This window comes from Vipera ursinii (genome assembly GCF_947247035.1).
Source record: "Vipera ursinii genome assembly, chromosome: 15".
Taxonomy (NCBI): domain Eukaryota; kingdom Metazoa; phylum Chordata; class Lepidosauria; order Squamata; family Viperidae; genus Vipera; species Vipera ursinii.
The window spans coordinates 8,362,463-8,930,292 of NC_139528.1; the positions used below are offsets into that span (position 1 = coordinate 8,362,463).

Consider the following 567,830-nt stretch of genomic DNA (forward strand, 5'->3'; position numbering starts at 1 on the left):
CACCCAAGAGAAAGGATTCCTCCCCACAAGTATTTTGAACCTCCCTCCAAATTTCTAGTAACAGAGTGATTTCTAGTAACAGAGTGAGCGCCTCTTACTCGTCCCAGCTTCTGCCCATCTAGCAGTTCAAAAGCACGTAAAAATGCAAGTAGCAAAATAGGGACCACTCCGGTGGGAAGGTAACAGCGTTCTGTGCGCCTTTGGCGTCTAGTCATGCCGGCCACATGACCACGGAGACGTCCTCGGACAAGCGCTGGCTCTTCGGCTTTGAAGCAGAGATGAGCCCCTGGAGTTGGAAATGACTAGCACGCATGTGCGGGGGAACCTTTACCTTTACCAAATTTCTATTGCCATGAACAGTAAAACACAAGTGTGTTGAGCTCAACCAATGACTTTAAAGAATCCCATAAAGTGCATGTAAATTGTAATACTGCCAAAATTATTTTCCTGAGCAGGAGGCTAAAATATGAGCTTGGGGGCCTTTTGCAGCTCCCCAAACCTCTTGCTCTCCAATTCTTGCAAGGACAGCTCAGGAAACACCCCAGCACAACCCCAGGCACCCTGCAAACACTGATACCAGGGTAGGCAACCTTGGCTCTTTTATGACTCGTGGACTTCAACTCCCAGAATTCCTCAGCCAGCATGGCTCAGCTTGGAAACCTCTCCCTTTCCCCTCAGCATGGCTGGCTCAGGAATTTTGGGAGTTGAAGTCCACAAGTCATAAAAGAGCCAAGGTTGCCTACCCCTGGCCTATACCTTCAGGCTCAGGAAACTACCCCATTTATGATTGTGGCTTACCCCAAAGTGAGAAGAACGTACGAGTGCCCAGAAAGGGGTAGAGGGGAAAAAAAAGAGACTGGTGTTTTGATTCTTAAGAAAAAGATATTTTTGTTACAAGTGCATTTTATTGGGTTTCAAGTCCAAGAAAAGAATACTGCTGCTCACTACTGACAAAGTCCCTGAAAGAGGCTCTCGCAAGGAAGAGGGATGTCTCAGAACATCCCTGTAATACAGAATTTTTAAAGTTAAATTACAGGAAGTCAAATCACGCATTCAGCTAGCACACTATGGACACCTCTATGCTTCTGGTAGACGTTCTGTCAGGACTCTCCCCCCCGTAATTGACTGAGAACATAATTTACTCTGCCCTCCGTAATTTATTAAGTCACCTTCCTGCATGGAAGCAGGCCTGTCATCTGAAAACTTAAATGAAAAATAATTGTTGAGGCTGGAGCTTTAAAGATTGGCTACTTCTGAGTTCCAAATGGTTGCACAGATATAATATTTTTATGAATTTTTTTAACGGATTTGCTTGCCACCTGTCGCGCCTTGCAGGAACTCTACGTTTAGCTATGGGTAGCCCTCGACTTACAGTGATTTGTGTGTCAACCACTCAAAGCACTGAAAAAAGTGTCTTGCGTCGCAGCATCCCCACGGTCGGTCACGTGATCAAATTTTGGGTCCTTGGCACCCGGCACATGTTCACCATGGTTGCCACAACCCAGTGTCATGTGATTGCCATCATGTGACCTTCCAACCAGCAAAGTTAAGGGGGGGGGAGCTGGATTCATTTAATGACCATGTGATTCATTTAACAACTACGGTATAGTGTTTGGCTTAACAGCCATGGGCAAAAAGCGAGTCAGGCACGACTTGCTTAACGCTTGGCTAGCTTAGCAACGATAACTCAGTTCCCAATTGTGGTCGTTGAGGACTAGCTCAATTTTCAATCCTGGCCTCAAACAATACACAGAACCATAATTGCCTGCTGGGTTTTGTACACACATACACACACAAAATTATTAATCAAAGTTAAAACAAAGCAAACAGGATCTTGCAGGTCTGCAGCCCACAAAGAAAAAAATAATTGACTTGGTGGGAGAGACAGAGGAAGTGAAAGGCTGATTCACGCAGAGGGGCAAATGTGTATTCCACACACACACACTGACACGTACACAGTTGCTGATTCTGGACCCGTAAGATGATCCTAGTGCATGGGTGTCAAACTCGCCGCGTCACGTGATGTGTTGCGATGTATCGCAACTCTTTTTTGCATTTCCGGAGCTGGGATGGACGCAGCCTCTGCATGATGCAACCGGCCGGTGGGCCGGCAGTTTGACACCCCTGTCCTGGTGGGATGAAGCTCCAGTTCTCTGGGCTGTTGCTTTCCATTGGAGGGGGGCAGGTGCCAGGTGTGACTCCTTGGCAGACACTCCCCAGATGCCAGCATCAGCACTGCGAGAGAACGAAGCTGGCTAATTTATGACTGCGGAGCTGCACATAGTGTTCATGCCACAGGCGTGGTTCCCACGGTACAAGTAGTAGTAGCCCTGTAGGAAAGAGGAGACAAGCAACTCAAAAGCTCGGAAGGAGAAGTAGCATACAGGTAAGTCCTCGACTTATGGCTGCAGCTGAGCCAACCATCTCATTGCTAAGCAAACCAATTGTCAACTGAGTTTTGTCCCACTTTACAGCCTTTCTTGCCACACCTGTTAAGTGAAGCATTGCAGTTGTTACGTTAAGTGACTTCAATTTCCCCATTGACTTTGCTTGCCTGAAGGTCACAAAAGGGAATCACCTGACCCCGGGACGCTGCGACCGTCATAAATACACACTAGTTGTCAAGCATCTGAATTTTGATCACGTTAACCATGGGGATGCCGCAACAGTCATAAGTGTGAAAAACGGTCATAAATTCCTTTTTCCAGTGCTGTCGTAACTTGGAACAGTCACTAAATGAACTGTCGTAAGTAATAGCCCCATTGGAGGACCCCCTCCTCCCACCCTTCTCCCCACTGACCAGGGCAGGGAAGAGTAGGGGTCCCCAGCCATACCTTTTCTCCCCAGTCTTCACCCCAGCTGTTCTTGATCGCCCAGAAGGGAATTTGGCCACCTGCGGGAAGGAGACAGAACGGTCACAAAATGGCCCCTGCATGCTCCTCGCCTCCAGGGAACGACTCCGAGAAGAAAGCAGAGCAGGCTCTCAGGAAACAGCTGATCACAACTCCCATTATCCCCAGCTGGTCCAAATGGAGTTGTGAGAAGCAAAAATTCCATCCAGAATTCAACGTGTTGGACTAGCCAGGGGTAGGCGACCTTGGCTCTTTTATGACTCACGGACTTCAACTCCCAGAATTCCTGAGCCAGCCTGGCTCAGCTTGGAAATCTCTCCCTTTCCCCTCAGCATGGCTGGCTCAGGAATTCTGGGAGTTGAAGTCCAACAGTCATAAAAGAGCCAAGGTTGCCTATCCCTGGACTAGACAGTGTTTCTTAATCTTGGCAACTTTAAGAGGGGTGGGCTTCAACTCTCAAATTCCCCATGAAGCATGGCTGGCTGGGGAATTCTGGAAGTCCTCCCCTCTTAAAGTTGCCAACGTTGTGAAACACTGAATGAAAGCGATCCTATTCCAAAAGTGAGCCTTGGCTTTTAGTTCTGATGGACGGATTTCCTACGGCGTTTTGCATATAGTTGAAATACGCTCAGAGTCAAAAGTGATCGTGTGAAAGGAATCAGCTTCATGCTCCAAAAATAAATTCACGTTTAAAAAATCAAAATTTTAACCTATTCTGGGCTTCCATCTGTTGGGGGAAGAAGAGGAAGGGCTGTTTTTTGTTTATCCACCCTGAAATGCACTGGAATGAAATGTGTTTGCCTCCTTCGTTCAGGTCTACCAGCTCCAAACCAGCTTGAGCAGCCCTCCGAAGCAGGCTGATGTTCGCTTCCGAAGGGACGGCCCAGTTCTGCCATCCCCGGGAAGAAAGTCAAAAGCACACAGAAGGAGTTAGAAAAAGAGGAGATTCAGAAAGAAAGAAAAACCCAGAATAAAGAACCAGAAATCAAGACACACTCACAGACATCCCGCAAGATTTTCTCAACACAAAACAGCCACTCACGTCTGCCATAGCCCACCAAAAGGACCGCGTGGTCGATCATCCAGGGATTACAGAGCACGAAGAAGGGGTGGGAAACGCCTTTGCGGTAGAACTGGAGGAAGAGAGAAGAAAGCTTAAATGTAATCATGGCAAACAAGACCCCAGAATACAGAGTTGGAAGGGCCCTTGGAGGTCTTCTAGTCTAACCCCCTGCCCAAGCAGGAAACCCTACACCATTTCAGACAAATGGCTGTCTAACCTCTTCTTAAAAACCTCCAGTGATGGAATACCCACAACTTCTGGAGGCAAGCCATTCTAATGATTAATTGTTCTTAGGTAAAGGTAAAGGTTCCCCCGCACATGCGTGCTAGTCGTTTCCAACTCTAGGGGCCAGTGCTCATCTCCGTTTCAAAGCCGAAGAGCCAGCGCTTGTCCGAGGATGTCTCCGTGGTTGTGTGGCCGGCATGACTGGACGCCAAAGGTGCACGGAACGCTGTTACCTTCCCACCGTAGTGGTCCCTATTTTTCTACTTGCATTTTTTTTAACGTCCTTTCGAACTGCTAGGATGGCAGAAGCTGGGACGGGTAACAGGCGCTCACTCTGTACTCGGGATTCGACCCGCCAAACTGCCGACCTTCTGATCGACAAGCTCAGCGTCCTAACCCACTGAGCCACCACATCCCTTTTAACTGTTTAATTGTTCTTACTACCAGGGAATTTCTTAGTTCTAGTTTGCTCCTCTCCTTTCCTTGATTAGTTTCCATCTGTTGCTGCTTCTCCTGCCTTCTGGTGCTTCGGAAAATAGGTTGACACACATGCACACACACACCCCTCTTCTCTGTGGCAACCCCTCAAATACTAGAATACTGCGCTATCATGTCCTTCTTTTCTCTAGATCTACCGTGCCCAGTTCCTGCAGCCATTCTTCGTATGTTTTAGCCTTCCACCCCCTAAGAATCTTAGTTGCTGTTCTCTGCCCTCTTTCCAGAACCTCTACGTCTTTTGTGAGTCTCTCACCTGCATAGCGAAAGCATTCAGAGCAATGGAGATGGGACCGTTCTTGGCCAGCCAAGCCGCGATCTCTGTCCATGGAGAGAGGGGCACAAGTAAGAGACAGGGACACCTGGCCCAAGGAAGGGGGGCTGCCTGAGGTCCCACCCTTTCCCCCCCCAAAAGAAAATTTCTTATTTCAAGTGAAAACTCCTGACAAGTGTGGATATACATGCACTGCGGGAGTTGTTGTTATTATTATTATTATTATTATTATTATTATTATTATTATTATTATTATTATTATTTTATTAAATTTATATGCCGCCCTTCTCCCTAAGGACTCAGGGCGGCTCACAACAATAAAAAATTAAAAAACATAGAATACAAAGATTAAAAAAGAATTAAACAATAAATAAAAAATAAAGGACAATTTAAACCAAATTTAAAAAACCATGGTCAGTCCAGGCCCGCTTGTTGGAACAACCAGGTCTTCAGGTCATGGCGGAAGGACCGAAGGTCAGGGGCCGTCCGCAGCTCCGGGGGCAGTTCATTCCAGAGGGTCGGTGCGCCCACAGAGAAGGCTCTCCCCCTGGGGGTCGCCAGCCGGCATTCCCTGGCCGACGGCACCGTGAGGAGGCCGACTGTGGGAGCGGACCGGGCGATGGGAGGTTGACAATGGCAGCAGGTGGTCTCGCAAGTACCCCGGGCCTAAGCCATGTAGGGCTTTAAAGGTGATTATCAGCACCTTGAATCGCACCCGGAGGGCAACCGGAAGCCAATGCAGCTCGCGCAGGAGTGGTGTAACATGGGAGTATCGAGATACTACATCAGGGGTCTTCAAACATGGCCCTTTTATGACTTGTGGACTTCAACTCCCAGAATTCCTCAGCCAGCATACGCTGCTGAGGAATTCTGGGAGTTGAAGTCCACAAGTCATAAAAGGGCCAAGTTTGAAGACCGCTGTACTAGATCATCACATAAGGTAGTCCTCGAGTTATGACTATAATTGTACATGGAATTACAGTTATAGGTTATCGCGGTCATAGGTTAAGGCAATCCTTTCCTTTCCCTTTCCTTTCATCTTTTGTTCCCATTCCTTTCCCTTTTTTCTTTTCCTCTTACGTTTTCATTCCTCTTTTCCTTCCCTTTCTTTCCTTCCCTTTCCTTCCCTTTCTCTTTTTCCTTTCCTTTCCTTTCCTTGTTTTCCTCTTCCTCCCTCCCTCCCTTTTTCCTTTTGGTTTCTCTTCCGTTTACTTATCCCTTTTACTTCCTCTTTCTTAACCTGTACCGCTTTGCAAGCAACGTCCTCCCTAGTGGCCAGCTGGGCCGAAGTCAAGGAATGCCCACCGCTCTCGTCCCGGGAGACGCCCACGCTGCTGTTGATGTAAACAGCCACTTTCTCCCTGGAGAAGCCGCAGTTCTGTTCAAAACCTTGGTAGCTGTAATCCCTCTCGGTCTCCAGGCCACCTGGAAAAAGGCAAGGCAGAAACCCCGTTCAAGGAAGGTTCCAGAAGGAACTGGGGAAAATCCGAAGGGAAACAGAGACACTCCGGTTGGGAAGATCAAAGGAGACTTTAGAGCCGCATTTAAAGCAGAAGAAAAAAATCCTAGGGTTAGGGTTAGGGTTAGGGTTTTGGGTTAGGGGTTAGGGTTAGGGTTATTGTTAGGAAAACTAAGACTCAATGACCGGAACAATCTCCGGTCTTGGATCCAGCTTCCAAAGGTTGTTGGGCAATTCTTTTTTTTAAAACTCTCGGGAGCAATACACTAGAATACAGGTAGACCTCGGCTTACAACAGTTCATCTGGTGACCGTTCAAAGTTACAACAGCACTGAAAAAAGTGACCATTTTTCACACTTACGACCATTGCAGCAACCCCACAGTCAGGTGATCGGAATTGAGACGCTTGGCAACTGGCATGTACTTATGTCGGTTGCAGTGTCCCAGGGTCACCTGATCCCCTTTCGCCACCTTCTGACCAGCAAAGTCAATGGACGAAGCGGGATTCACCCAGCGACCGCGTGAGTAACTCAATAACTGCAGTGATTCGTTCAACAAATGTGGCAAGAAGGACTGTAAAATGGGGCAAAACTCACTTAACAAATGTCTCACTTAGCAACAGGAATTTGGGGCTCAATTGTGGTCGTACGTTGAGGACTACCTATACTGTAGTCCTGTTGACAAATGAATCAGGCCTTTTTAAAATCTAGTTCAGTTATGATAGGCGGCCCTTGACTTACACTCATTCCTTTAGAGACCATTTGAAGTTACAACGGGGTGACAAAGGTAATTTATGACCAGTCCTCGTGCTTACAACCATCAAAGCATCCCCAGGGTCACGTGATCAAAATTCAGGCACTTGGCAACCCGGCATCTGTTTACGACGGTCGCAGCATCCCAGGGTCACAATGATCACCATTTGTGACCTTCCCAGACAGCTTCTGACAAGCAAATTCAAGGGAGGGGGAGATGGATTTGCTTAATGACCGTGTGATTCACTTAACAACTGCAGTGATTCACTAAACCACCAGGCAGAAAGGTTGTAAAACCAGGCACAACTCAATGCACAACCACCTTAGTTAGCAACAGAAATTCTGGGCCCGACTGTGGTTGCAAAACAAGGACTACCTTTACTCAGCCCCTCTTAACTCTGACTTCCCAGCTTTCAAGAGGGCAGCCCAGGTGGGGCTGCTCCCCACAGGCGCAAAGCAGACTTTTGCTTGAAACGACAACGACACGCAGCAGAAGCTTCGGAAGCCGATGGCCTCAACATCACCCCTCCAGGACTGCTTGCTCAGCAAAACACCACACAAAAGAGCAATTCGCTTCTCCGCGTTTCTCTCTGTACAGAAACTGTTTTTTGTTTAAAAAGTACAATGTTCAGGCTGAAGCAAAAACCAATTAGCCTCTTCCTCCTCCTTCTCCTCCTGTCCTAAAACCTCTCAATAGAATGGAATAGAATAGAATAGAATAGAATAGAATAGAATAGAATAGAATAGAATAGAATAGAATAGAATAGAATAGAATAGAATAGAATAGAATAGAATAGAATAGAATAGAAATACAGAGCAGAATAGAGTAATAATAGAACAGAAATACAGAACAGAATAGAATAGATAATGGAATGAAGAATAGAATAGAATAGAATAGAATAGAATAGAATAGAATAGAATAGAATAGAATAGAATAGGAATAGAATAGAATAGAATAGAATAGGAATAGAATAGAATAGAAATACAGAGCAGAATAGAGTAATAATAGAACAGAAATACAGAATAGAATAGAATAGAATAGAATAGAATAGAATAGAATAGAATAGAATAGAATAGAATAGAATAGAATAGAATAGAATAGAATAGAATAGAATAGAATAGAATAGAATAAGGGAATAGAGTAGAGTAGAGTAGAGTAGAGTAGAGTAGAGTAGAGTAGAGTAGAGTAGAATAGAATAGAATAGAACAGAATAGAATAGATAATGGAATGAAGAACAGAACAGAACAGAACAGAACAGAACAGAATAGAGCTGGAAGGGACCTTGGAGTTCTCCTAGTTCTCCTTTTCTTTAAGCTGCCTCAGGCATTGTCACTTGCCCCAATGTTGCAATCCAAGATTGAAAGGCTCCGGCAATTGCGAAAAGCTTTAGCCTTAAATTAAGCCTGTTTACCCTCCAAGAAAAGCCATAGGCAGACTCAAGATAAGGGGGTAAAACTAATTACATTTGTTTAAAGGGATTAAACCTATGGAAGTCCACACTTTGGACTGATTGCTAACTTAAAATACAGAGTAAAATATTCCAATAACCAAAGCACACAAAGGATCCTCTGAATTACAAAACACTGTAAAAACTGTACAAAAATCCTTATGGTGACCCAATCAAGCTGCCAGCTGATCCAGAAGTAAATAAACCCACCTCCTTTCCGACATGCCGGCTTTTCATTTCATCAGCGCTGACTGCATTCTCCTAGCTGGAGAAAACGAACCAGGGGACCTTTTCTTCCAGCAACAGCTGCTGCTTCTTCTCTGTCCCTGTTTCCTCCCTGCCTGCTGAGCTTCCCTCCTCTTTCCCTGTTGTCTTTTTCCCCCCTTTCCCTGCCCAAACCACCTCCTTTTATAGCCTCTCCTCTCCTTCCCCCTCTTTTTTTTCAGTTCCCCTCCAGTTCCGCGCTGCTTCTGGAAGCGCCAATCCTGCGGCTTCTGCCGAGCCCAGACAGTCCTGCAGCTGCAGCTGCCTCTCCCTCAGGCTTGGGTCGCTTTGGCTCATTCTCCTCCCCTGCTACACTTGGCTAGCAGTCACGTCCCACCTGCCACGTGGCAAAGTACCACAGCTGGTACGCGTACCACCGGTTGAAAAGCCCTCTCCTAGTCCAGCCCCCTGCTCAAGGCAGGAGAACTGATGACGTTACCTAGTTGGGTCATGAAACATCTGCAAGAAAATCACAAAAGCTCAGAGCGCCAAGGATCCCCTATTTCCAGTCCTCCTCCTTCTCCTCCTCCTGCTGTCCTCAAACTCAGCTTGCTTCTAGCGCTATTATCTACTTGGGTCATGAAACATGTGCAAGAAAACCACCAGGCTCAGAGAACACCAAGGGCCCCACAGCCTCCTCCTTCTCCACCGCCTCCTGTCTTAAAAACCCAACTTCCTTCTAGCACTGATGATGTTACCTAGTTGGGTCATGAAACATCTGCAAGAAAACGACAAAGCTCAGAGAGCACCAAGAACCCCACAGTCTTCTCCTCCTCCTCCTCCTCCTGCCAAGGACCCCACAAGCCTTCAAACCCTTCCTCTCTGTAGACCCGGAGAGACTGACGAAGTGCCACCTTCCCCCAAACAGATCCAGCTTCATCTTGCAAGAAATATAGTTTGGCCCCTTGTAGACTTACCCAGCTTCTCAATAGCCTCATAAGCATTAGAAGGCAGGCCACCTCCGCAGGCTTTGTCGATAACATCACAGTCTACCAGCTCTGTAGAGGAAGAAGATAAGATGAAGAACAACTGGATGCTGGAGATAGGTGCAGGCACATGTTTTAAGTTCATGAACTTCCCCTAGGGCAATGTTTTTGAACCTTATGGACCTGAAGATGGGTAGGCTTCAATTCCCAGAATTCTGGGAGTTAGAAGTCCACCCATCTTCAAGCTGTTAAAACTTCAGAAACAATGTCCTGCTGAGAGATCTACATCCAACGTAGGCTTTCCCATAGGCGCTGGATTTAGACCTTGGGGGCTCTAAGCTATTGGGAGCTACAATGGGTATACCTAACCTGTGTTCATAGAGCATATGGCCATAGAACTCCTGAACATGTCAAGAAGGCCACCAAGTTGCATAGCAATCCATAATGGGGTAGGGAGGGGCATTATTTGCCTTAATTTATTTTGTTAATGATTATCAGCAGGGGGGGACGGCCACTGTGATCGAATGGGAAAGGAGTTGGCTTAGGAGCTGAGAGCCCAGCTTTGTGTCAGAGCTCCAGTCGAGAAGGTTCCTGGGGGATTCTGGCCCCATCGGACTCTGTTCAAGGGGGTCTAGTGTGGAAGGAGCTGGGCTCGGACCAGGGAAGTGACTCAAGTTCCAGGCCTCCTTAGATGCAGAAGACATCTGGGTGACCTTGGATGGTCAGACTGTGGGAGAAGCCAAGTGAACCCCAGCTCTTGTTGCACCTGGCTCTGAGACCTTTTCCAGGTCCTCCACACCAGCGCTCCTCCACACTAAGAACAACAGCCACGTTTGTTGGCAGCCACAGCGTACTCTGAAAGTGTTGTTGAGACTTCCCAAAGCCCGTTGATTGACTGCTACTTAGGACATAGAGCTTCCTTCCTCCTGGTTTGGCTGAACATCACCATTTGAGGAGAGAAGCGTCCCCAAAACATGGCATGGGAGTGGACCCATATTTTCCAACAGGGCAAATCCTCCCAGACAAGTTGTGGCCCCAGCCCCTCCGTTACCTTGCTCGGAGAGGGAGACCAAGGTGCCCTTGTGAAGGAACCACTGTCCTTCTATGTTGCCCGTTACAGAGAAGGCCCAGCAGGAGCCACACTCGCCCTGCAGAGAGAAGAAGAGACCACACAAACAGCATCAGAAAAGCTCCATCCAAGCTTTAGGGCAATCTTTCTCAACCTTAGCAACTTTTAAGATGGGTACTCCCAGAATTCCCTAGCCAGCAAAGCTAGGAAAGTTGAAGTCCACCCATTTTGAAGTTGCTAAGGTTCAGAAACACCGTCCTGGGGAGACATCTAGCCTAATTCATGGAGGATCAAGCTGTGCTGGCTAGGGAATTTATTTTTTATTTTATTTATTTTATTTAGATTTATATACCGCCCTTTCCCGAAGGACTCAGGCGGTTTACAGGGCATTTAAAAAACAGTCAATACAAACGTTAAAACAAATTAAAAGAGATTAAATAGAACCCTGAGAAAATTAAAACCCAGTTAAAATTAGAATTAAAAATATTCTCAGCCTGGGCCAGAGAGCTCGAAGAGCCAGGTCTTCAGGTCCCGGCGGAATGAACGGAGGTTGGGGGCAGTCCTAAGCTCCGCAGGCAGCTGGTTCCACAGGGCAGGCGCACCCACTGAGAAGGCCCTACCCCTGGGTGTTACCCGCCGGCAGTCTTTAACCCGCGGCACCCTGAGGAGACCCTCCCTGTGGGACCGCACTGGACGAAGGGAGTTCTGGGAGTTGGTCCACAGGGCTTAAAGTTGCCAAGGTTGGATACCCCTGCCCTAGATTACTTGATACGGCCCTATTGACCAAACAGTCAGGCATCACCACCTAGGCAGAAGGAGCTCAGCCCCACCCAGGGCCCCATCTCAGAATCCATCTGTTTGCCCATGGGACTTAGCCTAAGAAGACCCACCTGGTTTTTGACCTCTGTGACAGCCCCATGGTCCCGCCAGTCCCATTCCTCAGGGAAGGAACCATTCGGGATGGAGGCCACTTTCATTGGCCGGCCTGGTAGTTTCGCCAGCAGCGGATTCAGGTACGTGGAATGGAACTCTTCCTCTGGAAGGAGAGAAGCAGACCAGGAGTGGCCAATCCTGCACCAAACCTCATTCTCCACTTATACAGAAGATAGAATCATAGGGGTGGGAGGGACCTTGGGGGTCTTCTAGTCAACCCCCTGCTTAAGCAGGAGACCCTACACCACCCCCGACAAATGGCTGTTCAGGGTCTTCTTGAAAACCTCCAGTGATGGAACCCCCACAACTCCAGGAAGCAAGCTATTCTTTCCATCCATCCGTCATCCGTCCGTCATCTATCTATGTATCTATCTATCATCTATCTATCTATCTATCTATCTATCTATCTATCTATCTATCTATCTATCTATCTATCATCTTATCTATCATCTATCTTTATCTATCTATCATCTATCTTTATCTATCATCTTATCTATCATCTAACTATGTATCACCTATCCTATCTATCTACCTACCTACCTACCTACCTACCTACCTATCTATCTATCTATCTATCTATCTACCTACCTACCTACCTACCTACCTATCTACCTCATAGAACATAAAACCTTGGTGTCAGGATCCCCACTGTTGGCCTGGCACCTGGCTGGCCTCCTGCCATCAAATAGGAAGGGAGGGGGAAGGCATTTGGGACAATCCACACCTGTGGATTGTATCTAATGGTGGGAAATGGGGGGGGGGAGTGACAACAGAAGAAGACCAGATCACCAAACCAACTTGTACCAAGATCTTCAAGTCCATTTGCCCTGAGAATGGAAGGTTACCAGTTTTGCACCTCAAAACATCTCACCGACATCGCATTGGCTGGCCGGGGGACTTGTCATGGGGGGAGGGGGGGAGTTGGAAAGAAGAGCTTTGTATTTTGCGTGGGAACACCCGATCCTGACTGAATTTGCTGGAACCAGGTTCTGTCAGTAAAAGCTCCTTTGCTTCAACTAAATGGAGTCATGGGCCTTGCTTTCCTGAGAGAGCAAACTGGGGCAGGTCTGACATTATGGCTGGAAGGGGACTCTTCTAGTCCAATCCCTTTTGCTCAAGCAGGAGACCCAATACCACGATGTCAAACTCGTGACATCACGTGACGTCGCGCAGCGTATCGGGACTCTTTTGGCATTGCTGGCAATGGGGTGGGTACGGCTTCCGCGTGACGCATCTGGCCCGCGGGCCGGCAGTTTGACACCCCTGCCCTATACCATTCCGGACAAATGGCTGTCCAATCTCTTTTTAAAAACCTCCAGCTTCTGGAGGGAAGCTGTTCCACCGATTGATTGTTCTCACTGTCAGGAAACTTCTCTAGTGTCATGGTTCCGATAAATGAGGCAGTTCAAACAAAATGCAGGCATTGTTTATCTAAAAAGTCTTAATAATGAAAGGAAACATCGGCACTCATGGAGGGATGCCAGAATCTGAAATCTCCTCCCCCCCAAACCTACCATAACACACACACAATCCCCGCCCTTATCTACACGTCATAAATCACATTATCCAATTAGTTTTACATATGAAGTTTTACTTCCCATTCTGTACATGGACTTTTCTTATCTTCTCAAAACATGTTTGCCCCCAAAGTGAAGCAATTAAAGTAACAGGCTGTCTCTTATATTGTCAGTGCAAAAATATGTCAATGTTTGCAGCTACAACTATTTTTTAACGTTTATTTTATTGAAAGTGTTTTTTTCTAAGACAAAAAAACCCACAAAAGATCCCTCAAACCCAACTGTCTACCAAAAACAAATTAACAAAAACTACAAAAAAATTTAAAAACTGGAAGAACTTAACAACAAGCAATAAGAAGCAAAACAAAAAAGTATCAACCCTTGAGGCAGGCCACCTGCATATTAAATGTTAAAAGTATAGGAAAATTTCCACGTTTTTAAAAACAAAAAGTTGCAAAATTATCACATTTGTGCCAAAGGGAAACATACTGAATCTTTTCTTTCTGATTCATAGAAAACTTTGCCTTTTAAAAAACGGACAGTTCTTCACCTCCCAAATCCCATTTCTATATACCCCACAGGTTTTATATATTTTAGCTTGGGTTTGCACTCAATGTCATGCTCTAGCTAACTCTGGTTTACTGAATAAATCTTGTTCTTATTCTATTTATTTTTAATTTTTAATTTTAATTTATTGCACAGATGACTTTAATTTTAATTTTATCTTAATTTCTGTACTTATTATATGTTATTGTTGTTAGCCGCCCTGAGTCCTTCGGGAGATAGGGCGGGATATAAGTCCCATTAATAAATAAATAATAAATAAATAAATAAGAATAACACAAGTGTCTGAGCCACCTTAATTTGAAATAAATTTTAAAAAAACAAGGCAGGCATTTAAAATCTCTAAGGAGGCCATTCTGGTGGATTTCCACTTTTGCGCTTCTTAATCTCTACTGCACTAAACATTTTCCACAGCAAAAGCTCCACCTTCTGACTGGAAGGGATGTTTGGCCTTACTTTTCAATCGAATCACGATTCCAGGTCACCCTAGGGCCTAGACCGACATTATATTTACTCATCAAATTCAAAGCATGCAGGGAAGACATAACAAGCAGAGTCAGGTTGAAACCGGAAAGTCGTAAGATCGAGTCATGTCATAAAATGGGGCTGCAGAGGTCCAAGGGGGGGGAAAATTATTTATTTATTTATTATTGAGACTTATATGCCGCCCTATCTCCCGAAGGACTCAGGGCGGCTAACAACAATAACATACAATAATACAGAAGTTAAAATAAAAATTAAATTAATGGCCCCTGTAGAATAAATTAAAATTAAAATAAATTAAAAATTAGAGTTAAAAATTAAAAACCCCGAATAAAAGCAAAACGAGTTGCAGAATTACACTGAAAAGAGACCCCAACTTTGGACCGGCTTCTCCGGAGAGAGACATCTCCAAATTGCCAAAACTCAGTCCCTAACCTTGCAGTGAGATGGAAGGCAAATTTAATGAATAAACCAACTAACATTTCTGGAACTGAATCCAGGAAATACTTTTTGATTTCCTGCTCAAGAAGCAAACAACCTGTTAGGCCAGACGTAAGCAGTCCTGGATTTCAGCAGCCCTTAACTGAGCCGGCAGTTTGAGTCATAAGTGTCCATGGTCATTAAGTGATCATCCTATTACTGTGCCTGACTTTATGACCTATTTTCCAGGGGTCATAAAGTGAATGTGGGAGTCATTTAGTGAACGCTATCTTCCCTGTGGGATATTTTATGCCGGAAACCAGAAGTTTCTGATAAAAATATTGTAAAGCACATGACCACCGGACACTGCAAATGGCAGGTCATAAATTGAGGCTCGTAAGTGGTCGTAAGTCAAGGACTACCTGTATCATTTTTTCCCCAGACACAGACTATAGAGGTACATCCATCTGCAGTGAAGGGATTAGTCCAAATACACAAAGCCACAATTAAGCACACCTTCTTGATAACACCATAATTAAACTAACCCCTCTTACTGGTATTATTAGGACAATCATTATTACAGGTAATCCTCAACTTATGACCGCAATTGAGCCCAAAATTTACATTGCTAAGTGAAAAATTTGTTAGATAAGTTTTGTCCCATTATGCGACCTGAACCACTGCAATTGTTAAACTAGTGACACAATTGTTAAGTGAATCTAGTTTCTCCACTGACTTTGATTGTTAAGAAGGTCGCAAAAGGGGGTCACCTGACCCCGGGATACTGCAACCGTCATAAATGTGAGTCAGTTGCTAAGCGTCTGAATTTTGATCACGTGATACCTGGGGACGCTGTGACAGTCATAAGCGTGAAAAACAGTCATAAGCCCCTTTTTTAAACTGCCGTTGTAACTTTGAACAGTTACTAAACAAACTATTGTAAGTCAGGGACTATCTTTGCATGCACACTCAGAGCCTTGAACAGTTACTAAACGAACTATTGTAAGTCAGGGACTATCTTTGCATGCACACTCAGAGCCTTGAACAGTTACTAAACAAACTATTGTAAGTCAGGGACTATCTTTGCATGCACACTCAGAGCCTTGAACAGTTACTAAACAAACTATTGTAAGTCAGGGACTATCTTTGCATGCACACTCAGAGCCTTGAACAGTTACTAAACGAACTATTGTAAGTCAGGGACTATCTTTGCATGCACACTCAGAGCCTTGAACAGTTACTAAACAAACTATTGTAAGTCAGGGACTATCTTTGCATGCACACTCAGAGCCTTGAACAGTTACTAAACGAACTATTGTAAGTCGGGGACTATCTTTGCATGCACACTCAGAGCTTCTGGACCAGACAAAAATTCCTTGTGTGTCTAACCACACTTGGCCAAATAAAGTATTCCATTCTCTTTTGTTCTATTATTTCTATTTCCATTCTATTCGCGCACGTCAACTGCAGCCAGCCCTAAAGTTTTTTTAAAAAATTCTGAATAGAATAGTTAACAGGCCCAAACTATGTTAGGTCCACAATACACCTTTATTGGCTGTTTTGACCGAGAAATGATCACCTGCAGATGGGACGGAGAGTTTTTCACGGGATACAATCCGATCTAGGTGCAAAATGTTCGTCCGCTTTCCAAGGAACCTTTGCAATCCAGAAAAGAACCAAACTTCCCACCTGCCGTACCTGTCAGGTCGCTAAATTTGGTGACTCCGTATTCTGCAGTGCCCTGGTCCAGTTCCTGATAGAGACGGGCCCTCTCCAGGTTCTCAGCAAAAATCTGGAAGCGCCTTTGGGTCTCTGGAAGAAAACAGCCCCCAGTTAGAATTAGGACTAGTCGTCCTGCATTTATGACCAGAACTTTGGTTACTCAGCAAGGCAATTGTCCTGCCAATTTTACCACTAGGTTCTCAATAGAATCACTGCAATTTCTGCTAAATGAATCGCGTGGATGTTAAGTGAAACCAGCTTGCCCTACTGCCCTTGCTTGTTGGAAGTCAGCCAGCAAGCTCACAAATGCTGATCACGTGATGCTTGCAACCCTTGTAAATACATGCTGGTTGACAACCGGCCAAATTTTGATTATTTATTAATTAGCAACGTGCCTTCATTATTTTGACAAATAGCTCAAACCTATCCAACACCCCTCCCTCCTCCTATTTTCCCCACAACAACAACCCTGTGAGGTGGGTTGGGCTGAGAGGGACAAACTAGCACAAGATCACCCAGCTGGCTTTTGTACCTAAGGCGGGACTAGACCTCACCATCTCCTGGTGATTGGCCCAAAGTCACCCAGCCGGCTTTCATGCCTCAGGCAGAACTAGAGCTCACCGTCTCCTAGTGATTGGCTTTCAAGGACTTGAACTCACGGTCCCCTGCTGTCTAGCCTGGTGCCTTAACCACTAGACCAAACTGGCTCTCAGGGATGCCGTGATGGTCATAAGTGGCTGTAAGTTACTTTTTCAGTGCTGTTGTAGCTTCAAACAATCACTAAATGAATATTGGAAATCAAGGACTGCTTGCCCATAGATTAACAGTTATGCAGATGCAGAATAAGCCTAAACTGGATATGGTAGGCTGAAGACCCAACGCAAACTGTTTTCTTAAAAGAAGGCCTGGAATTCTTCCACTGTGAAGCTCATTCCACTTCAAAAACTTTTATCTATCTATCATCTATCTATCTATCTATCTATCTATCTATCTATCTATCTATCTATCTATCTATCTATCTATCTTGTCTGTCTTTATCTTTTTCTTTCTTTCAGTTTATCTTCTATATTCTGTCTCTTTATTTATCTTTCTTTCTATCCTCACTCTTTTTTTCACTTTATCTATCATCTAGCTATATTCTGTCTATCTTTATCTATTTTTCTTTCCTTTCACTTTCTTTATCATCTAGCCATACTCTGTCTGTCTCTCTCTCTCTCATCTGCCTGGTTTTTATGTCGTCCATCTCACTGATGCAGAGATTTGGGGGGTCTTGCAATATGATCGGAGTTCTCTTTTGAAAGCCGTGATCTCTGGGTCATGCCTACAATATCTTCATGAAATTGTGAAATGGGGCCTGCCCCCCACCCCCACCCCAACTGCAAAGGGTAACAGGGTCCCTCTGCAAAATCCCCCTTTCCACAGTCAGTCACCTCTGTCGTCCAGGTAGCTCTTCCTGTAGGTGATCAGAAAGTCCTTGAAGAGGGAGACCAGGTGGGCAGAGACATTCTGTGGAAGGAAGAGACGCTCAGGATGAGCACCAGAGACAGCCAGCACAGCCACCCCCGGCTGGATCACGGGCCTGGCCCCACCCCGGCTGCTATTCCTCCGCAGAACTTTAAGGCAACTGAGGCTCTGAAGATGGAGAGCGAGCAGCCATTTTGGGCCTGGGGCCCAGCCACAGGCTTCCCACCCTGAGTTAAAGGGTGGGGTTGTGATGTCACCGGAGGGCAGGGGACTTTGGGACCCTCAGGAAGGTTCTTGGCAGATGAGCTGGGCGTCTTCCAAGCCCGTTTTGCCCTAAGACCCCTTCCGGTGGGAGAAACTTAGCTGAGCTGGGAAGGAATGGCTGGAGTTGAAAATTTCGAAACCCACCTTGCCCCCAAAGCAGCAAGAATTGCAGCCTTGTCAAGTGCAGGGGGAAAGGGGTTGTAAGGGCCACAAATGGAGTGTGGAGGAACCCTGAGCCATGCCCAGCTTCCTTCCTTAAGACCTCCCCATGGAGGGTCTGCTGTGCCAGATCCCCCAGTCTCCTCTGCAGAAGGAAAAACTCAGCTGTTCTCTAGCACAACACAGCCCATCATTCCCCTCAAGAATCAGTGCACGGTCCCCTCTATCTCTTGGGAGCCAAAGGGAGAAAAGGAGCCGAGCCCAGTCCTCGGAGCAACCTCATCTGACAAGCTCAACTGACGACAGACAGTTCGAAGTTACAACAGAAAAAGTGACCCATTCTCAAAGTTTTTTTTAATCCCATTTATATCCCGCCCTTCTCCGAAGACTCAGGGCGGCTTACAATCTAAAGCACAATGTGCTTAGCAATAGCCTTCATTCTATGTATATGCCTGCTTATTAGGGCTTTCGCCCTCCCCCAAACGGCATTATTACAAAGTCAGCTTAATTACCCCCAACAATCTGGGTCCTCATTTTACCTCCCTCGGAAGGATGGAAGGCTGAGTCAACCTTGAGCCTGGTGGGACTCGAACCTGCACTAATTGCAGGCAGCTGGTGTTACTTAAGGAGGCATTAGCCCACTGCTCCACCAGGTTACCACCTATGTACCACCCCATGTTTTGGGTGCTGGGCAACCAGCTTGCATCTACAAGGGTTGCAGAATCTTGCAGTCATATGATCACAATTTGTGATCTTCCAGCCAATTTGTGATCTTTCCGACCGTGAAAATCAATTGGGGGGGAGGGGGTGGGTGAGTTTGCTTAACCACCCTGCAATTTACTTAATTAATGCATGGTTCAGTTAATGGCCATTTTAACAAATGGTAATAAAATTGGGTCTGGTCTCGTGATGCCTTGCTTAATGATAGGATAGGATAGGATAGGATAGGATAGGATAGGATAGGATAGGATAGGATAGGATAGGATAGGATAGGATAGGATGGAGCAGAATGGAACAGAATACAACAGAATATATGGAATGGAACGGAACGGAACGGAACAGAACAGAACGAGTGGAGAAGAACAGAACAGAATGGAATGGAATGGAGCTGGAAGGGACCTTGGAGGTCTTCTAGTCCAGCCCCCTGCTCAAGCAGGAGATGATGCCATAATGACATCCTGACTGCGGTTGTAAGTCGAGGACCAGCTGTATCCTCCTGGGGAAGAGCATCACCCACCTGGAGAGACTCTTCCTGCCTCAGAGAGGCCTCAGCCAGGTCCACAAAAGGGCTGTTCAGGGGAAACGTCTCCCACGGGCCCAGCGAGGCTGCCTGGATTTCAGTCAACGGCTCTGCCCAAAAGAGGAGGAACGATTAATATTACCACAGCCACAACAGAAAACGTTGGCTACAATTCTCTTTTGCTCCTCGCCGAGTCCTTCTTGGATCAATGTCGGACTTTGCGACCCCACAGCCTTCACAGCCAGGTGTCCAACCTTGACCACTTTTGAGACTGGGGCACTTCGAGTGCTAGAATCTTGTGGACTTCAACTCCCAGAATCCCAGAGGTTCTGCTGGCTGAGGAATTCTGGGAGTTGAAGTCCACAGATCTTAAAGAGTTGCCAAGCTTGGACACCCTGGCTTGAGAGCAGATCCTCTTGACCCCTATTTCTACTGCTGAGTGAGACCGTTGTTAGGTGGATTCTGCCCCATATTACAACCTTTTTCCCACAGTTGTTAAGTGAGTCATTGCAGTTTGTTAGGTTAGAGACACAATGTTTAAGTGAATCTGGCTTCCCCCTTGATTCTGCTTCTCGGTTGGTTGCAAAAGGCGATCACAAGATCCCAGGACACTGTGACCATCGTAAGTACGGACCAGTTGCCGAGCATCTGAATTTTGATCATGTGACCCCGGGGGATGCTGCAACGGTCGTAAGCGTGAAAAATGGCCCTAAGCCATTTTTTTCAGTTGCGTTATAACTTTGAATGGTCACTAAATGAATAGCTGTAAGGCAAGGACTACCTACAGATTGAACCCAACTTACATGAATCCGCCATGCACTAAGCCCAAACTCACCCCCTGTATTGTGGGTTGGTAAAATGTACAAGCCTTCCCAATGCGATGCGCAGCTCAGCCACAAGGGCTTGTTTAGCAAGCCATGGTTTAAAACAACCCAGCTTAACATAGGCACCCAACTTCTCCTTTGCACGGGATTCTCTGAACGCCTTCAGGCAACTTCAGACTTGGCCGTTTCTTTTCCCAGCCCTGATTTGTTAGGCAAAGCAGCCGCTCGGGGATCTGCTGAGACTGGCAACTGCCTACAGGGGCGAAACCCCGAGAACTGACGCCCGGCGGGTGCTGGAGGCAAACTCAGAGATGACTTACCGGTGGGATGACAGTCTTGCTTAAGCAGATTCTTGCTGCTCGCCCAGGGCTGGCTCCAAACCTCGAAGTGGCAGGACTGGGTGGTGAGAACAGCAAGGAGTCAGAAATGTACCAGCAACCATGGGCAGGGCAGAATTGGAAATCAGGTTTACTAGCAGTCCATTATCGGGGTTTATCAACTTCCTCAGAGCCACCCAGAAAAGCGGCTGAGCAGAGGCTTTGTGGGAGCTGTCTCGCCCAGCGTCCTGACTTTCTTGGCACTGGGAAACTGGCAGCTAGGCTGGGAGGAGGAGTCAAGCGAGGCCCTAGCTCAGCATCCTTGAGCAGCATATGCTGGACCTTCTCCAAGATCCACGAGCCTTGTTTCATGGAAGATTATCAAAGAGACAAGCAACCTAGAACTAAGGAGAAATTTCCTGACCGTGAGAACAATTAATCAGTGGAATAGCTTGGCTTCCGGAGTTGTGGCTGCTCCATCACTGGAGGCTTTTAAAGAAGAGACTGAACAGCCATTTGTCTGCAATGGTATAAGGTCTCCTGCCTTGACTAGGGGCTTGGGCTAGATGACCTCCAAGGTCCCTTCCAGCCCTAGGATTCTATGCTGTATAGCTAATGCCCTGTGCATAGAATTATGAAGGTTACAGAATACAGAATAACAGAGTTGGAAGGGATCTTGGAGATCTTCTAGTCCAGCCCACTGCTCAAGCACAAGCAGGAGACCCTACGCCATTTCAGACAATTGGCTGTCCAATCTCTTCCTAAAAACCTCCACTGATGGGAGTGCTCATAACTTCTGGAGGCAGGTTGTTCCACTGGTTAATTGTTCTCATCGTTAGGAAATTCCTCCTTAATCCCAGGTTGCTTTTCTCCTTGATTAGTTTCCATCCGTTGCTTGTTTGGCCTTCTGATGCTTTGGACAATAGGTTGACCCCCTCGTCTCTGGCAGCCCCGGAAGTATCGGAAGATGCTATCCTGTCACCCCAAGACCCCCTGTAAAAGGAATCAGTGGCCGAACCAACTTCTGACCAGCCCAAACCATTTTCAATGGAGCTATGCAAAAACGGAGTGCTTTGAAAATTAGTCAAAACTATTATTTTTGACTGTTGCGTTATTAATGGTAAAAGCAATTATGAAAACTATTATTTACTAAATGTATATGGTGCTCATTGCATTGATAGGTAAAGGTAAAGGTTCCCCCGCACATGCGTGCTAGTCGTTTCCGACTCTAGGGGCCGGTGCTCATCTCCATTTCAAAGCCGAAGAGCCAGCGCTTGTCCAAGGACATCTCCGTGGTCATGTGGCCGGCATGACTAGATGCCAAAGGCGCACGGAACGCTGTGACCTTCCCACCGGAGTGGTCCCTGTTTTTCTACTTGCATTTTTACGTGCTTTCGAACTGCTAGGTTGGCAGAAGCTGGGACGAGTAACAGGCGCTCACTCTGTTACGCGACACTTGGAATTCGACCCGCCAAACTGCCGACCTTCTGATCGACAAGCTCAGCGTCCTAACCCACTGAGGCACCGTGTCCCTATTGCATTGATAAGGTGACATATTTTTTTAATCAAACCCATCCTCTCAATTAAAAGCGAATGCTTTGGGAGGGTCCCAGCTTACCACGTGTTCTGGTTTCCCCAGAGGGAGAGACCCCGAAGGGCTGTCGCAGTCCGCCATCTCACCCCTTCTGCACGGACTCTGGAGCAGGACGACCTCCAAGTAGTGTTTGATTCCGTTCACCACCTGTTCTCAAGAAAAAAGCACCCGGGACTTAAGAAATTAATGAGAAATTCTCTGACAACGAGAGCAATTAATCAATGAAACAGCTTCCTTCCAGAAGTTGTGAGTGCTCCATCGCTGGAGGCTATTAAGAAGAGACTGGACAGCCATTTGTTCAGGACAGAATAAGGTGTCCTGCCTTGGGCAGGGGGTTGGACTAGATGTCCTCCAAGGTCCCTTCCAACTCTGTTACTCTGCATTCATAGAGTTTGTAAGTTGCAACAAGAAAGGATCTCCACTGCTGGAGGTTTTCAAGAAACGACTGGACAACCACTTGCCTGGAATAGTGTAAGCCAAGGGTAGGCAACCTTGGCTCCTTTATGACTCGTGGACTTCAACTCCCAGAATTCCTGAGCCAGCATGGCTCAGCTTGGAAACTTTTCCTTTCCCCTCAGCGTGGCTGGCTCAGGAATTCTGGGAGTTGAAGTCCACGAGTCATAAAAGAGCCGAGGTTGCCTACCCCTGGACTAGACAATAATTCTTGCAACCGTTCTTCATATATTTTAGCTTCCAGTCCCTTAATCATCTTCGTTGCTCTTCTCTGCACTCTTCCTGGGGACTCAACATTCTTCTTATGCAGGGCTTTTTTTCTCATAAAACACTCAGAACTGCATTCCGGCACCTTTTTTTTTTGCAAAAAAAAAACAAGCCAGCTCCTTTATTGGTTTTCCTAAGCCTATTGCAGGGCTAGCAATCTTGGTTCTTTTTTATGACTCGTGGACTTCAACTCCCAGAATTCCTGAGCCAGCCATGCTGAGGGGAAAGGGAGAGGTTTCCAAGCTGAGCCGTGATGGCTGAGGAATTCTGGGAGTTGAAGTCCACGAGTCATGAAGGGGCCATAGTTCCCCCATGCTGGCTGAGGAATTCTGGGAGTTGAACTCCACGAGTCATAAAAGAGCCAAGGTTGCCTATCCCTGGTGTAAGCAGCTTGGACTAGAACAGGGGTTCCCAACCGGCGTTGCCGCACTCCCTGGGGGTGCAAGACGATATTCCAGGGGGTGCAGAAACTTTTCAAAATTATACTGTATTATGCATAATTCGTTGCCGTCATTTTGAACCCTTGTAAGGGGTGCAAGAATACATCAGAAGTGTTCTAGGGTGCGGGGTATAGAAAAGATTGGGTGCCTCTTTGCTAGAAGATCTCCAACTCTGTTATTCTGACAAAGAACCAAAGCTTTGGAAAAAGGAGGCTAAACAGGTTTTGTAAGAATTGAACAGGAGAAGCTGTTCTTGCCCAAGACTGCTTGGCTCCCTCCCCACCCCACCCCCCTTCGCCCCAGGAGATCATCCATCCATCCCGAGATTTACAGCAAGGATCACAGCTCTTGCAAACACCGGCAGAAACTTTAGAGAAGCCAGAGAGAAAACGCTGCAATTTCACTTCCGTAAGATGTCGAAATTCCTGTCCCCAGAAAGGCAGGATTGTGTCTTATGGATCTTTGGGGTCCAGTTATAAGATGCAGTCACTGAGTTCTTTCTTTGCCTGCAAGGCTCTCATGCTAGATGTATAAGGCACCAGGCTAGAAACCAAGAGACTGTGAGTTCTAATCCTGCCTTAGCCGTGAAAGTTAGCTGGGTGACCTTGGGCCAGTCCCTCTGTCTCAGCCCAACAACCTCACAGGGTTGTTGTCATGGCGAAAATAGGAGGAGGAAGGAGTGTCGTATTAGGTATGTTTGCAACCTCGAGCTGCTTTTAAAAATATAACAGGATAACAGAATTGGAAGGGACCTTGGAGGTCTTCTAGTTCAACGCCCTGCTCAGGCAGGGAATATAATAAAGGCGGGCTTTAAATGAAATCAAATAAAGTGAAATCAAACAAAATGAGCTGAAGTAAAATGAACTAAAATAAAATGAATTACAATAAAGTGAACTAAAATGAATTGAAGTAAAATAGCATTACAAGAGCCACGGTGCTTAGCACGGCGGGCAAATTCTGCAGACTGCCAGCATTTTGGCAGTTTGATTTCTCAGCGTCCAAGGTCGGTAAAATGAGGACCCAGATTGTTGGGGGCAACAGGCTGACTCTGCAAACCGCTTAGAGTGGGCTGTAAAGCACTGCGAAGCGGGATGCAAGTCTAAGTGCTATTGCTAAAATGAACTGAAATGACGTAATAAAATAAAAGCAAAGAAAAATAAAACGAAACGCAACGAAGCAAAACAAAATCTCCTGAGTGCTGGATAACCAGCCCTAAAAAAACCAAGAGAAAGAAGGTCAACCAGCTTGTGATTCTCTGGCTGGTGGGTCAGCTAAGAGACGCGTGATGTTTAGTCAGCGATTTAATCCTCTTACATAACACGTCAAAAGCCCACGAAATCCTGACCATCCATCAGGCTCAATTCTGAACCAAATCAACATTAATTGGAGTCAACGGTTCCAGCTTCGTTTCAGGCAATTTGTCGGTGGCAGCCTTGTCCCTCCAATCTCCAGAGAAACAGGGTCACAAGCCTCCTGGTTCCAAGAGGCTGATCCAAGGACGATGGGGATTGGAATCCAACCTTTCTGGAGGCCGGGGGTGTTTGAAGTTATGTGCTACTGCTTCGGCATCCTGTGTTAAGAGACGGCATTTTTTCCCCAGTGCAAAATTCTCCATCCTGCATCCCTAAGGGTGCAAATGATAAGAACCCTAATTCCCCAAGGCCAGGGGCGTCCGCTCTCGGCAACTTTCCCCATCTGGCTGGGGAATTCTGGGAGCTGAAGTCCACGGGTCTTAAAACAGCCCCGATTTAGAATTCGCTTAGCTCTTTTCCGCTTTACAAGAATGGATGGAGCAGCTGCAGAGTAACTTCCCAGGAGATCAAGAATGAGGAGGGGACATCCTTGGTGGGGTGTTGCATTTTTTGGGGGGGGGAGGGGGGGTGTAGGAGAAAATTTACATTCTTCTGCCCGCGCTTTGAATAGACTTCAGCCCAGATAGCGGTCCAGCCCAAGCCTGCATCAGGGACAGGGTCTCCGTGGAACGGAGGGAGAGCGGCCCTTCGGAGGGGCTGGATCACAGCTGCCGCCGGCTCAAGCGCTGGCAGAGCCGCATGGGCAGTGTAGTCCGCAATCCTGGGGGACCCCAGATCGAGGGGTTCGCCTTAGCCTAGTGTAAAGTCGCGGCTGGGAGGCATACACTGCACCTAGTGAGCAGAAAAACCTTCCAAGAAGGGGAACGACCCCCGCACCCCCAGCCCAGCCACTAGTCGCCCCCTCCTCATCCCGCCGAGAAGGCGCCCCCCCCTCTTTCCCCGGCTTGGGCTGCGCGCATCTCCAAGCCGGCGCCCGCCGCGGCGGCTGACCTGCGTCCTGGCCCCGCCCAGCGCCCAGAGTCCGCGGGGATGCCCTTCGGGGAAAGCCTCGGCCAGGGCGAAGCGGGCCGCCTCCCGCACCGAGTCCCCGCGCACGTCCACCGCCACGGCCCAGCCCGGAGCCGACAGCGCGGCGGGCGCCAGCAGCAGCCCCAGCAGCAGCCCCAACAGCTTCGCCGCCGCCGCCGCCGCCGCCGCCATCCTCCCGACGACTGGCCGGCCCGGCGACCGACGGCTGCGGCGCCTCCCCCCTCCCCGGGGGAAAGGGGCGGGGCCTCCTCTGGGCGCCGCCCCCTGCTTTGCTGGGTCAGGGCTCGGCACGCGCCGCGGGCGCCCGCGGGCGCCCCGCTGCAGATCCTCGCCGCCCGTAGCCTGCGCAAGCTGCGGCTTCTCCGCGCTCGAGGGGGGGGGGTCATCTCACCTCATCTCATCGCAACCCCCCCACCAATGAACCTGGTCAGCCGCAACCCTTATTATAGACGGCAGGGGTCTTCAAACTTGGCCCTTTTATGACTTGTGGACTTCAACTCCCAGAATTCCTCAGCCAGCTTTGCTGGCTGAGGAATTCTGGGAGTTGAAGTCCACAAGTCATAAAAGGGCCAAGTTTGAAGACCCCTGATATACGGTCTCCTGGTGGAGCAACCGGGTTGGACTAGATTAGAAGGGGGGGGTCCCCAACTCTGGCAACTTTTAAGACCCGTGGACTTCAGCTCCCAGAATTCCCCAGCTGGCTGAAGTCCAGGGGTCTTACAAGTTGCCAAGGTTGGGGGACCCCTGGATTAGACGACTTCCAAGAGACCCGGAGATCCCGCGTTAACCCCGGTTTGGTTTTCTGCAGCTCCCCGTGTTGCGGAAAAGCGGCTGTTGGGATCCTTTGCACGTGCAGAGGCAGGAGATTCAGGAAGCAGGTTAAGCCTCTTTGCGGTGGAATCTAGTCCGGATTCCAGGAGGAGGCGGCGGGGTGGGGTGGGGTGGGGACTGCATTCCAGAGGAGCCAGAGACCACAGTTGGGAGCAGGGGCGTCCATACTTAAAACACAGAATCAGAGGGCTGGAAGGGGCCTTGGAGGTCTTCTAGCCCAACCCCTGCCCAAACAGGAATCCTTATTCCAGTCTCTTCTTAAAAGCCTCCAGTGAGGGAAGCAGTTCCACTGATCGTTTTCAACTGTCAGGAAATTTCTCTAGGTTGCTTCTTGGTTAGTTTCCATCACTTCTTGACTAGCTTTTTTGGTGCTTTGGGAATTAGTTTGACCCCTCCCCCCATCTTCATAGGAGTTCCTCAAATATTGGAAGATGCTATCGTGTCACCCCTTGGCCCTTCTCTTCATTAAACTAGACCAGGGGTCTTCAAACTTGGCCCTTTTATGACTTGTAGACTTCAACTGCCAGAATTCCTCAGCCAGCGCGCCTGGCTGAGGAATTCTGGGAGTTGAAGTCCACGAGTCATAAAAGGGCCAAGTTTGAAGACTCTTGAACTAGACCTACCCAATTCCCGTAACAGTTGTATGTTTTAGCCTCCAGTCCCCTAATCATCTTTGTTGCTCTTCTCTGCACTCTTTTTTCTAGAGTCTCAACCTTTTGACCAAAAGCGGATGCAATACTCCAAGTGTGGTCTTACCAAGGCCTTCTAAAGCAGTACTAACCCTCCACGTGATCTTGATTCTATCGCTCTATTAATGCAGAGTAGGATTGTTGGCACACATTTAAGTGATTGTCCACTAGGACTCCGAGGTCCTTCCCAGTTACTGGCAAGTTTTACCTAGTCTGTACCTGCACAGTTAGCTTTCCTTGCCTAAGTGCAAGACTTTACTTTTCTCTACATTGTTTTTCATTTTGTTAGATAGGGCGCAGGGTTCAAGCCTGTCAAGATCCCTCTGGATCATGAGCATATCATCGAAGGAGTTGGCAACTCCTGCCAGCTTAATGTCATCTGCAAATTTGATGAGTTCCCTTTCTATTCCATCATCTAAATCATTTATGAAGATACTGAAAAGTATTGGACCCGATACAGCAAGGGTCCCCAACCCCCCCCCCCCCCCGGTCTGTGGACCAGTACCAGGCTGCAGCATGCCAGCATGTGGGCCACACAAAAAAGCTAAGCCCCATCTTTAAAAAACTTCTAGTTTGTAACAGTTTATTACAAGTTTATTAAGGGACGTGGTGGCTCAGTGGGTTAGGACGCTGAGCTTGTCAATCAGAAGGTCGGCAGTTTGGCGGGTCAAATGCCGACTGCCGCGTAGCAGAGTGAGCGCCTGTTACTTGTCCCAGCTTCTGCCCACCTAGCAGTTCGAAAGCACGTAAAAACGCAAGTAGAAAAATAGGGACCACTCCGGTGGGAAGGTAACAGCGTTCCGTGCACCTTTGGCGTCCAGTCATGCCGGCCACATGACCACGGAGACGTCCTCGGACAAGCGCCGGCTCTTTGGCTTTGAAACGGAGACGAGCACCGGCCCCTAGAGTCGGAAACGACTAGCACGCATGTGCGGGGGAAACTTTACCTTTAATAGTTTATGAGATTATAGAATAAAATACAAAAATACAAAAGCAAATAGGACACAGTGGGGAGGAAAGGGGGGGAAGGGAGGGGGGAAGGGAAAAATAACAATTTCCTCTGTTGCAGTAGAAAGAAGCATTAACACTGAACCTCAACTTTTTACTTTTCCATATTATAAACTAGCCATTGCAGAGCTTTTGTCTCTACAACCGGTTTTACTGACTTCCCTTTGGGGAAGCGGAAAAAACAGACGGCAGGAACAATTTAGCTCAAAATTAATTAAGGAAGAAGGGCTTCAACACACACGGCCAGGTCGTGTGAGAAAACAGCACAGCGATGTGACTAAGGTGTGAGGCTACTACAGGGCAATTTAGGTGGGGCTGCGTCTGGAAACTAAATGGGAAAATGCAAGGGATGCTAAATGTCTCTTTCTCCGCCGGGTTCATGTAAGAGGCTTTGACGTGTCAGTGCACAAGATGCAGGCAGTGCACAAAACCACACACTCTCCGGTCTGCAAAACAATGGAACGGAACCGGTCCCTGGTGCCCAAAAGGTTGGGGACCTCTGCAATACAGAACTTTGGGGTACCCCACTGCTTACTTCCCTCTCTATGGACGTAGTTCCGTCCTTGGCAACTTTAACGCTTGTGGACTTCAACTCCCAGAATTCCCCAGCCAGCTAGTATGGGAGTTGAAGTCGACAAGTCTTAAAAGTTGCCAAGGACAGATACATCCATATAGAGGGAAGCAAGCAGTGGGGTACCCCAAAGTGCTGTATCAGGTCCGATACTTTTCAATATCTTCATAAATGACTTATGTCATTTATTGTACGGTGAGATTGAGAGCAACTCCTGAACTTACTTTCAACTCAGTTAGTGATGCGGGAGGGGGAGGCAGACTTGCCACATATCCCCCCACCCGAGATCCACCCCCAACCCACAGCTCTTCTAGTAACCCTCAGGCAGAACCCGCCTTCCGCAATGACTTTCAAGCGCCTCTGAATATTAAACACAGCTGGTTTTTATTGATTTAAAAACGTGGCATTACTTGGGTTCCTGACCTTCAGCCAGGCTGGCATCACGTGACCCAGAGGCCTGAGAAGAGACCAAGAACGTCTCCGCCAATTTTCATAGGACAAATCTCGATTTTGGAAGTTAAACTGAAGTTAAACTGAAGGTCGAGAATTCAGCGTGGGAAGCGTTAAGGAAGGATCCAACAGAGGGCACTACAAAAGGGGGGGAACCGGTCAGGGGACGAGACTGGAACACGGCACCCTTCCGAACATCCTCTTCGGAGGGCAGAAGTTGAGGGACATTAAAAAGGCGCAATCGTTTTTGTCTCGGATTCAGAGGGAAATCCGGAAAGCAGCCCTGTGCAGGCTGCAAAGCCGAGAGGGAGCTTCTGCGGAGGAGGACGGATCAGCCGCCAGCTACCCCCAGAAGCCCTCGGAGCCCCACCCGGCTTCGACCCGCAGCCCTCACAAGAAGGCATCGCACCACTCGCGCAGGCACCCGTAGCAGTCTCTGGATTGTTTGGCGTTGGCTCCGCACGTGTCCTTCAGCCACTCGCGGAAGAGGTCTTCGTCCTTCTTCAGCACTAAGAACTGGCCCAGCACTACGTAGGCCTGGGTTCAAGGGAGGGAAAAGGAAAGAAAGGCAAGGCAGTGAGTAAGAGGGACCGGTGTCACAGCGTAAAAGAAAGCTACGGAGAGTGAGATGGGCAGCAGAGAAACTTAGCAAGTCAATAAATACATTTAGTAAGTAAATAAAGGTTCTGGTACCCCAGAACTGTGAAGCCCAACAGAGCAGCAAAGTTCTCAGCCTTTGACTGTGAGTTATTTTAACAGTTATTTTAACTGTTTTTAATTCCTGTATTGTATTGATGTTTTTAAATACTTTGTAAACCGCCCTGAGTCCTACGGGAAAAGGGCGGTATATAAATTCAATAAACTTAAACTTAACTTAAACTTAAGTTCTAATTCTGCCTAAGGTACGAAAGCCAGCTAGGTGACTTTGGCTCAATCACCAGGAGACGGTGAGTTCTAGTCCTGCCTTAGGCATGAAAGCCGGCTGGGTGACTCTGGGCCAATCACCAGGAGACGGTGAGTTCTAGTCCTGCCTTAGGCATGAAAGCCAACTGGGTGACTTTGAGCCAATCACCAGGAGACGGTGAGTTCTAGTCCTGCCTTAGGCATGAAAGCCGGCTGGGTGACACTGGGCTAATCACCAGGAGACGGTGAGTTCTAGTCCTGCCTTAGGCATGAAAGCCAGCGGGGTGACTCTGGGCCAATCACCAGGAGACGGTGAGTTCTAGTCCTGCCTTAGGCATGAAAGCCGGCTGGGTGACTTTGGGCCAATCACCAGGAGACGGTGAGTTCTAGTCCTGCCTTAGGCATGAAAGCCGGCTGGGTGACTTTGGGCCAATCACCAGGAGACGGTGAGTTCTAGTCCTGCCTTAGGCATGAAAGCCGGCTGGGCCACTTTAGGCCAATCACCAGGAGACGGTGAGTTCTAGTCCTGCCTTAGGCATGAAAGCCAGCGGGGTGACTCTGGGCCAATCACCAGGAGACGGTGAGTTCTAGTCCTGCCTTAGGCATGAAAGCCGGCTGGGTGACTTTGGGCCAATCACCAGGAGACGGTGAGTTCTAGTCCTGCCTTAGGCATGAAAGCCGGCTGGGTGACTTTGGGCCAATCACCAGGAGACGGTGAGTTCTAGTCCTGCCTTAGGCATGAAAGCCGGCTGGGCCACTTTAGGCCAATCACCAGGAGACGGTGAGTTCTAGTCCTGCCTTAGGCACCTTGGCCCCACCCTGCTGCTTTTCCAAAAGGCCCTAAAAACATGGTTCCACCAGTGACCTCCTGGGGACCCCAAATGGAGAGGAGCCAATCAAGTGGCTGATTTGATTGTGTTATCCCTGCCTTGAAGGGTGGCTGAGTTTTTTTAAACAGCTCTTTATTATGCAGAGGACTTTTAAAGGTCGGAAGTCACCCAGAGCCACCTATGTCCGACTATTAGGAATTTATTAAAGAAATTGGCACTGGAAATGGGGCAACTACACGTCTACCCCGTGTGTCCCTTGAGGGTGGGGTGGGGGGGAGCTGCGGGCAGGAAGGGGGGAGCATTGACCAATCCGGGTCTCTTGCTTAGTTCTAGGTCTCTCAGGCTGGCCTCTGGTTGGGGCACAATCAACTCTCAGCGTGGGGCAGACCACAGAGAAGCGAGGCTGCTCCCTCCAAAGTTAGAGGGACGCCACTAAAATTTCTCGAGGGCTCAAAACGATTTATCCAGGAAAAGGAAACAGCGTCAGCCTTTCTCCATCTGCAGAATCCAGGATTGGCTTTCAGAGTTAAGGGGTCGAAGGGTACCTTGTCAAACCCTTTGTCTTCCAGCTTCTTGCCAAGGACATCTCCGATCCCCGCTAAAGTGCCAACCGGCTTCTCGCCCATCGGCTCGGCCACAAAGTTCCGGTGCTTCTGGCTGGTCGTCATGTCGGCTGCTGCCCTGACCTGGCCGGGAAACAAGAGATCAAGTAGCAGTTAGACAAGAAAGGCTCCTGGCGCACATTGAGCCCAGACAGAGAAGAGCAACCAAGATGATCGGGGGACTGGAGACTAAAACATATAAGGAACGGCTGCTGGAATTGGGTATGTGTAGTTTAACGAAGAGAAGGGTGAGGGGTGACATGATAGCAGTCTTCCAATCTCTCAGGGGCTGCCCCAAAGAAGAGGCAGTCAAGCTATTCTCCAAAGCACCTGAAAGCAGGACAAGAAGCAACGGATGGAAACTAACCAAAGAGAGAAGCAACCTAGAACTAAGGAGAAATTTTCTGACAGTGAGGACAATTAACCAGTGGAACAACCTGCCTCCAGAGGTGGTGAATGCTCCAACACTGGAGGTTTTTAAAAAGAGATTGGATAACAATTTGTCCAGGATGGTACAGAGTTTCCTGCTTGAGCAGGGGGCTGGACTAGATGACCTCCAAGGTCCCTTCCAACTACTACTAATTACTACTACTACTACTACTACTACTACAACTACACATTTTACTAGAGCCAAAGTGGTCACAGCAGAAGCAAAGCTCGATCTGAGGTTTTCCTGTGCAAAAGTCACAGCTAACTTTCCCTTTCGCCTGGCTGTCAGTGACAGTCCAATGAGGTTCTCATACATTGTTTGGGTAACAGTCCCTCATTTCGCGGGCTTGCTGATTCCGCATTCCTTCCGCACGACCTCAGGACACGGGTGCTTCTCACGGGACAGCCCAGCTTGGTTTCCATTCCTCCGGTTTCCCTGCCTGCCCCGTTGCTCCATCCGCCCGTTACTCAACTCAGGCGGTCGGTGTGTGAGGCGTAGCTTAGCAGAATGGCAGTCAAGCCATGAACTAAGACAGCATCTGGTGCTGGCTCAGGACTTGTGGGAGTTGAAGTCTACCGGTTGTAAAGGGGTCGTAGCTGCCCACCCCCGATTTAATCCCGATTTTTTGTCTGATCTCAGAAAGGAAACAAAGCTTGACAGGATGCAATTGTGCCATTAGAAAAAGAGGAACAGCTCGGGACAGACAAGGAGAACTTACTTACTTAATTTAAACACATTCTAGTCTCAGATGAACGTCATCCTTGGTGGAGCAGTGGGCTAATGCCTCCTTAAGTAACACCAGTTGCCTGCAATTAGTGCAGGTTCGAGTCCCACCAGGCTCAAGGTTGACTCAGCCTTCCATCCTTCCCAGGTAGGTAAAATGAGGACCCAGATTGTTGGGAGCAATTAAGCTGACTTTGTAATAATGCCGCTGGGGTGTGTGTGAAAGCCCTAATAAGCAGGCATATACATAGAATGAAGGCTACTGCTAAGCTTGTAAGCCGCCCTGAGTCTTAGGAGAAGGGCGGGATATACGGTAAATGGAATTAAAATAAAAAAATAAAAAAAAATCCTGAAGGAGCTAGTAGAGGTGACAGCCAATCTGCCAAGTACAATCTTTGAGAACTCTCAAGAGAACCTGTGAGGGGACTGCAGGAGAGCAAATACAATTATCTCCCATTTTCAAAAGTAGGAAGGAAGAGGACCAGGAAAAGTATGTCAGCTTGAAGTTCAAATCCTTCAGCAGATGATTAAGTGGCATATTGGTGACCCCTGGACAACAAGATCAAGGGCCAGTCTGGGTTTGGCATAAACAAATCAGGCCTGACTAACCAGGTTGCCATATCTATACAGCAGCTAGCTTAATAGATAAAGGGTACACCATGGACATAATATACCCTGACATCAGCAAAGCATCCAGGATACATTCTCATGAACAGAAGATATTCCAAGGGATCATAATTATCTGCACAAGGGAAACGAGTAACAAGTGGAGTCCCGGTTCAGCTCTGTTCTAAGATCTCTGCTGTTCAACTTTACTAAGAATCACCTGACTGAGCGGGCAGAGGGCCTGTTTCAACAGGTAAGAGCCTATCCCGTGTCAGTGGCTAATAGCACTGGCATTCAGGCTGACCTGATTCACCTGACCTAGTTTCTTATTTATATATTTTACTATTAATTTATTTATTAAATTTATTTGCCAACCATCTCATTTCAAAAAGATTCTGGGTGGCTTACAGCATTAAAAACGTTAAAACCCTAAGATAAATATTGCTAACCATTTGTTAAGGAACTTAGGAATGTCTTGACCAGGCTCTACTTACAGAGGTAGTGCTTGACTTACAACAGTTCATTTAGCGACAGTTCGAGGTTGCAACAGCACTGAAAGAAGTAACTTATGACCATTTTTTCACGCTTGCAACTACTGCAGCATCCCCGTGGTCACGTGATCAAAGTTCAGATACTTGGCCACTGGCTCGTATTTACAACCTTTGCTGTGTCCCAGGGTCACATGATCACCTTCTGCGACCTTCTGACAAGCAAAGTCAATGAGGAAGCCAGATTTAGAATAGAATAGAATAGAAGGGACGCGGTGGCTCAGCGGGTTAGCACGCTGAGCTTGTCGATCAGAAGATCGGCAGTTTGGCGGGTCGAATCCCGAGTGCCGCGTAACAGAGTGAGCGCCTGTTACTCGTCCCAGCTTCTGCCAACCTAGCAGTTCGAAAGCACGTAAAAATGCAAGTAGAAAAATAGGGACCACTACAGTGGGAAGGTAACAGCGCTCCGTGCACCTTTGGTGTCTAGTCATGCCGGCCACATGACCACGGAGACGTCCTCGGACAAGCGCTGGCTCTTCGGCTTTGAAACGGAGATGAGCACCGGCCCCTAGAGTCGGAAACGACTAGCATGCATATGCGGGGGAACCTTTACCTTTACCATAGAATAGAATAGAATAGAATAGAATAGAATAGAATAGAATAGAATAGAATAGAATAGAATAGAATAGAATAGAATAGAATAGAATAGAATAGAAATAGAATAGGAATAGGAATAGGAATAGAATAGACTAAGAAAATTAGAATAGAATAGAATAGAATAATAGAATAGAATAGAATAAACTAAGAAAAATAGAATAGAATAGAATAGAATAGAATAGAATAGAATAGAATAGAATTAAGAGAGATTAGAATAGGAATAGGAATAAGAATAGAATAGAATAGAATAGAATAGACTAAGAAAATTAGAATAGAATAGAATAAACTCAGAAAATTAGAATAGAATAGAATAGAATAGAATTGAGAGATTAGAATAGGAATAGGAATAAGAACAGAATAGAATAGACTAAGAAAATTAGAATAGAATAGACTAGACTAGACTAGCAGAGTTGGAAGGGACCTTGTAGGTCATCTAGTCCAGGGCTTTTCAACCAGTGGTATGTGTACCACCAGCGGTACTTTGTCACGTGGCAGGTGGTACGCAACTGCTAGCCAAGTGTAGGGGGGGAGGGGAATGAGGGAGAGGGATTGGTTCCAGCTGATTGGCACTTCCAGAAGCAGCTCGGAGCTGGAGGTGAACTGAAGAAAAAAGGGGAGGGGGAGAGAGGAGAGGCTATAAAAGAACCTGGTTTGGGTGGGGGAAGGGGGAAAAAGACAAGAGGAAAGGTTTAATCCCTTTAAACAAATGTAATTAGTTTTACCCCCTTTAATTGAGTGTCTGTGGCAAGTTTTCTTTGAAGGTAAACTGGCTTAATTTAAAGCTAAAGCTTTTCGGCAGAGCCATCCTGTCTGGGATTTCAACATTGTGACACGTGACACCCCTGAGGCAGCTTAAAGAGGAAAACAAACAACAACAACTGAGTTTGTGTTTCCTTATTTTCTTGCTTTGCACTTGATTACTGTGTATTTAAGGGTACAGGGAAGGGATTGGGTGTGTGTGCATTCTTACTACACTGTGGAAGGAGAGCTAAGAAGGGCCAGCCAACCAGCTAGCTCAGGGGTCCACAGACTTAGCAACTTTAAGACCTGTGGACTTCAACTCCCAGAATTCCTCAACCAGCCATGAGGGCTGAGGAATTCTGGGAGTTGAAGTCCACAAGTCTTAAAAGTGCCAAGTTTCAAGACCCCCTGACCTAGCTGGTAGTGGTGCATATAAATAAACATGGATAAATTCATCATACATTTGTTAGTGCAAAGAGAAAGTGATTCAGCAAAGGAACAGCCACCAAAGAAATTAAAACTGGTACTTTCCCCCCTTTTTTCCTAGTTTGCAAGTTTATGAGATTATAGAATAAAATACAAAAATACAAAAGCAAATAGGACACAGTGGGGAGGAAAGGGGGGGAAGGGAAAAATAACAATCTCCTCTGTTGCAGTGAAAGGAAGCATTAACAGCGAACCTCAACTTTTTACTTTTCCATATTATTATAAACTAGCCATTTCTATAACAACAAATGAATCTAATCAGTAAAACCCAAAATCCGCCCCCTTTTTTTTAGTCATCAAATTTTTGACACCTTGCTAAGCACTGGCGGTGCTCAAATATTGTCATGTCCTAAAAGTGGTGCAATCTGTGAAAAGGTTGAAAAGCCCTTCGGAAGACAAGCTGTTCCACTGGTTGATTGTTCTCAGAAAAATCTCTCCTTATTTCGAGGTTGAATTTCTCCTTGATCAGTTTCCATCCGTTATTCCATGTCTGGCCTTTAGCTGCTTTGGAAAATAGGCTGCCCCCTCCTCTCTGTGGCAGCCCCTCAGATATTGGATCATTGCTGTCGTGTCTCCCCTGGTCCTTCTCTTCACTAGACTGGCCATGCCCAGTTCTTGCAACCATTCTTCGTATGTTTTAGCATCCAGTCCCCTGATCGTCTTTGTTGCTCTTCTCTGCACTTCCCCCCCACTTTTTTATAACGTGGTGACCAAAACTGGGTCCAGTATTCTAGGTGTGGTCTTACTAAGGCTTTATAGAGCGGTGTTAGCACCTCACGTAATAGAATCCCTCTGTTAATGCAACCTAGGATTGCACTGGCTTTTTTGGCTGCCGCCACACACTGTTGGCCCATGTTTAATTGATTGTCCACTAAGACTCCGAGATCCCTCTTATTTACTCATCTACCGTGTTACTAAGTTAACAACTGCAGTGATTCACTTAACAGCTGTGGCAAAAAAGTCATAAAATGGGACAAAACCCACTTAACTGTCTTGCTAAGGAATGGAAATTTTGGGCTCAATTCTGGCCGTAAGTCGAGGACCCCCTATAATGGGAAATACCAAGAGTTTAATGATTATCCTGAGCATAAATCAAATTATTCTCTAACACAGGGCTCTCCAAATTTGGCAGCTTTTGTGGGCTTCACCTTGCTGGCTGAGGAATTCTGGGAACTAAAGTCCACACATCTTAAAGTGGCCAAGTCTGGAGACCCCTGATCCAGTAAGATCCTGCACTCAGCCAGGGGGGTTGCAATACACGATCTCTGACGTGTATTGCAACGTTATGATTTTTGGAAGTTGGAAAAGCAAACTGCTTTCAAACATAAAACACTGGCAGCGACACGGTTACTAATTCCAACCTGTTAATATCAGAAGCTGCGCCGTGTCTCTGTCATCGACTAAGTTTACACAGGCGAGCTTTTGTCTCTACAACCAGTTTTACCGACTTCCCTTTGGAAAAGCGGAAAAAAGAGACGGCAGGAACAATTTAGCTCAAAATTAGTTAAGGAAGAAGAACACACACGGCCAGGTCGTGTGAGAAAACAGCACAGCGATGTGACTAAGGTGTGAGGCTACTACAGGACAATTGAGGTGGGGCTGCGTCTGGAAACTAAATGGAAAAATGCAAGGGATGCTAAATGTCTCTTTCTCCGCCGGGTTCATGTAAGAGGCTTTGAAGTGTCAGTGCACAAGGTGCCAAGAGTTACCTAAAAAAGGCTTCTGTTACTTAGCAGTTAAGTACAGCAGTAAAGTACAACAGGTCATTTAGCGACCGTTCGAAGTTACAACGGCGCTGGAAAAAGGGACGTAACTGTGTTTCACAGATACCTCTGTAGCCACCACACTGTGGTCACATGATCAAAAGTCAGACACTTGGCAACTGACTCGTATTTATGACAGCTGCAGTGTCCTGGGGTCACGTGATCCCCTCTTGTGACCTTCAGACCAGCAAAGTCAGCGGGGAAGCCAAATTTACACAACAGCTGTGCGACTAGCCTAACAATGGCAGGAATTCACTTCAGAACTGTGGCACGAAAATTGTAAAATGGGCAAAATAACTGTCTCACTTACCAACAGAAATTTTGGGCTCAATTGTGGTCATAAGTCGAGGACTTCCTGTAGGTGCAGGACCAGCCATCCTAGGCAGAATCCATCCACTGTGTGCACAGGTAGTCCTCGACACACAATCACAACTGATTCCAAAGTTTCCATTGCTAGCAAGACAGCTGTTAAGTGAGCTTTGCCTCGTTTTATGACCGTTCTTGCTGCAATTGTTAAGTGAATCACTGTAGTTAAAGTTAGTAACTACAGCGGTTGTTAGTGAATTTGAGTTCCTCACTGACTTTGCTTGTCAGAAGGTCGCAAAAAGGGGACCCCACGATCCCAGGACACTGCGACCGTCATAGGTATGAGTCAGCCAAGCGCTTGAATTTTAATCACGCGGCCATGGGGATGCTGCAAGAGAAAAACGGTCACAATTCACATGGGTCTGGCAGTATATGGGTGCTATAAAAATGCATTAAAAATGTTACATGTTTTGTGCCAGCCATGGCAGTTCCCCAAATAGGTCATCAGATGGAGCAAAGAGGCTTCTTTGCTCCCCTGCAGCAGCCCCATTGGCGAGAGAGTTTTATGGCTAGGGAGGGGCCGAGACCCCCCATAAATACCTCTGCCCAGGGGCTGCTTCTTTTGTTCTAGCTCTGCTTCTCTTTCTATCTATTCTCTCGCATGCATTCTCTATCATACAAGCATGGATGCTTCCATGCCATATAGCTCTTTTTATATAACCTGCCGATGAATAAGGCTTCATAATGACATCTATGCATTCTGCCTATTTCGCTTGGAAGCACCTTAACGTTCCATCGATCTCTTGTGAAAGCTGCTTCACAAAAAAAACCCTTTTTCTGAAAATCTGCTCTCCAAACACTTTCATTCACACAGTGCTAATACCGTATCAGAAAGAGAAGCTCTTTGTGTGTGTGTGTGTGTGTGTGTGTGTGAGGGGGGGGCGGGGTTTAAGAGACAATGCAACTAAATAAGGCAATCTTGTGGTCAGGAGAGATAGCAAAGTAACACAACAGCACCATCTGCTGGATTAGGGATGGGTAACTATGGCCCCTTTACAACCTATGGACTTCAACTCCCAGAGTTCCAGAGCCAGCAGGAACTCTGGGAGTTGAAGTCCCCAGGTTGTAAAGGGACCATAGTTGCCCACCTCTGTGTTAGCCAGCGGCTCCCAACCTTTTCTACACCCCGCACTCTTAGAAAGCTTCCGATATATTCTCGCACCCCTTACAAAAGTTCGAAATAAGCGCAACAAATTATGCATATACACTATAATTTTGAAAACCCAAGTTTTTGCACGCCCCGGAACAGTGGTCTTCCAACTTGGCCCTTTGATGACTTGTGGACTTCAAGTCCCAGAATCCCTCAGCCAGGCACGCTGGCTGAGGAATTCTGGAAGTTGAAGTCCACAAGTCATCAAAGGGCCAAGTTGGAAGATCTCTGCTCTGGAATATTGTCCCGCACTCCCACCCCCACCCTGGCCGGGAACCCCTGTGCTAGATAATTAGCTCCTCAAGTGGGATGACCTCGGAATGGTACTCGGCCTTTTTTTTAACACCTGGCCCGCCTCAATGCAGCTGAAGCTAATGTTCTGTACCAGCCTGCTACCGGCCCTGCAGAAAAGGCAACCCCTTTACAAACGGCAAGAGGCTGGAATAAAGCCTGCCAAATTTATTACTACAAAAACAAACAAGACACGAACCAAGATACAGGAGCTTTGAAACACTATCCGAGCGGTTGCTTTCAGCAAACCAGCCCTCCCCACACATTCCCCTTATAAAGAGTTCAGGGCGTGGCTTCTCTCTGCCTCCTTCTGAGAAGCCCCATTGCCTTCATCTGTTTACTCCTACTTGACTGCGTCGGGCGTCCTTGAACAGGGCCAGCTGTGGGTCATCTTCATCCACAGTCAGGCTCACACAGCTGGGTCTCCATGGTTACCAAGTGGGAGGGGCCTGCCTGAGGGCTATCATCAGCAAGATCTTCAACCCCCTCAGCAAGGTCTTCAACACCCCCCTCCTCCTCCTCTGAGTCGTCCGACCCAACTGCCGAACCCACAGGCTGACCCTGAATCACAACAGCTAAGACAGGCTGCCTACAATATGCAAGGATAAACCACAGGTAGTAATAGGAGCGTGGAATTTCTTCCAATCCTTCCCATTTGCCTAAGTCTCCTTCACACCTCTTCCAGCCCAGCATAGTTAAAGTTTAAAGCTCGTGTAAGGAAGCAGCACCTAGCAACTCTTTCAAGTCCAATTACACCTCCCTGCATCCCGTTGTGGATTACTATAAGGCCAGTTCGGCTACTTTCCAAACCTCCTTGGGCGATTTCTGTTTAAAGGGCAACGCACCACTTTAAGGGCAGGAGCGATCAACAGGGTACAGCAGTCCTCAACTTATGATGTGCTTAATGACCGTTACAAACTACAACTGACCCAGAGAAGGGGACCGACAGCCAAGATTCAAAGTTCCAATGGTTGGGAAACCTCCACGGTCACGTGAACTCAGGAACACGGGGGAGCATTTAAGGCGATTTACACTCTTCTGCAGTCACGTGACTGTGCCCTACAACAGCGTTGTCAAAAACTGGCACTTACAGGTAGTCCTTAACTTACAACAGTTCATTTAGTGACTGAAAACGAAGTTACAAAGGCACGGAGAAAAGTGACCTCTGACCATTTTTCACACTTCGAACCGTTGTAGCCTCCCCGCGGTCACGCGATCCAAATTCAGACGTACTGATGAGGACTGTCCTGGAGTCACGTGATCCCCTTTGGTGACCTTCTGACACGGAAAATCAATGGGGAAGCCGGATTGTCAGACCTGCGACCGGCGTCAACTTCCCTCCGCCCAGTGCGCTCCCACAGAGAGGGCCTCCTCAGGGTGCCACCGGTCAAAGAATGCCGACTGGTGGCTCCCAGGGGGAGGGCCTTCTCTGTGGGCGCGCCGAATTTATGAAACCATCTTCCGGTTGAGCTCCGGATGGCGCCCGACCTCCGCTCCTTCTGTTCTGTACCAGCCTGCTACCGGCCCTGCAGAAAAAGCAGGGACAACCCCTTTTGCAAGAAGGCAAGAGGCTGGAATTACGCCTGCCAAATTTATAGCTACAAAAACAAACAAGACACGAACCAAGAAACAGGAGCTTTAAGAAACAGGAACTATCCAAGCGGTTGCCTTCAGCAAACCAGCCCTCCCACGCATTCCCCTTTTATACAGTTCAGGGCATGGCTTCTCTTTGCCTCCTTCCGAGGTGCCCCATTGCCTTCCTCTGTTTACTCCTGATTGACTGCCTCCTGCGTCGGGCGTCCTTGAACAGGGCCAGCTGTGGGTCATCTTCATCCAGGCTGTCAGGCTCACACAGCTGGGTCTGCATCGTGACCAGATGAGAGGGGCCTGGCTGGGGGCTCTCATCAAGCTGTCCAATCCCCTCAGCAAGCTCTTCAACACCCCCCTCCTCCTCCTCTGAGTCGTCCGACCCAACTGCCGAACCCACAGGCTGACCCTGAATCACACCTTCCGGCGCGATCTAAAGACTTACCTCTTCGAACAAGCTGGCCTGGCCTGATGGGATGGGGTTGGGTTTTATTAATGTGTTTTAACTTTTCTTATTGTGTTTTAACTTATTGTAAGAGTTGTGGGCATTCTGTTTAATCTCTTTTAATTTTTGTATTTTGTCTTTTAACATGCATTGCCCTGTTCACCGCCCTGAGTCCTTCAGGAGAAGGGCGGTATACAAATAAAATTAATAAATAAATAATAAATAATAATAATAAATAGGAAAGATCCACAGCTCCATTTATTGAGAAAGGTAGAATTTCATTAGAAGTCAAGGACTATCCTATATATCTAGGATAGTCCTTTAAGATAGTATTAAATCTGGATTACATAGATTTAATAGAAATATAAAAATAAAATAAAATAAAATAAAATGCTGGATGGATAAAAGAATCTGAAGATAAATTTAGTAAAAAAAAATCAAATGGAAAACCAGTAACAGCAGCAGAAATAGTTAAAAGTGCAGTGAAAAGGATTAAAAACGGGATGTCATGGTTCTGTCAACTTTGAAAATGAGCATGGCTGCGGCCATCTTATTCATTTTCAGTTGACACCGGTCATATCTCAGAAATGATCAATTGCATGGCTTTTTGTTCAGATATCTGGCTGGCCTACCTCAAATTAGAGCTTAAACACTTAATGAAGTATTACTTAAAGGAGATATCAACAATTGGTTAATAACTGGCAAAATGTATGTCATTCAAAGAGGACCTACAGAAAGAGACCACCTCAGGAAATTATAGCTCCACTTTCCCCTCCCATGGCTGCCCTCCCCCTTTCCAGCAAGACATTTTGAGAATGGTCCCTTCAAGCCAAGGCTGGTATGCAACTGCCTTCTTCTCCCAGGTGGGTGACCTTGAAGCAAGAGTCTGGGAAGGGGGCTGCGGTGGTGGTACAGCAGTTACTCTCGCTTTCCCCCCAAGCATCTCCCTTCCCCATAGCTCATGGCAGACTGTCACCACATGGTAGAAAAGCACAAGCGAGAGTTGAGGTGGCAGCCGACAGATTCACTTAACAACCAACTGCCGCAGGAAGGTGGTAAACTGGGCAAAATTCACTTAACAGCTGTCTCACTTAGCAACAGAAATTTGGGGCTCAACTGTAGTAGCCACAAGTCGAGGACTAGCACATGCATTTCTGGTTTTTGGCAAAACCGCACCCCTAGCTTCAGATCTGCTTGACAAGCGCTGCAAAACAAGGTCATAAAACCTGATGGATCGCTTGTTGGGACATACGACTGCAATGGGAAGGCTCCATCATGGCCGCAGTACGTTGCAAAACTTTGCTGAGAAGGGCAGAAAACCCAAGCCATGGGACAATCCTTAAGCCAGCCATGGGGCTGGCATGTGAGCCTGAAAAAAGCCCACAGGTCAGAAAGGGGCCATAGTCCGTCCCCCCCGCTATTGTGGCTGAATGCTTTTCTTCCCCAACATAAACACAAATGCTTTTTATTAACGGTAAAAGTGCAGCTTTGGCCTCATGCAGCTGCCTTCAGGGCCAAACCAGTGAACGGGGCTGCAACAAATCAGAACCCGGTTGGATGCAAAGATCTGCCTCTGGCCATCCCTCCTGAGCTGGCTTTGCTTCCTCTTGCTTTTATTCATCTTACAAGTATTTTTTTTTATTTCATTCATTCGTTCGTTTTTATTATTTATTTATTTATTAAAATTTTCTGCCATCTATCTGGCGCACGAGCTGACTCTGGGTGGCTTGCAAATTATGAAACAAGTAAAAAGTAATTAAGACATTAAGGCACTAAAAACTACACAGATTAGACTCCTGTTAAAAGATTTGGAAGGGATCTTGGAGGTCTTCAGCCCCGCCCCCCTTCAAGCAGGAGAACCTATACCAGGGGTAGGCAACCTTGGCTCTTTTAGGACTCGTGGACTTCAACTCCCAGAATTCCTGAGCCAGCCATGCTGAGGGGAAAGGGAGAGTTTCCAAGCTGAGCCGTGATGGCTGAGGAATTCTGGGAGTCCACCAGTCACAAAAGAGCCAAGGTTGCCTACTCCTGGGCTAGTCTAAAGAAAAGAATAGGGGAGACATGATAACAGTCTTCCAGTATTTGAGGGGCTGCCACATAGAAGAGGGGGTCACCTTATTCACCAAAGCACCAGGGGGAAGGACGAGAAACAACGGTTGGAAACTGACCAAAGAAAGAAGCAACCTAGAACTAAGGAGAAACTTCCTGACAGTGAGGACAATCAACCAGTGGAACCACCTGCCTCCAGAAATCGTGGGCGCTCCATCACTGGAGGTTTTTAAGAAGAGGCTAGAAAGTCACTTGTCTTGGGATGGTATAGGTCAGGGGTAGGCAACAAGTCATAAAAGAGCCAAGGTTGCCTACCCCTGAACTAGCCAAACCCAAGTCCCGCAGCCATTCTTCGTATGTTTTAGTCTCCAGGCATTGGGTCATTTTAGTTGCTCTTCTCTGAATTTTTTCCACACCCTCAACATCGTTTTTGTGATATGGTGACCAAAATTAGCTACAATATTCCAAGTGTGATCTTGCTAAGGTTTTATAAAGGGGTACTAATACTTCACGTGATCTTGATTCTATGCCTCTGTTTATACAACCCAGGATTGTATTAGCTTTTTTGACGGCTGCTGCACATGGCTGGCTGATGATCAAGTGATCGTCCACTAGGACTCCCAGGTCCCTCACAGTTACTGTTTTTAAGCCATCCTCGCCCAGTCTGTACTTGTACCTTTGATTTTTCCTGCCTAATTGTAAGACTTTACTTTTTTCCACTTTGGAACTCATTTTGTTAAATAGGGCCCATTGTTCCAGTTTGTCAAGATCTTTTTGGATCCTGAGTTTGTCTTCTGGAGTGTTGGCTACTCCTGCCAGCTTGGTGTCACCTGCAAATTTGATGAGTTCCCCTTCAATTCCCTCGTCTCAGTCATTTATGAAGATATTGAAGAAGTATTAAGCTTATGTCTCCTTTACATGCTCTCTCCCTTCAAGAATAAAGGTGGACATAAGTCACTTCAATGACAACCCCCACAGCGATGCTCAGTTACATAACCTTTGTGGAAAGTCTCCAGAAACTCAAGTTCAAAGGCCGGGGCAGCCTTTGGAGGCAACCAGACGCTTCAAAGGGCCCCAAACGCCGCACCCAGTTCTCTAATGGCTGGAGTGCAGAGCAATGTGGGTCCTGTAATTTTCGGACCTTGCCTCCCAGGGCACCCTCTGGCTCCGTCCTGGTCCCAGCCCCCTCCCTCCTGGGAGGCAGCTTCTCTTGCAAAGATTGCTCCCTTTATCTTTTGGAAAGAGGTTCTACAAACTGGACCACCTGAAATAGCCTACCCAACCTGCAATCACACAAACGCACACACCACACACTGTTTTATAGAGCACAGAAACACATATGTCCACATACACACAATTACCCACATAATTACATATATTATCATTGAGTTGGAAATGACTAGCACGCATGTGCGGGGGAACCTTTACCTTTACCTATTTATTTATTTGAAGGGACGCGGTGGCTCAGTGGGTTAGGACGCTGAGCTTGTCGATCAGAAGGTCGGCAGTTTGGCAGGTCGAATCCCGAGTGCCGCGTAGCAGAGTGAGCGCCTGTTACTCATCCCAGCTTCTGCCAACCTAGCAGTTCGAAAGCACGTAAAAATGCAAGTAGAAAAATAGGGACCACTCCGGTGGGAAGGTAACAGCGTTCCATGCGCCTTTGGCGTCTAGTCATGCCGGCCACATGACCACGGAGACGTCCTCGGACAAGCGCTGGCTCTTTGGCTTGGAAATGGAGATGAGCACCGGTCCCTAGAGTGGGAAACGACTAGCACGCATGTGCAGGGGAACCTTTACCTTTACCTTTTTATTTATTTATTTACACACACACACACACACACACACACACATATACACACACACATGTACACACACATGCATACAGTGATTCACACACATCCACTAATTATACACCCGCATATTATATACGCATACTCAGATATTGTGTATGTATATATACGCACACACACACTAATTATATATTATACATACACATTGTGCCATCCATCTTTTTGTCATCCTCTTGATGTATTCTCATTTTCTCTTTCATTGTTTATTTTATTGTTCTACTGTTTTACTTCTGTTTAGCTTTCACTTTTCACTTGGCCGCCCCGCAGCAAGTTAGGCGGCGAATAAATGTGACAATTAAATAAACATACGCAGGCAAGAGAGATTTGTATCAACGTATATAAAGCTTTAAACATTTAATCTATACACCTACGCACGCCCATATTTTATATGCCTAGACACGTACGTATAAGTCACACACAATTGTACACCATTATTTGAAAGCTCAGTATAAAATTCCCCATGGAAGACCCCAGAAGCCGTCGACGAGATTTCTTCCCCCTCCTCGTTTAGCGACGAGCTCGGCCTCCCGCGCCCTCCCCCCCCTTCCAGGTCGACCTCTGACCCCGCGGAGGCGCCCCCTCCCCCCGCGGCCGCGACAGCCCCGCCGCCCCCTCCGGGCTCTCACCTGCTCGCGCCTCAACCGTCGCTCCCGCGCCGCCGCGAGTCTGCTTCCGGGTCGCGGGGGCGGCGGCTTCAAGGCCCGCTTTGCGCGCGAAGGCAACCGAGGCGAAAGGGCGCTCTGGATTTCCGGCGGCCTCGCCTTCTCTACGGCCCCGGAGGCGTTCTAGGCGTCCGGAGGAGTCTCTATGGCCTTCGGAGCCTGTCCAGTTTCTGCCCCAGGCCTGGTTAGAAAAGGAGAAGGGGGGGTGGGGGCAGAGGGGAGGGGTCGTCTCGATCAGAATGGTTCTAAATGCAAAAGTCTGATTGGAAAGATGGGCGGGCGGTGAAAAATGCTTTGTTTTTTTAAAACGATCTTCCCCATCGGGGCAGCTTTCAGATGGGTGGACTTCAACTCCCAGAATGCCCCCCCATCTTAAAGTGGATGCGGGTGAGACACTGCGGCCTACACCAATCGCGTAGCGAGCAGCGCGCTGCCCCTTTAAGGAGCTGTCACGTGACAGCCTTCTGGCAGAGGCGGCTTCTGCCCTTGCCTGATCACGTGGCCGCAAGGGTACCGCAAGGCGGCCAATCGGAGCGCGGGGATCAGCCAGCCCTCCGCTGCTGCTGGAGCCGCCCGGACGGGGCTGGAGGAGGGGCGGGTGAGTGGCGCCTCTTTCCGGGCCCCCCGACCCAAATTGCTGCCCTTGTGCGGACTTTGCGCCGGGATCGCGTTTCTCCTGGAAGGAGCCCCTCTTGCCTTTGGGGGGGGGAGGGTCTCCCCTCTCCAGCATTCAGTCTTTCTTTTCTTTCTCTCTCTCTCTCTTTCTATCTATCACTTGTTGCTTTGCACGTACACTGGGAGCTTGTCTGTCCAATCACACTTGGCCAGTAAAGAATATTCTGTTCTGTTCTGTTCCGTTCCGTTCCATTCCATTCCATTCCATTCTATTTTCAATTCTATTCTATTCTATTCTATTAATTCCTATTCCTATTCCTATTCCATGTTCTATTCTGTTCTGTTCTGTTCCGTTCCGTTCCATATTTTCTATTCTGTTCTATTCTATTCTATTCTATTCTATTCTATTCTATTCTATTCTATTCTATTCTATTCTATTCTATTCTATTAATTCCTATTCCTATTCCCATTCCATGTTCTATTCTGTTCTGTTCCATTCCGTTCCATATTTTCTATTCTATTCTATTCTATTCTATTCTATTCTATTCTATTCTATTCTATTCTATTCTATTCTATTCTATTCTATTCTATTCTCATTCCATGTTCTATTCTATTCTGTTCTGTTCTGTTCCATATTTTCTATTCTATTCTATTCTGTTCTGTTCTGTTCTGTTCTATTCAAATTTCCATATTCTATTCTATTCTATTCTATTCTATTCTATTCTATTCTATTCTATTCTATTCTATTCTATTCTATTGCTTATTCTATTCTTTCTTTGCTTGCTTGCTTTCTTCCTTTTTTCTTTCTCTCCTTCTCTCTTGTTCTCTCCTTCCTTTTTGTCTCCCCCTCTCTCTGTCTTTGGGGGGAGGGGGCATTTGGGGATCCAGTGGTGAAGGGGGCTTTCCTCTGAAATGTACTGAGATGTGCAGCTGAGAAGTGTCCTCAGATTACATCCGTTCGTTTAGTGACTCTTTGAAGCTACAGTGGCCCTGGAAAAGGTCACTTCCAGCCAATTCTTGTACTTGGGACCATTTCAGCATCCCCACCATCGTGGGATCAAAATTTGGGCCCTTCGTGATTGGCGTGTCTTGACCACAGTCGCAGGGTCTCAGAATCCCTTGCTTGCCATTTGTGACCTTCCCATCCAGCTTCCAAGAGGCAAAGTCAATGAGGGGGGAGGTGAATTTTCTCAATAGCCCCAGTGATTCCCCTTAACAGCCAGGGCAAAAGAAGTCATAAAATCATATGTGACTCATAACGACCGCCTTCCTTAACAATGATCCCAGTTATGATTGTCAGTTGAGGACTGCCTGCATTGCGGTCGGTTGTGGAGTCAGCCAGATGTTCTGACTAGATCTGGCATTTTTATCCATCTGTCAATCCCTTCCCAAGGACTTGGGAAGATAGGCAGATGTTGTGTGGTTGTGTTAAAAGCGTGTTCGTGGGATGGAAGCTTTTCTTTTCAGTCTCTCTGCATCTGTGAGAGGTAAAACACCATTTCTTCCAGTAGTTCTGCAGCTCCTGGCTGCTCAGCCAAGGGCCCTGAGTGCTGTAGCCCATTGGCCAACGGATGTCCGGGAACAGAGTAGCCGAGAATGAGAACTCTGCATCGTCTGCATGGCTTTGCATGAATGTGAGGATTACGTTGTGGCACCCAGCCAATCTTCCCCACAGAGTGATTTTGGGACCTCCTTAAACAGGTTAGAAGGGACCTTGGAGGTCATCTAGTCCAACCCCTTGCTCAAGGAGGAAACCCTGTAACATTTCAGACAAATGGCTGTCCAGTCTCTTCTTAAAAACTTCCAGAGTTGGAGCATTCACAGCTTCTGGAGGCAGGTTGTTCCACTGGTTAATTGTTCTAACTGTCGGGAAGTTTCTCCTTAGTTCTAGGTTGCTTCTCTCCTTGGTTAGTTTCCATCCGTTGCTTCTTGGCCTGCCTTCAGGCGCTTTGGAGAATAGCTTGACTGCCTCTTCTTTGGGGCAGCCCCTGAGATACTGGAAGGCTGCTCTCCTGTCCCCCCTCGCCCTTCTCTTCGCTAAACTAGCCATGCCCAGTTCCTGCAACCATTCTTCATATGTTTTAGCCTCCAGTCCCCTGATCACCCTTGTTGCTCTTTTCTGCACTTTTTCCAATGTCTCAACAATTTTTTTGTAATGTGGTGACCCAAACTGGGCAGGCAGTTATTCCAGGTGTGGCCTTCCCAAGCCATTTTTTAAAAGTGGTTTCCTGCCTTTATTTTGTGTAACAGCTGTGGGGTTCCCCTCCTTCATCCCAGGGCCAACACCATGTCTGAACGGGAAGAACGGCGCTTTGTGGAGATTCCGCGCGAGTCGATCCGGCTGATGGCCGAAAGTGCGGGTGTGGAGCTGACCGATGAGGTGGCTGGTCTGCTGGCTGAAGACGTCTGCTACCGTCTGCGAGAAGCAACCCAGGTGAGGGACGCCGTCTAGGATGGTATTGGTTTGGAAGGGACCTTTGGAGCTGTGCAGGTAGTCCTCGATTTATGGCCGGCTGTTTAATGACCATTTGAAGTTACTATCAAGACTGATTTACCTACATTTTCCCCTCACTCATAGCTTGACCAAAAAAGATGGAAGGGATTGTGGAATGGAATGAAAAGGTGGGAGGGATGGAATCAAGGCGTCTTTGGAATTTTGCAAGGACACCAAGTGTGACTGACTGTTTTCTCATAACAAAATGAGCAGAAGAAATAAGGATGCCAGCATTTGTGCGGGAAATCAGAGCTGGTTTTGCTTCGTCTGTGCCAGTGTAGATTTTCAGTAAAGTATTATACTCTTGGTAAAATCATGTCCCAGGAGTTTTTTTTTCTGGAAATGCCAATTGGACAGTTGACAGTTATAGCAGAACCCCTCCCCCCTCGCAAAGGTGCTTATTGCCCCATTCCAATACCCACCACCTGTTCCCCACCGTCACATGTCTGCATGTCTGTCCTGCATTTACTTTTTGTAGCCTCCTGTGATTTCATTTTACAATGTTTTTGCTGTAAACCAGCAGAGATTATATTTCTTGAGACTTCTCAGGAAACAACAACTGAATGAAAACTGCTGGTGACCTTCTACCATTGCTCCATAGAAGGCATTCTAGCCTACTGCATTTGTGTGTGGTTTGCCAACTGCACAGTGGCAGATAGGAAAGCGCTCCAGAGGATCATTACCCCAAGCATTATTGGCTGTCCTCTCTTCTCCCCACCGCCCCCCGGATATACTGTACAGTTCCCGCTGTCTTAGGAAAGCTCAAAATATTCTTAAAGACTCATCTCATCCTGGAGATTCTTTTTTTGAGCTATTACCATCTGGCAGACAGTACAGGATAATAAAAACAAAGACAAATAGGCGAAAAATAGTTTTTATCCCAGAGCTGTAACCATATTAAATACCACTGTATACTGCAACACTGAAGTGCAATATTAGGGGCAGCACAATGGTGAAGAGAATGTGAAGGGTGTCTGTTTATAATGTATGTTCTTATTTGTGGTTTTGACGTGTGTAGTGTGCACTGTGGGCAGCACTTAATTTTGTTGTGAGTTACACAATGACAAAGATTATTCTACTCTACACTACTTTTTGTTTTATTCCATTTATATCCCGCCCTTCTCCGAAGACTCAGGGCGGCTTACAAGCTTGGCAGTAGCCTTCATTCTATGTATATGCCTGCTTATTAGGGCTTTCACACACACCCCAAGCGGCATTATTACAAAGTCAGCTTAATTGTCCCCAACAATCTGGGTCCTCATTTTACCTACCTCGGAAGGATGGAAGGCTGAGTCAACCTTGAGCCTGGTGGGACTCGAACCTGCACTAACTGCAGGCAGCTGGTGTTACTTAAGGAGGCATTAGCCCACTGCTCCACCACTACGCTACACTACACTACACTATTCATTTAGGGACCATTCAAAGTTACAACAGCATTGAAAAAAGTGACTTATGACCGTTTTTCACACTTACAGCAGTTGCAGTGTCCTCGTGGTCAAATGTTCAAAATTCAGACGCTTGGTAACTGCCTCATATTTATGACACTTGCGGTGATCCCCTTTTGCAGCCTTCTGACAAACTGTCAAGAGGGAAGCCAGATTCACTTAACAACCATGTCGTTAACAACTGCAGCGATTTACTTAACAACTGTGGCAAGAAAGGTCGTAAAATGGGGCAAAAATTTATTTAATCACTGTCTCACTTAGCAATGGAAATTTCGGGCACAATTGTGGTCGTACGTAAAAGGACTACCTGTATTTATATAGCTGTTTATTTCTTGTATTTGTTTGCTGCCTATCTCGCTCCAAGGCCGTCTCCTAAAAGCCAGAAGGGAAGATGGCACACCTCGCGGTGTGTGTGTGTGTGTGTGTGTTTGTGTGTGGTGACTATCGTGGCTTGGAGGATCACTGCCCCCTCCCTTCCGGTGATTGCTTTCTGATTGCTCATCAGCACATCTGGAAGCCAGGAGCTCATGAAGGGGCCACTGCGCAGTGCTTAATCCGAGATTCAGTGGGAGGCTGTGCGCTTACGTCCGACTCCTTTTCCCCCCCTCTTCCTGTAGAACAGTTCCCAGTTCATGAAACACACCAAACGGCGGAAGCTGATGGTGGAAGATTTCAACCGGGCTCTCCGATGGAGCAACGTGGAAGTGAGTTGGGCCCCGGGCTGTGAGTGTTTCCATACAGACTCCAAATTGCATTCTGCCGTACTCTGAGACACAGAGACGGATAGGTCTCAACAGCAGTTCGTTTAGTGACTATTCGAAGTTACAAAGGCAGTGAAAAAAACGGAGCCCTTTTCATGCCACCGTTGCAGCATCCCCCTGGTCACATGATCAAAATCCAGACGCTCGGCAACTGGCTCACATTTCTGACGGTTGCAGTGGTGGGGTTCCAATAATTTAACCGGTTCTCTGCCCTAATGACCGTTTCAAGTATAAAGAAATGATACACCGAAAGGTAGTTTATTGTTTCAGGCATTTAATACTTAAATAAGAACAATAGTGAAAGAGCTACGCAAAACTAGATTATCTTACAAGAAAGAGTGATGAGAAATTACCTCTGAGAAGCACCACCTGGTTTTCGCGTGGGTGACGTGATCGAACCATCGCCGTTTGGTTTCCATCACTCCTCTCGGACTTCTGGGGAAGGGTTTTTTTCCCCACCTGGAAGTTGAACGAAAACCAGATGGGTTCCAGAAAACACACAGATTTATCATAACCGGTTCGCTGAACTCAACAAAAAATTAGGCATGGTTTCTGCCGAACCGGTGCGAACTGGCTGAATCCCACCACTGATCCCCAGGTCAGGTGATTCCCCTCTTGTGACCTCCCGACAAGCAAAGACAATGGGGAAGCCGGATTCACTTACCCACCGTGTCCCTAACTGAACAACTCCAGCGAACAACGAAGAAGGCCATAAAATGTGGCAAAGTTCAGTTTGTCTCGCTTAGCAACAGAAATTTTGGGCTGTAGGTTGAGGCTGCCTGTCTAGGCAGTAAAATCCCACCGATGCCAGGCTAACAAAAGAGTCACCTGGAGCAGGGCCTCCAACTCTGGCCGCTTTATGCCTCGTGGGCTGAGCAATCCTGGGTGTTGAAGTCCACAAGTGGCCAAGGCTGGAGACCCCCCACTTGGAGCAGGGCTGAGTGTGTGTTTGTTGCTGTTGCAGGTGGTGTGTGGCCATGGCTCAGCGGACGCTCTTCCCTTCCGAGTCATTAAGGAAGGAGAGTTTTTCTTCCAGGAAGACCGCGAAGTCAACCTTGTGGAGCTGGCGCTGGCCACCAGCATCCCCAAGGGCTGTGCGGAGACAGCCGTGAGAGGTAGGCCAGGGAGGAGGGGGGCCAGAGGCCACCAGGCCCCTTCCTGACTGGGGAGGTCCCTTCCTGGGGTGGCAGGGCCTTTGTCAATTGTCAGATATCTCATTCATAAAACACTACCTGTATGTTCCAAAATCTTACTTCCCTCACTGGATTCTGCCATTCCCAAGGAGGAGAAGAGAAGATGTTAATTGGCTATCCTCATCCATTTGTTGCAAGGGTGTTTATTTCAGCCTGCCTGGAGGCCATCATTAGACCAGGGGGAAACCTTTGAACTGAGAAGAACTAAGAAAGCGGGGAGGGGGGAGAGATTCTGGTTTGTATCTCCGATTAGCATCTGAAAGGGAGGAAGGGAGTGTCGTAAAGGCATGGAAGATCCCTCTTCCCTTGGAAGGTTTTGACACCTGAACCTTAATTGATCCGGGACTGGCCAAATGGACTGAGGGGAGGGGGTTTCACTCGGGGACACTTTAAAAGTACCAAGTTTAGATTCCAGCTTTCTTTCGTTACTTTGGCGTTTCAAGGTTCGGCAACGGCGGGCCCCGGAACAGAAGGCTAGCCAGGTTTCTCTGGATTGTTGATCAATCCAGAAATCGTCGACTTAACAAGCATTCATTTAGCGACTGTTCAGAGTTACCCTTTAAATTTTCTTTACTACTTTACGAGAAGATAAAATGCGAAGAAAACGAAAATAACGGAAAACTCTTCAGAGTTACAACTGGAAAAGGGGAGGTCCTCACGCTTATCCCCGTCACAGTCTGCCCCCTGGTCAAGTGATCAGCATTTGGGCCCTGGGCAACTGGCATTTTTATGAATTTCCCACCTTCCCAGCCGGTCCCGAATGAGCGAAGTCAGTGGGGGAAGCCGTTAAGAACTGCAGGGATTTGCTTAGCGTGCTGGCTGAGGAATTCTGGGAGTTGAAGTCTGCCAGTCTTAAAGTTGCCAAGGTTGGACACCCCTGCTCTACAGTGAAAAAAAGGGTTTGACGGGCCAGAGGTCCCAATCCCCCGCTGGGCTCTCTTTGAATGCATCTCATCCAAGGATCAGAACTTCCCCACCCCTCCTCCACTCAGACGCTCTGAGGTTTTTCCTAATCTTCCATCGGTTTTTGAGCAGCCTCCGATTCTCTCTTCTCTTCTAGTTCACATCTCTTACCTGGACGGGAAAGGCAACCTCGAGGCTCAAGGCTCAGGTAAGGACTGGTAATGCCGGTTTGGTTGCATTTCTTGGAAGAAGACAGCACAATCCAGGATTGCATATTTATTTTGCAAAGTCTGAGTGCAACCATTGCGATTTGTTTGCTTCGTTCATCTGAGGTCAGCGTATTAGACCGTTTCCCAGCCTAGGCAACTTTTGGATGTGTGGACTTCAACTCCCAGAATTGGGCTCAGTAGGGAATTCTGGGATTTGAAGTCCACCCATCTTAAAGCACGCTGGCTGGGGAATTCTGGGAGTTGAATTCCACCCATCCTAAAGTCGCCTAGGTTGAAAAACTTTGGTGAATTGTGTGACCAGATATATAAAATTGGTGTTAAGAATCCATTTATATTCCATTCCTAAATCCCTATCTGTGCAAACCTAAATCTCACCCCCTTACTGGATTCTGCCATTCCCAAGGAGGGGAAGAGAAGATGTTAATTGGCCATCCCTATCCATTAGACAAGGGACGCGGTGACTCAGGGGGTTAGGAAGCTGAGCTTGTCGATCAGATGGTCGGCAGTTTGGTGGGTCGAATCCCGAGTGCCGCGTAACAGAGTGAGCGCCTGTTACTCGTCCCAGCTTCTGCCAACCTAGCAGTTCGAAAGCACGTAAAAATGCAAGTAGAAAAATAGGTACCACGACGGTGGGAAGGTAACAGCGTTCCGTGCGCCTCTGGCGTCTAGTCATGCCGGCCACATGACCATGGAGACGTCCTCGGACAAGCGCTGGCTTCTTCGGCTTTGAAACGGAGACGAGCACCGGCCCCTAGAGTCGGAAACGACTAGCACGCATGCGTGGGGGAACCTTTACCTTTATCCATTAGACGCAAGGTTGTTTATTCAGCCTGCCTGGGGGCCATGATCAAAGACCAGGGAAAGAACCTTTGAACTGAGAAGAACAAAGAAAGGGGGGTGGGAGAGATTCTGGTTTGTATCTCCGATTGGAATCTGAAGGGGAGGAAACAACGATGTTGTAAATGCATGGAAGTTCTCTTTTCTCACGAAGGGTTTGACACATGAACCTTAACTGATCCGGGACTGACCAAATGGACTGAGGGGAGGGGGTTTTACTCGGGGACACTTTAAAAGTATCCATCTGCGACACAGTTTCCAGATCCTGTCTAGATTATCCACTTTCAACCATGTTTTAGTAAAAGTCCCTGTTGGATAATCTTGTCTCCAAGAGTTCTTCTTTCCTAAGATGTGGATTGGGGTGGGTCCTGACAATTGGCATACAGTATCTCAGGTGTGCGGCGAATGCTTTATTGCACAAGTGGAGAATCTGAGAATATTTCTTAGCAGCTCCTTCTGAGAAGGGATGGGGGATCCTGTGAACTGTAATTCAACTGGTAGAATCTATTGGCTTCCCACCCTATCTTATCACTTCCTTTTTCGGCTTCCAAGACCAACTCTTCATTTCTGTTTCCAGTGCCCAGTGCCGTCTCCGTGCTGACAGATGACCTCTTGAAGTACTACCAGCATGTGACTCGAGCCGTACTGGGCGATGACCCTCAGCTGATGAAGGTGAGTCTGAAGAAAAGGCTCTGCTGATACGAGAGGACAGGATTCGAAGGCAAACAACGGGATTTGCAGACAGAAGAACCCTCAAATTGGTCCCTGTGACTGATCCCAGCTCTTACTGGGCAGCCATTCGGGGGAATCGCCCGTGACATGTTCAGTTCTAGAAGAAATGTTGACCAACGCCAGTGGCATTAGATTAGATTAGATTAGAATAGAAATAGAATAGAATAGAAATTAGAATAAAATAGAAATTAATTAGAATAGAATAGAATAGAATAGAATAGAATAGAATAGAATAGAATAGAATAGAAATTAGAATAGAATAGAATAGAATAGAATAGAATAGAATAGAATAGAATAGAATAGAATAGAATAGTGCTGGAAGGGACCTTGGAGGTCTTCTAGTCCAACCCCCCTGCTCGAGCAGGAGAACGTGTACCATTTCAGACAAGTGACTGTCTGAGTTGAACCCTTCTCTCCCCTTCTTGCCTAGGTTGCTCTCCAGGATTTACAGACCAATTCAAAGATTGCGGCTCTCCTCCCTTACTTTGTCTACATCGTGAGTGGGGTGAGTGGAGAGGGCTTGGAGCAAGCCCTGCGTCATTCATTCATTCATAAATTGCTGTTTCTCCACTCATGAGCTGATGAAGATCATTCACCATTTTAGTTAGCTCCACCTGCGTATTTGGCATTTACAGTGGGACAAAAAAGTATTTCGTCAGCCACCAATTGTGCAAGTTCTCCCACTTAAAAAGATGAGAGGCCTTTCCTGAGGAAAGCCGTTCCTCCGATTACGGTTTCACCCAACACATCTAACCAGAAAGACAAGACAGCCACATGATGGCATCGGAAGCTCACGGGCCTGAAGTGGGGAGCCAGCTCATTGTTTTCAGACTGTTCACACAACCTAATAAGGAAGGACCGCTTCAGGAAGGCTGGGGTCTGCCTTGGCTGAGATGTTTGCTCTCTGGCTTCCTCTGCAGGTCAAGTCGGTGAGCCACGACCTGGAGCAACTCAACCGCCTTCTGCATATGGCCAAGAGCCTCATCCAAAACCCTTACTTGTGCCTGGGGTCTTACGTCAAAAGCCTCATTGCCAGCGTCATGTACTGCGTCCTGGAGCCTTTGGCAGCCTCCATCAACCCCCTGAATGACCACTGGACCCTGCGCGACTACGCAGCCCTCCTCCTCGGCCAGATCTTCCGGTGAAGTCTCCGAAATGACCGGCCTCTCTGGGTCTTGCCTGCCCCTCTCCTATGGAGCAAACAGGAGCTTTGCACCCCAGAGTGGCTTGATTTAGTGATCCCTGCCTCGGAGCCCCAGGCTCGTCATTGGTGGCCCAAGACCGCAGAGGCGGGAGGTGTCAGTAGAATTAAAATCAAAACTGAAAGAGAATCTGGTCAAAGTAACAGGAAATTTCTATAGGAGGAGATTCTCTGTAGCTCAGGGTTGGCCTTGTTTTCATGTAGACGTTTCATTACCCAACTAGGTTATGTCATCAGGGCTGGAAAGGAATAGAGCAGTGATGGCGAACCTTTGAGAGACCGAGTGCCCAAACTGCAACCCAAAACCCACTTATGTATCATCAGGTCCCGGGTGGGTGTGGCCCATTGGGTGGGCGTGGCCCATTGGGTGGGCGTGGCGGTGGTAACGGCAGACTGGGTGGGACTAAAAAGTTCAATCAATTCCAACTTTGCAGGATCTTTTTTTTCCCCCGTGAGAAGTTGAAATTGATTGATTGAACCTTTTTTTTTGGCACACGGCGGCGGAGGCCTAAAGCGAAAAGATTTTATAAAACCCAGCTGAAGGCCTAGGACTGGGGCGACGGTGCGCGTGCCCACAGAGAGGGCTCTGCGTGCCACTTGTGGCACACGTGCCATAGGTTCGCCACCACGGGAACAGGGCTTGCACACAACATACTTTAAATTTCTTTCTACAATATGCCCGCTCTCATTGTCCTCAAGTCCGTTCAGCTCACTGTTATTTGTGGGATCCTTGTTGCTCTCTCCACTTGTTTTTTTCCCCCAGACGTTTCATTACCCAACTAGATAACTTCATCAGTGCTAGAAGGGAGGGGTGTGTGCAAGGGGGGAGGGAGGACGAAGACTACTATGGGGCCCTTGGTGCTCTCTGACCTTGAATGTTTTAATCCAGACATTTTGTAACCCAACAGGGAAATATCAGTGTATGAAATTTTGCAAGCAAATATGAATTTAATTATCCCCCTTTGGGGAGATTTCTTGGGCCAGGCGGAAGCTGTGGGCAACCACTGATTGGTGTAAAGACTAAGGCTACCCTGAGCCATAATTTCCAAAGGTGGCTTTTGATTCAGTATCTCATAACTTAAACGGCCCAAGGAATTCAGCTGAAATATGGTGGGTGTCAACACTGTAAACATTGGATGTTTTTGCCCTGACCATATAAGAGGCAGCCTTTTCCTTTAAACTGTTTTGCTTTGAATCAGTGAAGCTGGGGGGGGGGGGAATGTTAACCCGGTTGTTCTAATTAAGATAAGGGATGGTTCGCTACAGAAAGGAAGTGAAACTTTTCCATGTTAAACTAATTGGAGAATGTGATTTATGATGTGTAATTAAGGGAGGGAATTGTGTATGATACCATGTGTTCAGGGGAGGAGAATTCAGATTCTGGCATCCATCCATGAGTGCCGATGCTTCGTTCTCATTATTATAGACTTTTTAGAATAAACAATGCCGGAATGTTCTTTGATCTGTCTCATTAGACAGATCAAACCATGACATCGGGTTTGCAAATCCACCCAGGGGAGATTTTACCAATTTATAGTTGCTAACTAACAAATATATAGTTACTAACAAATATATAGTTATGGCAATACTAGCACTGATGACGTTATCAAGTTTGGTGATGAAATGTCCAAGCTCAGAGAGCACCAAGGACCTGGGGGATTCTGGGGGTTGAAGTCCACATCTCTTCACGCCACCAAGTCGAGAAACCCCGGTTTCAGGCTGTGCGACAATTCATTGATAGAGAAGTCTCCAGCCATGATTGTTAGTTCAAAAGAGATGACCCTGCTTCAATTTTCTTTCCACTTTCCTTACAGGAGCCACGGGGATCTGGTGAGCAGCTTGTACCATCAGATCCTCCTCACCCTCCAGAAGGTGCTGGCTGACCCCGTCCGCCCCCTCTGCTCACACTACGGGGCCGTGGTGGGGCTGCATGCCTTGGGGTGGGAGGTAAGTTGCAGCTGGCCCCATCGGTGGCTTGGGGGTGCCTCCCCGGCGCGTGCCGATCTCTCACGGCCTCTCCTCCTCAGGCGGTGCAACGGGTCCTCTATCCCCACCTCTCCACCTACTGGTCCAACCTGCAGGTGGTGCTGGACGATTATTCGGTGTCCAACGCTCAGGTCAAGGCTGATGGACACAAGGTCTACGGGGCCATCCTGGTGAGTGTCTGGCACGGTGGCGACATCAGCCGGGGGTGGGGGTGGATTTCTGAGCAGGCAAGAACTGCGATATTTACAGGCAGTCCTTGACTTACACCCGTTCGGTTAGTGACCGTTTGAAGTCCTGATGGGCCTCTCTCTGGCACAGCGGCAACTCCGGCCAGAGGGTTTTCTGAGGGTTAAGCCAACAACTGCAGCTTTCACAGGCCGTCCTCAATTCCCAACATTTGGGACCAGAACGTCCCTTGCTCAGCCATAACAATTATTAAGGGAGTCACCCCTGATTTTACAGCCTTTTTTTTTGCTATGGTCATTAAGTAAGCCTGGCTTCCCTCACTGACTTTGTCAGAAGCCAGCTGGGAAGGTTGTAAATGGCTTCCGTGTGAGGCCAGGACACGCAGCTGTCATAAGGTGGCCGAGGGTCCAGAGTCCGAACACGAGACCCCAGGGATGCTGCAACTGCCATACAGGAAGTCCTCGACTTATCACCACAATTGAGCTCAAAATGTCCGTTGTGGTTTGTGTGCTTGATCCAGGCAAGGGAAGGAAGGATGCATCCGTAAAAGCAATCGGCGGCTACTTTAAATTCTGACCAGCCCGAACCATATTTTTAGCAGAACTGTAAAAAAACTGGCCGTCTTGAGAATCAGTTACTGGAGTTAGATGATTGCATGTACTTCCCAACTTAAACCATTAATTTGGAGACTGTTCAAAGTTACAAGGGCACTGAAAAAAGTGACTTATGGCCGTTGTTCACGCTTACGACCGTTGCAGTATCCCCAGGGTCACGTGGTCAAAATTCAGGCAGTTAGCAACTGGTTCATATTTATGATGGTCGCCGTGTCCTGGGGTCACATGATCCCCTTTTGCAATCTTCTACTAAGCAAAGTCGATGGGGAAATCAGATTCACTTCACCAACTATGCTACTAACTTAAGTAACATTTAACAACTATGTTGTAAAATTGGGCACAACTCACTTAAGAAATGTCTTGCTTAGCAAAAGAAATGTTGGGCTCAACTGTGGTCATAGGACTGCATGTGTTCGTCTAAACCAGGGGTAGGCAACCTCGGCTCTTTTATGACTCGTGGACTTCAACTCCCAGAATTCTTTTTTTTTTTTTAAATTTTTTTTTTATTAAATTTATTATTTAAAAACATTGGACACAGTACCAGCGAGCTGACAAACCTTTTTGTCTACAATGTTTAAATATATATATATATACATGTATATATGTACATCAAAAATACACTTAAATACACTTACCGTAGATTACAAATCGGTGAAATACCACAATATTTAAAACAGTGAGCTAGTCTGTAAAACCTAATAGATGCACTTCACTCAAAAAGGATAATTATGATAGTGTAGTGAATCAAATAAAAGGTGACCTGGAAAGATGGGGAAACCTAAAACTCTCATTATTGGGAAGAATCGCTGTCATTAAGATGAATATTCTGCCTAAAATCCTGTTTCTGTTTCAGAATATCCCAATTCAACTCGACTCTAAATTTTTTCGAAATTTGGATAAATTATCACTAAATTTTATTTGGCAGGGGAAAAAACCAAGAATTAAATTGAAATATTTACAAGACACGAAGGAAAATGGGGGTTTTGGATTGCCAGACTGGGAATTATATTACCACGCCGCGGCCCTGAGCTGGATTAGAGAATGAGTAATCTTGAGAAATAGAAGACTATTAACTTTAGAGGGTCACGATTTGCAATATGGCTGGCATGCTTTCCTATGGACGGAGAAACAAGGTCTTTTCTCGCATTTTCAAAGACACCGGATCAGGCAAGCGCTACTCAATACTTGGAAAAAAATTAGATCTCACAATTACACCAAAATACCGGTCTGGCTATCCACCCTTGAAGCGATAGTTTACCCAAATCTGTTTGATTTGGGTAACATAATCTCATACAAGGATATTCTGAATGAGGAGGGGGAATTGAAACTTAGGAATGAACTAGAATTACAAGGTATAAAACTCGATTGGTGGGCCTACTTACAAATCCAATCGAGATTTAGGAAGGATAAAAATGAATGGGGGATATATACCTCTGAAACAGCATTGGACAAAATATTATTGGGACCGGACTCTAAACAAATAAGGAATTTTTATAAACTCCCAGAATTCTTGAGCCAGCATGACTCAGCTTGGAAACCTCTCCCTTTCCCCTCAGCGTGGCTGGCTCAGGAATTCTGGTAGTTGAAGTCCATGAGTCATAAAAGAGCCGAGGTTGCCTACCCCTGGTCTAAACAGTCCCTCCGGTTCCTCCCTCAGGTGGCCGTCGAGCGACTCCTCAAGATGAAAGCCCAGTCGCTGTCGGTGCCCGTCCAGGCCGAGGGTGCTGGTGCTGAGGGGCGCCCGCGGGACGGGGCGCCTTGGCTCAGTCCCCTCCAGGACCCCCAGGTGGAGTTTGGCTTTGGCATCGCCAGCCACTTGCTGCAGCTGGGCAGCGGGGGCCCCCAGGCCGGGGTGGGCATCCCTGCCAGCCCCCCGGCCATCTCGCTGAACGAGATTTACCAGGAGCTCTACTACTTCTTTGGGGACAGCCTGGCCACCCGCTTTGGCACCGGCTCGGGGCTGTGCCCAGCCGGGCCGATGCTGGCCAGCCCGCCCAAGGCTGCCGACACCAAGAAGGAGCAGCCAGCCTTCAGCACCGGGGAGCCCGTGCGCAAGATGCCCCAGCTGACCGCCAGCGCCACCGTCAGTCCTCGGGAGGAAGAGAGCCCCCGTGCGGACTTTTCGGCCAGCCGGCCGGCCTTGCACCGCTCAGCCAACCTGGCTCGTTCCCGCAGCGCCCTGCGCCAGCAGAGCCATCGGCCTGTCGCCCGGGACGTCTTCCAGAAGTGCCGGTTTTCCCTGCAAGGGGCACCCCACTTCAGCTTTGTGATCGCGGGGCGCCCGGTGGACCGCCGGTGCCAGGGGCGGCTCTTCCAGACCTGTTTCTTGCAGCACCACGGACCCACCCATGTTTCGCGCTACGCCCAGAAGCTGCCCATGATTGGCCGGACCAGCAAGCCAGTCAAAAAGTGGGGTCACTCTGACTATTCCCTCTACTTACCTCTCTGAGCAATGGGTCTTGTCTGAGCGGGAAAATCCAATCATTTGGGACCGCCACATCAGAAACCCCTTCCCCAACTGTCCTGGGGCCACTTCCATCCAGGAGCTGGAGCAAGCCGATCCTTTGGAAGGACCCCCGAGGGACTCCAGCGTGGAAATCTGGGGCTATCCCCTTGGAATAATCAAGCCCCTTTAAAATTTCTTAACGGATTCTAGCTAGCTCTTTCGAATTCCCCAGCGAAGAGCTTTTGTGCCCTTCTCTCAATTTTGTAATAAAATGGGACAGTAAGATTGGCACGCAACCCTCCCCCCCCCCAAACCCCCAACTCTGCTTTGAGCAGAAGCCCAACCTGCAAAAGGGGGAGAGGCAGGATTTTTGTTGGAGTTGTGGGTCACTCTTTGAATTTCTGTGGGGCGGAAAGAGAGAAAGCCGAAGAATTGGCTTTGGATGTTTTTTTTTAAAGGGACAGAAAATATGTGTGTTTTGCTGATTCAAAACAGCACCAGTTTTGCTTTTTCCTTTCTGCTCAGAGATAAAAATAAATTTCCTGAATATTTGGATTTCAGCCCCCAACATTGGAGACTTGAACACTGTCGGAAATAATGAGACTGAAAATTGTGTGTTTGGTGGGGGGAGGAGGCAGGAAGGAGCAGTGCATGAGCCAAGGCCAGTCCTGACCTGTTTGGAAAATACAATAAAAATAAATGGTGGGAATCCTTTGAAAGTGTTTCCTCCTCCAGTTGAAAAACAGAAACTGTTTCTTCAAATGAGCACAGAATATGGTTTTGCAAAGAAAAATAAAAGAAATTGAGCTTCCTGTTTGTGCTAGAAAAAGGCTTGGGGGTGGGGTGGGAGGTGGGTTTCTCCTTTTGCGTCGCTCTTCCCTGTTTGCAGGAGATGCTACTAAAATGGACTGGCCTTGCTGACTGGGAATTTAAGGGACCCAGTTAGAATATATTCCAGACTGCCTGCTAGGCTAAAATACAGTTGGGGCAGCTTGTAGATCTCTCTGTTCTGCAAACATAGTCCTTTTACCCAGCAAAGCTGGGGAATTCTGGGAGTTAAAATCCTCCCAGCTTAAAGTTGCACAGGCATTTGGGTTGGCCAAACCATGAACTGGCCCAGCCAAATGCTGGATTTGATTTTCCTGGTGCGGAGTATCCAATTTATCACACAAGCTGGGAAATTGCAACCTGTGGGGGGGCGGTCCTTGGTGCTTTCTCAGCTTGGTAAGTTTTCTTGCAGATGTTTTCTTGCTGATGAGGTTACCTAGTTGGGTAATGAAACATTTGCAAGCAAATAGCCAAGCTCAGAGGGCACCAAGGACCCCACAGTCCCCCTCCTCCTCCTCTCCTCCACAAACCCCACTCCCTTGTAGCATCCATGATGTTCCCTAGTTACATCATGAAACATCTGCAAGACAACCAGCAAACTCGGAGCACCAAGGACCCTTGAGTTCAACCCGGAGCTACAAATCTTATATAAATTGCAACTTCTTTATTAAACGCAACACCAAGAGATGCGTTCTCTGGATTAAATCACGAATCGGGAGCCCCCAATATTGGCAAAGGTTTTATGCCCGTTTGCAAAGTCACGTTCACTAGCAAGCTGCTCGCAAGGAGCAATAAATAAAATACGCCTCGCAAAGAAGCCCTTCTAAGCTGATGAGATCCTTATTAAAGTATGAGAGCCCCGCGCCCTCCTGGCCCAGACTGACAAGGTTGGCAATTCGGGATGCGCAAGGCTTTCTAGCCAGTTTATCTGCAACTGAACACGGGAGGTCAGCCCCTGGCCTGGTGGGAGATTTGCCATAAGTCGGGAATTTTAGGACAACGGTGGTTCTGTGAGGAATAAAAAGAATTCAACTCCAAGGATGTTGGAAAACAAAACAAGTTTTATTAAAGCTTTTGCAAAAGCGGTGGAACTCTTGTAACGGCAAATCCCAGAGTCCACACCTGAAGCAATTTTTGCATAGGTTTTTATACCCTGTCCCGTACATCACGCCACATCCTTCCAAAGTGAGTCCAGTTGATAGGCCCACCTGGCCACTTGCTTTCCCACCGCCTAGCAACCATTACAATTACCAAACCCTCCAATTATTAGATCAAATGCCCTTTTGCTTCTAATCTTCACTCCCTTTTCTGTAACATCCTGCTAACTTGGGGTATAGCCTTGTCTACAAGGTGAACTGTTACCCAGGCTGGATAATTGCAATTGTAAAAGATTTATGTCTTCCCTTGTTTTTCTATAAGAATGCCTGCTTTGTATCTAGAAGCTATGTGTGTCACAGAGTTCATGCTTTGGTTAAACATGCCTGCACTTTGGTTCTTAATTATACTTTAAAATACTAACTCTAAGCAGTTTTTATAAAGAATAAGCCTTATATAAAATGAATTCATAAGCTGTATGTTATTCTACAATAGTGTGCACTATTCTAAAAGTATCCTTTAAGTCAGTATATATATTTCTCTATTTCTTCATCTTATTATACGTCCTTTCCTAAATGTATCTTAGGTAAGTGCCTCTATATGCCTATTTCTTTAACAGAACTGGAAAATTACATGTACATTTCTCACAGTTTGAAGGGAAAATATCAGAACAGAAGCGAGCAAAACGAAGCTTTTTTGCAACAAAATGGGATTTCTCAGGCTAAAAGCAGCTAGGCCACTCCAAGAGTTGCATGGTCTCACCGGGGTTTCCCACCCACCCACCTCCGCTGGCCCCCTTTGCGTCTCCCCTGCTAACCTCTGCTTTGTTCAAGCAAGGTATTTGCCAAACCCTGGTTTGTTTAAGCAAGGGTCCTTTTTCCAATCCATGGTTTAAGCAGGTTTACCAAACCCTGGATTGTTCAAGCTAGGTAGTTTTGACGCACCCTGGTTTGTTCAAGCAGGGTATTTTGCCAAACCCTGGTTTGTTTAAGCAAGGGTCCTTTTTCCAATCCATGGTTTAAGCAGGTTTGCCAAACCCGGGTTTGTTCAAGCTAGGTAGTTTTGACACACCCTGGTTTGTTCAAGCAAGGTATTTTGCCAAACCCTGGTTTAAGCAAGAGTTTTTTTCCCAATGCATGGTTTAAGCAGGTTAGTTTGCCAAACCCTGGTCTGTTCAAGCTAGGTAGTTTTGACACATCCTGGTTTGTTCAAGCAAGGTATTTTGCCAAACCCTGGTTTAAGCAAGTTTTTTTCCAATCCATGTTTAAGCAGGTTAGTTTGCCAAACCCTGGTCTGTCCAAGCAAGGTAGTTTTGACACAGCCTGGTTTGTCCAAGCCAGGTAGGCGGGGTCCGGCCGGCCGCCTTTGCGCCAGACGAAGCCGGGTCAGCCCCAGCGGCTCCCTCGGACGCCACCTGCTTCGGGCGGGCGGGTGACGCGGGGGCGGGCGGGGCGGCTGGCCCGGGTCCCAGCGCGAAGATGGCGCGCCCGTCCGTCCGGCTGCTGCTGGAGCTGGCGCTGAACGCCGCCGCCCTGCTCGCCGCCCTCGGCTGCGCCGCCGCCCTGGCCCTGGCCCAGGTGAGCCCCGCGGGCGGGCGGGGAGGCGGGGGGGTCCGGCCGGGCCTCAGGCCCGCTCGCTGAGTGACCGTTGGAAGTCCCCAGGGCCCCGCAGGGAAGGCGCGGGCGGCCCTTCCTCGCGCTTACGACCGCGGTCACGTGACGAAGACTCGGGCCCCTGGCGGGACTCTCCCTTTGCGGCGCCCCCCCCCCGTTTCTCCGCCAAGCAAATCGCGAGGGGAGGCCAGATTCGCTTAGCGGCTGTGTCCTCGTTTTTACAACTCGCCGTCAGGCGCTTAGCCAGGGTGGCCAGAAAGGGGGCCAAACGGGGGCAAAACTCGCTGAACGGCCGTCTGGCTCAACCGTGGAAAGTTTGGAGTCCGCTGTGGTCGTAAGCCGAGGACCCTGGAGTTGGGTCACAACAACCGGCGCTGGTGCTCCTGCCTGCTCCTTCCCCCCCTCTTGGCCCCCCAGACCTGGTTCGCCCCTCCCAGCCAGGCGCCCTGGAGGCTGGAGACCCCGAGGGGCTCCTGCTTTTATGACTGGTGGACTTCAACTCCCAGAATTCCTCAGCCAGCCTGACACAGCTTGGAAACCTCTCCCTTTCCCCTCAGCGTGGCTGGCTCAGGAATTCTGGGAGTTGAAGTCCACAAGTCATAAAAGGGCCAGGTTTGAAGACCCCTGGTTTAGAGTATAGGCCAGGGGCAGGCAACCTTGGCTCTTTTATGACTGTGGACTTCAACTCCCAGAATTCTTGAGCCAGCATGGCTCAGCATGGAAACTTCTCCCTTTCCCCTCAGCATGGCTGGCTGAGGAATTCTGGGAGTTGGAGTCCACACTTCATAAAAGAGCCAAGGTTGCCTACCCCTGTGAACCTGGCACAGGGGGAAGACAGGCAGTGGCTCTGGGTTCAAGTGTGAAAATATAGTTGCCTTTTTTAAGGGCCTTCAAGATGGGTGGGGTGGTTCCAAATTCAAGATTTCTTTTGCCTAGACCAGGGGTCTCCAACCTTGGCAACTTTAGGACTTGTGGACTGCAACTCCCAGAATTCCTCAGCCAGCTAAGCTCTGAGACGGGGAGTTCTAGTCCTACTTTAGGCATGAAAGCCGGCTGGGTAACTTTGGGCCAGCTTTCCTCAGCCCACCTCGCAGTGTTGTTGTGATGGGGAAAATAGGAGGAGGAGGAGGAGGAGGAAGGTCTGATGGATATGCTCACTACTTTGAGTGAGTACTAAAAATAATAAAGGCAGGGCAAAAAAATAGGAAAAAGAAAAAATAAATCTATGGAGCAACCACCTTCAGCCAGTCAGCATTGCACCCTTCAGCCTGGCATCGGGGGGGGGGGGTGGATCCCATCCTCCACAGCGACAGGTGCTTAGCAGGGCAGGGCAGGGCCGGTCATCTCACCGTTTTTGGCCAGCAGACCCATCACCCCTCTGCTGCCTCCCCCCCTCCCTCTTTCTCAGGGGGGCTTTGGTGGCCAGTGCATTCTGTACGGGTCAGTGGGCTACAACGGGACGCTGAGCCTCCAGAGTTCCAGCCCTCCCTCGCTCTGCTACTTCATCTCTGCCATCTCTGCGCTGACGGCCATCTTCACCCTGTTCTCCCTGTTCCGCGGCATCTACAGTGTGTGCTATGGCGACGGACACTTGTGAGTGAGGGTCCAGGAGGGGGCGGGCTGGACCGCTGGTGCCCGGTGGGAGCATCCTGGTCCTGACGCGGCTTCTCCTGCTCTCCCGCAGGACCCACCCCTGGATTAAGACCTCCTTGGTGCTCTCAGCCACCGTCCTCTTCTTCCTTCTCGTCTCCGCCTGCGTTCTCCGCGTTGGCATGGATGTCTTCTGTGGCTCCATTCGGAAAGCCAAAGCTGCAGCAAGGCAAGCACCTCGGGCCAAGGAGGGGGCAAAACGAGAAGCAAAGAGGGTCTTTGGCTGCCTTCGCACGGCATGTTAACCTGATCAGGGAACAAACCCTTCTCACACGGGGCTTTCAACTTCAGCAAGCAAATCGTTTGGATTTGCCCCACCTGCTAAACTGCCAAAAAAACTAACTCAGCCTGTTGTGGAAATGATCCTGGTAGGCTTTTAGCTGACCTGGTTACCTGTGTTGTGAGAGTGCAGTGATGACACAGTAATCAAATAGTGCAGTAGTAGCAGTACTAGTAGAAATAGAAGAACAGAGTCGGAAGGGACCTTGGGGGGTCTTCTGGTCCAACCTCCTGCTCAAGCAGGAGATCCTATACCAGTGGTGGCGAACCTATGGCACGCGTGCCAGAGGCGGCACTCAGAGCTCTCTCTGTTGGCACACGCGCCACCGCCACCAGCAGCAGCTCCATCAGGCCACCACCATTGCCCGGAGCAGGAGGCCCGCCCAGCACAAAGGAGGCGAAGCGCCAACTAAGTGGCAAGCTCGAGCAGAGGTAGTAAAGCAGAGGTCACCAACCCTTGTCGATTGATGGACTGGAAGAAAAGGGAGGGGAAAGCATTTTACATGCATGCACAGGGCTGCGAGCACACACATGCTGCAAATGGGGTGGGGTTAGTGCCTGCCTGATACTCACTAGCCCTGCCCCGTTCTTGCATGGTGCAGCATCTTGTATCTGCACCCTGCAGTGCAGCGGCGGCTGTTTTTGCGCTTTGCAGCACGGTGGCCCATTTTTGCGCCTCCGGATTTTGCGTGCCAGAGGCGGCACTCGGAGGCACCTCGCTGCCCCCCATGAGGGCACCACAATGCTGCTGCAGCCCTGGCACTTTGCGATAAATAAGTGGGTTTTGGGTTGCAGTTTGGGCACTAAAAGGTTCGCCGTCGCTGTCCTAGCCATTCCAGACAAATGGCTGTTCAGTCTCTTCTTCAAAACCTCCAGTGTTGGAGCACCCACAATCTCTGGAGAGAAGCGACTTCCACCACCTGTTTCTCCTTAGTTCCAGGTTGCTTCTCTCTTTAATAATCCTCTACCCATTACTTCTGCCCCTGCCCTCAAGTGATTTGGAGAGTAGTAATAGTAGCAGTATTTCAGTAGCTACCTTGAGGGCCGGTTCTTACCTGAACTTTGCAAACCGCTTGTTCCCTTCCCTGCAGCTGCCAAGAGGCACAGCGCAGTTCCTGGGTCTCGCCTTATCAGGCTGGAAACTTCTACAACAACCTCTACGCTGCCCAGGTGAGTGGCTTTCTTAACTGCCCCCCCCTTGGTTCCTCCACGCAGCAGGGCACAAAGGACTCACGGCTTGTTTGTTCTTTTGAAAACTGAAAAGGCTGCCTACTCGCCCAGTAACCCCAGGCAGCTCACAAGAGCAAAGAGAACATAGAACAGATCATACTGTGCCCACCGTGTGCCAGAGCAGCCATGCCCAAGGGGTGGGGAAGGGGCGGGTTTTCACAGCCTCAGAAAGGCTGAAAGGTGGCATCTCCAGGTCACCTGATCAAAATTTGGACGCTTAGCAACTGACAGGTACTTATGACAGGTCGCAGTGACCCAGGCTCATGTGATCTCCTTTTGGGACCTTCTGGCAAGCCAAATCAATGGGGAAGCCATCTTCACTTCCCCACTTAACAGCCGCAGTGATTCACTTAACAACTGTGGCTGGGAAGGTCATAAAATGGGGCAAAACTCACCTAGCAACAGAAATTGCTAGGTGTAAGTTGAGAACTAACTGCTTTTTAAAATTGCTTCGTTTATTTGATATTTTAATGTTTTGTCTCTTTTGCTTTTTAATGTTTGTAAGCTGCCCGGTCCATTTGGCCAGGTGGGCAGCATATAAATCGTCCATCATTCTTTATCCTGAGGCCTCATACAGAAGTTGCTGTCTGAGTAGTACAGGTAGTCCTTGACTTACAACCATTCGTTTACTGACCGTTCCAAGTTACAGCGGCAAGGAAAAGAGTGACCTATGACCATTTTTTCACTCGTTAAGCACCGTTGCGGCAACCCCAGTGGTCACGTGATCAACATTCGGGCGCTTGGGACATCCTATTTATCACCGTCGCACTGTGATCCTCTTTTGCGACTGTGACGAGTAAAGTCAGTGGGGAAGGCAGATTCACTTAACAACCATGTGACTTTAACAACTGCCGTGATTCATTTAACAACTGCAGCAAGAAAGGTGATAAAATGGGGCGAAACTCAACAGTAACAGAAATGTTGGGCTCAATTGTGGTCGTAAGTCAAGGACGACTACCTGTATTGCCTAGCCCAGCGGCTCCCAACCTTTTCTATACCCCCTGCACCCTAGAACTTCCGATATGTTCTCGCACCCCACACAAAAGTTCGAACTAAACGAATTATGCATCTACACTGTAATTTGGAAAAGCCAGGTTTTTGCACCCCCTGGAATATCGTCTCGCATCCCCGGTTGGGGACCCCTGGCCTATTTTATTTTTATTTTTATTTCATTTATATCCCGCCCTTCTCTGAAGACTCAGGGCGGCTTACAAGCTTAGCAGTAGCCTAGCCGATATTCCTGTCTGAAGAGTTTGGATGACCTGACATCCAGGAACTACACCCCCCCAGCTGGAAGCCCACCATCCTCTTAAGAACATCCTTCTCCTTTTAGGAGACTGGATGGAAGTCGTCCAAAATCTAAGACCTGGGATGGAGCGGATCCACCAGGACTCCCTCACCTTCAGTGGCACTAATTGTACTGGAGGCCTTCAGTTGGAGTGGCTTTGCTGCAAGGTCTCTTCCTGTCGTCTTCTTTCTGTTCCCACCAACTCTTTTTTTCCCCCTCTGCCTTTAGGCAACTGCTTGGGTGAACTTCTTGCTCTGGTTCTTGATGTCCTTCCTGCTCTTTGTGGAATGCATCCGCAAAGCCCCCTACCAGCCCGTCCAGGACAACCCCCAGGCTGACATTACGGTGCCCACCCCTGGTCACCAGTCTCCTTGAGGACGAGGGAAGGAGGCACCACGATGGGTCCTCCTGTTCGGACAATCTGCCACCTTCTGTCCAGGTGGCAGAGGGCAGCGCCTCCCTTGTTTTGACAAGAGTCTGGACTGTTGAAAGTCTCTGTTGGGTTTACCCAGAATGACGTCTGGAAAGGTCACAGCTGGAGCACCTCTGGAATTCGCTGTCCTGTAGCTTTCCTCACTCCCATTCACAACCCCGTCACGTTCTCGTGAAGGTCACTCCCGAATAGAGGGTTCCCACAAACAAGTTCACAACACAACGAGGGCTACGTGGGAAGGACAATCTTGCAATTTAAGGTTTTGTAGGTCGAATGAACTGTGATTAGTGTGTTGCAGCAACATGGCCCACTTTATTGGCAAACACACGGCCAACTTGACTTTGTGCCTTGAGACCACTCACACCATCAACTCTGCTTCTTTTGATGTTGTCTACCTCCACACAGGAAGCACCAACATGGTGATGGTGTTGAATTAGGTCAACTAAAATCTCCATTCCCAGCATGCACTAGTGAAATGGAGACGCGCTCTTCCAGCTATGCTACCCCACCAGGACAAATCCCATCATCCTCAGCTTCTGGAGGAATCCTGCGGTCAAACCCTGAAGGAATGGCCCACATTACCTCATTGGGGGAAGGGCGGGGGGGTCAATTGGGAAAAAACTGGCTCTTTTCTCCCATTTTGTCTGGATCTGTAGCTTTTCACACTGAAGCAGACCAATACACTCTTTTCCTTGACTGGTTTCTCTTTATTGAGTCTGAGAACGTAAAAATAAGCAGAATGGGTGTGGGAGGACAGAAAAATGACAAAAGATGGGGGAAGCAGCGGGGTTTGAGGCCCATTCAGCGTACGAAATGAAGACACCCCCAAATTTTCTGTCTCTTCGTAGATCTTCCCCGGGGAGTTTTTTCCAGCCTTAATTAGCCCAGCAGACATTGTTTCTCAATCTTGACAACCTGAAGATGTGTGGACTTCCAACACCCAGAATTCCCAGCCAACCCAAAGCTGGCTAGGGAATTCTGGGCATCGAAGTCCACACATCTTCAAGTTGTCAAGATTGAAAAGCTGCTAAACTGGAAAATGATGGGACAGGCTCCATATTTTGATCTGCCAGAAAATAACGGGTCCCATCTGAAATGCTACAGGAGATGATAGAAAAAGCAAAGACTCGGAGGGGGGTCACTGGACACTGGCCAGGATGGAGACGAGGCTGGGGTGCAAGACCAGGCCACCTCAGCGGAACTGCAGAGGGCTGATCCTCAAGCCGATGACATCTTTGCCGATCTCCGTCACCTGCATCCAAAGGAGGTATAATTAGTGGTCCCCCAATTAAAAAATAATCTCCCTTTATAGGTTTTGCAGCCTCCTTGCCTTCTCTGAACTCTGATGGCACGTAACGCTGGGGGTAGATCTTGTTAGGGTTAGTCTCCCTACAATAGCAACAGCACTTACTTATATCCTGCTTCACTGCTTTCACAGCTAAGCGGTTTACGGGGTCAGCCTCTTGCCCCCGACAATCTGGGTCCTCATTTTAAACAACCTCAGAAGGATGGAAGGCTGAGTCAACCTGAAGTCAGTCAGGATCGAACTGCTGGCAGCAGGCAGAGTCAGCCTGCAATACTGCATTCTAACCACTGCACCACCATGGGAAGGAAGGATAGCAATAGTACTATAATATAATAATATAATATAATGTAATAGTAATATAATACTATATATATATATATATATATATATATATATATATATATATATATATATATATATATATATATATATATATATATATAATGTAATAATATATAATATATATATAATATAATATACAATACAATATAATAGTACTATATAGCAATAGTATATAAGTCTAATATACCACTTCACAGTGGTTTACAGCCCTCTCTTAAGTGGTTCACAGTCAGCCTGTTGCCCCCAACAATCTGGGTCCTCATTTTACCGACCTCGGAAGGACGGAAGGTGGGGGTCAACCTTGAGCTGGTGAGATTTGAACTGCCGGCAGCCGGGAGTCAGCAGAAGTAGCCTGCAGTACTGCATTCTAACCACTCTGCCGCCTCTGCTCATATGGTTGCTATTGATGTAGTTCATTCCCAAGCGAGACTGTGCGTTATTTTTAGCTTGGTGTGATGGAGAACACTGCCAGTTGTGGTTTAACACAAATGTGTCTTTCTGAAGTTAATCTGTGGTTCTAGCCAGATGTGATGGCAAAATGGTTCAACCAAGAACCCCGGGAGGGTGGGGGAGAGACGGGGGAGTGTAGACAGAAGGGCTCACACGAGTGAAAGATTATTATAGGAAGGGAAGCTGGCTTTTTTGGGGGGGGGGGAAAGATCAGATTTTGTCTGCATGTTCAAGTCACGAGAAGAGGTGAGAGAATTTACACAGAGGTCATTTAGACCATCCAGTGGAAGGTGTTACACTACTTTCCCTTGTGGTTTGCAGTATAGGCCACAATGGATGACTTGCATGCAGCTCTTAAGCCAGATGATGCTTTAAGTGCAGTCTCTCAACTTCAAGGCAGGGCTGGCTTTAAGACAGGTAGACTTATAAGGCATGGTGGCTGGGGAATTCTGGGAGTTAGCTTTATTTATTTAAGAAAAATTTATATGGCCGTCCAACCCACTCTTGGTGACTCCGGACAGCTTACAGAGATACATCAATCATGCTGACTGAGGAATTCTGGGAGCTGAAGTTCTTGGATCATAAATGATGCCGGGAGGGGGAATTCTGGGAGTTGAAGTCCACCCGCCCGAAAGTCACCCAGGTTGAGAAGCCCCGCCTTGAGGGGCGTGTCCAGAAAGAAAAGCCTCGACTTACAGTTGTGACCCGGCAGATCTGGCTGCGGAACTCGGGCGAATAGCAGGCCCCGCTGAGCGGGCACTTCTCCACCGGTTTGCCCCGGTAAATGGGCCGGAAGGAGGCAGCACAGATGTCGAACGGGTTGTGCATGTCATAGTTGAGCTGGTGAGTGTCGCTGGGGTTCTTCTCACAGGCCGACAGGATTTTGCGGGTCTGGAAGAGCCGGAACAGCGAGAGGGCAGGAGGTGAAAAGGGGGCCCCCGAAACGGCTGCTCTGCACCCCTTTGCTACCGGCTCCCATTCGCCACCCAATGTGGCTCCCACCAGCACGGCGGTTCTTTCCTTTCCTTCCTTCCTTCCTATTGTCTGTCTATCCATACATCCATCATGTCTATCTATCACGTCTGTCCATCCACCCATCATGTCTATCCATGCCTGTCTATCATCTATTTATCTATCTATCCATCTATCTATATCTGTCTGTTTCTGTCTCTGTCTGTCTGTCTGTCCATCCATCCGTGTCTGTGTCTCTGTGTCTCTCTGTCTCTCTGTCTGTCTGTCTGTCTGTCTATCTATGTCTGTGTCCATCTGTCTATCTATTAATCCATCCATCAGTGTCTGTCTGTCTGTCTGTCTGTCTGTCTGTCTATCTATCTATCTATCTATCTAATCTAATCTATCTCATCCATCCATCCATCCATCCATCCATCCATCCATCCATCCATGTCTCTCTATTTCTGTTTGTTTCTATTTCCTTATATCTCTTTCTGTCTGTTTACTCCTCTGTCTTTCTCAGTCATCTAATTCCTACGGCCGCCTACCTCACAGAAATGTCTAGGAGACTTACAAACCGCCCAATAAAACAACAAGGCCTTTCTTGTCCTCTAAGGCCTTAGTGCACTTTCAGAAAAAGCTGGCTTTGATCCACAAGAAGAACACAGTGGGGAGACTGTGACTCCCTCTTCCCGTTTTAGCTTGGCGATCTCTCCGCTGAATAACAGGATTGTCCGCCGTCACATCAGCGCCACCTCTCCAGGCCTCCCAGAGTCAAAAGAAAAGCCCCCAAGAGACTTCCTGCTTCCTTCTGGAGACCCCCCTCCCCCAGCCAGCCTCTCCTTGATGCCCCCTTCCCATGGGGCGCCCACCTGCTGCGCCACTTCGGGCTTGGGGCCGAGCTCCAAGAGACGGCGGGCGAAGGTGGCGGCCGTCTTGAAGTTCTTGAGTTTGAAGAAGAGGTTGAGTGCCGTTCGCAGGACCAGGATCATGTGGATGGGCTGCAGGCTGGCGTGGGTGAAGTAGGCAGCCATCTGCAGGGAACAGTGTGCATTCAGAAAGGGGGGGTGTTTGCAGGAAAAGGGACGGGGTCTCAGACGCAGAGGCTTCAGGTCACCGCAGGGTCTGCACTTGCATGGTTTTGGCCAGGAAGAAGGGTCCAAGAGTCCCAGAATCCCCAAAGCAGCTGGAGACCCGACCCCTCCCACAGAAGGCAAAGCACGCTGCCGCCATCCCAGACACTCGCCGGGGGTCAATGCAGCACCAGGCTGTCACTTCTTAGCCTGAGTCCCACGTTGGTCCCACCAAGAGCCGACCAACTGTTGGGTACAAAGGATCGGGACCGTCTGTGAGGTTGCGGTTCAAAAGATTTATTGCCTGAGCTTCTACACAAGGATCTGGTCAACTAAGATTCAACGCTCGATGCCAGAGAAGGGTGAACAGACTTAGACCATTTGTGGGAATGCAATGATTCTAGGCTGATGACTCTCTTAACTCCCACTACCAGCTCTGCTTGCTCTTTTTCAAACGTGCTTTTCAACCGTGGAAACTTTTAAGACTTGAGGGTTTTAACGCACAGAATTTCCCAGCCAACTCTGCTGGCTGGGAAATTCTGGGAATTGGAAGTCCACAGTTCCTCAAGTTGCCCAGGCTGGACACCCCTGCCCTACACCAACCTCACAAATGCGCTTCTGTTCCTCCAGAGTGTCCTTGGGCAGCTTCTTCCTCTCCAGCTCCATGGACAGCCCCACAATGTACTCCCGGCAGATGGCGATCAGCTGCTGGGCCTGCAAGGCAAGAGAGCCTCAACCTTGAGTCACAACCAATGAAAATCTGTACGATAGGATGCTTTCTGTCACAAGCCTTGGGGGGAAGGGGGGAAATGAGAAACCAGTAGATGGATGAGCTCTCTGTCTTGGGGAGGGGATGGAATTTCAAGGCCACAAGAAGAAGAAATGGGTGAAGCTGGTCAGAGAGAGCTCCAGCCTGGAATTATGGAGAAATTTCCTGACAATGGGGACAATTATCCAGTGGAATGAGTGGCCTCCAGAAGTTGTGGGTGGTCCATCGCTGGAGGTTTTTAAGAAGAGATTAGACAGCCAGGTGTCCAGAGTGATGTAGGGTCTTCTGCTTGAGCAAGACCTCCAAGGTCCCTTCCAGCCCTAGGATTCTATAACTGTTGCGATCATTTTAATGAATCCAACATTCAAGTTTGTCTCGGTTCACATTTGCTTACTATTCCAGTCATCAACTAGGGTCTCAGCAGGACTACATAGCAGGTATTATAACCTCCGTGTCCAACAGTCTCCGGGGGTGGACTGATCTGATAGGTCCTTCCTTCCTGTGAAGGGATGCGGCCCTGGAGAAGCCAGCAGACCATGACAAGGGGATCAAAGACAGGCCCACCAATTCCAACTACAAAGGCACTGCTCCAACAAGAACACCAAATTGGGGGTGGGACCCCCCTATGCCTACTTAGGTCATGGATGATTTGGGAGAGGACTATGGAGGTCATGGCTTCGTGGAGGTTGTGGCTAAGGGACAAACGTCCATTTTCTCCTGGTTGGCATTGCAACATGCGTTTGTTGACCCTGCTGCTGGGCAACCTTGAAAGACAACTCATCTAAAAGGCTTCCAGGCCGGAGACAATGGGCACCATCTGGCCGGGCCTGGCTTTGCCTCCTTGCTGGAAATCCTTCCCCTTCTCCCATTTTATTGAACAGAATAGAATAACAAGAGTTGGAAGGGACCTTGGAGTCTAATCCACTGCTCAGGCAGGAAACCCTAGACCATTTCAGACAAATGGCCGTCCAGTCTCTTCTTAAAAACTTCCAGTGTTGAAGCACCCATAACTTCTGGAGGCAGGTAGTTCCACTGGTTAATTGTTCTCACTGTCAGGAAATTTCTCCTTAGATCCAGGTTGCTTCTCTCCCTGATTAGTTTCCATCTGTTGCTTCTTGTCCTGCCTTCAGGGTCTTTGGAGAATAGTTTGACCCCCTCTTCTTTCTGGCAGCCCCTCAAATATTGGAACACTGCTATCCTGTCACCCTAGTCCTTCTTTTCATTAAACTAGACATGCCCAATTCCTGCAACTGCTCTTCCTACGTTTTAGCCTCCAGCCTCCTAATCATCTTTGTTGCTTTTCTCTGTATTCTTTCTAGAGTCTCAATATCTATTTTACATCGTGGCAACCAAAACTGGATGCCGTATTCCAAGGGTGGCCCTACCAAGGCAATATAAAATGGTATTAACACTTCACGCGATCTTGATTCTATCCCTCCATTAATGAGCCTAAGACTGCGTTGGCCTTTTGGGCACCTGCAGCGCACAGCTGGCTCACGTTGAAATGTTAACTATGTAGGCATTCCAAGTGGGTGCCCGACTGGCAAAAGGGAACGATACGCACCTCAGCAATCTCCTGCTTGTTGTCCACCACCAGCAGCGGCACGCTGAGCAAGACGGAGCGGAATTTCTCCACCGCCTCCTCAAACTTGCCGGCCGTGGTGAGCTGGTAGCAGAGCTGCAAGCGCTGAATCAGGTCGTTCAGCTTCAGGCCCACAGCCGGGACGGCGTTTTTTACCCCGGCGTCCTTCCTGGAGGGGACATCAGAAAGAGGGAAGGTGAGCGCCGGCCCGGTGCAGAAGCCGGAAGGTGAAAAAAATGGTTGGAACGATCTCAGTCCTGAAATTCTGCCACGAATTTGCTTGTCAGACAGTCGCAGGTGGTGATCACGTGGCCCCAGGGACACTGTGGCCGTCACGGAATATGAGCCTGTGGCCAAGCCTGTGAATTTTGATCACATGGCCACGGTGATGCAGCCGCAGTCATGAGTGTGAAAAAATGGTTACAAGTCACGTTTTTTTAAGTGCTGTTGTAATTTCGAACGGTCACTCAATGAACTGTTTTAAGTCGAGGGCTACCTGGAGAATAAACGAAGCCCAAAGGCCAGCGGGGTCTTCAGTCCAGGACAAGCCCCCCCCTTTCCTTCTGCCCTCCCGATGCGGCTGGCTTGAAGCAAAGACCACCAGTGGCACCCCAGAGCAGGCCAGGAGAACCAGGCGCTTGGCCCACCACCTACCAGTTGCGATGAGGATAGCCATACATGGAAGGCAGGCTGGGCAGAGCCTGGTAGGTCGTTCGGCCTCGGGCGAAGGTCTGCAGGAAGAGCTGCCTGTAGGGCGTGAATGTGACCACTCCCACCTGGTCATGGAGGAGCTGTGGAGAAAACAGGTGGGATGATCACGCTGCAGCTCCGGGCTGCCTTGTTAAGAGTCCTCCCCAGCCTCCAGAGCAGCATTTAAATAAATAAATAAAATAAATAAACCTTTATTGTCAAAGTACAACATGTGTACATTGAGATTAGCTGAGCCTCCCCCCCTGCTCTCTCCCCCCAACACACAGGGACAACAAACCCTCCATCCCACCACACTACGCGAACCAACTACACCACACACCGGCCTCCCAAGTCAATTCTGCATAAGATTATGTCCCATTCAAAAGCCTAACAGCCCACGGATAAAAGCTATTTTTCAGCCTGTTGGTACGGCTGGCTATATTCCTATATCTCCTACCGGATGGTAGGAGAGTAAAGAGATACCGTCCAGGGTGTGAGTCATCCCTGAGAATCTTCCTCACTCTTCCAAGGCAACGAGCCCTGGCGAGGTCATCCAGTGGTGTCAGGGAACAGCCCACAATGTCTTGTGCTGTGCTCACCACCCTCTGTAATACTTTCCCGTCCGCGGCTGTCAGACCAGCACACCAAACCACAATACCATACGAGAGGACGCTCTCTATAGTAGACCGGTAAAAGAGGGTCACTAGCCATTGTTCTATCCTGTTCTTCCACAAGACCCTGAGAAAGTGGAGTCTCTGTTGGGCCTTTCTGGCCACCTGGGTTGTGTTAACTTTCCAGGTCAGATCTTCACAGAAATTTAAAGGAGGAAACTCTCCACACAGTGCTCCCCGATGTAAAGTGGGGCAGGTTCCTCTTTTTTTCTCCGGAAGTCTAACACCATCTCTTTCGTCTTGCCGATGTTTAGGTGTAAGTTGTTGTTACTACACCATATGGATAGTTTTTGTACCTCCGCCCTGTATGCTGTCTCATCCCCACCTGTAATAAGACCCACCACAGTTGTATCATCATTTGTCCAACCTGGCAACTTTCAAGGTGGCTGGACTTCTGTGGGCAGCTACACTGGTTGGGGAATTCTGGGAATTGAAGTCCTCATGTCTTAAGGAGGGTGACTGGTTTTGACAACGATCTAGTTCTTGCCTCGGAGTTTTTTCCAATGAAGACAGCATCCACACCTCACTTACAAACATCAACACGCCACACAAGTCCAGAATGGCCAATTTTCACCCAAAGTGGACAAATACCCTAGGAAACGTACCCTCATGGCCGTCTCAAAAGAGCCAGCCAGGATGTGATCCACGGGCAATTGGGAATTGTTGCACCAGACCTAAAGGAGGCAAAAAGGAGGCTAGAAACACACCATTTTCAGCAAAACAGGCTCTATAGACCAGTCTTAAAAAGGCAGGATTCAGACTGGCAGATTAAGTTAAAACTCAACAGAAGAGAATAGTTGTAGCACAGGATTGAGCTGTGGGATCCTCGGTGCTCTCTGAACTTTTGTGAAATGGAGGCGGTGGTGGAGGAAACTGTGGGTTTCTCAGACATTTCATTACCCAACATCATCAATGATTTTCCTCCCTTCCTCCCTCCCTCCCTTCCCCCATCCCGATGCTCTCTGAGCTTATAGTTGTTTTCTTGCACACATTTCATTACCCAACTAGGTAACATCATCAGTAGTAAAGGTAAAGGTTCCCCCGCACATGCGTGCTAGTCGTTTCCAACTCTAGGGACCAGTGCTCATCTCCGTTTCAAAGCCGAAGAGCCAGCGCTTGTCCGAGGACGTCTCCGTGGTCACGTGGCCGGCATGACTAGACGCCAAAGGCGCACGGAACGCTGTTACCTTCCCACCGTAGTGGTCCCTATTTTTCTACTTGCCTTTTTACGTGCTTTCGAACTGCTAGGTTGGCAGAAGCTGGGACGAGTAACAGGCGCTCACTCTGCTACGCGGCACTCGGGATTCGGCCCGCCAAACGGCCGACCTTCTGATCGACAAGCTCAGCATCCTAACCCACTGAGCCACCGTGTCCCTCATCAGTACTAACCGGTACATAAACAGGGAGAAAACTCCACACTTAGTAGCACCGACGATGTGACTTGGTTGGGTCATGAACCCTCTTCAGGAAAACAACCCAGCTCAGAGAACACTCAGGATCCCACAGTTAAAACTTTGGACTCCTTTGCCTGACTAAAACATTTTGAAGCTCCTAAAGAAGCCAGCCAGTTGCCAAATCCATCTGGAGGAAGATGAGGCTGTTTGAGAAAGACAGGAACCCTTCAAGCCTTGGCCTGAAACGGGATCTTGTCTTGCAGGGACCAATTTTCCCCACTCCGTCTGGGGTTTCTCAGTGGGATCTGTTGTGATTCTAACCCATTTTGGGGGGTGGGTGGGTGGTAGGGGGTCCCTGGATCTGAGCCAAGAGCTTTCCCACCTGTGCTGGGCTGGTGCCTTTGGTGGGGGGCACAAAGAATCCCTCTTCTGCTTCGCCTACGGGACCAGCTGGGACATCCTACAGAGAGGAAAAAAGCCAAAGGTGAAGGTGATGCAGACGGCAAGGTAAAATAAATAAATGCATATATATATTTTTTTGCACTTACGCAAGTCCTCGACTTACAACATTCATTTAGTGACCGTTTGAAGCTACAACGCCACTGGAAAAAAGTGACCTAGAACTGTTTTTCACCCTTAGAACCGTTGCAGCACCCCCGTCGTGACGCAGGTGGTAACTGACTCGCGTTTAGGACGGCTGCGGTGTGCCCGGGGTCACGAGGCCTTGTTACTCACTTAAAGACTGAAGTGAATCATTGAACAGCTGTGACAAGAGGGTCGTAAAATGGGGCAAAGCTCGCTTAATAAACGACTCCCTTAGCAACAGAAATGTTGGGCTCAACTGTGGTCGTAAGTTGAGGACTACCTGCACGGCACTGAAAGAAGTCAGGAATTGCTGGTGCTTTTCTTCCCCTCTCTTCCCCTCCGTTCTCTCAATTTTCTAACTCTTGTTTTGTGTTTTTGCCTTGCAATAACATTGAATAAAACTGGAAAAATAACAAAAAAAAAAAGACGAAGGAAGGAAGGAAGGCAGTGCTAGAATGAGTAATGGATTAGCTTAGATAATAACCTTTATTGTCCTTTTTTCCTGTGGGCACAACGTCCCACGTTAAAAATGAAATTTAGTTGCTTGCTCTCGAGTGTACACATGACATACGTGTGTCTATCACCAACCATGCACACGGAGACACAAACACACACACAATGAAGACGCTTTCATTCAGCTTCCTGCCCTGCCCTGGCTCTTGGGGAAGATGGGAATTGTAGTCCGAACCCTCGAAGAGGAAGGAAGGCTTGAAGAGGCAGGAGGGTTTTTAAGACAATCCACTAAGATCTCTATCTTAGTGATCCAAACGCCACAGTCGTACAAACCAGGTTAATTTACCAGTTCCGGAGGAAGATCCAGGTCTTCCTCAATCTCCCATCCGCCTCCTTCCTCCTGGCCTTTGGCCAAGCCGTCCTCTCCGAAGCCTTCTCCGGCATCGACAAAGCCGTCTGAATGGAAAAAGAAGGGACTTTTTAATTAATTAAGGGCTCCATTTCTGCAGTGAAACAGATTTACGCTAAAGGAGAATTCTCGACCGTTTCTCCTTTGGAAAACACACTTTTAAAAGAACTAGCTCGGCGTTTCTCAAGCTCGGCCACTTTCAGACGGGTGGACTTCTGACTCCCAGAATTCCCCAGCAAGCTCAGACTTCTGGGAGTTGAAGTCCGCCCATCTAAAAGGGGCCGAGCTTGAGAAACGCTGAGCTAGATAGTCAAAAGATTTATTTATTTATTTATTTATTTATTTATTTATTTATTTATTTATTTATTTATTTATTTATTTAATTTTAATCCCATTTATATCCCGCCCTTCTCCGAAGACTCAGGGCGGCTTACAATTTAAGCACAAACCAATGTGCTTAGCAGTAGCCTTCATTCTATGTATATGCCTGCTTATTAGGGCTTTCGCCCCCCCCCCCCCCCGCGGCATTATTACAAAGTCAGCTTAATTGCCCCCAACAATCTGGGTCCTCATTTTACCTACCTGGGAAGGATGGAAGGCTGAGTCAACCTTGAGCCTGGTGGGATGCGAACCTGCACTAATTGCAGGCAGCTGGTGTTACTTAAGGAGGCATTAGCCCAGTTAAGATCCCAGTTAAAAGACAGAGTAATTAACAAACAGCCATTGGCAGAAGAAGTGCACTTTGCACATGTGCAGATGCCCCGGCCATATTTTGGCGCAGTACAGGGCCGGAATTTAGGCTCCCTTCCCCAAGACTTGGACCTCTCCCTCACCTTCGTCCAGCTGCAGCTCTGCGTCTTCTCCCCAGCCTTCCGTGCCAACAGTGTCCATATCAATATCGGCCGCCAAGGCGCCTCCTTTGCCTGCAGAGATGGAGCAGTCAAAAGCCAAACGTGTCCACAGCCCCACCCAGCCCATGAGCTGCCGGTGCCCCGCAAGGACTGGGCGAGGGGGCTGGCCCTCCTGACCTTTGCTGGCGATGGTGCCCTCGAAGAAGCCCTTGGAGACGGTCAGCAGAGGCCAGTTGGTATCCAAGGGCATGATGGGGGCCGGTGGCTGCAGCAAGCGGGCGTTGGGGTCAATCTCTGGAATCTGAAAGGAGGGAGGTGAGAACATTCAGAGCCCCTGGAGGGGATACCCATCTCCAGCAAATAGGTAGTCCCTGACTTACGACTGGTCGCTTAGCGACTGTTTCAAGTTATGACAGAGGCCCCCTCCCAAGGATACAGCTGTCCTCGCCTGCAACTGAGCCCAAAATTTGTTGCAAAGCAAGACCGTAGTTGAGTGAGTTTTGCTCCACTATGTGACCTTCCTTGCTGCAATTTTTAAGTGAATCATTGCAGTTGTTAAGTTAGTAATATGGTTGTTAAGTGAATCTGGCTTTGCTGGCCGGAAGGTTGCAAAAGAGGATCGTGAGAGCCTGCGGATGCTGCGACGGTCGGAAGTGTGAAAAACAGTCGTAAGTCATTTTTTTCCAGAGCTGTTGCAGCTACCGCGTTTCCCCCAAAATAAGTCTTTGCTTTTTCTCGGACAAGCTGACATACATTCTTATTGGGCTGGCTCTCCTGCCCTGCTTTCTGCTGCTTCCTGTGGAGACGCAGCAAAGGCAGGAGCCCTGTCAGCTTCTCGGAGAACAGTGTCAGGCCACTCTCTCTTTTACACACACACACATACACATACACACACACACACACACACACACATACACACACACACACACACAGAGAGAGAGAGAGAGAGAGAGAGAGAGAGAGAGAGAGAGAGAGAGAGAGAGGGAGAGAGAGAAGGGAAGCGCAAGTGCCTCTCTCTGTCTCTGTAAATGGCGGAGGACTGGAAGCTGCAGGAGAAGGCTAAAAAAGCTGCATGCAGCTCCAGAGCCTTCCAGCTTCCCCGACTCTCCGTCCCCCAACTCACCACCTCCTTCTCGGGGTCAAAGGTCTCCTTCAGGTTCTCGGCTTCCTCCTCCAGGCCGTGGGTAGCAGCGGTGAGGTAGGCCAGCGACTCTGCAGGGGAAGCCAGCAAGAAGCGGGAGGCAAAGAATGAGGGAGGACTGTCGGCGGGAGGGGCCCGGGGATAGCTGGGAAGCCCTGGGGCGAGGAGCCCAATCAGGACTGCTGGCTTACTTACTCTGTCCACAGTTCTTCAGGATCCTCACCCTTTCGGCCACATCACCCAGGTAGAGGGCGTTCTGGTAGTGGCCGCTCATGTCCTTCCGGATCTCCGCTGCAAGGGAACACAGATCTCGGGAGTCCTGCCTGCCCCAACCAGAGCCCATTTGGCCCCCTTGAGACAAGGCTGCCTGTTTTCCACTTCCTGCTCTGGTCCATGCCCTCCTTGCCCTCTCCCAGCCTGGGCAAGGTGAGCCAGGCCTCTGTCTTTCAGGAGTGGGCATCCTGATGGTCTGACACACCTCGCAAATAGCCATAGCCCTCTTGGACGTATGTCCTTCTTCATGGCGCTTCACAGCCCTTTCTAAGCGGTTTACAGAGTCAGCCTATTGTCCCCCCCCCCCGCCAAACAATCTGCGTCCTCATGGAAGGCTGAGCCAGCATTGAACCAGTCAGGATCGAACTGCTGGCAGTCGGCAGAATTAGCCTGCAGTACCACATTCTAACCACTGCACCACCAGGGCTCTTAACAAAGGCGGCACAAAATACTGGGAAATTTCTGGATGGCGTGGAATCTCCCAGGTTCTCAGTACAGCCAGCTGGGCGGATAGCATTGCCCGTTACTGCCATACATTATAACGGTATTTCTCAAAGCCACTCAAAGATAGGTGGGCTTCCAACTCCCAGAATTCTCCATTCCCCAAATCTGACGGCCGGGGAATTTTGGGAGTCGGAAGTCCACCCGTCTTCGAGTGGCCAAGGTTGAAAAACATCGCATTATAACCCCCGTGCAACTAAACCCCTCCCCCTTCCAAATATCCAGCCCCTTCCAAATGTCCAGTTGGAAGGGGCGTCGCAAGGCACGGCAGGATTCGCGCTGAAGCTCACCGATCTTCATCATCTTGCGCAGCTTCTCCAGGTTGCCCGTGATCAGGTAGAGGAAGGAGAGCCTGTCGAAGTTCTTGGTGCGCTGGTAGCACATCTCCACGATCTGGTGGTTCCCTTGCAGCAGAGCCACCTCCCCCAGCTTCTCCCAGCAGTTCTTGTCGTCCAGAGCTTTGGCTGCCTCCAGGGCGATCTGAGGGGACACAGAGGACGCCTTGGGCGGGGAAGCAGCGAGCGCTGAGACCCCCCCTCTCCTTGCTAAAGTCATGCCTCCCCCCAGGATTAAAAAAAATGAACTTGGGGTGACATGGGTGCAGTTCAGCTTGCTTCCCCCTTCCCCCTCACAGCCTGGCAATGGGGGGAATGGCTTGGAACATGGGGGGGCCCCCGCAAACGAACGTAAAGGCGGCCGGCTCGGAGCCCGAGACGACGCCAGCCTCCCCGGGCCGTTTGCTGGCAAGGCCCGCCAGACGAAGGGTCCATTTCCCAAATGAAATGAATGCAGCTGATTGGACGGTAAATTAAAAAAAACCAGGGGGAAGGCCAGGGGGAAAGGGAAAGTTAACTATGCTATTTGCGCTTCAAAATATCGAAATTGGTTTCGTTCTGTAACCATGTTGGTTTAATAAATTATACTCTTGGAGGAAAAAAAATGTGCCAGGAGCCTTCTTTCACGGCACAAACCAAGTGGGACAGCCGACATTATCTGAGTGGTGGTAGTGGAGAAGGCAGCGGTTTTAGGACAAGCCAAATCTCCTTTCCTCCCTTTTCCTTTTTTATTCCTCCCTCCCTCCCTCCCTCCCTCCCCTTCCCCTCCCTTCCCCTTCTTTCTTTCTCTTTCTTTCTTTCTGTATGGATAAACAGCTCACATACAAGACTTGTTGATGTTCAACTCAACCATACAATGAGATTAATTACTGGGTGCACAAAATCTACACCTATTCACTGGCTACCAGTTCTTAGCCACATACTTCCCCCGCACTTACGACAAGAAGCTCTCATCCTGCTAAACTCCTCTCTACCCATTCACGCCTACACCTCTGATCTCTTAAGATGTCGATTAAAGTCAAGAAATCCACCACTCCTCACAGCGCTTAAGCTGCTGGCCGAACATCAGAGCACCACACAAAAGTGGATGGAAGCATGGAGTAGCGATACCTCCCAAGATATTTCTGAGCATATTAATCCTAATAGTATACCTCCAGGACACATATGGGTGACTTACAATAGAATTAGAACGACTCACGGGGTGTGTGCTGATTCTCTGTATAAATGGGGAAAGACACCTTCAGCACAATGTGATTGCGGGGATCCCCGACAGACTATCCAACATATAGTGAGGGAATGCACTAATAGAAGATACCCAGGACATTTTAAGGACTTCCTCTGCGTAACAACGGCAGCTACTGACTGGATCTCCAAACTCGACATTAAACTCTGAAATGTTATTTCTGTTTTCCTCTTAGGTTTTATAATTGCTTCTTTTTCAATTGTTTTAACTGTTTTAACTTGTAAATATGAAGTGCTTTTAATATTGTGTGTGATCAGCCATACGCTAAATAAATAAATTTCCTTTCTCTTTCTTTCTCTTTCCTTCTTTTTCTCTTTCCTTCTTTTCTTTTTTTCCCCTCCCTCCCTCCCTCTCCTTCCTTCGTCTGATCCAAAGTCACTCAGCCACCTTTCTTGCCTATGGCAGGACTAGAACTCACAGCCTCCTGCTTTCTAGCCTGGTGGGTTAACCTGGAGACAAACCGGCTCCCCAATACCATAAAAACAGAGATATAAAAAACAATGATAAAAGCAGATTAAAATTAAACCGTTATCATTTGCTTGCACAAGACCCAAAGCGGAACGCTGCCCACCCCAAGGACCTCGATGGAATGGGAGCCCGCTGCCTTTTGGCGGCTGCCAGCCGCTCTCTTCCCGGAAGAGGCCCAGAGGACCAGGGCCCAGAACCCACCTCGATGTTGCCGCATTCCAGGGCCAGGCTGAAGCGCGTCTTCTCGTCCTTCACGAAATGCAGAGCCACTTCGGGGTAGCCCTTCTTCTGCAGGTAGGCGATGATGGACTGGCCCACGAGCTTGGCGTTGCGCACCATATGCAGGACCTCCGGAGTGGGGAAAAAAAGTATATCTAGGTTTAGATTTTCCATTTCGCTCTATATTTCGCCTAATAAACATGGGCATGTCGTGAGAATGGCCGATGGTCGAAAGATTCCGAAAGATCTCCTGTGTGGAGAACTAGTGCAGGAAAAGCGCCCCAGAGGGAGACCAGAGCTGCGATATATAAGGATATCTGCAAGAGGGATCTAGAGGCCTTGGGGATGGACATTAACCTCTGATCACTCAGCCTGGAGGCTAAAGACGCAGCGTGGCCTTCTCCGATTCGAAGACAAACTTGCGCGGCAGGTGGATGCCAAAGAGGCAGTCCCGGAATGAGCAAAATCTGGGGGCTGGACCGGGGACAGATTGTACCTGCCCTCAGTGTGGAAGGGACCGCCACTCTTGCATTGGCCTCTTTAGCCACACCAGACGCTGCTTTAGGACCCCTTTCCAGAGCACGATACCATAGTCCCTTGAGACTGAAGGATGCCAATGAATGAATGAAACTGGGGTCATAGGTGGGTTATCTGAAGATCCATCATCGCTTCAAATGGTTTAATAAAGCAAAAGTCAAAACAGAACTTGTTCTCCCAAATTAGGCAAATTAGATGATTAAAAGAAGTTTGATCAAGAAACCAGGAATGGACCTTTTTTTTGCTGTGTGAAATCAGTTCTAAAATAAATCCCTGGTTTGGCATGTGGTAGAGGAAGTTAAAATCCTTAATTCTAATGATATCATCACTTCCAAAAAGTCACCCTTCAATGCAGCGGTTCTCAACCTGAGCAAGTTTTAAGATGTGTGGACTGCAACACCCAGAATTCCTAGCTGGCTGGGGAATTCTGGGAGTTGGAAGTCCACACATCTTAAACTTGCCCAGGTTGCGAAACACTGCTTTAGCGTATTAAGTTACATTCTTTGTTAGACTTAAGGAGTCTAAGGTGGTTCACTAAAGTTCTTTTTTCTCACAACCGTGTGAGTCACTTTGGGAGCCAAAGAGTCCCATGGAAAGACAACGTGGTGGGAAAGGCAAATTCTACACAACCGTCAATCCTTCCCCAACCCACCTCATCGTACTTCCGGTTGATCAGGGCCAGCTTGAATTTGAACTCCGTGGGGTCGATGGTGAGGACACGAGGCCGGCATTCCCGGTCAAGGCAGTAGACGTTGTTGCCCTTCACGCGGGTCACGTAGATGGGCAAGTCAAGCGTGCGGATGATCCCGTGGTCCCTAGAGGGAGGGAGGGAAGACATAGCTTGATGGGGAGAGAGAGGAAGGAGGGAATCGAGGCACAGTCATAGAATCATAAGGACTTGGAGGTCTTCCTAGTCCAAGCTCCTACCGGAGGCAGATCTTATACCAGCGTGGCCACTTGGAAGGAGCTAAGGTGGAAGACAATGCTTTGGAAGACCTGAGAGGAAGGCAGCCTGGTATGTGTGTCCGTGTGTGTGTGTTTGTGTGTCCGTGTGTGTCTGTGTGTGCACTCTTTGCACAGGGCACCTACCCGGTGGTGACGGCGTATTTGATGTGGTTGCTCGTGGTGTAAATGAAGACACCGCTCTCATCCCAGGCGCCACTCTTGACTCGGATGTTCTCGTGGATGTTGCACAGGGACTCCAGTTTTCGGTTGCAGATCATGATGGCTGGGGGAGGAAAAAACCCCGCCCCGGAGACACAGCTCATTCCCAAGAGCAAATCACCACCTGAAGCCAAGCATCTGACACGCCCAAAGCAACCTTCGCCATCTGTGGCTCTCCAGAGCTTTCGGCCAGCTTGGCTGAGAATTCTGCAGGCTGGACCCTCCGGAGGGGAAGGCAGATCCCCAGCCACTTACAGAGCAGAGAACAAATAGGATCCAACCAAGGTGAGTATGTTTTATTTATTCATCAAAATTATAACCACCCATCTCCCTAGAGCAGGTTTGATCTAGTTATAATACCATGTTTACCTGAAGACCTGGTCTTAGTATTGTTTTTCCCTCCAAAATAGGCACTAGGTCAGTGATGGCGAACCTTTTGGAGACCGAGTGCCCCGACTGCAACTCAAAACCCACTTACGTATTGTTGGGTGCCGGGTGGACATGGCCCGCTGGGTGGGCGTGGCTGCAGTGGTAACGGCAGACTAGGTGGGACTAAAAAGTTCAATCAATCAATTCCAACTTTGCGAGATCTTTTTTTTTCCTGTGAGAAGAAACTGATTGAACCTTTTTTTTTTGCACACGGCGGCCACGTCCTAAGCAAAGAGGTTTTATAAAACCCTAAGGCCTAGGAGTGGAGCGACGGCGCATGTGCCCACAGAGAGGGCTCTGCGTGCCATCTGTGGCACCCGTGCCATAGCTTCGCCACCATGGCACTAGGTCTTATTTTCGGGGGCTGTCTTACCCGCTTACACCTGTCGCACCACTGCCTGAGTTCTGCGGCCGCTCACATCTGCTCACGGCAGGACGATGGCCACATGGCGTCCTGACACGAGCAGTGGCACTGGCGTGACGCACCGCTTGGCCTCTTGTTGTGAGCAGCGGCACTGGAGCCATGCGCCATGTGGCCTCCTGCCGCAAGCAGCTGCCAGCAACCAGAAGAGGTGGGCCGGTGGCCATGCAGGACCCTGCTGGACAGGGCTGGTGTTGGTTTTGGTGCCACCGCAAGGCGAGACAGGTGTCGGGGCGCGTGGGAGGCCTGGTTGTGGGGCCCTGAGGTAAGCGGGTGCAGGGTGCGTGGGGCAGCTCCACCCCCCACCCCTGCCCTAGGTTGATTTTTACATGTGCGCCTCACCCCACCTCATGCAACCAGACAGTGGGTCGGAGTGGGTGGGGTCTTAACTAGGGCTTAATTAGGCAAATATGTAAAAATCAAGCTAGGGCTTATTTTCGGGATACGTCTTATTTTGGGGGGGAACATGGTAGCGTCTTCCAATATTTGAGAGGCTGCCACAGAAAAGAGGCGGACAAGAAACATCGGATGAAAACTGATCAAGGAGAGAAGCAACCTGGAACTAAGGAGGAATTTCCTGGAATTATTACAACTGTCTCCAGAAGTTGTGGCTGCTCCATCATTGGAGGTTTTCCAGAAGAGGCTCGACAGCCATTTGTCAAAAAGGGTCTCCTGCTTGAGTAGGGGGCTGGACCAGAAGACCTCCAAAGTCCCTTCCAACTCTGTGGTTCTACAGGCTGCTGAGAAGCAGACAAAGCCTCCGCTTACCGTGCTTCGCCAGGAGAGCCACATGGGACATGTCTGCTGACCAGATGACATATTTCACCTTGGAGATCTTCACTGAAGCCAGAGTCCTGCAAGGTCAGAAGAGGCTCAATTCAGGTCTCTCTCCATTTTTGCCTTACCAGCAGAGGCAAAGAACATCTCTGTCCTTACTACTCTGAAGGCAATCTTGAGCCTCGAGCAGCTAAATTCTGCTTTTGCTTACAATAAACTTTTTCTGTTACTCTCTCCTGAGTGCTGACAGGGGCCCTGGCCAGGTTTTACACTCAAATGAAAGCTTTGCTGGTATGACAAAAATCACAAAATTGAACGTGTTCTATACCCACTGCAATAGAGGGTCGATGACAATTCGCCGTGGCCAACTCACCACGGCGAACTTGCCGTGGGATGAGAGTTACACTAATATCGAAGAAAGGGTGGAATAGAATCATTAAAGAAAAGGTGCCAAAAGAGGGACAGAATGGAATGTGAATGACAAAAAAATAATAATTTATTTTAAATAATTAAATTGAATTGTTAAGTTGCCCTTGGGCGAGTTGCCCCATTACCTGCAATATATGCTGGTGAAACATGGAAGTGTACAACCCAAGGCGATTAAATAATTAAATGTTTTCCAACAAGGCGGCTTCAGAAGAATCCACTGCGTCTCCTAGCATGAGCCTCCCTCACTAATGGATTACAAAAATCAGATTTGGACCACGTAGTGCAAACTATGAACGGATGTTGAATGTGGCTTGTTGGCTGTTATCTTCACGCAGGCCTAAAGACCGGCATCCAAAAATTGCAGTAGGTCAGGGGTAGGCAACCTTGGCTCTTTTATGACTCGTGGACTTCAACTCCCAGAATTCCTGAGCCAGCATGGGGGAACTATGGCTCCTTCATGACTTGCGGACCTCAACTCCCAGAATTCCTGAGCCAGCATGGGGGAACTATGGCCCCTTCATGACTGGTGGACTTCAATTCCCAGAATTCCTGAGCCGGCATGGCTCAGCTTGGAAACCTCTCCGTTTCCCCTCAGCATGGCTGGCTCAGGAATTCTGGGAGTTGAAGTCCACGAGTCATAAAAGAGCCAAGGTTGCCTACCCGTGGGCTAGGTAAAACCATTCAACACAGCTCGTGGTCTCTTCAAACTTAGGCCAGCCCAGCCCAGCCTGCTCCCGAGGGGAAAGGGAGGGGAAAGGAAGAGGTTTCCAAGCTGAGCCATGCAGGCTCAGGAATTCTGGGAGTCCACGAGTCATAAAAGAGCCAAGGTTGCCTACCCCTGGTCTAGGTTAAGTGAATCACTGGAGTGGTTAAGTTAGTAACCTGGTTGTTAAGTGAATCTGGCTTCTCCACTGACCGTGCTTGTCAAAAAAGGGGATCACGTGACCCTGGTGTCACTGCAACCGTCATAAATACGAGTCGGTTGCCAAGCGTCTAAACTTTGAACACATGACCCTGGGCACGCTGCAAGGCTCCTAAGTGTGAAACAGTGGTCAGAAGTCACTTTTTCCAGTTCTGCTGTAAGTTCGCATGGTCACTAAATGAATTGTTGTGAGCTGAGGACTAACCCCATTGAGAAAATTTGGCAGCAAAGCCTTTGGGCTTTAGGATGGTGCTGTTGATCCACCCCAGTGTTTTCTCAACCGTGGCAACTTTTAAGATAGGTGGACTTCAACTCCCAGAATTCCCCAGCCAGCTCTGCTGGAAAACGAAGCCCACCTATCTTAAAAGTCGCCATGGTTGAGAAAACACTGGGGCTCCCCACCCCCTTTTATATCCACCTCGCTGCCAAAAACAGCTTGACTACCGGGCCGCACGTCCCTTGAAGGCCTCACCGCTTCTGCTGAACGTCGAAGAGGGTGATGGAATCGGCATCCCTCAGCAACAGGTTCCCGGTGCCAGCGTAGAAAATCTCGTCGCAGTTGGGCACTTGGACCTTCTTGGTGATTTCGTTCTTCAGGTTCTTGATGAGGATCTGCCACGGTTGGAGCAGAGGAAGCAGGTGGGGAGGGCTGACACGTGGCAGGGACAGAAAGGCACAAGCGGGACCAAACTCCCTGGCGCACGAGACCCTGGTGTCACGTTTCCGATGTAGGGGCTCTTCAAGTGACTCTGAGGCATCGTTTACCTTAAAAGTCCTTTATTCAGCCTAATACACCAGCAAATGCTTGCTCGAAGCAAGCTGGAATCTGAAATCTCCGCCGCCACCCCCCCTGCACAATATATTAAAACACAATTCTCCGCCTTTCTAATTTTGTCACTAATCATATTCTCCAATTAATTTAAAGAATCAGTTTCCCTTCCGTTAGAACAGGGCTTTTCAACCAGTGGTACGGGGACCACCTGTGGTACATTGGCACCTGGCAGGTGGTACGCAACCATCTTAGAAAAGTGGTAGCGGGGGAGGGGAAGGAGCTGAACCGGTGGCAGCACCGCACAAGCCTGAGCGAGAGACGGCTGGAGCTGCAGGGCTGTCAGGGCTCAGTGGAAGCGCCAGGATCAGCGCCAGGATCCAGCTGGAGCTCGGCGCTGATCCTGGCGCTTCTGAGCCCAGAAGGCAGGTGTCTTGCTCGGCTGTGGCTTGGGGGGGCACTTTTTTCAGTGCCATTGTAACTTTGAACAGTCACTTCCTGTACTTCATCACTTTTTTCCTTTTTGTTTTGGTCATCAAGTTTTTGACCCCTTGCTAGGCGACTGATGGTACTCGGATGTTGCCCTATCCTAAAAGTGGTACGATGGGTGAAAAGGTTGAAAAGCCCTGCTTAGAAAACCCGCCAAGGCCTTATCTTCTTTAGTGAGAGATGGCCTTGAAGGTACAATCCTCCTCCTCCCCCCTCCCAACCTTAAACTCAATCTCTTAAAGCAACACACAAGTTTAACACATGAAATGGCTACTTCTTCCATCTCTTGTCAAGGAAGAACATTCAATGTTAGCAGCGTTGACACCTGGAGCACAAACTCAGCGCAACAAAAGACAACAGCCAGACAGGCAGCCCTCGACTTACAACCACGACCGGGGCCAGTATTTTCCATTGCTAAGAAGCAAGGCGGACGCTACGGGAGTCGTGCCCCATTTTAGGACCTTTCTTGCCACGGGTGTTCGGGGAATCACTGCAGTTGTTAAATTAAGTCACAGGGTCGTTAAGCGAATCTGGCTTCCCCCGTTGACTTTGCTTGCCAGAAGGTCGCAAAAGGGGATCACGCGACCCCGGGAGTCACTCAGCCGTCGTAGGTATGAGTCAGTTGCCGAGTGTCCGAATTTTGATCGTGTGACCCTGGGGATGCTGCAACGGTCACGGGTCTGAAAACTTACTTTTCCGGTGCCGTTGTAACTTTTTTTTTAATTCCATTTATATCCCGCCCTTCTCCGAAGACTCAGGGCGGCTTACAAGCTTAGCAGTAGCCTTCATTCTATGTATATGCCTGCTTATTAGGGCTTTCACACACCCCCAAGCGGCATTATTACAAAGTCAGCTTATTGCCCCCAACAATCTGGGTCCTCATTTTACCTCCCTGGGAAGGATGGAAGGCTGAGTCAACCTTGAGCCTGGTGGGATTCGAACCTGCACTAATTGCAGGCAGCTGGTGTTCCTTAAGGAGGCATTAGCCCACTGCTCCACCAACTGCCCCTAAAGGAACGGCTGTAAATTGAGGAGCACCTGTACTTGGGCCCAAGAGGAAGGCTGCGTTAACACTTGCCAGGCCTTACCGAGTGCATCCGATCCAAGACGGCAAAGCGGTTCCGAGCGACCCACACGGCTGTCAGCCCCGAGGAGCGCTTCCCTTCTGGAGCTGGAAAAGCAAGCCAGGAGCAGGCGGTCACCCCACGTTTGGCCCCGGCTGCCTCCACCCTCCCTCCGCCCTCTTCAGTGGCCGCCACCCCCACCCCCCCACGGCCTCTCGCCCGCTTGGAGTCTTAAAGTGGGGACCACAGGGAGAAGTTCTGAGGAGGAAGCCTGCCTTCCTCTCTCCTTCCTTATTTCCTTTCCCCTTCCTTCCTTCCTTCCTTCCTTCCTTTCCTCCCTTCTTTCCTCTTTATTTCCTTTCCTTCCTTCCTTCCTTCCTCTTTCTTCTTTCCTAGCTTCTCTTCCTTCCTTCCTCGTTACTTTCTCCTTCCTTCCTTTCCCTTTCCTTCCTTATTTTCTTTCTTCCTTCCTTCCTCCCCTCCCTTCTCTTCCTCCCTTCCTCTTTATTTCCTTCCCTTCCTTCCTCCCTTCCTCTTTATTTCCTTCCCTTCCTTCCTCCCTTCCTCTTTATTTCCTTTCTCCTTCCTTCCTTCCTCTTTATTTCCTTTCCCCTTCCTTCCTTCCTCCTTCTTTCCTTCCCCCTTCCTTCTTTCCTTCCTCCTTTCCTTCCCCCTTCCTTCTTCCTCCCACAGTCGCTCTCTTTCTTCCTTTTCTTTTCTATCCCTCCTTTGTTGCTTTTACAAACAATTCAAGGTGACAAACATATCCAGTACTCCCCCTCCTCCTATTTACCCCACCACAGCAACCCTGCGAGGTGGGAGGGGCAACCTGGGCAACTTGAAGACCCCAGAATTCCTTCCCAGAATTCCCCAGCCAGCACGGGAACCCAAAGTGAGCTTCTCTCCATCCTTACAAGCTGCATTTTAGCCGCTGGGGCCTCGCTCCGAAGCACCTTGCAAAATCTGAGCGGGGAGCTGCTCTGTCAGCAAAGCCCCCCCTGAGTGACAGGATCAGCATTTAATTGTGCGCATGCAAAATGGAGGCAGAGGTTCGGGTGCGTCGGCACGTGCAAGTGCTCTCTGCGAAACGAATCAGCTGACCTGCGAGATTTCCACCCTCAGCTGCTCTAAGGAAGCTGGTGACTGCTTTCCCTTAAAAAATCTACTTTTGAAAGGATGCAGCTAATTTCCCTTGAAAAAATCCCTAGAAAGCTACATACAGATGGAGTGTTAACAACTGATTTAATACAGGTAGTCCTCGACTTACAACAGTTCATTTAGTGACTGTTCAAAGTTACAACGGCACAGAAAAATGTGACTTATGACCATTTTTCAATTACGACCTTTGCAGCATCCCCGTGGCCGTATGATCAAAATTCAGATGCTTGGCAATTGCTTCATAGTTATGACGGTCACAGCGTCCCGGGGTCACGTGGTCCCCTTTTGCGACCTTCTGACCAGCAAAATCAATGGGGAAGCCAGATTCACTTAACAACCGGGTTACTAACTTATCAATTGGTGTGATTCACTTAACAAACGAGGCAAGAAAGGTTGTAAAATGGGGCAAAACTCACTTAACAACTGCCTCACTTAACAACAGAAATTTGAGCTCAATTATGGTCGTAAGTTGAGGACTACCTTTATTTATTTATAAACTTCCCTGGTTGAGATTTGGGGTCCTTCAAATTGCTAGAAAGAGACCCAAAGAGCAGGCCTCTTTTCCAAGGGGGAAGGAGCTGGCATCTGCACGGGTTGAATCCGGCCAAACATTCACATCATGCTGTCACAATTGCAGGACAGGGGTGAGGTTCAAAATCACTCTCAAATCCTGTGCCAGAGGGCCCAGTGGCCTGTGAGCAAGGCCAACGTGTAAAAATTAAAAGGTTTTATGGTTTCACATAAAGAAGTGGGGGGGGAAGAGAAGGACTTCGGTAAAATAATAAAATAAAATAAAAATAAAATTAGATTTTATGTGTTCAGAGATATAGATAGATAGATAGATAGATAGATAGATAGATAGATAGATAGATAGATAGATAGATAGATATAGATACATAGATATAAATAGTTATATAGATGATAGAAAGTTATATAGATGGATAGATAGATATAGATGATAGACAGAGATAGAGATAGATAGATAGATAGATGATAGATAGATAGATAGATAGATAGATAGAGATAGATGATAGAGATAGAAGATGAGAAAAGGACTTCAGTAATCAAAATTAATAAAATAAAATAGATGTTGTGCCCTCAGAGAGAGAGAGAGAGAGGGGGGGGGGGTAAGGTGGGACAAGGAGGGGTAAAACAAAATAAAATGAGGTGTTCAGAGAGAGGGGGGTGGGGTTGGGTGGGGAAGGACCTCAGTAAAAGTAAAATAAAATAAAACCTTTGTGCCTTCATGGAGAGATAGGGAGAGAGAGAGAGAGAGAGAGAGAGAGAAAGAAAGAAGATGGGAGAAGGACTTTAGTGCCCCTCCTTACTGGCCAAGGATGGCTGTTGGCATGACTAGATTTTATAAATCTGAGGAAGGGGAGGGGGGGAAGAGCAGCGTTTCCTGCGCTGACGTCAGAGGCAGGGGGGACCCAGGTGGGACGGGAACTCCCTGGTGGAATGGCGTGCTGATCAGGCAGACGCTCCAGCAACTCATTTTGATTTGCAGACCACGCAGGTTTGATCTGGAACCTGCCAATGAAGACTGGGCACTTTTACAGCTGCTTCCAAAGCATCCAGCCCCGCCTGGGAGAGATTTGTGGCCGGGCGAAGAAATACCGTCGAGGGAAGTCGGCCAACCGAACATTTGCCTGCTGGGTGACAAGGCAGGACGGATCGTTGCTAATAACTGATTTATAAAATATATATTTCCCCTCGTAAAAAAACAAAGAGACGGGCATGAATTTTTCACATCCGATGGGCTGCCAATCTCATTTGGGCTCCCCGGGATCTGGGGGGGGGGGGGAAGAAAAGCTTCAGCGGGGGAGGGGGGGAATGAACGGCGTGGCACAGACCAAGCTCACCATCTGGGTTCTGGGAATCGGCATCCTTGGGAATGGTGTAGAGGTCGTAGGTGCTGTTCTCCAGGTTACTTGGCCTCTGCGGAGAGAAAACGTTGTCGGTGAATTCACTTTATTGGGTTGGGACAGGGGTAGGCAACCTTGGCTCTTTTTTGACTCGTGGACTTCAACTCCCAGAATTCCTCAGCCAGCATAGTTAGCTGAGGAATTCTGGGAGTTGAAGTCCACGAGTCAAAAAAGAGCCAAGGTTGCCTACCCCTGGGTTAGGAGTATCTATCTCCGGTGAGGATTTTAAATATTTTTATGCTGTTTCTTTGAAACAAGACGGGCAAGGAAATGAATTTCATAAATGACTAAAATAAGTCAGGGTGACTCTCCATGCAGGTTTCAGAGGAAGAGGGCTGAGTGGAGCAGCGTTCCCAGGGCTGGTTCCCAATCTTGCCTATTTCCGCAATGAATTTATTATCCACGTTTTGCAGGAAAAAAATCCGCTTGGATTTGAGAATGAAAGTCGCATGAGTTTTGAAAACCGGGGGTATTGGGGGGGGGGAAATCTCAAATCTTCAAAAAGCCTTGAGCCCATCCAGTAAATCCAGTATTTCTCAAGCTCAGCAACTTTAAAATGGGCTTTAAAGTCGAGTTGAAATCCACCTCCTTAAAAGTTGCTGAGCTGGAGAAACGCTGCAGAAAATGGGTTAAAAAAACCCCCCTTAACAAGGATTAGTAAGCAAATCCAGGTAGTCCTTGACTTACACCCATTTCTTCAGTGGCCATTCAGTGTTGCATCAACAGTGGAAAAAGTGACTTATGACCCTTTTTCCACACTTAACGACCATTGCAGCATCCCCATCATCACATGATCACAATTTGGACAGTTGGCAACTGGCATGTATTGATGACGGCTTTTCCGGCCTGCTTCGGACAAGCAAAGTCAATGGGGAAGCCAGATTCACTTTTAACAGCCACGTTACTAACAACTGCAGTGGTTCATGTAACTGTAGTAACAACAGTCATAATATGGGGCAAAACCGATTTAACCATCGTCTCGCTTAGCGCCATAAATTTTGGGCTGAATTGTGGTCGTAAGCTGAGGACTACTTGTCCTGCACAAGCGTTCTTCTCTAGGCCGGAGTCCTCTGAATGGGATGGACTACAACTCCCAGGATTCCAGGCCAAGCCTCTGCAAGCGTCAGAGGCAGGTTTGGTCGGGAAGAATGCCGTCGCAGGGCAGAGAAAAATGCAACAACTCGGGGGCTGCTTTTGTGACTGACGAGACGAGGAGGGAAGAGGGACGCAACAGAAGGAACAGGAATCAGACAGGTAGTCCTCGACTTATGATCGGTTGCTTCAAAGTTACGATGGATCCCCAAAACGGGTACTTGGGGCCTGGATTCAAAGTTCAGGTGGCTCCTGCGGTCACGACTGCATGTTGAGCACTCGGCAATTCATCTGCAGCCACTTGCGGCCATTTCTAACCTTTCTGCCGGAAAGTGGATCTTTTCCAGTTTCCGGCAAAAAAAAAAGGTCCTAGTGAACACTTTAGAACTTTGGTGCTTCCTTAATGCAAATAATAATAATAATAATAATAATAATAATAATAATAATAATAATAATAATAATAATAATAATAATAATAATAATAAAACAAATAAATTGAACACAGTGATGTGATGACCCACTTAACGACTGCTGGGCTAAGTTATGGTCCTAAGCCTAGGACAGGGGTAGGCAACCTTGGCTCTTTTGTGACTGGTGGACTTCAACTCCCAGAATTCCTGAGACAGCCACGCTGAGGGGAAAGGGAGAGGTTTCCAAACTGAGCCATGCTGGCTCAGGAATTCTGGGAGTTGAAGTCCATAAGTCATAAAAGAGCCAAGGTTGCCTACCCTAGGCCTAGCACTACCTAGACCGCAAATGCAGAACAAGAGAAGATTAGACTTCCACATTTGGACAGAGATTTTTCCCATCTACCTGCAAGCAGCCACGTCCTCTGCCACCCCTACATGAAGGAAGATGACTTCCACCGTGTGGCTTCTGGCCGAGACAGCTGTGGAAGGCAGCAGGGCCCCCCCCCCACATCTGCTCTGTCCCCCTGCCTTCCCTGACAGACGTCCCCCCCCAATCTAGTCCAGCTGGGCGTCTCCCACCTACCGTGCAAAGGAGCACAGCGTTCTCCGCAGGGTTATAGGACATGTTGAAGACCGGGAACTTGGAGCCGCTGCAGGAGACAGAGAGAGGAGAGGAGAGGAAGGTCAGGAGTGGAGCCGGCTCTGAGTGGCAGCCTGGGCAGCGAGAGAGACAAGTCAGAAGAAGGAGCCAAAGTGCCGAGGAGCCCTAAGGCTCTGCCCCAGCACAGCTCAGCGTGGCGTGGCTGGTGCCCACCAACCGCAATCCTTCAACAATCGGAGGAACTGTAGACTTTCCACGACTAAATTACAACGTCGGACACATTCTGGTGAGAGAGTCCGAAAACCCGGAAGGCCAAACCGCTCGGTCCTGGATGGGTTCCTGCAACATCATCCTGGCCAGCACGTAGATCTGCCTTCGTTGGTGAATGCCTTTCACTTTCCGTTCTTTAACCTGAAAACTATTTTTTCTTTCACAGATGTAATGGATGGCAGGTCAACTGGGTCGCAAACAGATATAGCAGCTTGTAAATTTCAGACCTGCTTCGCAAGGTGGGAAGCTCCTGTGTTGCAATAGATTTTGCCAGTGTTCAAGTAGGGTGGATGATGTGTGTTTTAGTCTTTTGTTCTTTTTAATTCACTTTTTTTTAACGTTCTTGTCTAGTTTTGTTTTGCCTCTGTTAACTTACTTTTTTTTCCTTTGGAGTGTGTAATTTAATTTTCTGAATAAAATAAAAAATGATTAAAAAAAAGAATAGGATTTGGCCCGTCCCACCCAGCCGGCAGAAGGGGACTGCCATGGACCCCGTCGGTGAAGGAATTCCGGCTGATGGCTTTTTTTCTGCCACGCTCCCACTCTCTGGAACATCGTGCCCCCCCCCCCCGAGGTGAGATCTGCCCCCATCCTCTCGGCCTTCCAGAAGGGCCCAAAGATTTGGCTCTGCCAGCTGGCCTGAAGTCACCACGGGGACGGGTCACTCTGGAGGGGATTAATAGCCCAAGACCCCACTCACCCGCTAGGCAGATCCCTCCCTCCCGTCTCATCTGTTGTCAACGTTAACTCAGCGTTGCTGCTAATATTTATGGCTTAAAATGCTCTAATGTTTAAAATGTTTCGTCTTGTTTTTAATTTGTAAGCAGCCTAGAATCGTCTCTAGGCAAGATGGGCAGCATAAAAGTTTAATAGACCAGCAAGTCATAAATCGGCACTCAATGATATACTGGTGATTGTTGGGGACCACCACCCAAACAAAATGCTGAGAAGGGAAGGAGGGTAAAGCTGCCAGGCTGAAAACCCCGGCACTGAAAGAGCGTCTCCTCCTTGGCCAGGGAAGAGAAGGGGGGGGGCACGGAGCCAGACCGGAGCCTCAGCTGGGTTCCCATCTGCCTACTAGAGCCGCTTAAGCATCTGCTCTTCCTCCAGCCTGCCCCCCCCAGCTCCTTTCAGCTCCCGTCCCCTCAGGGTTTCTGCAGCAACGCAGAGATGAAAAGGTTCAGCATATATGTATGTGCGTGTATATACACAGACACACACACACACACACACACATAATAAATTTGGATTGCTGACAAAGAATTAAAGAGAGACTGATATAGCTATTTCATTTTATTTCAATTGTTTATATTATTTATATATTATATTATATTATTTATTTATATTAAATTGTTTATTTAATACAAACAATTGTTGCAGTTGCGACTGCTGCCTGTGGAGGGCCCTAGTTTGGGCTCATACAGGCAAAAGATTTCACCCGTATTTGGGTCGAAGAGGTGCTCAAAACACTCACACACACGTATATAGTCATGTAGTGGCCGTGACTAGGGGGGCTTTTGCCCAGGTTCGCCTGGTGCGCCAGTTGCGGCCCTATCTGGACCAGGATGCCCTGTGCACGGTCACTCATGCGCTCGTGACCTCTTGCCTTGACTACTGTAATGCTCTCTACATGGGGCTTCCCTTGAAGACCACTCGGAGGCTCCAACTGGTACAGAATGCGGCCGCGAGAGTTGTCTTGGGAGTTTCCCGGTACTCCCATGTTACACCTTTGCTCCGCGAGCTGCATTGGTTACCAGTTGTCTTCCGGGTGAGGTTCAAGGTCTTGGTTATGATCTTTAAGTCCCTACATGGCATGGGTCCGGGGTACCTCGGGGACCACCTGCTGCCGGCTTCAACTCCCCTCCGCCCTGTGCGTTCCCACAGAGAGGGCCTCCTCAGGGTGCCTCCGGTCAGGGAATGCCGACTGGCGGCCCCCAGGGGGAGAGCCTTCTCTGTGGGTGCCCCGGCTTTGTGGAACCAACTGCCGGTGGAGCTCCGGACGGCATCGGACCTCCGAACTTTCCGTCGTGGTCTGAAGACCCATTTGTTTGAATTGGCCGGTCTGGCCTGATGGGGGAGCTGGGTTTTAAATTGTCATTTTAGATTGCATTATTGTTTTTTAATTGGGCACTGATTTAATCTTTGTTTTAACTTTTGTATAGTATTGTATTTTTATCTATATGCCCTGTGAACCGCCCTGAGTCCCCAGGGAGAAGGGCGGTATATAAATTAAATAAAACGTAAACGTAAACGTATATATATATATATATATATATATATATATATATATATATATATATATATATATATATATATATATATATATATATGCATGCATGCATCCATGTATGTGTATGTATGTATATACATATATACATACACCTATCTATCTATCTATCTATCTATCTATCTATCTATCTATCTATCATCTCTATATAGAGATAGATATATACGGTATATAGACACACACACACACACACATACATTCACTAAAGAGGGTTTTCTTTCTTTCCCCTAAAGGATGAATTAGAAATTCTGGAATTTTTGCATTTGGGAGGAACAGTGTGGATTCTCCGGATAGCGCCTCACGGATCGTGTGCAGAGGAGGGAGACAAAGAGAGGTTAGGGGTCCGATGCTAAGGTCCTAAGTCACTTTTTCCAGTGCTGCTGAACTGCAACCCTCACCCTAACCCAGTCCTTAAACAAATGGTTGTAAGATGAGTTCACGACCATCACTCAGAGGCCGTTGGAAGTTACGATGGGTCCTCCCAAAAGGAGGACATCAACACCGCACAGCACCGTTGTCTGCGTTTAACTTTTTTTTTCTCTCTCTCTAATCCTTCCTCCTCCTGGAAGAAAATGTCTGAATTCCAGGCTCGCCTCTGTTGTATGGCTATTTTTGTGTGTTCGCCAATCAAAAGTGGAATATAGGTAGTCCTCGACTTACGGTTACAATTGAGCCCAAAAGTTATGTTGCTCAGTTAGACATTTGTTAAATGAGCTTTGCCCCATTTTACGACTTTTCTTGCCACGCTTGTTAAGTGAATCACTGCAGTCGTTAAGTTAGTGACATGGCTGTTAAGTGAATCTGGCTTCCCCCACTGACTTTGCCCGTCAGGTCAAAAAAGGGGATCACGTGACCCCAGGAGGCTGCGACCGTCGTAAATGCGAGTCAGCTGCCAAGCGTCTGAATTCTCATCATGTGACCTTGGGGATGCTACCATGGCTGTGTGAAAAATGGTCACAAGTCACTTTTCCCAGTGTCGTCGTAACTGAAGCAAACTGTTATAAGTCAAGGACTACCTGCACACTATATCCCAGCAGTTTGGAACTCTACTCATCCGCTACTCATTCAAGGCGCAAGGATGGTCCTAGGCAAGTATGAGGAGTGGAAAAGAAAAGGGGGGGGAAGCCCCAGAGAGCCTTGAGGTCAGGGAATCCCCCTCCTCTGTACTAAATGGAAGACCCCCCCCCGATGAAGGAAGGAAAGACCCCCCCCCCACCTCACCTTCTCAACTGCATGACGGCCACATCTTTGGAGCTGTTGAAGTCCAGCTGGCGGAGGAAGCGGTCCTTGACGTAGTAGAGCATGTTGCCGTGCACGGCGTAAGCCGGCCTCTCGCGTTCCAGCTTGAAGACGATCATCCCTCCATCGTGGCCTGGGGAAGAAAGGAGCAGACTTTTCAGAAGGGCAGCTGCACCCAGTTTGGGCAATGAACATCAACTTCATGACCCCCTCCAGGCCTTCCTGTCCTCTACCATCTTCTGGAGTCCATTTAAGCTCACGAAAGTGAGACATCACGTGATCGCAATTTGCAACCTTTTTTTAACACCCCCCCCCCAGTGTCTTCCCTGACTTTGTTCATCTGCTGTCTGGGAAGATGGCAAATGAGGATCGCGTGACCCTGGGACGCTGCAACCACCATAGATGTGAGCTGGTTGCTAGGCACCAAGAACATGGACCTCAGGTCATAAGTGCTGTTGACCCGGAATTAGAGGACAGTATAGGAAGTATCAAGGGACGCGGTGGCTCAGTGGGTTAGGACGCTGAGCTTGTCGATCAAAAGGTCGGCAGTTTGGCGGGTCGAATCCCGAGTGCCACGTAGCAGAGCGAGTGCCTGTTACTCGTCCCAGCTCCTGCCAGCCTAGCAGTTCGAAAGCACGTAAAAATGCAAGTAGAAAAATAGGGACCACAGCGTTCCGTGCGCCTTTGGCGTCTAGTCATGCCGGCCACGTGACCACGGAGACGTCCTCGGACAAGCACTGGCTCTTTGGCTTTGAAACGGAGATGAACAGCGGCCCCTAGAGTTGGAAATGACTAGCACGCATGTGCGGGGGAACCTTTACCTTTACCTTTTATAGGAAGTATCAATTGTGAATGCGCAGATGGCCCTACTGTCTTTGGGCTCTTGCAAAGTCCTGGATGCAGGGTCATGAAAGGCCAGCAAGGAAAATATTCAATGTCCTAACCCAGGGGTAGGCAATCTCAGCTCTTTTATGACGCATGGACTTCAACTCCCAGAATTCCTGAGTTGAAGTTCACAAGTCATAAAAGAGCCAAGGTTGCCTACCCCTAGCCTAACCCTCCCAAGAACATACATACCGTATGTTCTTTAGGGGAACACCCAAAAGGGACCGTGTTTGTTACTTCTGCTCTCTTATCTACAGTATGCCAGACCTACTGGGCAAAATCTTTATCGTATACGTGTCAGCTTTGCTGGATGGCCTGCTTATGGAACCAGAAAGAATAAATACAAGGATTTCTTGTCTTTCACGGCTGCTCTCATTTGGAGGAGCCCATCTTTTTGTTCAGCTGAATAAAAAACGTAAAGCTTGAAGGCAACTTCTGGTTTCCTGTATTTTTTACCAGCAAAACCTCAGAACCTGCGTATCAGTGCAAGGAGCAGCCATTCAGCGCCGTCATAATTTCGATCCCTAAACAAATGCTTGTAAGTTCGGAGACTTCTATAAGGTGGGGATGAGGTGTAGCAAAAAACAACAAGAACAACCCCGGATGACCGTTTCAGGGCCACCCTCCCCTTGAAGAGCTGATTTTTCAGCCCCGGCCGAGGGCCACACGCAGACCCTTTACCTGCCGCGAAGAGGTTGAGGTTCGGGTGGGCTGCCAACACCCAGAAGCGGTCGTGATCCCTGCGGAAGGTCTGAACGCCCGTGCTGGGGATGGAGGGAGGCGGAGAGGGAAGCAGAGAAAAACAAAAACAACCGGCAGTGAATTGCTTGGATTGGAATTTAGGGATGGACGAAAGAGGAAGCAGAGAGTATGGGCTAATAAAAGAAGAAAAAAGTCCACGGACCATACATTAAAATCTCCAGATCCGCGGGGGACTGATTGGATCAGTCTTGCGCTTAATACGTCTATCCCTCTTCACGGTGCTTCACAGCCCTCGCTAAGCGGATCACAGACTCGGCCTTTTGTCCCTAACAGTCTGGGTCCTTGTTTTACCGACCTCGGAAGGATGGAGGCGGAAGTCAACCTTGAGCCGGTGAGAGTCGAACTGCCCAAACGCCGGCAGCCGGGAGTCAGCAGAATTTGCCTGCAGTGCTGCATTCTAACCACTGCACCATCAGGACTCTTAAAAGTGCTGAAAACTTCCTCAAAATTGGCCACTATCCGCTCATCCCAGTCAGCTTTCACGCCTACTGTCTCTCAGCGATTGCCTTTCCCCCGGTTGGCTTTCATGCCCAAGGCAGGACTAGAATTCACAGTCGCCTAGTGATCTGCTGGTGAGTGGCTCAAAGTTACCTAGCCAGCTTTCAGGTCCAAGGCAGGACTAGAATTCACAGTCGCCTAGTGATCTGCTGGTGAGTGGCTCAAAGTTACCCAGCCAGCTTTCAGGTCCAAGGCAGGACTAGAACTCACAGTCGCCTAGTGATCTGCTGGTGAGTGGCTCAAAGTTACCTAGCCAGCTTTCAGGTCCAAGGCAGGACTAGAATTCACAGTCGCCTAGTGATCTGCTGGTGAGTGGCTTCAAGGCACCCAGCCGGCTGTCATGCCAAAAAGAGGAGTGCAACTCACTGTCTTCTGGTGAGTGGCTCAAAGGTACCCAGCCAGCTTTCAGGTCCAAGGCAGGACTAGAACTCATGGTCTCTTAGTTTCTATGCCAGCACCTCCCCCTTCACTACCCATCAGACCGCTACCTACAGCTCTGGCCCAGAGGGCCTTTCCTGCAAAGTCCATCTGTGGATCCGAGTGGCTGAGCGGCTTGGGGTCCCATGGGGCAGGGCTGGGCCCAGATGCAAAGGGCGCTTACCGTTTGGACATGTCCCAGACTCGGATGCTCTTGTCCTCCGAATTGCTGAGGATCAGCTCCTGCCGAGGGTGGAACACGGCACAGGAGACGTTGTTGTAATGGCCGCGGCAGGTGTCCACCTCCCAGGCCTTGGACTCTGAAGGGGAGGGAAAGGCAACGGTCAGTGGGAAAAGGACACCGTGAAAGGAAAAACCAAGAGGGGCCGTGATGCCTGGCGGTTGGGGAGCTGCGTTGAGCAGCACTGGATCATAATCATAATAGTAAAGTTGGAAGGGACCTTGGAGGTCATCTAGTCCAACCCCCCTGCTCAGGCAGGAAACCACCTGCTCTGTGATGTGAACCACCTGCTCTGCCCACGGCTTCTGTGGGACGTCTGGATCCCATAAAAGAGAAGGACGAGTTTTGGGCAGAGTCCCTTTCATTCATGTTTCCAGTACAAGCAGTCCTCAACTTATCACCGTTCGCTTAGTGACCATTCAGTTATAATGGCACTGAGAAAAGTGACTTATGACTGGTCCTCACATGACCGTCGCAGCATCCTCCACAGTCACATGGTCAAACCTGGGGCACTTGGCAACCGGTGTGCATTTCAACCCCGAGACCTCTCGTTTATGGAGTTCCTCAGGGGTCGGTCCTCTCACCTCTCCTATTTAACATCTATATGAAGCCGCTAGGCGAGATCATCCGTGGTTTTGGAGTGGGATATCATCAGTATGCTGATGATACCCAGGTTTTCATCTCGACCCCAAACCACCCCAGTGATGCCCTCGACGTGATGTCCCGTTGCCTGGAAGCGGTCCGGGTCTGGATGGGGAGGAACAGGCTTCAACTCAACCCGGACAAGACTGAATGGCTGTACATACCGGCATCTCAGGAAATTCAGATTATTCCATCTCTTACTATTGGGGGTGAATTACTACCCCCCCCGTAGATAAGGCTCGCAATTTGGGTATCCTCTTAGATTCACAGCTCTCCTTAGAAGATCATATAGGAGCTGTGACTAGAGGGGCCTTCGCCCAGGTTCGTCTGGTGCGCCAGTTGCGACCCTATCTGGACCTGGATGCCTTGCGTACAGTCACACATGCACTTGTGACCTCTCGTCTAGACTACTGCAATGCTCTTTACATGGGCCTGCCGTTGAGGACCACTCAGAAGCTTCAGCTGGTACAGAATGCAGCTGCACGAGTTCTTTTGGGGGTCTCCCGATACTCCCATGAGTACTCCGTGAGCTGCACTGGCTTCCAGTTGCCTTCCGAGTGAAATTCAAGGTGCTAGTGATGACATACAAAGCCCTACATGGCATGGGTCCGGATTACCTACGGGAGCACCTACTGCCGAGTCCTTCGGGAGAAGGGCGGTATATAAAAACAAATAAATAAATAAATAAATAAACTTCCCTCCGTCCTGTGCGCTCCCACAGAGAGGGCCTCCTCAGGGTACCACCGGTCAGAGAATGTCGGCTGGTGACCCCCAGGGGGAGAGCATTCTCGGTGGGCGCACCAATCCTTTGGAACCGCTTAGCGGCTGAACTACGGACGGCCCCCGACCTTCGCTCCTTCCGGCGTGATCTAAAAACTTATCTATTCGAATAAGCCGGCCTGGCCTGATAGGTTTGGGGTTTTAACATTATTTTAACTAACTTACCACATTGGGCACAATCATCTAACTTTAAATCTTGTATCCTGTTTTCTTATTTTTATTGCCCTGTCCTTCGGGAGAAGGGCAGTATATAAATCAAATAAATAAATAAATAAATAAATAAATAAATAAATAAATAAATAAATAAATAAATAAATAAATTTAAAAGGATTGTTGCGTCCTGGGGTTACGCGACGGCCACTGGTGACCTTCCCAGTCAGCTTCCAGCAAACAAAGTCAATGGAGGAAGCCAGATTCGCACAACGACCACATGATTCACTTACCAACTACAGTGATTCGCTTAACAACTGTGCCCCAAAAGGTCGTAAGATGGGGGCATGCCTCAGAACAAATGCCTTTCTTAGCAATGGAAATTTGGGACTCAAGTGTGGTCACAAGTCAAGGACACCCTGTGGCACAATCTGAAGCATCTCATTGGTTCCTATAAGTAGACCTTGACTTATGACAACAGAGACTGAGAAATTCATCAATACGTGGCCATTAAGTGAGGCATCCCATGAGGCATCAATACGTGGCCATTAAGTGAGGCATCCCATCCAATTTTACCACCTGCTTTGGTGCAGTTGAATCACTGTGGCTGAGACATCGTGTGAACGCCACCTGCAACCTTGTCGGAGGCCAGCTGGGAAGTTCCCAAATGGCGAATACATGACCGTGGGAACAACTGTAGTGGTCATAAATGTGAGGACCGGTCTGTAAGTCATTTCTCTCAGTACCACTGTAAATTCGAAGAATCACTAACCAAATGTTCTTAAGTCAAAGGCTACAGGTATAGGTTTTGGGGGAGCAGAAAGCCAATTTTGCAGCATCCCTCAGCCACCAGCCCCAGAGCAGGCTCATTCGGCAGCAGCCGAGCCCTCCTTCTCTGCAAGCCACGGAATGGGACAATTCGCCACGGGACAATTCAAACAATTTAATTATTTAAAATAATTTTAAAAAAACACTTTTAATTTTTGTCATTCACATTTCATTCTGTCCCTCCTTTGGCATCCGTTCTTTAATGATTCTAACCCAGCATTTCTTCGATATTAGTTTAACTCTTGTCCCGCGGCGAGTGGGCCACGGCGACTTGTCCTAGACCCTTGCAAGCCAAGATCCACACAGACCACGGTCAAATGGCCAAATCCACACATTCTCTCGAGACTGAGGCAAGAGCTCAGCTGATTGGCGAAGGGTGGACGTGCCCGTGGAGCTTGACCCTTATGCTCTGTCATTTGCCCCCCCCAAAAAAGGAGTGTCTTACCGTTCATCCGCCAAATCTTGACTTGCCGATCATCGGCCCCCGAGACGATGAGGGGCATGGTGGGGTGGAAAGCCGCCCAGTTTACCCCACGATCGTGTCCCTAAAAAAGAAAGAAAGAAAAAAAAGAAGAACGGCTTCAAAACAAGATCTCACAAGCAATGCTGGAAAGCAAGGTGACTGCATGAGTTGCGCAGTATCCACGCTGGCTGCGGAATTTGGGCAGCTGAAGTCCACAAGGCTGAAAATTGCCAATGTTGGACCCTCCTGGTCTAAGACAGGGCTCTCTAACTCCTGAGCCGTTCAGAACCGGGGCACGGAAGTGGCGGACGAGCACGCACGCACATCCCCACTTGTGCGCAGGCACCAGGTGCGCATGCCTGCCGCTCGCACAAACGGAACTGTGTGTACGCGCACATGCTTGCCCGCCACTCCTGTGCAACCATCCACTCTCCTCCCCCCCACCACTTCATCAACCCCCGGGCCACAAAACTGGAAAGGTTGGGGAACTCTGGTCTAAAAGATTCAGTTTGATCCCCTCTCCACAAAAGGCTCCATGTGCAGGCGTCATCCTACCCAACGGGCCTGATCGGCCTTTAAAGTCCACCTCTAACATCAATCCCTCGAAAAAAGATCTCTGAGGGCCTGGTCAACAATTCCTTTTATTTCCCAATAATTCTAACAGGAAGGAACCCTCCTCCTCCTCCTCCTCCCCCACCCCCGAGTACCTCAAGGACATGTTTCACCACAGCGTCCGTGGTGCCAAAAAGATCCACGCCGGTGATGCCCCGGACCTCGGACTCCACAGCTCCAGGAGATAAATTCTTCTTTCTTAGACCTTCGGGCAGGAGAGGGAATTTGCAGGGCAGAGGAAGTAGAGACCATATTAATAAATAAAGATGAAAAAAGCGAAAGATGGAAGGAAACGCTCCATTTTTTTCCCCTGAGCAGAACAGACAATGGAGGAAAGGGGTCAGAGGCTGCCTAGTGCTAATGAAACCTCTGTCCAAGGAAAAGGGGTTTCCAAACGTACTTGGAATTCACCAAGCAAAGCCACACAACCACCTCTGCAATCAGGAAAGGAAAGCCACCAATTCAGGCTCAAGTGAGGTTTTAATCCCTTGGAGAATGAGGCTGAAAAAAATGAATCAACAGAGCAGCGGATGGGTCTCGGATGCAGGCGCAACGTAGCCTCCGACCACGTTAAGATGTTAGGAGAGACAAGAAGGAAAGAGTTCACTGTGAAGACGACGGCGGGAGAGGCACTTCCAAGAAGCGATCTGCATATCCAAGGGGGATCCAGGATCCGCAGGGAAGCGGAGTCAAAAAAAACCAGAAGCAACCCACAGAGATACCTGCTCCAGGAGAAATCAAGGCACGTAAAGCTGTAGGATCGATCGGAGAGAACTGAGCAACGGATGGAAAATTTCTGAGCTTACTACACAAATCGAGAGGGAACGGAGACACGCACAGAATGAACCAGCTCTGACATGTGGTGGGGATGAACAAGGAGGGAGAGAGGAGAGAGAAAGAGAGAGAAAAGGGCAGATGCAAGGAAGATTGGGGGAAATTAGACAAGACGTAGAGCTGTTAAGGGGAAATGGATGAGTCAGGCTCGCCCGAAGAGTTGGAGGGCGTTAAAAGCAAGGCTAAAATCTCAGGCCACAGCAGAAGGTTACGAGTCCAGAGCGAGAGGGTTGAGCCACACCCACACACCGGACACTTTTGTTATTTGGGGAGTGTTTCCCTAAATTCCGCTGGGGAATCTGAAGCCCACAAGTCTGAAAGTGGCCACGGTTGGACACCTCTGCCCCATAATGCTTAGTTGGCAGGACTTCCCTCTTCCCAGCCTTCGGACTAACAGAAGGACACCAAGCCCAGATTTGTTTTTTTTAGGACAGAAGCTCTTGGTTAAGATTGCAGCTGCAGAGGTCATTTCGTTAGGAAGTAAACCACCCTGCTGTTTTTACAGCTGGAATATCATCCCACGGATCTTCCCGACCAGTTCCGCTCAAGGTTAGGACCAAATTTTATACTAGAGGAACACAGAGAAGGGTTAGAAGAGGTTATTTTCACCAATCCTGTAAAGTCACTGTTAGTTTTACAAGCAAACGGCTTCATCGTTAGGGTGCAATTTTGCATGCAAAATGCAACGGGGATCCCGACCCATATCGGTCAGCTTTGCCCTCTCTCTCAGCAGCAGCAAGAACACCCAACCTTGCCCTACAAGTGAATGGGGGGGGGCTGGATCCTCCGCTGGGCCCTTGCAATGGCCTCACTTATCTCTTTTGTCAAGACAGACGCAAAGTTTGGGAAACCTCGAGAGTTCGGAATGCAGCCCAAAGCCCCATGAATCCAAGAGAAGCTCTTCATTTCGGAATGAAATCAAGTAGTTCTCAACTTGCGACCGTTCAGTGACTAAAGTCATAACAGCACTGAAAATAGTGACTTAGGACCACGTTTCACACTTGCAACTGTTGCAGCATCTCCACGGTCACGTGGTCAGAATTCTCACCCTTGACAACTGCTTCGTTTTATGAGCGTTGCAGTGTCCCGGGGTGGTGTGATCCCCTTTTGTGACCTTCTGTCAAAGCCAACGGGGAGGCCAACTTAACAACCCTGTTTTACTAACTTACAAGTGCAGTAATTCACCTAACAACGGTGGCAAGAAAGTTCGGAAAATTGAGCAAAATTCACCTTAACAACTGTCTCACTTAGCAACAGAAATTTTGGGCTCAATTGTGGTCATAACTCCATGTACCTAAAAGGTGGGTGTCAACCATTTGGAGCCAAGGACCACCCGTGGTTGTCGAATGGCATGTCAGAAAATGAGGCCCGGAGGAAAACATCATTTGAATTAAAAGTTAATGAACCATCCGATCGTTTTTTTAAAAATAACCTTCAGTGTTACAAACTGGCAGTAATTTTACAGGTTCTGATAGGGTTGGGGTGTATTCCCCCCCCCATTCCTGACGCTGACTTAGCCAAAAAAAACAAAACAAAAAAAAACAGGTAGTCATCAACTAACAATTACAATTGGAACTGGAATTTCCATCCTAAGTTGGTGCGGTCGTAAGTCGAGTCATCGCATGAGTTGACCTGATCTTATCACTGTTTTTACTGCTGATGTTAAGCGAGTCACATGGCTGAGAGCCAAAAAGAAGACTTAGCTGAAAAGGGGATGCTTCCAACCTCACCTAGCAAGAATTAAAACTAAAGCAAGTGTCTATACCAGGGGTAGGCAACCTCGGCTCTTTTATGACTCATGGACTTCAACTCCCAGAATTCCTGAGCCAGCATGGCTAAGCATGGAAACCTCTCCCTTTCCCCTCAGCATGGCTGGCTCAGGAATTCTGGGAGTTGAAGTCCACGAGTCATAAAAGAGCCGAGGTTGCCTACCCCTGGTCTATACAGCTGATTTTCACACAAGAGAGTCCTGCTAGAAGAGTTGCCTCCAAGTGCTTTTTCGAAAGACAACTTGTGTTTCTTTCTTGGAAGACGTTTCGCTTCTCACCCAAGAAGCTTCTTCGGTTCAAGGAGCTTCACGACTGCAGCAGCTTCGTGGATGAGAAGGGAAACCTTTTGAGACAACCGTGACCGCCCGTCAGGGGCGTTGGAGGAACCGAGTCGGGTTGTACAGACCATGAAAGCATCAATCCGGCAACTCCAGAAGTGTGAAAACCCTGGGAACATTTCCAGGCCTTTCATACCGTTTCAGGGGCCTTGGGCTCTGCTGAGAGAGGAGGCAAAGCTCACCGCCTGGGTGCTGGCGGAGGAAGCGATGGAGTCATGCCAAGCACAGCCTCCTCAACACCCCCCCTCCCCTTCCCCAACACAGCTGGGTCATCTCTGAATGTGTGCCACAAAACCCCAGCAACCCACTAAGCCAAGAACTGCAGTTGAGAAAGCAGTGGGTGGATCCCTCTCTCTCTCTCTCTCTCTCTCTCTCTCTCTCTCTCTCTCTCTCTCTCTCTCTCACACACACACACACACACACACACACACACACACACACACACACACAGAGACACAAGCTCACCGAGGGCTACAGCTCCTTCCTTCTAAATCAGCATCTCCCAAACTTGCCAATTTCGAATCCCACAATTCTACAGCCCACAGCGTAACCATTGAGAATTATGGGAGTTGAGGTCCGCCCACCAGGAAATTGCCAAGGATGGGAGTTCCCATGCTTCGATGCACTGCGATGCACTGCGCATGGGTGCTCATGTATCCACGGTCCTCTCCAGCAAGCTTATTTCAACTCTTCTCTGAGATCTGCTCCTCTCAACAAGAGCTGGAGCCGTTCTGGGGGCCTCCAGATGCAACAGATTTCCAAGGCGAAAGGGCTGTTGTCTCTGTGTCCCCAAGACTACACCACAATCTAAGGCCGGGGCTGTTGCCGATCAAAGCAATACTGAGGAACAAATTTGGAAGGGACCTTGGAGATTTTCTAGTCTGACCCCCTGCTCAAGCAGGAGACCCCAATGTTGATGATCAAAAGGAGATCAACTTTGGAGATCCAGTGCTGAGGTAGTACCTTCCTTTCTTCTTTGGCACAGGGGCAAAGCTTTTCCACCAGATAAGATCCACCCGTTTTACCTATCATCCGGGGCAGCGCAGTGTATTGTCTGCGCAACCAGCGTTTCTCAAACTTGGTTATTTTTAAGGTGAGGGTATTTCAACTCCCAGAATTCATGCTAGCTGGGGAATGTGGGGAGCTGACATCCACATGTATCAAAATGGCCAAGTTTGAGGAACTCTGGTTTAACCAGAATCTCTTGCAGTCAGAAAGCCCTAATTACAGTTAATACTGAAGAAAACAAAAAACCAGAGATAGTTCTAAAAGGTCTACAATCTTTCTCTCACACTCTGGTATGCCCACCCTCATTTTTTCACCTTATTTTTTTACTCTGAACTCCTATTTCATTCTTCTCTCTCTCTCTCTCTCACACACACACACACCTGCTTTTTTAAATCTGTTTCATCAGGACCTGGAGAGTGCTTGTTCTACAATCCGTGAGAACTGCAAATTTCCTAACCCTGTGGAGACTCACCAACCCCTCCCACAGGGTCAAGGCAGGCAGTTCAGTGAAATTCTTCACCTCTACCTAACTTAGGGGCCCTGCTGTACCCATGCTGCCAATCTCTCCTTCACTCCAGCCGCAGCCTGGTTTCGGCAACCGCAGTCCTAAGCCCGCTGCTGGATGACCCCCTTGACCTGAGCAGCTCACCAGAAATATCCCAAACGCGCACAGTCTGGTCCAAACTGGCAGACACAACCAGGTCCTCGGAAGGATGGAACTGGGCGCACATCACGTAATGGTTATGTCCGGTCAATACACTAGAAAGAAAAGAGGGGAGAGAAAAATGCAGCGATTGGCCTTCTTTGAGAGTCAAGACAAACATCATCGTGAGTACCAACAGGGCAGAGCATCTGTAGCTCAGGACTGAAGTCCGTGTTCTCTGAGCTTGGTTGCGCCCTTGCGGGTGTTTCACTGACAAAAGGAGGAAACGTCACCAAGTTCAGAGAGCAGCGAGGACCTCACATCGTCCCCAGTTCCCTTCAAAGCAGCTGCAGGTCAGAGACTGTAGCACCTGCAAGCTCCGAGCGCTGAAAAGGTGCTTCGGCAAAGCTATAGCGGTAGAGGCAGCCCTCGTGGATCGACGGGTTGCTAAGCAGTCGGTCACAGCTAGGACGGATCTCCCCAGATCCACTTATGACCAGGTGTCAGAATTACAAGGGCTGCATCCCACCCCCTGGACTGTGAGGTGACTGCATTTTGGCAGGTGGGCAACTCGCTCGCCAGCACCCTGAAGTCACAGGAATGCGATTTCTGGCGCTCTCTCTCTCTCTCTCTCTCTCTCTCTCTCTCTCTCTCTCTCTCTCTCTCTCTCTCTCTCTCTCTCTCTCTCCCTCTCTCTTTTTTTTTTTTGCTGATTTCCAATGTTTACTTCAACTTTCCAGAAAAAAGTGCCTATTGAGTAAAATGGATTCATTTAATGACTGCAGTGTTTAATGACTGCTGCAAAAAAAGGTCATAAAATCAGGGGCAATCACCTGGGGACCCGTTTAACAACTGCAATTCTGAGCTCAATTGCAGTCATACCTCAAGGACGACCTACAATACGATTTACTATATTTATAATGGGGGTGTGTGTATCAATCACTCAGCTATGTAATCAAAGCTCTTTTCCCCAAATACTCAACCTGGTACAGGCATCTACCCGCAGAAGTGTTGCTTTTATAGCAAACGTTGAAAAAGCTACAGGGTTGTCCTCGACTTATGACAATTGGGAGCAGAATTTCTATTGCTAATTAAAGCAGTTGCTAAGTCAGTCATGCCAGATTCTACATTTTTTTGTCACCGTTAAGTGAATCGCTGAGGTTAAGTGAATCACACAGCTGTTAAGAAGCCAGCTGGGAAGGTGACAAAAGGTTGATCATCTCTCTCTCTCTCTCTCTCTCACACACACACACATACACACACACACCGCAACAGTCATAAATCCATGCCAATTGCTAAGCAGCTGAATTTTGATCATGTGACCACAGGGGTGCTGCAACACTTGTAAATGTGTGAACCCTGGTCATAATTTTTTTCAGGGTTGTTGTCATTTCAGACAGTTGCTAAACAAATGGTTGTAAGTCGAGGACTCCCTCTACCCACACGCAGAGGCGTAGCCCACCATCTGTGCGAGTGCAAGAGTGCCGTGTGGCCGCACTGTCAGCCTCACCAGCGGCAGCCCTTACACAAGCCTTCCGTTTAGGATCTGTTGTGCAGTGAGCAACAACAGCCAGAGGGGGCACGGCCAACATCTGAAAAACCACGAAACAAAAAAGAAAACCAATTTTTAAGGCTGAAAGGATTGTTGGAGATGAGGGTTACCAAACGCAGGTTCTGGACTGCCAGTTCCACACCCGGATGGTCTGGTCATCCGAGGCACTGAGGATCCAGGGATACTCCTAGGAAGAAAAGAGACGGCGGTTTTCTCTCGGAGGGCGGGCAGGCAGGGCCCTGTGCGGAAGGGAACCCGGCAACGTCTTACGGCTCCTGCAAGCCCAAAGAAACGTTCCAGAGTGTTGCCGGATGCTTAGAGAAGCAGGACTCACGTGGTGGAAGAAGGTGGTGCGGATGTAATCCAGGTGACCCAGCAGGGTGAAGAGACAACGGCGCAGTTTGTAATTCCAGACCTCGAGGAGAAAAGCACAGGCATCAGTCATGCCAATCCTAGATTGCTGGGGTTTTCCCCCCCTCCTTTAATTAATTACAGATCGCACACGATTCAGAATCAGAATGGAGGTCTTCTACTCCAGCCCTCTGCTCAAGCAGGAGACCCTATACCAGTGGTGGCGAACCTATGGCACGCGTGCCAGAGGCGGCACTCAGAGCCCTCTCTGTTGGCACGCGCGCCACCAGCACCAAGTCCATCAGGCCAGGCGGAAGCATTTTACACACCCGCATGCGTGCCCAGGGCCACGAGCACACACGTGCTGCAAATGGGGCAGGGCTAGTGCCTGTGCGATACTCACCAGCCCTGCCCAGTTCTTGCGTGGTGCAACGCCTTGTATCTGCACCCAGTGGCGTGGCAGCGGCCATTTTTACGCCTTGCAGCACGGTGGCCCATTTCTGCGCCCCCGGTTTATGCGTGCCAGAGGCGGCACTCAGAGATGCCTCCTTGCCCCCCCCGCCCCCCAGACAGCACTACAATGCTGATGCGGCCCTGCCACTTTGCGATAAATAAGTGGGTTTGGGGTTGTGGTTTGGGCAAAGGGTCTCTAAAAGGTTCGCCATCACTGCCCTGTACCATTCCAGACAGGTGGTTGTCTGAACCTCCAGTGAGTAAGCACCTGCAGCTTCTGCAGGCAAGCTGTTCGCTGGTTAATGGAGAGAGCCTAACACAGAGCCTCTCGAGAAATTTTCTACCTACATTTCCACCTCACAAGTCTGTCTCAATCCCCGTTCATACAGACCCTCCTCAATTTGAGTCCAACGTCTCTGTGGCTAAGCAAGACAGTGGTTGAGTGAGTTTTGCCACATTTTATGACCTTTCTTGCCACAGTTGTTAAGTGGATCGCTGCAGTTGTGAAATTAGTTTACACAGCTGTTAAGTTTCCTGCCGACTTTGCTGATCAGAAAGTCGTAAAACGGGATCGCGTGACCCTGGGACTGTCATAAACAAGGACCAGTTGACAAACATCTGAATTTTTGATCACTTGACCGGGGGGGGGGGGGATGCTGCAATGATTGTGTAAAAAACGGTCCTAAATCACTTTTTTCAGTGTAAGTTTGAACAGTCGCTAAACGAACCGTTGTTAAGTGAAGGACCACCTGTACTCAAGGAAGAACAGCAGCTGCATGGGTCAATTTAGAGAGGGTCAGTCCAACCACCATCCTGCTTCCCTCCACAGGATTTTAAAGAATTCCCCATCCCCTCATAAACTGTCCCAGCCCAACCACTCCCACCACCTACTATTACCTTGATTTTATAGTCATCCCCTCCAGAGACAAAGAGCGGCTGTTGCTTGTGGAAATCGATCCCTCGGACAGGTCCTGGAAAGCAAATATAAAATACTCAGAGTCACAGAGAAATCGAGAGAGAAGAGGTAAGGCTTTTCACTCATTTTTCAACTGCTTAGCTCAATCCGGCAAGAGCAGTATTTTCCCCCTACTACTTGTGCTTTTCCTTTCTTTTTTTCCTTCTGGCATACTCTTGCTCACTCCTTCACTCTGTTGAATGAAACTCATCTGCTACAGGATCTACTTTGCCTATCTAGTATTTTATTTCTCCAGCTCTGCAGAATCAATCGTGGTGTCAGAATCCATTTATATCACATTCATAAATTTAAGTTTAAAACATTATCCCCCCCTTCCCGGATTCTGCCATCTCCCGAGGAAGGAGGAGCGGATGTGGATTCAGCCTGCCTTAGGTTATTTCAAAGACCAAGGAAACCTTTTGAACTGGGGGAAGAAAGGGGAGGGTTAGGGAAGGAGGCATCTGGCCTGTGTCTCCATTTGAATCTGTAAAGGAAGAAGGCAATAACTGTAAAAGATCCGAAGTTCCCTTTTTCCCACGAAGGGATGACACGAAGTAAATGATGGGGGGCTGACCAAATGGGGTTGAGGGAAGGGGGGTTGAACCGGGAACTCTTTATAAAGTTTCAATCTGTAAAACAATACCAGGTCCTGTCTTGCATTTCCACAACCAAACATGTCCTAGTAAAAATTCCTTTTGGACTAGAACTGACTCCAAGAGTTTTTGTTTTCCTAAGACGTGAATTGGGGTGGGTCCTGACACGTGGGCAGACTTGGTTCCGTCCAATTAGATCCAGCAAGGCAGCCTCTCACGTTTTAGAGGCAAGCGGCTCGGCTTACGTGCACAGTGTAAGCATCACTTACCATCATGTTCATCAAATTTGTCAATGAGGGTGCACATCCGGTAGTCCCAGAGCTGGATCACCCCATTGTGCAAACTCGTAAGGATCCAAGGTCGTTTAGGATGGAAGCTCAGCCCTGAAAACAAAGGTAAAAACTATACGTGTTTCTTGGAAGTCAGCTGCTGTTTTTATTTTCCACAATGCATGCAGAAAACCTTGACCGACAATCGTAATGGAGCCTTCCCACTATCGTTGTAATTTGTGATGGTCATAAAGTGGGTCACCACATGACTGGAATCATTTTATGACCTTGTTTGTAGTGGTTGTATCTAGCTCAGCGACAGCCATGGTTGTTCATAATGGGCCATTTTTGCTGAAAACCGGAAGAAAATGTCGGGTTTGAGCAAAAACATCCTAAAGCACGATTACATGACCCATGAGACCCAGCAAGCAGACATAAATGCAGGCTGGCTACCAAGGGTCCATGTGACTGGGGGGTGGAGAGACCCCTGGACATCAGAATTGGGTCGGAAATATCTTAGGGCGGGGTCTGTTGCTGTTAAGCAACTGGTCATAAACCAAGGAAAATTTACAACTTTCCAGTGGAGAAATCTGATGGGAGCAGAAAAGTGTCTCTTTGAGTAATGTTTTCAGTAACTAGCTGTGCCTTTAATTAAAGTTTCTAGTCCTTTGAAATGACAAACAAAAATGTGAAATTCTGATAAGGACTGGTTCAGACAGGCCAGAGGCAAGATCTATGCACAGCTTTGAACTTTATGTTTTCACCTATATATATCAAGTGATTTTTTTTCCTTTCTAAGGGCCTCTCACCATATATCCACGGAAGACCTCTCCTTTTACTTACGCATAAATAAAGAGATATTTGAGCCTTGGTGGAGCAGTGGGCTAATGCCTCCTTAAGTAACACCAGCTGCCTGCAATTAGTGCAGGTTCGAGTCCCACCAGGCTCAAGGTTGACTCAGCCTTCCATCCTTCCGAGGGAGGTAAAATGAGGACCCAGATTGTTGGGGGCAATTAAGCTGACTTTGTAATAATGCCGCTTGGGGGGTGTATGAAAGCCCTAATAAGCAGGCATATACATAGAATGAAGGCTACTGCTAAGCTTGTAAGCCGCCCTGAGTCTTCGGAGAAGGGCGGGATATAAATGGAATTAAAATAAAATAAAATAAAAATTGATCTAACTTTCCGGCTTGGATGCAAAGGACCACCAGGCTAAGAACCTTGTCGTTGTTTACAATTAACAAACCAATCACTTAGCTCAATTTTTCCCTAGCTTAATACAGTACTGGCATTTTCTATAAACTGTGCCAAGACTCAGATGAGGTTGGATTCCCACAACACAGGTCAGGTGGGTAATAACAGATGACAGTATGGTTTATGAGACCAGCCAATGAGAACTCTTAACTTTCTATTAGAGCTTTCCAAATTCCAACAGCAGTGTCTTTACTCTGCACATGTGCCCAGTGCCCAAAACACATAACTTTACATCTGTTCTGATACCTGTAGAAGCAAGAACTTCTAGAACATAGAATTCTAGAATGCAGAATCATAGGGATGGAAGGGGCTTGTAATCCAGCCTCCTCCTCAAGCAGACCCTCTATCATTTCAGACAAATGGCTGTCCAGTCTCTTCTTAAAAACCTCCAGCAATGGGGCACTCACAATTTCTGGAGGGAAGCCATTTCACCAATTGTTTTCACTGTCAGGAAATTTCTCTTTAATTCTAGGTTGCTTCTCTCTTTGCTAAGAAGCAAAGTCTCTTTGCTTCTTGTCCTGCCTTCGGGTGCTTTGGAGAACAGGTTGGCCCTTGTCTGGGACAGCCCATGAAATATTGGAAGACTGCTATCATGTCGCCCCTAGTCCTTTCTTTTCAGACCCAGTTTCTGCAAATTCTCCATGATATGTTTTAGTTTAACCGTCAGTGTTGCTCTTCTATGCACTTTTCCTAGCGTCTCCACGTCTTTTTTGTATCATTTTATTGTTTTGATGCTTGTAATGGTTTAACGGTTTTATAGTTTTACAATTATGAGCCGATGCAGAAGTGGCTATAGAAATTGGGGGCGGGGGGGTAATCATTTTACTATGCTAGAAATTTATTCAATTTCTATGCACGGAGGCAACATTTTGTCATTGGGAAACCCAGCCAAGAATACTGCCTTCCAACCACCCGGTGAATAAAATCTTTCTATGCGTGAAACTTAGGGGTTTCGAATCTTCTGTAAAATCTGCTTTAGAGGGATGTTGATGTTTTGTTTACTGCTTTGTTGCAGCTAGCCTTCTGGAGCGCTGTGGGGGGGGGGGGGGGAAGGGGAGGATTTCAACCGAATAACCCCGTGTTTCTCAAGCTGGGCCACTTGAAGATGGGTGGACTTCAACTCCCAGAATTCCCCAGCCAGCACATCATGGGTGCCTGGGGAATTCTGGGAGTTGAAGTCCACCCATCTTAAAGCAGGCTGGCTGGGGAATTATATTTAAGCAGGCTGGCTGGGGCATTCTGGAGCTGAAGTCCCTCCTTTTTGAAGCAGGCTGGCTGGGGGATTCTGGGAGTTGTAGTCCTGCCACCTTTCAAGTGGCCCAGCTTGAGAAAGACTGGAATAGCCGAAGACAAAACCAGACCCGCCTCTTCTGCTGCCAATGCACCGGGGCAGGGTTCAACCCCCACCCAGGGGCCCTGACTGGGACCCCCACGGCGGCTTTCCATGCCCCGCCCTCGGCACCGCTGCTCCACTGCGGCGCCCGGCCTACCTTTCACGCGGGCCGATTTGGTCTCGAACTTGGTGAGCATCTCCGCTGCGCCCGTCGCCTCTTCAGCTGCTGCCGCTGCCGCCGCCTCCACGTCACCGCTGCCGGGACGGCGCCCACTCCCGCACTTCCGCTTCCGGCTAGGTACCAGCGATAGGGAAAGAGCGGCGCGGGTCTAGCGCTCCCTATCGGAGGAGGAGGAGGAAGACGCCAAGCCGACGCTCTGCTCACGGCAACCGGAAGCAACCGCCGCCCGGAACCATAGAGAAGGGCCCGCCGTGCTAGAGAGCCCAGCCTGGGCAGGAAGCGGAAGTTGCCGGGAAGATGGCGGCTATTGAAGAAGAGGAGGAAGCGGCCCCTTGCAGCGGCCGGAGGATGAAGGGGAGGGCGGCGGCGGCGGCCTGGCTCCTTCGCGGGATCGTGTTGTGCGCCTTGGCGCCCGGTGAGGCCCTCTCGCGCGGGGAGAGCGGGCTCGGGGCCGTCCGGGCCTGGTGGGGCGGAATGGGGGGCCCGGAGGGCGGGGAGCGTCGGCCTCGTCGCGGCGGAGGGTCGTCCCCGAACAGTTGGCCGCCGGAGGGGCTGGACTCCAGCTCCCATGATGCCCACCTGGCACGGCCTGGGTGTTGAACAAACCACGAGGGTCTTTACAGGGCCCCCTTCTAGGACAGGGGTAGGCAACCTCGGCTCTTTTATGACTCGTGGACTTCAACTCCCAGAATTCCTGAGTCAGCTGACTCAGGAATTCTGGGAGTTGAAGTCCACGAGTCATAAAAGAGCCGAGGTTGCCTAGCCCTATTCTAGGAGGCAAGCTGTGACTTCGGGCCAGTCCTTCCCTCTCCCCGCCTCTCTTTCTCGCCAGCCTACCTCGCAGGGCTGTGGTGGTAAAGGAGGGGAGGAGTATTCGGTATATTTACAACTTGGGTTGCTTATAAAGTAATAGGATGGGACAAGATTCTGATAGCTGGCTGGCTGGCTGTGATAGAAAGAAGATGGATGGATAGATGATAGATACAGACAGACATAGATGATACAGGTAGAAGATAGATGGATAATGGATGATAGATTTCTTAGAGATAAAAAGATGATAGTGATAGCTAGTTACGTAGATAACTAGATTGCTACTTTTGGTAAAGAGATAATAGATGATAAATAGATGATAACTGATATGAGATAAATTGGATAGATAGATAGATAGATAGATAGATAGATAGATAGATAGATAGATAGATAGATAGATAGCAAAGGGTTGGTTGGACCTTTTATCCTAAGCCAAAAATTAGGCCCTCCAAAGGGCTTTGTACAAATATAAGGCACTTCCATCCGGGCTGATGGGATCTGGAGTCTTTACTGATGTTGCGTTTTCAAGCATCTTAATTCATTCTTCAACAAAGTGACTAAACTAATAGGCCAGCGAAATGCTGTGGACGTAGTATACTTAGACTTCAGTAAGGCATTTAATAAAGTAGGCTGCAACCTACTCCTTGGTAAGGTAGAAAAACATCACTACCAGATGGATCTGTAGTTGGCTGGCAAGCCATATTCAACAAGTAGGCCTCAATGGCACTACGTCCACGTGGAGAGAAGTAAGCAGTGGGGTACTACAAGGTTCCGTCTTAGGCCCAGTACTCTTCATCATCTTCATGAATGACTTAGAAGGAGAACTCATGAAATTTGCAGGTGACACCAAACTGACAGGAATAGCCAACACCCCAGAAGACAAACTCAGGATCCAAAAAGATCTTGACAAACTTGAACAATGGGCCCTGTCCAACAAAATGAGTTTCACTGTGGAAAAAAAAGCAAAGTTTTACATTTAGGCAGGAAAACTCAAATCTACAAGTACAGACTGGGCGAGAGCTGGCTTAGAAACAGTAACTGTGAGAGGGACCTTGGAGTCCTAGTGGACGATCACTTCACCATGAGCCAGGAGTGTGCAGCAGCAGCCGAAAAAGCTAATACGATCCTGGGTTGTATAAACACAGGCATAGAATCAAGATCACACCACTTTATAAAACCCTAGTAACATCACACCTGGAATACTGCAGCCAATTATTGGTCACCATATCACAAAAAAGATGTTGAGAGTTTGGAAAAAATTCAGAGAACGACTAAAATGACCCAATGCCTGGAAACTAAAACACAAAGAATGGCTGCAGGACTTCGGTTTGGCTAGTCCACAGGTAGGCAACCTCGGCTCTTTTATGACTCATGGACTTCAACTTCCAGAATTCCTGAGTCAGCTACGCTGACTCAAGAATTCTGGGAGTTGAAGTCCATGAGTCATAAAAGAGCCGAGGTTGCCTACCCCTGGGCTAGTCTAAAGAAAAGAAATAGGGAAGACATGATAATAGCAGTATTCCAGTATTTGAGGGGCTGCCACATAGAAGAGGGGGTCGCTTTATTCACCAAAGCACCAGAGGGCAGGACAAGAAACTGTTTGGAAACTGATCAAAGAGAGAAGCAACCTGGAAGTAAGGAGAAACTTCCTGGCACTGAGGACAATTAACCAGCGGAACTGCTTGCCTCCAGAAATCGTGGGCACTGCATCACTGGAAATTTTAAATAAGAGGCTAGACAGTCACTTGTCTTGAGATGGCGTAGGTTCTCCTGCTTGAGCTGGGGGCTGGACTAGAAGACCTCCAAGGTCCCTTCCAGCTCTATTCTATTCTAAAATTCCTTTTCTCTTAGCAGGATGACAAAGGCAAATTGGCTGAGCACAAATCTATACCTTGGTAACTGACTGAAATTTAGCTTTTCTTTTTTTAGTAAAGAAATAGCTTTAATACTGTAAGTAGACTGTAAATAATGAGGCTTAATACTGTACTTAATACTCTAAGTGGAATGTAAATAATGACAAAAAGGCAGCTGGTGTCAGTTACAACTTGCACAAGTTGAGGTATTTGTGCTGTAATCAGTTGTTTTGATACATGCATTTGGTCATGGAGGGAATTCCAGGGAAGAATTTATCCCCTTTGCTTCAGTTCTAGTTTTATGTCTCCAATCTGGGCAAAATCTCAGAAATCTTTATTGCTCAATTTGTAGAGTTATGACACAAGATTTCAGGTTCTGCTTAATGGTTGATTTAAAGCTGAAGTCTCCCTTATCCAAATGAGTGCAACTAATTATGCTGTTAATATTTTTATTTACATGGCTGTCCTATGATAATATTAGCCCACATCCCCCCCTCCCCCCAGCTAGGAGCTTTCTGTCCACCCTTCTCATTTCTTCAAATGCTATAAGGCAGTGGTGGCAAAGCTATGGCACGTGTGCCAGAGGCGGCACTCAGAGCTCTCTCTGTGGGCACGTGTGCCACCGCCACTGCCTGGAGCAGGAGCCCCGCCCAGCACAGAGGAGGCGAAGAGGCCAACTTGCAAGCTCGAGCAGAGGTGGTAGAGCAGAGGTCACCAACCATTGTCGATTGGCGGACTGGAAGAAAAGGGCGGGGAAGCATTTTACATGCGTGCATGCGCACGCGGGGCCGCAAACACGCACGTGCTGCAAATGGGGCGGGGCCAGTGTCTGCATGATACTAGCACTGCCCTGTTCTTACATGGTGCAGCGCCTCGTATCTGCACCCCGTGGCACAGCGGTGGCCGTTTTTGCGCCTTGCAGCACGATGCCCCGTTTTTGCACCCCCAGTTTTGGCGTGTCAGAGGGAGCACTCAGAGGTGCTTCCCTGCCCCCCCCCCCCCCCGAGGGCACCAGAATGCTGATGCGGCCCCGGCACTTTGTGATAAATAAGTGGGTTTTGGGTTGCGGTTTGGGCACTCGGTCTCTAAAAGGTTCGCCATCCCTGCTATAAGGAATGGAGATGGGCCTAAGGCAGGGGTCTCAAACTGCCGGCCCATGGGCCGGAAGTCGCACCCACCCCATTGCCAGCAATGGCAAAACAGTCCTGATACATTACGCAACGTCACGTGATGACACGGGTTTGACATGCCTGGCCTAAGGCAAGGCATTGGACTTTGTAATCAGCTGCTGTAAATTCTGGCGGTTGAAATCCACCAAGCCTGTATGAACCCTTGGTCAATCTGGTCTGCCTTGCCAGCACCAGAGCAGGATATTCCGGTTTTGTAGTAACTTTTTTTTTCTTCAAAAAAATATCCTATTAACTCCCTCACTTTTTGTGCAGATTTAGGCTGGTGCAACTCTGTGGAGAAGAAAATCTACATCCCACTGAATAAAACAGCCACCTGCGTCCGTCTCCTGAATGCCACTCATCAAATAGGCTGCCAGTGTGAGTGCTCTGTTGAAGGAATATTTCCTTGGGGGGAATGCTGCCAGTCACTCATGTCTGATAGTAAATAGGCCAGGCAGGTGTGGACCACAGGTAGGCTACCTGCAGCTCCCAACCCATTTTGCTGGTCCCCAGAGCTCTCTGCATCGTGCCAACAGAGTTCCAAAGCACAGAGGCAATGTACGACAGCAATGCTTCTATTCTCTCTTTTTATTTTTATGAATCTTGAGACCCCATTCGCCGCTTGTGGTGCCTTCTAATTTCACTACACAAATTGAGCCCAAAGTCTTCGTTGGGTGAATTTTCTCCCACTTAACGTCCTTTCTCGCCACGGTTGTGAAGTGCATCGGTGCAGTTAAGTTAACGATATGGCGGTTAAGTGAATCTGGCTTCCCCCTTGATAAGGTTGCAAAAGGGGATCATGTGATTCTGGGACACTGCAACTGTCATAAATATGAACCAGTTGCCAAGCCTCCAAATTTTGGATCACGTGACCCCGGGGATGCTCCAATGGCCGTAAGTGTGAAAAATGGTCATAAGTCACTTCCCCCCCCCAGTGCTGTTGTAACTTTGATTGGTTGTAAGTCAAGAACCACCTGTAAAATGCTTTATAGTGAAAATTGCCCAGGGGTAAAGAGAGTGTTTTGTGAACATAGGGATGCAAACCCTTCAAGATCCTGTATTGTTTGGGGCTGAGCAAAGCCAGCCTTTGTTTAATAATTCCGGGGCTGATTAGGTTATAGCTGGGGCAGTGCCTCATCAGTAGAAAGGGCGCTACTAACAACTGTGATTCATTTTCTGTATTTTAAAGAATTCATAAAATGAGGGTCTTGACATTTGCAGAGGCAGCTATTTTGTCCTTTGCCCCTTGAGCCTTGGTGGAGCAGTGGGCTAATGCCTCCTTAAGTAACACCAGCTGCCTGCAATTAGTGCAGGTTCGAGTCCCACCAGGCTCAAGGTTGACTCAGCCTTCCATCCTTCCCAGGTAGGTCAAATGAGGACCCAGATTGTTGGGGGCAATAAGCTGACTTTGTAATAATGCCGCTTGGGGTGGGGGGGCGAAAGCCCTAATAATAAGCAGGCATATACATAGAATGAAGGCTACTGCTAAGCACATTGATTTGTGCTTCTTAGATTGTAAGCTGCCCTGAGTCTTCGGAGAAGGGCGGGATATAAATGGGATTTAAAATTAAATTTAAAAAATTAAATGGGGACAATTGGCCAGTTTTGGGGAGAATGCCTTACTTAGCCTCGCAGGGGCCTGAAAAGAGCCCCCCCATCACGGAAGGGCCCTGGAGAGAGGGGAGGGCAGCCGCTGGTTGTGGGTGTGCGATTTCTCCCTCTGACGTCCTCGACCTCTCTCTCCTCACAGCCTCCATGAACGGAGACACCGGAGTCATCCACGTGGCAGAGAAGGAATCTGACCTGAAGTGGGTGCTGTCGGATGGCCCCCACCCGCCTTACATGGTGCTGCTGGATGGGAAGCTTTTCACAGGGTAAGTGGGAATTTGCCTCCTCCTCCCCCCCCCCCCCCCCAGAGAAACATCCCAGGAAGAATTTGACCTCCTTTTTTCTGAATCTGCAGCTTCTGGAGAAAACAGCTCGGAAGAGGCCAAACACCCCCTTTCACTTTAGCATCACAGCCCCAGGAGATACTTGCTAGCTGCAAGGAAAAACATGCCTTCCTCTCTTGGCACCTGCTGCTTTGGTTTAAATCACTTCTGCTTCTGTTTTTCTACTTTTCCAAGCAGAAGCAAGCCAGGATCGCACGCGATATGGGAACTAGAGCTCTCTTGGTTTCTTAGCTGGGCTCTGCCACACCTTGGGGTGAATACAAGCCACGAATCTGTGCTTGGTTGAATTCAGCTGCTGCCCTTTTGGGATGCAGCATAACAGATACAGCTAGTCCTTGCTTTATGTCCACCTTTGGGACCAGAATTTCCACAGCTAAGCAAGGCAGTTAAGTGAGACCTGTCTAATTTTACCACCTTTTTTTTGGCCGCTGTTGTTAAGCAAATCCCTGCGGTTGTTAAGGAAATCACAAGGTCATTAAGCAGATCCATTTCCCCCCCCCCTGACTTTGCTTGTTGGAAGCTGGCTGGGAAGGTGGCAAGTGGCCATCGCATGACCCTCCCCCCCCTTCCCGGATGCTGCAAGTGTCTTGAATACATGCCGGTTGCCAAGCAGCCAAATTTTGATCATGTGACCGTGGGGGTGCTATGAGGGGTCGTAAGTGTGAGAACTGGTTATTCAGGTGGTCCTTGACTTACAACCGCAATTGAGTCCAAAATTTCTGTTGTCCTGTTTTACAACTCTTCTTGCCACCGTTGTTAAGTGAATCAGTGCAGTTGTTAAGTTAGTACCATGGCTGTTAAGTGAATCGGACTTCTCCGTTGACTTTGCTGGTCAGAAGGTTGCAAAAAGGGATCGCGTGACCCCCCTGGACACGGCAAACCGTCATAAATCTGAGTCAGTTGCTATGCATTCTCAGTTTTGATCACGCGACCACGGAGATGCTGCAAGTCCGTAAGTCTGACAAATGGTCAGAAGTCGCTTTTTTTTCAGTGCTTCTGTAACTTAGAACTCTCGCTCAGCAAACTGTTGTAAGTCGAGGACTGCCCGTAGGCACCATTCCTCTCTTTCCAGTCACTTGAAAATGCTTCTGGGCAAACGGCAAGAACGGAACGACACTCGGAAACCTGTGATCTGTTCCGTGTCTGTGGGAAACAAGACCGCGTTGCTGTATTTCATCCCCTTGGTGCTCTCGTAGCCGATAAATAACACCCTGCCTGCGGTTACATTTTCCCCCGTGTGGTTCTTTTAACAGGCAGGTGATGGAGAAGCTGAAGGGCAGCGCTCGGATTGCAGGCGTGGCCGTGGCCATCTCCAAGGCCAGCCCAACAGAAGGTTTTTCTCCTGGTCTTCAGTGTCCCAATGATGGTTACGGTGAGGATGAAGCAAGCCTGGCCTCTTTAGAGGTTTCCAACTCATCTCTTCAATCCTTCTCTGGGTGGCCTCCGTGCTGGCTGATTTCTGATCCAACTCAACAAGAGCAGATCATTTCGGGTCCCTTAAGACAGAATCATTTTCTTTAAGTGGACTTCAACTCCCAGAATTCCCCAGCCAGCAGAGCTGGCTGGGGAATTCTGGGAAATGAAGTCCACAGATCTTAAAATTGCCACGGTTGGATACCCCTGAAGCAGAGAAAAGCACGTGTCCAATTTTGTTTCTGTCTGGAGGAAACTGCTTCTGGACTTTTGCTCCAGACAGGGGAAAAAACATTAATTTTGTTTTTAGGTTTTGCTGTCCATTTGTTGCTATAGGAAGGGCTGGTGGCTGTTAAGCTGATGCAGTAAAAAGTGGCTGTAATTCTACTCTGTCCTTCATTGCGCTGAAAAAAGATTGGAAGTCGACGCTGTATTACCCATCATTTTTCCTTCCTGTCTCCTTTTTTTCCCCCCACCACTTTCCTGCTATTTTCATTTGTGTTATGTATTCTTAAGTTGAAAAAGAGAGAGCGGTCACTCTCTTCATCATCATCATCCTCATCTGGCAGAGATTTGGGCTGAAAAAATCTGTCACTGCTAAGAGGAACCTTTATTTTTTCTTTCTTTTTTTTTTTTGGCAGCTCTAACTTTTTATTAATCAAAGATAGCAGTAACAAAAGAGTTTGGGGCATTTCCTTTACATCTGAGCTCTTGGCCCACTTCGAAGCCCGCACTTGTTAAAGGAACTTTAAAGACAAAAGCAGAACCTTTGCGGAATAACAAACAGTTGCAAGGAAAGATGGGGGGAAACCCCAGAGCCCCCCCCCACACACACAGAAAAATGGGCTTCGGTTACTTGCCGCCTCATCCTGCTGAGGTTTCCCAGATCCATAACTTGTCTTTTTTAAAAAGGGGAGTGGGGGGACACGGTTCCTCTCCTCGTGTAATCCGAAAGGCTGTCGGTGTCCCGGGAGCTGAGTGTACCGTGGAGATTTAAGATCCCGGGAGATGCTTCTAGATGTGGGGGGGAGCCTCGTGTGCGGAAAGTCAGGCAGCTGGAAGTGTGATCCTGGAAAGGAGACAGATAACAACAAGCCGACGGTTGTTTTTCCTCTGCTGTGAAAGGGCCCCAGGATACGGTCACAATCGCTGCCATTGTTTAAGGCACATGATGTTGGTCTCGCAAGTAGGAATAAAGTCACGCTGATTCGGAGGAATGTAAGGGCACCGCTGGAAAGTATTCCAGCTGTGGAACTCATAGGCTGGTTTGCAGTATTTCCTCCCTCTCCTTTCCTTCCTTCTCTCTTCTTTTCTTTTCTCCTTCCTTCTCTCCCTGCCTTCTGCCTTTTCCTTGTCTCTTTCCCCTTCCTTCCTCCCTCCCTCCCTCCCTTCCTTCCTTCCTCCCTCCCTCCCTCCTTCCTTCCTTCCTTCCTTCCTTCCTTCCTTCCTTCCTTCCTTTGTTTATATGGCTGTCCATCGCACAATCAAGGGACTGGGCAGTGTACAACAGTCAAAAACAATATATACACGTTAATGTTATTAATATTTTAACGTACAAGACACAAAACCAAAGCTGCAGAAAACGGGCAGAGCAGGGGTTTACCATTCCTGTGCAGCAGACTCAAGGCACATAACCCTGGCCTGGCTTTGTTCGGGGTTCTGCTGCCTTCCACGCAATCCCCGGAGTTGTGTGTGCCACCAGCATCTTTCTTTCAACGACCTCCTCTCCTTTGATTCCTGCAGAAACGTTTTTCTGCCCCTTTTCCAGTTTTCCCCACTCCCTTTTCACTCCTCTTTCTGCTCACTCCCATTTGTCTCCACGGCCCCTGGACTTTAATTCGTTTTCCTGGCCCTCCCCACGACTTGATTTAATTTCTGAGTCAAATGCGGAGAAGCAACCTTCGTAGCTCAGAGCCAGGCCACGATTCCCACGTCTGGGAGCACGCGTGACTCTTTGTCCCGAAAGCTGTTCCGGGCGACTGGGGTTCGCGGATTCCTCAACCGCCTCTTCCTCTCCTTCCTTCAGGTGTCTACAACAGCAGCTACGGCCCAGAGTTCGCCCACTGCAGCGTGACCAAGTGGAATTACCTGGGGAACAGCCTCGCCTACCTGGACTTCGGCTTCCCCATCTTCCTCCTTCAAGACGAAGAGGAAACCGAGGTTATCAAGAAGGTGCTGTATGGTGTGGGAACTCTGCCGCACTTCCCTCTAGCAGGATGGACGAGAGAATATTTTAAAGCACGGCATGAAATATCAACGTTAGTACGGCAGTTCCTTTACTGGCCGATGTTCCAGTGGCCCTGAAAAAAAGTGACTTAGGGCCACTTTACACCCTTACGACCGTTGCAGCATCCCCTCGGTCACCTGATCAAAATTCAGAAGCCTGGCCACTGACTCATATTTACTTATTTTATTTTTATTTTTATTCCATTTATATCTCCGAAGACTCAGGGCGGCTTACAAGCTTAGCAGTAGCCTTCATTCTATGTATATGCCTGCTTATTAGGGCTTTCACACACACCCCAAGCGGCATTATTACAAAGTCAGCTTATTGCCCCCAACAATCTGGGTCCTCATTTTACGACGGTCGCAGTGTCTCGGGGGTCACATGATCCCCTTTCGCAACCTTCCAGCCAGCAAAATCGATGGGAGGGGGGAGCCGGATTCACTTAACATCCGGGTCACTAATTTAAGAACTGCAGTGAGTCACTTAACGGCTGTGGCAAGAAAGGTCATGCAGCGGGACAGAATTCACTTAATTGTCTCGTTTGGCAACAGAAATTTCAGGCTTGGCTGTGGTCGTAAGTCGAGGACTACCTGTACTAACTTTGATATTTGATGGCCTCAAAGCAGACAGACCTGCTGCCTCTTTCTAAAAATCCCGACTTCTCCCTGCTTGGTTCCCAGTGCTACCGGGACTACAACACCCCCCAGGAGGGCTCTGGGCCGGAATACCCGCTCTGCGCCATGCAGCTGTCCTCCCACATGCACGCCGTCACCAGCACCGTCACCTGCATGCGCCGCAGCATCATCCAGAGCACCTTCAGCCTCAACCCAGGTGAGCCCGGGTGTCAGAACCCGCTCCAGTCCACATCTTAAGAAAGACAGACTCTTGGAGACGAGACTATCCAAGCAGGAACTTTTACTAAGACACAGATGATAGAGCCGTGGTGGAGAACCTGTGGCACAGGTGGCACGCAGAGCCCTCTGTGGGCACACGCGCCGTCGCCCCAGTCCTAGGCCTTCAGCTGGGTTTTATAAAACCTTTTCGCTTTAGGCCTCCACCACCGTGTGCAAAAAAAAAAAAAAGAAAAAAGGTTCAATCAATCAGTTTCAACTTCTCGCGGGGGGAAAAAAGTTCTCACAAAGTTGGAATTGATTGATTGAACTTTTTAGTCCCACCCAGTCTGCCTTTACCACCGCAGCCACGCCCACCCAACGGGCCACGCCCACCCAACGGGCCACGCCCACCCGGCACCCGACAATACGTAAGCGGGTTTTGGGTTGCAGTTTGGGCACTCGGTCTCTAAAAGGTTCGCCATCACTGGTAGAGGGTATAATAGACAGGATCTGAGAAATCCCTTCCCAGATCGATATTTTTACAGTGTCCCCGAGCCAAACCCCACCCCTCAGTCCATTCGGTCAGTTCCGGATCAGCCGAGCTTCAAGTGGCAAAGCCCCTCGTGGGAAAGGGAGAACCATCAGTTCCTCTGTAGCAGAATCGATCCCTCCCCTTCGCATTCCATCCGGAGACACAAACCAGAATTCCCCCACCCACTTTCTTAGCTGCCCGTAAGATCAGAGAGAGAAAATGCCTCTCCTCGATCTTATTGTGATGGGCAACAGGCAGGCTAGATAAACAAAAAGTTGCATCTAAAGAGAGGAAATGGAGGCAATAAACCCCCATGTTTATTCCCTCTACTCGGGAATGGCAGAATCCAAGGCGGGGAGGGGTGAGATTTGGCTTTGCACAGAAAGAGAGTTAGAAATGAAATATAAATGGATTCTGACACCGGGAGGGTGGAGGGGGGGGCAGTCCGGCTGGACTTGGCTGGGCCAGGCCTCAAACCCAAGGCGAGGATGCCCAGTCTGCCTCGCACCGAGGGCTGCCCACACATGCCAAGGACGGGCTCCATGAAGTGGAGAGGCTCAGGCAGAAATGGGCTTTAGCGTCGTCTGATAATCAGTCTGGGATTACACGATTGTGACCCGTAGTTTTAGTAAGGTCTCTCTCCTGTTATATTAAATTGTAATTCCAGGCAAGAGTTGGGGGTGGGGGGGGACTCTGGAAGTCGAAGCAAAGATTCGGGACTTTCCTGAGTCAAGCCATTCTTTCTTAGAAGACCCCCCCCCCCATTCTCAGGCAGGGTGGGGGGCAATGACACACTGCCTTGCCTGTTGCACAGGGGCCCTTCGCTTGCAGTTGATCACTTAGCAACTCTTCAAGGTTCCTGAAGTTCAAAGTTGTTGGGTTGTTCAGAGGTTGTGTGTGCTCCATGACTGGAGGCTTTTAAGAAGACACCGGGCAGCCATTTGTCTGGAATGGCCTAGGCCGCAGTGATGGCGAACCTTTTAGAGACCAAGTGCCCAAACTGCAATCCAAACCCCACTTATGTATCGTTGGGTGCTGGGTGGGCGTGGCCCATTGGGTGGGTGTGGCCCATTGGGTGGGCGTGGCCCATTGGGTGGGCGTGGCCCATTGGGTGGGCGTGGCCATGGTGGTAACGGCAGACTGGGTGAGACTAAAAAGTTCAATCAGTCAATTCCAACTTTGCGAGGACATCTTTTTCCTGCGAGAAGTTGAAATTGATTGATTGAACCTTTTTTCTTTTTTTGCACTCAGCGGAGGCCTAAAGCAAAAAGGTTTTATAAAACCCAGCTGAAGAACTGGGGTGACGGCACATGTGCCCACAGAGAGGGCTCTGCGTGCCACCTGTGGCACTCATGCCATAGGTTCGCCACCACGGGCATAGGTTTTCCTGCTTGAGCAGGGGGTTGGACTAGAAGACCTCCAAGGTCCCTTCCAACATTTTGTTCTTCTTTCTGTTCTGTTCTGTTGCGGCTTCCAACAAGCAAACTCAACGGGGGAGGCCGAGTTTTACGTAATCACCGCATGATTCACTTCAAACCAGGCACGACTCGCCTAATGACTGCATCATTTAGTGACAGAAGTTCCAGTCTCAATTGTGGCTGCAGGTCAAGGACCCCTTGTGCCACCTTTGCCACGGTTTTGGGTTCTTTGGAACAAGCTGGATCTGGCTGGTTTCAGCACTTGCGGATCGCCATTCTGCTTGGCGCACTGGACGGTTGGCAAAAACCTGGCTGAAGAGTTGAAGCAGAGACCCACAAGTCCTGGATGGCTGCTGCTGCTGTGTGGGGCAGGGGTGGGTGGGTGGGTGGCACTTCCCGGGGTCACGAAATGGGCCCTGGGGTCACGGGTCGCTGCTTCTCTCCTTTCAGAGGTGGTCTGCGATCCTCTCGCCGATTATAACGTCTGGAGCACGGTGCGGCCGCTCAATGATTCGGAGAAGCTAGATCCTAAAAGTGTCGTCATCGCTTCCTCTCGAGTAGGTGGGGCTGGGGGAATTCAGTTTAAATTTTGTTCTTTTTACTTATTATTTATATCCCACCCTTTTGTGTGTGTGTGTGTGTGTGTAAACGATTCAGAGAGGGACGCAGTGGCTCAGCGGGTTAAGACGCTGAGCTTGTCGATCAGAAGGTCGGCAGTTTGGCGGGTCGAATCCCGAGTGTTGTGTAACCGAGTGAGCGCCCGTTACTCGTCCCAGCTTCTGCCAACCTAGCAGTTCGAAAGCATGTAAAAAATGCAAGTAGAAAAATAGGAACCGCTACGGTGGGAACAGCGTTCCGTGCGCCTTTGGCCTCTAGTCATGCCGGCCACATGAGCACGGAGACGTCCTCGGACAAGCGCTGGCTCTTCGGCTTTGAAATGGAGATGAGCACCAGGCCCTAGAGTCGGAAACGACTAGCACGCGTGTGCGGGGGAACCTTTGCCTTTTATAAACAATTCAAGGCAGCGAACACATCTCCTATTCCTTCCTTCCTTCAATTTTCCCTGCAACAACAACCCTCTGAGGTGGGCTGGGCTGAGAGCTGGTTGGCCTGCCTTCTGACAGAATTTGGGGATTCTTATGTGAAAGGGTTGTGTTTCTTCATTTTTCTTTTCTTTTTTTTTAATATAACTTGGAAGATTATTTTATTTCACTTGGAACTGCTTTGAGTGTCCAATTCCAAAAAGGAGGTTGCAAACAGGGCATCCATTTAAAATACTTGAAATACTTTTCAGCAGCCTGGGCACCTTCCAGACGAGTGGACTTTAAACCCCCCCCCCCCAAATCTTCAGCCACCATTATTTAGGAAATCTGGAAATGGGAGTTGCAGTTCCTCAAGGATATTGAGCAAGGCTGGCCTAAAATTATAAATTATGTAAATTATAAACGTAATACGGGTAGTCCTCAACTTACAGTTCAGTGACCTTTCAAAGTTACAGCGGCACTGGAAAAAGTGACTCCTGACTCACTTTCACACTTAAACTGTTGCAGCATCCTCACGGTCACGTGATCATAATTCGGACACTTGGCAACAGGCTCATATTTCTGATGGTTGCCGAGTCCTGAAGTCACGTGATCCCCTTTTGCCGCCACCTGTCAAGCAGAGTCAACGGGGGACCCAAATCCACTTAACAGCCGGGTTGCTATCTTAACTGCGGCGATCCACTTTAACAACCCGGGCAAGAAGAATTGTAAAAAAGGGGCAAAGCTTACTTAACAAATATCTCACTTAACCACAGAAGTTTTAGGTTCAGTTGTGGTCATAAGTTGAGGACGACCCAATATGGATTTGGAGGGATGTCTTAAGTTGACAAAGCAAGCAAAGAAATAACAGAATAACCGAGTTGGAAGGAGCCTCGGAGGTCATCTAGTCCCCCCCCCCCTTGCTCAAGCAGGAGACCCTATACCAGGAATGTCAAACTGCCGGCCCGCAGGCCAGATGCATCATAGCAAAACCGCGCCCAGCCCATTGCCAGCAATGGCAAAAACCCCGCGACACATCAGGGGACGTTGCAAGTTTGACACCCCTGCCCTATACCGTTCCAGACAAATGGCTGTCCAGGCTCTTTTTAAAAATCTCCAGGGATGGAGCACCTGCAACTTTTGTAGGCAACTCCCGTTCCACCGATTAATTGTTCTCACTGCTGGGAAATCCCTCCTTAGTTCTGGGTTGCTTCTCCCCTTGATTAGTTTCCATCCGTTGCTTCTTGTCTTTGCCTTCAGGCGTTGTGGAGAATAGATGGACCTCTTCTTCTCTGTGTCAGCCCTGCCTCTATTCTGAAATGCTATCACCGTGGTGGCGAACCTATGCCATGAGTGCCACAGACGGCACGCAGAGGTCTCTCTGTGGGCACGTGCGCCGTCGCCCCAGTTCTTCAGCTGGGTTTTATAAAACCTTTTCGCTTTAGGCCTCCGCCGCTGAGTGCAAAAAAAAGAGAAAAAAGGTTCAATTAATCAATTTCAACTTCTCACAGGAAAAAAATGTTCTTGCAAAGTTGGAATTGATTGATTGAACTTTTTAGTCCCACCCAGTCTGCTGTTACCGCTGCAGTCATGCCCACCCAGTGAGCCACGGCCCCCCCGGGCACCCAATGATACATAAGTGGGTTTGGGGTTGCCGTTTGGGCACTCGGTCTCTAAAAGGTTCGCCATCACTATGCTATCATGTCACCCCTGGTCCTTCTTTTCATTAAACTAGACATCCAGTTCTGCAACCGTTCTACATATGTTTTGTCCTCCGGGCCCCATATAAATGAGGAGCTCAAAAAGGCACAGCTGGGGGGGCATTTCCCCCCAGGCCGAGGGAGGGGCAGCTGGAGCTATGAAGGGGCAGCGCTCCCTCTGGTCGTGGCCTTCTGAGGACTCTCAATTGTAGCCTTAGTGCAGGGGTCATTCTCTCTGCAGGCACCAGCTGCCGTTTCTAAAAATCCGCACGCGCTTGTTTCGACGTGCTGGATAAATTTTTAATTTTTATTATATTCCCGAAAATTAAAACACAAAACCCAGAGTGGGGAAAAAAATTGCAAAGATAAAACAAAACTAGAGAAACACATTAAAAATATGTGAGTTTAGAGGACGAAAAACGAAGAGACACATTATCCTCCACCCCCCCCAACCGAAGACTGACAAATGTCCTGCAACAATAATAGCTTTCCCCGTTTGTGAAATGAGTCCAAAATTTATAACATGCTGGGTGGATTTTGACCATATATACTTTTAGCAAATGAGTGAAAATTAGATTTGGGGGCTGAACGGCTGCCATCTGGGCATAAAGCCGGCGCTTTGAAGCAGGCTGACTTTGGGGAGAGAAACTCTGGCAGTCTCCGAACTGGCCGGACCGTATTCTTTGCTCTTCTTTCTGGCAGATTGACAGCCACTCTTTTTTCTGGAACGTGGCCCCCGGGGCGGAGAGCGCCGTGGCTTCCTTTGTCACCCTCCTCGCTGCAGCTGAAGCCATCCATAAAATCCCCGATGTTCAGTCGCTGCCCAAAAACATCATGTTCGTCTTCTTCCAGGGGGTAAGTTCTCGCTGTTTACTTTTTTCCTGCGCTCTGCAGCTTGAAACAGATCCCTGATTTATTTGTTTGTTTGTTTCTTTATCTGTGAAATTTATTTGCTGCCTGTCTCGTATTCAACAACTCTGGGCAGCTTACAAAATAGAACAGAATAACAGAGTTGGCAGGGACTTTGGAGGTCTTCTAGTCCAGCCCCCTGCTCAAGCAGGAGATCCTATACTGTTTCAGACAAGTGAATGTCCAGTCTCTTCTTAAAAACCTCCAGTGATGGAGCGCCCAGGATTTCTGGAGGCCAGCAGTTCCACTGGTTAATTGTCCTCACTGTCAGGAAGTTTCTCCTTAATTCCAGGTTGCTTCTCTCTTTGATCAGTTTCCAACCGTTGTTTCTTGTCCTGCCCTCTGGTGCTTTGGAGAATAATTTGACTCCCTCTTCTTTGTGGCAGCCCCTCAAATACTGGAAGACTGCTATCATGTCACCCCTAGTTGTTCTTTTCATTAGATTTCTCAATTCCTGCAACCACTTTCATATATTTTAGCCTCTAGCCCCCTAATCATCTTCATTGCTCTTCTCATTAAAGTATTTTAAAAAAACATTAAAATCATCAATTGTAAAAGACACGGCATAGAAAAACAATTTGGTCCCTGGAACCTGTGGCTGGACTTGGAAGGTCCCGCTTTTCTGAAATCTTGCGGAGCGACCATCAGCCGCTGCCCGTCGTGTGGGAAACCCAATTTCTGTGCTGCTTGCAGCAGTGAAAGCTGACTTGGGAATACAGTTTGCGTGGAGGGCTTTGTTCTCAGCTAGGAAATATCGCTCCCAGCAAGGATGCAGTTTCCCCTGGGAAATGAATAAAACAGCTAGAGAGAGAGAGAGATGCTGCTAATCCCAGCTCCACAGGAGAACTAGCCAAGGATGAGTGAGAAGGTTTGGGAGCATTTAAGCAGGGGACGCGGTGGCTCAGGGGGTTAGGACGCTGAGCTTGTCGATCAGATGGTTGGCAGTTTGGCAGGTCGAATCCCGAGTGCCGCGTAACAGAGCGAGCGCCTGTTACTTGTCCCAGCTTCTGCCAACCTAGCAGTTCGAAAGCACGTAAAAATGCAAGTAGAAAAATAGGGACCGCTCCGGTGGGAAGGTAACAGCGTTCTGTGCGCCTTTGGCATCCAGTCATGCCAGCCACATGACCATGGAGACGTCCTCGGACAAGCGCTGGCTCTTCGGCTTTGAAACGGAGACGAGCACCGGCCCCTAGAGTTGGAAACGACTAGCACGCATGTGCGGAGGAACCTTTACCTTTACCTTTTAAGTAGGAAAAGCTCGCATGATTTTTGGGGGGATGGTTTAAATTAGTGTTTCTCAACCTGGGCAACTTGAAGAGGGGTGGACCTACACCCCCAGAGGTCCCCAGGCAGCATGGGAGCTGAAGTCCACCCATCTTCAGGTTGTCTAGGTTGAGAAATTGTTCTACTGCCATGGCTGGAAGCAAATCAAAATGGAGCCATGTCTCTCAACTTGAGCAATTTAAAGGTGGACGAACTTCAACTCCCAGAATTCCCCAGACAGCACAGGGATTTGTTTATTTGTGTCAGAAGCATCACAATTAAAATTATCTATGGCATAAAGTTTAAAATATAAAACACAAGATTAAAGTATATACAAATTGAAGAAATCTTGCCAAGCAACTAGCAATATTGGCATGGAATTGAAATCCACCCATCTTTAAATTGCCCCGGTTGAGAAACAGTTCACACTGCTGTGTCCCAAAAGAAATCCGTGTATTTAGAGCAGTGTTTCTCAACCTGAACAACTTTTAAGATGGGTGGACTTCAAAGCACGGCTGGCTGGGGAATTCTGGGAGTTGAAGTCCACCTCCTGAAGATGCCCAGATTGAGAAGCATTCCCTTAAAAGTGATTTCAACCTACATTCACACCTTTGCTTGTGTAACACCTCATAAACAAGTGTCAGGAAATGTATCTGTTTCATAAAGGTGCATCCTAGATTTCCTGAAACAAATCTCCTGAAATACCCAGCTTCACTTCCCAGAATTCTCAGCAGCTGCAGGCCAGGCCCAAGGTATTCTGGGAAATTGAGGTTCAGCGCATTGAGACCATCTCAGGCTGAAGGATGCTCTAACAAACCAGGGCAGACTCCGAGAGAAATATCTCTGTGGAAAGGGAGGTTTGAGGGTTTATTCTGCATGCTAACCCTGGGGGGGGGGAATGGGTACAGGTAGTCCTTGGGTTACAGCCACAACTGAGCTCAAACTTTCTGTCGCTAAGCAAGACGGTTAAGTCAGGTTTGCCCCAGCTCATGATTCTTCTTGTTACAGTTGTGGAGTGAATCCCTTCCGTTGTTAACAACGCATTTGTTAAGCGAACCTGGCTTCCCCCATTGGATTTGCTTGTTAGAAAGTCACAAAAGGGGATCACGCCACACACACACACACACACACACACACACACACACACACACACACACAAACACACGGGACTCCTCGACCGTCATTGTTGCGAGCCAGTTGCTAAGTGTCTGAATTTTGATCCCGTGTCCCAGGGGATGCCGCAACCAGTCACTTTTTTCAGGGCCGTCGTAACTTTGAAAGGTCACTCAATGAATGTCTGTAAGTCGGGGACTTCCCATCTTTTCTTCATTTGACTGCACTGCATAATCCGCAAGCAGAACTGAACTAGTGGGAAACGCGACACGTTCTGGGGGGCAGGGACATTCCAGAGAGCAGCAGGCAGGTGATCCGAAGGCCTCTTCTCCAATCCGGTGCCCTCCTGTCACCCCTTTCGGGATGTGTAGCCCGAAAGGCCGTTTCCTGCAGCCCATGGGCAGCAGCTGTGGGCAGCACGGACTCCCCACGGGGCACGAAAAGTCCTTTCTCCGCTGTCGCCCGTCCCTCACAGCCGGCACACATGCAGGCACCCCGTCTCCAAACATGAAGTCACATGGAGCGGATTAAAAATATATGTGCACACTAAAGCAAAAAAAAAAAAAGCAGTTAATTTGGAGCGACGGCAGCTGCCGAAAGCCAAGAGGATATTTGAAAAAGGGGAGGGAGGGAGGGGTGGGGGGTGATGGTTAGCAGCTGATCTTCCCCTCCAGGCATGGGGTGGGTGGGTGGGTGGGAGAGCGGGAGAGCCGAGTTCGAGCAGGGCTGTCAACTTTCCCGGAGCTTTTGCGCTGCTGTCAAATGACTTCTCTTCCCGTCGTTTCCACCACCGACGTTTTTGGGGGATTGGCGCCTTTCCTGAGAGGGCTGCAAATTTCAGCATTGTGCCGTTGTGGTGGTTGAAATTAGAAGCCATAAACCAGATTGGTGTGACTCACTTATCAGCCCCCTTGCTTAGCAATAGGAATCCTGGCCAGCTGCGTGACCAGACCAATCTCTCTTTCTCAGCCCAACCCGCCTCGCAGGGTTGTTGTTGTGGGGAAGAATAGGAGGAAGGTTTGTTGGATGTGTCCACCACCTCATCGGCAGAAACAATAACGCCGGGATGGAAATAAACAGAGGTGGCAGATTAACGTGGCGGTTCCTTGCTGTAGCTGGATTACTCTGTCCCTTTTTTTGAGAAGGGACCTCTCTGAATTTCCCTTCTTCTCCTCAGGAGACCTTTGACTACATTGGCAGTTCCCGCATGGTCTACGATATGCAGAACGGCCGGTTTCCCATCAAGCTGGAGAACATCGATTCCTTCCTGGAGCTGAGCCAGGTGAGAAGAGACGAGCGGAGGGTGCTTTGCAGTTTTAGCTGGCCGCTTTTGGGATATTGGCTTCCCGTGTAATTTCCAAATTTTGGTTGGGAGAGACTTAACGACAAAGCGAGTTGGGTCTCCGAAACGTGAGAATGCCCAGATGAGCTGCGAAAAGAACGGAGATTGCTGTCTCAGAGTTAAAACGTTGCTGAACTGCAGTTCCACGGCTGGAGGACAGGCCTGTGGGTTTTAATTGGCTACTTCTCGGTTACTTAAAGGTCGGTGGGAATTACAGGATCCAAAGGCTTGCGTGCAGAAGCATCGGAGAATATAGTGCAGAATATCTTCCTTGCAAAGGACAGTGGCTTAAACTTGAGCAGCCATGGCTCTCCGGTTTGCAAATTTAAGAGCTCCTGCAAGGTTTTGCTCTTTCATGGTTAAGGTGCTGGCCCAGAAAGCACGCAATTGTGAGTTCTAGTACTGCCTTAGGCATGAAAGCCATCTGGGTGACTTTGGGCCAGTCACCGAGAGACTTGAGAGCTTTAGTTCCGCCTTAAGCGTGAAAGCCGGCTGGGTGACTTGGGTCAATCACCGGGAGACTTGGGAGTTCTAGTCCAGCCTTAGGCATTAAAGACAAAAACATGGCTGCGGTTCATGGGTCAGCCGTGTGTGGCAGGAGCCAAAAAAGCTAACGCATTGCTTACACAATGGTGGTATAAACAGAAGCAGAGAAACTAAATCACGTGAAGTGTTACCGGTGGTACTTTTTATAAAGCCTTAGTGAGGCCACACCTGGAATCCTGCATCCGGTTTCGGTCCCAAAAAAGATGTTAAGACTTTGGAAAAAGTGCAAAGAAGAGCAGTTGAGATGATTAAAGGCCTGGAGACTAAAACATAGGAAGAACAGTTGCAAGATTTGGGTTTGGCCGGTCTAGAGAAAAGAAGGACTAGGGGGGACATGATGTAGCAGTATTCTGGTAATTGGGGGGCTGCCACAAAGAAGGGGGGGTCAAACTATTCTCCAAAGCCCCAGAAGGCAGGACGAGAAGCAACAGATGGAAACTGACCAAAGAGAGAAGCAACCTGGAACTAAGGAGAAACTTCCTAAAAGTGAGGACAATTAACCACTGGAACAGCTTTGCCTCCAGACGTTGTGGGTGCTCCATCACTGGAGGCTTTTAAGAAGAGACCGGACAGCCAGTTGTCTGAAATGGTCTAGGGTCTCCTGCTTGAGCGGGGGGCTGGACTAGAAGACCTCCAAGGTCCCTTCTGACTCTGTTCTGATTGATTGATTGATTGATTGATTGATTGATTGATTGAAAGCTCCCTGCTTAACTTTTGGGGCAGTCGCTCTCTCTCAACCCAATGCATCTCACAGGGTTGTTGTTCGGGGGGGAAATTAGGAGACCGGAAGTTAATTAGATGGCATTTAGCCAGCACCTCTCTTTGGCTCTGTCCTGAGGTAATTCACAGGAGATTATCGGGGGTTTCTGATTCCAGCATTACCCACCACGAAAGGACGCTCCTCTTGAGACAAAAGAACTTTCGACCAAACGTGTTTTCCTTGCACCAACGGAGCGAACTATCACTTAGTTCTGAATTTCAGATCCATTTCCTGGCTCTGAGATTTTTCGCTGGTGGTCTTGAGGTTCCAGGAAAAAAGGTGGGGGGGAGAAAGTACATTGTTGGCTCATCTTTGGTCCTGCCTGTGCCCATTCGGCCCAAATAGGAGCCTTGGTGGAGCAGTGGGCTAATGCCTCCTTAAGGAACACCAGCTGCCTGCAATTAGTGCAGGTTCGAGTCCCACCAGGCTCAAGGTTGACTCAGCCTTCCATCCTTCCCAGGTAGGTAAAATGAGGACCCAGATTGTTGGGGGCAATAAGCTGACTTTGTAATAATGCCGCTTGGGGTGTGTGTGAAAGCCCTAATAAGCAGGCATATACATAGAATGAAGGCTACTGCTAAGCTTGTAAGCCGCCCTGAGTCTTCAGAGAAGGGCGGGATATAAATGGGATTAAAAAAAAAAGCCATGTCTGTGTGTGTGTGTGAGAGAGAGAGAGAGACTTGGCAATGGCTGATTTTTAACCTGGGGAAGCTGCCTTCCCTCAGTGAGGACTCCGACCTGTCCCTGGTTCTGCTTTTGCTGCTGCCTGTGGCTGGCTCCATTGGAGAAAACCCCGGGCAACCTTGTACACGTGCCGACTGCGCTCCATCTGTTGCAGGTTGCGCTCCGGAGTAACGCCTCCCTGTGGATGCACACGGATCCCGTCTCCCGAAAGGACTCCGAGATTGAGGTAGGGGCGTTTGCCTGGCTGCCAGTCCCTCCCTTCCCTGCTCACCAGAAAGATGCCGAAGTTGGCTTCCACCGGGTCCGTATGGATCCATGGCTCTCGGCCCCGACTGCAGCGGGACGGCCTCTGACGGCCATCTGCTGGGAGACTCGCGGGCTTCCTCGGCTAGTCGGTTGGCCCCGGCAAGAACAGATGGCTGGGCTAGGTGGGCCAGGGGTCTGATCCAGCACGGCCAGCTTCTGCTCTGATGTCCCTGGCTTCTCTGCTGAACGCCACATGGTCCGTTCTTTCCCTCACGTCACTGAGGACGTGTTGACAGATGCCGGCCTTCTTTTTTTGCCAGGTGTCCCTCACCTGAAGGACCAGCATCTCCTCCTCCTCTCCACAGACCCCCCACCCCCACATCCCTTTCCGGCACTGACGATGTTATTTAGTTGGGCAATGAAATGCCTGCAAAAAACCCCAGCAAGTTCAGAGTCCTCCTCTTCCGCCTTCCTTCCTTCCTTCCTTCCTTCCTTCCTTCCTTCCTCCACTCCACAAACCCTTCTAGCACTGATAATGTTACGTGGTTGGGCTATGAAACGTCTGCAAGAAAACAGCCAAGCTCAGAGAGTTCCAAGGACCGCACAGTCCTCCTCCCCCTCCTCCCCATCTCGAGCAACTTGCCAAAAGCGCAACAACACCACAAATGTCCTCCTACTCTGAGGCCATTTCCTCCCTGATCTTGGTCCTCTGCGTGATGCTGCTGCTGCTGCTGCTCCCTCGCCCAGAACCTTCCTCTTTGACGTCCGAAAGCTGCCTTTCTGCTCCTGGTCAGATCCAGTTGATGCTCCTTGCTAGCAGCTTCCAACCAGGGTGGCCCTGCTCCTCGGTCTCCCCGGCCTTTGGGTTTCTTGACCGGGGCTGCATCCCTACTCCCTGGCAACAGCCATCCAATGCTCCCTCTTGCTTTCTTCCAACCTTTCTCAATCCCCAGAGATCCCGAGAGGTCTTTGGAAGCCTTCCTTAGGCCTCGTCATTGAGGAGTTCTGCCTCCCCACCCTCCTCTCTTCTTGAATGCCTGCGGGACTTTATTGTGCCCTTGGAGAACGTCGCGGTGCTAAGCGCCACTCCGGGCTGCGCCCTGTCTTGGCACGATGCCATCAGTGTGCCCATTTTGGTGATCGTGAAAGCCTTAAAGCATCTGTAAACTGTCCCAGAGGACAGGCTAAGCGCCGAGGGATGTTTATTTTTCCCTACAGTAAGGAAAATTTCATCATCCAGTCTGAGTCGGTCACAGGGACCAAAGGTGTATTCTTCCAGGTTTTCAGGCTTGTGCTCTCCTCGGAGAACTCTCTCCAGAATATGTGCGCGTTGTATTTATACGGTGCCTGGTGGTGCGTGGTTTTTAGTAGTTAATTGGGTTGTTGGTGGCCGGCTATGAAGTCCTTAATACGTGCCTCATAAACTGGTAGTAAATCAGCACTCAAGAGATCCGTTTCCCAGGCTTCAGTCATTTTTAGGGCTATTTTTGTACCTGCTTGACCAACAAACGTAGTACCTGTGAAACTGAATGCGTGCACCGACTCCGATTGGATCCCGCAACATCATCCTGGGACACGTATATTTGTCTCCCTTTGCAAGTAAAGCTTCCTCTGCACTCCCAACTTCGCTGCATAATTGAGCTACTTGTCTTTCCTCTCGGCCTTCTCCTGCCTTAGCGAAACGTCCAAAGGATGATGGAAACCTTGAACAAGAGCAGCGAAAATACCAGCGTGGTGATGAGCGGAATCGGAGTCACCCAGCCGCTGCCGCCTTCCTCCTTCCAGCGATTCCTGAGGGCCCAGCAGATCCCCGGGATCGTCCTGGCTGACCACTCGTCCCACTTTGAGAACAGGTGATGAGGGAGCCTCTACAGCAGGCTTGCGGTAACTCAGAGGTCTCCCAACTTGGCAACTTTCAGCCGCGCGGCTGGCTGAGGAATTCCAGAAGTTGAAGTCGCCACGTTTGGAGAGCCCGGCTGTACAGCTGAGTCTCAACCCCAGATTGCAACTTTTCTTGCCTCCGTTGTTAAGTGAATCGGCGCAGTTGACAAGTTAGTAACACGGTTGTAAAGTGAATCCGGCTTCCCCTTTGACGTGGCTTGCCAGAAGGGGAAAGGGGATGACGTGAAACACACACACACACGCCTCTCTGGGACACCGCAACCCTGTAAGTACATGCCAGTTGCTGAGCGTCTGAATTTGGATCTCGTGACCAGGGGGATGCCGCAAACGGTTGTGTGAAAAGTGGTCCTAAGTCACTTTTTTTCAGCAACTTGACGAGGGGAGGAAGCCCTCTGCCCCTTTGACCTGAGCCCAGGAGCTGAGCAGAAGCCGGTGTGTGTGTGTGTGCACAGGAAAGAGCGTAGCAGTCGCTGTTTGCGGTGGGGGGGAGCAGAGGGAAGACAGACGCGCGCCGTGTAATTAAAGAGGCGCGGCGTAATTGTTCTGACAACCAGGAGAAAATCCACTTTTGCCTCGCCAACGTTTCCGGCGGCTGGCTGGCAGCCAGGGGTGAGCAAGCAGCAACCACGCATCCAGAAGGGAACATCTGCTCCTCCAGGACCGCCTGGAAACAAAGCAAATGGGGAGAAGAGAAGGGTGTGTGTGTGTGTGTGTGTGTGTGTTTGTGTGTGTGTGACAGAGAGAGAGAGAGAGAGAGCCAGGGGAAATCCAGATGTTGCAACCACTGCATACAGGCAGCCCTCGACTTACAACAGCTCACTTAGTGACCACCTAGTGTTACAAGGGCACTGAAAAAAGTGACTTCATGACCCCCTTTTCCCACTTAACGACCGTTAACAGCCTCTCCCCTGGTCACACGATCAAAATTCAGACGCTTGGCCACTGACTCGTATTTATGACCGTTGCAGCGTCCCGGGGTCCCCTTCTGTGATCTTCTGGCATGCAAAGTCAACGGGGAAGCCAGATGCACTGGACGACCGTGTCACTCACTTGATAACTGCAGCGACTCACTTAACAGCTGTCTTGTTTAGCAACGGGATTTTGGGGCTCAGTTGTGGTCCTAAGTCGAGGACTACCTGTATGTCTACGGTGATATTTTTCAACCTTGGCGATTTTAAGATGGGTGGACCTCAGCTCCCAGAATTCCCCAGTCAGAACTGCACGCTGGGGGATTCTGGGAGTTGAGGTCCACACCTCTTAAAAGTCACCGAGGTTGGAAAACGCCGACTCGAATGTGTGAACGGCCTCCCGTTCGGATCTGGGGATGTCATTTGCAAAGGTCTCTCCCCCCTCGTCCCCCCCCCACTTGCTTTCTATTAAAAGGCCTCAGCTCATCAAACAGGCAAAGCACCAAAGAGCCAAGTTAATTACAATAATTAAAATTAAAATTTTAACGGCGCTTCTGCCACGAATAAAGGAAGGTGACGAACTTTCCTTCCTCGCTTTGAGGAAGGGTTGGGGGGAGGCTGGGTTTCTGGCCAAGCCCAAATTCATCTCCCCTCCTTCCCAGTGCCAAGGGATCCCTCCCCACACCTGCTCCCTCAAGGACCCCTCCCTGCTCCCCCCCGACCATCGCATCTTCTCCTTCCCTCCCACAGGTACTACCAGAGCATCTACGACACCCCCGAGAACATCCAGCTGAATTATTCCAAGGAGCTCAGCCCAGAGGAGGCCCTGAATTACAAGACGGACACAGCTAAGGTGGGCTGGGCCCCTCTCTCAAAGGGAGGGGGATCGGGGGGGGCAAACCTGGATTGTCTGCCTGGCTTGTCTTGATCCAACTTCCTTCCTCCCAGTCCTTAGCTGCAGTAGCCACCGTGGTGGGCCGCGCGCTCTACAAGATGGCCGGAGGAGCAGGCAACGCCTCGTCGATTCAGGCGGATCCATTAACGGTCAGTGCTGATGGGTCCTCTGGAGGGTCGGGGCCAGTCCGTTCTCTCGTCCCGGCACACCTCGCAGGGTGGTTGTTGCTGTAGGGAAAACAGGGAGGTGCCCGAGAGACATTCACCACCTTGAGTTATTTTTTAAAAAAATAGTAAGGGTGGTAAGGAAAGGGAGGGAGGGAGGGAAGGAAGGGGAAGAAGAAAGGGAAGAAGGAAGGAAAAGGAGAGGAAGAGAAAGGAAGAAGGAAGGAAAGAGGGAGGGAGGGAGAGGGAAGGAAGAGAAAAGCATGTGAAAATTCCAGATGTTTTGGCTGGCAAAATGCTCTTTCCCAACTGCTTTACGTGAGATGCTTCTGAATTAGGGCCAACACATAATTCACTCAACCAGCCCGGAGAGGCAGGTCAGGATCCGGGTGCCGGGTGGAATTCCTGCCCAAGGCAGGAGACCAAATGGCATCCTGGGCTTTGGCTAGTCATTTTACTAAACAGTCATTTTAAAATAAATTTGGGTAAATCAGTTTAATAAAATGTACTAAAAGTTTTTCTAGGAATTAAAAACTTTTACCAGCAGTTTAGTAAGGGCTGCTCTTTCAACCTCTTTTGTCGTTTTGCCTTTTCCTTCCAGGTCACGCGCATGTTGTATGGCTTCCTGATCCAGTCCAACAACTCCTGGTTCCAGGCCATCACTAAGCCAGATTTCAAAGGGCCTCTGGGTGAGGCGTGTGTGTGTATGTGTGTGAGAGAGAGAGAGAGAGAATGAAAGAGAAAAAGAGAATGAGAGAGAGACTAAGAGAGAGAGAGAGATCCTCAGGCTGCTGCCTTTGGAAAAAAAAACCCCTTTTTTTTGCTGCCCCCTCCAAGGCAATGAGCCCCTCCAGTACTACATCGCGGTCTCCAGTCCCGTCAACTCCACCAGCCTGGTCCAGTATGTCTTGGCCAACCTGACTGGGACCCGCCTCGGGGACAACATCACCAAGGAGCATTGCAGAGCTTCCAAGGAAGACGTGAGTTCCTCGTCCTCTAGTCGAGCACTGTTGCTTTTTTGTTTTTAAAAAACTGGATAAAAGAAAATTCTGGGAAAGCACCAGCCGGGCGGTGAAAACCCGGGGCAAAGCTGCCCACGTCTTCCCTCCCCAGAAGCCCCCGCCCGAAGCTTTGAAGGCATCTGGAGAAGGTCTCCGGTGAGGCTGTCAACATCCCAGCAGGTTTGCACGAGATTCGGTGACCTTTTGAGGATCTTGGTCCCCAGCTTGCCAACCTCAAAGATAGACAGAGACAGACCCTGAATGTACGGCTAGCCCGGAGCCCAGCTTACCCCGATCCTGACATTCGGCATCCACTGGGGATTCCCAGCCAGCTGAGTGATTTTGATTGGAGGTCGATAGAGGCTTCCCAGCATAAAAAGTGGACAATAAGAGCCAATAAACCCCAACGTGTTACAGGCAGTCCTTAACTTACAACCACAGTTTAGCCCAGGATTTCTGTAAGGCAGTTGTAAAGTGGGCTTTGCTCCCATTTTACAACCTTCCTTGCCACAGTCGTTAAGTGAATCACTGCCGTTGTTAGCAACGTGCTTCTTAGGCGGATCTGGCTTCCCCACTGACTTGGCTTGTCGGCAAAAGGGGATCACGTGACCCAGAATGCTGCAGCCGTCGTAAATATGAGTCGGTTGCCAAGCATCCAAATTTTGATCACCTGACCCTGGGGATGCTGCAGCGGTTGTGGGAAAAATGGCCACGTGTCACTTTTTTCCGTGTCGTCGTAAGGTTGAATGGTCGCTAAACAAACAGTTGTAAGTGAAGATCTGCCTGTGTAAGCATCCTGGTGTTAAGAAGTCTGACTCCACAGCACTGGTCTTCTTCTGCCCACGCCTTAAGGGTTTATCCGGAAAAGGGCAATTTTTGCAAATCTAGCGTATCAAAGCAATCCCCGGTTTGGCTTTCATTCCTCCATTTCATTTCTTCAATTTATACATCCGCCTCTCTCAAATTCATGACTTTGGGTGGCTAACAACAGAAAGAAAGAAAAACAACAACATAGCTATAAAAACAACATACCCGTTCAGCAGCTGAGGTACAAAAAATAAAATAAAATAAAAATGGAACCGACAACAAGAAATCCGCATAACGGTTACACAAACTTTGATGCTAAAGCTTTAATGTTCAAAGCAGCACATTAATAATTGGCCTTTGCTTCTACTCCACCTGGGTTGTCTTTGCTGCAGTTGTATGACTACATGTGGGTTCAGGGCTCCCCGTACCCCAACGCCAGCTCTCCCCGCAAGCCCTTCTGCGTCAGGATGACAGTCCGCCGCACGCCAGCCTCCTCCCCGGCCTTCGAGCTCCAGCAGTGGGGGTCCACCGAGTTTTCCACCTGGACGGAGAGTCGCTGGAAGGAGCTTCATGGACGGATCTTCTTGGTCGCCAGCAAAGAGCTGGAGGTGAGGTGTCAAAGGGGGCTGGGTTGATTGGCTTGCTAAAGTGGAACCCTTGCCATCCATCCATCCATCTATCAATATCGTCTCTTAGTATCTGTCATCAGTCTCTATCAACTATGAACTGACAAACGTGATCTGTCATCAATTTCTATCGTCTATTTATCAATCTTTCTATCTAGCTGAGTTTTGCACCATTTTATGACCTTGCTACTGTGGAGTGAATCACTGCAGTTGTTAAATGAATCGTGCAAGTGTTAAGGGAATCTTCCCCAGTGACTTTGTTTGTGGGAAGATCGCAAAAGGGGATCACGTGACCCCAGGACACTGCAACCGTCATGAATACATGCCGGTTGCCAAGTGTCGGAATTTTGATCACGCAACCACGGGGACGCTGCTGTGTTCACGAGTCTAAAAAAAATGGTCATAAGTCACTTTTTTCGAGGCTGTCGTAACTTTGGTCACTAAATAAATGGTTGTAAGTTGAGGGTGACCTGTCATTTCCCCTTCCTTTGGATCCCTTCCCATCCTCCCATGCCTGACTCCCTCCTTCTTGATTCCCCGCAGATCATCACCCTGGTGGTGGGCCTTGTTATCCTCATCGTCTCATTCGTGGCCACCTATTTCATCAACACCAAAGCCCACGTGCTTTTTTCCACGCCAGGAGACTCTGAAACAGTGGCCTATTGAAAACCGGTGCCGGGAACTCTAGCGCTACAAACAAGAAAGGAAGAAAATGACTTAATTTGGCAGTGCCTGACTCTTTCTTTGATTACCGTGGAGTGTGGGACTTGAAGGAACACGTTGGTCCATCACCCATTGAGAGAGACGCACTGTGGGTGTACCAAAACACAATGCTGGCAGGAACGGATTGATTTGGTGGGGGGTTGTTGGGTCTCTCAGACCCTCCTTCATCCAGCGGCCCAGAACAAATGGGGCACGTAGCACGGGGGTCCCAGCACCCTCTTGCGAGCGGTCAGGAGTTGGCCATCAAAGGAGACTCTCTGCGGAGCATTTGTGAACCTTCAACCTTGTAGTTCTCACTTTTTTTTTAAAATTTTGAAGGTCTGGATGAATTTGCTCGACTCTTTCGATTTACATAGATCAAGGTGAAAAGAAACCCGAAGGATGCAGGAAAGTTGGAAATGGGTGTAAACTATCCTTTTTTTAAAAAAAGAAAAAGAAAATATGGGTTCTGTTTTTTGTACATAAGATACAAATAGCCTGTTTTAATTGAAAACCATCGCCACCAACACCACTCCTTAATTTAGAGATTAAATTTGTTGATCCCACTCACCTTTACTTAATTTGCTTTGGCTGCCTGAGAAGTTAAGAATTTGAGGGCTGGGGGTGGAGAGGTTTTTGGGGAGGGGGATCTTCTCTGGGTGCTGGAGAAGACTCCTGCGAGTCCCTTGGGCTGCGAGGCGATCAAACAGGTCAGTCCTAGAGGAGATCCACCCTGACTGCTCTTTAGAAGGCCAGATCCTGAAGCTGAAACTCAAATCCTTTGGCCACCTGATGAGAAGGAAGGACTCACTGGAGAAGAGCCTCATGCTGGGAAAGGTTGAGGGCAAGAGAAGAAGGGGATGACAGAGAAGGAGGTGGCTGGATGGAGTCACTGAAGCGGGAGGCGTGAGCTTAAATGGACTTCAGAAAATGGTGGAGGACAGGAAGGCCTGGAGGAACGTGGTCCATGGGGTCGCGATGGGTAGGACACGACTTCGCAGCTAACAACAAATCTCTGGGAAGATGCTATAGCAGCCTTCCTCAGATGAAACCTGGCACATCTGGAAAGCAGCAAATAGTGTTCCTCGACCTTGGCAGCTGGAAGATGGGTGGACTTCAACTCCCAGAATTCCCCAGCCAGCATAGCCGAAGTCCACCCATCTTCCAGCTGCCAAGGTTGAGCAACACTGAGATAGGGGAAAGCTGAATCATATTTCTCTGTGTTGAAACTGAACAGGTGATATCCTGACCCATTACATTGCTGGGCCAAGCCGTTTCTGGCAGTGGCACATGGGTTTCAGTTGCGACTGTGCCCGGATTTCTTTGAGATGATGTTTACAAGGAAGGGCGTAGCCCGTGCCAACCTTCTGGCGTTCCACAATTAAACAGAGTGTGCCCAACGTGCTCGTTTAAATGTGGCTGGCTGGTTTTGCTGAAGAACAGGAGAAATTAAACCCATTAACAATGCCAAAAAGGTTTAAAGCCTTAACCGGTGGAAAAGACCAAATTATTTTACGTTGCTAGATGAATCTACGGACTGAAAGGAATCAGGCTCAGGATTCTGAGGTCGGCTTGCGGCCGCAGTTGAGTCATGCCTGTCATTAAACGGATCACAAAATGGCCACGCCTGATTTTGCGACCTGTTTTGTGGCAGTTTTTAAACAAACCCATTGTAGCCTGTGGGTGTTTTTTTTCCCCCTCCAGAAATCAAAATAAATGTCAAGTTTCCTGCAAAAAAAATATAAACATGATCATGGATGCTACAAAGAGCCATAAATACGGGTCAGTAGCCCAGCATCCCAAAATGCAATCGTGACCACTGGGGGGGGGAGTGAGACAGCCATCAGAACCTCCGAAGTGGGTCACAAATATCTCTGGGGAGGTATGTTGCAACTTTGCACAATCACAATGTGAGGACTACCTGTGGTTTTCTGTAGATCAGATTGTGAGAATGTGACTTAGCTGGCTTATTGGCATCTTCTTCAACCAGAACCGACATTGTCAGCATGGCAAGATCAACCTGTTATCTCTGTGAGAAGTGGAGAGAGAGTTAACAGACTGCATTCAACCATGGTTGGCTTGATTCCTTGAGCAAACCATAATAGGTTGCCTATTTCCGCCATGCTAAACCACAAACCAGGTTGAGAGCTACTCTGTGTCACCCCACACACACCTCTCGGAGATGTGTCCCCTTGGGTTTAAGGCTTGGCACCAACCGAGACCTTGGAGCAAGGTCGTTGGGTGGCAGTGGTCATCCAGAATCTCTCCTGATGATCCCAGGTCTCCGGCTGTGAGGCCCTGTTCCCAAAACTGGCTTGTAGGATCCGTTGGGATGTTGCTACTGACCCGTCCTCCCTGCCCAAGCTGTACGGAGGTTGGCAGTGGAGTTTATCAGGCTTATGGCCCTGGAGCCCTCAGTCTGCCCAAGGTTAGGCTTAGGTCCTAACCCTGGAACGGCTTGCCTTCAGAGGTTGTGGGTGCTCCGTTACTGAGGTTATTGAGAAAAGATTGAAAGGATCTGCTTAAGCGGGGTTGGACTAGAAGACCTCTAAGGTCCCTTCCGGCTCTTATTATTCCATTATCCTGTCATCCCTGGCCCTCCTCTCTCAACCCTTCTCCTCTCTCAACCCTTCTCTTTTTCCTCTTTTCTCTGGCTGGAGAACAGAAGTGTCTGCAATATTTCCTTTTTCACGACGTCCTCACAAGATACTTTGGGGGGGAAGGGATGGAGGTTCCCTTCCTTTGGAACCACAGCCACGTCCTCCTCGCAGCTTCTCTTGGACCCAGTTGCTGGCAAGGATGGGAAGCAGCAGATGCTGCCTGTTCTCCCCGTGCTCAGCGAGGGCCAAGAGGCCTCCCCACGGACCGCTCGCTAGCTTCTGTCCCCAGCTGGAAGGCCCACAAAAGAGGAAGACAGGCTGAAGCTGAACACTGGCCAGGCCTGGAACAGACCCCAGTGCAGATTGGGTTACTTCTCGCTCCCTCACAGACTTTCTTCTGAAGGACGGGCGCTTGGTGGATGGCGCTTGGTGGATGGCGGCCCTGTCCTCCCGAATCGGATGGTGGTCAAGCGCAAGGGCGGCTACTACCGGCTTGACGTTTTCAGCTTTGGGAGTGCTGGGGGGGGGCAGTTGCCCAAAAGCTTATTGAAGGCCAAGCTGAGGTAAATGGCCAAGCTGGAGGAAGGTGGGAAGAGGCCTCTGTTCTTCTACTTATTCCCATAAAGCTTATAATTTCTTCCATTTGTTTGGTTAGAGCTCGAGATACGGAGGTAGCAGAGGATGGAGCTGGTGGGGATTCGTGTTACACATCTTTTCATCCCCGAATTCATTTATCTCAGTCAGAAAGAACTATTTCTGGGTGTCCTTCCTCAAACAGAAAGCTGGAGAGATGTCGCCACTGTACAAGAGAAAAACCTTCACTCCCTTCAGCCACCGAACACGCAAGACGTTCTCCAAATTTCTCTATTGAGGAGAGAGATTTGGGGGACACATTCCTTCACCTCAACTTAAAAGACCTGAGAGAGGAGGAATAACAAAGTGGCAAGGGATTTTGGAGGTCTTCTAGTCCAACCCCACCTGCCTAAGCAGAAAGCTTATACCACTTCAGACAAATGATTGTCCAGCCTTTGACTGAGACCACAGCTTTCCCCGTGATGTGGATCTTCTCCACTGGTGGACAAGCTGTTGTCTTCTTGGCTGACTACAAAAATCATGCTGAGCCATCGTAGACCTTGTCCAGTTCAGGCCTAATGACATTGTGGTCATTTATAATTTTCAAGTGTGAAGCCGATCAACTCCTTAGTTAACCACCCCTGATTGAAGGATGGATGAACCCAGCTTGCATGACTGCCGGTTTATTTTCAAATATATTTTTTTTCAAACGTTGAAGATGTGTTGACTTCACCTCATAGAATTCCCTCGTGGGAATTTGGTTTAGCAGAAAGGGGTGAAGAGAGGGTGGGGAACTGCTTGACCCTGACTTCACACCATCTCTTCTCCAAGCCCCTTTCCTTCAACAGCTGGAAGGGGCACAATTTTGCAATAATTTGGGTCTTCACGATATTTCCGGCTGAATCCCACTTGCCGAGGACTGGCTGGTTTTGCTTCCTGGCCCTCGTGTGCTGCCTCAGCTTCCTCGGGGAGTCGCCTGTAACTTGAGACCAGCTGCTGGATGAGTCCCAGGTGAGGAGCCATTTTGTCTCCTTGCCTCCTTCACACAGTCACCGACCAGATGCTCCCCCTCGGCGTGAAGAGATGGGTCTGCAGGTGCCTGCGGTTGGCATCCAAAAAGGGGTGGCAAATTTGGTACTTTCAGCCTAAGCAAGCAAGCAGATTACCATCTAGCCCAGTGATGGCAAACCTTTTAGAGTGCCCAAACTGCAACCCAAAACCCACTTATGTATCGTCAGGTACCGGGTGGGCGTGGCCCATTAGGGGTGTGTGGTCCATTGGGTGGGCGTGGCCCATTGGGTGGGCGTGGCTGCAGTGGTAACGGCAGACTGGGTGGGATTAAAAAGTTCAAAAAATCAATTCCAACTTCGCAAGATCTTTTTTTTTCCCGTGAGAAGTTGAAATTAATTGAACTTTTTTTTTTTTTTGCACACGGCGGCGGAGGCCTAAACCGAAAAGGTTTTATAAAACCCAGCTGAAGGCCTAGGACTGGGGCAACAGCCTGTGTACCCACAGAGAGTGCCATAGATTCGCCACCACGGATCTAGCTTAATAGTAGGACCTACTGCATGGCTAGAATGTGGTTCTGGATGTTGTGTGAATTCTAAAGGGTGTTTTGCCCATAGAAACATACCGAATAGAATGCAGAGCTGGAAGGGACCTTGGAGGTCCTCTAGTCCAACCCCCTGCTCAAGCAGGAGACCCTACACCATTCTGAACAAATGGCTGTCCAGTCTTTGCAACCTCCAGTGATGGGGCACCAAGAACATCTGGACGGAAGTTGTCCCACTGATTTATTGTTCCCACTGTCAGGAAATTTCTCCTTACGTCTAGGTTGGTTCTCTCCTTAATCCGTTTCCATCCATTGCTTCTTTCTGGCCTCAAGTGCTTTGAATTTTTTGGGATCCTGAACTTGTCTTCTGGGGTGTTGGCTAAGCTAGCAGGAGTAGCCGACACCCCAAAAGACAAGCTCAGGATCCAAAAAGATCTTGACAGACTTGAACAATGGGCCCTGTCCAACAAAATTATATACTGCTCAAAAAAATAAAGGGAACACAAGATAAGACATCCTACTATTAAATACAGTACATTGTGTTGTTTAAGTGTTCCCTTTATTTTTTTCAGCAGTATATTTAATGTGGAGAAAAGCAAGATTTCACACCTAGGCAGGAAAAGCCAAAGGTGCAAGTACAGATCAGGCAAAACCTGGATCAAAAACGGTCACTGTGAGAGGAACCTTGGAATCCTAGTGGACGATCCATTAAACACGAGTCAGCCGTGTGTGGCAGGAGCCAAAAAAGCTAACGCATTGCTTACACAATGGTGGTATAAACAGAAGCAGAGAAACAAAAACACATGAAGTGTTACCGGTGGTACTTTTTATAAAGCCTTAGTGAGGCCACACCTGGAATCCTGCATCCGGTTTTGGTCCCAAAAAAGATGTTGAGACTTTGGAAAAAGTGCAAAGAAGAGCAGTTGAGATGATTAAAGGCCTGGAGAGTAAAACATAGGAAGAACGGTTGCAAGATTTGGGTTTGGCCGGTCTAGAGAAAAGAAGGACTAGGGGGGACATGATGTAGCAGTATTCTGGTAATTGGGGGGCTGCCACAAAGAAGGGGGGGGGTCAAGCTATTCTCCAAAGCGCCCGAAGGCAGGACAAGAAGCAACAGATGGAAACTAACCAAGGAGAGAAGCAACCTGGAACTAAGGAGAAACTTCCTGACAGTTAGAACAACTAACCAGTGGAACAACCTGCCTCCAGAAGGGGTGAATGCTCCAACACTGGAGGTTTTTAAGAAAAGACCGGACAGCCACTTGTCTGAAATGGTCTAGGGTCTCCTGCTTGAGTGGGGGGCTGGACCAGAAGACCTCCCAAGGTCCCTTCCAGCTCTGTTCTGATTGAATAACAGATAACAGATGGAACCCCAAAGGTCTTCTAGTCCAACCCTCTGCTCGAGCAGGAGACCCTATATCATTTCAGAGAAATGGCTGTCCAGGGTTGTTGTGATTCAGGGTCAGCCTGTGGGTTCAGCAGTTGGGTCAGACGACTCGGAGGAGGAGTAGGGGGGTGTTGAAGAGCTTGCTGATGATGGCCTTGAGGCTCCACAGAGACCTCAGCCAGGCCCCTCCCACTGGTCACAACGGAGACCCAGCTGTGTGAGCCTGACAGCGTGGATGAAGATGACCCACAGCTGGCCCTGTTCAAGGACGCCCGACGCAGGAGGCAGTCAATCAGGAGTAAACAGAGGAAGGCAATGGGGCACCTCGGAAGGAGGCAGAGAGAAGCCACACCCTGAACTGTATTTAAGGGGAATGTGTGGGAGGGCTGGTTTGCTGAAGGCAACCGCTTGATTAGTTCCTGTTTCATAGCTCCTGTTTCATGGTTGGTGTCTTGTTTTGCTGTTTTAGGTTAATAAATTTGGCAGGCGTAATTCCAGCCTCTTGCCGTTTGTAAAGGGGTTGTCCCTGCCTTTTCTGCAGGGCCGGTAGCAGGCTGGTACAGAACAAGGGTCAACCTATTGTCCAAAGCAACTGAGGGCAGGAGAAGATGTAATGGATGGAAACTTATCAGGGACAGATCCAATCTAGAAGTCAGGAGACATTTCCTGAAACAAGAACAATTAATCAGTAGAATAACTTATCTCCAGAAGTTGTGGATGCTTCATCCCTGGTGGAGGTTTACAAGAAATGGATGGACACCATTTGAAGACAATTGATCCTTTCTCTAGAGTTGGAGGCATCTAATTCCATCAACTTCACTCATTATGAACAAAGTTAGACTCTTAGAATATAGAATAACAGATTTGGGAGGGACCGTGGAGGTCTTCTAGTCCAACCCCCTGCTCCCTCGAGAGACTTGAAGGTCTTGGCTGCTCTCTACCAAATATGCGTCTTCCAGATCGCTTCAGAGCGATTCTGTCTCGCTTTTCTTCCAAGTCCTCCATTTTAAATACAGGTAATCCTCGGTTTACAACCATTCATTTAGCGACCATTTGTGGTTACAACAGCACTGAAAAAAGTGGCTAAGCGCAGGCTTCGCACTTACAATGGTCATAGCCTCCTCGTGGTCACGTGATCAAAATTCAGATGCTTGAACGTGGCACGACGGTCATAGAGTCCGGAGGTCATGTGACCCCCTTTTCAGACCTTCAGACAAGCAAAGTCAAGGGGGAAGCCGGATTCACTTAACAACCGTGTTACTAACAACTGCAGTGATTCACTTAACAACTGTGGCAAGAAAGGTCCTAAAATGAGGCAAAAATTCACTTAACTGTCTCTTAGCAACAGCAATTTGGGGCTCAATTGCCTTCATAAGTCAAGGGTAGCCTGTAGAAGAGAGTTTTTTTTCCCCCAACACAAAATTGTGTTTCGATAACCAAAGCCAAGCTTTAATTTTTGATTTTCACAATTCTCCAAACGATTTCTCGGGGGCTGCAAAGCTGGCATATCCTGTTGCGCTACTTTAGTTGATCCCGGTAAAAAAAAAAACACCTCAATTTTTTTATAATCCCGCCTCCCCCCCCACCTTGAAATGGATTAGCACAGCTATGATTGCAATTTCATTTTCAGCCTGATGCAAATCCCCCTCCCCTTCTTTTTTTTTTTTTTTGGCAAATTTGCTTATTTATTTATTTATTTATTTATTTTGCAAAAGCTCTCCAACAATCCCATTTTTTGGACTACAGGCTGTTTTCACTTCCTGGGATCAATGCAAGGTTGTGTAAGATGCAACTAGCAAGTGACTATATTTACATCTCTCTCTCCTTCGCAAAGACACACAATCTAATTTAACCAGCTTTTTGCACGCTCACACACACACACACACACACACACACACAATCTCCTCCTCCTGCCATTTCACATAATTCTGTGACCCGGTATTGGGGCTCAAGGGAGAATTCCCTTCATCCCGGCTGGCTCTGCTTGGATAATTAGCAGTGGCAGCAAGAATTATAGGCTGGGAAGCGGGGTGGGGGGGAAGGCAGAAAGTCAACAATTTTCTTTACAAAAGAAGCCCATTCTTGCAACCTGTCAAGGCCCGTCTGCTGTTTAGGACAGAAAAGGAAAAGAACCAAAGCCTTTGAGACAAAAGTGCCATCGTTCAGGGGAAGAGACAAACTCCCCTTTCCTTTCGCTTTGATAAACAAGAAATTTCGGGTAAGAAAAAAACATTTAAAGATTTTATGTACATATTTTCTCATAATGTATATGCTGCCTATCTCAGCAAGAGCCAATTCTAGGCAGATTAATTACAGCCAAGTAAAATAACAAGTTAAAACATGAGTTTAATCAAATTTCCTGGAGGTTTTTAAGAAGAGACTGGAATGATATAGGGGTCTCCTGTCAGAAGAGGGGGTTGGACTGGAAGACCTCCAAGGTCCCTTCCAATTCTATTATTATTTTTATTCTAAATTATTAAATATATGGAGAGGGCTCCCAAATTTTAAGGGAATTGCGGCAACTGAAAAATTATGACCTCTGCATAAATCGATATTTACTTATACTGAATTGAATTTGGGGAACCACTTTATCTTCTGTGTATCCCTGGATTTAGAATCTATTCATGTCATTTGAGAGCATCAGTTATTTATTGTGAACTTGTATGCTTTCTGTTAAAATCCCTTGGGAAGAAATCCATCATCAGACGACGTTCTAGTGTACGCTAGCTGGATGGTTAGTTTTCTGGCCCCATTTTTCCCTTCTTTTTCGGCACTGCCTCTGAAAAAGGATTCAAATCATATTACTTCCCTTTGTCTTAAAAAAAAGTTGCTTGTTTCACAGTAAAGAAACAAATGTAATGGAAATAGATTGGCTTCCAGTTAGAATTGAATATTTTCTTTTTTTTTTCTTTTTGGATTAAAACTTGCCAGTTTTTTTTTGCAAGATTCATCTAATTGTAAGCGCTCCAAATAAAATGGATTTCTTTCCAATTCAGTGCAAGTTCTAGAGTCATTTTTTCCTAAGTCACAGCTGTGAAATTGTTCAGTTGCTCTCGTTTCTCGCATCTTGATGAAGTCAGCAGCTGACTGCGATGTTCAGGATGCTCTTTTAAAGAAATGGGATATAATCTGAATAAGTTTCACTATTCTTTACTTGAATACAATTCCAAAGACTGAATTCTTCTAACTTTGATCCAAGAGGTGCATTTGAACCCCCATTTCCACAAGGAAATACAGTAATGATGCCCCCCCCCCCAGGCCTTCCCCATCCACACCTGGCCGTGATGCAACTTTCAGCAAAGGTTACCTGGCTACTCTGGGAAGTAAACAAGGCTTGTGCTCAACACCTGAGGGGTCTCCAGAGGAGAGGGAGGCCTGGTCCCTGGAGGCTGGAGGGGGCCAGATCCCTGCCAGCCTCACCCCAAATGGCTGGCAAACCTAGTTTTCTTCTTTCCCCACAATGGTGGCTTGATTCTTACCCGATTCCCAGTCTGTTTGGGGTACAGGTAGTTCTCGACTTATGCCCACAATAGGACTAATGCCTAAAATTTCCATTGCTAAGCAAGAGAGTTAAGTGAGTTTTATGACCATGCTTGCCACACTTGTCAAACGAATCCCTGCAGTTGTTAAGTTAGCAACACAGTTGTGAAGTGAGTCCGGCTTCCTCACTGACTCTGCTTGTCAGAAGGTCACAAAAGGGGGATCACCTGACCCTGGCGGGCATTGCGACCATCTTAATTATGAGCCAGTTGCCAAGTGCCTGAATTTTCATCATGTGACCGCAGTGATGCTGAAACGGTCGCTCAGTGTGAAAACCAATCCTAAGCCACCTTTTTCAGTGCTGTTGTAACTTGGAAAGGACACTAAATGAATGGTTGTAAGTTGAGGATCGCCTGTATTGCTGGCCTCTGATCCTGGTCAGTTTGTGTGCACCAGTGGGCAGATGATCCGAGAGGCCTCGCTGGGGGTCCCCCATCCTGTGTTCCTCGTCAGAATCGCTGCCCCGTCTGCCTGAACCAGTCTGGGGAAGACTGGTTCAGGCAGAACACGGGATGCAGTTACACATGTGATTGACAAAATAAGCGCAGCCTTTTGGTTGTTAACCCAGGTTTGAAGAGAGATGGCAAACTTCTACTAGACCGCACTAAGCGTGGCACAGCCCTCTGAGGGTGGCATTGTGGTACTTGTAAGGGTGAAATCAGCTGTTAACCGTTTGCAAACCACCCCCAGTTTGTCCAATGCAAAACAAACCAGGTTCTCACCAGTATGCTTTGGAGAAGCTGCCAAAGGATGCTAGTTGGGCATTTGTGGTTGTATGAAGCTGGCCAAGTGCAGCCTCCCCCCCCCCCTTTGAACTCAGCTGCTTCCCTGGAGGCAGAAGGAAGGTGGGCTGGAGAGAAAGCAGCAGCTGCCCTCCCCTTGCCCTGAGGGGGGACAACATATGGGGCGGCTGAGGGAGGAGGAAGGGGACAGGACGGCTAATGAGCAGCGGCTTCCTTGAGTGCTGGCTCTGCAGACTGGCCACTTTGGGTGGGAGGGAGGGAGGGAGGGAGGAAAGAAGGAAGGAAGGAAAAAGAAAGAAAGAAAAAGAAAGAAAAGGGAAGGAAGGAAGGAAGGAAGGAAGGAAGGAAGGAAGGAAGGAAGGAAGGAAGAGGAGGGAGGGAGGGAAGAAAGAGAGGAGAATAGAGAAGGAAAGAAAGAAAGAAAGAAAGAAAGAAAGAAAGAAAGAAAGAAAGAAAGAAAGAAAGAAAGAAAGAAAGAAAGAAAAGAAAGAAAAAGAAAGAAAGAAAGAGAAAGTGAAAAAAAGAAAGAAAGAAAGAAAGAAAAAAGGGAAGGAAGGAAGAGGAGGGAGGGAGGGAAGAATGAAAGGAGAATAAAGAAAAGGAAAGAAAGAGAAAGAGAAAGAAAGAAAGAAAGAGAAAGAAGAAGGAAGGAAGGAAGGAAGGAAGGAAGGAAGGAAGGAAGGAAGGGAGGGAGGGAGGGAGGGAGGGCCCAGCTCTAAGCCAACATGACCCAGGCTGTTGCTTTGGTGGTGAAAGGGTCCCCACCGTCCCGCCGGCCTTAAATTTACTATTTGCTGATTAAGATTTAAAATTGGTTAGTGGGGGAGGGGAGCGGGGGTTCCTGCCTCCCTTGGAAGGGACCCTTTAAAGCCCGGCCTTCTAGAGCATAGGGGTGCCACATGGGGAGGGGCAAGTCAGGGAAAGACTTGGCCCTTCCGTTGGCACAAGAAGCCATGCCTGGTTTGTGTGTTGTTCCTGTGGTTCAACACAGCCCTTTGCGTCTGTTTATGCTAGCCCAGGAATTGTTGCCAGCCTGATCCTCCTTCCCCTCTTCTTCTTTAATTCCTTCCTTCCTTCCTTCCTTCCTTCCTTCCTTCCTTCGATCAAAACTGCCTCTTGAAGCTTTTCAATTGCCCAAAGCGTTTCTTTCGGAAGAGACCATCACCTGGACCACATGCTCCTTCGTGGAGCGTGGCCCTCCGGAGGGCCACGGGGCTGGGCCCCGTCTGCTCTGTGGCCTCCACGACTTCCCCAAAGTCTCCCTAATTTCCAGGGAGATTCAGTTCCGCTTAGGGCCTCCTTTCCAGGGGGCAGTTTCGGAGAGGAAAAAGTGCAGCTGGGGAGCTTCCGATGGGAGGGAAAGAGAGCTGACCTCACCCTCCATCTCTGACCAAGAGGCGAGTGTGTGAAGCCATATTTCTCAACCTTGGCAACTTGAAGATGGTGGACAGAGTTGAAAGGGACCTTACCTGGAGGTCTTCTAGTCTGACCCCTTGCTTAAGCAGGAGACCCTATGCCTGTGGTGGGGAACCTATGGCACGGGTGCCACAGGTGGCACGCCAAGCCCTCTCTGTGGGCACGCGCACCATTGCCCCAGTCCTAGGCCTTCAGCTGAGCTTTATAAAACCTTTTTCGCTTTAGGCCTCAGCTGCCATGTGCAAAAAAAAAAGGTTCAATCAATTTCAACTTCTCCCAGGAAAAAAAAAAGTTCTTGCAAAGTTGGAATTGATTGATTGAACTTTTTAGTCCCACCCAGTCTGCTCTTACCGCTGCAGCCACGCCCACCCAATGGGCCACGCCTACCCAATGGGCCACACCCATCCAATGGGCCACGCCCACCCGGTACCCGATGATACATAAGTGGGTTTGGGGTTGCAGTTTGGGCACCCGGTCTCTAAAAGGCTCACCATCACTGCCCTATGCCCATGGTGGTGAACCTATGGCATGGGTACCACGGGTGGCACTCAGAGCCCTCTGTGGGCACGTGCACCGTTGCCCCAGTCCCAGGCCTTCAGCTGGGTTTTATAAAACCTTTTCGCTTTAAGCCTCCACCGCCGCGTGCAAAAAAAGGCTCAATCAATCAATCAATTTCAACTTCTCATGGAAAAAAAAGATCTTGCAAAGTTGGAATTGATTGAACGTTTTAGTCCCACCCAGTCTGCCATTACTACCGCAGCCACACCCACCCAATCGGCCACGCCCACCCAATCAGCCACACCCACCCAGTGGGCCACACCCACCGGCACCTGGTGATACATAAGTGGGTTTTGGGTTGCAGTTTGAGCACTCGGTCTCTAAAAGGTTCGCCATCACTCTATGCCAGGGGTGTCAAACTCAATTTCATTGAGGGCCACATCAGCACTGCGGTTGCCCTCAAGGGGCCGGGTGGGTGTGGCCAGGGTGGGCGTGGCCTACTGGGTGGGTGTGGCTAGAGTTTGTATGGCCTACTGGGTGGGCGTGGCCAGCTCTACATCGTTGGCATCAAGGGTGCCTATGGGGGCCTGGGCAGGAGTGGGACAGATCTGGGGGTCTCTGGCAGAAGGAGGGTCTCTGGGCCAGGGTCAAGGCAGTGGGGGCCGTTCCCTCACTCTTTCCAGGATGGCTTCACGGGCCGCATGAAACCACTTTGCGGGCCGGATCCGGCCCCCGGGCCTTGTTTTTGACATGTCTGCTCTATGCCATTTCAGACAAATGGATTTTCCAGGCTCAAAAGCCTCCAGTCGTGGAGCGCCCACAACTTCTGTTGGCAAGCCGTTCCACTGGTTAATTGTCCTCACTGTTAGGCACTTTCTCCTTAATTCCAGGTTGCTTCGCTCCTTGATTACTTTCGATCCATTGTTTCTTGTCCGACCCTCTGGTGCTTTGGAAAATAATTTGACCCCCTCTTCTTTGTGGCAGCCCCTCAAATGCTAGAAGTCTGCTATCATTATCCCCCCTCGTCTTTCTCTTCATTAGACTAGCCGTGCCCAGTTCTTGCCGCCTGTTCTGTACCAGCCTGCTACCGGCCCTGCAGAAAAAGCAGGGACAACCCCTTTACAAACGGCAAGAGGCTGGAATAAAGCCTGCCAAATTTATTAACATAAAAGAGAGCAAAACAAGACACCAACCATGAAACAGGAGCTATGAAACAGGAACTATTCAAGCGGTTGCCTTCAGCAAACCAGCCTTCCCACACATTCCCCTTTTATACAGTTCAGGGCGTGGCTTCTCTCTGCCTCCTTCTGAGGTGCCCCATTGCCTTCCTCTGTTTACTCCTGATTGACTGCCTCCTGCGTCAGGCGTCCTTGAACAGGGCCAGCTGTGGGTCATCTTCATCCACGCTGTCAGGCTCACACAGCTGGGTCTGCATCGTGACCAGATGAGAGGGGCCTGGCTGAGGGCTCTCATCAGCAAGCTCTCCAACCCCCTCAGCAAGCTCTTCAACACCCCCCTCCTCCTCCTCTGAGTCGTCCGACCCAACTGCCGAACCCACAGGCTGACCCTGAATCACAACACCGCCGTTCTTCATATGTTTGAGCCTCCAGTCCCCCGATCATCTTTGTTGCTCTTCTCTGCACTCTTTCCAGAGTCTCAACATCTTTTCCATAGTGTGGTGACCAAAACTCGATGCAGGATTCCAGGTGTGGCCTTACTAAGGCTTTATGGAGTGGTGTTAGTACCTCAGCTGATCTTGATTCAACTCTGTTAATGCAATTTAGGATTGCATTGGCTTTTTTTGGCTGCTGTCACAAACTGCTGGCTCACATTTAATTGCTGGGGAATTCTGGGAATTGAAGTCCACCCATCTTTAGATTGCCAAGATTGAGCAGCACTAGGTTAGAGAGGCTTCTTAGATCTTACGACTACTCACCCTAGTTTATTAAATACAGTAGGATTGGGTGGATTTAGCAACGTACTAAGGATTAGCATGTTCCAACAACACCAGGAGTGGGGCCTCATAATACAGCTAGTCCTCAACTTACAAAAAAGTTCATTTAGTGACTGTTCAAAGTTACATCACTGAAAAAAGTGACCGATGACTGGTTTTTCATACTTACGACCATTGCAGCTTCCACGTGGTCGCACCATCAAAATTCAAACTCTTGTCAATGGACACATATTTATGACGGTTTCACCTGTGATCCCCATTTGCGACCTTCCGAGGAGCAAAGTCAAGGGAAAGCCAGATTCACTTAACAACTGTGGCAAGAAAGGTCGTAAAATGGGGCAAAATTCATTTAGTAACTGTCTCAGTAATGGAAATTCGGGGGCTCAGTTGTGGTCATAAGCTGAGGACTACTAAGTCAGAAACAAGCGGGACATCATGATGATCGTCCTTGACCATGAACATATTCCTGATGGCTCTGGTCACTCTCTGTGGAGCCAGCCTACCCCACAGGGTTGTTGTCATAAGAAAAAAAAGCGGCAGAAGGAATTGGATCTCCTGCTGGAAGAAGAATCGTCCCAGTGAAGAGGTGAATTAACCAGAATTACTCAGCCATTTTCAGAGGTGTGGACTTCGCTTCCCAGAATGCCAGCTGGGGAATTCAGTGCCGGCTGGGGAATTCTGGGAACTGAAATCCTCACCTCTTAAAACGGCTAAAGCTGAGAAACACGGGAATAAACCGACCCTGCCCGGTCTAGCAGACGCCTTATGGAGACAAATTCCTTGTGTGTCTAATGACACCTGGCCAAATAACAGAGTAACAGAATAACAAAATAGCAGAGTCGGAAGGGACCCCAGAGGTCTTCTAGTCCAACCCCACCCCCCACCCCACCCCGGCTCAAGCCCTTTCAGACAAATGGTTGTCCAATCAAACTAAAAATATTAATATAAATCATTCAATTAAATAAGTAAAATAAAGTATTCAGTGCCATTCAATTCAGCCGGGATTGATCAGAATTGCAGAAGTGAACCCCCCCCCCAGACCCCGTTCCCTCAGCATATCTGCCCCCCACCCCACCCCAGGTAAGTGCAACCCGGGAGAGAATTGGGGCTGGGCCGCTTTGGCCGGGCGGAGGGGCTAAGCTGCAAAGGACTGCGGGGCCCCCCCATCCCTCGTCCCCCCCCACCCCGCTCCTCCGCCCGCGGCCCGAGCTGCCAGCCCGCGTCTCTCCGGGAGGGAGGGAGGGAGGGAGCCGAGCAGACGGGCGGGGCGCCCTCGGGGGAGGCGGGGCCGGGGGGAGCCCCGGGCCGGGGGGGGGTCGCGGCTGACAGATGGGCGGACACAAAGGCGGGACAGATGGAGGCTCCCGCGGCCGGCGGGGGGAGGGAGGGGGGGAGGGGGGGCCGCATAATTAGCCCGGATCCGAGGATGAGCGGCTCAATTAGGCCGCCCCGCGGGGGGAGCCGCGGCGGGAACAAAGCGCCGGGAGCGAGCGGGGAGCGGGCCGGGCTGGCCCGGGGCTGGGGGCGCCGCCAGAGCGCAGGGACCCCCGAGCCGGCTCAGGGCTGGAGGGGCCGAGTGGAAGCGGAACAAGCCCGGGGGGGCAGAGGCGGCGCCCCCTCCCTGGAAGAGGCCCTGCAATGCCCGCCAGTGGGGCAGAAGCGCGAGAGGATGGAGAAGGGTCCTATGGAACGGGCTCTCTGGCGCCCCTTCGTCTGTCTCCGGGGGGGCACAGCTCCCGACCCTTGGAGTCTGCCCACGGCCGCTCCAGCGAAGCCATCCAAGCCAGCAGGCCAGGCGGGTCGGCCGTCGCGAGCGATCCCCAGTTGCCTCCCCCAGATTCAAGCGCTTCAAGGCTCCGCGATGGAGGCTTTTAAGAATAGACCCGGCAGCCATTTGTCCAGAATGGCTCAGGGTCTCCTGCATGAGCAGGGGGTTGGACTAGATGCCCTCGAGGTCCCTTTCCAACTCTGTTCTTCGGTATTCTGTACTCAAGGTGGCTTCAAATCTCCCCATCGCAACAAGGGCTGGAAGCGGTTGCTGGAATTGGGTAAATGGCCAGTCTAGTGAAAAGGAGGACAGCAGCGTTCCAGTATTTGAGGGGCTGCCACAGAGAAGAGGAGGGGGTCCACCTATCCAAGTCACCAGAGGGCAGGGCAAGAAGCCACGGAGGACAGACCATCGTCAAAGAGAGAAGCAACCGGGAACTGAGGAGAAACTTCTCCTTGACAGCTAGAACAATCAGTGGAACGGTTTCTCCCCAGAAATTGTGGGGGCTCCATCACTGGAGCTTTTCAAGAAGAGACTGGACTGCCGTTTTTTCGGGATGGTTGGGGGGGTGTCTCCTGCTTGAGCAGGGGATGGACTAGAAGACCTCCGTGGTCCCTTCCGTCTCTGTTATTCTGTCATTAAGGGCGTCTCAACAACTGACCCATCCAGGCGAACTGGTCCTTTTCCTCTCGATCCAGCCTGCAACTTGCAGCCTCTTATGTCTCAATGGGCTGTTTTGACAGCTTATTCTCCAGCTCCTCCTACCACCACCCCGCTGAGCCACCCCCCCCATTCATTAATGAAGATGTTAGATGGCCCCGCCAAACTCCACTGCCTGACAGTGATTTATGGCTACATTTGAACCGAGCTTCGGGACGACCTGTTTTGGGGGTCATTTCTAAGTTCTCTGGCCATTATTATTTCATGTTATTACTCTGCCTTGCTTTTCCAAAACCAGCAGCTAGATCCACTTTGCACTTCCATTATTTGCAGAGCAATCCAGTTTTTTAAGCTCTAGAATTAAAAGTGAAGCCAACAGCTCTCTGTTGAGTAGAATACAGAATAACAGAGCTGGAAGGGACCACGGAGGTCTTCTAGTCCATCCCCCTGCTCAGGCAGGAGATGCTGTGACTTTCCAGACAAATGATTTGAGGGTGGTCATCTTCCATACCACTGATAAAAAACAAATTATTATTAATACAAATCCAAATAGATGATGATGGTGGTGGTGGTGGCGATAGTAATCATCTAATTCTCTCCCAGCTGCTGTTTCTGAATTTCAAGTGAGGCTCAGGGCTTGAAGAGGGAGGAGGCACCGCCAGTCCTTGGAGGGTTAATGCCGTCTGCTTTGCCTGACAAGACCAGGCCAGCCGAGGTCCCTGGTGGGACCTACAATATGTCACCTCGTCTCTTGCCAAATGTTGCCTCTCTGGTGCCATCCCTCCCTGCCCCCTCCCTCCTCATCTTCCTTTCTCTTCCCTCCCGAGGAGGTAGAGGGTTGCAAGCAGGATCAGGCCCAGCCACTCCGTTAGGACAGCCAATTTAGCTCCAAGGTCTAAAACAGAGTGGTGCTCTAAAGGCAGATGGCATTGGTGTGAACACAATTGGCACGTGGTCGGCTGCCACGCCATTAGGTAGGCGTGTGGGGCCTCCTCGGAGGGAGAGAGACAATGCCCCAAATTGAGAGATGGAATCGCTCCTGTCCACGGAAGACCAGAAGGTTGGACTGTGCAGCCTCAAATAGGCTTACTCGAAAGCAAGCTGCACCGAGGTGTGTGGCAGTGGTACCCCAAGAAGCGTGCAGCAGCACTTAGCTCTAGAAATTCATCGCCGTTATCCAGAAAACAGGATGATGATTATTTTTTCCTTCTTGGATGTGTGCAATTGAACTAAAACCCAGCCAAGCTAGCCTGCAGGCACAGGAGAAAACGGATCCAAAAGCCACAGCTGGGCAACACTGTTATTAAGACAAAAATGCCACAGGAGGGTGCACGCATTCTGTGTTTTCCAGAGCAATTAATAAGGCTGGGAGGTAAACAAATAAACAAAGCAGTCGTGGAGAAAGTTCTGAAGCTTTTTTTTTGGTATAATTTTTTTTAAAGATTTGTTTTTAAAAGAAGGTGAAAAACTAATGCAAAGTAAGAAGCAAAGCAGGAGGAAGAAATCAGAGAGGAGGCTAAGAGTGCACGGAAAGAAAAGAAAATTGGAAAAGAGAGAAAAAAGTAGAAAGAAAAAGCTTCTGATCGCCTTTATAGCAGTTATAAGGACAATTAAAAAGTTACTGCTTGCGATATGGCTACAACATACGTCTCAATTTCTGTCTAATCGTATTAAATTGTAAGTTCATTTTTTCTGTTTAACGCTAAAAGTCTATCAGCAATAAATGTAGATAATGGCTTCTCTTGGATCCAAGAAGTCAATTTAGCCATCATCTTCACCAACCCTCTATTGTGGGTCGTGCAAATTCTTTCCATCATCAGGCATATAATAATCTCACTGCAGTTATTCTATGCAAAAAAAAAAGTTTTGTGGCTTTCACAAGTAAACACAACATGGCTATGGCAAGTTTACATACCTAATTCTCCTCTGATCCCAATTTGATAACCCTGGAAATACTGGTGAGATCATAAAGGTAAAGGTAAAGGTTCCCCCGCACATGCGTGCTAGTCGTTTCCGACTCTAGGGGCCGATGCTCATCTCCGTTTCAAAGCCGAAGAGCCAGCGCTTGTCCGAGGACGTCTCCGTGGTCATGTGGCCGGCATGACTAGATGCCAAAGGTGCACGGAACGCCGTTACCTTCCCACCGGAGTGGTCCCTGTTTTTCTACTTGCATTTTTACGTGCTTTTGAACTGCTAGGTTGGCAGAAGCTGGGACGAGTAACAGGCGCTCACTCTGCTACGCGGCACTCGGGATTCGTCCCACCAAACTGCCGACCTTCTGATCGACAAGCTCAGCGTCCTAACCCACTGAGCCACCGCGTCCCTTTTGGTGAGTTCATGAAATGAGCTAAACCCACAATCCAGGTTAACCATGCAGTTTTGGCATTCAAAGAACACACAGTGCTGCAAATCAGCCTAGCTCTGGTTTAAGATTATGACCTAGGAGTTCAACCACAGGGAATCCAACGGTAGAGTTAGAATAAAATAACAGGATTGGAAGAGGGAACTTGGAGGTCTTCTAGTCCAACCCCCTGCTCAAGCAGGGGATCTTATGCCCTTCTGGTCAAATGGCTGTCCAATCTCTTCTTGAAAACCTCCAGTGATGGAGTGCCCACAACGTCTGGAGGGAAGCCGTTCCTCTGATGAATTGATTTGGAATTATAGAATAACAGAGTTGGAAGGGACCTCAGAGGTCTTCTAGTCCAACCCCCTGCTCAAGCCGGAGGCACTGTATCATTTAGACAAATAGCTATCTCTGAAGTGTAAACCAATGACCCTTCTAGCTTTGATTGGGTGTTGGGTGATAAGCCCCATTTGCTCTCTGAGCAATAGAGAAATTAGTTGCTTACTTGATGTACACCTTCTGTTCTTAACCTCTAGCAAAAATATACAAGCGCCAACTGTAGCAGCTGAGTTTTGGAGACCAGACTGTTCTATAAAATAGAGGGGGGGGCTGGAATTCTTTTTTCACAACAGCGTTGGTGATTTTTTTATACATTAAGATGGATGATGTAACACCAGCCTTCTGCAGCCCAGTTAGGCTGCAATTCAGCTTCCAGGTCTGCATCCTGGGAATTGAAAATGTCAGTGGATCACCACGAATCTGATGGGAATTATGCTTTGATCCTAGTCCTCTTTTTCCTCTGCTGAGCAGCTAACCTGCTTTCTCCTCAGCCAGATTTCTCGGTCTTCTTTCTCCAGATTCTCCTGCCTCTTGGATTTCTGTGGTTTGTAATCCTTCTGTTTAAAAAACGTATTAATATTTATTTTTTAAAAATCTATTGCTCAGAACTAGCACAATTTAATAATTCACAGACATATAGTTGCTTAAACATACATTTCTGCAAAAAAACAAAAAAAGAAAAAAAACCCCCAGGAAACTCAGCTGATTAAAAAGTTGACTAAAATCTATCCCTGGCTGTCAGGAGGGCAGTGAGAAACGACAGGTGAAAGACGCTTGAACAGCCAAAGAAACAATTCAGCATGGCCGGATATTTAAGATGGGCAGAGAATTCCCTCCCTGCGGCTGTTTTAACCTCGCTTCTTTTTACTGTATTGTACTAAAAGGCAGGGAAAGAGCGTGGCAAGATCCACTTATTTATTCTGCTTGCAAAATACCCAATGGAAATGCTGGACTAGCAGAAGTAGGAATTGGCATTACAATTGCTGGGAGATGCTTCAGCTACCTCGGATGTGGAGATGGTCCCGTTTTGAGCGCTGGAAGTGAAGGAGCTGGTTGAAGGCGAAACTCATGGTGGAATAGGAAGATAAGGAGGTGAGGTAGGTAGGTAGGTAGGTAGGTAGGTAGGTAAACAGACAGATAAGATACCCCCTCCTTCGATGGATGGATGGATGGATGGATGGATGGATGGATGGATGGATGGATGAATGGATGGATGGATGGATGGATGGAGGAAGGACGGATAGACAGGGCAACAGGCAATGGCCAACTCAATGCAAGTAGATGGAGAAGCTGAACCATTTTCAGCCTACAGATGGGATCAAAGGGTGGAAGCCAGCCACATCTGCTCTTTGGGACGCTTATAGTGGTGTTGTGCTCTTTGCAAGTTGCTCCAGATGAGGAGGAGGAGGAGATGATTGTGGGGAAAACTCCCCAAACGTTCTGCCAGTTCTCTCCGCAGTCCAAGGCTCTTTCCCCTTCACTTTGGCCGCTTCCTGGGTCGTTCAGCGGGGCAGCCGATAAGCGACTACAAGGAACGGCCGTTAAGTGCAAAGGGCTTCTAGGGCCCCCTCAACCCCTCCCTTCCAAGGGGCGTCCAAGCACCCCGGGGGGAGCCACGGGGGTTCCCCCTTGGCCCTGCCGCGGAGCCCACCGGAGCAGCAGCAGCGGGGGCGGGGTGGGGGTCGGAGGAGCTGCTCTGGGGCAGGCGCGGCTGGGGGGGGGAAGCTCGCTGAAACCTGCCTCCCCCTCCATCGCCCCCCCCCCCCCGAGACGGGCGAGGCCAGGCGCGGCGGCCCCCCCCCCCCGCATAAAACCTGCATGGGGACCAGCTGTCTCGGCTCCCCGCGGGCCCCCGCCCCGCCCCGGGCCCCCCCGCCAATGGCGTCCCGGGCGAGGGCGGCGGGGGGGGGGGTCGCCCGGGCGGCCAATGGGAAGCGTCCCCCCCGGCCCCGCGCGCGGCCAGGCGGGCTATAAATGGCGCGCGCCTCCAGGTGCGCCCCCGGTGTCCGCGCAGAGCACCTGCCGGAGGGCGCGGGCGGCTGGCGGGATGGAGGCCTCCTCCGGACGGCCCCGGGGCCAAGGGGCCAGCCCGCCGCCCAGCGCTGCAGAAGGGGCGAGACGGGCGTGAGGAGCAACCGCCTCTGCTCCGCTCCGCATCTACCTCGGAGTAGGAGGAGAGCGGAGCGCGGAGGAGGTAAGGCTGGGATTGCTCTTCTCCCCACTGCCCACCAGCGCGGTACGGCTTCCTTCCTTCCTTCCTTCCTTCCTTCCTTCCTTCCTTCCTTCCTTCCTTCCTTCCTTCCTTCCTTCCTTCCGTCCTTCCTTTTTTCCTTCCTTCCTTCCTTCCTTCCTTCCTTCCTTCCTTCTTTCCTTCCTTTCTTTTTTCCTTCCTTCCTTCCTTCCTTCCTTCCTTCCTTCCTTTTTTCCTTCCTTTCTTTTTTCCTTCCTTCCTTCCTTCCTTCCTTCCTTCCTTCCTTCCTTCCTTCCTTTCTTCCTTCCTTCCTTCCTCCCTCCCTCCTTTCCTTCCACACCTGGAGGATGCCAGGGGCTCTCCGTCAGGGAAACAGAGGCAGGGCGGGCAGCGGAGAGCCAGCGCGCACCGCAACAGGCAGAGCGAGAAGTTTTCTTCTCCGTACTTTTGCAAAGGGAAACCGTCGGAGAAACCTCGCGCTCTGCTTCGCTAGAACCAAATGGAACAGGGGGGAAAAAACTGTCAGGCAGGCAAAAAAATAAAAATAAAAATAAAAATCTGCTGCTCTGGCCCGAAACGACCCGCTTCTTCTCTTTGACACCTTCAGAACGAAGCGGGGGGGGGGGGAATCCGGCTTGTCGATCTCAGCGAGGTAGCGAATGGAAGGTGGGGGGGACTCCGTTAGGATTTAGGTGCGCGGCCAGCTCCCCTCCTTTTCCAGCGGAGCCCTGCCCTTCCTGCCCCTCTTTCCCTCCCCTCCCCTCCCCTCCCCTCCCCCCTTCTTTTCCTCCCTCCCTTCCCCTCCCCCTCCCCCTTCCCTTCCCGTTCCTTCCTTTTCCTTTCTCTGGGGCTGCTAGCGGAAGCGCTCTGCACCCGCGAAGAGAAAGCCGATCCGCCTGCTCGTTTACTCCGGTGTAAATTGACGGAGGGACAGAAAAGGTAAGAAAAGAGAAGTTTTAAGAAGAGGCGGCTGTTTGGTTTATTAGAAATTTCCAGGAGAATCAGCAAGCAATGCCTTCCTTCGCTGGCCCTTCTGGGGGAAGACCGGGCAATGGGGGCGGCGGGGGGGGGAAAGAACCGGTCCCCCCCCTTCAGCAGGTGCAGGAAGGGAAAACAACCGGGGTTTGGCTCTCTGCTGCCTATCCATTTAACTCTCCTCCCGGAGAGGCAGCCCAGACGAGGTAAGCAGAGGACTGATCAGCTCCCCCCCCCCAGTCTCCAGAACTGGCCAGACAAGAGTCTCTGCACTGGGGGCGTCTCAAAGCGGAGATGCTGCCTTTTTTGTGCTGAGCTGGAGGGCAGCCCAGGCGAGGATGGACAACTCACCAGCCCTAGAGGCTAGTGAGTCTCCTCACCCTTGAGGATCAGTGGTCTTCAACCTAACTTAGTCTGGAAGGATGTAAGGATACAAAAGTCCAACTTTTCTTGCCTTGGTTTCAGGAGAAAGTGGAGTTCTTGTCCCATTCAGCCCTTGGGTGTCGGTTCTTGGGCGCGCTGAGCGAGAGGCCTGGGTCTGCTAGCACGGAGGGCCCTGGATAAATGTATTTAAGGAGTTGGGGGGCTGCTTTCTCTGTGGAGGAGAGTGGTGATAGCCCCTTTGGCTGCCCTTACTTCCTGCCCAACGCAGATAATTTTAGAACGCCAAGTTGGTGCCCCCATTCTCCAGAATCTTCCCCGAGAAGCAAAAAGCAGTCAAAGCAGAGCAAATTGTAGTTAGATTTTTACTTTTCATTCAAACCTCAGAACTGGGGAATTAATCTGAAATTCAGTATCTAAGCTTTCCTTTCCTTTCCTTTCCTTTCCTTTCCTTTCCTTTCCTTTCCTTTCCTTTCCTTTCCTTTCCTTTCCTTTCCTTTCCTTTCCTTTCCTTTCCTTTCCTTTCCTTTCCTTTCTGTAGGTGAACTTTCACACAACTAAAGATCATTTTCAGACTTTTGTGTATTATAAACTAAATCTTGGGGACTTGTGGATACTCCCTTTGAAGAAATTTGTACATTTTAAACTGGCATTTTAGCTCTTCTTTTGTGCCTTATGGAGCTTGATTCTGCCCAAGCTCAATGCTGGCCATTCTGTAGGTAGTGCCCCAAAGGGAATTTCTTCGAATCTATGCCACCATCAATACAAACTTCCCCGCGCCCACCTTTGAGATCAGAGGATGAGCAGTTCTCCCGGCTCTTCACAGAAGTCAAGCCTAACTCTACTTGCCGTTACTCTAATTCACATTGCAGGCCCATAAACAAACCCCTTCCCTCTTTTGGCATCTCTGTTCTGGCTCCCGTTTGATCTGTGGCTTGTGTATTTCCTGCGCTGCCTTGAAAGCCAAGACGTGCATTTGAACTGAGCTGTCCCAAAGAAGTTTACAATTTTAAGGTGGGAGGTCATCTAATCCAACCCTGTCCAAAGGCAGTTGAGGGGTTTTTTTTGTTTTTAACTCCAGGGAGGAAGTGCCACGTCTTGAAAGAGACAGGCTGTTCCACTGTTCAAGGTTTTCCCAGTCCAAAGGACACCTGGGACGTCTCTCTTTAAGGTCTCCACCTGTGGCTCTTGTCTTCTCCTTGGGGTGCCGTGGAGAATAAATCCTCTCTCCCCCACTCGTCCCCCCACTCCCTAGGTCAGCTCTTCAAAGACTGAAGACCATGTCCCCTCTTAGACTTTTCTTCTCAAGGTGGATCAATTTTTTATTACAGACGAAGATCAGCATATTCTTTAGGTTGAATATACTAAGTTCTGTTAACTGCTCTCTCTAGGATTTAGCTTCCAAATGGTTTAGTATCTTTGCTGGGGGGGCGGGTTCCCCCCTGCACTCTTCCTAGTTCCTCAGTGTCCTTTTTGTATTGTGGCAACCACACCACATTGAGGTGCCTGTGTCCATACAGGTGGGTCCATACCTCTGTGACTCAATCCGAATTCCAATTTTGGCAGCTGTCAAATGTTCCTGGTTGATGGTCTACCCTGATCCTCCTTAAAAAGTATTACTGCTAAGCTGGTTATTGCCCACGTTGTACCTGGAGTTTGTTTTTCCCTGCCTAAATTTAGTCAAACTTTACATTTCTTGAAAGCATTTTGTTGGATAGGATCCAAAATTCTGCTTGTCTGTGATTGTGCATGAGATGAAAAACGAGAGAGAAGGGGGGAAGAGATAGAAGAAAGAGAGAGAGAAAAGAGAAAAAGAGAGAGGGGCAGAGGGAAAGAAAGAGAGAAAAGGAGAGAGAGAGAGAGAGAGAGAGAAAGAGAGGAGAGAGAAGAGGAAAAAAGAGAAAGAGAGGCAGAAAGAAACAGAAAAAAGAGAAAGAGGGAGAAAAAAGAAAGAAACAGAGAGAAAAGAGAGGGAGAGAGAGAGAGAAAAGGGAGAAAGAGAGAGGCGGAGAGGGAGAGAGAAAGAGAGAGAAAGAGAAAGAGAAAGAAAGAGAGAGGGATTGAGAGGAAGATGTGACTGTTGGTCAATTCCTGAAGTCAATTCCTGGAGCAAAAAGATGGGAGATCAACTGTGGAGAATAGAATAGAATAGAATAGAATAGAATAGAATAGAATAGAATAGAATAGAATAGAATAGAATAGAATAGAATAGAATAGAATAGAATAATAGAATAGAATAATGGAATGTAGAAGAGAAGAGAAGAGAAGAGAAGAGAAGAGAAGAGAAGAGAAGAGAAGAGAAGAGAATCTTTATTGTCACTTTAAATGTGCGCTAATCAGCATACATTGAGATGCAATTGCTCTGCACTCAGCTCTTAAGCAAACAACCACCATTATGCATATACCCACATACACACACATCTAACCACCTGGACTTTTGAACCAGGTCCTTCCCAAGCTCAAACTGAAAAGGGTGTTTTGTCACAGTGGAGAAAACCAGTGCAGGGTCTCCCAGCCCAGGGGACCCCTGACCACCATTGCCACCCCCCTCTTCTCCCTTTTCCACCGGTGCACAAACATGCCCATCGCTTGTCAACATCTCCGCCCACTAGGCAGGGTTCAGTTTCAAGCAACAGATGGGCGCTAACAAGCTACTAAGAGCTCAGATGCTGGACAGCTCCTGCCAGGGACCGAAGCAGCTGTCAGAAACGTTCTTGCAGGCAGCCCTCAGCTTACCCGTTTGTTTAGTGACCGGTTGAAGTTGCAATGGCACTGAAAAAAAAGTGACTTAGGACCATTTTCCACACTTAGGACCATTGCAGCATCCCCGTGGTCACATGATCAAAATTCGCTCGGCAGCTGGCATGTGCTTATGACGGTTGCCGTGTCCCAGGGTCTTTTTCCGGTGCCCCTTTTGCGACCCTCCGACAAGCGAAGTCAAAGGGGAAGCCAGATTCACTTAACAACCATGTCGCTAACTTAACTGCAGTGATTCACTTAACAACTGTGGCGAGAAAGTTCGTAAAATGGAGGGGGGGAATCATTTAGCAACCATCTAGCTCAGCCATAGAAATTTAGGGCTCAGCTGTGATAATAAGTTGAGGGCTACCTGAACTTTCTTACAATGAACAGAGATGTCCACCTTGGTCCCCTCCATTGGCAGCTTATGGGTTGCATCTTCTCCCCATTCTGTCTCTGATTGCCCTCCCCCCTTTATCTCATATTATCATTCAGATCTGGAGACTGTCGTGAACCAGGTAGGGCAGGAATAACGGGCCCTCCTTTGCATTTTGTTTCCGTCAAGGGCTTCTGTGTAGGACAATGTCCAATCAGATCTTCCCCATCTTTGATATTAAGGACAGATTGCGACAGTGTTGGGATTGGGCAAAATGTTAGAGCGGTGTTTCTCAACCGTGACAACTTCAAGCTGTATGGACTTCAGCTTCCAGAATTCTGCCAAGGTTGAGAATCACTGTGTTAAAGACAGAGATATGAAAGAATAAGTCACCATCACCTGTGTGATGAATGTTCTTTGGCTTGTGTGTCTGCTGAAGAACATTTCAAAGCATCTCAGCAGGTTTGAAATTTGGGACGCTCACCTAGCTGGCTCCCCTCTCAGGGCTGGTGTTATTTCCTTGTTAAGAGGTGGATCACAAGACCCAACTGCTGATGTATTTGAGATTGGTATTATTTGCAAATGAATAAGCCCTGTTCATCTCGAGGGGACTTGTGTGAGTAAACTGAGGACCCTGTGACATTGTTTTCAATAGGTATATGTTTCAATAAGTATATGTATATTATTGCTGCCATGTTGTTTCTCTCATTTTTTTCAGACAGCCCAAGCACCCAGATCCATCCAGAATTTCTGCACCATCCAAATATTTCTGGTTGCCTTCCATAATTTCATGAGAACGAATTGTGTGGAAATTTGAGGTGGATTCTGAAGCCCATCCTGTCTGTCCTACGGGGATTATCCAAAGCCCTTCCCTTCCCTTCTCCTCTCCTCACCCCACAAACAGGCTGCCCTCGTGGTCTTCTCAGCCACTATGCTCAATTCAGACCAGACCGAGATTGACCTCCAGCCCACCCATTCAGAGACGGAGTCGGTCTTCAGTGACTGTGGGGGAGGCCGAGGTGGAGCTGTAGAAGATGCTGGTCCCCTCAGTCTATGTGGGCAGTCCCGGGGGGCCGAGTCCAGCGATCACATGAAGAAGGACCTTCAACATCTCAGCCGTGAGGAACGACGGCGTCGACGGCGAGCCACGGCTAAATATCGGACGGCCCATGCCACGCGGGAGAGGATCCGTGTTGAGGCCTTCAACATGGCCTTTGCTGAGCTCCGCAAGCTTTTGCCCACCCTTCCTCCAGATAAGAAGCTGTCCAAAATTGAGATCTTGCGACTAGCCATCTGCTACATCTCGTATCTGAACCACGTCCTGGATGTCTGAGTCTCAGGCACCATGCGGGCTAGGCCTGCCAGTATGACCCACATTTTCAAGAATAAATCATGAATGTTCTCTCTGGCTTTTGGTCTACACACACAAACATCTAGGAGAACCTGGTTCTGGCTCTCTCTTTGGTCATTTCTGCCTTCCTGCTCCTGCTAAATGGAGATTCTCATAAGTGCTGGAGTGATCCTAATTCAACCATAGACCTTCTCCACCTTCCTTCTAGTTGAGAAGAAGCTGCCCAGAATTCTCCAGGTCCACCATGAGCTTGAAGGAGACAAGGACTTTGGTTATCCTTCGCCTCAGAAATCTGTAATCAAGAACCTCACATTGTTATTCCTCCAAGATGCATGATAGGGGAGCATCTCCCGATGGGTCCTATACGTTTGGAATTCTGATAGCTTTCCATGTACAGTGTGTTGAAACGCAGTTTAAATGACCTTCTTTCATTGTGTGCATATCTTTAATACTTGAACATAATAATGTGGAAATTAGCAAGGGGAAAAAAAGTGCCGAATTCTAAATAGAAGCTTCCTTCGTCTCCAAGATCAACATTTCCCAATCTTGCTCACTTGAAGATGGGTCAACTTCAATTCCTTGAATTCCCAGAATTCTGGGAATTGAAAATTCACCCATCTTCAGGTAAACAAGGTTGGGAAACACTGTCCCTAGATGGTGGGTTTAGTTATAGAAGCACTGAATTCTTAAAAATAGGTGGCTTGGGGGGGTCAAAGCAACCTACGTGACTTTATTCTTGCAGATCTTCTAATCATAGCACAAATCTCTATGTGCAATAGGTTGATTTTTAAGTTGCCACAAGGGGCTTTGGTCTTTTCAACAACGCAACACAAACATACACACACATACTTAGTGCTGCTAGATATTAATCCTGCCTCAGCCTGAGATGACCCCTTTGTTCGTTTAGTTCAGGTGGGCTGTTGTAGGGGTGCTGGAGGATGGGGGAGGCTTTCCCAGCCCTGAGAGGCCAAGGGTCTCCTGCACACACGTCCAGATAGTCCTCAATTTACAACCATTCACTTAGCAACTGTTTGAACTTACTGAAATAAGCAATTTATGACTGGTCCTCGCACTTACGATCATTTGAGGATTCTCCACAGTCATGTGATCAAGCTTTGGGTGCTTGGCAGTTGGCATGACCTGCCACCAGGCTTCGAATGAACGCTGGACTGACTTAACGACCTCATAATTCACTTAACAACTGCAGTGATTTGCTAGTCGGCCTTTGCAAAGAAGAAAATTGAGGGCAACTCATTTGTCTCCCTGTCTTGCTTAATAATGGAAAATTTGGCTGCAATTGTGGCTGTAAGTCGAGGACTAAGAGTGGCCGGTCAGGGATCTCCACTCGAAGTTGCGGGTTTCTCCAAGATACGGTAGGCAGCTTGGGAATAAGAAAGGAATGAAGCTTGGACGAGGACTAAATCTGATTTGGTTTCATTTAAACTTAATTTCTGCTCCAGCAATTAATTGTAGGTGTTGCGTTTCCTCTCTCTCTCTGTTTAAAAACTTCCACCATTGGTTGCATTGATCGTGGTAGTTCAGGACCACCAAGGGGGCTGGGGGTGCCCCAACTCCCGCACTGAGGGTCATCCTCACAAGCCTGACCGAGAGACTGCACCCCGATCCTGCAGCCCCCCCAAAACAGCCAGGTCTTCATCTCACAGCTGAAGTCGTGGTGATCCCACTGCGGAGCTGAATTCATAGCTGCTCCTAGCGGCGCAACGGAGCCCACCTGGTTGACATCAAGGCCCACCGTTGGGCGCTGCCCTCTATTTATGTATTTATTTGATGTATTTATTTTTTTGAAATGTTATTTATTTACAGTGTCGATGCACTTTTGTTTTGGGGAAGATTTTAGGGGTGGGTGGGAAAAAGAAACGAAAACATATCCAGAATGTCCTTCTGTACGTGTGCATTTCCGTGTACATTTCTTGTTCGGTTAGCGCAGAGCAGATTCGATCGCTATTTATTATTTATTTTGTAAGCCGACGGGCAAAATATTAAACTCTTCCATGCAGATCAGCCTAATTTGATCGCCAAAGGGCCGAGCAGCGAGAGACTCCCGTTTTTTTCCTCCCCTCCTTAAAAGTCCCTCCACCCACTTTATTTGTGGTGCTGGGTGGCAGCTGGTAATTCCGTGAGCAGTAATTGATAGTCACACGCCCGTTACGAGCAGCCTAATCAAATCTTGCACTCCAAAGCGTGAAGAAATTGCAAGAGTGGAAATATAGGGCTGGAGGGCCCCCTCCCACACAGCCTCCATCAAGCCATTGGTAAGCTGCTTTTTTCTCCAGGTGTATCCCGAAGTTATCTGGGCTGGTTCCATCCTGAAACAGGATGAGATGCAATTGCACATGTGCATTTTAACCAAAGTACCACTGAAAGCCATCATTGCACTGTTATGATCCAGAACCAGCTTTGCTGGCTGGGGAATTCTGGGAATTGAAGTCCACACATCTTAAAGCTGCCGCGGTTGAGAGACACTAGCTCTGGATAATAGTGCAATGATGGCCTTCAGTGGTAGCTTGGTTACCTTGAAAAATCTTTCTTCTGGCAACAGTATTTAACTTCCCTTGCTTTGAATTTGGCTCTTGTTTTCCAGGTGCCATAGGTTGACAATGTCCATAATGCATAGCCAGTCCAAAGTTGGGAGGGTACCAGGTTGGGAAAAAGCCATGCTGAGGTTGTGATGGTTCCCCAAGGCATGAGGTTGATCCTGCTTTAAACAATATGCAAAGCCTTGACTCATCAGTCATTGAATCAGATTTATAGAATGAACTTCAAGAGCTGAGCCATGATATGCCCTACAGACCATGATTGCTGGCTCATGGAAACTGCCGAGTTCCAGACCACCAAATACTGTGAGGATGCAGCATAGGAACTCAACTATAGTGTTGTGAGAGATCGTGTGATAGCTACAGGTTTGTCTGATGGAGGTGCACCAGGTCATAATGTACAATCGGAGAACAAGGCTTTATAGAATGGATCAGAGTTTGGATCTCAAGAATCTTTCCAAGCAAACTTACCAACTTTTTCTCACAGCTCTTGAGTGCCCAGTGAGAATTCTCTTCTGTTTGTTGTTGCCATTCACACATAAAGCTCTTTACTTTCCAGGTCATTGGACACGTATTTCTATGGGTCCGCTGGTGCTCTCTGAGCTTGGAGGTTGTCTTGCAGATGTTTCATTACCAAACTAGGTAACATCATCAGTGCTACTGATGATGTTACCTAGTTTGGTAATGAAACATCTGCAACACAACCACCAAGCTCAGAGAGCATCAAGACCCTACAGTCCTCTTCTTCCCTCTTCACTGTAAACCCCCCTTCCTTCTAGCACTCATGATGTTACATACTTGGGTAATGCAACGTCTGCAAGAAAACAACCCAGCTCAGAGAGCACCAGGACCCTACAGTCCTCCTCCTCCTCCTCCTCCTTTCCACAAACCCCACTCCCTTCAGGCACTGATGATGTTACTTAGAGAATACAGTAGAGTAGAGTAGAGTAGAGTAGAAACTTTATTGTCACTTTAAATGTACACTAATCAGCATACATTAAAATGAAATTTCATTGCATTCAGCTCTCAAAAAAGTACCATTATGCATATACCCACATACACACACATATATGACACAGAAAAACATCACAGTCTAGTTCGAATGCATGGTAAAAAAAAGAGAATCCTGCGAATTTACAAGACGGATGGCATAAGGAACAAAGCTGTAGCAGAATCTAGTAGTTCTGCTATAAATATTTCGAAACCTCCTCCCAGAGGGGAGCAACAAGAACAGATTGTGAACAGATTGTGGGTGTGTGGGGTCTCTAACAATGCTCCAAGCTCTAAGCTCATCTAAGTGCTTGTAATCAGTATCCTGGATCACGGGAAGCGAGCTTCGTATAAGCTTTTCAGCTGTCCTTACCACTCTCTGTATGGACCTTCTACCTGAAGCTCTGCCATCACCAAACCAGATGGTGATGCAGTTTGTTAAGACGCTCTCCAGCGTGCCTCTGTAAAAAGTGACCAGGACAGAAGGAGAGAGATGTACTGTCCTCATCCAACGCAGGAAATGCAGATGCTGGTTTGCACGCTTCACTAAAGATAATGTATGAAGAGACCAAGTCAGATTGTTAGTTATCTGCATCACCCAGGTATTTAATACTATTGACCACCTCCACAGCTGCAGCCTTGATACAAAGTGGAGTATGACTATGCCGGCTCTTTCTAAAATCAACAATGATCTCCTTTGTTTTATTAAACAAAACTGGGCAATGAAACGTCTTCAAGAAAACAACCAAGCTCAGAGAGCACCGAAGAGCCTAGAATTCCCCAACCAGAAGATGGGTGGGCTTCAACTCCCAGAATTCCCCTGCCAGCAGGCTTTAAGATGTACGCTGACTGGGGAATTCTGGGAGTTGATGCCCACCCATCTTCAAGTGGCCATGTTTGAAAAACCCATTGGGCCCAGCATGAAAGGACATCAAAAGCGAGGCTTAACCCAGGAATGTGCCAGGAAGGGCCACAGCAGCCCCTTGGGGGTAAGAGATGAGGCCATTTTGTGCAGCCGCCCCAGAGAAGCCTTCACCATGAGCTGTGTTGGATGCTGTCTCTGCTGCAGGCTGCTTCCTCGCTGGAGAAGCTTGGCAACGGGGCACTCTCAAGGACGGAGTCCCAATGACTCTGGAAGGCTGTGTGTTTTGCATCTGCTTTGTCCCCCCCTCCCCGTCATTCCTCTGCCCCCCCCAGGAGCCCCATCCTCTTCCACAGCCCCCTCCTGGCCGCCCCGACCATCTCAGAGGGCCAAAGGCAGCAATGCTTTTGATTCTCAGCCATGGCAACATCTGCGCCCTTGTTTTTGATGGATGGGGATGGTAGATCTGGGAGGGGGGGTCCAGGGGGGGTCCAGGGGGACATGCCTGGACACGCTTTAATGAAAGGGAGGAGACCCGGCCTTCCTCCTGGTTGCTCCTGAGCTGCCTGTCCCGTCTGTTTGCGGATCCTGCCCAAACTGGGGGGAGGGGGCACCGGGCGGCTGGGGGAGTTACGTACTGGGCGTCCTCTATTTATGACCACAACTGAGTCCAAAATTTCTGTTGTTAAGTGAGACAATTGTTAAGTGAGTTTCATCCCATTTTGCAACCTTTCTTGCTACAGTTCTTAAGTGAATCCCTGCAGTTGTTCAATCAGTAACACGGTCGTTAAGTGAATCTGGGTCCCCCCATTGGCTTTGCTTGTCAGAAGGTCACAAAAGGGGAACCACAGGGCAACCGTCACAAACACCTGCCAGTTGCCAAGTATCTGAATTTGGATCATGTGACCACGGGGATGCTGCAGTGGTCCATAAGTGTGAAAAACGGTCATAAGTCACTTTTTTCAATGGCGTAACTTTGAATGGTCACCAGACAAGCCGTTGTAAGCCGAGGACTGCCTGTATTCCTCTCACCATGGGTCTGTGGATTTCAAGGCCCTTTGCAACAGGGTGAAAGCAATTCCTGTAAAAATGTACCGTAAGGTGCAATGGCCAGAATATAGAATAGCAGAATTGGAAGGGATCTTGAAGATCTTCTAGACTAACCCTGTCTGGGCACCAACTGTACAATACAATTAGACAGCCCAACCAGGCTGCTAATATTTTCATTTATTCGGTATTTAAAAAAAGAAGAACTAGTGAAAACTGCTTTCAAGTTCTGGCTGATAGTGATTTTTTTAAAAAAAAATATAATTTTTTTATTAAAGAAGAGTTTTCTTTTCCCCAAAGTAAAAGTCATGCACATCTAAAGAAAAAACAGAGGAAGAAGAAAGTGATAAGTAAATACGAAAGAACGAAGGGAAAAAAAACATATAAAGGAGGGGCTTCTAGTCACCTTTACGGCAGTTAGAAAAGCATTTAGACTTTATCCGGTCTCTCAAAGGTTAAATTGTGGGAGACTCTCTTAAGAAAATCATGCCTGGGTACTTCAGAGATTTTGCAGGAAAATAAGTCATTTATAGAAATCATAAAGGCGGGGTAACAATAAAGAAGCAAAGAAATAAATAAGTAGAATGAAAAATCAGGAAAGAAAGATGACAACTCCAAGAAATGCAACCAGGTTGCCTGAAAAAAATCTTCCTCTTTGCTCTACTATGAAAACAGAACAAGACTCAGCTGTCGATCGTAGCAGGCAAATTCTGTGTCCTTCTAAGCTGCTGCGACAGAGCGCAGAGCAACGGTCCATGCGCGAAGCATCCCCAGCTCTCCACATGTTGCTGGATCCCCTTTTATGCCGGGTGCTGCTAAATCCCTAAATCCAGGGGCCAGCGGGAGAGGCAGCTCACGCGTCCATCAGGTTGTGTGAATGACACAGTGAGGTCTTGCACTCCTCTGGTGAACGGCGGTGGCAAACGTGGAAATATTTTAACCCCAAGAGGGAGATGATGAATTTGCCTCTTTGTGGGGGTCCTTGAAAACGTGGGAAGCAAAGGTGTGTGGAGCATTTTAAGCACACTCAAGTGCAATAATAGGCAGTTACCAGGTAGAAAATTATAACTATCAATATTTTTAAAAAGTTGAGCATTATTTGTCAGTCAGCAAGAAGGAAAGGATTACACTGGAATTACTCTGTTGCACAGAGTTTAAAAGAGGTGAAGAAACTTCACGAAGCAAAGTCTTTTCCTTCCATTTTTGCCAGTAACTCTCTCACTTAAACTGCCATTATTATTATGGTTTATCGCACAGTCAACCAGATGTTTAGACTGTGTTTGGCACTTTTGCTCACTTTTCAAGTCCTTCCCAAGGATCAGGAATAGACAGATGTTATTGTTCAGTGGTGTTAAAGGCACCATCACAGGATGTAAGATTATCATCATCATCATCAACAACTTCATCATCATCTGTCAATCAGCCAGACGTTCAGACTGGATTTGGTGTTTTTGTCCACACATCGAGTCCTTTCCAAGAAGCTGGGATAGGCAAATGGGGATCTTTGATGGTGTTAAAGTTATTGTTTGATAAAGTTAAAGTTATTTACTTTGATAAAGTTAAAGTTATTTATTTGGAAGCTCTTCCAAATAAAGCTGCCTTTTGCAATTGACCGACCAGGATTCTGTCAATGCCGATGGTGTTCAAGTGGTGCTCCAGATGTGTTGGGATTGCACCCAGCGTGCCTCTTATTGTTGGTGCTACCTTTGCTTTCTTTTGCAACAGTCGTTCTATTTCTGCTTGGAGGCCTTTGTATTTATTATTCATATGCTAGGATAATGTGACGCTTTACAGAAAACCGGTCCGGTTTACCAATTGGGCGGCTGTGTCAATGTACCCAGTAACCAAGGACACAAACAGGCTGTTCTCCAGATCGGCGGGATTTAAAAACCTTGAAAGTTGGGATTGTTCTACCCCCTAATTCAGCCAATGCCCAGCAAGTTGACATTATACGGGGTGGCTGAAATTTCAGATTTTTACCAGGGACGATGTGGTGAAGCTGGGCTGCCCAACTGACCTGGCTGACTGCTCCTGAGACCCTGTCATGGCTTTGCTGGACAAAAGAGGTTTTCCGAGAAGGGGGGGGTAAACTGCTAGTCTGTATTTCCACCCCTAAAAGCACCCTGCCTTTTCCTAGAAAGCCCCCCCCCAACACACACACACAAAAGTCCTCCTGCTGCTGGAAAATCCAGGACCCCTTTGTGGTTCTCCATTTGGACAACCTCCCGGAGATGCAGCGGATCGATCCCCATTCATCCCCCACCCCCATGGAAAGGGCTCCTGGGACCCGCCAGAAGGCCAGTTCAAGGCCGTGGCAGCCTCCCCTTCTGCTGTTCGGTGTCCCAACTCTCTCCCCCCCTTCCTGACCAGGGGCGGGGGGGGGCGGGGGGGGCTCAGGCCGTCTGTGTTTGCAAGGAAGGAGCAGACTGATTAATCAGGGGGAAGAAGTGTGAACATGCTGTCACTTTCCCCAGCCCGTCTGCGGTGCCCATTGTGGTGGGGCTGTCCATCGTCCCACAACATATGGAGGGCATTGTGATCCTGCCCGGTGGCAGCCCACTTCCTGGGAGGTGACAGCTTGGGCCCCTCCCTCTCATTCAGCCTGGCTCCTTTGTGCTTAAGACGGACGGAGCAAGCTGCTCTCGGCAGCTCTGGGCAAGGGACAATCCCAGGATCTCCGTTGCGAGAGTTTGTGTTAACTGTGCGCTGCCTCACCTGGATGTGACAGGGCAGCGAGAGGTTGGTGGGGTCAAGTCAGGGAAACAGGCCGGGGCAGAGGGCGGATTTCAAGGTTTCTGGGGTCAGAATAAGGCAAGTCGGATGCTCTGCCAAGCTCACCTATTGTACTGTCCACAGGCATCGTCTACCTGTTGCATGACCCTTACTAACCAGGGGGAAGCACTAACCGCTGGGAACAAAGTGATTCTCTACTTCCTCCATCTTGAGGATGGGAGGCAAGCAAATTCCTCAAGGTTTGGGGGACAGCCCCCCATTTTCTAGGAAGCCATGACACCCTGGGTCTCCGAGACACCAAAGTGATGTCTGACTCCGAAACCAGACAGTTTTGCTACTTAAATCTGTTTTTTTCAAACTGGGCGAATTTCAGATGGGTGGACTTCAACTCCCAGAATTCCCCAGCCGCCGTGGGAAATCCTGGGAGTTGAAGTCTAGCTGCCTCAGAAGTTGCGGTGGCTGGAAAACCCTGCTCTACAAGACAGGACCAAAGACAAGGCTTCAGATCTGTGTTTCTAGCCATCGTCTTTACTAATGAAAGAGATTCAGGAAAAGAAAGACGCCTTTTCTGTCTGGTTCAAGCCTCTGATTTTTCTCAAGGGGATGGGGGTGTGTGTGTGGGGGCTGCTGCTCAGCGTTTCCTTTCTTTGCTGGTCGGGGGCTTCCGGCTGCTGTGGGAACTCTTGGACACTTTCTGGTTGCTCCCCGACAAGGAGCCCATTAAGGAGGAGAGCTTCCTGGAAGCCTGGCTCACAACTGGAGAGAGAGGGAAGACCATACAAGATGAGGAATAACAACAACAACAACAACAACAACAACAACAACAACAACAATAATAATAATAATAATAATAATAATAATAATAATAATAATAATAATAATAAAGTTGGAAGGGACCTTGGAGGTTATCTAGTCCAACCCCCTGCTCAGGCAGGAACCCCTATACCATTTCAGACAAGTGGCTGTCCAGTCTCTTCCTAAAAACTTCCAGTGTTGGGGCATTCACAGCTTCTGGAGGCAGGTTGTTCCACTGGTTAATTGTTCTCACTGTCAGGAAGTTTCTCCTTAGTTCTAGGTTGCTTCTCTCCTTGATTCGTTTCCACCCGTTGCTTCTTGTCTTTGCCTTCGGGCGCTTTGGAGAATAGCTTGACTCCCTCTTCTTTGGGGCAGCCCCTGAGATATTGGAAGGCTGCTATCATGTCCCCCCCCCGTCCTTCTCTTCATTAAACTAGACATACCCAATTCCAGCAACCGTTCCTTATATGTTTTAGCCTCCAATCCCCTGAGCATCTTTGTCGCTCCTCTCTGGACTCATTCCAGAGTCTCATCTTTTTTACATTGTGGTGATCAAAACTGGATGCTGTATTCCAAGTGTGGCCTTACCAAGGCCTTGTAAAGTGGTATTAGTACTTCACATAGCTCAGGGTTGAACGGTGGGGTCCTCGGTCCTCCCTAACCTTGGTGGAGGGAGGGGGAAGGATTGTGGGGTCCTGGGTGCTCCCTGAGCTGGGCGGTTTTCTTGCAGACCTTTCATGACCCAACTAGGTAAGATCATCAGTGCTAGAAGGGGAGGGGTTGCAGGGAGGAGGAGGAAGAGGAGTAGTAGAATGACTGTGCTAGAAGGGAGTGGGGTTGGTAGAGAGAACGAAGAGAAGGAGGAGGGGAAGAGATGAGGAGGACAACAACTCTGAGGTCCTTGGTGCTCTCTGAGCCGGGTAGTTTCCTTGCAGACCTTTCATGACCCAACTAGGGAACATCATCAGTGCTAGAAGGGAGGGGGCTTTGTGGAGAGGAGGAGGAGGAGGAGGAGGAGGAAGACAACTCTGAGGTCCTTGGTGCTCTCTGAGCCGGGTGGTTTCCTTGCAGACCTTTCATGACCCAACTAGGGAACATCATCAGTGCTAGAAGGGAGGAGGAGGAGGAGGAGGAGCTGTGGGGTCCTTGGTGCTCTCTGAGCCGGGTGGTTTCCTTTCATGACCCAACTAGGGAACCTCATCAGTGCTAGAAGGGAGGGGGCTTTGTGGAGAGGAGGAGGAGGAGGAAGACAACTCTTGGTCCTTGGTGCTCTCTGGGCTTGGTGGTTTCCTTGCAGACCTTTCATGACCCAACTAGGTAATATCATCAGTGCTAGAAGGGGGTGGGGTGGGTTGCAGAGAGGAGAAGGAGGAGGTCTGTGGGATCCTTGGTATTCTCTGAGCTTGTTCTCTTGCAGATGGTTTATGACCCAACTAGCAAGCAATGTCACTGCTAGAAGGGATTTGTTCCCTTTTATGTACAGTGGCTTTCCTGGCGGGGCACCCAGTTGCTTCTTCTTGGTGGTTCCTTGATTGGTGTAGGCCAGGGTCTCCTCTTTGAGCAGAGGGCTGGACTAGAAGACCTCCGAGGCCCCTTCCAACTCTGTTATTCTATCATGAAGGGGCGATTCTGAGTCCAGCGGCCTTGCTTACCTCTCTTGGATGAACGGTTTCGGTGAGGTCGGCTCGACTTGCTTCTTGTTTTGCTTTTTCTGCAAGAGGAAGAGTTTCTATCAGAACTCCGGCCTTTCTAGAGTGACCGTTCCTGTGCTGGCCCACTCCACCAGTTTGCCCTTTGCTGCCACTGGACATCCAGCGAGGCTGCACACCGAAGCCTTTTGCCCTTCATCGTGTCACTGAGAAATACCCGGATGCAAAAAAAAAAAGGGTTGCTGTTCATTTGTGGAGTTACAAAAAACTCAGGATAACAGCCATAGCCCTTAGACTGATATACCGCTTCACAGTGCCTGACAGCCGTCTCTAAGCAGTTTACAGGGTCAGCCTGTTGCCCCCAACAATCTGGGTCTTCATTTTACAGACCTTGGAAGGGCAGAAGGCGGAGTCAGCCTTGAGCTGGTCAGGATCGAACTGCCAAACTGCTGGCAGTTGGCAGTCAGCAGAAGTAGCCTGCAGTGCTGCATTCTAACCACTGCGCCACCATAATGGAGGGTGGAACGCTTTGCCAAAATAGGGAAGGTTGAGGGCTTGAATTCTGAGTTGAAAGCTGATTCCCGGAGGGGGGGCGGGGGAAGAGCAGGATGCAAGAGAAAGAAAGCATGCTGTTCTGTACCAGCCTGCTACCGGCCTTGCAGAAAAGGCAACCCCTTTACAGACGGCAAGAGGCTGGAATACGTCTGCCAAATTTATTACAAAAACAAACAAGACACGAACCAAGATACCGGAGCTTTGAAACACTATCTGAGCGGTTGCTTTCAGCAAACCAGCCCTCCCCACACAAGCCCTTTATAAAGAGTTCAGGGCGTGGCTTCTCTCTCCCTCCTTCCGAGAAGCCCCATTGCCTTCCTCTGTTTACTCCTACTTGACTGCCTCCTGCGTCGGGCGTCCTTGAACAGGGCCAGCTGTGGGTCATCTTCATCCACGCTGTCAGGCTCACACAGCTGGGTCTCCACCAGGTGGGAGGGGCCTGGCTGGGGGCTCTGTGGAGCCTCAAAGCCATCATCAGCAAGTTCTTCAACACCCCCCTCCTCCCACTCATCTGAGTCATCCGACCCAACTGCCGAACCCACAGGCTGACCCTGAATCACAACATATGCGTGAGAATAAACAGAGTGCAAAGCAAACGGTCCAACTTTGATCAGGAAGTTTAGACCTCCTGCGCCACATCGTCCCTGACAGTTCAGTGCCGTGATGAATAAACACGCAGCATAAGGCAGAATTGCTCAGCTTCAGCAACAAGGTAGGTGGACATCAAGTCCCAGAATTCTCCAGCTGAGCAACATCCTCAGTGCTAGACGCAAGTGGGGTATCCAGAGTGAAGGAAGGGGAGGAAGGAAGAGTGGGGCGCTTGGCGTTCTCTGGCTCTTTCCTTGCAGGCGTTTCATTGCCCAACTAGGTTAACATCGTCAGTGCTACTGAGTGTGGGATTCGCTGCCTGTTTATGTACAGTAGCTTGCCCTGCCCGTATTGGGGGTGTGTGTTTTTTCCTTGTTGGTCCTTTGATTGGAGTATTGTGTTTTGTCTGGTGTTGATCCCTGCTTGCCCATCGAAGGTGATATCTTCTGGTCTGGTGTGGTTACCTAGCTGGGTTACAAAACGTTTGCAGGAAAACAGCCAAGCTCAGCGTGCCCCAAGGCCCGCCCCACCCACTCGCCCCTCCTCTGGTGGTTTCCATGAGGTACCTTTGACCTCCTGCCCCGTGGGCCACTTCCTGGGTCTCCTTCTGAGCCACACGGGGCTCATATCCGCTGGTGGGCGCCGGCTCCATCGGGATCTCCTTCTTCCTTTCCTGGGGGACCCTCCAGGGCTCTTCTACGGAGCTCTGGGCCTCCAGCAGGAAAGGGCTTTCCAGCCTCTCTTGGATGGCCGCCAAGGTTGGGCTGGGGCTTGTGGAGATGCTGGGAGTGTCCAGGAAGTCCATGGTGTTGCTGGGGCTGTCCGGGATCTCCTCCTGCAGGGTGCTGAGTACTTCTGCGATGGAGATCTCTCTCTCCTCCGAGGCCTGGGTGGCAGAGCTCTGTGGGGGCAGAAGAGAAGGGATGCAGGGGAGGGGGCAAGTGCAGGCCTCTCCCCAAGGGGGCTGGTCCGGGAACCGCCTTCTCCAAGCAGGCGCCCTCCAGATCTTTCTTCCCACACTCTCCCAACCAGCTCGCCAACTCACGATGGTTGCTTGGGGAGCCAAATCCCCAGACTTCCATGGGTCTTGGCGCCACTTATCCTGGTTAATGTCCGAGGGGGGGCGAAGAAGATGGACCACCTTGACCCACAAGTCAAAGTTGTCCTTCTGGTTGTCTGCTGGGGGACAAAGCTGGAGGTAGAAGGTGCGGCCAGTCACCATCTTGAATCGCAGCTGCTTCCTCTCCTGGTCATGGATGGTGATCTTGACGAAGCACAACGGAAGGAGCCTAAGGGGGGGGGGAAGGAAGACTCTGGGGAGGGCGTGCAACTGGAGGGGTGGACTGTTGCCCTGGGCCAGCTCCCTCCATCCTGTCTATCTCACTGATTTATTTGCTGGGGTTTACAAGCTGCTGTACAGGTGACCCTCTTAGAAGAGAATCTCCATCGTTTAGGTTTGGACTCTGGGGTCCTGGGTGCTCTCTGAGCTGGGTGGTTTTCTTGTAGACTTCATGACCCAACTAGGGAACATCATCAGTGCTAGAAGAGAGGGGGGGGGGGTTGTGGAGAGGAAGAGGAGTAGGAGGATTGTTGGGTTCTTGATATTCCCTGAACTGGGTGGTTTTCTTGCAGACATTTCATTACCCAACTAGGGAACTTCATCAATATTAGAAGGGAGGGGGGTTGTGGAAACAGGAGGAGGGAGGAGAGGGAGGAGGAGGAGGAGGAGGAGGAGGACGACTGTGGGGTCCTTGATGCTCTCTGAGGCTGGTGGTTTTCTTGCAGATGTTTCATGAGCCAACTAGGTAACTTCATCAGTGCTGGAAGGGAAGGGGTGTTCATTCTTTTGTTACCCCAAGCAAGGAACTACCAACTCAGATGGAGGAATCACCCGTAAGAAACAATTGGGTGCCCTGCCAACACTGTATACAAAGAGAACAAACCCCACTCCCTTCTAGCACTAGTTGGCGCTAGTTGGGTCATAAAATGTCTACAAGAAAACAACCAAGCTCAGAGACCCCAGAGTCCTCCTCCTCCCAAACCCCACTATCTTCTTGCACTGATGAAGTTACCTACTTTGGTAATGAAATGTCTGCAAGAAGGCCACCAATCTCAGAGGACCCCACAGACCATTTGGTCAGTGACCATTCCAAAGGACCACCGCTCTCTGCTCTCCTGCAGCGTCTACAGGGAGCGACTCCACTAGCATTTGAACGACTCTTAACAATGTCCAGGATATCCGGCTTTCACAAAGCTGGTCAAAGCATTTTCTGGCCAGGTGTGGTGAGCGCCCTCTTCCCAAAGCTGATCCGGATTGCTTCAGAGTACCATTAAGGTGTGGCCAAGGGAGAGACCCCCACAAAACGCAGCCCAGCCATGGGGGGCGGGGGGCGGACATGGCTGCTGAGCCTTACCTGGTGAGCTCGAACTTCTTGTTCCGAGCCCGGGGTCGATACCTGTGCTGCAGGTTTGGTTGCAGTTGTTGAGGGTGGAGGACTGGCCGGGCCAGCAGGAGCACGTCGGGCACCGGAAGACCCGGGCTGGTGGCGGCAATGGCGACGCGCACCTGCTGCACCTGGTTGTGCACATCGAGGATGCCACCTTGCTTGCTGACCTGGAAGACATGGGCGCAGCTGGCTAGCCAGTTAACCTGCAAACCCTGGTTCGAATCATGCCCTTGTTCTGCCCTTCGTAAGTGGGAGATGAAGTCTCCCAGCTCAACCTGGCCGAGGATGAGAAACAGCACAGGCAGTCCTTCACTTAGCAACTGAAGTTGCAGCAGCGCTGAAAAAAGTGGCCTAGGACTGTTTTTTCACAGTCATTGCGGCACACACACACACACCATGGTCATGTGATCAGAATTTGGGCAGTTGGCAACTGGCGGGTGTTTAGGACGGCCGCAGCACCCTGGCGTTGGTCGTGCGATGGCCATTTCTAACCTTCCCATCCGGCTTCCGACAAGCAGAGTCAATGGAGAAAGCCAGATTCACTTCACGACTGCAGTTTTGCTTAACAGCTGTGGCAAAATGGTTGTAAAATGGGGCAAAACTCGCTGAACAATGACCGGAAATTTTGTGCTCATTTGTGGCTGTAAGTCGAGGACCGCCTGTTCTGTATCCCATTAAAAGAAGACAAAAGTCAAGCTGAAAACTCTCCAAACTTTCCACGTAGGGGTCCCACAGCTCAGGGGTCCAGCGCAAACAAGCCCCCCTCCCCCCAATGGCATTCCGACAATCTCCCATCAGGAAGCAAGTAAACCTCCTTGAAAACCACCCCAGCTGACACCAGCCTCATATCCAGTGGCAATCTGTTCCGCTGTTCTGTACCAGCCTGCTACCGGCCCTGCAGAAAAGGCAGGGACGACCCCTTTACAAACGGCAAGAGGCTGGAATAAAGCCTGCCAAATTTATTCACATAAAACAAGAGCAAGACAAGACACCAACCATAAAACACGAGCTAAGAAGCAGGAACAATCCAAGCGGTTGCCTTCAGCAAACCAGCCCTCCCACACATTCCCCTTAAATACAGTTCAGGGCGTGGCTTCTCTCTGCCTCCTTCCGAGGTGCCCCATTGCCTTCCTCTGTTTACTCCTGACTGACTGCCTCCTGCGTCGGGCGTCCTTGAACAGGGCCAGCTGTGGGTCATCTTCATCCACGCTGTCAGGCTCACACCGCTGGGTCTCTGTCGTGACCAGATGAGAGGGGCCTTGCTGGGGGCTCTCATCAAGCTGTCCAATCCCCTCAGCAAGCTCTTCAACACCCCCCTCCTCCTCCTCTGAGTCGTCCGACCCAACTGCCGAACCCACAGGCTGACCCTGAATCACAACATCCACAGCCCAACTTATTCTAGTGTTAAAAAAAAAATCCTCCTTCGATCAGTCCCGAATTTTCCTGCATTCACTGTCAACAGGTAAACCCCAGTTCTGGCCTTGGCATAGCAGGATGCAGCCGTCTCTCTGCCCACCGGTGCCGAGCAATTTGCCAAAGACGCTGGCATCATCGGCCTCCCTCCCACCTCTTTCCTTTGGACATCCTCTGGCCCCTCGCCGTGGCTGTCCTCCGGAGAGCTGCTCTGCCTTGGCAATCCCTCAGGATCCCTTTCCTGCAGGTCGGGGAGCCTAAGAGATCACCCGGGAGACGTCATGGAGGATCCCTGCTATCTGAAGACATCTGGGGGAGGGGGAAGCACAGGGATGGGATCCCAGAATGGCTGATGGGCTAGGGGACTGTGGCTTGCTCTGTAAGTAGTCCTCGGCTTATGACCACAGCTGGAACCTCTGTCACTGAGCTGTGAAATTTTTAAGTGAGTCGTCTTGTGACCACACCTGATTTTATGACTCTTTTTTAACCATGCTGTTAAGGGAATCATGCAATCGTTTAGTGAATCTGCCTTCCCCACTGGCTTTGCTCGTTGGAAACCAGCTGGGAAGGTTGCAAATGGTGATCCTGTGATCCCAGGATGCTGGGATGTCGTAAATCCACACCAGTTGCCTAGTGCCAGAATTGTGCTCATGTGAGAATTCAGAGAAGAGCAACTAGGAGAGTGATGGCAAACTGTTTAGAGACCGAGTGCCCAAACTGCAACCCAAAACCCACTTATGTATCAGAAGGTGCCGAGTGGGCGTGGCCCATTGGGTGGCTGTGGTGGTAACCGCAGACTGGGTGGGACTAAAAAGTTCAATCAATCAATTCCAACTTTGTGAGATTTTTTTTCCCCGCGAGAAGTTGAAATTGATTGATTGATTGAACCTTTTTTTTTTTTGCACACGGCAGCGGAGGCCTAGAGTGAAAAGGTTTTATAAAACCCAGCTGAACGCCTAGGACTGGGGCAACAGCGCACATACCCACAAAGAGGGCTCTGCGTGGCACCTGTGGCATGCGTGCCATAGGTTCGCCACCACAGAACTAGGATGATCCAAGGCCTGGAGACTAAAATGTACGAAGAACGGCTGCGGGACTTGGGTTTGGCTAGTCTAAAGAAAAGAAGAAATAGGGGAGACATGATAGCAGCGTTCCAGGATCTCAGGGGCTGCCCCAAAGAAGAGGGAGTCAAGCTCTTCTCCAAGGCACCAGAGGGCAGGACAAGAAACAACAGATGGGAACTAATCAAGGAGAGAAGCAACCTGGAATTAAGGAGAAACTTCCTGACAGTGAGGACAATTAACCAGTGGAACAGCTGTCCTCCAGAAATTGTGGGCGCTCCATCACTGGAGATTTTAAAGAAGAGACTAAACAGTACTTGTCTGAAATGGTATAGGTCTTCCTGCTTGAGCAGGGGGCTGGACTAGAAGACCTCCAAAAGCCCTTCCAGTTCTATTCTATTCTGAGTGTGGATACACTGCAATGAACAGAATAACAGAATTGGAAGGGACCTCGGAGGTCTTCTAGTCCAACCCCTTGCTCAAGCAGGAGACCGTCAACCATCCTGGACAAATGGCTGTCCAGTCTCTTTTTAAAAAACCTCCAGTGATGGAGCACCCACAACTTCTGAAGCCAGGTCGTTCCACTGATTAATTGAAATTTATTTATTTATTTATTTAATACTATTTCTATACCGCCCTTCTCCCGAAGGACTCAGGGCGGTGAACAGGGCAAGAATAAAAATACAGATTACAAAAGTTAAAACAAGATTAAATAAATGCCCACATACTAAAATACATCTTTAAAACTCAATAAAATAACCATAACAACCCCCCCCCAATCCCTTCATCAGGCCAGGCCAGCTTGTTCAAAAAAGTATGTTTTTAGCTCGCGGCGAAAGGAGCGAAGGTCAGGCGCCGTCTCCTGAGTTCCAGGTTGCTTCTCTCCTTGATTGGTTTCCATCCGCTGCTTCTTGTCCTGCCTTCTGGTGCTTTGGAGGATAGGTCAACCCCCCCCCCCACTCTTTGTGGCAGCCACTCTTTGTGGCAGCCCCTCAAATATTGGAAGGCTGCAACAGTTGTAAGTGGCAGGACTGGCTGAAAGTCACTTTTTTTCAGCACCGTCCCTATTGTGGAAGATTGCTAAATGTCGTTCCTAAGTCAAGGACTGCCTGAACACAGTTGCTTCCTGGTGTGTGTGTGTGTGCGTGTGTGTGTGTGTGTGTGTGTGTGTGTGTGAGACTGGATGGGGCCCTGGCCACGTGCCTCTGCCTTCTGCCCCGGTCCTTCTCACCTGGACAAAATCGCTTTCAAACATGGCAGCGCACTTGAGCAGGTTGTATTCGCCCAGGCGGAGCTGGCGCTGCAGAGGTCCCATGTTGGTGTTGAAGAGGCCTCGGCTGCTGCTGGTGGGGTTCCTGGGGGCCTTGGATGCTTCCATTGCCTTGGCTCCTTCCAGGCCTGCCTGGGAAGAGGGGGCAGCGATTGGAAGGGGGCTGGGCCCAGGCCTGGGCCCAGAACGACGTAGGAACAGCCCATCCAGGGTTCAGTTCATTTGCTTGCACACAATCAACAGACTCTTGCCGGACTAAATAGCATCGTAGGCTTATAAACTGCCTCATAGGCAGCTGACAACGTCAAAACTTTATTTGCATCTTGCCCCCAACAATCTGGGTCCTCGTTTCATGGACCTTGGAAGGATGACAGGCTGAGTCAACCTTGATCCTGGTGACATTCGAACTCCAGACTCTGCCTGCAATGCTGTGCTTTAACTGCTCTAAGATACACCCCTGGGAGATTTAGGGAGCGGCTATCTCAGGGGTAGGCAACCTCGGCTCTTTTAAGACGTGTGGACTTCAACTCCCAGAATCGGAGTGGGGAATTATATCGCCACCAGCTAAGCTGGCTGGGGAATTCTGGGAGCTGAACGCCACTCGTCTTACGGTTGCCAAGTTGGCAGAGCCCTGCTCCAGAGCCCCATTCTGCTCTCTCTGCCTGATGGGCTGCTGTTTGGCAGGGGAGTATGGGGGCCTGGATTCATTACGGCGCTTTCTGTGGCTCGGGCGTCCCAGATCTCCAGGGATATGGGCACGGGTGAAGTAGGATAGGGAGGTCCTCTCCATCTTCACCCAGAGGGCATACCGAGCCCTGCTGGCGCAGTGGCTAGAATGCAGGATTGCAGGCAAACTCTGCCCACTGCCAGCAGTTCGACCCTGACCAGGTTGACTCAGCCTTCCACCCTTCCATGGTCGGTAACATGAGGAGCCAGATTGTTGGGAGCAAATAGGCTGACTCTGTAAACCGCTTAGAGAGGCCCGCAAAACACTAGGAAGTGGCATGTAAGCGCAAGTGCTATGGCTATGGCTATCTTGCTGGCAACTCATGCAGAGAAGCGCCATCTTCCCTCTCCCTGTCTTCCCCCATGGCTCTTCAGCTGCCCAAGGGCAGGTTTCTAGAGGGAGCGTGCTTGGAAATAACGGGGGGCTTTCGGTTCCGAGAAACATACGCAACGGAGAAAACCTTCTCGCTCCTTTGGAGAAGTTGCAAAGCCAGAGTTGTCTGTCGTGCTTGCCCTTGACAATCCACAGGGGGCCCGAGGGTCCCAGACTCCACGCCAGATGCCTGGGACTTTGGCCCCCCAATCCTGGGCCATTAGCCTGCCTGCTACTGGGGCTGGGCAAGCTGGTGCCAACCTCCCCAAAGGGCTGTGGCGCGTCCCCCCGCCCCAGTGAGGGCTGACCTGGGGTCTTCTGTGGGCTGGCCTGCTTGCTCCGGGCTATCTCTCTCCCCCTAGCCATGGCTGATGGTGCTTGTGGGGTGGAGGGAAGGCGATGTCACGCTTTCTCCTCTGTGACCTCTGCCTTCATTGCCATGGAGACCCCTGCGGAACTCAGGCAGGAAGGCTCTCCCACCTGGTCAGCAGCGCTGAGGGTCTGGGCAGAGAGCAGGCGAGGCTGGGCCATTCGTTCCACACCTCCCAAGCTTGCCTCCAGCAACCAGGAGGGCTGGGCATCTGGCTGGGCTGTTGTTCTGTTCCAGCCTACGACCGGCCCTGTTTGTGTGTCAGGGACAACCCCTTTTTCCTTTTAACAATCAATAGGCTGGAAAAAACCCAACCCAAATTTATTCCAAATAATAAAGTCTTTCAAACAAAAAAGCAGCAGAATATTTCCTTCAGCCAAAAATACATGATTCAAAACATCCAACAAGAGTCAAACAGATTAGCAAAAACAGACCAGGATTCTCTTTGAATGTCTCCGAACAGTTGCCTTCAGCAACCAGCCCTGCCCACACCTTCCCCATTTATTATCAGTCCCAAGGCATGGCTTCTCACTGCCTTCTCCTCCTCTCACTGAGTTGCCTCATTGATTTTCTCTGCTCTGCTCTGCTGGATTGCCTTCTGCTTCTAGCGTCTCTGAACAGATTCAGCTGTGACTCCTCTGAGTCCGACACCTCCTCCTCACACAGTTGAGCCTCATGAGGAACACGACTGGAGGGGCCAGGCTGAGAGTCCTGCAGTGCATCAGAGCCTCCCAAAGGCTCTCCAAACCCCTCCTCCTCCTCCTCCTCAGATTCATCAGACTCAGCTGATGGGAGCACAGGCTGACACTGAATCACAACAGGTGTTGCTGAGCTCAACTCTGCCTTGGGCACCCCCAAACTGTTTCTTCCCCTGCAAACAATCCTTCGGCTAGTCTTAGAGCGTTTGCTTGCGGATGTCTTCAGTACTCTCTTGAACCAAGGGGGCTGTTTCCTTCTGCCCCATGGCTGACCCTTTCTGGCTATGACACCTTCTTTTAAAAAAAAATCCTCCCCCCCTCAAGGAAATAGTTCCTCATGCCTTCTTTACCATAGAAGTGGTGGGGGTGGGGGGCTGGAGATCGAGGGAGAGGGCTGGGCATAAAAGGCTGGAGATTTGCCCCCTTCACGCAGGACCCCCTTGAGCCCAAAATGGTCAACACCAAAGGCTTTTTCTCCCCAGGGGTGTCAAACTGTCATAACAAAACCATGCCCACCCCATTGCCGGCAACAGCAAAAAACGTCGTGAAACGTCACGTGACGTTGCGAGTTTGACACCTCGCCTTAAACCTTTTTGGGTCATCACTGTAGGAAAAAGATGTTGAGACTCTGGAAAGATTGCAGAAAAGACCAACAAAGATGATTAGATTAGGGGCCTGGAGGCTAAAATATGTGAAGAACTGTCGCAGGAATTGAGTATGTTTACTTTAATCAAAAAAAAAAAAAAAGAAATGACATGACAGCAGTCTTCCAATATTTGAGGGGCTGTCACAGAGAACAATAGGGGGTCAGCTATTTTCCAAAGCCCCTGGATGGAAGCAACGGATGGAAATTAATCAAGGAGAGAACCAACCTGGAACTAAGGAGAAATTTCCTAAAGGTGAGAACAATTAATTATTGGAATGTCTTCCCTCCCAGAAGCTGCGGCGGTTCCGGCACTGGAGGTTTTTAAGAAGAGATTGGACAGCCATTTGTCTGGAATGGTATAGGATCTCCTGCTTGAGCAGGGGGTTGGACTAGAAGGCCCCCAATTCTGTTATTCTGTGACTTCTCAAAAACCTCCAGTTATGGAGCCCCCACCACCTCTGGAGGGAAGCTGTTCCACTCATTGTTCTCACTGTGAGGAAATTCCTCCTAAGTTCTAGGCTGCTTCTCTCCTTGATGAGTTTCCATCTGTTGCTTCTTTGTCCTGCTTCTGGTGCTTTGCGGGTATTTAATATTTATGAATTAAAAATTAGAAACCCTCGTCTTCAAACTTGGCCGTTTTATGACTTGTGGACTTCAACTCCCAGAATTCCTCAGCCAGCGTGCCTGGCTGAGGAATTCTGGGAGTTGAAGTCCACAAGTCATAAAACGGCCAAGTTTGAAGACCCCTGCTCTAAGTCTAAAGCATGGAGGCTGGCGCCACCTAGTGGGAAAATCAAAACCAGAGAAAGCAAATTTTCTGAGTTTTGTAGGCAGGGCAATCAATATTCAGGGATAATTAAACCAAGTAGGTTTTACTTAAGTAAATGAGAATGCTAAATCTAATCTTAACTGAAGCTACAAAAGTCAGATGTTAATATAAAACATTTTGATGCATTCACAAAGCATGTTAAATCCTAAATATGGTTAACAACTCAGTGTCTGGAATTACAGCAAGAAGAGACCGCCAATTAAATCAGAGGTCTCCAAACCTGCCAACCTTAAGACTTGTGGACTTCAACCCCCAGAGTTCCCCAGCCAGCCAGGAATTCTGGGCATTGAAGTCCACATTTCTTCAAGGGTCCAAGGTTAAGAAACATGGCCATATAGAGGAAGACCTCCTCTGAGGCTTCTCAGTGAGGACGAAACTGGTCTGTACTGCCTCCTGGTGGTGAACATAACCGAAAACACCACAGCCTGCAGAAATAAAGTCTGGTACAATTTGGTGCCTCTTCATTGCTAGCTGGTGGCGATATAATTCCGCACTGGAGAAGAGCCTCATGCTGGGAAAGACAGAGGGCAAGAGAAGAACAGGACGACAGAGAAGGAGGTGGCTGGATGGAGTCACTGAAGCAGGAGGCGTGAGCTTAAATGGACTCCAGAAGACGGTAGAGGACAGGAAGGCCTGGAGGAACGTTGTCCATAGGGTCGCGATGGGTCAGACACGACTTCGCAGCTAACAACAACAACAACAATTTGGTGCCTCTTCATTGCTAAGCAAGGCAGTTTGTTTAATGAAATTGTGCCCAATTTTGTGATCTTTTTTTGCCATGGCAGCTAAGCAAATCACTGTTGTTATTAAGTGAATCATGTGGCCCTTAAGTGAATTTGGCTTCCCCCATTAACTTTGCTTCTCAGAAGCTGGCTGGGAAGGTCGTAAATGGAGATCACGTGACCGGGGATGCTGCAACCTTGATAAATATATGCTGGTTGCCAAGTTTTGATCACATGACCATGGAGAGGTTGCTGTGGCTGTAAGTGCGAGGAGCAGCCCCAAGTCCCCCTTTTCAGGGCTATTGTAACTTTGAGTGGTTGTTAAATGTTAAGGTGAGGACTCCAGTCATGCCACTCCAGTCTGGCAGAGCCCTGAGTTAAGAAGATCTGGGGGGGGGGCGGGGCGTGGGGGGGGGGCTTCTGGCAAAGGCTCTCCCGCTGCCAAATGTCTAAGTTGGTTGCCAATGCTTTTTGGTGGAGCAGGTTGGAGTAGGTCTCCAGGGCTCTCTTGTGGAAAGGCTGGGCAAAGATCCAGCTTGTGCTGGGCTCCCCCAGGAAAGAAATGGAGGCTTAAAGAACCCGCCACACCAGGGCTGGTAACCCAGGGGCTGCCTGTGAGCGAGCGGGGCACAAAGCAACGTTTAACCCAGGAATTGCGAAGCGTGGAGCTCTTTCCCCCCTCTGATGTGCAAAGATTTTGAGGGGGGGGGAACAGGGAGAACCACAAGTGCCGGGGGCAGAGAAAGGACGAGGGAGGGGCCACGTCCTTCTGGCTGCTGGCTGGCATCGGGTTGTACACACACACACCCATGAAGAGCTACGAATCCCACCCACCTTCGCATGCACATGCAACCTTTCTGCTTTCAAGGATATCCCGCCTTTATTATTTTTTGCAAAGAACTTAAGGCAGTGAACATACTCTTCAGTTTTCCCCACAACAACCACCCTGCGAGGTGGGCTGGGCCGAGCCGAGAGAGAGAGAGGGAGCGGCCCAAAGTCACCCAGCTGGCTTTTGTGCCTAAGACAGGACTAGAACTCACGCTCTCTTAGTGATTGCCCCAATGTCACCCTTTGGCACGCTTGAGGAAGATTCTCTTCTCTTAGGTTGTTATAAGACCAGGACACCCCCGGTCTAATAATGTACTGTGAACCCCACAGAGTCACTTGGAGCTGGGTGGCATCAAACTGGATTTTCGGAAAACATCAGATCTACTCTATTTGCTAAAGCATGTCAAAGAAGTTTGGGGTGATTTCACGCAGAACCCAACGCAAGAATTCAACCTCACATTTGCAAGACTCATTCAAGTAAGCCCAACGGAGAGGGCCATAATGTCCCCCCACCCCTGATCCAGGATACTGCTCTGCTAAGTGCAGAAAAAGGAGGCAGCGGGCAGGGCTGTCGTGCCCGGTCTTGCCCGGCTGGGCTGGCAGGAATGTTCCTACCTGATTACTGTTTTCGTGAGTGTGTCAAGAGGGGCCCCGCCTTTCTGCTTGAACACGGGACGTCAAGGCTGCATTCTGGGCCTGCTCAAAGGAAACCTGCTTTACAAATTCAGCCAGAAAAGGTTGGCAGCCTCTCTTGTGGGCAAGGAGAAACTGGCAGCGGCAGACAACGGATCCCGCCTTTTTTTTTTCTCATTACAGCCAATGGGGAGATAAGAGGACGGCACGTCCATTGCACTGAGGGTACTGCTGGGGCTCCGGGCTTCATGGAGGATGCAGTTTTTCCCCCCTTCTAGAGCAGTGTTTCTCACCCATGGCAACTTGGAGAGTGGTGGACTCCATTTCCCAGAATTCCCCAGCCAGACATAAAGCCCACCACTCTTAAATCATGCTGGCTGGGGAATTCGGGGAGCTGAAGTCCACCCGTCCATCGCCAAGATTGGAAAACTCTGTTCTAGATTTAAATTTGACAAAGGTTTCATGGAATGGTGGCAGAAGCTACAGGCAGCCTGCTGGCATAAGCCAGCCCCCTCCCCGGGAAAGCAGTTTGGGAAGTGGGGAGGGGGCGGCAAGATCGGCAGCAGGTCTGCCTCATTTGCCTCCCCCTTTGTCAGGTTTTTCTCAACGACCCCCAGACGGCTCAAGAAATCCTCCAGATGGGGAGACCCCTTTAAAGCAACAGGGGGAAGCCGCGCCATCCCGGGGCAGCTTCGCTGGAGTCTTCACGGAAAGACTGGGCAGCTTTTTCTCCGCGATGGAACAAGGCCTTGGCCAGCGGGCTGGACTAGACCAGCGTTTCCCAACCTTAGGAACTTGAAGATGCGTGGACTTCAACTCCCAGAATTCCCCAGCCAGCTGGCTGGGGAATTCTGGGAGTTGAAGTCCACGCATCTTCAAGTTCCTAAGGTTGGGAAACGCTGGACTAGACAACCTCTAAGGTCCCTTCCAGCCCCGGGATTGCCAATCGGCCGCCGGTGCTGAACCAGAAAGCGAGCCCGCCAAAGCCCGAGGCGGGGAGGAGCGACTTCGCCCCACGGCTGCCCCGCCGCCCCCCGGGAGGCAGGAGCCCGCCGGAGGACCCGAGGCCATCTGGACGGGCCCCCCTCGGACGGGACGCGGCACCCGCGGGCAGCCCAGCGCCCCTCTTCTCACGTGCATCGGAGCCCCGCTTCGCCGGCTGCCCGCGCGCCGGGAGGGAGAAAGTCGCTTGGGAAACTTATGAACGGAGCCCGGGCCGCCGCGGGATTGGCCAGTTTGAGGAAGCCACGCCCCTCTCGTCTTTCTCAATGGCTCTCTCGGGCCGCGGACTGGCTGGCTGGCTGAGGGGGCGTGGCAGGCCCCCCCCTCTCTCCCTGATCATGGGGCGGGGCCAGCCTGGACAGGGGATCCGCCCAGGAGATGCTGGAGACCTTCGTGCCTGGGGGGTTCTGGGAGTTGAAGTCCACAAGTCTTCAGGTTGCCCAGTTTATTGACCTCTGATCTAGACCGAAAGAGGGGATGATCTCATCGCTTATAGAATCTTAGGGCTGGAAGGAAACTTGGAGGTCATCTAGTCCAGGGGTGGGCAACCTCGGCTCTTTTATGACTCATGGACTTCAACTCCCAGAATTCCTGAGTAGCTGACTCAGGAATTCTGGGAGTTGAAGTCCATGAGTCATAAAAGAGCCGAGGTTGCCTACCCCTGGTCTAGTCCAGCTCCCTGTTCAGGGCAGGAGACGTTATTCCACCGCAGACAAAGGGCTGCCCAGTCTATTTTTGAAAACCTCCAGGGATGGAGCCCCCACAACCCCAGGAGGCAAGTCGTTCCGTTGATTGGCGCCCCTGAAGCCCCCCCCCCCAGGCCCTCCTTCCAGGCAAGGGGTGCCCGGATGGGTTTCCCACGCCTGGAGTGGCCCCCTCCCCACTGAAGAGCCGATAAAGCCATTTGCAACCTGCAGCAACAGAGCAAAGTTTGAATCTAAAGCAGAACACCCTGGAAAAAGAGAAAATGCAGGGGGGGGCTGGGTTGTTTGCAGGGCATTTTTGTGGATTGCAGCCACTTTGTGGGTTGTGAAAATGGATAACGCACTAAATCTGTTTGGAGCCCAGTTTATCAACCTGGACTTCAACTCCCAGAATTCTCCAGCTTGCATGTACTGTACAGGTGGTGGTCCTCAACTTATAAACCACCTGTTTAATGACCGTTTGAAGTTAGGCAAGCCCTGACTGATCCTCACCCTTATGACTGTCACAGCATCCCCACAGATGTAATCAAAGTTTGTGCAGTTGGTAACCAGCATGCATTTACAAGAGTTGGAGCTTTCCAGGGTGACATGATCAGCATTTGTGACTTTCCTGGCTAGTTTCTGACATGCAAAATCCGTGGGGTAAACTGGATTTGATCCTGTGATTCACGTTAACGACTGCTGCGGTTTGCTTAACCACTGTGGCTACAAAGGTTGTAAAATTGGGCACGATTCACTTAACAACTACCTCGCTCAGCAACAGAAATTCTGATCCCAACAGTGGCTGGAAGTGGAGGGCTACCTGTTCTGCACAGCCGGTTTGTGAGTCGCAGCTTCCAAAAAATTTACCCCGAGCAAATATTCAGAGATCAGCTCTCAGGCATTTTTTACCTGGAAAAAGATTTTGTGGCCAAAAAAGATGACTCACGGGGATAGAAATGTGGGACAGACGTGCAAATGAACAGAGCAGGAAACACAAACGGTTCTCCGTTCATTGTGTAGCCTCGAATTGTGGAAAGGAGCACAAAGGACACCCAGCAGGCATTAAATGGTCAGGGGACTGAATTCCCAAACCCTTTTTTGGGGTAATATGTCTTTTTTGTGTCTGGGAGACGGTGAACAAATTCATAGACTGAGACAGGCAGCTACAGAAACTGAATGAATAAATAAAACCATACTTTAACCTGTGTCAGAAAAAAAATCTATTGGAATTAAAACATTTTATCAATGTTTTATTGAAATAATATTCAGCCATTTACATAGTCCTCGACTTTCTCTTAAAGAGTGTTTGAAGTTCTGGCATTGAAAAAAGTGGCTTATGGCTGATCATAATAAGGATTTGGGAATGGCCAGTCTAGGGAAAGGAAGGACTTGGGGGGGGGACAAGATAGCAGAGTTCCAGTATTTGAGGGGCTGCCACAAAGAAGAGGGGGTCACGTTATCCACCAAAGCACCAGAGGGCAGGACAAGAAACAACGACCAAAGAGAGAAGCAAGCTGGAATTAAGGAGAAACTTCCTGACAGGGAGGACAATTCACCAGGGGAACAGCTGGCCACCAGAAATTGTGGGTGCTCCATCACTGGAGGTGTTTAAGAAGAGGCTAGACCAGTGATGGCGAACCTTTTAGAGACCGAATGCCCAAACTGCAACCCAAAACCCACTTATGTATGGCTGCGTGCCGGGTGGGCGTGGCCCACTGGGTGGGTGTGGCCCATTGGGTGGGCGTGGCTACAGTGGTAATGGTAGACTGGGCGGGGCTAAAAAGTTCAATCAATCAATTCCAACTTTGCAAGATCTTTCCTCCCCCCCCAGAAGTTGAAATTGATTGATTGATTGAGCCTTTTTTTTGCACACAGTGGTGGAGGCCTAAAGTGAAAAGGTTTTATAAAACCGAGCTGAAGGCCTGGGACTGGGGTGACGGTGCACGTGCCCACAGAGAGGGCTCTGCATGCCATAGAGTCAATCACTTGTCTGAGATGGTATATAGGTTTTCCTGCTTGAGCGGGGGATGGTCTAGAAGACCTCCAAGGTCCCTTCCAGCTCTATTCTGATTGATTAGTCCTTACACTTATGTATGACCATTATGACAGTCACATGGTCCAAATTCAGGTGCTGGGTAACCGGCACGTGTTTACAATGTTTAACAGCATCCTGGGGTCTTGTGATCACCAGGTCCAAGAGCCTTGGTGGAGCAGTGGGCTAATGCTTCCTTAAGTAACACCAGCTGCCTGGAATTACTGCAGGTTCGAGTCCCACCAGGCTCAAGGTTGACTCAGTCTTCCATCCTTCCCAGGTAGGTAAAATGAGGACCCAGATTGTTGGGGGCAATAAGCTGACTTTGTAATAATGCCGCTTGGGGTGTGTGTGAAAGCCCTAATAAGCAGGCATATAAATAGAATGAAGGCTACTGCTAAGCTTGTAAGCTGCCCTGAGTCTTCGGAGAAGGGCGGGATATAAATGGGATTAAAAAAAAAAGGTCCAACTTTACGCTGCCCCCCCCTTTTTGACAAGTAAAGTCAATGGGGAAACTTGGGCTCACTTAACAACCATGTGATTCACTTAGCACCTGCTGAGATTTACTTAACAGTTGTGACAAAAAGGTGAAATTGGGAGCGACTCACTTAATTTATTTTTTTATTTTTTTTATTTTAATTCCATTTATATCCCGCCCTTCTCCGAAGAAGGAGAAGAAACTGGCTTGCTTAGCAAAATAACTGGCTTGCTTAGCAAAAGAAACTCTCATCCCCAATTGTGGCCACAAGTTGAGGACCCCCTTGCTTTCCAACTCTCAACGCAGCTTAAAAAGCCAAAAACAGGGAGGGGAAGAGGAGACTAGAACTGCTGTCATTACAGAGCCAGGCATATTCCTGGCAGAAGATTCACTTGTCCCATCCACCTGTCAACATTCAGGGCGTGGCTGCACCTTCAGAAGGGCTTTTCCTGAAGGCAGGTGGTTCCTGGGAAGCATCAGCCATCTGAATTGTGTCCGTTGGCCATTGGCAGCCTGGGCAAATCCTTCAGGAGAGCACCATGGGCTCCTGGCATCCGGCACCAGCTGTGTGGCAGCTGCATTGGGCACCAGAATGCAGAATAACAGAGTTGGAGGGGACCTTGGAAGTCTTCTAGTCCAACGCCCTGCTCAAGGAGGATAGGTAACCTCCCAGAATTCCTGAGCCAGCCATGCTGAGGGGAAAGGGAGAGGTTTGCAAACTGAGCCATGCTGGCTCAGGAATTCTGGGAGTTGAAGTCCACGAGTCATAAAAGAGCCAAGGTTGGCCTAGACCAGGGGTAGGGAACCTTGGCTCTTTTATGACTTGTGGACTTCAACTCCCAGAATTCCTGAGCCAGCCATGCTGAGGAGAAAGAACCATGCATAGGACCGTCCCTCGTTCTCTTGCAAGTACAGCTTGATCTGAAAGACTGCAACACCCAGCCTCACCACACAACCTAGCAAGAGACCAGGATCTATCCAATGTTTTTCAAACTTGACAACTTGAAGACGGCTGTATTGCAACTCCCAGAATTCCCCAGCCAGACACGGGGAATTTGCAGTGGTTAGGCAAACACCTTGGTCATTAAGTGAACAGTGTGGTTGTTAAGCAAACACCATGGTCGTTAAACAAGTCCGTTTTCCCCAATGGGCATTTTTTTTCTGCTAGAAACTGGCAAAAAAACACAGAACATCACAGTTACATGACTGTGGGATGGTGTAAATGTGTGTTTGTCTCTCTGTGTGTGTGTGTGTGTGTGTTTGTGCATGGCTGTCAAAACTTCCAAAACAGGTCAAATAACTCTGGGGAGGTTCTGTTGTAAATTTGCATAGTCCCTAAGCAACTGGCCGTTAAGTGAGGACCACCTGTATTTTGTTTGCCTTAAGGGTTCGGAGCCCTATGGTGCCAGGTTTCCTCCCACCCTCAGAGTTCCTGGTTCTCATTCTCTGAATTTCCACCCTTGGATCAGCTTCCTGAGCGTTTCCCCGCCTCATGAAACAGGAAACCTTGTGCGATATATTTACACAACACATTGTCATAGCTCAGAGGCGATAATGGGAGATGTTTGGCCAAGAAGGTTGCCATAACCACACCGCAGAATCCGCCGGGCGTCCCCCAGGGGCTCTTTCCCGCAGCCCTCCACGGCTGGCTGCGGCACAGGTGCAGGTGAAGGCTGGGCTGGGCCTGGCACTACAGTCCCCATATCGTGCTTGGTCCTGTATTGTTTGCGTGATGATTTTAAAAAAGGCCAGGTCAGCTCGGGAAATTTGGATTAGATGGTCCCATAAGCTGAGTGGAGGTAGTTGTCGACTTACGACCATTTGTTTAGCCACTGTTCAGAGCTACAATAGGACTGAAAAAAAGTGACTTAGGACTGGTCCTCACACTTATGACCGTTGCAGCATCTCCATGGTCAGGTGACCAAAATTCAGGCACTTGGCACCATATTTATGATGGGCTGCAGCCTCCCGGGGTCCAGAGAGCCTCACTTGTGACTGTCCCAAAGAAGCAAAGTCAGTGAGAGAAGCTGGATTCACTTAACAAATGTGTGATTCACTTAACAACTGCAGCTATGTCAAAACAGGTTGTAAAATCAGGGGCAACTCACTTAACAACCACCTTGTTTAACATTGCAAATTCCGGTCCCAGTATATATATATACATTGAAGCCGGAAGCACCGGGACTTCATGCGAGCGAGCGTGTTATGAGCATGCCACATTTACATTCCACACCTTGACTGTTATAAATGTCATATAAGTGTATGTACGGTCTCCCTTATCATTCAGCCCTTGCTCTGATGATGTCAACAGCTAGTTGATGAAAGCTCAGCAATAAAGAAGGCTTTTGTCTTATATCCTGGAGTTCATTTTATTTTTTTACTGATTTTAAATGTCTACACCTGGGATTCCAGTATTTAAATTCATCATATACATACATACATAAGGTAAAGGGTAAAGGTTTCCCCGCACATGCGTGCTAGTTGTTTCCGACTCTAGGGGCCGGTGCTCATCTCCATTTCAAAGCTGAAGAGCCAGCGCTTGTCCAAGGACGTCTCCGTGGTCATGTGGCTGGTATGACTAGACGCCAAAGGCGCACGGAACGCTGTTACCTTCCCACCGGAGTGGTCCCTATTTTTCTACTTGCATTTTTACGTGCTTTCGAACTGCTAGGTTGGCAGAAGCTGGGACGAGTAACAGGCGCTCATTCTGCTACGTGGCACTCGGGATTCGAACCGCCAAACTGCCGACCATCTGAATGAGAAGCTCAACGTCCTAACCCACTGAGCCACCGCATCCCTACATACATACACACACACACACACACACACACACACACACACATATGTATATGTATAAGCATATGGATATGCATATATGTATGTGTATGTATGTATATATACATATACATACACACACACACACACAAAATTTGGATTGCCAACAAAGAGTTAAAGGATCCAAATTTAACATAAAAATGATTTGTCGCAGTAGCGACTGCTGCCTGGGATAGATTTATATATATATATAAAGGTAAAGGTAAAGGTTCCCCCGCACATGTGTGCTAGTCATTTCCGACTCTAGGGGCCGGTGCTCATCTCCGTTTCAAAGCCGAAGAGCCAGCGCTTGTCCGAGGACATCTCCGTGGTCATGTTGCCGGCATGACTAGACGCCAAAGGCGCACGGAACGCTGTTACCTTCCCACCGGAGTGGTCCCTATTTTTCTACTTGCATTTTTACGTGCTTTCAAACTGCTAGGTTGGCAGAAGCTGGGACGAGTAACAGGCGCTCACTCTGCTACGCGGCACTCGGGATTCGACCCGCCAAACGGCCAACCTTCTGATCAACAAGCTCAGCGTCCTAACCCACTGAGCCACCGTGTCCCATATATATATATATATATATATGCTTCTCCCACATGCTTCTCCCAGAAGAAGGAAGCTAAAGCCTGATGATGACGGATGGGACTCCGTCGAAACGTTGCGCCCACACCTTTAGTTCTACGCGGGGAAAAACCCGAAAAACCAAGGATCCACATACAGGCACCCGCAAAAACCTCAGAAAACATATATATATATATATATATATATATATATATATATATATATATATATATATATATATATATATATATATATATATATATATATATATATATATATATATCTCCTTATTATTCTTACAAATAACTCAGGGCAGTGAAAATATCAACAGACCTCCCTCTTCCTATTTTCCTCATAACAACCCTGTGAGGGAGGCTGGGCCGAGAGGGAGGGACTGGCCCAAAGTCACCCAGCCGGCTTTCATGGCTAACGCGGCACTAGAACTCACGTCTCCTCCTTTTTCTAGTCTTTGCCCCTCTGCAAGTTTCGTTAACCAGACAATGACGTAGTTTCCTCCCCAAAGCAGGCTTAAGAAAATATAGCGTAAGAAAAGACACAGCTCTCTTCTACCACTCCCCGCTCCACAAAGCTACCAGCTGCATTTTAGCCTCAAGGGTTGTGCAAATAAAACGCCTGTGTTTAGTTTGTGGATGGCAGTGTTGTCCCAAACCAGAAAATCTGGCTAATCCCCCAGACTGTGAGTAGGTGAAACATGGATAGGTATGTTCTTTATGAACCCAGCCAACAAACTGCATCTTAAATTGCATGACCCCCAGAGCTGAATTAAAGAACTTTAGATTCTTAATTGGTTTCACCAAGGATAGGAAGCTGTTGTACACTCTGTTGTGTCCTTGTTAATGTGTCTGCTGTTTACTAGATATTGCTAATAAGTTAGGATGTCTATTCCTTCCTAAATATTCACCCACTAATGCATCGTTTCTCAACCTTGGTGACTTTAAGATGGGTGGACTGGGGAAAAGCTGGCTGAGGAATTCTGGGAGTTGAAGTCAAACCCTCTTAAACTCACCAAGGTTGAGAAAGGCTGCATTAGTGGGATAAACTGAGCAAACAATTCATCATTGTCAGCCAAGCTCAGTCACAAACTCACAAAATGGGGAGAGGGCGGTTTAAGCACTCCAGGTCAGCCTGTCAACCTTGAGATGGTAGTTTTCGGGGAAAATGCATCACAAGGAATCATCTCCTAATCCCATCCCAGGATTAGGAGAATCGAGACCTTGAGAAGATCCATTAGCTGACTCCTGCAGGTAAATCTGGGCCACACCCCAGGAATACAGTATTTACTGCCTCTTTTCTCCACCCCAGCCCCCCAAAAAATCCGGATTTCTTGGTATTGTGAAATGTAGTGAAGCCCACCCCAAACGACCAGACAGGTAATTATCAGGATTTGCAGAACAAATCAGAATAATGTAGTTGGAAGGCACTTTGGTGGTCTTCTAGTCCAACCCCCTGCTCAAGCAGGAAAACCTATACAGATAATCCCCAATTTACAAGCATGGTTGAGCCCAAAATTTCTGTTGCTAAGTGAGACAGTTGTCAAGTGAATTTTGCTCCAATTTACAACCTTTCTTGCCACAGTTGTTAAGTGAATCTCACTTCCCCCATTGACTTGGCTTGGCAGAAGGTCGCAAAAGGGGATCAAGTGACCCCGGGACACTGTGACCGTCGTAAGTACATGCCAGTTGCCAAGTGTCTGAATTTGGGCAGAGATGGTGGGTGTGAAAAACTCTTGTAAGTTACTTTTTTTCAATGCCATTGTAACTTCGAACCGTCACTTAATGAATGGTTGTAAATCGAGGACTATCTGTAATTGTGGACCAGGATAAAATATATACCCTGACCAGGAAAGGTTCAAGTGGGCTGGGTGATTTGGGACCAGGGGGTTGGGGAAGCCCATCCTTGTTTTGGTAGATGTGACAAACCATCATGGTATTTCTCTGAAACCCGCTTGTCATACAGTTTAGGATAGAGTTAGGATTTAAAAAAAAACCACCGTAGAGGTGAGAAAAAATGCCTTGCTGCGCCTTTCGCTCCTGACTAACTTCTCTGATTTATTTCCTTCTGTGCCCTTTTTTTAAAAAAAATCTTTAAAATGGGGATTAAGAACCCTTGCAGTTACAAAGAAAGCAAAGTTTTTTCTCTCCCGCCCGCCTGCCGACTCCGCTTTCCCGAACGAACGAACCATAAAACTAACCGGCCGCCAGGAAAGAGGAGGAGGAGGAGGAGGGGGGGGCGGGAGCGGGCGAGGGAAGAGCGGGCGCCGGGAACTTCGCGGCGGAGACAATGGAAGCGCCGGAGGGAGGCGCGCGAAGCCCTGGGAACAGCCGCGGCGAGTCCGCAGGTTCGAATCCTCCCCGTTCACACGCCGGAGCAGCGGGAGGGGGGGCGAGAACCCGGAGCGGGGGGGGCCCTGCGGTGCCGCTTTTGCGCCGGATTTCGCCCCTTCCAAGGCGAGCAGCAGCCCAGCGCCGCCTCGCCCCGCGCGGGTCCCCTTCCCAGAGCCTGAATCGGATCCCCCCCCGCGCTTCCTTTTTGCAATTGCACGGAGAGCGGAAGGAGCCGCCCGAGGGGGGAGCGCGGGGACTCGGCGGCCGGGCAGGGACAAAAGCCGGAGCCGGGGGAACCGGAGCACGCCAGCCGCCGCCGCCGCTCGCGCCCCGAGGGTAATCCGGATCGAGCGCGCCCGCCTTTTGTTCGGGCGCTTTGCAGCGCCGCGGCTCCCGTTGCAAGCGGGGCTGCCCGGCCGGGCTCCCCCCGGGGGTGGCGGGGCCGTCGGGCGGGGGCGAGGTCGGGCGGCCGCGCTGGGCAGCGGAGCCGTCGGGGGGAAGCTCTGCCCGGACGGGGCGCCGCGCGCGGGGGGGGAGGGGGCCGGCGCTGCTCCGAGGGGCGAGACCCCCGGCCTGGCGGGGACGTGGCCGACTCGGCAGCCCAGCTGGCGTGGGAAGCGGCCCCGGGGCCGGATGGGGGTCCCTGCCTGGCCCTCCCCTGCCTCCCCCCCGTTTCTCTCCGGAGCCCAGCCCAGCCCTGGCCTCTGAAGCGGGTGTGCGTGTGTGTGTGTGTGTGTGTGTGTGTTGCCCCCTGGGGTCGGGGCGGTGGGCTCCTTTGCCAGCTGGCATCCGGGCCCTGTTGCAAAGGGTGTGTGTGCGTGTCCTGCCCGGGGCCTGGCCCGGTCTTAGCACGGCTGGGTCTGGGGTTGCACGTGTGAACCGACTGCAACGCAGCCTTGCTGGGTTGCAACTGTCCCGGGTGAGCAGCCGCTCCGGGCGGGCCTGGGGGTGACGTCAGGGGGGCCTCGCCTGCTTTCACGTACCTGTTGCTGCCTCCCTGTCCTGCGGGGGCTCCTCCGCGCTCTCCCGCGGCGACGAGCCACGGCTGCTTGGAACCGCCCGTCTCTCTCCGCCGGCTGAGCTGGGCCAGGCGCTGGAACGGCCGGGGGGGCGCCAGGCCGGAGTCGCCCAAACTTGGTGCAATGCCCGGCTTTAGTTGCGCCCCTTCCCGTCCCTCCGACCGCCCCTCCTGGGCCCGGGCACTCGCAGGCCGCCCGCCCGCCCAGGGCTGCTCTTCGGCGGTGTAGGGCACGGGGTCCCCCAGGGCAAGCGGGAACTGGGTGGTGGGAGCCGGCCCTGCAGGGTGGGCCAGGCAGATGCGTGGCTCCGTGTGAGTGAGGTGGGCAGCCCACCTCTGGTCTGAATCGGTTGTGAAATTGTGCGAGTCCACTTTGGGGGAGAAGAACCCCGAATCTGGGCCTGTTCACACCCCCCCATCTCCTCCCCTCTGCTTTCCGCCTTGGTCGCGATGAAGATGAGAACCGGGGCACGAAGGCGCAGTTTTGGGGGGACTGTTAGCCTCGAGTCGTGCAACCCTCTTCACCCCAAACCCCGAAGTGACATTCCGGCTTAGTGCAACGTCTGAATGCAGGGCACAGTCTGGTTCCTCTTCCCCCAGCATATTAAACCATGAAGATTACAACCTGTGGTTCAATATGTGGTGGTGGTGTAAAACCTCCCCTCCTTATCAGATCTATTGGGGGGTGGGGGGTGTCTTGTGTGTGTGTTTGTCTCTTTTGCACTCCCCCACCCCCTGCAAGAATGGGGAGGGTGCAGTTTAGCCATTTGTGTGTGTGTCCTCTGGCTGCTGAGAAATTCCCCCCTTGGCTTGGAAAGATGGATGGGTCTGGGTGTGAAGCGTGCCAGGGGGGTGTAACCAGTCTGTTTCTCTAGCAGGATGTGTGTAAGGCCTTTTGGGGTGGGGTCTTTTTCTCCCCAGTTGGAGGGTCTGGAGAGAATGAGGATCTGCCTGCAGCTCCTTAGTTAGATCTATTGCAATGGGTGTGGGGGGGGGAGGGGGCTGCAGCTAAGCGCAAGGGGGGGTTAACTGGTTGCAGCAAATTCCATCTGGTTAGCAATAATGCTCTTTTTTGTTTCTGAAATGGAGGTTGTCTGAAACCTGGGATCTGGCCTGGGTCAAGGCAGGGGCCAGAAGGCCCCCCCCCCCATTTCTGGGGCGATTGGGACTTCTGGGGCTCACCAAGCTGTTCCCTCCGGTTGATGCAGATTCAGCCTTTTTTGGTGTGAATTGCCACAGGGTGCTCGAGCTCCTAAGATGAAGGACTTCATTTTTATTTTAAGTGGAAACATTGGCAGAGTCCATTTCGTGACTGGCCTTGTGTCCTGTTCCAGGCAGACGGGAGACCCGGCCAGCTCTTTCAAGCAGGCTCTGGGCCTCAAAGAAGTCGGTTTAACTCTGGTGTGTTGTTGAATAAACCGTAGTTGGCTGGGTTCACGCAGCAGGCTGAGCTAAAATAAACCGCATTTTGGCTTCAGCGTGTCAGGCATGTTTTTGCTTTGGGAAATTCATACTGCTATCCTTCTGAAAATTACCGCAAATATAGAATTATTTTCCTTTTTTGTTTTTTGCCACCGATTTGCTAGGCTGCAGCACCCTCTTGCCTCAGGGCCAGGCTGGGAGGGAGTGCTGAATACAGAATTTCTCATGCTTTAAAATGCATTTAACTCGCTTTTCATTGTTGAAAAAAAATGGTAATGTCGTCTGGGGGGAGGGAGAAGCTGGGAAATCACCGTTTTTGTGATCAGACAAGCCTTCATTTCTGACTTTGGCCCCTTTGCAAGAAATGGGGAGAATATTGAGGTACAGGATGGGGGTCCTTCATGTGGCTGGAGGCATGGGTGTTGGTTGTTGCTTAGAAGGCGCTGGGTTTGGAGGTGTGAGGTGTCGGGGAGTATCTCTGCAGCAGAGAGAAAGGAAAGCCGTGCAGGATGGGCTCCCTTGGGGGTGTTTGCCACCCCATTTCCCAGCCTTCTCCACCCACCCTAATCCTTTGAACCTGGCAGTCTGGACCAAGGGTGCCAGCAGGAGTTCTTTAAAAAAAAATCATAATAAATCATTTGTAAGCTGAATTATTTTTGCCTATTTATTGACAGATAGTACATAAAGTTACAGATGGTCCTCAGCTTACGACCACAGTTAGGACCAGGATTTCAGTCACTAAGTGATGCAAGAAAGTGAGATGTTGCATATACCTACAACATAATGTACAGATAATTCTTGATGGCAGAATTTCTGTGGCTGAATATCTTCTCTTGTACTTAGTGGGTTGTGCCTGATGTTACCCCCTGTGTTGTCACGGTGGTTAAGGGATTCGTGTGGCTGTTAAGTGAGTGCTTGCCGGAAAGGTGGTGATCTCCTGACTCCAGGGGTGTTGCAACCGTCATCCATACGTGCCAGTTGCCAAGCGCCCGAACTTGGATCACGCAATCTCGTGTTGGTTACTGTGATGGTCGGAGGTGCAAGGACTTGTCGCAAGTCACTTTTTTTCAGCGTCATCGTAACTTTGAACAGTTGCTAAATGAATGTAAGCCTGGGTCTCGCTGTGTAGAAAAACTTAAGATTTCGTGAAATTTTAAAATAGATAACCTAGAACCCCAAACTTTGAAAAACTCAGATCGGGGTGTAAAAACGCTGCACTGAGAACCCCGATCTGGAGGGCGCCCCAGTTGGAAGGCGCAGACATGCATCCTTATCCTGGTCACCAGGAAGTGTAAGATGAGCCGGACGCGACAGTTTCACTCATTAAGTGGGAGCAGATTCTGGAAGGAGCTGCATGGGAGACATTCCTGCTTTCTGCCATCATTTTACAGGTGTGAGTGGGTCAGAAAAGGCTGGACTTTTCGTTAGAGTCCAAGAAAAAAAAAGACTGGAGGAATGTAGTCCTCAACTTGTGACAATCATTGGGACTGGAAAATTCATTACTAAGTGTGACATCACGTGACAAAGTGCTGGCACAACTGACCTCTGCTGGCATCCCTGTTGGTTTTGCTGGTCGGAAGACGGTTGGGAAGCTCGCAAGTGTCAGTTGTGTTACTATGGGACACTGTGACCATCGTAAATGTGAGCAGGTTGCCAGCTGCCCAGATCGCAATCGTGTGGCCACGGGAATACTGCCACGGTCATAGATGCGAGGACTTGTCGCAAGTCACTTTTTCCAGTGCTGTCATAGCTTTGAAGGGTTGCTAAAGGAATGGCTGCAAGTCGAAAACTGCACGTAAATGTTGGCGTTGTGCTGCCAAGGAAAGGCCCCGGACGAAGCCTTGAGGTCAGCAGGAGTCCGGTTTCATTTGAGGGATGCTTTGCCGCCTGAAGGACAAGGTGGTCCTCGCCTTATGACCTTAACTGAGCCCTGCAATTAGAGTTGTAAGTTGTGATGGTCGTAAAGGCGGCCGTGAGACGTCAGAACTTCCAAACCGGGCCTTAGGTCCCCTTTTGGGCCCTCTGCCGTAACTTTGTCACTAAGCAATCAGTCATAAAGTGAGGACAGCCTGGGGCTCCCAGATGCAGTTGACACGGCAACCGTCAATAATATGAGCCAGTTGCCAAGCATCTTGATTTTGATCATGTGACCCTGGGAATGCTGCAACGGTCATAAGTGTGAAAAACGGTCATAAGTCACTTTTTTCAGTCCTGTTGTGACTTTGGTCGCTAAACAAACTGTTGTAAGTCAAGGACTGCCAACTAACCTGAGCCACAGTTTTTATTTTCCTCTGAAGGCAAAACAATCACCAAGTTTTTTTCCCTTCCAGGTCTGCCAGCTGGGGATGATGGAAGTTCACAGTCAGAGGGCCCGTGTGGTGTTGGGGGTCCCACAGAAGGGGATGGCTTGCTCTGCACGAACACTTTGAGGGGCTGGGAGCGCTGCCCACCCACCCCCCACCCCCAAAATCTGGCCTCCCAGTTGGTGGAAGCAGCCGTGTCTTGAGGGCGGGGGGGGGGGGAGGCACCCTTTGCCCAAAGCTTGGCAGATGCGCCTGGGTGTCGCATAAAAACCAAGGGCGCTTTGATGGCACCCTCAGAACTCCCATCTGGGCTACACCCTGCAGACAAGCTGGCAACCTGGGTTTCATCTCTGTTGCCCAACAGCTGGGCCCCTCCCTTCCCCTGCGATAATAAATGGGTATCAAGCTCATCAAAGTCACGGAATCGCAGGGCTGGAAGGGACCGCGGAGTCCTTCTGCTCCAAGCCTCCCCCCGCCTGCCCTTGCCTGGACAGGAGGAGCCTTAGCCTCTAGATGGGATGAGGCCACCGTTCCCAGAATCCTCAGCCTTGTTGAAGGGAATTCTGGGAGTGGTAGTCTCAACATCCAAGGGGCCACCTTGGAAAAGAGGGTTTTCCGCGTATTTTCTGTGCAGCTTTCTTAGAAGGACAGCTGTGTGGCCATCGTAGCCGTTGCCATGTTAATAATGGCCATGCTTGTTTGCCGGCATAAGGTCTGATTGGGTCAGAGTCCACTTGGACAGTTGCGTCCAGTTCTGGACAATGCATTTTAGGAATTTCAGGAATTTACAAAGGGGTGCAGGTCCAAAGGAGAGCAACTAAGAGGAACTGGGACCTGGAAGGAAAAAAAAACCTTGGTGATTGTTTTGCCTTCAGAGGAAAATAAAAACTGTGGCTCAGGTTAGTTGGCAGTCCTTGTTTAGCGACCAAAGTCACAACAGGACTGAAAAAAGTGACTTATGACCGTTTTTCACACTTATGACCGTTGCACCATTCCCAGGGTCACATGATGAAAATCAAGATGCTTGGCAACTGGCTCATATTAATGATGGTTGCAGCGTTCCCGGGTCACGTGATCCCCTTTGACGACCATCTAACAAGCAAAGTCAATGGGAAAGAAGCCAGATTCACTTAACAACAGAGTGACTAACTTAATGACTGCAGTGATTCTCTTCACAATTGTGGCAAGGAAGGTCGTACAGTGGGGCAAAATTCACTTAAAACCAACTTATTTAGCAATTGAAATTTTGGGCTCTATTGTCATAAATCAAGGACTATGTGTTGGTGAAAGATTCGCATAGAAGAGAGGAGGGCAGAATAACTCAGAAGAACAATGGGTGTAAATTATGAGGAAGCAGATTATTTTGATGGGACCTGAAGAAAAACGTCCTAGGGCAAACACTATTCCGAAAGGGAACAGATGTGCTTTGGAAAATGGTGGACTCCCCTTGGCTGGAGGGATTTAATTATGGTGAGACTTAATTATGGTGATCCATAATCTTGCTGACTGTGACATGCAATGTAATTAGAGCTTCATCTGAACGCTGTTAATGGATAAAGGGATTCTGGCTAAACAAAACAACCTGCAAAATAATGTTTTGTGTTAATTTTTATTGAAAATGGTGCAGTAATAATCACCGTCTTTGTTGGTGAAAATATGGGCTTTCTGATACTCTTAAGAGGGTAAATCAGTGAACCAGTTCTCAGGGAGAGAGCAATCGGATGGACGTTTGAGAGACCTTCCCTATAGAAAAACCTACGTTGTTTGATTGCCGTAAACTCTTCAAGTTTATGGCTGGACCATTGCCAAAGACAGCCTCTATTAATCCATGGTCACCTTTCTTAGTCTTCCCATTAATGGGCACCCAACTGAATTATCTCAAAAACAGGATATGCAGTACTCTATGGAGGTCTCAAAGAATCTCAGCAGAAGATCTGCAGAGTAGTTTTGTGTGGTCTAATTTCAGAATCCATCAGCATGAGGTAAAAAGTGGTGTCCACGGGAGGACATCAAGGAGGAAAGTCTTTTGCGGAAAGCACCTTGCTTTCATCTCGAGGTTGCCAAAGAATATTGGAGGACTTAGCAGCCTTTGGAACCGTGCTCTGTGGACCCATGAGCCATTGGAGAACTTTTCGGCTTTACTGAGAAATGTTATACCTGGAGTAGTCCATTCGTTTCAACAGAAGAAGCTGTCCTTCCTATGGTAAAGCAGACTGTATGAGCATCTAACTTGAGGTTGCTCTGCAGCTTCAGAATCTGGATTTTCTTCACCCTTGGGCGAATAGTAAGATTCTGGATTGTACCAGAATATTTTACCAGAGAATATCAAGGTGTCTGTCCATAAGTTGAAACTTAACATGGCAGCAATCCTGAATGCACGAATACATTTACCACAGAAGGGTTGAAGCCAAAGAAATTTTGCATTTGAAAATGGCTGAGTTGACCGCTTGATCTTAACCCAACTGAGACAGGGTGGCATGAGCTGAAGAGACCAATTTGGTCAAGATGGTCCCCCCAATATCTGCGAATTTAAGCTGTTTTGGAAAGAAGAACGGGCCAAAATATCTCCAGGATGATGTGTATGATGCACGAGCACAGGAAACCTTCGGTTGAAGTCCCACCTCCGAAAAGAGGAGCCATCACCTCATCACTTGCTAGCAGTCCTGTCTGCTTTTCCTGATGAAGATGGCGAATATTGGTTCAGTGAGTTCAACAAAGGCTTGGCACTGTACACAAATTGTGTATTGTTTGTTTAACTATGTCTTTATCTATTAATAGGACTTGGATAAAGCTCTGCCCACAGAAGAGATTGTAGAAGTCACATTCTGGCTAGACTATAGGTAGAACTTCTAAAGGCCTTGCAGGCCTCACGGAAGATCTGCAAGTGATTTCCAAAGCTGACGTGTCAGGAGAAAAACCCACACAGACTTGTGGTCTCTTTTTCTCTTCTGTGATTCTGATAATTGATGGATAGACACTTGTTTGTTGAACTTCAAGAATCTGTGGGTAGTTATCAATTTACAATCATTTGTATATAGAATACAAACAACAAAGTGATGGATCATAATCAGAAAATAAAGTCATAAAACATAAGATACAAATAAAGTGATAACCCATAAGATACCAATAGGAGAAGTTAATAAGAAAGAGAAGGATAATAGCAATCCAGTCCTGCTAATTCAGTGACTGTTTGAAATTACAACGGCACTGGAAAAAAGTGACTTACGACCAGCCCTCACACTTAACGTCCATCGTAGTATTTCCACAGTTATTTGGTCAGAAAGCCTGGCCAAATTAAAACTAGCCAAGTTTAGCATTTATGCAAACATATTTAGATGTTGTGCAAACGGCTGTTCGGCACCAGAAACGTACTCAGCCATGTAGGGTGGAATTAACCCAAGGTGGCTTATTTAACAGATCATGATCAAATATGGCTCAGTGCAGAGAATGGGTCCGACCAGGATGAGGTCTCGTGAAACCCATTCCTGGCTGCGTTCAGGAATTAGGTGAAAAAAGGATTACCTTGTAAAAGGTGTGGCCCTAACTGGAGAGGCAGGGAAGTCTCGGGGTAGGCGGGACTTCCATTTGTCTGGAAGACCTCTGCCTCTATTCTGGATTGACTTGCAAATAGATCTAGAAAAGAGGATAGCCCTGATCCCTTTGAAGCCTGATCCTGGGTCTTGTGTTCATGGTCTGCAATCGTGGGGAGAAAGGACTGAAGCCCCCTCCCCCCCTTCTCCAGCTTCCCTGCCTGACCCCCATATTCAGGGACAATCTTCATTAGGTCGGTAAAAATTTTTTAAAAGGGTTTCAAATGTGTTGAACCCTCTTCAGTCCGGCAACACGATTATAAAGCTGAAGATACCCCTTCTTGGAGGGCTCGGAAAAGGTGGACGGGAATTTGAAGCTTTGGGTCTGGGGGACGAAGGGGAGGCATCCCTTGGTTTTTACTGGCCGTAGAGACCCCATAACGTTTACAAACTCGTAAAACTGCGGAATATAAATTCCAGCTGTTTGGGTTGCAGGGGTCGCCTAAGGGGTGCCTCCCTAATGGCCAGGAAGGGGAGGGGGCTGAGAAGACCCAGGTGCTTCTTGATTTTGACAGCAGAGCCCTGGACTTTGGAGGGGCTTATGGGGTCGGGGGGGGGGCTGGCAGGCAGATGCCGAAGGAAGGCAGATCTTTTACTCAGACACAACTTCTTGTCTTCTTCAAAGGACCTGAAACTCACCCAGTCAGTCCTTCAGTCTCTCATTGTCCACCTGCCAATCAGCCTCCTTGCGCTGGGCTGAACCCATTTTGAAATGACCTCCCCAGAACTGGACACGGTAGCTGAGAACAAAACGGTTATTTGTTCTTTGGGGAGCTGCCAAACAATGTTGAGGTTGCAATGCCAGTCTTTGACTCATGTCCACAAGTAAACTCTGGGACCAGAATTACCGTTGCTAAGCAAGGTGGTCGTTAAGTGAGGCAGGGCTGATTTTATTATCTTCTTTGCCATGGCTTCCTTTGTTGTCCCTCCTCCCTCCCTCCCCTCCCTCCCTGACTTACAACCATAATTGAGGTGAGAGTTTCTGTTGTTAAGCAAGGCAGTTAAGTGAGTTGTGCATGATTTTAAAACTTCTCAACCCATTAAACCTTGACGTAGTTTGTTAATTCTGCTCTTGCTGGGGACATGCAGCATCTTCTACCTTTGTCCCTCTGGGGGCCTGTTCCGCCTGTGTTTGTCACTCCCCCGTTGGTTGGACTCAGGATGCCCGATCCTGTGGAGCTTTCAATATCCTGAAGCGCTGGAGCCAGCCTTGAGTTGCCACCTCTCACAGTTTGATTCTGGGCACCTTTACCAGCTGGTCAAAACATGCCCAGAGTCTCTTCGTCCTTCTTGGTAGGATAAAGGTCCTTCGAACTACCTTCTGCTTTACTTCCTCCAACCGTTCAAGATACTTTTTGGACATTACACCCAATCCTTGCTTTATACGGTCCATAGCTAAGATAAGGAATCATAACATCAACCAGCCCTACTTGCGTATATCTCATACTTGATCTTGGTTCTTCCTGCAGCTCACTTTTGGACCTTGGACCACATGGTAGCCCTTGTGGATGCTGAGATCCAGGACTTGCCACGCTAACCGGGACAGGAGGGACCATCGGGCCCAGCGGCTGAGGTCTTCAACAGCCTGGCTATGTGCAGCTGCTGGAAGGGCTGAGTGGGCAGCCAGAGACGGTTCTTCAGCACCCTTTGGGTTGGTGAGTCTTGCTCTTGTTGGGGAGGCTTGCCTGGAAGGTGGACTTTCAACTGGGGGTGGGTTGTTTGTTTCCCACTTTATTTTAACCTGTTGTCCGAGAAAAGACTTCACTTTTTGGATTCAGGTGGAGCTCTAAAATCTCATGGACAGTCTTCTTTTAAGTTGTGACAACGGGCCAGTGTAGTTGTGCATGCTCTCCTACTGGTGGTTCCTGAGGCTTAGTTGAAGCTGCTTTTAATCAGTGAGGGAGTTGGGGTTCTGATCAAGAACCGTGATTTTATCCCTGTAGTTGTCTTTGAGTCCAGGGCTTGGAGCTGTGTGTGTAGAGGATATATTGAATAATAATGGGTGAGTTGTTCTTTTTTCGGTCTTATTAAAATCCTGGGTGCGTTAACTGAGGTGAGGAAAAAGTCTCAACTGCAGGCATTTCAGCTCCCAGAATTCCCTAGCCAGCATGTGAGCCATCCTCTGCTTGACTGAGATATTCAAGGTCAGGAAGCTGGACCCCCACCATTCAGGGATGTTGGTGGTGGTGGGGGTCTCTTTGTTGGCTCTTGTGGAATGCAGGCAGGTGGCTGCCTTCTCCAGCGGGTCCATTCAGCTCCAAATTGCCCCCTCCCCGCTGAATGGGGGCTGCTTCCCTGCCTCGCCTGGAGCTGCTGGGAACAAGTGGAGCGGTTTGCATCTGGGGCTGCTAGGAAAGAAATCCTTGTGCCTCGTAGCGTGCGAAGATCTTCCCTCTGCAAGGGAGTGCATGTTGCTCCGAATGGGCCCCTCTGCAAAGGGTCCCTCCCCGTGGGGGTGGGGGCTCAGAGCAGAGGGATGGGGGTGACAGAGGTGACCCTCTGTGTTTTCCCTCACCCGAAGGCCAGCCTGAATAAAACTCAGTCCAGGACAGCCTTCCCACCCCCTTCTATTCAAAGGAGCTCCCCCCCACCCAACGGCTCTCAAAATGTTTGCCCCCAGCTGTCCACACCGCCTTGTTTCCCCGAGAAACCCTTGTGTTTTTTTTCCAGCAAACAAAGCTCAAGGGGGGTAGGGGCTAATGGGGGCAGCTTCCCCCTCTTTTGGCACCCCTTCCCCATCTCTCCAACCCCCCCACCCCCCACCCCACTTCATCTGGCTTCTTTGGATGCTGGTCTGCACGCTCCCTGGCCCCCGTTGCCATCGCCTAGGTAACCGGGTACGCGCGTTCGCAGGCCGGCTTTGTTCCCCGGCCGTGATAAATGTGCAAAACTCCCCAGGGGTTTGCACAAAAGGCTGGCCTCTCTCTTGCCTTTTGTGCAAGCAGCGGCGCTTGCATTGTGGGGATGGGGGGGGCAGAATATTTATCAACAGCTCCCCCCACCCAAGTGATATGAGCCTAATTTGCAGCAGCCTCCCTCTCTTTGTGAGGGTCCCAACCCTCCACCCATTTCAGCCCTCCTTCTCTGTATTGGGGGCGGGGTGTATGTGGGAGTCATGGAGAACCAAATTTCGCCTTGCCTTGAAGAAAAGGACAAAGTTTTGCCCCCCCCCCTGCTTTGGCTTGCATCCCCAGGGTCACATGATCAAAATTCGGACAGTTGGCAACTGACTCGTAGTTGCCAACTTTTGCAGCCTTCTGACAAGAAAAGTCAACGGGGAGGCCAGATTCACTCCACAACTGTTACTAATTTCACATCTGCCGTGGTTCGCTTAACGACTGTGACAAGAAAGGTCAAAACGTACTTAACAAATATCTCACCTGGCAACAGAAATTTTGGGTTCAGTTATCGTAAGTCGAGGGCCACTTGTATTGGCTGGTTCAGTGTCCAGAATGGTATAGGCCAGGGGTAGGCAACCTTGCTTCTTTTATGATTCGTGGACTTCAAATCCCAGAATTCCTGAGCCAGCATGGGAGAACTATGGCCCCCTCATGACTCGTAGACTTCAACTCCCAGAATTCTTCAGCCAGCATGGCTCAGCTTGGAAACCTCCCTTTCCCCTCAGCGTGGCTGGCTCAGGAATTCTGGGAGTTGAAGTCCACCAGTCATAAAAGAGCCAAGGTTGCCTACCCCTGGGCTAGGGTCTCTTGCTTGAACATGGGGTTGGACTAGAAGACCTTCAGGGTCCCTTCCAATATTTTTCTATATTATATTCTTAATCTCTGCAACTTTGAGAGGGTGGACTTCAATTCCCAGAATTCCCCAACCCCTCTTAAAAGTTGCAGAGATTGACAAACCCTGGGTCAGGGGACAGCAACCTTGGCAACTTTAAGACTTGTGGACTTCAGCTCCCAGAATTCCTAGCTGGCTGAGGAATTCTGGGAGCTGAAGTCCACAAGTCTTAAAAGTTGTCAAGGTTGCAGCGTCCTGCCCTGGGCTAAACCAGTTAAAGGGCAGATGTTTTAAAAAGTGAATGATTTGTAAATTTCTTTTTAAGAAAGTGCTCAGGGAAAAAAATCAATTCTGCTCTTCTTTCTCAAGGTTCAGGGGTGGCCAGAGAATAGCAGAGGCCTTTCTTAAACAATGGCCTTCATTTGCAGATGTATTAGTTTCTATCTGCATGCATAATAAAAGGGCACTTGAGCCTGAATGAAACAGGGTCAACCACATGTGGTTTACAAGAGGAGAAAATAACAGATAGGCAGGACAATGCAGAACAAAGAGGAGCGGAAAACAAACTTGAGTTTAAAAATATTAAATGGTATTAAATGCCTCAGGAATTTAGGGTGGGTGCTCCATCGCTGGAGCTTTTCACGAGTCGACTTACAACCGCAGTCGGGATGTCATTATGGCATCATCTCCTGCTTGAGCAGGGGGCTGGACTAGAAGACCTCCAAGGCCCCTTCCAACTCTGTCATTCTATGTTCTAAATAGATGCCAGGGAGTTTTGGGGTCAAGAGGAAGAGGCTTGAAAAATCCAGGATCAGCACCAGCATTACGGTGGATCTCTTGACACATCAGACCCTTTTGCAGCAGTTCCTGGTTGAGTGTTTTGCACAGATCCATCCTTTGGAGTCTCTGCAGGATGGAGAAGATCAGCAGATGTTCTTGGTGGCCTGCACATCAATGGACAGGGAGGGATACAAGGGGAGCTTCAACCGAGATGAAGAATATGTCCCTGGGCGCCGAGACCTTTGAACGTCTCGATCACTTTATATCTTCCCGCGGTTAATTTGCTCCGTTGCATTTCTCTCCTGCAAATCTCTCACTCTTGCTTGGGATCAGGCAGGAGAAAAGAATCCGGTGTGAAAAGGTAGCTCAAAAATAGACTGAGTGTTGAGGACTTCCGAATCTCTAGATGATTTAGAGCAGTGTTGCTCAACTATGGTCAGTTTAAGAGGGGTGGACTTCAACTCCCAGAAATTCTGGGAGTTTGAAATCCACCCCTTTTAAAGTGGACAAGGTTGAGAAATATTGATGTAATAGATTAATTTCAACTTGAACAAACATATGGTCCTCCTCAACGGATGTGATTCAGAACGGTAGAATCGCTTGCGATACCTTTGAATGTCGGTTTCAATGAACTTTGACCCTGAGGGAAATGCCTGAGATCCTTTAATTAACCATCATCCAGGGAGACCCAACTTGAGGGTCCTCAAGTTTGGGGCTACAGCTGTTAGTAGCTGGTGTAATGGACCAGGATGGCCAAAACATCTGGAGAAGGAGGCAGGTGGCCGTAGGGCAAATTCATGCTGGGTTCTTCCCCCCCTCTTTGGGGTGTCACCTTATTCTCATCAGCAAGATGACTGGGTTACTCTCCAATCTGGGGGTTCATCACTGTTGTGTTGTTTTTATCACAAGTGTTGATTTTTATAAATTGTGATGTCCTTTTAAAAATCTGCTGGATTTGGGATTTCATTCATAGCCCTTTGGAAGCTACGTGACATTGGTGAACCCCACAGTTATGACCGCTTCTAGTAATTATGATGCTGGGTTCCATGCAGAGAAGACCCTAGGCCAGGGGTCACCAACCTTTCTGGGAAAGGGAGGGACAGGCACCTTTATGCACGCATGCAAATGTGGCTGTGTGCACATGTGCGCAAACGGGGTTGTGAGCATGTTCACTGTACAAATGGGGCTGCTTGCGCTGGCGAGAGGCTCGCAGCTCAGCTAGTGCCGGCTCGCAGCTCATGGCTCGGCTCGCACCAGCACAAGGGCAGGGGGCATGTGTGCACGTGCACTGGCCAGCCACTCATGTGGCCTGGTGGCCAAGAGGTTGGGGAACTCTGCCCTAGGCCATCATCTACCATCTACAGCCTTCTCCTGGGTATAAAACCTGGGCTTCCTGCATGCCACACCGCAGCTTTAAGGCCGATCCGATTTCTCCTCTTGCTAGCCAGCCTTCGACCCAACACAATCATGGCTGTCTCTGTGGAGATTCTCAGTCATCCAGGACAGGTCACAGTTGTCCCAAAGATGCTTTTCCAAAAAGATAATTGGACTTTTCATGTTGTTTTTTTCCTTTGAAAACATTTCACTTGTCATCCAAGAAGCATCTTCAATTCCTACGTTTGTGTGAAATGTTTTTCAGAGAAAAAACCCCAAGAAAAGCCCAGTTGCCCTTTGGAAAAAGCACCTTTGGGACATGGTCTCCTCTGTTCTGAGCCTCAAGGTTGATTGCCCGTGGAGGACACTTGGCTGCCTTCTGTTCTCCTTTTCTTCAAGACCCCTCCCCTGTCTCCAGTCTTTCATAAGCCTCTTCCAAGGAAGCCTTGTTCTCCGAAAATGGAATGGCCCAAGAGAGAGAATCTGGGATGGAGTCAGTGTTCTGTCATTTCACAGGCATTGTCCTCTCTTTGAAGAGGACCGTTCAACTGAGGCTTTACAGGCTTAGTGCCTTTCTTGCAGAGGGGGAAGGGAGGGGGGCTAAGGGGGAAGGGGCCAGGGAAAGGCTGGCGGACTCTGGGTTTGAGGGAAGAAAGGTGTGATGGACAACAATCGGTGTTAAAATTGTTGGGTGAGCAAAAGCAGCAAATTAATCTTTGATTTCTTGTGATTTGACCAGTTGGGTCATACTTCTGGGTGGAGCAACTGGTCAAGAACTGAAGCCATAGGCTAGGACAGTGTTTCTCAACAGTGGTCCCTTGAAGATGGGTGGACTTCAATTTCTAGAATTCTGGGAGTCGAAGTTCACCCATCTTCAAGTGACCACAGTTGAAAGAAAAAAAAACCCTCCTTGCTTCCAAGCTACTCTTCTTGGCAGACTGTAGCTTCATCCTTTTGTAATTGTGTGAAGGTGTGGTGCTTCAACGCTGCAAATGAGGTCCTTTTTCAAAAGCCGATTTGGGATGTCCTCGTTTTGCAGGTAGGCCGAGCCAGAGGCCCAGTCTTTGAAGTCCCACCCTCTGAAATGGTTGTCACCTCTGGGCATGTACAAAGCATCGAAATAGTTTTTGAGCTGGTGGCCACAGGGGAAGGCTGGTGAGGGCTGTGAAATTGTCCTCACAGTGCAGGGTGTGGCGAGGAGCCGGCTCTGGAGTTTCGGAGAGCAGAGGGCTCTGCAGCCAGGTGTGTACAGAGAGGCTGCCTGGGACTGTCCTTTGGGGCCTGGCCTGCAGGTGGGAGGAGGAGGAGGAGGAAGCCGAGCAGTTCCCACCTTGCCCAGGTAGACATCTGCTCTTGGAATACCTGGAGGCCTGGCAGATGTTATTAAGCAGCGGTTGGGTGCCATCCGTGTGTGGCTAGCAGAGCTGCCACCTGCCTCTGCCCTGGATGGCAGCTTGACTGCTTGACCCAGTTGGCGTAGTGTGTGGTGGCCTGTCTCTTAAGACTGCTTCACAAATACAGGTAGTCCTTGATGTACGACAGTAATTCGGACCAGGACTTCCATTGCTAAGCAGTGCAGTTTTCAAAGCACTTTGTGGCGGCGTCCTTTCGCCATCTCTCTAAAGCTGCAGGCAAGGAGATCCCATGCCCCTTCTCCTGAGCTTATGGATGAACATCTGGGGCAGGGGGTTGGACTAGAAGATCTCCAAGGTCCCTTGCAGACCTAGGATTCTATGACTTGGGGCTTATTAGAAATCCTGTACGGTCCCTTCTATGATTCTATGAGCTGGGACGGGGTTGGACTAGAAGACCTCCAAGGTCCCTTCCAGCCTGACACTCTATGATTCTGTGATTGTAGACAGTGGGGACTGTAGTTTCTTCTTGTTGCAATTGTGAAGACCTCCAAGGTCCCTTCCAGCCCTGTGATTCTATGACTTTGGCCAGGGAGCTGGACTAGAAGCCTTCCAAGGGTCCCTTCCAGCCCTGTATTTCTATGATCTTGGGCAGGGGGATGGACTAGAAGACCTCCAAGGTCCCTTCCAGCCCTGTGATTCTATGACTTTGGCCAGGGAGCTGGACTAGAAGCCTTCCAAGGGTCCCTTCCAGCCCTGTATTTCTATGATCTTGGGCAGGGAGTTGGAATAGGAAGACCTCCAAGGTCCCTTCCAGCCCTGTGATTCTATGACTTTGGCCAGGGAGCTGGACTAGAAGCCTTCCAAGGGTCCCTTCCAGCCCTGTATTTCTATGATCTTGGGCAGGGGGATGGAATAGGAAGACCTCCAAGGTCCCTTCCAGCCCTGTGATTCTATGACTTTGGCCAGGGAGCTGGACTAGAAGCCTTCCAAGGGTCCCTTCCAGCCCTGTATTTCTATGATCTTGGGCAGGGGGATGGACTAGAAGACCTCCAAGGTCCCTTCCAGACCTAGGGTTCCATGATTGTATAAGCCGTGCCCTGCTGGATCGGACCCCTGGCCCTTCACCGTGGCCAGCCAGCTGCACCAGGAAGCCTTTTAGATAAACTCCCAGCCTTCAGAGGCAGAGACCTCTACTGAGGCTAATAGCTTAATAACAGGATTCCCACAAGTCAGTCCAGCCCTTTTTTGAAACCAGCCAAGTCAGTAGCCGCATCGCGTCTGGTAGCAGATTCCAAGCGGAATTTACACATTGAGTGGGGGGAAAAAAGTTCCTTTTGTCGGCTCGGATTGTTCCAGGATGCCACTCAGTTGGGTCAGGGGTCTCCAACTGTGGCAACTTTAAGACTTGTGGACTTCAATCTCAGAGTTGGAGTTGGGGGTTGGCGCAGGTCTTATGGGTGCCAAGGGTGGAGGTTGGGTGACCTCTGGTTCTAGTATTTGGGGAAGGGGCGTAGAGCTTCTCCGTGTCCACGTCATCCGTACCCGGCTTCTACTTCGCTTCCCTTGATTTTTCTGTGGCTTCTCGTCCTTCACCAACTGTTCCTCACAGTTCATGGAGCTTGGCCAAACATGAGGAGATAGGTGAGCGTCTGTAATCTGCAAACGGTGCAGGCAGTCCTCAACTTGCAACCACCCTTTAGCGACCGTTGATGAAATTCAGAAGGAGGTTCGGGTGTTTGAAGAAACGGGCGAGTCTTCCTCCAGAATCAAATGATGATGAGGTGATACAGCCAAGTAGCACCAGGAGCCCCTTCTTTGAACCAGGACGGAAGTCAGAAAGCGGCTTTTCCAGCCATCACCTACGAGCGCAGTTGAGCTTAGAATTTCTGTGGCTCAGTGAGACAGTTGTTAAGTGAATTTTGTCCCATTTTACGACCTTTCTCGCCGCAGTTGTTAAGAGAATCACTGCAACTGTTCAGTTAGTAACACGGTTGTTAAGTGAATCTGGCTTCCCCATTGACTTTGCTTGTCAGGAAGTCGCCAAAGGGGATCACGTGACCCCGAGAGAGACTGCAACCGTCGTGAGTCGGTCAGAGCCAAGCCTCTGAATTTGGATCACGTGACCACATGGGGATGCTGCAGTGGTCCTAAGTGTGAAAAACGGTCATAGGTCACTTTCTTCAGTGCCGTTGTAACTTTGGATGGTCCCTAAACAAACTGTTGTGAGTCTGTAAATGTGAACCAGGATAAAATATATATCCTTGTGTCTTCTTTAAAGGATGTCTAGATATCTGAGCTCATTTTTACTCTTTTAAGTCTGCAAAAATGTGGCCCCAAATGCTGGAACTGACTTCCAGTAAGCTTTTGTCCCCGTTGGCCTGTATCCTTGCTCCTCTCGTTCGTTCTAACCACCTCGGCTGGTCCTTTCCTAAAATCCCCCAGCGCGAGGTGGCTTCTGAATGCGCCAACCGCTGTCTAGACACCAGGAGATGTTTCAGTGGAACGGGGGACCCCGCAGGATCTTGGCTTGGTAATCTGGGAACCACCTTCATCCGGGACTTGGTGGTGCCAAGACCTGGCCCTGCCCCTCAACTCTGCTCCTCTCCTCCGGGAGAACCGGATCTGGGACTTGTCTTTGGGCAGGATCGGAGTTTTGTCGAGTCAGTGGTTGTGTCCAACTTGTTCTGACAGACTCCTGGCGCCCTGCAGCAGAGCAAGCTCCAGCCTCGCACGAGGAGGAGGAGGAGGAACCATCTTCCAGTTGGCTTCTTCTCTCTCTCGCTCTGAGGCGCTGAACATGGAGGAGAGCAGATCCGTAATGAGCGCATCAAAGCATGCTTGGTGTTGTACCGCTGGAGACCCCCAGGAGGGTGGAATGCCGCACAGTTCTGGGTGAAGTTTTGGCACCCTGCTTGTCTCCTGGCATGATCCTGGCCAGGATGTTTTCTGCCTCTTGCTTGGTCCACTCCTGGTCCTCTTCCACCACCAAGACCCAGCCCAGGTCCTCACTTCCACCAGGAAGGTGGCTGGTTGGTCCTTGCGGCTGGAGAAAGCCTGCCCTGAGTCTCTGCTCATGTTTGAACCAGAGCAGGGGTAAGCAACCTTGGCTCTTTTATGACTCATGGACTTCAACTCCCAGAATTCCTGAGTCAGCATGGCTCAGCTTGGATTGTTACAGGATGCAACACAGTTGGGTCAGGGGTCTCCAACTGTGGCAACTTTAAGACTTGTGGACTTCAATCTCAGAGTTGGAGTTGGGGGTTGGCGCAAGTCTTATGGGTGCCAAGGGTGGGTGCCTCAGCATGGCTGGCTCAGGAATTCTGGGAGTTGAAGTCCACGAGTCATAAAAGAGCCAAGGTTGCCTACACCTGCTCTGGTTCAGCTATGCTGACTCAGGAATTCTGGGAGTTGAAGTCCACGAGTCATAAAAGAGCCAAGGTTGCCTACCCCTGCTCTGGTTCAGCTATGCTGACTCAGGAATTCTGGGAGTTGAAGTCCACGAGTCATAAAAGAGCCAAGGTTGCCTACCCCTGCTCTGGTTCAGCTATGCTGACTCAGGAATTCTGGGAGTTGAAGTCCACGAGTCATAAAAGAGCCAAGGTTGCCTACTCCTGCTCTGGTTTAGCTATGCTGACTCAGGAATTCTGGGAGTTGAAGTCCATGAGTCATAAAAGCCAAGGTTGCCTACCCCTGAACACTTCTCTAATAGGGTAAACAAGAGTTAAAATGTGCAGGGGATTTTTTTTAAGGTCTGCATTAATGTGCTGTTCCTGTTGTTGTTATAACAACAGCAACGTAGGATCTCCTGCTTGAGCAGGGGGTTGGACTAGAAGACCTCCAAGATCCCTTAACTTTATTATTGCTTTATTTTGGAATAAGGTTCCCACATTGGACAATTGGAGACGTCACTTCAGAAAGTTAGTTGCGAAATAGGTTTGGGTGAAATTCTCCTGGGTGGAGTGTGAAATTTTTTGCACTTCCATAGTTATAAATGTACACTTACGTTTTGACACATATATGCGACCAGGCAGTTAAAGGGATACGTGTGAATGTCTCTGTGCTCGGTCCCAGTGAAGAGAAACATGTGGGGCTGATCTGGATCCCTGCCTGGAAACCTGCTGGAGATTCGGAGCGATCCCTGGCCCAAGCAGGCAGAGACGTTCAAAAGGTGCTTAATTGCCTCCGTATGAAATGTGGTTTTTCCAAAAAGGCAACTGGACTTTCTTGGGGGGGGGGGTTTTCCCTTGAAAACGTTTCACTTCTCATCTGAGAAGCTTCTTCAGTTCTGAAGTGAAGCTGAAGAAAAAAAAGAATTGAAGAAGCTTCCCGGATGAGAAGTGAAACGTTTTTTCAAGGGGAAAAAAAAGTTCAGCTGCCTTTTGGGGAGAAAAAAAACACGCCTTTGGGACAACCACTGTGACCTGGAAGAGTTGAGCATCCTCACAGTCTTTTGTTTCTAGGCAACTGCAGGAGTCCTTGGAAGAGGGGAATTCTGGGAAAAGCTCACTTTTTCCTTCTGAAAAGCAAGGAGTGGGGATTAGGAAGGGGGAAACCCAAGATGGTAGAGACGACCATCTGAAGCTCACAGGGCTGAGTTTTTGGAGAAACGAACTAGCATCACACAGGGAAAGATTGTCTTGGTCTTATGACCACATTTGAGACCAGAATTCCTGTTGTTATGTGAAGCAGTTGTTAAGTTAGCCATGCCCAATTTTACGACCTTTTTGCCATGTTTGTTAAGCAAATCCCCGCAGTCCTTAAGTGAATCACACAGTCGTTAGGCGAATCCGGCTGCCCGCCATTGGTCGCAAATGGGGATCACATGAGTCCCTGGATGCTGCCACTGTTGTAAATGTAGGCCAGTTGCCAGTCACACACATTTTGATCGCACAACCCTGGGGGATGTTTAACAGTTGTGAGCGCGAGGACTGATGGTAAGTCCCTTTCTCAGGACTCTTGTCACTTTGAATGGTTGCGAAATGAATGGTTGTAAGCCGAGGACTACCTGTATTCTCCAGAAAGTGTGCGTGGGAAGTTACAATGTGCCCCAAAGGTGCATTAGAAATCCCTGCAGGCAGAAAGCTAGTGTGCCAGGACAGAAGGCTGCACCTTCGCTTTCTTGCGGTGCTGCTGTTCTCTTGTGACCCCACAATCAACCTGACCCCTGGTCCCTCAGCTCCTTCTCCTTCTTTTAGGCCATCCTGGGTACTCTGGGTGGTCTCTTTGGCGGATTGGAGGAGAGGGGCTAACCTGTTCTGCCTTCCTCCCACACAGGTGCACCTCTTTTCTTTTAGGTTGTGCCCAGCCAGCCAATCAAAATAGAGTCCTTCAAGGTGAAAGTTGACTTTCTGAAGGTGCCCCTTGGCCTAAAGAAGCCGACTCTGAAGGAGGCCGCGGCTGCCTTGGTGGCTGTCCCGGGGCCGGCCAGATCTAAATCCAGCAGCGTGGATCGCTACAAGGCTCGGCGTTCAGACAACATGGACAACGAATCGCAATATTCCGGGTACTCCTACAAGTCGGGGCACTCGCGCAGTTCCAGGAAGCCCAGGTGAGCTGGCCAGCCGGGCTGTGTGTGGGGCAGGAGGAGGAGGAGGAGGTGCCATGGGGGTGGACCTGGGAAGATCTGGAGAACCTTGGTAGAGGTGCAGCAAGGATATCACTAGGTTGCCTTGCCTTGAGAAGTCGTGGCTGGTCCATCTCTGGAGGTTTTTAAGAAGAAACTGGATGGCATTGGGTCTCCTGATTGAGAGGGTTGGACTAGAAGACCTCCAAGGTCCTGCCCTGTGATTCTGTGATACATTGGTAGGTAGATGATAGATAGATAGATAGATAAAGTAAAGGTAAAGTTTCCCCCGCACATGCGTGCTAGTCGTTTCCGACTCTAGGGGCCGGTGCTCATCTCCGTTTCAAAGCCGAAGAGCCATCGCTAGATAGATAGATAGATAGATAGATAGATTAGATAGATAGACAGACAGATAGATTGATAAGCTTCCCTCTCAGAGTTGTGGGTGCTGCATCTCTGGAGGTGGGGGTCCCCAACCTCCTGTCTGTGGACCGGCACCTAGCTGCGGCATGCCAGAAACCAGGCCACGCAAACAAGCAAAGCCCCATCGGTGGGATGCAGGCAGTACATGAAACCAGGCCCCCTCTGGTCCGCAGAAAAATCTCTCTCCACAGAACCGGGGGTCCCTGGTGCCCAAAAGGTTGGGGACTTCCGGTATTGGAGCTCCTGCTTCAGCACGGAGTTGGATTTAGAAGACCTCAGGTCCCTTCCAACTCTGGTGTTCTTTTATTCTGTTAAGTATTGTTTGCTGCAAGGGGTCCTTGGTGATCTGTGAGCTTGGCGGATTTCTTGCAGACATTTCATTACCCAAACTAGGCAACATTATCAGTCCTAGTGAGTGTGTGTTTTGCTGGCTACTAGAAGGGAGTGGGGTTTGTGAGGAGGAGGAGGACGATGACGACTTTGGGGTCCTTGGTGCTCTCTGAACTTGGTTTTCTTGCAGATTAGGTAACATCATCAGTACTAATCAATCTTGCCTAGTTTGGTCATGAAACATCTGCAGGAAGACCACCAACTTCAGAGAGCACCAAAAGACCTCTCCTTTCAATCCCAAGCTGCAAATATTCTCCTTTATGGCGGTTGTTTGCTAACACTACAGTGGAAACAGCTTCACAGGCTCACAGGCGCTGGGGAATACATATCTGGTTCAAAGTTTGAATGTCAGAGAACCGGAAGTCTTTGCTGCCACCTAGTGATGGTCTGGAACACTGCGATTTGGATTTGCTGGCCTTCTCAGTCTTGCTTGGAAATTTTCCCATTTCCACAGGGGGGCTACCCAGACACCCTCCAAGCCAGTTAATTCTGGAGGGCAAAAGGAAGGAGCCTAAAATTTAAACTCAGCAAATTTCTCAGTTGTATCTCTCAGACTCAGCAACTTCCTTCAGTTCCCAGAATTCCCCTGCCTGCTGCTCCAGATTTGAAATCCACACATCTTAAAGTTGCAGAGATTGAGAACACAGATTTGTTTGAAGGTTGTGAATTCTTTGCGCTGTACCGAACAATGGATTGTAGCATTGGAGGCTTCGTTCTTGTCTGCAGTAATGATCCTAATCGAGTTGCAATATATTCGGGAGTCAGAAAGCTGAATCGAGGACCTGCGATTTATGGCTGAATCTGGTGTGAAGCTCGACTGATTGATTGCCAGTTCCTCGCCTCTAAAGTTTGGAGAACCCCCTGGGTGTAGTGTGATGTGTAATCCCGGCTGTCCTGGATTCGAATTCTTTGGCCTATGACTCCATGCAAGGGATACCCCTTTTTGTGACTCTTGGAGCCACCCCTGTGCTTGTGGATTGTTTAAGGGAGAGTTTTTGCTGTTGGGTGGTAGAGAAGAGGGGGGAAAAACTGATAGAGGCTGCCAAATAGGATGACGGGCAGTCCTCGACTTACGAGCACAATTGAGCCCAAAATTTCCATTTCTCAGCGAGACATTTGTTAAGTGAGTTTTGCCCCATTTTACCACCTTCTTTTGAAACTTGTTAAGTGAATCAGTCGCTGCAGTTACGAAGTCAGTAGCCCAGTTGCAAAGTGAGTCTGGCTTCCCCATTGATTTTGCTTGTCAGAAGGGCACAAAGTGTGATCACATGACGCTGCAACCGTCCTAACTATGAACCGAGTGTCCTAATTTTGATCTCGTGAGCGTGGGGTTTGCTGCAACGGTTGTTAACTCTGAAAAATGATCAAAAAGTCACTTTCTTCAGTGCCGCTGTAAACTATTGTATGTCCGGGACTGCCTACATGCAAGATCCTTCGCTTCGTCTTTCTTCCATGACCGGCAGCTGGAGGGGGGACCCCCCCCTTCCCGTCCCCACGGAGCAGCCGGTTAGGGAGAAGGTGGGTGCTGCAGTGCTTGCCAACTGAGCAGCCCCCCCTAACGCTCAGGACCCCCCCCTCTCGCCCCGCAGAGACCGCCGAGAGCGGCACCGCTCCAAGAGTCGAGACGGGAGCCGAGGGGACAAGTCGGTCACTATCCAGGCCCCCGGAGAGCCCCTGCTGGACAACGAGTCGACGCGAGGCGACGAAAGGGTGAGTGGGCAGACGGGCCGGGACCCCGCTTGGCCCGCCCTCTGGCCTCTGGGTCCACTCCTGGGGGCGGCTCGGAATGGGGTGAAAGGGTCTCTTGGTGGATTTGGGGGGGGGGCTTCCCTGTGCGGGTGTATTTCCAGCCTGGGCTTGAGGAGGAGGCGGGAAGGGCCTCACCTCTTGCGCCTGTGTGGTGGTGGTGAATTCTGCTCCTGCTCCTTTGCCTGCCTGCCTCCCATCTATTTATCTTTCGTCTCTCTTAGCATCTGTCATTTCTCTCTGTCCCCATCCATGCGGCCGTCTATCTCCTCTCCTCTCCTCCTCTCTCTGTCTCTCTGTCTCTCTCTCTCATACCATCATCCAGCAGGGGGGAGAGCCTGAATGTAGGGGAGGGGTCCGCAGTTCTGCTTTCTGTCCATTTGGAATCCTTGCACGGCCCCGTCAACCAAGGGCTCCTTTCCAGACCCTTTGTGACTGGAGGGGACAGTTCCGTGCCCCCCCCTTTGACCCCCTTCCCCTCCACGGCCTTTGTTTCCCGGCAGGATGACAACTGGGGCGAGACCACCACTGTGGTGACCGGCACGTCCGAGCACAGCATTTCACACGATGACATCACGCGCATCACCAAGGACATGGAGGACAGCGCCCACCTGGACTGCTCCCGCCACCTGGGGGTCTCCCTGGCGGGGGCCCTGGCCCTCCTCTCCTTCCTCACGCCCATCGCCTTCATGCTGCTGCCCCAGCTGCTGTGGGGGGAGCAGCTGAGCCCCTGCGGGACGCCCTGCGAGGGCCTCTTCATCTCGGTGGCCTTCAAGCTGCTGATCCTGCTGCTAGGCAGCTGGGCACTCTTCTTCCGCCGCCCCGAGGCCTTCCTGCCGCGCGTCTTCGTCTTCCGCGCCCTGCTGATGGTGCTGGTCTTCCTCTTGGTGGCCTCCTACTGGCTCTTCTACGGCGTCCGCATCCTGGACTCCCGCGACACCAACTACCAGGGCATCGTCCAGTACGCCGTCTCGCTGGTGGACGCCCTGCTCTTCGTCCACTACCTGGCCGTGGTGCTGCTGGAGCTGCGGCAGCTGCAGCCCCACTTCACCCTCAAGGTGGTGCGCTCCACCGACGGCGCCAGCCGCTTCTACAACGTGGGGCACCTCAGGTGAGCGAGCGGGGCGGAATACCTGGGCGGAGGCTGCGGTTTGAGGGCGTCAGAGGTGGAGGTTCGTTCTCTGAGCTTGTGGGTTGGTTTCCGAGGCGACGTCTTGAGTGGCGTGTAGGGCAGGGATGGCGAACCTTTTAGAGACCGAGTGCCCAAACGGCAACCCCAAACCCACTTATGCATCGTCGGGTGCCGGGTGGGCGTGGCCCATTGGGTGGGCGTGGCTGCGGTGGTCACGGCAGACTGGGTGGGACTAAAAAGTTCAATCGATCAATTCCAACTTTGCGAGAACTTTTTTTTCCTGTGAGAAGAAATTGATTGATTGATTGAACCTTTTTTTGCGCATGGCGGCAGAGGCCTAAAGCGAAGAGGCTTTATAAAACCCAGCTGAAGGCCTAGGACTGGGGCGACGACGCGTGCCACCTGTGGCACCCGTGCCATAGGTTCGCCACCACGGGTTTAGGGGATAACTTCGGTTTATAAGGGCTTCAATGTTGGTGGAGGCTGCCTATATTTAGCAATTGGCCGAGGGGGATTTTGTCAATGCCGGTGGTGCTGGAGAGGACCTCCAGGTGTTTTGGGATTGCACCCAAGGGGGGCCCATGGCTACCTTTGCCCGCTTCTGCCACAGTCGTTCTATTTCTACAGGTAGTCCTCAACTTACAACAGTTCATTTAGTGGCTGTTGTAACAAGTTCCGATGCCACCGGAAAAAACAACTTTCGACCAGTTTTCACACTTAGGACCATTGCAGCATCCCCAGGGTCACATGATCAAAATTCAGGCGCTTGACTACTTGACTCACAGTTACGATGGGCTGCAGCATCCCGGGATCACGTGATCCCCTTTTTGTGACCTCCTGACAAGCAAAATCAGTGGGGAAGCCGGATTCGCTTAATCACTGTGTGAAATTTAAGAACTGCACTGATCCACTTAACAAAGGTGGCGAGAAAAGTCGTAAAAAGGGGCAAAACTCACTGAACAAATTTCTCACTTAGCGACATAAATTTTGGGCTCAGTTGTGGTCGTAAGTTGAGGACTATCTGTATTTGCAGGTCTTTGTATTTTGTCACTTTTCTCTAGTATTACAGAGTCCACTATCCAGAATGTTTTTGTTATCATTATTGTTTGCATTGCGTTTGCGGAAGAAGCCGAGGTGGCCTCCCTCACGCCCAGCCTTCAGCCATAGAAAAAGGGACACCAAAGCCCATCATGCTGAAAGCAGACAAGCCACATTCTGCCTTTTTGTGCTGTGTAACTTAATCCCTCTTTGATCGCTCCGGTTACCTTGTTGTGTCCAACTAAAGCTGCATCTAACCTTTCCTTCTCCGCAGCATCCAGAGAGTGGCTGTGTGGATCCTGGAGAATTATTACCACGATTTCCCTGTCTACAACCCAGCCCTGCTCAACCTGCCCAAGTCCGTTCTCTCCAAGAAAATGTCTGGCTTCAAGGTCTACTCTCTTGGGGAGGGTAAGTGTTGGCAGCCCCTTCCCAGGCTGTGGGGTTCAGTCCTCAACCCTCCGCCCAGCGCCCAGAATCTCCTGTCCTCCAGCTCTTGGTGCTTAGCTTCCAGGATTCTTCAACCAGGTCTCCTGGAGATCTAACTTGATCGCCGGCTTCTTCTCGGACCTGGGCGAGCGTGATCTGTGTCAAGATCATGTGTGAAGCGTTAGTACCGCTTTATAATGCCTTGATAAAGCCACACTTGGAACATCCAGTTTTGATTGCCACAATATAAAACAGACGTTGAGGCTCTAGAAAGAGTGCAGAGAAGAGCAACAAAGATGATCGGGGGTCTAGAGGGCAAACATACGAAGAACAACAGTTGCAGGGTTTGGGAATGTCTGGTCTAGTGAAAAGAAGGACCAGGGGTGACATGAGAGCAGTATCTGAGGGGCTGCCACAAAGAAGTGGGGGTGGGTGGGTTTCAACCTGTTTTCCACCCGAAGGCAGGACAAGAAGCAACAGATGGAAACTAGTCAAGCAGAGAAACAACCTGGAATTAAGGAGAAGTTTCCTAACAGTGAGGACAATTAACCAGCTTGCCACCAGAAGTTGTGGGTGCTCCATCACTGGGGTTTTTTAAGATTAGACAGCCATTTGTCTGAAATAGTATAGGGCTTCCTGCCTTGGCAGGGGGTTGGACTAGAAGACCTCCGAGGTCACTTCCAACTCTGTTACACTGTTATTTTGCTGGCATCTTGAGCCTGGTGCCCTCCAGATGTCTTACGATGTGAATTCTGGAGTTCCCAGCTGCCAGCAGAGCAGTCCCAGTTGGTGCCAGGCTGTGGGAAGGGTAGGCTGATGTCTGTGAGCTGTGAATACAGGGAGTGCAGAATTATTAGGCAAGTTGTATTTTTGAGGATTAATTTTATTATTGAACAACAACCATGTTCTCAATGAACCCAAAAAACTCATTAATATCAAAGCTGAATATTTTTGGAAGTAGTTTTTAGTTTGTTTTTAGTTATAGCTATTTTAGGGGGATATCTGTGTGTGCAGGTGACTATTACTGTGCATAATTATTAGGCAACTTAACAAAAAACAAATATATACCCATTTCAATTATTTATTTTTACCAGTGAAACCAATATAACATCTCAACATTCACAAATATACATTTCTGACATTCAAAAACATAACAAAAACAAATCAGTGACCAATATAGCCACCTTTCTTTGCAAGGACACTCAAAAGCCTGCCATCCATGGATTCTGTCAGTGTTTTGATCTGTTCACCATCAACATTGCATGCAGCAGCAACCACAGCCTCCCAGACACTGTTCAGAGAGGTGTACTGTTTTCCCTCCTTGTAAATCTCACATTTGATGATGGACCACAGGTTCTCAATGGGGTTCAGATCAGGTGAACAAGGAGGCCATGTCATTAGATTTCCTTCTTTTATACCCTTTCTTGCCAGCCACGCTGTGGAGTACTTGGACGCGTGTGATGGAGCATTGTCCTGCATGAAAATCATGTTTTTCTTGAAGGATGCAGACTTCTTCCTGTACCACTGCTTGAAGAAGGTGTCTTCCAGAAACTGGCAGTAGGACTGGGAGTTGAGCTTGACTCCATCCTCAACCCGAAAAGGCCCCACAAGCTCATCTTTGATGATACCAGCCCAAACCAGTACTCCACCTCCACCTTGCTGGCGTCTGAGTCGGACTGGAGCTCTCTGCCCTTTACCAATCCAGCCACGGGCCCATCCATCTGGCCCATCAAGACTCACTCTCATTTCATCAGTCCATAAAACCTTAGAAAAATCAGTCTTGAGATATTTCTTGGCCCAGTCTTGACGTTTCAGCTTGTGTGTTGTTCAGTGGTGGTCGTCTTTCAGCCTTTCTTACCTTGGCCATGTCTCTGAGTATTGCACACCTTGTGCTTTTGGGCACTCCAGTGATGTTGCAGCTCTGAAATATGGCCAAACTGGTGGCAAGTGGCATCTTGGCAGCTGCACGCTTGACTTTTCTCAGTTCATGGGCAGTTATTTTGCGCCTTGGTTTCTCCACACGCTTCTTGCGACCCTGTTGACTATTTTGAATGAAACGCTTGATTGTTCGATGATCACGCTTCAGAAGCTTTCCAATTTTAAGAGTGCTGCATCCCTCTGCAAGATATCTCACTATTTTTGACTTTTCTGAGCCTGTCAAGTCCTTCTTTTGACCCATTTTGCCAAAGGAAAGGAAGTTGCCTAATAATTATGCACACCTGATACAGGGTGTTGATGTCATTAGACCACACCCCTTCTCATTACAGAGATGCACATCACCTAATATGCTTAATTGGTAGTAGGCTTTCGAGCCTATACAGCTTGGAGTAAGACAACATGCATAAAGAGGATGATGTGGTCAAAATACTCATTTGCCTAATAATTCTGCACTCCCTGTAATTGTGCCAGCCCAGCAAAGGGCTCTGCGTTCTTACTTCTCTTGTGAACGGTAGGTTAGATGGGCAGCTGATCACCCAGCCGATCTCAGCCTTGGCTGCTTGAAGATGTGTGGACTTCAAGTCCCAGAATTCCCCAGCCACCATGTCCTCCCCCCTCCCTCCCCCCTTCCAGATCAAACATGGACTGGCTTTTGGGGGGGGGTTCACTTGGGAATTTATCCATACACTGTGGGATTAAAGTCTCGACGTGTGGCTGTTCAACAACACTTCAGAGATATAACAGCCACGGACAAAATGACTTAGGACTCATCCTCCAAGTTATGATGGTTATGCCATCCCTGCAGTCGTGGTCATAATTTGGGCACTTGGCAAACCAGCTGGCATTTATGTCTGTCTGAGCGTGATTTTTGATCTTGGCTAGTTTCCTACAAGCTGAGTCAATGGGGGAAGCCAAATTCACTTAACAACGGTGGTAAAAATGGTTGTAAAATTGACTCTGGTCACAGGATGACTTGATTAACGACTGCATTGTTTAACAACCAAAATTCTGATCTCAATTGTGATCGTAAGTTGGGGATTTCTGGGAATTGAAATCCGAAAACCTCCCAAGCTGCCAAGGTTGAAAAACGCTGACGTAGAGCATGAAGCCGAGACTTTGGCGGCCCAGTTTTTTTGGAGTTGTTTGTATTTTTCAGCAAGGCACATTATTCTCCACCTAACTGAAGAGACAGACTCTTCCTTGAGAACCATAGGGCCGGAAGGGACCTTAGGGGTCTTCTAGTCCAACCCACTGCTGGAATGATGGTGCTTATGATCCTCCACTTTGAGGATATCAGGTTTTAGAGGCCTCTCGATAACGCCATTGAATCTTCCCTCTCTCCTCCATCCAGAGAACACAACCAACAACTCAACCAGCCAATCGCGCGCTGTTATTGCTGCAGCTGCCCGGAGGCGGGACAACAGCCACAACGAGTACTACTACGAGGAAGCCGAACATGAGCGCCGGGTGCGCAAACGGCGAGCGAGGTGCGTCCCATCAAAAGGGCCTGTCTGTGTGTTTGTGTGTGTGTGTGTGTGTAGGACTGAAGAGGCTTTCCTAGCTGTGAAAAGAAACAAGCTCAGGTTCCTGCAGAGGGAAGATTCCTGACAGCTGAAATTGGGACCCTTGTAGGTGTGTGAATTCTTGAGTTGGTTTGGGAATAAAATAGCCGAATTGGTTTTGGAGGTGTCCCACTTATTTAGTTACGAAATTTATTTCCTGCCCATCTTAGATCCAGTGACCTCAAATGTTAATTGGCTTCAGCTTTGGAATTTGATTTGGAAAACTGTGGGATCCTGAGTGCTCTCTGAGCTTGGTGGTTTTCTTGCAGATGTTTCCTTGCCCAGCTAGCTATTAGTTGCTGCTAGCACTGATGAAGTTACCTAGTTGGGTCGTGAAACGTCTGCAAGAAAACCACCCAGCTCAGAGAGCACCCAGGACCCCACAGTCCTCCTCCTCCTCCTCTTCTTCTTCTTCTTCTTCTTCTTCTTCTTCTTCTTCTTCTTCTTCTTCTTCTTCTTCTTCTTCTTCTTCTTCTTCTTCTTCTTCTTCCTCCTCCTCCTCCTCCTCCTCCTCCTCCTCCTCCTCCTCCTCCTCCTCTCTTCAAACCTCCTTCCCTTCTAACACTGACGTTCCCTAGTTGGGTCATGAAACGTCTGCAAGAAAACCACCCAGCTCAGAGAGCACCCAGGACCCCACAGTTCTCCTCCTCCTCCTCCTCCTCCTCCTCCTCCTCCTCCTCCTCCTCCTCCTCCTCTTCTTCTTCTTCTTCTTCTTCTTCTTCTTCTTCTTCTTCTTCTTCTTCTTCTTCTTCTTCCTCCTCCTCCTCCTCCTCCTCCTCCTCCTCCTGCCTTCTAGCGCTGATGATGTTACCCAACTGGGTCATGAAAAAAACTGCAAAAAACCCACCAGCCTCGGGGAGCAGCAAGGACCTTACAGTTCAAAGCTAAGCTGAAAATATTCTCTTCCTGACTGAAATGGCTGCTACCCCTACGAGCTTCATGCAGGCTGCCGTCCCCAGTAATAGGATTAACGTCAAGCTTAGGAGAGTTGTAATGTGCTTTCCACGTCACAGTTGTAAGTTCCCGGTAAGCAGATTAGAATGCCGAAAGACAAATTGTGCCGTCAAAATCCTGGAAATCCTGGCGGGGTCCAAATTGGAGGGTGAAGTGAGTCCAGCAATGTTAGAGAAGTTAGGGAGTAGATGCCCCTCCCCCCCAGAATCCTCCCCCCTCTTCTTTCCTCTGTTCCTCTTGTTTTGGAGCCCTTTTGAGGGTCCTTCTTCCCCTCTGATGGCAAAACCTCAAATGAGAGTTTGCAAAGGTGTGCCCCATGGTGGGCAGCTTCGTCTGTGCTGAAGGTGGATCTCCATCCTCTTCTCCATCCTGGTTGGCCCTGGAGGAGGAGAAGGGGGACCCTTTGGAGACCGTGGCTTGCTGTGACGAGGCCTCTTGTCTCCGCAGGCTGGTGGTGGCTGTGGAAGAGGCCTTCACACACATCAAACGGCTCCAGGAGGAGGACCAGAAGAATCCGCGGGAAATCATGGACCCCCGTGAGGCCGCCCAGGCCATCTTTGCCTCCATGGCCCGGGCCATGCAGAAGTACCTGCGCACCACCAAGCAGCAGCCCTACCACACGATGGAGAGCATCCTTCAGCACCTGGAGTTCTGCATCACCCACGACATGACGCCCAAGGTAGCCGGGTGGGGAAGTGGTGGGCGTGGGAGGGAGGGAACCATGGCTGCAGGCAAATGGCGGTTTCCATCGCAGGCCCTCTGGTTCAGTTGAATTATTCTGCAGAAAGAATGTCAGCCTTGCCAGGTAGGCCGGCCAGGAAACCCGGCCAGGTGAGCTAATTCTGCTTTATTGCAAGGCTACGTTAACAGAATTTTGCAAGTCTGAAACGACGGATCTCCCCGTGTCTCCTTTACAGCCTGAGAAGCCGTTTCGTGATCCGGCTGATCTTGGGAGTTTTCATCCAAAGGAGAAGAGAATTTGGACAGGATCTGGATGCTCCTTGCTTCTTTAATGATAGGGTAGCTTGGACGGGGTGGGTGGGGTGTCCTCACTGACTCCCCACCTTCCAGTTGGTGCTGCCACTTGAGGCCCAGGCAGTGGTACGCAGGGTTCAGCACGCTGGGGAAATGCAGCCACCCCCAGTGAAGCCGCCGAGGCAGGGAGGATATTCGGGAAGAAACTGCAGGGCAGATTTTCAAATCAACTCACTCGGCTGCCGCTTATGTCACCTGATAGTCCGAGGTAGAATGCTTTTGAACATGGAGGTTCAAATGCAATAGAGCAGGATAGTGAACAGTCCCGAATTTGGAACTGTTGTGGAGTCAGAATTATTGGCTTTTTAGTTTTGGTTTAAGATTTTTTTTTTCCTGCTGGTGGTGCAGATAGTCCGTGAGTTATGACCAGTCCTCTCACTTACAACAGTCGCAGTGTCCCCTCGGTCGCACAATAGCCATTTGGACCTTCCTGGGGTTCTTCTGACAAGCAATGTTAATGGGTGTGGGGGGGAGTTGAATTTGCTTAATGACTGTGGCAAGGGGATTGTAAAATTGGGTGCGGTCATATGATGACTCCCTTAACGACCGCATTGCTTAGCAGTGGAAATTCCTGTCCCAATTGTGTTGTGAGTTGAGGACTGCCGTTGTTTCCTTTCGGCCGGTTTCTGAATTCTGCCAATCCAAACGGCGGCATGGACTGGGTTCTGGGCAGGAATGAAGATCAGCGCTGCTCAGCTTAGACTTGACTTTATCAGACAGCCCGGGGATTTCAGCTGAAGATGGAGCACAAAGATTTAAAATATTTAAAAGTCAGTATGCGATTTAACTTTCCCGCCGTCTTAAGGGCACCAGGGGAGCCACTAGGGGGCACCCATGGACCTCATCAAAAAGGGTTAAAAGGATAACATTTAACTCAAGCCAATCCGATAACCAGATCTTAGCAAATCTTTAGGTTCATTTTAAATATTATTGTTGGTGTCAACTGTTTCAGGTAGTCCACAACTTACAACTGTTCAAAGTTACAACAGCATTGAAGAAGTGACTTATGACTGTTTCTCACACTTACAACCCTTGCCGCTTTTCCATGGTCATGTGATCAAAATTCGGACGTCGGCAACTGACTCATATTTATTACGGTTGCAGCGTCCCTGTGTGTGTGTGTGTGTGTCATGTGATCCCCTTTTGCGACCTCCTGACAAGCAAAGTCAATGGGGAAAGCCAGATTCACTTAACAACTGGGTTACTAAATTAACAGCTGCAGTGATTCACTTAACAACGGGGGCAAGAAAGGTTGTAAAATGGGGCAAAATTCACTTAACTGGCTCGCTTAGCAAGAGAAACTTTGGGCTCCAGTTGTCGTAAGTGGAGGACTACCTGTACCGTTATCAACTCAGAACATTTGCTGAGCTACCATTTTTGGGGATGTGGGCCCCGGAAGTAATAGACTTTGGCTTGCAAAGTTTTCTCGAAAGCCCGGGTGGTCTTGTTTGCTGCCGAGCGCCGAATGGCTGATGCGCCTCTGCTCTTCTTTGCGTCTTTGCAGGCCTTCCTGGAGCGCTACCTGACCGCAGGCCCCACCATCCAGTACCACAAGGACCGCTGGCTGGCCAAGCAGTGGACTCTGGTCAGCGAGGAGCCCGTGACCGACGGGCTGAAGGACGGCGTGGTCTTCGTCCTGAAACGCCAGGATTTCAGCCTCGTGGTCAGCACCAAAAAGATCCCCTTTTTTAAGCTCTCGGAGCAGTTTGTGGACCCCAAGTCGCACAAGTTTGTCATGCGTCTGCAGTCGGAGACCTCAGTGTGACCCACGGCGCAGCGGAGGGGCTTGGAGGCAGGGAAGGAGGCGCCCCGCCAGGACGGGGGGGGGGGGGACAACGGCCTGCTGCCAGCCTGCGTCTCTCGGGTTTGAGAGGGTTCCTGGGCTCTCGGTGGGAGACCCTCCAGGGCACCTCTGGATGCCAGAGCTCCCCCCTTCTTCTCCCCCCCTCTCCTTTGTGGCCCCAACTGAGGGGAAGGGCAGGGGGCCTTCCTCCCTCCCTCCCTTCCTCCCTCCCTCCCTCCCTCCCTCCCTCCCTCCCTCCCTCCTGAGGAATTGCTGGAAGTTACCTGTGCCAAATTCTAAGGGCTAACTCTGTTGGCGCTCTTCACCAGCATCTGCAAACATAGTGGGGCTAAGGAACTTTTGTGAATGTCGTTTTCTACAAAACTACACGCCGGCACGTGCACCCCTAGACCCAGGCCCACGTCAAGACAACGTGGCTCCCGGCTGTCGTCTCCCTGGGTCCAACTGCACAAGGTTTGGGGGATCCCCCAGGAAGATCTGGTGGTCCAAGGGAAGAGACACCCAGCCGCTCCCCTGGAGCCATCGATTCAGCGAGGTCTTGAGCTGGAAGTTCAACAGGTCAATCACAAAAAAAACGTACTTAAAAGGCTGGAAGGGGGTGGGTGGGAGATTTTTAAGAGGAGGATGGCTCTTTGTTTTTTTGTTCAAAGATCTCTGTGCTTTTTAGAGAAGTCCTGTGTGTTGTAAATACTTTTCCTCTGAGTCACTCGCATTGGTCTGTGGTTTGAGCAAGCTTTGGTGTGAAGTGGGGGTGGGGTGGCACGTAAGCCATGGACCCCCTTTCCTGCATTTGAGAGAGCTGGATGGTTTTTGGGTGTTTTTTTTGCACTTCTGCATGTGCAGAAACTGGATCCGGATGTTCCTTTTGGGAACCCGTCCCTACATTTTCAGAGCCCCCCCTCCCCCCCAGCACAAAGCAGCTTGCAGAGGGTTTTCCTGTCCCACCCCCCCAAATTACTGATAGGCTGAGGACCAATCAACTCACCAGTAGAGTGATGACATCACTCTGAGGCCACTGTTCTCAATCTTAGCCACTTTTAAGATGGGTGGACTTCAACTCCCAGAATCCCCCAGCCAGTGACAGGGTTGGCTAGGGAATTCTGGGAGTTGAAGTCCACCCATCTTAAAAGTGGCCATGGTTGAGTAAACACTACTTTAAGGTGTCTTTTGAGGTCCTAAAAAGACACTTTTTTTGCTGTTCATTTTTCAGGATTCTTTTTTTTAATGTCACCAGACTATCCCAGTTTTTATGTTGGGGTTTTGTTGACATCTGTTTCCTTTTAATCTAATGTGGCGTTTTTTGTTGTTGTTGTTTAAATGACTTTCCGAATGAAAATCTGGTAGGGGTTGCAAATAGGGTGCTCAGCTGGTGTTGGGGGTGTTGCATTGAAGGGTATATCACTGTGATTCGCCTTTTTAAAATAATTCCTGGGAGAGGACTCAGCCACCGTAAGCCAAATTGCGGTGATGGTTTTGCCTTGAACAAATGGTCTTAAAGCCTTTATTTAAATCATGGCCTTGGCTTGGGAGGGTGATGCCTTTTAAAAACAAATCAGTGCTGACATTGGAGCTTGCATTATATTTATATATTTATACGTTTTCCTTATTCCTCCTGTTACATTCCCTGAAGTGAGCGACGGATGGAGACCAGCCCATGCTCCTTCGAGGAGAGGTTTCTGGTGCAGATAGTCCTCGACTTATGACTTTTGTTTAGTGACAGTTCGAAGTTACAACGACAGTGGAAAAGTGGCTTAGGTCCGGCTTGTACACAACCGTTGCAGCGTCCCCATGGTCACAAAATCAAAATGGGGCGCTTGGCAAGTGGCATGCACTCACGTCGGTTACATTGTCCTGAGGTCAGATGATCACCACCTTCCCAGCTGGCATCCGACAAGCAAAATCAATGGAGGAAGCCAGATGGCGGGATATAAATGGAATTAAAATTAAAATTAAATTAAAATTTACTTAACAACTGCGGTGGTTTAACAACTGTGGCAAAAATGTCGTAAAATGGGGCACAACCCACTTAACTGTCTTAACGATGGAAATTCCGGGCTCCACCAGCGCTCCACTCTTTATGCTGGTGTCTTGGTTTAGAGCTGTGCTAGCTGGGGAATTCTGGGAGTTGAAGTCCACAAGTCTTCCGAAGTTGCCAAGCTTGGAAACCCCCCCCCCCTTGGTTTGGAGGAATTTTTGGGTGGCTGTTAGATGATAAAGGTTGATAACAGTTCCTCCAATCGGTTGCACTTGGGAAAATCCAAGCATAGGTAGTCCTTGACTTACAACCACAATTGGGAAAATTGGTCAATAAGTGAGGCATCGTGTGACCACGCCTGACTTTCATGACATTTTTTGCCATGGCGGTTAATGGGATCACCTTTGTTAAGGGAGGCATCACATGACGGGCAAAACTGCAACCTTCCCTGCCGGCTTCCCCATCAACTTTGCTTGTCAGAAGCTGGCTGGGACGGCCGCAAGTGGGAATCACCTGACTTTGGGACTCTGCAACTCCTTGCACGTGTGAATTGGTTGCCAAGAAGCGGTACTGTGATCCCACAGACGCGGGGACGCTTGCAGTGGTCCTAAGTGCAAGGGCCATCAGGCGGTCGTTCAGCAGCACTGTTGTAACTTGGAGTGGTCACTAATGAGTGGTCATAATTCGAGGACTATAGAAACTTTCTAATCTTCTGGGGGGAGGAGAGGGGGTCTTGTATTTGTTGCCCACTCTTGATCCTCTTAAATTTGAAAGCACATCCAGACTGGGTCTCTTGGGTGCCGTTTCACGTCATTTTCAGAGTCGGTTAGCAGGAGAAAAGGGTTCAAGGGGCCATCCACTTGAAGTGTTAAAACAGGGACCACCTTTTTTCCTCCCTAGCTCAAACACACACACACACACACACACACACACACACATGCACACCGAATTTAGGAAACCCTTTTTCTGACATTTCCCCCCCCCCAAAAAAAATAAAAGCAAAGAAACCTTGTGCATGCATGTAGAAAATTGTAAAATGTAAATTTTTTTAATATATAAAATTTTGTTTTTACCGTTTGCAGTGGTACTAAGCATTACAATAATGTTAGTCGAGGGTTTTTTTCATAAATAATAGGAAGTAAAATTGTACATTTTTTTCTAAAAAAAATAAACATCTTTTGGAGCTTTGGGTATTTCTGTTCTGCCTGGCCTGGTGATGTTTTCAGAGAGGGAGGGGGCCGGGGGCGCTTGTGGGGGTTGGTCCATCAGGGGAGTCGTCCCTGCTTTTTATTGGAATTATAAGCATCCCTGGCCACAGAGGAGTGGCCCGCCAAATTTGGACAGCCATTTGTCTGGGATGGCGTAGGGTCTCCTGCCTGAGTAGGGGGTTGGACTAGAAGGTCTCCCCCCAACTTTGTTATTCTGTTAAATTTATTTATTTTTATTTATTTTAATTCCATTTATATCCTGCCCTTCTCCGAAGACTCAGGGCGGCTTACAAGCTTAGCAGTAGCCTTCATTCTATGTATATGCCTGCTTATTAGGGCTTTCACACACACACCCCAAGCGGCATTATTACAAAGTCAGCTTATTGCCCCCAACAATCTGGGTCCTCATTTTACCTACCTGGGAAGGATGGAAGGCTGAGTCAACCTTGAGCCTGGTGGGACTCGAACCTGCACTAATTGCAGGCAGCTGGTGTTACTTAAGGAGGCATTAGCCCACTGCTCCACCAAGGCTTTGGGTTTCTTTTACCAAGAAGAGGGAGCCAAGGTGACAGGTCTGGTAAGACCTCTCTTTAGGAAGAGAATTGGGGCAAGAAGAAGATCACCTCCTAAGTCATCGAGTCTGTTCTTGGTGGTCTTGGTCTCCTCCTCCTCCTCCTGCCACTTCAGGAGTCGGGGGACATACAGAGTTCTGTTTCTTGCACATCTCCTTTTGGTGGGACTGGCATTTTGAGTTCCCCTAGCACTGAGCTGTAGGACAGGTGCAAGGACCTTGGATCCAGCTCTTCATGGATTCTTTCCCCCCCTCTTTTGGTGAAGTCTGGTGTGGTCCCTTCAGAGGAGACTTCTCTGCAGAAACACCAGCTGCTCTTAAGAAACTGTAGTTGACCCTTCCAGCTTTTGGTCGGTCTAGTGTGGTGTTTTCCAACCTTGACAATCCTCTCTCTGATAGGGCCTATTTAACTAGCTAAAGAGGTAAAAAGGTAAAGGTTCCCCCGCACATGCGTGCTAGTCGTTTCCAACTCTAGGGGCCAGTGCTCATCTCCGTTTCAAAGCCAAAGAGCCAGCGCTTGTCCGAGGACGTCTCCGTGGTCATGTGGCCAGCATGACTAGACGTCAAAGGTGCATGGAGCGCTGTGACCTTCCCACCGGAGTGGTCCCTGTTTTCCTACTTGCATTTTTACGTGCTTTCGAACTGCTAGGTTGGCAGAAGCTGGGACGAGTAACAGGCGCTCACTGTTGCGTGGTACTCGGGATTCGACCCGCCAAACTGCCGACCTTCTGATCGACAAGCTCAGCGTCCCAATCCACTGAGCCACCATGTCCCTTATTTAACTAGCTAGTGTAAAATAAATGTAAAGTTTTTTTAATATATATTTACATAGGAGGAGACCATTTATTCACACACACAAGCACACATTCAGAGGAAGCCCTAAAGAGCCAGGAGACACCCCCCCTCCTCCTAACCAGAGAGAAAAGCCTTGGGATTTTTGACTTGAAGTCCTTCAGTGAAGAAAGATCAGATAGAGGCTGGGTGCTCTGTACCATCTGGAAATCTTCTGGAATGGTGGAAATGTTTTTGCTATTTGACAGGATGCTAGTAGGATGGTTGAATTGGTGGCCGTCACAGGAGAGTTAAAAATATTCAGAAAGGTCAAAAGTATGAAAGGTTGGGCCAAACAGCCAAACATACATTAATTTAAATCACCGGCACCATAGATTATATAAAAAGACTTTCAACTTGTATTGACTTGGTGTTTCATTCATAAAAAAGTCTTGAAATTAAAAAAAAGCAAAACACATATATCTTCAAGTAACCCATTAAAAAAGACACTGGATGCAAATGTTTTGGTCAAAAACACGCCTTTCACAGGCAGGAAAATGCTTGGAATGGAACAGCTCTATCCATATCTCAGAAATGTATCATCTGGGAAAATTGCGAGATGAAGTTGGAACATTTATAATATTATGAGTCCTGAAGGAAGGAAAATGGCAACAGTGTCAATTCAGTTTCCGAATGATCCAAGCCACATTTTGCAAAGTCCCCCCCCCCCATAGCTTCTTGGACATTATAGAGAGGTGCTCAGAGTTGTGAATGGGGTTTCCCCTCTGACCTTACCGCAGCAAACTTCCCAAAAAATATTCAAGATTGCCTGTCACCCTTTTCCTTCTCAGAGATACAGAGAGACATAAAGATCCTTCTTCAAAGGAATGTCATAGTTGCTTTTCTCTTCATAGAAGTGACCCTTGAATTAGAGGCATCCTGGATTTGCAGTTCACAGTTAACTAAATGTAGAGATGTGAAAGACGCACCTCTTGTTTAGGTGGATCATAATCCCGTAAGTGTAAGCTTACACCAAGGGATCGTTTAAGCCTGGAGGGCGAAGACTTAATGGCTTACTTTCGCTCAAGAGGAGGTTAAACCGAAGGATTAACACAATTCAAAGAACATCTAAGCCAATTTGAACTCCTGGTGTTTATTTACAATAAGGGATTCATTACAGGATAAATAGCTGGATCATCGGTTATGACAGGAACAAGAAAAAAATTGCTACTTCTGTTTGGGATGGCAAATCGTAACTTTTGCAAAGGAGGAAATAATAGATTAAACATTACTCCAGATGATATAACAAATTGATACTAAACTTGGAACAATAAAAGAGCGTATCTAGCTCATGGTTGGACAGTGGGGTCCTTGATGTGCTCTGGTGGTTTTCCTGCAGACGTTTCAGGGCCCAACTAGGTAACATCATCAATGCCAGAGGGAAGTAGGGTGTGCAGAGGAGGAGGAGGTCACAAAAGGAGGACAACTCTGGGGTGCTTGGTACTTTTTGCGCATAGTTGTTTTGTTACATATAATCCTATGCAGAATTGACTCGGGAGGCCGGTGTGTGGTGTAGTTGGTTCACATGGTGTGGTGGGATGGAGGGTTTGTTGTCACTGTGTGTTGGGGGGAGAGAGCACAGGGGGGGGGAGGCTCAGCTAATCTCAATGTACACATGTTGTACTTTGACAATAAAGGTTTATTTACTTATTTATTTACAGACATTTTATTATCCAACTAGGTGACATAATCGGTGCTAATTGAAGCTTAAATCATTGAAATTCCTCAACGTGGATTCCAACATTCAAACATTTGAGGCTGGTGATGTTACCAAGTTAGGTAATGAGATGTCTGCCAGAGAACAGCACCGAGGACCCCCAAACTTGGAACAGATTGACAAGTATCTACCTACATACACTATGAGCCTTCTCTCCCCAGGTGTCTCTGCCATTGATGCCAGGTGAGCTTCATTTGCCCCCTGCCCCTTTGACCCATCTCTTCCACCAGCAGTGGACATTTTCTTGGCAGTACCTAGTCAGAATTGGTCTGTTCCTAATCAAGGGAGCCCCTGCAGGTCAGGAGGTGGTTTTGAACCCCCTGGTGGGGTTTCCACTTGGACTATAAGAAAGACCGAGCGCCAAAGAATGGAGGCCTTTGGACTACGGTGCTGGAGAAGACTCCTGCGAGTCCCTTGGACTGCAAGGCGATCAAACCGGTCAGTCCTAGAGGAGATCCACCCTGACTGCTCTTTAGAAGGCCAGATCCTGAAGCTGAAACTCAGATACTTCGACCACCTAATGAGAAGGAAGGACTCACTGGAGAAGAGCCTAATGCTGGGAAAGATTGAGGGCAATAGAAGAAGGGGACGACAGAGAATGAGGTGGCTGGATGGAGTCACTGAAGCAGGAGGCGTGAGCCTAAATGGACTCCAGAAGATGGTAGAGGACAGGAAGGCCTGGAGGAACGTGGTCCATGGGGTTGCAATGGGTCGGACACGACTTCGCAACTAACAACAACAAGGAGTTTCCACAAGAGTCTGAGAAGTTGCATTTAGCCCCTGAAAGACGGACATCATTTGCTTGGCAAGCAGTCGGGCAGTTGGTCACAAGGGTGGGAATTCAGGGAAAAGACGTATCACAAGATGTTACTCATGATTTGATGATCCCGTGGGGATTTTCGGCTTCTCCAGAGAAAGAAGAGATGTACCACCTCATCTCCTTCTCCATAAGGGTCTTGCAAGTTTCTGGAAGCCGGGGGTTAGCGAGGGCAGACCTCTTTCTCGCTCCCCATATTGTAATGTTGAAATATTATACACTAGTTCTTTTTATAATAGTTGCAAATCTACATTCTCCATTTTGTCCCCCCCCATTTTGCAATTATTCATTCCATTTTGTAGCCTCTCTCTTGCTGAGTCTGACCCATCCAGACCATGACAATCTTCAGAGACCCAGTCAGGGTTTCCACTGTGACCTCCATTCAAACCAGGATAGGCGCAGAGAACTGGGTATCACCTACAGACTGATGATACAGCATCCTGAACTGGTGGATGACTCCTTCCAGTGGTTTCACACAGATGTTCAGTATGATAGGGAGAGGAATAAAGACCTCAGACACCCAGAATGGCAATCCTCATTTGACCTCCCACTCATAATAAGCTGCATTCAACTTAGATCACAGAATAATAGGGTTGAAAGGGACTTTGGAGGTCTTCTAGTCCAACCCTCTGCCCAAACAGGACATCCTACACCATTGTGAACAAATGGTTTTTTTCCAGTTTATTTTTGAAAGCCTCCAGTGATGGAGCACCCACTGTTCTCACGGTCAGGAAGTTTCTCCTTAGTTCCAGGTTGCTTCTCTCCTTGATGAGTTTCCATCCGTTGCTTCTTCAGGGGCTTTGGAGAAGAGCTTGACTCCCTCTTCTTTGGGGCAGCCCCTGAGAGATTGGAAGATGTCGTCACCCGCTAGTCCTTCTCTTTGTTAGAAGAGACATTCCTAGCCCACTCAGTTGTTCATTGTGTGGTTTAACCTCCAGAACTTTATCATCTTTATTGCTCTTCTCTGCACTCTTTCTAGGGTCTCAACATCTTTTTTAAAAAAATTGTGTTGATCAGGATTGGATATAGTATTCCAAGTGTGGTCTCTTCCACTCCCAATTTTTGGAGGTGGTCCAGAAGGAAAGTCTTGTTAAAAGTGTCAAAACTTATGGTCCTGCTCCTCTGGTGCTGGTTTTGCCAGCAGGAAAGTTGGAGATAAGATTCCACTCTTGGAAGCCTGGGGCTGCCTCCTCCTCTGTGTGTGTGTGTGTGTGTGTGTGTGTGTGTGTGTGTGTGTGGCATTCCAAAGCTTCTCGCCTGGGGTGGCCAGCCCTCTTTCCCTACCCCACCACCCCAAATTCCTTAAAATGGGGAGAAGGCAGTGACCCAGAATCTGAAGCAAAAAATCATGCTTGATTTGGAAGTTGCTTCTGTGTATCGGAGGCGTTTTCCTGGTTGCTGATGGTCGATGCTGCTCCTGTGATGGACGTGTTGTCCTGAGAGAGAGCTTTAATGCCCTGAAAGGAAGAGCAAAACCCCTTTTTTGGTCCAAATTAACATCCGTAGCTCTAAAGCAGATGTTTTTCAACCTTGACTACTTTAAGATCTGTGGACCTCAACTCCCAGAATTCCCCAGCCTGCTTATGCTGGCTGGGGAATTCTGGGAGTTGAGGTCCATAACTCTTAAAAGTTGCCAAGGTTGCACACCCCTGTTCTAAAGCCTCAAGTACAGTTGTTAGTGGTCTTTCGGAGGGAAAGAATCAAATTATAGCAGTCCAATTTAAAGCCAAAGGCAAAATGCCTGGGTTTTATCCACTCTTCTCCAAATGCTGCTACAATTGCAAAAGGGAGGCAGAATTTGACCCTTCCGATGAAACATAAAGTTCGTCACCACGGAAATGAGATGTTTGGGGAAAGCTGCTGGAGTGACCAGAAGAGAGAAAATCAGAAACAAGACCGTAAGAGAAAGAATTGGCACAGTACCAACCTTAAACTACACACAGAAACAGCAAATAGAACGATTTGCTCACCTGGAGAGGCTGCACCATAGCAGGCATGCACCAAAAGAGGAACACGAGGCAGGCCCAGAAGAAGACGGGGAGACAGCATCAGAGAAACAATACAACAGCATCAGGTAACAATGGCCAGGGTGCCAGAAGAGGAAGAAGCAGAATGTTGCGAAGGAGCAGTGAGAAGGGAGGAGGAGGAGGGAGAAGGAGGAGAATAAGGGAAGGGAGAAGGAGGAGGAGGAGGAGGAGAAGAGAGGAAGAAGAGAAGAAGGAGGAGGAGGAGGAGAGAGAAGAGAAGGTGAAGAATTAGAATTATTAGACTTACTCTTGCAGCCTCTGGCTCCTGGTGGCAGCAGACCCTTAGGAAAGGCTCAGTTGAGGGACACCTGTCCATCCCCCTGGGGAGAAGCCATTTCTCTTCTGAAGAGGAGCCATCTTATACGTGGTCCTCGACATAGGACCACAACTGAGCCTGCTTATTAAGGTGGCGTGTCACGATGGCCAAAAAATGACTCAGTCACTTCATCGGCCAGTTTTTAACCCCTTTTTTGTGGTGGTCGTTAAGCAAATGCTGTGCTTGTAAAGCGATCGCTGTGGTTGTTAAGCGAACCAATGATTCCCTATGGGCACGGTTTTGTTAAAGGACCACTTTTGGGGAAAACCGCCATAAAACGTGGTCACATGACCGCAGGATGCTGCAAACAGCCTTAAATGTGACCACGTGACGGAGCAGATAGGCTTCGGTCGGGTGATCGTGGAGAAGGCCCGACCCTCGGAACTGGGTTGTAACCAGCCCCAAGGTAGGTCTGTTGCAACCTGAATGGTTTGTTAAGCAACTGGATGTGAGCCGAGGACTCTTTCTGTTTCTTACGCCATGCAGAAGACCAGGCAAAGGTGGGAGAGGAAATGGGGCTCCCGTTCCCCTCCCCACACGGCACAACCGGATTACCTCAGGAAGGAAGCTGACCTCTGCCATCTGTTCCACCGAAGGAGGCACCTCGTTCTCGGAGTCTGAAATGAGAATTCGCCCTGTTCATGCTCACGATGGAGAATGGGTGCTCCACCTATAGACCTGTTAGAACCACAACACCCAGCATCCACCACCATTGAATGTGCTATCTGCTGGGAGTTGGAAGTTGGCAAGGTTGGGTTCCCCCTGCTCTGATTTACAACCCCGATGTAGGAGATGACCAGGCTGAGTCCGAGGGAGGGAGGGAGGGAAGGGTCAAATGCGTCATCAGCCATGAGTCCCTTTGCGCCCACAAGAGATCTAAGTCCAGCCCACCTCGAGTTCTGTTGACTCTTATCTGCTGCCAGTTTGCGTTGACTGTTAGTTGACCAGATTCTTGTAGAGAGTGCGAGCTTACAATGTTCATTTGAACGGCCTGGACTTCCTGATTTATTGCACATGACACCCTGTTTACTGCTACATGAAAGCACAAACCCTCGATTCGCAGCACCCCAGAGCAGGCACCCAAGAAATGTGAATGTGGCCTGGCTGTGGCTCTTGATGAGGGCCGTGGTTACAAAGAGGATGTACCTGAAGATTCGTTGATGGACTCCATGCTGCTGTGGATTTCTGTCGGACGGGAAAGAAAAGAGACATGAATTCTTTGGGGAATCTGCCGCTTGCGTGCAGGCTGGGCTGCTGCAGGCATTATGCGGGGTACCCCACCCCCTGCCCAGCATCTTGCCCATGGGCAGGACCTGTGGTTGTTTCATTGGCTAGTCATGCCAGCCTTGGATTGGGGTGTGAGGGTTGTGAAATGTCAGTCAAGGTCCTTCCCGGAGATCTGAAGTCATGGAGAATTGATCTGCCAGCAAGTAAAGTTTGACCAAGCTATCTCTTCAGTGGTACTCCAGGGAGTCCTCACTTAATGACCAGAACAGTGAAATGGTTGGCAAGTGAAACCAAAATTGTGCTTACAATCTGACTTCAGCTTTTCTTTGCTTTACAGACTGCAATGGTTGTCAGAGTAACAACTGGTTGCACAGTTACTTTTTCATCACCATTGTAACTGTGAATGATGGCTTTATGAGGCAGTCACTAATCTGTAGTAATCTGGTAGGAGGCTCCAAGTAGGACATAAAAGGGACTGAGACATGACCTGTTGGCCAGCTGCTTTCTACGTTTCCATTTTAAGGCGGGGGGGGGGGGTTGGACTAGATGACCTACAAAGTCCCTTCCAACTCCTATTCTATTCTATTCTATTCTATTCTATTCTATTCTATTCTATTCTATTCTATTCTATTCTATTCTATTCTATTCTATTCTATTCTATTCTATTCTATTCTATTCTATTCTATTCTATTCTATTCTATTCTTTTGGACTTCTTTAGGTGCCAGTACTGGAGGTTGCATTCACACAATCTGGATACTGAATTAATCCATAGTCTGCTTGCACTAAATTATAAACTGGCTGATGGGCTGAGCTGGAATTCCTGCTGAGGCAGCCTCCCCTAATCAGATTATCATGTGGCACAAAGTTCACCTGGCTATGCATGCATGACATTTTTTTGGCAGAGGTGAGTTTTTATTCCAAGCCACTGTCATTCCTGGTCAAATCTACACTGGTTTTTTTAGCCTTACAGAATCCAGAATAATGGAGTTGGAAAGGACTCAGAGGTCTTCTAGCCCAACCCCCTGCTCCAGCAGGAGACCCCGTGCCATTTCAGACAAATGACTGTGCAGTCTCTTCTGGAAGGCCTCCGGTGACGGAGCACCCACAACTGCTGCAGGGAAGCCGTCCCACTGATAAGATTGTTCTCACTGCCAGGAAATTTCTCTCTAATTCTAGGTTGGATCTCTCTCTCTCTATCCAAACACACCCTTCTCCAATAAATGGGAGTTGTGGGGGTGTGTGAGTATTTGCCTTGCTGTTGAGGGTACTTTCCTTGATCAAGAACATCTGGGGTCAGAGGGCGTCCCTTCTGCTAAGGCAATCAGCCTCAAATTTGGGAAAGGGAAGCAGTTGCAGGTAAGTTTGGCTGGGCTTTGTCCAACCTTTTTGGCCTAAAGACCCTCCAGCCGAAGGAGTTTGCGAGATTGTCTGCCATCAAACAGGCAAGTGCCCAGCTTCTGTGGGAGGGGGATGTGGTCAATGGGGCTCTCCTCTTTTCTCTTTAAGTTGTATGGATTTCAGGCAAATGAGCGCAAGGGGGTTCCTGGAGATTCAGTGGAAAAAGATTAATTTCTCAAAAGATAAGCATCAGATGTGGCTGCAGCAGGAAGGATGTTGTTAACAGTGGCGAATTTAGAGCAGTTGTTTTTTTACACTTGCAAACTTTAAGATGGCTGGATTCTGGGAGCTGAAGTCCAACCTTGGCAACTTGAAGACTTGCGGACTTCAACTCCCAGAATTCCCCGGCCAGCACAACTGGGAGTTGAAGTTCATAAGTCTTCAAGAGCCTTGGTGGAGCAGTGGGGTAATGCCTCCTTAAGGAACACCAGCTGCCTGCAATTAGCGCAGGTTCGAGTCCCACCAGGCTCAAGGTTGACTCAGCCTTCCATCCTTCCCAGGTAGGTAAAATGAAGACCCAGATTGTTGGGGGCAATTAAGCTGACTTTGTAATAATGCTGCTTGGGGGGCCCAAAAGCCCTAATAAGCAGGCATATACATAGAATGAAGGCTATTGCTAAGCACATTTATTTGTGCTTCTTAGATTGTAAGCTGCCCTGAGTCTTCGGAGAAGGGCGGGATATAAATGGGATTAAAATAAAAAAGTTGCCAAGGTTGGACACGCCAATATTAAAGCACGCTGGCTGGGGAATTCTGGGTGTTGAAAACAACCCATCTTCAAGTCATCAAGTTTGAAAACACTGATTTAGAAGAAAGGAAGACAGTATTTCTAAAACCTGGAATGAAATCTTAGGGAATAAAGGAATAACACAACTGGAAGGGACCTTGGAGGTCTTCTAGTCCAACCCCCTGCCCAAGCAGGAGACCTTATAACATTCTGGACAAATGGCTGTCCAACCTCTTCTTGAAAACTTCCAGGGATGCAGCACCCACAATTTCTGGAGAAAAGCCATTCCACTGATTAATTGTTCTAACTGTCAGGATATTTCTCCTTAATTCCAGGTTGCTTCTCTCCTTGATGAGTTTCCACCCGTTCCTTCCTGTCCTGCCTTCAGGCGCTTTGGAGAATAGCTTGACCCCCCTCTTCTTTGTGGCAGCCCCTCAAATATTGGAAGGCTGCTATCATGTCCTGCCCCCCAGCCCTTCTTTTCTCTAAAAGGTAAAGGTTCCCCCGCACGTGCGTGCTAGTCGTTTCCGACTCTAGGGGCCGGTGCTCATCTCCGTTTCAAAGCCAAAGAGCCAGCGCTTGTCCGAGGACGTCTCCGTGGTCACGTGGCCGGCATGACTAGACGCCCACTGAGCCACTGCATCCCTAGACACACCCAATTCCTACAACCATTTGTCATGTGTTTTAATAATTGTTATTCATTAGTTTTGCAAATAAGTGTTCTTGCTAAAGAATAAAGAGTGTATTCTTACCTCTTCCTCTTTTTCGTCTGTACATTAAGAAGAGGAACAGCAAGATCACAAGAACGATCAAAGGTGGGACGATGTATTTAGCATAAAAAGACGCCGAGAGGTGTTTGCTGGTGATAGGCGGATCTATAGGAACCCAAAATAAAAGCAAAGTCAATTGGATCCTTCCCCAAACCCTACTTTTTTCTAGCAAAATTGCAGAGTGGTTTAAGCGTTTTTATGAAGCATGATTTAGGACACCACTCCCCAAAAATGACTCACCAGGCTGGTAACCCCAACCCAATTGATGGGCACCAGTTTGGGGAAAGTTGGGGTACAGATTTAACTCTCATCAACCCCAATCAGGGCACCCAGCACTGCCGGCCCAAAATATCTAACTCTGGTTTTATGGTGTATTTAATCATAGAATAATGGGTTGGAACGGTCTCTGCAGATCATCTAGTGTAGCCCAGATCCCTGACTAGAGTAGGGACTCACTCCTACAGTAGGCAAGGATGCTCTAGTCTAGAGCTTCATCCCTGGTGATCATGTGCAACACACTGGCAGTTGTTGTCTTCAACTTCCTGAGAGTACAAAAGCCATCAGCCAGAGGAACAGGCTGCCACTGGAAGTGGTGAGGTTTTTCAACAGAGGCTGGATGGTCATTGGTCACAAAATCCTTGTCAGTCCTGCACTGGACAGAAGTTGGATTGATGCTGTTGTTGTTAGCTGCGAAGTCGTGTCCGACCCATCGCGAGCCCATGGACAACGTTCTTCCAGGCCTTCCTGTCCTCTACCATCTTCTGGAGTCCATTTAAGCTCACGCCTACTGCTTCAGGGACTCCATCCAGCCACCTCATTCTCTGTCGTCCCCTTCTTCTCTTGCCCTCAACCTTTCCCAGCATGAGGCTCTTCTCCAGTGAGTCCTTCCTTCTCATTAGGTGGCCAAAGGATTTGAGTTTTAGCTTCAGGATCTGGCCTTCTAAAGAGCAGTCAGGGTTGATCTCCTCTAGGACTGACCGGTTTGATCGCCTTGCAGTCCAAGAGACTCGCAGGAGTCTTCTCCAGCAGCATAGTTCAAAGGCTTCAATTCTTTGGCGCTCAGCCTTTTTTATGGTCCAGCTTTCACTGCCATACATTGCAACTGGGAAGACCACAGCCTTGACTATACGCACTTTTGTTGGCAGGGTGACGTCTCTGCTTTTTAGTGGCTGTCTAGATTTGCCATGGCTTTCTCCCCAGGAGCAAGCGTCTTTTAATTTCTTGGCTATAGTCCTCATCTGCGGTGATCTTTGCAGCCCAGGAAAATGAAATCTGTCACTACCTCCATTTCTTTCCCATCTATTTGCCAGGAATTGAGAGGGCCGGATGCCATGATCTTGGTTTTCAAGCCAACTTTTGCACTCTCCTTCTTCACCCTCAACAAGAGGATTGATAAAGGAGAATATTTGGTACTTTCTGAGCTTGGTTGTTTTCTCACATATGTTTCATTACCCAAACTAGGCAACATCATCAGTGCATCATGATTTCTAAATTCTATGATAAGATTGACAAGAAATTGTACCACCAACATTAACCCAAACTCCACATCTGGAAATTGAAGAGCCTGGTCTTCTTAACTGTAGCATTAACCTTTGCTAAATATTTTGTGTTATCTACAAGTTAGACTAACACTCAAACTCTTGACATTCCACTCCACTACCTGCGGTTATATATTTTCAGGATATCTTCCTGGGTGAGTCATACCACATGAATTTTCTTCCTGTGCTCTCCTGTGCCATGGCCCCCTAGGATTGCAAACACCTTTCAGCTTAGAAAAGGAAGGCGGCCATGCCTTAAATAATAATAATAATAATAATAATAATAATAATAATAATAATAATAATAATAATAATAATAATAATAATAATAATAATTTGGATTTATATACCGCCCCTCTCCTGACGGACTCGGGGCGGTGTACAGGGCAATTAAAACACTATATACAACACATAATATACAAAAATTAAAATAAATTAAACCAAGTAGCCCTAAACAATAAAACATGTTCTAAAATTTAAAATTTAAAATTTAAAATCTAAAATCCCAGTCCCTCAGGCAATAGCCAAGTCTTCAGGTCGCGGCGAAACGAGCGAAAGTCGGGAGCCATCCGAAGCTCAACCGGAAGCTGGTTCCAGAGGGCAGGTGCGCCCACAGAGAATGCTCTCCCCCTGGGGGCCGCCATTCGACATTCCCTGACCGATGGCACCCTGAGGAGGCCCTCTCTGTGGGAGCGCACAGGACGATGGGAAGTTAACGCCGGCAAAAGGTACTCCCGTAAATAACCCGGACCCATGCCATTTAGGGCTTTATAGGTCATCTATAAATGCCATTCTTGATGCCTGCCAGGTGCTCTGGCTCTCCTGCTTTTGTTAACAAACATAATTTTAATTAAACAGAAATAGAAAAATAGAAAAACTGTAGATCCCTTGGTTGTTTTCTTGCCGCCGTTTCATTACCAAACTAGGAAACATCATCAGTGTTGGTGAGTGTGGGGTTTTCTCCCTATTTGTATATAATATTTTGCTCTGCCAGTAGTGAGGCGTGCTTTTCTCCTTGGTAGTTCCTTAATTAGGTTATTGTTTTTCTGTTTGATTCTTTTTGTCTGGTGTTAATCCCTGCTTAGCTGGGTGTTGGTTACTGGAAAGGATATGTTCTTATCTTTGTGGTTCCTTCTTAGCTTTATTAATTGTCTTTTTGCAATGGCATGTAAATGTAGTTTATCCCTATGTGTCGGTTGATGACTGATTTGTCAGAAGGCCAAATTTCTAGGAATCCTTTAGGGTTTTTTTGGCTTAGGATAGTTTCCCAGTGGAAAGTATGGTTGAGATTCTTCATCTGTTGTGAGATTAAAGAGTTTTCATGGTGTCCTTTGGCTGCATTCATAGATGAGCTCTGCTCGTCTTCCACCTGTTTGTCCTACCTAGTGGCTGTTACAGTCCTTTCACTGTAGATTGTGGATGGTTTTTGCTTTTATTGCTTGGGCTTACTGGGTGTTTTGGTTTACTTAAGACCCTTTGAAGGGCTTTAGTTGGTTTCTGTTGGCAGTTTTATCTGCAGAGTTCTTTGAGGACGGACAAGGATGAATAAGGAACATCTAGGAGCGTTTAACCCAGAGTCATTTTGAGTACTGAGATGAGCGATATATAAATGTAATAAATAAATATTTACAAATACCATCACTATAATCCTAACTGTAAATATAATTTATAAATATCATAAATCTCCATCTTCTTCTAAATGGATGTTTTTGACTGGCATGGCTACTGCAGCAGCCATGTTGTGTTTGTGTGCCAGCCTTTGCCCTCACAACTTCAAATGTACCCCCGTTGGACAACCCCCAAACGTTGCTGTACCCCCGGGTGAAGCCCTCTGGTGCATTAACATCACCGGTTTTTGTACCAAAATCTGCGCTCACCCTGGCAATGCTCCTTCAGCGAAACCACGCTGGAACTTTCACCTGCCTGGTTGCGAACGGTGCAGATATAGTCCGGGACACCTTGCTGTGGCTTCTGGGCGACGTGCAACGTCTGCGCCGTGGAGAGAACCTCGCTGCCGTTGACCTGGAGCCAGGTGAAGTTCAGGTGGCCAGCTTCCTCTTCTGGCACGGCACAGCTGAGGAGGACCTGGCAGGTCCCGTTCTGGGCATGGACGGTGATGGTGGGGGCCACCAGCTTCCCTGAAGGAGCCAGGAGGGGGAAGAATTAGTGGGTGCAAGTCACTGTGATGTGGGGACAACGTTTGGGGGAGAAAGGAGGCCTCCATTTTAAAACTATAAACTTTTCTTTGAAAATATTTCCACAATCAATAAATTCTAATATATCTTTTTTAGAACTAAGGAGAAACTTCCTGACAGTTAGAACAACTAACCAGTGGAACAACCTGCCTCCAGAAGCGGTGAATGCTCCAACACTGGAAGTTTTTAAGAAGAGACTGGACAGCCACTTGTCTGAAATGGTATCGGGTTTCCTGCCTGAGCAGAGGGTTGGACTAGATGACCTCCAAGGTCCCTTCCAACTTCTTCTTCTTCTTCTTCTTCTTCTTCTTCTTCTTCTTCTTCTTCTTCTTCTTCTTCTTCTTCTTCTTCTTCTTCTTCTTCTTCTTCTTATTATTATTATTATTATTATTATTATTATTATTATTATTATTCAGCATCTGGATTTTGTGCTTGTGGTGGAAAATAATGAAACTTTGATTTTGACTTGGCTGATTAGATAAGTTTGCTGTTACAGAAATGGTTCTCAACTTGCTACAGTTCATTTAGTGACCATTTGAAGTTACAACAGCACTGAAAAAAGTGACTTACGACTGTTTTTCACACTTACGACCGTTGTGGCATCCCCCCCCCATGGTCACGTGATAGAAATTTGGATGCTTGGCCACTGGTTCGTGTTTATGACGGTCGCAGCGTCCCGGGGCCATGTGAGATCCCCTTATGCGACCTTCTGGCAACAAAGTCAGTGCGGAAGCCGGATTCATGGAACAACTGCGTTACTACCCTAACAGGGATTCATTTAGAAACTGCAACAAGAAAGGTCACAAAATGGGGCAAAACCCGCTTAACAACAGTCTTGTTTAGCAACAGAAACTTTGAGCTGAATTGTGGTTGTAAGTTGAGGACCACCTCTATTATTGTACAAAAATGATAAGTTGAAACGTTACTATCTTCTGTTGTGCTACAAGGAGTCAGAAGTCAATGCCGTTTTCTTTTTTCCCCTTCTACCCCACACTTTCTCCTCTTCCTTCCTTTTTTCCTCCCCTAGATTCCAATTATTTTCATTTCCTTTGCATTTTATATTCTGGTAAACTAAATAAAATTTCAGTCATGGAGAATAAAGAGCCCGGGGTTGGACTAGGAGACCTCCAAGGTCCCTTCCAACTCTGTTATCCTTTGGTTACAGCTGTGCAATCTCAGCGTTGGCTCTCTTGAGAAGAGGACAAGGCCCTGGGGTTTGTATTCCCTCCCCCCTCCTTTGGAAGCTTACTGGCTTTGTAGTCAGGGCTGCTTTGCTCCGTCAGGAGAGGGCTGACTGTGCTGACCACCCACGCTGATCTCCAAGGGGTGTTTGTCGCATTCTCTGGCACCGTCTCGTTGCTCCTGGTGAGCCCGTCTTGAAATTCTTGCCGAGACCCCTTTGAGCCCTCTTTGGAGTCGTGATCCACCCCTTGGAGGGCTGGAAAAATAAAAAATAAAAATGACATTGCAAGGTATCACTGCAAGGTCTCCAGCGAGCAGAACATCTCCCCTCTACTTTAAATAATTCTATTTTCAATCTTTTTTCAGACGCCTTGATGGTGTTCCAAAGCTGTAAATGAGATCCTGTTGAAATCGCACACGTCTAGATGAACCAGGCTGCTAAAACAGGCTGCTATTTAGCCAACATTTAATAAATTAGTCAGAAATGAATGTGCAGCCAGCCCTGGGTGATAAAACATGTCATCTGTTCCTAACCAGGATCTGCTCCATGCCCCGAAGGTTGCATGTTTTCAACAGATACTGCTGCCTCCCCCAGATGCGCTCCATCTCAAGGTAGGGTATTTTTCTCCCAAGTACCACAACTAATAATAAAATAGAATGTTAAATTAAATTAAATTAAATTAAATTAAATTAAATTAAATTAAATTAAATTACCGTAATTAAATTAAATTATTAGGGAGAGGACCTTGCAGGTGCCAGGTAAAATACCCATAAAAATACTGATGCTCCCAATCCTGTTTATCTCCAGGAGTGACCCCTCTTCTGCAACCGGACCTTGCCTAGGCCTGGGGATGGAGGTGCTGGGCGTCTACGGACTGATGTTGCAATTCCCACACCCAGAGGGAGTGCGACACACAAACAGGGACACTTCAGCGTTGTGAAAAAATGCCACCCTACCATTCTGAAGATGATAGTGCCTGTGTAGGCGTTTGGAACTCAGAATACAGCCTCCGATTATTATAGGTGATTACAGATGGTCCTCGATTTATGACTATAATTGAGACTGGAATTATGGCCGTAATTCTAATGCTAAGCACATTGATTTGTGCTTCTTAGATTGTAAGCCACCCTGAGTCTTCGGAGAAGGGCGGGATATAAATGGGATTATAAAAAATAAATAAATCATGCCAGTTGCTAACAGAGTCACCACTTGACTGCACCGGATTTTTACAACCTTTTTTGTGGCAGTCGATAAGCAGATGCCGTAGCCATTAAGTGGATCATTTTAGCCATTGAGTGTTTTTTGTTGGAAATCAGAAGCAAAGACTAGTTGCCAGCGGAAAAACAACAACGAACAAACCCACCATCAATGGTCCCCGCTGTGTTCAGACAACTCATTAATCTCAGTTAACAAACTGACCCATTTTCTGAGCTTTCAGTCCTTTGAACCCTAAACCCTACTTAAACAGGATTTCCACACCTGGCTTGACTACACACACACACACACACACACACACACACACACACACACACCTGCAAAGGGCAGAAACCACCTTTCATTTTAACCAAACTTAGCATTGTGATGGAAATGAAGCGGCTGGCTCTTTAACACAAATGAAGCCTGTTCAACTCTTTAAATTTCTTTCCTGCTCTCCTCTTTTTTAAAGCTCTTTTGTGATCTGATTCAGACAGGGAAATTTGGGGGGGAACGAAAGTGTGGGCGTGGTTAGTTGAATTTTTAATTCTCTCTTTTTCAAACTGCTCGCGAGAACTTCTTTCGACACCCTAAAAAAAGGCCTGGCTTGCTCCACCTATGAAGCTCAGCTTCGCTTTTGGAAAAGGGCTGGTGGTCCTGTCACACGATCTGTGCTTCCCTGGGGTTCTGCTTTTGGTTTTGCGTCGGCTGCTGTTGGCTGGGGACAGGAATCCCCCTCCCCTCCCCCAGACCCCTTTCTCTCTCTCTCTCTCTCTCTCTCTCTCTCTCTCTCTCTCTCTCTCTCTCTCTCTCTCTCTCTCTCTCTTCTCTCTCTCTCTCTCTCTCTCTGAGTTCCTCCTGGGTTAGGGGAAGCGAAGCCCAGAGGAGTCCCAAATTCTCCTGCTGCCAACCTGGCCCGACGTGTTTGTCCTGTTCCTTCCTCTGCCGGAGAACGTGGCTCTTCCCTACCCCAAAACCTTTCTGACTCGAGAACTCACCTGCAAGAGGAAAGAGGGCCACGATCCAAAGCTGCCACATGCTTTCTCTGTTTTTTCGTGGCCCAGGTGGGACAGAAGGAACCGAGAGAGTTCCTCTTTCAGGGTCGCGTCGCTTCCTCTTTGCAGAAGGAAGTCAAGAAGATCTGAAGAAATCTCAGCATGATTAAGACGGGAGTTGTACGTGCCTCTTCTTGCCCTTTTGTGCTGCAGAGTTGGCTCAGGCGCCTGGCCACGTCCAGGCTGAGCTTCCGTTGCTGAACCTGGGAGCTCCTCCTCTGAACTGTCCCAAGAGCCCCCTCAGCCCACCCAACGGGCCGTCTTTCCAAGGAGGTTCTCCCCGTCTTCTAAACCGGGGGTCTTTGTGACTTTGGACTTCGGCTCCCAGAATTCCTCAGCCAGCCATGCTGAGCTGAAGTTGAATTCTGGGTGTTGAAGTCCACAAGTCATAAAGTTGTCAAGGTTGGAGACCCCTGTTCTAAACCTTCTCAGGTTTTCTGCTGAAAATCTGCCCCCCCCCTCCGCTGTCAGCTGCCTTGCGGAGAAGAACATGGAGGTCCAAAGTCCAGGATGTGGGATGCCTCTCCTCCTCCTCCTCCTCCTCCTCCTCCTCCTCCAGCCTGCTGACCTCAGGGGAACATGAAAGAGGAAAGGGAACACACATTTATTTTATTTTATTTTAATTCCATTTATATCCCGCCCTTCTCCGAAGACTCAGGGCGGCTTACAATCTAAGAAGCACAAATCAATGTGCTTAGCAGTAGCCTTCATTCTATGTATATGCCTGCTTATTAGGGCTTTCACACACACACCCCAAGCGGTATTATTACAAAGTCAGCTTAATTGCCCCCAACAATCTGGGTCCTCATTTTACCTACCTGGGAAGGATGGAAGGCTGAGTCAACCTTGAGCCTGGTGGGACTCGAACCTGCACTAATTGCAGGCAGCTGGGGTTACTTAGGGAGGCATTAGCCCACTGCTCCACCAAGGCTCTATGCAAATACATGCAAATACAGAGGAAGGGAAAGCTGTGCAGATAGGCAAGTGGCTTTCTGCCTTTGGATGGAGGCAGCTGGATAAGAAGAGAAGCTGATCCATTTGGTAAAGTTTGTCAGACACCCAGCTCACGTCCCCCCCCCCGCCACAAACAGCAGAAAATTGACTCCCTGCAGCTCAGGGGACGGTTTTGGAACAGGTTTTTGCAAACTCTGCAAGTGGTGTGATTCAGGGTCAGCCTGTGGGTTCGGCAGTTGGGTCAGACGATTCAGAGGAGGAGGAGGACGGGGGTGTTGGAGAGGTTGCTGAGGGCGTTGGAGAGCTTGCTGATGAGAGCCCTCAGCCAGGCCCCTCCCACCTGGTTACGACGCAGACCCAGCTGTGTGAGCCTGACAGTGTGGATAAAGATGACCCACAGCTGGCCCTGTTCAAGGACGCCCGACGCAGGAGGCAGTCAATCAGGAGTAAACAGAGGAAGGCAATGGGGCACCTCGGAAGGAGGCAGAGAGAAGCCACGCCCTGAACTGTATAAAAGGGGAATGTGTGGGAGGGCTGGTTTGCTGAAGGCAACCGCTTGAAAAGCTCCTGTTTCATGGTTCATGTTTGCTCTGTTTGCTCTGTTTATGTTTTTATGTTAATAAATTTGGCAGGCTTAGTTCCAGCCTCTTGCCTTCTTGTAAAAGGGGTTGTCCCTGCCTTTTCTGTAGGGCCGGTAGCAGGCTGGTACAGAACAGCAAGCTTTAAATGGGTGGACTTCAACTCCCAGAATTCCCCAGCCAGCATGCTTAACCCTAACCCAGTGGTGGGATTCAGCCATTTTGCACCACTTCGGCAGAACCGGTAGCTAATTTTTTTGTTGCCTAAGCCCAGAATGGGCTTCCAGAAGTAGCATCCACACAGGGAACCAGTTGTTCCCATATTTGAATCCCACCACTGCCCTAACCCCAACTAAAGAATAGAATAGAGCTGGGAGGGACCTTGAAGGTCTTCTAGTCCAGCCTCCCCACTCAAGCAGGAGAACCTATACCATCTCAGACAAGTGACTGTCCACCCTCTTCTTGAAAACCTCCAGTGATGGAGCACCCACGATTCCTGGTGGAAAGCTGTTCCACTGGTTAATTCTCCTCACTGTCAGGAAGTTTCTCCTTAGTTCCAGGTTGCTTCTTTCTTTGGTCAGTTTCCAACCATTGTTTCTCGTCCTTCCCTCTGGTGCTTTGGTGAATAAGGTGACCCCCTCTTCTGTGTGGCAGCCCGTCAAATACTGGAAGACTGCTATTATGTCTCCCCTATTTCTTCTTTTCTTTAGACTAGCCAAACCCAAGTCCTGCAGCCGTTCTTCGTATGTTTTAGTCTCCAAGGCCTTGGATCATCTTAGTTGCTCTTCTCTGAACTTTTTCCAAACTCTCAACATCTTTTTTTGTGATATGGTGACCAAAACTGGCTGGAGTATTCCAGGTGTGATGTTACTAGGGTTTAATAAAGCGGTACTAATATTTTGCGTAATCATGATTCTGTGCCTCTGTTTATACAACCCAGGATTGCTTTAGCTTTTTTGGCGGCTGCTGCACACGGCTGGCTCATAGTTAAATGATCGTCCATTAGGACTCCAAGGTCCCTCTCACAGTTACTGTTTTTAAGCCAGGTCTCGCCCAGTCTGTACTCGTACCTTTGATTTCTCCTGTCTAAATGTAAAACTTTGCTTTTTTTTCCACACTGAAACTCGTTTCGTTGGATAGGGCCCATTGTTCCAGTTTGTCAAGATCTTTTTGGATCCTGAGCTTGTCTTCTGGGGTGTTGGCTATTCCTGCCAGTTTAGTCTCAAATCTGCAAAATTGATGAGTTCCCCTTCAATTCCCTCATCCAAATCATTGACAAAGATATTGAAAAGTCCTGGGCCTAAGACGGAGCCTTGTGGTACCCCACTGCTTACTTCTCTCCATGTGGATGTAGTACCATTGAGCCAGCTACAGATCCATCTGGTGGTGATGTTGTCTATTCTGCCTTTTTCTAGCTCTTCTCAATCCCACTACAATTCCATCCCCACGCGCCATCCCACAGAACAAGCCACCCTCCCATCCAATCTACCTAGCCCAGCCTACAACCCCCTCCCCCCAATGTTCATAAAAAAGGTAAAAGGTAAAGGTTCCCCCGCACACGCGTGCTAGTTGTTTCCGACTCTAGGGTCCGGTGCTCATCTCCGTTTCAAAGCCGAAGAGCCAGCGCTTGTCCGAGGACGTCTCCGTGGTCACGTGGCCGGCATGACTAGACGCCAAAGGCGCACGGAACGCTGTTACCTTCCCACCGGAGTGGTCCCTATTTTTCTACTTGCCTTTTTACGTGCTTTCGAACTGCTAGGTGGGCAGAAGCTGGGACGAGTAACAGGCGCTCAACTCTGTTATGCGGCACTTGGGATTCGACCCGCCAAACTGCCGACCTTCTGATCGACAAGCTCAGCGTCCTAACCCACTGAGCCACCACGTCCCAATGTTCATAGACCCATAGAAATGGGAGGGATTTTGGAGATCTTCTAGTCCAGCCCCCTGCCCAGGGCAGAGTGCAAACTATTCTGGAGAAATGGCTGTTCAGTTTTTTTGTTGAACATTACCTGGGATGGATCCTCCCAAACTGCAGGGAATTCTGGGAGTTGAAGTCCACACCTCCTAAAGTTGCTAAGGTTGACACACACTGTCCTAGAGGAATAGCTAAGGTAGGAGAACAGAGATCCCAAAAGATCTGAGATTTCTTAAGAAAAGATCAGAGGCTATTCTAGGGTTTCCTGAGGATTTAAAAGGGATTTCTGGTGGACTACATTGGACGAAAAACAGTATCTTGATGCTACATGAGCCAAAGGCTGAACATGGCAATTTCTCCTTAGTTCTGCTCTCCAAAGCATTACATTTTCAGGCCAAGTGTTGTTTTGGTTAACTGGTGGCCCATTTTTGCATTCATGCAGGATCACAGGAAGATGGATGACCTCTTCAATCAACATTTCTCAATATTGGATGCTGCCATTTTCTTGTTTCTCAGAATATTGTGACTTGAGTTTTTCCCCCAGTTGTGCACATAGAATCATCTGGCTGGAAGGGACCTTGGAGGTCTTTTAGTCCAATCTTCTGCTCAGGCAGGAGGCCCTATGCCATTCTGGACAAATGGCTGCCCAATCTCTTCTTAAAAACCTCCAGTGATGGAGCATTGACAACTTCTGGAGGCAGGATGTTCCACTGATTCATTGTTCTCATTGTTAGGAAATTACTCCTTACCGGTAATTCCAGGTTGCTTCTCTCCTTGATTAGTTTCCCTCTGTTGCTTCTTGTCCTGCCTTCAGGTGATTTGGAGAATAGATTGACCTCCTTCCAGTAAAGTTCTGGAAGACTGCTATCATGTCTTCTCCCTATCCTTCTTTCAATTAGACTAGACGTAACTAGTTCCCTCAACTGTTCATCATATGGTTTAGCCTCCAGATCCCTGATCAGAACTGGTCTGCATTTATTGCCAATTGCATTCTCCAGACCCCCAGTCATCTTTGTTGCTTTTCTCTGCATTCTTTCCAGGGCCTCAGCATCTGTTTTGTACTGTGGTGACCAAAACTGGATGCAATATTCCTTATGTGGTCTGACAAGTGTAGTATCAAGCACTATTAACACTTTACGTGAACTTGATTCTGTCCCTCTGTTAAGGCAGCCTAGTACTGCGTTGGCTTGTTTGGCTGCTGCTGCTGCTGCACACGGCTGGCTCATATTTCAGTGGTGGCCAACCAAGACACATAAGATCCTACGTGAAGATGTCCATTTATTCCTCTAACTTGAGGTTAAAAAAATCAAAACATTTCACACCATATATAAATATTGGGCTTCCCGTTTTTTTTTTTAAAAAGAAGCACTTTTTTACACATCTACTAAATATTTACCAAGTCAAGCTTCCCTCCTATAATGCTTCTATAAATTATTTCACAGATCTGTGTATTTTATAGGGAGTCTTCAACTTATGACAGTAATGGAGCCTGCCCGTCACAGTTGTAATTTGTGACAGTTTTAAAATGGGCCATCCATGTGACTGACCCGAGCTTATGACCTTTTTCACAGCAGTCATTAAGTGAATCAGTGGTTCACTATCAGATGAAATCCGGAAGCTAATGCTGGGGTTTGGCAAAGATGTCATAAAACCCAGTCATGTGACCATCGTAAGCTGCAAATGGCAATAAATGCAGGCCGGTTGCTAAGTACCGGACATAGGGTCACATGACCTTGCAGGGGGCAGCCGTAGGGATTGGAACTGCATCATAGTTCCATAGATCCCTGGGAAGGATCTTCATAGCCTAGAACAGGGGTAGGCAACCTCGGCTCTTTTATGACTCTGGGAGTTGAAGTCTATGAGTCATAAAAGAGCCGAGGTTGCCTACCCCTGGCCTAGAATAACCTAATCTGAGGGATTGGTCATAAATCAAGGACTGCCTGTACACAGATTTTCCCACTTAACCCTTTTTTAAAATGCTGGTGAAACAATTCTGCAAAGGTCAAAGAACTTCAGAGCGGAACGGTTGAGGTTCCATTTCAGTGTCGATTAAAAATAAGAAACGAAAGGAAAGAAATTATTTTCTCTCTCCCCTCCCTGAGAGGTCTAGGACAGTTCACCACGGCCAACTCACTGTGGTCACTCACCACGACCAAGTCAACATGGGACAACTCGCCACCGGACAATTCAAAACTATATTAATCTTTTCATTCAGTTACTTTTATTATTGGCGACCATGTTTTCATTGAAATTGTTGTAATCCTTGTGTTTTATTATTATTATTGGCCACGGTTCCACCAAAAGTGATTTGATTTTGTATTTGTCGTACTGCCCTGTGGCGAGTTGTCTTGCACAAGTTAGCCGTGGCGAGTTGTCCATCCCACTCCCCGAGTCAGAAGGACGAGCTGCTGGTGCCAGTGCAGGTCCAAGAAGGAAAGTTGGTGCTGATCCTGGGATGAACCACGGCTTGCCTTGTCCGCTTCTCTCTCTTGTGCTTGGGATCCTCTGCAGATGCTCCAGGCTGCCTTTCGAAGAAGGAACTCGGGCACTCTCCCAGCTCTGGGGTGGGGGCATCCCCTGCTGGCTTTGGAGAGGGGGGCTGTTGAACAAAGGCTACGAGGCCAGATGATTTGATGGGCGGAGGTTTTGAACTGTTTCATAGATGGTCTTGATGCTTTGGTCTTCACTCTGCCAAGGAGAAGACAGGGACACAGTTATTTGGAGAGCTGAAACTAATCTGGAAAAAGAGGGATTATGAGGGGAAGGGAGCTTTTAGTTTCCTCCTGCAATGAAGGTGAGAATGGACAGGAATACAGAATAACAGAGTTGGATGGAACCATGGAGGTCTTCTAGTCTAACCCTCTGCTCAAGGCAAGAGACCCTATATCAGTGGGGGCCCTATGTGCTAGGGCCCCCACTTCCTGGCTTAGTTATTAACTGGCCAAGTGTCTCAGCTGTTATGAATATTTGTTTTGGATAAACATTTTCATCTAGTTTTTTAAAAAATTGTTTTAAAATGTTTTTATTGATTTAATTGTATATTATACTACTAAGAAAACCGAGATCGTGGCATCCGGCCCTCTCAATTCCTGGCAAATAGATGGGAAAGAAATGGAGGTAGTGACAGATTTTATTTTCCTGGGCTCCAAGATCACTGCAGATGGGGACTGCAGCCAAGAAATTAAAAGACGCTTGCTTCTGGGGAGGAAAGCCATGGCAAATCTAGACAGCACACTGAAAAGCAGAGACATCACCCTGTCAACAAAAGTGCGTATAGTCAAGGCTATGGTCTTCCAGTTGCAATGTATGGCAGTGAAAGCTGGACCATAAGAAAGGCTGAGCGCCAAAGAATCGAGGCCTTTGAACTCTGGTGCTGGAGAAGACTCCTGCGAGTCCCTTGGACTGTGAGGTGATCAAACCGGTCAGTCCTAGAGGAGATCCACCCTGACTGCTCTTTAGAAGGCCAGATCCTGAAGCTAAAACTCAAATGAGTTTTAAAACTTTTAAAAAGTTTTAAAAAGTTTTAAAAGTTTTAAATGAGTTTTAAAACTCAAATGAGCCTTGGTGGAGCAGTGGGCTAATGCCTCCTTAAGTAACACCAGCTGCCTGCAATTAGTGCAGGTTCGCATCCCACCAGGCTCAAGGTTGACTCAGCCTTCCATCCTTCCGAGGTAGGTAAAATGAGGACCCAGATTGTTGGGGGCAATAAGCTGACTTTGTAATAATGCCGCTGGTGTGTGTGTGAAAGCCCTAATAAGCAGGCATATACATAGAATGAAGGCTACTGCTAAGCTTGTAAGCTGCCCTGAGTCTTCGGAGAAGGGCGGGATATAAATGGAATTAAAATAAATAAATAAAATAAAATAAATACTTTGCTCACGTAATGAGAAGGAAGGACTCACTGGAGAAGAGCCTCATGCTGGGAAAGGTTGAGGGCAAGAGAAGAACAGGACGACAGAGAATGAGGAGTCCCTGAAGCAGTAGGCGTGAGCTTAAATGGACTCCAGAAGATGGTAGAGGACAGGAAGGCCTGGAGGAACGTTGTCCATGGGGCCATGATGGGTCGGACATGACTTCGCCACTAACAACAAAAATACTACTAGTTGTGTGAAGGCAGCACAATCGACTGTTTTCAATTCAGAATCCCAGAAATTAGCTTTGTTTAGGTGAAATGTATACTGGATTATTGAGGTGTCAAAAGCAGAAGTAAGAAAGCCACATGCCTCCTGAGACTTGGTGATCTCCGAATAAATCGTTTTATCTCCCTGGCTCTGATGGCTGTGCCGTCCCTTTTGTATCTTCTCATCATCTGTTTGTAAAGGATTCTGCAAAAGAGAAATTGTTAGCCCCATGTTTCTCAACCGTATCAACTTTAAGATGTATGGACTTCAACCCCCAAGAATTCCCCAGCCAGCCATGCTGGTTGGGTGATTCTGGGAGTTGAAGTCCACACATCTTAAAGCTGCCAAGTATGAAAAACACAGTATTAGACTAAGTCTGGAGAAGCTGAGTCTTTGCCTCCTTCCCAAAATATATCTTTAGAAAACACCACTACAGGCAGTCCTTTACTTAGGACCATAATGGAGCCTGCCCTTTATGGTTGCAAGTCTTGACCATCATTCTGCAAGATGTCGGAGATTGACTTTGGGAAGGAAAGCCAGCTGATTCATCCTTTGGTCGTCCTATACTGTACGGTGGCCAAATGGCACCATCTTGAATTCATTCAGTTCTTTGCAATTGCTCCCAAAATGGCACCCACTTTGGAACAGTGCCAGATGGCCTCTGTGTAGGAAGGCAGTGTGGAGCAGTGGCTATATCCTGAAGGAGATTTATGAAAAAGGTAACTGGACCTAGTTGGGACAGGAGGTAGGGAGGAAGAGGTGGGGACACAGCAGGGAGGGATGAAGGGTTGAGGTGGGGTGTCATGGTCAGCTCTGTGAGGTGTTCTCACGAGTGAATCGTTAAAGGAGCTTCCAAGCAAAGGCATCACGCAGAGATGCAATCATGTTAGCTTTATTCATGATAGATCAAAGAGAAAGAAATACTTGGCATGAAAGCATTCATGCCTGCATGTGAGAGAGAAATAAAATAAAACAAGCTAGCATTACATAACTAAAACAAGAGAAGGACTAAGAGCTAGGAGTAGAGGTAGAAGCAGGGATAGAACTAAGAACTAGAACAAAGAACAGCCCCTCGTGCAGAGGTATTTATGGGGGGTCTTGGTCCCTCCCTGACCATAAAACTCTCTCACCAATGGGGCTGTCGGGTCTGGGACCCTTGGCTCATCAGTGGAAGCAAAGAAGCCTCTTTGCCTCCATCTGATGACCCTTTTGGGGAACTGCCATGGGCTGGCACAAAACATCTAACAAGCTCACTATGCGAACCCAGCTCACAACCAGACATCAGTAACAGGAGGAGGAAGGGGGGGTTGGGCAGGGTAAAGGAATGCAAGTGTGCCGACTTGAAGCCCGAGACAAAATCCAGCACCCCAAGGTCATCGGCTGGGAAAGTCCGAGGTGGAGAGACCGTTCCCCAAACAACACGAGTATAACCGATTGGCTAGACAAATGGACAGTGCGCACGAACATGTTAGAATTGGCTTTTCCACTTCTGTTAGAATTGTTAGAATTGGCTTTTCCACTTCTGAAATTCCACATGGAATTTTCAGTAAAGTTACAGCCTTGGAGTCTCCTTTGCTGTCTCATCCAGCGGGACGGTTGACATGGGGGCCACTGCAGTGTCCCTGAAGTTGGTTGTAAGGGACTAAATTTTGTTCATGTGACCCCAGAGATGCCACAGCAGTTGTAACTTTGGGCAAGGGTCTTATGTCTCTTTGTTCAGTGCTGCCATAACTTCAAATGGTTGTTGAAGGAACAATCGCAAGTCAAGGACTACCTGTATGAATGTCTAGACACCGTAAACCTTTTAAGTATTCCAGTTTCCTAGAGTAGCTTTGCAGAACAGTTAGCAAATGTACCATTCTCTCTGAAGAAGAAATACATGATCATATACACAGCTTCGTCTTTCTTTTGAAAAACGTAAAATTTGAATTGTTTATTTTTAGCACGATGGCAGGAAATTGGACTCTGCTTTAGAATTTGCACAACCCTTTTCGAAACCGGAAGCAATTAGGGGAAGACAGAATGGCCATAAACAGCAAATCCAAACGTCTAAAATATCACTTGTTAAAAAATAGAGGACAAACAGCACGAGCCGTTTCCACTCTCTTTTCTCCAAGTACCAGTCTATTTAAATTCATAGTAGAAAAAAAACGTTTTCAAACCAAATTTCCAAGCCTTCTTCCCCCCACCCCCACCCCCAGTTGTAATCTTTTAGTTCAGGGGTCTCCAAACTTGGCAACTTTAAGACTCATGCACTTGGCTGGCTGGGGAATTCTGGGAGTTGAAGTCCACAAGTCTTAAAGCTGCCAGCTTTAGAGACCCTTGTTTTAGCTGAATCACAATTTATTCCATGTGGCCTCAAGAAGTGAGTGTGTGTGTTTTACCAACACAGCCTCTTCCAACTTGGTGCTCCTCTGGGTCCTTTGAACTACCAGACCCATATGGCTGGGATTCCAAGACCAGAGTTCAAAAAGGCTGCTGTAAATGGAAAGGAGTGAAGGTCCACCTCTCCCCTATTACACCCACCCGGCCCACCACGATGGGATATCAGGGCATGTTACGGTTCCCATCAATTAGGGAGGTACATCTGATAAAGGTAAAGGTAAAGGTTCCCCCGCACATGCGTGCTAGTCGTTTCCAACTTTAGGGGCCGGTGCTCATCTCCGTTTCAAAGCCGAAGAGCCAGTGCTTGTCCGAGGACGTCTCCGTGGTCATGTGGGCGGCATGACTAGACGCCAAAGGCGCACGGAACGCTGTTACCTTCCCACCGGAGCGGTCCCTATTTTTCTACTTGCATTTTTACATGCTTTCGAACTGCTAGGTGGGCAGAAGCTGGGACGAGTAACAGGCGCTCACTCTGCTACGCAGCACTCGGGATTCGACCCGCCAAACTGCCGACCTTCTGATCGACAAGCTCAGTGTCCTAACCCACTGAGCCCCCGCATCCCTTGGTATCCTGCTGCGGCTTCTCAGGGGATTGGGAGTGGGAGGCACAGTTTTTCAGTGGTTCTCCTCCTATCTCCTGGGACGTTCGCAGTCGATGTTGGCAGGGGGGCAGAGGTCGACCTCGAGGCCTCTCGCTTGTGGAGTTCCTCAGGGGTCGGTCCTCTCGTCTCTCCTGTTCAACATCTACATGAAACCGCTGGGTGAGATCATTCATGGTTTTGGAGTTGGGTATCATCAGTACACTGATGATGCCCAGCTTTTTATTTCGACCCCAAACCACCCCAGTGATGCCCTCGACGTGATGTCCCATTGCCTGGAAGCGGTTCGGGTCTGGATGGGAAGGAACAGGCTTCAACTCAACCCTGACAAGACTGAGTGGCTGTGCGTGCCGGCATCTCGGGATATTCAGAATATTCCATCTCTTTCTATGGGGGGTGAGCTATTACCCCCCGTAGATAGGGCTTGCAACTTGGGAGTCCTCCTAGATTCACAGCTTACTCTGGAAGACCACATAATAACTGTGATAGGGGGGCCTTCACCCAGGTTCGCCTGGTGCGCCAGTTGCGGCCCTATCTAGACCGGGATGCCCTGCGTACGGTCACTCATGCGCTCATGACCTCTCGTTTAGACTACTGCAATGCTCTCTACATGGGGCTGCCCTTGAAGACCACTCGGAGGCTCCAACTGGTACAGAATGCAGCCGCGAGAGCTGTGTTGGGAGTCTCCCGATACTCCCATGTTACACCTCTGCTCTGTGAGCTGCATTGGCTCCCAGTTGTCTTCTGAGTGAGATTCAAGGTTTTGGTAATGGTTTTCAAGGCCCTACATGGCATGGGTCCGGAGTACCTTAGGGAGTACCTCAGGGATCACCTGCTGCCGGCATCAACTTCCCTCCGCCCTGTGCGTTCCCACAGAGAGGGCCTCCTCAGGGTGCCACCGGTCAGAGAATGTCGGCTGGTGGCCCCCAGGGGGAGGTCCTTCTCTGTGGGTGCCCCGGATTTATGGAATCGGTTGCCGGTTGAGCTCCGGATGGCGCCCGACCTTCGCTCCTTCCGACGCGATCTGAAGACTTATTTGTTCGAACAAGCCGGCCTGGCCTGATGGGGGATGGGTTGGGATTTTATTGTTGTTTTAAATATATTTACTTATTGTTTTAGCTTGGGCATTTCGTTTAATTCTTTTTTAACTTTTGTATCTTTGTACTTTTATATGTTGCCCTGTTCACCGCCCTGAGTCCTTCGGGAGAAGGGCGGTATACAAATAAAATTATTATTATTATTATTATTATTATTATTATTATTATTATTATTATTATTATTATTATTATTGTTATTATTATTATTATTATTATTATTATTATTATTATTATTATCTGGTAGGACCACCAAAAAGAACCTTCTCAGTGTTGGCCCCTTGTCTATGGAACTTCATTCTCCTATAGCTACAGTTGCCCCCCATCCCGTTGCTTTTTCAGAAAGGGTCTCAAACTATGGTGGGGTTGGTGATCTCTTGGGGACCCCGAATGGAGACGGAGCTGATCAAGTGACTGATCTGTTGCTGCTGCCGCCGAGGTGGGATGGTAGAGTGTGGGTTTTATGTGTTTGTATGTTGTGATTTGTAACATTGTGGAGTCGTTAAGCGTGGATTGGGCAGCTATATAATTTTCATTAATAAATAATCAATATTTCCTACCTGCTTGGGATGCTGCACAGCTGTATAAATGGTGTGGGGCATCTCCTGGTTGGTCTTTTGTGTTCTTCTAGCGGGCTGATTTGTCTTTCTTCTGCTTTCCTAGGAGTTAAAAATAAAGAGAGAAAAAGTGAAATACTGTATTTACTGTCACCCGCCATGTTTACAGCAATTCTGAACTGAAAAGGGGTTCCTGCTTCTTCTGACTCTGGTTTCGGGGGCGGGGGGGCCTTTATTTTCACGTTCACTCTACGTTTTCCTATACTCTTTACCTTTATTTCACTTTCACTTTCTGCTCTACTTATTTTTATTATTTTTTTTGCTTGGCTTTAGTATTTCCTTTGTTTTTCAAAGTCACACACAGCCTCTAACCCCTTTGGCTGGCTACAGGGTCGTTCCTAAAGGCCTCTTTTATGGCAGAATGGCCACCAAGGATTGGGCAGCAGCGATCACATTTCAATGCTGGACCAACAAGCAGTTTCCCTTCAAAGTTCATTGGCCCTGAAGTGTCCCTCTGGAAAATTTAAAATGAAGAACCTATGAGTAATTTTAGTGAGATTTATTTTTAATTATACACTTGCCGTAAGATCTAAAGCGAACACGGTTTTTTTCCTCTTAAAGAAGGCGAAGTGTCATTTCCTATCTGATTGCCTGGAAGTTATCACTTATTTCTTTTCCCTTTAAAAAAATTTACCGTAGGGTATGTGTCACAAAATTGAACACAACTCAAACTTACAAAAGAAGGAAAAAAATACAACTTTAAAGCCGCAGCACCTCAAGGAACACCCACAACATTCCAGTGCGTAGCAAGCGGGTGCCCGTCACCAAATCTGATTCCCCCCCTCCCCCTTTCTGGCCCTGAGCTCTTTAAAGGAGCCTCGCGTAAAACCCTCATTTGAGAAGACCTCAAATCCAGAAAAGAAAGAGAAATCTGGACAGCCCATAACATACAACTCCATTTTATTCTTTTGAGAAGAACATCCTTCTCCACATATGGACACCTTTTGGAAGTGTGGATTTCAGTTTCCAGAATTCCCCACACACAAAACCGTGGTTGAGAATCCTGGAAGTTAGATCACCTGGCTTAAGAAAGACTTGGTTTTGAAAACCTGATAGCCTTTTCAGATTTCATCTCAAGGGTCCTCCTTCCCCTTATGGAGGACGTGGGGTTGAGTTGGTGGTACTTCAAGAAGAACCAGAGCAGGAGTCAAAATTGGCCCATAGTAGCTGAGCAAAGATCTGGAGGTGAATTCAAGGGGGTGACTTGGACCTCAATGGACTAGCGCAGGGGTCTCCAAATTCTGGAACTTTAAGACTTGTGGACTTCATCTCCCAGAATTCCCCAGCCAGCAAGGATTAAGGTTAGTGCTAGAGTTGGCTAGCAAGGCTGGCTGGGGAATTCTGGGCAACTCTCAGAATTTAAGTCCACAAGTCTTAAAAGTTGCCAAGTTTGGAGACCCATGGACTGGTAGATCACCCTGGTCCATTCAAGGAGCTTTGGAAGACCTTTGTTGAGGACCTTGGCCAGGGGGTTGGACTAGAAGACCTCCAAGGTCCCTTCCAGCCTTATGATTCTATGTTTCACGTTCTTATGAACTTACCTTGGGCTGGTCTCCTATTAAGGTGGAATCACTCCTAGGTGGGTTTTCAATCTCTGCAAAGAAAAATTGTGACTGTTATCCAGGTGGGCCCTGGTGGAACTCAAGGGCTGATTGTGACTGTTTGGGCTGACAACTCCCAATCCTTTTCAGGGTAAGATAAAGAAATAAAATTAAGCAGTCAAAATAGAATTTCCTTTCCTTCCCTCTGGCCTTGCCTTTTATTTCTCTGTTGCTAAAGGGTGTCTCCCAAACGATGCTGAATAGAGCCGACATTAATTATTGTGTTGATATTCACTGAAGCAGGCAATTAATTTAATTAAAGGGCTCAGTTTAAACATAAAAACAGAAGCAGAAGAAGGTGCATTTAATAAGCATTTATGATTGTGTGCAAACCTCATTAAGTGGGCCACAAGTCAGTCATGCAAGTTGAATCAAATAGATGTTTTATTTCGTGTTAGCACAAACAAAGGAAGCCCTCCCCTCCACAGAAGACGCTTACAACAAAAGTAAAAATACTTCATTTAGTAACAAAGAACAAACCACACTTTGTGTAAAACAACACAGCCAAACAAAACAATCTATACATTGCAAATCCTGTCTGATTCCTTGGATTGGAAATAAAATGAAACATTTCCCTGTACACACACAGACCTTTCTCAAAGTCTGAAACAGGTCAGCATTCTTAAAAAAAACAAGAGATTTTTTTTCTTATTTTAAATCCATTGGTATTTCTTGTTTAGGAACAAGAGAAACGAAATTTACATATGTAGCATGTTCCAACTATAAATGTAGCAGTAGCTTTCTGGTCAAGCGGAAATTTTTGCAACCAACCCCCCCCCCCCCCAAAAAAAACACCACCATTTTTTTTCTCCTATCTTTTCAACAGTAAATGTGTTTTCTTAGGAGGCCATTTTCTCCTCCGCTCCGTCACGCCTCTGTCTGCTCCAAGTTAATTTCCACGTCTTTTCTGATGGCAGGATGTTTTCCTTCTCCTTCCCAATGGCCACCCTTCACCAGCCAGGTTGTGCTTGTGGGTTGTGCTTCTGGAGAGGAAGTTGTGTGTGCCTATCTGCCCTCTGAATTCGTGTTTTCAACTCTCAAAAGCAAAATATATGCCAACTTTCTAGGGAAGCATCCAAGGACGGTGTGAGAGAACGTCTGAGGAGAACCTCAGAAGAGAAGGGAGAGAGGGCCTCTGGCAGGCCCTCACAACACGGACCACAAGTCACAACAAGCCAGGTTCTGAACATTTGTCTCGGCCGTTGCGTCAAACCAGATGACTGTACAGCATGCAGCATTATAAGCTAATCAAACAGCACACTAAGACACACATACATAAAACCCATCCAGACGTTTTAATTCTGTTGGCCGCCCCACTTCACATCCCTTTGTCTTCTTAGTTTTTTCCCCTTTCGTGGTAGTTCACCTATTCTCCTCTTTACTTCAGAAAGAGAAAGAGGGAGAAGGAGAAAGGAAATCAAAAGAGAAAAGAAAAGGAGAGGGTGGGAGGGAAAGAGGAGGAAGGAAGGAAAGCAAAAGAGAAAAAGAAGGAAGGAAAAAAGAGAAAAGGAAGGAAGGAGGGAGGGAGGGAGGGAAGGAAGGAAGGAAGGAAGGAAGGAAGGAAGGAAGGAAGGAAGGAAGGAAGGAAGGAAGGACTATGTGATTAGTGGGAATAAATTTCTACTGAATGATCCAAGCTCTGCTTGAAAGGAGCAGAGCAAAAGCAATTATTAGTTTGAGTAGATCTTGTTGTTGTTATTTGCTCTGGGGTCACCAGATACTTGTCCCCTCTCTCCAGTCCTGGAGAAAACAGGAAGGGAGGAAGGAGGAGGGGTGTGAAGGAAGTCCCTCTTGTCCCATTCAGGAGCCTGTAGCACCACCTGCCAAATAATTGGGAGAAAAAAACCCCAACAGCCTGTGATTAAAACTTTGACCTTAGTGACAATTATTCTCTGTGAGGGCCCCCCAAATATTGGAAGACTGCTATCATGTCACCCCTCGTCCTTTTCATCAGACTGGACCTACCCAATTCCTGCAACCGTTCTTCATGTGTTTTAGCCTCCAGTCCCCTAACGATCTCTGTTGCTCTTCTCTGCACCCTTTCTGGGGTCTCACTTGCTCACTTGACCAATGCTGCCAGCCCCCCCTGAGCACCCTCCTAACATCATTAATGTGCACCAGCCTCCAAAAGCTGGGGAGCCCCTGAAATTTAGCAATGCGTGTATCGTTCCAGCAACTGATCTCCTGGACATCTCCTTGGAGGTTGTTCAAATCCATTCTCTTGCCCTTTGCTAGGGTGGTTCCATCCCCCCCCTTTTTAAATTGTCTTTCTGTGTGGGTGTGGGTGTGTGTGCATGTGCAAACCTCCCTGTCTTACGTGGCAGATGTTTGCTGTCTCTTGGGAGGGGGCCTTGTTACCTGGGTGCGTTGTAAAACGTTGACTCCTCTTGGTCGCTGTGGGAGGAAAAGAAAACACATGAGGCACAGGAAGTGGGTGGCTTGTGAGCTACAATTAATATGTTTGGTGTAAAGCTTGGAAATACGTTGTGGCTAATCTGGGTGAAGCCTATGAAAAGTGTTGGTGGGCGGAGAGGGGGCAAAGTCTAAGGTAGATTTTCCAGCAAAGATTTGGGGTCTCCAGTCCTTGCTTGGGGGGGGGTTTTCTCCTACCAGAACCCTCTTACCAGTTTGCAATGGGGCGACTGCTGGGAAGCAGGTTCTGTAGAAACCAAAAATGGCACCCTGCCCATCCCACCAGTTGGCAGCTGCCCAAATGATGGTGGTGGACCAGAGAAGTCTGAGGAAATTTCTCTTGGCCAGGTAGAGAGAGACAAGGTTGCTGATATCTCCCACCAGATGCAGAAGATGTCCTGTGAAGTTGGGAGATAAGATGGCCCTCCTGGGACCCTTTCTCTTTGTCCCCCAGGGAAGCCGTGAGTGCCCCATACACCTGAGACCTCCTGGGAGATTCTCTTTGCCCATAACTTTCTTTATAGCACTATAAGGAGTCAAAAAAAGTCAAGATGGTGGACACAGCCATGGGGTCCAAGTCCTGCTGTTTTCATTGTGTGTTGGATGAGCTCTCTTTCCAAGACCAGCCTCAGAAAGGGATGGCTGGGAGGCCAGAAGGATGCAAGGAAGAGCCCAGATTAAAATGATCGGGCCCTCCTACTCCTGGAACATCCACGGTGGAGTAAAAGGTCCCCTGGCATGGGGAGGGGGGCGTGCCCACCTGGTGGCCCACAGACACACGGGGGCCGTTCTGGTTAAGCTTTTTTCTCTTTTTGGATGGAGGGAGAAGGAAAGAGAACAGGAGTGAACTCAGTCAGTGGAAGGGATGCTTTGCAAAGGGTGCACACAGCTGAGAAAAATCCTGTACCTTTCTTCTTCCGCACACAAACGGCAACAAGTATGACAAGCAGAATGAAGAAAACAGCTGCAACCACGCCCACGATCCATGCACTGCTTGCATGCTGCCCCTTTTCTGCAAAAAAGAGCAGAGGTTGAAACATGAGAAATCCTGCAGAGGTCTCTTCCCTATACAGGCAGTTTTCATTTAGCGACCATTTGCAGTTATGACAGTGATGAAAAAAATAACCAGTCCTCTCTTTGATGGCCTTCACAGGTTTGTAAAGTGAAGAAAAACTGAGATCAGATAATCAGCACAGTTATGTGGTTTCATTTAGAAACCGCTTTGTTTTAACAACCAAGTTGCCAGTTCCAATTGTGGTTGCTAAATGAGGTCTCTGTGCACGAGGTAATTTTTCTTTACCCACAATTCCCTGCAACTGACAGAGCTGAGCTGGCAACAGCAGAAAGATATCATCTACAAAACTCACCAGAATAACGCAGCCTTACCTCTCCCTTCATTCCTGGTCAGGATCATGCTCTCCTCTCATAGAACGTAGAATAATAGGCTTGGAAGGGAACTTAGAGGTCTTCTAGTCCAACCCTCTGCCCATGGAAGAAGATCCTATACCTCCACATGTGGATCATGAGCTGAAGAAACGTAACTATGGAACTTTTACTAACTTTCCAATGTAGTTGATGCAAGAATATTGTCCCTATCGCTGAAAAAACCCCTTTAAAAGTATCTTTTCCAGTAACAGGTGTTTCTGCCCAGAAAATCTGCTTTGTATTCGATAGATGTTGAGAAAACCTTGAGCCATTGAGAAACTCCAGGCAGCGGTTAAATATCTTTCAGCCTTTTATTTACAGCTTCCAGATAATGTAATTTCCCTTTTTCTTGTGCTCTGCCACAACACAAGAGTTCTGCAGAAGTTTCAGCAATTTATTTATTTATTTGAGATTTTGTTAATCTGCCTCATAACTCAAGGTGGTGAACATATCCAACGCGCCCTACTCCTCCTATTTCCCCCCACAACTGCCACCCTTTGAGGTGGGGTTGGGCTCAGAGAGATGGGCTGGCTGAAAGCCACCCAGCTGGCTTTCATGCCTAAGGCAGAACTAGAACTCTCAATTTCCTGGTGATTGGCCCAGTCACTCAACTAGCTTTCTTGCCACGGAGGGACTAGAACTCTCAGTCTCCTGGTGATTGCCCAAAGTCACCCAGCCGGCTTTCATGCCAGGGTGGAACTAGAACTCGAGATGTCCTGGTTTCTAGTCTGACTAGCTAAACCAGACTGACTGGATAGAACTAAATAGAACTACTGGCAAATGGAAGACATGAATTGTGTAACTTTAACAAAAGAAGATTTGAGATCTGAAAGCCTATCCTAAGCCAAGAATTAGATTTCATGATATAACTCGCTAACAGTAATAGTTTCATATGATTTCAACCATTTACTTGATTGCTAGTTGCCTAGAGTTGCCTCTTGGCACGATGGGCTGCATATGCATTTAATAAATAATACATAAATGTAATTTGCAAAGCCCATCACTAGATATATTGTATGAATATCTCATCAGGAAGTCAAAATATAAATTATTTCTCAACGTAACATGTCACAACATAATAGTTTCTCAGCGTAACAACAAACCTCATCCTGCCACTAAAAACTGCCAAATCATCTCCGCTTATACCATGCATTTGTAGACAAGCACTATCAATCATTAAAACTCCCATCATGCAATTCATTTCAAGCTTTTTCAGCCTCCTCAGAACAATACATAATTGAGAGCCCAATAATACTGTTGGATCACCTCAAAACCACAACGGGCCTGCAGTTTTAACCACTTTGTTTACATTTGGTTAACTGGCCTATGAAAACAGTAATTGTGTTTGGTGATTCTGCACTTAGGCTGAGGAATTCTGGGAGCTGAAGTCCACTTAGACTAGCTGGCGGGCTGGAGAATTCTGGGAATTGAAGTCCACAGATCTTAAAAGTTGTGAAGGTTGAAAAACCCTGTTTTAGGCAGTTGCCTCAGTACCCTGGACAGGGACTTATGGAAGTGTCAGGATTCCTTTGAGGAAGCCCATATTTATGGCTATTTGGAGTGATTTACACAATTTACAACATTTTTGCCGAAAACTGGTCTTTACTTCTGGTTTTCAGAAAAAATGTGAACTGTGGCATTCACTGCTGCAAAAAAGGTCGTAAAATCGGCCCCACTCATATGATGACCTGCTTTACACCATGACTTATGACCATAATGGACAAATTCCACTACATTCATAACTTGTGGGACTACCTATATAATTTTCCCAGCCCTGTCAGAAGTTTTGGATAATATTTAACACTCCTCTGAAATAATCCTACATCCATGCCCCAAAAGAGCACAACACGCACCTCAGTTTTAATATAAATTTTCAAAGGAGCTGCCTAATCAGCTGATTAGAATGTATGAAATGTAAAAATATTGGGATGGTGTATGTCAGGGGTCTTCAAACTAGGCCCTTTTATGACTTGTGGACTTCAACTCCCAGAATTCCTCAGCCAGCGAGCGTGGCTGAGGAATTCTGGGAGTTGAAGTCCACAAGCCATAAAAGGGCCACGTTTGAAGACCTCTGGTGTAGGTGAGTGAAAAGTCTGCATATTAGGTAATTAATTTTGAGAAAATTCTGAATGATAAGAGTGATTTGAATACAGTGGGGAAATTAAGCTTAAATAAGAATCTTGAAAACAGGACACATAATGACTTAATAAGATGACGTATAAATACAATTGAAATATGAGCTGATTAAAAAAGTTGTTATATGTTGATGTTATTGTTAGTAGTATAAATACTAGAAAAATGTTTCTACTCAATCTTGTATACTGTATATTGAAAGTATTAAGAATTATATTTGTTTAATGCAGACAAAAGGAGAATACTACTGGAAGAAGAGAAGATCAAGGAAATATATCATTGACTAATGTATTAATTATAGAAATTAATTATTATTGATTGTTTTTAAATATATGAGCCCAGACAACACACTGTTTGCTAAGCATTAGGAATTGTTATTGTAAAAAATCAATAAAATATAATAATAAAAAAAGAAGAGGACTACTCCAGAAAGCTAAAAGTGTCCATAGAACATAGAATAATTTGGTTGGGGGGACCTTAGAGGACTTCTAGTCCAGCCTCCAAAAGAAATTGATATTTGAGCTCACAAATACAAAATGCTTGCACAAAGCCCAGAGCGAGCTGCAGCAGAAGGCTAAATTGGAGGCTTCAACCATCTGTGAAAACGTGCCTTCTTCCCAATTTCCCTTAATATTACAGTGTGTCAGAATCCATTTATATCCCATTCATAAAATCCTATATGTATGTTCTAAAAATCTTACAACCCCACTGGATTCTGACATTTTTCCAAGGAGGAGAAGAGAAGAGGTTAATAGGCGCAAGGATATTTATTCAGACTGCCCGGAGGCTGTCTTCAAAGACCAGGGGGAGAACCTTTGAACTAAAACAACAAAGGAAGGGGGGGGAAGAGATCTGGTTTGTATCTTCGATTTAAATCTGTAAAGGAAGGGAGTAATTGTCGTAAAGACATGAGAGTTCCCATGGAAGGATTTGACACCTGAATTTTACTTGATCAGGGACAAACCAGATGGCTTGAAGGGAGGGGGTTCGACCAGGGACTCTTTAAAAAGTACCAAACTGTAACACAGTTTCAGATCCTGTCTAGTATTTCCATCTCCAAACATGTTTTAGTAAAAGCTCCTTTTGGACAACTTCTGGTTCAAGAGTTCTTTCTTTCCTAATATGTGGATTGGGGTGGGTCCTGACACAGTGAGTGATTTAGCGATGCATTCCTGCCTGCTGGGGGGGGGTTTGGAAACTTAGCTGGGTGTCAGGCATAAGCAATAATGAAAATCAGTAGCTTTATTGTTTATTGCCTATGTTACAAGAATCTGCTCCAGACTACTTGCTTTCCGCTGGGACAGATTAGATAAGATTTCAACAATCTTGGGGCAGGTCAACCATCTGCTTGGCTCCTCCTTCCAACCTGGCTGGCAGTTTCCCATCATTGAGGGAACCCAGCAATCCTTTCCCAAAGCTTAGCTTTATAAATAACACCATTTGGGACAACCCTGAACAGGCAGGGCTGGGACAGCAAAGGTTCTGGCAGTGTCATGACTGCTCATTGATGGAGTGGTAGGTGGTCCTTCAACCTCTGTGAGAAAAAGATTTCTTCCAGGATTCATGAACTGTGTGAATCCAGCCTAAAATTCATTCATGCATTAATCAGGATCAGTCAAGTCTAAATATTTCTTTTTTTATTAGTTTGTTAGATTTATGTCTTGCTTTTCCTTCAGGCATTCTGACTCTCTGCCCTGGAAGACTTGGGGGTTAGAGGAAGTTTCATGGATGTCCTGAGCAGAGTGTGCACGTGTTGCTACAAGTTGTATGGGAGCAAGAATCTGGTTAGTAGAGAGAAAAGATAAAGCAGCAAACTTAAAGTGCAACTGAAAGATAAAGATAAACTCAAGCTAGACATGATTGGCTTAAATAGTGTATCTCAATAACAATATGCTATCCACTTTTTATTGTTCTTTGGAGTTTTGTTTTACAGACTCACTGTTTTATGTGCAACATGCAAAAACACATCAGCTTTATTAATCTGCAACATACAAAACACATCGGCTTTATTAATCTGCAACATACAAAACACATCGGCTTTATTAATCTGCAACATACAAAACACATCGGCTTTATTGATCTGCAACATACAAAACACATCGGCTTTATTAATCTGCAACATACAAAACACATCGGCTTTATTAATCTGCAACATACAAAACACATCAGCTTTATTAATCTGCAACCTACAAAACACATCGGCTTTTATCTGCAACATACAAAAATACATCAGCTTTATTAATCTGCAACATACAAAAACACATCAGCATATTAATCTGCAACATACAAAAACACATCGTCTTTTTTAATCTACAAGGGCTTAACTAACTTTAAGCATTTAGGTACGATGGCACATTATAGGCGGACTGTTAGCATGCGACTGACCTGGGCGTATCGACTGGGCCAGGCGTTGGAAATATATTTAAACTGCGGTTACTGGAGTGTGGTCTCTTACTTGCAGCTTTGAGATCCACCAGCCTTTGCAAACGCTTTGTAAATAAAAACTTGGTTATTTCCAACAATTTGAGTGTGAGCCTTGTTTCTCACAGATGGTTTTCGATGCTCTTTGTCTAATTCTTGATTGATGTTTTGTGCTAGCACTGATGAAGCCACCTAGTTTGGGTCATGAAACATCTGCAAGGAAGCCACCCAGCTCAGAGAGCACCCAGGACCCCACAGTTCAACCCTGAGCTACAGATATTCTCCTCTATTTATACATTTTCCAGAAAGGTACTGCAATTGCAGGTAGTCCCGCACTTACGGCCACAACTGAGCCCAAAATTTCTGTCGGTAAGCAAGACAGTTTTTAATTGAGTTGTGCCCCATTTCGTGGCCTTTCTTCCCACAGTTGTTAGGTGAAACACTGCAGTTGTTAAGTTAGTTTGTTAAGTGAATCTGGCTTCCCCCATTTGATTTTGCTTGTCAGAAGGTCACAAAAGGGGAATCACGTGACCCGGGGACTCTGCGACCGCCGTAAGGATGAACCAGTTGTCTGAATTCTGATCACGTGACCGTGGAGATGCTGCAAAGGTTGTAAGTGTGAAAAAATGGTCCTAAACCACTTTTTCCAGTGGCGTTGTAACTTTGAACGGTCAATAGGTGAACTGTTGTAAGTCGAGGACTACCTGTATAGGAGTTTCATTCGTTTAAGTTCATCCTCTGCCCTCCTCCTTCAAGGAGGGGTCTATTAGGTACCCGTGAGGTGGGGGGAAACCCCTTGGAAAACTATCAAGAGGGAGGAGCAAGGAAAGGTGGAAGCTATAAGGATGGGGTGGAGCTCACCTTCCTCTTGGGGGCTCTCCATCTCAGGTGTCCTCTCTGGGGTTCAGCGTGATGGGCAGAATGCAAGTGCAAGAGAGCGTATTGAAAGGAAACAGAGATCAGGCAGTGAGCAATCGTGCATCTCGGCTTGGGTGAAACCATTAACAGCTACCAGACCCTCTGAAGCACATCCTCAAGCCTAGTTAATTTTACAACCATTTTCTCAGGCCAAGGCATCTTCACTACAAAGACCAAACTCTTGCAAACGAAAACAGGAGTAATGAAAGCAAAAGTCAGGCAGGAAACGCACGTGCAATGAGATCATTATCCCATGTCTGAGTCAAGGCTTGCAAAATGAAGGGAGTACCTGCATGCATCTAATGCCACTGGGAAGCCTGAAGCATTAACACCCCTCTTCTTTTTTAAACACAAGACACATGTATCATTAGCTAGCTTAAGGTAAAACCATTTTCTCTACCAAACTGCAAAATATATTTCTGTCCAACAGCTTTGCCAATTTAGGAGGTAGATTGAACTAGGTAAAATACGTTCTCAATAACTTGAACGTCTGTGCAGTGCCATCATCACCTCGCCATCTAGAGATCTGCCTATCAAAGAATCAAACAAGGAATTTTGACTCCTCGTTTGAGGATCCTTCCAGATTCCTAATTCCCCTGATTTAGTGTCCCTGTTGGAGAGAAACTATCCCAGTTGGGAGGAGGGCTCAGGGGGGGAATTAGCCAAGAGACACTAAAAACACACACAAGAAGATAAAAACTGAAAGACTTATCTGGTCTTTCCCAGGTGAAAGTGCCAATTGGGACAAATTCCTGTATTATAGTCAGAGAATAATGAAGTAGTCAGTTTGAACTCCACAGGTGGGGGTCTGGTTGCTCGCACCTGACACTTCATGGATCCTACGGTTAGGGTAAGCCAAGGCAATTTGGCTGCATTTGCCAGTAGCCAGTTCTGCATTTCCTGGTCTGTAAACCCAGTTTCTTTTCTTGGAGGGGGTGTATATGGGACGTGCTAACAAGAGTCGTCCAAATGAAATGTTGCTGGTGTTATTATTCACAAGGGAATGATGCACACAAGGTGCCTCAGTGGTCAACCTCAGGAAATGCTGAGAAATGGAGAAACTCCTCAATCAGCTGCTTTCCAGCTCTTAATGTAATCCAATGGAAAGGGGAAACTAAAAGGCTAAATAGGATTTCCAATTCCAGTTAGAGACTCCTTCCCCTTTTCAAAAGAGGAAAAATAAATTAAAGGAATATAATTGGCGATGGTAGGAAGAAGTGCTTAATAACTTTAATCCATACGTTTGCACAGACTCCTTTGTGGATTGTTGGTGTAGCCCAGGGGTAGGCAACCTCGGCTCTTTTATGACTCATGGACCTCAACTCCCAGAATTCCTGAGCCAGCCTGGCTCAGGAATTCTGGGAATTGAGGTCCATGAGTCATAAAAGAGCCGAGGTTGCCTACCCCTGGTGTAGCCCAACCCCTGTCCAAATTCCATGCTTCTTCTGCATGGGAAGATCTACCTTCTCCAGGACCTTTTGTCTCCCAGCTGAACGTAACAGGAACAGCGTAACAGAGTTGGAAGATCTTTTACATCTTCTTGGGAGTCTTCTAGTCCAACCCCATACTCAAGCAGGAGACCAGATATTCCAGAGAATCTGAGATTCATCTTTGGTTTCACAGCCCCTTTTAAGAAGATAAAAAAACTTACCTGCACAAACTTGTTTTAAGGAGACCATCCTGGATGCCTTGCTAACAGGGTTTTCTGCTATGCATGTTGCATTGAGATCTTGGGAGACAAACTGGATCACAGAACTCCCAGGCCTGGGATCCGTGTTCTTAGCCGCTGAGGTCCAGCTGATATTCACCCTGTCTTCCCAGGTAGAGCAATTCAGCTGCCAAGTTCCATTTCCAGCCCCATAAGAATCACAAGTCACTTTCAGCTGAGAGTCCAGCAACTCTCCTAAGCAGGAGATGGGGAGACACCATTTGTGAAAGACCAGAAAATCACAGGAAGGCCAACAACAGCATGGGTCAATCAATGGTTTTGTTTACGTAAGGACCCACCTCAATTCCTCTTCCCAAGAAAGCAAAATGCCTGGAACATCTTTCCAAAAGGAACTTTTATTGGGAGAAGTTGACAATAGGCATGGAAGGCAGGATCTAAAGGTTTCCCACGCGAAATAATAGTTTAAAAGAGTCATTCATACACCCCAGCCCAACTGTCCGTTCGGATGGTTCAAGCTGGCCAATCCACAGGTGGGAAGTGGTAGTGGGAAGCAGGACCGTAAGGCACCACTTTCAAGGCTGTTACTTTGTGCCTTGACTTCCGCGGCTTCGTCTTCTGCGGCCAGAGATAAGGCAAATGGCTCAAGGCACATTCCTTTCTCACCCCAAGGAACATCAAAGGAGACAGACAGTGATGGCAAACCTTTTAGAGACTGAGTGCCCAAACTGCAACCCAAAACCCACTTATGTATCATTGGCGCCAGGTGGGCGTGGCCCATTGGGTGGGTGTGGCTGCGGTGATAACGGCAGACAGGGTGGGACTAAAAAGCTCAATCAACCAATTCCAACTTTGCGAGATCTTTTTTTTCCCATGTGAAGTTGAAATTGATTGATTGAACCTTTTTTTTGTACACAGAGGTGGAGGCCTAGAGGAAAAAGGGTTTATAAAACCCAGCTAGGACCTAGGACTGGGGCGATGGCACACATTCCCACAGAGAGGGCTCTGCGTGCCACCTGTGCCATGTGAGCCATAGGTTCGCCACCAAGGGAGTAAGGCATAGGCACGAGAAAGAAAGCAGAGAGTGAAACAGTAGTAGTAGCAGCCCAGAATCCACCCTCCCTCCGAAACACAGAACCCAAAAATAAGACCCCAAATGAAAGAAACGGGTTCTGACAGTTTAGATTAGAGCAGGAAAAAACACGTATCACCCATTTGTGTCACAAATAACAATCCCAAAATCTTCTCCAGTCACACCTATGACACTCATAGGTGAGGTAGAAGACAATAGGACTCTTCATCCTCTGCCCCCCACCAAACGCTTTTTATACCAAACCATGAACTGAGAACAGGATGATGGGTCTCCAGGCTCACCTCCTCAAGCCCCCTTGACTCTTCTCCAAAGAGTTGGTGAGTCCAGCCAGTCCCACCAGATCCATGGAGAAGGTCCTGAGGATCTTCTCTGGAGAGTCCAGCCTCAGAGCAAACCTGCCTTTCTCTTCCCGACCCCCCCACCCGGGAACCCCCTCGGCTTACTCTGGTGCAGCCTGTGCCACATGGAGAGGGAAGCCTGGAGAAGGCTGGGTTGGCCCCCCTCAGGCCTCCTTCCAAGGGGAGGCCTTCAAAGGAGACCACTTGAGCTCCATCAGAGAAATGCAAGCCCTCAACTGTGCCAAAGCTCCTGGCATGGAAGGTGGTCAGCAGGATGGAACAGAAAGGGAAACGTTGGTGTATGAGTGGAGCAAATATATGCTGGGCTAGGCCTGAGGAGAACATCTTGAAGCAATTTGCATTGTATGAATGGACCAAACTCTGCCCGAACATCTGATGGGCAGAGCATGCTGGAACAAAAGTCAAACAGGAAAGCAGCAGGTGAGCAGTTCTGGGCTCCATCCAGAAAGTGTTGCCTCTTCAGAAACTGGACACCCAACCCCACCCACCCACCCACTCCCCAACAGAAAAGCCCCACCTCTCCACATTATCCTGGGCAAAGGAGGGAGGCCAGGAATTTGCTGCCATGGCTGGGATACTTACTAAAAACCCGTAGATCAAAGGACTCAACCAGTATATTTCCATCTTTTAAAATAATTTGTGCTCTGTATTGTCCTGCATCCTTTTTCTCTACATGACTGAGAAGTAATTCTCTGCAGTCCTTGGAAACATTCAGTCTCTTTTCAAAAGCTGGTAGGAGGACCAGAAGTTTACATGCCTCCTCAAAGGTCACCAGAGCGATATTTACAAATTCAGTGCCGAGAATTTTATTCCAGGATATTGTTTTATAGGGTCCTGTGGTCTTCACTTGGAATGTGACAGTTTTCCCCAGAATCCTGTTCAGTTCTTCTGTTCCAGAAGCTTCTGCATGGTCAGAGAGAAGACAGAGAAGAAGCCTTCAAGGTTGGATCACAAGAGACCCACCCAGCGTCCCATTTCTGACCCTCAGATTTCTTTTCTAAGAAAGGGCAAAATGGCTCCTGGAGAGAGGACATGGTGGCGTCTCCCTGGGCAACGGCCTTCTCTTCTTAGAGAAGCAGAGGGGTTCAAATGTCCTACGTGGGAGCTCAGACCTTCCCTTTGGGGTTCAAAAGGAGGGTCTGCCCAACCAGGGAGGCCCAAAGCTCCACCAGGCCCCAGGCTGATCTGCTCACCTGGAGGACACCTGAGGGGTCATTTGAAATTCCAGTTCACTTTATTTATTTATTCAATTTATTTATTTTAATCCCATTTATATCCCGCCCTTCTCTGAAGACTCAGGGCAGCTTACAATCTAAGCACAAATCAAATGTGCTTAGCAATTTGTTTGACACCCATCTCACTTCAATTGTTTACCCTCCCTCTACCACCAGACTGCTCTCCTTCATTCAGGAACCCCATAGGATGCCCCTCGTATTGGCTGCCACCATTCATTTTCTTTCCCTTCAGCCAGAGTGGGAGGAGCAAGGCCCACGGGTTTTTTAACTGGTTTTGTGGAGTCCTTGTTTCTCTCTGAGCTTGGTTGTCCTATTGAGCATGGTTTATTATCAGACTAAGTAACATCATCACTGCAGCTTAGTAATGAAACATCTGTAAGAAGACCATCAAGCTCAGAGAGCAGCAAGGATTCCACAGTTCAGCCCCGAGCTAGAAAGATTCTCTTCTATTGTTAACTGGTCTTTCCTGCATATTGCAGATAGTTGGACTGGATGATCCTTGTGGTCCTTTCCAACTCTACAATTTTGGGTTTCTAGAAAGTCCATCCTTTGGAAAAGCCCAGGCATTGTTAGTGGATTCCAGCCATGAAGATACAAGTAAGTAAAGGTAAAGGTTCCCCCGCACACGCGTGCTAGTCGTTTCCGACTCTAGGGGCCGGTGCTCATCTCCGTTTCAAAGCCGAAGAGCCAGCGCTTGTCCGAGGACGTCTCCGTGGTCATGTGGCCGCCATGACTAGACGCCAAAGGCGCACGGAACGCTGTGACCTTCCCACCGGAGTGGTCCCTATTTTTCTACTTGCATTTTTATGTGCTTTAGAACTGCTAGGTGGGCAGAAGCTGGGACGAGTAACAGGCGCTCACTCTGTTACGCGGCACTCGGGATTCGACCCGCCAAACTGCCGACCTTCTGATCGACAAGCTCAGCGTCCTAACCCACTGAGCCACCGTGTCCCTACAAGTAAGTACCAAAGTGGGTTTTTTTAGAGTTTTAGAATTTATTTAAAGTTTATAGTTGTCCATAAAAATAAAGGTTAGAATCCAAAGAGTCCGGGTGGATCAATAGGAAGGACCATAAGAATTATGACACAGAAGAAAGCCAGTGAGGAATTTGAACATCTGGAGAAATATTTGAATTGAAAGAGCCATTCAAGTCTTCTTGGCTGGTGATTAATTAGTAGCCAGGAAGTCTTCCGTTGGGGTTGTTGTAGTAGGGTTTAAGGACAGTGGTGGGGAACCTTGGCTCTTTTATGACTTGTGGACTTGAACTTCCTGCTGGCTGAGGAATTCTGGGAGTTGAAGTCCACAAGTCATAAAAGAGCCAAGGTTCCCCACCCTTGGTCTAGGACATCTCACCGTAGGCAACTCGCCATGGCCAAATCATCACATGGCCAAATCATCACTAATATCAAAGAATTGGTGGAATACAATCATTAAAGAAAGGATGCAAAAGGAGGGACAGAATGAAATGTGAATGACAAAAATTAAAATGTTTTTTAAAATTATTTTAAATAATTAAATTGTTGAATTGCCCCACGGCGAGTTGTCCTGCAGCAAGTTGTCCCGTTCCGAGTAGTAGTTCCCTGCACTGGACTAGATCTCCTCCAGGGTCCTTCCAGCTATTGAAATCTCTGCTTCTCTTCAAAGTACAACGTCTGCGGCAAACTCTTCCTGGCTGTTTAACTCAAGGGCTGGGAGCGGCATGTGAATAAGCCAAGTGGTTCAAGTGTTGGTTTTGCAGGTCAGTTGTTTGTGTGAGCTGGTTTAAGGGGGATGTCTGTATTGCTGTCAGAGGTTTCTGTTGGTCAGCTGTAACATTACTTCCACAAATGCTGCTTGTGAAACCTTTTAGAGAAGCTGCTTCACAATAGCCAGGAAGGAAATAATATATTATTCACGTTCAGGAGACTGCAAGACCTGGTGTTGACTGTGTTGCCCATAACTCTGGGATGGGAATGAATTGGTGCCAGCTATGGACAGAAAATGGAAGCTCATTGTTGTTTGAAGCACTTCTGCACACAGATTAGCATTGAGTACTAAGGAAACTGACCATCCTTGGGGTATCTCTGCTGTCATTTTATTAAGGAGCTCCTGTAAGCTTGTAAGAGATTTGGATAATCATAATCATAATAGTAAAGTTGGAAGGGACCTTGGAGGTCATCTAGTCCAACCCCCTGCTCAGGCAGGAAACCCCATATCATTTCAGACAAATGGCTGAACAGTCTCTTCTTAAAAACTTCCAGTGTTGGAGCATTCACCACCTCTGGAGGCAGGTTGTTCCACTGATTAGTTGTTCTTGACTGTCAGGAAGTTTCTCCTTAGTTCTAGGTTGCTTCTCTCCTTGATGAGTTTCCATCAGTTGCTTCTTGTATTATCTCACTTAGTATGAATGCTTAATGCTCTGCTTTTAAATCTATTGAACTGAGCTAATAAAGTTTAAAATCCCTGTACAGTATTTATTGGGGCGTTCATTGTCTCTGGATCCAAAAGAAGCAATCGCCCGTGCACCTAGTCACTGCCCTAGATTGTGAAAATGGTTAGTATTAACCATGCATTTTGCTATGTCATGAACTCAATCTCTCTCAAGAAGATACATGTTCCACTGATGGTGCATAGATGAGGATTAGCTATTCCTCTCCCCTCAGCTGCATTTTTCTTCTAGGAAACAATAATCCATTCACTGAGGTCTTTAGGAGGATCTCACAGTAAACATAAGGAACATTGGGGGGGGACTATGACTTGGCCATGGTCTCGTCTGGCCCATCTGGCACCTTTTTATAAAACCCAAATTTGAGCGAAATGTCCTTGTGACCTATATTAAACCAAATTCAAGCTCTTTACCACCATTGTTTCTTGGTTAAAAGACAGCTCAGTTTCCCCTTTTCTGAATCTCATGAACCTTCCTGGCAGAATTCCAAACTACATTTTATGATTCTAGAATGAGTGCTGGTCAGCAAGAGTTCTCCAGGTTCATACTCAATTATGCAGCCTTCTGAGAATGATCACATAAGGAGGCTGAATTCAAGTCATTACAGGATTGGAACCTAAACATGCTGCTCTTTTAGTTTTTAGCAGTTGGCAATTGTTTAATACAGTAGTTCTCCTAACAGAGTAGCGTAGGTTGGTTCTGTGATTTAGACTGTTACAGGTTTTTTTAATGGCCTGTTTCATCTTTATAATGCACTGTTTCTTTCTCTTACAACTGTCTTAAAATTGTACTTAATTTGGCCATATAAAGTGAGCAAATGAATGTTCTGTCACATACAGAGGACCTACTTAGTTTTAGAGTACACAACAGGATCCACATAACACACAGTCTCTGGCTTGCTAATCTTTCATCCCAGGATCTCCTGTCTGAGTGGGATAATTCCCTCTGCCTGGTGGATGCTTAAGGAGGCTTTCAGGCCTTTCAACTACTCTAATCATAGAATCCTAGCACCACAGGGCTGGAAGGGACCTTGGAGGTCTTCTAGTCCAACCCCCTACTCAAGGCAGGAGACCCTATATCATTCCAGACAAAGGGTTGTCCAACCTTTTCTTGAGAGCCTCCAGTGATGGAACACCCACGAAGAAGGCTGTTCTTGGCTAAGCACTTCTCAGTGGACAAAAGATCCTCAAGTTCCATTTCATGGTTATGATTCCCCCAAATGGGAGCATCCACTAATAGCTTTTTCAAAATGACTTCCAAAGAAATGTGTTGCTACTCATGTGGTCTTCTCCTCTGCTCTCTCCCATGTTAGCAGCTTCCCTTGTGATGTTCCTTCCCCATTTTTGTGTTGTTGTTGTAGACACAAAAACCAAACAAGCTCTCAAAATATCATTGCAGAAGACTTCTCTTGAAAACCCCCTTTTGCCACATGACCCATGCTCAGCACCTGGGAGCATCACATTATCTGGCAAGTCCCACGCTTAGATGCAACTTCACACCCTTGGAGTTTTCAGGGTCTCACTGACCGAAGGAAGGCATCCTCAGAGTTCCCTTGAATGGTCCTTCAAGTGACTGAACCAACTGAGATGAGACTGCTCTGCCAACTTTCTCAACGCTAAGGGTGGCTCACCATTTTTCCCCAGAACTATCACATGCTTTTTTTCTCAAAATAGTTGGTCAACAGGGGCACGGGTCTTGCTTGGGAAAGTCTTGGATTTGATTCCAATCAGAAGTAAAAAAATGGCAGGGTGGAGGATGAGAAAGATGAGCCTCACCTGTCTTTTCCAAGTACTTTCCAAGCAACCCCTGAAAGAACCTGTTCATACACCTTGGACCAGGGCTTCCCAACCTTGGCCCCTTTAAGATGGGCTGGGTGGGGAATTCTGGAAGTTGAAGTCCACGCATCTTAAAGGGGCCAAAGTTGAGAAACTGTCCCTTAGACACAATCCTATGGAGCTGTCCTTGGAGAAACACTCTCTGGACCTCAGATGAGATGGAGAGTACCAGGTTCTCCTCTCTCAACCATGTTCACTGACTTGTGCCTCCTTCAGATGGGTCTCGGATGACCTCCTTCCTCCCATTAGGCAGAAACGCTGAGCTGCAAAAGGTCCTCAGGACAGTGAGAGAACAAGCATCTTGATGTTCTTGTGGCCAATAGTATGGCTGGTCATCCTGGTTTTACCCAGCCAAATCTTAGTCTAGATGCTTAAATACTCTACCAAAGGGAAAGGCCTGGCTTTCTCGTAAGATGGAGGAATGTTGCTAAAGAGATGAGTAACTAAGAATTAGGCAAGTGGAAAGTTGTCTGATGGTTTTGAAAGAGGCACAATTGACCATAAAGAGGAAACTTCTAAAAAGTATCGAAACAGAAAGGTGAAGTCAAAAAAGTCAAATTTCTCCAGACTTAAAACAGAGCATAATGGAGTTGGAAGGGACCTTAGAGGTCTTCTAGTCCAACGTCCTGCTCAAGCAGCAGATTCCAAACCATTCTGGATAAACGGCTGTCCGCTCCCTTCTTGGAAACCTCCATGATGGAGCGCCCACAATTTCTGGAGGCAAGTCATCCTCCGATTGCATAATTCTCACTGTCAGGAAATCTTTTTTAAAGTTCTAGGTTGGATCTCTCCTTGATAAATTTCCATCCAGCGTGGTGGCGCAGTGGTTAGGATGTAGCACTGCAGGCAAATTCTGCTGATTGCTGTCTGTCTGCAGTTGGGCAACTCGATTCCACTGGGTCAAAGTTGACTCCGCCTCCCATCCTTCCGAAGTCGGTAAAATGGGGACCCAGATTGTTGGGGACGAGAGGCTGACTCTGTAAACCGCTTAGCACCGTGAAGCGGTATATAATTCTAAGGGCTGTTGCTATCCATTACTTCTTGGAAATATTCATGGAGAATATTTGAAGCCACAATCATTGAAGGGTAACTAGAATGCAGGAAAGGGTTGTGGGAAAATTGAGAAGTTTGTGTTTGCTTTCCTTCCGTAAGTGCCAGCATTGCATAATGCAGCCTGGACATTTTACTGAAATGGAATATGCATGTCTATCTGACACCAACCTTGGAAATCATTTGATTTGAATCTCTTTCTGTCTGAAAAGTGCATGTATCCTGCATTTGGAGGCGTGAGGTGGGAGTTTTTCCTGAGGAACATTGCTAACACATCCTTCATGTGACTGTCCACGAAGGATGGACAGTCTGCAGATCTTTCCAAGTCAACCATTTGGAGACTGAGTGTTGGGTTTGTGGACTTAACTGAGTAGATGGACAGACCAGGATCAACTTTGGTGTAAATAGAGCTGAGGAGGGAGAGTAGCTGTGATCCTCATGAGTTAGGGATAGAGAATATTTGATCCCTATTCAGGGATCAAACCTGAAAGTTGAAGAAGAAACAACGGATGGAAACTTATCAAGGAGAGAAGCAAACTAGAACTATGGAGGAATTTCCTGACAGTGAGGACAATTAACCAGTGGAACAGCTTCCCTCCAGAGGTTGTGGGTGCTCCAACACTGGAGGCTTTTAAGAAGAAATTGGACTTTGTCTGAAATGGTGTAAGATCTCCTGCTTGAGCAGGGGGTTGGACTAGAAGATCTCCAAAGTCCCTTCTTACTCTGTTATTCTGTGAAGTGCCATCTTCAGGAGAACAATAGTGGGAGATGGATTGATCATCCCAAGCATCTCAGAAGCGTCAGGTGAGCCATCCAGAGGCACAATACTAGATTAGATGGACTTTTGGACCAACTCAACTCAAACATTCTGATAGAAATTCCAGAGGAAACGTATTGATTCCCCTGTGATCTGTGACTGGCAGAGAGTACAGTTTTAAAGTTTACATCAAGTCATGCAAAAATTTATATATAAATAAAAGGAAGTACTGCTGAATATAGCATTGATGACTTCTGAGTAAGATGCGTGTGACTGCAATATAAATGGGGATATGAATATAATATGTCCATTGATGAACTTCCCCCCAGTAGATGCTGACACGAGGTGACGCGGAAGGCTGGGACGGGAATACATTCTTGGAAATCACTGTTGCCATATGCTCACTCCAGCTGAAGAGAGTATTTGCAGCTCAGGGTTGAACTGAGGGGTCCTGGGTGCTTTCTGAGCTGGGTGGTCTCCTTGCAGACGTTTCATTGCCCAGCTAGATATCATCCTCAGTGCTAGAGGGGAGGGGGTTTGCTATCCTCTTAGAACTACAATTGGGATCAGAATTTCTGTTTCTAAGCAACAGACTCTTGGAACTGGATCTAAAGCCACTAGAATCATTGGATACAAGATGGGTGGCAAATAAATATCCTGGATAAATAAATAAAGTAAATAAATAAAGCACGGCCCTGCCCTATTCTGGGTCCCCTGTGCCTCATCTCTGCCTGCTATCCTTAGTTTAATCCTCCACCAGGGACGTCCACAGAGTGTAGCCAAAAAAAATCAAGACGCATTCAAAGCCCCTCAGAGCTGCCATCTTGACTTTTTTGAGGAGACCCTTGTCCTCCGCAGTGGTTGACAGGACAACGATGATCGCTGTTTCTAAGTGGTTCCATGAACAAATTTTGCTGCTCAGAGGACTTTCAAAGCCACTAAAAACGAAAGCAAAACTTAGTAAAACTGTAATAACAGATGGGTTGTTTCGTGGTTTCCTTTAAGAGGCCCTAAGCAGGGCTGGCTCTCATCACTCTTTGTGGCTATTTTGGGATCAATAATTTGGGTTGGGGCGGATTGCTGTTAGAATACGGGAGAACACTGATCCTTAGCCTTTAAACTGCTCTCTCTGGGCAGTTTACAATGTTGAAGCATTCTTTGCATATTGCTCCCAGCAATCTTCAGTCCTCCAGATCGTGGTTGTCCGAAAGGTGCTTTTCCAAGAGGCAACTGAACTTTCTTGGTTTTTTCCTTGAAGACGTTTCTCTTCTCATCCAAGAAGCTTCTTTAGTTCTTCTACTTCAGCTTCACTTCAGAACTGAAGAATCTTCTTGGACGAGAAGAAAAAAAAGCCCAGTTGCCTTTTGGAAAAGCATCTTCTACATTTTATCACCCTTGGAAGGATAGAAGGCTGAGTCAACCTTGAGCCCCATCAGGATCAAACTCCCGGCTGTGGGCAGAGTTAGCCTGCAACACTGCTCTTTAATCACCGCGCCACTAGGCAGTTGTTATTATTTTATATTAAAGATAGATAGATAGATAGATAGATAGATAGATAGATAGATAGATAGATAGATAGATAAAGATAGAGATAGCAATAGAGATAGATGATAGATAGATAGATAGATAGATAGATAGATAGATAGAGATAGAGATAGAGATAGAGATAGATAGATAGATAGATAGATAGATAGATAGATAGATAGATAGATAGATATGTAGATGTAGATGTAGATGTAGATATAGATAGATAGAAATATAAAGATATAGAGAAAGATAGATGATAGATAGAGATAGAGATAGATAGAGATACAGATACAGATACAGATACAGATAGATAGAGATAGAGATAGATAGATATATAAATAGATATAGATATATAGATATATATATGTATAAAATCTTCGAACACCGGAATGGATAAAAAACAGTTGTTTATTGCTAAAAGATCATAATAAGCAATAAAAAGTAACCGTTTAAAGCATATCTATTGCACAATTGCTAAGACCATGCTAAGTTTGAAATTCATTGCATACAAGCTGAATGTGTCCTCCCTTCCCTAATCTAAGGAAGCAGTCTTTCAGCCCCACCATCACGCCTGCCCTCCACATCAAGTTCTTATCTGCAGCAACGCACATTCTCTAAACATGCTGAGGAGTCTTATCAGGAAAAGCCAAGATGCTTGGTTTGGAAGGTCCTGCCCCTAGAACTCCCCATCTAATTGCATTTTCATGCTTCCTTTCCAGTTTCCTTTGTGACTGTAAATAGGGCCCCAAAACTGGATCCGCCCATTTCCTTCAGACCATGCATGGCTTTTGCTCTGGGCTAAAATGTCTCACATGCTGCATAACATGAGGATGTGCTATTCCTTATTCTCCCCCCTTTCTATGTCCTTGTGTGGATATTTTCCACAATGTCCTCGTTGCAGACTAACAACAGAATAACAGAGTTGCAAGAGGCCTGACAGGTCTTCTGGTCCAATCCACTGCTCAAGCAGGAGATCCTATTGCAGGGGTGTCCAAGCACGGCAACTTTAACACGTGTCGACTTCAGTTCCCAGAATTCCCCAGCCAGCCATGTCACAGCTACTGTATGCTGGCTGGGAAAGTCATGGAGTTGAAGTCCACAAGTTTTAAATTTGTCGGCAGATGGTCTATCCCTACAAATGCATTTGATAATTAAAATATTAGCTAGGTATATTTCAAACTGTACATATTTCCTGGTGATTATAAAACTGTATTCTCCGAACTTTGGGTGTTTTGCTTTTTTTTTTTTTTGAAAAAAAAATCTGTTTCCTGTTTTTAACTTTTTTTGTTTTTCTCATTTTTTTCAGCGTTTTGTAGTTATTTTAATCAACATAAAATGATAAGAGACTTTGAAATTTTAATTTACATACTCTTGACTTGCCGTATTATTAGATTTTGATCTGAAATTGGGTTTTTAGTCCTGTTAATTTAGACTATACTGTTGAGTAACATATCAGAACCACACGAAACATAGATAACGTTCTCTTTATGTTTTTTATGTTTTCTAAAGAAAAATGGGGGAAATATTTTCTATTTCTTCTGCTAGAGTTTATCATTTCAACCCTGCCTGCCTTTTTCTTGATGTTCTATTCCTCAGCTTTCCTTGAGAAAGTTCCTCAAGAGTTTTATATCTATTCGAGCTAAGATCCTGCAAGGACCCAAGGAAACAAACCAACAAACAGCATCTAATACTAGAAACTCAGTAACAGAAACACAACTTACCAGCTCCTAAGAGAAGGATTGAGAACCACAGTCCGAGAACCCTCTCGTGCAACATGCTAGCGAAATGAAACCTTGTCTGACTTCTGAAAAGTGTGAATTGTCACATAATTTGCGTAATATTCTAATGAGAGTCTCTTACAGCAATTTTGGAGGGCAGGTCCCAAAAGATACTATATGAGCTGAGACTGTCCCTCTTACGAGGGATCAGCAAAACTCACGTCCTGCTCTGCTGCATCTTCTTGTTCTCCTCCCCCTCCTCCTCCTCTTCCTCCTCCTCCTCCTCCTCCTCCTCCTCCTTTCCCCTTTTATTAATAATAATAATACAAATAATACAAATAACAGAAACAAAGGAAGAATATAAGGAAAAACGGCTGGATGACAGATTAAATAGATGGAAAACCAAAGCTTTGCATGGACAACATTTGAAAAACATTGAAGGAAAATGTGATAACAACTTGACATGGGCATGGCTTAAGCTGGGAACCATCAAGAAAGAAACGGAAGGCTTAATACTGGCTGCTCAAGAACAAGCACTACAAACTAATGCCATGAAAGCGAAATACAAAAATCTACTGACAATCCAAATTGCTGACTTGGCCACAAAGCTGAAACTGTTTCACATTTTATATGTGAGTGCAGCAAAATCGCGCAAACTGATTACAAAGATAGACTTGACCGAGTTGCTAAACTAATCCATTGGGCATTGTGTAAAAAATATGACTTGCCTGTGTCCGAAAAGTTGTGGAAACATAGGGTGGAAAAAGTTGTCGAGAATGAGAGGGTGAAGATCTTGTGGGACTTCTGAATACAGACAGATCGCCATTTGGAACACAACATGCCAGATATCGCAGTCATAGAGAAACAAAGCATACCGCTGATTGATATCGCTGTACCAGGAGATGCCAGTCGAGGAAAAGGAACTGGAAAAATTTACGAAATACCGTGACTTGGCCATCGAAACTGCGTGGTTATGGATGAAACGTGTAACAGTGATACCCATTGCCATCGGGGCACTGGGAACTATGTCCAAAAACTTTGCAAAATACTTCAAGAAATTGCAGCTTCCTGCAATAACTCCAGCAAAGCTATAAAAAACTGCACTACTTGGAACATCTTACATTTTAAAGAGATACCTGGTTGAAACCTAGGATGCTGGCAGCAACCCGTGTCAACCATTAGTGCCTGTCAATTTGAGTGTTCAGTTGACTGAGTTTCATGTTTTATGAATAAAAATTTTATATAATAAAAAAGTTGGAAAGGACCTTGAAGGTCATCTAGTCCAACCCCCTGCTCAGGCAGGAAACCCTATACCATTTCAGGCAAATGGCTGTCCAGTCTCTTCTTAAAAACTTCCAGTGTTGGAGCATTCACTGCTTCTGGAGGCAGGTTTTTCCACTGGTTAATTGTCCTCACTGTCAGGAAGTTTCTCCTTAGTTCCAGGTTGCTTCTCTCCTTGATTAGTTTCCATCCGTTGCTTCTTGTCTTTTGCCTTCAGGCACTTTGGAGAAGAGCTTGACTCCCTCTTCTTTGGGGCAGCCCCTGAGATAGTGGAAGGATGCTATCCTGTCCCCCCTCGTCCTTCTCTTCATTAAACTAAAAAGGTAAAGGTAAAGGTTCCCCCGCACATGCGTGCTAGTCGTTTCCAACTCTAGGGGCCGGTGCTCGTCTCCGTTTCAAAGCCAAAGAGCCAGCGCTTGTCCGAGGACGTCTCCGTGGTCATGTGGCCGGCATGACTGGACGCCAAAGGCGCATGGAACGCTGTTACCTTCCCACCGGAGTGGTCCCTATTTTGCTACTTGCATTTTTACGTGCTTTCGAACTGCTAGGTTGGCAGAAGCTGGGACGAGTAACAGGCGCTCACTCTGCTATGCGGCACTCGGGATTCGACCCGCCAAACTGCCGATCTTCTGATCGATAAGCTCAGCGTCCTAACCCACTGAGCCACCATGTCCCTCATTAAACTACCCAATTCCAGCAATCGTTCCTTATATGTTTTAGCCTCCAGTTCTCTAATCATCTTTGTTGCTCTTCTCTGCACACTTTCTAGAGTCTCAGCATCTTTTTTACATCATGGTGACCACCACCTTCTCCTCCTCCTCCTCCTCCTCCTCCTCCTCCTCCTCCTCCTCCTTTTCTTCTTCTTCACGTTAAAATCATTTAAATTATTTTCTTAAAAACATATACAATAGAACAATCGAAGGAACAACGTAGCAAAATGCAGCATGGGCCATGTACCTATCAGAGAGAAGTAGCTGCACCTGCAGGAGAATTTTCCTAGGTAAATTTGAACCAAATACCAGAAGACAGGCAGAGTGAAGCACATCTTACTTTATTGACAGTACTGGAGGCAAAGATGGACCTCAAGAGTCTTTAGAGTCCACTGCTGCCTCTCTATTGGCCCAGACTATTCTTCAGGAGGACCAAGGCAGGGTTGTCAGTCACAGGTCATTGTTGAGCCAACTGTGAGATGCAGCTGCCCCAAGGCCAAACTTATCTTCTGGTGTCTTAAGTAGGCTCTATTTGTTCCCCTCTGATCAGTTCTGCCGAGGCATAAAAGAGCCAAGGTTGCCTACCCCTGGACTAGCCCAAAGCACATGTTCCAGTAGAGAGAAATTCCCTGAAAGTGGGCGGAGTCCGAAACCTCGGAAGAGTAAATCTCTGGTCCTGATTACCGGCCCAGATTCGATCTTGCAACATAATCCTGGAACACGTATATTTGCCTTCATTTGTACACACACACCCGGTCTCTTTTGCAGCCTGAGAAACTAAGGAGGGTCCCTTCCAACCGTTATGAAGTTGCGGGCTTGGCTGTCTCTTATCTGGCCATTCCCTGGCCAGCCTCCCTTTGCCCCATCCCCAAAAGTCTTTCTTATATCATTAGACCAGTCTGGGCTAGTTGATCCCTAGACTGACATTCCCCTGAAGCCTGGTCTTCGGGGCTGTGGGAGGAACCCTGTGACACCTACACCGGTTGTGTCTTCTTCTGTCCTTTTTTTGCTTCTGCCACAAGAAAGAGGGGGTCACATGGTTCAGCAGAAGCACCAGAAGGCAGGACGAGAAACAACGGATGGGAACTAATCAAGGAGAGAAGCAACCTGGAATTAAGGAGAAACTTCCTGACAGTGAGGACAATCAACCAGGGGAACTGCTTGCCTCCAGAAATCATGGGCGCTCCATCCCCGGAGGTTTTTAAGAAGAGGCTAGAGACAGTCACTTGTCTGAGATGGTGTAGGTTCTCCTGCTTAAGCAGGGGGCTGCATTAGAAGACCTCCAAGGTCCCTTCCAGCTCTATTCTATTCTAATTGTTCACAGATCTGTTTTTGGATTATCTTTTCCAGGATCTTCCCAGTTTCGATGTTAGTCTGGATCTATTCAGGGACGCTAGAAGCCGGAGGCAATCCAGAAGAGCAGAACAGAGGAAGGCAATGAGGAAACTTGGTGAGAGGAGGAGAAGGCAATGAGAAGCCACGCCTTGGGACTGATGATAAAAGGGGAAGGTGTGGGAGGTGTTGGTTGCTGAAGGCAACCGTTTGAAGATCTTCTGCTAGAGTCTTGGTCTGTTATTCTTGTTTAACTCTTGTTTGAACTTTTGTTTTCTTTTTAAATCAATTTGGTTGGGTTTTTCCAGCCTGTTGACTATAAGAAGAAAAAAGAGGTTGATCCTGACATTCAAACAGGGCCGGTTGTGGGCTGGAACAGAACAGGAGGGTCCCTTCCAACCATTATGAAGTTGCGGGTTTGGGTGTCTCTAATCTGGCCATCCCCTGGCCAGCCTCCCTTTGCCCCATCCCCCCAAGTCTATCTTATATCATTAGACCAGTGTGGGGTAGTTGATGTTCTGTTCCAGCCTACAACCGGCCCTGCAGAAATGTCAGGGACAACCCCTTTGTTATATTCAATAGGCTGGAATTAAGCCAACCAAATTTATTTGCAAAAACTAAACAAAACAGTTCAAAACAGAGTAAACCAAATACAAACCGAGACTATATCAGAAGCTCTTCAAACGCTTGCCTTCAGCAACCAGCACCTCCCACACATTCCCCTTGTAAACAACAGTCTCAGGGAATGGGTTCTCTTTGCCTCCTCCCGAGGTGCCTCATTGCTTTTCTTTGTTCACTTCTGCTTGTCTGCTTCCTGCTTCAAGCGTCCTTGAACAAAGCCAGCTGTGGATCGTCTTCGTCCAATCTTTCAGGCTCACACAGCTGGGTCTGAGGAGGAACAAGACGGGAGGGGCCTGGCTGAGAGCTCTGCGATGCATCTGCAACCAAAGGCTCTCCAAACCCCTCCTCCTCCTCCTCCTCCTCCTCCTCCTCCGAATTGTCCGATTCAGCTGCTGAAACCACAGGCTGATGCTGAATCACAACAGTTGATCCCTAGAGCAACATTCCCCTGAAGCCTGGTCTTTGGGGCTGTGGGAGGAACCCTGCGACACCTACACCGGTTGTGTCTTCTTCTGTCTCTTTAGTGGCCTTCAGGGAGAGTGATTAACTGGTCTGGTTGCCTGAACTGAGACTGCGTCTGCATAGCAACTGGGGTGGGAGGATGCAAGGACAACCTGACCCAGTACAGAGATTGGGATGGGGAAGGGCTGCGGAGGGGACGTCCCCAAGTTCCATCTTCCCCTTGTTACCAGGTTGGTGTTTTCTGTTCTTTTGTGGGTTGTACAGTTTTCTGTTGTTTAGTTTGTCTCTTCTGGATTTGGGAGAAAGGAATGGTGATGATTGATGGTTCCTCTCATTTTGCCCTTGTGGAGTTGTATGAATGGGAAATGGGTCCAAATGGCTCTTTGAGTCTTTAAGGTTGACGAGCCATGCCCTATACCACTTCAGATAGATGGCCATCAAATCTTTTCTTAAAAACTTCCAGCATTGGAGCATCCACAACTTCTGAAGGCTGTTCTACTGGTTAATTGTCCTCACTTTTAGGAAGTTTCTCCTTAATTCCAAGTTATTTCTCTCCTTGATTAGCTTCCATCCATTGTTTCTTGTCTTGCTTTCTGTTGCTTTGGAGAATAGGTTTACTCCCCCCCTCTTTGTGCAGCCCCTCAAATATTGCTTTCATGTCACTCCTATTTCTTCTTTTCTTTAGACTGGCAAACCCAATTCCTGCAGCCGTTCTTCATACATTTTAGTCTCCAGGCTCTTAATCATCTTAGTTGCTCTTCTTTGCACTTTTTCCAAAGTTTCAACATCTTTTTTGTAACGTGGGAACCAAAACCGGTTGCAGTATTCTAGGTGTAGTCTTACTAAAGCTTTATAGAACGGTATTAGTACCTCATGTGATCTTGACTGATCCCTCTGTTAATGCAATTTAGGATTGCATTGTCTTTTTTGGCTGCCTCCACACACCCTTGGCTCATGTTTAAGTGATTGTCCACTAAGACTCCAAGATCCCTCCCACAGTTGCTGCTATTAATCCTTGTTTCACCCAATCTATGTGTGTACTTTTGCTTTTTCCTGACTTTGCTTTTCTCTACAAAGAATTTTATTTTGTTAGATAGGGCCCAGTGTTCCAAGTCTGTCCAAAGCTTGTCTTCTGGGGTGTTGGCTACTCCTGCCAGCTTAGTGTCATCTGGAAATTTAATAAGTTCCCTTTCTATTCCCTCATCTAAGTAGTTTATGAAGATATTGAAGAATACCGGGCCTAGGACAGAATCTTGTGGTACCCCACTGCTTACTTCCCTCCGTGTAGATGTAGTACCGTTAAAGACTACTCGTTGACTAAAGTTTGTCAGCCAACTACAAATCCATCTTATGGCGATGCTGTCTGTCCCACTTTATTTTAGCTTACCAAGAAGTAGGTTGTGGTCTACTTTGTCGAATGCCTTGCTGAAGTCTAAGAATACTACGTCCACAGCATTTTGCTGGTCTACTAATTTAGTCGCTTTGTCAAAGAATGAAATAAGATTGGTTTGGCACGCTCTGTTTTTAACAAACCTGTCCTGGCAACTAGTTATAACTTTGTTTGCTTCTGCCACAAGAAAGAGGGGGTCACATGGTTCACCAGAGCACCAGAAGGAAAGACAAGAAACAACAGATAGAAACTAATCAAGGAGAGAAGCAACCTGGAATCAAGGAGAAACTTCCTGACAGTGAGGACAATCAACCAGTGGAACAGCTGGCCTCCAGAAGCTGTGGGTGCTCCATCACTGGAGATTTTAAAGAAGAGGCTAGAGACAATCACCTGTCTGAGATGGAGTAGGTTCTCCTGCTTAAGCAGGGGGCTGGACTAGAAGACCTCCAAGGTCCCTTCCAGCTCTATTCTATTCTAGTTGTTCACAGATAGGTTTTTGGATTATCTTTTCCAGGATCTTCCCAGTATCGATGTTAGTCTGATTGGTCTGTAGTTTCCTGGCTCGCTCTGTTTTTCCCCCTTTTTTTGAAGATGGGAACCACATCAGCTCTTTTCTAATCCTCTGGTAGTTCCCCAGATTTTTGAAAGATATGGAGAAGGCGGGGTGAGGGAAGAATGTATCATTGACTAATTTCCCCTGATTTACACTTTTATATAGCCCACGATTAGAATCCCAGTGACACACAGTTAAGGAAAAGAGTCACCCAGATTTCAAAATTTTAGAAACTTCCACGAAGATATATATATTGCAGAACCAGGACGACGAGCTCTGTCTTTATTGTAAGGGTACATTAACAGAATCTGGAAAGTCCCAAATTACATCTCTCTCCCCTCCCAAGACCATTTCCACACACGTTCAGCCACCCTCGTTTAATCTTCTCAGAATTAAATGGGAGGAAGTTGGACTTTGGGACTCAGTCCTGGCTTTGCCATACCCTAGATACTTAGATATCTAATTTAAACTTTTGCAGAATTGTACAACTTGATGAAGATATTAGTCCACCTGACATGGAAGTGTGGGATTCACATCCCTTAAAAAGCAATAATCAGAACGTGTGACTCTCCAGTTCAGAGATGATCAGGGAGATCAAAGCCTGTCTTGGGATGGACGTGGTGAAAAGTTCATCATTCTTTTACTGTGATGCTTCAAGCAGAAGATGTGATTGCTGGTTCCACTTGAGACAGCCAGAATAAACTGAAATGAATGGGATAAAGCAAATTACTTTATTCACCGGCATCCTTACGTCAATAACTCATGGTTACAGCAAAGGTTCTTCCAGAGTGCAAGGTGGTAATCTGGACCCATCTCATTAGGTAAAAGAATGAGGAACTTTTCCATCCTGTGCAAGTTACATGTTGAAACGGAGCTTGTTATCACCCAGCCACATGCTAGGGTTCGTGTAGAGAGAGAATACCAAGACAAAGACAGGAAGTCCTGCCATAAACTATGAAATTCCACCCACTTAACTAGCTAAGCATGGTATTCACAAAACAGCTATACTACAATTCCCATAAGCCATCTCTTGAGGAAATAACATTTAACCCTGGAAATGCTACATGTTCTTATGTACAATGCTGCTAAGGATGCTGTATTAACCCTGTAAATGTTAAATACTCTAACACAGTTCTTAATTCCTAAACTGGATATAAAATGGAGCAGCTGAATATATACTGGTCCAGCAAGGGGGAGCTGCCCCTCTCTCCATGGGAACACCTGTGGATTTACTCTTGGGAAAGTGGGATCAATCAGCTGCTCCCCCTTGGGACACTGACCCCTCTGCTTGGCTGGGGAAGGAAGGGGGTGTCCCATAAGTGCTGGGCTCTCCTATGGAAACAGGAGTGGGCTGCCCTATGGCTGTAATCAAAGTTGGATTTGAAACCAGAGGAGAAGATGAGTCTGCAAGAAGTGGAGGAGGGGGAAACCAGGGCAGCAGACCCCCCTGGCAAGCTCTGAGGAGAGAGAATAGGGAAGCCCCCCCACAAGACTCCAGTTCGACTTAGAATTTACCCAACCTCAGCTGTAAAAGCTTCTTCTGCCTACCTCATAGGGATGTGGTGAACTGGGGGCTGCTTTGAGCTCCTGAATATCAACTAAACAAATGTGGGTTTCTTTGGGGTCCAGACAAGGCAGCAGCAAAAGCAGTTTGTGGGGCACTTGGTGTTATGTATTGGGCTTGTCTCCAGTCCTGCAATTGGTCAGCCCCAGGCGGCAAGCGCAGGTTCAATCCTATTGGCTGCTACCGTAGGGCTAGGCTATATATTGTGGCTGGGTGCGGCCCAAGCTCAAGTACAGTTCCAGCAAGAATAAAAGAATGAGTTTCTCTGTACTCAGCCTTGTGTCTTCATTTCTGCTCACCAGAGCCCACGACTTAACAGTTGGGATGCAGGAGAGGAAGGCACGGATGGCCACAGAGAAGAGACACGGAACAGCCATCCTTGGAGCCCCTCCCCCTACTGGCCACATTGGTAATAGAGTTCATTGGGTGGCCCATGGAAGCCCCCTTGTCCCAAAGGCTCCTCTAGAAAGCTGACAGGAAGACCATGGGCGTCTGTAGTGAAGGGGCTGGAGGGAGAGTCATTTGAGATGTCCATCAGGTGGATCCGAAGTGGGCTCTGGTGGTGGTGGTCTCCTCTGGGAGGCTGGCAGGAACTGGATCATCTGCTGAGAAGAAAACAAAGAAGACAGCTGAGCTTTATGAGACAGGAAGGGTCAGAAGGCAGAGGTCCAAGGGGCCACCACGTGGAGTAAGTTTGAGGTTCAAAAGGAGAAGGGGAAGCTTGGCTGGAGGATCCATCCATCCATCCATCCATCCATCCATCCATCCATCCACTCATCCATTCAGTGTCTTTCTGCTACCGTGAAGCAGGTGAGCTCAAAATGGAAACCTATGCTGATCCTACAGAGTGACTTTGTGCCAAGCACTCTTGTGACCTCTTGAGTTGGGCATATCTGGCTGAGATGATGGAGGCTTTGTATTGTGGAGATACTCAGGAGTCTAAAGCTCCCTTAGATGTGCCACCTCTTGATCCCTGTCCTACTGGTTGGCTGGAGTGATCGGGGGGGGGGGGTTGCTAGGGGGCTGGATGCAGGTAAATGCATTGTTCATTGAAGAGATGCTCTCGGCTCCTCGCCAGTCGTGGTGTGCTGAATGGACCGGAGTTTACTTTTTTCCTGTTGACAAACAGCTGATTTTGCAACCTTCAGACGATCAATGGAGAACAGAAGGTCTGGATGCCTGCAGATCTCGGTAAGGAGCAATCAGAAGATCTCATCTATTGACACCATCTCCCCTCAGCTGCTCGTTTTTCTTAAGTGCGCCTGGGTTTTATTTACACTTTTGGAAGCTTTACAACCTCTTGATTGTAAAGTTGACTTCTATTTTATAAGCCCTTGCTGGACTTTTACGAGTTTTTTGTTTCTGCTCTTTCACTGTTTACCATTACATTTAAAATTATTTTTTAACCCTGTGGAGTTGTGGTAAGATCCACATCTTACCCAGGATTATGGAATACGTTTTGCTCCCCTAGTTGTTTTTTTTTTTTTTTTGCTTTCTTTTTTCTTAAAAAAGAGTCTCTTAATTTCTGATGGGAAAATTCCTCTTTCTTTAACCATGGGTTAGCCATGGGGAAAAATACTTTTCCCTGTGGACGCTCTTACTTATCACCAGAGATATACATGGCCAGATCCTGTTCTTTGGGCTCCCAACCTTCTATCAGGAACTGAATCCATGGACATCTGCATTTAGTGCAGATGATTAGGTGAGGAGCAAGAGCAGCTGTTCAAAGCATCAAAGGAGAGAGAGAGAGAGAGAGAGAGAGAGAGAGAGAGAGAGAGAGAGAGAGAGAGAGAGAGAGAGAGAGAGAGAGAGAGAGAGAGAGAGAGGATTTCGGCAGATTTCTAGGTGTTAACTTCAGGAAAAATAACATCAGTCCGGCTCCGTTGACACGATCATTCAATCCCCTTTTTCCTCGCTGTCGGTAAAGAGCAGCGCTTCAGAGGGGCATAGGATGAAAGGCAGATGGCCACATTGTTATGGTTAGCAGACCTGAAGTGAATCAACAAAAGAATACAGGAAGTGAAAGTAGTAAAACCCCCATGCATACCCCTCCCCTTTTCTTTTAGCACGACAGAATCCAGGAGATAGTAAGGATTGGTTTTAAATCAGAGAAGAGAGATAGAAATGAAATATAACTGGATTCTGACATCAGGGGAGGGAGGTGTGGCATAAGCTAAGATTGGCATCTGTGCCTCATTGCAGACAGACCTGGCATTCAGCTACAGGGGGACTAGGGGAGCTGAAGCTCTGAGGACCAGCCTTGCAGGTGAGCCCACAAGACAGAAATGCGGCATGGGTGCTAAACCCCGAGGACCTCACTCATCCCTGGCGGCTAGTTCTAGGCTGCCAGATGACCACTTGGTGGCAGCAAAGGGAGATTGGTAAGTCTGGATACCCGCACTGGATTGTTGTAGCCCTTTGGCTCCGAGAAGGGAAGGGGGAAGGGATCCCATTCAGCAGCTCTATTCCCCAATCTTTTTGTTGCAAAGGCAACTAACTCCATCTTGTTCCTTTGGCTAATCCATGATCTCCTCTGGGACAAAGGAACCAAGAAAAGAGAAGGGAAGGACTGGGTTTCCCAGAGGACCTCCTTAAGATGGTACCTGTTCTGAATCTCAGAATGAGCGCCAAAGAGCCAAGAAGGAGAAGACTTCCCACTTTGCTAAGGCACAGCAGGGCCCAGAGATGCAGCCTGTAGAGGTTCTCGGAGTGTCCTGAAAAAGAGCAACGGACCCTTTTCATCTTTTCAGCTCCAGAGAATGGGGGTGCCTGGCCCCATTTACAAGACAAGAGCCAAGAGCCTCAGCAAAGTGACCAGCACTTTTGAGAGGCAGCATTTGTAAAAGACCACAACATCCCAGGGAGGCCAAGGAGGAAGGAGAAAGGTCAACAATGCTTGCTCAATGAAGATTTTGTTTAGATTAGATTACTGAAAATACATGTTGCACATGTACATCCCCCCCCCCGCATGTGACACTCATTGTGATTCACCAAGCTGGCTCAGGAATTCTGGGAGTTGAAGTCCATGAGTCATAAAAGAGCCGAGGTTGCCTACCCCTGGTGTAGCCCAACTCCTGTGCAAATTCCATGGTTCTTCTGCATGGGAAGATCTACCTTCTCCAGGACCTTTTGTCTCCCAGCTGAACGTAACAGGAACAGCGTAACAGAGTTGGAAGATCTTTTACATCTTCTTGGGAGTCTTCTAGCCCAACCCCATGCTCAAGCAGGAGACCAGATATTCCAGAGAATCTGAGATTCATCTTTGGTTTCACGGCCCCTTTTAAGAAGATAAAACCTTACCTGTACAAACTTGTTTTAAGGAGACCATCCTGGATGCCTTGCTAACAGGGTTTTCTGCTACGCATGTTGCATTGAGATCTTAGGAGACAAACTGGATCACAGAACTCCCAGGCCTGGGATCCGTGTTCTTAGCCGCTGAAGTCCAGCTGATATTCACCTTGTCTTCCCAGGTCTCTGTAGAGCAATTCAGCTGCCAAGTTCCATTTCCAGCCCCATCAGAAGCACAAGTCACTTTCAGCTGAGAGTCCAGCAACTCTCCTAAGCAGGAGATGGGGAGACACCATTTGTGAAAGACCAGAAAATCACAGGAAGCCAACAACAGCATGGGTCAATCAATGGTTTTGTTTACGTAAGGACCCTCCTCAATTCCTCTTCCCGAGAAAGCAAAATGCCTGGAACAGCTTCTTTCCAAAATTTAATTTAATTTAATTTATTAATATTTCTATACTGCCCTTCTCCCGGAGGACTCAGGGCGGTGTACAGGGCAAGAATAAAACACAGAAATTTACAAAAACTAAAAGATAATTAAATGCATGCCCGATTAAAATACAATTGATACATAGTAAAAAACCCCAATAAAAATAATAAAAAAGGAACTTTTATTGGGAGAAGTTGACAATAGGCATGGAAGGCAGGATCTAAAGGTTTCCCACGCGAAATGTTAGTTTAAAAGAGTCATTCATACACCCCAGCCCAACTGTCCGTTCAGATGGTTCAACCTGGCCAATCCACAGGTGGGAAGCAGTGGTGGGAAGTAGGACCATAAGGCACCGCTTTCAAGGCTGTTACTTTGTGCCTTGACTTCCGCAGCTTCGTCTTCTGCGGCCAGAGATAAGGCAAAAGGCTCAAGGCACATTCCTTTCTCACCCCAAGGAACATCAAAGGAGACAGACAGTGATGGCGAACCTTTTAGAGACTGGGTGCCCAAACTGCAACCCAAAACCCACTTATGTATCATTGGCGCCAGGTGGGCGTGGCCCATTGGGTGGGTGTGGCTGCGGTGGTAACGGCAGACAGGGTGGGACTAAAAAGCTCAATCAATCAATTCCAACTTTGCGAGATCTTTTTTTTCCCATGTGAAGTTGAAATTGATTGATTGAACCTTTTTTTTGTACACAGAGGTGGAGGCCTAGAGGAAAAAGGGTTTATAAAACCCAGCTAGGACCTAGGACTGGGGTGATGGCACACGTTCCCACAGAGAGGGCTCTGCGTGCCACCTGTGCCATGTGAGCCATAGGTTCGCCACCAAGGGAGTAAGGCATAGGCACGAGAAAGAAAGCAGAGAGTGAAACAGTAGTAGTAGCAGCCCAGCATTCACCCTCCCGCCGAACCCAAAAATAAGACCCCAAATGAAAGAAACAGGTTCTGACAGTTTAGATTAGAGCAGGAAAAAACATGTATCACCCATTTGTGTCACAAATAACAATCCCAAAATCTTCTCCAGTTGCACCTATGACACTCATCGGTGAGGTAGAAGACAATAGGATCCTTCATCCTCTGCCCCCCACCAAACGCTTTTTATACCAAACCATGAACTGAGAACAGGATGATGGGTCTCCAGGCTCACCTCCTCAAGCCCCCTTGACTCTTCTCCAAAGAGTTGGTGAGTCCAGCCAGTCCCACCAGATCCATGGAGAAGGTCCTGAGGATCTTCTCTGGAGAGTCCAGCCTCAGAGCAAACCTGCCTTTCTCTTCCCGACCCCCCACCCGGGAACCCCCTCGGCTTACTCTGGTGCAGCCTGTGCCACATGGAGAGGGAAGCCTGGAGAAGGCTGGGCTGGGCCCCTTCAGGCCTCCTTCCAATGGGAGGCCTTCAAAGGAGACCGCTTGAGCTCCATCAGAGAAATGCAAGCCCTCAACTGTGCCAAAGCTCCTGGCATGGAAGGTGGTCAGCAGGATGGAACAGACAGGGAAACGTTGGTGTATGAGTGGAGCAAATATATTTATTTATTTATTTATTGATGGGATTTATATCCCGCCCTATCTCCCGAAGGACTCAGGGCGGCTAACAACAAACATATAATAAGTACATAAATCAAGATAAAATGAAATTGAGAACATCAGTGCAATAAAAAATTAGAGAATTTAAAAATGAATTAAAAATACTAAATATAAATTAATTAAAATACCTGTCAGTCTAGGTCAGCCTGGTGGAACAGGTGTGTTTTGAGGCCACGGCGAAAGGATTGGAGGTTTTGGGCTATCCGAAGCTCAGGGGGGAGCTGATTCCATAGGGTTGGCGCTCCCACAGAGAAGGCCCTCCCCCTGGGGGTCGCCAGCCGACATTGCCTAGCTGACGGTACCCTGAGGAGGCCTTCTCTGTGTGAGCGTACTGGACGATGGGAATTTGTTCCCGGCAGCAGATGGTCCTGAAATATCCTGGACCTAAGCCATGTAGGGCTTTAAAGGTAAGTACCAGCACCTTAAATCTCACCCGGAGGGCAACTGGTAGCCAATGCAGCTCACACAGGAGGGGTGTAATATGGGAGTATCGGGGAGCTCCCATCACAACCCGTGCAGCCGCATTCTGCACCAGCTGAAGCCTCCGGGTGGTTTTCAAGGGCAGCCCCATGTAGAGAGCATTACAGTAATCAATACGGGAGGTAACGAGTGCGTGGGTGACTGTACGTAGGGCATCTCGGTCCAAAAAGGGGCGCAATTGGTATATAAGACGAATCTGTGCAAATGCCCCCCTAGCCACGACTCCAATATGATCTTCAAGACTGAGTCGTGAATCTAGGAGGACGCCCAGATTGCGTGCTCTATCAATGGGAGGTAACATCTCTCTTCCTATAGTCAGAGATGGAATCTCTTGGACTAAACGAGATGACGGTATGTAGAGCCACTCAGTCTTGGCCGGGTTGAGTTGAAGCCTGTTTTTCCCCATCCAAATCCGTACCGCTTCCAGGCAACGGGACATCACATCGAGGGCATCACTGGGTTGGTTCTGCGTGGAGATGAATAGCTGGGTATCATCAGCATATTGATGATATTTCACCCCGAAGCCACGGATGATCTCTCCCAGCGGCTTCATATAGATGTTGAACAGGAGGGGTGAGAGCACCGATCCCTGAGGCACTCCAAAACTAAGAGGCCTAGGGCTTGACCTCTGCCCTCCTGCCAACACCGTCTGCGAACGGCCCGAGAGGTAGGAGGAGAACCACCGCAGAACGGTGCCTCCCACTCCCAACCCCTCAAGACGACACAGTAAGATACCGTGGTCGATGGTATCAAAAGCCACTGAGAGATCTAATAGGACCAGGACAGAGGAATAACCTCTATCTCGGGCCCGCCAGAGATCATTCACCAGCGCGACCAATGCCGTCTCCGTGCTGTGCCCTGGTCTGAAACCCGATTGGTACGGATCCAGATATGCTGGGCTAGGCCTGAGGAGAACATCTTGAAGCAATTTGCATTGTATGAATGGACCAAACTCTGCCCGAACATCTGATGGGCAGAGTCAAAAAGGAAAGCAGCAGGTGAGCAGTTCTGGGCTCCATCCAGAAAGTGTTGCCTCTTCAGAAACTGGACACCCAACCCCACCCCCACCCCCAACAGAAAAGCCCCACCTCTCCACATTATCCTGGGCAAAGGAGGGAGGCCAGGAATTTGCTGCCATGGCTGGGATACTTACTAAAAACCCGTAGATCAAAGGACTCAACCAGTGTATTTCCATCTTTTAAAATAATTTGTGCTCTGTATTGTCCTACATCCTTTTTCTCTACATGACTGAGAAGTAATTCTCTGCAGTCATTGGAAACATTCAGTCTCTTTTCAAAAGCTTGCGAGAGGACCAGAAGTTTACATGCCTCATTAAAGGTCACCAGAGCGATATTTACAAATTCAGTGCCGAGAATTTTATTCCAGGATATTGTTTTATAGGGTCCAGTGGTCTTCACTTGGAATATGACAGTTTCCCCCAGAATCCTGTTCATTTCTTCTGTTCCAGAAGCTTCTGCATGGTCAGGGAGAAGACAGAGAAGAAGCCTTCAAGGTTGGATCACAAGAGACCCTCCAAGCATCCCATTTCTGACCCTCAGATTTCTTTTCTAAGAAAGGTGTGCTGCCACCACGTGGCTGTTTTGGGAAATTATAATAAGCTATCTTATCTGGGTTAGCCAACTCCTCCTTCCCTATGACATATTTCCTCCTTCTCCTGATCATGTGGCTTACACCCCTCCCTTTTCTGGGATGCACTTGCTCCTTCTTCTCCCTGGGGACTCTCCTCCATAACCGGCAGACACACGTGCTCCTCCATTTCACGTGCAGACACTGAGTCGTAACTCTTTTGACCTTGAATTACCGTCTACACATCATCTGTCTATACCTTGTCTGCTGTAATCTCATCTGCATGCAAATAAAGGTATTTCTGGATGATCAAGGTATTTCATGAGATTTGCTATCTGGAAAAGAGCTGTTAACAGTGATAACATTTGCTTATACAGACCAGCACAGGGGTCTTAACAAAGGGATCAATCACAATACAGCAGCTTGATCCAGAATAAAAGGGCAAAATGGCTCCTGGAGAGAGGACATGGTGGCGTCTCCCTGGGCAACGGCCTTCTCTTCTTAGAGAAGCAGAGGGGTTCAAATGTCCTACGCGGGAGCTCAGACCTTCCCTTTGGGGTTCAAAAGGACGGTCTGCCCAACCAGGGAGGCCCAAAGCTCCACCAGGCCCCAGGCTGATCTGCTCACCTGGAGGACACCTGAGGGGTGATTTTAAATTCCAGTTCACTTTATTTACTTATTCAATTTGTTTGACACCCATCTCACTTCAATTGTTTACCCTCCCTCTACCACCAGACTGCTCTCCTTCATTCAGGAACCCCATAGGATGCTCCTCATATTGGCTGCCACCATTCATTTTCTTTCCCTTCAGCCAGAGTGGGAGGAGCAAGGCCCACGGGTTTTTTAACTGGTTTTGTGGAGTCCTTGTTGCTCTCTGAGCTTGGTTGTTCTCTTGAGCATGGTTTATTATCAGACTAGGTAACATCTCACTGCAGCTTAGTAATGAAACATCTGTAAGAAGACCGTCAAGCTCAGAGAGCAGCAAGGATTCCACAGTTCAGCCCCGAGCTAGAAAGATTCTCTTCTATTGTTAACTGGTCTTTCCTGCATATTGCAGAAAGTTGGACTGGATGATCCTTGTGGTCCTTTCCAACTCTACAATTTTGGGTTTCTAGAAAGTCCATCCTTTGGAAAAGCCCAGGCATTGTTAGTGGATTCCAGACCTGAAGATACAAGTAAGTACCAAAGTGGTGGGTGTTTTTTTAGAATTTATTTAAATTTATAGTTGTCCATAAAAATAAAAGTTAGAATCCAAAGAGTCCGGGTGGATCAACGAATGATAGGAAGGACCATAAGAATTATGACACAGAAGAAAGCCAGTGAGGAATCTGAACATCTGGAGAAATATTTGAATGGAAAGAGCCATTCAAGTCTTCTTGGCTGGTGATTAATTAGTAGCCAGGAAGTCTTCTGTTGGGGTTGTTGTAGTAGGGTTTAAGGACAGGGGTGGGGAACCTTGGCTCTTTTATGACTTGTGGACTTCATCTTCCTGCTGGCTAAGGAATTCTGGGAGTTGAAGTCCACAAGTCATAAAAGAGCCAAGGTTCCCCACCCTTGATCTAGGACAACTCACCGTAGGCAACTCGCCATGGCCAAATCATCACAGGACAAGAGTTACACTAATATCAAAGAATTGGTGGAATACAATCATTAAAGAAAGGATGCAAAAGGAGGGACAGAACAACATGTGAATGACAAAAATAAAAATGTTTTTAAAATTATTTTAAATAATTAAATTGTTGAATTGCCCCACGGCGAGTTGTCCTGCAGCAAGTTGTCCCGTTCCGAGTAGTAGTTCCCTGCACTGGACTAGATCTCCTCCAGGGTCCTTCCAGCTATTGAAATCTCTGCTTCTCTTCAAAGTACAACGTCTGCGGCAAACTCTTCCTGGCTGTTTAACTCAAGGGCTGGGAGCGGCGTGTGAATAAGCCAAGTGGCTCAAGGGTTGGTTTTGCAGTTTGGTTGGTCAGTTGTTTGTGTGAGCTGGTTTAAGGGGGCTATCTGGATGGTTGTATTGCTGTCAGAAGTTTCTGTTGGTCAGCTGTAAGATTACTTCCACAAATGCTGCTTTTAGAGAAGCTGCTTCATAATAGCCAGGAAGGAAATAATATATTATTCACGTTCAGGAGACTGCAAAACCTGGTGTTGACTGTGTTGCCCATAACTCTGGGATGGGAATGAATTGGTGCCAGGTAGGGACACAGTGGCTCAGTGGGTTAGGACGCTGAGCCTGTCGATCAGAAGGTTGGCAGTTTGGCGGGTCGAATCCTGAGTACTCAGCAGAGTACTAAGGAAACTGACCGTCCTTGGCGTATCTCTGCTGTCATTTTATTAAGGAGCTCCTGTAAGCTTGTAAGAGATTTGGATAATCATAATCATAATAGTAAAGTTGGAAGGGACCTTGGAGGTCATCTAGTCCAACCCCCTGCTCAGGGAGGAAACCCTATACCATTTCAGCCAAATGGCTGTCCAGTCTCTTAAAAACTTCCAGTGAGAAGGAAGAATTGCCGAGTATAGAAGAGTGGACTTTGAAAGTTTCCAATTTGGTGGAAATGGCAAAGATTTCGGCATATTTGAAAGATCAATCGCAACAGAGATATATTGTGGAATGGAGAAGATGGATTCAATATATTCAGAATAAATATGGGACTAAAAAGTTTCATTTAGCATTTGAATAAGTAGTGGATTTTTATGATGTATGATTAGTCATTTGTTACTTTATTAATATTATGACTATGGAGAGTTAAAGTCCGATAGAACTTAATGTGTTATTTTTGTTGTTAGCATATTTTAGTTTATGTTTGTATCACTATACCCTGTATTCAGCTCTGGGAAGTCGGGGAGGGGGGAGGGGAGGGGGAGGAGGGAGTTTTTTGTATTTAAAAATGTATTGTAAAACTTTTAAATAAAAAAAACAAACTTCCAGTGTTGGAGCATTCACAGGTTCTGGAGGCAGGCTGTTCCACTGGTTAATTGTTCTGTCAGGAAGTTTCTCCTTAGTTCTAGGTTGCTTCTCTCCTTGATTAGTTTCCATCAGTTGCTTCTTGTATTATCTCACTTAGTATGTATGCTTAATGCTCGGCTTTTAAATCTATTGAATTGAGCTAATAAAGTTTAAAATCCCTGTATTTATTGGGGCGTTCATTGTCTCTGGATCCAAAAGAAGCAATCGCCCGTGCACCTAGTCACTGCCCTAACATTTCACAAAATGGTTAGTATTAACCATGCATTTTGCTATGTCATGAACTCAATCTCTCTCAAGAAGATACATGTTCCACTGATGGTGCATAGATGTGCCGCAGAATCCAGAGGATTAGCTATTCCTCTCCCCTCAGCTCCCCTTCATGGATTACTGCCTTGTCGTGGCGAAGGGGCTTGCGTAATTCAATGAAGCTATGAGCTGTGCCATCCAGGGCCACCCAAGACGGACAGGTCATAGCAGAGAGTTCTGACAAAACGTGATCCACTGGAGAAGGAAATGGCAAACCACTCCAGTATCTTTGCCATGAAAACCCTATGGACAGTACCAAAAGGCAAAACGATATGACGCTGGAAGATGAGCCCCTCAGGTCGGAAGGCGTCCAATATGCTACTGGGGAAGAGCAGAGGGCTAGTACTAGTAGCGCCAGAAAGAATGAAGCGACTGGGCCAAAGCCGAAAGGACGCTCAGCTGTGGATATGTCTGGTGGTGAAAGGAAAGTCCGATGCTGTAAAGATTCTTTCTCCATAGGAACCTGGAATGTAAGATCCATGAATCAAGGAAAGCTGGACGTGGTCAAACAAGAGATGACAAGACTGAACATCGATATCTTAGGTATCAGCGAACTAAAATGGACAGGAATGGGTGAATTTAATTCAGATGACCATCAGGTATACTACTGCGGGCAAGAATCCCTCAGAAGAAATGGAGTAGCCTTCATAGTCAATAAAAGAGTAGGAAAAGCAATACTGGGATACAATCCTCAAAATGACAGAATGATCTCAGTTCGAATCCAAGGCAAACCATTCAATATTACAGTAGTCCAAGTCTATGCCCCAACCACCGGTGCTGAAGAGGATGAAATTGACCGGTTCTATGAAGCCCTACAGCACCTTATAGAACTAACACCAAAAAATGATGTCCTTATCATCATGGGAGATTGGAATGCTAAAGTAGGAAGCCAAAAGATAAGCGGAATAACAGGCAAGTTTGGCCTTGGAGTACAAAATGAAGCAGGGTACAGGTTGATAGAATTTTGTCAAGAGAATACGATGGTCATAGCAAACACTCTTTTCCAACAACCCAAGAGACGGCTCTACACATGGAGATCACCAGACGGTCAACACAGAAATCAGATTGACTATGTGCTCTGCAGCCAAAGATGGAGAAGCTCTATACAGTCAGTAAAAACAAGAACAGGAGCTGACTGTGGTTCAGACCATGAGCTTCTCATTGCAAAGTTTAGGCTCAAACTGAAGAAAGTAGGGAAAAGCACTAGGCCACTCAGGTATGAATTAAATCATATCCCTGTTGAATATACAGTAGAGGTGACAAATAGATTTAAGGAATTAGATTTGATAGACAGAGTGCCTGAAGAACTATGGAAAGAGGTTCGCAACATTGTACAACAGGTAGCATCCAAAACCATCCCAAAGAAAAAGAAATGCAAGAAAGCAAAATGGCTGTCTGAGGAAGCTTTGCAAATAGCTGAGGAAAGGAGGGAAGCAAAAGGCAAGGGAGAAAAAGAAAGATACGCCCAATTGAATGCAGAATTCCAGAGAATAGCTAGAAGAGATAAGAATGCCTTCTTAAATGAACAGTGCAAAGAAATAGAAGAAAACAATAGAATAGGGAGGACCAGAGATCTTTTCAAGAAAATTGGAGAGATGAAGGGAACGTTTAATGCAAAAATGGGCATGATAAAGGACCAAAATGGCAGGGACCTAACAGAGGCAGAAGAGATTAAGAAGAGATGGCAAAATTACACAGAAGAACTATACAGGAATGAGCTTAATGTCCCTGATAATCACACTGAGGTGGTCACTGACCTAGAGCCAGACATCCTAGAATGTGAAGTGAAGTGGGCCTTAGAAAAGCTGAGCAACAACAAAGCTAGTGGAGGTGACGGTATTCCAGCTGAGCTATTCAAAATCTTAAAAGACGATGCAGTAAAAGTGCTACACTCAATTTGCCAGCAAATTTGGAAAACTCAACAGTGGCCACAGGATTGGAAAAGATCAGTTTACATTCCAATTCCAAAGAAAGGCAGTACCAAAGAATGTTCAAACTATCGCACCATTGCACTCATTTCTCATGCTAGTAAAGTTATGCTTAAAATCCTACAAGCTAGACTACAGCAGTATGTGGATCAAGAACTACCAGAAGTACAGGCAGGATTTCGAAGAGGCTGAGGAACTAGAGATCAAATTGCCAACATACGCTGGATCATGGAGAAAGCTAGGGAGTTCCAGAAAAACATCTACTTCTGCTTCATTGAGTATGCTAAAGCCTTTGATTGTGTGGACCATAACAAACTGTGGCAAGTCCTTAAAGAGATGGGTGTACCAGACCATCTTATTTGTCTCTTGAGAAACCTATATGCGGGCCAAGAAGCAACAGTGAGAACTGGACATGGAACCACTGATTGGTTCAAAATTGGGAAAGGAGTCCGGCAAGGCTGTATACTGTCGCCTTGCCTATTTAACTTATATGCAGAGCACATCATGAGAAAGGCAGGGCTAGATGAATCAAAAGTTGGAATTAAGATTGCTGGAAGAAATATCAACAACCTAAGATATGCAGATGATACCACTCTAATGGCAGAAAGTGAAGAGGAACTGAAGAGCCTCTTGTTGCGAGTGAAGAAGGAGAGTGCAAAAGTTGGGTTGAAACTAAACATTAAGAAAACCAAGATCATGGCATCCGGCCCTCTCAATTCCTGGCACATAGATGGGGAAGAAATGGAGGTAGTGACAGATTTTATTTTCCTGGGCTCCAAGATCACTGCAGATGGAGACTGTAGCCAAGAAATTAAAAGATGCTTGCTCCTGGGGAGGAAAGCCATGGCAAATCTAGACAGCACACTAAAAAGCAGAGACATCACCCTGTCAACAAAAGTGCGTATAGTCAAGGCTATGGTCTTCCCAATTGCAATGTATGGCAGTGAAAGTTGGACCATAAAAAAAGCTGAGCGCCAAAGAATTGAGGCCTTTGAACTCTGGTGCTGGAGAAGACTCCTGCGAGTCCCTTGGACTGCAAGGCGATCAAACCAGTCAGTCCTAGAGGTTTTGGTCCTTTATCATGCCCATTTTTGCATTAATCTCTCCAATTTTCTTGAAAAGATCTCTGGTCCTCCCTATTCTATTGTTTTCTTCTATTTCTTTGCACTGTTCATTTAAGAAGGCATTCTTACCTCTTCTAGCTATTCTCTGGAATTCTGCATTCAATTGGGCGTATCTTTCTTTTTCTCCCTTGCCTTTTGCTTCCCTCCTTTCCTCAGCTATTTGCAAAGCTTCCTCAGACAGCCATTTTGCTTTCTTGCATTTCTTTTTCTTTGGGATGGTTTTGGATGCTACCTGTTGTACAATGTTGTGAACCTCTGTCCATAGTTCTTCAGGCACCCTGTCTATCAGATCTAATTCCTTAAATCTATTTGTCACCTCTACTGTATATTCAACAGGGATATGATTTAATTCATACCTGACTGGCCTAGCGCTTTTCACTTTTAGTATGTTAGATGTTTTGTGCCAGCCATGGCAGTTCCCCAATAAGGTCATCAGTTGGGAGCAAAGATGCTTCTTTGCTCCCACTGATGGGTCGGGGTCCCCGGCCCCTGCAACCCCATTGGCGAGAGTTAATTGGTAAGGGAGGGGCTGAGACACCCCCCCCATAAATACCTCTGCTCAGGGGCTGCTCTCTGCTTGCTCTTCTCTCTTTGTTCTCTCTTCTGCTTGCTTGCTTGCTGATCTACTGAGCTCAACGCTTCCATGCCAGGTAACTCTTTCTATTTACTTTATCGTTAAATAAAGCTTTGAATGATTGCATTCCTGCGTGATGCCTTTTACTTGGAAGCACCTTAACGAATCATCGACCTCGTGAGACCATCTAACATAGTAGTTGGTAATTGTTTACTAGTTCTCATAACAGAGTAGGTTGATTCTGTGATTTAGACTGTTACAGGTTTTTTAATGGCCTGTTTCATCTTTATAATGCGCTGTTTCTTTCTCTTACAACTGTCTTAAAATTGTGCTTAATTTGGCCATATAAAGTGAACAAACGAATGTTCTGTCACATACAGAGGACCTACTTAGTTTTAGAGTAACAAAAGGATCCACATAACACACAGTCTCTGCCTTGCTAATCTTTCATCCCAGGATCTCCTGTCTGAGTGGGATAATTCCCTCTGCCTGATGGATGCTTAAGAAGGCTTTCAGGCCTTTCAACTACTCTAATCATAGAATCCTAGCACCACAGGGCTGGAAGGGACCTTGGAGGTCTTCTAGTCCAACCCCCTGCACAAGGCAGGAGACCCTATATCATTCCAGACAAAGGGTTGTCCAACCCTTTCTTGAGAGCCTCCAGTGATGGAACACCCATGAAGAAGGCTGTTCTTGGCTAAGCACTTCTCAGTGGGCAAAGGATCCTCAAGTTCTATTTCATGGTTAAGATCCCCCCCAAATGGGAGCATCCACTAATAGCTTTTTCAAAATGACTTCCAAAGAAATGTGTTGCTACTCATGTTGTCTTCTCCTCTGCTCTCTCCCACGTTAGCAGCTTCCCTTGTGATGTTCCTTCCCCATTTTTGTGTTGTTGTTGTAGACACAAAAACCAAACAAGCTCTCAAAATATCATTGCAGATGACTTCTCTTGAAAACCCCCTTTCGCCACATGACCCATGCTCAGCACCTGGGAGCATCACATTATCTGGCAAGTCCCACGCTTAGATGCAACTTCACACCCTTGGAGTTTTCAGGGTCTCACTGACCGAAGGAAGGCATCCTCAGAGTTCCCTTGAATGGTCCTTCAAGTGACTGAACCAACTGAGATGAGACTGCTCTGCCAACTTTCTTAACGCTTAGGGTGGCTCACCTTTTTTCCCAGAACTATCACATGCTTTTTTCCTCAAAATAGTTGGTCAACAAGGGCACGGGTCTTGCTTGGGAAAGTCTTGGATTTGATTCCAATCAGAAGTAAAAAAATGGCAGGGTGGAAGATGAGAAAGATAAGCCTCACCTGTCTTTTCCAAGTACTTTCCAAGCAACCCCTGAAAGAACCTGTTCATACACCTTGGACCAGGGCTTCCCAACCCTTGGCCCCTTTAAGATGGGCTGGGTGGGGAATTCTGGAAGTTGAAGTCCACGCATCTTAAAGGGGCCAAAGTTGAGAAACTGTCCCTTAGACACAATCCTATGGAGCTGTCCTTGGAGAAACACTCTCTGGACCTCAGATGAGATGGAGAGTACCAGGTTCTCCTCTTTCAACCATGTTCACTGACTTGTGCCTCCTTCAGATGGGTCTCGGATGACCTCCTTCCTCCCATTAGGCAGAAACACTGAGCTGCAAAAGGTCCTCAGGACAGTGAGAGAACAAGCATCTTGATGTTCTTGTGGCCAATATTATGGCTGGTCATCCTGGTTTTACCCAGCCAAATCTCAGTCTAGATGCTTAAATACTCTACCAAAGGGAAAGGCCTGGCTTTCTCGTAAGATGGAGGAATGTTGCTAAAGAGATGAGTAACTAAGAATTAGGCAAGTGGAAAGTTGTCTGATGGTTTTGAAAGAGGCACAATTGACCATAAAGAGGAAACTTCTAAAAAGTATCGAAACAGAAAGGTGAAGTCAAAAAAGTCAAATTTCTCCAGACTTAAAACAGAGCATAATGGAGTTGGAAGGGACCTTAGAGGTCTTCTAGTCCAACGTCCTGCTCAAGCAGCAGATTCCAAACCATTCTGGATAAACGGCTGTCCGCTCCCTTCTTGGAAACCTCCATGATGGAGCGCCCACAATTTCTGGAGGCAAGTCATCCTCCGATTGCATAATTCTCACTATCAGGAAATCTTTTTTTAAGTTCTAGGTTGGATCTCTCCTTGATAAATTTCCATCCAGCGTGGTGGCGCAGTGGTTAGGATGTAGCACTGCAGGCAAATTCTGCTGATTGCTGTCTGTCTGCAGTTGGGCAACTCGATTCCACTGGGTCAAAGTTGACTCCGCCTCCCATCCTTCCGAAGTCGGTAAAATGAGGACCCAGATTGTTGGGGACGAGAGGCTGACTCTGTAAACCGCTTAGCACCGTGAAGCGGTATATAATTCTAAGGGCTGTTGCTATCCATTACTTCTTGGAAATATTCATGGAGAATATTTGAAGCCACAATCATTGAAGGGTAACTAGAATGCAGGAAAGGGTTGTGGGAAAATTGAGAAGTTTGTGTTTGCTTTCCTTCCGTAAGTGCCAGCATTGCATAATGCAGCCTGGACATTTTACTGAAATGGAATATGCTTGTCTATCTGACACCAACCTTGGAAATCATTTGATTTGAATCTCTTTCTGTCTGAAAAGTGCATGTATCCTGCATTTGGAGGCGTGAGGTGGGAGTTTTTCCTGAGGAACGTTGCTAACACATCCTTCATGTGACTGTCCACGAAGGATGGACAGTCTGCAGATCTTTCCAAGTCAACCATTTGGAGACTGAGTGTTGGGTTTGTGGACTTAACTGAGTAGATGGACAGACCAGGATCAACTTTGATGTAAATAGAGCTGAGGAGGGAGAGTAGCTGTGATCCTCATGAGTTAGGGATAGAGAATATTTGATCCCTATTCAGGGATCAAACCTGAAAGTTGAAGAAGAAACAACGGATGGAAACTTATCAAGGAGAGAAGCAACCTAGAACTATGGAGGAATTTCCTGACAGTGAGGACAATTAATCAGTGGAACAGCTTCCCTCCAGAGGTTGTGGGTGCTCCAACACTGGAGGCTTTTAAGAAGAAATTGGACTTTGTCTGAAATGGTGTAAGATCTCCTGCTTGAGCAGGGGGTTGGACTAGAACAGGGGTGTCAAACTCAATTTCATTGAGGGCCGCATCAGCATTGCAGTTGCCCTCAGGGGGCCGGGTGGGTATGGCCTGGGTGGGTGTGGCCTACTGGGTGGGCGTGGCTAGAGTGTGTATGGCCTACTGAGTGGGCGTGGCCAGCTCTACATCGTTGGCATCAAGGGTGCCTATGGGGCCTGGTCAGGATTGGGACAGATCTGAGGGTCTCTGGCAGAAGGAGGGTCTCTGGGCCAGGGCCAAGGCAGTGGGGGCCGTTCCCTCACTGTTTCCAGGATGGCTTCGCGGGCTGCATGAAACCACTTCGCGGGCCGGATCCGGCCCCCGGGCCTTGTGTTTGACATGTCTGGACTAGAAGATCTCCAAAGTCCCTTCTTACTCTGTTATTCTGTGAAGTGCCATCTTCAGGAGAACAATAGTGGGAGATGGATTGATCATCCCAAGCATCTCAGAAGCGTCAGGTGAGCCATCCAGAGGCACAATACTAGATTAGATGGACTTTTGGACCAACTCAACTCAAACATTCTGATAGAAATTCCAGAGGAAACGTATTAATTCCCCTGTGATCTGTGACTGGCAGAGAGTACAGTTTTAAAGTTTACATCAAGTCATGCAAAAATTTACATATAAATAAAAGGAAGTATTGCTGAATATAGCATTGATGACTTCTGAGTAAGATGCGTGTGACTGCAATATAAATGGGGATATGAATATAATATGTCCATTGATGAACTTCCCCCCAGTAGATGCTGACACGAGGTGACGCGGAAGGCTGGGACGGGAATACATTCTTGCAAATCACTGTTGCCATATGCTCAGTCCAGCTGGAGAGAGTATTTGCAGCTCAGGGTTGAACTGAGGGGTCCTGGGTGCTTTCTGGGCTGGGTGGTCTCCTTGCAGACGTTTCATTGCCCAGCTAGATATCATCCTCAGTGCTAGAGGGGAGGGGGTTTGCTATCCTCTTAGAACTACAATTGGGATCAGAATTTCTGTTTCTAAGCAACAGACTCTTGGAACTGGATCTAAAGCCACTAGAATCATTGGATACAAGATGGGTGGCAAATAAATATCCTGGATAAATAAATAAAGTAAATAAATAAAGCATGGCCCTGCCCTATTCTGGGTCCCCTGTGCCTCATCTCTGCCTGCTATCCTTAGTTTAATCGTCCACCGGGGACGTCCACAGAGTGTAGCCAAAAAAAATCAAGACGCATTCAAAGCCCCTCAGAGCTGCCATCTTGACTTTTTTGAGGAGACCCTTCTCCTCCGCAGTGGTTGACAGGACAATGATGATCGCTGTTTCTAAGTGGTTCCATGAACAAATTTTGCTGCTCAGAGGACTTTCAAAGCCACTAAAAATGAAAGCAAAACTTAGTAAAACTGTAATAACAGATGGGTTGTTTCGTGGTTTCCTTTAAGAGGCCCTAAGCAGGGCTGGCTCTCATCACTCTTTGTGGCTATTTTGGGATCAATAATTTGGGTTGGGGCGGATTGCTGTTAGAATACAGGAGAACACTGATCCTTAGCCTTTAAACTGCTCTCTCTGGGCAGTTTACAATGTTGAAGCATTCTTTGCATATTGCTCCCAGCAATCTTCAGTCCTCCAGATCGTGGTTGTCCGAAAGGTGCTTTTCCAAGAGGCAACTGAACTTTCTTGGTTTTTTCCTTGAAGACGTTTCTCTTCTCATCCAAGAAGCTTCTTTAGTTCTTCTACTTCAGCTTCACTTCAGAACTGAAGAATCTTCTTGGACGAGAAGAAAAAAAAGCCCAGTTGCCTTTTGGAAAAGCATCTTCTTCATTTTATCACCCTTGGAAGGATAGAAAGCTGAGTCAACCTTGAGCCCCATCAGGATCAAACTCCCGGCTGTGGGCAGAGTTAGCCTGCAACACTGCTCTTTAATCACCGCGCCACTAGGCAGTTGTTATTATTTTATATTAAAGATAGATAGATAGATAGATAGATAGATAGATAGATAGATAGATAGATAGATAGATAGATGATAGATAGATAGATAGATAGATAGATAGAGATAGATATAGATATAGAGATAGAGATAGAGATAGAGATAGAGATAGATAGATAGAGATAGAGATATAAAGAGATAGAGATAGATAGATAGATAGATAAATAGATATAGATATATAGATATATATATGTATAAAATCTTCGAACACCGGAATGGATAAAAAAACAGTTGTTTATTGCTAAAAGATCATAATAAGCAATAAAAAGTAACTGTTTAAAGCATATCTATGCTTTAAATGGTTACTTTTTATTGCTTATTATGATCTTTTAGCAATAAACAACTGTTTTTCTTCTTTTGTTTTTTTTTAATCCCATTTATATCCCGCCCTTCTCCGAAGACTCAGGGAGGCTTACAATTTAAAGCACAAATCAATGTGCTTAGCAATTTTTATCCATCTATATATTTTATCCATATATATATATAATCAATATATTATTATTCATGTTATTCTAGTAGATCATGAATAATAATGTCTTCAACTAATGTTGGTATTTAATGCAAGATGTGGAATGTTTTTTTAAAGATTCACAATTGCTAAGACCATGCTAAGTTTGAAATTCATTGCATACAAGCTGAATGTGTCCTCCCTTCCTTAATCTAAGGAAGCAGTCTTTCAGCCCCACCATCACGCCTGCCCTCCACATCAAGTTCTTATCTGCAGCAACTAAACATGCTGAGGAGTCTTATCAGGAAAAGCCAAGGTTTGGAGGGTCCTGCCTCCTCCCCCCTAGAACTCCCCATCTAATTGCATTTTCATGCTTCCTTTCATGCTTCCTTTGTGACTGTAAATAGGGCCCCAAAACTCGTTCCATTGAGGAAAATATCCTCAATGTCCTTGTTGCAGACTAACAACAGAATAACAGAGTTGCAAGAGGCCTGGCAGATCTTCTGGTCCAATCCACTCCTCAGGCAGGAGATCCTATTGCAGGGGTGTCCAAGCACGGCAACTTTAACACGTGTGGACTTCGGTTCTCAGAATTCCCCAGCCAGCCATGTCACAGCTATGCTGGCTGGGAAAGTCAGGGAGTTGAAGTCCACAAGTTTTAAATTTGCCAAGATTGGGCACCCCAGAGTGCCAAAAAGTTTTTCTGCATTTTAACCATGATCAAAAATCATATAGAAAACCTCACCAAGGTCCCTAGCATTTGATAATTAAAATATTGGCTAGGTATATTTCAAACTGTATATATTTCCTGGTGATTGTTGTTGTTAGTTGCGAAGTCGTGTCCGACCCATCGCGACCCTATGGACAATGTTCCTCCAGGCCTTCCTGTCCTCTACCATCTTCTGGAGTCCCTTTAAGCTCACGCCTCCTGCTTCAGTGACTCCATCCAGCCACCTCATTCTCTATCGTCCGGTTGTTCTCTTGCCCTCAATCTTTCCCAGCATTAGGCTCTTCTCCAGTGAGTCCTTCCTTCTCATTAGGTGGCCAAAGTATTTGAGTTTTAGCTTCAGGATCTGGCCTTCTAAAGAGCAGTCAGGGTTGATCTCCTCTAGGACTGACCGGTTTGATCGCCTTGCAGTCCAAGGGACTTGCAGGAGTCTTCTCCAGCACCAGAGTTCAAAGGCCTCGATTCTTTGGCGCTCAGCCTTTCTGATGGTGCATCTTTCACTGCCATACATTGCAACTGGGAAGACCACAGCCTTGACTATACGCACTTTTGTTGGCAGGGTGATGTCTCTGCTTTTTAGTGTGCTGTCTAGATTTGCCATGTCTTTCCTCCCCAGGAGCAAGCGTCTTTTAATTTCTTGGCTGCAGTCCCCATCTTTGAGCCCAGGGAAATAAAATCTGTCACCAGTTTTATAATCTGGTGATTATAAAACTGTATTCTCTGAACTTTGGGTTGTTGTTTTTTTAAATCTGTTTCCTTTTTTTAACTTTTTTTGTTTTTCTCATTTTTTTCAACGTTTTGCAGTTATTTTAATCAGCATAAAATGATAAGAGACTTTGAAATTTTTATTTACATACTCTTGACTTGCCGTATTTTAGATTTTGATCTGAAATTGGGTTTTTAGTCCTGTTAATTTAGACTATACTGTTGAGTAACATATCAGAACCACACGAAACATAGATAACGTTCTCTTTATGTTTTTTATGTTTTCTAAAGAAAAATGGGGGAAATATTTTCTATTTCTTCTGCTAGAGTTTATCATTTCAACCCTGCCTGCCTTTTTCTTGATGTTCTATTCCTCAGCTTTCCTTGAGAAAGTTCCTCAAGAGTTTTATATCTATTCCAGCTAAGATCCTGCAAGGACCCAAGGAAACAAACCAACAAACAGCATCTAATACTAGAAACTCAGTAACAGAAACACAACTTACCAGCTCCTAAGAGAAGGATTGAGAACCACAGTCCGAGAAGCCTCTCGTGCAACATGCTAGCGAAATGAAACCTTGTCTGACTTCTGAAAAGTGTGAATTGTCACATAATTTGCGTAATATTCTAATGAGTCTCTCTTACACCACTTCTTTTTTTATTGTTATTTTTTATTCTCTACATACATATGTTAGTTTTTCAAACAGCATGCGAGCTGGGTTCATAACATGCTGATACATATACAAATTCTACTCTTTGGTTCTCTCTTCCAACCATTTATAAAATAGATTCTGGCTTTTATACTATTCTGTTTCTTCTTTGTCTTTTAGTCTCATAGTTAATCTGTCCATCTCTGTGCATTCCAATATCTTCTTTACTAGCTCTATTTGTTCATTTTTCCAGCATTGTGCATAACTTATTCTTGCTGAAGTTACAATATGCAGAACCAAGTATGTATTTTGTTTATCAGACTTTTCTGGTAATATATCGCGGAGGTACAAAAACTATCCATATGGTGTAGTAACAACAACTTGCACCTAAACATCGGCAAGATGAAAGAGATGGTGTTAGACTTCCAGAGAAAAAAGGAGGTACCTGCCCCACTTTACATCAGGGAGGACTGTGTGGAGAGAGTTTCCTCCTTTAAATTTCTGGGAGTCTACCTCTGTGAAGATCTGACCTGGAAAGTTAACACAACCCAGGTGGCCAGAAAGGCCCAACAGAGACTCCACTTCCTCAGGGTCTTGCGGAAGAACAGGGCAGAACAACGGCTAATGACCCTCTTTTAGCGGTCTACTATAGAGAGCGTCCTCTCGTATGGTATTGTGATTTGGTATGCTGGTCTGACAGCCACGGACAGGAAAGTATTACAGAGGCTGGTGAGCACAGCACAAGACATGGTGGGCTGTCCCCTGACACCACTGGATGACCTCGGCAGGGCTCGTTGCCTTGGAAGAGTGAGGAAAATTCTCAGGGATGACTCACACCCTGGACGGTATCTCTTTACTCTCCTACCATCCGGTAAGAGATATAGGAGTATAGCCAGCCATACCAACAGGCTGAAAAACAGCTTTTATCCGTGGGCTTTTGAATGGGATATAATCTCTGTGAGAAGAATTGCAGAATTGACTTGGGAGGCCAGTGTGTGGTGTAGTTGGTTCACATGGTGTGGTAGAATGGAGGATTTGTTGTCACTGTGTGTTGGGGGGGAGGGAGCACGGGGGGAGGCTCAGCTAATCTCAATGTACACATGTTGTAAAGGTAAAGGTAGAGGTAAAGGTTCCCCCGCACCTTCCAACTCTAGGGTCCGGTGCTCATCTCCGTTTCAAAGCCGAAGAGCCAGCGCTTGTCCGAGGACGTCTCCGTGGTCATGTGGCCAGCATGACTAGATGCCAAAGGTGCACGGAACGCTGTTACCTTCCCACCGTAGTGGTCCCTATTTTTCTACTTGCATTTTTACGTGCTTTCGAACTGCTAGGTTGGCAGAAGCTGGGACGAGTAACAGGTGCTCACTCTGCTATGCGGCACTCGGGATTCGACCCGCCAAACTGCCGATCTTCTGATCGACAAGCTCAGCGTCCTAACCCACTGAGCCACCATGTCCCTCATTAAACTAGACCTACCCAATTCCAGCAATCGTTCCTTATATGTTTTAGCCTCCAGTTCTCTAATCATCTTTGTTGCTCTTCTCTGCACACTTTCTAGAGTCTCAGCATCTTTTTTACATCATGGTGACCACCTCCTCCTCCTCCTCCTTTTCTTCTTCTTCACGTTAAAATCACTTAAATTATTTTCTTAAAAACATATACAATAGAACAATCGAAGGAACAACGTAGCAAAATGCAGCATGGGCCATGTACCTATCAGGGAGAAGTAGCTGCACCTGCAGGAGAATTTTCCCAGGTAAATTTGAACCAAATACCAGAAGACAGGCAGAGTGAAGCACATCTTACTTTATTGACAGTACTGGAGGCAAAGATGGACCTCAAGAGTCTTTAGAGTCCACTGCTGCCTCTCTATTGGCCCAGACTATTCTTAAGGAGGACCAAGGCAGGGTTGTCAGTCACAGGTCATTGTTGAGCCAACTGTGAGATGCAGCTGCCCCAAGGCCAAACTTATCTTCTGGTGTCTTAAGTAGGCTCTATTTGTTCCCCTCTGATCAGTTCTGCCGAGGCATAAAAGAGCCAAGGTTGCCTACCCCTGGACTAGCCCAAAGCACATATTCCAGTAGAGAGAAATTCCCTGAAAGTGGGCGGAGTCCGAAACCTCGGAAGAGTAAATCTCTGGTCCTGATTACCGGCCCAGATTCGATCTTGCAACATAATCCTGGAACACGTATATTTGCCTTCATTTTTACACACACACCCCCGGTCTCTTTTGCAACCTGAGAAACTAAGGAGGGTCCCTTCCAACCGTTATGAAGTTGCGGGCTTGGCTGTCTCTTATCTGGCCATTCCCTGGCCAGCCTCCCTTTGCCCCATCCCCAAAAGTCTTTCTTATATCATTAGACCAGTCTGGGCTAGTTGATCCCTAGACTGACATTCCCCTGAAGCCTGGTCTTCGGGGCTGTGGGAGGAACCCTGTGACACCTACACCGGTTGTGTCTTCTGTCCTTTTTTTGCTTCTGCCACAAGAAAGAGGGGGTCACATGGTTCAGCAGAAGCACCAGAAGGCAGGACGAGAAACAACGGATGGGAACTAATCAAGGAGAGAAGCAACCTGGAATTAAGGAGAAACTTCCTGACAGTGAGGACAATCAACCAGGGGAACTGCTTGCCTCCAGAAATCATGGGCGCTCCATCCCCGGAGGTTTTTAAGAAGAGGCTAGAGACAGTCACTTGTCTGAGATGGTGTAGGTTCTCCTGCTTAAGCAGGGGGCTGGACTAGAAGACCTCCAAGGTCCCTTCCAGCTCTATTCTATTCTAATTGTTCCCAGATCTGTTTTTGGATTATCTTTTCCAGGATCTTCCCAGTATCGATGTTAGTCTGATTGGTCTGTAGTTTCCTGGCTCACTCTGTTTTTTCCCCTTTTTTGAAGATGGGAACCACATCAGCTCTTTTCTAATCCTCTGGTAGTTCCCCGGATTTTTGAAAGATATGGAGAAGGTGGAGTGAGGGAAGAATGTATCATTGACTAATTTCCCCTGATTTACACTTTTATATAGCCCATGATTAGAATCCCAGTGACACACAGTTAAGGAAAAGAGTCACCCAGATTATCTCATGTTGATTTATATATATATATAAATATATATACCGGTATATAATCTTATCAAGGAATATATATATATATAGCCACTAAGTCATCTCCATTTTTCATTCCCTGTTAGCCCCGTGAAGTAGTCCAGACAATTTTTTATTAAATTTATGTGCTGCTCATCTCACAGTTCAACAAAAAGCAGAACCAGGATGACGAGCTCTGTCTTTATTGTAAGGCTACATTAGCAGAATCTGGAAAGTCCCAAATTACATCTCTCTCTCCTCCCAAGACTATTTCCACACACGTTCAGCCACCCTCGTTTAATCTTCTCAGAATTAAATGGGAGGAAGTTGGACTTTGGGACTCAGTCCTGGCTCTGCCATACCCTAGATACTTAGATATCTAATTTAAACTTTTGCAGAATTGTACAACTTGATGAAAATATTAGTCCACCTGACATGGAAGTGTGGGATTCACATCCCTTAAAAAGCAATAATCAGAACATGTGACCCTCCAGTTCAGAGATGATCAGTGAGATCAAAGCCTGTCTTAGGATGGACATGGTGAAAAGTTCATTGTTCTTTTACTGTGATGCCTCATGCAGAAGATGTGATTGCTGGTTCCACTTGAGACAGCCAGAATAAACTGAAATGAATGGGATAAAGCAAATTACTTTATTCACCGGCATCCTTACGTCAATAACTCATGGTTACAGCAAAGGTTCTTCCGGAGTGCAAGGTCATAATCTGGACCCATCTCATTAGGTAAACGAATGAGGAACTTTTCCATCCTGTGCAAGTTACATGTTGAAACGGAGCTTGTTATCACCCAGCCACATGCTAGGGTTCGTGTAGAGAGAGAATACCAAGACAAAGACAGGAGGTCCTGCCATAAACTATGAAATTCCACCCACTTAACTAGCTAAGCATGGTATTCACAAAACAGCTATACTACAATTCCCATAAGCCATCTCTTGAGGAAATAACATTTAACCCTGGAAATGCTACATGTTCTTACATACAATGCTGCTAAGGATGCTGTATTAACCCTGTAAATGCTAAATACTCTAACACAGTTCTTAATTCCTAAACTGGATATAAAATGGAGCAGCTGAATATATACTGGTCCAGCAAGGGGGAGCTGCCCCTCTCTCCATGGGAACACCTGTGGATTTACTCTTGGGAAAGTGGGATCAATCAACTGCTCCCCCTTGGGACACTGAGCCCTCTGCTTGGCTGGGGAAGGAAGGGGGTGTCCCATAAGTGCTGGGCTCTCCTATGGAAACAGGAGTGGGCTGCCCTATGGCTGTAATCAAAGTTGAATTTGAAACCAGAGGAGAGGATTAGTCTGCAAGAAGTGGAGGAGGGGGAAACCAGGGCAGCAGACCCCCCTGGCAAGCTCTGAGGAGAGAGAATAGGGAAGCGCCCCCCGCAAGTCTCCAGTTCGACTTAGAATTTACCCAACCTCAGCTGTAAAAGCTTCTTCTGCCTACCTCATAGGGATGTGGTGAACTGGGGGCTGCTTTGAGCTCCTGAATATCAACTAAACAAATGTGGGTTTCTTTGGGGTCCAGACAAGGCAGCAGCAAAAGCAGCTTGTGGGGCAGTTGGTGTTATGTATTGGGCTTGTGGTACCACACCACGTGCATTGCTGGAGAGCTAACGGCTCTCCAGCAACCCAGACAGGCCGTCTCTGGTCCTGCAATTGGTCAGCCTCAGGAGGCAAGCGCGGGTTCAATCCTATTGGCTGCTACCATAGGGCTAGGCTATATATTGTGGCTGGGTGTGGCCCAAGCTCAAGTACAGTTCCAGCAAGAATAAAAGAATGAGTTTCTCTGTGCTCAGCCTTGTGTCTTCATTCCTGCTCACCAGAGCCCATGACTTAACAGTTGGGATGCAGGAGAGGAAGGCACGGATGGCCACAGAGAAGAGACACGGAACAGCCATCCTTGGAGCCCCTCCCCCTACTGGCCACATTGGTAATAGAGTTCATTGGGTGGCCCATGGAAGCCCCCTTGTCCCAAAGGCTCCTCTAGAAAGCTGACAGGAAGACCATGGGCATCTGTAGTGAAGGGGCAGGAGGGAGAGTCATCTGAGAGGTCCATCAGGTGGATCCGAAGTGGGCTCTGGCCCTAGGAGTTGGTGGTGGTGTCCTCTGGGAGGCTGGCAGGAACTGGATCATCATCCCCCCAGCTGCTGAGAAGAAAACAAAGAAGACAGTTGAGCTTTATGAGACAGGAAGGATCAGAAGGCAGAGGTCCAAGGGGCCACCACGTGGAGTAGGTTTGAATATGCAAAAGATATTTAAGAAAAGGATAAAGTTTTCTCTGCAGTTGTTTTTGTTGGGTATTATTACAGATTTTACTGTCATAGACACTAAATTGATGTTTAATCTAATTACGGCAGCAAGACTTTTAGTAGCACAATATTGGAAGAAGGAAGAACTGCTGACTATAGAAGAGTGGACTTTGAAAGTTTCTAACTTGGCGGAAATGGCAAAGATTTCGGCATATTTGAAAGAACAATCGCAACAGAGATATATTGTGGAATGGAGAAGATGGATTGAATATATTCAGAATAAATACGGGACTAAAAAGTTTCATTTAGCATTTGAATAAGTAGTGGTTTTATATGATGTATAATTAGTTATTTGTTAGCAATATGATGACTATGGAGAGTTAAAGTGCGACAGAATTTAATGTTTTACTTTTGGGTTGTTAGCATATTTTAGCTTATATTTGTAATATTATACCCTGTATTCAGCTCTGGGAAGTCGGGGAGGGGGGAGGGGAGGGGAGGGGGGGTGGGGAGAGGGGAGAGGGGAGGAGGTTTTTTTCTTTTTTGTTTCTTTTTTCTATCTTAAAAATGTATTGTAAAACTTTTCAATAAAAAAATAATCCAGGAGAAATAGTATCCAAAGGGCATTTGTGCAATCAGATCATCAACACATTTCTGGATCAAGGCTTATAAAATGAATTTTGTAAGAACTCGTCAGACGCCACTGAGCTCCCCACTGCAGAAAGCTGAAGCAGCTTCAGAAGTGCTGCTACAAACAATAATAGATTAAATTTGAATATATGATTGTTTATTGAATTTTTGAATTTTGAATTTTATTGAATTTATATACCGCCCTTTCCCGTAGGACTCAGGGCGGTTTACAGGGTATATAAAACATCGATACAAAAATTAAGAACAATTTAAAAAGATTAAATTAAATCCCTAAAAAATATAAAACCCCAATTAAAACCCCAATTAAAACTCAGCCTGGGCCGGAAAGCTCAAAGAGTCAGGTCTTCAGGTCCCGGCGGAATGAGCAAAGGTCAGGGGCAGTCCTAAGCTCCACAGGCAGCTGGTTCCAAAAGGCAGGTGCCCCCACAGAGAAGGCCCTCCCCCTGGGTGTTATCCACTGGCATTCTTTTACCAGCGGCACCCTGAGAAGGCCCTCCCTGTGGGAGCGCACAGGACGAAGGGAACTTGATGCCGGCAGCAGGTGTTCCCTCAGATATCCTGGACCCAAGCCAGTTAGGGCTTTATAGGTCATCACCAGCACCTTGAATCTCACCCGGAGGGCAACCGGCAGCCAATGCAGCTCGCGGAGCAGAGGTGTTACATGGGAGTAACGGGAAACCCCCATCACAACTCGTGCGGCTGCATTTTGCACCAGCTGAAGCCTCCGAGTGGTCCTCAAGGGCAGCCCCATGTAGAGAGCATTGCAGTAGTCTAAATGGGAGGTCACGAGCACATGAGTGACTGTGCGTAGGGCATCTCGGTCCAGGTAGGGTTGCAACTGGCACACCACGCGAACCTGGGCAAAAGCCCCCCTGGTCACGGCTCCTATGTGATCTTCAAAACTGAGCTGTGAATCCAGGAGGACGCCCAAATTGCGAGCCTTATCAATGGGGGGTAACACCTCACCCCCCATCATTAGAGATGGAATAGTCTGGTTGACCCGAGATGCCGGTATGCACAGCCACTCAGTCTTGGCAGGACTGAGACGAAGCCTGTTTCTCCCCATCCAGACCCAGACCTCCTCCAGGCAACGGGACATCATGGCGAGGGCATCACTGGGTTGGTTCAGGGTGGAGAAAGAAAGTTGGGTATCATCAGCGTACTGATGATACCCCACCCCAAAACCACGAATGATCTCGCCCAGTGGCTTCATATAGATATTGAACAGGAGGGGAGAGAGAACCGACCCCTGAGGGACTCCACAAACTAGAGGCCTCAGGGCGTATCTCTGCCCTCCCATCAACACCGACTGCGAGCGGCCCAGGAGATAGGAGGAGAACCACCGTAAAACGGTGCCTCCCACTCCCAACCCCCTGAGACGCCACAGTAGGATACCATGGTCGATGGTATCAAAAGCTGCTGAGAGATCTAATAGGACTAGGACAGAGGAACAACCCATGTCCCGAGCCCGCCAGAGATCATTCACCAGTGCGACCAATGCCGTCTCCATGCTGTATCCGGGCCTGAAACTCGACTGGTACGGGTCCAGATAATCAGTTTCCTCCAGGAACAGGGGAAGCTGATGCGCCACCACACTCTCAACAACCTTCGCCAGAAAGCGAAGGTTGGAGACCAGACGATAGTTGTTTAAAACAGCTGGGTCCAGGGCAGGCTTCTTGAGGAGAGGCCTCATCACCACCTCCTTCAAGGCGGCGGGAAAGATACCCTCCTTCAAGGAAGCAGTTATTACTGCCTGAAACCAGCCTCGTGTCTCCTCCCGGGCCGCAAAAACCAGCCAGGAGGGGCATGGGTCTAATAAACAGGTTGTGGAGCTCAGCCTCCCCATAATCCTGTCCACATCATCAGGGGAAACAGGATCGAACTCAGTCCAGATAACATGCTCAAGACCGTCCGATTCCTCCACATCAGACTCTGCCCAGTCAGAGTCCAAATCGGCCCAGATCTGAGCAATTTTGTCCGTCAGATGATGACTAAACTCCTCGGCCCAACCCTGCAAGGGATCCTCCCTCACCTCCTGGTTAAGAAGGGAGCGAGTCACCCTAAACAGGGCGGCCGGGCAATTATCTGCGGACGCGATGAGGGCAGCGAAATAATTAGCCTTCGCCATCCTCATCGCCGCAAGATAAGACCTTATGAAGGTTCTTAACTGCAATCGGTCAGATTCGGATCGGCTGGACCTCCAACTGCTCTCCAGACACCGTCTCCGATGCTTCATCTCCCGGAGCTCCACAGAAAACCATGGAGCCCAACAGGATCTGCGTTGGGTCAGGGGCTGCAAGGGTACAACACGGTCAAGTGCCTCGGTGGCCGCCCTTTCCCAGGCATCCACCAAGGCATCGGCCGGGCTGTGAATGAGGGCGATGGGTATAGACCCAAGTGCCATCTGGAACCATTCTGGGTCCATTAGGCGCCTGGGGTGGAACCATCTGGTCGGTTCCACAGCCCAGCAGCGGGGGGTGGCATAATGGAAGACCAGCCACAGGAGATAATGATCGGACCATGACAGGGGGAAAATAGCTGGCAAACCCCCTCCCAGATCATCCAACCACTGCCCAGATAAAAACACCAGGTCGAGAGTGTGACTCCCCACATGAGTCGGGCCCTGGATTACCTGGGTCAGGTCCATGGCCGTCATGGAAGCCATGAACTCCCGAGCTAACTCTGACAACCCTCCTAGGGAAGGCAGGTTGAAGTCACCCAGCACTATAAGCCTGGGGAACTCCACCGCCAACCCTGAGAGGGTGTCGAGCAGCCCAGGCAGGGCTGTTGCCACACAGCTGGGTGCAAGGTATGTGAGCAACAAGCCCATCTGGACCCGAGGGCCAAATCTCAGGAGGAGGGACTCACTCCCGCCTATCTGGACAATGGTGGTCTCCCGCGGACATAAAGTCTCCCGAATAACCACCACCACCCCACCACCCCTACCCTGAGCCTGTGGCTGGTGTAGCACACAGAAACCTGGGGGGCATAGCTCAGTCAGAGGGACCCCTCCCTCCGAGCCCAACCAGGTTTCGGTAATACATGCCAGATCCGCACATTCCTCCTCGATCAAATCACGAACGAGGGGAGCCTTATAAACAATGATTCTGGCATTAAAATACACCAGCCTAAGCTCAGGGACCTGATCACCCTAACCAGAGGGTCGGAGCGCGCCACCGCTCGGAGATAGCGAGGGCGCGATCCCAAATATTGATGTGGTCCTCTGTGCAACCACCTGCTACCATTCCCTATCGTCGTGGGGATTTGACACCCCACCCCAGCACACGCAGAGCCAGCAGCCTCCACCCCCAACCCCATCCCACCAGAGCCCATAACGGGCCCAGACTGAGTGCCGGTTAATAGTTCCCTCCCCTCCCCACTATTCCTCCCCCTCCCTAACCTTTTAAAATGACTGGCTAAAAAACATATCAGGGGCCTCTTAGTGCGTCTCCCCCAGAGGCCCCTAGATAAGCCCAACCACCTCTCGGGATCCCAACAATTGGGCCCGTCATCAAGGGAGATAGTAAACAGAAAGGCTGGTCGTGACCAGGAGGGAGAAACCCCCCTAAGGGCGTACAATTCCAATCTAGAATATTGTAATCGGACCATAAAGAGCAAATATCTGTGTAAGCCATTGTTCACAATGGAAAGTCAGATGTTATAAGATGTTGTAAGATGTTAAAGGTATTAAGATGTTAAGATGTTAAGACCGGAACACGTCTTCATTGAGAAGAGAGTTTGGCTGCTTTCTCTCAGATTAAGCGGCCAGAAGCCATGTTTGTGTTTTATTGGCCATTTGGTTGGTTTTTCTGGCATATTTTCTCTCCTCAGATACTTAGCTACTTCCAGCCCCAACAGGAGTGCAGGTCACTTTGAGCCAAGAGTCCAGCAAACATTCTGAGCTGGAGATGGAGAGACAGCATTTGTGAAAGACCACACAATCCCAGGGAGGCCAAGGAGGAAGGAAATAGGTCAACTGTTATGTATTAAGCTTTATAGGAACACCTGAAGCTTTATATACAGTAAGAGTCACCACCAGGAGGCGTTGAACTGTAACTGTTTTGGCGGGAAGCATTTCGGTGGGAAACAGAGATTCAAACTGGTTGGTTGGTTGATTACCTGGCCAGGTACTGGCCAGGTATATAAAGAGTGCAGGTAGCCCCTATCCCCCCAGTACAGTCCCTTCCACCTAATAAAGAGCTGCTATGCTGTACTCATCGTCTCGGCGTCCTTCCTGCTCTCCAGAACCTACTACACAACATCAACAATGCTTGCTCACTGAAGATTTTGTTTAGATTAGATTAGTGAAAATACATGTTGCACATGTACCTCCCCCCCTCACATGTGACACGCATTGTGATGGAAGAGATTCACCACGGTAGTGGATAGCAGACATGTGAGATGGCCTCACGAGACCGATGGTTCGTTAAGGTGCTTCCAAGTAAAAGGCAGCACGCAGAGATGCAATCAGTCAAAGCTTTATTTAATGATAAAGTAAATAGAAAGGGTTCCCTGGCATGGAGGCATCCATGTCTGGGTTGAGCTCATGGATCAGCAAGCAAGCAAGCAAGCAGAAGAGAACAAAGAGAGCAGAGAAGAGCAGCCCCTGAGCAGAGGTTTTTATAGGGGGTCCTCAGTCCCTCCCTTACCAATTAACTCTCTCCAATGGGGCTGCAGGGGCCGGGGACCCCTGACCCATCAGTGGGAGCAAAGAAGCCTCTTTGCTCCCATCTGATGACCTTTTTGGGGAACTGCCATGGCTGGCACAAAAACATCTAACAATTCCCCTTCTTGCCAGCCAATGACAGAGACCAGTGAATGTATGTGAGGGGGCGAGCAGGTGTCATAGACATACATATACACGTTCAGAAGACCAAACACAAACACTTACACAGAAGGTTGTGCCAGTCAATGGGAACGGGTTTGGTGAACAGGTCAGCTATCTGGTCAGTTGTATTACAATGCTCAACATGTATAAACCCCATTTTGGCAAGCTGCCTGACATTTTTATAGCGTATGTCTATGTGGCGGGACCTAGAGCCCACTGCATATGCCCCCGAGATTGCAATTTCAGCCGTATTATCCTCTTGAATTTGGATGGGCAGAGGAGGAGGTGCCCAGATGCTCGTTATAAGAGCATCGAACCAAATCAAATCATTGGCCGTGTCTGACAGGCTGGCATATTCCGCCTCGGCCGTGGAGCAAGAAACAAATTTTTGCTGCCTAACATGCCAGTGGATAGGACAGCCATTTAGCAATATGAGGAAACCAGTCTACTCTTAGTGTCGCCAGCCCAGTCTGCGTCTGAGTAAGCGGAGAGCTGGGCCGTCTTCCCTTTCTCTGGTTCCAGCACAAGGAGAGCATCGGTCGTGCCCCTGAGGTACCTAAGTACCCTCTTAACAGCAGTCCAGTGGAATTCCTTGGGGTGTTCCACATGCCTGGACAGTAGATTCACAGCTAAAGGTATGTCAGGCCTGCTCCAATTGCTGATATATAGCAAGGAGCCAATCACAGATCTGTAAAGCCTATTATCTGTGAACTCAGGACCGTCCTTGTGAGTGTGATTGTAATAGTAATCCTTTCACCGTGGCCTCAAAACACTCCTGTTCCACCAGGCTGACCTGGACTGACAGGCATTTTAATTAATTATATTTAGAATTTTTAATTTATTTTTTAATTTTTAATTTTAATTTATTGCACAGATGATTTTAATTTTATTTTTATCTTGATTTCTGTACTTATTATATGTTTTGTTGTTAGCCGCCCTGAGTCCTTCGGGAGATAGGGCGGGATATAAATCCCATCAATAAATAAATAAATAAATAAATAGTCACTTTGTATCGGGCTACGTGTTGGGTTAGATTCTGCCATTTTGCATTTGGCCAATAACTCCTCAATCTTTTCTTTCTGAGATAGGGCGAACCCCTCCTTAGTGGCCAAGATGTGCACACCCAAGTACTTGTCAACCCGCCCCAAAGACTTCAGGGTAAACTTTTCCCCCAGGGCCTTGGCAAATTCATCACACCCTTCCTTGTCAGGCCCTACATATAGGAGGTCGTCCACATAAACTAACACCTGTTCTGTGGTACCCTTGGAGTTGCATGTGAAAACACATTCATCTGCATGGGATGCACTGAAACCAACTCGTTCTAAACTTTTTCTAAGGCAGTCGTACCATAGTTTCCCCGACTGCTTGAGGCCATATAACCCTTTGTGGAGCAACCATGTATTTTCCCCTTCTTGCTGGTAGCCAGGAGGGGCCTTCACGTAGATCTGCCGGTCCAAGTTGGCGTGGAGGTAAGCCGTCTGGATGTCGAATTGGAAGACTTCCTCCCCCAGAGCAACTGCAGTTACGAGGGCAGCCTTGATGCTCTCTGCCCGGACGGTTGGGGAGTAGGTCTCTACGTAGTCCTCCATGTAGCGCTGGGCGAACCCCTGAGCTACCAAACGGGCCTTATACAGGTAGAGGCCATTGGCAAGTGGTTTGGCCTTGAAAACCCACCTTGTGCCAATGACTTTCCTCTCCTTTGGTGGTTGCTGGGGGGTGAAGACCTTGAGTTTTCTTAGGCTCTGCATTTCCTTCTCCATCGCGAGCTGCCATTTCTCCTGTTCTTTGATGGGCAGCTCCTGGATGTCAGAGAAGGATTTTGGGGTGACCACAACACTGTTGACGGACGCGATATGCCCAATGTCGATTCTCTTTGGTGGGATCCCTTTGTTGGACTGCTTTGACCTCCTGACCTTCTGCCACTCACCGCCCTTTTCTTCTGCGGGCTCCACGTCCACTGGCATTTCATAATTGGGACGTGTGGACCCTCGGTCCCAGGTGCTGGGTATCGCAGGTCTCTGAGGCGTCGCTGGGGGTGAAGACGGCGTGTCTTTCCCCTTGGGACTGGACGGCTCATCCTCCCCATCTGAACCAGATAGGATGACATCTTCGTGTTGTTCCTCGCTCTCGTCGATGGCAGGGTATGTGGTCGTCTCAGGTGATGTCGTGGTCGGTGTGTCTTTGCTGGGTCGGTTGACATATGGGCTCAGATCATTTGAGTGGATCTGGGTCCAATTGGAGTCCTCTTCGAAGGAGGCAGATTGGGAAGTCACAATCCTACCCCCTTCTCCCAGGAAACGGTAGGCCTTGGAGCCAGGAGCATAGCCCAAGAACCTTAGTCTCTGGGAGACAGATCTCCCCTTCTTCCGCAGTTGCTTGGGGATGTGCACCCAAGTGTAGGAGCCAAACACACGCAAGTGTCCCAGACTTGGCTTCCTACCATGGACCAGGAAATATGGGGTCTGGTCCACTTCTCCAGGTGCGATTTAAGGTGTAATTGGCGTATTTCACCGCCTCTGCCCAGTATGATTCCGCAACCCCTGCGTCTGCAATCAGACTATGCACCATAGTTTGCAGGATTCCACTTCTTTTCTCAGCTACGCCATTCTGAGCGGGAGTGAAGGGCGCTGTAAGAAAATGGCGGATGCCCTTACGCCTTACCCAGTCCTGGAATTTTCGGGACATGAACTCAGCCCCGTGGTCGCTCTGCAGTTGTGCGATCTTGGTCTTATACTGGGTCTCTACAAAGTGGTAGAGTGATTTTATGGCGTCAAAGGCTTCGGATTTTTCTGTGAGGGTATACACGTGGCCGTACCGTGAAAAATCATCAACGGCAGTGAGAAAATACTGTCTTTTCCCTAGTGATGGTGTGAATGGCCCAACCAAATCAACTAGTTGGTACGGGTATTGGGTCTTACGCAGTGACACCTTAGGGATGGGAGCAGCCTTCCTCTTTGCCCTCTTACAGATGGCACAGTCCAGGAACACCTCACAATCCTTGAGCTGGACTCCCTCAGCAAACTCTTCCATCTTTTTAACCACAGGGAAGCTCGCATGACCTAATCTTCGGTGTAAGAGATGGGCACACTTATCGTGGAGCGGTTTCCCCACTGATACTTTCTTGGCTCTGGTTGCCTTGAGCGGTGCTTTGGGTGCCTGCTGAGGTTCGGGTTTCTTGTCCATACTGCCCTTGAAAAGCCGTGGGGCTGGCTGAGGTGGCTTGGGTGCAACCGCTTCGGCCTTGAGCTCCTTAGACAGCCTTGGGGCTGGCCGTGGGGGCTTTCTCTCTTTCCGTGCGCAGGCCCCTTCTGAGGTGGCACCCAGTGGACTGTTCTCTGTGGCTGGGTTCTCAGGGGAGAAGTATGGCAAACCATTTATGATGGCAATACTTCCAATGACCCTCTGGTTCCGGGTGACATGACCTCCCCCTTTGCGAAATAAAACTTCCACCTTGTCATCGTCACATAATTTGATAATGCTTAACAGATTGTTGGCAATGGAGGGAGCATGTAAAACCCCTTCAACATTTCCCAGCCCGGGTAGAGAAACAGTACCCTCCCCAACAACCAAAGCCTTATCACCATTGGCCACCTTGACAGATGAGTTAATTTTCTTTAACCTTTTAAACCCTTGTTTCATATTGGTAATGTGAGATGAAGCTCCAGAGTCCAGTAACCATAGGTCAGTGGGGCTATCAGCCTTTGTGGTGGGGGTGAAAGCAAAAGTACACACAAAATTGCCCTTGGCACTACCTTTGCCCCCGCCACGTCCCCTTCCTTGCCCCTTGCCCCTTCCTTGATTGGGACCACGCTTGGGGCCTTGTTGTTGATGGGGGCAGTCCTTCTTCAGATGCCCCTCAGAGCCACAGATGAAACACTTAAGTAGAGCATTAACCTGCTCTGAGTTGTGGTGCCTCCTGCTGGCTCGCTGGGTGGTGGCTCTGGCGTATTCTCCTGCATCTCTTCGCCTCCTGTCTTCTTCAATGAGCCTCCCTGTGAGGTAGGACAGAGTCATGACTTCCTTCATTGTCCCCTCCAGTGAAACAATGAAACTGCTCCAATTTTTGTCCAGGGAAGCCAGAATGACGGCGACCATGTTCACCTCAGGTACAAGGTAGTCTCTGAACATCAGTTCTGCCCTGAGCGCCTTCAATTTTCCCAGGTGCTCAGCCATGTTAGCCCCAAACCTCAGCCTGGTGATGTAAAACTCAGTTGTGAGTCTGGTGATCGAACCGATGGTGTCGCTGTTGAATAAATTGTATAATAACCGCCAAACTTCACCAGCTGTGAGCCTATCTGGAATGCTGGAGTACAAGTTAGCATCCAGTGAGCTCAGTAGAGTGGTATATGCTTTCCTATGGTACCACTCTTCTTGGGGTCCCCAGGGAAGAGGTGGAGGGTCAAGAACCATCTCTAGAGTCCCTTGCTCTAATAGACATATCTGCACTTCTTTATTCCAGCTGCTGAAATTTTCCCCCCCAAGGCGCAGTCTTTCAAATTTATTTGAGAATGCAGAAGCAGATGAAGAAATTTGGGAATGAAAGAGATTTTCCCCAGCTCTTTGTCCATTTCTATATATCTGGGAGCTCTCCATTGAGGTGAATGGAAGAGGGATCCCTCTGCTGGCAGGTGGAGGTATTTTTCTCTGATTTTTGGATGGCCCCAACTGGGCATGCTCAGAGTTCACTTCAGCCCAGGAGGCGGAGGGCCCCGACTGGGCATGCTCAGACTTCATTTGAGCTTGGATTTGGGCCTGAAGAGGGGCTGAAGGCCGCAGAAGCCCCAAAGATGCCTCCTGAAGCCCCCCCGGCACTGGAACACTCACCGGGGGGTGAAGACCGCAGGATGGGGCCGGGATGGCACATGGATGCCGTGGATTGCCTGGAGGAGCCCATCGCTGGTCCTGAAGACCCTGGAGGCAGCTGAAGATGGCGCTGGAGGGGGGGCCTCGTCCGGAGGCCCCCCGAAGACCATCTGGCAAGCAGGGCATCTGGGCGGCGGCGAAAAGTAGGCTGGAGGGCCCGGGGGTTCACTGGGGGCCCTCTGGGGTTGCAGAACGTAGCTGAGAGGCTTCAGGCCGGACCCCTCCTGGCAGTTAGGCCCCGGGGAGATGGTTGGAGGCCTTGGAGCTCCTCCGGGAGGCTCCTGGGGGTAGCAAGGGAGGCTGGCTACCCCCGATGTTGAGGCTGTGGTTGTTTTGGCCTCCAGTGCCGCAACCAGGGTCCGGATAGTTGCTCCAATCTCTGCTGCAGTAGGCTCGGCTGGGCAGGCTTTGAGGCCATCATAGGCCTTGAGGCTTTCTGGTGGGGAAGACAGGGTGGTTTCCGTGCTGCTTCGGCTGGATGCCACCGATTGCTGGGCCTCGAGGCTTGGCTGAGGCCTATCAAGCCACGTGGGTGTCATGGGGGCCGCCATCTTGTTTCCGGTTGGCCCCGGAAGCTGCAGATCACAGTTTGGTGGGAAATTTCCCGCCGAAAGCTCCGGGGCCCCGGGGTCCCCCAGGGTGGCCGGCACCATGTTAGGGGGCCTCGTGGGCACTGGGGAAAGACTTACCCGGTGTCCAGAGGCCCCCTGCGCTGGCATCCCTCGTGGAGAGGCTTGTGTCGTCCTTTGTGCTGCAAGGAACTTTAGGAGCAGCTCCTCGCGTTCTTGTTCAGTCATCTGGTCCACGCGGCGCTTGTCTTGGGCCCGGGCCGCTTCCGCTGCGTCTGGGCAGTCTTGGGTGGACTGTAAGCCTTCCATGCTTCCCTCTGTGGTTTGCAGCTGTGGGGAGGCATGCGAAGGGGTCCCAGTAGCGAAGCTTGCGTGAGGGGCTGGATGCAGGGCTGCCGTTCTTGATTGAAGACTCCTGGTCACAATCGGGGATCTCCTGCCATCCGTTTCAAATGGGTTCTTGCTGGAACCTCCAGGCATCTTGGTTGTAGCTGCTGGCTTGGAAGCGTTGCCTTAAACCATCCTCTTTCTACCAATTTGTGAGATGGCCTCACGAGACCAATGGTTCGTTAAGGTGCTTCCAAGTAAAAGGCAGCATGCAGGGATGCAATCAGTCAAAGCTTTATTTAACGATAAAGTAAATAGAAAGAGTTCCCTGGCATGGAGGCATTCATGCCTGGGTTGAGCTCATGGATCAGCAAGCAAGCAGAAGAGAACAAAGAGAGCAGAGAAGAGCAGCCCCTGAGCAGAGGTTTTTATAGGGGGCCCTCAGTCCCTCCCTTACCAATTAACTCTCTCCAATGGGGCTGCAGGGGCCAGGGACCCCTGACCCATCAGTGGGAGCAAAGATGCCTCTTTGCTCCCATCTGATGACCTTTTTGGGGAACTGCCATGGCTGGCACAAAAACATCTAACAAGGCATCCCTCATCCACTTTGGATTTTTAAAAACTCTTTTTTAAAGATTGAGAACCCTTAGAACAGCAAGTCTGATAATATTCACTGGGTGAGTTTTTCTTCAACCCTTAAAAAAAGTAGTTTTAATTACAAGCTTTGTACAAATGCTTTCTTTTCGGAATATACAGCAAAAGATTGTTTTTTAAAGTTTCCATGTTTATCTGGAACTGATGAGAGGAATTTGAAAGTTGGCCACTAGAGAGCAACCAGTACAAGTTTATCAGGATGAGGCCCACAATTGCCCAATGGGGCAGCTGAAGCTCCTGCCTGGTCTTCAGAGGCTGGTGAGCATGAGGGATTGTGGTGGGAATGGGTGTGATTGTCACACTAGATGGATGTGTGCTAAGCCCTCCTGACCACAGCTGCTCTGGGAATCTAAAGAGCAACATGAGATTTCCAGTTCTAGTGGGCGAATCCTGTCCCTTCTGCTCGATTGGAAAAAGCAAAAAGGAGTCTAAGAACATTATCCTTGGTCCTGGGTAGTAGAACTTAATGTCCTTAATGAATACATTTTCTGCCAATCATGTGTTCATATGCCTCTCCCTGACTGCGTCTCCACATCCCAGCAGATCCGACACAATCAGCCTGCTTGGAGCCCCATGGATTCAGGAACATGATCTGGTGGGATCAGAAAGTGAACTGGTTCCGTTCTGCCCACAGGAACAACATCACTGCCATGAAGGCGACCTCAGCCCATCCAGAACTGGTTGTGTCCCAGGCATGCAAAATGGTTGTTCTGATTGGTGCTGCTGTTATTGCTTCATCTCGCCTATGGATTTTGTATTTTCTTTTGCTGTTGCTTTTGTTTCAAATTGCTGTTACTCACCCAGTCACCACATTAGGAGGGTGGGCCTATAATTTGAATTAAATAAATAAATACATACATTTTGTTCTTCTGGATTGCTGGCTGCAGCCAAATCCCTTTCCAACTCCTGCACAAAATAACTGTGGGAAGATCGACCTTCTCCAGGGCCTTTTGTCAGCGTCATCTTTAGTCCCAAGGCTTCTTTCACAGAGAGAAAAACTTACCAGCACAAATTTCCTTCAAGGTGACTGTCCTGGACGCCTGGCTAACACTGTTTTTTGCTGTGCAGGTGACATTGATATTAGGATCTTGGGAGGTGACCTTGATCACAGGAGGATGAGGGGAGAAAGAACGGGGGTAGACGGGGGAGTCCCAGTTGAATGTCACCCTGTCTTCCTCAGTCCCTGTAGAGCAATTCAGCTGCCAGGATCCATTTCCAGCCCCATCGGGAGTGCAGGTCACTCTCAGGTGAGAGTCCAGCAAACGTCCTAAGTAAGAGATGCAGAGACGCCATTTGTGAAAGTCCACAAACCCACAGGGATGAAGAAGAAGCAGCAACAGCAAGAATCAGCGAATGGTTTGCTTCAGTTAGAGCAGGGAAATACGTGTCACCCATTGATCTGACAACAAAAGCCCCCTCTCATGTACGACACTCATTGTGAGGGAAAAGCCCCATCAAGATAGAGGACAGCATGTACCACTCATCCTCTGCCTTCCACCAATTCCTTCTTCATGGATTGAGAGATGAGGCTCCAGCCTCACCCTCTTCCCAAGGACCCCTTGACCCTCCCCAGAGACTTTGTGGGTCCAGCCATGAAGAGGATCCTGAACTGCCACTCTAGAGATTCCAGCCTCAAAGCAAACCCACCTTCCTCTTTCTGCCACTGTAGTGTATGCTGGGCTAGCACACACGTGGAGCAGCCGAATAAGGATTCGTGGAGCTGGACAGCTCCATGCAGGAACAGCGTTCAGTGGGAAAGCCGGGTTTAAAGGGATTGGCCGCCCCGCCGGCGGGAAACCTGAGTTTAAACTTATTGGCCAAGCATTCACCTGGACAGGTATAAAGCAAGCCAGGTAACCTTTGTTCCTCAGTTCAGATCACGTTGTCATTTAATAAAGACTCCTTATACTCCTCATGTTCGCGTCTCACCTATTCATGAACCCGACATAACAGCCACCCCATCCAGGAACCCCCTTTTTGGCCTGGCCCAATCCAGCCTAAGTCCCACGGAAGGGAGGGAAGCCTGGAGGGAGCTAGGCTGGGCCCCATAGGCCCCTTGCAAGGGTTTATGGGTCACAATTTGAGCTCCACTTCTAACCCATTTAGAAATGCACGTCCTCAGCTGTGCCAAAGCTCTTGACATGGAAGATGGTGGGCAGGCAGAACAGAGAGGAAAGTGGTGGTATTTGTGTGTGTGTGTGTGTGTGCAACTGTAAGCAAGGCTAGGTAAAGGTAAAGTTTCCCCCGCACATGCATGCTAGTCGTTTCTGACTCTAGGGGCCGGTGCTCATCTCCGTTTCAAAGCCAAAGAGCCAGCGCTTGTCCGAGGACGTCTCCGTGGTCATGTGGCCGGCATGACTAGACGCCAGAGGCGCACGGAACAATGTTATCTTCCCACTGTAGTGCTCCCTATTTGTTCTGTACCAGCCTGCTACCAGCCCTGCAGAAAAGGCAGGGACAACCCCTTTTACAAGAAGGCAAGAGGCTGGAATTACGCCTGCCAAATGTATTGATACAAAAACAAATAGAACAAGACACAAACCAAGAAACAGGAGCTTTTCAAGCGGTTGCCTTCAGCAAACCAGCCCTCCCACGCATTCCCCCTTTTATACAGTTCAGGGCGTGGCTTCTCTCTGCCTCCTTCCGAGGAGCCCCATTGCCTTCCTCTGTTTACTCCTGATTGACTGCCTCCTGCGTCGGGTGTCCTTGAACAGGGCCAGCTGTGGGTCATCTTCATCCACGCTGTCAGGCTCACACAGCTGGGTCTGCGTCGTGACCAGGTGGGAGGGGCCTGGCTGGGGGCTCTCAACAAGCTGTCCAACCCCCTCAGCAAGCTCTTCAACACCCCCGTCCTCCTCCTCCTCTGAGTTGTCCGACCCAACTGCCGAACCCACAGGCTGACCCTGAATCACAACACTATTTTTCCACTTGTGTTTTTATGTGCTTTCGAACTGCTAGGTTGGCAGAAGCTGGGACGAGTAACAGGCACTCACTCTGTTATGCGGCACTCGGGATTCGACCCGCCAAACTGCCGACCATCTGATCGACAAGCTCAGCGTCCTAACCCACTGAGCCACCGCATCCCTTAGGCCTGATTACAACAACTCAAATCTATTTTCATTGCCAAAATAGACAAAAATCTACACAGATATCTGATGGGCAGAGGTTCAAAAGGAGGGAGCAGCTGGTGAGAAGCTCTGGGCTTCACCCAGAAGCCATGATCTTCAGAAACTGGACACCCACATACACCTCTTCACATCAGCCTGGGCAAGGCGGAAAACCAGGAATTTACTGCCATGGATGGGATACTTACTAAAAACCCACAGAGTAAAGGACTCGCTTGTTATTTTTCCCCCCTGAACAACTTTTGCCGTGTATCTGCCAGCATCCTCTTCCCTTAGATGGTGGAGATGGAGATTTCTGCAACCCTTGTAGACACTCAGATGCTCTTCATAGTCTGGGTGGGTTTTCTGGAGATGACATGGTCCCTTAAAGTTCACCATAGTAAGATTTATGGAGCTGTTGCCAACATCTTTACTCCAGTAAATCCTGTTATATGGTGGAGGGCGTGTCATTTGGAAAGTGGCAGTCTCTCCCAGAACTTCATACAGTTCTTCTGCTCCTGAAAGGTCAGAGAAAGAGTTTAAAATTGGGTCACAATTGAAGGAAATAAATAAAGGTTATCCTTTTATAAATTGTATCAAATGCAACACCAACGTGTGAGGCTATCTGTTTCCTGTCCATGAAAAGTGACTCACAAATGGCAAACAGTAGAAACAATGTAATATGACTTGTTAAAAGCTCCCCAGGAGACAGGAAATTACGCCTTCACTATCAATAAGAAAGGAACATTGGCCCAAGGTGAAAATTACAAGTACACAAGATAAGATAGTGACGGATGAACGGAAGGGAAATCATCACCATGAGCCTTTAGAAATGTGAAGCAGCCTCAAAGAATGACTTAAGAGAATAAAGGGATTGCTTCTAAGGCGTGGCGTATATCATGAAAGGGTATAAAATGTATTGCTTGAAAACTGCTCTTTGCACTCTTAGAACTCAATCCATTTGGGAAGGGTCTAAGAGGCCGCGCTTGCAACCGCTTTTTCTTTTTTTTTTATTTTCAATTTCCTTTTCAGTAAATCTTTGTTTTTCTTAACCAGATTTGTCTTCGAGTTGTGAGTATCAAATTTGGGTTTTTAAATCTCACACAAGGGACCTTCCAAGCATCCCATTTCTGACCCTCAGCCTCCCAGAAAACCTTTTGTGAAGAAAGACAAAATGGCTGCAGGATAGAGGACTTGGTGGGGCGTCTCTGTGCAAGAGACGTTCACCTGCCCCATGTGGGGGCTGAGACCTTCCCCACCACCTAAAACTCCACCAATCCTCAAGCTAACCAGGCCACCCAAAGGACTCACCTGGAGGACACCTGGTGGTCCTATTAGATTAATAGGTTTGCAATTGAAGTACCACCTGGGTCCAGCCTCTCTCTGTCACCAGGCTGGGCCCCTTCACTGAGGACCCCACTTGATGGTGCTGAGGCTACCACCAATTTGTTTCTTCCCCTCAACCAGGGTGCAAGGAGCAGGGCCAAGGGGGAGAGGCCAACCTGGAATGGTTGAACTGGTTTTCCTGCATTTTGCAGAAGGTTGGACTAGATGACCTTTGTGGTCCTTCCAACTCTAAATTTTATGCTCCTACAAAGTCCAGCATCTGGAGAAGCCCAGGCCTTGTTAATGGGTTCCAGATCTGAACAAACAAATAAGTACCAAAGTGGGTTTTTTTAGAGATTTAGATTTTGTTTGGAGTTTCTAAAGACCACAAAGACACGGATAGTTGTTGGGTATAAAGATAAGGGTTAGAATTCAAGATGCCAGGTGAAGGATGTAATAGATCATCAAAAGGTGTTACCCCCCGTTGATAGGGCCCGCAACTTGGGTGTCCTCCTGGATTCATGGCTCAGTTTGGAAGATCATATAGGAGCCGTGGCCAGGGGGGCTTTTGCCCAGGTTTGCCTGGTGCGCCAGTTACAGCCCTATCTGGACCGAGATGCCCTATGCACAGTCACCCATGTGCTCATGACCTCCCGGCTAGACTACTGCAATGCTCTCTAAATGGGGCTGCCCCTGAGGACCACTCGGAGGCTTCAGCTGGTGCAGAATGCAGCCGCGCGAGTTGTGATGGGAGTCTCCCGATACTCCCATGTAACACCTCTTCTCCGCGAGCTGCATTGGCTTCCGGTTGCCCTCCGGGTGAGATTCAAGGTGTTGGTGATGACCTATAAAGCCCTAAATGGCATGGGACCGGATTATCTAAGGGAGCACCTGCTGCCAGCATCAATTTCCCATCATCCTGTGCGCTCCCACAGGGAGGGCCTCCTCAGGGTACTGCCGGTCAAGGATTGCCGACGGGCGATCCTCAGGGGGAGGGCATTCTCTGTGGGTGCGCCTGCCCTATGGAATCAACTGCCAATGGAACTCCGGACTGCCCCCGACCTTCGTTCATTTCGCCGGGACCTAAAAACCTGGCTCTTTGAGCTATCTGGTCTGGACTGAGGGGTTTAATGTTTTTAAATTGTGATTACTGCTAAGCTTGTAAGCCGCCCTGAGTCTTTGGAGAAGGGCGGGATATAAATGGAATTAAAATAAAATAAATAAAATAAATTTAATTTTTGCGGCTAGACTTAATTTAATTTTATTTTAATTTTATATTGGATTGTTTTTAAATTTTGCCTTGTAAACCGCCCTGAGTCCTTTGGGAATAGGGCGGTATATAAACCAAATAAATAAATAAATAAATAAATAAATAAATAAATAAATAAATAAATAAATAAATAAATAAATAAATAAAATAAAAGTGCTGTTGCAATCCAACCCATGGTTCTCCTGCACCATGGGATAGTCTACCTTCTCCAGGACTCTCTGAACTCAGTATAAGATTCATCTTAGGTCCCAAAGCCTCTTTCATGGGGAGGAAAACTTACCAGTACAAACTTGTTTGACATTGACTGTGCTGGATGCCTGGCTAACATTGTTTTTTGCTGTGCAGGTGACATTTAGATCAAAGTCTTGGGAAGTGATCCTTATCACAGAATTCCTGAAGGTGGGATCCGTTCTCTTGACCCAGCTGAATTTCACCCCGTTTTTCGTGGTACTCGTGGTACTTCAGCTGCCAAGCTTCCTTCTCAGGAGTGCAGGTCATTTTCAGCTGAGAGTTCAGCAAATGTTCTGAGCAGGAGATGGACAGACACCATTTGTGAAAGACCACAAAAATCACAGGAAACCCAAATAGAAAAGCAGCAACAGATGAGGCTCAACTAATGGTTTTGCTTAGAGTAGAGAAGGGAAAATATGTGTCACTCATTTTGGTCACAAACAATAAAAGCTCTCCGCTCACATATGACAATGAAATCACCCAACAATTCCCTCTTACCTGTGACACTCGTTGTGAAGGGAGAGGCCCAGTGTGGTAGAAGAGGGCAGGCGTCCCCTGGCTTCCAGCAAGACCTCTTTATATCAAACCATGGACTGAGGACAAGGATAATGGGGCTCGAGACTCAACCCCACAAGGACCCCGACTCTTCCCCAAAGAGTTTGTGGGTCCAGCCAGTCCCACCAGACCCACAGAGAGGATCCTGAACTGCCTCTGGACTTTCCAGCTCAAAGCCCACCTTCATCTCTCTCTTCCTGACACCCCATCTGGGAACCCCTTTTTTGGCCTGGCCCAGTCCAACCTGTGCCCCATGGAGTGGGAAGCCTGGGGAGAACTGGGCTGGACCCCCATGGGCCTCCTTCCAGAGGGGAAGAGTGTGCAGGTCACAGCTTGAGCTCCACTTCTAACCCATTGTAGAAATGCAGGTCCTCAGCTGTGCTAAAGTCCAAGCATGAACGATGCTGGGCAGGGTGGAACAGGAAGGAAAATGGTGAATTTTTTTTTGGAGGGGGGAAGTGAGCAAGGCTTGGCTTGCTGAGAACATGTTTAAGCTGTTAGATTAATATGTTTGCAATTTAACATTCAGATCTGCATTTTTTTTAAAAAAAACAACAACACCAAATTCTGCCCAGGAAATGAGGTTAACAAGGAAGGAGCAGCAGGTGAGAAATTCTGGATGTCATGGCTGCCGTTCTGCTAGCATTGCTTCGAATCCTGTCAGCCTGGAAGAGGGGAGGGAACAGGTTTGGAATGTGGGGGTGGGGGGAGAAAGGGAGGGCTGGAAGCCAAGCAGTACCAGCCTGGGACCAGACGCTCCCATCGAGCCAAGGTCACCCAAAGGAAAGTACAGATGGATAAGGCGCAAATTGGGGGTCTGTTACCCAAGTAATGGCAACAGTTCTAACTGGACAATGGTTGATAACAAGGGGGAGGCCTGGGAAAAAGTGAAAGTTAGCTACATCTTTTTCGTGCCAAAGCAACAAACTTCACCTGGCTACTTCTGTAATTACTTTTGCTCCAGTAAAGTATAGCCTTGGTCACATCCATGGAGTCTTTCTTTACGAACTAACCTGAATGTGATGGATGACACCGGGCTCCATCTACAAAGACATAAACAGATACAAAAGTGGTTTTGAGAGTTTCAGATTTTATGTGGAGTTTCTAAAGACCATAAAGATAGAGATAATGGTTGGGGATCAGAATGAGGGCCAGGATTCCAAAAGGCCAGATGAAGTGAAGAAGACTATAAAGGACCATCAAAGGTGGCCATTTGGCCTCAAGGAAACCACTCCATTGCAAGCGTTAAAAGCTCACAAAGCTTTTAAAAGCTCACAAGCTCACTTTTAATAAGATTTGTTATTCTGAAAATAGGCTATCAGATTCTGATTTTGATGTGGTGCTTTAGTTATGTGTCAGAATCCATTTATATTTCATTTCTAACTATCTCCTCTGTGCAAAAACCAAATCTCATCTTCCCCTGGATTCTGCCATTCCCAAGGGGGAGAGAGGATGGGCATGGGGCTTTATTGCTTTCACTTCCTCCATTAAATGTAACCTTTTGTTTATTCCTCCTCTCTGCTATCCATCACAATGTAACCAGTTGCTTTCTGTGCTAAGCATTCTCTCTGAACTTCCCTCCCTTACCGGGCAACTAGAAAAAGGGCTGGGGTGAAGAGATACAGCCCTCCGGGATCTGGTTTACTTCTCCGATGGCGGTGTGAGAAGCTGTGGAAATGATCGTGCTGCAAATGGACTTTTATCTCTCCTTTCCCACGATGGACTTCCCACCTGGAGATTGGCTGATCTGGAACCGGCCGAATGAACTGTGGGGTGGGGTTTGCTTGGAGACACTTTAAAATTATCAATCTGTAAGGCTCAGATCCTGTCTATTATGCCTGCTATCTCCTATTTCTTAGTAAAAGTTCCTGCTTGGAAAAACGTGTCTCCAAGAGTTCTACTTTCTTAAGATGTGGGTTGAGGTGGCTTCTGACACTATGTTTGGTTCACAATTTTATTCATAACACTATTTATAACATAAATACAGAACACTGTTCTGTAATTTAGTCAATTTCTTTTAGGTATGGAGATATTTTAATAGTTTATTTTTATCTTTTTACTATTTTTTCATAGTACTGTATTTTCCGGCGTATAAGATGACTTTTTAACCCATGAAAATCTTCTCAAAAGTTGGGGGGTCGTCTTATACGCCGGGTCGTCTTATACACCAGAAAAAAAACAAATCAGTTGAGCGTCCCCGTTCTTGCAAAGCCGGGCCGCCCCGCGCAACCGAGCTATCTCCGGCGCGGCTCCGGGACACGGCTGGGCGGGAGCATCGGGCGGCTCTCCCCACACGAAGGTGGCGCTTCCCATCGGCTCTTGGCCCGAGGGGAGGGCCTCGCGCCCGCTGGACTCACCTGTCGCCAGCACCGCTCTCCCCCCGCGGGGATGTGCTTCCGCCGGGCGGTGCTGGCCGAGACGAGCCAGCAGGCAGCCGCCATGAGCACGGCGCTGAGGGGCAGCGGCAGGACGGCCTGGCCCAGCGCCTGCAGGACGGCCAGCAGCCCCATGCGCAGCAGCAGCCACCGGCTCAGCAACAGGTCCGAGCGCAGGAGCCGCACCACCAGGCTGCCCAGGAAAAGCAGCCACACCGAGAGGCTGCACGCCCAGTCCAGCTCCATGAGGGGCAGGGCGGGAAGCCGCCCGGGAAGAGGGACCGGGAGCCTGGGCCGAGCGTGCCTCGGCCGACAGTGAGAGGGAAGCGGCACATGAGTTCTAAAAAAGAGGCTGCGGGCGGAGCTGCCCCGCCCTGTGCCCAATGGGAGAAGTTCAAGGCCTGGGGGGGGAAGCAGGAGGGGTGCCGGCCGTGGCGGGGTGGCGGCTGCCCTCCGGCACTGCCTGCCGCCCTGGAAACACTGCGCCTCGGGGGCCGGCAGAAGCACGGGAGCAGCGGGAGGGCCAGCGGGGCCAGTCGGGCCTTCACCTCCTCTGCGACGGACAGGGAGGGCAGGGCATGTAAGTATTTTCTGGCGTATAAGACGAAAAACCTTGAAAATCTTCTTAAAAGTCGGGGGTCGTCTTATACGCCGGGTCGTCTTATACGCCAGAAAATACGGTACTTAGAAGTCTAAACCCTAGTATTTACTTCTGCTGCTCTTCTAGAAAATGTTTACAAAATTGTACTATATATTCACCAGTGATCATAATACAGATAATGCTACAAACAGATAACATTTCTCTGTCTAAATTCATTTGAAGATTAAAATACTGGCTATGGATGCTTCAGATATTACATCTGTCTTGGATATTATAACATTGTTTACGTATTTTCCAAAGTATGATTTTGAAACAGAAAGGTATAAGCAAGATTTATGTACCTGTGTAATTATTAAAATATGCATGGCTTTACAAATCAGTAGGATTTTTCTTTAAAAATAATAAAACAAATATCTTTTCATTGCAAAAAGAAATTAATTTAGACTGTGCTATTGAGCAACAGATCAAATCCACCTGTAACATGCATAATAGTATTGTCTTTAGGTTTCTTATATTTTCTAAATAAAAATTGGGAAAATGTCATTTACTTCTTCTGCTAGACTTTGTAATTTCGATCTTATCTGCCTTTTTCTTCAAGTTCTTCTCCAACTCAGTTCTATCAGGTGAAAAGAAAGTTCCTCCAAACTTTTATATCTATTCCTGTAAAGATCCTGCCTGGACTCAAGGAAACAAACCATGTTTTGAGTCCCAAATTTCAACCCTGATTTGAAATTGCATCTAAAGTTAGAAACAGAAACTCAACTTACCAGCTCCTAAGAGAAGGATTGGGAACCACAATCCGAGAATGATCTTCTGTGTCATGTCAGCACCAGGCATTTCACGAAAAAGTAAAGTAAAGCAAAAAGTCTAATTTCTGCAAAATAAGTAGTCAGTTTAACTTGCATAATATTCTAATGATCTAATATAATTCAAAGTGCTACATTTTTTAAGGACTGCCTTTTCAGTGGAAAACTGATTGCAATTGCAAAACTGTGTGAAAGAACTCTTGCAACATTGGGTTGTTGTTAGCTGCGAAGTCGTGTCCGACCCATCGCGACCCTATGGACAACGTTCCTCCAGGCCTTCCTGTCCTCTACCATCTTCTGGAGTCCATTTAAGCTCACGCCTCCTGCTTCAGGGGCTCCATCCAGCCACCTCATTCTCTGTCGTCCCCTTCTTCTCTTGCCCTCCACCTTTCCATGGCTTTCCTCCCGAGGAGCAAGCGTCTTTTAATTTCTTGGCAACATTGGGTAGCTTATATCAAATAGCACATAAACGACACCAAAACAAAAGATAAACTAATCACAAAGGGGGGGAAATAGTGTTTTTTTTTTAAATGGTAGAAAAATCAAAGGAAGAACATAGCAAAATGCAGCATATCAGAGCGAAACAGCTGTACTTGCAGGAGACTTTTCCCAGGTAAATTTGAACCGGAGACCAGGAGACAGGTGGAGTGAAGCATATCTTACTTTATTGACAGCACTGGAGGCAAAGATGGACCTCAAGAATCTTTAGAGTGCACAGACCATCCTTCAGGATGACCAAGGCAAGGTTGTCCTTGTCCATCACAAGTCATTGATGAGCCAACTGTGAGATGCACCTGCCCCAAGATTTATCTTCTGTTGTATTAATTGGGGTTAAGAAGTTTATAGTTCCCTTCTGATCAGCTCTGCCCAGTCAAACCTGTTTAGTGTCCAGTTCTGGGCACAGCAATTCCAAAGGAACAGGAACCAATAGGGACAGGTTGTGAGGAAACCACGAAGATGAGGGTTCAAGAAACAAAGCTCTTAACAACCTGACGATCTACAGAAAAGTTGGCCAAGAGGAGATATAAGAGCAACCTTCCAATATCTGAAGAACTGAAGAAAAACTGTAGAGTTATCCTCTGTTGCTCCAGGGTTAGGAAGAGAATGGGTGGAGGCTCAGGGTAGACCTCCGAAGAAACTGCCTGACTGAACAAGCTTTGAGCCAGTGGAACAGGCTGCCACAGGAAGCCTTGAGTGCTCTTTCTCTGGAGATCTTCACACAGAGCATGGCTCCTGTCAGGAATGCTTTAACAGCTCCTAAATGGATCAAAGGGTTAGACCAGATCAGTGTTTCTCAACTCAGCAGCTTGGAGATATTGTCAGAATCCATTTATATTTCATTTCTAACTATCTCCTCTGAGCTAAACCCAAATCTCATCTTCCCCTGGATTCTGCCATGTGGGGAGAGGAAACATTAAATGTAACCTTTTGTTTATTCCGCCTGCCTGCTATCCATCACAACATAATCAATTGCTTTCTTACTAGGCATTCCCTCTTATTTTATGGGCAGCTAGGAAAGGGGGTGGGGAGGGGAGAAATACAAACCCTCCAGAATCTGACAGCATTAATGGTGGAAGAGAAGGGGTTACCAGAAATATCAGAAGAATACCGGGATCTTGCTGAAGTTTCCAGTTTTCAGCTGAGTTTTCCTCTCCCCCTCAGCTACCACTTCTCTAGGACGGTCACGTACCACCTGCCAGTTGGCAAAGTACCACCAGTGGTATGCATACCCCCGGTTGAAAAGCCCTGGACTAGATGACCTTCAAGGTCTCTTCCAGCCCTACAATTCCATGCTTTTAAGACTCAATGATTCTCAGGTTCAGACTGAAAACAAATCCTCCACAAACAAACTATAATCATTTTTTCTGCCCATCTAAGGTACTATAATTCTCAGCATAATACTACACAGTACGCCATAGCACCAGAATTAATTTCTATATTACTAGAAATAGCTCTCTGTTGTGGCTCCTTGGTCCAGTCCTGCTCTCCAGTTGTCATGTCAGGACACAGGAGATTGAAGGCAGTGTGTCTCCTCCATGACCCCTATTGTGTTGCATCTGTTTGGTGTGTCAGATGAGGAAGGACGACAGAGGTCCTTCTGCAGAAAGGAAAGTTCCTCCTTTGCTAATGACCTTGAGGAAAAGGTGAAGCCGTGGGAAGAGCGACTGGCCACCAGGGGATTTGCAGACAGACCCAAGTCTCAAGCAATGCCCAGAACCCTAGTGCAAGGCCTGTCTCACCACAATCCCCACCTGCAAATTCAGGACTCCCAAGCTCTCAGTGCAGACACAGCCATGTTTTTGGGTTCACACTTCCACTCCAAAACATATCAACCTAAGTCCCAAGCCCAGTTTCCTTCTGACCCACAGGAGCATACATTCATCTAGCTCCAAGCTTGTTCATGATCAAATGTAAGCACCACCCATGGCTTGTTTTAATTGTTTTTAATATACAGAAAAGAATAGAAAATGAAAAGAAATCATGAAACATCATGAAAGGGGAGAAAAAACCTAGGAAATATTAATAGAGAAATTAAAAACATATATAAAGAGGGGGGAAAAGGAATTTTGCTGTTAAGCAACATATTAAACTTTGATCATATGGAAAAATAACGGCTTATCAATATATGTTTTTCTGTCAATGTGAAATCAGCCCTCTTCCTGGGACAACACAAGGGACAACAAGAGAGTAAGCAGGCACACAATGGGGAAAATACATAGAAAGGAATGTGCTAGAACTGGTGCACTATTCTGCAACCCAATGTATTGTCCATTGTATGCCTTCTTTGTCTCTTGTAATCCCTTCCTCTCCAATCTCTCCACTCAGTGATGGGAAAGGGAAAGAAAAACACACAGGAAAGGCACAGGATAATGATGATCGTGAGACTGAGGGATGTTGAGAATGTCATCAATTGAGCATTGTTTATAAAGCTATTTTTCTAGCATCATTGGAACTTCAAATTGTTGCCGAACAAGGCAGCCATATGCCTTCTGATAGTTGGCTGAGGGCCCTAGAGCTATATTCTCCCAAATCCTGGTCTTTCATGGCTCTGAGTGGCGGATGTTTGTATGCATGAAAGTATAAGTGAGGGATCTTCTACAAGATCCCACAATTTCTTGATGGCCTTGGGGGAATGGCCTTGCTCTGGTTTCCTTCTCTGAGGCTGCCCCCTGCATGAGAAATTGAGGTGGGACAATGGAGACAGGGCTGGGGGTGGTCTGCAGTGGGAACATCCCCAACTTACATGTAGGGTTCTATTGTGGATTGTGAGAAGCCTCATTTGATCCCTGGATGTGGCTAGATCTGGGACTTAGTATTGTGTCTTGTCATCTGACTGCCCCAGGAGACGCCTGTGGCTGATCATTGAATCCTGTCTTCCTTATTCCCCAGGCTGACCATCCTGAAGCATGGGTTCAGCTGGAACAACGCTGTCAGATTCAAGGTCAGAGTCAGACTTTGAATCATAGCTTATAACACTATGTGCTTACGTCAGAGGTCCCCAACCTTTTGGGCACCACCAGGGACTGGTTCCGTGGAGAAAGGTTTTTCCATGGACTGGAGGGTGTGTGGTTTTGTGTGCTGCCTGAATCCCACGGATGGGACTTTGCTTGTTTGTGCGGCCCAGTTGCTGGCATGCTGTGGCCCAGTACCAGTCCATGGGCCGGGGGTTGGGGACACCTGGCTTACACTCTTGTATTCCTTTCCTCTCTGATCTCTCTGTTTCACAGGGGAGTGTGGGACCAGCAGGGCATAGGAGAGATCACCTATAGAAATCATTTGTTTTTTCTTCCCCTCCCCCCTTGCAGAGTGAAGAGATTGCTTAAATAAGCAAGTAGAGAAATTGACCTCTTTAGGCAATCTCCCTTGTGCCTGACAATTTTATCTTCTTCTCTTCCTCTCACAGAAGAGAGATTGGAAAGGAAGGGATTGCAAGAGAGTAAACAGGCACACAATGGGGAATGCACTGGCTGTACAATAGTGTACTTCAGCTGCCGGCTCTAGTGCATTCTTTTCAATGGGTATTCCCTATTGTGTGCCTGTTAATTGCTTTCAGTCTCTTTCTCTCTCATGAAAGAGAAATTGCAACTCTCTTCTTGCTAATTATTCCAACATTTAGATAAACATTCAAAGGATGGGGGAGTGGAAAAAGTAAAGCACATTTGCAATCATGTGTTTTCCAACTTAATGATCCCTTTGCTTAATGACCGAGTTACTAGTCCCAATAAAAACAAGGGCTATTTGTAATCTGGACATGGTCCTTGTCCCCTGCACACACCTTCCACCGCCACTACAGAGTCATCAGGAGTCTTAGTGAAATCTCATGAACACAGCAAAGCTGGCCATCGTGGTCCATCCATCCCAGCTGCAAGATTAACAGTGGCATGCAACTTGTGTTACTTAAAAACAGTTACTTTTCCCCTTATTTATATGTGTTTAAAATTTGTATATATTAGCCAGGTATTCTTCTCCACTTTTTCTTAATTTGTTTACTTGCTCGTTTTTCACGTAGTTTCAATGCCTTTTGTTCTCTTTTTATTTTTTGTATATTAAAAATAATGTAAACAAACCTGGAATAACGCTTTGGTTTAGCCATGAAAATTCTTCAAGCCACATAAATGTCTGTTCCTGTGGGTCACAAGAAAAGTGGACTCGGGGACTGAGCTTCATCTATTTTGGAGTGAAATTGTACACCCCAAACATGGATGTCCATCCTTAGAAGTCCTGAACTTGCAGGTAGAAGCTGGGATGAGATGTGCCTTGGGTTTTGTCTCCACACATTTTCCTGGGTCCGTCTGCAAGCCCTCTGGTGGTCACTCAGCCCCAACGCCAGATGTTTCTCATGGGATTCAACCATGAGAATATGACCACAATTATATGGCCACAAGGCCATTTCCAAAGGAAAAACTTCCCTTTCGGCAAAAGCCTTGGTGGAGCAGTGGGCTAATGCCTCCTTAAGTAACACCAGCTGCCTGCAATTAGTGCAGGTTCAAGTCCCACCAGGCTCAAGGTTGACTCAGCCTTCCATCCTTCCGAGGTAGGTAAAATGAGGACCCAGATTGTGGGGGGCAATTAAGCTGACTTTGTAATAATGCCGCTTGCGGTGTGTGTGAAAGCCCTAATAAAGCAGGCACATACATAGAATGAAGGCTACTGCTAAGTTTGTAAGCCGCCCTGAGTCTTCGGAGAAGGGCGGGATATAAATGGAATTAAAATAAAATTTAAAAAAGCAGCTCCATCACCTTTCCTCTTCTGGTGCACAGATTGGATATAACGAAAGAAGTCCCTGCTAGAGGGGACACGTCAAGCTCCTGCTCTCCTGGAATGCAGCCGGCTGGCAGGACTGGGCAAAGGAGCTAAAACAGAGAGCCAGCATGCCAGGAATTATACTACCGGAATGGAGAGGAAAACAACGGCACTTTGCTTATGGAGGATTTGGCTTGCATTACGGAGACCTGGTTGGGCCCAGAGGGCGGGGTCCCCCTGGTTGATCTTAGCCCATCAGGCTTCCAGGTGCTGCACCAGCCACAGGCTCAGGGTAGGGGCGGTGGAGTGGCAGTAGTTGTGAGGGAGACCTTATGTCCGCGGGAGGCCACCATAGTCCAGATAGTCAGGTGTGAGTCCCTCCTCCTGAGATGTGGCCCTAGAGCTCAGTTGGGCTTGCTGCTGGTGTACGTTTCGCCTAGTCGCGTAGCAGCAGCCCTGCCTGAGCTTCTCGATATCCTCTCAGGGTTGGTGGTTGAGTTCCCCAAACTTATAGTTTTGGGTGACTTCAACCTACCATCCCTGGGGGGATCATCTGAGTTAGCTCAGGAGTTCATGGCTTCCATGATGGCCATGGACCTGATGCAGGTTATTCAGGGCCCAACTCATGGGGGGGTCACACGCTCAATCTGGTTTTTCTATCCGGACGGTGGTTAGATGATCTTGGGGGGGGTTTCTCCAATTATTACACCCCTGTCATGGACCGATCATCATCTCCTGCGGTTGGTCTTCCGTTTTGCCACTCCCTGTTGTGGGGTTGCTGAGCCAATAAGATGGTTCCATCCTAGGCGCCTGATGGACCCTGAGCATTTCCAGATGGCGCTTGGGCCCCCACCTGCCTCCTTTGCTCACAGCTCGGTCGATGCCCCAGTGGAAGCCTGGGAAAGGGCAGCCACAGAGGCACTCGACCAAGTTGTACCCATGCGGCCCTTGACCCGGCGCAGATCCCAATAACGGATGGAAACTGATCAAGGAGAGATTCAACCTAGAAGTAAGGAGAGATTTTTCTGACAGTGAGAACAATCAACCAATGGAACAGCTTGTCTTCAGAATTTGTGGGTGTTTTATCAATGGAGGTTTTTAAGAAGAGACTGGACTGCCACCTGTCAGAAATGGTGTAGGGTCTCCTGCTAGGGTGGGGGGTTGGACTACTGTAGAGTAGATGACCTACAAAGTCCTTTCCAACTCTGTTATTCTGATTCTGAGTCCTGCAACTGGGCTTTGTTTTTTCTTGAAGATGTTTTACTTCTGAAGCCAAGAAGCTCCAAGAGCAGAACTGAGGAAGCTTCTTGGATGAGAAGCAAAATGTCTTCAAGTAGCCAGCAATGTGCTACAACAGCCAAAAAAGCCAATGCAGTCCTAAGTTGCATTAACAGAGGGATTGAATCAAGATCATGTGAAGTGACACCTAGAATACTCCAACCAATTTTAGTCACCATACCCCAAAAATGATGTTGAGACCTTTAGTTAACAGCTTTAGCAGAGTAACAGAGTTGGAAGGGACCTTGTAGGTCATCTAGTCCAATCCCCCACCCAAGCAGGAGACCGCACACTATTTCTGACAGATGGCAGTCCAGTCTCTTCTTGAAAGCCTCCAGTGATGAAGCTCCCACAACATCTAAAGGGAAACTGTTCCACTGGTTGATTGTTCTCCCCGTCAGAAAAATCTCTCCTTATTTCTAGGTTGAATCTCTCCTTGATCAGTTTCCATCCGTTATTCCATGTCTGGCCTTTAGCTGCTTTGGAAAATAGGCTGCCCCCCCTCCTCTCTGTGGCAGCCCCTCAGATATTGGATCATTGCTAGCGTGTCTCTCCTGGTCCTTCACTTCACTAGACTGGCCATGCCCACTTCTTGCAACCATTCTTCGTATGTTTTAGCATCCAGTCCCCTGATCGTCTTTGTTGCTCTTCTCTGCACTTCCCCCCCCCCACTTTTTTATAATGTGGTGACCAAAACTGGGTCCAGTATTCTAGGTGTGGTCTTACTAAGGCTTTATAGAGCGGTGTTAGTACCTCACGTGATCTTGATTGAATCTCTCTGTTAATGCAACCTAGGATTGCATTGGCTTTTTTGGCTGCCGCTGCACACTGCTGCGTCATGTTTGATTGTTCTCTAAGATTCCAAGATCCCTCTCACAGTTAACTGCTATTAAGCCTGGTTTCACCCAATCTATATGTGTACTTTTGCTTTTTCTTGCCTAAGTGTAAGACTTAGTGTAAGTGTAAGACCATCATCTAATGGTGATGCTGTCTGTCCCACTTTATTTTAGCTTACCAAAAAGTAGGTTGTGATCTACTTTGTTGAATGCCTTGCTAAAGTCTAAGATTACTACGTCCACAGCATGTTCCTGGTCTACTAATTTTATTTATTTATTTATTTATTTATTTATTTATTTATTTATTTATTTATTTATTTATTTATTTATTTATTCATTCATTCATTCATTCATTCATTCATTCATTTATTTATTTATTTATTTATTTATTTATTTATTTATTTATTTATTTATTTAATGGGACTTATATCCTGCCCTATCTCCTGAAGGACTCAGGGTGGCTAACAACAACAAAATTAAAGGTCTCTGTACAATAAATTAAAATTAAAAATTAAAATAAATTAAAGATTAGAGTTAAAAATTGTAAACATAATTAAAATCCCTGTCAGACCAGGTCAGCCAGGTGGAAAAGGAGTGTTTTGAGGCCGCGGCGAAAGGACTGGAGATCCGGGGCCATCCGAAGCTCAGGGGGGAGCTGGTTCCACAGGGCTGGCGCTCCCACAGAGAAGGCTCTTCCTCTGGGGGTCGCCAGCCGACATTGTCTAGCCGACGGCACCCTGAGGAGGCCTTCTCTGTGTGAGCGTACTGGGCGATGGGAATTCGTTCCCGGCAGCAGATGGTCCTGCAAGTATCCCGGGCCTAAGCCATGTAGGGCTTTAAAGGTAAGTACCAGCACCTTAAATCTCACCCGGAGGACAACCGGTAACCAATGCAGCTCACGCAGGAGGGGTGTAATGTGGGAGTATCGGGGTGCTCCCATCACTATCCGTGCAGCCGCACTCTGCACCAGCTGAAGCCTCCGGGTGGTCTTCAAGGACAGCCCCATGTAGAGAGCATTGCAGTAGTCTATACGGGAGGTAACGAGTGCGTGGGTGACTGTACATAGGGCATCTCGGTCCAGAAAGGGGCGCAACTGGTGTACCAGGCGAATCTGGGCAAATACCCCCCTAGCCACGACTCCAATATGATCTTCAAAACTGAGTCGTGAATCCAGGAGGATGCCTAGATTGCGTGCTCTATCAATGGGAGGTAACATCTCTCCTCCTATAATCAAAGATGGAACCTCTTGGACTAAACGAGATGTTGGTACGTAAAGCCACTCAGTCTTGGTCGGGTTGAGCTGGAGCCTGTTCTTCCCCATCCAGATTCGTACCGCTTCCAGGCAACGGGACATCACATCGAGGGCATCACTGGGTTGGTTCGGGGTGGAGATGAAAAGCTGGGTATCATCAGCATATTGATGATACTTTACCCCAAAGCCACGGATGATCTCTCCCAGCGGCTTCATATAGATGTTGAACAGGAGGGGCGAGAGCATCGACCCCTGAGGCACCCCACAACTAAGGGGCCTAGGGGTTGACCTCTGCCCCCCTGCCAACAACGTCTGCGAACGGCCCAAGAGGTAGGAGGAGAACCACTGCAGAACGGTGCCTCCCACTCCCAACTCCTCAAGACGACGCAGCAAGATACCGTGGTCGATGGTATCAAAAGCCGCTGAGAGATCTAATAGGACCAGGACAGAGGAATAACCCCTATCTCGGGCCCACCAGAGATCATTCACCAGCGTGACCAATGCCGTCTCCATGCTATACCCGGGCCTGAAACCCGATTGGTACGGATCCAGATACTCAGTTTCCTCCAGGACCAAAGGGAGCTGCCGTGCCACCACGCTCTCAACGACCTTCGCAAGAAAGCGAAGGTTGGAGACAGGACAAAAGTTGTTTAAAATAGCTGGGTCCAATGCAGGTTTCTTAAGGAGGGGCCTTACTACCGCCTCTTTCAAGGCGGCAGGGAAGTACCCTTCACTCAATGAGGCATTGATAACTGCTAGGAGCCAGCCTCGTGTAACTTCCCGAGACGCATAGACCAGCCAGGAGGGACACGGGTCCAACAAACACGTGGCGGCACTTAATTTCCCCATGATCCTGTCCACTTCATCCAGAGTCACAGGATCAAACTCTTCCCAAATGTTCTCGGCCAAACTCATCGTTTTCCTCTCGTCAGCTACTGCCCAGTCAGAGTCCAGACCAGCCCGAATCTGAGCAATTTTGTCCACCAGATATTTACTAAATTCCTCGGCCCGTCCTCGTAAGGGGTCCTCTCCCGTCCCTTGATTTAAAAGGGAACGGGTCACCCTAAACAGGGCGGCCGGGCGGTTGTCTGTGGACGCAATGAGGGTGGTGAAGTAAGCGCGCTTTGCCACCTCCATTGCCACAAGATAAGATCTAGAAAAGGATCTTAACTGTGTTCGGTCATGTTACATATTCAGACACAAACAACCCCCTCACAGCTATAAGGGATCCCCGGCAGCCGTTGACAGCCGTCAAAAGGCTGCCGCGGCAATCCCCCCCACACACGCGGCTAGCGGCCGATTCTGACAGCTGTCAAACTGCCGTGCATGCGCAGTACACTGACAGCTGTCAAACCGGACGACTCTGACAGCTGTCAAACTGCCGTGCATGCGCAGTGCACTGACAGCTGTCAAACTCCAGAGAGCCGCGCATGCGCAGCTCTACCAGAGCTGTGAAAACTGCCAGCTGGCCCCGGCAACAAGCCGGTTCAGCCGCGCCTACCTTTTAGCCGGTCTCTCTCTTATTGGGCGTTCCTGTTGGCGGGAGAACCCTGTTTATTGGTTCTTGACGTTGTTGTTGTTGTTCCTTCTGACTATAAATACGGGGGATTCCCGGCGTTGTGTCGCCCGGGACCTCTGCCCAATAAACGCGTTGTTTGACCATGCCTGCTGTCTCCTGTCGTCCCTCAAGACAATCCACCTGGCGACGAAGGTGGGATCCGGGTCTGCTTGATAGCTGAAGTCACTAGCTGAAGCCACAAGTGAAGGAGGGAAGCCGTCCCACCAGCTGACACCGCTGAAGTCACTTGCTGGTCGGGAGAGCCCTCCACGCACTCCGTCCTAAGCAGACCCGTGGTCCTGACAGTATGGCAAACCTTGGGCACGTCCGAGAATTCGATGTCTCCCAGCCCGAGGGCTGGGAATCACATCTCGGGCAAGTGGAGGGCTACCTCCTCATCAACAACATTGTCGAGGATCGCCCCAAAGCCGCGGCGCTCCTTTGCCTCAGCGGCCCGGCGGTCTATGATGTCGCCGTAGGGCTATGCGACCCTGCTCCGGTGGCTTCTGTGCCATATGCCCAGCTGGTCGACCGCCTCAATCGTCATTTTGCCCCGAGACGGTCCGAGCTGTACTGGCGTTTGAACTTCGCCCGCCAGTACCAACGTCCAGGTGAGTCGGCCAAATCATTCATAGCCACGGTCCGACAAGCGGCCCGACGCTGCCGTTTCCCGGACCTCAAGGACCGCATAAGGGACCAGGTCATCGTCGGGCTGCGGAACTTGAAGCTCCAGAAGAAGCTCGTCACAAAGCCGACGATGGACCTGGCCGAATTAACCATAGAAATTATGGCATATGAAGATAGCCATCGGGAGGACGTGCTGCCGCCTGGAAATCCCTTCACGGGGTCAGTTCACCACGACTGCCCTAGAAGTGTCGACCCAGGAACGACCGAGCAGAAGACTGAAGTGGACGCCATCCGTCTGAGACCCACCAACCCCCAGACTCACCGGGAGGGCGACAAAGGGCCAGATCGTCCGGCCGGAGGCTCAAGGGAGTCCACCAACCGCTCCAAGTGCGCCAGCTGCGGTGGCAACCATGCCAGGGCATCATGCAAATTTTGAAATGCCAAGTGCCATGGCTGCGGCAAAACTGGCCACATTCGCTCCGCCTGCCGCAGCACTGGCCGCAAGACCCTTCACGACCTGGAGGCGGCCACGGAAGGTAATATTCCCACCCCCAAATTGCCAGGGAAGGCCCTACGGTCATCTGTCATGACCACTAACACGGACCAGGGGCCCCTAACCACCAGTTTCATCCGCCCCAAAATTAAAATTCAGGTCCGGATTCAGGGCATCCCCTGTGAAATGGAGGTGGACTCTGGGTCCTCAGTCTCCATTCTGTCCTGGGACACATTACAAGGGATCGCGCACCAATGCAGGCGCCGGTTTCCTATTACCCCATCAAAAATTCTGCTAGCGGATTTCCAGGGTGCCCCTATTAAATTAAAAGGAGAAACAAGGCTCTCCATTAGCTATCAACATTTAAAGGGGGAATTAACAGCCCAAATCGCAACCGGTAAACAAGCCAGTCTCATTGGCCTCGACTGGTTCGAACCCCTTGGAATAAAAATCCTGGGCGTGAACCACTTTCAGCCTCACCAATTCCAAGCCGTCTGCCAACAATTTGCAGACGTGTTTGACGGGTCACTGGGGAAATTCAATGGCCCGCCCATCGACCTAAAATTAAACCCAGAAGTCCTGCCCATCAGGATCAAGGCGAGGAGAGTCCCTTTCGCGCTCAAATCTAAGATAGAGGCAGAGCTCGACAGGCTAATCGGACTGGGAGTCATAGAACCCACAGAAGGGGGCACTTGGGAGACCCCCATAGTCACCCCTGTCAAGCCCAACGGGGAGGTCCGCCTCTGCGCGGACTATAAAGCCACCCTGAATTGGGCTTTGAACCCCCACGCCTACCCAGTCCCAGCTGTCAGGGACGTGCTTTCTTCTATTCAGGCAGGCACCATATTTGCCAAATTAGACTTAGCCCATGCATTCTTGCAGCTACCAGTCTCAGAACGAACCGCCAATGCCCAAACCATTGTAACCCACCGCGGAGCGTTCAAAGTGAACCGCCTGCAGTTCGGGATAGCAGTAGCACCTGGAATATTCCAGGAGACCATGGAGCGGACTCTTAAGGGAATCCCTGGGGTCTGCCCCTATTTCGATGACGTGCTCATCGCGGGGGAAACGGAAGACATATTAGCTGACAGGCTGCGGGAGGTGCTTCAAAGATTCCGCACCGCCGGCCTCAAATTAAAAAAAGAAAAGTGCTCCATTGGAGTTCCTTCTACGGAATTCCTGGGGTACAAAATTGACGCTAATGGAATCCACCCCATGGATTCTAAAGTCAGAGCCATCAGGGCAGCACCACCCACCAGAAATAAGGCAGAACTACAAGCCTTTTTGGGTCTCATAAACTTCTATCATGCCTTCCTCCCCCACAAAGCTTCCATAGCAGAGCCGCTCCACAGGCTATTAGACAAAGGAGCCCAGTAGCTCTGGACCCAAGCCCACGACGACAGCTTTAACAAATTAAAACAACTCCTTTCAAGCAAGTCCACAGTCACCCACTACAAAGAAAAACTGCCCCTCTGTGTCGCTTGCGACGCGTCCCCCTATGGCATAGGCGCCGTCCTCAGCCACCTCCACAGCGATGGAACTCAATCCCCCATCGCATACTACTCCAGGACCTTGTCCAAAGCCGAGCGCAATTACGCGCAAATTGACAAGGAAGCCCTAGCACTAGTGGCGAGCGTGAAGAAATTTCACGATTACTTATACGGCCGCCACTTTACAATCTTCACTGACCACAAACCCCTGCTAGGGCTCTTCACCTGGGACAAATTGACCCCGCAAATTTTATCACCCAGAATGCTTCGCTGGACCACATTCCTAGCAGCATACTCTTTCAAAATTGAATATAAACCAGGCAAGGAAATGGGCCACGCAGATGGCCTCAGCAGACTGCCCCTGCCCATCCTCGACCCAGACCCTGCACCCGCCGGCCAACTCCTAGCCATCCAGGAATTGCCTGACCGCCCCGTATCTGCCAAAGAAATAGCTATAGCAACCAGCAAGGACAAAATCCTGGGCAGGGTTCTGACCTGGGTCCAAACCGGCTGGCAATCCATACCCCCAGGGCCTGAATTTCAGCCTTTTTTTCTAAGGCGCCTAGAACTGTCAGCCCACCTCGGCTGCATCCTTTGGGGCAGCCGGGTCATCGTACCCGCCCCGCACAGGCAACAAGTCTTAACCTCCCTTCACGAAGGCCACCCTGGGGTGGTCAAGATGAAATCCCTCGCCCGCAGCTACTTGTGGTGGCCAGAGCTCGATGCAGACATCGAACACTTTGTAGCAACCTGCAACATGTGCCAACAGACAAGGCCACCCCTTCCACACGCCCCTGTCCATAAGTGGGAGGTGACAAAAAACCCCTGGTCCCGTATTCATATTGATTTCGCCGGCCCCTTCCAGGGACAAAATTTTCTGATAATAGTGGACAGTTTTTCAAAATGGCTCGAAGTCGTCCCAGTACCCAGCACAACCTCAGCAGCCACCATCAGGGGTTTACGGAGGGTATTTGCCACCCATGGGTTACCTGATGTCATCGTATCTGACAACGGGCCCCAATTCACCTCTACTGACTTCCAGGTTTTCATCAGGGCCAACTTGATTAGGCACGCCACCTCCGCGCCCTTTCACCCCTCCATGAACGGTCTCGCAGAGGCCATGGTGAAGGCGACCAAAGATGCCCTAAGAAAAATCATCTCCGGCGACTGGCACTGCAGACTGGCCAAATACCTTCCGGCCCAGCACTCCACACCATGCACCACCACTGGCAAGTCTCCGACCGAACTCCGCTGGGGGCGCCGCCTGGTCATAAAACTGGACCGTTTGCACCCTGACAGGGCAGCCGCCGAACAAACCAACGCACCAACTGCCAAGGTCTTCCCTCCCGGCCAGCCCATTTGGGCAAAGAACTTCGGGGCCGGCGACAAGTGGCTACGAGGCGTGATCTCCGACCAGACTGGCCCGGTCTCCTACCTCGTCGACCTAGGAGACGGAAGGCTCATCCGGCGACACGCTGACCAACTGAGGAAGCGGGTGCCGCAGGACAGCAGTTCCCGAGCCCAACCGGGCACACTAATTTCCCCAGCAGCACCGCCAACGCCACCTAGCCCAACACCACTCGTCCCCGACATCGCCGACGACCACCAACATCCAAACCCCGAACTTTTCCCCACCGAGGAAAGGGAAGACCAGCCCAGCACACGTCAGCCTAGCCCGAGCCTCCGCCGCTCCATCAGACCGCGGAAGGCTCCCTCGTACTTGGCGGACTATGAATGGGCTGGCAGCAGGACTAGCGGAACTGACCCCAGCTAAACTTCCAGGGGCAAGGGGGGAAGGGGTGTTACATATTCAGACACAAACAACCCCCTCACAGCTATAAGGGATCCCCAGCAGCCGTTGACAGCCGTCAAAAGGCTGCCGCGGCAATCCCCCCCACACACGCGGCTAGCGGTTGATTCTGACAGCTGTCAAACTGCCGCGCATGCGCAGTACACTGACAGCTGTCAAACCGGCCGACTCTGACAGCTGTCAAACTGCCGCGCATGCGCAGTGCACTGACAGCTGTCAAACTCCAGAGAGTCGCGCATGCGCAGCTCTACCAGAGCTGTGAAAACTGCCAGCTGGCCCCGGCAACAAGCCGGTTCAGCCGCGCCTACCTTTTAGCCGGTCTCTCTCTTATTGGGCATTCCTGTTGGCGGGAGAACCCTGTTTGTTTATTGGTTCTTGACGTTGTTGTTGTTGTTCCTTCTGACTATAAATACGGGGGATTCCCGGCGTTGTGTCGCCCGGGACCTCTGCCCAATAAATGCGTTGTTTGACCGTGCCTGCTGTCTCCTGTCATCCCTCAAGACAATCCAGGTCAGACTCGGACCGACTGGTTCTCCAAATCCTCTCTAGGCCCCTTCTCCGGCGTTTCATCTCCCGCAGGTCCTTGGAGAACCAAGGAGCGAGTTGGGACCTGCGCTGGGTCAGAGGACGCAAAGGCACAACGCGGTCAAGAGCCTCCGAAGCAGCCTGTTGCCAGGCATTAACTAAGGACTTGACCGGGCTGTGGGAGAGGGAGGTGGGAATCGGTCCAAGCGCCATCTGGAATTTATCTGGGTCCATCAGGCGCCTGGGGTGGAACCACCTGGTCGGTTCCGCCTCCTGACAGCGGGGGGTGACATGACAGAGGCCCAACCGCAGGAGATAGTGGTCTGTCCATGAAAGGGGTTGAGATGTTGGAGTAACCCCACCCAGCCCATTAAGCCACTGCCCAGAGATAAAAATAAGATCAGGCGTGTTTCCCCCCTCGTGAGTCAGGTCCTGAATAATTTGGGTCAGGTCCATGGCCGTCATGGAAGCCATGAACTCTCGGGCCACCTCCGATGCACTGCCCAGGGAAGGCAGATTAAAGTCTCCCAGAACCATAAGTCTGGGAAATTCAACCGCCAATCCTGAGAGGGCGTCAAGTAGCCTGGGTAGAGCCGTTGCTACGCAGCTTGGAGAGAGGTATACCAGCAGTAGGCCCAGCTGACCACCAGGACCCCATCTTAAGAGGAGGGATTCACATCCGTCTATCTGAGGGGCAGTGGTCTCCCGTGGACGGAGGGTCTCTCTGATAATGACCACCACGCCACCTCCCCTACCCTGAGCCCGAGGTTGATGCAGCACACGGAAACCTGGAGGGCATAAATCAATCAGTCTGAGCTCAGGTGTCTGCCCTCCCCCTTCCCCAGGACAGCAGGTGAGAGCCAGAGGGTCGGAGCGTACCACAGCTCGAAAATAGCGGGGGCATGATCTCAAATTACGATATGGCCCTCTGCTCATCCATCTGCCGCCATCCCAATCACCGTGGGGATCGCTATCCCTACCCCATCCCCCTGGGTCCCAAGACTCTCCCCGGCCCCCATATTGCCGCGGCCATCGGCCAACCTAGACTGAGAAAGGTCCGGTAGAATCTTCCTCTCATTCTGCCGGGCCTGACCCTCCCCCCTCCCTAACCCTAATTACTTTGTCAAAGAATTTATTTATTTATTTATTTATTTAAATTTTTATACCGCCCTTCTCCCGAAGGACTCAGGGCGGTGAACAGGGCATATCAGAAAACTACAAAAATACAAAAGTTAAAAAAAGAATTAAATTATTGCCCACAGTAAAAACAATAAAATATATATATATAAATATTAAAACCCTAAGTAACTCCCCATCAGGCCAGGCCAGCTTGTTCAAATAAATGGGTCTTTAACCCGCGCCGGAAGGAGCGGAGATCCGGTGCCATCCGGAGCTCAACCGGCAGCTGATTCCACAAAGCCGGAGCGCCCACAGAGAAGGCCCTCCCCCTGGGGGCCACCAGCCGACATTCTCTGACCGGAGGCACCCTGAGGAGGCCCTCTCTGTGGGAACGCACGGGGCGGAGGGGAGTTGACGCCGGCATGAAATAAGATTGGTTTGGCACGGTCTGTTTTTAACAAACCCAGGCTGACTTTTACTTATTACTTTACTCGTTTTAAGGTGTTCATAGATCTGTTTTTCTATTATCTTTTCCAGGATCTTCCCAGGTATTGATGTCAGGCTGATTGGTCTATAGTTTCCTGGCTCTGTTTTTTTCTCTCTCCTTTTTTTGAAGATGGGAACCACATCCGCCCTTTTCCAATCCTCAGGTATTTCCCCGGGTGCCAGGATTTTTGAAAGATACGGTGCAATGGTTGTGAGATGACATCTGCCAGCTCCTTCAGAACTCTGGGGTGTAGTCCGTCAGGTGCTGGTGATTTATGTTCGTCAAGATCGGACAGGTGTTCTCTTACCATTATTTTTTTTTTGCTTATTTTAACTTTTATTTCTAGTCCGTCTTTTACAGTTATGTTTTTGGTAGGTTGGTAGGTATAATTTATTTTTGTCTCCAGGGCATTGCCACAGACTTGCTCTGCCTGTGAGCACTCTGGTGGCCACTCAGACCCAACGACGGGCATTTCCATCGGGGCTCACCTCTTCCTCCTTGTCGAACCACAAGACCACTTACCAAGCAGAAACTTCCTTTCTGCAGAAGGGGTCCATCGTACTTCCTCATCTGGCACACAGAACAGGTACCACACAAGACACCGCTGTAGGGGACACGTCTGGCGCTGCCTTCAAACTCCTACTGTCCTGGCATGAAGGCAGGACTGGCAAAGGAGCCAAAGTAGAGAGCTGGCATGCTAGGAATTATGCTAGCTGTCTCCAGGTTTCCCTCTCCATGGGGCACAAGGCTGTACTGGGCCAGGCCAAGTGGGTTCCCAGATTGGATAGCCGGTGCGCTTTGAGGCTGGTTCTCCAGAAAGACGGATTATAATCACCACAAAATACCACCATTTTCCTCCCTGTTCCACCCTTCCCACTGTCTTCCATGCCAGGAGCTTTGGCACAGCTGAGAATTTGCATTCCTATGATGGGATAGAAAAAGATCTCAAGCTGTGTTCTGCGAACTCTCCCCTCTTGAAAGAGGGCCCAGTCCAGTTCTGTCCAGGCTTCCCAGAAAGGCAAAATGAGAGGAACAATCGACCTTCGCCGCTCCTGCTGACCAAATCCAGAAGATCCAAGCCAAGCAATACAAACACGTACAATCCACAACAGAAGAGAAAATACCAATTTCTTCCCAGTGTCCTAAGTAAAGTGATCACCATTATAGGCAGTATGCATTCTCTTGCGCCTGATCAGAATTTTTCTTTCCCTGCTCCCTTGCACAGCAGAGAATTTGGAGAGGAGAGAGTTGCAAGGGAATAGGTAAAGCTAAAGGTTCCCCCGCACATGCGTGCTAGTCGTTTCCGACTCTAGGGGTTGGTGCTCATCTCTGCTTCAAAGCTGAAGAGCCAGCGCTTGTCTGAGGATGTCTCCATAGTCATGTGGCCGGCATGACTAGATGCCAAAGGCACACGGAACGCTGTTACCTTCCCACCGTAGTGGTCCCTATTTTTCTACTTGCATTTTTACGTGCTTTCGAACTGCTAGGTTGGCAGAAGCTGAGACGAGTAACAGGCACTCACTCTGCTACGTGGCACTCGGGATTCGACCAGCCAAACTGCTGACCTTCTGATCGACAAGCTCAGCGTCCTAACCCACTGAGCCACCGCAGGAATAAACAGGCACAAAATACAGAATACACATCAAAAACATATTGTCATGGTTCCGACAGATGAAACTCTTCAAAGAACTTTGAGGCATTGTTTACTTTAAAGAATCTTTATTTGAGTAGCTTAGCATCAGCACTAACATAATCAAAGCCAAAAACTGTGTTTCCCTCCCCTGAGCACATAGTATTAAAGCACATTTCCCTCCTCCAGTTAACAGTCATAAATCACATTCCCCAATTAGTTTGAAGCATGGGCTTCCCCTCCAGCTCTCCAGCCCGCCAATTCTTTATCATCTCTTATTTCAATAACTGTTATATTGTGTGGGTACCGTGTGTAATGACCAGGAGACGACACGTAGAGTTTATACCTTTATTGTTAACTGCATGGAACTGGGTGAACTTTCCCCCCAGGTGCCCTCTTATAGTTTGCCCAAACCCCACAGTCGACCAACCCGTTTGCTCTAATCTCCTGCCAGCCAGGAGACATCCAACCTGATGTCCTATATTTCTCGCTGGACAGGATGACCAATCAGGTCGCCTGACCGATGCCACCTGGTGTTAATGTGGCATACACAACAATAACCTTGGTTCTCACACTAGGTCCAGTATTACTATGTCTAGAAAAAGAAAAAAAAGTCGTCTCTTTAGTCAATCTCTCCTGTGCCTGACCCATTTTTTTTCCTTCTCCTTGCAAAGTGGAAAGACTGGAGAGGAAGGGATTACAAGAGATCAAACGAATGTGGGCTCCTGTGGGTCAGAAGGAAACTGGACTCAGGGACTGAGATTCACCTGTTTTGGAGTGGAATTGTGAACCCCAACACACAGGTGTTCATCCATAGAGGGCTCCTTCTTTACAAGTCCTGAATTTGCAGGTGGAAGTTGTGGTGAGACAGGCCTTGCTCTCAAATCCCGGGCATTACCAGTTCTGCCAGTCAAGCGCTCCGGTGGTCACTCAGACCCAACACTGGGCATTTCCCATGGGGTATAACCTCTTCCTCCTTGTATGACCACAAGGCTTTTTGCAAAGAGGAAACTTCCTTTCTGTAGAAGGAGCACCACCATCCTTCCTCATGTGGGACACAGAAAACTCGTAATACAACATGTTGCTGCTGGGAGAGGCACATCTGAACCTGCTACCCTGGCCAGGCAGCTGCCTAGCAGGACTGGGCAAAGTAGCCAACATGGAGAGCCAACCTGCCAGGAATTATGTTGACCAGACAAAAACAATTGGCTTGCGAGGGGGTTGTTTTCAGTATGAAACTGAGTAAGGAAGGCTATTCATGGAATCTTGAGGTTGCAATCATCTAATCCAGAGGGTCTCAATATTGGCAATTTGTGGTCTTCAGCTCCCAGAAATCCCCAGCCAGCACTATGTGTCCTCCCATATTCAAGTTGCCAGATTTGAGAAATACTAAACTAGTCTAGTCCTCTGATCCATGTAGGATCTCTTAAACCGTTCCTGATAGAGGTCCATGCTCTGGGTGAAGACCTCCAATGGAAGAGAACTCAGGGCTTCCTGTGGCAGTCTGTTGCACTGACTCACAGTTTGTCCAGTGAGGCAGTTTCTTCTGAAGTCTACCTTTAATCTCCTTTCTTGTAGGTCTGGCCCATCTCTTCTTTTCCTAACCCTGGAGCAACAGAAAATAAGTCCACAGTTTTTCTTCGTTTCTTCAGATCTTGGAAGGTTGCTGTCATATGTTCTAAGATGTTCTAAGATGGCGGCGCCTGGAATGGCTGCGGCTGCATTGGCTCTTGAAGGCGAATAGTTTTGGGAGGGATAGTAAGGGCTATAGGCCTCATGATCAGGAAGATTTAATGTGTTTGAGCAACATGGTGGAACTAAGGCAACATACGACATACGACCAACAATCTTTGCTGGCATGGCGAGTTTCTAGTTGTTTTGGAACTGTTGGTGAGACCGTTAAAAGTCGTTGCCGCTGTTTGAATTTGTTCTGCCAGCAGCAAGATCTGACTGCTGGCCCAGTGATGGATTGTATTGCAAATCAGGGCTGTTTCCAGAGGAGGCAGAGAGGACCTGGAGCTTATGGAGCGAAGGAACTGGATGAGGCTGTGGGCAGGCCCAGAGGAAGAGAGAGAGGCTTTTGGAGGAGTTGGTGGCGGCGGCAGCATGCTCCAGGGGCGAAAAGAAGCAAGGCCTCTTTAAGGAAAGGGTGGAAGAGTCAGGATCAGAAAAAGGAAAGAAGGCGAGGTTGTCAGAATACAAGCGAATCTGAGGGCTAATCCACATGGAGCCCCATTTCCATCTGTCCTGTGTGCCATCGTTCGCTCCCTAGAGACTAAAATGGACAATGTGAAATTTCAGCGGGCCACGAACAAGGAGTATATATCAGAGGTGGTGACCCTTTGAGAGCTGTATGCAACGAAATTTCATTTTGATGTATGCCGATTGGTGTACATTCAAAGTGACAATAAAGTTATCATTATCATTATATCTCCTCTTGGTCACCTGTTCTGTAGATGCTCAGGTTATTAAGAGCTTTGTTTCCTGAGCCTTCACCATCGTGGCTTCTTCACAATCTACGCAAATTGATTTCTTTCCTTTTGGAACTGCTGTGTCCAGAACTGGACACCAAACAGGGTCTGACCTGGGCAGAGGTGAGAAGAAAGGAACAATGACCTTCTAGAGTCCAATTAACACACCAGAAGATAATATAACAACAACAATAATAATAATAAGGTGAAGATCTTGTGGGACTTCCGAATATAGACAGATCACCATTTGGAACACAACACGCCAGATATTACAGTTGTAGAGAACCGAAGCGTACAGCTGATTGATATCGCTGTACCAGGAGATGCCAGAGTCAAAGAAAAAGAACTGGGAAAAATTATGAAATACCACGACCTGGCCATCGAAACTGCACGATTATGGATGAAACATGTAACAGTGACACCCATTGTCATTGGGGCACTGAGAACTATGTCCAAAAACCTAGCAAAATACATCAAGAAATTGCAGCTTTCTGCAATAACTCCAGCAAAGCTATAAAAACCTGTGCTACTCGGAAGGAGATACCTAGTTGATACCTTGGGTGCTGGCAGCAACCCGTGTCAACCATTAGTGCCAGTCAATTTGAGTGTTCAGTTGATTGAGTTTCATGTTTTATGAATAAAAGTGTTATAATAATAATAAAGTTGGAAGGGACCTTAAAGGTCATCTAGTCCAACCCCCTGCTGAGGCAGGAAACCCTATACCATTTTGGACAAAAGGCTGTCCAGTCTTTTCTTAAAAACTTCCAGCATTGGAGAATTCACTGCTTCTGGAGGCAGCCCTCATCATTCTGAAGGATGCTTGGACAAACAGAGAGGTAGCTGTGGATTTTTAGAATCTTGAGGCCCATTTTTGCATCCAGTGCTGTCAATCAACCAAGATGTGATTCACTGCACCTGTCTCCTGGTCTCTGGTCTCTCATATATATATACACACACATATACATATACATACATATACAAACACATACACACACGCACACACACACACACATAAATATATATATGTAAATGTTGCAAGAATTCTTTTAGATAATTTTGCAGTTGCAATCTCTTTTCCACTGTAGAGTTAGACCTTAACTCCATTGCACTGAAAGCATTGAAGGAAAGAGAGCCTATAGCTCTTTGAGTACTATATAGTTCCTCATTAGAACATTACGCAAATTAACTACTTATATTTTGCAGAAATTAGACTTCACTTCACTTTACTTCTTGTTGAAATGCCAGCCACTGACATCTCATGCAAGAACATGCTCAGATTGTGGTTATCAGTCTTTCTCTTAGGAGCTGGTAAGTTGCATTTTTCTTACTGTATTTCTAGCTTCAAATGCAGTTTCAAACCAGGATTGAAATTTGGAGCTAAAACATGGTTTGTTTCCTTGAATCCAGGTAAGATCCTTACTGGAATAGATTAGAGAAGAACTCCAGAAAAAGACAAATAATATTGAAATTACAAATTTTAGCAGAAGTCGATGTTTTTACCAGTTTTCTTTGCAAAACATAAGAAACGTTTCATATGGATTTGATATGTTGCAACAATATAGTCTAAATTAACAGGACAAAAAGACCAATTTCAGACCAAAATATAACAATAATTCAAGTTCTCAAAAAATAATCCCTGTGAGAGGAATCTAGGTGTCCTAGTGGGGACAACCACTTAAGGATGAGCCAGATGTGTGCTGCAGCAGCCAAAAAAGCTAATGCAATCCTAGGTTGTATCAAGCGAGATATAGTTTCAAAATCACTTGAAGCATTACTACCACTTTATACTGCATTGGTGAGACCATATGTGTGCAGCTTTGGTCACAAAATACAAAAAGATATTGAGACTCTACAAAGAGTGCAGAGAAGATCAACAAAGATGATAAATGGTCTGTAGGCTAAAACCTATGAAGAATGGTTAAGAGAACTAGGTAATGTCTAGCCTAACATAGAGAACAGTTAGGTAAGACCTGATAGTAGCCTTCCAATATTTCAAGAATTATCTCTGGAAAAAGGGGGTGGGCTTTCCATGCTTAATTGTGCAAGAGAACCATGGGGTTGGGTTGCAACAACAATCCAATGGCCACCTTTGAGTGTTCTTTCTATCTTCCTTGATTCACCTGGTCTCTTTGAATCCTAACCCTCATCTTTATGCCCAACAACTATCTGTGTCATTGTGCTCTTCGTAAACTCTAAAGGTAAAGGTAAAGGTTCCCCTGCACATGCGTGCTAGTCGTTTCCGACTCTAGGGGCTCATCTCCGTTTCAAAGCCGAAGAGCCAGCGCTTGTCCGAGGACGTCTCTGTGGTTATGTGGCCAGCATGACTAGACGCCAAAGGCACACGGAACACTGTTACCTTCCCACCGTAGTGGTCCCTATTTTTCTACTTGCATTTTTATGTGCTTTCGAACTGCTAGGTTGGTAGAAGCTGGGACGAGTAACAGGCGCTCACTCTACTTCGCGGCACTCGGGATTCGACCCGCCAAAATGCCGATCTTCTGATCGACAAGCTCAGCGTCCTAACACACTGAGCCACCACATCCCTTCGTAAACTTTACATAACTCTAAAAAAATCTAAGAAGCTCTTTGGTGCATAATTGTGTCTTTGGAGCTACAATCCAGGGACAAGGGCTGGGTTTCTCCAGAGGCTGGACTTTCTAGGAACATAAAATTGTAGAGATGGAAAGGACCACAAGTTTGTCTAGTCCAACCCTCTGCAGTACGCAGGACAACTAGTTAAACCATTCAAGTATCCTCACCTTTCCCCGTTGGCCTGGTTCCTTCCACCCTGGTCGAGGGGAAAAATTAAATTCAAGGCAGCAAAAATAATAGGAACATCACGGGGGTTTCCAATTGAAGGGATCAGCTTGGTGGCAGAGCACCAGAAGTGCTGGTACTTTGGATGACAGGTGTCCCCCAGATGAGTCCTTCAGGTGACCTGAGGCTTGGTGGAGCTTGGGGTCTCTCTTGCAGGTCAGATCCCCTTTTTGAACCACAAGGGAAGGTCTTAGCTCCCACATAGGACATTTGAACTCCTCATGCTTCCCTAAGAAGGAAAGACCATCACCCGCCATGTACTCTATCTTGGAGCAATTCTTCAGAAAAGTTCTTCTGGGAATCTGAGGCACAAAAATGGGATGTTTGGAGAGTCTCTTGTGACCTAATTTTGAAGGATTCCTCTCTCTGGCCTCACAGGAGCTTCTGGAGCAGAAGAACTGGATGGTGTTCAGGGGAAGTCTGTCACGTTCCAAGTGAAGACCTCTACACCATTTGTAACGATTTCCTGGACTAAAATTGTTGGCAGCAGGTCTAGAAATATTTCTGTGGTGACCTTTGGGAAGAGGTCATGTGGCCTCCAGGTCCCCCTCCAAGACTTTCAGAAGCGAGTGAAAATCTCTGAGGACTGCAGGGGATTACAGCTCAGCCAACTAGAGAAAGAGGATGCTGGTAGATACACTGCAGTAATCATTTCACAAAACAAGATGCTGGTAAAGCAGTTCTTTGAACTGAGAGTTTATAGTAAGTATCTCAGCCCTGTCAGGAAATTCCTGGCCCGCCTACTTTACCCATAATCATGGGGGGGGGCTTGTCTGGAGGGGGCTTTGGGTGTACATTTTCTGCAGAGACTCAGTTTCTGAATCAGCCCAGAGATTTTCACCTGCTGCTCCCTGCGTTTGGATTTCTGTCCAGGCGTGTTCAGTTCTTTAGATTTTGTGCAGAGTTTTGTCCATGTTAGCAGTGCATATTGGTTCAAGGTGTCCTGATCAAGTCTAGCCTCTCTCTCTCTCTCTCTCTCTCTCTCTCTCTCTCTCTCTCTCTCTCTCTCTCTCTCTCTCTCTCTCTCTCTCTCTCTCTCTCACACACACACACACACACACACACAGAGAGAGAGAGAGAGAGAGCAAATGTCACCATTTCTCTCCCTGTTGAAGCCTGACCACCATCTTCCACATGAGATGTTTTGGCACAGCTCAGGACTTGCATTTTTACTGTGGCTTAGAACTGGAGCTCTGGGACTTGGTGGATGGCAAAGGATGAGGGATGCCTGCCGTCTTCTACCACGGTGGGCCTCTAACCTTCACATTGGGTGTCATATTTAAGAAAGGGGGAGGGGGGTTGTGGAATTGTTGTGACAGAAATGAGTGACACATATTTTCCATGCTCTAATCCAAGCAAAACCATTGAGTCTCAGTTGTTGCTGCTTGTCCTTCTTCTTTGGCCTCTGTGATTTTCTGGTCTTTCACAAATGGTGTTTCTGCATCTCCTGCTCAGGGCATTTGCCGGACTTTCCGCTGAGAGTGACCTGCACTCCGGATGAGGGTGGAAATGGAGCTTGGTGGCTGAATTGCTCTACAGAGATCTGGGAAGACGGGGTGGAGTTCAGATGGACCTCAGGTGTCCACAACACGGATCCCACCCTTCGGAATTCTATGATCAAGGTCAACGTCCGAGATCGTGATCTCAATTTCACCTGCACAGCAGAAAACCGGGTTAGCAAGGCATCCAGGACGGTCTCCTTAAAGCAAGTTTGTGTTGGTAAGTTTTTCTCTCCTTGAAAGAGGCAATGGAACCAAAGTTGTAAGTAATAGGTAACAGATGGAAATTTATCAAGGTGAGTTCCAGTCTAGAACTAAGGAGAAATTTTGTATCAGTGAGAACAATTAAACAGTGGAATGGCTTCCCTCCAGAGGTTCATTCCCTCCATCAATGGTGGCTTCCAAGAAGAGACTGGACAGTCATTTGTGTAGAATGGTATAGGCCAGGGGTAGGTAACCTTGGCTCTTTTATGACTCCTGTACTTCAACTCCCAGAATTCCTGAGCCAGCCATGCTGAGGGGAAAGGGAGAGGTTTCCAAGCTGAGCCATGCTGGCTCAGGAATTCTGGGAGTTGAAGTCCACGAGTCATCAAAGAACCAAGGTTGCCTACCCCTGGCCTAGGCCCTGGGCAACGGGATGTACTAGAAGACCTTCCAATCCTGTTATTCTGTATTCTGAATGAACTTCTGATGGTTATTTGTGCAGAAGGACCATGAGAAATCAAAAGGTTTTGGCCTGCAAGCAAATCCAGAAGAATAAAAATGTATTTGTTTATTGAATTTAAGTTATAGTTATCATATTGTGATGATTCTGATTGCCTAACAGCAGTTAAAAACAAAAACAATACAAAACAAAATACACAACCAGTAATCAAAGTAAAGCAAGAACAGTAACAGCAATTAAAACAACTATCATATGTTCCCAGGACACAACCAGCTCTGGATGGGCCAAGGACTCAACGGAACTGGTTCACCTCCTGCTCCCATCAGATCACATTCTCAAATTGACTCCAAGCAGGTTGATTCTGCTGGATTGGAAGAGAAGGAGTGACACAGTGAGGGAAAGGCATAGAACCATGATTGGCAGAAAAGATATGGATTAGGGACATTAAACTCTACTATCCAGAATCACTGACAATATTCTTAGAATCTATTTTGTCTCATGTTGTAAAGAAAATTGAGGCGCATGTTGATCTTTAGATTCCCATAGTCAAAAAAAGTGATCAAAGGTCTGGAGGCTAAAACATACAAAGAATGGTTAAGGGAACTAGGTAATGTCTAGCCTAACAAAGAGAACGGTTAGGTAAGACCTGATAGCAGCCTTCCAATATTTCAAGGATTATCTCTGGAAAAAGGGGGTGGGCTTTTCATGCTTATTTGTGCAGGAGAACCATGGGGTTGGGTTGCAACAACAATCCAATGGCCACCTTTGAGTGTTCTTTCTATCTTCCTTGATTCACCTGGTCTCTTTGAATCCTAACCCTCATCTTTATGACCAACAACTATCTGTGTCATTGTGGTCTTCGTAAACTCTACATAACTCTAAAAAAATCTAAGAAGCTCTTTGGTGCATAATTGTGTCTTTGGAGCTACAATCCAGGGACAAGGGCTGGGTTTCTCCAGAGGCTGGACTTTCTAGGAACATAAAATTGTAGAGATGGAAAGGACCACAAGTTTGTCTAGTCCAACCCTCTGCAGTACGCAGGACAACTAGTTAAACCATTCAAGTATCCTCACCTTTCCCCATTGGCCTGGTTCCTTCCACCCTGGTCGAGGGGAAAAATTAAATTCAAGACAGCAAAAATAATAGGAACATCACGGGGGTTTCCAATTGAAGGGATCAGCTTGGTGGCAGAGCACCAGAAGTGCTGGTACTTTGGATGACAGGTGTCCCCCAGATGAGTCCTTCAGGTGACCTGAGGCTTGGTGGAGCTTGGGGTCTCTCTTGCAGGTCAGATCCTCTTTTTGAACCACAAGGGAAGGTCTTAGCTCCCACATAGGACATTTGAACTCCTCATGCTTCCCTAAGAAGGAAAGACCATCACCTGCCACGTACTCTATCTTGGAGCAATTCTTCAGAAAAGTTCTTCTGGGAATCTGAGGCACAAAAATGGGATGTTTGGAGAGTCTCTTGTGACCTAATTTTGAAGGATTCTTCTCTCTGGCCTCACAGGAGCTTCTGGAGCAGAAGAACTGGATGGTGTTCAGGGGAAGTCTGTCACGTTCCAAGTGAAGACCTCTACACCATTTGTAACGATTTCCTGGACTAAAATTGTTGGCAGCAGGTCTAGAAATATTTCTGTGGTGACCTTTGGGAAGAAGTCATGTGGCCTCCAGGTCCCCCTCCAAGACTTTCAGAAGCGAGTGAAAATCTCTGAGGACTGCAGGGGATTACAGCTCAGCCAACTAGAGAAAGAGGATGCTGGTAGATACACTGCAGTAATCATTTCACAAAACAAGATGCTGGTAAAGCAGTTCTTTGAACTGAGAGTTTATAGTAAGTATCTCAGCCCTGTCAGGAAATTCCTGGCCCGCCTACTTTACCCATAATCATGGGGGGGGGCTTGTCTGGAGGGGGCTTTGGGTGTACATTTTCTGCAGAGACTCAGTTTCTGAATCAGCCCAGAGATTTTCACCTGCTGCTCCCTGCGTTTGGATTTCTGTCCAGGCGTGTTCAGTTCTTTAGATTTTGTGCAGAGTTTTGTCCATGTTAGCAGTGCATATTGGTTCAAGGTGTCCTGATCAAGTCTAGCCTCTCTCTCTCTCTCTCTCTCTCTCTCTCTCTCTCTCTCTCTCTCTCTCTCTCTCTCTCTCTCTCACACACACACACACACACACACACACACACACAGAGAGAGAGAGAGAGAGAGAGAGCAAATGTCACCATTTCTCTCCCTGTTGAAGCCTGACCACCATCTTCCACATGAGATGTTTTGGCACAGCTCAGGACTTGCATTTTTACTGTGGCTTAGAACTGGAGTTCAAGGACTTGGTGGATGGCAAAGGATGAGGGATGCCTGCCGTCTTCTACCACGGTGGGCCTCTAACCTTCACAATGGGTGTCACATTTGAGAAAGGGTGAGGGGGGTTGTGGAATTGTTGTGACAGAAATGAGTGACACATATTTTCCATGCTCTAATCCAAGCAAAACCATTGAGTCTCAGTTGTTGCTGCTTGTCCTTCTTCTTTGGCCTCTGTGATTTTCTGGTCTTCCACAAATGGTGTTTCTGCATCTCCTGCTCAGGGCATTTGCCGGACTTTCCGCTGAGAGTGACCTGCACTCCGGATGAGGATGAAAATAGAGCTTGGTGGCTGAATTGCTCTACAGAGATCTGGGAAGATGGGGTGGATTTCAGATGGACTTCAGGTGTCCAGAACATGGAACCCACCCTTCGGAATTCTATGATCAAGGTCAACGTCCGAGATCATGATCTCAATGTCACCTGCACAGCAGAAAACCGGGTTAGCAAGGCATCCAGGACGGTCTCCTTAAAGCAAGTTTGTGTTGGTAAGTTTTTCTCTCCTTGAAAGAGGCAATGGAACCAAAGTTGTAAGTAATAAGTAACAGATGGAAATTTATCAAGGAGAGTTCCAGTCTAGAACTAAGGAGAAATTTTGTGACAGTGAGAACAATTAATCAGTGGAATGGCTTCCCTCCAGAGGTTCATTCCCTCCATCAATGGTGGCTTCCAAGAAGAGACTGGACAATCATTTGTGTGGAATGGTATAGGCCAGGGGTACGCAACCTTGGCTCTTTTATGACTCCTGGTATTGTGTAGTGGGTCCGACGCAAGGAAGAGACGCCAGCCGGAGTACGTGTTCAGCTGTTTATTGGAAAGGGGGTAGTGTACTAGGGAGTGAGGGTTACCTGGCCCCCTTAAATACCTAGCCAGGTAAGCGGACAGCCAATGGGTTTGGACCTAGGTTTCCCGCCGAAACTGGGTTTCCTGCCAAAACCGTTCAGGCCAACGCCCCCTGGTGGCTGTTGCTATGCAGCTGCCTGCATACATAACACCCCTCCCCCCTTAGAGAAGAACCACATAACAACGATAAACAATTTGCAACTAACTACATAACTATATACACTGTGTGTCAAATGCAAGGCAACTGTGTGGTGGTCACTTGCACACATAGTCCGCCAAGTAGGCAGGTGTCCTGTGGGGCCGGTTGGACCGTATGGGCGTGGCTTGGCCCTGGGCTTAGACAGCCGGTTCTTGAGGCCTCTGTGCTGGGTTGAGCAGAGCTGGGTTCAGGAGGCCCTCCTCCTCTGGTTCCTGTTCTGTATTGTTTCCAGTTGGGCTGACCTCTCCTGGTGTGTGGCTTTCCTGTTGGGCATATGTGGTGCACTCAGGGACCCTTCCTCTGAGCTGGTTGATGTGTCGCCTTATGTGTCTGTCCCCCTACACCCCCACGATGTAAGAGAGGGGTCCAGTTTTCTCAACCACTGTCCCCGGAACCCATGGATGCCCTGCCCCGTAGTTCCTTGCCCAGACCAGGTCCCCCACGTTGAGAACCCTGTGTGCTGGTGACGATGGTGACGATGATGATGATGATGGTGGTGGTGGTGGTGGTGGCCTATCCGTCTCAGCTGCTACTTGGTCTGGGTGTAAACGGTCCAGCTTGGTGATGAGACGACCTCCCCATCGAAGTTCTGCTGGGCTCTTTCCGGTAGCAACACATGGTGTATTGTGTTGGGCGAGTAGGAATTTTGCCAGTCTGTGATGCCAGTCTCCGCTAACGATGCGCCAGAGTGTGTCTTTGGTCATTCTTACCATCCGTTCAGCTTGACCATTGGTCGATGGATGGAAGGGCGCGGAGGTGGCATGCCTAATCCAGTTCGCCTTCAAGAACGCCTGGAAATCATTAGCGGTAAACTGAGGCCCGTTATCAGACACAATTACCTCGGGGAGGCTGTGTATGGCAAAGAGAGCTCTGAGCACCTGGATTGTCCTACCCGAGGTCATGTTGGGAACAGGGACTACCTCCAGCCACTTGGAGTGGCTGTCCACTACTACTAAGAACAGTTGGCCCTGAAATGGCCCTGCATAGTCAATGTGGATGCGGGACCAGGGTGTGTATGTGGCCTCCCACTGGTCCATGTGGCATTTCTGGCCTGGATCTCTGGCATGTGTAACAGGCCCTGACTTGTTCCTCAATGTCCTTGTCCAGCCCTGGCCACCAGAGGTAGCTTCTGGCCAGTGCCTTCATCCTAACCACCCCCGGGTGTCCCTCATGTAAGGAGTCCAATACCTTGCCCCGGACTGTGGTGGGAATGATGACCCTGCTTCCCCAGAGGAGGCAACCCCTGTGTGTGGAGAGCTCGTTGCGCCTGGTGAAATAGGCCTGGAACTCAGGCCCCAGAGACTTGTCCTGCCACCCTGTGCAAACCCATGCGTGTACCCTGCTCATGATGTTGTCGGTGGCTGTGTTGCTGGCAATGTCCTTGGCGTGGAGCGGGCATTCTGGTAGCTCCTGCAGGGCTAGGATCTGTGTTGCTGGTGCCGGGTCTGGATCAGGGGTGTCTATGGGTAGCCTATTTAGACTGTCTGCGTGGCCCATCTCCCTCCCTGGCTTGTGCACCAGCTTGCAATTGTAGGCTGCAAGGAAGATGGACCACCAGAGCATTCTGGGGGACAGAATTTGGGACGTCTGCCTGTCCATTGTGAACAGACCTAGGAGTGGTTTGTGGTCCGTGTAGACAGTGAACTCCCTGCCCTACAGATAATCGTGGAATTTTTTGATTCCTGCCACGATTGCCAGGGCTTCCCTGTCGATTTGGGCGTAGTTTCTTTCTGCTCCAGACAGCATCCTGGAATAGTAGGCTATGGGAATTTGCGCCCCATTGGGCTCGAGGTGACTGAGTACTGCACCCACACCGTAAGGGGATGCATGACATGTGATGCATATGGGCTTTGTCTCGATGAAATGGGTTACTGTGGACTTATCCGACAGTAGTGCCTTTAAAGCCCTGAAGCTTTGATCGTGGGCGAGAGTCCAGACCCATGCTGCCTGCTTGTCCAGTAGCCTGTGGAGTGGCTCTGCAATGGCTGCCTTGTGTGGAAGGAATGCGTGGTAGAAGTTCAACAGGCCCAGGAATGCCTGTAGCTCCGCCTTGTTCTTGGGTGTGGGTGCTAGTTTGATGGCCCTCACCTTAGACCCTGTGGGGTGGATTCCCCTGGCATCTACCCTGAATCCCAAGAATTCTGTGGAGGGAACACCTATGCTGCATTTCTCCCTCTTGGGTTTGAGGCCAGCTGTACGCAGCCTGGACAGTACCTCCCTGAGCCTACCTGCCAGCTCTTCTGCTGATGCTCCTGCAATCAGGATGTCATCGAAATAGGGGCAGTGTCCTGGAATGCCCCTGAGTGTCTTCTCCATAACTTCCTGGAAAATGCCAGGAGCAACGCTGACCCCAAACTGCAGCCTGTTCACCCGGAACGCTTCCCTGTGTGTTACTATGGTTTGAATGTCAGCTGTTGCCCTAGTAACCGTGAGTTGCTGGTACGCCTGTGCAAGATCGAGCCTTGCAAAGATGGTGCCGCCTTGGAGGGAAGCGAGAACGTGGCTGACTGTGGGGACCGGGTAAGCGTGCAGGTTCAGGGCGCGGTTCACCGAACAGTTGTAGTCGGCGCAGATCCTTATTTCCCCGTTGGATTTGAGGGGGGTGACGATTGAGGTTTCCCACTCCCCCCCATCTATGGGCTCTAAGATTCCCTGGGCCACCAGCTTATCCAGTTCGTGCTCGATTTTGTGTTTGAGCGCGAAGGGAACTCGCCACGGCCGGACCCTAACGGGGGGAACATTCGAGTTAAGGTTGAACGATATGGGGGGCCCTGTGTACCTGCCCAGTGTCCCGTCGAAGACGTCTGCTAACTCCTTGCAGACAGCCTTGACAGAGTCCCCCTGGATCCGGTGGATCCCGGAGACTGTGATTCCTAGGGTCTCGAACCAGTCTAGGCCGACCAGGCTGGCTCTCTGGCCTTCTACCACTACAACCTCCAGGTGCTCTTCGTGACCCTTAAACCCCACCGAGACGGTAGCCTCCCCCTTTACCTTGACCGGCGAATTCTGAAAATCAGTCAGGGTTAAATTTGTAGGCCATAATTTAATCCGCTGCTTGCTCCGGCTATTTATGTAGTTAAGGGTCTTGTCTGAAATGATCGAGACCACTGATCCGGAGTCAAGCTCCATGCTGCAAGGGACGCCTTGCAAGCAGATTGTTAGTCTAATTTTGGGTTTGAGCAGCCGGCGGCTACCCGTGTGGTTAATGGCCAGCTGGCTCTCAACATAGCCAATTCGCGTTTTGGTCGGGGCCCCAGTACCTTCGAATGGCGATTCCTCCAGTTGCAGCTCGTGGATCTCCTCTCGGGGGCGGCGGCTACAACAGACCGCAGCTATGTGGCCTGTTTTCTTGCAGGCCCGACACATGGCCGACCGGAACTTACAGAGGCTGCGCACGTGGTTCCCACCACACCCTGCGCACTTCTGAGGGTTGGCGGCATTGCTGGGAGGCCTGGGCTTGTCTGGGCGTCTGGCTCACTGGTCCGGGGTCGACTTCCGCTGGAGGAGGTCAATGCTCTGGTCATCCTCGGCTGTGGTGACCTGCCGGTGGATGCTGGCCACCTGGCTGCCGGTCCAGGTCTCCTGGACTGCTTGGATGGCCCCGCAGGCCGCTTCGTGGGCCAGGATGGCGTCCTCGGCTTCCTGGAGCAAAACCTCCTCTCTCTCGAACAGGCGCTCTTGCAGCCGCCTGTCTCATAGGCCGCAAATCAGCCGGTCCCGTAGCCGCTCCTCCAAGTTTGAAAACCTGCAGGCGATGGCGGCTTCTCGTAGGGTGGCGAGGAATTCGGCACTGGACTCGTTGGGGCGCTGGTCCCTTTTTTCGAACTGCAACCTTGCGGCCACTTTGGAGCGCCGGGGCCGGAAGTTGGCGTTGAGCTTGGCCACAAGGTCCCAGTACGCGATGGTGTTGATGGCCTCCAGGGCGAACAGGTTCGTGGCGATCTCCAGGAGTGCTGGTCCCCCGATGCAGAGCAGGGCTGCCACCTTCGCGCCGTCCTCCAAGATCTGATTGAACCGCATGTGCAGTTCAGCATGAGCCAGGTAACGGGCCCATGTCTCGGGGTGGCGGATGTCGAATTTGCGGGGTTGTCCTGCTCTTGCCATCACGGTGTTGGTTCGGGTCTCGAGTTGCGGATGAGATGACCGGCGCGGTCCGGTCGGCTGGCAGTCGTGGGGGGGGGGGAGGAGGGAAAATGCCTTTCCCTTCAGCTCGCGGAGCGTTCCCCCAGTGACTTCAGCTCCTTGTCGGCAGCAATCCCACCTTCGTCGCCACTATTGTGTAGTGGGTCCGACGCAAGGAAGAGACGCCAGCCAGAGTACGTGTTCAGCTCTTTATTGGAAAGGGGGTAGCGTAGTAGGGAGTGAGGGTTACCTGGCCTCCTTAAATACCTAGCCAGGTAAGGGGACAGCCAATGGGGTTGGACCTAGGTTTCCCGCCGAAACTGGGTTTCCCACCAAAACCATTCAGGCCAACGCCCCCTGGTGGCTGTTGCTATGCAGGTGCCTGCATACATAACACCTGGACTTCAACTCCCAGAATTCCTGAGGCAGCCATGCTGAGGAGAAAGGGGAAGGTTTCCATGCTGAGCCATGCTGGCTCAGGAATTCTGGGAGTTGAAGTCCACAAGTCATGAAGGGGCCATAATTCCCCATGCTGGCTCAGGAATTCTGGGAGTTGAAGTCCACGAGTCATGAAGGGGCCATAGTTCCCCCATGCTGGCTCTGTAATTCTAGGAGTTGAAGTCCACGAGTCATCAAAGAACCAAGGTTGCCTACCCCTGGCCTAGGCCCTGGGCAACGGGATGTACTAGAAGACCTTCCAATCCTGTTATTCTGTATTCTGAATGAACTTCTGATGGTTATTTGTGCAGAAGGACCATGAGAAATCAAAAGGTTTTGGCCTGCAAGCAAATCCAGAAGAATAAAAATGTATTTGTTTATTGAATTTAAGTTATAGTTATCATATTGTGATGATTCTGATTGCCTAACAGCAGTTAAAAACAAAAACAATACAAAACAAAATACACAACCAGTAATCAAAGTAAAGCAAGAACAGTAACAGCAATTAAAACAACTATCATATGTTCCCAGGACACAACCAGCTCTGGATGGGCCAAGGACTCAACGGAACTGGTTCACCTCCTGCTCCCATCAGATCACATTCTCAAATTGACTCCAAGCAGGTTGATTCTGCTGGATTGGAAGAGAAGGAGTGACACAGTGAGGGAGAGGCATAGAACCATGATTGGCAGAAAAGATATGGATTAGGGACATTAAACTCTACTATCCAGAATCACTGACAATATTCTTAGAATCTATTTTGTCTCATGTTGTAAAGAAAATTGAGGTGCATGTTGATCTTTAGATTCCCATAGTCAAAAAAAGTGATCAAAGGTCTGGAGGCTAAAACATACAAAGAATGTCTAGCCTAACATAGAGAACAGTTAGGTAAGACCTGATAGCAGCCTTCCAATACTTCAAGGATTATCTCTGGAAAAAGGGGGTGGGCTTTCCATGCTTATTTGTGCAGGAGAACCATGGGGCTGGGTTGCAACAACAATCCAATGGCCACCTTTGAGTGTTCTTTCTATCTTCCTTGGTTCACCTGGTCTCTTTGAATCCTAACCTGCATCTTTAGCCCAACAACTATCTGTGTCATTGTGGTCTTCGTAAACTCCAAACGTAAAGGTAAAGGTTCCCCGGCACATGCGTGCTAGTCGTTTCTGACTCTAGGGGCCGGTGCTCGTCTCCGTTTCAAAGCGGAAAAGCCAGTGCTTGTCCGAGGACATCTCCATGGTCATGTGGCCGGCATGACTAGATGCCAAAGGCGCACGGAACGCTGTTACCTTCCCACCGGAGTGGTCCCTATTTTTCTACTTGCGTTTTTTATGTGCTTTCGAACTGCTAGGTTGGCAGAAGCTGGGACGAGTAACAGGCGGTCACTTTGTTACGCGGAACTCGGGATTCAACCCACCAAGCTGCCGATCTTCTGACCGACAAGCTCAGCATCCTAACACACTGAGCCACCGCGTCCCTTCATAAACTCTACATAACTCTAAAAAAATCTAAGAAGCTCTTTGGTGCATAATTGTGTGGTTTGGAGCTACAATAATTGTGTCTTTGGAGCTACAATCCAGGGACAAGGGCTGGGTTTCTCCAGAGGCTGGACTTTCTAGGAACATAAAATTGTAGAGATGGAAAGGACCACAAGTTTGTCTAGTCCAACCCTCTGCAGTACGCAGGACAACTAGTTAAACCATTCAAGTATCCTCACCTTTCCCCATTGGCCTGGTTCCTTCCACCCTGGTCGAGGGGAAAAATTAAATTCAAGACAGCAAAAATAATAGGAACATCACGGGGGTTTCCAATTGAAGGGATCAGCTTGGTGGCAGAGCACCAGAAGTGCTGGTACTTTGGATGACAGGTGTCCCCCAGATGAGTCCTTCAGGTGACCTGAGGCTTGGTGGAGCTTGGGGTCTCTCTTGCAGGTCAGATCCTCTTTTTGAACCACAAGGGAAGGTCTTAGCTCCCACATAGGACATTTGAACTCCTCATGCTTCCCTAAGAAGGAAAGACCATCACCTGCCACGTACTCTATCTTGGAGCAATTCTTCAGAAAAGTTCTTCTGGGAATCTGAGGCACAAAAATGGGATGTTTGGAGAGTCTCTTGTGACCTAATTTTGAAGGATTCTTCTCTCTGGCCTCACAGGAGCTTCTGGAGCAGAAGAACTGGATGGTGTTCAGGGGAAGTCTGTCACGTTCCAAGTGAAGACCTCTACACCATTTGTAACGATTTCCTGGACTAAAATTGTTGGCAGCAGGTCTAGAAATATTTCTGTGGTGACCTTTGGGAAGAGGTCATGTGGCCTCCAGGTCCCCCTCCAAGACTTTCAGAAGCGAGTGAAAATCTCTGAGGACTGCAGGGGATTACAGCTCAGCCAACTAGAGAAAGAGGATGCTGGTAGATACACTGCAGTAATCATTTCACAAAACAAGATGCTGGTAAAGCAGTTCTTTGAACTGAGAGTTTATAGTAAGTATCTCAGCCCTGTCAGGAAATTCCTGGCCCGCCTCCTTTACCCAGAATGATGGGGGGGGGCTTGTCTGGAGGGGGCTTTGGGTGTACATTTTCTGCAGAGACTCAGTTTCTGAATCAGCCCAGGAATGCTGGCTGAGGAATTCTGGGAATTGAGGTCCACCAGTCATAAAAGGGCCAAGTTTGAAGACCCCTGCCTTAGATAATCCTGACCCAAGCCATTTAGGTCATTGCCAGCACCTTGAATCTCACCCGGAGGGCAACCGGAAGCCAATGCAGCTCATGGAGAAGAGGTGTTACACGGGAGTATCGGGAAACCCCCATAACAACTCGCGCGGCTGCATTCTGCACCAGTTGAAGCCTCCGAGTGGTCCTCAAAGGCAGCCCCATGTAAAGAGCGTTGCAGTAGTCTAACCGGGAGGTCATGAGCGCATGGGTGACTATGCGTAGGACATCTCGGTCCAGATAGGGCCGCAACTGGCGCACCAGGCAAAGCTGGGCAAAAGCCCCCCCTGGTCACGGCTCCTATATGGTCTTCAAAATTGAGCCATGAATCCAAGAGGATGCCCAAGTTGCAAGCCCTATCGACGGGGGGGGTAACACCTCACCCCCCATCATTAATGATGAAACAACCTGGCTAACCCAAGATGCCAGTATGTACAGCCACTCAGTCTTGGCGGGAATGAGACGAAGCCTGTTTCTCCCCATCCAAACCCAGACCGCCTCCAAGCAACGGGACATCACATCGAGTGCATCACTGGGTTGGTTCGGGGTAGAAAGAAAAAGTTAGGTATCATCAGCGTACTGATGATACCCCGCCCCGAAGCCACGAATGAGCTCGCCCAGCAGTTTCATGTAGATGTTGAACAAGATGGGAGAGAGGACCAACCCCTGAGGGACTCCACAAGCGAGAGACCTCAGGGCGGACCTCCGCCCTCCCGTCAACACCGACTGTGAGCAGCCCAGGAGGTAGGAGGAGAACTACCGTAAAACAGTGCCTCTCACTCCGAACCCCCTGAGACGCCACAGTAGGATACCATGGTCGATGGTATCGAAAGCCGCTGAGAGGTCTAAAAGGACTAGGACAGAGGAACAGTTGTTGCTGCTTGTCCTTCTTCTTTGGCCTCTGTGATTTTCTGGTCTTCCACAAATGGTGTTTCTGCATCTCCTGCTCAGGGCATTTGCCGGACTTTCCACTGAGAGTGACCTGCACTCCGGATGAGAATGGAAATAGAGCTTGGTGGCTGCATTGCTCTACAGAGATCTGGGAAGACGGGGTGGATTTCAGATGGACCTCAGGTGTCCAGAACATGGAACCCACCGTTCGGAATTCTATGATCAAGGTCAACTTCCGAGATCATGATCTCAATGTCACCTGCACAGCAGAAAACCGGGTTAGCAAGGCATCCAGGACGGTCTCCATAAAGCAAGTTTGTGTTGGTAAGTTTTTCTCTCCTTGAAAGAGGCAATGGAACCAAAGTTGTAAGTAATAGGTTAGAGATGGAAATTTATCAAGGAGAGTTCCAGTCTAGAACTAAGGAGAAATTTTGTGACAGTGAGAACAATTAATCAGTGGAATGGCTTCCCTCCAGAGGTTCATTCCCTCCATCAATGGTGGCTTCCAAGAAGAGACTGGACAGTCATTTGTGTGGAATGGTATAGGCCAGGGGTAGGCAACCTTGGCTCTTTTATGACTCGTGGACTTCAACTCCCAGAATTCCTGAGCCATGGAGAGGTTTCCATGCTGAGCCATGCTGGCTCAGGAATTCTGAGAGTTGAAGTCCACAAGTCATGAAGGGGCCATAATTCCCCATGCTGGCTCAGGAATTCTGGCAGTTGAAGTCCACGAGTCATGAAGGGGCCATAGTTCCCCCATGCTGGCTCAGTAATTCTGGGAGTTCAAGTCCACAAGTCATCAAAGAACCAAGGTTGCCTGGGCAACGGGATGTACTAGAAGACCTTCCAATCCTGTTATTCTGTATTCTGAATGAAGCTGACATTTAGTTGGGAGAGATAAGGTCCTGGAGAAACTAGAACCTCTGATGGTTATTTGTGCAGAAGGACCATGGGTGATCAAAAGGTTTTGGCCTGCAAGCAAATCCAGAAGAATAAAAATGTATTTGTTTATTGAATTTAAGTTATAGTTATCATATTGTGATGATTCTGATTGCCTAACAGCAGTTAAAAACAAAAACAATACAAAACAAAATACACAACCAGTAATCAAAGTAAAACAAGAACAGTTGTTGTTAGCTGTGAAGCCGTGTCCGACCCATCGCGACCCTATGGACAATGTTCCTCCAGGCCTTCCTGTCCACTACCATCTTCTGGAGTCCATTTAAGCTCACGCCTACTGCTTCAGTGACTCCATCCAGCCACCTCATTCTCTGTCGTCCCCTTCTTCTCTCGCCCTCAACCTTTCCGAGCATTAGGCTCAGTGAGTCCTTCCTTCTCATTAGGTGGACAAAGTATTGGAGTTTTAGCTTCAGGATCTGGCCTTCTAAAGAGCAGTCAGGGTTGATCTCCTCTAGGACTGACCGGTTTGATCGCCTTGCAGTCCAAGGGACTCGCAGGAGTCTTCTCCAGCACCAGAGTTCAAAGGCCTCAATTCTTTTGCGCTCAGCCTTTCTTATGGTCCAACTTTCACTGCCATACGTTGCAACTGGGAAGACCATAGCCTTGACTATACGCACTTTTGTTGGCAGGGTGATGTCTCTGCTTTTTAGTGTGCTGTCTAGATTTGCCATGGCTTTCCTCCCGAGGAGCAAGCGTCTTTTAATTTCTTGGCTACAGTCTCCATCTGCAGTGATCTTGGAGCCCAGGAAAATAAAATCTGTCACTACCTCCATTTCTTCCCCATCTATGTGCCAGGAATTGAGAGTGCCAGATGCCATGATCTTCGTTTTCTTAATGTTTAGTTTCAACCCAACTTTTGCACTCTCCTTCTTCACCTGCAACAAGAGGCTCTTTAGTTCTTCTTCACTTTCTGCCATTAGAGTGGTATCATCTGCATATCTTAGGTTGTTGATATTTCTTCCGGCAATCTTAATTCCAATTTTTGATTCATCTAGCCCTGCCTTTCTCATGATGTGCTCTGCATATAAGTTAAATAGGCAGGGCAACAGTATACAGCCTTGCCAGACTCATTTCCCAATTTTGAACCAATCAGTGGTTCCGTGTCCAGTTCTCACTGTTGCTTCTTGGCCCGCATATAGGTTTCTCAAGAGACAAATAAGATGGTCTGGTATGCCCATCTCTTTAAGGACTTGCCACAGTTTGTTATGATCCACACAATCAAAGGCTTTAGCATAGTCAATGAAGCAGAAGTAGATGTTTTTCTGGAACTCTCTAGCTTTCTCCATGATCCAGCGTATGTTGGCAATTTGATCTCTAGTTCCTCTGCCTCTTCGAAATCCTGCCTGTACTTCTGGTAGTTCTCGATCCACATACTGCTGGAGTCTAGCTTGTAGGATTTTAAGCATAACTTTACTAGCATGAGAAATGAGTGCAATGGTGCGATAGTTTGAACATTCTTTGGCACTGCCTTTCTTTGGAATTGGAATGTAAACTGATCTTTTCCAATCCTGTGGCCACTGTTGAGTTTTCCAAATTTGCTGGCAAATTGAGTGTAGCACTTTTACTGCATCGTCTTTTAAGATTTTGAATAGCTCAGCTGGAATACTGTCACCTCCACTAGCTTTGTTGTTGCTCAGCTTTTCTAAGGCCCACTTCATTTCACATTCTAGGATGTCTGGCTCAAGGTCAGTGACCACCTCATTGTGATTATCAGGGACGTTAAGCTCATTCTTGTATAGTTCTTCTGTGTAATTTTGCCACCTCTTCTTAATCTCTTCTGCCTCTGTTAGGTCCCTGCCGTTTTGGTCCTTTATCATGCCCATTTTTGCATGAAACGTTCCCTTCATCTCTCCAATTTTCTTGAAAAGATCTCTGGTCCTCCCTATTCTATTGTTTTCTTCTATTTCTTTGCATTGTTCATTTAAGAAGGCATTCTTATCTCTTCTAGCTATTCTCTGGAATTCTGCATTCAATTGGGCATATCTTTCTTTTTCTCCCTTGCCTTTTGCTTCCCTCCTTTCCTCAGCTATTTGCAAAGCTTCCTCAGACAGCCATTTTGCTTTCTTGCATTTCTTTTTCTTTGGGAAAAGAACAACAGGATGCTACCTGTTGTACAATGTTGTGAACCTCTGTCCGTAGCTCTTCAGGCACTCTGTCTATCAAATCTAATTCCTTAAATCTATTTGTCACCTCTACTGTATATTTAACAGGGATATGATTTAATTCATACCTGAGTGGCCTAGAGCTTTCCCCTACTTTCTTCAGTTTAAGCCTAAACTTTGCAATGAGAAGCTCATGGTCTGAGCCACAGTCAGCTCCTGGTCTTGTTTTTACTGATTGTATAGAGCTTCTCCATCTTTGGCTGCAGAGCATATAGTCAATCTGATTTCTGTGTTGACCGTCTGGTGATGTCCATGTGTAAAGCCGTCTCTTGGGTTGTTTGAAAAGAGTGTTTGCTATGACCATCATATTCTCTTGACAAAATTCTAACAACCTGTGCCCTGCTTCATTTTGTACTCCAAGGCCAAACTTGCCTGTTATTCCGCTTATCTTTTGGCTTCCTACTTTAGCATTGGGATTAAAATAAAAAAATAAAATAAATTCCAACCCCCATGATGATAAGAACATCATTTTTTGGTGTTAGTTCTATAAGGTGCTGTAGGGCTTCATAGAACTGGTCAATTTCATCCTCTTGGTTGGGGCATAGACTTGGACTACTGTAATATTGAATGGTTTGCCTTGGATTCTAACTGAGATCATTCTGTCATTTTGAGGATTCTATCCCAGTATTGCTTTTCCTACTCTTTTATTGACTATGAAGGCTACTCCATTTCTTCTGAGGGATTCTTGCCCGCAGTAGTATACCTGATGGTCATCTGAATTAAATTCACCCATTCCTGTCCATTTTAGTTCGCTGATACCTAAGATGTCGATGTTCAGTCTTGTCATCTCTTGTTTGACCACGTCCAGCTTTCCTTGATTCATGGATCTTACATTCCAGGTTCCTATGGATAGAAAATCTTTACAGCATCGGACTTTCCTTTCACCACCAGACACTGTTACATGTTTTGTGTCAGCCATGCCAGTTCCCCAAATAGGTCATCAGATGGAGCAAAGAGGCTTCTTTGCTCCCCTGCAGCAGCCCCATTGGTGAGAGAGTTTTATGGCTAGGGAGGGGCCGAGACCCCCCATAAATACCTCTGCTCAGGGGCTGCTTCTTTGTTCTAGCTCTGCTTCTCTTTCTATCTATCTTCTATCTTACAAGCATGGATGCTTCCATGCCATATAGCTCTTTTTATATAACCTGTCGATAAATAAAGCTTCATAATGACTGCATCTCTGCATTCTGCCTATTTCGCTTGGAAGCACCTTAACGTTCCATCGATCTCTTGTGAAAGCTGCTTGACAAGTTGGTAGCAGAGAGGATGGTTAAAGGGAACGCTTCCAAAGCCTGCAGCTAATGCCTAGATTTGAAACTGAAATGGATGGCCGGAAATCGCAGATTGTGACCAGGAGTCTTCAATCAAGATTAACAGCTCTAGCCCCTGAAGCAAGCCCCGCTCCAGGTGAGAGCACAGATGGCCTCCTTCTGCACGCCACAGAGGGAAGCTTGGAAGTTTTACAGTCCGCCCAAGACTGTCAAGATGCAGCAGAAGCGCTCCGGGCCCAACGCAAGCAACGCGTGGATCAAATGTCTACACCAGAATGCAAGGAACTGCTTCTAAAACTCCTTGAAGTACAGGAGACCCCACAAGCCTCTCCACGGAGGACATCAGTGCAGAAGGACTGTGGATGCCGGGTAAGCCCCCCCTCAGCCACCACGAGGCCCCTCAATATGGCGCCTGCCACCCTGAGTAACCCCGGGACCCCAGGGCTTTTGGCGCGAAATCCCCTGCCTAACTGTGACCTACAGCTTCCTGGGGCAACAGGAAACAAGATGGCTGCGCCCAGGGAGACCGCATGGCCCGGCACAGGAAGCAAGATGGCAGCCCCCTGTGCGCCCACATTTTCTAACAAAGAAAGGCCTCAACTTAGTCTGGAGGCCCAGCAACCCCTCGCATACTGCCATAGCAACATGCAAACTCCTGGGCTCTCTCCAGCAGAAACCCTCATGACCTATGATGGCAATAAGACTGCCCATTACCCCCCAAGGCCCCCGACCCTCTCTCCGGGGCCCCCAGTCTTCCTTTCGCCCCCACCCAGGCGCTCTCCTTACTTGGCCTTCGGGGGGGTGTTGGCCCCCTCCTCCAGCATCGGCTTTAGCCATCCCCAAGGTCTTCAGGGCCAGCGATGGGCTTCTCAAGGCAATCCAGGGCCGGGGGGGCTCCAGGAAGTTTTTCCAGAGCATTTTCAAAACCAAGTGCCGGCCGGCAATCTTGGGCTCCGCCCACCCCCTGATCACATGTTTTCCGGACATGCCCAGTACGGGCTTTTTAACCCAGAAGGGGGGCCATCTGAAAATCAGAGAAATATACCACCAACGCCCACTAGAGGGGTACCTTTACCATTTTTTTCAATGCCAACTTCCCAGATGCTCCAAGAATGGGATAATACGTTTCTAATTGCCTCCCCGTTGAATCCCAACTTTGAAAAATTGAAAATTGGGGGTGAGAACTATCACAGTTGGAATAGAAATTTGCAGGTATGTCTATTGAAGGATGGGATTCTTGAAATGGCCCTGAACCCACCACCTTTCCCGTGGAGCTCACGAGAAGAGTGGCTTCATAGACAGACTTTTTCCACTCTGATGGAGTCCATCGATGATAATATGTTCCCTAGCATTCCAGATGGACTCACAGCTTGCGCAGCCTTGCGCCTATTATACAATTTATTCAACAGCAAGAGCATGGGTTCTCTCACCAGACTCACAACTGAGTTTTACAACACAAGACTCAGGTTTGGGGCCAGCATGGCAGAACATCTTGGAAAATTAAAATCCCTCAGGGCGCAACTAATGTCCAAAAATTACCGAATACCTGAAGAGAACTTGGTCGCAGTTATTGTGGCTTCCCTGGACAAAAGTTGGAACAATTTTATTATTTCCCTGGAAGGGGGCAGGGATGGACCCATGCCTCTGTCCTACCTCGAGGGCAGACTCATTGACGAAGATAGCAGACGTAGACATACAGGAGAATACAACAGAGTCACCAGCCAGCCAGCCAACACACGACACCGCAACTCAGAGCGGGTTAATGCTCTACTCAAGTGTTTCACCTGTGGCTCTGAGGGGCACCTCAAGAAGGACTGCCCCCATTTTCAACAAGGCCCCAAGCGTGGTCCCAATCAAGGTAGGGGCAAGGGACAAGGAAGGGGCCGTGGCGGGGCCAAAAGTACTAACAATCTTGTGTCTACCTGTGCCCCCACCACAAGAGCTGATAGCTCCACTGACTTATGGTTGCTGGACTCTGGAGCTTCATCTCACATTACTAATGTGAGTCAAGGTTTTAAAAGGGTAAAGAAAATTAAATCATCTGTCAAGGTGGCCAACGGTGATAAAGCTTTGGTTATTGGGGAGGGCACGGTTTCTCTACCCGGGCTTGGAAAAGTTGAAGGTGTCTTACACGCGCCCTCTATTGCCAACAACCTGTTGAGCATTATCAAGTTATGTGACGATGACGGGGTGGAAGTTTTATTTCGAAAAGGGGAAGGTCATGTCACCCGGGACCAGAGGGTCATTGGAAATATAGCCATCATAGATGATTTGCCATATTTCTCCCCCTTAGAAGGGGCCTCACAGACAACCCCAAGGCTGCTTAACGACCGCAAGGGTGAAGCGGTTGCATCCAAGCCCCCACAGCAAGGCAGTGTGGATAAGAAATCCCAACCTCAGCTGTCACCTGAAGCACCGCTCAAGGCTACCAAAGCCAAGAGGGTGTCAGTCGGGAAGCCACTCCACGATAAGTGTGCCCATATTTTGCACCGAAGATTAGGTCATGCAAGCTTCCCTGTGGTTAAAAAGATGGGAGAGTTTGCTGAGGGAGTCCAGCTCAAAGATTGTGAGGTATTCCTGGACTGTGCAATCTGTAAGAAGTCAAAGAGGAAAGCTGCGCCTACCCCAAAAACATCACTGCGTAAGACCCAATTCCCATATCAACTAGTTCATGTTGATTTGGTCGGGCCTTTCACACCATCTCTAGGGAAAAGTCAGTATTTTCTCACTGCAGTTGATGATTTTTCACGGTACGGCCATGTGTATATCCTCACAGAAAAATCTGGAGCCTTTGACGCCATAAAATCACTCTACAACTTTGTAGAGACCCAGTATAAAACCAAGATTGCACAACTGCAGAGCGACCGCGGGGCTGAGTTCATGTCCCGAAAATTCCAGGACTGGGTAAAGCGTAAGGGCATCCGCCATCTTCTTACTGCGCCTTTCACCCCCGCTCAGAATGGTGTGGCAGAGAAAAGAAATGGAGTCCTACAAACTATGATGCGTAGTCTGATTGCAGACGCAGGGGTCGCAGAATCATACTGGGCAGAAGCGGTAAAATACGCCAATTATACCTTAAACCGCACTTGGAGCAGTGTTGTGAACCAGACCCCATATTTCCTAGTTCATGGTAGGAAACCAAATCTTGGACATTTACGTGTTTTTGGGTCCTATGCATGGGTTCACATCCCCAAGCAGCTGCGGAAGAAGGGGAGATCTGTCTCCCAGAGACTGAGGTTCTTGGGCTACGCTCCTGGCTCCAAGGCCTACCGTTTCCTGGGAGAAGGGGGCAAGATTGTGACTTCCCAATCTGCCTCCTTCGAAGAGGACTCCAATTGGGCCCAGATACACTCCAATGATCTGAGCCCATATATCAACCGTCCCAGCAAGGGCACACCGACTACGACATCACCTGAGACTTCCACATACCCTGCCACCGACGAAAGTGTGGAACAAGACGAAGATGTCATCCCACCTGGTTCAGATGGGGAGGATGAGCCGTCCAGTTCCCCAACAACGCCTCAGAAACCCGCGGAAGAAAAAGGCGGTGAGTGGCAGAAGGTAAGGAGGTCAAAGCGGTCCAACAAAGGCATCCCGCCAAAGAGAATTGACATTGGGCACATCGCATCTGTTAACAGCGTTGTGGTCACCCCAAAATCCTTCTCTGACATCCAGGAGCTGCCCATCGAAGAACAGGAGAAATGGCAGCTCGCGATGGAGAAGGAAATGCAGAGCTTAAAACAACTCAAGGTCTTCACCCCCCAGCAACCTCCAAAGGAAAGGAAAGTCATTGGCACAAGGTGGGTTTACAAGGCAAAACCACTTGCCAATGGCCTCTACCTGTATAAGGCCCGTTTGGTAGCTCAGGGATTCGCCCAACGCTATATGGAAGACTATGGCGAGACATACTCTCCAACTGTCCGGGCAGAGAGCGTCAAGACCGCCCTCGTGACTGCAGCTGCTCTGGGGGAGGAAGTCTTCCAATTCGACATCCAGACGGCTTACCTCCATGCCAAATTGGACCGGCAGATCTACGTGAAGGCCCCTCCTGGCTACCAGCAAGAAGGGGAAAATACATGGTTACTTCACAAAGGGTTATATGGTCTCAAACAGTCAGGGAAACTATGGTATGACTGTCTTAGAAAGAGTTTAGAACGAGTTGGTTTCACTGCATCCCGTGCAGATGAATGTGTTTTCACACGCAACTCAAAGGGTACCACAGAAAGGGTGTTAGTTTATGTGGATGACCTACTATACGTAGGACCTGACAAGGAAGGGTGTGATGAATTTGCCAAGGCCCTGGAAGAAAAGTTCACTTTGAAATCTTTGGGGCGGGTTGATAAGTACTTGGGTGTGCATATTTTGGCCACTAAGGGGGGGTTCGCTCTATCTCAAAAAGAAAAGATAGAGGAGTTATTGGCCAAATGCAAAATGGCAGAATCTAATCCTACGCACAGCCCAATGCAAAGCGACTTTTACAACCATACTCACAAGGACGGTCCTGAGTTCACAGATAACACGCTTTACAGATCTGTGATTGGCTCCTTGCTATACATCAGCAATTGGAGCAGGCCTGACATAGCTTTAGCTGTAAATCTATTGTCCAGGCATGTGGAACACCCAAAGGAATTCCACTGGACTGCTGTTAAGAGGGTACTTAGGTACCTCAGGGGCACGACCGATGCCCTCCTTGTGCTGGAACCAGAGAAGGGGGAGACGGCCCAGCTCTCTGCTTACTCAGACGCAGACTGGGCTGGCGACACCAAAAGTAGGCGGAGCACTTCTGGTATCCTCATATTGCTAAATGGCTGCCCAATACATTGGCATGTTAGGCAGCAAAAATTTGTTTCTTGCTCCACGGCCGAGGCTGAATATGCCAGCCTGTCAGACACGGCCAATGATTTGACTTGGTTCAATGAGCTGATAACGAGCATCTGGGCAGCTCCTCCTCTGCCCATTCAAATTCTAGAGGACAACACAGCCGCCATTGCAATCTCGGAGGCTTATGCAGTAGGCTCTAGATCTCGCCACATAGACATACGCTATAAAAATGTCAGACAGCTTGTCAAAGAGGGTTTTATACGTGTAGAGCACTGTAATACAGCTGACCAGATAGCTGATCTGTTCACCAAACCTCTTCCCATTGACCGGCACAACCTTCTGTGTAAGCGTTTGTGTTTGGCCTTCTGAATGTTTTTATACATGTCTATGACACCTGCTTGCCCCTCACACACATTCACTGGTCCCTGTCATTGGCTGGCAAGAAGGGGAATTGTTACATGTTTTGTGCCAGCCATGGCAGTTCCCCAAATAGGTCATCAGATGGAGCAAAGAGGCTTCTTTGCTCCCCTGCAGCAGCCCCATTGGTGAGAGAGTTTTATGGCTAGGGAGGGGCCGAGACCCCCCATAAATACCTCTGCTCAGGGGCTGCTTCTTTGTTCTAGCTCTGCTTCTCTTTCTATCTATCTTCTATCTTACAAGCATGGATGCTTCCATGCCATATAGCTCTTTTTATATAACCTGTCGATAAATAAAGCTTCATAATGACTGCATCTCTGCATTCTGCCTATTTCGCTTGGAAGCACCTTAACGTTCCATCGATCTCTTGTGAAAGCTGCTTGACAGACACATCCACAGCTGAGTGTCCTTTCGGCCTTGGCCCAGTCACTACATTCTTTCTGGCACTACTAGTACTAGCCCTCTGCTCTTCCGCAGTAGCATATTGGACGCCTTCCGACCTGAGGGGCTCATCTTCCAGCGTCATATCGTTTTGCCTTTTGGTACTGTCCATAGGGTTTTCATGGCAAAGATACTGGAGTGGGTTGCCATTTCCTTCTCCAGTGGATCACGTTTTGTCAGAACTCTCTGCTATGACCTTTCCATCTTGGGTGGCCCTGCACGGCATAGCTCATAGCTTCATTGAATTACGCAAGCCCCTTCGCCATGACAAGGCAGTAATCCATGAAGGGGAAAACAAGAACAGTAACAGCAATTAAAACAACTATCATATGTTCCCAGGACACAACCAGCTCTGGATGGGCCAAGGACTCAACGGAACTGGTTCACCTCCTGCTCCCATCAGATCACATTCTCCAATTGACTCCAAGCAGGTTGATTCTGCTGGATTGGAAGAGATGGAGTGACACAGTGAGGGAGAGGCATAGAACCATGATTGGCAGAAAAGATATGGATTAGGGACATTAAACTCTACTATCCAGAATCACTGACAATATTCTTAGAATCTATTTTGTCTCATGTTGTAAAGAAAATTGAGGTGCATGTTGATCTTTAGATTCCCATAGCAGAGGCTTCATGTCAAAAAGGTGATCCAAGGCCTGGAGGCTAAAACATACGAAGAACGGCTGCAGGACTTGGGTTTGACTAGTCTAAAGAAAAGAAGAAATAGGGGAGACACGATATCAATAGTCCAGTATTTCAGGGGCTGCCACCAAGAAGAGGGGGTCACATTATAAGCACCAGAGGGAAGGACAAGAAACAACAGATGGGAACTAATCAAGGAAAGAAGCAACCTGGAATTAAGGAGAAAGTTCCTGACAGTGAGGACAATTAACCAGTGGAACAGCTGGCCTCCAGAAATCGTGGGCGCTGCATCACTGGAGTTTTTTTAAAAGAGGCTAGACAGTCACTTGTCTGAGATGGTAGGTTCTCCTGCTTGAGCAGGGGGCTGGACTAGAAGACCTCCAAGGTCCCTTCCAGCTCTATTCTATTATTATTATTATTATTGTAAGTATTAATGATGAAGAAGTGGCTGAATCTGAACACTAACTCAGCACTCAATAAAACTCTTATTCAGGGCGCATCTTGTCTCTGTGACAGAAGAAGCTCCACCCACTTTAGCACAGATCCATCTTGTGTGACAATCAGACTTTTCCCTTCCACAGTCACACATGCTGAACTGCCTTACTGTATGTTGGGACCAGCCTTTGTAGACTATGCAGGAGCTTCAGCTGGTCTATGATCAGCAGAAGGGAGGCACATTAATAAAGGAGAATATTTGTAGCTCAGGGTTGAAATGATGGGTCCTCGTTGCTCTCTGAGCTTTGTGGTTTTCTTGTAGATGTTTCATAACCCATACTAGATAACATCTTCAATATGTTTCATTATACAAACTAGGCTGTTACATGTTTTGTGCCAGCCATGGCAGTTCCCCAAATAGGTCATCAGATGGAGCAAAGAGGCTTCTTTGCTCCCCTGCAGCAGCCCCATTGGCGAGAGAGTTTTATGGCTAGGGAGGGGCCGAGACCCCCCATAAATACCTCTGCCCAGGGGCTGCTTCTTTGTTCGAGTTCTGCTTCTCTTTCTATCTTCTCTCTTGCATGCATTCTCTACCATACAAGCATGGATGCTTCCATGCCATACAGCTCTTTTTATATAACCTGTCGATGAATAAAGCTTCATAATGACTGCATCTCTGCATTCTGCCTATTTCACTTGGAAGCACCTTAACGTTCCATCGATCTCTTGTGAAAGCTGCTTCACAAGTTGGTAGCAGAGGATGGTTAAAGGGAACGCTTCCAAAGCCTGCAGCTAATGCCTAGATTTGAAACTGAAATGGATGGCCGGAAATCCCAGATTGTGACCAGGAGTCTTCAATCAAGATCAACAGCTCTAGCCCCTGAAGCAAGCTCCGCTCCAGGTTTGAGCACAGATGGCTTCCTTCTGCACACCACAGAGGGAAGCTTGGAAGTTTTACAGTCCACCCAAGACTGTCAAGATGCAGCAGAAGCGCTCTGGGCCCAACGCAAGCAACGCGTGGATCAAATGTCTACACCGGAATGCAAGGAACTGCTTCTAAAACTCCTTGAAGTACAGGAGACCCCACAAGCCTCTCCACGAAGGACATCAGTGCAGAAGGACTGTGGATGCTGGGTAAGCCCCCCCTCAGCCACCATGAGGCCCCTCAATATGGCGCCTGCCACCCTGAGTAACCCCGGGACCCCAGGGCTTTCGGCGTGAAACCCCCTGCCTAACTGTGACCTACAGCTTCCTGGGGCAACAGGAAACAAGATGGCTGCGCCCAGGGAGACCGCATGGCCCGGCACAGGAAGCAAGATGGCAGCCCCCTGTGCGCCCACATTTTCTAACAAAGAAAGGCCTCAACTAAGTCTGGAGGCCCAGCAACCCCTGGCATCCGGCCGTAGCAACATGCAAACTCCTGGACTCTCTCCAGCAGAAACCCTCATGACCTATGATGGCAATAAGACTGCTCATTACCCCCCAAGGCCCCCAACCCTCTCTCCGGGGCCCCCAGCCTTCCTTTCGCCCCCGCCCAGGCACTCTCCTTACTTGGCCTTCGGGGGGGGTTGGCCCCCTCGTCCAGCATCGGCTTTAGCCATCCCCAAGGTTTTCAGGGCCAGCGTTGGGCTTCTCAAAACAATCCAAGGCCAGGGGGGCTCCAGGAAGGTTTTCCAGAGTTTTTTCAAAACCAAGTGCCGGCTGGCAATCTTGGGCACCACCCACCCCCTGATCACATGTTTTCCGGACATGCCCAGTACGGGCTTTTTAACCCAGAAGGGGGGCCATCTGAAAATCAGAGAAATATACCACCAACGCCCACTAGAGGGGTACCTTTACCATTTTTTTCTATGCCAACCTCCCAAATGCTCCAGGAATGGGATAAAACGTTTCTGCTTGCGTCCACGTTGCTTCCCAACTTTGAAAAACTGAAAATTGGGGGTGAGAACTATCACAGTTGGAATAGAAATTTGCAGGTATGTCTATTAAAGGATGGGATTCTTGAAATGGCCCTGAACCTTTCCTGTGGAGCTCATGAGAAGAGTGGCTCCATAGACAGACTTTTTCCACTCTGATGGCTTCTATCGATGATAATTTGTTCCCAAGCATTCCAGATGGACTCACAGCTTGCGCAGTTTGGCGGTTATTATACAATTTATTCAACAGCAAGAGCATGGGTTCCCTCACCAGACTCACAACTGAGTTTTACAACACAAGACTCAGGTTTGGGGCCAGCATGGCAGAACATCTTGGAAAATTAAAATCCCTCAGGGCGCAACTAATATCCAAAAATTACCGAATACCTGAAGAGAACTTGGTCGCAGTTATTGTGGCTTCCCTGGACAAAAGTTGGAACAATTTTATTATTTCCCTGGAAGGGGGCAGGAATGAACCCATGCCTCTGTCCTATCTCGAGGGCAGACTCATTGACGAAGATAGCAGACGTAGACATACGGGAGAATACAACAGAGTCACCAGCCAGCCAGCCAACAGACGACACCGCAACTCAGAGCAGGTTAATGCTCTACTCAAGTGTTTCACCTGTGGCTCTGAGGGGCACCTCAAGAAGGACTGCCCCCATTTTCAACAAGGCCCCAAGCGTGGTCCCAATCAAGGTAGGGGCAAGGGACAAGGAAGGGGCCGCGGTGGGGCCAAAAGTACTAACAATCTTGTGTCTACCTGTGCCCCCACCACAAGAGCTGATAGCTCCACTGACTTATGGTTACTGGACTCTGGAGCTTCATCTCACATTACCAATATGAGTCAAGGTTTTAAAAGGGTAAAGAAAATTAACTCATCTGTCAAGGTGGCCAACGGTGATAAAGTTTTAATTATTGGGGAGGGCACGGTTTCTGTACCCGGGCTTGGAAAAGTTGAAGGCGTCTTACACACGCCCTCTATTGCCAACAACCTATAGAGCATTATCAAGTTATGTGACGATGACGGGGTGGAAGTTTTATTTCGCAAAGGGGGAGGTCATGTCACCCGGGACCAGAGGGTCATTGGAAATATAGCCATCATAGATGATTTGCCATATTTCTCCCCCTTAGAAGGGGCCTCACAGACAACCCCAAGGCTGCTTAACGACCACAAGGGTGAAGCGGTTGCATCCAAGCCCCCACAGCAAGGCAGTGTGGATAAGAAATCCCAACCTCAGCTGTCACCTGAAGCACCGCTCAAGGCAACCAAAGCCAAGAGGGTGTCAGTCGGGAAGCCACTCCACGATAAGTGTGCCCATATTTTGCACCGAAGATTAGGTCATGCAAGCTTCCCTGTGGTTAAAAAGACGGGAGAGTTTGCTGAGGGAGTCCAGCTCAAAGATTGTGAGGTATTCCTGGACTGTGCAATCTGTAAGAAGTCAAAGAGGAAAGCTGCGCCTACCCCAAAAACATCACTGCGTAAGACCCAATTCCCATATCAACTAGTTCATGTTGATTTGGTCGGGCCTTTCACACCATCTCTAGGGAAAAGTCAGTATTTTCTCACTGCAGTTGATGATTTTTCATGGTACGGCCATGTGTATATCCTCACAGAAAAATCTGGAGCCTTTGACGCCATAAAATCACTCTACAACTTTGTAGAGACCCAGTATAAAACCAAGATTGCACAACTGCAGAGCGACCGCGGGGCTGAGTTCATGTCCCGAAAATTCCAGGACTGGGTAAAGCGTAAGGGCATCCGCCATGTTCTTACTGCGCCTTTCACCCCCGCTCAGAATGGTGTGGCAGAGAAAAGAAATGGAGTCCTACAAACTATGATGCGTAGTCTGATTGCAGACGCAGGGGTCGCAGAATCATACTGAGCAGAAGCGGTAAAATACGCCAATTATACCTTAAACCGCACTTGGAGCAGTGTTGTGAACCAGACCCCATATTTCCTAGTTCATGGTAGGAAACCAAATCTTGGACATTTACGTGTTTTTGGGTCCTATGCATGGGTTCACATCCCCAAGCAGCTGCGGAAGAAGGGGAGATCTGTCTCCCAGAGACTGAGGTTCTTGGGCTACGCTCCTGGCTCCAAGGCCTACCGTTTCCTGGGAGAAGGGGGCAAGATTGTGACTTCCCAATCTGCCTCCTTCGAAGAGGACTCCAATTGGGCCCAGATACACTCCAATGATCTGAGTCCATATATCAACCGTCCCAGCAAGGGCACACCGACTACGACATCACCTGAGACGTCCACATACCCTGCCACCGACAAAAGTGTGGAACAAGACGAAGATGTCATCCCACCTGGTTCAGATGGGGAGGATGAGCCGTCCAGTTCCCCAGCAACGCCTCAGAAACCCATGGAAGAAAAAGGTGGTGAGTGGCAGAAGGTAAGGAGGTCAAAGCGGTCCAACAAAGGCATCCCGCCAAAGAGAATTGACATTGGGCACATCGCGTCTGTTAACAGCGTTGTAGTCACCCCCAAATCCTTCTCTGACATCCAGGAGCTGCCCATCGAAGAACAGGAGAAATGGCAGCTCGCGATGGAGAAGGAAATGCAGAGCTTAAAACAACTCAAGGTCTTCACCCCCCAGCAACCTCCAAAGGAGAGGAAAGTCATTGGCACAAGGTGGGTTTACAAGGCAAAACCACTTGCCAATGGCCTCTACCTGTATAAGGCCCGTTTGGTAGGTCAGGGATTCACCCAACGCTATATGGAAGACTATGGCGAGACATACTCTCCAACTGTCCGGGCAGAGAGCGTCAAGACCGCCCTCGTGACTGCAGCCGCTCTGGGGGAGGAAGTCTTCCAATTCGACATCCAGACGGCTTACCTCCACGCCAAATTGGACCGGCAGATCTACGTGAAGGCCCCTCCTGGCTACCAGCAAGAAGGGGAAAATACATGGTTACTTCACAAAGGGTTATATGGTCTCAAGCAGTCAGGGAAACTATGGTATGACTGCCTCAGAAAAAGTTTAGAACGAGTTGGTTTCACTGCATCCCGTGCAGATGAATGTGTTTTCACACGCAACTCAAAGGGTACCACAGAAAGGGTGTTAGTTTATGTGGATGACCTACTATATGTAGGACCTGACAAGGAAGGGTGTGATGAATTTGCCAAGGCCCTGGAAGAAAAGTTCACTTTGAAATCTTTGGGGCGGGTTGATAAGTACTTGGGTGTGCATATTTTGGCCACTAAGGGGGGGTTCGCTCTATCTCAAAAAGAAAAGATAGAGGAGTTATTGGCCAAATGCAAAATGGCAGAATCTAATCCCACGCATAGCCCAATGCAAAGCGACTTTTACAACCACACCCATAAGGACGGTCCTGAGTTCACAGATAACACGCTTTACAGATCTGTGATTGGCTCCTTGCTATATATCAGCAATTGGAGCAGGCCTGACATAGCTTTAGCTGTAAATCTATTGTCCAGGCATGTGGAACACCGAAAGGAATTCCACTGGACTGCGGTTAAGAGGTTACTTAGGTACCTCAGGGGCACGACCGATGCCCTCCTTGTGCTGGAACCAGAGAAGGGGGAGACGGCCCAGCTCTCTGCTTACTCAGACGCAGACTGGGCTGGCGACACCAAAAGTAGGCGGAGCACTTCTGGTTTCCTCATATTGCTAAATGGCTGCCCAATACATTGGCATGTTAGGCAACAAAAATTTGTTTCTTGCTCCACGGCCGAGGCTGAATATGCCAGCCTGTCAGACACGGCCAATGATTTGACTTGGTTCAATGATAACGAGCATCTGGGCAGCTCCTCCTCTGCCCATCCAAATTCTAGAGGACAACACAGCCGCCATTGCAATCTCGGAGGCTTATGCAGTAGGCTCTAGATCTCGCCACATAGACATACGCTATAAAAATGTCAGGCAGGTTACCAAAAAGGGTTTTATACGTGTAGAGCACTGTAATACAGCTGACCAGATAGCTGATCTGTTCACCAAACCTGTTCCCATTGACCGGCACAACCTTCTGTGTAAGCGTTTGTGTTTGGCCTTCTGAAGGTTTTTATGCATGTCTATGACACCTGCTCGCCCCCTCACACACATTCACTGGTCCCTGTCATTGGCTGGCAAGAAGGGGAATTGTTACATGTTTTGTGCCAGCCATGGCAGTTCCCCAAATAGGTCATCAGATGGAGCAAAGAGGCTTCTTTGCTCCCCTGCAGCAGCCCCATTGGCAAGAGAGTTTTATGGCTAGGGAGGGGCCGAGACCCCCCATAAATACCTCTGCCCAGGGGCTGCTTCTTTGTTCGAGTTCTGCTTCTCTTTCTATCTTCTCTCTTGCATGCATTCTCTACCATACAAGCATGGATGCTTCCATGCCATATAGCTCTTTTTATATAACCTGTCGATGAATAAAGCTTCATAATGACTGCATCTCTGCATTCTGCCTATTTCACTTGGAAGCACCTTAACGTTCCATCGATCTCTTGTGAAAGCTGCTTCACATAGGCAACAACAACAGTGCACTGATTTCATTAATTAGTTTGGTAATGAAAAGTCTACAAGAGAACAACCAGGCTGAGAAAGCACCAAAGTGACACCTGCTGTGGTTGTTGGATAGATTTGGGGGTTGGATTCCAGGTGTTGGTCATCTGCCTGGGGCTGTGGGCTCTTCTGCTGTGATGGGGCCAGGCACTGGCGATCCTCTGGGGTCTGCTGAAAGGATTAACAGAGTCTGCTGCTCTTTTTTCAGGACAGGCTGATGACCTCTCTGGGCTGCCTCACTGGGCCAAGGTGTTCGTTAGCATGATGGGAAGTCTTCTCGTTCCTGGCTCTGCAGGGTTCCTGTTCATGATGAAATTCAGAAGAGGTATGGATGATCTCTGAGGAAACCAACCCTTCCCTTCTCTTTTCCTGCTCCTCCTGCCATGCAGGAGATTAAGGGTTATCCAGAGGAAGAGATACCTGACACATTCTATGTCTGCCTTGCTGCAGAACCATTGACCACCAGGACATGGACAGCTCTGAAAGCTAATAGTCCCTATCTAATTATCTGAGCTAAATGCAGAGGTCCATGGGTTCATTCCAGGCAGACATTATGAAGCCCAGAGATCAGGATCAGACCACGTATTGTATGTCTAATTTCCTAATATCAATAAAACTGATTCCACACTGCCTTTTGGTCAGTCCAGGAAGACAGTCTAGACAATGGAATTGAAGATGCTGAGAGTTCCAGGAGAACCAGGATAGTTGGTCTCCATCCATTCTGGGCCCACCAAAGTCATCAATATGTGACTAGTGTGCTTTCAGTCCCACACCCACTCTTAATCTTTACTCAAAGGGTCTGATAGTCTACTCCATCCAGGGCTTCTCTGATCATGGTCCAACCAGCATCTCAGCATCTTCAAAAAAGAAGGTTGGAGAGCATCTCTTCAATGAACGATGCATTTATCACCACCTGCATCCAGATATGTTGGACCTCCCTGGTCACTCTGGCCAACCAGTAGACCTGGGATTCACCCAAGAGCAGAGAAAATCTTCTATATTTCTCAGGATCTAGAGCTTTAGATTGATCCCTCCACAACACAAAGCCTCTATCATCTCAGCCAAATTTGCCATGTACAGCAGTTGACACAAAGTCATCCTGTAGAGTCAACATAGGTTTTATATTAATAGGAAGACACTGATTTAATTAATTATTCTGCAACCAAGCTCTTCTTTTTTTCCCCCCACTGACCCACTCCAGTTCGCACCCTTGGACCTCTGCCTTCTGGCACCTTCTGTCTCCTAAAGCTCAGCCGTGGCCTTTGTTTTGTTCCCTGCAGATGGAGGAGGAGGAGGAGGAAGGCTTCTGGTCCGATTCCTCACAGCCTCCCGGAGGAGGCAACCATCACATCCTGGCTACCAAGACCACATTAGATCTCACTGACGGATGCCTGATATGAGTCTTCCTCCTGCCCTCCCCTTCCAGATGACCATGGTCTTCCTCAGTGGCTTTTAAGAAGGTTCTTTGGGACAAGGGGGCTTCGGTGGATAACCCAATGAAGGCAATTACCAATCTGGCTAGTGGGAGGTTCTTGAAGGGTGGTCCCTATTGCTTTTCTGCAACTGCTTTCACTTCTGCCTTATCTGTCCCCCAAAGAACACCCCCTCCCAGCACCACATTTACTTCTCTATTTAATATTCAGGAGTTAGGGTTAGAACATTAGAATTAAAAAGGTATAACAAAGAAAGTTCTTCCTGCGTCAACTCAGAAAGCTCAGATTGCCCAAGGACCTGCTGATACAAAGTGTTGTTTGTATCCTATTATTAATTGCAACTCTGATTTATGAACTATGACCTATCGCTATGTGTGTACACCAAGAACTTCTGCACCAGAGACAAATCTCTTGTGTGTCCAATCAGACTTGGCCAATAAAGAATTCTATATTCAGGAGTTGAAAGGTGAGACATGGAGAAGATTTGGCCACAAAAGAACAAAGGTATGATTGTGGCCATCTTCAATCCACGAGGGATAATTACTCAAGTAGGATAAAGAGATAAATTTGAAAGAAATTGAAGGAAAATTTATCTTAATGCTTTTCAGAAGTTTGTAAACTTTTTAAATCTCGGTGACTCTTATCAGTGAATTTGTTATGGAGTTTCTAATAGGCTTTACACATGTAACTAGGGGGCAGGGAATAATCAATGATGCTTTACTTTTTAATGCTTTTGAGATTTTAATCTTTGTAAACTTTACGGTTGTTCAGGAGCTTGATAGTCAACAAACCTTTCCTGTTTTCTTCTGTAGCATATATTCTTTCAATAAAACGGAAATCATTTTCCTTTTAAAAATATTGTGTATGTTTCTTTTTTGTAACATGTAATATTTCATAGCATCCCATAATATTCTAAGAATGAGCTTGTTAATGCTCATCCTCATATTCAGGAGATGTGTTTCTTGCATTACTATGAGATTGAGAGTTACTAAATTTCAGATCTATCTGCAATGAAGGACTCTTTGTCTTTGATATGGAACTGAAGATGCCAAGAGATTCAGATCACACCAGACAAAATGTATTTTCCTCTTTGACAAAGTAAGTAAATTATGGACTAGCAAAATGCTGTAGACATTTTTGGGGGGTAAGGCATTTGATAAAGTAGATCGCAACCTACCTCTTGGTAAGATAGAACAATGTATGATAGACAGCATCACCACCATATGGATTTGTAACTGGCTGACAAACCAGTTTGTATCATTGAAAGCTCTCTTATCGTGTTTTGGGGAGATGGAGTGAGTGAGGGATTTTTACTTTTGGCCTCGTTTTGCTCTTTTAAAAAGAACGTCCCCCAATGCCTCCCTGCATAGCCAGAAGCCTTGCGCCATCGCCGTTCTCCTGCTGTGCTTCCCCAGCCCCTCTTTCCCTTCCTTTGAAACAACCCCCCCATCCCCCTTTTTCTTCCTTCTGAATTAAAATGAGAGAAAGCCAAGCTTTTTCTTTTGTGGTCTTTACATATTTAACCTGCAGCTAGAAGGAAGTTGGGAAGAAAACAAGTTTTTATTGAAAAGTAAAAGTTTGCATTTGGCATGCTTTTAAAGAATTAATGTGATTTTTGCTGTTGTACGCCTGCTGATAATTTATCTACCCTTGGCTCATAGTTTGTAAGTTTGAGAGCAACACATGTAGCACTCAGGTCATCTGTTAGTCTACTTCTGGTGTCAGATTTGATATAATTCAAAGCTGAAAACAGCTGCTCACAAACGTAAGATGATCCAAACCAAGTGAGGAAAGCAATCCCAAGTGCTTTCATGGATTTAAAATTATCTGGCAGAGAATTCCACACTTTGAGGATTTCATTCTCAGAACTAACTGTGCTGTCCTTTGTCATCCCTTCCATCTTCTCTAGTGTTTCACGCAGGTAACAGAATTTATTTTTTCAGATAGTATTTTCTTGAAATTCCAATAGCTCCATTTCCAGATTTCCTAAATCTAACCACTCTAAGCAGGAAAGATCAAGTTCCTCAAGAAAACACAGGGTTGTCTCCATCTTACGGATCTGTGAAAATCTGTTACTAAAATTTACCTTTGCAGCTGTTACAATACTAAAAAATTCCTTGTAGATTTCCTGATGGCTTGTAGGCTTGTCTGCAAATGTTGTAGAACTTTTAGACTAGGAAAATATTTCAGCTGCTCACTTTCAAGGTCTCTTTCAAAAACCTGCAGTTTTCTCTCAAAACATCCTTTCTGATGTTTCCCCTGCAGCTTGTAACTGTTTGTTCAGCAGACTGAAGTAGTATGTAAAGTCTGTAAAAAATATGAGGTTGGTAAGCCAGTCCATATCAGTGAGCTGTGAATATTCTTGCCCCTTTTCATGCATAAACAGCCTAATTTCATCCAAGCAGGCTACAAATCACTCCAGTTGCGTTGCCGTAGAGCAGGGGTCCCCAACCCCCGGTCTGTGGACTGGTACCAGGCCATGGCATGCCAGCAACCAGGCCGCACAAACAAGCAAAGCCCCATCTGTGGGATGCAGTCAGCACACAAAACCATGCACACTCTCCGGTCCACAGAAAACCCTTTCTCCACGGAACTGGTCCCTGGTGCCCAAAAGGTTGGGGGCCTCTGTCATAGAGGTTTTGAGAAAGTGTACTGAGAACTGAGTCCTTCAAAGTTGCCCCCTTCAGTACCATTCCCTCTGTGTTTCTACCTTGCTAACAAGTTCCTATTACACAGAAGACAGAGAAACAGCTGACTGGCGTTAGGGGAGAGTCATGTGCTGAAGGGAAGAAGTGTCAGTTATTGGATTTGCAGAAAGGAAAGATGCAAAGTCTTTTTTAAAGAAAAATGAACATTCCTTTATGGAAAGAATACACGCTACAGAAAAAGAACAGATATGTTTTTGCAAATCAACTTCTCAAATAACTCAAAAGTTTATAAACATCAAAATCCCAAAGCATTAAAGCATTAAAATGATTACACATTAAAGCATAATTTTGCTATTTCTCCTCATTTTCACTTGGGTAAAGCCCATTGGAAAGCCAGTGACACACATTTAAAGAAAAGAGTCATCCAGATTTCAAAACTTCCAGAAAGCAATAAAAGAACTTTCCCTTTGGTTTCTTTTGAACTTCCCACCCTATCCTACTTTTGCAAATTATCCCCCCTGGATTGAAGACGGCCACAATCACAACCCTCGCTCTCAGATCAAAGGACTCATTCACAGCTGTATTGTTTTGTGAAATGATTTCTGCCAGCGTCCTCTTTCTCTAATTGGTCGAGATGCAATTCTCTGCAGTCCTTGGAGATGTTCCCTCTCTTTTCATAGGCTGAGAGGGGGGCGAGGAGGCCACAGGGCTCCCCAAAGGTCACCAGAGCAATGTTTTCAGACTTGCTGCCAACAATTTTACTCCAGGAAATTGATACAAATGATAAATTAGTCTTCACTTTGAATATGGTAAGCCATCCCAATGTCCATCCAGTTTTTCTGCTCCAGAAGCTCCTGCAAGGCCAAAGAGAAGACAGAGAAGAAGTTGGGTCAAAAGAGGTCCTCCAAACATCCCATTTCTGAACTTCACATTCCAAGAAAACCTTTTTTGAGAAAGGACAACATCGCTCCAGGATAGCAGAGGTGGTGGGTGTCTCTCTAGGCGATGGTCTTTCCTTCTTACAGAATGTTGTGATGCAGGGTCAGCCTGTGGGTTCGGCAGTTGGGTCGGACGATTCAGAGGAGGAGGAGGGGGGTGTTGGAGAGCCTGCAGAGGACAGCCCTGAGGCTTCGCAGAGCCCTCAAACAGGCCCCTCTCATCTGGTTACTACACAGACCCAGCTGTGTGAGCCTGACAGCCTGGATGAAGATGACCCACAGCTGGCCCTGTTCAAGGACGCCCGACGCAGGAGGCAGTCAATCAGGAGTAAACAGAGGAAGGCAATGGGGCACCTCGGAAGGAGGCAGAGAGAAGCCACGCCTTGAACTGTTTAAAAGGGGAATGTGTGGGAGGGCTGGTTTGCTGAAGGCAACCGTTTGAATAGCTCCTGTTTCATGGTTCGTGTTTTTGTTTTGCTCTGTTTGCCCTGTTTTGTGTCAATAAATTTGGCAGACTTAGTTCCAGCCTCTTGCCTTTTTGTAAAGGGGTTGTCCCTGCCTTTTCTGCAGGGCCGGTAGCAGGCTGGTACAGAACACAGAAGCAACAGGGGTACAAATGGATTCTGTAGGAGCTAAGTCCTTCCCTTGGAGTCAAAAGTAAAACCTGCCCCACCAGAGAGGTCCAAAGCTCCACCAAGGCTCAGGATGAACAGGTCACCCAAAGTGTCCCCCATGGAGGACACCGGACGGGGGTCACTTCAAGTACCCCTGGGGGCTAGCCTCTTTCTGCCATGAGGCTGGCCCTTTCAACTGGGACCCCAAGTGATGCCCCTGTCAGAACCCATTCCCATTTCCTTTCCTTTCCATCTATCCTCTCTGATCTAAGAACAAATCCCACCTTTTCCTGGGTTCTGTCGTATTCCCAAGGGGAAGGGGGGATGTGCCTGCAGGGCTGTTACTTTCACTTCCTCCATTCGCTACAATGTAATCCTTTATACTTTGTTTATTGGGTCTGTATCCTCCACCCACCCCCCTGAAATGTAACAACTTGTTTCCTGCGTTCTCTCTCTCTCTCTGAACTCTTTATCTTTTAAACCGTCAGTTAAGAACAAAGGAGGAAATAAGGAATGTAACCTCAGTGCCTGGTTTATGTCTACGCCAGTGGTGGCGAACCGATGGCCGGGGTGCCAGAGGCGGCACTCACAGCCCTCCTTGTGGGCACCTGCGCCATGCCTCGGAGGTGGCAACTGTCCCTCTTCAACCAGCTGCCCCCCACAGGGGTCCCTCCCCATGAGCGACATTGCGGTGACCACACCCACCCAATCTTCCAAGACCACCACAGCCACACCCACCCAGTAGGCCACGCCCACCTGGCACCCAGCGATAAAAAAGTGGGTTTTGGGTTGCAGTTTGGGCACTCGGTCTCCAAAAGGTTCGCCATCCCTGGTCTGCGCTCTCAGAGGAAGGTGTGAAGAAGCCGCCCACCTCCCTGCCTGAGCTGGAGACGGGCCGATGTTCTGTTGCTTGCTGGCACTAATTTATTTTCTTCCCCTCAACCAGGGTGGAAAGTGCAAGGTCAATAGGGAAAGACGGGGGTCCTGGAATGGTGGAACTGGTTTTTGAGCATATTGCAGGGGATTAGACTGGATGATCCTTATGGTTCTTTACAACTTTCCAATTTATGCTCCTAGAAAGTCCAGCATCTGTAGAAACCCGGGATATGTTACTGGATTCCATCTCCAAAGACATGAATAAAGTACCAAAGTGTTCTTGTTTTTAGATTTTATTTAGAGTTGATAAAGACCACAAAAAGACAGATAGTTCTTGGGCATCAAGATGAGGGTCAGGCATCAGTAACTGTGAGAGGGATCTTGCAGCCTTAGTGGACAATCACTTGACTATGAGCCAGCAGTGGGCCGCAGTCACCAAAAAGGCCAACACACTCCTGGGCTGCATTAACAGAGGGATAGACTCAAGATCACATGAAATGTCAGCACCACTTTACAAAGCCTTAGTGCAGCCACACTTGGAAAACTGCATCAAGTTTTGATCCCTTTGATAGAAAAAAGTTGTTGAGATTCTACAAAGAGTATAGAGAAGAGCAACAAAGATGATTAGGGGACTGGAGGCTAAAACATATGAAGAGCAGTTACTGGAATTGGGCATGTCTAGTTGAATGGAAAGAAGGACTAGGGGTGACATGATAGCAGTGTTCCAACATTTAAGGAGATGTCATAAAGAAGAGGGGGGTCCACCTATTCTCCAAATCACCCGGGGTCAGGATGAGAAGCAATGGATGAAAACTAATCAAGGAGAGAAGCAACCTGGAACAAAGGAGAAATTTCCTGACAGTGAGAACAATTAACCAATGAAGAGCTTTCTTCCAGAAGTTCTGGGTGCTCCATCACTGGAGGTCTTCAAGACGAGATTGGACGGCCATTTGCCTGGACTGGTATAGGGTCTTGTTCAGTGAGTTGGACTAGAAGACCTCCAAGGTACCTTCCAACTACGTTGTTCTGTTATTCAAAGAGGTGAAGCAAGGAAAGGACCTATAAAAGACCCTCAAAGGCGGCCTTTGGACCCCAAGGAAAGACCAGCTTGGAAGCATCTAAGTGAGGATTAGACTCTGAATGAGAGGTCCTTTTCGCATCCTTGCCTGAGAGGAAATGCATTAAGCAGAAATCCCTCTCCCTGCCTGGAGCTTTCTTCAACATCCTCTCCAGGGGTGGGCCGACCCCTCTCTTATCTGACAGCTCCCTGGGCACCATCTCTCCCTCCGTCTCCCAAAGTCACATGCACCAACCATTGTGGCACTTCAGCTGGGCATGAGCTGTCCACAAAACTCCCACCATTGACTCCCACCCAGGTCGCAGCCGGGCTGTGATTTCCAGACCTTCTCTCTGCCAGCCCAAGTAGGGGAGCCTCCTGAAAGCCCCAGGGAAGGGAGGGGGCTGCAACGTGGCCTCTGCACAGCCCCCACTGAAGGAAGGAGCCCTTCAGCTGTCTTCTTCTCACTGCAGTAAACATGGTCCCCTATGGAGATTCTCAGTCATCCAGGACTGTCGCAACACAGCCCTTTCAGCAGTTCCAAGAAGGCTCAGGGCCCATTTGCACTCTGATTCAGGCCCCCGAGGGTACAGATGAACCTCCAAGTGGCCTCAACGACCCTCAGAAAGAGTGCTAATGACCAGATGACTGCAAGGAATATAAATCCTTCCATTCTTCAGCCAGAACTGTTACATGTTTTGTGCCAGCCCATGGCAGTTCCCTAAATAAGTCATCAGATGGAGCAAAGAGGCTTCTTTGCTCCCCTGCAGCAGCCCCATTGGCGAGAGAGTTTTATGGCTAGGGAGGGGCCGAGACCCCCCATAAATACCTCTGCCCAGGGGCTGCTTCTTTGTTCTGCTTCTCTTTCCTATCTTCTCACTTGCATGCATTCTCCATCATACAAGCATGGATGCTTCCATGCCATATAGCTCTTTTTATATAACCTGTCGATGAATAAAGCTTCATAATGACTGCATTTCTGCATTCTGCCTATTTCACTTGGAAGCACCTTAACGTTCCATCGATCTCTTGTGAAAGCTGCTTCACAAGTTGGTAGCAGAGGATGGTTAAAGGGAACGCTTCCAAAGCCTGCAGCTAATGCCTAGATTTGAAACTGAAATGGATGGCCGGAAATCCCAGATTGTGACCAGGAGTCTTCAATCAAGATCAACAGCTCTAGCCCCTGAAGCAAGCTCCGCTCCAGGTTTGAGCACAGATGGCTTCCTTCTGCACGCCACAGAGGGAAGCTTGGAAGTTTTACAGTCCACCCAAGACTGTCAAGATGCAGCAGAAGCGCTCTGGGCCCAACGCAAGCAACGCGTGGATCAAATGTCTACACCGGAATGCAAGGAACTGCTTCTAAAACTCCTTGAAGTACAGGAGACCCCACAAGCCTCTCCACGAAGGACATCAGTGCAGAAGGACTGTGGATGCTGGGTAAGCCCCCCCTCAGCGACCACGAGGCCCCTTAATATGGCGCTTCCACCCTGAGTAACCCCGGGACCCCAGGGCTTTCGGCGCGAAATCCCCTGCCTAACTGTGACCTCCAGCTTCCTGGGGCAACAGGAAACAAGATGGCTGTGCCCAGGGAGACCGCATGGCCCGGCACAGGAAGGAAGATGGCAGCCCCCTGTGCGCCCACATTTTCTAACAGAGAAAGGCCTCAATTAAGTCTGGAGGCCCAGCAACCCCTGGCATCCGGCCGTAGCAACATGCAAACTCCTGGGCTCTCTCCAGCAGAAACCCTCGTGACCTATGATGGCAATAAGACTGCTCATTACCCCCCAAGGCCCCCGACCCTCTCTCCAGGGCCCCCAGCCTTCCTTTCGCCCCCGCCCAGGCACTCTCCTTACTTGGCCTTTGGGGGGGTTGGCCCCCTCCTCCAGCATCGGCTTTAGCCATCCCCAAGGTTTTCAGGGCCAGCGATGGGCTTCTCAAAGCAATCCAAGGCCAGGGGGGCTCCAGGAAGGTTTTCCAGAGCATTTTAAAAACCAAGTGCCGGCTGGCAATCTTGGGCACCACTCACCCCCTGATCACATGTTTTCCGGACATGCCCAGTACGGGCTTTTTAACCCAGAAGGGGGGCCATCTGAAAATCAGAGAAATATACCACCAACGCCCACTAGAGGGGTACCTTTACCATTTTTTTCTATGCCAACCTCCCAAATGCTCCAGGAATGGGATAAAACGTTTCTGCTTGCGTCCACGTTGCTTCCCAACTTTGAAAAACTGAAAATTGGGGGTGAGAACTATCACAGTTGGAATAGAAATTTGCAGGTATGTCTATTAAAGGATGGGATTCTTGAAATGGCCCTGAACCCACCACCTTTCCCGTGGAGCTCATGAGAAGAGTGGCTCCATAGACAGACTTTTTCCACTCTGATGGCTTCTATCGATGATAATTTGTTCCCAAGCATTCCAGATGGACTCACAGCTTGTGCAGTTTGGCGGTTATTATACAATTTATTCAACAGCAAGAGCATGGGTTCCCTCACCAGACTCACAACTGAGTTTTACAACACAAGACTCAGGTTTGGGGCCAGCATGGCAGAACATCTTGGAAAATTAAAATCCCTCAGGGCGCAACTAATATCCAAAAATTACCGAATACCTGAAGAGAACTTGGTCGCAGTTATTGTGGCTTCCCTGGACAAAAGTTGGAACAATTTTATTATTTCCCTGGAAGGGGGCAGGAATGAACCCATGCCTCTGTCCTATCTCGAGGGCAGACTCATTGACGAAGATAGCAGACGTAGACATACGGGAGAATACAACAGAGTCACCAGCCAGCCAGCCAACAGACGACACCGCAACTCAGAGCAGGTTAATGCTCTACTCAAGTGTTTCACCTGTGGCTCTGAGGGGCACCTCAAGAAGGACTGCCCCCATTTTCAACAAGGCCCCAAGCGTGGTCCCAATCAAGGTAGGGGCAAGGGACAAGGAAGGGGCCGCGGTGGGGCCAAAAGTACTAACAATCTTGTGTCTACCTGTGCCCCCACCACAAGAGCTGATAGCTCCACTGACTTATGGTTACTGGACTCTGGAGCTTCATCTCACATTACTAATGTGAGTCAAGGTTTTAAAAGGTTAAAGAAAATTAACTCATCTGTCAAGGTGGCCAACGGTGATAAAGTTTTACTTATTGAGGAGGGCACGGTTTCTGTACCCGGGCTTGGAAAAGTTGAAGGCGTCTTACACGCGCCCTCTATTGCCAACAACCTATTGAGCATTATCAAGTTATGTGACGATGACGGGGTGGAAGTTTTATTTCGCAAAGGGGGAGGTCATGTCACCCGGGACCAGAGGGTCATTGGAAATATAGCCATCATAGATGATTTGCCATATTTCTCCCCCCTAGAAGGGGCCTCACAGACAACCCCAAGGCTGCTTAACGACCGCAAGGGTGAAGCGGTTGCATCCAAGCCCCCACAGCAAGGCAGTGTGGATAAGAAATCCCAACCTCAGCTGTCACCTGAAGCACCGCTCAAGGCAACCAAAGCCAAGAGGGTGTCAGTCGGGAAGCCACTCCACAATAAGTGTGCCCATATTTTGCACCGAAGATTAGGTCATGCAAGCTTCCCTGTGGTTAAAAAGACGGGAGAGTTTGCTGAGGGAGTCCAGCTCAAAGATTGTGAGGTATTCCTGGACTGTGCAATCTGTAAGAAGTCAAAGAGGAAGGCTGCGCCTATTCCAAAAACATCACCGCGTAAGACCCAATACCCGTATCAACTAGTACATGTTGATTTGGTCGGGCCTTTCACACCATCCCTAGGGAAAAGTCAGTATTTTCTCACTGCAGTTGATGATTTTTCACGGTACGGCCACGTGTATATCCTCACAGAAAAATCTGAAGCCTTTGACGCCATAAAATCACTCTACAACTTTGTAGAGACCCAGTATAAAACCAAGATCGCACAACTGCAGAGCGACCGCGGGGCTGAGTTCATGTCCCGAAAATTCCAGGACTGGGTAAAGCGTAAGGGCATCCGCCATTTTCTTACCGCGCCTTTCACCCCAACTCAAAATGGCGTGGCAGAGAAAAGAAATGGAGTCCTACAAACTATGATGCGTAGTCTGATTGCAGACGCAGGGGTCGCAGAATCATACTGGGCAGAAGCGGTAAAATACGCCAATTACACCTTAAACCGCACTTGGAGCAGTGTTGTGAACCAGACCCCATATTTCCTAGTTCATGGTAGGAAACCAAATCTTGGACATTTACGTGTTTTTGGGTCCTATGCATGGGTTCACATCCCCAAGCAGCTGCGGAAGAAGGGGAGATCTGTCTCCCAGAGACTGAGGTTCTTGGGCTACGCTCCTGGCTCCAAGGCCTACCGTTTCCTGGGAAAAGGGGGCAGGATTGTGACTTCCCAATCTGCCTCCTTCGAAGAGGACTCCAATTGGGCCCAGATACACTCCAATGATCTGAGCCCATATATCAACCGTCCCAACAAGGGCACACTGACTACAACATCACCTGAGACGTCCACATACCCTGCCACCGACGAAAGTGTGGGACAAGACGAAGATGTCATCCCACCTGGTTCAGATGGGGAGGATGAGCCGTCCAGTTCCCCAGCAACGCCTCAGAAACCCGTGGAAGAAAAAGGTGGTGAGTGGCAGAAGGTAAGGAGGTCAAAGCGGTCCAACAAAGGCATCCTGCCAAAGAGAATTGACATTGGGCACATCGCGTCTGTTAACAGCGTTGTAGTCACCCCCAAATCCTTCTCTGACATCCAGGAGCTGCCCATCGAAGAACAGGAGAAATGGCAGCTCGCGATGGAGAAGGAAATGCAGAGCTTAAAACAACTCAAGGTCTTCACCCCCCAGCAACCTCCAAAGGAGAGGAAAGTCATTGGCACAAGGTGGGTTTACAAGGCAAAACCACTTGCCAATGGCCTCTACCTGTATAAGGCCCGTTTGGTAGGTCAGGGATTCACCCAACGCTATATGGAAGACTATGGCGAGACATACTCTCCAACTGTCCGGGCAGAGAGCGTCAAGACCGCCCTCGTGACTGCAGCCGCTCTGGGGGAGGAAGTCTTCCAATTCGACATCCAGACGGCTTACCTCCACGCCAAATTGGACCGGCAGATCTACGTGAAGGCCCCTCCTGGCTACCAGCAAGAAGGGGAAAATACATGGTTACTTCACAAAGGGTTATATGGTCTCAAGCAGTCAGGGAAACTATGGTATGACTGCCTCAGAAAAAGTTTAGAACGAGTTGGTTTCACTGCATCCCGTGCAGATGAATGTGTTTTCACACGCAACTCAAAGGGTACCACAGAAAGGGTGTTAGTTTATGTGGATGACCTACTATATGTAGGACCTGACAAGGAAGGGTGTGATGAATTTGCCAAGGCCCTGGAAGAAAAGTTCACTTTGAAATCTTTGGGGCGGGTTGATAAGTACTTGGGTGTGCATATTTTGGCCACTAAGGGGGGGTTCGCTCTATCTCAAAAAGAAAAGATAGAGGAGTTATTGGCCAAATGCAAAATGGCAGAATCTAATCCCACGCATAGCCCAATGCAAAGCGACTTTTACAACCACACCCATAAGGACGGTCCTGAGTTCACAGATAACACGCTTTACAGATCTGTGATTGGCTCCTTGCTATATATCAGCAATTGGAGCAGGCCTGACATAGCTTTAGCTGTAAATCTATTGTCCAGGCATGTGGAACACCGAAAGGAATTCCACTGGACTGCGGTTAAGAGGTTACTTAGGTACCTCAGGGGCACGACCGATGCCCTCCTTGTGCTGGAACCAGAGAAGGGGGAGACGGCCCAGCTCTCTGCTTACTCAGACGCAGACTGGGCTGGCGACACCAAAAGTAGGCGGAGCACTTCTGGTTTCCTCATATTGCTAAATGGCTGCCCAATACATTGGCATGTTAGGCAACAAAAATTTGTTTCTTGCTCCACGGCCGAGGCTGAATATGCCAGCCTGTCAGACACGGCCAATGATTTGACTTGGTTCAATGATCTGATAACAAGCATCTGGGCAGCTCCTCCTCTGCCCATCCAAATTCTAGAGGACAACACGGCCGCCATTGCAATCTCGGGGGCTTATGCAGTAGGCTCTAGATCTCGCCACATAGACATACGCTATAAAAATGTCAGACAGCTTGTCAAAGAGGGTTTTATACGTGTAGAGCACTGTAATACAGCTGACCAGATAGCTGATCTGTTCACCAAACCTCTTCCCATTGACCGGCACAACCTTCTGTGTAAGCGTTTGTGTTTGGCCTTCTGAAGGTTTTTATGCATGTCTATGACACCTGCTCGCCCCCTCACACACATTCACTGGTCCCTGTCATTGGCTGGCAAGAAGGGGAATTGTTACATGTTTTGTGCCAGCCCATGGCAGTTCCCTAAATAAGTCATCAGATGGAGCAAAGAGGCTTCTTTGCTCCCCTGCAGCAGCCCCATTGGCGAGAGAGTTTTATGGCTAGGGAGGGGCCGAGACCCCCCATAAATACCTCTGCCCAGGGGCTGCTTCTTTGTTCTGCTTCTCTTTCCTATCTTCTCACTTGCATGTATTCTCCATCATACAAGCATGGATGCTTCCATGCCATATAGCTCTTTTTATATAACCTGTCGATGAATAAAGCTTCATAATGACTGCATTTCTGCATTCTGCCTATTTCACTTGGAAGCACCTTAACGTCCCATCGATCTCTTGTGAAAGCTGCTTCACAAGAACGGAAGAAGCTTCTCGGATGAAAAGCAAAACGTCTTCAAGGAAAAACAAAGAAAGTCCAGTTGCCTCCTGAAAAAGCACCTTTGGGACAACAGTTCCAACCCAAATATTTCATCTGGGAAGCTTTATACCAGTTGAAGAAAGAAACTGCCAGAGGGAAGGCAGTGCCAGTCTTCCCCGAACAAGCAAGGCATGAAGCTGAGCCTTGGAAAAAATTGGCCTGCAAAATTCATTCAAACTTTCCAAAGAAGCTGAAACTCCCAGAAGCAAATTTGGGGCTGGGAAGCTTAACCTTTCCCCCCCTCCAGGTAAGTGATTTGCATACGATGCAGACTGAGTCACCTGATTGTGAGGTCTCAGCCAAGTGGAGGAGCCACCAGTGGCAGGGACCACGTCTTGCCTTGCTGGAAGTCAAGCAGGAAAGTGCCTGGCATGCGACACAAGGGTGCTTTCTGGCTGACACTGCTGCTTCTTTACTTCCAAGCTGGTAACCTCTGCGATGGTTTTGGTTTGGCAGGCATTTGGGGGTGGGGGAGGTGGGGGGGGAGTTTGGCCCTTCTACGTTGCCTCCCAGTCGAGGCTCAGAACTAGCTTGCTGCCTGTAAGGGCAAGCAGGATTCCATACTTGGGGACAATGCTCTACAGCAAAACAATTGTGGGAAATAATTCCTACTAGAATGAAACAAGTCCGAAAAGTTGGATTCCAATGTCAACTTATGCCAGTGATGGTGAACCTTTTAGGGACCGAGTGCCCAAACTGCAACCCAAAACCCACTTATGTATCATTGGATGCCAGATGGGTGTGGCGTTTGGGTGGGTGTGGCCAATTGGTGGGCATGGCCCATTGAGTGGGCGTGGCTGCAGTGGTAACGGCAGACTGGGTGGGACTAAAAAGTTAAATCAATCAATTCCAACTTTGTGAGAACTTTTTTTTTCCCGCAAGAAGTTGAAATTGATTGACTGAACCTTTTTTTTGCATATGGCAGCAGAGGCTTAAGCGAAAAGATTTTATAAAACCCAGCTGAAGGCCTAGGACTGGGGTGACGGCGCGTGTGCCCACAGAGAGGGCTCTGCGTGCCACCTGTGGCATGCATGCCAAAGGTTCGCCACCATGGACCTATGCTATTCAGTTTTACCAAACTGTTTATCTCCTCAGAGTATGCAGAACTACCTTTATATGTGCTAATTGTTGGAAGGACACTATATGAATTTTGTTAGAAACAACACTTAATCCCTTCTGTGAATGAATGGCTAACCAGATGGTTGGAAAATGCTTCTATGCTTCAAAGAACTTCCTGCCTTAAAAGTTAAATCTACCTCAAACTGGACATTTCTTAAGCTATAATATTCTTGGTACCACATCCAAAATGTGGGGTTATATATACAGAGAACCTCCATTTCAATTTTACAAGAGTCAGTTTGGTCTAGCAGTGAAGGCGCCCGACTAGAAACCAAGAGACTGCAAGTTCTAGCCCCACCTCACACACGAAAGTGGCTGGCTGACTTTGGGCCAGTCACTCTCTCTCAGCCCAACCCACCCAACAGGGTTGTTGTGGGGAAAATAGGAAGAGTATTAAGTGTGTTTGCCATCTTGAGCTATTTGTAAAAATAATAAAGGTGGGATATAAATTAAATATCCAAAATCAGCATAGATTCTTGGTGATATCCATTCTTAGTTTAAGAGTGGTCCTTAATTTTCTAATATGAGATACAATATATTTAACTATTTACAACTAATTGATGACATGTTAAAAAGCCATAACCTCCACAACCTTTAAAATCCTTGGTTTTTCGTTTGTCTTGTGTTCTTTTATTCTTTTTTTCACATTGTCCTTTGTATTTGTGCATGCATTTTCTTTGAAGTGTCCAATGAAAAAAACCATAAACCAAGTTGGCTTGGACAGTGTGCCACCTTTTGCTTCTGAAGCTTTTTGTCTTCTCTCTGATCTCACAGGAACCTCTGCCGTGCAACTGAATGGCGTTCTGGGTGAATCCGTCACTTTCCAGATCAAGGAATAGAAACCATTTGCCATCATTTCCTGGAGCAGGACTGAGAGAAACGGCAGGTTCAAGACCCTCGCCCTGGTGGCCCCCGGGAAGCCCTGCCAACTTCTCATACCCCTCGCAGAGTTTAAGGAGCGCGTGATCTCCACCGAGGACTGCCGGAACCTGCGGCTCAGCCATCTAGGCCAAGAGGACATGAAAAGATATACGGCAAACATCGTTTTAACAACTTCAGAGTCAATCAACGAGCACTTTGACCTGAAAGTTTATAGTAAGTGTTGCAGACACACAAGTGCAGAGAAGAGCAACAAAGAGGAAGACATACGAAGAACGGTTGCAGGAATTGGGCATGGCTAGTCTATAGTGAGAAGAAGGACTAGGGGTGACATGACAGTCTTCCAACATCTAAGGGGATGCCACAAAGAAGTGGGGGGGGGTTCTACCTGTTCTCCAAAGTACCAGAGGGCAGGACAAGAAATAATGGATGGAAACTAATCAAGGAGAGAAGCAACCTGGAATTAAGGAGAAAATTCCTAGCAATTAATTAGTGGAACAGCTTGCCTTCAGAAGTTGTAGGTGCTCCACCACTGGAGGCTTTTAAGAAAAGATTGGACAGCCACTTGTCTGAAGTGGTACAGGGTCTCCTGCTTGAATAGAGGGTTGGACTAGAAACCTCTAAGGTCCCTTCCAGCTTTGTTATTCTGTTATTCTGATTAGGTTAACCAGGTTGTCTTGCGCACAGTCTACAGGAAGCACAGTGTCGTGGGGTCAGGGCGGAAGCAGCAGCAGCAGCAGCGATGGCTTCCTTCTTCTGGGTTAGAGGCCTCAAGGCCCTAAGAATATCCTCTCTTAAGCCACTCTTGGTGGGAGGATTTTCTTTCATTTCAAATTTTTCTTCCAGCTCCACGCCCTTTCGCTTCCTGTCCTTCACCCCTCCTGTCCTTTCTATCTCCTGCTCAGAACGCTTGCAGCGCAAGGACCTGTCCGTCAAGTGCACAATCAATAGAGGTCGGACAAAATTGTTGCAGTTGAACTGCTCTGCGGAGGGATGGAAGGACCAGCTAGAGCTGCAGTGGTTTGTGGCAGAGGAGATCATGTCTCAGGTCACCCGTGAGAATTTGCTTACCGTCAATTACACCAACCAAGAAGTCTTCGACCAGGAGGTCAGCTGCAAGGCGAAAAACCCTGTTAGCAAGGTATCCAAAACTATGACACTCAGAGAAGCGTGTCCAAGTGAGTGCAACTTCTTAAGGTGTTTTTATGGGGGCTGGCTGGGGCGAAAGCTGAAAAGGGTTAACCTTGGATGCGCTTTGAGGAAGGAGTAGCTCTCCACAATGACTGTGGAATACAATGGTTGGGGTTGGCCAATGAACCACATCCCCATAGCAATGCAGCATTTCCTTCTACTCAAGTCATAAATTATGGAGGAGGCCACCGGTCCCAAAGGTGCTTTTTCCAAAGGCAATTGGACTTTCTTGGTTTTTTTCCCCTTGAAAACGTTCCGCTTCTCATCCAAGAAGCTTCTTCAGGGACAACCTGTATGAACATCTTCGGGACAACCATGATCGGAATGATTGAGAATCTCCACAGACACATAGAGGAGGCAGTTTCTGGAAGGGGAGGTGGAGCTGGGGACTCAGTGTGTTTCCTTCTCTGATTTCCAAAAGCTTTGTCATCTTGGTCTGGGTAAAGGTGAATTTAAGAAAAATTGCCATATTTTCCATCAGATTTACACTGGTTTGGTTCACTTTAGCAAATATTTTATTTACGATTAGGAACTGTTAATAAATAATAATACATTGTTAGCAGTGCTTTTTTTGTAAAAGAAAAAGGTGCCGGAACTCACACATGTCATACAACCCGCCTTGCCTACCCTACAAGGTTCCATCCAAAAAAGGTGCCAGAACTCCGTTCTGAGCGTTCTATGAGAAAAAAGCCCTGATTGTTAGTAACAATTGGTTATTAAGAAACTTTATAGGGCTGCTCAACTCACTTGTGGTGATTTGCTTGCATAAGTCAGGCCTCCCTAAAACTGAACCCAATTTGAATATAGAAATGAAAGGTTTCACGCAATTATCCTGTTTGTGCAAGAGTGATTAATACACCTTCTGCTTTTTTCCCAGGACATCAGAGATACATGAACATAATAGAGGTGGTGTCCAGATTAATCCCAGTGGGTCTTTCTATGTTTGCTGGCATCGTTGTTCTGTTCATCCTATTGCTGAGCAAACGCCTGGCCAGGCATCAGCGGATTCCAGCCCCCCCTTTGCCCATCACCGCCCAAGCAGCCCGGCCGAATGCAGAAAGCCCTCCTGCTCCACTGCAGCAGCCGCCTGGGTGGGAAGGATGAGCCCAAAGAGCTGCGAGGAGGAGGCTTCCCATATGAACAAAGAAATAAACATTTACACAGCTTCTGCCAAGCATTCCCACATCCTCTGGTGTCCTAACTCTGGTTTTTCTTTTCTGAAACACAACCCAGCTTGTTCTTGCTCTAAGCCAGATACTCAATCATCATCATCACCACCACCACCACCACCATCATTTGCCCAGTCATCCAGATGTTCAGACTGGATCTGGCATTTTTGTCCACCTGTCGAGTCCTTCCCAAGGACCTGGGATAGGCAGATGAAGACGTTTGATGCTGTTAGAGGTCTTGTCGCGGGATGGAAGCTGTTCCCACTAAATTGACTGACGTAATTCTGATGGTATTCAAGTGGTGCTCCAGTTGTTTTTGAATTGCACCCAAGGCACCTAGGACTTTGGGGATTATCTTTGCTTTCTTTTCCCACAATAGTTCTATTTCTATTCGTAGGTCTTTGTATTTTGTTATCTTGTCTAGTTCTTTCTCTTCTATGCTGCTGTCTCCAGGTACTGCCACGTCCACTATCCAAATGTTTTTCTCCTCCTCCTCCTCCCTCTCCTCTGTTTTAGAAAAGCAGCAAATCTCAGTTCTGGAATTTGGTATGCAAGGCAAGATCTGTGGTCAGCATCGGATAGGGGCTGCCGCAAAGAAGAGTTTGGGCCAAGCTATTCTCCAAAGCACCAGAAGGCAAGTCAAGAAACAAGGGATGGAAACTAATCAAAGAGAGAAGCAACTTGGAATTAAGGAGAAACTTCCTGACAGCGAGGACAATTAATCAGTGGAACAACTTGCCCTCGGACGGAAGTTGTGGGGCCTCCATTATTGTGTATGGGTTTTGGACCGCATGGACAGCATGGAAAAGACGCCAGGCAGATGAATGCAGCATTTCAGCTCTTTATTGTGGTCAAACTGAACTGAACAAAAGGCTGCCTGAATCCCTTATATACCTGTCCAGGTACACCTCAGGACAATCCCTTTGACTGAATTTCCCACCGTCTGCAAGCCAGCCAATCCAGTCACAGTATAGCGCCACCTGGTGGTGTCAGTGGCCACTACTCATATGGTCACCCAACTATATACATCTATATGCATAACATCCATCACTGGAGGTTTTTAGGAAGAGACTGGACAGCCACTTGGCTGAAATGTTAGTGGGTTTCCTCCCTAGCAGGGGGCTGGACTAGAAGATTTCTTTCAATTCGGTTATCCTGTTCTGTTATCTTGGATTTACAAGTTCCTCCTGCTTAGGAATGTTAGCTGTCTAATAAAGGGTTTTCCCTCCCCAATTTCCTGCGGTAGCAGAAGAACAAGAAGTATCCAACTATTTAGGAAGTCACGACAGAAGGTCAGTTGCCTAATCTCAGTTAAGGCTGTCAAAAGGTGAGCAGCAATAGAAAAGGGACCAGCCTTGGAAGCGTTCAGAAGTTCCCTCAACCCTATTTGTGGAAAAGCTCAAAGCAGTCAGTGAAAGATGCTTTTCGTCCTACAGTCTGCATAATTGCAGGTGGGACCATCTTATGTTAGAGGGCTTTGCAAGTGGATTCTTCCACCCTTCAGCTAGCAGGTAATCTCAGCCATCAGAATCCCTGTTTTTGCACAATACTTCGCCTAATTGGCTTTTGTGTGTTGGTTTTTAGTGCATTACAAATAGTCCTTGATTGACAACTGTAATTAAGTCTGGAACTTTGTTGTAAGTCGTGCTGGTCATTAAGCAGGTCATCACCTGGCTGCACCTAATTTTATGACTTTTTTGCAGCAGTTATTAAATAAACCGACGTGGTCATTAAGTGAATGTGGCAGTCATTGTCTGTAGTGGGCATTTTTTTTGCCAGAAATTAGAAGTAAAGCCAGTTTCCAGGAACAAATGTCGTAAATTGCCATCAGATGACCAGGGGACACTGTAAATGGCCATAAATGGGCGCCTTTTGCCAGTGGCCAAAATGTGATCACATGACCGTGGGGGAGGGGAATTGGAGTTTGAAATCCAGGTTCTAAGTAGCCCAGGAGGGTCTGTCATAAGTTTGAACAGTTGCTTCCACAACTGGCTGTAAGTCGAGGACTACCTGTATTAGCATTTGAGCAAGCAGCCTGGGACTCCATGGGTTCCTTAGCGCTGTGCCCGCCAGATGCCCCTAGCAACCACCTTGGTGGTAGGGAAGTCCCCCCAATGCCCCTTTGTGGGAAGAGGGGACAGAATGTGAGGACCCCAAATGCCCACTGCTGCCTACATGGTGACTGCAGCCCTAAGATCAGAAGACCCTGAAGAAGCAACGGAGGGAAGCTCATCAGACGGAGACAAGCAACCTGGAACTAAGGAGGAATTTCCTGGCAGTGAGAACAATTAATCAGCAAAACAACTTCCCTCCAGAAGGTGTGGCTTTTAAGAAGAGATTTGCCCGGAAGGGTCTAGGGTCTCCTGTTTGAGCAGGGGGATGGACTAGAAGACCTCCAAGGACCCTTCCATCTCTGTTATTCTGTTAAGAACTGCAGTGTCTGGAAGCCATGATCGCCCGACAGAGGCTGTCCTACTTTGGCCGTGTCATGAGAGCTGACTCACTCGAAAAGTCCATCATGACGGGAGGAGAAGAGCCCCCCAATGCCCACTGGCTGGACACTATAAAGGACGGCCCCGTGATGACCAGGGTGGATCTGAAGGAGGCGATGTGAGGCAGAGGGGCATGGAGACGGCTGATTCACAGAGTGGCCGCAGGCCGGGCACGACCGAATGGCTGACAACGAACGACAGAAAGAAGGCATTTGAGATTTCTCTGGGGAGGTGGGCTTTTAGGCTTTTGGGTCACGGAAGTCTTCGTGCTTTCCTCATTTGGGGTGGCTATAAAGGGCAGAAAGGCAGAGTGACCCCCCTCGTGGGGAGCCATTGGGTGACACCCCCTCTCCACCGCAGAAAAGTCCATTTGCTGCGTCCAGTGAAATAACCTGCAGCAGTTCCTGGTTTTTTTCCCTTTATTTTTTTCCTAGAACATAAAAGTACAAATTTCCCCAAGCCTCTTACAGAGAGAGCAAAGTTACAAGCAGCTTCAACTGGGGGGGGGAGGGAGGGGAGGGGTCACCTGCCCCAGTCCTCTGGGGGCTGCAGAACCGCCGGCAGGCTAGATGGGCCCGTAGAACTGCCGGTAAGCTTCCTGGAAGCCGATCTGGTCGGCCAACTCATCACAGGCGGGGCTGAGCTCGCAGACCTCCCGCTGGGCCTCGAAGGGGTTCACGGCCACTTGGGGGGCAGCCCCGGCAGCATCGTAGCCACTGCAGAGGAAGCAACAGGGAGGGCGATTAGGGGAGACCTTGGTGGGCTTCTCTGGGACAGGGCTTGGTCACTCCACGGTGGAAGGCGGGGAGGCGAGCAAGCGAGTGGGGACCCCCCGGGGGGGACGGAGGCAAGGGGCCTATTGATGGGAGAGGACATCTCCTCTGCAGCCCCTTTGTGTCCCCCCCCAGCTGCTTCCCCTGCTTAGGGGGTCTGTGATATGACTCCTAAGAGCAGAGTTCCTCAAGCCTGGCAACTTTTAAGAAGTGTGGACTCCAATTCCCAGAATTAAAGTTGCCAAGTTTGAGGAAGACTGCCCAAGAGCCTTCCTCGAGGCCAGCCCGGCCATCTGCCCCTCTCTTCTCCAGCTCATCTCTGGCTCCAATTCTCCATCTTTCTCCCCTGATATCTTCATCACTGGAGGCTTTTAAGAAGAGACTAGACAGTCACCTGTCTGAAGTGGTATGGGGATCCTGCCTGAGCAGGGGGTTGGGCTAGAAGACCTCCAAGGTCCCTTCCAGGTTTTATGAGATGGATAGGATATATACATAGATAAGATAGATGATAATTAGATGATAGACATGGTGATATATAAAGATAGAGATAGACAGACAGACAGACAGATAGAGATAGAGATAGAGATAGAGGGGGGAGAAGAGATAGATCAGCCTTCCTCCCAGAGTTGTGGGTGCTCCATGACTGGAGGTTTTTAAGAAGAGATTGGGCCACCATTTGTCCAAAGTACCATGGGGTCTCCTGGTTGAGCAGGGGGTTGGACTAGAAGACCTCCAAAGCCCCTTGCAACTGTGCTATTCTGTTCTCTCTCTCTCTCCATTCCAAAACCAGCCTCTGCATCACCCAGATTTCCTCCAGGACCTCCCGAGGTCTCTCCTGCTTTCTTGAGACCAGAAACCCCAGTTGGTCACAGCCTCCTCCCCCAGGGAATGGACGAAGGACGGTGACTTTGCGGGGTGCAAACGATGCTTGGCGGTCAGCTCAGTCCCTGTGGCCCTTGGGAATAAGGGGCCAGGCCTTCACTTCAGGGGCCGCGATGAAGGGGCCCTGGTTCTCTGGGTAAGAGGGGAGAGATTTCCCCCCATTTTGCCACCCCCTCCCATATTTCCTGAACTCAGCTACTTTGAGAATCTCAGCCAAAGTTTCTTGCAAATCAGAGTCTGGCTTTTAATCAGGATTCCTCTCTGGGTGGCAGGTGAGACTAGATGGCCTCAAGTCCTTTCAACTCCAAGTTTCTGATGTTCCCCCCCCCAAGGTTGGGGCTTCTCGCAGCAATCTGGAAATGTTCATAGAGTCCAACTGCAGCGGGGGGGGGGGGCGGCTGGGAACTTAGGGAGCTGCAGACCGAATACCCCAGGGAAAATTCAGGGATGGGATGGATCGGCTGCTAGCCCATGGCGAGCGCCCGCTTTCTCTGTACCTGTTGTAGTTCCTCTTCTGTCGCTTCACAATTTCAGCCCCCACGCGCTTGGAGACGAAAGCTGCAGGGAAGGAGGGGATGTTTAGAAGAGGGGCTGAGGAAGGGCAGTTGGGAAACGCTGTTTCCAATTTGGAAGTGCACTGCAGGATTCTAGTCCTCATGGTGTGAACAGAAAGAAGAGGGGACCATGCCCTCTAAATCCTTCCCGCAAAGCAGAAGAAAAGGCACCCAGGACGTTCCCCACCAGCCCCTAATGCCAAGCACTTGCTCAGGGCAGCGGCCGGGCTCCAGCCGAGAAGGCAGCCTCAAACGGTGCTCTTGAGCAGCGTTTCCCAACCTTAGGAACTTGAAGATGCGTGGACTTCAACTCCCAGAATTCCCCAGCCAGCATAGCTGGCTGGGGAATTCTGGGAGTTGAAGTCCACGCATCTTCAAGTTCCTAAGGTTGGGAAACGCTGCTCTGGAGCGCGAAGGGCCGAGGCGCTCCGAGGCGCCTCCTGAGGAGGGGGCGCGGCGAGGGGGGCCTTGAGGGGCGGCGGGCACTCACCTTCCGACCTGGGCGACCCGGCGGCGCTGCGGGCGTCGGCGGCGTCCCCTGCAAAGGAGGAGGGCGCATCAGTCGCTGGCTCGGGGAAGGAGGCGAGGCCGGAGGCGGCAGGCAGCCCGCAGCCCCCTTCCCTCCCGGGGCACCGGAGACCCTCGGCGGAGCGCGACGGGGCTCCGCTGCCCGCCGACCCCCTCCCTTACCTGGGCGGGCGAGGCAGAGGGCGGCCAGGGCGCAGAGGGCGGCCAGCAGAAGGGCCTTCATGGCGAGGCTGGGCTGCTCCGGGCGCTTCTCTCGGCCCGGCCGGCCCGGCGCCCCCTTTATACTCCCCCGCGCCGGCTTTGGCACAGAAGGGGGGCGTCGCCGCCTCCTCCTCCGCCGGCTCCCGGGGGCGTTGCGGGAAGCCTGCCAGGCTCCGGGCCAGGGGAGGCTGGAAAAGAGGGGGGGCTCCGCCAAGCTCGTTTGGGTAGACTCTTGGGGGGGGCTCCTAGCAGTTTGTTTGGGGGGGCGCCCTGAGTGGAGCGCAAGGGGGCACGTAAAGCTGGGACGGTTTTCATTACAGCAATTCACCCAGCTTAAAGATGCCAAAGTCGAGAAAGGCTGTCTAGAACAGGACTCTCCACCCTTGGCGACTTTGGGACTTCAACTCCCAGGATTCCCCTGCCAGCCAGCCAGCCAGCCTGCACAAACTGTGTGCCGCGAGGGGCTTCAATTCCCCCATCAGAGCCGCCCTCCTGACCGTCTCCCGTGGCTGTCCTGGCTCAGAGGCCGGCAGATCCCCGGCAAGCCAGTTCCCTCGCCTTCCCCACTGCCTGGCAAGAGCCAGCTGGCCCCTTCCCCTCCCTGGCTTCCTTCCCAGGTTCTTCCAAGCCGGGTTTTGCACAGAAACCCAAGAAAGTTGAAGGGTTCAAACTCACCCCAGGCTGGACCCGTTGGCTTCTTTTGGGGGGGGCTAAGCTGGGAATTTTCCAACATCAGTTTTGACCTTATTGACCATTTTTAATATCTTACTGTGTGGATTTGGGCACTGCTGTAATTTCATTCTGTGCCCTTTTAATGGATTTTAGTTGTTTGGTATCTTTCTTTTTGAAAGAATTGGTCTCAGGCAAACAAACCAAATTTCCTTTTAAATTGCTGCCTTTGTTTTATCAGGCATCCCTGTTGATTGATTGATTGATTGATTGATTATGTGCTATGAAAAAGATTTTGCCCATCCTGGTCCTTCAGGCACCCATCGCTCCTGTGACGGCATCTCTGCTGGCCATCCAAACTTACTTAATTACTCATTTATTTACTTATGTTATAAAACAAAACAATTAAAACATTAACAGCCTAAAACCATACAGATTAGAATATTATTAAAAACAGTACTAGAACGAAAACTAGAGACAGACAGCGGTTCTCGCCTCTGATGGTGGAATGCGGAGGGGCGACCACTGAGGCAATCTTCAAGTACAGCTAGTCCTTGACTTACAACAGTTCATTTAGTCACTGCTCAAAGTTACAATGGTGCCGAAAAAGACTTATGACCGTTTTTCACACTTCTGATCATTGCAGCATCCTCGTGATCGTGTGATCAAAATGCAGCCCCTTGGCAACTGACTCATATTTATGACGGTTGCGGTCTCTCCCGGGGCCACTTGATCCCCCCCTTTTGCGACCTTCTGAAAAGCAAAGTCAATAGGGAAGCCAGATTCACTTAACAGCCATTTTACTAACTTAACTGCAACGATTCACTTAACAGCGGTGGCAAGAAAGGTCGTAAAATGGGGCAAACTCCCTTAAGAAATGTCTCGCTTAGCAACAGAAATTTCAGGCTCAGTTTGGGTCATATGTTGAGGACTACTGGTGCTCAGTTCTCAGTACTCTTTATCCAGACTGTTGCGGCAACCTGGCACGTTGCCATCTTTCTAGCACGCTCCCGTCCTCTAAAGCTGCGTCCGTCTCATCTGGAAGCCGCTGCAGTTTACCTGCAGGACAGCGGAGACCCTGCCCCCTGCTCTTTGTTTCGCTGCGGCACAAGTTTTCATGGGAAGCAGTCCCCAGAGAATTGGGGGGGGGGCTGGGTTTTGGCCAAAGACACTGGACGGGGCTGAGGCCAGGAGGAGGCCCAGGGCTGTGATTAGCAGCAAATGGCATGGTTTGCCCTGCCGGTGCGGATGATAAGAAGCCGGGCCAAAGTGAGGAAAGCCTGTGATTTAAATCCCCGCTCTTCCGCCCTTTCCCACCAGGCCTCCTGTCTGGGGCTGCCGCACGGCTGAACTCAAGCCCTGGGTAGCCTTCCAGATCCGGGGAGAGGAAACTCCGTGGGGTGTGGACCTCTTTGCACCAGCCGGTGCCCGAGATGCTTTGCGGCCCTGAATGCCACGTGTGCCTCTTTCCCTCCGCTTCAAACCTGGGATACCAGGAATAATGAGAGGGTAGACTTGGACAGCTGGAAGTTACTCGTTCCAGGGCCTCCCATTCACCCCGGGGCTCTGGCTGAGTTGCAAGACACCAAACACAAACAGAGATGTATAAGTATGAATTTCCTGACCCCGCTTTATCCTAGCCTAGCGAACGGGGCCAAGCCAGCCTAATACAATGCCCAGCCTGCGCCTCAGTCCACCCGACATGTCGCTCGAGACAGACGTGGCACTGTTCCCCTCCCAGCCTGAAGGAGGATTCTCAAAACTCAAAAACAACAATTTGGTACAACTTCAGCTGTCCTAATGAAGGTGCCGCCCTCGCAGCCTGGGAACTGAAATGTAAACCGTTCGGAATTATTGAAGCAAAAGGTAGCGATTTAAACGAAGTGTAATCAAACAGCCAAGCTAAGGTAGGAGAGGCTTTAAACACGCAAGTGAAGGAGCCTGAAAGAGCCCTTAACGGCTTGTCTGCCGCTGAACTCAACTGGCCTGGCATGACCCCAAGGGGCCTTGGGCGCAGAATGCAGAACAGCAGTTGGAAGGGGGCTTGGAGGTCTGTTTTTATTTATTTTTTATTTTAATCCCATTTATATCCCGCCCTTCTCCGAAGACTCAGGGCAGCTTACAATCTAAGCAGAAATCAATGTGCTTAGCAATAGCCTTCATTCTATGTATATGCCTGCTTATTAGGGCTTCCCCCCCCCAAGCGGCATTATTACAAAGTCAGCTTATTGCCCCCAACAATCTGGGTCCTCATCTAGTCCAAGCCCCTAGTCAAGGCAGGAGACCTTAAACCATTGCAGACAAATGGCTGTCCAGTCTCTTCTTAAAAGCTTCCAGTGATGGAGCAGCCACAGCTCCTAGAACAGGGGTGTCAAACTCAAATTTCATTGAGGGCCGCATCAGCATTGCGGTTGCCCTCAGGGGGCTGGGTGGGCGTGGCCAGAGTGCGTATGGCCTACTGGCTGGGCGTGGCCAGCTCTACATTGTTCGCATCAAGGGTGCCTATGGGGGCCTGGGCAGGAGTGGGACAGATCTGGGGGTCTCTGGCAGAAGGAGGGTCTCTGGGCCAGGGCCAAGGCAGTGGGGGCCGTTCCCTCACTGTTTCCAGGATGGCTTCGCGGGCCACATGAAACCACTTTGCGGGCCGGATCCGGCCCAAGGGCCTTGTGTTTGACATGTCTGTTCTAGAGGCAAGCTGTTGCACTGACTGTCAGGAAATTCCTTAGTTCTAGGTTGCTTCTCCTTGATAGGTTTCTATCCATTGCTTCCTCTTCTGCCTTCAGGACAAGAGCAGACTGTTCCCCTCTTGTACAGGTTTACCATCAGGTGGTTATTATATTTAAACAAAATATAGGTGGCTGCAACTCATAGCCAAGATGATTTCCCAAGGAAGCAGACAATTCTTTGCGCATTTTATAGAGCTGTGGCTGCTGGAGTCTTGGGTTCAACAAGTGTATTCAATATTTAGCAGCCGCATGCAGATGTGTTGATTTGCATTAACTGCAGTTATTCTTTTTAGGGCTTAACGGATATGTGAGTCCAGCCTGTTGTAAGATTATTAATTCAGTGGTTCTCAGATGTGGGGATCTGACACCAAAATATAGATTTGTGAGGAAACTGGAGGAAAGGGGAGATGCAAAATTTGAATTAGGAGAGCTTGCAAACAGAGAAATCTCTATGCCATGCAAAGTTCGGGGTCTCGAGCTAATGTCTGGAAAGAGGCCAGCGGTATGCAACGTCTTTGCGTTAGTGAGGAACTTCAATCCGCCGTAGGGGGTCTTCCTGGAGAAGCAGCACCAACTCACTTGTTCAGCAAGACCCCAACAGCGCCCCGACTTGGAGACCCCCAGCCAGAAAGACGGAGGGAGCGTCTCTCTCCAGCCCCAGGAAACCGGGTGTGGGCCGGCCAGCAATTCTGCCTTGGCATCTCACGGCACATTCATCGTGACCTCCAGGCTTGTGTGTTTACAGTGCTGAGCGGGGCTGGCCTTCCTCCCAAACCGGTTTCTTATCCAAAGCAGATGTTTGGGAGACAGAGGAGGGAGCGCCCGCTTTCCCTGGTCTGTCTGTGAGGAGCCTTGCGGCTGTCCCTTCATGGCTCCAAGAGGTCTCTCTGCATCAGAGCAAAACGGGGGGGGGGGCATCTAGGACCCAGATCCAGAACCTCTTGGGAGCTTTGTCTGGGCCTAGGCCCGTGGTGGCGAACCTATGGCATGCATGCAACAGGTGGCACGCAGAGCCCTCTCTGTGGGCAGGTGCACCATCGCCCCAGTCCTAGGCCTTCACAAGCTGGGTTTTATAAAACCTTTTCAGTTTAGGCCTCCACGTGCAAAAAACAAAAAAAAAGGTTCAATCAATCAATTTCAACTTCTTGCGGGGGGGGGGAGATCTTGCAAAGTTGGAATTGATTGAACTTTTTAGTCCCACCCACTCTGCCGTTACCTCCGCGGCCACGCCCACCCAGTGGGCCACGCCCACCCAGCAGTACATAAGTGGGTTTTGGGTTCCCGTTTGGGCACTCGGTCTCTAAAAGGTTCGCCATCCCTGGCCTCGGGGGTGTTCCTCTCCCATTATTATAACAAGCCACTCAGTCTCCTAAGCTGTGAGATGGACAGTAAATAAATTTGATAAATAAAATAAAACCCTGAAGAGCTGCATGAAGAACTCTGCAGGAGAGACAGGCAGGTCTTCTTCTACCAAAATCTCTTCCACGCTTCCCAGACCTGAAAAGTCAGGCCTCCTTGTTCAGAGACGTGGGAAGAATTTGGAAAAGGGTGAGAGAGATGACCAGGAATCTAAAAATAAAAGCTCATCAAGGGGCTGTAAAAGCTGGTTGAACCTGGAAAGACGGCTGTGGGCGAGATGCAACTCTTCAGATGTCAGAAAAGATGATGAAGAGCGGAAGGGAGCTTGGAGACCATCTAGTCCAGTAATTTTTCAACAACTGGCAACTTTTAAGAGTTCCGGACTTCAATTCCCACAATTCCTCGGCTAGCATAAATCTAGATGCAATCTCCAAATTTCAAGGAGGAATTCTATAGTATACCCAAAGCAAAACACTCATTGTGTTATTTGGCTGTCCAACGGCTGCATTCGTACAAGTTTACAGCTGTCAAACAAGAGAGCGTGCAGAATTCATATTCTGAGTGAAATAAAGACAAAGCAGGAGCTGCAATACTTCAATCAGTACACAGTCACATGCACCCCTTCCCCAGCTTCCCACCCCAGCCAAGCTGAGAGGGAGACTGGCTGCTCTGGGAATCTGGCAGAAAATCCACCGGCTCCCCGTGTGGCTCTCCGAGGTCTCCCTCACGTCCTGGGCCACAGAAAGCAGCCGGGCCTCCTCAGCAGAGCTCCTCAAAGGTCTCCATCATCTTCCGGCCATGGACAGCGATTCCCTAAAGGAGGGTAGAAGAGGTAAGTCCCCGGCTAGAACGGCCTTTGAGTAAGAGGAAACAGCCTCCCTCACTCCACAGCGCTGTTGCCTAACCTCTGCGACTTTGAGGGGTGGACTTCAACTCCCAGAATCCCCCAGCCACCGTGGGGACTTCTGGGAGACACGTCCACTCCTCTTAAAAGTCACTTGAGGTTCAGAAATATGGCTCAAGAGAGTCTGCAGAGAAGAGATGGGCTACCACAATGTGGGATTCTTTTCAGAGTAACAGAGTTGGGCGGGACCTCGGAGGTCTTCTAGTCCAACCCCCTGCCCAGGCAGGAGAGCTTATAGCAGGCATGTCAAGCTTGCGACATCACATGACGTCGGGCAACGTATCGGGACTTTTTCCCCACTGCTGGCAATGGGGTGGGCCCAGTTTCAGTGTGACGCATCTGGCCCGCGGCCTGGCAGTTTGACACGCCTGCCCTAGACCATTCCAGACAAGTGGCTGTCCAGTCTCTTCTTAAAAGCTTCCACTGATGGAGCACCCACAACTTCTGCAGGGAAGCCATTCCACGGATTAACTGTTCCCACTGTTGGGAAACTTCTCCTAGTTCTAAATTGCTTCTCTCCTTGCTTAGTGTCCCTCCGCTGCTTCTTGTCCTGCCTGCAGATGCGGTCTTCCAGGGCCCTTCCAGGTTCAGTCGGAGGTCCTTCCCTGTGAAATCCTGCTGGAAGAACTGCCAATACCTAAATCAAGTGTCCTTGATTTACGACCATTCATTTTAGTAACCTTTCAAAGTCACAACAGTGCTGAAAAAAGTGACTTATGACAAGTCCTTGTCCTTCTGACCATCGCAGCATCCCTGTGGCCAGCCGATCACAACTGGTAGACATGGCAACCAGTAGGTATATATGATGGCTGCCATGTCCCAGGGCCACATCTGCAACCTTTCCAACTGGCTTCCAACAAAGTCAGTGGAGAAGCCAGCAGGAGCTCGGAAGTCATGGTCAATGATGTCGCACTTAATGACAGTGGCAAAAAGGTCATGTAATGCCTCATTTAATGATCGCACCACTTAACATGTTTCACAGGCCCAATTGTGGTCATACGTCAAAGACTACCTGCACTGAGGTGTGTTTGCGTCCTGCTGCCCTTGCTAGAGGACACCAGAGCGGGTCTGAGGGAGATCAGCATCCTGTAAGGCAGAGGGGCCTCCAACCGGAGCAACTTTAAGACCTGTGGATTGCAAGCCTTCCGGTTTTGCGTCTTAGTGATACGGCCAAGGGATTGTGGAGCTCCGCACCTCACAGCTGGTTTCGTCCTGCCAGGGGACCCTAAAGGGGTCTAAAGTCGCCCCAAAGAGACGATGAAGGAGTTCTCCCCCCCCCCCCCGTTGATCACCGAAAGATGGCGGTCGATCTGCTTGATCCGGGGAAGCCATCCAAACCAATAGGAGAAAGGCTAGCTGCACTTTGGTGACTAGTCCAAGCTACCGACAGCCGAAGTCCAAAAGCACTAACTAGAACAGACTGAAGCCCGTGTTTGGAACTGGGTGAGAATATCTATCTTCTCTCTTCTATCTTGCAACTGATTTTCTGGAAAAGATCCCCAAGAAGCAAAAAAAAAAAAATCCTCCGAAAGCGAGAAGGATAGCAGCCCCACGCTTCCATAGAAGGCGTCTAATTTTTATGGGGGAAATAAATACATTGAAATGGAATTAATATAAAGCTACAGTCTGGATAAACCTGAAAATTATGGAAATTGTTTTCCATTTGAAAGAATACTGATGAAATTACAAGAAAAAAATTCTATGTTTTAAGTTGGTGGATCACAATATAAAACTACAGCTGCCTTGGCTCAGAAACTGGCAAGATGCCCAGAAATAGGGAACAACTTGTCCCTTTGATCCTCAGTGACTTTTGGCTAAATAAGGAACAGAGGAAAGAAAATATAATGGGCTATCTACTACTATAGAGAGAGAACTACAATTGTTATAAAAACTGTTGACCGTCTTAGATTATAAACACTTACTAAGCTGTGATTTTTAAGCTGAAGAATTCTTTGCAGAGAAAGAAAAACCTTGACTTTGGCTACTCTTCTAGAGGGGAAGCTGCTGGATTGCTCATAGGCGAACATTTTGGACTGCAGTTTTGAATGCTTGATAACTGTAGGACCCCTGAGCAGAAGTGTTATAAAATATTGCTTTTAGTGGTGGACTCAAGACTTTGTTTGGATCTTAACTTTGGTTGGTTTGATAAAGCTAATATATGAGGATTATGCTACCAGTGAACGATTATTTGGAGGGGGGAGATAGAATGGATGTTGCATAATACTGGTAGGAAACCGCACCCAATATCTTCTTCCAAAGTGCCCAGCCTGGAACATCAGAGACCTGCAGGAGTAATACTTCAACACAAGGCAAATATCTTCCAGGAGGAAATGCATGCTATGTTGCAACTAATTCAAATGAAAACTGTTCCAAATCATGTTGAGATTAAAAATAATTTAGATGAAATAAATGAGCACATCTTTAACCTAAGCTCACAATTTAAAAAATCTCTCAGAAAATGATGATAAAGAATGAACAAACAAATCAGACAACAGAACACAAATCACAGGAAAGTGACTCAAAGGTGGAGGCTTCAAAGAAAGAGAATCTCAGCTTAGCACAGGCAAAGAAAAATCGGCAAAGAATCTGTTATAATATTGTAAACAGAAAAGGCATTTTATTTTTCAGGACTTCAAAACAAACCTGAGGATAAAAAAGAAGATCCGATAAAATGGATTATAGAGCTGCTAGGAGAACCACTAGAGTCTGGGAGACAAAAAATGAAGAGATATTGAGGGAGAAAGAAAGTGGAAGTTCCCTAACAAATATAAATGGGTGAAACTCCAGCTGAAAAACACCCCACCAAATTTGTCTTTCCCATTCCTAACAACATTCATCAAAACACAGGAAGAATCCCCTGGCAAGCTGAATACACTGATAGGAAAGTTATTTGGCAAAAGAAGGCTAGAGTTAGATTTAAGAGATCAGATGATTTGACTTACCACATGGGAATACTGTATGACTAAACACTTGTTTGAATATGGTTAAAAGAATAAATTTTTGCATATAAATGGGTCCTACAGTAACAGGAATGTGATTTATAAGTAGTATAGTACTTTTTATGATATGGGAAATGTAAAAATACTGGGATGGCTTATGTGAGCGAAATGTTTGGATATTTAAATGTAATTAATCTTGAGAAAATCATAACTGACAAGAATGTTTTGAATACTGAGGGGAAATTAAGCTTAAATAAGAACTCTAAAAACAGGACCTATAGTGATTTAATAAGATGACCCTTTGCAAATACAATTGAAACATAAGCTGATTAGAAAAGATGTTACACACTGACGCTATTGTTATTTGTATAAATACTAGGAAAATGTTTATATTCAACTTTGCATGTATGGATAGTACTAGGAACTGTATTTGCTCAATGTTGGTAAAAGGGGAATACTATTGGAAGAAGAGAAGATCAAAGAAATGTATCACTAGCTAGTATGTTGATTATGGAATCACAGAAATTATTATTGTTGATAAATATATGAACCAGACATGTTGTTTACCAAGTACTAAAGATTATCTTTAAAAAATCATTAAAATATATTTTTTTAAAAAGACCTGTGGACTTCAACTCCCAGCTGGCTGGGGAATTCTGGGAGTTAGTTCACAAGTCTTAAAGTTGCCAAGGTTGGACATCCCTGCTCTACGGACAGGCTGGTTTCTTCTTGTGCTAGTCACAAATGCTAAAAAAAATCATTTCTATTTAATAAACTGTTTGAATTTTTGTTCTTCCTCAGTTTGGGATCTGAATTTAGATCTCTCTTTTTGATTCATCTGGCCATGCAGGTAGTCCTCGACTTATGACCACAATGGAGCCCAAAATTTCCATTGCTAAGGCAGTTGTTCAGTGAGTTTTGCAGCATTTTTATAATCTTTTTGCCACAATAAGCAAATCACTGCAAATGTTAAGTGAATCATGCGGTTGTTAAGCGAATCTGGCTTCCCCCACTGACTTTGCTTGTCTGAAGACAGTTGGGAAGGATACAAATGCTGATCATGTGACCCCAGGACTCTGCAATACGTGCATGCCAGTTGCCAAGTGTCCAATGTGACTGCAGGGATGCTGCGACGATCCTAAGTGTGAAAAACGGCCGTAAGTCCCTTTTTTCAATGTTGTTATACTTCGAAAGGTCACTAAGCAAACGGACATAAGTCAAGGACTACCTGTATTTCAAGGGCCCCTCTTTTAATCTGATTCTCGATCTCCAAGCGTGACCCTGTCGATTTCCGGTCACGGCGGCACCCACCTGCCACTCCTCCCTCTGCTGGTGGACCTGCGCCTGCAGCGCTGCAATCCGCTGCCGACCGGCCAGCACAGCAGCTGCCAGCTGCGAGTTGCTTTCCTGCTTTTCCTTCAGGGATTTCTGGAGGAGTCTGCGCTGCTTGAGAAGGTAGGGCACGACCACCCTGCCAGCGTCTTCCTCGGGGAGGCCACTTGGGCGCCTGGATTCAAAGACAAGGCACGTGTCAGGAGCGGCCCGGAGGCAGGCTGACCGGCACCATCCACTCTACTGGGAGGGGAGGCGCCCCGAAAAGCTCCCACCCACCATTTTGCAGCAGGGGCACAAGGTGGCTGGCCTCCGAGGCACAGCGCGCAAGCCCAGAAAGAGAGGGCGGCAAGAAGGGGCGTTTCCTTGGCACTGTGAGTAGACTGCAGTCGCCGCAGTCGCTGGGCTGCTGAATCGCTGATTCCCAAGGATGCAAAGGAGCCTCACCATGCAGGGCCTTCCTTGCCCTCCGCTGCTCTCTCAAGCGTATCCAGGGAGTCGAGCAGCACCGGCAGGTTCCCTTCCTCCTTCAGGGCCTGAACCTCTTCCTGCGGAAACAGAGGCACCCGAGTGGCGCGAGGCAGAACGGCTGCCTAGGTCGCCTTGCACAACATTAATAGCCAGAGAATGGGCCCGGGAGCCGATCTGGCCTGGTGGGTCAAGGCAGCACGGCAGAAAGCGGGAGACCGGGAGTTCTAGTTCCGCCTTAGGCATGGAAGCCGGCGGGGTGACTCCGGGCCAGTCCCTCTCTTTCAGCCCAACTTATCTCATAGGGCTGCCGTTGTGGGGGGAAACAGGAGGAAGGAGCTATTTTAAAAAATAATAATAAAAATTAAAAATGCAGAGTATAGTTATGTAATGCAGCCAACGGGAGTGGTGTAAACACTTTGTGAGGCATGGATCCAACGAGTGAAATGGGCCCCGCAAAGGAAGCCACATCGGGTGGGAATTGCAAGCGCATAGACTGTCCATATAACAAATGCCACAATAAAACCAATAAGTACATGAATAAAAGGGATCAAAACCTCAAATGCTTTTTGAGTAACAGGAAATGCTACTAAAGGGAAGGCTTGCCATTTCTCAAAGAGAAGAGCAGGCACAGCAAAGCAGGAAAAGCTGAGGGCTTCCAGCTGCTTAACCTCAGAAAAATAAGCTTTCGATATTCCCCAAACTGTCCAATAATTTTTTTTCCAAAGGGAGAGATAATGTGCATTTTCCGATTGACAGGAATATTCAATTTTCTCAAATAATTTGTGGTATCCCTAGAGTATAAAAATATATTTCTTCAGATCATGGTAAGTTCCAAGTAGCAGATATCTCATTTAATACAATACACATTTCTTTAAAAACCACAGTTTTCCCAATAATTCTGTCAGCATATAACATTGCTCCAAAAGGAACATCAAGAGGAACTTGACCATAAAATATGAGTTGAAGATCCCTCAAATTTTTTGCAATGCCAACACAAATAAGTTAGCAATCCATCCTTTGCAAATGTTTTCTAGATGGTGTCCTATAAATATGAAAAACAATCTTTTGGAAGATTAATTCAACTTTAAATCACAGGATCTAAATAATCTTTAAGACTTGAGTCTATTGGTTTGGAAGGACTGGAATTTCCAGTTCTTGATTCCAAAATTATTGTATATTTCTTTTTTGATGTTTTGAAATTTCTTTAACTTTTCACAAAATGTGCAAGTAGGTATAGATTCTAAAACTGAAATCTTGTGCATTAATAATCAGTTACTTTAGAAGATGCTAAAGCTATTGCTATTGCCCCCCGTAGATAGGGCGCACAACTTGGGGGTCCTCCTAGACTCACAGCTCTCTCTAGAAGATCATATAGGAGCTGTGACTAGGGGGGCCTTTGCCCAGGTTCGCCTGGTGCGCCAGTTGCGGCCCTATCTGAACCGGGATGCCTTGCGTACAGTCACTCATGCGCTCGTGACCTCTCGTTTGGACTACTGTAATGCTCTCTACATGGGGCTGCCCTTGAAGACCACTCGGAGGCTCCAACTGGTGCAGAATGCAGCCGCGCGACTTGTGTTGGGAGTCTCCCGATACTCCCATGTTACACCTTTGCTCCGCGAGCTGCATTGGCTGCCGGTTGCCCTCCGGGTGAGATTCAAGGTGCTGGTAATGACCTACAAAGCCCTACATGGCATGGGTCTGGATTACCTACGGCAGCACCTGCTGCCGGCGTCAACTTCCCTCCGCCCAGTGCGCTCCCACAGAGAGGGCCTCCTCAGGGTGCCTCCGATCAGAGAATGTCGACTGGTGGCCCCCAGGGGGAGGGCGTTCTCTGTGGGCGCGCCAGACCTGTGGAACCGCTTGCCGGTTGAGCTCCGGATGGCCCCCGACCTTCGCTCCTTCCGGCGCGATCTAAAAACCTATTTGAGCAATCCGGCCTGGTCTGATGGGTTTGGGGTTGGGTTTTTAATATGGTTTTAACTATTGTATATATCGGGCATAAATTATTTAATTGTTTTTTAACTTTTGTACTTTGTTTTTTAATATTTATTGCCCTGTACACCGCCCTGAGTCTTTCGGGAGAAGGGCGGTATAAAAATTTAATAAATAAATAAATAAAGCGCTAGCTCCATATTAAATTGTCAAAACATATTTTAACTGAACTGAGGGTTTAAAGAAGGCTGTACTTGCTGAGAAGTTTTAGTTATAATTAAGCAACAATGGAGCTAGTGTAATTACATTCTTTTGCACCCATTCTTTCCAGAAAAAAGTTTTACCATCAATTTTAAGAGTAATTATTCATCAAATTAAACCTCTCACATAATACATCTTGGTGCTGTTGGAAACCCTAAATTAATCCTGGTAAACTCTATACGTAAGAATGCCATGGTTTAAATGGGTAATTAAAAGAGCTTTCCAAACTAGCCCGTTTGTAAAAAAAAACACAACCAAACATTTGAATAAAACATTTTCTAAAATACAGTATAAGCCCAATGATATCTCTGAAAGACCAGAAGATTAAAATCAGGGTCTGGATTATTATGGGGGTGGAGCAGCGGTTAAGATGCTGGGCTTGTTGACTGGAAAGCCGACAGCCCAGGTTTGACACCCAAGCGCCACCCAATTGGGTGAGCTCCTATCCTCCCCTTAGTTCCTGCCAACCTAGCAGTCTGAATGCGTGCAAATGCAAGTATGTAAACAGGCACCACTACAGTGGGTAGATAACAGCGCTCCGTGACGTCACGCTGGTCACGTGACCAGGGCAACGTCTTCGGACAGCGCTGGCTCAATGGCCTTGAAATGGAGATGAGCGCTGCCCCCTAGAGTCGGCAACGATTAGCGGAGTAAAATCTGCAGGGGCTCCTAGCAGTTGTCATTAATTTTACTAGTTTTAGACTTTTATATAATACTACTACTGTTTTTCCTGTTAACTATTTTGTTACTAACATAGCATATAGACAATAGGCTAACAATTTGTAAACAGATCTAGTAGAATAGCTTAAAATTCTTTTGGCCTGTTTACTAAGGGGAAAGAAATTAATTGTTGTATTATATTAATCAGCATCCAGCTAGGGAGGATGTTATGTGTATATGTGTTAGTCTTTTTTTTCTGAGACACTTTTTTCTTTTTAATGTTTATTGTGTTCTTTTTTTCTGGTGTTCTGTATTTTAAAGGTAAAGGTTCCCCCGCACACGCATGCTAGTCGTTTCCGACTCTAGGGGCTGGTGCTCATCTCCGTTTCAAAGCCGAAGAGCCAGCGCTTGTCCCGAGGACGTCTCCGTGGTCACGTGGCTGGCATGACTAGACGCCAAAGGCACACGGAACGCTGTTACCTTCCCACCGTAGTGGTCCCTATTTTTCTACTTGCATTTTTTCGTGCTTTCGAACTGCTAGGTTGGCAGAAGCTGGGACGCGTAACAGGCGCTCAACTGTGTTACGCGGCACTCAGGATTCGACCCGCCAAACTGCCGACCTTCTGATCGACAAGCTCAGCGTCCTAACCCACTGAGCCACCGCGTCCCTTTTGTTCTGTACTTTAGCTTTCCTTAAATAAACTAAATATTATCGGGGGGGGGAGAAACCCACGGTCTGGTAAAGGCAAAGAACCCAGAATCTCCCTTTCTAAAATATATTTGTCTGTAACAGAGGAAGGAAGGGACCTCCCCTTGGTTGTTCTGGAGGGCAACGGAATTGATGGATTGAAATTGTTGGCAAAGATTCAGGTTAGATATTAAGAGGAACATCTGGTTAGGAAGAGCTGTCAACCAGCGGAGCAGCTGGAAGGAATCTGGGAGGTCTTTTACCGCTGCTCAGGCAGAAAACCCCATTCCATTTCACACAAGTGGCTGTTAATTTTTTTTCTTAGAGACCTCCAAAATTACAGCACCGATAACTTCTGGAGGCAAGTTGTTCCACTGGTTAATTGTTCTCCCTGTCAGAAAATTTCTCCTTAGTTCTAGGTTGCTTCTCTCTTTGATAAGCTTTCACTCACTGCTTCTTGCGCTTAATTTAGGTGCTTTGGAAAATAGCTCAACCCTCTCTTCTTTGTAGAAGCCCCTTAAATATTGGAAGACTGCGATCACGTGACCCCTGGTCCTTCTTTTCATTAAACTAGACAAACCCAATTTCTGCAACCACTCTTCGTATATTTTAGTCTCCAATTCCCCAAATCATTTTTTGCAAACTGAGAATCTTTGCTTCTAATTAACCACTGCCAGCTAGCCTGAAAAAGAAAAAGAAAAAAGGCAATTGTCCATGTTCTGGGACTTACCTGTACAGAATTTTGCAAATGGGATATGAACTGATTATAAACACATTTTGTGAATTCAGGATGTGCTTTGTAGAGGCAGCTGTAGCACTTGGTGAAAAAGCGACATCTAGGGACAAAAAAGGGAAACTGCCAATCAGTGTTATAAAACACGAAAGGATTCCTATAATGCTAAACCTTATTTGTTGGATGAAGTCTACTTGGTGGCCAACATCCCCCTCTACCTTTCTCATATGCAGAAAACCTCCTGAAGAACAAAACTTGTTTGGGACTCATCAATATTTACTCTGGTCGCACCTTTTCCAAATGACACCTGAGTCAAAGGCGTAGGTTTTCTGTAATGCACGGAGTGGCTGAACCAAAGATCTCCAAATTCTTCAATTCACTGGCCTTTTCATGAAGTTCCGGATTGTTCATCAAGCCCCAAACATTTATTACATGAAAGTAATTTAATAAAGACTATTTTAACTAATAGTACTGCAAACAAGGATAATAGTGCAAAATAAAGTAATAGAAAATGAAGAAGCTAAAATACTCTGGGACTTTAGAATTCCAATAGACCGGCACCTGCCACATATCAGCCCAGACTTTAAGAACTGTTGATAAGAAAGGCCAAACTGTCTGGATACAGGACGGGGACAGCGGAAGAGAAAAGAAAAAACAGGAAAAGATAACATAATACAAAAAATAGAACAACTGTGGCAAAAGAAAGCAAAGGTAGGGGTAATAGTGAAAGGCGCCTTGGGTGCAATCCCAACACATTTGTAGCATCAGCACTGACAAAAATCCCAATCTGTCAATTGCAAAAGGCAGAAACAGCTTGCATCCTGCAACAATGCCTTTAACACCATCAAAGAAGATCTAGTCAACTGTACATATTTTAATCTTGTATCTTAAATTTTATGCCATGCAGTATGCTTTAATTGTGAAGCTTCTGACACGAATAAACAAGCAAACCATCAAAGAACAACATCTGTCTATCCTAGGTCCTTGAAAGGATTCAGTAGGTGGACAAAAATGCAAAACTATACCAATATCTGGCTGACTATGCAATCAACCTTATATCCTGCAACACAATTTTCAACACCATCAGTCACATCTGCCTCTCCCAGGTCTATGCAATCAATCATCATCATCATCTATCCTGCAACAAGAATTTTAACACCATCAAGCAACATCTGCCTATCCCAAGTCCTTGGAAAGGATTCAAGAGATGGACAAAAATGCCCAAACCAGTCTAAAACATCTGGCTGTGTGACCAACCATAAGAATAATAATTTTATATCCTGCAACAAGGCTTTTAACGCCATCAAACATCCACGTCTAGCAGAATATTACCAGAATAATAGAATTGGAAGGCACCTTGGAGGTCTTCTAGTCCAACCCCCTGCTCAGGCAGGAAGCCCTATTAATACCATATTCTCACTTCCTGGATAGTCTGAAATATTGAAGGGGGGAAACAATCTTAGAGAGGAATCTTGAATTTTAACTGGACTGTCTTTCATTTTCTAATCCTTTCATCCCAGCAATGCAGCCTTCACTAAAGAATGCAGAAAATCCCTTTTTTGGAGTTTCTAACTAGTTTCCAAGCAACATCTCGGAATTATAGCTAAATGAAAATGTTGGGGATCTCAAAATAGGAGTAAAATACCCCTTTGATTGCAATCATTGTGTGGCCAAACCTGCCACGATACAAGACTGGGTTACTTGTGATGAAAATCCAGGCAAAGTCAATTAAGCAGTGTTGGAAGAAAAGTCTTCATCGTGGTTCAGTCCAAGCTGGGAATCAACATGGTGACTGCTTTAGGAAGAATGTTGTAGTTTATTGAAGAGGAGAGCCACACAGGAAGATGGCTCTGGCAGAAAAGAGAGTGAACACATGTAGGGAGTGGGTTTTTATACCCTCTGGAGCCTTTTGTTTGGAGTTGTTCCTGTGGCATGAACTTTGACTGGAGTCTGAGTGTGCCTTTCTGATATTCTGATGGTGATGGGTTAATCCAGAGGTAGGCAACCTTGGCTCTTTTGTGACTTCAACTCCCAGAATTCCTGAGCTAGCCATGCTGAGGGGAAAGGGAGAGGTTTTTAAGCTGAGCCATGCTGGCTCAGGAATTCTGGGAGTTGAAGTCATAAAAGAGCCGAGGTTGCCTACCGCTGGGTTAATCCTATTATGTCCAAAGGTCATATCCTGCTTCTCTGGGGCTGGGGCTGATAACTCTTAGAGTTTGGAATGGGGTATGTAGACTTTAATCTCCTAGCTGCCTGGATTTACATCTGCATCTCTGTAGAGCTGGTCCCTGCTTGGGGCAGGGAGACCTGGGGCTATTAAGAAAACTGGGCATGCTTTCCTGCCCCTTCAAGATCCTTTGAGGAAATATATTTTTCTGCCCTTTTAATATTTCCTTCTCTGGGGAGCTGACTTCCCACAGCAGAAAGATCCATTGCCAGGATCTCAAGATGGCTTAAACTTAAGGATTTGGGTTCCTGCCCCTCCCTTGGGAGGAATTCAACAGGACAAATTCCTTCCAAACATCCGGCTGGTTGTGCAACCGACCCTAAGAATACCACCACTCACACTCTTAATAATAATTCCCCAATGAACTCAAGCTCCAGTAACACCAACTCGGCTCCACCATCTCCAGGCGGTTCCTGCTGGCGGGCTGACCGCCCCGCCCCGCCTGGCCCCCTCTCCCAGGACCAGCCCCCCAAAGATCCTCCACCATTTACTGACCCCCACCCCAAAAAAGGCTGATTGACCCCTTGGATCCCCCCATTGGCGCTTGGGGCTTGATAGGGACCCCTTTGGGGACTCCTGGCTGGGGGATTCTGGGAGTTGAAGTCCACACGGCTCCAAGCAGGAATGGGGGGGGAAAACTAATCCCAAATTCATGGTTACGTCATTCCTTTACAGCGCGGGTAGGCAACTATGGCAACTGGACGACCTGTGGACAGCAACTTCCAGAATTCCTGAGGCAGCTTTGCTGGCTCAGGAATTCTGGGAGTTGAAGTCCACAAGACAAATTACCCATCATCCCCGCCCGGCTCGCCCCTTTTACCCGTCGGCGTCCAGCGCCTGCAGGAACTGACTGACCACGCAGTCCAGGGTCTGCTCGCGGCCGACTTTACCCTGAGGGGCCACGGCCGGAGCGCGCCTTTCTTTCTCCTTCTTCTCCTCCTTCGCCGCCACCGCCGCCATCTTCTTCCCGCCAAAAGCAGTTTATCCAAACCAGGCGAGGCCCCGCCTAGTCGCGGCCCCGCAGCCCCTAATTGGTGTCGGCCGCCCGGCTCGCCCGCGTGCAGCAGTCACGTGGCTTGGGAAGCCCCTCCCCTCACGAAAAGCAGGAAGCCCGCCGCACTTGGCTACTGAGGAATTGTGGGAGTTGAAGTTCACCCTTCTTCAAGCGTCCAAGATTGGGAAACACTAATGCAAACTAGGATACCTTGCAAGCTATCGCATATGCCAGTGCCTATATATTCACCAGCTGGGAGTTAATGTAGTGCCCTGCTACACGCAGGATCTCTCATTTCCTTTATTAACAAGGGGGTTACATAAACAAAGGGCTGTAGCATTATTTATCATTGTATTATCTTCTTTACTTTCCCCTTTTATAGGTATCATTATTCTTCATCTTGCTTTGCATGTGTATCGAGTGCTTCCATACCAGAGGCAAATTCCTTGTGTGTCTTGGCCAAATAAAGTATTCAATTCAACTTAAAACTTCCATTTTTTGTACTGAGGGTCCTGGTACTATTTGGAGAACCTCTGATCTGGAATGGAGATTATTGCTTTGCAAAACATGCTTTGCAAAATCAAGATTTCCTTACCAGCTGTAATAACATGCTCAGAACTGCTACATGTGTGGAAGTGGTGGTTGTGCTGGTGCTGTGAGAACATTTTGTTCTCCAGATGTTCTGGATAACTAGCTTGGTCGCTCAACAGCAAGACACTGGTGAAGCGGGCACAGCAGCGCCTGCATTTTCTGCGTCACGTGAGAAAAGCTCATCTTCCTTCCCCTGTCCTGACCGCTTTCTACAGAGGGACCATCGGAAGCATCCTGTCATACTGCATTACAGTCTAGTTTGGAAGCATCCCTGCTTCACAGGAAGGCGGTGCAGAGTGGTGAGGATGGCAGCAAAGATTATTGGCAGTTCATTCCCTTCTATCCAGGACATGGCATGTTAAGCATTGCTTGAGCAGGGTCCGTAACATTATCTGGGACACTACACATCCTCTCCATGACTGATTCTCCTTGTTACCTTCTGGGAGGAGATGCAGAAGGTCCGTAGCTATATATTTGTATGTGTATGGGTAGATATATACTCTCTTTTGAGAGCAGGCAACGGAATTTCACCTTTAATGTGTGCCAGTGTGCTCACAGAAAAAAATAACAACTCCCAGCAGCACAACCACCGCTTATGTTTGGGGATGATGGATATGGTAATGCAAAACATGGAACCAGCCAGGGTTGGCTGCTGAGGGCTTATCAGTCATTTCAAAGGGGCTTCTCCTTCTACACTATCGGGTCCAAAACAACAGTTGCAAGAAAATGGCTTAAAATGAATGGATTTAAAGGCCAATAATTTGAACTAGTACATCTGTATTGCTTAGGATTAAAACATTGGAATCAATGTGAATTCCGTCAAAAGGAGGGGAAATTGATAAATGTCAAAATAGTGGAAGTCTATGGCCATTACAAAATGTGCAAGATGGATCATTGTGTCCTGTAAACAGTGATTGTGAGCGAGAAGCAGGGTGTGCCACAAAATGTGCTGAACTGTAAATTCTCTTCAGGAATTCTCTTCATGCATTCAAGGGCTGAGACTCATCCTCGTGTCACGTCTGAGCATTTTTATTTATTAAACAAATTTATATAGCTGCCCAACTCACACATAGGTGACTTCAGGCAGCTTACAGAATATTAGAAATCCACCAGGTAATAAAATCCCATTTAAAACCCCCACACATTTCCCTTTTTGATAACCAAAAGGATTTCCTCCTTTAGACAAAAGGATGAAGGCTGTATGTGCAACAAAATCTACTTTTAAATTACTTGTGTCTGTAGTTTTGGAATCACCTGCTTGGTTTCTTTTCCAGGTATGTCACAAATAGTAAAATAATGCTTTTTCTTTTCTTAAAATCCATGTTCATTCATTCTCCTGAATGCTGGTTCCCCTCTCCCTGGGGGACTCCTGGGAACATCCTAAGACAACGCCTGCCAGTTCTCCTCACCTTAACTGCACAAACGAAAGCGCTCCACAAAAAAAGATCAAATAAATAATAAAAACTTTAATTACACTTTTTAAAGACTTCTTACAGTGCAAAATTGAAACCAGCTTTAATGTACTGTACAGAAATACATTCAAACTCCATACTGAAAAGGCAGGCACCATATTAGAGACCCTCGGAATTAACTCTCAGGTGGACAATAAAAGAATCCTTATTTTAGGATGCTCTGGGTGATTTCCTCTCAGCCTTATTCCCCCCATCTGCCCACCCCCCTAAAAAGTCTATGTGGCATGGTTTAGGTCAGGGATTCTCCAAACTTGGCAACTTTAAGACTTGTGGACTTCAACTGCCAGAATTCCCCAGCCAGCATGGCCACTTTGAAGACTTCAACTCCCAGAATTCCCCAGCTGGCCATGCCGGCTGGGAAATTCTGGGAGTTGAAGTCCACAAGTCTTAAAGTTGCCAAGTTTGGAGACTCCTGATTTAGATAATAGCTTCAGCTTCCTGAGAATACTTCAGCAGTGCTCCCTACCGATTCTCGATAATTTGAATCAGAAACCTATTAAATCAGAGTACCATTACATAAAAGAAAGATGTCCAAAAGGGTGTTTCTCAAGCATGGCAAGTTTCAGCTCCCAGAGTTCCCCAGCCAGCTACGCTCTCTCCAGTCTCTCTGGAAGTTGAAGTCCACCCAGCGGAAACTTGCCGTGCCTGAGAATTAACTGGTCTGGCTAAGGAATGGAATGAAATCTCAGTTCAGTAGTGATTAAAAGTGGTGCTTGGAATAGTGCTAAATATCCAGTAAGCTCATCCATTACGGACAATTTCGGCAGGAGGCAGGGTCTAGGGAATTCTGCCCTTTCTCTTGCTGAGGTGAAAAGCATTTTTATCACCATTTGGCTGCAGGAGGCAGCTAACCCCTCTCCTTCAGGCCCTGCTCCATTCTCACAAAATGTTCTCACATTTTGTTTTGCAGAGAGCCTTGTCCGTCAACACTAGGGGTAGCCCGTGCTTCTTAAGCTCACAATCTTGGTATTTTAGCAAGTCAGGAAAAAAAAACCCAGCTCATAACAGATTTACAGATTCTGTTTCAGCAGCTCAAAGGAGTTTTCGGGGGGGGGGGGGAATTCACTTTACATTCAACCAAATTTACCTTATTTTTCTTGGCTATGGCACAACTGCATTGAGGTAGAGTTGTGAGGTCTTCTGTGGAGAGGGTGGAAGTCTCCTTTGGCCACCCCATCAACCACCTCCACCAAAGGCCATCAGCAACCCCACAGCCTTCATCGAAGCTGAGCTTGAAGCGTGCATCCAAAGCCAGATGTGGCACATCTGGAGAAATGCTCTCCTGTTGAAAATAAACTAACATTGAGAAATCTTAGGACAGGGGTAGGCAACCTTGGCTCTTTTGTGACTTGTGGACTTCAACTCCCAGAATTCCTGAGCCAGCCACACTGAGGGGAAAGGGAGAGGCTTCCAAGCTGAGCCATGCTGGCTCAGGAATTCTGGGAGTTGAAGTCCACCAGTCATGAATGGGACCATAGTTTCCCCCATGCTGGCTCAGGAATTCTGGGAGTTGAAGTCCATGAGTCATAAAAGAGCCAAGGTTGCCTACCCCTGTCTTAGGATATCCAAAAGAAACTAAGCTGGGCAAAGCTAGTAAGGGCTAAAAATTGCATAGGTCCAGTTTGCTTCCACGGAGGGCTGATTTGGGGCCCGTGAGAAGTGTACTCCGGGGAACATTTTCCCCACCCACCCCCAAATTCCTAGCCCTACTGAAATTGCCAACCACCTCTCTCTCTAGGACTCACCTCCCATCATCCTTTTCCAGGATCTCTCAACCTCAGCAACTTTGAAATGGGTGGACTTTTGACTCCCAGAATTCCTCAGCCAGCTGGGGGTTGGAAGCCCACCCATCTTAAAGTTACTGAGGCTGAGAAACACCGCTTTAGGTAAAAGAGAGCCCAAGACACTTGCTTGAATTTGGGGAGGGGTCGTTTTCATGAGAGCGCCTTGGTGGTGGCCAGCAGGTGGCTGTGGTGTGCTGACCGTGTGCTCCACAACATACACTTTCTCTAGGACAGCTGGCTGAGGAATTCTGGGAGCTGAAGCCCAGAAGCCTTAAATTGCCAAGTTTGCAGACCCCTGACCCAGAAGGATTGTTCCACCTGGGCAACTTTTAAAAGAGGCAGACTTCAACTCCTAGCCTTCCCCAAGCAGCTGAAAGTTACCCACATTTAAGGGTTTAGACCGCAGGGGTAGGCAACCTCGGCTCTTTTATGGCTCATGGACTTCAACTCCCAGAATTCCTGAATCAGCTATGCTGAGGGGAAGGGAGAGGCTTCCATGCTTAGCCATGCTGGCTCAGGAATTCTGGGAGTTGAAGTCCACAAGTCATAAAAGAGCCAAGGTTGCCTACCCCTGGTTTAGAGGTCCTTTGCAGCCCACGATTAGGGCAGAAATAAACCGTTAGATGTTAAAAGCTGCTTGCTGAGAAAAAAGCTCTCCAAAGTGGAGAGAATAACACCTCACTGGCACTGCTTCTAATCCCTCCCACCCACCCCGTCACCACCAAATACTTAATTTTAAAGCAAGTGAGTTTACTTGCAGACCGGCCACTGCAGCCTCTCTCTGCCTTCTCAGCTTTTTGTACCCGCGTTCGGGGCGAAGAGAAGAGTCAGCACCAGAGGGGCAACATAAAAACGGTGGCGAGAGGGCAGGACGGAGTCGATGGAGGCTGCTGGGCCTTGGGAAAGGCTGCACGATGGAGCCCATCCCAAGGCAGCACCAGCTCTTCCCTCGGAACTAGGCTTCAAAGAACCTCTCTTCCTAACAAACCCAGATCCCTTCCTTCCTTCCTTCCATTCCCATTAAATGAAATATTCATTCAGTGATTCAGACAGATCCAAAGTAGCATTATCCTAGATTTTTTTTCCAGCCTTGCCTTTCAAATGAAGCCCCCAATCAACAACCATCACATTTCTCTGTGTGCACAGGGTAAGGGGGAGACTATGACAAGAGGGATCTGGTTATTTTTTTCTTCTTCTTTTGTCTACACCAGGGGTAGGCAACCTCGGCTCTTTTATGACTCATGGACTTCAAGTCCCAGAATTCATGAGTCATAAAAGAGCCGAGGTTGCCTACCCCTGGTCTACACTCACGAGGGAAATACAAGAGGATAAAGTGCACATCTCTCCCTGGGTGGGTTTTAATCCCCCTGCCCAGAAGCTCTCTCTCTCTCTCTCTCTCTCTCACACACACACACACACACACAAACACACACACACACACACAAAAACGCAGTTGGGCACCACAACTGTACAGACCAGAAGGGAACTTCCATCACCGTTGACACATATTAGAAACATATAAACAAAAACCCTACTCTTCAGAGACGGAAGACCAAAAAGACGGCTTCCAAGTTTATACAAAATAAGAAGAAATCTCTATGTACAGATCACATCAAGTTCTGAAAGAAAGAAAAGCTATAAAAAAATAATTCCTGGTGTTTGGTACATCCCCTTCTTCCCCAAATATTCAGTTGTTTTTGTGTTTTTTTTTGTAAAAAAACCTTTCCGGAAGCATCCGAAGGCGAAGAATTTTCTAGACCGCATTACCGCTTTCCAACGTGATGTGTGTGGCTGTGCCCACGGTGTGTGTGTTGCTGTGCCCGATGGGTCCTTTCAAAGCAGCAGGACATGAGGAAAAGTGATTCTCCCAATAATGCAGGAATTCCGGCAAAATACAAAAAAATCCAAACCTCCTTGAGGAAGAAAAAAATGGCTTCGCTTCAACCGATACCTTTTTTTAAAAAATAAAATAAAAATAAAAAGGGGCACTAAGGAGACACGCCAGAGGAAGTCTGAGCCACTTTTTCCGGGACACGTGGCGATCCTCCGGCGGGACCAGATTAGCGCTGGGTCAGGATGGCGGTTTCGGAGCAGAATCCGTAGCGGGGATCGTGCACTAATGCCTTGTCAAGGAAACGGTGCAGCTGTTCGGCCATCTTTCTCAACCGTGCCGCTGGCCCAAGGGGTGTCAGAAAGCCCCCCTTCCCCCTTCCCTACCAGTGCCGGGAGTCCACCAGCTCCGGACGCAGGCTGAGCTTCTTCAGCGTCTCATAGCCGACCACGATGACGATGGTGGAGGGGGTGGCCGAGATGATGCGAGCGGAAAGGCCTTTGGTGAGCCCCCAGGGACCCTCCTCAGCGATCAGCTGCTTGAAGGTCAGGATGATGGAGGTCTTGCCCCCCACCTGCGGGGAGAAAAGACAAGCCCCACTTCTGAGGATCAGAATTCCTGACACAAGGGGTCCTCGACTTACGGCCCGTCAAAGTTACAAAACCCAGGAAGCAGGTTCAGGCCACAGAGGCACTTACCTGCACCCGTGCCCGGATGACGTCCATAGGGTTGGTCAGGGTGGAAGCGGTGGCAGCCGCCATGGGGCCGGAGATGGCTTGGAGGAGCAGGTGGGGGCAGTCCTTGGGGGTCAGGCTGGAGAGCTGTTCTGCAAACAGGCAGGGGAACCGGGTCAGGGACTGGAAAGCTGCTGGGGACCCACACTTGGTGGGCTGGAAGTATCCACATTGGGAGCTGCTGGGAATCCAGTGTTAAAGGCTTTGGTCTCCTGGGAAAATCCAGGGGAGTTTTCCCCAATCTGGACTTCCCTTCCAGGTATGGTGGGACTTAATGTGACTGCGCAGAGGTGCTTCTGCAGACAGTAAAACATTCCCAGTTCCTAAAGAAAGGCCAGAACCGTCTAAGTCCTGAGGTTTCTTCCATATGGGGGATATAAAACAATACAAGTAATCCTTGACTTACAGCAGTCCATTTAGTGACCATTCAAAGTTACAACGGAACTGAAAAAAGTGACTTAGGATCAGTTTCATATTTGCAACCGTTGCAGCCTCCCCCTGGCCACGTGTTCAAAATTCAGGCACTTGGCAACTGACTCATATTTATGACGGCTGCAGCGTCCCCTTTTGTGACCTTCTGACAAGCAAAGTCAATGCGTAAGCCAGATTCACTTAACAACCATGTTATTAACTGAACAACCGCAGTGACTCACTTAACAACTGTGGCAAGAAAGGTCATAAAATGGGCCAAAATTCACTTAACAACCGCCTCACTGAACAACAAAAATGTTGGACTCAATTATGGTCATACGTCAAGGACAACCTGTGCTGCTGATTCCGCAATGCCCCACTCACTATTTGTAATCATAGAATCCGAGGGCTGGAAGGGACTTTAGAGGTCTTGTAGTCCAACCCAACTCTAATGGCAGAAAGTGAAGAAGAACTAAAGAGCCTCTTGTGGGTGAAGAAGGAGAGTGCAAAAGTTGGGTTGAAACTAAACATTAAGAAAACCAAGATCAGGGCATCCGGCCCTCTCAATTTCTGGCAAATAGATGGGGAAGAAATGGAGGTAGTGACAGATTTTATTTTCCTGGGCTCCAAGGTCACCGCAGATGGAGACTGTAGCCAAGAAATTAAAAGACGCTTGCTCCTGGGGAGGAAAACCATGGCAAATCTAGACAGCACACTAAAAAGCAGAGACATCACCCTGCCAACAAAAGTGCGTATAGCCAAGGCTATGGTCTTCCCAGTTGCAATGTATGAACTATAAGAAAGGCTTAGCGCCAAAGAATTGAGGCCTTTGAACTCTGGTGCTGGAGAAGACTCTTGCGAGTCCCTTGGACTGCAAGGTGTTCAAACCGGTCAGTCCTAGAGGAGATCAACCCTGACTGCTCTTTAGAAGGCCAGATCCTGAAGCTGAAACTCAAATCCTTTGGCCACCTAATGAGATGGAAGGACTCACTGGAGAAGAGCCTCATGCTGGGAAAGATTGAGGGCAATAGAAGAAGGGGACGACAGAGAATGAGGTGGCTGGATGGAGTTACTGAAGCAGGAGGCATGAGCTTAAATGGACTCCAGGTGGTGGTAGAGGACAGGAAGGCCTGGAGGAACATTGTCCATAGGGTCGCGATGGGTCGGACACGACTTCGCAACTAACAACAACAAGTCCAACCCCCTGCCCAAGGCTCCTTTCTCTGTGATCTAGGATTTTTGTATCCGAGGCAGACTCCACTGAGATGTTGCAGGCTAACCTGACACACAGACCAATATGCAGCGGGGGCCGTGCAGATGATGTCTGGTGAATCCGAGGGTCTGCAACCATCTTGGAGTGGCTGCTCATTAGTGACCCCCAGTCCTGGAGGGCTTCCCATCTGGAGAATGGCCCCTCTCTCCGAGAAGGTGGAAGGCCCTGTCCCCAGCCCATAATCTCTGCCAGGCAGGCCTTGGGAGGGAGAGGAGGGTCTTCTGTGCACAGCCCCCTGCAGTTCTTGTACGGGGGTGCTCCTCTCAAGGACAAGTTGGCCCATTGCAAACCGAAGGCATTTAAAAGGGCAGCTTTAAGCTTGGTGGGGGGGCTTTTCCTCAGATGCATTCACGCCCCACACAAAGGATGTCTTAAACCAAAGCTTATATTGTGGAATTATTTGTTCAATCCTCACGCTCTCTCTGCCTTCCAGTCAGTGGGGTCCCAGACAGTCTATAATAATGGCACTTTGCTCCTTAGGGCTGAGTGACGGCAGGCTGGGTTTGAGGGAGGGAAGGGCCAAGCGGGCCATCAGCCACAAGTCCCTTCGCGCCCACAAGAGATCTAAGTCCAGCCCACCTCGAGTTCCGTTGACTCTTACCTGCCGCCAGTTTGCGTTGACCGTTAGTTGGCCAGATTCTTGTAGAGAGCGTGAGCTTGCAGCCAAGCTTTATGTTCATTTGAACCGCCCGGATCTCCCGACTTCCCTGGCGCTTGATAGTAACTGATCTCAGCAGGCCTAAGGCAGGAGGCGAACCTGCCCCCCCACCTCTTCCTCCTCCCTGCAAACCCCACTTCTTCTAGCACTGATCTAGAGTTATCTAGTTTGGGTCATGTCTGCAAGAAAACAACCAAACTCAAGAGAGCACCAAGGACCCCACGGTGCTCTTCCTCCTCCACACTGATGAGGTTCCCTAGCTGGGTCATGAAACATCCGCAATGAAACAACCAAGCTCAGAGAGCAGCCCACAGACCCCGCCCTCCTCCTCCTCTCTACTATCCCCACCCCCTTCTGGCATTGATGATGTTACCTAGTTTGGGTAATGAAACATCTGCAGGAGAACCACCCGCCTCTGCTCTCTCCTACCTGCGTAAAAGTGGTAGAAGGGCCACCAGACAGCGCTGTTGGGAATGTAGGTAAGGAGGGAGGCCACGTAGCCCCTGTAGAAGCCCCTCAGCCCGTCGGCCTTGAAGATCTGGGCAATGATGTCCCGGGTTGGGCCGAAGACAGGGAACCGCTTGCCCTGGTGGGCCTGCACTCGGAAACGGCCCATGCTGTTGTCCAGGCGCTGCGTCATCAGGTGCTGGGAGATCACGTCGATGGGCACGGTGATGCTCTGGGCCACCAGGGAGGCCGAGCCGCCGGCCACCAGCGACTTGATGGTGTTGCTGCTGCTGTACTGTGAGACGTACTTGCGGGTCAGCTCGTAGGTGGTCACGTAACACTGACCGGAGATGAGGGTGAAGGTGTTGACCAGGAAGCCCCGATAGAGCCCGGCCGCCCCTTCGGCCCGCAGGATTTTGACAAAGGCGTCAAAGGTCCCGTTGTAGAGACTCTTCCCCCTCTGGACCTGCAGCCGTGTCCGTATCAGGGTGAAAGGGTAGACGCTGATGCGGATTATCATCGTCATGCACACCCCGAAGACGTAGAACTTCTTCTTGTCCAGGTGTTCCCACTCGATGATCTGGATGTTGCGCTTGTCCTCCATGGCTGGGGGCCTCCTGCAAAGGAGCAAGCGGGTCACGAGCGCCTCAGCTTACCTGGCATCTCCCAGATCGAGACTGAGCCGTCCACAGCAAGCCTGGGGCGGTGGGACGTAGCCTGGATTCCCAGAGCGGAAGAGGCAGCTAAGAATGCCTGGTGGGAAAGGAAGAGAGTTAAGAGGGCTCCTCCTTCACGATTCCCAGGGTATATTTAGAGCAAGAGTCTTGGCAACTTTCATACTTGTGGACTTCAACTCCCAGAATTCCCCAGACCCCTGACCTAGAGTGATGCAAACACTTGCTTTGGTTTTGCAAGATTCTGTCTACAGGTGAGGGGCAGTAAAGGAAACCGCTCATGAGTAACTCCACGTGTCCTTCTTGGGGCCTGACCCCTGGCCCCATAGACTGCTCAAGCAGAGACCCCGATGGCTGAAAGGCCACCGTCCACAGACATCCCGGACTCCCTGGCTCTCGGAGGAGAGAGAGGTCCTTGGTGCTCTCTAAGCCTGGCTGTTTTCCTGCAGACGGTTCATTCCCCAAACTGGGGAACACCCCCAGCGCAAAGCAGTCAAGCTCAAAGAGCCCAAGGACTCTCAACCCTGAGCTACAAATATTCCCCTCTATCAGGTGGATAGATGGGGCCGGTAATTTCAATTGTAGGTAGTGCTCGCTTAACAACCGTAATTGGGATTGGCAACTCTGCTGCTAAGCAAAGTGGTTGCTAAATGGGAAACCGTGTGAGCAAAAACGCACTGACGGGTTGGGGAATTCTGGGAGCTGAAGTCCACGTAGCTGAAAGTTGCCAAGGTGGAGAAAGCCTGCCCTACGAGCTCTGGGCAGCACCCATGGGGGCAAGCGAACTCCCGAAGGCAACAACCTCAACTTCAACCACTCACTAAACTGAGGCTCAGCAGTACCGTCAGTGAACACGCCGCCGGTGAAGATCTGTGGATTTGCTGTGGATCCAGGTGATCTTCCTCATGCTGGCTTCCGATTCCTTGTCGACTTTGCAGATTCTTCTCTTCAAGACATCACCCTCCTGCAAAATAAGGGTTAAGATTGTATTTCAAGCGTGAACAGGAAAAGAGAGAATGGTCCTCAAAGTCTCAGCTTGCTTCTAACCCTTCCTGGCTATATTATTATATTACTAACTAGAATACAGGTAGTCCTCGACTTACAACAGTTCGTTAAATGACCGTTTGAAGTTACAATGGCGCTAAAAAGTGATTTATGACTTAATGACTTTTTCACTCGCGACCGTTGCAGCATCCCCATGGTCATGTGATCCCCTTTTGCGATCTTCTGACAAGCGAAGTCAATGGGGAAGCTGGATTCGCTTAACAACCATGCGACTAACGTAACTGCAGGGATTCACTTAACTGTGGCAAGGAAGATTGCAAAATGAGGGAAAACTCACTTAACAACTGTCTAGTAACAGCAATTCTGTCGAGGGCTTCCTGTGTAACTCTTTACACGCTCCCCACAACACTGCCTGCTCTAACAGGGAACGGTGTAATGAACACACATGCGTAACCTGTAATGCTTAACTTCTGGAGGGTGAGTAATTTTGGCTTTTAAGTGAAATATCTGTGAAAGAAATCTTGCTGTGCAGATTTCACACCGAGTCTGGGTATTTATTTCTGACACTGCTCAACTGAACAGATCAAGGTCATGCCTTCCCACAAAGTCCAAGGCTTGAAAACAACCAGAAGGGCAAACTGGACGCTCTGTGAGAGGGGGAAGGAAACTTCTGCCTTTGCCTCTTAAATCACGAAAGAGCCACACAAGCTTTCCAGGGGGTTGGACAGGTAGCCAGTCCAGCTCCGTCAACTATCAAGTCTCAGGCTTCTTTCCTGAGAAATGTTGCGACTGATGTGAAACTCTTCACCTGCAAGGTTCCCTGATCTCACTCACGTGTGCACACACACACACACCCTTCACAAGCACAATGGAGTCAACCTAAGGCCTGATAATTAATCTGCCAAGAGATGCAGCAATTTTGCATGCACGAAATACTCTGCTCTGCAAGAACGTTCTTCTATGGAAAATGTGTTCAGGAGAAAAATCTGAATCTAGTGGCTAAGTCAAGAAGGCCAAACTGAAGCCCTCCCCAAAGGAGGAGGAGAAAGAGGGAGGTGGAGAATTCTAATCCCGCCTTAACCATGAAATCCAGCTGGGAGACTTTGAGCCACTCTCCTTCTCAGCCCAGCCCACCTCATAGGGTTGCTGTGGTGGGGAAAATAGGCACACATTTGCTACCCTGAGTTATTTATTTTACTTATTTTTATTTTATTTATTTTAATCCCATTTATATCCCGCCCTTCTCCGAAGACTCAGGGCGGCTTACAAGCTTGTAAAAATAGTACAAGAAATAAATAAATAAAAACAACAAGTGCCATGCAAGGAAGTGCCCCAGGCTGTCCTATCAGATTAGAAAGATCAGATAGACTTGATAAATTAGAGAGATTAAATTGGAGAGGGGGGGGACACGGGCGGGAGAGAGAGAAGATGGAGAGAGAAGATGGAGAGACACAGGAAGGGAGGGGGAGGGAGAGATAGAGAGGAGAGAGACACGGGGAGGGGGGGAGAGAGAGAAGATGGAGAGAGAGAGAGAAGATGGAGAGACACAGCGAGGGAGGGAGGGAGACAAAGACAACCATGCAAGAAAGTGGCTTTTTAGTTGGAAGCCAACAGTTCTGCAGGAGGCATTTGTAAGGCCTAAAGGGGCAAGCCTCTAAAAAGGGGGGTAATCTTCATGGAACCGATCCGCTGGCTTGTTCCCAGGGTCAGATGAAAGACGATGTGTTGCAGGGCGTTTCCATCAGTCCCTCACTGGGGATGACAGGCACCACCAGCCTCCACAAGAAGGATAAGGCCTGGTAAGTTGAAAGGGTTCCTGACCATACTAAGAGGTCTTAAGAGGATAACCAGAGCTGCCTAGAGTCATTGACTGAAATGAGCAGTTATAGAAATTGAATAAATAATAAATAAACAAGGAGGGATGGGTGAAGAGAAACGGCCCAAAATGGGCATTCACAGAGGGGGGCTGTCCTCCCCACTGGAACAGCTCGTTTCTCCTGGCAACGGGAGTTTCCATGCATCTTGTGGCTGTTAGTCAGGCTTTCCTCTTTGGGACCCGAGTGCTGCATTATTTATTTACGCTTTCTTATTGAAAACTATACCTTGTATTTCTTTGCATATTATTGTTATTATTGCACTGGTTGCTTTTGTATAATGCCTAGCCCAGGGTGTCCAACCGTGGAAACGTTAAGACTGTGGACCTCAACACTCAGAATTCCCCATCCGGCCCTGGTGGCTGCTGGGGAATTCTGGGGGTCGAAGTCCACAAGTCTTAAAGTTGCCAAGGTTGGACACCTGCTTTAGCATCATCCTAAGTTTGGGAGTTTATTAACTTACAATTAAACAAACAAACCAATAGTATACATACACTGCTTCAAGGCTTTTTGGCCCTTTACTCTTCCACATTTATTATTAAATTATTATTAATTTAATATGCCACCCATCACACCCTCCAGCAACCATACTACCTGAGGCATCCTTGTAACATTACGAGAGAAATCTTTCCACCATCTATTTCCCCCATAGTTTATTGGTTGATAGAAGTGTCAGATTTTAAATCGTTATATTAGCACGCTCCCATTCCTTTCCGCAAATTAGGCGCTGGGGTTTTTTGTAGGTGACATCGCCTACTCTATATATTATACAGGCAGTGATGGACTTACAAGAGTTCATTCAGTGCCCGTTCAAAGTTACAATGCCACTGAAAAAAGTGCCGTTTTATTTACGACCGCTGCAGCGTCCCCCATGGTCACATGATCAAAATTCAGACCCTTGGCAACTGGCGTGTATCTGCGATCCCAGGGTCACGTGATCCCCTTTTTGCCACCTTCTGACCAGCAGTCAATGGGGAAGCCAGCTTCATTTAACAACCAGGTTGCTAACTGAACCACCACAGCGATTCACTTAACCACCGTGGCAAGAGAGGTTGTAAAACGGGGCAAAGTTCAGTTGACAATTGTCTCGTTTAGTAACAGAAATTTTGGGCTCTGTCGTAGTTGCAAGTCGAGAACTATCGGTATGTATTTGCTGGTGCTTTATTGAAAGCAAGCCTGTGTCTATCCGCGATTGCAGGAGCTCTGTCCAGGCCAGGGGTAGGCAACCTCGGCTCTTCTGTGACTCATGGACTTCAACTCCCAGAATTCCTGAGTCAGCATAGCTGGCTCAGGAATTCTGGGAGTTGAAGTCCATGAGTCGTAGAAGAGCCGAGGTTGCCTACCCCTGGTCCAGGCTAAATAATAATAATAATAAACCTTTATTGTCAAAGTACAACATGTGTACATTGAGATTAGCTGAGCCTCCCCTGTGCTCTCACCCCCCAACACACAGTGACAACAAACCCTCCATCCCACCACACCATGTGAACCAACTACGCCACACACTGGCCTCCCAAGTCAACTCTGCATAAGATTATATCCCATTCAAAAGCCCAACAGCCCAAAGGCTAAGCGACCGGCTGTTGGCCGAAGAAACCCAGATTCTCCTGAAAGGGCGCCTTCTTCCCTCCGCACTTCACCGGACCTGCTTCTTCGGCCAACCAGGCCGGCCTTTTGTCCTCCCGAGGAGGAAAAGCCATGGACGAGGACCGGGGGGGTGGGAGGGAGGTTGTACAGAGAAGAGCCGCAGCCGGATTTCAGCCTGACCTGCTCTCCGCACCGGACGAACAGCGGCCGAGGAAGCCGGCGGGAAGGCCAGCAGCCGCTTCAGGCCTCCATCCTGGACGCAAAGAGGCCGCGGGCCGTCCCTGATCGCGCGGGGGGCATAATCTCCCTCCCCCCAGCGAAGGGGCCCAGCGAGGCAGCCGAGGAGGAAGAAGCGCCGCTCCCACCGGCCACGCGGGGCTCCCCACGTGACAGCGGAGACACGTGTCGGCCTCCGGGCCAAGGGCCTCGGGACTCCCCCCTCCACTCCACTCCGGCCCGTCCTCCTCCGCAGAGCGGCAGCCCCGCCGCCCTCCCGGGCCGACCGGCCTCTCCTGGCGGGGGTCCGCCTGGGGTCTCGTCCCGGCGGTCCCGGCCACCCACCTGCCCGGAGGCCGCGCTCTGCTCCCGGCCCGGCCAGCGCTCCGGCTCAGCTCGCCCTGCCGGGCCCCGACAGACACAGACGCCGCCGCCGCCCTGCTCTTCCTCCTCCTCCTCCTCCTCCTCCTCCTGCTTCTCCTCGCCGCCGCCGCCACTTTAGAGCGGGCAACCGCGTTCCCGCCCGGCTTCCCGCTCGGCTGCCCTGGACAAAGATGGCCGGCGGAAGGCGAGCGGCACTTCCGGCGCGCGAATGGCGTCACTAAACGCAAGCGAGAAGAGGCGCGGGAGGGAAAGCGGCGAGGAAAACGGGCCGAGTTCTTGCTCCCTTCGCTGGACTACCGGTCCCATCAGCCCCGCCAGCAATATGGGCTTGGAAAGCTGCCCGGAGGGAGGAAGAGTGGGAAACGATCTACATTTCAACCGGGTCGGGCTGCCCGACTGTTTGCCCTGGAGGAACATGGCCGCCGCGCACGCGCATACGGAAGCCCACGGGCAGCCCGGCTAAGGGGCGCCCGTGAAACCCTCCAGCCCCGAGAAATGTTCTTGTTGTTGTTGTTAGTTGCGAAGTCGTGTCCGACCCATCGCGACCCTATGGACCACGTTCCTCCAGGCCTTCCTGTCCTCTACCATCTTCTGGAGTCCATTTAGGCTCACGCCTACTGCTTCAGTGACTCCATCCAGCCACCTCATTCTCTCGTCCCCTTCTTCTCTTGCCCTCAACCTTTCCCAGCATTAGGCTCTTCTCCAGCGAGTCCTTCCTTCTCATTAGGTGGCCAAAGTCTTTGAGTTTCAGCTTCAGGATCTGGGGCGAGGGAGGCGGCTGGGCGCCTCCGGGCCCGTCTCTCAGCCCAGCTCACTTCAAGGGGCTGATGGAGGAAGAAGAGCGTTGCTTTCAGTTCAGCCAAAAGCGTGATAGGTGGTCCTCGACTTACAAGGACAGTGGAAAAAAGTGACATGGTCATTTGTCACATTTATGACTGTTGCAAGCACATCACACACACACCCCACGGTCACATGATCAAAACTCAAAAGATGGTCAGCCACGTGACGGTAGCAGCATCTCAGGGTCATAGGATCCCCTTTTGTGACCTAACAAAGTCAATGGGGAAGCCAGATTCATTTAACAACCATCTTAGTAACAAGTACAGTGATTCACTTAACAACTGCAAGAAACACCATAAAATGGGGCAAATTTCACTTAACAACTGTCTCACTTAGCAACAAATTTTGGGCTCAATTGTAAGTTGGAGAAATATTTCATGGAAGGAGTGGACAATTGGCATCCTTCTAAGAAACCAACATCCTTCCCTGGGGCTTGGGCAGAAAAGACCACACAAGGGCAATGGGCAATGTTGGCACCTGAAGCCTGTGAAACACCCCTCCCTCAATTGCGGAAGTCCCACCCACTGAGTTCCAGGGGTGGGGCTTGTTGAGCACTGACATCAGGGTGATGTGTCGCCAATTTCTAGCTTATTAGTCTTTCTTAATTTTTAATTGTTTTGTATTATCTTTTTATTATACTGTGAACCATTTACTGTAACAGTGAGTTGGGCAGCATATAGATTTAATTAATAAGAAATGTTTCACTTTGGAAATGTTGAATTTTCTCCCCATCCACTATTTAGCACCTCTTTGGGAGGCCATTCTGGATTTTAACTGGCAATTCCTCAGGAAAACGTCTTCTGCCTCTTTTGCGGGGAACATTTTGTGCCTGCTGGGCCCCAAGGTAGCAACGCTTCAGAGACCATCAGTCCACAAGTAGCCATCAGACAACCACATAACACTTTTTAATAAAAATAGTTTGTATAAACACAATGATTTACATCTTTTTTTTCTTTTAGGAAAAGAGAAGAAAAAGGTTAGGAACAACATTGCAACAAACAGCCAGTCATGAATGAATGTGCACTTTTTTCCTATGGAATTGAGCTGAAAATCGGCACTTTTTAAAACCCTGCATTTGGTGAAGGAGCTCTGCCACAGTGCAACTACTCTTCCTTCCTTCTCTGACCACAAGTGTCAGGGAGGTGTTTTTGTACATCAAATATCTTCCAGCCTCTTTGATCAGAAACCATCGTGGAATAAAACATATTTGTGCACCGTGCAAACTATTTTCAGCTCCTTGCAACATCCTTTTCCTTCTCCAGCCCACAAAGCGACAACGAGATCTTCCGACTTCTTGCACCCAAACCTTTGAGAGGCAGGAGAACCAGCCACCTTCGTTTTAAACATTTTTGATTAGCAGCAGGTAGTTTTAAATCTGCCGGCTGAAACCCAGCATCTCTCTGCCACCAGACGACTCCCTTCTCATTTTGCAATTGTTCCCAGGCTGCCCTTCCTTCGCTGACTGGGGTAAAGGAGAAGCTCTCGCCCATTTCTTTAGATTCCTTCCCTTCTTTGTACCATCTGACCCCTTCTTAAAAGCCCCTTTCCTTCCATATGCTCTTTCCCCTTCCCAAAATGGGTGGCAAACAGGCCAGTGAAAATACCGATAATTTCTTTAACTGAAACGGATTACCAACTTTGTTGTTCGGAAGAGACATGCTGCTCCAATACCACAATTAAAGACAACACCTCTCTTGCTCACCGAGAGAGGAGAAACACACACACAGACATGCACACACCAAGTGTTTAATAAGGACCCGGGGCAGCTGATCTACCTGGTCTTTTTGCTTTTGCAACCCGGGTCCTCTTCACACCTCACATTTTTAAGGGTAACTCTTTAAGTAGATGAGATACAAACCAGTTTTGTGTTTTTTTGCAATTGTCCTCGCAGGGCACTGAATGGCAGACCCAGGTATTTGGCAGAAGATTTTCTGAAACACCTTTCAAGGGTGAAGGCCCCTTCCCTCCCACCCATTCTACAACCTTGAAGGGGTTCCCAAGAATCTTCCACTCAAATAACACTTAACTGAAACCAACCATAAATGTCATGGATTGTAAACACTAGAAATAATACATTCTGTGTGCCCTCGGTGGGGACCAAGCAGTAAAATTCTCTAGTGCGGGGCAGGGACCAAAGAACTGGTGGGGTGCAATTGTTATTTTATTCACCAGAGGGCAGCAGCTGCAAGCATTTGAAATAGCAATTGGTGTTTCTCCAGCTCTGTGACTTTAAGATGGGTGGACTTCAACTCTCAGAATTCCTCAGCCACCTAGCTGGGGAATTCTGGGAGTTGAAGTCCACCCATCTGAAAGTCACAGAGATTGAAAAGCACTGATCTAGGCACAGATTAATCCTAGCTCCCAGAGTAATGCCTTAAAAAATGTCCCATGTAGCTGTGCCATCTCTCCCCCGACCCCCAAGCCCAGCAAGTATTCTGGAGAAGCTGCACAATGAAAAGAAGGTGTTTGGGGGGGGGGGAAATATGGGGGCCGCAAGCAACCTCTTGTAAGCGAGGCTGGATAGATCCACTAAAGCCCCTTTGGTACAAAATTGAGATTTTCTTGCAGCCAATGGCTTCTGCCCATCCTCTGATGCCCACCACTCAAAACCACTGGGCAAGGCACAGATTAAAATGCGGCAGGAAACCACCACTGCCAAGCTGGAGGAAAGCCTAATCTGGGAATGGCATAACCGGTGCAAAGGAAACCATTTAAAATCCAAATTCTCAAAACTTAAAAATACTAGGGAGGGTCCAAGAGGAACAGAGAAGCAAAGCACTTTGCCTTCGGGCAAACTAGCTTTCATCTTGGAAACATGAAGGCTCTGAGCTTGGCGGCTGCCAAGGTTATGTGTGAATGCAGAGTGAGAGGCCAAAGGGGGCCACGAGGCGCTTCTAGGGCAAGGGGAACTGGGGGGGGGGGATGAATGGGATGGACTCACTTAGGACCTTTGGCCCCAAAACAGAACCACTAAACAAAAGGCAGAACATGACAGCGGAGGAGGACAAAAATAAAACTGTTGCTGCAGTCAAAATAAACTTCTAGTGATTCTCACAATGCACGGAGTGGCTAAGATTACCCCGGGGCAGTGTTTCTCAGCCTCAGCAAATTGAAGATGGGTGGACTTCAACTCCCAGAATTCCACCCATCTTCAAGTTGCCAAATTTGAGCCACATTGCTCAGGAAAACAGATGCAGCACCTGTCACCCACCTGAGCATCCAATTCTCTCTCTGAAAAGAAACCCACCCAGAAACCCACCCCCGTCCCCCTGAAGCTCCCCAAAGCCCAGCACATCTGGAGGGGGAGGTCGCCACCCGAGGCCGAGGGGCATGGCTGCCCGCATCTCCAAACGAGAACACTCCGAAGAGCAGCCATGTTTTTCCTCCAGATACCTGCAAATATTTGCAGATTGGGCTGCAGGGAAGCAGATGGAGTTGCAGATGGAGTAGAGGACAGGAACAAAGGAGGTGGGAGAGGAAGGAACCCCCTCAGATCCCCTGTTATCACTTTTGCAGGTGGTGTGGAGTCATACAGAACACAACCAAGAACATCATTTAAAAATGGGCCCCACAAGGCGACCAGCTGTCTTCTAGCGGTGTTTGGGAACTGCACTACAACCGTGCGAGGTGTTTTGTGCTCGTTCGAGAGTCCGCCAAGTTCTCCCGGCAAAACCTGAGCTAAATGGCCTCCAGGGCTGCCGTGACTCGGGCCTCCTCCCCGTCCATCAAGGGGCAGTTCAGGCGGTTGTTCTCTGTGTCGACGTCTCGGCTGCCCCCTTCCACCTGAACGCAGCAGGATTTGGTCCCCTCGGCGGCCTGGTAGTCCCTGTCTCCTGGGGGGCTCTGGCTGCTGTTGAGGGGGGCCTTCTCCTGCCCCGGAGTCCGGCTGGACTCGGGAATGCTGCAACCCTGCACTTTCGTTTTAGCCTTCAGCTTGTCGTGGTAGGAGAAGAAGCCCAGCGCCATGGCCACCGCCAAAGTCATGGAGAGCAGGACTGTCACCGTCACAAACTGGAACCAGTAAGAACGCAATTCCCCAACGGGCACTGCCTGGTGCTCCGGGCTGCCCTTGGGGCTGCTGACACCGTCCATGGGGAGGTCACTGTGAACGTCGTACCAGGCCACTCGGTGCCGGTAGCCATTCTCACTGGCCCAGCAGGCGTACTCACCCAGCGTGTGGCTGCGCACGAACACAAGCAGGCCAGCGTGGTCCCGGATTATCAGCCCCTCCTGTGATGAGAAGCTGCCCTCCGGGTAGGTCCAGGAGTAGTTGGCCAGGGCAGAGACCTGCGGGCAGGGCAGCCGCACAATGGAGTTGAATGGCCCGGTCAACACTGCAAGGAAGGAAAGTAGGAATGGAGGTGTCATTCTGCTTGCCGAGGGGAGAAAACTAGCTCCTTGCTCCGTGGAGCCCTTTCGGTGGGTGGTGTGAAAGCTCACAACTTTAAAAAAAACTCTGTGTCTCCACACCCTAAGAGACTGACACTCAAATCACAGGTTCTGCCAAAGGGGGAAGAGAGGGCCCCAACTCCCTTCCCTGCTGCTGGACACCTGACCGGCACAACTGTGAGATGCAAAGACAACTGGCACAGAGTGAGACAAACTCTTTTGTCTTGAGAGTACAAGAGAGCTAGGGCCTAACAGCCCCTTTGACCTTGGGGCCAAACCCTCTTCCCTGGCCCAGCCCTCCCTCCCCTGCCCCTCCCACGAGGACCCAGGGCAGGCGCAACCACTGGGGCAGCCTTGACCCACAAGGCCGACTGGGCCTGCCTGAGTGAAAAGCCATAACTGCTGCTGCTGCTGCCAGAACTCAACCTTTCAGCGAGACTCCATCAGAGTCGTTCCTCGACCTTGGCATGGCTCGCCCCTTCCCACTGTGGCGCTGGCATGCAGCCTCAGCTCTCCCGTGCTCAACGTCCTGCAGCCAGCCAGTCCTGGAAGAAAAGAAGGAAGGAAGGAAGGAAGGAAGGAAGGAAGGAAGGAAGGAAGGAAGGAAGGAAGGAAGGAAGGAAGGGAGGGAGGGAGGGAGGGAGGGAGGGGAGAGAACTTGAGTCACAGCAAGGCCTCCTCTGCACAACCACTAGCTGTGAGCAGGCAACACTTGGGCAGTCACACAATGAGCCTCAATGGACAGCCTGCCCTATAGTTTGCCCCATATCCAGACACGGAGGCCCCCTCCAAGCCATTTTCAGGTTGTGCCCATCAAAGCCTGTCTGTTATCCCCACAAAGCACAGTAGCATGGAATACTGAATAGAGAATGACAGAGTTGGAAGGGACCTTGGAGGTCATCTAATCCAACCCCCTGCTCAAGCAGGAAACCCTAAACCGTTTCAGACAAATGGCTGTCCGGTCTCTTCTTGAAAATCTCCAATGTTGGAGCACCCACAACTTCTGGAGGCAAGTCCTCGACTTATATAACTGTAACTGAGCCCAGAATTACAGTCATGCGTCATGCCAATCATTAAGCAGGTCACTACATGACTGCACCCATTTTTTTTACTTTTTCTGGAATCCATTGTCTGCAATGGGTCTTTTGTCTGAAACTGGAAGCAGATGCCAGTTTCCAGGACAAAACGCTGTAAATTGCGGTCACGTGACTTGTCAATGCCTAATCGGTTGTTTAATTGTCTTTTGGGTGCTTAGCAGCCAGCCTGCATTTGAACACCACCCAGAGTCTCTCTACAAGGCAGATGGGCACTTTCTAACTAGATAAAGGTAAAAGGTAAAGGTTCCCCCGCACATGTGTGCTAGTCGTTTCCGACTCTAGGGGCCGGTGCTCATCTCCGTTTCAAAGCCGAAGAGCCAGCGCTTGTCCGAGGACGTCTCCGTGGTCATGTGGCTGGCATGACTGGATGCCAAAGGCGCACGGAACGCTGTTACCTTCCCACCGGAGTGGTCCCTATTTTTCTACTTGCATTTTTTACGTGCTTTCGAACTGCTAGGTTGGCAGAAGCTGGGACGAGTAACAGGCGCTCACTCTGTTACGCGGCACTCGGGATTCGACCCGCCAAACTGCCGACCATCTGATCGACAAGCTCAGCGTCCTAACCCACTGAGCCACCGCGTCCCCTTCTAACTAGGTATATAAGTAAATAGATGCTTCAGAAGGAAGACCACCATGGCAAAATCCTAAAAAGAGAAAAATGGACATTCTCCAGTGATGATATCCGCTGCCCAGTAATTTCAAGGACAGGGAAATCAAGTGGATCCAAATCAACACAAACCTTGGGAATCTTGTACAACAGGGCTCACCAACTGTGGCAGCTTTATGAGCTGTGGACTTCAACTCCCAGAATTCCTCAGCCAGCCAGCAGCCTTATGGACTTCAACTTCTTTGAGCTGAAGCCCACCAAATGGTAAACTTGCCAAGGTTGGAGACCCCTGATGTAGAACACACACACACACACACACACACACACACTCCTCTTCTCTCCTCTCGTAGGGGTGCTTCCCTCCCGCCGTTGCTCACCTGTTGCTGGTGTCCTCCCAAACTGCTCGGCACACGTGCCCGTCCCAAGCACAGTAGGGATCGCGTGCCAACAGGCAGCTGGCACAGGTGGCGTAGACACTGCAGTTGGCCACCGGGACTTCTAAAATCCCTTTGGAATAGCCCACGTACAGGGTGCCCTAGGGAAGGAGGAAGAGGGGATGGGCACTGGGTTTTTCAGGAAAAGGAAAATCCATTCTAGCAAAAATGGAATCTTCCTTCCTTCAGGGAATCGGTAACTTAATTTCAATTCTTTGAATTACGATTATCTCACCATTTTATCTCATGAATTCAGGTACGTTTAATGAACCTGCACACAGGTAGTCCTCGACTTACGATGACAACAGAGCCCAAAATTTCTGTTGTTAACTGAGACAGTTGTTACATGGGTTTTGCCCCATTTTACGACCTTTCTTGCCACAGTTGTTAAGTGAATCACTGCAGTTAGGTTAGTAACAAGGTTGCTGAGTGACTCTGGCATCCCCCATTGACTTTGCAGAAGGGGACCACGTGGCCCCGGGACAAGGCAACCGTCGTAAATGTGAGTCAGTTGCCAAATGTCTGAAATTTGATCATTTTGCTGTAACGGTTGTGTGAAAAACGGTTCTGAATAACTTTTTTCATGCCGTTGTAACTTTGAATGGCCACTAAATGTTCTGTTGTAAGTTGAAGACTGCCTGTATTGTGCAAACCTCGGTCTGAAGGCTTCTTGGATAGAAGAAATAAAGAATAAAGAAATAAGAAATAAACGAGAAAACAAAATGAAAGAGAGCGGCTAGGATACACTAGCTATTTTTAACTGTCCCTTTTCTGGGAAAAAGCACCATTTGTGTTGGTGGTGGCGGTCAGTGGCTCTGTTTCCAGACTGCTTCAGCACGGAGGAGTTTCAAGTCAACGACTGCTGGGAGGCTGCCTGTGTGGGCTGCCCCCCCCCGGCATGGCTCCGCCTGAGCCGGGGGGGCAGCTAGGAAACCTCCAAGCCAGCCCAGCCCTCTTGGGGCTGAAATTTTGGTGGGCAGATTTCCTGCAGTTTCCCCTCGGAAGCCGAAGAAACAATCCCCACCAGCAACGCCAGCGTGGAGAAAGCGAGAGCTCGGAATGAGCAAAGGAAGCCAGAGTCTCCAAGCGCAGCCGAGATCTCCAAGGGCCAGGGGGCAGCCGAAAAAGTAGGAAATCCTCTCTTCTGGTTGTGGCCGAGGCGGAAAAGCAAAGAGCAGCACGAATGGAAGGAGGTGGAAGCAGGAGAGCAGAGACTCGTTTGGGAAAACTTGGCAGAGAAATGTGCCTAAAGGTGGATTCGTGGCAACTGGACCAATCTTTGTTAATCTGGGACGTTTCATCAGTCAGAGCGAAATTGGACGTCTTCATGCACATATCGCAACCCCTTTTGAGGAGAAGCCCCTGAAGTTGATGGGGCAAAAGTTGGTCCATTCCCACGACTCTCTGCCTAACTAATTTCGCTCTGACTGGTGAAGTTGCTTGGATGGGCAGTTAAACGTCTCGGATTAGCAAAGATTGGTCCAGTTGCCATAAGTCCCCCTTTAGACACCTTTGGCCCGGGCGACAGAGTCATGCAGAGGAATCAAAATATTCTTTCCCTCCTTTAGATCCTGCTGGGCTGGGGCAGTTCCAGAGCTCCTGCAAATCGATCCTCCCAAACCAGAGGCCATTTCAGCCATTCCAGATGTGGCATTCCAGAGGAAATACAGGCAGTCCATGACTTATAACCATAACTGGGCCTGGAATTACTGCCGTAGGTGGTGCTGACTGTGAAGCAGGTCGTCATGTGACTGTTCCCAATTTTATAACCTTTTTTGTGCCACAATTATTAAGCAGACACTGCCACGAAGCAAACACCAGGGCCATTAAGCGAAGTCATTGTACACAATGGGCTTTTTTGGGGCCAGAAATCAGAAATTAAATCCGGTTTCCAGCAAAAAAAACCATTGCAAATCAGGTTCACGTGATTGCAGGATGCTGCAAACAGCTGCAATTGCGGGCCGGTTGACGAGCACCCAAATTTGGCCGTGTAGTAAGTGTGTGTGTGTTTGTGCACACACAGCTGTTGGCGGTGCCATCTCACATGCTATGTATATAACAGAATGCAGCATTAATGCATAAACAATTCACAAAAACAGCATATAAGATGTGTATCGAAATACAGAATGTCGGAGCACTGAATTATTTTAAAAACACACCGCATGAGTGAGGAATAAAATTATGTACGGGCTTGAATTGCACAGGAGCAGTTACTGGAGTGACCAACCCCACAGCCGGATACCGAGATCACTTAGCCGCTGGACTAAGATGATGCATTTCCTGCAGGGGTCCAGGGGAACCTTTCGAGGGGGCCTTCTGGCACAACGTGATGTAGAGTTTGTGGGACGTTCTCACAACCTCAGTCAGGATTATCAACTGGCCCCCATTTATCTCAGATGCTGGTTTAGGCTTACCCCCCAGCCAACTGCTCTGACCGAGACCCTCGGAGGGAGAGTTGGGCCAGAAAAGGGGGTCCCAGCAGAGCTCCTTCTCCCCCAAATTGAAAACACCACCCTCCCCCGCTGATAATGTGCCCCCCATGAAGGCCCACCTTCTCGGGCACAAGCAGGAGGTTCTGGATGGGTTCCGGCTTCTCCAAGAGCTGCATCTCCTCCACAATGTGGGCTTCGTTGCCAACCACCACCGCCTTGTGCAGAGAGCCGCTGTCTGCAGGGGACAAGCAGAGATTGGGGGCCGCCCGCCAGAGGAGGGGGCCGGGGGGGCTCCTACTCAGCCTCCCCACAACCAACCCAAGGCTGAATCCTGAGCAAAGAAGAGTTAACCAACAGATTTTCCAACAAGAGATTTCCAAACAATAGTTGGGAGAATAATTGAAACCACAACTGACCCCAAAATTTCTGCTGCTAACCAAGATAGCTGTTAAGTGAGTTTTGCCCCATTTTACAACCTAGCCCAGGGGTAGGCAACCTTGGCTCTTTTATGACTCGTGGACTTCAACTCCCAGAATTCCTGAGCCAGCCACAAGTCATAAAAGAGCCAAGGTTGCCTAACCCTGACATAGCCCAACCCCCTACCCATGGCAGACGTAGCTGTTTCTTATTTTAGCCGTCTTTTCCCTACCCTTATAATATTTCGTTTTTAATTTTTAGTTGATTTTTTTATATAAAAGTTGCAAAAAACCCCTACCCTGAACTCTTGCCCCCAAGGGGGGGGGGTGGCTCAAACCATGCTTCAGCATTAGACCAGGGTATGATACGGCTACAGCCTTCCAACATCTGGGGGGCTGCCCCACAGAAGAGGGAATCAACCTATGAGCCGTGGTGGCGCAGTGGTTAGAATGCAGGACTGCAGCTACTTCTGCCGGCTGCCAGCAGTTTGGCAGTTCGAGTCTCACCAGCTCAGCAGCTCTTCCATCCTTCCGAGGTCGGTAAAATGAGGAGCCAGCAATGTGCTGACTCTGTAAACCGCTTAGAGAGGGCTGTAAAAGCACTGTGAAGCGGTATATAAGTCTAAGTGTTATTGCTATTTTCCAAAGCATCAGAAGGCAAGACAAGAAGCAATGGGTGGAAATTAATCAAGGAGAGAAGCCACCTGGAATTAAGGAGAAACTTCCTGACAGTTAACCAGTGGAACAGCTTAGCCCCAGAAATCGTGGGCGCTCCATCACTGGAAAATTTCAAGAAGAGACTAGACCAGGGATGGTGAACCTTTCAGAGACCGAGGGCGCAAACTGCAACCCAAAACCCACTTATGTATCGATGGGTGTCAGGTAGGCGTGGCCCATTGGATGGGTGTGGCCCGGCCCATTGGGTGGCGTGGCCCATTGGGTGGGCGTGGCTGCAGTGATAACGGCAGATTGGGTGGGACTAAAAAGTTCAATCAATCAATTCCAACTTTGTGAGATCTTTTTTTTCCCCTGCAAGTTGAAATTGGTTGATTGAACCTTTTTTTTTTTTTTTGCACACGGCGACGGAGGCCTAAAGTGAAAAGGTTTTATAAAACCCAGCTGAAGGCCTAGGACTGGGGCAATGGCATGCGTGCCCAGAGAGGCCTTTGTGTGCCACGCGTGCCATAGGTTCGCCACCATGGCCATAGACAATTGCAAACGCCAACAGGCAACAAGAGTAGGACAGAGGGAGGCAATGGGGCAGCTCCAGAGAGGGCTCCGCATGCCACCTCGGGACTAGACCACGGGACTAGACATTGCACCACAGGACTAGACATTACAAAGGGTGCCCTGCTTGAGCAGGGGGTTGGTCTAGAAGACCTCCAAGGTCCCTTCCAACTGTTATTCTGCTATTCTGGGTGGGGGGAGCCCTACCTGTACCCAGGAACAGAACAGTGCAGGCAGCCCCGCAGGCCTTCTGCGCTTGGTGCACTGCGATGCGGGTGTACTTCACATCCTCCTTCACCAGCAGAGGCTGGTTGTGGATAGGAGCCACCTTCTCATCCATCAAGAAGTGGTCCTTCATGAAGGTCAGGGCTTTATCGGAAGAGGGCCCCACAGAACACTGAAGGAAAGACCACGTGTGAAAAACAATCAGGAGGGGGACCCATGCCTCAATTTTGCTGGAAGGTTCTGGAAGGTCTGGAGCAGGTCACCACATGCCACACCATCCCTCTCCTCCAGAGATGCTCCAAAACCTTTGCCGAGTCTGCGTTTGCCAGCAGCGTTGCAAAAGGGGGGCGGGGGGGCGGCACACTCACGCTGCCAGGCCGTGGCTCCGTGGCGGGGCCACTGTAGGTCATCCAGCGGGAGCAGTCCTTGTTCAGCTCCTTGTACTTCCCATCAAAGGCCTTCTGGATGGCGTCCAGGCTGAAGGCGCAGACGGCGGAGCTGCCGGAGCTCCCGGTCTGCCTGTGGGGAATGGACAGGCCAGCTGCAGCTCAGCCATCCACAGCCCTCTGCGCACGCTCCGGCTCTTTATCGCCGGGGTCTCCAACCCCAGCAACTCCCAGAATTCCTCAGCCAGCGTGTTGCAAAGTTGCCGAGGTTGGAGGCTGCAGAGTCCGGGCTGGGTGCCGAGAGCCATCTCTGCCCCCCCCCCCCCGTGCAAACCACTCCACCTCTTACCACTGAGAAGCAAAGACCCCATAAAAGAGGGTTCCGCCGTTCGGCTGCGGGAGAGCGAAGACGTGCTGGAGGACGGTGTGGGGGAAGAGCCCCGGCTGGCTGCAAGAGAGCTGAGCCTTGAGGAAGGTGGTCCACTTCTTCTGGAGGACCTTGTCTCCTCCGACGTCATTCTGCAGTGAAAGAGGGAGCAGAAAAGACCCACTCAGGGACCAGCCCCCCAGCTGGCCTTGGCTGGATTCATACCGCGTGGCAGAAACAAAACGGGCTGTTTGGGGTTCGAGGTGTGGTGGGACTCGTGGTCCTCTCTTAGGCCTAAACTAGACTTGATCGGTTTGAGCAGGAGATACGACATCAAGGCCAGACGTAAGTCCACAAGATGATTCTGTTCCTACTACAGTTTCTCAAACTTGGCCACTTGAAGGCGGGAGAGGCCCGACTCCCAGAATTCCCCCGGCTGCCATGTTTAGCCTAAAGATGCTTTCGCTTTTTCGGGTGGTGCCTACCAAACCTCGATCTCAAGCCTCAGCCTCCTCTGCTGGGATGGCGGAAGCCTCTCACCTTGCAGACCCGGGCAACGCGGGACACGGTCAGCTTCTCAAAGAAATCGAACTCCTTCGCCGTCTCTTCAAAGAAGAAATAGATCTTTTCGTCATCTGGGGGTCCCGGGACGTGGAACGAGGCCACGAACACAGCGTCGTCTGTGCAAAAGACGGGAGTCAGCTTCTCCTCCATCACATCCCATCTCACACTCACACACACACTCAGACACAAGCATCCCAAAGGTGCTTTTCCGAAAGGCAACTGGACTTTCGCCGTTTTTCTTGTTTTTCCAGTTCTTCAAAAATGAAGAAGTTTCTTGGATGAAAAGCGAAATGTTTTCAAGGAAAAAAAAACACACCAAGAAAGCCCAGTTGCCTTTTTTGGAAAAAGCACCTTTGGGACAACCACAACTTAGATGATTGAGTATCTACACACACACACACACACACACACACACACACACACACACACACACGTTGCTTAGGAGACGCATTTCTACTGGTACCCACCAGGTCTTGGTTGCCAAGACAACGGCCAGTCCCCAAAGGATGGAGGCAACCGTGGGAGGAGCTAAGCCCCCCTCCCCCTCCCCCTCTTTCCCCCCCCCACCCCCTCTCTGCGCTCACCCTGCAGCCAGGAGAGGAAGCCGTCAGTCTTCAGAACCGTCCGGCTGCCCAGGGTTCGAGAGATGACCGGCTCATTGCCCTGGAAGTTGTTCATGGTGCCTGTGTAGAGCTCTCCATCTGGGTGAGGGGGAAGCAGAACGTGAGGTGGGCCCCCCAGCAAGCCCTTCGCCTGCTGTTCGTCACCGCCAAGCCTCATCTGAATGCAAACAGGGCGGCTTTCAAAACCCGAAGCCTTTTTTTTTAAAGGATAAACTCCCAAGAGCCGCTGGAAAGTGAGGTGGCGGGGCATATAAATTTAATAAATGAATAAATAAAATGACAAAACTTGCAAATGAAACCCATAATTAGGTTACTGAGAGAAAGAGTTAAGTAGAAGCCTATTAAACTTGACAATAAAGGATTATAAATAACAGTAAGAAAAAACGAAACACGGTAGTAGCAGCTGGTAAAAGAAACGATTCAAACGGGGGATTAGGGGACTGGAGGCTAAAACAGACGAAGAACAGTTGCGGGAACTAGGAATGTCTAGTCTAATGAGGAGAAGGACTAGGGGTGTCACCACAGCAGTATTCCAGTATTTGAGGGGCTGCCACAAGAAGAGGGGGGTCCACCTATTTTCCAAAGCACCTCAAGGCAGGACAAGAAGCAACGGATGGAAACTAATCAAGCAGAGAAGCAACCTGGGACAGTGAGAACAATCAACCAGTGGAGCCTTCCAAAATTGTGGGTGCTCTAACACTGGAGGTTTCTAAGAAGAGACTGGACAGCCATTTATCCAGGATCCAATAAGGTCTCCTACTTGAGTAGGGGTTGGACTAGAAGACCTCCAAGGTCCCTTCCAACTCTGTTATTCAATTATTCTGTAAACATGTGGGGCATGAATAGAGGGAGGGTCCCCAAACCAAGGCTCCATCTTAGGACTCTGAACCTGATGGCGGGATCGCCATCTTTGTCTTCGTCTCCTCTCTGCCTCTGCCCCCCACCCGTCTCACTGATGGCTCACAGTGGACTCCAAAGCCTGCAAACAGTGCTATCCTTTTAGTATTGCAAGGCACCCAGAGTTACCCTCTGGTAAGATGGGTGGCCAATACCTTTTTTAAGAAATAAAGTCAACTAACTAACTAACTAACTAGCCTCTGCCTGCTGTGGCTTGCAATAAGGACCTGCTGGGTCCAGAAACCCGAGATCTGCCCTCCCCACAAGAACAGGCCAGGCGAAGAGCAGGCCTCTGATCTACGGCACAGTCGCCCCTGTGGAGGCCACAAATCCAGGTCAGTTTCTACCATGACAGCCTGCCCATCCTACTGACTGGACTACACCCCCCAGAATCCCCTACGCTGCAGGGCACGCACGCCTTCGCCCCAGTCCTAGGCCTTCAGCTGGGTTTTATAAAACCTTTGTACTTTAGGACTCTGCCATGTGCAAAAAAAAAAAGGTTCAATCAATCAATCAATTTCAACTCGTGGGGAAAAAAAAAGATCTCGCAAAGTTGGAATTGATTGAACTTTTTAGTCCCGCCCAGTCTGCTGTTACCACCACAGCCACGCCCACCCAGTGGGCCACACCCACCCGACACCCGACGATACATAAGTGGGTTTTGCTTTGCAGTTTGGGCACTCGCTCTCTAAAAGGCTCGCCATGACTCTCCTAGGCGGAGCTGTGAGAAGTGGATCTCCCCTCCCCGGCTCCCGCCAGAACCCCCAGCTCTGCTCACCCACAATGAGCGCCGTGTTCTGGTGCCGCGGGTCGAAGGGGCAGAGCCCTTTGCCTTCCTGCAGGAGGGGCTGCCCTCTGGCATCGGCCACCAGGGTGAAGTTCTCCACATCCTGGCCAGGCAAGAGAAGAAGACGAGGCAGTGAAGGAAAACTGCCCCCCCAAACAGGGAGGGGAGACCCAGCCTGCCTTCCACAGAGCCCCCCCCCCGGGCCCACAGAGAGTCCTCGACTTAACCATCATCGTGGCCATTCAAAGTTGTAACAGCACTGAAAAAAGTGACTTCTGGCCAGTTTTGACACTTCATGACGCTCACGTGATCAAAATCCGAAGCCTCGACAACGCTCCTATTTATGACGGTCACAGGGTCCCCAGGGTCACAAAAATCCCCTCCGGCGACCCTCTGACCAGCAAAGTCCACAGGGAAGCCACACGGGCTTAATGAGGGCATCATTCACTTAACAACCGCAGTGATTCATTTAACAACTGTGGCGGAAAAGGTCATGGCACGGTGCAAAATTCAATTATCAACTATCTGGCTTAGCAACGGAAATGTTGGGCTCCGTTGTGGTCATAAGTCAAGGACCCTCTGTGTTTCAGTTTATTATTAAACAATCACACACTGGCAACGTCTTGAAACTCGGATCTCCTAATGATCCAATGATCAGCCTCGTGGACTTGGTGTTCTTAAGAGGACGAAGTGTCCCAAGAACAGCCAAGGGCCGAAACCCGCTCCTTGGCCCCGGAACAAAGCCCCTGGCGTGCCAGTTGACTGTGGAGTGAAGATGCTGGCCTAGAAACCAGGCACCGGTGAGTTCTAGTCCCGCTTTAGACGTGAAAGCCAGCTGGGTGACTTTGGGACTTTCTCTCAGCCCAACCCACCTCACAGGGTTGTTGTTGTCGGGAAAATAGGAGGAAGAAGGAATATTAGGTATGCTTGCTGCCTTTATAAAGTAATAAAGGCAGTATAAAAATCTAATAAATAAAAATAAACAAAAGGACAGAATGACGCCACAGAAGTGCACATTCCTGGCCTGACATAACCCTGCTTTCAAACTTTGCCCTCTGCCGAGGAATGCAACAGATTTGTGCTCATAATTAGTAATACTGGAGGGAATGCAAGGCCAAGCAACAAAAACATTTTTTGCATTTCAAGGATGTCCCGTTTGGGGAAACCATCTGTGGGGTAAGACAGAAAACCCTTCTCCAGAAAAACAATCCCTCGGCCTTCCACTCTGGATCTGTTATGCCCTTACTTGTGGGGGAAAAAATAATAAAATGCTTTGCAGGGGGCTGCCTTTGCAAGTTAATCGATTCATTAATCTGCTTCCCGGAAACTCACGATGTAGGCGCAGGTGGGGCTGAAGGCGTAGGTCCCACAGGTGTAAAGGTGGGTCTCGTTCAGCTGAACGAGGATGCGGATGAAGTTGAAGCATTCCGTCTGCAGAAGGAAAAGGGGGGGAGTCAGTTCCCATTTAAATTTTGCTCAGCATCCCCACAAACACATGAGAACCAGTATTTAAGAAGCAGAACTGATCCAGAGAACAGGAAATATGCAAAAAATCCCCCAGATCTTCCATTTAGCTTTTCACTTCTATCATTTCCTGAATTTATCTTTCCTGAGCACATGAAAGCCGCTTTTTTAGAATCCAAAATCCTCAATCTTCTATAGTAATGGGGAGGAGGAAGGAGGAGGAGCAGGAAAGGATCAAGTATCATAAACAAAAGGTGATTTTTCAGAATCTAAATTTAGTGCTCCTTGAGGCAAAGGTGCAGGCTACACCCTAGATTAATAAGATCTTTAATCACAACCTTAACATAAACCAGAGTTTCTCAATGTCAGCAACTCAGAGATGTGTGGGGGCTTCAACACAAGGCTGGCTGGGGAATTCTGGGAGTTGAAGTCCACACATCTTCAGGCTTGAGAAATACTGGACTAGCCTGGAAAGCAGAATCTCCGTGTTATCAAAGGACCCAGAGATGGGCCGGAATGCTCAGGAATTCCCAGAATGCTCAAGAAAGACAATGTGGGTTTTGGAATTGTGGGGAATGAAGTCCAGACACCTCCAGGGACGCCTGATCGTGAAAAGATGATCTACAACAGGGGTCCTCAACCTTGGCAACTTTAAGACGTGTGGACTTCAACTCCTGGGAGTTGCCAAGGTTGGAGACCCCTGATCTACAACACACATTCAGGTGAACTGAAGACCTGGGACTAACATTAAACTTGGTTTGTAATACGCTAAATGTTTTTTTAAGGGGAGAGGTTTGCAAACCAGCCTACGATTAGTCCTTGACTTACAACCGGTCGCTTAGCAACTGTTCAAAATTACGACCTACCCTAAAAGGGGACTTACTAAAATCCTTGATGGCCGGGCCCCCAACCGTCACACATTTTACAACGGTTTAGCTGAAAATTGGCACTTCCAGCCATAGTGAGCAATAGGGGTACAGGTTCACTTAACAAGTGTGGCATTTCACATTTACAACTGTCACATTCGCTTAATGACTGCCACAAAAAAAGTTGTAAAGTACAGACAGTCCTCGACTAAGAACAATTCATTTAGTGACCATCTGAAGTTACAACGGCACTGAAAAAGTGACTTAGGATCCGCTTTCCCCATTTGCGACGGTTGCAGCCTCCCGATGGATAGGTGATCAAAATTCGAACCCCGGGCAACTGAGGGTCACGTGATCCCCTTTGGAGACCTTCTGACAAGCAAAGTCAGTGGGGAAGAAGCCGGATCTGCTTAACAACCGGGCTACTTAAGAACTGCAGCAAGAAAGCTTATAAAACGGGGCAAAAAATCTGTCTTGCTTAGCAACGGGAATTTGGGGCTCTGCTGTGGTCCTGTGTCGAGGATGACCTGTACTTATGACCTACGACTGTAATGGGCAGAGTCGTAACTTGAAGACTGCCTGGGCTTGTAGGTTTACAACTCAATCCGCCAGGGGAAGGCATCCACGAAGCTACTTCCGGAAAGGGACGAAGGCCAGCCGCGCTCACCTCGTTGCTTCTCTTCTTGAAGACGCACTCCCTCTTCTTTCCCGGGCTGGGGCTCCAGGGGATCTGGGAAAGGAGAAGCAGCAGAGCGTGAGGCAGAGGGGAGGAGGCAGAAAGCAGAAGCCCGCCGTTCGGGCCTTCCTCGTCAGCAACCGGCTGAGTTATGAGGGAGTTATAAGCCCAGGGCTTATACCGGCCCGATTACTTTCTTTTTTTAAAACATAAATGATGCTGCACTTTAATGGTTAAATGGCCTAGAGACACTGGTATTTGAACATAGATTGTTTTATAACATTCGTATTTTATTGGGTGGTGTTTTTTTTAAATTTAGGTGAAATATTAACGTATATTGCAAGTCCATGTACAATATATAAAGGTAAAGGTTCCCCCGCACATGCATGCTAGTCGTTTCCGACTCTAGGGGCCGGTGCTCATCTCCGTTTCAAAGCCGAAGAGCCAGCGCTTGTCCGAGGACATCTCCGTGGTCATGTGGCCGGTATGACTAGACGCCAAAGGCGCACGGAACGCTGTTACCTTCCCACCGGAGTGGTCCCTGTTTTTCTACTTGCATTTTCATGTGCTTTCGAACTGCTAGGTTGGCAGAAGCTGGGACAAGTAACAGGCGCTCACTCTGTTATGCGGCACTCGGGATTCGACCCGCCAAACTGCCGACCTTCTGATCGACAAGCTTAGCGTCCTAACCCACTGAGCCACTGCATCCCTTGTACAATATATGCCATATGCTAAATAAATAAACGAGAGAGTTCAGTCTCGGAGGGGGCTGGATGTGGGGGATGAACACTAGTCGGGGTGGGGGTGGGGGTGCTGAGTGTTAGCCCAGAGAAGCAGCACAGTAACGGACACTAGGTCAGCCTTTATATCAGGTCACATAAGCAGAATCTTGCAAGACTGAAAGCATTTAATGGAAGAACAGAGTTATTCTTGGAGGTCTTCTAGCCCAGCGGTCTCCAATCTTTGGGGCACCAGGAATCGGTTCCGTGGAGAGAGGTTTTTCTGCAGACCAGGGGGGGGGCAGAGGGGGGGGCTGGTTTTGTGTGCTGCCTGCATCCCACAAATGGGGCTTCGCTTCTTTGCACGGCCCGGTTTCTGGCATGCCGTGGACCGGTGCCAGTCTATGGACGGGGAGTTGGGGAGCCCTGTTCTAGTCCACCCCCTGCTCAAAAAAGAAGGGAAGAAGTTTCTTCTTTTCCTTTTAAGTCTCCGGAAAAGCAGAAGGGGTCCCTTCTGAAATGCATCCCATGCCCCTTTCCTTCAGAAGGGATGCCATGATTATATCATCAGTGGAACCGACACAGAAGACAGCAAAGACCCTCCTTTAACGTCAAAGAGGTACCACCTGCTGCAGGAAAAATGGGACGACTTTCCAGAGAAAGTGGCTGGAAAAGAGACACAGAATGGGTGGTGTTCGTGGTTCCCTCTTCCATGATCTGCCCAGAGGGTTTGGAACACCCACAACTTCAGTTTGCCTTCTGAAGTTGTGGCTGCACCATCACTGGAGGTTTTTAAGAAGAAACTGGACATCCATTTGTCTGGAATGGTATAGGGCAGGGGTAGGCAACCTTGGCTCTTTTATGACTCGTGGACTTCAACTCCCAGAATTCTTGAGCCAGCATGGCTGGCTGAGGAATTCTGGGAGTTGAAGTCCACGAGTCATAAAAGAGCCAAGGTTGCCTACCCCTGGTATAGGGTCTGCTGCTCAAGCAGGGGTTAGACTAGAAGACCTCCAAGGTCCCTTCCAACTGTTATTCTTTTATTCTGTTACTCTGTTAAAAGTTTTTCTGAAAAAAGAAAGTCCACTGGCACCATTGTTTCTTCACCTCTGCAACTTTAAGATAGCTGGACTTCAATTCCCAGGATCCCCCAGTCAGCCTAAGCTGGCTGGGGAATTCTGGGACTTGAAATCCACACATTTTCAAGCAAACTTTTCTCTACCAAATTATATTTGCAAACTTGGCAGCTGGGTCTTTTTGCCACTTTCCAAAACAGGATGTCAGCCAGCCTTAGCAGCTCCACTTTGAAGCAAAGAAAAACCCCAAAGTGGCAGAACTCACATTTCCGTTTCTAAAAGAAGGAAAGAAAACCAGACATGGGCCGGTTCAGAAATGTTGAGGCAAAGTTCCTGGAGACGGAGGGGAGGCAGGGACCCCAGGACTTCCTGCCTGCTCAGTGCCAGTCACTAATTCTGCCCCTTATAGGATTTTAATACTGCCCAGAGTTACCCCAGGGACGCGGTGGCTCAGTGGGTTAGGACACTGAGCTTGTCGATCAGAAGATCGGCAGTTTGGCGGGTCAAATCCCGAGTGCCGCGTAACAGAGTGAGCGCCTGTTACTCATCCCAGCTTCTGCCAACCTAGCAGTTCGAAAGCACGTAAAAATGCAAGTAGAAAAATAGGGACCACTCCGGTGGGAAGGTAACAGCGTTCCATGCGCCTTTGGCGTCTAGTCATGCCAGCCACATGACCACGGAGACGTCCTCGGACAAGCGCTGGCTTTGAAATGGAGATGAGCACCGGCCCCTAGAGTCGGAAACAACTAGCACGCATGTGCGGGGGAACCTTTACCTTTACCTAGAGTTACCCCATGGTAAGATGGGCGGCCAATAAATCTAATAAATAAATAGTAGATAGGATTGTCAAAGACTTGTCTTTCTCCATCCAGATGTTGGATCTGCAGCTCCTGAAAGACCTCCGTTTGGTCTTTGAACCCACAGTCAGGGGAAGGGAGGAATTAAGGAGAAACACAGGCATATTTATTGGTGTATTTGGATCCCACCTTTATTATTTTGATAAATAACTCAGTGGCAAACGTATCTAATACTCTTCCCTCCTATTTTCTCCACAACAACAACCCAGTGAGGTGGGCTGGGCTGAGAGAGAGAGAGGGACTGGTCCAAGGTCGCCCAGCCGGCTTTCGTGGCTAAAGTGGGACTAGATCTTCCGCTCTCCTGCTTTCCGGTCCATTGGCTTAACCGCCAGGCCAGGATCCGCTCTCCCCTCCTCCAAAGAGGAAATGGACTCCGGGCAGAACATGGAGTCTCCCCCCAGCTTGCATGCACCCCCCAGCCTCCTGGCTCCACCCCCCCAAGTCCCCCCTCTTCCACTCACCTTCCCCTTCAGGCTGATGGGGGCGCTTCTGATGCTGAGGGCGAGGATGGCATCCCTCCCTCCCACGTAGAGAGTTGCGCCGTCGGCACTCAGCAGGAAGGTGTCGTAGTTGAGGACCCCCTCCTGGCTGAAGGTGCCGACCTCGCGACTGGGGTCACCTGGAGGAGAAAAGAAGGCAGCCTTGGAGAAGGGGGGGCAAATGGGGAGGCATCAACCCCCCTCCCCAGGAGGTAGCCTGCTTTGCGGAACTGTGCAGGTTCATTGTAACTCGTTGTAAGCCTTGGGCACCCGTTTCTTCTCTTGCAAAATCTGGGGTGCCTGGTTCCCCCCATTCTAGAGCAGCCACCCCACCTTCGTGTGGCAGCTGGTGTCTTGCTCGGCCGGAAGTTAAACAGCTGCCAAATTTGCCAGCAGCTTTAGGGGGAAAACATCAGGCCTTTCAGCCGGCCGTGAATGGGTGGCAGCCCAGAGGCTCTGAAGGTGGAAAACGGGGCCTCGCTCCCAGGCAGGCAAAAGAGGGGAACGAAGCACATGAACCCCAAACAAAGGCTAAAACCGTGTGCGTGTAAGACACAACCAAGTGCTTGCTCCAGAGAGGTCCCCCAACCAGCATAACAAAGAGGGGTGTTTCCTGGGTTTCTGAGCATCTCTTAAGGCCACTTTAAGATGGCTAAAATTCCCAGAATTCCCCAACTGGTGCTGTTGACCAAAGCCTTGTTTCAACGTAATGACTTGTGGACTTCAAACTCCCAGAATCCCCCAGTCAGCCCTGCCGCCCAAAGTAGTCCCAGGGCAAAAATGGGTGCCAAATAAAATGTAACAAATAAACAAACCTGGTTGGTCAAATCAATATACAAACCATGTCTAAACAAGCACGGGGCTGAAGAAAAACCGTTCTTCTTCCACCAGTAAAGAAAACAATCAGGGCCCAGGGTGAGTTGAACTCTCAGCCGAGACCCCTAGGATTATCGCTCATCAGCCAGCCAGCCAGCTGGATTTGGTTCCGGCTGGTTGTGGTATTTTTATCCAGTCTTTCTCAAGGACTTGGGACAGGCAGATACAGAATACCAAAGAGAGCTGGAAGGGATCTAGTCCGACTCCCTCCTCAGGCAGGAGACCCTCTGCTATTCCAGCCAAATGTCAATCTTTGATGTTGACGTTGGGTAGTGTTAAAGCTCTCATTGTCACAGGATGGAAGCTACTCCAAGCAAAGACGCCCTTTGCCATTGACTGATGGGGATTTTATCCATGCCGATGGTGCTCAAGGGGTGCTCCAGTTGTGTTGGGATTGCACCCAAGCGCCTATTATTGCTATTGCTATAATTATTATTTTAAAGTCACAAAACTGCGTCTCCCTTTCCTTGGCCATGTCACGCGGGGGAATTCCCTGCAGAAAGCAATTCTGTTGGGAAGACTCAGAGGCAAAAGGAAACTAGGCCGATGGTGGCCGGATGCCCTCAAGGCCGACCCCAGCCAGAGCAGAGAAAACATTTCATGGAAGCCGGGAAAGATCGGAAGAGATGGAGAGACACACACAAACCCCGGCCCAGAGAATCGACAAGAGTCGGACTCGACTGAAAAGATAGCATCGTCATTATTACTGGCTTAAAAACAGCAACTGTGAGAGGGACCTTGGAGTCCTAGTGGACGATCACTTGACCATCAGCCAGCCGTGTGCGGCAGCAGCTAAAAAAGTTAACACAATCCTGGGCCGAATAAGCAGAGGCATAGAATCAAGATCACGCAAAGTATTAGTACCGCTTTATAAAACCCTTGTAAGATCACACTTGGAATACTGCAGCCACTTTTGGTCACCATATCTCAAAAAAGATGTTGAGAGCTCGGAAAAAATTCAGAGAAGAGCAGCTAAGATGATCAAAGGCCTGGAGATAAAATATACAAAGAACTGCTGTAGGACTTGGGTTTGGCTAGTCCAAAGAAAAGAAGAAACAGGGGTGACATGATAGCAGTGTTCCAGTATTTGAGGGGCTGCCACAAAGAAGAGGGGCTCACATTATTCTCCAAAGCGCCAGAGGGAAGGACAAGAAACAATGGTTGGAAACTGACCAAAGAAAGAAGCAACCTGGAATTAAGGAGAAACTTCCTGACAGTGAGGACAATCAACCAGTGGAACAGCTGGCCTCCAGAAATCGTGGGTGCTCCATCACTGGAGATTTTTAAGAAGAGACTGGACCGCCGCTTGTCTTTGAGATGGCAAAGGTTCTCCTGCTTGAGTGTCGGCTTTGCACTCCAACCTCAATCACTTCTGTGTGATTTTTTTTCCAGTGCATCTCCTCTCACTTTCAGAAAAGCAAAGATTTCTACCAGAAGATTCGTCATTTTACAATCAAACGTGCTCTAACATGCTGCAGGAAATGCCGCTAAGGAGTTCTCACACGCTTGAAAAGGGGTCTAAATATCCTATTAGCCTTAAATATGGCTCCAGTTTTCCTGAGGGCGAGAGAGGCAGCAAGTGCTAACCAGGTGCCTTTCGTCGAGTATAGCTGATTTTTGGTGTATTCTTTATTGATTCACTCCAGTTAGATGCGCCTGAATTCACAGAGGCTCACTACAGTTTACAGAACAACAGCAGCAACAAACATTCACATCCGTTAAGAGGTGGATGAACATAGATAAATAAAAACAACCCACAGCTAATCAAAGCCACAATACACAAAGGGTAAATTACAAGAGTGGTAATGAAAAATAAAGAAAACAAAATCCTAGCAAGCCAGCGGAAGCAATTCAACGTGAAATGATTTACGGAGGAGAGAACGGGCCCAGCCAAAGGCTCTTTGGAAGAGCTTCACCCTCAGCAGAGCCAGTTCTAAGGAGGAAGGAAGAGGGTCCGAGATGTAGACGCTTCTGGCCTCGCTTCCCCTCCTTTTCCTAGCTGGGCAGACTTTGACTTATAACCATTTTGTTTGGTGGTTTTTCAAACTTAGGATGACTCCGGGGAAGTTATTTATGACCAACCCTTGAAGCATTTATGGCCACTGCAGCATAACCTACAGTAAGACAGTCGAAGTTTGGGCACTGTTTACAACGGCTGCAGGGTCCCCGTGATCGCCATCCCTCCCAACTTCTGACAAGCAAAGTCAATGGGGGAACCCAGATTCGTTTAATGACTACATGATTCACTTAAGAACTGCAGGGGTTTGCCTAACAACCATGACAAACGTTCTGCAATCGCCTTACTTAGCCAGGGAAGCCTGGATCCCAATTCCGGTCCTTATTTAATTATTATAATTAAATATAACTGTTCAATCTCTGTTCATTTTTATAAACTTTTAACGCATTCTTCTTTCTGAAAGCCAGGCAGAGTCGCCTGACAAATGAAACGGGCGGCATATAAACTTAATGAATAATAAAACAAACAAACAGCGTGGCCGCTGCACCACACCCGTTGTGCGAATAGCTGTGTCGCCTTTAATGGGACGCGGTGAAACGTACTTTGAATCGCGAAGGTGCAACCTGGGGGTGGGAAGTGCCACTCTCAGCCCCCGTGTCAGCCTGCCCGGGGGCCCCCGAGGGATGTCCCCCCCCGGGCACCGTCCTGCGCTGTGGCTCCTTACCTCTCTGAAAGGTCATTCTAGGCACCACGTTGCTGCCCATGCTGGCCGCAGCCATCAGAAGGCATCCCAGGAGGCAGGGGAACCGGCCTGGTTTCATGGCTGTTCACAGCAGGCCGTCACCAAGAAGGCTGAAGGCTGGAGAGGGCCTGGTCCCGACTGCGCAGCTGTTACGAAATGGAGGAAGAGGAGGAGAAAACGGATGTTTAGAAGGGCCTGCTTTGGCAATCCAGGGCTGCCCTCTTGTCTGGAGCAGAAGTGGCTGAGACGACAGGTTTGAGCCGTTGGTCCTTCCTTGTGGCTTCTCGTGAGATGCTTTGGAGAAAAGAGGAAGGAGAAGCTACTGGTTCAAGTTGAGGGCAGAGGCTTGAGAAGCTGGCATGGGCCCACCTCTGCTGGAAGGCACCTCCGCACTCTGAAGCCAGCCTGCAAGGGGGTGGGAGGGCTCTGGGCCAGCCCCAGAGAGCTGCAAGCTCTTCCTGAGGAGCATTCGGGGAGGGGGCTATGGCTGCGTAGTCCAAGGAGCTTTGCAAACCCTTTTCTGCCTCTCCAGATGGAAAACATCTGTACAAGAATCACTGCATTGTTGTTTCAACGGTGTGTAACTCCACCGTTAGCCAAATTGCTCGGGACACCTGTCTCTCTTTCTCAAGCCTCTGAACATCTTTGGAACAAAACTTTACGCAACTGACTGATTTTTTTTTACACCAGAAAAAAACGGGGAAGTGAGGTCTTTTTGAAGCAACAGTGCAAAACAAGGTGAGGATTGCAAACTGCTTCGGTTTTTTTTTTTAAAGGAGCTTGGTCATTCCTGCCTGCAATCCCTTGAAAGCATCAGTTTGGTGGAAGGGGAGAAATTGGGAGATGGGAATGGAGGAAGTAAAAACAGCCGTTATTTTAACCAATTCCAAGAATTTATGTCAGGCATGCCTTGTTTTAGGCTGGAAGGAGTCAGAATGCAAAAGATGAGAGGGAAAATTCACTCGGCCTTTCCTCAGTGTGCGGACGAACGGGGATACAGGCGTTTCCTGCAACACCGCAGCCCTTGCAGCGTAGTGCAGGGGTGGGCAATTCAACTTTAAAGTCCACAGGTCTTAAAGGGGCCATAGTTGCCCACCCATGGTGTAGGGGCTTGGACTAGATGACCTCTACACTCCCTTTTGACTCTTCAATGAATCCTGGCTGGATCTATGAAGCGTTGCCAATTGAGGAGGAGTAAATTGAGGGTCTACCTTCATTCAGAATAGCTTCCTATCATCCTAGGTTATTGCAACTTGTTTTCATCCAACTGCCCATTGTCTGGTCTAGTGGTTCTCAACCTGTGGTCCCCAGGACCTGGGGGGGGGCGCAATGTCACAGGAGATCCACAAAGGCTTGAAAAAATGTTATGTCTTGGGGGTCCCTGGCCATGGTCTGTGGCCACAAAAGTTATTTAAAGGGGGCCCACAATGAACAAAAGGTTGAGAACCACTGGTCTAGTCCAACGTTCCTCAAACTTGGAAATTTTAAGATATGTGGACTTCAGCTCCAAGGATTCCCCGGCCAGCATTACACATCTAGATTCATGCTGACTGGGGAATTCTGGGAGTTGGTCCACATATCTTAAAATTTCCAAGTTTGAGAAATGCTGCTTGAGTTGGCTCCATCATCTGAGCTGATCTTCCACCTGGCTGTCTCCTCTTTACACTCATTCCAAGATCCACCCCAGTGCAGAACTCACGTCAACGTCCCATTGTGAGCGTCTGACCCAACGGTCCTGCTCTGATATCTGCCACAGACACAAAACACACACCCACACCCAACGTAAGAGTAATTTCACAGGCTGACTTACAGAACACTGAAAGCCTGGCAGTCTGCGAGATTCCGCAGGGCCACCTGCTAATTCACTGACCAGAGTTGGCAAACGCTTAGAAAGGAACAAAGCAGCAAACCTTACAAGGAAGTTGTAAAAAGGAAGAAGTGCTCAAGAACACAGCAAGAGGCCCCCCAGAGCTAAAAAGCCAATAGGAAACCACAGATGAGGAACAAACAATCTCGAAGTCTCACTGTAGGCAGGCAAATATGACACTGCTATTACTGATAATAACTGATGGAACTCACCCTGGAGTAAAATACTAGAAGGATATAATCTGTAACTAAGGAAAGGAAAGGGGCGTGGCATAATAAGATCCCTTGTCTTGAGCAGGGGGTTTGACTAGATGACCTCCAAGGTCCCTTCCAGCTCTAGGATTCTATGTGGAAAATGATTCACGCCCACCAAGGTCATCCCTCAACACTGTGGAAATTAAGGGGGGGAAACCCCCCCCAATGATGACACTGTTTTGAATGCCCACCACAGGTCCCCTGTCCAAGCGAAAGCTATGGATGAAACCGTCACAAACGAGGCAGCTGAGGTGTTCAGGAATGGGAGGCTGACAAACTCGGAGTTGGTTGCATAAAGAGCTTTCTGAGAAAACGAGAAACAAAAAGCAGAAACAGCCCAGGATGGGACCCGAAAGGGTAAGGCTTCACTTGAGTCGTGGCTTGTAACAAACACAAACAATAGCAAATAAGGTTTGGTGGGAACAGCGCAGGCCGAAGAAAAGGCAAATCAAGGAAACACCAGTCTACTAGCAGAAAATGGTGGCACCAGGCAGGAGAAGGCTGAGCGGCATCCATCCAGCTGCACTGCATTAATTCAAGTCAACCTGGCCAAAAAGAGGTCACATGCGTCCTCCGAGCCAGCAGCTGTAATTTTGGAGAATTCCTGAAGTTCAAGGGAAGTCACAGAAGACTGGAGACAAGCAACTTCCTTCCTATCTTTCCAAAGGGGACCCAGGAAACTTCAGATTGGCACAAGTGACACCAGTGCCTGGGGAAATCCTCATTCAGTCGGCGTGGAAGCACTTAGAAAGGCAGGTGACACGGGGCTGTTAAAAATAACACCTGCCACATTAATCTCCTTGCTTCCTTTGACAAAGGGATTAGATTTGCCAGATGAAGGAATGTGGTGAAGGTCGTGAACTTGCACTTTGATAAGGTTGACCAAGCCTCCTTCCTGACAAGAGGGAGCGAGGCGTGGTGGACGGTCCCTCCAGAGATTCTTCTCAGACGCTACACGAACCCCCACAGATCTCTCTTGAGCATGGACAGAAATGGAAAGATACGTCAACCCCCACCATGGACGACTGGATGGGAAAAGAGATGGAGCTAGCAGAGACAGCCACACCGACTGTTTTATATTTAGAGAAAGCAATATATTCCGTTTTGTTTCTACTTGGAAATCGCTTCTGAACTTTGTGCTTGAGAGAGGAAAAAGAAGATTCTTGATTTGGGGTTTTGCTGATTAATATAGTTTGCTGTTGTGGAAATGGTTTGTCCTTATTAAATTGATAAAGTTGTTAAAATTGCCATAGGTGTCCACCTTCACTCTAAAGAAATGACTTAATTATGAATTTTGGATTTCCCCACCCCACCCCCATGGACCAACACTGCCCTAATCGCTATTTATTGCTCTTTTATAAAGCCAGCTGCCCATCATCAGGAGATGCACACAGCGTGGTCTCCGTCTGCTGCCTATCTGAAATTTATGGGCATAAAAAGAGCAGGATCCGATCGTTTCCTCTTTGTCCTGCGTTTGCTTTAATTCTTTTCTCCCTGCCTCGGAACAGGAAAGACACACCACAAACCAAGCTCCAGAAACCTGTGCCAAGTTGTCCTAAGCATCACACACCGGCCTCTCTTCCAGCGCTTTGGCTGCTGCTAACACTGACCGCAGGCGCACGGAGCACATGAGGGGCGATAAGGCGGCCACCTCTGCTTCCTGGCTGACCCTTCTGGGGTGGAAGCCACCACAGCAACCCCGCTGAAAATTTGGCAGCTGGGGCTTGAGCCCCCTCCAGACTGAGGTGGGCCCTAATTGCTCGGGATGGTTTCCAAAGAGGCACAAGTGTTTGCAAGGACACTCACTACACGCCGCTTTCTCTTGCCAAGGTTTGCCCTCACGTGCAAAGCATTTCACAACGGGCTGGCAACGTCCACACGTCTTTTGTGACCGTCATCAACTGTCAAGTTGGAAGAGAATTTAAAAGTTGCAGAGCAGAAAATTCTACGGCTTCCGAGTCTGCAGACGGGAGCCCTGGGGGCACCGTGCTTAGAATGCAGGACTGCAGGCAAATTCTGCTGACTGCCAGCAATTGGGCAGTTCGATCCTGACCGGCTCCAGGTTGACCCAGCCTCCCATCCTTACAAGGTTGGTAAAGTGAGGGCCCAGATTGCGGGGGGGGGGAATGCAATATGCTGACTCTGTAAAGAGCTTGGAGAGGGCTGTAAAGCAGCGTGAAGCGGCAAATGAGTGCAAGCGCTGTTGCTGTTCTGCATTTAGTGAATTCAGTGACAGGTGGTCCTCGACTTACGGCCCTTTGTATAGTGACTGTCCAAAGTGGCTGGGGACATCTGGGAGTTTACATCCATGCATTTTAAAGCAGGCAAGGTTGAGGGACACTGATCTGGATTGATCCTGCTTCCTCGGAGGGTCTCCAGGCACCAAACCCATTTCAAACAAAGGGGTCTGGAGGCTAAAGGGTACGATGAACAGCGGCAGGAACTGGGTAGGTCCAGTCTAGCAAGGAGAAGGACCGGGGCTGACATGATAGCAGTCTTCCAATATCTAAGGCAGGCATGTCAAACTGCCGGCCTATGGGCCAGATGCACCATGCCGAAACCGCACCCACCCCATTGCCGACAATGGGGGAAAAGTCGCGGGACAACACATGACGTCACTGGTTTGACATGCCTGATCTAAGGGGTGCCACAAAAAAGAGGGAGTTTGCCTATTCTCCAAAGCACCAGAAGACAAGACGGGGAAAAATGGATGGAAACTCATCAAGGAGAGAAGCGACTTGGAATTAAGGAGAAATTTCCTGACAGTGAGAATAATTAATCAGTGGAACGGCTTCCCTCCAGAGGTTGTGGATGCTGCATCACTGGAGGCTTTGAAAAGAAGAGACTGGACTGGCATTTGTCCAGAATGGTATAGGGTCTCCTTCATGACCGGGAGGTTGGACTAGAAGACCTCCAAGATCCCTTCCAACTCCGTTATTCCACATTATCTACTCAAACGCTATCTATTCTGCTTATGCCTGGTGGTCCTTCTCTCCCCACCACCAGCACTTTAGCAGAGTCTGCCTGACCCGGAGACTTCATCATTCGCAAAGTCACTTTGGGCTGCCCTGCTGAGTTCCAAGCCAGTGAATCAGCAAAGAGTTGACCGAGAAAGGAATCGCTCTGGCCTCCCTTGCAGGGACCAGCGTACCTGTCCGTGAGCCAGAATGAGTCTCCCCAGCCCCTCCCTGGCTGATTCCTTTCTCGGGCATGTTTCCTTGGCCTCCGCCCTCGTGATCCTGCTCAAAATCCTCCACATTAGCAAAGAAAGAAGGTTCTTTGCAGAGAGAGCATGGGAGGTTAACAGCCCAGCTGCTTCTGCCCGCTCAGAAATTCATCTTGTGATCACAACTTTATTGCAGCTCAAAGTTCAGCCCGGCAGCGGATCCAGAACAGGCAGAGAGGCAATAAGCAGAAAAGAGAACAGCAGTCAGGTGGAAGAAAGGGGAAAAGGTGCTCTAAGCGATTTCAGTCAGGAAAAAACCGGTGCTTTCTGGAGCTTGCTATTGCAACTCCCACGATGCCTGAGCCACACTTCCAGGGTGGCCAGGGCTTTTGGTAGTTGGCATCTGTGGTTTTCAGAGCATTGCTTCTCAATTTCAGCCATTTTCAGATGTGGACTTCAACTTCAGATGGCTGGGGAATTCTGGGAGTTGAAGTCCACACGTCTGAAAATGGCCAAAATTGCTTTAAGAGAAGCATTGCTTTAAAGGCATCAGGATGTCTGTTTAAAGACACTGAAGAATAGCAACAGGGACAAAACTGAGGTTTTAAGGTTCCCCAAATCTTTATTTGAAGGAAACCCCCTCCGATGTACAAAATCCCCACCGCCCTTTCCAGGAACAGGCAGAACAGCAGGTGTGTGTTTCTGTCTGATTTGGCATCTCTCAAGCATCCACACGGTGAGAGCTGTGCCCGGAGAGAAGTGGAAGCCAACCTATCCATATTTTCCCGCCATCTGTTTAGCAATCACAAAACCACCACACAGATGGACCGCAATGGTAGAATCGGGGAAAAGGCGTGTAGGAAGGTGGGGGGGGAGGCATCCAAACTGGGCCTGTGTCTGGCAGATGGTTAGGAAGAGAAGTCGAAGAAACAGATCTCTGATGTAAAAAATCACACCTGCATTTTCCCAGGAATCTGGGATCAGTTAAATGTTCCAGGTCTATGTTCCAGGCAAAATGTTCTTCAGAAAAGGGGGGGGGGAACCTGGCCTGACTGCAACTCTTTTTGCTGGCCTGGAAATCTCAGGGATCACAACAAAGCCCGTTTCTGAAGAAGTTCATTTCAGAATTGCTTATTACGGCTCCAGAATCCACCCCTACCTGCTCTGTGCAGAAAGGAACGGAAAAGGCAAGAGGTTAGGGAACTTAAGGATTGCATCTACTTCGCCGAAAGATCTCCTTTTTATTACAGATTATCAATACAACCAATCCTCGACTTATGACCCTTCTTTTAGCAACTGTTTCAAGATGCTGAAAAAAGGGACTTACGGCCGCTCCCGCTTCTGACCATCGCCGCATCCTGGTGGTTTCCTGGTTCCTGCACTGGGGGACCATGGCAGCTATTTAGGATAACCGCAACATCCCGGGCTCACACAATCGACAACTGTGGCCTTCCCAGGGGGCTCCTGGTGAGCCGAGTTAATGGGTGAAGCTGGATTTACTTAGTGACTGTGTGATTCACTTAACAGCCGTAGTGATTTGCTTCATGACTGTTGCAAAAAAAAAGTCATAAAATTGAGCGCAACTCACTTACTGACCACCTTGCTGAGCAACAGAAGTTCTGGTCTCAGTTGTGGTTGTAAGCCGAGGACCATCCAAGCCCTACTTCAAGCCATCAAAGGACTACTTTGGGGAGGGGGGGCGCAGAAGGCTGCCTTCGACCACTGCGTGGCCCACCATGCCAAGCCGGTGGTTAAAAGGAGCCAGCCAGGTTTATAAAGGGTCTGCCAAGGGCTGGCGAAGGTGACCGAATGGGATCTGGGTGCTTTGGCCTCTAAGGAGGAGAAACAACACCCCAAAAAGTTTTGGGGATAGTCCTAACATCTCAAATTATCAATCCTGGTTACGTGAGAGACAGAAAAAAATGGTTAAACCTAGAACTGGAAATTTAAGTCGTGTTACTGACATCATTGTCTTATAGCCACGCTCAGCGTAGGGAAGTAAATCACAGGAGTGCCACTCTTTGCAGGAAAAGGCTAGTAGGACCTCAGAGGTGAAAAGGGGGGTCTGGTGGGATCACTCCCTGGGTGGGAACAGAACCACCAAAGGACCCATTTGCTCAGATGGAACAGAAGCAGGAGAGCACGGATTGGAAAGGGCCTTGGAGGCCATCAGAAAGAGGGGAGCTGAAATCTCTGGTAAAAATACTCGTTTTTGTCCAGAAATCCAAAATGAAGGAGTTTGGCCGTGTGATGGACAACATCTGGATTAAAATAAATGGAGGGACACCACAGTGTCTTTTCTCACCTGCCCAGCCCGGGTGTCTTCCTAAGGTCCTCTTGCAAACTGCAGACCTTCCATTGAAGCTTGAAGCCACAGAGTGACTTCAATTACTCCGTTTAAACAGAAGAGGTGGATAAAGACAAGAACGGGAGAGGAAGGAGATGGTCCTGGCATGCAGCAGGTCTTGATTTTAAGAGAAACTGAAACCCAACCGTGTCAAGGGCCTATCCTGGATTTTCAACAAAACAGGTTTACTCAGCTGGGAGCAGCAGCAGTAAGGAGGGATCCCACGGCAGGGAAAGTGAAAGGAATTCAAGATCAAGGGGAGCTGACAAATAAGGACCTGCTAAAAATGGAGCAGCAGACAAGGGAGAAAAAACAGAGGCCGGGAGAAGGGCCAAGGTCAGATGGAGCTGCAGAAGGGATGAGGCCACCCGGGTATACCGAGAGGATCTCTTCTGATCTCTGCTCAAAAGGAAGAGAACAGGCATTCTGGCCGGTCAGAGAAGGCGGCAAACTGTCAGGAGTAGCCAACACCCCAGAAGACAAACTCGGGATCCAAAAACATCTCGACAAACTCAAATAATGGGCCCTATCCATCAAAATGTGTTTCAATGTGGAGAAAAGCAAAGTTTTACATTTAGGCAGGAAAAGCCAAAGGCACAAGTACAGACTGGGTGAGACCTGGTTCAAAAACAGCAACTGTGAGAGGGACCTTGGAGTCCCAGTGGACGATCACTTGACCCTGAGCCAGCCGTGTGCGGCAGCAGCCAAAAATGCTAATACAATCCTTGGCTGTGTAAGCAGAGGCATAGAATCAAGATCACATGAAGTATTAGTACCGCTTTATAAAACCCTTGTAAGACCACACCTAGAATATTGCAGCCAATTTTGGTCACCATATGACAAAAAAAGATGTTGAGAGTTTGGAAAAAATTCAGAGAAGAGCTACTAAGATGATCAAAGGCCTGGAGACTAAAACGTATGAAGAACGGCTGCGGAACTTGGGTTTGGCCAGTCTGAAGAAAAGAAGAACTAGGGGTGACATGATAGCAGAGTTCCAGTATTTGAGGGGCTGCCACAAAGAAGAGGGGGTCACCTTATTCACCAAAGCACCAGAGGATAGGACAAGAAACAATGGTTGGAAACTGACCAAAGAGAGAAGCAACCTGGAATTAAGGAGAAACTTCCTGGCACTGAAGACAAACAACCAGTGGAACAGTTTGCCTCCAGAAATCGTGGGCGCTCCATCACTGGAAATTTTAAAGAAGAGACTGGACAATCACCTGTCTGAGATGGTATAGCTTCTCCTGCATGAGCAGGTGGTTGTTCTAGAAGACCTCCAAGGTCCCTTCCAGCTCTATTCTATTCTATTCTATTCTATTCTATTCTATTCTATTCTATTCTATTCTATTCTATTCTATTCTATTCTATTCTATTCTATTCTATTCTATTCTATTCTATTCCATTCCATTCTATTCCATTCCATATATTCTATTCTATTCTATTCTATTCTATTCTATTCTATTCTATTCTATTCTATTCTTCTATTCTATTCTAATGCTGGTGTGGAACAGAGAAATAGAATTAAGAGACAAGACAGAGGTGTTTAACTCTTCTTTGGGTTGAGCATCTCCAACAAAAATAATTCCACCAGAAGATTGTAGAAAGTTTTATAAAGGTCCTAACAGAAGTTTATGATCGAGAGCAACACGGTCAAGAAATGAATTTAAATCTCCAGGACAGAAGGACTCCATTGTGAGGACATGAAGACCACTTAGTCTAGTCCTTATTCGCTTGTTCCCAGAGGAGAAAGCAGCCCCCCCACTTTTGTTTTTTACTCTCCCCATTCAAGAAGACTTCACGCCCAGGTGCTGGATGTCTTCAGGGGGTGGACGATTATTTATAGTTTGGGGAGTGGCTTGGTGTTGACTTTTTTAATCTCTGAAATGGAGATGGGATGGTCCACCTGCTCTCGCCTTTCATTAGCTGAGGTGGGGACCCCCATCACACCCAGGGAGGCGGAGGTCCCACGGATGCCTACACGGGGAAGCAGTGAATTTCGTGATTTTCCCCTCCTCTCCTCCCGCCCTGGTTCCATTCAGCCATTTCTCCAGTCTTCCTGCATTCTCCCAATCAATTGCTCTCCAAGACAAAGGGCAAGAATGCCGTATGGGCAGCCATTTCAATGCTGGCTTCAGTGGGCTGCGTGGAAAACCTTTCTGAGGTGCCCTGGGGTGCTACTACCAGATCTCCTCAGAACCCTGCAGAGCAGAACAGAAGAACAGAGTTGGAAGGGACCTTGGAGGTCTTCTAGTCCAACCTCCTGCTCAAGCAGGAAGCCCTATACCAGGGGTAGGCAACCTGGGCTCTTTGATGACTCGTGGACTTCAACTCCCAGAATTCCTGAGCCAACCATGCTGAGGGGAAAGGGACAGGTTTCCCAGCTGAGCCAGGCTGGCTCTGGAATTCTGGGAGTTGAAGTCCACGAGTCATAAAAGAGCCGAGGTTGCCTACCCCTGCCCTATACCATTTCAGACAAGCGGTAATCCAATTTGCAGGTGCCCTTGTTTGCAAACCACTCGGTCTGCTCCGGAGACCCGAGGAAATTTTGGAAGTAAGCATAACTTGAAAGTGATGCAGTCGTGACCAGAAGTCAGCCTGGACCTTGGGTAATTTCCCTTATCGATAGCGGAAGTGCCTCAGACCTATCTTGCTTTCTGTTTCGTTAGAGAAGTGATTTCAGCAAAATATCCCCTCACGTTCTGAATAATAATAAGCTATTTCAGCGTGGGCTTCATTAATAATCAGGTCAATGCATAGCTGCCTTAAAAACTGGGCTCAAAGGGGTGTCAATCAATGGTGCCACGCTGGGCAGGATCAGAGGCCCGGAGCCTGACCACCAGCAGTTCTGTCCTGGACCCGGCAGTATTTTTATCCAGGCTTTGGACGCAGAGTTTAGTGAAACGCTTATCAAACCTGCAGGAGACTCAAAGGAGAGAGTCAGTGAATCAAAACAATCTCACAAGGCTGGAGGGAGGGACAAAGTAGAAAGCATTGGAGGTAGTCCTCGACTTACAACCATTCATTTACTGACTGTTCAAAGTCACATTCAAAGCAGTGAGAAAAGTGACTCATTGATCAGTCCTTGCGCTTATGACCATCACGGGATCCCTGCGATGACGTGATCTAAACTCTACTATGGTACTGATTAGAAAGGAGAAAGAAAAGAAGAAAAGAAAAAGAAAAAAGGGAGGGAAGGAGCAAAGATAATAAAGAAGCAACTTTCTAGGTCCTTTTATAGCAGTTGTAAGTATAAATATAAAATAAACACTTTACGGTTACAGTATTCTTTACATTTTCTTTATAATCTGTTATTCTAGTCTAGGGGTAGGCAACCTCGGCTCTTTTAGGACTCATGGACTTCAACTCCCAGAATTCCTGAGCCAACCGTGCTGAGGGGAAAGGGACAGGTTTCCCAGCTGAGCCATGCTGGCTCAGGAATTCTGGGAGTTGAAGTCCATGAGTCCTAAAAGAGCCGAGGTTGCCTACCCCTGTTCTAGTCCAATCACAGAGCACCGTGTTCCCTGCAAGGAGTCCACGAGGGCTTCCAGTCATCAGTTCAGACAACATCCCGTCCCTTTGGCCGCCCCCTCAACCTCCCTCCCTTCCTCTGCAGGTGTCCAGTTGTTTTCACGTAGTTCACCATCATAAATAACACACGCCAAGAGGAAAATGGTACTCAAAAAGGCATCCAAGCAACCCCCGTCGGGGGAGACACTCCGCAGAACCTACCCAGGTTAGTCAAAGTCACATAAAGCGGCGGGTACAAAAATATACCCAGCTTCCGTGCAAAAATAATCATGCGGTGAGCTTGAAAGACTCGGAAAAGTGAGACAAGGAGAGGGAGGACACAGACTCCCCCCTTGAGCCCCAGATCAGGTCCCAGGGGCAGTATTTTCCTTTCCTTGCTTGAAGCCCCCACTCCAAAGGTCAAAAGCACCCCCACTGTCCCACAGCATCCACCAGGAGTGTGCCACCCTTCCCCCCCACCCCGCTCCCCATCCGGTGTGTTAGATGTTTTGTGCCAGCCATGGCACTTCCCCAAAAAGGTCATCAGATGGGAGCAAAGAGGCTTCTTTGCTCCCACTGGTGGGTCAGGGGTCCCCGGCCCCTGCAGCCCCATTGGAGAGAGAGTTTTATGGTAAGGGAGGGGCTGAGACCCCCATAAATACCTCTGCTCAAGGGGCTGCTCTTTGTCTAGTCTGGCCATGCTTGCTTGCTCTCTGTTCTTTTTGTTCTCTCTTCTGCTAGCTTACAATCCAGGCATGAAGGCCTCCATGCCAGGAAACTCTTTCTATTTACTTTATCGTTAAATAAAGCTTTGAATGATTGCATCCCTGCGTGATGCCTTTTTACTTTGAAGCACCTTAACGATCCATCGACCTCGACCTCGTGAGACCGTCTTACACGGTGGGTGGCCGCAAGAGGAAGCCTTACCTGTCTGGCCTCTGGGGCATCTTTCTGAGGAGCAGGAAGGGCTCCTGGTGGGGGGGAGGGAGCGGAGGCCCCCCAGCCCCGCAGCCCACGGCAGACAGACCCCCTGGCTCTGGGCTGGCAGAGGCCCTGCCGAAGAGAGCAGGCTGCTTTCAGCAAACCTGAAAGTCCACCCAGCTTCCTGGCCGCCCTGGTGAAGGGAGGCAGGCGGCGAGTACAGACACATCCAGGCTGCCTCCAGCAGACTCTCTCGGGTCCGCACCCCACAGGGAGGGGGGGCCCGGGCAGCCCCACGCCTCTCCCAGGCCCCCCTTCCCTGCAGCCTCATGGGAGGAGAAGCCCACCCAGACCTCCTGGGTCTCCGTGGGTTGTCCTGGGCCCAGCCAGGCAGACTGAAGCCCCCCATCTAAGGTCTGGGGTGGGCGAGCAAAGGGGGGATAACAGATCCAGTGGAGGGAGCTCATTTCATCCTTGAAGGGCTGAGTAATCCTGGCTCACACAAGCATCGGGCTTCACATCCACTTGGCCAGGGCAGATTTGTCCAACGTATTTTTTTACACACACACACACACACACACACACACACACACACACACACACACTAATTGTATATATAGGTAGGCCTCAACTTAAAATCATTTGTTTAGTGACCAAAGTTACAGCAGCTCTGAAAAAGTGACTTATGGCCATTTTTCCCAGTGACCACCATTGCAGCATCCCCTTGGTCATGTGATCAGACACGTGGCACCTAATTCATACTTATGACGGTCGCCATGCCCTGGGTCAGGCGATTCCCTTTGGTGACCTTCTGACTAGCCAACTCAATGGGGAAGCCAGATTCGCTTAACCACCCTGTGACTAATTTCACAACTGCAGTGATTCCACTTAGCAACTCCGGCAAAGGAACAAAGGTCGCAAAACGCGGCCAAACTCACTTAACAACTGTCTTGCTTAGCAACAGAAATTTTGGGCTCAATTTTGATCACAAGTCGAAAACTACTTGTACGAAAACTACTGTGTCCTTTACCCCCCCCCCACCATTAGAAGTGAAAATGAAAGTGCTCATTATCCTTCAGAAGATGAGGACCCCCCCTCAATGCAACCTCTCCCTTTCCTCCCTCCCCCCCCCGGTTTTATTTACCTCTTAGGGTCAGTTCATCCAGGTCAGCGATCCAGTGGGGACCCCGGGAGACGCGGTCAGGCAAAACAGCCCCAAAGGCCTCAGTGGGACCTGCGAGAGAGAAAGATGTTAAGTTTTTCATTTGATTTTGATCCCCTCGGTTAGAAAAACAGAAATGAATTACAGTCCCCAATTTACAACCATTCATTTAGTGACTGTTCAAAGTTACAACTGCACTGAAAAAGGGCGATTTATGACTGGTCCTCACAGTTACAACCGTCGTAGCATTTCCCCCATGGTCACGTGATCAGAATTGGGGCATGTATTGGGGGCGGGGGCAGCAGCAGCATCCTGGGGTCACGTGATCACCATGGGGGAAGGGGCTTCACAAAAAAGGTCATATATTTGGGTCATAAAATTCACACGACGACTGCTTTGCTTGGCAACAGAAATTCTGATCCCCACTGGGGTTGTAAGTCAAGGACCAACAAGAAGGAAGAGAGTCGCTTTGAAATGGGATGGACAGCAAATAAATTTGATAAATAAATTGTAAGCCGCCCTGAGTCTTCGGAAAAGGGCGGGATATAAATGGGATTAAAATAAAAATAAAAAGAAATAAATAAAAGAAATCAAGAAATCAGCATCTGCCTAGGAGTTTCCCTTGTCCTGAGGGAAAACCCGCTGCCCTTTCTCCCTCCCCTTTGGGGAAGGCCGGGGCTTGGGGCAGTGTCCAAGAAAGGGGCAGGGAGACCCCCTCCCCACACCATCCGATCAGTTTACAAGCCCCTTCCCCATGCTCCCAGAGGGAAGGCTACCCAAAGTCGATCTTGGGCACTTTCAACCCAATCAACCACGCACATCTGGGAGCAGATGCAGAGGCAAATATTTTCAAAGCACAAAGCCCGATGGCCGGAGGGTCTTCCCAAATCTTCTACTCAGGCAGGCTGGGGACATGCAGTTCCCCCACAGCTGGAGGGAGCTGGGTTGGGGTCAGGCCAGTCCCAAAGGCAGAAGCTACCCTGTTTTGGGCTGAAGGACCCCCTCCTGAGCCCCTCTTGATGGGGCCCCTCCCTTCTCTGTAGCCCCAGCTCAGGCCACCTCTTTCCCTGCCCTGTCAAGAGCTAGATGCCCCCCCCCCAGCTCTGCCCAGGTGACTAAGCCCCCGCATCTGTGACATCAGCACCCAACAGCAGCAGCAGCCAGAGATGGGAGCCTGGTTTTCAGGAAGAACTCCCCTCCCCAAGCTGTGCCCCAAAGGAGCCCTCCTGGGGTGCTGCTTTCTTCTCATGCCCAAGATGCAGGTCAGCAGCTTAAAGCCACGTTCAGCTGCCTGGGATCGAAAGCAGCCTGTCCGTTCAAATGAAATAAAGCTCTCTACCAGAATCTGGTCAACACGAACTGGTGGCAGGTAAGAGTCAACGGACCTCGAGGTGGGTTGGATTTAGATCTCTTGTGGGTGCGAAGGGACTCATGGCTGATGACACACTTGACCTTTCCCTCCCTCCCTCCCTCCCTCAGACCCAGCCTGGTCATCTCCTAGGATTTGGCCAGGACAGGAGCGGCCCAGCCCAACCTCATGACTTCTTCAAGTGGCTGCATGTGCATCTGCTTCTCGGTCCCCTCCCCTGGCTCAAGTCTTAGGGAGCCTACGATCTAAAGGTCCACTCCGTCCTCAGATACCCTGGTGGTCAACTGCAATAGGAGGTCACCCAACGGATTCCAAGCTCCTTCGGCATCCTGGATTTTCCTGCATCTGTATGTCTATCCATCTGTCCGTCCATCCATCTATCTTTCATGTATCTTTTATCCATCCATCTTCCATCTATCTACCTATCCATACCCATCTATCTGTCCATCCATCTATCTTTCATTTATCTTTTTACTCATCCACCCATCTCCCACCTGTATTTACTGATCCACCCCCTAGTTATCTATCTGTTCCTCTCTGAGCTTGGTTGTTTTCTTGCAGACATTTCGTTATCCAAACAGATAACATCATTAGTGCTAGGACATCATCTAGCACGGATGATGTCACCTAATTGGGCCATGAAATGTCTGCAAGAAAACAACCAAGCTCAGAGAGCACCGAGGACCCCTTATTTCAATCTAGAGCTACAAATACTCTCCCATCTGTCTGTGTCTGTCTAGCTGTCTGTCCATCTCTACTTATTTATCCCTCTACCTGCCTACCAACCAGCCTGCCTACCTGTCAAACATACATGGCACCAGGCAGTTCGTTCCTCTGCCCATCATGCACAGTGGGCAGCCTTGCCATTTCCAGATTAGCTGCCCTGGTGGGGTATCCAGTCACCATTCAGGACACACACACACACACACACACACACACACACACACACACACACACCGGGTGAAACTGCTTCCCTGTGGGGCCACTGACCCTTTCAGCGTCTTCTTGTCTTTTGGGGGAGGGGGCACAAAAAAACTTTTCCAGACTAAGCTGGGACTGAAATGGGGGGTGGGGCGGGACCCAGAGGCCTTTTTCTGGAAATAAAAGAGAGCATAAAAAAAAATGCCTGAAACTCAGCCAGGGCATTTCACGCCCTCCACCCACTGGGGCAATCCAGCTTTGGCACCCTTGCCGACGTCTTGGGATTTGTCAAAGTTGGAATTCTTTTTGTCACGCGACTTTCCTTTCTGCCTCTCCTGGTTCTTAAGCTCCCCTCCCTTTGCAAACAATGGGGAGTTTCTGAGCCCGCTGGCGCTGCAAGCCGCTCTTTGTTTGTGCCCGGCGGATAAGCAAATTGCATGAAAACGGCTGGAAAGGAAGAAAAAGAGGAGGGAGGCGCAAGGAGAGCTTCCAGGCCCTTTTCTCCATTGCCCAAACCTGTAGCGGCCGCTGGCCTCCAGCTGCATGGGAGCCCCCACCCCCCTCCCTGCTTCTCCAGGCCCAGGAAGAGTTTACTGCTACCCACCCCTCTGCTCAGAGGCTGCCACGGAGAAGAGGGGGTCAGGCCAGACAAGGAACAACAGATGGAAACTGATCAAGGAGAGGTTCAAAAGAGAGAAATCTTTTGACAGTGAGAACAATCAACCAATGCAGCCAGTATAATTTTAATCTTAATTTTAATTTTAATTTTAACTGGGGTTTTATTTGTTCAGGGACGGATATAATTTTTTAAATTGATTTTAACTTTTGTATTTTTGTTTTTAATCACCCTGTAAACCGCCCTGAGCCCTTCGGGAAAGGGCGGTATATAAATGTAATAAAATAAATAAATAAAAATAACAATAACAATTCCTGATTGGAGATGGGGTTGGTCTAGAAGACCTCCAAGGTCCCTTCCAGCCTTAGGATTCTATGAACCACCAGGAATATTCCCACCAACAAACAGGGCAAGCCAGTAGTATCTAAATGACAGCAAACCCCACACCCTTCTAGCACTGAGGACGTTACCTAGTTGGGTCATGAAACAGCTGCACAAAAACCAAGCTCAAAGACCACCGAGGACCCCCCTCCTCCTCCTCTTTCTCCTTCTGCCTTCAGATGTTGTGGGTGCTCCATCACTGGAGGCTTTCAAGAAAAGACTGGAATGGGTTCTCCAGATTGATCAGAGGGTTGGAGCAGAAGACCAGTTAATTGTAGTTTCTTGCCTACCCAGGAACCACAGACCCAAGACCCCTGGGAATTAAGGGGCAATCCATTAATTTAACTGCATGTTCTATTTCCATTTTCTATAGAAAGGGTCCAAAGTGCTAATAAAAAGGCCTAATAAGGAATAAACTGCAAATGAAGGTCGGGAAGTAAAGACACAGAGTTCCAGGAAGCGAGGAGGTCATTTCTTTCCAACCTGCTGGCACTGGAGATGATCCTCAGGAAGGTCCATGCACGATTTGGACCTTCCCCTGCCAAATGCACCATCTGAAAATACCCGTTGGTGTGTGCGCAGGCTTTTAGTAAATTACGGTATTGTTTACTTGCAATTCTTAGCCATGCTGTGCACATAAAAGAGGATGGGAGAGAGGAACAAATGTGGTGGTGGCTTGGGGGTCAGCCAGATTTCCCAACTGTTCCTCCCCCTCCACATTCCAGGATTTTGATCCAGCTTGGAAGGTTTCTCAAATTAATTCCAGATTTAAAGGCAAGAGTGCTTTGCTGTCACTTTCCATTCCTTTGCACGGAAGGAAAAAACTGCAGCAGAAAGAGCAAAAGCTGCTAAAATGCAAGGGGAAATCCACATGACAATAATTTCAGGAGGAAGGTTCAGAGCATTAGAGTCCGGTCTTCCTGTTGGATCTTCTAATTTTATATTTTTTGTTAACACCTTTGTCTGCTGTTTATTAATCTTGAAACCTGCTGTTCTTCTGATTTCCCCACTAATCTTTCAATTCCCTTCAAAGCAGTGTATCCCAGGCTTGGCCACTTGAAGATGTGTGGACTTCAACTCCCAGATTTCCCCAGCCAACACAGGATTTTCCAAACCTAGCGCTGTCATCTGCAAAAGTCCTCATTATGAATTTACTCCCCATAAACTATCTCAGCTCCTCTGTAATTTTCAACAATTTTTGTTTTCTTATAGTTATCTGTTTTTCTCTATACAGATGTCACTTTCTTTATACAAATTGTAATATCAATGAAATGCTTTTTCTACGGCTGCATTTTGTTGGAGAGAGACTGGCTAAGCCAGGGGAAGGCGTCAAGTGGGGAATTAGCCTGGAATCATTACATAGGCACAAGAGAGCAAGGTCCAACCCTCTCTGAGGATCTTGCATCTTATCGAATCTGGCCCAGATTCAAACCGCCAGTCTGAGAAGATTCCTGTGAAATAGGCATAGAACAATAAAGTAGCTAGTTTGATATCTAGATATGTGGATCTGGTTGTTTATGCTTGTCAATTATCCATTAATATACTATCTTCCTCTTGTAATTTCAATATTTTCTTTTCTTTCTCTTTTTGCAATTTATATGCTAGCCACTTTCCTAGTTTATTTACAAAATCAAACATTTTTTGCTTTACATAAATGGTTATTTTCATTTCTCTTAAAAATTTGTTGAGGAATATTTATCTTCTCTGGAAACATCTTTATTTTTCTTTTTTCAATTTCTCAAGATTGCTTGTGTCTTTTCTTGACTCTTCTTTTTAAGTTCACTATTGTGTTGTATAATAATCTCTAATAAAAGCGTTACTTGCATCCCAAACCATCTTTAAATCGGTGCCTTTACATTTATCTTCAGAAAATTCTTTTCTTTTTACAATCCTCCACTATTGCTTCTTTTTCTAGCAACTTTCCCTTTAGTTTCCATCTAAAAGAATTAGGCTTCCTTTATGAATCAAACTTACGAGACTACGATCTAAAAACATCTTGGGTAATAACATAACCTTTACTGTCTTTTTGTTTTTACTGTGGGCACAACGGCACACATCAAAAATGAAATTTAGTTGCCCGCTCTCAAAGTGAAACACGTACATGACACACACCTAAACACACTATATCTATAATATATCTACCTTAGAAAGCTTAGTAGCCAAGGTCTTTAAAATTCAAATCAGGTCTGTTCTTGAAAGGGATCTCTGTCTTTCAGAAAAGCAGGTATGTTCTTCTGAATTGCCATTTTTTTTTGTCTTCATGTATCAACTGGTCCTAAATTGCCCACCAAATCAAAGACATTTTTTTAATTTGCCTTGGGTGATTTTAATATTTTTCTCAGAAGTTCTGTTCAGTTGTGGGGAGATCACTCCATTCCAATCCACCATCAAACACCAATTTTCATGAGCAAAACCTATTAAACCCGCCATAAGACATTTATAAAGCAATATTTTGTTCTTATTTGGGGCACAAATTCCAGTATCAAAGTCTTAGGCAAATTAACTCTCAGGCTTCCAAACTGAGTGACCAAGGAAATGATACCACAATAGGTCATCAGTATCACGTGAAGTACTAATACCACTTTACAATGCTTTGGTAAGGCCACACCTGGAATCCTGCATCCAGCTTTGGTCACCATGATGTAAAAAAGATGTTGAGACTCTGGAAAGAGTGCAGAGAAGGGCAACAAAGATGATCGGGGGACTGGCGCGTAAAACATATGAAGAATGGTTGCAGGAATTGGGTATGTGTAGTTTAATGAAGAGAAGGATGAGGGGTGACAGGATAGCAGCCTTCCAATATCTCAGGGGCTGCCCCAACGAAGAGGGAGTCAAGCTATTCTCCAAAGCACCTGAAGGCAGGACAAGAAGCAACGGATGGAAACTAGTCAAGGAGAGAAGCAACCTAGAACTAGGGAGAAATTTCCTAAGAGTGAGGACAATTAACCAGTGGAACAACCTGCCTCCAGAAGTGGTGAATGCTCCAACACTGGAAGTTTTTAAGAAGAGTCTGGCCAGCCATTTGTCTGAAATGGTATAGGGTTTCCTGCCTGAGCAGGGGGTTGAACTAGATGACCTAAAAGGTCCCTTCCAACTTCTTCTTCTTCTTCTTCTTCTTCTTCTTCTTCTTCTTCTTCTTCTTCTTCTTCTTCTTCTTCTTCTTCTTATTATTATTATTATTATTATTATTATTATTATTATTATTATTATTATTATTCCAAACTGTTGTTAAATGCATGATCATAAATTGAGGACTCTCTATTCCAATTTACAATCCCTGGATTTTTGTTGTTCTTGGGAGTTATGGATAGTCAGCTTGAGAAGATTTGTGAAAGATTGTTTCTGTACATGGTTACTGCAGCAAGATTATTGTATGCACGAAAATAGAAAGATTCAGCATTGATCCACAATGGAGGGATGGCTAATGAAGAGAACGGGACCTGCTGAGGTGACTAAATTGACTTATTTGATCAGAGAAAAGACATTATCTACGTTTATTGCTGACTGGCAACCACTTACAGAATTTTAGCGAGAAACAGGAAAAAATGAAATTATAATTTATGGTTCTGGTGATTAGACAGGCTAAATTAGAAAAGAGGTATGTTATAACTACAGAGTAAGTGGTAAATGTGTAATTGTAATTATAACTGCTGTGAAGAAGATCTCTGTGGTTTTTCCTTTGTTGCATTTTTAGCTTCCTCTTTTGATTTCTTTGCTTTTCTTTTTCTTATTTTGCATTAGTTTGTCATAGTTTTTAATCTTCCTTCGGGGGAAAAAAATCTTTAAATAAAAGTTACAGGAAAGATTCTGGTCATCCAGGGAAAAGTGGGGGCACGGGGGGGGGAGAAATAAGGGAAAAGGGAAAAGAAAGCAGAAATTCTGCTCTGGAGTGGATCCATCCGCTCGGCCCCTCTCGGCTTTCCTCCACACGGATCTGCCTGGCTGAGCGCCTTGTCCCAAGAGGGAACACCAGGCTGGGGGGGGGCAGGGGGGGGCTTTGAGGAGCCCCAGAACAGACAGAATGTTCCTTGTGGCGGTGCAGGAAAGTAGGTTATCCCAGGCAGATTTCACAGTCTGCTGTTTGCCGTTGGCTGAGAAACGGTGTCTGCACAAAGGCAGCCATTGTTGCCTCTTGGAACTTTGCCACAACGGAATTAAACCCCCCCATCCCCCCCCCCCCCCGGTCACCTCTCTGGCTAACGAAGACCATCCCTTCACAGCTTCGGCCTTCTGACTTCAGGATCCTGGAGATGTTTTTGCAAATACCAGCCCTCTAGACAACTAGGCCGACGGGACCTGGATTCACACAACATGCTAGTCTCCAAAACCTGGGTTTACTGAAACAGTACGGGCAGCCCTCAATTTACAAGAGTTCATTTAGTGACCGTTCGAAGTTACAATAGTACTGGGAAAAGTGACTTGTGACCGTTTCTCACACTTACGACCCTTGCAGCATCCCCGTGATCGTGTGATCCAAATTCAGAGGCAACTGGCTCACATTTATGACGGTTGCAGTGTTCCCAGGGGTCACGCGATCTCCTTTTGCAGCCTTCTGACAAGCAGAGTCAATGGGGAAGCCGGATTCACTTAACAACCGTGTGACTAACTAAACAACTGCGTGATTTGCTCAACAACTGCGGCAAGAAAGGTCGTAAAATGGGGCAAAACTGACTTAACACCTGTCTTGCTTAGCAACTGAAATTTTGTGGCTGTAAGTCAAGGTCTACCTGTAGGTGTCCTCACATTAAAAGCCCAAAACCTGGCTTAGTGAAACACGACGGTTGCATTCCCACTCCATGCTGCCTGCCAAGACCCCCCACCTTTTCTGACTCGGGGTCTTAAGGTGTAAGACCTCAAATAACCCAACGCCGTTTTATCAGCGCACTGCATGCTGTGCAGACCAGGAAGTGGCCACTGCCGCGCCTCCTCTCGGCCCCTGAAGGAGGCCGGCTTGAAGCCACCCTGAAGAAGTGATGAAGCTGGGACAGAATTTCCGTTGCTAAGTAAGGCAGTTGTTAAGTGAGTCAGGCCTCATTTTAGGAGTACTGCCATAGTTGTTAAGTGAATCACTGCGGTTATTAAGCGATACCAGATTCCAACATTGCAACATTCCCGGGTGGGAAGGTCACAAGTGGTGATCACGTGACTCTGGGGATGCTGCAGCAGTTGTAAGTCTGAGGACTTTTTCCAGTGCTGTCGTAACTTTGAACAGTTTTCTGCAGTCTGAAAATGGAGAGAGACGCTTTAACTAGAGAGACTGATGCTAGAAAAACTGGCTTAAAAAAGAGAGTAAAGGATAAAATTGTGCGAAACAAGAATAAATACGCCTGGCATTTAAGGTAAATCTGCAAAGGTTATTTCAAAAACCTGAGTATTGCAGGGAAAATACCAACGCACCGGGTGAGGTTTAACAGACTCACAATTGCTGACATTCTATGACGGGATTTGTAGTCCGGCCATTCTAGGAAGTGCCTGGCTGGGGACTGCTTTGTGTATCTGACATTTTGACACATGTGCTCTTTGTATCATACCTAAGTTGTATACAATATATGGCCATCATGGCGAGAAGGAAATCTCCTGATCGACGCATGTAGAGAGAGAGCCGGCACAAGGGACAGATGAGAATTCAAACTGTCAAAGCTGAAAAATGAAATTGAGGAAGCAAAGGCTGCCTCTTCTGGCACACATGACAGTAGAGGAAGGGGGAAGCCTTGGGGCGGGGGGGGCGCCTGAAACTGCTGACAGACCTCATTTCTCCAGCCCTCCCCTCTGAATCCCAGAAGCAGCACCAGACAGTCCCTAACCAGAGGCAGCCAAAGGCTGAGCGGCAGCAGCTGCATCAAGGGTGGATGCAACTCTAGGGACTGACCACTGACCCCATGGACCCCCACCTACCTTCCTTCCTTCCTTCCTTCCCTCCCTCCCTTGATCATCTGACTACTTGGGCTCAAGATCAAGACCACTTGACCCCAGGCCCCTATTAATGGCCCCTGCCCACTTCGGACTGCCTCTAGGCCAGCCCCCCTCCCCTGCCTCCTTGCCCCCTCCCCCAACCTAAGCACAGTGGCTTCTCAATACATTAAGGCAGCAGCCTTTCCCTGCCTCCCCCCCCCGCAACAGCTGGACTCCTCCATTCCCAACTGGACAAAGCCTCTGGCTCAGCCAGGACTGCCCCTTCCCCACAATTCCCCCTCTACCCTCCGGCTCTTAGCGAGGAGGAGGCTGCTGGGATCAAGCAAAAGACCACATACCTGTCTCCGAATTTGGGGAGAGGCGCCCTGTTGCATCACTGCATTTCATTAACCGTCTCTGTCCTCCAGCACACACACACACACACACACACACAATCCCACCCCACCCCCTGAATTTTTACCAAATTCAGTGGCTCCTCATCTTCCTTTATCCCCCAATTCCAGATTCAGCTCTGGCTATCCCACCTAGGATCGATCCCAAAAAGACACACAAGCCTCAGTCTTAATTAACAACCAAACTAATGTGTGGGGGAACTCCCTGGTGTGGGAACAAAACACGTGCATTTGAATTCCTGCTCATCGGGCTATTGTAACTCATTTCTAAAGCTCCAGATATGCCCCCCCCAAAAGAAAAAAGCCCGCATTTGTGCTCTCAAAGATACACTTCATGGCTGAGAAACCCCTTCAAAACAACAACAACAAAATAAAATTCTGTCTGCCTCTGGCGCATGTCTTAAAACACAACCAGCCAAATTCCTTTCATTGTTCATTACAACTACTTAAAAAGCAGAGACGGAATCTGTACCTGGCAGCTGGGTGGGATGCGGATCCGGGCTGATAGGGTGGGGGGGACGCGACGGCAGGGGCGGCAGGGGTTTCTGGCCGGTGGCCACCGCCGTCTCCCGGGGACGCGGGGGAAGCCAGCCGGCTCTGACAGCCCTGCAAAGGAAACTCCCTCCGTTGTCCGAGGAGCCCATCCCTGCTAGTTATGCCGAGGGAACATCCGGGGGTTGCCATGGCGACGCTTTACCTCCAGCAGTGGTCCAGCCTCTGCCTTCCAGATCATCCCGGGGATCCGGGCTGGGGATCACCTGGCTCCTGTCCAGATGTGGCATCCGGCAGAAGGACAGGGAGGTGCCCTCCTCCTCCCACGAGGGGCCTCCCCGCCCCTGGGAAGACACGGCACGCACCTCATTAATTCTTCACCCGCCTCACGCCACGTCGGCTGGCAGCCAGATGTTCTTCCAGGCAGCGTCTCCCAGAGGAAACTCCGGCCCCCACTGCGCTGGGCCGGGCATGAGCAAAGGCCAATAAGGGAGAATATTCACAGCTCAAGGTAGAAATGAGGGGTTCTTGGTGCCCAATGAGCTGGGTTGTTTTGCACTAATGATGTTACCTACTTTAGGTAATGAAACATCCGCAAGAAAACAACCCAGCTCAGAGAGCACTCAGGACCCCCCAAAACAGACCGTTTGCATCTGGAGGGGAGACACGGGGACCCTCAAATTCTATGCGTATGGCCATCATTCCAATTACCCATTTCACTTCTTGGCAATATATTTCAGGTCCCTTTTAAAAATCAGTAATATCAAAATGAGGGTAAAAGAAACGTCACTCAGATCAGGGACTGACCAGCCACGGAGCGAAATTGCAGGCCCAGCAGAACCGAACACACCCCGATCCAGCCACGATGGTTTCTTCTATAAATCCTGGATAAATGCATGCTAGTTTACTAGCTACCCAGATTGATGTCCCCTGAATTCTATGCACCTCGAAGGCCCCGTCCCCCCCTCGTGGCATCCACCTGACTCTGGGCTGCCCAGGGCAAAGAAAACTGTCTCAGGGCGGATCTCGGCTTCCCTCCCAGCTGCTAATATTCTGCTGGGTTTGGGGTGAAAATGGCTGCCTGGTTCTTCACAGAACAGAGTAATGCAAGCCTAGTACAGGAGTCCTCGGCTTACGACCACAATCGGGACTAAAATTTCCATTTGCTAAGCAAGGTGGTTGCTAAATGAGTTGTGCCTGATTTCATGGCCTTTGATACCGTGGTTGCTAAGCAAATTACTGCAGCCGCCAAACGAATCACATGGTCATTAAGCAAATCCAGCTTCCCCCACTGACTTTGCTTGTCGGAAGGCCATCAAGGGTCTCGGGGATGCGGCAACCGTCATAAATAAATAAATAATCTTGCTGGTTGCCAAACGCCTAGATTTTGGCCGTGATTGTGATGGTCATAAGTGCAAAGACTGGTCGTAAACCACTTGCTTCAGTGACATAACTACAAACGGTCACTAAACAAATGGTTGTATGCTAAGAATTGCCTGTACGTTTTGATTACTGCAATGAGACTCTGGACAGACAATCTGGACTACAATACCCAGTACCCACTGGAGGAGTGTCAGGAAGCCCTTTACTGGCTCGGAGTCCAAGCAAGAAGCTTGGGGCAACGAAGACGTTCATATGTCACGAGAACAAGGATTACGTGCAACCCATAACTGGCTAAAATAGTTAAAATGGATCCACTTAACTGCATGGGACAAACAAGTTTTTGCCTCTTCAGTCTTCCAAGAAAAAGAGATGAAGAGAAAGAGAGGCCCCCGCAGAATGAAGGGAGCAGCAGAGGACACCTCCCAAACTCTGATTAGTCACAGCAGCCCTCCTACAGTGGCCTGTCTGGCCAATGAGCAGAGCAGGGAGGTCAGGAAGCCTCTGCTCTTAGCTAATCACAATTAACCACGGTTAGGTAAACCCTAACATGGTGTTTCTCAATCCCAGCCGCTTTTCATTGTGTGGACTTCAACTCCCAGAATTCCCCAGCCAGCCTGGGGAACGGGGGCAGGCTATGCTGGCTGGGGAATTCTGGGAGTTGAAGTCCACACTCCCAGAAGTCCAATTAGCCAAGATTGACAAACACTGCCCTAATCACATCCCAATCTGTGATCCTTGGCAGTACAGTATGGAGTGCTGGCTAGCTCTAATTGGTGATTATTTCACAGAATTATGTGCCACAAGAAAAAAAAATCCCATTTTTTGTTCCTAACCGTTTTCTGTCAGATACCTCCCCCCAATGTATTTGTTTGCATATTATTTCTGTCTTTGCTTATGTAGTTTTTTGGGGTCTGCCATTCTGGTGGGGGTGGGGGTCCTACAGCCAGTAGCAAGTCCTTCAGCACCCCGAAGAAATTTTCTTTCAGTCGGACGAAAGTGAACACTTTGGAACACAGGATCCTATGGCTAGAAGGGACCCTGAGGTCTTCTAGTCCAACCCCTGCTCAAGGCAAGAGACCTTACACCATCCTGGTCAAAAGGTTGTCCAGTCTAGTTTTGAAAACCAATTCTAAAAATTAATTTTGAAAACTTTCTAAGCGGCTTTCCAAAGAGAATAGAATTTCAGAGATATTTCCACGGGTGGCCCCTAGTGAAAAAGCCACTGAGGTGTTTAGTGCACATACAAATATGCCTGTCCCCATTGTGCACAACCTTTCGTTCAGCCTGGGAGCGCCTCCAGGCACCACAACCTCCTGTGGGCTGTTTATCTTCACTATATTCTTCCCTTTTTTTGATGAAGCAACCTTCACTGAAGGAGCGCAAAACAAAACTGCAAAGAAAACACAGGCCCAAGATCCAAAACAAAGAAAAGGAAATAGTGCGAACATTTCCTAATTTTCACAAGGAAAAAATCTCCTCCTCCGTCAACAGCACAACTCGAGAGAGATTCATTAGCAAACTGCGAATTATGGAGAAAAGCAGAAACCTTCAGGGCAAGGATAATGAACCTAATTATCTATGTAAATGTGGCCTTGGTTGTAGCCAGATGAAAGCCAAATAGTAAACTGTGAGGCCTGAATTCACAAGGCAGATAGGAAAATACCCACAAGCACAACCCAGAGCAAGCAAGGAGCCAAATCCTTTCAATTCAGTCACGATGGATCAGTTTCCCCCCAACCGCGGGGGGGGGGCATCGCTTCAACCTGCAGAGCACCTGCAAGTGGACCCAAAAATATTCACTCAGCAACATGTCACACCAGCCGCATAACATTTGTGCTTTTCAGGCGATGCACAAAGAGGGAAGCTGCACGGCCACATCAACTGCTTGGGTTAAGCAGGAATCCCACTGCAAGTGATCTGTTTATCACTTGCTTCTCTTTCCCATCCAGAGGCAGACGCCAACTCCAGGAAAACAAGAAATCCCTTCCTCCTTCTCGCCCCCTTCTTGGGCGAGGAAAGAAAAGCTTCCAAAAGATTCTTTGCAAAGAAAAATCAAAGTCTTTCTCCGGGATGAGGCCATGCTGCACCCCCCTTCCCCCTCCTGGCTGGCTCCAATGCACAAAGAGGGGTTTTTTCTTCAGGGGCATCTGGAAGGAAGGAGGATGTTCCCCACCCACCCCTCCCCAAGAATGGGGCAGGGGCGATTTTCCTCCCTAAGGCCCCCCCCCCCCGCTTCTCCTTCACCAGGAGTCTCTCAGCCTGGCAACTATCCAGTTCAGCCCAGCCTCCCACTTTCCTCTCGACCCCCATCTCGCTGCCTGCTTTCTTTCCCTCCAGAAAAGTTGGGGAGCAAATGCAGGAAAGAAGAATCTGAGCTGGAAAGAGGAGATCCCAAAGAAAGGGGCTGTCGATTCTTAGGCCCGGCTGATTCCGGAGAACAGCAGCCTGCGTCTCAGTTACACCACTTTGGGCTGCATGGCAAGGTTCCTGCGATGGATTAATTCTCTTACGCAAGCAAATTAATTCCACATGGGAAACAAATTCGGTGATTTCATTGTGACCTGTCGGAGGGGATCCCTTCCTGGATGGTTCAGTCGCACTGCCTAAGTTCTGGCAAGTCCTGGGTGAGGAACTGGCCACCTTGCCCTCCGTCTACCCTCCTTGCTCCTCTCCAGCCTCGGCATCCCTCCCCAGAACCCCCAAACCCGGGCTTCCTTCTTGGACTTCTGCCCTTGGAGGAGTTCCTGTTCCAGAGCTCCAGGCAATTCTCCACCATGTTCTTTGGCACCCCAATTCGGAAGCCTCCATTCCTTCTGCCTTTCCCACAGCACATCTTTCAGCTCACAAATTGCAAATGGAAAACTTACAGGGTCTGGAGGAGACGGACCACCAGAGCAGAGCAAGGTCTCTGCTCTGCCAGTCAGTCAGTCAGTTTAGGTCAGGGGTAGGCAACCTTGGCTCTTTTATGACTCGTGGACTTCAGCTCCCAGAATTCCTGAGAATTCTGGGAGCTGAAGTCCACGAGTCATAAAAGAGCCAAGGTTGCCTACCCCTGGTTTAGGTCTTCTGCCAAGGAGCAGATGTGGCTCCCTTCGGTTGCATCTCTGGGCTGAAACTGCTTCAACTTCTCCTGTTGCTCGCTCGCTCTGTCTGTCTGTCTGTCTGAGTTCTTTCACCTCTAACCAGTTTACTTAAGTCTTTCTTAAGTGCACCTGAGGGCAGGAGAAGTAGCAACAGATGGAAAATAAAGAGAGAAGCAATCTAAAACGAAGGAGAAATTTCCTGACAGAACAATTAAAATGAGCGGAACGCTTTTCCTCCAGAAGATGTGGGTGCTCCAACACTGCAAGTTTTTAATAAGAGATTGGACAACCATTTGTCTGAAATGGTGTAGGGTCTCCTGCCTGAGCAGGCGGTTGGACTAGAAGACCTCCAAGGTCCCTTCCAGCTCCATTATTCTGTAATTCTTCACTTCCAGCCCTCAAAATGGGACCATTCTCCCATCTGAGATGGTTGATGGATTTCCTAGCAATTTTAATTCCAACTCCTACTTCTTCTTCCAGTCCAGCATTTCTGATTATTCATTGTGCATATTATGTCAAATAAATCAGCAGGTAAGATGCAACCCCAGGAAACATTTTCCCCCCAGTTCTGAACTATTTGTTTCCTCTTCCATTTTAATGCTTACTTCCTGCTCATCCCTGAAGTCTAACAGGCTTAGGGGGAAACACTGTAAATCTGTCACTTCTTGCCAAGTGCCATTTCCTGGAAAGCCCAAGAAGGGAAGGCTAGTCTCCCCCCCCCAATCCTTCAGGACCCCCTTGGGGTGCAGGAACCCTAGGTGGGCCTGTCCTCTGCCTTCCTTCTGTGGAGACCGCCAGCTTGGAAGTCCCATCTGAGAAGAGGGGGGAGGGGCAGAGGGGAGCAGATGTGGAGATGGGGCGTTGTGGGGGAAGGAGCGGTTGGAGGGAAAACCCGGCTGCTGCCAACAAGAACCCGGGCCAGGCGAGAGCCCTAAGCCCAGATGTCTCTGCTCCACATTTTGCAACTTCCCCCACAGCTCTCCCTTCCCAGAGGTGGATTCGCTTTGGCCCCAGAATTTCTGCAAACCATCTAATTCTTCCCAGTGGAAGACAATGGGCTGGTCCAACATCCCGGGGGCTCCACTTCTCTGAGACGAGACTCTCCCCCTACCTCTAATTTCTGCACCTTGGTTCACCTCTGGCTCTCTTCCTCCCCAACCTCAGGTGAGCAGCACCTGGAGCAGCACTTTTCTCCCGACCCCTCCCCAATTTGGGGGACGCACCAACTGAATGCAAACAAGCGCTCCCTTCCTCAATCTCTCTCTCTCAATCTCTTTCGCCCTGGGCCTGTTTTTGCTTTGAACCCAGGGCCAGAGGCTCCTGGCCTTGTTTCTGCCCATCTTTCCCACCTGTGGCATCCAGAGGGGCACAATGCCAGTTGGCCAGCCTGTCTCAACCTGACCTTGCCAAAAGTGCATCTTCAGCTAATCCTTCTGCTTTGAGCACAAGGATTCGGAAGAAGCCGTGCCGGGAACTGGGTGGTGATACAGGGAGTCCTGGACTTACGACCGTAATGGAGCCTACCCATTACAGTCATAAGATGTGACTGTTCTAAAGCGGGTTACAAAAGATTTTACAACCGTTTCTCAGCAGTCATAAAGCGAACACCATTGCTCGCTTTGGGCTGGTTTTGCTGGAAACCAGAAGTAAACGCTGTTTTTTTGGCAAAAACCACAGAACGCAGTCCCACGAACATGGGACACTGCAAACAGTCCTGACCGTGGGGCAGCTGCTGAGGGCCCAGCATGTGATCACGTGACCCCGGGGGAAGGCTGTCAGAACTTCAGAACCAGGCCATAAGCACCTGGAGGAGATCCGTCATGACTTTGGATGGTTGCTAAGCAACTGGTCAAACTGTATTGCAGAATGAGGCCTTTGCAACCGTCCACCTTTGATGGCAGCATCTGGGCATTCAGAACCGCCCCAGGGCCTGGGTTCAGATTCAGTGAATCGGGATTCATCGTGTGCATTAAGTGCCAGGGTGCCAACTGCCGCGGGTGGAGGGGGGAGCCCTCCTCCTTCTTGTCAATCAATTGATCAACTTTCTTGGTCTACAAAGGGATCGGGCCATGCTGAAGGCGAAGGATCCAGGATAATTACAAAGCTGTCCTTGATGAAAGGCCCCTGGACTAAGAAAAGTCCATTCTTCTCTGTGTCGAATCTATGGAACTCCCTACTACAAGATAGCTTTGAAACTGTGGACGAGAAGACTCTGCAAGATGCTATTGGCCTGGGGATCTCATCTTTCAGGGGAGCATCCAGATCACAGCATCCGGCTACACCTGGTTGCAAGGAGGATTCTGGATTAGACCAGTCTGGCCTCTGGTGCGCCAAGGCCACTGCTGCGCTTCCGACTGGCCATGAGAGCTAATGAGAGCCTCCGGGGGGGAGAGGGGCGCCCCAAGGCCAGCGTTTCAGGGCAGAGAACCGCCACTCCAGGCAAAAGTCGCTTTCCTTACACTCACTAAGACGATCCAGGGGCTGCAGCAGTTTCCTGGGTGCAAAGTCTGTGGCTTTGGGGCTTTTTATTCCAGAAAGGAGAGGAAGGAGGGGGACATGATTCAGGGTGTATAAAATTATCCCTGATGTAGACCAAGGGGACGTGGAGGAGCTATTCTCCCCTTCCCAAAAGGCCAGAAGCAAAGGTCACCCAATGAAATGGAATCCTGGAAGAATCAGAGGAGGCAAAAAGGAGATCTCCAAGCAACTCAGTCTTAGCAGGAGGGGAGGTGCTGGCTACTGCCAGCTTGGCTGGCTTCAAAGACGGACCTGATGGGTTCATGGGGATCCACGGCTTTTAGCCTCGAGGGTGGTGGGGCTGCCCCAGAAGGAGACCCCCTGCTGGGAGAGCGGTGGGCTCCCTCAGGCAGCTGGTTGGCTCTTGTGAGATCAGGCAACTGGACTGAGGGTCTGATCCGGGGGCGGGGGGGGGGGGGGCAGCACTTCTATTCATTCCATATGTGAATTTAACTTGAATTGATGAATTGCAATTCATGTTAACTCCTCTGCGTGTTTCCCTTTCATTATATAAAATACCAGAGTTTAGCAGGGACTACCAGGGGTCCATAAGGACTGAGCAGTAGATAAATTCTACAGATAAATAAATAAAATTAACTCTCTGGAACTCTGTCAAGGATAGCAAGAGGACTGGGGGGGGGGCTGTTGCTCAAAATGTGGAAAGAGGGAGGCCAGAATTCTGCAGATTTTTTTTCTCCAAACCCTTTTATTTCCTTTGCCAGCAAGCAGTAAGAAACAAGGACAGACTTCTCAGGTCAAGAATGGTGACAGAGTCGGGTCTGGGTCAGGAAGATGCTCTGGCCAAAGCAGTAGAAAACCTCCTGGAGAAACTTCCACAAGACTCCTTTCACAAAAACACGCCAGCCCAAGGGAGGCGGCCTGGCGCTAGTTAAGGCGCAGGCCTAGAAACCAGCAAGCGGCCAGTTTGAGTCCCGCGTGAGCCCTGAAAGGCAGCTGGGCGACCTTGGAGCGTTCTCTCTCTTTCAGCCCAGCCCAACTCGCAGGGCTGTTGTGATGGGGAAAACAGAAAGAAGAAGGAGCAACAGGTATGTTCACCACCTTAACTTATTTATAAACTAATAAAAGCGTGTGTGCGTGTGGGGGGAAATCAAATAAATACAGGTAGTCCTCGACTTATAATAGCCATAGTTTGAAGTTCGGAGAATTATGGCCATTTTCCACACCACCGATTCGGGGAGTTGAAGCCCACCCATCTTAAGGCTGCCTCCAGGGACTCTTCTGGGAAAGCTCGGCCCCGCCAAAGACGCCCCCAAACGGCGCTCCTGGGCAGGGAAGGGACCGCGGAGGCTCCGCGGAGGAACGCCGCCCGCCGCCCCGCTCCGCGCGTCCGCCCGAGCCCGAGGCGGCCGGGGGCTTCTGCGCGTCCGCCGGGCAGGCTGCTCGGGAGCCCCGCGGCTGCTCAGTCTCGCCTCGACGGCTCCGGGCTGAAGTCGGGCGGCGGCGCTCCGCCCCCGGGACGCCGCAGGAGCCGGGCCGGGCCAGGGGTCGCCGGAGTCGGGGGCGCGGCGGCAGGGAGAGTCCCGGCGCCCCGTCCTCCCGGCGGCGGCCCAAGCCGGCCACGGGACGGGCGGGAGGAGCCGTTTCGTCCGCTCGCCCGCGCCCGGCCCGCCTTTGCCCCCCGCCGCCCCGGGCCCGCCCCACCTGCCGACGCTCTCCGGCTCCTCCGGGCTCCTCCGGGCGGCCGCTCCTCCGCGCCCCGTGGCCGGCCCGGCCCTTCCGCCGCCCCCTTCGCCTCGCGCCGCTTCCCGGCCGGGAGACCCTCCGGGGCAGCCGCGCCGCTCTCGCCGCCTCCGGGCGGCCGGTAGGCGGGTCAGCAGCCCGCGCGCCGCCGCCACGTGAGCTGCCCGGCCAGGGCGGAGGGGAGGGGAGGGGAGGGGGCGGCTGCCCCGCCGGAGCCGCGGTCCCGGGGCGCCGGGGTCCCGGAGGGGTCCGGCCAGGCTGGCAGCCCGCGGAGAGCAGCCCCGCCGCAGCCCGCCCCGCTCCCCCGGCTGCAGGCTCCGTCTGCCCCGCGCGCCCGCTGCGCCCTCGGCCCGCCCGGCGAAGGAGCGGGGCTGCCCCGCGGCGCTGGGGGCGTCTGGCGCTCTTGCGAAGGGGCCAGTCCGGAGCGCCCCCCCCGGCCTTTCCGGAGCCCGGTGGGCGCCCAGGCTCCCCCGCCCCCGCCCCCGGCCGGCAGGTGGGACCGGCGCCCGGCCGGCGCCCTCGGGGGAAGCGCGGGGCTCCCCTTGGCCCCAAACCTCAGACTTCAGACTCGGCCACCTTCGCAGGGATGGACTCCAACTCCCAGGATTCCCCAGGCGGCAGCTTCGCGACTTGGGCACCTCGACGCGTCTTTCCCTTTTTTCCCTCGCTCTTCAAAGCAGTTTTCTCCAGGAGACGCCCCGGAGTCCAGAACGGGCGGCTCCTGCCCCCTAGTGGCCACCGGTGGGAAATACCCGGGAGACCCTTTGACTTGCTTGAAACGGAGAGGCGGGCGGGGGCGGCAGCGCGTTATCACCCCTCCGTAGATGGAAAGTTTGCCTTCCGACGGGCCTGGGGTTTTGTGCAATCGCTTCTGTATCAGTAGCCGGCGTTTTGTATCCTGTACCGGTGGTTGATACCTAATGCATTTTGTACGTTATCTTAATTGCCGGCCTTCGGTACACAGTGATGTTGCAGAAATGGCAAAATTGACTAAAGAATTTATCTAGCTTTCTTTCAGCTTGGAAATCGCTGCTGGGCTTTTCTCTCAAAACTAAAAAAAATATGAAACTGATTTTATTTTTGATGATTAGAACAATTTTGTAAGTATAGAAACGGTTTGAAATGTTGTCAAATGTAAAACAAAAGGTTGTTTTGTAAACCATCGCACCAAAGAAAGGCAGTCCTCGACTTATAACAGTTCATTTAGTGACCAAAGTTACAACAGCAGTGAAAAAACTATGATCATTTTTCACCAAACCATTGGAGCACGCAATACACACACACAGAGGTCACCTGATAAAAATTCAGATCCTTGGCAGCTGACCCGTATCTATGACGGCTGCAGTATCCCGGGGTCACGTGATCCCCTTATGAGACCTTCTGACAAGCAAATTCAATGGGGAAGCCGGATTCACTTAACAACCATGTTGCTAACTTAAGAACTGCAGTGATTCACTTAACAACAGTGGAAAGAAAGGTTGTAAGTTGAAAACTGCCTGTACAAAGTTCAGCTTTGAGCCTTTCATGTGTCCTTCTGTTCTTCACTCTGGGGTACTTTGATCAAGTTACCGGAGAGCAGGTGAGAAAGAGCATGGGGGGTGGGGAATGCACCAGGGCTTCAACACCGCAAAATCACCAGCGTCTCCAACATTCCCACAAACTGATTGAAAAACAAGATGCCAGTTTGGCAAGATCCTGATGCTTCTTCGCCTCCTCCCCCCAATTTCTCCAAGGTAACCCATAGGGGACTGGCCAGATCCCAGGACCCTTCCTCAGATGCACTCCCCCCACCTGTGAAATGGCCTGTTTCAAGAGTCATGGTATCTTTGTATTGGCTTTATTATCGCAAATAACTCAAGACGGTGAACATGCCCAACCCACCTTCCTTCTCCTATTATATCCCCCATAACAAGAAGCGCCCGCCGTGAGGGGGACTGGGCAGAGAGGGGGACTGGCACAGAAAAATCCTCAGACTAGACTTCCTTGTTGAGATGAACCTCATTTTTCAATTTCTCAGAGGTTTTTTGTGGGTAAAATTGAACCAAAATAGTTGGTAAAATATATCTGCTTTTTTATATTAATGACTAGCAACGTTTTGCTGCCTTCATTAAGCAGCTATGCATCGATTGTTTTCTTTTGAACATATCTAAAGAATCCCTTTTTTAAAAAAAAAATTCTGAACATTTTGCCCAACCACTCTCAAGCTTTAGCTTTTCTGACACCAACATCTCCAGCATATTAGTCTGCATTTCCCATTCCTGTGTGGATCATTTTTATTTCCAGATCTTCCCTAAGACTTTAGAGGAGCCTTTAGTTCTGAGTTTAAACCGTCTTCGCCTCTTGTGTAATTTTTATATAGTTTTTATGTTTTAATATTTCACTTGTAACACCGCCCAGGGTCCCTCAGTGAGAGAGGAGCAGACTCTAAATTTAATAAATAATTCACACATGAATAGAACGTCTGTATTTTCTCCTTGTAGGAATTGTTTGCAGTTATGCGGCACAGCAGCTCCTCTTATCAGTGCTCTGGGTGGATTACCTTGCTTTGGAAGTCCACCACGTGGGATCAATTACAGTCGGCTGCAGGTTCCTAAAACCAAGGTCTCCCGGCCACCTGCTTGATTTATCGCTGCTGGGATCCAAGGTTGCTCTTAAAAGCAAAACCGCAGCACGGCAGGGCCCCTTCCTCGGCTGCCGCCTTCCCTTCTTCTTTAAGGGGCTGCTTCGAAGCTGGTGCCCCCACCCCACCCCACCCCACCCCAGCCCCTTCCTTCACTCACCTCCAGCCAGCCTCTCCTTCCAAGGGGCAGGTCTGGGGGGAGAACAGGGGAGGGCGAGGAGCAGGAAGGGGCTGTCACCACAGACTACAGAGTAGCAGAGTTGGAAGGGACTTCGGAGGTCTTCTAGTCCAGCCCCCCCACTCACGCAGGAGACTCGTTCTCACCGGCAGGAAAGGCCGCCTTAGTTTCAGGCTGGATCTCCCACCCTTTATTTCTTGTCCTGTCCTGCCCTGGGGGACCACGCCGTGGGCAGGGCAGGAGACCCTCTTCGCGGACCATTCCCATCAGAGGCCGGCACAGACCACAAGGAAACGGGTGGCCACCGAGAGCTTCTGTGGTTTCCTGCAGCCAGAGCATCTGAAGTGGGCGATGGAAACAGGCAGACCACCTGGAGCCCAGCGCCTTGCCCGCCTCCTTCGGCTCCAGGTGAGTCAGCACTGCGGATCGATTGGCAGGTCTTCCCACCAACCACCTGGCCTTGCCTGGGAGGACGTGTCCTCCACAAAGAGCAGGGGGGCTGTTGTGGGGGGCTGAAGTCTGACTGCATCTCCTGCCCTAGTCTGGAGGACAAGGCCGCCGGCTCCATTGCAGCCCAGAGGCATTTTTCCATGGGTCGCATCCTCCATGCTCAGACAGCATCCCCACTGCTCAGGTGGTGTGTGCACAGGCAGCGTGGTGGCTTAAACACCAGAGTGACCCTGCCTCCCTGGGGGGAGATCCACGTGGGGTGGGAACCTAAAGCCAAGCAACTCCCCGCCCCCCCGCCCCGCGATGAAAGAAAGACAACACCCATCTTTTTGTATAACTATATTGGTTTAAGAAAATACAGAAATACTGCACAATTGCCATCAGATCAGCAAAGCAGGCCTTGGCAGACCCAGCCAACAACACCCCAAATTAACAGCACCCCAAATTAAAAGGAGAGCCTTCTCCAAAGAGCTGCTCCCAGTGGTGCCCTTTCCTAGAAGGACAGAGAAAGAGCGAGCAAGTAGAGGACGAGGCCTTGGGTCCAGGTGGAGCAGAGAAGACCCACCCCCCTCAGTCAGAAAGCATCTGCACCAGGCAGGAGCAAGCAGCGGGCTGGTTTATGTTTGGCTGGTGCCCTCCCCTCCTCCCCACCCCCCCAATTTAAAGGCAGGCTGTTGTCCCCACGAAGGAGGCAGGGCACCCCACAGCAGCCCTGGGTGCTGAATCCTGCCAGCGTTCCTGAGGAGAGGGCTTTCAAAAGGCTGCCTCCCTCCAAGGGCAAAAGGAACGAGTGGCAGGAGAAAGAGGGGTGCTGCCTCAAAAGGGCAGCCGGGGGGACCCCCGTGGGAGGCAAGAGCAGAAGTTGAAGAATTGCAGCCGCTTTCTACTCCAAGGGGCTTCTTGGAGGAAGAACCGTCTATTCTGGGCCAACTTTTTGAACAGGACAGGGGTGGGGTGGGGGTTCAGGCTTGCCCCCACCAGGCACATGGGACATACCTGGAAGGGGGGGGCAGAGGCCATGGGGGGGCTCTCCAGAAACTCTCCAGCTCTTCCTCCTTCCCAGGAAGCCAAAGCAGCAACTGGCCAGTGGGAAAAATTATCGATCCTCCCCAGGTCCCTCCCCCCTTAAGAGGATTTACCCTTCCCCAGCAAATTCTCAAAGGGGAAGGCCCAGAACAGCCCGTCCAAAAGGATGGGGGGCAGGGGGGAGGCAGGGATCCCACCAATGGATCCTCTGGGGCGGGAGGTGTCCAAGGAAGACATGCTCCGGATTCATGGGTCAGGAGGCCAGCCACCATCAACGCCCAGTTGAAGAACATGACCTTAACGAGGGTTGCTCAATCTGGGCAACTTTTAAGAATGGTGGGCTTCAACTCCCAAACCCCGTACAACAGCTACTTTCTCCAGACTTAACCTGGACCTCAGGGCACCAAACGGGACTGCTGATCTCTGCTCCAAGACCAGGAGAAGACCTGGACCTCTCCTCCTGGTGGAGCAGAGCGGGGCCCGTTTTGGAAAGCACAGCTGGCACCTCCCTCTCCCCCGCCCCACAGCTCAGTCTCGGAGCAGGAGCTGCAGGCCAAAGACCCACATCTCCCCTTGACTGGATCCCACAGCAGGGAAATGAAGGCACTTTTCTCAAGTCATTCCTCACCATTCTGGAGCCCTGGAAGGCTGTCTGAAGCCCAGGCGTTCCTAGGCCGGACACAGGCAGCCCACTTCTACATCCCCTGCCAAGGCAAGGCACTCTACACACGCCCAGGCACCGTGCACCATTGGTAGGGTTGGGCAAGGGGCCGGGCGGGGAGATCAGCGTAGCCACTAAAGCGAAGCAGGTCAAGAAGCATCTAAAGGCGCTGTCTTCTTACAAGGGAGGACGGGAAAGGCCACATTGGAAAACAAGCACAAAGCAATCCTGAATGGAACCAGAGATGACTTCTCTGAAACACCTGGCTAAAATAAGGATAATTATTGAATTATCATCTCTTAAAGTGTTTTAATGCAGGTATTAAACAACCTGATTTGGGCTGGAGTGGACCGACATGAGGTTAAATTCACGTTTCTCCATCTTGGCAATTTTAAAATGGGTGGACTTCAACTCCCAGGATGCCGTCGTCCCCCATACTGGCTGGGGTATTCTGGGAGTTGATGTCCTTAAACTTGCCAGGGTTGAGAACCTGGGTTCAACCTGGGACATCCCCCATGTATCATTGGGAACCAAAATGGGTTCCGCATGAAAGTCTCCCTTCCATTTTCAAAATGTAAACAAAGGCCAACTCTTGGCTTGTAGTGTCTTCAAGAGAGTTGGGCTCTTCTGCTCAAGTGCATGGATTGCCGGGGAGCAAGGCAAGGAGTTAACCATAGTTTAGTTAGTGGTTAACACCCTCATAGGGAGATGTTAAGTGCAATACATTTAGAGAGTTTAACCCAGAGCAACGTTTCTCAACCTCGTCAACTTTAAGATGGGTGGACTTCAACTCCCAGACTTCAACATGTTGGCTGGCTAGGGAATTCTGGGAGCTGAAGTCCACCCATTTTAAAAGTTGATGGGGTTGACAAACACTGACCCGGGAGGAGAAAAACTTTGAAATATTTTTTTGGTTTTTCAAAACTAAAGCTTTGGTATTCAAGGAAACACACACACTCGTATCCATACACTCCCATTTGCACGCTCCCCCTTACTAGAAAAAAATATTAAAATTATAGGGCTTCATTTCTTTTTTGGGAGGGCTCCTTTTAAAATTTTGTGATAGGAAAACTTTCCCCCTTCTTAAAAAAACTCCTGAAGCTTCTTCGGTGTATTTATATATATATCTATATATATAGTTATGTGTTGCATAAGTATAAAGTGTTGTGTAGAAAATTTTTGAAATATGCTTTTCTCAAAGGAGAGAAACTTCAAGCAGGCTGGGTGTACATATCAGGAAACATCGAAGAACTACATGATGTTACAGTTTGATGGTTCCTATGGGGAGAGAAAGAGAGAATACAGAATTACGGAGTTGGAAGGGACTCAGAGGTCACCTAGTCCAACCCCCTGCTCAGGCAGGAGACCCTCTACCCTTCCAGACAATGGCTGTTCAGTCTCTTCTTAAAAGCCTCCATTGATGGAGCACCCACATCTTCTGGAGGGAAGCCGTTGCACTGAAATTCAGGGCTGATCCAGAACTGGGCCTTTCTCAAAATACCAGGATGGGGGAGACCCGGACAGGGCTGCTTATGGGGCAGGAACACATTGGCCTCCCTGACCCAGAAGAAAAACAGCTCCTCCCCCAGCTAAGACTGCCTGTGTGTGCTCAGACCGCTCTCCAGCCCCATTTCGGCACCCAGATTGATTAGCACGACCAACATTTGCACAAGTTCCTGAATGCCGGGGAGGAACAGCCCCTTTTCAGAGTGCAAAATGTTCTGCATAAAAGTCCCCCACCTTTGACGGTCACTGAGCAGGCCCAGCGAAGCTCCACTTCCATTTGCTTGGGAGAACAGACAGTGTGCTGGCTGCACCAACTGGCTCTGCCCACTGCACGCCCGTGTGCGCACAAACACACCCACCCACTCAGCTGTCCTCATGCTGAACCTCAACACGGGAGTGTCCAGCCCCAAGAAGCCGTCTGAACCTCCCAAGTCATGCAATTCCACAGGGGCGAGACAGGATACCCAAACTGTACCTCCCATGTTCCAGCCACCTCCGAGAGAGTCCCACAGAAACATAGGGCTGGGTGGGAGCTCAGAGGTCTTCTAGTCCAACCCCTGTTCCAGCAGGAAACCTTATATCATTCCAGACAATGCACACAGCCCTGGGCACAAAGCCAACTGGGGTTGAACTGTTCTCATGTGAACTTTGCAGACCCAGAATGCAACCTCTCAGGGTCCTCACCCACCCACCCCCACCCCCCGCACACTGTTCAGGCTTTCCAAAATGCCCTGGCTGGTAAGCCCTGTGTGGCACAGAAGGTGCCAGGAAGCTCTGTTATGCCCACAGCCAACCCTTTGCCTGCCTGGAGGCATCTTAAAGCACAAAAACACAGCACTCCCGGCAAGGGGAGGAGTGGGTGGCCCCTCGCTCCCACCACAAAGCCACCAGGATGATGCATGCCTGCGGGGGCGACCCCCTGACTGACCTGGTGGCGTGGGCTAGAGCTGCCCAGGATGTAGGAATGCGGCAGGAGGCTCTCCCCGAGGCTGCTGCCCCCACTGCGGTAGCCGTGCGTGACGGTCAGGCTGGAGGAAGAGGAGGTGGTGGACACATTCGTGCCCCCGGATGACTTCTCTGCTGGCCGCCCACACGTGCCACACACCACCGAACGGGAACGCAGGTTGTACTCGCCCGGATCTCCGCTGCCGCAGCTCTGGAAGGAAAAATAAGAAGGTAAGAGGCAAAGCTTGGCACCGTCCGGACCGGGACTCCTTCTGGGGCTGGAGACATTAGGTTCATAGCCATGGGGTCCTTGGTGCCCTGTGAACTTGCTGGTTTTCTTGCAGACGTTTCATTACCCACCTAGGTAACGTCATCAGTGCACTGAAGATGTCACCCAATTGGATGATGAAACGTCTGTAAGAAAATTACCAAGCCCAGACAGCGGCAAGGACAGCCCACAGTTCGACCCTGAGCTAAAAACATTCTCTTCCATCCGATTTGTCTCTTGCAAGGACACGATTCCTCTTGAAACTGGCTGGCCGTGGGGCTTAGAAGCCTAAAACAGCCTGGTGTGGAAAAGACCTCTTAATTATTCCAGAAATAAAGAATCACACTGGAAGTCAGGCTAAAGACATTTTTTCTATTTAACGTGCTTGTTAAATTTACACGCCTGTTAAATGCGAGCACCTTAGCCAGTTGAATGCTAAACAGGCTTTCCAACGTTATCTGAAGCGTTCAATACACAAAAAGGAAATACTTCAGTTATTCTGATTTCAGGTTTTGATTAAGAGATGCTTATTTCATATTTTTTTAAGTACCCCTTGATACTTGGGAAGATTCCATTCTGTGACTCCAGAGATCCCCTGACATTATTCTCCTCTAGTCTGTACACAAAGGGACAGGCGCCCAGAGTTGATTTGAGTCAGTGACATGGATGGCGATAAATTTAATTAATAAAACAAATGATACATAAATAATTACCGGCTTTACTAAAATTCTTTGCAAACCAAGCAAGGAGAGGTATATAAATATTTCAATTTGTGCACCTGAGAATAATTAATGGTTACAACTGAGGATTATCTCACATGTATGCTTGCTTTCACTGTCATTCTTTGCGGGCCTTTTTTATCTTCTTAATCTTAGTTGCAAACTAACAAACAGAACAAAATCTCTGCAGAACGTGGTTAAAAAAAATAAATCCAAATGCCTTCAGAGGAAGAATTTCTCCCACAAGTCTCAAAGCAGGAAAAACTTCCCCGCTCACCCCACAACTAAAGCCGTTTGCAACGGCTGCCGAGTCATGAGTCAACTCTACAAAGGAGCATGGCTGCAGCCATTATTCCTGCTCATTTTCGGTTGCCACGTAAAACGGAGGGAGGGGGTTTGCCAGGTGCTTCACTAGTCAAAATAATCTTTTGTCCCATGGGAACCAAGGTCATTGGCTGCTCCTGGGACTGCAGCCTGGGCGTTGTGTAAAAAGCCTGCCGAGAAGAAGCAGTGGGGAACGTAGTTACTTGCATAGCTTTAGGGCTGGGATTTCTTAACTTTGTATTGGGAAATTGTTGCCTGGATCTTCAGACTTGGTTTCACTTTTTGTGTGCCGATACTTTGTAACTAATAAACACGTTCTTGTGAGGAATTTGCAAGCCTTGGAATTCTGCTTTATTTTTCTCTGTCGGAACCATGACATCGTGCTTGCTAACCCAGCCCCCGAGAAGCAAGCGGATGCCCCCCTCCCGTCCCCCCAAACTCACATGGTGATGTTGGCCGTGGCTGCTGCCATCCTCGTCCTCCTTTTTATTACCATCATTCACTATGACTGACCGGACCAGCTTCCGCATGGCCACCTCCTGGAGGGAGGGAGGGAGAGAGGAAGAAATGGGAGGGCTGATACTGGGCCACCCCAGCACAGCAGGATTTGGGGGGGGCAGCAGCTGGGCCAGGAAGGAAGACAGGGAAGCAAGTGGGCAGGCAGGCAGAGCGCCTTGCACCCAGGTCCAGCCTCAGCGAAGCTCCGGGTCACACCAAGTGTGTTTCCCACACCAGGAGGGGAAGGCCCCTTCGGTGCTGGCACCAAGAAAAGTGCCAGGATGTATCCACTGACACACACACCCCTGACTTGTTAGTCCCTGGGGTCCCATGTGACGCCCCCTCCCCTTGCTTTGTCTGTTTTGACAGGCTCTGAATTGTTTCAGAATTAAATGGGAATGAAGAGTCACAAAGGCATCATCCTGATCTCCAGGATTTATTTGGGGGGAAGGGGGAATTTTTAGGAAAGAAAATTTGGGGGGAGGGGGCCCTGCATCCACCTGATGAGGAAAAGAGGCAACTGGGAGGAGAAGAGAGAGCAGCCCCCAGCCATTGTGCAATTATGCATCCATAATAGGCTATTTATTTTTGTGTAATTATAACTCCTATATTTCTAATTGTTTTTCTATCTCTGTTTTTATTGTATTTGTAGGCCACCCTGGGATACTCTGGACAGCATGATTAATTGCGCAACCCAGAGGTAGATTAATTAAATTAATTAAACAAATAAACAATGCTCTACCCCTTTGCCCACCCACAGTGCTCTTTGCAACAAGAGACACCGTGGGGTCTTCCGCCCGCCCCCGAATGCTGGTGCCTTACCTCCCCGCTGGAGGTGAGGAGGGCGGTGCGCAAGCTGTCGCCGGAACCCCAGGAGCTTTGGTTCTTCCAGACCATGTCCGTGGGGGGGTTATGGGATGCCCCCGCGCCAGCAGCCCAGATCTTGCAGGAGGAGGAGGAAGAGACGAGGTTGATCACCCTGGCACAGAAGCTCCCTGCGGCTGGCACAGGAACCAGAGGGGCGGGGGGCTCCTCCTGGCACCTCGTCCCCCCTGCCGCTTCTCCCGACCTGGGACCCCAACCGTTCCTGCCCACCAAGCCCACCGCTGCTGCTCACCGTAACCAGCTGGCCAGCCTTCAAGGTGAATTTGGGAGGGAACCGATAGCACATGGGGGCGTCGTCTCCATTCTGGCGCTTGATCTGCCAGTTCCCCAGAGGCTGGTCCTAAGGAGACACAAGAGAGGAGCCGTGGCAGGCCTCTGCGGGGGGTTGGGTGGCCCAAGGGATGCCAGGCCGGCTGGGGGGGAGGCTGGGCTAGCCAAAAGGGAGGCAGTTCTGAGGTTTTCCTAAGCTGACCCCATTTCGCCTCCACCAATACTTGAGACTCGAACACTCTGCTCACCCGGAACCTGCATTTCTGCAGGATGTTTATGGAGATCTTCAAGCATGCAGGTCAGGGTTGTTCCAGAGGGGTTGTTTAAGAGGCAACTGGACCCATTCTCTTCCTTGAATGTGTGTTTTGTGTTTTGCTTTTCACCCAAGAAGCTTCAGAACCGAAGAAGCTTCTTAGATGAGAAGTGAAATGTTTTCAAGGAAAAATGTTAAGAAAGTCCAGTTATCTTTTGAACAGCAGCTCTGGGACATTTTGGGAGGAATCTATTACTCAAAGTTACAACCATTTTGTTCAGGGAGAATGTCTCCAAAGACTATGAAATGTCAGTCCCGAAGTACCTGCATTTTAAGGAGAAAAGTACCTGCAGCTCTGTATTTGGGGGCTGAGCTTTGAAAACACTGCAAATAATTGCAGGAACAAAAGAATCATCTCACACACAGAGACACACACAGACACACAAACACACAGAGCTTAAAGTGAAACTGGAAGACTTTCTCCAGATTGGTCCCAATCCGAAAGAGCTGCAGCCAGCTCCTCCTCTAAGTTGTCCATCCCTGGCATTGATGATTAGGAAAGAAATAGAAGATAAAAAATGTTAAGTAAATGTTAAGTAATCAGAGAGTAAGAGGTTAATTTACATTTGTACTTAATAACTCTTACAAAGAGTTGGGTTTTTTTTCCTGCACTCTGGTCCCTGTCTTTTTCTTCTTTTCCTCTTTTCTTTTTTCTTCTTTCTTTACTCGATTAGTTCTTGCTGGTTTTTATCTTGCTTCTTCAAAACTTTAATAAAGTTATATACACAAAGGTTCTCCATCCCTGGAGAATCAATACCTGCACAATATATTAATCTACACCAAAACGAAAGCCGAACACGTGAAATTGGTCAGGGTGATCCTGAACAAGCTCTGGGCAGCCAAACTCTCGGTGAAATTATCAAAGTATGAGCTCCATAAGTAGAAAATTGATTAACTGGGCTATCGGATCTTGCATGACAGGGTGGAAATGGATCTGGAAAAGGTACGTGCCATTCTGGAATGGGCAGCCCCGTACCAGAAAGCAACTACAAAGCTTTCTGGGTTTTGCGAATTTCTACTAGCAATTCATCTCTTCTTTCACCCCGATTGCCTTACCTATCACAAACCTATTAAAAACAAGCCAGCCTCTAAAATGGACTATGGAGTGCCAGGCGGCATTTTAAAAGTTAAAGAGGCTTTTCGCGGCAGAGCTAATATTAAAACACCCAGACCCAAAGAAGGGAGTTGTAATTCAAGCTGATGCCAGCGATGTAGCAGTGGAAGTGGTGTTACTCCAACAGAACGAGAAGGGCCAATTACCGCTCTGCGCCTACACCTCCAAAAAATTATCAGAAACCGAACAACGCTGGGTGGTCTGGGAGAAGGAAGCTTATGCGGTGTGCTGGGCCCTTCTCACCTGGAGGCATTTCCTGGAAGGGAGCAAAATCCCTTTCCAAGTATGGATTGACCATAAAAACGTAGAAGCTCTCAAACTGCCTAGGAAGTTGTATCCCAAGCAAGCACGGTGGGCCCAACATTTCCATCAGTTCAATTTTACTCTCCACTACTTGGCAGGAGGCAAGAATTGTTCAGCTGATGCCCTCTCTAGAATGTTGCAGTATAAGAGCACCAAAGCGGATGTAGTCACGCCGTTATTGCCAGCACAGCAGCTACCAGCCCCGGTGATTACAAGATCACAGAAGAGAACCCCCATACCAGTAGACAGTGATGCCTCAACAGCATTCAAACAAGCTTTAGAAAAAGACGAGTGGTTCCTAAAGCACCACTCAATGGTCCTCAATGGAGCCGCATCTACATGGAGGGAACGAAGTGTTTAAACCAATGCCTGATCTGTCAACCAATGAACCCACCATCCCATCCCTTAAGGCAGGGGTTCCCAACCAGGGGTGCTAGATGATATTCCAGGGGGTGCAAAAACTTGGGCTTAGAAGTTTCAAAATTATAGTGTATATGCATAATTCGCTGCCGTGATTTTGAACATTTTTGTAAGGGGTGTGAGAATATATCAGAAGCATTCTATGGGTGCAGGGGATAGAAAAGGTTGGGAACTACTGCCTTAAGGAATGGATGAACCAATTGGGAAACACCTGGCCAATAGTCAGAAAGGCTCTCTAGGTGAAGCCAGGAACACCTATAAAACTTGAGCAGGTAACTGTCCACACTGAGGAGAGTTTACCTATCTTAATTAGGTTTCTGCAACCACTATAACCTTCTAAGAAATTAGTGCCCGAGTTCGTAGGCCCCTTTCCCATCAAAGGCATCATAAATCCAGTCACTGTGGAACTGGATCCCCTAAGGCAGATCCACCCCGTCTTTCATTGTAGCTTGCTGAAACCGGAAGTGACCTTGCCTGTAAGGCCAAAACCAGCACATATACTACAGCCCATTATGACAGAGGGTCAACATCATTTTGAAATCAAAGAAATCCTAGATTTATGTGGACACCAGGACCAAATGATTTCCTCAGCCCCCCTTTGGCCCAGGGGTGCTGGACCGGCAACCTGCCACGACCGGCACCCACCTCGTTCGACTTGTTCCTCAGCCGGACAAACTTGCCCTCCAGGTCCACCTCCTCCACGACCACACGGCCTCTGGTCCGGGCATGCTGGGAGAAGCTGGTGTGGCTCTCGCTGTCCTCCAGCTTCCTTTTCTTGGTGGAGCTTTGGGTGGAAGAAGTGACACGGATGCGCGTGCCGCTCTTCTGGGAGGAGGGGCTGGGGGAGAGGCGCAACCTGGGGGGGAAAAGAGAGGTGGGGGGGCTGAGGCAGAGGCTGCTGCCTCCCCATGGATGCACCTGTGCTCCCCACAGCAAACAGAAGGTTTTGTTCCAGGAGGCTGCGCTGCCCACCCTCCGTGCTAGGAGAAGCACTCAAGCCAAACCGATCTTTCCGCCTGAAGGGTCTGCCCAACCTGTCCTAGGAGGGCCCCCAAATGCTCCCCCCAAAGGAGGGGCAGCTGGACAAACCCCAGATCTGTCCAAATCCAATATGAACCTGAACACTTCCTGTGCACCGAAGCCTCAATGAGAGGCAAACTTTTTCCAGCACGCGAAGGTCCCAGACTGCCTATGGGGGGGCCCTTGCCCAGCCCCAGCTCAGAGGAGGTCCCCAGGCCAAGGTCTGCCCAGCTTCACTGGTCGGGCTCTGCAGGGGATGGCAAAGTTTGCCCACCTCTCCTCCTCGCCCTCCAGTAGTTTTCGGTAGGCGTTGATCTCCATATCTAAGGCCAGTTTGATGTCCAGCAGCTCCTGGTACTCGTCCAGCTGCTGCTGCATGCGGGCCCGCATCTCGGCCATCTCCCGCTCCTTGTCCGCTAGGATGCGGCGGCTGGTCTCGTGCTCCCGTGCCAGAATATCCTCCAGGTCCCGCACCTTCCCCTCCTTGGCCGCCAGCTGGGTGGGGAGGAAGGCAAGAGGGGGTGGATGCCTGGAGGGAAAGCCGGGAGGGAACAGCGGGGGCCCCACTGAGGGAGGGAGGCCTGCAAGGTGGCTGATGTGAAGTTGCTCACAGAGGAACAGGCAAGTCCTTGACATATGACCATATTGTCCATTACCTGATTTTACAAGCTTTTTTATTAAGCAAATCGCCACAGTCATTAAGTGAATCGTGTAGTCATTAAGCGAATCAGGCTTCCCCCGTTAACTCTGCCTGTTGGAAGCCAGCTAGGAAGGTCCTTAATGGTGATCAAGTGATCCCAGATGCTGCAACCATTGTAAATCCAAGGCCGGTTGATCATGTGACTGAAGGGACACTGCAACAGTCGTAAGGGTGAGGATGGCTCTTAAGCCAATTTTTTTTTCAGTGCCACTGTAACACTGAACGGTCGCTATACAAATGGTTATAAGTCAAGGACTACCTGTAAACCACCCAAAGTCTTCAAAGGGAGACCCACAAAGTGGGTGGAAGCACCTGCTTGCAAGCACCTGCTTGCAAAACGAAAGGTGCGATTTCCCCACCTGGAGACCAAACGGTGGTCAGAGCAGGTGGTGGACCAGCGGCCCCCTCCCCACCCTCCCCCGGGAGACCCCTACCTGCTTCTGCAGCTGGCTGAGCTGGGCGGACAAGCTGTCGATGCGAATCCTGGTCTGCTGAAGCTCCTCGTGAGCCGCTCCTGCCATGCTGCTGTTCCTCTCGGCCGACTGCTTGGCGTTTTCCAGCTGCAAAGATTAGAAATAGCCTTCTGGAGATGGCCGGGTTTGGCTTACTTCAAAGTGGCCGGTCCTCAAGGCTGCCCTGGGCTGCTCTGCAGGGCAGGAGTGGGGTGCGAACCCCCCTCCAGGCAGCTTCCTTTGCCCAGGCTAAGAGCCTGACTTGGATCCTGCCCCAGCGCCCGCCGTCCTCTTAAACTGCAGGTGAGGGAGACCAGGTGGGATTACCTGACCTTGAGAACATCTCAAGGGGGGGGAGGGCAGCAGAACAGCCCTTGGCCGACATGTGCCAGCTTGGGGATGATGGGAGTGGGAGTGCGCTACCTTGGCCATGTAGGTCTTCTTCAGCTCCTCCTTGTAGAGATTGACCTGGGCTTCGTGCTGGCTGCGGAGGTCCTGCAGCGCATCGGCCAGCCGGTTCTCGAATTCACGCTGCTGCCCGCTGTCGATCTCCACCAGGCGCGTCTCATGGCGGCGTTTCGTCTCGCGGAGCTCCTGTGGGCAGCGGGGCAGCGGCTGAGCAGAGCATCCCGGGACTGGGAAGGCACAACCCCCCCCAACTGTGACCTGCTCCCTCCAGCCCCAATCCGCTGCCCCCGTCATCCAGCAGCCCCTGCTGCTCTGTGGGGCCATTTCCAGATGTGCAGGAATTGGGCTGACTGCCTGGCCCAGGGCAAGGTGGCGAGTTCAATCTCCCAGCCCATGGAGACCCACTCTGTGCTTTGGGTCTGGGTGATCAGGATGCTTCTGTGGTTACTGAAGTGGCTTGAAACGTGAAGCATAAAGCTTGGGGGGGTTGTATGTCACCGCCCTGAAAAAGTTGGAAGTTGCCACTTTTTTCTCTCTTTGCCTGTCTTCTAACTTTTGTTTTTTCTGTATTTTTATTTTACAATGAAACTTAATAATAACATTTATTTTAGAAAAGGAAGGAATTTACTCTCTCTAGGGCCAATGGGTGGGTGTTTTATGGAGGGGGACCCAAACTCATGGAGGAATTCCTGGCTATGAAACAGCAGAGTCACTTTTCAAGCCCAGGCGGGGTAGGATTCCTGCCCTAGAAGCGGTTGGACTAGGTGACCTCTAAGGGACCCTTCCGTGAGCTGGGACTCACCTCGCTGTAGATGTTCTTCTGGAAGTCCAGCTCCTCCTTCAGGGTCTGTAGCCTGTTCTCCACATCCACCCGCTGCAGCATTTCATCCTGAAGCTGCTTCTTGACATCGGCCAAGGCCACCTCCAACTGCAGGGGACAAACCAGGGGCCCCGGTCACTGCACGGAAGGGGGAGCAAAGGGCCCCAGATCGCCTGGCTGGGAGGGCCGCGTGGCAGGAGGTGGCTCTGCTAAGGCTGGGTGACTGGGCTGGCCCTCAACATCTGTCTCACGGACGTCTCTCTCTCTCTCTCTCTCTCTCTCTCTCTCTCTCTCTCTCAACCAGGGGTGTCAAACTGCCGGCCCGCATCATGAAGAAACCACGCCCAGCCCATTGCCAGCAATGACGTCGCGGGTTTGACATGTCTGCTCTAGACCCACCAGTGCCCAACTTGCCTGTCACAGCACCAGCTTCTGCATGCTCCCAGAAACACCAGGTGTGTGTGTGTGTGTGTGTGTGTGTGTGTGTGTGTGTGTTTGCTTGTTTGTTATGGGCAGTATCTCCCATCAGTTTGGTCCAAAGAAGCCCGATCACCTTTCTCTAAGTTAAGAGATGAAGTTTACGAGCCACTGATGCTGATTTAGCTTCTCTCCCGCAGGGAGAGGCTGCCAGGAGTGAAAAACATCTGGACTTAGAGGATCTAAAGTAGAAGGAAAGCCAGTTCCATGTGGTGGGTGAAGGCACCAGACTAGCACCAGGAGACTTTGGCATGAATGCCAGCTGGGCGACTTTGGGCCACTCAGCAGTTGTGGTCTGGTCTGGTCCATCTTAGCTATAAAAGCCTCCAGATGACCTTGGGCCAGTCCCTCTCTCTCAGCCCAGCCCACCTCACTGGGTTGTTGTGCTGGAGAAAATAGAAGGAAGGAGTATTTTGGTATCTTGAGTTGTTTATAAAAATAATAAAGGCAGGATGTAAATAAACAAAATAATAATAAAAAACAAACAAACGGAAAATGCTGCCGGGCAGGGCGGCAGATCCCTGGTCGGGGATGATGGAAGCAAGAGTCCACCCACCCAAGGTCACTTTGCTTTCCAACTGTCCATTCCTCCTCTCTGCCTTGGCAAATGGTGGACTCCATCGCCCCCTGCTGGCCTCACCTGGCTCCTGCACAGGTGAGCCTTTCCGGGCCCCAGCCAGTTTGGGGGGCAAAGTGACAGTAAAATTAAGCTGATTGTAAAATTCAGATTATTATTCTAGAGCCCAGAGAGGGTGCAGGACAGACATAGAGATAAGCAGGAAAAGCAGCAGGGGGGGGGGGGGGAAGAGGGGTTTTGTGCCCCTTAGTGACAGAGGGAGGGAATGTCTCAGCCATGCAACCTCAAAGATGAAGGGGCTAAATTCAGGACAGTCCGTGGCACCTGTGGCCAGGAGTGGTCCGCCTTTGAAGGGCCACAGCTGAGTACAGTCAATAGCTCTGCTGGTCCATTGTTGGACCAATGGTTCTCAACCTTGGCCAGTAGAAGATGGATGGACCAGAATTCCCCTCTGGGAGTTGATGTCCACCCATCATTCAACTGCCAAGCTCGAGAAATATAGTTATCAATCTTGCTGCTGTTTTGGCCTCCTTATCAACAGCACAGGTTAAATTCACAATTACAAAATTCACAAAAAGATAAAGCATGGCCAAATAAAAAGCATAACAGGAGCCCACCGGCCCATTGTTGGCGGGGGGAACTGAAAGACCACCAGCCTGCCTTCAGTTCTGGAAGCCTAATAAGGTTGACCAGCCTAAGCCTGGCTCTGCCATCCTTATTGCCCTTGGTTGGCAATCTGCAGGAACAGGAGCTGGCCTGGGAAGGAGGTGAAAGGCTGGTGTTCTCCTAGCGGAAGGACCCCTCCCCTCCTGCACAACAGACATTTGCAGGCATAGTTTACCTGAGCCTACAAACTCATTCGTCCTGGCATAACATTTTGGAATCGGTAGTCCGAAGATGGGCAAGAGATGGAGGCGCAGAAGGAGAAACTGGCCCCCTCCCATTTCAAGGGTCCCCCAAGAGCAGAGCGGAGAGACTGTTGGGGACCTTCACAGCTGCGCCTGGCCTACCTTGGCCAGCTGGCCTCTGAGGTTGCGGACTTCACCCTCCAGGTTGCGCTTCTCCCCCAAGGCGGTGGTGAGCGCAGCCTCTTTGGAGTTGAGCAAGGCCTCCACATCCTTCAGGCGGGCCTGGGCAGTGAGCAATTCTCCTTTCTTCTTGGTGTCCCTGGAAGAGGAAGATGCAGCCATTCGTAAGGAGGAAAGTCTTGTGCCCAGCAGCCCCACCAGAAGACAAGATGGACTTTGGGAGACTTTGGCAGAAACCCACAAGATGCCCATGGGAACAAGACTTGGGAGAAACAGAATATTAATCAGATTCAAACTCCATTTACACATCTCTGCAAATTGTGGCTCGTTCATTTGTAAGTGAGTAAACCACAACAGGCAATACCCATAAGATGCCCATGGGAATAAGACTTGGGAGCACCAGAACATTAGCCAGATTTGAACCTAGGCCCAGGGATAAAAAGAATGACTCCATTCACACCTCTCAGCAAACTACGACTGAGTAAACCACAACAGGCTCACGTGTGAGTAGAATTGCCTTTTCTGGGAATCTGGCGCCCTCATCTGGCTGTGCTGATCACTGCCCAAGCTCTTGTGGGCATCATGTGGAGTGTGGATGGAAGGCAATAAATGCAATTCTAGACATCTGAAGGAGCAGAAACTTTAAATTAGCAACCCATCCAGAGGAACTCCCTTTCATCTATTTGGGCTATTTGGGCGGCCTCACCAGCAAGGAGAAGAACTGATCAAAAGCAGATTTGGCCCCAGTAGCCTCAGCTGCTAATGACTCAAGAAATGTGCAGCGCTAATTAAGATGTTGAAGGGAAATCCGGACTTAGAAGAAACGCACTGTTCTCGTCTCATCTGCTTCTGGCTGTCAAGGAGAGATTCCTTCCAAACTGGGCGCCGAGAGCTGTGGGGACCAGCAAGGCCACCAAGGACCAGGATTTCAGGGTGAAGGTCAAAAGACAAACATCTCCACGAAGGGAGAGCCAAAGGGCGCAGCTGACAGCAGGAAGACTGAGTCACAGAGCGATGCTTTGCATCCCAACATCCCACTTCAGCAGGTGGGATGATAATCAACTAAGAATCCATGCCCATAGAATACTTGTGGCTCAACTGTGGGGTCCCTGATGCTCTCGGGGATTCTCGTTGCCTTGCAGATCTTTCATTGAAGTTACAAGTCCGCACATCTTCAACGCTGCCAAGAGTGAGGAACACTGGTGGTATGCATCCTGTGTGGCATTTTTCAGCTACACCAACCCTCAGGTGGAGCCCTAAGCGGCACTAAACACATTCCATGTTTTATTTTTTTTATCACAAAAACCGTCTGGAGATGTGGAAAGTCAGGCAGGATAGAAAGAGAGCGATAAAGCAATGAAGACCCGTGCGCAGAGCCCTCCAGGGTGCTCAACTCAGCCTCGGATCTGGGGTGAGGGGCTGGGTGCTTGGCAGGGACACCGACGGGAAAACCATGGAGCCCAGTGCGAGTCCTCTGCGTGGGCCGGCTTGTAAAAAGGACGCGTTTTACGGGGCCCAGCGGAGGAGAAGGCCCACCAGGTGTGACAGGAACCAAAGGCTGCTTTCCCCCCTTCAACTGCCAGGCCGTGAGACAAACCGCTTGGGGGGTGGGGTCCCCGGGGTGGAACCCAGCAGGGAACAGGGTGGGGTCTCCTAAGTAGCCCCCTTCCACTCTCTCCATTAAACCCAAAGCAGGATGCCAACAACACAGTCAAAGCAGGGAAAATGGGGCCTCAGTTTTTTTTCAAAAAAAAGTTTCATTTGGCTTTAATTTAGGAAGGAGACGGGAAACTCTACAAATGTAGAGAAGAGGAGGAAAAATCTGCATGTTTATCGGAGCTGGGATCCAAGTTTCCGTTCCTCGGCTGCCTCCTTTTTCTTCTGGAACAAGATGAGATGCAACTAGAAACTGCAAGGGCTTAAAAGCAGCGCCCGCTCGCTCGGCAGCTGACGGGGAGTAAAAGGATGCAGGCAGTCCTCAGCTTACAACCATTCAGTTAGCGACTGTTCAAAGTTGCAACGGCACTGGAAAAGGCGACTTGTGACCATTTTTCACACTTATGAGCAGCATTTCTCCCCCCCCCCCGGTCACGTGATCCAAGTTCAGACGCTTGGCAACGGAGCCGTATTCATGACGGTCACTGTCTCCCGGGGTCACGTGATCCCCTTTTGCGACCTTCTGACAAGGCCAGATTCACTTAACAACCATGTTACTAATGTAACAACGGCAGAGATTCACTTAACAACTGTGTGAAGAAAGGTCGTCAAATGGGGCAAAACTCACTTAATAATTGTCTCACTTAGCAACAGAGGTCACGGTCGCTGCTTCCGGCTGGGTTTTCAGCCACACAATCCTCACCAATTGCCCTGCGGCCCTGAACAGGTTTTCTCCCCACCCCCCCACCCCCCTTGGGAACCTCTCCCTTTCCCCTCAGCGTGGCTGGCTCAGGAATTCTGGGAGTTGAAGTCCAGGAGTCATAAAGGAGCCGAGGCTGCCCACCCCTGCCCCAGTCTCTTCCCAAGAAGTGAAAGCGTTAAGGGTGAGGCTTATGCAGGCGGGCACATGCCAAGTCCTTGAAATGGGTGCGAGTGCCCGGGTGGTTCTGATTTTATATTGGCCTTGTAAGATGTAACTGAATACGAAACTCAGTGTTACAAATTACGCTCACAACAAATTACTAGAAAGACGAATCTAAAAGCAACACACACACACACACACACACACACACACACACACACACCCATTGCCTGTGGGCTGAGTTTTCTTCCACTTCTCACAAGCAAGCAATTGCAAGGAAAGTGCCCATCAGCTGCTGGCATGGGTACTGAAGGGCAAAACAAGGGCACCGGGCACCCTTGAGGGTATCTATTTTTCCTTTTTATGCTTCCACATTTTTATTAGTTGATCAAAATATAAAATACAAACAAAAATCAAAATATTGAGAAAGCAGGGGAGGAAAAACTGTAGGATAAAAGGGGGGAGAAGAAAGAAAAACATCGACTTCTGACTCTTTTTAACCCAGTAGAAAAAGATAATAACACGCAGCCTCAATTTTTTACTTTTACTTAAAGGGAGAACTGTGCAGTCATTCTGCCCACTCTGACAATCTTGGGCTCTGGGTTGCAAAAGCAAGGTGGCGCTTCTAGTCCTCATGACTGCTCCTCGCACAGAGCTTCTTGGCCAGAAACAGAGATGGGGCCTGCTTGCCTCACAACGCCAACAGAGAAGTTGCCAAGGAGACCTTTGGGCTGTTTCTCAAAAGCAACAACCAAAGTTCCCCGCAGCCAAAATCAGGATCCCCCACCCCCCGCAACCAAGGAAGTAGAATCTCAGAGTCATTCATTTCTATGTCACGAGGCTTTTTAAAGAAGGTGGGAAAAAGACTTTCTATTTTGGGCTTTGGAGACTTCCCTTCCTGCTGAGTTTTCAAAGCTGGCACAGAACCAGCATGGCCAGGCTGACCAGAACCAGAAAACTCCTTTCTTCTGACCATGCAATTCCCTTCTTCTCCTCCTCCTCCTCCTCCTCCTCCTCCTCCTCCTCCTCCTCCTCCTCCTCCTCCCTAAATTTTCCTTTGAAGCAGTTGAACAATGCTGGGGAGGAACAAAGCCCTGTTCTCACACCACCAATACTACTAAAGGGATGAGATACTAGATACTCTTCTAGTCCAACCCCACCCACCCACCCCGCACACAAGTAGGAGACCCTGCCATTCCAGACAAGGGCTGTCCAATCAATTCTTGAAAAGCTCCAATGATGGGAGCCCCAGAACGTCCGAAAGCCGTTCCATTGGTTAATTTTTCTCTCAGGAAATTTCTCCTTAGCCCTAGTTTGCGTCTCTCCTTGATTAGTTTCCACCCATTGTTGTCTTGCCTAAGAGGCGTTGTCTAAGACCCCCCCTTCTTTGGGGCAGCCCCTCAAATACTGGAGCACTGCTATCATGTCCCTCCTAGCCACCCCCGGTTCCTGCAACCGCTCTTTGTAAGTTTTAGCCTCCAGTCCCCTGATCCTCTTAGTTGCTCTTCTCTGCACCTTTTTCCAGAGTCTCAGCATCTTTTTTGTACTGTGGTGACCAAAACTGGATATGCAGCAGAAACCCTGCTGAGCTGTCTGGAAGAGAACGGGAGCTCCGCTGCCCATCATCCTCTGACTCATCTGCTCCACTTCTAAAAGCCAGGAAGAAACACGTGGGGAGAACATGCCCAGTGCCCTCCCCGCCCTTGCAAGTCGCAGCAAAACGCCAGGCTTCCGTTTCCAGGGACGGTTTTTCCTGAATGCCAGAACAGTGTTTTGTGGGCACTGAGGGCCCCACCCGGATCCTCCCACAGAAACGGGGACTGTCCACAGGTGTTGCTGGGAGAAATCATTGGTGAGCGCACGTGGGTGCGTGCACAGTTGAACGGCTCTCGTCTGGTTTCAGAGTTGCAAAATGCAAGCTGGTCTTTTACACACACACACAAACTGTGTCCAGGAGTTATTGCATGAAATAAACCTGAGTAAACTTAATAACAGGTAATAAATTGTTCAATTTCAAGCATTAGTTTCTAGCCCATAAACGAGTATGGGCAATCTGGGCCTCCGTGAGCCAACTCCGGTATTGCCTTTAACGAAAAGGAGTTACAATTTTCTAAAGCCTGTGAAATACATGGAACAGAAACCATTATGCATTTTTGAATATTAATAGTAACACCTGGTCTCCCTTAATCTTGCCGGGGCCAGTAGCGACCTGGCTATTTGAGCAGGCCTCGAGTCGCCTTGTTTGCTTCCAACTTGATTATCCTACTCTAATGCAACGTTGCTACAACTGGTTTCGTTACCCTTTCAGGCTACAGGTAGTTCCCAACTTACAGAGGACAATTAACCAATGGAACAGCTTGCAAGTGGTAGGCACTCCGTCACTGGAGGTTTTTAAGAAGAGACTAGGCAGTCACTTGTCTGAGATGGTATAGGGCCTCCTGCTTGAGTGGGGGGGGGCGGACTAGAAGACCTCCAAGGTCCCTTCCAGATTCTATTCTGTTCTGTTCTGTTCTATCCCTAAATACCGTAGTGTTGAAAGGGACCTCAGAAGTCTTCTAGTCCACCCCACTGCACAAGTGGGAGACACTATAGCATCTCAGACTAAAGGTTGTCCAGTCTTTTCTTGAAGTCCTCCAGTGATGGAGCGCCCACAACTTCTGGAGGGGCAAGCTCTTCCATCCATCCATCTGTCTGTCATCTATCTTATCTCAGAATCATAAAATCACAGGGCACCCTTTTTAAACAAACAGTGCTCCAATCTCTTCAGCCCACAATTCCAGGAGGAAGACTTATCTGTTTCTCTGTCTGTCTTTCCATTAATTCTGCTCACAGCAGGAGATACTATAGCATCTCAGACAAATGGCTTCTTCAATCTCTTCTTTAAAATCCCCAATGATTGAGCCTCACAATTTCTGGAGGGAAGCCGTTCCACTGGTTAATAGTTCTCACTGTCAGAAAATTCCTCCTTAGTTCTAGGTTGGGTCTCTCTTTACTGATCTTCCTGCCCTCGGGGGCTTCGGAGAATAAATCCACTCCTTCTTTTCTGTGACAGCTCCTCAAATATTGGAGGACTGCTATAACATCCCCGCTCATCCTTCTCTTAGACATTCCCATTTCCTGCAACCGTTCTTTATATGTTATGACAACAGAGGCTGGAAAATTCATTGTTAAGCAGTGTAGCTGTTAAGTGAGACAAAATGTGATTACACACGGTTTTGTGATCTTTTTTGCAAAGGTCATTAAGCAAATCACCCACAGTCATTAAGCAAGGCTGTGACTTGTGACTTTTCCTATCAACTTCCCCACTGATTGTCAGAAGCTGGCTGGGAGGGTTGCAAGTGGTACCCAGAGGGCTGCAGGACACGGCAACTGTCGTAAGTGTGACCCAATTGCCAAGTGCCTGGATCACAATTGCAGGACCGCCGGATGCTGCAAGATTGTGAGTGCAAGGACTGGTTGTAAGTCCCTTTTTCCAGCACTGCCATAACTTTGAATGACTGCTAAACAGATGGTCATAAGTTGAGGACTGCCAATAGAGGCCCACACATTCCCAGCAGCAGCATCAAAACCCTCTATCCAAAAATGCATTTTTATGGCTGTGACTAAGTTTCCAGCTCACCAGATGCAGGAAACAAGACATTTAAAATTGCATTAAGGAGGAAAAGAAAGCAACACGTCAGCTGTGTCTCGAATGGCTCCCGGCCCGACCTCCCCTCCCGGTCACCGTCTCCTGCTCTGCTCAAGCCCAAACAGAGACGCTGCTCTGGAACATTTCCCCCAATACACAATTGAACAAGGGTACCGTTTTTGCCTCATTTGGGTTCTGCTTGTCTAGTTTTAAAACCTGTGTAAGAAAGAGATCCCCTTTCAGGTCACACTTACGCAGAAACATTCAAAACAAAAAAAAGTGCCACCTATTTCTTTAAAGGTGGATACAAGGAAATAGTTTATTGCCTTTGTGTCACCTTGACGTGCCACAGGTATGATGGCATAAAACAACAAAACCACAGAAAAGCTGATTCGTGGAACTGCTCATCTCCCAGACTTGTGGGTGCTCCGTCATTGGAGGTTTTTGAGAAAAGATTGGACAACTATTTGTCAGAATGGTATAAGTCTCCTGCCCTGAGCAGTGGGTTGGACTAGAAGACCTCCAGGGTCCCTTCCTGCCTTAGGATTCTATCCAATAATAGGTCATAAACAGTTGAGCATCACTCCATGGCGTGGCACTTGGGGAGAGTGAAAAAGGGAGGGCCGGGGACAATTTGACAGACGTGTGGGAACACCCCCCCTGCTTTTGCACGGGGCTTCTGGGGGGGCTCCTGGGAAGAAACACCTTCACACCTGTGGGCAGATGCAGATACTCCACACCACTATGAGGAGATCCTGAAGCTGCTCTCACCTGGCAAAGGCGCCTGGCCGGCAGCTCACAACTGGCATCCTTTGGGCCGAGGAAGGGCCTGGCATCCTCCCAGGGGCTCTGCCTCCACCCCCACCCCCCCCAAGAGAGTCCAGGATGCCAAGCCAAGTCCCGCAGCTTCTTGGGAAGCCACAGGGCCTCCACCCTAAGCGGCAAAAGGGTGGGGGCATGACCAGGGAGAGAGGGGCAGCGCTGCAGGGCTGAAGCAACCAAGAGAGGGCAGAAGGTGCAGCTGCAGGCTGTAAAGACAGCATGGAGGAATGGTGTCAGAGCCGGCACCTCTGAATGTGCAACACTGCAGGCTTAAGGCACTAAAGCAGAGCCTTCCTACTCTGAAGCAGTCAATCTTGGAATTCCAAATGCCAAGATCAGGGAAGCAGCCTGGGGAGCGAGTCACCAAGGATCTGATCTCCCCCGGCTGGTTGGATTGACCCCGAGTTCAATCCAGGAAATCCTTTTTTTTTTTAAAGGTTAAGGTAAAAGCTGCAGAGCCGAAGGATTCATCTTCTCTTTATCTGGGGAAATAGCAACATCCCTAAGAAAAGAGGCCAGGTGATGTATTTTAGGGGAACTCTGTAACTATTAGACCCCCAAACCAAAATAAAAAGGAAGCTCCTGAAGAGACAGCGTGGAATTTTTAGCCAATACTACAAAACGTAGCCAAATAAAAACAACGGCCCTGATGCAAAAAGGTGTCATGGGAATTTAGCTGGAAAAGGGGAAGTTTTTTTATTTATATTAAGAAAATTTATATGGCTGCCCGATTCACTCGGGGTGACTCTGGGCGTCTTACCTAAAGGGCAGCAAACTTGATTTACCTAAAGCTTTTGGCGAAGAAACAATGATTGAACAGACCTGACAGCCATTTGGCTGAAATGGTACAGGATCTCCTGCTTGAACAGGGGGTTGGACTTGAAGACCTCCAAGGTCCCCTCCGACTATGTTATACTGCTATACTCCCCCTTTCCTGAAAATGTCGTGAACGTACCCCAGGCCCTTCCAGGCTGGAACCTCTGAATCCCTTGGGTAAGATAAAACAGAGAGAGGAAGGATTCGTGGGATTGTCTCTTTCCTAAGCTGGAGGTACTTTCAGAGGCCTTCCCTCTGGACAGTTTGTGTCCAGTGACTCAGCCCCCAACCTTGGCAAGGAAGCTGGGCGTGGGCTGACCCTGTGCCAGCTTCTAAAGCTCGGAGGAGGCCCCAGACCCGCCAGGCGACTCGCGCTGCCTTGCTCTCCAACAACAGCCCGGCTCTTTCCCCAGAGAGAAAGGTCACATTCTCCCCCCCTTCACAGGGAGACCCCACCCAGCTCTCTCCCCCTGCAGAGTGATGCAACATCCTGGGAGCCTCTTCTCTGGGTGGGCGGGAAAGGGGCCAGAGCGTGGTGGGCATCTTGCCACCCCACAAGAAATCAGGGCAGAGCTCCCGCTGAAGACGGTAAACAAAGCAGGGTTTTCTTCCCGGCCGTGGCTGACGTCAAGGGCTGCTCTGTGCCGAAAGGGTGGGAGAAACAGACCCGGTTGGGTAAGTTTTCTGTTCTGGTTTGAGCCTGGCTCTTCGCGAGACTTCGGTTGGCCCTCCAAGCCAGAAAGGGTGGCTGTGAGGCCCCTTGGGGGGGCTCCTTCCCTCCCCCCCCAATTTACATCGTTCATTTCCGAGCCTGTTGTTTGCAAGGGTTTAAGGACCAAGCCTGATCTAGCAAAGATCAGCCAGGCAAATCCATTAAAGGGGAATAAGTGAATTCATTGCCAACATTCAAAATTCATCTGTTCTTTAAGTTACTGAAGGAAAACGTGGACACTTTGCTTATTTACATCAGTAGGTGTTCACGTAGAACAGAGTTTCCCAAGCGTGGCAACTTTAAAATTCCTGGACTTCATGCTGGCCGGGAAATTCTGGGAGTTGCCAGGATTTGGTAACCTGATTTTGAAGAATAGTCCATTTAAATATTTTGAGTTCCTAGCCATGCACCTCAAGCAGAAAGACTCAATCTTCAGATTATTAGTTAAAAGACCGTTTCCAATGAGGGAGAATATTTGTAGCTCAGGGCTGAAATGAGGGGTCCCGAGTGCTCCATGAACTAGCTTGTTTTCCTGCAGATGTTTCATTACCCTAACTAGGTAACCTCATCAGTGCTAGCAAGGAGCGCTGTCTGCTGTCAGTTTATATTCTGGTGTCCTGCCCAACAGCACTCCTTGCTAGCACTGATGAGGTTACCTAGTTAGGGTAATGAAACATCTGCAGGAAAACAAGCCAGCTCAGAGCGCAATAAGGACCCCTCTGTAAAGTACAAAAAATAGTTCACTTTCTAGCATCTCGCAAGTTTGAAAGACCCCGGCTCCATCTGCCCAGGCCAAGATGCGGAAGGTGAAACTCTGCAAGGGTCCAAAGAAGAGCAACGGAGTTAATAGGCCTGGAGGTTAAATCATACTTGTAGGAACTGAGTAAGTCTAGTCTAATAAAGAGAAGGACCAGTGCAAACATGACAGCCGCCCTCCAATACCTGATGGAGCTGTCACAAAGAACGAGGGGGGGGGGGGTTTGAGGGTGGTCAACCTGTTTTGCAAAGCACCAGAAGGCAAGACGAGAAAAGATGGATAGAAACTAATCAAGGAGAGAAGCAATCTAGAACTAAGGAGAAATTTCCTGACTGTGAGAACAATCAATCCGTGGAGCAGTTTCTCCAGAAATCGTGGGTGCTCCATCACTGGAGGCTTTTAAGAAGAGATTGGACAGTCACCTGTCTGAAACAGTACAGGATCTCCTGCTTGAGCAGGGGCTGGACTAGAATAATAATATAATAATAATAATAAACCTTTATTGTCAAAGTACAACATGTGTACATTGAGATTAGCTGAGCCTCCCCCTGTGCTCCCTCCCCCCAACACACAGTGACAACAAACCCTCCATCCCACCACACTATGCGAACCAACTACACCACACACCGGCCTCCCAAGTCAACTCTGCATAAGATTATATCCCATTCAAAAGCCTAACAGCCCACGGATAAAAGCTGTTCTTCAGCCTGTTGGTACGGCTGGCTATATTCCTATATCTCCTACCGGATGGTAGGAGAGTAAAGAGATACCGTCCAGGGTGTGAGTCCATCCCTGAGAATCTTCCTCACTCTTCCAAGGCAACGAGCCCTGGCGATGTCATCCAGTGGGGTCAGGGAACTGCCCACCATGTCTTGTGCTGTGCTCACTACCCTCTGTAATACTTTCCTATCCGCGGCTGTCAGACCAGCATACCAAACCACAATACCATACGAGAGGACGCTCTCTATAGTAGACCGGTAAAAGAGGGTCATTAGCCGTTGTTCTATCCTGTTCTTCCGCAAGACCCTGAGAAAGTGAAGCCTCCGTTGGGCCTTTCTAGCCACCTGAGTTGTGTTAACTTTCCAGGTCAGATCTTCACAGAGGTAGACTCCCAGAAATTTAAAGGAGGGAACTCTCTCTACACAGTCCTCCCCGATGTAAAGTGGGGCAGGTTCCTCTTTTTTTCTCTGGAAGTCTAACACCATCTCTTTCGTCTTGCTGATGTTTAGGTGCAAGTTGTTGTTACTACACCATATGGATAGTTTTTGTACCTCCGCCCTATATGCTGTCTCATCCCCACCTGTAATAAGACCTCCAAGGTCCCTTCCAACTGTGTTAGTCTATTAAGCATTAAGGCAATCTAGAATCCTGTAATAACTGAGCCGTTCTTAGTAATTATAGTAACGAGACCATTATATAGCATGGAAACAAAAAACAATGTTTTATTAGCTCAGATTTAGCTTGCTATATACAAAGTCATTCCTAGCATGGCTTGGAGGAATAAAGAGTCTGATGGGTGCAGGCAAACCCTGGATGAGCTTTGAAAAAGGACTCTCCCCACAATGGCTTGGCCCTAGGAGCTAAACCAGCACAGGGAGTAGCCAGAGGCTCAAGCCCCGGCAATGGAAGAGTTAAGTAACTGGGGGGGGTCCTTGGTGCTCTCTGAGTTTGGGGAATTCTGGAAGTTGAAGTCCACCCATCTTTAAGCAGGTTGAGAAACACTGCTCTAAAAATAATAATAATGCTGGCTTTGGATTATTTCCATGGAAAATCATTTGATCCAGTTTTAAATTCTTTTTAGCTACCTTAGCTGTAAAATCCATTTACTTTTTTCTACTTAGTACAAAAAGAAGCGTGCAACCATACTTGCAAGGACATGTAATTTACATATGATGACTCCACCATCCCCCAGATTTCCATTTTAGACCTTATTTTGCTTATTGAACGTCTAATTTACAGGAGCGTTTTAGCTTCGCCACAATTTGATCAGATTAAGGGTTCCACACCTCTGCACGTAAAGGCAGCAAAAGGGTTGGTGGGCTCTCCCGCCCTAACATGCAAAATGTCCTCATTTTCAGGGGACAGTGCGAGATGGATCGTGGTGACCCACAACCGTCCCCAAACCTCCCTTCCCAGAAGAACAGGTGGCCCTCTTCCCCCCCCCAGCCCCATTTAGCACGAGGCCTGCAGGAAACATCCAGAGCAGCCCCAACTGAACAACCAAACTGGGATAAAGTCGGTTTCATGTTTCCTTCAGGCAGAAAGCACCAGTTGCTCCCCTCCAGACAATGCAACCCCCTGAATCCACAGAGGGGAGCCGCCACTTGTGCGGACAGGTGGGCTGCTTTGCTGTGGCCTGGGGCTCTAAACTGACTCCCCTTCCAGGAAGGGAGGTGGTTGCAAGGAAGAGACAAGAACATAATAATAATGATAATGATAATAATAATAATAATAATAATAATAATAATAATAATAATAATGAAGAAAAGAAGAAAAGAAGAAGAAGAAGAAGAAGAAGAAGAAGAAGAAGAAGAAGAAGAAGAAGAAGAAGAAGAAGAAGAAGAAGAAGAAGTTGGAAGGGACCTTGGAGGTCATCTAGTCCAACCCCCTGCTCAGGCAGGAAACCTTATACCATTTCAGGCAAATGGCTGCCCAGTCTCTTCTTAAAAACCTCCAGTGCTGAAGCATACACCAGGTTGTTCCACTGGTTAATTGTTCTAACTGTCAGGAAGTTTCTCCTTAGTTCTAGGTTGCTTCTCTCCTTGACTAGTTTCCATCCGTTGCTTCTTGTCCTGCTTTCAGGTGCTTTGGAGAATAGCTTGGCTCCCTCTTCTTTGGGGCAGCCCCTGAGATACTGGATCACTGCTATCATGTCACCCTTCGTCCTTCTCTTCAATAAACAAGACATACCCAATTCCAGCAACCGTTCCCTATATGTTTTGGCCTCCAGCCCCCTAATCATCTTTGTTGCTCTTCTCTGAACTCTTTCTAGAGTCTCAACATCTTTTTTACATCGTGGTGACCAAAACTGGATGCAGTATTCCAGGTGTGGCCTTACCAAAGCATTGTAAAGTGGTATTAGTACTTCACTTGATCCTGATTCAACCAGAATACTTTTTTTTTAAAAAAAGAGGGGGATCCATTAAGTAGATTAGAGAAGTGCCTTTGGGATGGGGTGGTCCTAATTTCAGATTCACATATTTAAAGCCTTCTTCTTCAGATAATTTCATTCAGGTTATGGAGGAATAATAAAATAAAGCAAACTGTGAAAGCCAAATGCTAGATTTCCAATGCGGGGGTTTATATCAAATAAGGGCCCAGCTGCCAATCATGGGAGGCTGGTAAAGTTGCCTCCCCTTCCCAAAAACCGTGGGTCAGTCCACCCAGGAGAAAGGCCATTGGCTCCCACAGACCAGCAAATACTCAAAAGAAAGATATCCTTCCGTCACTAATAAGCACCATGTTGTGAAGAATCAGGACTATACATTAAGCTGCAATTCCGAAGATCTATTGCTCAAGAATCTAATCCAGGTTTTGCTAAATTGGTGCCAGATAAGAATCGATGGAATTCAAGAGGGTTGGACTTAGACATTTGTGGGAATGTAAGGACTCTAGGCTGATGACTCGCTCAACTCCGCCCCCGGCTCTGCCTGCTCTTCTCCAACCCAGGGAGGCTTTTTAGGCTTTCAATGAATTACTGTACTGAATGGAGAGCATCGGCATTACATCTCTCTGATGCGAACAGAAACCAGCTTGTTCAAGACTGTTGAGCAAGCCAACTTGTTCAAGAAGTGGCAGTGGCCCAATTTCCAGACATCCCTGGCAAAGCCTCCGCAAGGGAGCCTACGTCCCTGACATGGGCTCAGCTCACCCATTTCTTTGTCCCCGAGACTCCATGCTGCAAGCAAGAGTCTGCTGAATGGCACCACTCTTCCCTCCAGGCGAGGAGGACACCAGCGATGGAGAAGTGACCGGCCCACACGAAGCTCTTGGTCAACAGGCTCAGGTTGAAAATCTGGCCTGCCCTTCCCATCCTGCATGGAGCCCAGGAGTTAGGAGCTGGCAGGCGGAGAAGGGCTGGTGCTGCAGTGAGGAAGACCGCCTGCCGGAGTCTTCACCCCGACGGGTCACTTGAGCAAGGGGAAGAAAGTCAGAGCATTTGCACATGAAAATGCTGCATCTCGCAAAAGCTTCTGCCTCATCATAAAATTCCTAAGTCAGAAAAGATGCTGTCATATTCCCGGGATAGGTGACACAGACCGACGTCAGCTCTCCTCCTGCAGTATTGGGCCATGTTTACATAGCCCACAAACTATTCAGCAAGAAAAATGTGTCATTTGTGTGCTCCTTTTTATCCTTCATACGCTGACTGTGGATTCTCAGCTCGGCGCATTTTGTCTAGCAATGCTTGGAAAACCTTTTTCAGCCACAGATGGTCACCAAACATGAGGCGATCCAGAACTAGGCCACGCAAACAAGTTGGATTTCTCTACCTGGCCCAGACTTTGTGGAGCTGCAGAGAAGCTCGCCGGGTGGCACCCGCTGGCTGGAGGCACCGGGAAGCAGAAACGGAACCCAAGTCCGTCGGCACTGAGGAAGGGCGTGATGGCGTGTGTCAGAATCCTCTTCCCCAGCCTCAGCACACACCCCTTATGAGGCCAGCAGGCAGTTCTCTCCCACGGCCTCCACTTGGTCCAGGCCATTGCAGGGCAAGGAGACCGGCTTCCCAAGGCTGCCTCTGATCCCCAACATCCTCCTGCTCCCTCCTTAATCCCAGGTTTGTGGAGGACGCCCTGACCCCCTCACTGGCACGCAGCGTCCCTATTGCTTCAGAAGGGACCATCTGTCTCCAGCCGGCACCCCAACACCCCTCACCCTCTCCCAGCTAAGAGTGCGTTGCTCCAACTGCTGAGACAGGCTGCTTGAATAGAGCAGTTTTGTCAGCCTTCGCCACTTTTAAGATGGGTGGTCTTCAATTCCCAGAATTCCCCAGCCAGCAAAGCTGCTGTGCAGCATATAGCACTAAAACGCAGGTAAGCACACAGTGTCTGCGCTTTCACACAGGCTGACCCAAGTCCAGAGAAGGCAGACACAAGCAGATTTCTCCCCCCCCCCGGAACAGCCACTGGGGTGAAGGGTCTCCAGTGAATTCCCACCACTGATGAAACTGTTCAGAAGAGCAGAGATGCCGAAGCACCTTCCCCATGGCCGATTCTTCTTCATTAAGGCTGGAGTTGGGGAGCGCCGAGGAGGAGGAGGTGCCTGGCTGAACTAATCAGGTTAACCCGTATAATGCAGAAAGGAGCTCAGCTGGAGAAGGGGCAGGAGGGCAATCTGCTCTCTTCCCGAATCCCAGGCCATGGGGAGGGAAGGCAGCTTGCCAAACAGGGGGGCTCATTTCCAAGACGGGGAAGCGAGCCACTCCGAGAGGGGTCCTGGAGGAGGAAGCCCTGGACGTGGAAGGGAATAGCTTCCCAGCCCACCCACTAACCTCAGCGCTATTAGCAGGAATATCACGGGGCTAGCAATGATGATGGTACCTAGTTGGGCAATGAAACATCTGCAAGAAAACAAGCAAGCCCAGAGAGCAGCAAGGACCCCACAGTCCTCCTCCTCCTCCTTTCTGAACACTGATGATGTTACCTAGTTGGGTCATGAAACATCTGCAAGAAAGCCACCAAGCTCAGAGAGCACATAGGACCCCACAGTTCAACTCTTAGCTACAAATAAATACAAATAAATTATCCTTTATTGGTACCATGGATCCACAGGAGAAACGCTGCCCAGGTTGGTGGGCATTCCAGCTGCCCTTCTCGCAGCTTCGAGGTCCAGCCCTGTTGCCCCCAATGAAGGGCACCCAGATCTCACCCCAATGGCAGGACCCAACTCGGGAAAGGCACTTTTGCTAAGCAGTTCAATCGGATGAGAAGGAGCAGGACCCCCACTCCGTTTCATCATTAAAGAGACCACCTCTGCGGCCAGCACCATGTGGACATCCTGGATGTCGGTGGCGGGGCAGCTGCTCTGCCCTGAAAAAATAGCACAATTGCTGCAGACAACTGTTGTGTGTGCTATCCAGCACATTCCAGAGCCTCTTCTGAATGAAATCCAAGGCTCTTTGCTTGTCTTGCGTTCCGTAAGTTTAACGGCTCCTTTTAGTCTGTTTTTAATAGCGGCTCTAGTGTTTTGTAAGCCACCTGGGAAAACTTTATTCTGAGTAGCTTATGCAGTGTGTGCCTGCACATGTACACACAGACACAAACAAGTTTCCCAAGCCTGAAAAACTTCCTGGACAGCAACGTAGGAAAAAGGAAGATCAATAAGCAAAACAAAAATTTAAAGGGTGGATTTTTTTGGGGGGGGGGAGCACTGAAGTGCCACACAAAGCTGGATCTGTTGTGTGATTGGGGAGATAATTGCCGTGAAGGCTCTGGAACTAAGGAATTAAAGACATATGTGGGCTAAATTCAAGGCCGTTCAAGGCCAAATGGCAGGAAAACAAATTGCCACCTTGGACAGAAATTTCCACTCTACCAGAAGCCTGCTCACAAGGGCAGAACACAACACCCACCTCCTCCTGCCTCTTGTTGCGATGTAACCCTGGCAGAGAATTAGTTGTTCCTGGTTGTGGTTTCGGATCAAAGGAGAAATGGCAGAAGGAATCAATTAAAGGAAAGAAAGCCCACCCAAAGCTAACCAGGTGCCCCTTCTTCCCTGGCATCGACCCACTGGCACAACCATCCCAACTTCCTGCTGAAGGCTTTGGGGACAGGCTACATGTTACACTCAGGTTTCAGCACAGCAAATAGCTGGGGAGAAGCTGCTTGTTTCATTTCAACACGTCAGGAAGTCTGAAGCTGTCGCTGCTTCCCAAACCACTGATTTGCTTCTGGCTCCAATTCAAAGGCTGGCGACCAATTTCGAGTTGTTTTCTTGCACATATTTCATTTGGGTTGGGGTCCTGATTATGTTCCCTCTAGGGCAGTGTTTCTTAACCTTGGCTGCTTGAAGACGGGTGGACTTCAGCTCCCAGAATTCCCAGGCCAGCATCCCTAAAGTTGTCAAGGTTGAGAAACACTAATATAGGGGGTGTCCCCAGAGTTTGGACCCCTCTTTCCCTGCAGCAAAATCCCCTAGACCTCAGGAAAGCTCTTAAGACCTGGCATTTTCATAGGGCATTTCTGGTTTTTTTTAAGGCCTTCCATTATTTTGCAAATGCAAATTATTTTGCATTTGTCTGACGGCAAGGCGCCTTTAGTCCCAGGACATATACATAAGAGCAGTCCCTTGACCATCAAAGCTGCAGCTGCAGCAGAAGGCAGCCTGCCAGGACAGGGGTCCCAGGTATTTGTGGGGGAGTTTGTGCCTCAGTCCCCCCACAGCTGCATTTTCACCTGCCTGATCCCAGGTGCGTCCTTAAAAGGTAGACACGCTTCGGGAAGCTACTGGGGAAGAGCAGAGGATTAAGAAGCCCATTACTTAGGAGTTCTTAGAAAATAATGCCCACCCTGGTGCACATTGCACACAATTTTTAGCAAGGAGCAGCTGTTTGCCTGTGAACTGCAGCTGAAAAAAATTGGCACCATCACAAGACTAAAAACTCATAGAGTTTACACCGGAATTTTGCTGTTTAGCAGGGAGATGAGGCTCCAGACACGAGTCCCAAAAGGCAACTGGACTTTCTTGGGTTTCTTGGAAACATTTCACGTTTCATCCAAGGAGCTTCTTCAGTTAAAAATGAAGAAGCTCCTTGGAGGAGAAGCGAAACGTTTTCAAGGAAAAACCCAACTACCTTTTGGAAAAGCATCGATGACTGAGAATCTCCATAGACCCTAGAAAGGAGTTTATGGAAATTGGGAGGGGATATGAAATAAAGAGAGGTTTGGTTTCATTTTAAGAGATAGTGGTAAGTTGTTAATGAAGAGAGCTACAGATATTTGCCACTATTACAAATTTATGGGGGGTTTTTCTTTTAATGTAAAACTTAAAATAATTTAAAAATAAAAATAAAAACTCAGTAACGTGGGAAGCAAACTTTTGCAGCCACAGCATGATCTTCAAAACTTCCAGAGCAGGAGAGCTACCTGTTACGGCAGCTGCTGTCTCTGTAGAGAGGTAGACAGGGATGGCATCAGGAGGTTCTGCAGCCACCAGTGGGCAAAGCTTTCCTTTCGTGGAATGCCAGGGTGGGCACTGCAGCAGGGACGGGGAAAATCAGTCCTCAGATGAATGGGACCACATTAAGCTCACCCTGGATCCGCCTGGGATGCCCGTGGTGGAAATTTACAGGACCCTGCTTTGTGCCCGAGCAAATGACGTCTTGGAAAGCGGGGATCTCTTGGGAAAGCCCAGCTAAAAGTAGCAAATACCGAAAAAACAGCAGGCAGGTCTCTTCCCCAGCATTTGGGGAGGCCTCCTTCCTGCCTCCTCCCTCCAAGTGGGCATCTTGCCCATCTTGGCTCTTCCCCTTCCCACTTGGCAGCTCCCCATGCTTGGAAAGAACAGCAGCCCATGAATCATAGGAATAATTGCTCCTGCAGGAGTGGCTGCTATGAGTCAGAAACGGTCCTGCCTGGCGCTTCCTCTGCCATTCAAATCCAAACTAACCGCTGGTTTCCATGGGGACTGCCAATCCGGACCATGCAGGGCAGCCCTACGCTGCCAATTGGCCTGTTCACGGGGAGGTGGGGCTGAGGAAGCTCCTCCCCTTCAACATGGAGGAAACTCATAGCCCTCTGCCAAGTTGGCAACTCAGAGCTCGGCTGGCACGTGGGCGAGTCTTGCTACTCACAGCCTGCTCCACCTCTTGGGATCCAGCTCCTACCTTGGCACAGTTGGCATGAATGGAAGGCCAAGCAGCCTCTTCGGGAACCTTTCTAGGGTTCCCCAAAAGTAGAGAAGCGGGGGGTTGCAGCTGAAAGGGCACCTTGTAAAGGTTCAAGGGCGTTTGAATACATGTGGGAAATTAAGGACGTTTGAATCATCCCAAAACACAACGCCCAGGTCAAGTCTGACTCCTAGTCGAGGAATGGAATCCCTCCTGCCCGCTAATGCCTGGGAAGCATCTTCTTAGTGACCCCTGGAAACAGGGCACTGGGCTGGCAGCAGTTCTGGAAGGGACCCAAGAATGAAGCAGACCGTTATAGCCATTGATGCAAGCTCAGACTCTCTTTTGAGCAGCAATACGTAAGCTCAGAAAGACTATTTTGGGGCCTAAGCAAAGCAAATTCTCCCCTCACTGAGGAACACAGAGTCCCCTGGCTTGGGAGAGTGTTCATAGAACATGGAATCCCTGAGGCTGGAAGGGACCTCAGAGGTCTTCTAGTCCAACCCCTGTTCCTCTCAATGTTTCTGGCGTCCCAGCACTCAAACCAATACCTTTCTGTCAAGCCCCAGCTTTGGCCTACATGGCTCCTGCCAGGCACTGCCCACCCCTCCCTTCTACCATCTGCAAGAATGCTAGGCAGAGGCAGTCCTGGATGCCAGCCACAAATGGCTCGCGAAGATAAAAGGGGAGCAGCCCTCTCCAGCAGCTCCTCCCGAAAGCCTCCTCGGCCTGCAGCTCTCCCTTCCAAACTGGCTAAGGAAGAGAGAGAAAGAAAACAGGGACAGGGCGGTGGAGGTGGCAGCCCCTCAGTGGGGGAGAGGGGGCAGAGGGGCTTTTAAGGGCTGCAGGGGATGGACTCAATGAGGAGCAAATGGCAGGAAGAGGGAGGAAAAATTATCAGAGATAAAGACAGAGGCCCAGCTGAAAAGACATTTGCAAGAATCTAGCTTCCCCCCCCCCCCAAGTGACTTGGAATAACGATCCAGAACTTTGGGTTTAAATTTCTCACATTGTATTTATAAGAGTCTTTTTAAAGATGTGTGGACTTCAACTCCCAGAATTCCCCTTCTCAACAAAGCTGGCTGGGGGGGATTCTGGGAGCTTAGGTCCACACATCTTACAGTTGCCAAGGTTCAAAAAGACTGATTTATACCCTCACTTGATTTGGAGAAGAATCCCGTTTAGCGGTGAGCCCCATCCATCTTCTTAAAAGAAAGAGAAGCTGCCCCTGTTTGGGAAGCCCTAAAAACAAACACTGAGGACTAGACACACAGCACGTTGCGCCAGCCTCAGCCAAACCTGCTGGTTTCCAAGGAGCGCATCAGAGCAGCCGTCTGTTTCCAGACTTCAGCATTTGACGACTTCCAAAGAAGGGAGTCACAGAGGACAGGAGACGGAAGCTGCCACTGCACCAGATAGCCGCTTTGTGGGCCTCTGGACCCAGCCTGGGGAACTGAGATAAAAGTCACTAGGCAGCAAGGAAAGCCAGCAAGGATCCTTGAAGTCTCATCCAGGTGAAAACTCTCATCTGGAGACTGATAACATCTCCGGACCAAAAATTTGAGACCTCCACCAGCTCCACAGAGTCGGAGGTTTTCTAGTCCGGGGGTCCCCAATCTCCAGTCCGTGGACCAGCACAGGTCCACACAAACAAGCAAAGCCCCATCCATGGGATGCAGGCAGCACGCAAAACCACCTCCAGTCCACGGAAATCCTCTCTCCACAGAACTGGTCCCTGGTGCCCAAAAGGTTGGGGGCCACTGTTCTAGTTCAACCCCCTGCTCAGGCAGGAGACCCCGTACCATTCCAGACCAGTGGCTGTCCAGTCTCTCCTTGAAAGCCTCCAGTGATGGAGCTGCCACAACCTCTGGAGGGAAGCTGTTCTATTGGATAATTGTCCTCACCATTAGGAAATTTCTCCTTAGTTCTAGTTTGGATCTTTGAAGACCACAATGACCCAAAAGGGGACCACAAGAGTGTTTCAGATTCACCAATCGGCCCCAAAGCTGAGTTTCTATCCATACAAACGGCCCAAATGCACACCCGGAATTCCCCTCCCTCTCTACTCAGAGTCTGAAGTCAATGAGTTACTACTTTTAGTCTGAAAGGGCGCTGCTGAACTCACAAAAAATACCTGCCCTTTTACATCTGCGCTGAGGAGTTCCTGAAAGCAGCCCATAATATTTTTGTTGTTTAGGGAAATCCATTCCTCAAAGTTACTCTGAGTAAGGACACAAAAGTAACTAGCCCAATGAAAAGAAACAGTAGCTAAGGGGGGGGGGGGTATATACATGTGCAGAGGGGAGAGGGAGACACACACCCGGATTTGTTTAAAAGCACAAACTGCAAAGTCTCTGGAAAGTCTCCATCTGCTCTGCCCTGCAAAGCTCAGGTCCTTCCAGGACGACTGAGGAAATACATCCCCCCCCCTCCATTCCTGGATGGGACTTTTCCCCTAAATATATTTGCCACTGCTCACTCACAGGAGGCAATCCAGATAGTCCTTGACTTACGACCTAAATTGGGATCAGTCAAAAGTCACTGCTGCTGTAAATCAAGGCATCCCATGACTGGAGCTGGGTTTCTTTACCCATAGTAGTCATTAAGCAGATCACAAAGTCATTAAGTGAACCACACAGTCATGAAGCAAATTAAGGGTTGCAATTCCAAATCCACTTTCCCAAGCAACCTTCTTTTTGCCAGAAATCATTGCCACATGACCATGATCGTAAATGCAACAAGTCGGCAAGCACCCAAAATGTGGCCATGTGAGCACAGGGGCGGGCAAGTCAACATTTTGCAACAGCTGGAATTGCTTTACAGGCCATAAAGTGCCTTTTCTGGGGCATTTTAACTTTGGACTCTTAAACCACCAATCCAACCAGCTGCACAGGGTCTTCTGCCTGCGTGTGTGTGTGTGTGTGTGTGTGTGTGTGTGTGTGGGCGGGGAGGGCTTGGACTAGAAGATCTCCACGGTCCCTTCCAACCCATCAGTTATAAGTTGAGGACTACCCATATGCAGAACAATCAGTCACACACAAATTTTGTCAGAGTATGGCAACTGAGCACGCAAGAGATTCATCCATTTTATCAGACAGAAATGAAATTTAACTGAGCTGTGAACTCCAGCCACCCAGGTGAGTACTATACTCCAGAGTCGAAGCAAAGTCAGCCATGGCAGAAGCATACCAAAGCCCAGGAAGGAGGGAGCTGGCACACCTATAACATTGCAGAATGATTAATTACAGGTGCCAAATGAACACAGGTGCCACACCCAGCACCACAAACATCAGAGAGATCCAGGCAAGATGGAGTAGCAGAAAGCGCTGAACTCCTGGGGTGGATTTGTCTGCACACTTGACCTTCACACTCATTTCTCAGGAACCTTTGCAAGAAGGGCTAAATAACCGTGCAGGCTGACAAACAGAAGCTTTAGCTGAACACACAGCATGCAGGGATAATCTGCACTTCGACAATCAGAACTTGTTTATGAGTAAACAGACAAAACTAGAGAACCTGCACTAAAGAATCAGACTGGCAAGTCCAAATCGGGAGGTTATTTAAGGTCAGGAATGTTAGAATCTAAACTGGAATCTAATTTTATCTTCTATGCACATGTCCTCAACAGGATGTTCCACATTTTTGGATGGGGTGGGAGGTTTGGGGTTATTTAGCTGTGTTCTCCTGACTCACATTGGTGCAGATGAAGAGTGGCCAACTATGGCCCCTTTAAAACCTGTGGACCTCAACTCCCAGAATTCCTGAGCCAGCTATGGAATTCTGGGAGCTGAAGTCCAAAGATCATAAATGGGCGAGGGTTGCCTACCCCCATCCCTTGCAAAACAGGCCCCCAAAAGTTTTAAACTACTAAATCTATTAGCAAATTATTAATCTGTCATCCCTGTACTACATTAATGACAAAACAGTTAAAATAATGATAAAAGGCAAAATTAAAGTTTTAAAACCCTTTAAGGTGTGAAAGTTTCTAGTCCTCAGGGTCAAGGAGTAAACAGCTAATACTCCAACACACCACAAGCAAGGGAAGAGGGGATCCGTCTACCACACACACAAACACACACATTCCTAGAATTTTTCCGCTGCTGTCACCAACTACAGTAGAGCATTTGGAACTTTTTCGAGCCAAGGAATCGCTCGTTAGAAATAAAATCCCAGAAGCGCAATCCAGAGGCGCGGCCGTTGCGCGGAAAACTGGCTCTCCGAGGGTGGGGGGGAGATTTTTCTCTCCCTCGGTCTCCCACCGACGCCCCTCAGCTTCTCCAGCGGGACCCCAACCCCGATTAAGGGCTTTCCCTGGTCCCCGCCTTGGCCGGAGGGGGATTCCACCCCCGCGCCCCGCCCGCCCAAGCCCGGCCACGCGCAGCCCCGTCCTGGGCGCGGTCCAGGTTGCCGCTTCGGGGGCGGGCGGGCGGGCGGCAGTTCTAGCAGCTCAGCGCCACGCCCGGCGGCGGGCGGGGAGCGGCCAGCCAGGCGACGGGAAAGCCCGGGGGGGGAGAGGAGCTGCACCCGCGGCCGGGCCCCCTCCGCCCAGAGGGCCGCGCGCCCAAAGGCTGGCCCGCTCCGCCGCTGCCCGCCTACGGCCCAGGGCTGCGGCGGGCGAGCGGCGCCGGCGGGCGGCCCGTCTTCGGGCCGGGGAGCGGCGGGAGCCGGCCGCCGTCCACGTCCAGAGCGCTGGCGGGCCGGCCGGAGGGGAGCGGGGAGCGGAGGACTCACCTGGCCTCGAGCTCCTTGAACTCCTCGCGGACCTTGGTGAGCTCCAGCTGGAGCCGCGCGCGCTCCTTGGCCACCGAGTCGAGCGTCTTGCGCGCGTCGGCCAGCTCGGCCTGGTAGGCCGCCTTGATGCCGGTCACCTCGCGGCTGACCTCCGACTCCGACTCGGTGACGCGCAGCCGCAGCCCCGCGTTCTCCGACTCCAGCGAGCGCACCTTGTCG

General features: G+C 48.6%; 16 protein-coding genes and 1 long non-coding RNA gene across 30 annotated transcripts in view; 5 read left to right on the forward strand and 12 right to left on the reverse strand.

Moving 5' to 3' along the window:
• Positions 1-877: 877 nt before the first annotated feature.
• CTSF (cathepsin F) lies at positions 878-26,030 on the reverse strand. The gene is made up of 14 exons (XM_083374246.1): positions 25,792-26,030; positions 22,353-22,475; positions 20,738-20,813; positions 19,591-19,703; positions 17,897-17,972; positions 16,443-16,556; positions 11,718-11,863; positions 10,810-10,906; positions 9,750-9,830; positions 6,215-6,334; positions 4,892-4,956; positions 3,895-3,985; positions 2,835-2,893; positions 878-2,330 (listed from the first exon to the last, which is right to left on the reverse strand). The coding sequence occupies exons 1-14, from the start codon at positions 25,999-26,001 to the stop codon at positions 2,256-2,258; spliced, it is 1,446 nt and encodes a 481-aa protein (XP_083230372.1). The 5' UTR covers positions 26,002-26,030; the 3' UTR covers positions 878-2,255.
• A 3,260-nt stretch (positions 26,031-29,290) lies between these two features.
• Positions 29,291-46,067, reverse strand: BANF1 (barrier to autointegration nuclear assembly factor 1). The gene is made up of 3 exons (XM_083374298.1): positions 45,973-46,067; positions 31,658-31,798; positions 29,291-29,916 (listed from the first exon to the last, which is right to left on the reverse strand). Exons 2-3 carry the CDS (start codon positions 31,778-31,780, stop codon positions 29,770-29,772), a joined length of 270 nt encoding a protein of 89 aa, XP_083230424.1. The 5' UTR covers positions 31,781-31,798; positions 45,973-46,067; the 3' UTR covers positions 29,291-29,769.
• A 514-nt stretch (positions 46,068-46,581) lies between these two features.
• TAF6L (TATA-box binding protein associated factor 6 like) lies at positions 46,582-62,462 on the forward strand. 2 transcript variants are annotated; one of them, XM_083374207.1, is made up of 12 exons: positions 46,582-46,606; positions 48,132-48,257; positions 48,901-49,057; positions 51,180-51,266; positions 52,288-52,438; positions 53,577-53,627; positions 55,064-55,158; positions 55,649-55,723; positions 56,139-56,359; positions 58,234-58,366; positions 58,447-58,575; positions 60,863-62,462. In XM_083374207.1, coding segments are annotated over exons 2-12 (1,893 nt in total). In that variant the 5' UTR covers positions 46,582-46,606; positions 48,132-48,255; the 3' UTR covers positions 61,655-62,462. The 2 variants fall into 2 exon arrangements, with proteins under 2 accessions (XP_083230333.1, XP_083230334.1); XM_083374208.1 differs by lacking the exons at positions 46,582-46,606; positions 48,132-48,257 and having other exon boundaries at positions 49,028-49,114; positions 51,185-51,266.
• Positions 62,463-64,959: 2,497 nt separating this feature from the next.
• TMEM179B (transmembrane protein 179B) lies at positions 64,960-70,763 on the forward strand. Its single transcript, XM_083374281.1, has 5 exons — positions 64,960-65,151; positions 66,596-66,780; positions 66,872-67,006; positions 68,208-68,286; positions 69,863-70,763. Exons 1-5 carry the CDS (start codon positions 65,053-65,055, stop codon positions 70,007-70,009), a joined length of 645 nt encoding a protein of 214 aa, XP_083230407.1. The 5' UTR covers positions 64,960-65,052; the 3' UTR covers positions 70,010-70,763.
• COPA (COPI coat complex subunit alpha) lies at positions 70,751-119,676 on the reverse strand. The gene is made up of 33 exons (XM_083374167.1): positions 119,543-119,676; positions 116,800-116,913; positions 115,880-115,953; positions 114,513-114,593; positions 114,289-114,365; positions 112,633-112,742; positions 108,130-108,239; positions 107,405-107,504; positions 104,503-104,638; positions 103,323-103,405; positions 101,739-101,889; positions 97,943-98,009; positions 95,795-95,870; positions 92,799-92,881; positions 90,925-91,064; positions 89,093-89,178; positions 87,400-87,538; positions 86,963-87,125; positions 85,756-85,902; positions 83,799-83,988; positions 82,930-83,025; positions 82,717-82,805; positions 81,771-81,894; positions 81,576-81,665; positions 80,680-80,789; positions 79,678-79,755; positions 78,507-78,575; positions 77,195-77,331; positions 76,523-76,709; positions 74,793-74,903; positions 73,989-74,150; positions 72,862-73,056; positions 70,751-71,319 (listed from the first exon to the last, which is right to left on the reverse strand). The coding sequence occupies exons 1-33, from the start codon at positions 119,580-119,582 to the stop codon at positions 71,260-71,262; spliced, it is 3,675 nt and encodes a 1,224-aa protein (XP_083230293.1). The 5' UTR covers positions 119,583-119,676; the 3' UTR covers positions 70,751-71,259.
• A 166-nt stretch (positions 119,677-119,842) lies between these two features.
• NCSTN (nicastrin) lies at positions 119,843-148,929 on the forward strand. Of its 2 annotated transcripts, XM_083374203.1 has the most exons (17): positions 119,843-119,981; positions 123,672-123,776; positions 125,149-125,272; positions 126,604-126,722; positions 128,790-128,935; positions 129,671-129,821; positions 132,224-132,330; positions 135,198-135,350; positions 138,958-139,062; positions 141,267-141,338; positions 143,036-143,211; positions 144,919-145,021; positions 145,117-145,212; positions 145,829-145,916; positions 146,065-146,207; positions 147,428-147,643; positions 148,205-148,929. In XM_083374203.1, the coding sequence occupies exons 1-17, from the start codon at positions 119,864-119,866 to the stop codon at positions 148,325-148,327; spliced, it is 2,145 nt and encodes a 714-aa protein (XP_083230329.1). In that variant the 5' UTR covers positions 119,843-119,863; the 3' UTR covers positions 148,328-148,929. The 2 variants fall into 2 exon arrangements, with proteins under 2 accessions (XP_083230329.1, XP_083230330.1); XM_083374204.1 differs by lacking the exon at positions 145,117-145,212.
• A 26,281-nt stretch (positions 148,930-175,210) lies between these two features.
• Positions 175,211-175,732, forward strand: NHLH1 (nescient helix-loop-helix 1; the record flags this gene model as incomplete). The annotated part of the gene is made up of 1 exon (XM_083374297.1): positions 175,211-175,732. Exon 1 carries the CDS (start codon positions 175,331-175,333, stop codon positions 175,730-175,732), a length of 402 nt encoding a protein of 133 aa, XP_083230423.1. The 5' UTR covers positions 175,211-175,330.
• Positions 175,733-184,127: 8,395 nt separating this feature from the next.
• On the reverse strand, positions 184,128-213,538 carry LOC310647110 (uncharacterized protein; the record flags this gene model as incomplete). The annotated part of the gene is made up of 9 exons (XM_083374084.1): positions 184,128-184,693; positions 186,385-186,443; positions 188,091-188,425; positions 188,570-188,813; positions 189,939-190,138; positions 193,677-193,847; positions 210,448-210,557; positions 210,599-210,853; positions 213,448-213,538. 9 exons carry the CDS (start codon positions 213,536-213,538, stop codon positions 184,569-184,571), a joined length of 1,590 nt encoding a protein of 529 aa, XP_083230210.1. The 3' UTR covers positions 184,128-184,568.
• Positions 209,400-244,075, forward strand: VANGL2 (VANGL planar cell polarity protein 2). 5 transcript variants are annotated; one of them, XM_083374227.1, is made up of 9 exons: positions 209,400-209,478; positions 219,267-219,452; positions 230,313-230,586; positions 233,004-233,124; positions 233,664-234,271; positions 235,605-235,741; positions 239,049-239,184; positions 240,661-240,892; positions 242,753-244,075. In XM_083374227.1, the coding sequence occupies exons 3-9, from the start codon at positions 230,516-230,518 to the stop codon at positions 243,011-243,013; spliced, it is 1,566 nt and encodes a 521-aa protein (XP_083230353.1). In that variant the 5' UTR covers positions 209,400-209,478; positions 219,267-219,452; positions 230,313-230,515; the 3' UTR covers positions 243,014-244,075. The 5 variants fall into 5 exon arrangements, with proteins under 5 accessions (XP_083230353.1, XP_083230351.1, XP_083230354.1 ...); XM_083374225.1 differs by lacking the exon at positions 209,400-209,478 and adding an exon at positions 209,590-209,800; XM_083374228.1 differs by lacking the exon at positions 209,400-209,478 and adding an exon at positions 210,049-210,177.
• A 1,972-nt stretch (positions 244,076-246,047) lies between these two features.
• On the reverse strand, positions 246,048-265,187 carry LOC310647207 (SLAM family member 5-like). Of its 4 annotated transcripts, XR_014493842.1 has the most exons (8): positions 263,746-265,187; positions 261,620-261,808; positions 260,053-260,313; positions 256,620-256,742; positions 253,661-253,699; positions 253,070-253,131; positions 252,446-252,592; positions 246,048-248,228 (listed from the first exon to the last, which is right to left on the reverse strand). XR_014493842.1 is itself a non-coding variant. In XM_083374272.1 (7 exons), the coding sequence occupies exons 1-7, from the start codon at positions 263,783-263,785 to the stop codon at positions 248,220-248,222; spliced, it is 723 nt and encodes a 240-aa protein (XP_083230398.1). In that variant the 5' UTR covers positions 263,786-265,187; the 3' UTR covers positions 246,048-248,219. The 4 variants fall into 4 exon arrangements, 3 of the variants coding, with proteins under 3 accessions (XP_083230398.1, XP_083230396.1, XP_083230397.1); XM_083374272.1 differs by lacking the exon at positions 252,446-252,592; XM_083374270.1 differs by lacking the exon at positions 252,446-252,592 and having other exon boundaries at positions 246,048-251,628.
• Positions 265,188-268,507: 3,320 nt separating this feature from the next.
• Positions 268,508-300,872, reverse strand: LOC310647191 (uncharacterized protein). Its single transcript, XM_083374247.1, is given in 11 exon segments — positions 268,508-269,895; positions 269,898-269,937; positions 271,473-271,574; positions 276,009-276,107; positions 277,607-277,659; positions 280,025-280,060; positions 280,986-281,090; positions 286,919-286,954; positions 288,627-288,878; positions 290,676-290,996; positions 300,644-300,872. Coding segments are annotated over 11 exon segments (1,353 nt in total). The 5' UTR covers positions 300,699-300,872; the 3' UTR covers positions 268,508-269,641.
• Positions 300,873-310,407: 9,535 nt separating this feature from the next.
• On the reverse strand, positions 310,408-330,402 carry LOC310647226. Its single transcript, XR_014493844.1, has 5 exons — positions 330,293-330,402; positions 315,488-315,808; positions 311,854-312,111; positions 311,157-311,267; positions 310,408-310,542 (listed from the first exon to the last, which is right to left on the reverse strand). It is a non-coding gene; the product is annotated as an uncharacterized lncRNA (long non-coding RNA).
• A 104,212-nt stretch (positions 330,403-434,614) lies between these two features.
• Positions 434,615-437,014, reverse strand: BGLAP (bone gamma-carboxyglutamate protein; the record flags this gene model as incomplete). Its single annotated transcript, XM_083374085.1, has 4 exons — positions 436,949-437,014; positions 436,749-436,796; positions 436,202-436,262; positions 434,615-434,765 (listed from the first exon to the last, which is right to left on the reverse strand). Exons 1-4 carry the CDS (start codon positions 437,007-437,009, stop codon positions 434,615-434,617), a joined length of 321 nt encoding a protein of 106 aa, XP_083230211.1. The 5' UTR covers positions 437,010-437,014.
• Positions 437,015-442,278: 5,264 nt separating this feature from the next.
• Positions 442,279-454,848, reverse strand: LOC310647112 (polyamine-modulated factor 1-like; the record flags this gene model as incomplete). The annotated part of the gene is made up of 5 exons (XM_083374086.1): positions 442,279-442,554; positions 446,896-447,091; positions 447,364-447,464; positions 451,659-451,764; positions 454,709-454,848. The coding sequence occupies 5 exons, from the start codon at positions 454,846-454,848 to the stop codon at positions 442,501-442,503; spliced, it is 597 nt and encodes a 198-aa protein (XP_083230212.1). The 3' UTR covers positions 442,279-442,500.
• Positions 454,849-456,919: 2,071 nt separating this feature from the next.
• Positions 456,920-469,971, reverse strand: SLC25A44 (solute carrier family 25 member 44). 3 transcript variants are annotated; one of them, XM_083374337.1, is made up of 5 exons: positions 469,785-469,971; positions 465,600-465,721; positions 464,066-464,700; positions 461,259-461,386; positions 456,920-461,134 (listed from the first exon to the last, which is right to left on the reverse strand). In XM_083374337.1, the coding sequence occupies exons 3-5, from the start codon at positions 464,685-464,687 to the stop codon at positions 460,943-460,945; spliced, it is 942 nt and encodes a 313-aa protein (XP_083230463.1). In that variant the 5' UTR covers positions 464,688-464,700; positions 465,600-465,721; positions 469,785-469,971; the 3' UTR covers positions 456,920-460,942. The 3 variants fall into 3 exon arrangements, with proteins under 3 accessions (XP_083230463.1, XP_083230461.1, XP_083230462.1); XM_083374335.1 differs by having other exon boundaries at positions 464,066-464,836; XM_083374336.1 differs by having other exon boundaries at positions 464,066-464,836; positions 465,579-465,721.
• Positions 469,972-473,952: 3,981 nt separating this feature from the next.
• Positions 473,953-508,140, reverse strand: SEMA4A (semaphorin 4A). Of its 2 annotated transcripts, none has more exons than XM_083374415.1 (15): positions 508,033-508,140; positions 494,809-494,972; positions 491,234-491,391; positions 488,112-488,174; positions 486,447-486,545; positions 485,106-485,217; positions 483,392-483,508; positions 482,784-482,923; positions 482,226-482,395; positions 481,859-482,009; positions 481,473-481,662; positions 479,742-479,857; positions 477,134-477,291; positions 475,479-475,597; positions 473,953-474,997 (listed from the first exon to the last, which is right to left on the reverse strand). In XM_083374415.1, the coding sequence occupies exons 2-15, from the start codon at positions 494,903-494,905 to the stop codon at positions 474,342-474,344; spliced, it is 2,346 nt and encodes a 781-aa protein (XP_083230541.1). In that variant the 5' UTR covers positions 494,906-494,972; positions 508,033-508,140; the 3' UTR covers positions 473,953-474,341. The 2 variants fall into 2 exon arrangements, with proteins under 2 accessions (XP_083230541.1, XP_083230540.1); XM_083374414.1 differs by lacking the exon at positions 508,033-508,140 and adding an exon at positions 496,637-496,701.
• A 22,250-nt stretch (positions 508,141-530,390) lies between these two features.
• The window catches only part of LMNA (lamin A/C), a 37,623-nt gene continuing 183 nt past the window's right edge, over positions 530,391-567,830 (reverse strand). The window contains exons 1-12 of one of the 2 annotated variants that reach the window (XM_083374576.1): positions 567,612-567,830; positions 544,783-544,939; positions 542,701-542,826; positions 541,914-542,084; positions 541,473-541,598; positions 540,613-540,833; positions 539,964-540,174; positions 537,131-537,238; positions 536,836-536,955; positions 535,959-536,054; positions 534,188-534,415; positions 530,391-533,031 (exon numbers count right to left, since the gene is read on the reverse strand). The exon at positions 567,612-567,830 is cut by the window's right edge and continues 183 nt beyond it. In XM_083374576.1, the coding sequence (XP_083230702.1) occupies positions 533,005-533,031; positions 534,188-534,415; positions 535,959-536,054; positions 536,836-536,955; positions 537,131-537,238; positions 539,964-540,174; positions 540,613-540,833; positions 541,473-541,598; positions 541,914-542,084; positions 542,701-542,826; positions 544,783-544,939; positions 567,612-567,830 (1,810 nt within the window). In that variant the 3' untranslated portion in view covers positions 530,391-533,004. The remainder of the gene's footprint in view (positions 533,032-534,187; positions 534,416-535,958; positions 536,055-536,835; positions 536,956-537,130; positions 537,239-539,963; positions 540,175-540,612; positions 540,834-541,472; positions 541,599-541,913; positions 542,085-542,700; positions 542,827-544,782; positions 544,940-567,611) is intronic. The other variant, XM_083374577.1, reaches the window with a different exon arrangement.

Excerpts from the sequence above, each read along its gene's own strand:
- COPA (XM_083374167.1), bottom strand. The coding sequence starts at position 119,582 with ATGCTCACCAAGTTCGAGACCAAATCGGCCCGCGTGAAAG. Across the intron at positions 116,914-119,542 it reads CAAATCGGCCCGCGTGAAAG|GGCTGAGCTTCCATCCTAAA; the intron begins GTAGGCCGGGCG and ends CTTTGTTTTCAG. Across the intron at positions 73,057-73,988 it reads AGCCCGAAGTGGCGCAGCAG|ACCCGCAAAATCCTGTCGGC; the intron begins GTGGGCGCCCCA and ends CGGCTCTTCCAG.
- SEMA4A (XM_083374415.1), bottom strand. The coding sequence starts at position 494,905 with ATGAAACCAGGCCGGTTCCCCTGCCTCCTGGGATGCCTTCTGATGGCT. Across the intron at positions 491,392-494,808 it reads TAGAATGACCTTTCAGAGAG|GTGACCCCAGTCGCGAGGTC; the intron begins GTAAGGAGCCAC and ends TTTCTCCTCCAG. Across the intron at positions 475,598-477,133 it reads TGGGAGGACACCAGCAACAG|GACTGGCTGGCTGCAGGACG; the intron begins GTGAGCAACGGC and ends CTTTTCTTCCAG.
- TMEM179B (XM_083374281.1), top strand. The coding sequence starts at position 65,053 with ATGGCGCGCCCGTCCGTCCGGCTGCTGCTGGAGCTGGCGCTGAACGCC. Across the intron at positions 65,152-66,595 it reads CCGCCCTGGCCCTGGCCCAG|GGGGGCTTTGGTGGCCAGTG; the intron begins GTGAGCCCCGCG and ends CCTCTTTCTCAG. Across the intron at positions 68,287-69,862 it reads ACAACCTCTACGCTGCCCAG|GCAACTGCTTGGGTGAACTT; the intron begins GTGAGTGGCTTT and ends CTCTGCCTTTAG.
- LOC310647207 (XM_083374270.1), bottom strand. The coding sequence starts at position 263,785 with ATGTGGCAGCTTTGGATCGTGGCCCTCTTTCCTCTTGCAG. Across the intron at positions 261,809-263,745 it reads GGCCCTCTTTCCTCTTGCAG|CCCTCCAAGGGGTGGATCAC; the intron begins GTGAGTTCTCGA and ends TTATTTTTCCAG. Across the intron at positions 253,132-253,660 it reads GTCCATCAACGAATCTTCAG|ACTCCGAGAACGAGGTGCCT; the intron begins GTACATCCTCTT and ends TTCTCATTTCAG.
- BANF1 (XM_083374298.1), bottom strand. The coding sequence starts at position 31,780 with ATGACGACCAGCCAGAAGCACCGGAACTTTGTGGCCGAGCCGATGGGC. Across the intron at positions 29,917-31,657 it reads AAGACAAAGGGTTTGACAAG|GCCTACGTAGTGCTGGGCCA; the intron begins GTACCCTTCGAC and ends CCTTGAACCCAG.
- SLC25A44 (XM_083374337.1), bottom strand. The coding sequence starts at position 464,687 with ATGGAGGACAAGCGCAACATCCAGATCATCGAGTGGGAACACCTGGAC. Across the intron at positions 461,387-464,065 it reads CTTCTACCACTTTTACGCAG|AACAGCTCTCCAGCCTGACC; the intron begins GTAGGAGAGAGC and ends GCCTGTTTGCAG. Across the intron at positions 461,135-461,258 it reads TCATCCGGGCACGGGTGCAG|GTGGGGGGCAAGACCTCCAT; the intron begins GTAAGTGCCTCT and ends TTCTCCCCGCAG.
- NCSTN (XM_083374203.1), top strand. The coding sequence starts at position 119,864 with ATGGCGGCTATTGAAGAAGAGGAGGAAGCGGCCCCTTGCAGCGGCCGG. Across the intron at positions 119,982-123,671 it reads GTTGTGCGCCTTGGCGCCCG|ATTTAGGCTGGTGCAACTCT; the intron begins GTGAGGCCCTCT and ends CTTTTTGTGCAG. Across the intron at positions 145,022-145,116 it reads ACAAGACGGACACAGCTAAG|TCCTTAGCTGCAGTAGCCAC; the intron begins GTGGGCTGGGCC and ends CCTTCCTCCCAG.
- TAF6L (XM_083374207.1), top strand. Across the intron at positions 58,367-58,446 it reads TGCATGCCTTGGGGTGGGAG|GCGGTGCAACGGGTCCTCTA; the intron begins GTAAGTTGCAGC and ends TCTCCTCCTCAG. Across the intron at positions 58,576-60,862 it reads AGGTCTACGGGGCCATCCTG|GTGGCCGTCGAGCGACTCCT; the intron begins GTGAGTGTCTGG and ends TTCCTCCCTCAG.
- CTSF (XM_083374246.1), bottom strand. The coding sequence starts at position 26,001 with ATGGCGGCGGCGGCGGCGGCGGCGGCGAAGCTGTTGGGGCTGCTGCTG. Across the intron at positions 16,557-17,896 it reads GAGCTACCTGGACGACAGAG|AGACCCAAAGGCGCTTCCAG; the intron begins GTGACTGACTGT and ends GTTTTCTTCCAG. Across the intron at positions 11,864-16,442 it reads CAAATTTAGCGACCTGACAG|AGGAAGAGTTCCATTCCACG; the intron begins GTACGGCAGGTG and ends CTCTCCTTCCAG.
- VANGL2 (XM_083374227.1), top strand. The coding sequence starts at position 230,516 with ATGGACAACGAATCGCAATATTCCGGGTACTCCTACAAGTCGGGGCAC. Across the intron at positions 230,587-233,003 it reads CGCAGTTCCAGGAAGCCCAG|AGACCGCCGAGAGCGGCACC; the intron begins GTGAGCTGGCCA and ends CTCGCCCCGCAG. Across the intron at positions 240,893-242,752 it reads CCCACGACATGACGCCCAAG|GCCTTCCTGGAGCGCTACCT; the intron begins GTAGCCGGGTGG and ends GCGTCTTTGCAG.